The sequence below is a fragment of the Hirundo rustica genome, chromosome 9, assembly GCF_015227805.2.
Source record: "Hirundo rustica isolate bHirRus1 chromosome 9, bHirRus1.pri.v3, whole genome shotgun sequence".
NCBI classification, from domain to species: Eukaryota; Metazoa; Chordata; class Aves; order Passeriformes; family Hirundinidae; genus Hirundo; species Hirundo rustica.
In genome coordinates, this window is record NC_053458.1 from 10,576,871 (window position 1) to 11,151,066 (window position 574,196).

Consider the following 574,196-nt stretch of genomic DNA (forward strand, 5'->3'; position numbering starts at 1 on the left):
GTGGCTGAGCCACACACTATATAGGGGGGACTCATAAATAACAGCTGCAGGTTCTTTTCCAACCAAATGAAGTTAGGTGTAACTATCTGTATCAGATGCCAAATACACACATCAGCCTGCAGGCTTCCTTCATAGAGACTTCTAATCTCATTTTGTTTCTTTACCCTGTAAAAATTACCATTCTAATACTCACACTGTAATCCTTCTCCCCAAATTAAATGTCGTCAAATCAGACCCGATACTAATTAATGCAATACTTTATGATTAATTAAATACCACTATATACCATAGCAAAGATCTCTTTCAGTAATGGCTGAACAGAGATTACTTCTGTTGATGCACAGGCTCAAGGAGTGCAATCTGTGCTGTAAGACACTTGTAGTTTGTTTTATCTCTCTGACTAAACTTGTTTCATCTCACACACTCGTTATGTATTATTCTTAAGTGCAGACTCTGAACGTGATCAGACTGTGGAGAACATTTACATTTCTGATGCTCTGGCTACTCTAAGAACTGTTAAACAGCATCAGCACAAGACCCACACAAAACAAGTTAAAACAATCTGAACTTGGCTCAAAAATTCTGCCACCCTCCAGATGTTTTCAACAGTAAAGAGTCACTTACCACTTTGGGAGCAGGTAAACACCTGGAGCCTGCTTGATTGCTTCCCCAAGTGCTCTGCCTGACTGGACCAGGATTCCAAGGGTCTTCCTCAGATGCAGTGACCCAATGCTCCCACCTGGCAGGTGGCAGTGTGAGTACAAGCCCCTGGCCAGCACCCCGCTCAGCAGTTCATCTCCTTGCAGTAATTCCAATACACTATGTTTGGTTCACTCATAGTTTCCAAGAGAGGATGTAGGCTTGAATTGAAGACAAGCATTGAAGACTCCCACTTCTCTGGGTCTGTTTCAGGAGTCCCTCACCCTCACGTTCAGAAGAGCATCCCACCTCCCTGTGTCTGGCTTCAGCTTACAGACATACCATTTTATTCTGTCTTCTGCTTGATTAAAGAGCCTTTCAGAGCCTGGCATTTTCTCTTTGTGACACTACACATATGCTGCAAGCAAACCCCCTCTCATCCGTCTTTCTGAAAAGCTAAATATACTGAGTTGCTTAATTCTCTTTCTGCCAGGCTTTTCCTCCCACCCTCAAGCCATTTTTTGCATTTCTGCTCTATAGAGCCTCTCTGATTTTCCTGAATCCTTTTCAAGATATAGAATCCCATAATGAGCCTCCCTAATACTTTGACACAGGGATTTAATCTGCTTTTCCTATCCTCTGTCTTAAAGGGCTGCATTAGTCCTTTCTACCATAGCATCAGAATAAGCATTCAGGCAGGATTGTCTCTAATCTTTTCCAGACCCCCTGCTGGCAGGTTAGAACCACCTGTATCTCAGCTGCACATCCAGGAACTGATGAACCGAGTTTGGTGGTTGTGGACAGCTCCACTCCCACACACCTCCCTCACTGGCTCCCTGTCCTAGAATCATGGATGTCATCTGCGGGGCTTAGGGAGCTGAGCTTGGCAGGCCTTAGGAAGATTTGCTGAACCCTGGTGAGCTGTCCAAGAGCAAATGTCCTGCTCCCAGTAGGTTACTGTGCTGTGAATGAGAAGAGATCACAGAACCAAGAAGTGCCTGCTGGCATTCAGGCTGCTTTGGCTGTCTGGGAAATATTTTGCAATGCCTGTTAATATTTTACCCAACCTATTCACTGGTCACTGTAGAATCTGTGCACTGAATAGTTACCATGCTGCACACCATGAACACAGTCTCTTAAAAATAATAGGCTATGTGAATGCTCCATCTTTGATTTTACTCCTTAAGAAACCAGCTAAAATAACCTCCCTGCAGCAGCCTCCCCGGTGAAACCTACCTGAGATCTGGCTGCAAAATAGGGAATCCTGCTCAGCCCAGGTACCATCACTGGATATCACAGTGCATTTCTTCATGCCAGTGCTGCAGGAACATTGAAAGAGCCCAGCTCCAGCTGCTGCCTCTCCAAAGCCAGGGGTGCTGTCCTTGAATAAACTTGAATTTCAGAGATGGTTAGAACTATGGTGGCCATGAACCTCAACGGGTTAATCTTGAGCTCTCCAGACAGGCATCATCCCATCCCTTTTGATACCATAAAAACAGTTGTAAGAGTCAGGTGAGGCAAGCAGGCACCATCCAGCCACTGCCTCCTCTCAAACAGGAATGGCAGGAGTGACTCCATCTCATCTGCTGTCTCAGAGAGGTGGGAATTTGGCAAAGCGGTGGCACAAGGAGAGGCTGCAGCTCCCCAAACCAGCCACACTCATGCTACAGGCCTAAATAATTTGCAAACAATTTGATGATTTAATCACAGACTCTCCCAAACACTCTCCCTAATAACTTTAATGAATGGTCAACTGGTAGGAAGCAAGCATTATCTAAAGGGTCAAAGCAACGGGCAGAGAAATGGCAGAGAGCCCCAGACTGGTACTGGGTAGATAAAAGCACAGCTAAGGGCATCCTGGGGCGGTTACTCCTCGCTGGACAAAAGAGAAATTCTGGCTGCTGAGACCAGGAGCATCTATAGAGAACACTTTGCCTACTCCACTGCTTTCAATAATGCTGTAGGATTTTCATTAAAAGCATGTATTATAAAGAATTAATAAGACTCAAGTAGATTAACAACTACATGTATTAACAGCTACATTCTGAGACCTGTCAGTGAGCCAAGGCTTAATGGGGAGACATCAACAACAGGAAGCCTACCTAGACCCCCAGTGACCCCTGGTCCAGTGCCATTTAATAGGTCTTAATTGTCTGGATGACAAGATTAAGGTTTACATTTGGGGCTGATAAAACTGAACAGGCTGCTGGCTGCTACAGCATGAGCGGAATGGCCTGGGAAAATGATAACTGTGCACAGCACAGTGATGGGCTGCAAAGGAAGGTTCTTGGGAATGGAGAAGACAGGCTGTACCGCAGGGTGGAGAATCTCCCTGAAAGTGGGGGTGGGAGGTGAAATTAAGGAAAAAAGCTGAAAAAGAGCTGCCCCCACACATGACTGTTGCTATGAGCCTACAGCACAGTACCTTGGCTCTGAGGGCCATGAGTAAGAGGGGCATGGAAGGGATTTCCAAGTAGAGCTACAGCTCTGGTTAAGCCAACTTGATGTCTGGTCCAGTTCTCCAAACTTCAGAACAGGCACAGAAATCCCAAGGAGCAGCAACACCACCACAAAAAAGGAGCTAAAGGTTGAATATGTGACAAATAAAGCTGCATAGGATGTGAGGAGTACAAGCTACTTCACTGTCCCAGGAGAGGGTCTCCTCACTGCCAGAGGCAACCGAGTACTAGTATGAGCAGAAGAAGTGAAGGAGCCAAAGGTGAGAAGTTGAAGATGGGAAAAACTCAAGCCTGAACTTAAGTACAGCATGGTCACTGAAGGCTGCAGGGGCAGCCATCCTCACCATGAAGCAGCTTGTAAAATAAGTTTAAATCTCAACTAGATTAAACAAGTTTAAGATCTCAAATTTTTTGACATCTGTGGCTCAGGCACAGAGATGCTGCATAGACATGCTTGCTGGTTTGCCCTGACCTGTAAACATCCCTCCTGATCTCCCGTCCAAACAGCTCCAGCAGCAAAAAAGAGGCCAGGACTGATTCCTGCATGCCAGAGAAGGCAGTGGAGAAGGTGTGGAGAGCTCTGCCTGAGGACAGTTTTGTTCACCTGCTCTTCCAGCTCATGCACACCTTTCTAAAAACAGGTACAACAGCCTGAGCCGGCTCTGTGGCATTACACTACCTGCAGCAGTGCTCGTTGCCAGATCTTGACCCAGGGAATGCATAATTTTCAGCCTGGAGCCATCCCTTGTGCACCTTTAGCTGGCCTGCTGTGGTGATGGGGCCATTAGCCCTGGGCTCCTCTTGTAATCAACCTGAACCTCCTCCCCCCTTGCTCCCTCGTGAACTGGAGTCTCTGAATCCAAGTAATGCACCAGCAACCTTCATACAACACAGCAACCAGCTCTGTTACTCATACTTGTCTCTCCCAGATATGCCCGAGTGAGCTGATGCCAAAACCCACTGCATAAGCACAGCAGCACAGTGAGTCAGTGTCCATTTCAGGTTTACAAACCTTCCCTGCTTGTGTCACTCTGATCTGTTCCTCATGTGCCCGAAGGAAATGGTAAGCAATGCTGCCTCAGGTAAGCAACTCCCAGGGCATGTCTTGTCTGCAGAGCCACAGGATGCACCCCTGTGGGTGAGTGCCCCGCTCAAAACCCCGTGATGCACCAAGGGGCATCAACACCTCTTGGGGTGCAGGGCCATGGGCCCAGAGAAATGCTCGTGAAGCATCCCACCTCCTACACATCTGAGACCAGGCAAGCATGATGCTCAGGGAAGGGGTCAAGGAGATGGGAAGTAGCAAGGGCAAGGAGCAGCAGGAGGAAGAGAGAGCACCAGGCACCTCAAATGCTGCCAGTCACTGTGAAGGTGGGGGGAGGAAGTGCTAGTGCTTCACCACTGGTCATGAGAACAGCTGCCTGGCTTGGGACCCTGGATTGGCAGGATAACTGCCAGCTGAGGTAGCCATGCCATGTCCCAGTGCCTTTCTTCCCCACTCCTGGGTGCTGAAGTTTATCTGCTTCCTCTCAGGAAAAGGAAGAAAGGAGAGGAGCCACCTAGCACGGTGAGGGCCATAGGAGCTGTGTGGGAGGGAGCAGGGGTTGAGGGCTTAGTTTGCACTGCTCTGACCCCTGTGCTGCAGGACCTGGCCAAGGGTTTGTGCTCTGCTGCGGGACATGAACAGGCTCAGTTTTGGAGATTCAGTATTTGTGACAATCTGTGCATTCTTGCAGCCACTGTTAGAGCGGCCAGTGGAAAAGGCCTCTGGGTGCTCTGTTTGCTGGCAGGATGTGGGCTAATAGCAGCCATGAAGAGGCAGCTGCCAGCTACAGGCATGGGACACAGACAGAAGGGTGCTGCTGAAACACCTCAAACCCCCCCCCAAGTACATCACTCAAAGTCACACAAGTCTATGTTGGTAGGTAGGAGTGCAAACAGGACTAAAGAGACACTGGATCCCTGTGTACTAAGTGGGATCCTAAACAGTGAAGGTACAGAGCTGCCAGCCAATGGAGGACTCTGCCCCTGTCCCTGGAGCCATGGAGAATCGACCAGGCCAGCAGGTCCTTGTTTTCAGCTGCAGCCCATTCCGCCCAGCCACAAGAAGGTGGGGACAAAGCTCTGCCTCTCCAACAGAGCTTCTCTACCCTACTCCATGGGAACCAATTCCCTATACCACAGCCAAGGGAATATGAACTTTCTGCAGCCATCACCTGAGCCACCGCTATGCTGGGGGATGCTGGCAGATCCACAGGGTCAGGCTGAAGCAGCTGCTCAGGGCTGGAACTTTCCAGGTCTCAGTGGCCAGTTGAGGGAGGTTTGCACCTGCAGCTGATCTGGTCCTTCCAATGCAGGGATGGGGTAAGACAAACAGTGAGGTGTTGGTACCAGTGACACCCTCCCCAGGAGATTGGTTCCTGGTGGATGGGGTAGATTAGCACCACTGTTTTGTGCAGTCACCCAGACAAGGACAAAGTCCTGTGTTCAGAGTCCAGCACCTACAACCCACCTGGGTTGGTGTTTGAGTCCTGGTGTGAAGCTGGGTAGAACAGCCTGCTCCAGCCGAACCCAGCTCCCCTCTAACCCAGCCATAGACCATGTGTAGGACAGTTCTCCCCTCTGCCAGCACCCACGACACAGTCACGGCTTTGCAATGTCACAACCCAGCAGCACCATGTCACTGTGTGTGGCCAGGGCGCTGGGGACCTGCTTCATGCAAGGCCTCCCCAGCAGTGCTGAGGGACCAGCTTCAGACAAGCCTGGCCACAGGAGATGGCCTCCTGTCCCAGATCTCCTGTCCTTCACCAACTCACCCCAGCCACCTCCAAATTGCTGCTCCTTCCACTCCACACAGGGCTCTGATGAAAAGGGGAAGCTTTGATACCTTCTTCCACAGAACTTTCCAAGCCTCAGGCCCTGCAGAAAAGCCAGACTCCTCAGCTGAAAGGGCTCCCCAGTCCTGTGCCAGCAAGTGACCATCTGCAAAAGCAGTTCACTGCCATGTTTCAGATTGCTCCCTCCTTTTTCCTTCACAAGCCAGGAAATACCCTCAGTGTCAAGATCCAGTGAGACCTGGGGAATTCATTAAGCTGCTCTCTCAAAAGCAGTGAAGCTGCATAAGTTCAGAGGGAGAAGGATGGTGGTATCCTGCACCAGCAGCTGCTCCCAGGAAGCCCAGAGCCTCAGCAGCTGGTCAGTGCTGCCTTCCCTGAGGGAACAGCCCACGCTTCTCCCATTGCACCAGGTGGCTGCAGCTGGGAGAGGCATCACGTGGTCTGGATGTGGAGTGAGCCTGTCATCTCTTCCTCATCACCACAGCCGGGCCTAAAAATATCCCAGAGTGGGCTGATGGTGGTTGTGCTACAATCTCCATTATGCAGATGGAAATGGCTGGTCCCTGCCAGAGTGCCTGGGGAAGCACCAGCTCCTCTGCCCTGCATTGGCACAGGATCCCAAGATCCTGTGCTGTGCTGCAGTAATCTCCACAGGAGAGGGGTGCAAGGGACAGACCATGGCACAGAGCATCCCAGCCAGGCACAGCATCACTGCTAGGGATATCCTGGCAAGGGCAGACAGCTCCATAGGCCTTGTCCCTTCTGGATACATGGGACTGAGCAGGGTGGGGAAGAGGGGAATGGAGTTTCACAGCCTTACTGTCATGAACTCCTAATAGTGATGAAATGGGGAGCTGCCCAGGCAGAACATGATGAGTGAGAAATGCACCCAGACAGCTGAGCTGGCAGCACTGTGTGTGCAAGCATAGGGGCACAGGGAGCTGAAGGACAAGTTAACAGAGCAGCCACAGCAGGAGCAGGATGAACCCTCAGCCCACAGGAAAAGCCAGAGGAGCAGAAGAGCACGGGGCCAAATTTATAGCTTGGCCAGGAAGAGGGCTGGCTGGCTTTGTGTCCTGCAACATGCTGCCAAAAGGGCAAAGCTGCCAGCTCCTCCCTTCCCACCCATGCACATCCCAAATCCACTGGGCCTGACGGTGAGCACAGCTGCTGACACTGAGCCTCGGGTAACTGCTCACCCAATAAATCTGATGGAGTGGGAAAAGCAGCAGAGACTGCTGGACAAGTCAGGAAGGATGTAGCAGCTCCTGTAGGAATGGATTACAGGATAAAATCGTGGATCCAGCACTAGAGATCCTGACTCTGATATAGACTGTTGGCTGGCAGGCAGAGTTTGATTTCATCCCAGCCTCAGAGGTGTCCCCAGGATGTCACAAACATCCTTGACCACAAACGTGAAGTGCTGTTTACTCACCCTCACCACATGGTGTGCTTTCCTCAGATCTCAGGCCAGCAGGGCAAGCTCCCTGCACAGCCAAACCTCTCCTGGAATGGTGACCCAGCATCAAGGCCACACTGACTGGGTAGCACTTTCTAGAGGCACACACTCCAAGCACGGACCTGTTGCACCTCTCCCTGTACCAGACCATTTGCAGGTCCCACAGCTTGCAGGGAGCTGTTGCCAGAGATCAGAGCCCAAAGCAATCTCACCTGCTTGTAGGGCTGGAGGACAGGTTGTGCTGGGAGAGCAGCGAGTCCAAAACACCATATGGCCCAGCCATAGTCAAGCATCTGTTCACTGGGAAGTGGAAAATCTGCCTCAGCAGTACCAGGCACCTCTCCAAAAAGGCTGCACAAGGGCTCTTCTGTCCAGTGGCTCCTCGAGGAAGGACTTGCTAGGCAGGTTTCAGCCTGCCTGGAGAAGGGGTGGGGATCTGCTGTAAGAGGTGATGACTGTCCAGACCCCAGGATCACCCCCACAGCCGTAGCCCTACATTCACTCTGGGAACGATTCGTGCAGCCTCCACACAGCCAGTGCACAACTGGAGGCTGCTTCTTTGCAGAGTCTGCACAGATGGCCAAAGGATGGATCCAGGTCCCCCAAATCTGTCCCCACAAGATGACAGAGTGGAGGACACAGGCAGGCAGGAGGGATCCTGTCTCAGCAAGCATGGTCCAGAGTAGCAGTGAATGAACCAGGCTCCTGGGAAAAGGCCTCCCCAGCACACTGTGCCAGCACACTGCCCCAGCACACTGCCCCACACAGGCAAGAGTCCAGCCCAGAAGAGGCAAGGCAATGGGACAGGACAGACCTCACTAACTGGGCTGGGACCCCTTGAAAAGGCTCCTCTGGAGGAGAGGAGCAAGAAGCCCTTCCTCATGTGCTGGCCCATCAGGTGCTGACGTGCCTGGCTTCCAGCCCACCAGCTCGGAGTCACGCAGCTCCCATGAACGCTGTCTTTCTTCTCCCTACTGTAAAGCCCTTGGCAGCCCCTCACCCACTTCAACTGGGGAGGGAGAAGTGCCAAGATCTCTTTTTCTGTCCTGTCCCCTTGCCAGGCTCTGCACAGTGCTGAGGGCCCAAGATGGGGTTCTCCCTGCTTGTGACAGCACTGCAGACCTCTGCTCCCACAGGAATCACCCTCCAAACAGTGAGGAAGAGCAGGGTTGGTTCCAGCCCCACTGTGTGGACAGCTGAGGGTCCAAACAGATGCCTTGTGCTACCTCTGCATATGAAAGAGAGAATGGCAGAATATGAGCATTTACACTTCTGCCAGTCCCTGTGGACACCAGCTGTTAAACCGTGTTTGGAAACATCTGTCCAGCTGGAACTGGGAAAACCAGAGAGGACTCAGGACAGACCCATCTCTGGCTGCCAACACAACTGCTCTCTTCATCCTGCCCTGGCTCTGCTGGGCCTGGACAAGCAAAGCTGTGTTTCTGCTGTAGAGCCAAGTGGCCTGGGCAGCCATCCACCACAGGCAACCACAGTTCCAAAGCACACAGGCTGCTCAGCCCTTTGGTGTAGCTGCTCCACATCACCAGTTTCCTTGCTCTCCTGTATCACCACTCCTGTTTTCCATGGAACTGTTTGCAAGTTAATTTCTCCTCTGTACCTGCAGCCCATCAGCACCAACAACCCACACTAAAGGCTTCCATATTCTGCACCCAGGACACTGTCATTTATTTTTAATTGCTTGTAGCTATCAGGAATGAAGTTTGAGTTAGGCCCTGCTGCGAGGATAGGCAAGAAAATTAACCCCAAAGTTGCAGAGATATTGTATTAAGAGAAGCAGCAGCATTTGAGGAAACGAGAGTCCAAGCATCTGAACTAATACCAGCTCATTCACCACCATCTGATTCCCATGTCTGAAAGTGTCTCTGGAGATCTATGGGTACAACATGCTGCCATGCCTCCCTAAATTCAGCAAGTCACTATACTTCTTGAAGCAGTTTGCTTTGGTCTATAGCACACTTGCTAGGCTGTAAAGACAGGTTTGATCCTAACTCTATATGGAGGACTTCAGCCTGGATATGAAAACCAGCCACCCACCTTGCCTACAGACTGTTAGGAGGCAGCTCTTCCTTCAGCCAGCAGTGTGGGTAACGCTCAGAGCATCCCAGTTCCTGGGGTGCTGGGCAGCATGAGGGGCCCACGCTGCCAGGCAGTAACTCACTGGAGGCAGAAGAGCCCAGGCAGCAGGACTGTGTGATTTCTCTCCTGCATCATGTACTGAAGGTGTTCACAGCCCACTAGAACCATTCACAACAGTGAGAATGTTTCCTAAATGCAGAATTCCAGGCCAAAGACATCTCTTCTCAGGTTCTCCTACTTCACACTCAGTTTGTTTCAAAATTAACACGCATACTATACCATTTAAATCTTTTTCCAGTACCCTCCCACACACTTCCCTCATTTGCTAGGTGCTGTCAGAACTGTTTTGATGCTGGCGTTGTCACATTACCCATGCTGCAGCAAGGAGGCTGTGGCAGTGCTTCTGCATGGATCTGCCACAGCTTCATCACAAGACAGCAATCAGGTGAATGTTGCCCATTCCTCTGGAGACCATCCTGGTGAGGTCAAAGGAAACTGCAGATACACACCCTCAGATATGCTTATTACTGGCACCAAGCAACAACCACCTGAAGTGTTGTACTCTTCATTCATCCAAGGGAGAAATCTAAAGCTATTTGACAGCTCTAACAGCAACATAGAAAAATGAAGACTAATTATGGGAAAAAAGGAAAAAGGCTTATTTTGACTTTTAGCAATACAACAACATTGTTGTTCATATTCAACTGAAAATACTCCACACTTTACACTAACCTAAATGCCCACACTGAAAGGTTTTGTGCAGTATCTACAGGTTTGTCAGGGAAAAGGAGCCATTATCATTTTCCCCAAACTATAAAAGCTGGCTCCAGGAGTACCTGGCACATTAGGTTTCACAGATGTGAGCTGAAATAACACTACAATAAGCAAATTCCTCAAGGTCACTTGGTGTGTCAGTAACAAAAATCCCTGAGCTAAAGTAGAAGAATCTCCTTTTGCAGACTGCCAATTCAGCAGGTCTTAACCTGAACTGTGAAATTCAAGAATCAACACCAAAGTAAAGAACAGAGCTGTCTGAGACTGTGCCCAGGTAAGATTTCCTGATGACTCCTCTTCTGGAACTCTCAGCCACATAGGGAACCTAGGCAATTCAGTTCTTGCTGCAGATGTCTCAGCTCTGTATTTCAATGACAAGAGATGATTCTGTGGTTCCATCCCTGTTCTAGTTAAACAGCCAAGCTGGACTGAGTCCTTAAATAACAGAACTTGACTTAGGTCTCTGAAAGACACCTGAGAACTCACTAGATAAGCATTAAGGAGATGAATAGTAGAAAAGAATAATGCTAGTGGAAAAATTAGAAGCATGATGAGAATTTCCAAATTCCATTGCTTTAGTTCTTAAATTAGTTTACAGATTGACTTTTTTGAAATTATATTTATTTCATGAGGAAACTGAAAACAACATACAGGCTACCAGTCTTGATTTTACCCCCATGTTTCATTAAAAACAAGCACAACTGCAGACATGTCAGACAACAGGAGCCCAGGTAAAGAATGGAAGAACAGAGATGCATTGGACCTTAGGATAAGTGAGTATGCTCCTCAAACAGTGCAGAATCAATTCAACCCAGCTCAGAACACCAGAAAGAGAGAGAAGCAGCAAGGAGAATGGGTCCCACAGTACCATTCTGGTCATCTGAGAAGTCAGCTGATAGAAAAGAGGTCTCCTAGAAGTCCAGCCACAGGCAAAAACATTACTGCACTCTGGTGCTTTACAAAGAATATAGTCACCTTTTAAAATCTTATGAAAAGTTATCACTGACTTGTGAAGCTCATCCTGAATTAAGGGCAAGCCACTATTTGCTTATACAAAAAATTGCTCTTTGTGGGTCCAACCTGAACCAGTCACAGAAGGAAGCTTCATGAAAAGCAAAGAGGTCTACTGCCTGCAGCACCACATGCAATGGACCAAACAAAGGGCCACCAGAGTGCACACTGAACATGATTTTGTATTGAATGTATTCAAGAAACACCTGACTAACTGATAACCTGGCAGCCCCTCTCCCTCACTGGAATGATGCTGTAAAAGGGATAAACACACTTCCAAATAACCAAAACCACTGGAGAAAATTGTCAGACATGATAAAAATCTTGGTAATGGGAAGCCTATGTCTTTTGAGACAGCTACTCTGTAGAGAGCTTTTATTGCTATCTGTTATACTTGAAGCCATAAACCAAATTCTTTTTGCAAAGTCAGATAATAAAGACCCCTCAAACATCAAGGTCACCAATTTTAAGTTCAGAGAGAAGCCAAAATACACTTTAGTCCCTGCAGCAGGTAACAGTGTGCTCACATTTGAGAGATGCAGCACAAGAACTGACAGGAAAATTGGGAAGGCCCTTTGTCTCAGAGTGCAGGATGGCAGCGGTTTCCAACACAGTACAGTCAACTGTGCAACTGTCAACAAGAGCAAATCTGGCACCTGCAGAAAACATGCCAGAAACAGGTAACGAAGCTCCTGTTCCAGAACAAATATTATGCATAGGAGCTCTTGAAAGTCACTGAATGTGTCAGATGGGAGTGGCAAAACCTGCTGCAGGCGAACAACAGACTATCCTGAGTTGGAAAAGACACACAAGAATCAATAAAATCCAACTCGTGGCCCTGCACAGAGCAGCTCCAAGAACCAAAGAACACCACACCAAACAAATCCAGCTGTTTCCTACTAGGTCATCATTTTAGGACAAAGCTGTTGAGCCAGGTGTTTGCAGCAAAGGTAGCATAGCATGTGACACTAAAAAAGTGCATTTAAGTTCTATAGGAGTTTGGGGACAAAGCCTTAATTGCAGGCACTTTTTCTCTGGAGGGAGAGTGGCAGATTGAGACAGAGTTGTTTTTCAGTAATACACAGGGAGTGCTCATCCTATGAGAAGTTAATACCAAATTAACTCTGACAGAAGAGAGGCGAGTTTGTTAAGGCCCTGCCAGCTCTTCTCCGTATCTGCTCACAGCACACCACTTCAGAGGCTTCACATACAAGCTCAGATGTCAGAGTGCAATTTTGTTCCTGTTGCCTGGACCAGATTAACTGCAGCTACCAGACTCAGGTTTTAACAGTTCCTGGTTTTATCAAACCAACTATCCCACTCAGAAAACCATTTAACACCCTGAGACCAGGAGTTCTGGACATGGTAAAGAGAAAAAGAAAACCCAAAACAAACCAAACCAAAAACCACAAAAGAAAGCCATTATCTCCTTTCAGAATCTGTTTAAGCCTTCCAATACTGATGAACAAGGTTGTCCACCACAAAAATAGGACAGATTACCTCTATGCAAAACAGCGATTGTGCAAATCTTTGCTATGTATCCTCCTGACCCTATAAAAATGTAGGGCTAAAGATTTTCTGTATAAAAGTTGCAGTTTATTTCTTTTCTGATCAAGAGTTGTATCACTACTCAGTACTACATTTTATTGCTAATCACAAACTGATGCACCGGGGTTTCCGAAGGGTTTGGTTTATAGCGTTCCTATGTAACAAAAGGAAAAAAGTTACAAATCCAGACTTTGCAGACACATTGCCATGTCCCTATAGAAGCAGGGATGCATTAGGTCTGTTTCATTAGAAAATTCTCCTCTTGAACAGTTTCTAGAGAACACATAATCATGATTTTCTCCAGTAGGAAAATTCATCCCATCATTCCATGCAAAAAGAAGGTGGCCAGTCTGCTCCACAGCTTAAAATGCCTTTCCTACAGAACGGGAAAGAAACATGTACTTACACTGCTCCTACTGTGGTGTGTTAATGCTTAAATTATTAGGAGCAAGTTGGCACATCTTCCAGGTACACCTACTACCCAGCTCAACTCAGCTTCCTATGGCTAGGGTAGCAAATTCTCTCCACTGTAACTGAGATGCATCCTAATACTCTATAAAAATGCTACAGTAACCTTTGCCAGACAGCAACACGGCAGCACTCCTGCTTCAGAAGAGCACTGCACAGCCTTTCAGCAATAACACACAGCTCAGTGCACACTTCATCTGTCTCAGACCCAGTATTAGCTGCTGTAAGCAAAAGCCTGCGGACACACGATAGACAGTGCTGCCCCAGAGCAGCACTGCTTCAGATACCGCTGTCCTGTCATCCCCAACACTTGGATGCTTGGATTTCAAGAAGGGAGAGTTAGGACTGTCCCTTTAGTCATATTGCCTTAGAGAAACTCAAGAGAAACTCTTTGGGAGCTGAATGCCTATTGGGAGCTGAACACCTATTCTTGCTAGAAGGCTGCACTTCACAAGGCTCCAGAGAGATTTCACTGGTTCTGAGGCACATACTATTAACAATTAAACTTATGATTAAGTAAGTCAAAAGCACTATCAGAACAAAAATATTAAATGGAAGGTTAAATAATTTGTCCTACAGGATTCAATTTCACATTTCACCTGTTCACACAAGCACCTCCCGTCTGTTCAGACTTGAACAGCCTACAGCTCAACCTCAGAAAGGAGGTGCTGAGAAACAAGAGACTGAAGCTGCTTGCAACAAAAAAATGGATATAAATATAAAAGAGGTTCCACTTCCAGCACCAGTAATACTGCCTGCTCAAGCCCAGGTGTGGTCACCAGGGACACTCCTAAATTCAGCAACATTATTCAATTCAAACAATAGACCACACTATTCTGCAGCTGCCAGGATTCCTGGCAACAACTCCCCAAAAAGTTTGCCACCTGTCAAAATTGTCTTTAAATAAAAAGCAAGACTGCTCAACAAGATGAAAGCAACATCCCCAAGCTGGCTTATTTGGTAAGGACCCAACTTCAGACCAGCAGTCTGCAGGCATCAGCTTCAGCAAATGGGATCTCTTTCACTATCCAACAGCTGCCTTACAGCTACTGCAGAGCATCAGCTTTTTAGCTTCCTTAAAATATAAAAGAACAAAACCCCAGAAGAAACCCTGGATTCAAAGCATCCAAATATGGCCTGTTGTACTGGAACGTTTAAATCCTTGGGGGAAGGTGAGCATCTTTTTCCTCTGCCACAGGCAGCGTTTACTCCATGATGGCCCGGTACAAGGCAGGTTCAATATAATCTTCACGGTAGCGTGAATTGATCACTCTTTGTCTCTTCTTCTCTTGACTGACCTCCTTCTCTTCGAAGATCTCTGTGAAGCGCATATCTGAAGCTATTGACTATGAAAAAAGGACAGAATTAGTCACTAGAGCACAGATGAAATCCCTGTCTCCACATCCTCCTATTCCACGCAAGAAAGAACCAAGCCAAGACACATGGGAACATTCAGCTTTCTTCAAAAACTGACCAAACACAAAAAGAAAAATATTTAAGAAACTGGATTTACAAGTCTGGGGATATGTTTAAGTGAACTACACTTAGAGATCTAAAGACTCTTAAATTTCAAATGCAACTGAGCACTTAATTTAGATTCACAATCACTTTCTCAGAGTAATAAACAGAGTCAGCTGTTCCAATTTCCAAACAGTCTAGTACAATTTCTACTTTATGGAGCAGGCATGTTTAAACACCTGGTCACAGAATTCAGCTGTAATACATCTTTTCTCAAGCCTCTAACATCTTGTATGCCTGCCAACAGATCTGCATCAGGGTGTGCAAGTTTGTGCTGTAAAGCAAGACACCCCCAGTGTGCTGTTTCTAACTACAACTTTTGTAGTGGGAAGTGTAAAGCAACAAAACAGGGTATGGGATCTCCACACTTACTGATAACCAGAACTTAATTGGAGACACCCCTGAGCAACCCTTTCTGAAAATTACCCCAGTTTGGAACAGGTGTCTGGGACCTGCAGAGGTCCTTTTCCACCTGAATTATTTTACAGTCTCAAGAAACAGCCAGATCTTTTGACGCAACCCTACTAAGAGCTTCTCAGAACAAATAGTAAGTGAAGAAACTTGGCCATTCTTTGCAACGGAAGGAGACAATGGAATTTACAAATACAAGTATGAAAAGGCATTAGTGTGCTCTCCCAATCTGTAACTTTATGATATAAACTCATACTTCTGCAGAAGGAGGAATTCTCTCCAGAGCAAGACAGAACTTTGTTTTTGTAGCCTAATCAACTACTGAGCTTTGCAATAATTAAGGAGAGCACCAGATAGTATTTTGCTGCTGCCACATGGTCAGGTTGCTGTTCAAGCACAAATTAAAAAAACCTTCTTTAGTAGAATTTGCACCCCGTTTACCTACCAGCCTTGACTTCACTCTCTTCGGAAGCTCCTCTTCAAGAGTATATACATCATCCCTTTTCACCATCAGCTGTGAACCATCTTCAAATTCCACCTAGAAGAGAACCAGAAGTTGTTCTGTCAGAAGTCTCAGAAGTTAGAACCTCGCCACAGCTACCCAGAAGTTGCCTTCTCCCCACAGAGCTCTCTCATGAAATAATCTTCTACTACTTGAAATTTTTAAGATACCTAAGCAGCCACGCACACTGCAATAGACTTGAATCAAAACCTCAATAATCTCATGACAGTAACAGCCCAGCAAGTTTGGGGATATTCTTTTAACACCTGGCAAGGCAGTGTGGCTGTTCACTTTCACAAAGCTTAAGTATTCATTTCTTTGTAAGCATGAAAGGCATGGTGCACTCACTAGAGAAAAGCAAAATAAACTGATTTTAAGTAGTTTAAACTACAGAAACAGAGTCTGATGAAGAATTGCAGACCAGTGGTTTTCAGAAGTTGACACTTTCAAGTAGGTACCCAGATGTACATACAGCTGCAAGCAATCACTTCCAGCAACTGCTGCCAGCACCTGTCATTGCTAAGGCAGTGAGAGTAACTTACCCTGGGCATGACTCTGCTATAGCAACCCTGTTAACATGATTGGCTTGTTCTGAGTGATGAATTTTCAGACAGCAATTTTGTACCTGGTACATCTGGATAGCGTGTGATGCGACAAACTTGGCTCCATAAACTTGTCCGTCTGTCCATCTCACCTGCACGACTTCCCCTTCAGCAGGGGGACCTAACTGAAGACAATCTCGACTCTAGAATGAAGAGGGAAGATGGGAGAGACAAGAAAGGTAAGCAGCTTCTTTACATGAAGGTTCAGCAAACCACCAAGGGGTCACACTGCACACCACCCCAACAGTTCTCCATTTTAGGGATGGAGAAGTAGGCTGAGAGATATCCATTTATGACATCTGCATTTAAATCCCTACAGTGGTAACTTCAAAGTATTTGATGTGGGGATGGCATGCCAGAATCAGCAAGTTTTCCTTCAGACTACCATTGCTAAGCAGCCACAGATTAGCTGCACCTCGTTATACCTGTCCCTATACCGCTTCAGTTAAGTCACTCCTGGTAACATCCCTAAGGCCATCCTGCAGCACAGCTCAGCCTCTACAGAACCCAGAACAATTACAAGATCCCCTGATGTGTCTGCTCTACAGCAACAAGAACTGACTCATATCATGTGTCCTATACCACAGCCCCACTGCACAACATACCACAATGTCCTCTGGGTACAGGTTATCGCTGAAGGAGCCATCATCAAAGTTCACCTCGTAGAAAGTCTCCTTTGCAAGGCTGACCACCTCACATTGATAGAAGCGACCATTCTTGTGCTTACTGATGACTATCTGTCCAGGGGACAGATCCTGGAGTGCAGCCTTAGCTCGCTGAGAAGAGAAAAATCACTTTTTATACAGTGACTCAGTAACAAATGTGTTGAAGACCATGGCTCCAGTGCTGGCAGACAACAAAGCAAAATATTTTCGTTCAGGTGAGTTACTCTACTTAAGCCATCATCAGCAATGTTTTTAGAAAAGTTCTGCCTCCGGAATTTTAAATGCCTGAGGTCTAATCTGTTACGTGCTACTGTCCTTAATTTACTTAGTAAATTAAGTTCTCATTCTTCAGAACAATGGAAGGCCTTTACAAAAAAACATTCTTTAATTGTTATGGTTTTGGTTAAAACGGCTTCATGGGAACTTTAGAAACTAATCAATCACTTAAACATGAATTTCTGTGATCACTCATGCAGACTGCTGGAGTACAGGCACTAACTCTTGCATATTAAATATCACAGCATAAATCTCACGAGTGTTCCTCATTACAACAGCCACAGGAGGGATGTGATGCTTTCAGTCCTTCTGGTCTGCAAACCAAAGTACAATAAAGGACCTGACCAAGATCAGAGTAGCAGCAAGGCTGAGATCAGAATCCAAGACCAACACTGCTAGATTACATTACATACTGTGAGACAGCCAAGCCTTCAATGAATTTTCAAAAAAATCACACAATCTAAAAGCTTTTTGGTGCCTCCAAGACGCTACAGTTCAAATCTTGGGAAAAACACACCTACACACCTCTGCCTGAGATGGAGTCTTATGCCTGAAGCAGGTAATGAATACAACAAATGGCCAGTCATCAGGCTGCATCATGACTCCTGCTGCTTGGGCACAGCTGACATGAAAGGACGTGGGACACCGACCATGTGAGCACTGTACACAGCAACCTGCAATTCTCTTTCTCCTTTTCTTGCAGAAGACGCATTTCTGTGGACAGGAAACTAGAGGTTATTGGTTGGTACCAGGTTTTACTCCACACCAAGGACTAGCTAACAGCTTGTCATATAATAGCTGTGCCATTTAGCCTCTTTGAAAACACTGCTGCTTTCTGGCTGTACAGAAGCAGGCAGCTACCAGTTTTAGTTTATGACAAGACAGTAGTTCATAAAAGTAATGCAGTAGAGGGGGAAAAATGTAAATTAAATAATCTACCAGCTAAACATGCACAAAGTATGCAACCCAAGGATGCCAGCAACAGATCTTAGATTAGATTAGCTTGCAATGCTCCAACTCAATAGGGACTGTCAGCCCTTGACTAAAAAGTTACATAAATACAAACCAAGATTAGAATAATGGAAAATGACCACAGGGGTAACAGTTAAAATTCTGTCACATTGAGTCACAGTGACTCAATTGGGCGGGCTGGGCAGTTGTAGGAAAAGAATGTTATCTGCAATGTATATACAAAGCAGTCGTTTTCCTCTCAACAGTGAGCTGTTAAAACAGTTAAGTACAGTTGCTTTCCTGCTGAAGACCTTCACCCATTATAGGAATGCCTCACATATCCCGAAGCATCTCAGTGCTTGAAAGCAGTCAACTGTGCAGGAGTTGCAGTAGAATTGCAGGAGAAAAACAAGCACAACAAATTATCACCATTATACCACTGTATAAATGTTATCTGCCACATATTGAAAACAATGCCGCTTTCTCTGGCTCTTCATGTGAATAAACACATACTAGAACAAGGAAAGATTTGAAAAACAGCAAAAGTGACAACTGCCATCTCTCACACACAGAGTTGAGCAGATTATACAGTTCAGTCTGGAGACTGAACCAAGATGATTTGGGTTTGATGGCATAAGCAAAACCCCTCAGATTCTCAATGGACTAGAGACACCACCCATGCAGCACAGGTGACCCTTACCAGTCTGAAACGTTGCAGGGGGATTTTGCCAACATCTATAGGACTTCGCTCTGCAATGTTCACAAATTTTGCCTCCAGTACAGCCACAGCACACATCACATGAACCCACCTGTCAGGACAGAAGAGAAGAAAAATAAATTAATACGCATTAGGCCAACAGATGATGCTCTGGAATTTAAGTAAATACTGGTCTGGTTCAAGTTTGCCATATAAACCACAATATATAACCTCTGAGAATAATCAGTGCAACCTTCCTGCTGCTACTAACAGGTCACGCGTAGGGCAAACCCAAGATTCCTTCATACTTAAAATCTGCTACTAACAGGCTTAACAGGAAAGCAATTTAATGACTCCTGCATGATAAAAGACTGCCTGGCCAAATTTAATTTATTTCATGGTGTTACAAGTCTGCCCCATTGTTATTTTGCATCAAGTAACTTTAGATGATCCACCACACGCAAAGGACACAGGACAGGCAGCTGTATGCACATTTTGCTGTAGAGGTACCTTGAATTTCAATGTTGTGCTACCTAAAACTATGGTTGCCCTTTGTCATTATTGTAACCACAAATAAGGCAGAAAATCAAAATCCTCTGTAGAGAAGGTACTGAGAGATGTGAATTCATTTGGAACCTTATTTTTATGTGGTAGGTTATACCTCTGCATACTACAGTTCTGCACTATCAAATGCAAAGCAATTAACGGGTGCTATCAACAGAATGAGAACCAGGCATTACCTAAAGAGGTAAGAACTGCTGCATGAGAACACAAGGAACACACCAAGTGTGAAGGGTGGTGTTGGTCACTCAGTTACACCAAATGCAGCTTACCACCTTACCCTCAGATACTTAGGAACTGAGCCTCTCCTTAAAATGAATAAAATCTGAACTCACTTGTCATCATTGGCTCTCTGCAGTGCTCCTCCTCGTAATGAACACAAACAGCAGTCCTGGAGTAAAGAAAAAGCGTTAGCTAGGCGCACCACACTTGCCGCAGAACTTCGAACTCAAAATGCACATCGAGAGGAAAAAAATTATTTTGCTGTCAGAAGAGCTAACTACCTTGTACAGATCAGCTCCTCAACTCTCAAAAGTTGCTGCCCTTAGGGCTACAAATATAGACTCCAAGTCTGTTGAAAGCAAGCAGAACCTACCACTGAAGGGTCAACTTGTTTGTTATGGGTTCCTTTTACACCTGCAATACCCTATATCCTTTGGGGATGTGTAAATGGACCTGGAATAAACATGAAGAAATAATAATGGAAAGGCTGACCCATTCTACTGACCTAGTCTATACAGCTGTCTGAGGGAATCCCACTCTTCTTGCTTTTTTCACATGTGCATACCTGCCTAGTTATAAACACAAGTTATTTTCTGGCTTAGAAATAGTAGCTACCATAAATTCAGACAGACGATGGAGCTATTCAAACATTCATGCAGAACATCTCCCCTTTGACTCAAAAGAGCTCAGCAGTTTTGCATCAGTTAAAAGGATATCATTATGGTTTAAAAGTACCAAAACACAAGAGACTGGCTCCTAACCATTATCTAAGCTGTGCTCTTTTTACAGGATAATTAAGAAACCCAACACCCACAACACTATGTGAATTAACTTTGTAGCCAAGTTGCCAGATGTACCAGACTCCATCTGTGAAAAACTTTACCTCTTCTAATGCATTTTCTGTACACCGGGAGCACATCCAGTCTTCAGTGGCCTTGTCAGGGGATACACCATAACAACCTAGAACAGACACATCTCATTTAAGTGTTTATTTAAACTCAAACTCATTTCCCTTGGGCCCAGAAGTAATAAAGGAATTAAAATCAACAAGCCCCAGATTGATGCTGTGTATTTGAACCCACCCATGCAGCCAAGTGCCTACCCCACAGGCCAGCACCCAAGTATATACTCCTCTGGTAAGGGCTGAACTTGGTCTATTTGTACATTAGATCAACTGGCAGAGGCCTCCAAAGTACGGAGAACACCAGAGCTTAGGGTAACATCTGGATGCACTCACTCGCATGAACGCAGACATGGCAGTTCTTGCAGGTGATGAGTACACTGGTTCCATCTTCCTCCAGGTAGGGAGTTGAAAGATTAAGGTCTGTGCTGCAGCCAGTTGCAGTAAAGCACATTTCAGGAATCAGAGGTTTAGTTCGGATCTTCCCATCCGCAGCAGCGGGAGTTACTCCAGCGTTTTGACTGCTGCCTTCACATTCTGCCTGTGGGGGTTGGATAGGGAATTTAAATTTTACAAGTAATATGGTCTCACATCATCTTTACTCATACATTATTTTATAAATATATCCAATTTAAAGAAAAAATTAAGGTACTGAAAGATCAGAGAGTCAGTAGGTTAAGTGAAAATATAGTTATGTTTATAACTATTTATTACTATTTATAGCTATATTTATAAAATCCTCAGCTGCTGTGGCTTCAGGATGAAATTACTTTCTACTCAAATACTAAACTGGAAGTCTGAATTGCATCCCTCTAACAAGCTACAAGATACACACCAAACTGCATCTCTTCTGAGAGAAGAGGTGGAATCGCCAAGCCCACCTCATGCTCTACAAGCAACACCTCTTCTGCATATTCCCCCTGTAATACAGAGGATCACCACACTGCTATCCATCAGTGTACACTTATCTTACCTCAACATGGAAGGATTACCAACACACGAATAGACACCTACTAATCCCTGTTATTTTTTCCCAGTGTAGTTCTGAACAAGTCTAATGGGCTTTAACACTAATTAGTTCCTGGAAAATAAATAGACTAAAAATGCAATTTCCCATATAAAAGCTCAGGAGACTTTCAGGCTAATCTTTCATAATTTATTCTTCTAAACCAATGTCAAATCAAACAGCTAAGACATACAAAGTTTACTGACATGTATTTCCATTCAATATACTCCTCTCAACAGCTAAACCAAAATTATTCTTTCTCTTTGAAAAATGTTTAAACCATCTTTTGTAACTTGTAGGCTACCACAAAAGTAGCTTGCCTAATCTTTTAAAATTACTGTTAGCAGAAATTGCAGTAGCAGAATGAATCTGCACTGTCCCTCCTACAGTGCCTCAAAAACTAGGGGAAAAAATGTCCAGGTAATGCTGACAGTTGGAAGGAAACGAACATGTTTTCAACAAGTCTTGTTTAGTCTAATTGTGTAAAACTTACTGATTTAAACTTACATTGCATGTCAAGCAAAAGACAAAACAACTGAGGGAAATTTCTAATAAAATTGAAAAAAATAATGACTTTTTTTTCCCCCAGCAGCAGATACTCTTCTTCTCAAAGGAAGTCTGGCATTTTGTGCCAATTTTTTATTTGAACGGGTAACTGAAGTCAGTTTCCAGACTTGCTATAGACTTTCTGAAGCTGGAACAAAGACTCTAACCACAGCTCAAATCTTGGTAAGTTTCTACTCCACTGCCTGGTGTAGACAGACATCTGAAAGCCAGCAGCTAAGAATTTTCTGCTCAACAGCAACCTACAAAAAAGATCTTGAGAGAACTTCAACTGTCTCCAAATTGTTAATTTTATAGCTTTCAGCACTAGTGAAATCCTCATGTACCACACAGTTCCTAAGTAGATTTTCCATTCCTAAGAACTTACTCTCAGACAGAAATAACAAGATTGAGCAGAAACTATGGTCTGTGGTTTTTATTAAAATTAGGAACTATATGAAATATAAATCTTAAACAAAAATGTGAGGTCTTTATTTCCAAAACTGTAGCGAGCATGTTTGTAGTGCCACCACAACTATACAGTCATCAGAAATGAATCAAATATGTGTATGGGAAGGGTCAGACTATCTCAAAGTTGCAGGTCAAACATGCAGACAACTATTCAAGCTACCTTAGAACTATTTATCTTAGGTGTATAAAAAATTCAGTGAGGGACCCTCCTGCCTGCACAATTATTCAACACTGGCAAAGGACTTCTGCACCCCATCCCATGCTACTGTCATGGATACACGCCAAGACAAGACAGCGTTCAATCTATACCATCTAGAAACACAACCTTAAATTCCTTTAAGTAAAAGGTTTTCTTCCGTGCCAGCTCCTCAAAGAGCACATACTATGAGAGGACCTAAAGTGTTTTCTTAAAAACATTTTAGAAGTGAAGGAGTCAGTCTGAAAAGGAGAAATGAGATCTTATAGTCAGCTGCAGCAACATTTAAGCTCCGTTCTGTGGTCTGAGCAAAAGCCACAAAACACAAAAGCTTCTGCTGAACAGCTGAGTGAGCCCCTGGGATCCCACAGGGGCCCATCACAGGTGTGACGATGTTCACCCACTTGTGCTCTCCTGGAACAACTCCCGGGGAAGATTGCAACATTGATACAGCTTTTGTCAACTGGCAATATGCAAACCCACATATTTAAAACTATGCACCACAGCAGCACCTACTCTGTTACCTCTGTGATAGCAGGAACAGCCTTGGTTTCATACCTGATACGCCTGGAAGAGCATACAGACAGCACAGTATGGGGGCTGCTGGGCCATGGTGCGATTGTATTCTTTTTCAGCCTCGAAGTTTGGCGGCCGATTCTGCCACAGCTGGCTCAATGGCTTGGCCCATGCTTCTGTCTCCTCAGCCTCTTCTTCAGGAGTTAACTGCTCTGATGCCTCTGTGATAAGAGAGCATTCACTCAGTGATTATGTGGCCTTTTATAGATGTTCTTCTTGTAAATGAAACTAAATAAGGCAAGAAGCTATGAATGGAGATAAAAGAAAGACTGCCAGAAAGCAAACTGACAGAAAGGTGATGGAAGCCAGAACTCAGTCTCCTTTCTAAGAGGCTTTGACTAATCAAGCAACAGTGCAGACAACAAAATAGGCGGAGTGTGATAACAGAACCAGCTCCAAATAACATCTACATCAAAACTAAAGCTATCAGCCAAAGAATTTGGCCTTAGTTTTTTTTTTTTAAATCATGAATATTTACATCAATGACTGGAATATTCTAAGGCAGATGCAGCTAAGCAACAATCTCTGGTACTGGTTTAATTTTCCTTTCCAAAGAAAAGTACAGGAAAGAAAGATGACACCATCTGAGAAAAAAGTACAATGAGATATGCATCTTGTCTAGGAGGCAGAGCTGTCACTTACTGTTTACTGCCAGTTACTTCCTAGAATATCCCACACTGCCCACAGAAGCTGAGACCCTCTCTCCAATTTCCCAAAGAGCATAAGGCTTTACTTACCATCATCACTGATGCAGTCTTTCACCAGGAGCGGGTGATGACGTGGGAGTTTGCTCAACGGCTGGCGACGACCCTTGGACTTCTTACTCTCCTTCACAGAGCTGATGTACTCCTTTCCCACCTGGACCAAGAGAAGCAATTCCACTGTCAGTTAGCATATGCCCTTTTTGACACCATTTTGGAAGGAATCCACTCTGAACTTAGGGAAACTTCTTCAAAATGCACATGCTTCCACAGTTTTATTTCCTACAAAGTAACTTCAGCTCTAAACTATTTTTCAAAGTGCTCAGAGGACTTTTGTTGTGAAAAACTGGACAGAGCTGTACTAGTTCTGTTGAGTCAGTAGAATGGACACTTTTCACAGGTCCCAGCGTGGCTTTTCATGCAAGTCTGTTTCTTTAAAGAATCATGTGAAAAACAGAAACAAAGAAATACAAGCTGGATGGTTTAATTTAAAAGAGCCATGATAAGAAGTCTCATGAATTCTGGAGAAGCCTCAGCTTGTGTATCACTTAAATTTTCCAAATTTAAAAGTAAAAAAAAATAATAAACTAGAAAAAATACAGAGCTCATAGACTTCTCGAACTAAAAGTGTTATTTTAAATGAAAGCCTTTTTCATCCTTTCTGCCTTGATGTCTTAGCAGACAGACTGGAAGAAGGAGATTGCAACAACAGCTATTTCCTCTTCCCTTAGCCTCATAAGAAAACAAGTGACACATTGACAAACTACTACTAACCTGACAAGCAGGGCAGTAAAGGTAATGATTTCAACACTTCAGGAAGTCTCCCTCTAGATAAGAACCTACTCCTTTTTAAAATCTGTTATTCTTTTAAAAGCAGAATTAAGTCTTGGATTAAATGCACCCTACTGCATTTAAATATATTCTTTACATAAAAGAAGCCAGAAGAGAGCATAATAATCATTACCTCTGTTCTCCTACACAGAGCTGAATACAAGACTTCTAAGAAATATTGAAATTAGCATTCCCAGTTACCACCTAATGGAAAAATTGTTTCAAAGTACACCACCCTGGGGAAAACAATGCACACTCATCCAAAATGTCACCTTTTCCCTGTACAGAGCATGCAATGGAGACTTCAGGATCTGCAACAGAATGTCTTTAAATAGCCATGATAACTCTCTCACTTTCAGCTTAATTATCAAGATTGGTCTCTCTGCTATTCCTTTGGTGCAATTCTTGACTTCTTTGGAAGTAATTACTGGCCTCCCATTCTCTAAACACAGATGTAAAGAGGAAAACAAAGTATCGGGAAGACACTACCAGCTAGGATTCTAACTCTTCTCTCAGGCTGTTTAATAAAACATTCATTGGCAGCTTTTAAACACTCAGATTGACATTCTCCCAAACAATATTTTCGTTGCATCCTTTCTCCTCTTTTAAAAGGATATAGAGATGTATCCATGTATGCAATTTTATATTAAAATCCCCTCAACACACGAATGTGCTTGCAATAAAGGCTGGAACAAACCAGATTCATTTTAGGTACAAATAGGTGTCTCTTAGTCCAAAAGGACCTCAATCATCCCATAACACTACCACGTCAAAAACATTAAGCTACCCTTTCCACTACAGCACTTAAATAGTTTAGAGAAATTCTCAAGACAGGTGATCTCCTTGCTTACTTGAAGGGCTAAGTATGTAAGGTCTTCATCTGAATTCTTGTGTGTAAAAGCAAAAAGGCAAAAGCCAGAGGTGCAACCTGCTATGCAAACACCAGTGGGATGAAATTGTCATCTGCACAGATAGAAGTTTTGTCACAGCAAATTCCTGCTGTGGAATTATAGCCCTTTTGCCATTCATACCTCTGTCAGTTCTTGCTCATTGACACTGGAGGTGGCACTGGCTTTCTTCCCTGAAGTCTGTTCATTGTCAGATCCACTGGCATCCCCCTTGGCATAGCTGTGGACTGTGAACACCCCAGCTGGCCCAGGAAGAGTTCGTTTTGCCAACAGATCAGACGATTCAGAGTCTGAAGAATACGCAGGTGAGCTGGACTGCACACTGGATGTAGCACTCTGCTTTGAAGCTGGCAACACTGAAGTGGAATTTGAAGCATGCGAAATGGAGAGATCCAGTACAGCTGCTTCCTGCTCTTCCTCCTCAAGCTTCACAGTTTTTAATTCTTCAAATTTGGCTGAGTCTACACCATCTGAAAGAAGGGAAATACTGACTTTTTCAGAAGTCTGGGCAGAAAAAGAACATTTGTGCAACTATTTGCACAAAACCAAATAAAAAAGCAAACTACTACACACAAAAAAAGCAACAGTACACCATATAAAGAGTAGATGATTAATTCAAACACCTATAAAGTCATAGATGGCTCAGTAAGAGAGAGAATAAAAGCATCTGCTTATTGCCTCTCCCATCAAAAGAACTAGGGTGTATCAACCAAAACCAGCAGACAGTGAGTTCAAAATAAACAGAGATGATCTTTATACAGTCGTGTATGTAGTTAAAACAGCCCAACTTTTGGCCATATGTTGCCATGGGTAAGAGGTTACAAACGTTCATGGAGACTTAACAGAAAAAAAAAAAATGAAACCCTACAAGCCAATAGACAATTATTAAATACAAGCTGCAAAGGCCTGGAAAACAAAATACAAGAGGGGGCATCACATATATTTTCCCTGTTCTTGTGTTGTTTCACAGGCCCCTTACTCCCCCTCTAATAGCAAAGATAACTCATCCATTACAAGCCACACAAATTTTGTCCAGCCTACTTATTACAAAATTACAAGTAACACACCTACAAAGCATACCAGACCCACAGCACCAGGAAGTGTGCATGTGTTTTATTACACAATTCCTATAAACAGGTCACATTGCCCAAGAGAGATACAAAGGAGCTCAGGCTACTGAGGCATCCCATATACTTCTGCATGCAGGCAGGCAAAATAGAAAGTAAAAATCAGAAACTAGAAAATGGTAATATTTCAAGTCTTATAACAGTAAATTTCTGAGGTGCTAGCAATGGCTCTGACAAACCACTGCCTGCTTTTTTGACACAAAAGCGTCCTACTAACTAGCAACATACTGAAGAGTGCCCCAGACAAGCCTGGCACACAGTTACTTGGAAGTTTGAGTCTTTGCTCACCTTGCTGCACAAATTCACTTGTAGGTCTCTCACGAGGCTCTGCCATGTCCTCTTCATACTGTGTGGAGCTCAGCTCCTCCTTAGGGAAGGCCTCACTCTCACTCACCTCCTGTGGCACTTCCAGGCAGACCCTGTGCCTTTTTGTTCCTATGCGGTGCTTGGGCATGCTGCAGAAGACAAATCCCTATGTCAGGTTAGCAGACAAGTAAATGTGTTAAATTCCTGTGTGAATGCATAAAATACAGTCTGGTTTGGATCAGTGTTTTATGAGACAGCCTCTGGAAAGCAAAATAGTTTCCAAATTATTCTGAAGTGTTTTCTTTGCCCTTACAGAGAAAAAGTCAGTAATCCCTAGAGATGACTTCTCAGCACGTTAATCATGTATTAAAGCAGCTATGCTCTAGCCAGGCATTCTTTACCTTAAACAAAAAATCCCCTCCAAACAAAACCCCAAACAAATCAAACCAACAACAAAAAAACCCCATCACCAAAGACAGCTTTAGGAACAGTAGCGGACACTGAGTGAAAAAGATTTAACTGCAAAATGTAAGATGATTAGCCTGCTGACCTTCAGCAACCAGGAACTCCATGCCAATGCCACAGCTTGCAGCACTGACTGTACCAGAATTTGCTAGCGAATACTGCCCCACGATCTCAGTACAACCCCCTTTTCTTCTGGCCTGTCAGCGCAGGGTACACACTGCCAACCCAGGTTTTGGAGGTCTGTCCTAAGATGAAGAACTACCTTCCAAGCTCGTGTGCTTCCTGCTCACTACAGACTATCTATTAATGTGGACTCAAATAGTTAAAAATATTAAGAGTAAACCCTGTTCCCAGGAAAAAAGATTATTGCTAACTCTCGCTGCTCTATCAGAATGGCAAACATTTAATTGCAACTGGGTTCAAATTCTAAGAATCCAACAGAACAGCAGAGGACTACATAAAGCAGTACCTTTTTGTCTCATCCCCATCCACGTCCTCTTTACACGTCTCCTCTGTTTCCATCTCCTCAGCACAGTGTTTCCCATTCTTGACTTTTTGCATGAGATCCCCTTTAAGGAACTCTGCTGCCTCTGGGGTTGGAAGAGCATGGTCAATGACAGTGACGTCCTTGCCAGCTTTCCAAAGCTTGTAACGATCTGGCTGGTACTTCCTCACAAACACATCCATGGAGATCTTCACCATGTCCTTCCGACACGAGCACTGAAGTCACAGAAAATATTAAAGTAAGGCTAAATACTGAACAATTCTACTCTGCATTTTTCTAGCATTTTGCTTTCAAGAGTTTAAGGAACAAAATCCCACACTCATATGTAATTGAGCCTCATAACTTTCAAGACTCTTTACCAGGAAATCAAAACGGTATATAAAAGATAGCTAAAAATGGCAGAAAAGCCAGCAATAGCACAAAACAGAAAACCAGATGTTATCACAATAACTAGGAAAGAAAGCTCATCAGTCTTTTTACAGAGCTGCTGGTAGAAGTTGAGTGTTGCAAAATACAGGCCACAAAACCAGAGACTATAATGAAGAAATCAGAGCCACAAACTCTGGGCCTACCCAGAGCAGCAGAGGTTCCCCTCACCCATGAATAATTACAGCTAGTGCTTCAAAGCATTCACTTCAACGTAGCTTCTGAAAACATAACCCTCGTTTGTAAGGCACCTCTATAGGGATAGAACACTATTCAGTTTAAAGGTTCAGCCAAGATACTTATTTTGATAAGTTATGTAAGTTACCAAAGTCGTATTCCAGACTAAACAGTTAATAAATAATGGTTAAAATGCTGGAGAAAAATACTGATAAGCTCTGCCCACCAAGCATATACTTTCAGCTCTGGAAAGACAACCAGTTCCATGATTTTCTTTGAAGCCTAGCTAGAACTGCACAAACTTACAAAAAAGTTAAAATTACAAAACATGTTGCACGCAGTCCATGGTTGATACAAAGCAGGAAGCATGACTTCGCCTGCTACTTTGTTGCTATTTTATGAAGAAAGCAAACATCACATCTTAAAAAGGCTTGAAACCACCCTCTTAAAGCTAACAGTGGAGGCTTAATGATGGCAACAGACCACTCACCAGCACTGACTGCTTTCCGTACTCAATCCACCGAAGAGTAGCAAAGTTGGTAGATTCAGCACAGTTAAAGCCGTGGTTAAAGCCAGCATGATAGCTATAAGGAAAGGTTATCATGAACTCTCCAGCCTCCTGTGTCACCTAGAAGAAAATTGAGACATCACTGTGTTATTCAGAGTTTAAGAAGGCACTTGGTGAATATGATTAAAAGAAGCTCCTGTACCCCTCTCAGCAGCACACCCAAAAATCCAACTCACAGATGGTGCCTGGAGCTCCCTACTGCAATGGACAGACTTGCTACTGACCTTCACTATTTTGCTACTTACATTAAGTATCTCTTTAGTGAAAAGCCTCGCTCAACAGTTTTTTACTAAAACCCAACAAAACTGGTCAATTTAGTACAGAAACGGTTATACACACAAAATACTCTGTCACCAGCTATATGAAGCTCATAAAAATACTTATCTGTATCAGCTACAGGTTTGGCTGAGCAGCTATCTAAGGTCAAGTAAATTTCTATCCATACATAACTTGAAAATTTATTGCTGTTTTCTTTTGCTGTTCACATTAGAGTACAAGTCTCAGTCAGTGTTTCATTGCTTGCCCTTCAACATTTCCCCACTGTAAAGGATTATGATAACAAAACCCTTCAGGTACCCAAGCAGATGATACAGTATCTCTGAATAAGAACTCAAAGACTAAATCTTTAATGTCTCTGTGTGGGAGGGGGAATGGCAGGTCATTACCTGAGAAAATAAGGAAGTCTATAAAGTTACTAATGTAATTAAAAAATTGACAGAGGACAACCCTTATTTTCTATTGAGGAAGAAGATTGCAACGAACAAAATTAGGAGGAGCAAATTTGAAACAAACAAACAAAAAAATCTCACTTCACTGAATACACAACTAAACAGTGAAATGAATCTTACTTAAAAAATAATAAAAATAAAACAAAAACAAAACACACACAAAAAAAACCAAACAAAAAAACCCACGAAAAAAACACCAAACAAAACAAACAAACAAAAAAAGCCCACAAAACCCACAAACAAACAAAAAACAAATGCAAAAAAACCCCCAAAAACAAAAAACAAAACACAGAAAACAAAGCTTTTGTTTTTAGGTGCCGTTGATAGATTTTCCAGTCTCAAACTCTTACAGGCCCCAGTTGCCAGATAAATGGAAGTACAACAGGAAGGACTGCCTTATACCCTGCCTGTTTCTGTTTCCCTCTCTAAGCATCTGCTACTGGCTGCTGTCAGAAACAAGACAAGGCTGCTGGAACCTCTTGATCAAGCTGGTATAACCACGATTACTTTTCTACACCTTATCAAATGGAATTCCGTATTTCTTCAGAATTGATGGAGAGATGAGAGTCATCTTGTGACGGAGAAATGCTTCACAGCTTTGGGCACTTCCTGGGAAAAAACCTGTTTAAAATAAAGACAAGGAGAAATGTTACCATTGTGCTCAAACTACATTTAATTTTCAGCAGCTTTATGAAAAATTACTGCCTAGACGCTTTTTCCCTACAAGTATGGACTACCTTATTTAAAGTGTGCTAGTTTGCATGCTGAAGAAAAATGACAACTCCCTAAGATTTATCTTTTAACAGCCACCAGTTTGAAAGAACATAAAAAAGACCTCAAATAGAACGATCCTCCTTTGGCCATAACCTTCCAGTTTTAATAATCAATAGCTAAGGATTTTCTCATTAAAGGTTAGACAGACCACAAGTTGATTATTTGTAATGTGACAATTTCTCTTGTGTGTATCCTACAAGCAAACACTCAGAAGTAATGTAATCTATATTCTAAAAGGCAAACTATCAGTTCAGTCATGCCAAGCTGTGTCCTCTGAAAGAGCTGAAACCCATTGCAGCTGTCCATCCCATCTTTAGAAAAAGGCAGGACATGAACTGCCTGATTACCTTTTGCAAGTCTCTCCAGCCGCTTCCCATGCTCTGGAGGGATGGAGTACCTGCAGTTGTAAGAACAAGTCTGTTAAGCTGAAGTGACAACATCAAAATCTCAAAGTTTGACTGGAAATCATAATCAGTTATCAAGATGTGAATTTCTTAAAACCAATATTCTCTGTCTCTACACTTGTCTTTTTCAAAGTTTGATATAAAGCTAAAAATCTTCATTGAGGACTTTTACCTTCTATCTCAAGAAAAATCAGCACCCAAAAGCTGACCATTTCTTTCAACAACTTTTGCTCAAGCAATCAAGGAAGTAAAAAGTCTGGTGTACATAATTAGCAGATCTGTGCAGCAAAATATGAATTGCAATGAGAAAGGGAAGAGCACTTCCTGAACTGTCTCAGTTTACAGCTGTGTAATCTCAATATACTCAGTGCAAGGAGGAACACAGGGCAAGAGGGAAAATGGAAATCACCTCTTTCAGCTGCTCAGACAAAAATGGGACTGTCAGATGCCACATCCTTAACACGTGCACAACTCATGAAGTGCCCTTTATGGCTATGTCTCTCCCTGTACACACCTTTTTATGGGTGCCACAAAACTCCTGGCTGGTATGACTACAATAAATCAGCCCACTTAGTTTGCCTCCACTCTGGAATACAGTGCTATATTCTGAATGGATTCCTTGCTAAATAAATCAGAGATACTAGCAAAGCTTGTTTCTTCCAAGTACTACAGTAGAAGCAATGGCCAAATAGTTCAACAGACTGAATGATTCTGTTTCATGTTTCCCCACTACTGCCACTGCATGGGGTTGTTCATGGGTCACATTGTGCTAGCTATTACTTTTTTTTCAAAGTTGTAATAAAAGGCAGCCAAAAATACTAGTTTCCAACAGAAGTTCCATGGAAACAATTGTTGAAGTTGCTTGAGAAATTCATTTGTGAACAGAAGGGCATGATTCACTCTTAAAATGCAGCCCGTGCTACAAGAGAAATTCAGGAGTCTCCTCTAAAAAGAATCAAGAAAGCTCAGACACTGGACAAACCACTCAGTGACATCCACTAGATTGATGTTTAGATATATGATAAATATATATAATATAATATAGTAATATATCATATATATGATATATATGTGATAAACTGTTAAAAACTGCCTGTTCCCCCACTGTCTGTGTGACCATACCTCTGGATGGTCATTTTAGAGCCTCAGGAAATGATAAGCAAGTTTGCCAAGTTCTGGCCCTACCACAGCAGAGAGCATCCATGCAATACTGTAATTCAGAAGAATTCTCTACATCAGGACAGCAACCAGACCCTTCTAGAAGGTAACCAAACAAATTCTACTGAGGACATGCACTGGTCTGCATGCAATCTTACAGATTTCTAGTGTTCAGATAGATACAACACTATCAGATAGAACTGCAGTGCAAGACTGGAGAACTGGTAATTATTTCAGTAAACTCTTAGCTTCATGACTTTGACTCCAATATTTTATGGTACTGCTTTTCTACATCTACAAGATTCCTTAGAAAATCTTACCATGACTTGGGTTCCCCAAAATGCAAATAATTAATACTGTAGAGATCCATGTCCTCAGTGTGCCAAGCAAAGGAAGTTTTCCACATGCCAAAATACAGGTAAGGAGTATTCACTCCTTCAATGGTTATGCCACTTTCATTCTCTACAATATCCAGGATTGTGTTCAATCTGCCAATATTCCACGCATCTACGTGCTGAAAAACACAAGCCTCATGTCAAACAAAGATTACAAAGTACAAAACCACACAACTGAGATGACAGTTTGCAAAAGCTTAACAGACACTTGTGAAACAGCACAGAATTACACAGCTCAAGCTGCGAGCGAGTTCACCTAGACCCAAAGTTCTGCATGGTAGCTTGCATAGTGATCACTTATTGGCCTTTAAGGAGGGAAAAAAAATTACCAGTCAACATAATGATTGCAAAGGGGAAATAATCACGAAGCTACAGACTTAACAGAGCAGAGAACAATAGCTGATGTTGATGGAGTTTGAGCTGATGTCTGAAACCTCTTGAACAAAACCACTCTTCGTTCCAAACATTTTTTAAAAGAATAAGTCATGGTAATTTAGGAGACAAGCAAGCAGAATGCAAATTGTCTTTTGACAGTTATCGTCCTACCACCTAATAGCTACAGAGCTGTCTCACAAAAACACATACACCAGTGGATTCCAAAGCAGCATGTATCCACTGACCAACACTTCCAACCGTCACACGCCTCTCAGGACAAAGCAATGCTTGGGCAATAGTGGTTTTTTGTTTCCTAAACTGAAAGGCTCTACACTGAAGTGCTAGCAAAGGTCCCTTAGAATGCTACCTCTGTCAGCTGCCTACTCCAGAAGCTGAAACTATGCTAAGACTATCATTAACCCTTTCCAAAAGGTAAGAGTCAAATGCCACATTAGTATTTATGGAATACAATATACCAGGAGAACTGTTACCTGAAAACCAGAACGGTTTCCTTACCTTGTCATAGAGCGTGCCATTAACGTCAGCCCCGTAGATGGGGGCATTGAATGTAAGGTTCTTCCAGTATTTTCGTTCAAGGTCTTCAAAGTCTGTGTACCGGGGTGTGCAGTACCTGAAAATAACCAAGAAAGATATTAAAGACGTTGCAGTTTGATATTTGACAAGTCTATACCAATGTTTTCCTCGACTGAAAGAACGGAAAGCTACAATAAAAATACCTAATGTGTGTCACAGCCAGATGAGAAGTGAAAGCAGTCATGGCTCTGTTTCTGTGACACTTGGGAATGGAAGTATCAGGAAGAAAATTACTTTAACCATTCCTCAGTTTACTTTCATTTTTGCTTTGTGCACTTTAATGGGGTCAGAACAATTTCACCTTCTAGCTGTAGTTACTTAGAAGCAACAAGGCAGTCAAAACCAGAAATGATACAAAGAACAACTTAAAAAAACCCCAAACAAACCCCAAGTTTTCTGCCACTGCGAAACTAGCAAACCTTCACAGACTCACCATGGTCAAACATGCTCTGTTTACCAGCAAAATACCTACTCTTGATGCCCATTCCCTGCTAACTATGTACTCATTCCCTGCTAACTATGTACTGGACTATATGTAGTAGTAGGGAACCAAATTTAGTCTATTTAATTTGTGTCTATATACATAGATTCAAGACAATTACAGATATAATGTAAAACAATCACTTCCATCAAATTATTCTATTAAATAGAACTCTAAAATATCTGCTCTGTACTGCTTTTGAAAGCTAAAACAAGCTTTGATGGACTGACTGTAGCTGGCAATTCCAATGCTATTTCTAGTTATTGCAAAGGCTATTTTGCTTCAACTCCTTTTCAAGAGATCATTTCTTCATCTCCTTTTTAATGTCATGAACATTCCTTTCTCCAGTACTTAGTAAGTATTTCAATGGTCTAGCTAGTGGGGACAGACAGACAGCAGCCCACAGCACAAACAAATGTTCTGCTATCACACATCATCTTGTTGCACAGGTGACAAAGGTCCCCGTGCACACAGCCTGCTGTACAAGCGACCTCATCTGCCCAGGGCATGACGTTCACACTGCTGACCGCAGAACACACCGAGCACCTGGCCCCTGTGGATGCCCCATCCCTACAAGCGTTCAAAGCCTGCTCAGATGGGACCCTCAGCAACCTGTTCTGAAGGAAAGAGCCCCTGCCCTAGACAGGGTGGGGAATCAGACGATCTTTAATGCCCCTTCCAACCCAAACCATTCCATAACTCTATGTACCCGGGACCAGCCATACTTGTCACTGTTGGCGATCCTGCGGAACTCGCGGACCGTCATGGCCTTCTTCTGGATGTTGTACTGCGTGAAGAGCCCGGACTGCCCCGTCACCACCTGCTGGATGGGCGCGGGGATGACGAGCTCATCGATGTCATCGTAGCACTGCCGAGGCTTCCACTCCTTAGGCGGCACGATCTGCGGGGACACACGGGCCGGGAGCGGCGGCCGCGGCCGGGGACAGCGTCAAACCCGGGGAACTCGGGCCGAGCCCCGGCCGGGGCACGCCCGCCCCACGGCCGCCGCGGCGTAAACAAAGGGCGGAGGCGGCCGGTGCGCGGCCCGGCCTCCACCCGGGGGGGAGAGGGAGTGTCGCACCTTGGCCAGCCCGGCGCGGTGGGCGCCCTGCGACTCCACGTAGGCGATGTAGCGGCTGAAGTCGCGGAACTCCTCCATGGTGGGGCGGAAGGTCATGATGCGCTGCCCGGGGTTGAGGCTCTCCAGCTCCGAGGCCATGATGCCGGGCCGGCCCTGCGCGGAGGAGGCGGGGGTGTCCTTGCGGGGGGCGGGACACAACGGCCGCCCCGCCCACCCCCGCCCGCCGGCCAATCGCCGCGGGGTCCGCATCGGCCCTGCCTCCTCATTGGTGGAGGACGCGTGCCCGTCAGGACCCGGCGGCTCGCTCCCCCTCTCACGGCGGAGAACGCCACCGACTCATCCCCCCCCGCTCCCTCCCTCCCTCCCTCCGCCCGGCCCGGCCCGGCCCGGCGCGACCGCACCCGCGTCCCCGCCCGCCGTGCTCACGTGAGCAGCGCGTCCCGCTCCTCCGCCGCCCCGTCCGATCCTCGTACCAACGCCCGACCGACGTATCCCTCCGCACCACGCGCCTAAAGAGTCCCGCGGACCGCCGACGCCACCACGGCCCTTCCGCTCCGCCCGAGCCCCGCCCGGCCGCCCCGCCTCTTCCCTCCGCCACCGCAGCCAATCGCTACCCGCTGCCCGCTTCGCAGCCAATAGGAATTCGACGGCCGGCCGGGGTGGGTCAGCGAATCAGGAGGCCTGGCGCGGGGCGGTTGCTAGGCAGGCGGGCGGGCGGGACCAGGCAGTCGCTAGGGGGCGTTCGAGGTGGGGGGGGGTGCGCCGGAGCCCCCTCAGCCCGCCCAGGCACGGCGAGGGCACGGTCCGGAGGCCTCCCGCATCCCACCCGGAGCCTTCCCGCATCCCTCCTGTATCTCGCCCGCTCCCCGCCTCCGGGCCCCGGGCAGTGTCGCCGGATAAAACTTATCCCGGTCCAGCGGGCGCTCAGCGAAAGGTGGACGCTAACCCCGGATACGCGGGTGCTGCAGTGAGCGGGTGAGTTTCGGGCTCAGAGCGGTGACACACAGCAGGCATCTGCCAGCCGAGCACACGAACCCCGCTAATTACACTCCTACAGTTTCCGTGTGTAAACAAAGCCGGAGTAGAATTTGATACTTTGCAAATGTTTGGCAGCGAACGCAGGCTGAGGCTGGACCAGCACCAGCACCAGGCCCGGCCCACGCCGGGGCGCTTGGCCAGCGTAGTCCGGTCATTTAGAAACGTGGAAAAGTGCTGCCGTAGGCAGCGGGTGTTGCCAGTAATCTGCCACCGTTTGTGTCGAGGACTGGGACCTGACAACACAGCTTTGGCAGAAAGTGCCTTTTGTGTGTACAAGGCCGAGTTCTTAATAGACCCTGTCTAGGGACACTGACCTCTGTTTGGCTGGGACTGGCTGTGATATTCAGACTCTGCTGTGCTAAATGCATTTTGAATCTCTAAGTGCCAATGAGCAACCTTGAAAGTAAGCATAACCCACCTAAAAAAGCCATCCTCAGAGATCACACTTGGTCCCTCATGCCTAAATAAAACCTTGATTTCACTCCGTTTCTCCTGATACGTGTTTCCTGTGCTGTCATGCTACAGGCAGACAGCAGCCCTGAAAGGCCTGACGAAACACCACTCCAACACAGGTTTTCCCTGGTCTGCTGCCTCTCTGACCTGCTCAGATTTTGAATTGCCAGATATATACACACCAACCCCCCAAAGTGGATTACAGCAGTAGCAGCAGGCACAACACACAGCTTCCTATAAAAATCAGACAATGGTCAGGTAACAGTTTTGAGACAAATTGCATTTCTGACCTTTCTGGTGGTTTGGCAGCTGCACTTGCCATCCTTTAGTCAAGAAACACCAACTTCCTCTTATCACAGAATCACAGAATGGTTTTAGTTGGAAGAGACCTTGAAGATTATCTTGTTCCACGTCCTTGCATTGGACAGGGACACATTCCACTAGACCAGGTTGCTCAAAGTCCCATCCAACCTGGCCTGGAACATTTCCAGGGATGAGGCATCCATAAATTCTCTGGGCAATCTGTTTTCAGTTCCTCACCACCCTTGTAGGGAAGAGTTTCTTCCTTACATCTAATCTAATCCTGACCTCTTTTGAGTTCAAAGCCATTCCCCCTTTTCCTATTACTACAGGCCCTTGCGAAAAGTCCTGCACAAATTCTCTCTTTAGGCACAGGAAATTGTGTAAGGTCTCCCTGGAGACTTCACTTCTCCAGGCTTAACAACCCCAACTCTCTGAGCCTGTCTTCGTGTTCAGCCCTCTGAGCATCTTTGTGACCTCCTCTGTACCTGCTCCAGCAGGTTCATGTTATTCCTGTGTTTGGGGCCCCAAAGCTGGACGCAGTGCTCCAGGTGGGGTCTCATAAGAGCAAAGTCGGGGGGCAGAATCACCTCCCTCGACCTGCTGCCCGCATGAGACATGAATCAGCCTTTTCAAGATGACAAGTGGCAAAATGTTCCTGTGAGCAGAAATGTGTAGGCATGGGAGCTCGCTAACCTGTAATTGTTACTGGGGACTGAGATTGCTTATTATAACTGGAAAAGGGCAACAATGAGCTTTTAATTGGAAGGATCAGAATTATTCCTACCCTCAGAAATAAACCAGGTCAAACAGGAAAAAAAGGAGAAAAAGAGAGAAAAAAGTCACTCTTAACTAGGAAATGTTACAAATGAAAATGGCAGTGTTGCTGAGGATAAGAAATTCGAGGACTGTGGGGGAAGGAGTTGCCAAGCTACTGTGCAGAGTCTGCTCAGTTTTTTTTCAATGTTACAGCTATTTATTTTTCCTTATTTAACAACAATTCTGCCTTTGAAAAACAAAATTCAAAGCTATGAAATTCCAAAGGGACAGTGCTTGGTCAGGATGTTATTTAGAGTAGCTGATCTTTAAAGGTGTCTTCTATCCAAAATCACTCTATGATCCTGTGAATTAATATCACTAGGAGGCAAGCCAAGCTTGGGCAGTGCCTGCACAGCTCTTGCTACAAGCATCAGTGGTATGAATAAAAATATGAAATTAGAAAGAGCAGAAGGCCACCTAAGTGCCCAGAAATTCACCTTTGACTAGCTGCCATTTAGCTGATGTCCTACCTGTCAAACTGTGGCCTTTACAGAGCTGCTTATCTGAGGGCTACCTGGTATAACTAAGGAATGGAAAATTTTCACCAGGGAAAAAAATAAAAGCGACAGCAGTAATAGCCCAGCTCCACTGCTCAGTGCAAATATGGTTGGCTGTTTGAGACTCCAAACAGAAGAAGATGAAGTGTCTTATAGCACTGTCTCCAGACCATTCCTTTCAGATCTGGAGCACAGTGTGGGACTGATACCAGAGGGAGGGAAAAGTCTCAAGCTGGTACCAAAGAAAATGAGACAAAAAACAAAAAACAAAAAAAAAAAAAAAAAAAAAAAAAAAAAAAAAAAAAAAAAAAAAAAAAAGGCTAGCTGTGGTAAATCCTTCCTAGCCAGGAAAGGTGAGCAGTGCAGCTCAGGAATTTCAGTATCAAGCCCTGGGAGAAAGCAGGATGGCTCTGCCTGGAGTGTGGCACAAGCTGTGGTGCTGGCTTAGAGGGCAGATCAGGCTGGCATTGCTGTTTATCCACTGTGCACTATGGGTTGTTTTGTTCTGCTTTTATTTTTTGAGATATACAGAAATAATGATAAATAAATGTTGAAAGAAGTGCTTTTAAAATGAGTCCATTCCCTTTGGAGCAGTGTTGGTTTTGTGTGAGCAGGTGAGTCGAGAAAGGGGGCTGGAGAAAAACTGTCACAACAGCAGCTGTTTTTGCTGCTCTCTGACCTCTGGCAGCCTGTCCCCTTGCCAAGGTGGCACATCCTCACACTTGGTGCACTGAGCCTTTACTGGCCTGAGGTCAGCACGAGGCCTTGGCCATATGGCTACCAGCAATAGCCTTGTTACAGAGGCCAGGGCTCACTCATGTTCTTCTTTGTGCATTCTATGTTGAGGTTCATCACCCTTTCTCTGCCTCCTCCTGCTTCTACTCAGTCCACAAACAAGCCCACAGGTGGAGGAGGAAGTGCAAAGTGCTCCTGGACAAGAAGAAGATCCACGCATGCGTGAGTATCTCTGTGTTCTGGCAACTCTCAGTGAGAATCTCTGCATTCAAGGCTGTACATGGACTAAAGCTTTGTGCTGTTTGTGTGGCAGTGCCTGATGAGTGCTCAGTGAGTGGCAGCAGCATTATCCCCACCTGTAGTTTGGCAGCGCAGCCCAAGCACTGTTGCTGCAGCAGCACAGGCAGGTGCTCACTGCCCGTCTCCCAGCTGGCTGCCGGAGTGAGTGTGGTACCCTTCCTCCCCAGACACACCCGTGTGTGAGCAGGTGTTCAACTTGGCTGTGCCACTCTGCCATCCTGGGCCCCAACAGCAATGACAAGCATCCCAGTGCCAGCAACGCTGGCACGAGCCCACACACACACCTGCACACGTGTGCTTCTGCACAAGGGCAGGAGCTTGCTTTGCCCTTGGATCTGCATCCTGAGCGAGGCTGCCCAACAGCCCCTCAGGCCCCTCTGTAGTGAAGCAGTGTAGTGAGAATGAGTCAGGCAAGGGGAAAACATTTCTGCATGTGGCACCTACCCAGGAACCGGTCTGGCCTGGCAGGGAAGGTTGTGTGTGACTGAGCTCCAGCAGTCACTGAGGAATCGCTATGGTGCCCATAGCCACACTAGGAAAAGCTTGTCAGACTGCCACACACTCACCCATTGTGGACATGCTGGCCAGGGCAGATTTGGCTCCCTTGGGAGGGATGGAAATGCCATAGGGCCCTGATCCATGTGGTTCTGCCCCTTGCACTGGCTTTTCCCTCACACACCTGTGCTGTGTGCAAGTGCTGATCTCTCCAGGAGCCAACACCTCGTGCTTTGCAGTTCACATGTGGGCAGGGCTGGGCTGTCTGTGCAGAGGAGGCAGGGCTGCCAGCCTGGGCAGAGGTTTCACACCTGAACAAACTCTGCTGCTGCTCTGCACCAGGGGCCAGGTGATGGCTTTACTGCTGAGCACTAACTGTGAATACATGGCTGTGCTCAGCGCTACAGAACAGCATTACTGCAGCGTCCCAGGAGGTTGGCAACAACTGATATCATCACCACAATCATCACTGACCCCTCTTTCCTGCAAGCCCAGCCAGTCAGTGCACTCTCATACAGCTGCAGGTGGGCAGGAGTTGAGCACACACGTGCACAAAGGGAATTGTCACAGAAGGTTTCCAAGTTCCCTATAGGCACAGGGTCCCTGGAGAAAGTGCAGTGCACTCATGGCTGGGATGTACCTGTGGGAAAGAACTTACCTGCCACAGGCTGAGGAGTGTGCCCATTGCCAAAAGATTCTATGGCCTCTGCTTATTGCAGAAGAAACAAGACAGGAAAGCCAACTTGTATGAAACCCAATTATTCAAATTTATTAACATCAAGAATTATGCAATGATGCTGTAGATTTTTTTTTTTATTAACAAATAGAAAACAGACTGTATACAACAGTGACCCCTACAGCACTATGCATCCACAAGGTAAAAATGAATGTGTCCTCCAACATTACCAACCCTGGATTGCTGATTTCAACGTAGCTTGGATTCTTAACATTCGGAATACATGTGATAATACAATTAGATACCCTTCCACCACCTTTATTCATAACTCAATGCACTCAAAAGAGGGCTGCTCACTCCCCATCTTTAGTGCAAGCGTGATATAATAAGGAGTATTAATATATAGTACCATTAAATTAAGTCCAGTAGTCTTGCCACATTGGTTCATTAGAACATCCTGAAGTAGCGGAAAGTACAATATTCTAGTGACTCTTAACATTTGCAGGATAGCAGAAACTATAGATACACCCAACCTCTGAAGCCATGTGTACTCCCCTGCCCTTCCCTGCAGTACCCTGCTTCCAAAGAGAGCTGGTGCAGCTCTCCTGTGGATCTGCTGGGCTTGTGCTCCTTGCCTTTGTCGATGCTCTGACGCACTCCACTGGTGAGAGGTGACAGGATGGCGCTTGCACGCACAGAACCATGGGATTAACACAAAGGGCCGTGTCTTGCTCTTTCCATCCCCTCCTTGGGGAACTGTGGGACCTCCCCTCGCTACTCCTGCCCCCTTTCCAGCAAGACACACAAATAGAGTTCCAATGCCTGGAGCCCGGGATTTCGGGTCTCTCACAAACAAGGCGACGACAACTCACGTCATATCAGGATCTGCCAATACACACGGTCACTGGATTGGTTGAACACGTATTGTAATAGGACTGAATGGTTTCCAGCTGACAAAGGGACGCCTCTTCGGCAACCCCACATGCCCTCCCAAACCCACACCTACTAAGGAAATAATGGGGGGGAGAAGACTAAAAAAATAACTGGTAGCTTAGGTCCAGTTCCATGAAATTTCATATTCTACAGAGGATTAAAAAGCCTATGGGGAATGGAGATGGGCAGGAACCACAAGCCAGCTGCTGCGAATTACCAAGGAAGCTGCACTAAAATGGGCAGAACCAGCAGTGACTGGGCTGAAATAAACACAGGGCAGTAAAAAATGTAAAAGCAAAAGGAAATTAAAAAAACAAAAAACCCAACTCCCAAAGGTTTGGCAGGTCCAGTTCTGCTTGGGCAAAACATTAAGACTTGCAAAAAATAAAAGAGAGAGAAGATTATAAAAACCACTAGTAACTATTTTACATGTTTCAAAAAAAGATCCCATTCCACCCACCTAAAGCCTCGCTGTGAAATGCAGTCGGCATGAGAGAGGGTGAGAGATGCACATGAGCAGAAATTCAGCCAGAGACTGGAAATGCTTTTGGAGTCGGATTCCCTCATTTGGCGCTGGGGCTAAGTTCCTAAATGCCGTGGTCAAAACTGGTTGGCATGGAGATCTGCTGCCTGGGCAATACCTCCACCTGTACAGAAGGACTGAGGAATGGGCGGCTCTGGCTCAGAGGGACCCGTCTCCACTCCTAGACATCCCCACCACGACTGGAGGAAAGCACTGTTACGTTGCATAGTGGTCGAAGCTGCCAAGGTACTCCAGTGCAGCTCTGTAGCACAGCTGGTACTGGTCCTGCAAGGCAGCAACGAGGGAAACATGAGCAGAGGGGACACAAGGACAGTGGGCTGTAGAGTCCAACATCCAGAGACATCAGGCCCCTCCCTTCTCCCACAGATCTCCACTGCCACACACAGGAGGGGAACTCACCTCTGTCTGCACCATGGCTGGCCGCTGCGTCCGCAAGGTCTTCACCATCTGGAACATGTCCACCACGCCCTCGTAGCGCATCCTCTCCAGCACAATGCTGAGTGTGATGAACACGCCAGTGCGCCCAACCCCAGCACTGCACAGGGAGCAAGAGGAGCATTATGAGTCCTGCCAGCCCCAGAAAGGCTCTGCAGAGCTCCCAGCAGTGGTGCAAGCTGCTCCTGGAGCACAGGGACATGCTCATTGGGGAGAGGCTGCAGTCCTCACTTACCTGCAGTGCACCGTGATGGGCCCATCCTGCCCGAACTGCTCCTTGGTCTTGTGCACCTGCCCGATGAAGTCAATGAAACCCTCTCCTGTCTTTGGCACTCCCTGCTCAGGCCAGTCTGTGAACTGGAACTGGCGGATGGTCCGTGACTGGCCGTCCTGCAGGGAGAAGGGTGTTAGATGTGAACCATTGTGAGGGCCTGACCTCAGCCCCCTCAGTGCTAGTGTCCAACCTGCTCTCAGACCCCCTGAACCAGACCAGGTGAGAAGGTGCACAGGCCACAGATGAGCCCAGGCAGATGCTGCATGTTTGAGACCCGTCTCTGTTCTCCCATGTTCACCCCAGGGTAGCTGAGCTGAGCAGGGCTTTGGGCCCCTACATGGTCCATTGGGTCAGCGTTTGGGCTCCATGGTCCTAGGACCATGTTTACTCTAACACAAGGGTCCTGTGCCTGGTCAGATGCTGCACACACTGACTCCAGGTGCAGGGGGACCCGCTTGCCCAAGTGAGCAGCACAGGCAAGGCAGGGTCTGGTGCTGACAGGGATTCCTGAGCTGCTCATGGGCAGGAACCTGTGGAGAGAGGAGCAGTAGGTGGTGGGCAGCAGCCCTTTTTGCCTGCAGTGCAAGGCAGCATTTGCTTTCCCATTTCTCCAGGAGCTGCTGCATGCTCCCTTGACTGGCCTGGGTAGGACAGAGGCATGGGAGGCAGGAGAGCTGGCGAGCCAGCAGACGCACTCACCCTGGCATCTGTCACCTTGAACTCCCGGAGAATGTACTGTGGCATGTTGTACTCTGCCATGGGGTCCACCACGAAGTACTGGTACCGGGCAGAGCGCTCTGCAGGCCAGTACTGATGGCACTTCTCCTGTGGAGGAGGAGCAGGGCAAGACATTAGCACTGACAAGCTGCTGCTCCTCCCTCCCGCTCCCTGGGAGCCTCTGTGGTTGTGGGGCCACAGGGTCAGTCACCAGACAGTGGGGGGCTCGCCCAGAGCAAGTGGTGCCGAGCACAGACTGGGAGAGCCAAGACCTCGTGCCCACAGACAGCAGCCCCATAGCTCCCTTCTCCCAACAGCAGGACTCGTACCCGGCCCATCTCACGCAGCTTTGTCAACATCACCACAATGGTGGAGTTGTGCTCCCAGAGCATCCGCCAGAAATCCTCCGTGGTCTCGGCCAGTGGTCCCTGCGTGGCGATGTAGGCCTTCTGATGCCTGTGACAAACATAATGGTGCTCAGAGCAGCTTCTCAGAGATGGGCAGCAGCTGCTCCGGGGAACTGGTGGGCTGGGTGAGCTGGAGGCAAGGCCCAGGGCCCAGGCATGGTACCAGGGAGCAAAGCTGACAATCCAGCTGTAGGAGACAGGTCTCTAGGATGAGCCATGGGCTCTGGGAGAGAGATGAGCCTGTCCAGAACTTGTATTCTAAGTGCTCCCCACAAACACAGTGAGCACAACACAGAGGATCCAGTAAGGCTCTTGCTGTGGTGATGGTGTCCCCAGCTCAGCCTCTTGCTGCTGCTTGTCTCCAGTGCTGCTGGTGCACTGAGAGCCCTCTTGGCACCCAGGCCTCCATTAGCAGGCTGCCAGCACCCACCTGGCCTGGAAGGAGAGGCTGTGCTTGGGGATGATCCCAGCAGCACCCCTGTGTTCCTGCACTTCTACTCTCTGTAGCAGCCACTGTCCCCCCCATTGCATGGGAAAACACAGAGCAGCTGAACCAGGTCACCTGGATTACACACTCCAGACAATAACGAGGGCAGTGTGGAAACCATGAATATAGTTTTGTCTGCTTCTATTCTTGGTTCCACTGCCAACCAGAGCACCTTCCCTAATTTCCCTTGTGACCTGCCCCACACTGCCACTCACCCTGAAGAAATCCCCCTGGGTGCTTTGGACTCAGCTCTGGCTTGCTGGTACCGTGGCTCTCTGAGCTCCCAGCCTGGCACAGCAGAGCCCGGGATGGCTCCACCACTGCGGGGCGCTGGAGCCCGCGGGACCAGGGCTGGCTTCTTCGGTCCTGCCTTCCTTCCTCCGTTCTGCCTGCATCCCTCTACTGGTGCTATTTTTAATGGTGCTAAAATTAATGAACGTGCTGCAGGGCAGCTGTAACATGAGGGATGCAGACAGGGGCTGCTTCCAGGTGGATTTATAACACATCGTAAAAAACAGGGACTAGGAATGCACAACGAAGTGAAAAAGCTAATAAAGATGCAGCATCAGTGATATCTGCAAGACCTTGGGCCAACTGATTTCTTTAGATAACTAGAAGAATGCTGGTTCAAAGGAAGGGATGGGAAGAGATAACAGAACTTGGGGATGGGGTAAGTAGCACATGAAATGGTAGGATCTGCTGTGCTGGCAGCCCTCGCCCTCCCTCCATAGCATCACCAAGAGGCAAAGCCAGTGTCTCCATCAGCTCTGAAGCCAGGACAGTGGCTGCAGTCCATCTGTCAGACTCAGGCTGCAGAGTAGTGGTGGATGGCTCCGCACCACACAGGCAGGAGGTTCCCTTTGCTCTGTGACAGTTTTTCTCCAGCCCCTTCATCCTTCCCCATTACTCGGTCCCACCCTGAGGGAGCCTGGCTTGCTGGGGTTTTCCGGTGCTGGGATGCTCCCACGGTTGTTCCCCTTTTGCTCCTTGTCCACTCTTGCCTCCATGTAGCCCTTCTCCCTGGGAACTCTTGCTGGGCTCAGCTGCTGGAGCAGCTACAAGGCACAGAGCTGCTGGCCTGGCTGCACCCACATCTGTTCCCTTTGGCAGTGCCTTTTGCTTCTGGGAGAGTACCAGTCCAAAAGAGGCAGGAGTGCAAAGCCAAGCTGGAAGGGACACGTGCCACATCTATCCTTGCATCCCCCACTCCAGCACTGATGATGGTGCACATGAGGGATCACCCTACTGTGATGGTGCACAGAGAGATGAGAGGAACAGGCCTTTTATGTGCATCATTGTGATTTGGTTTGGATTATTGTCTAGCGGTTGGTTGGGAAGGGGATGTGACCGCTGGGCTGTTCTCTCCTGGTATTTAGCATCTGAGAATATCAGCAGACAGATACAGAAAACTTAAGCATTACTGCCCCAGCAGATCTTAATTTGTGCTTTCTAAACTGTGTTCTGGAGAGAGGAAGCTGGTGATGGGCTTCCCAGTGTCCAGCATCAGCCCTGCCTGAGGATCTGGACTCCTCCCAAAATCAAGACATGAAACAAGCCTTGAGCTGCTGCCAGGATCAGCCACTCAGTGGAAGCACACTTCTAACTCTAGTTGCTACAAGAGGGGAGGCAGGTTTGAGTGAGGTACTGTAGATATAAAACACAAGCCAAGGGATGCCTACCAGAATATCCCATAAAACCTCCACAGGAGCCAACACAGCCTGCCACTCCAGCCATATGGGCATCTGTCTACAGCAACACAAGCCAGCCTGGCAGCACTCACTCACAGGCAGTCTTCACATATTGTAACTACACACACTGCAGTGTCTGAGAAGATGGAAATAGATAAAATACAACAAAGTGGTCCCTGGCACACCTCAGGCAGTCAGAATCAGTCCTCGGGAAAGAAGGCAGCTCTGCCTGGGTTCCCAAGCAGGCAGGACAAGCTGGCACAGTCACCCAAGGTAATCCTTACCTGTAGCCATCTATGAAGCTGGCATTGATGTAGTCAGAGCCCTCAACTCCCCGGATGGGCTGCAGGCAGACTCTTGTCAGCTCATACGGCATGATGTTCACAAGGCGGTTCTTGAATTTGTTGCACGGGAGGTTGGCACTGATGAAACGTGAGGTATGTGCTTTGGAATTGGCCAGCGTCTGAAAGAGGAGGAGACACATCAGATCCCTGCTGGGGATGCAGCAGTCTGGGGGCAGAATCGAGACCCTGGCAGCAGTCACGTAGTGGAATGGAGACCCGCTGCAGCTCTCTGACACACACAGAGCAATGGAGCTTTGTACCTTGCTGAGCCAGGGATGTGCGCTTGGTGGTGGCATGGAAGCAAAGCTTTTCCTCTTCCAACAATGTCTTGCTATTTACTTCTCACCCCAGAAGAACCCAAGAAAATGTGAGAATTGTGACAGTTTTAGGTAAAGAAGATCTATTTTGGGTTACTGTGAGACATTTTATGTCTCTCTTTGAGTCCCGTAAACTGGAGTCATGGTAAATATGTTACTCAGATCTGCTGGCACATTCAAACAGATATCACTCTTCCCCTGCCAGCTTCTTTCTTTTTTTGTTTTCCTTTCCCAAAAGACTGCCTCCAGCATCTCCAGAATCGCCCTTCTCTCTGAGTGGCAGCTGGACCACAGGAGAGGCTCTCTGCAGAGGGACAGGGTTGCTCTCTGGGGAGCAGTGCAGCCATGTGAGGCCCTCCTATATCCTACTCCCCAGGGATTCCCATGCAGTGGACACTGCCCGGGCACAGAGAGGGGCAATTTCATTACTGTTCTCAAGAATTTCTCTCTTGGAGAAATGAAAGGAAAATAAATTTTTGTCTTTCTTACAACAGAGTTGCTTGAGTTGAGCACAATTCTGTGACTCTCCTGAGGAGTTTCTCAAGGCAGGTGTCACCATGAGACACTCAGGCAGCCTGTTTTACTGTCCCAACCCCAGGATACCAGCAGCTCTGATTACCACAGGATAGAGCTTCTCAACTATTCCCAGTTTACATGGAAAGTCAATATTTTGCCTCTCCTGCTCCTTTGTCACTTGGAGGGAATCCCCAGGGTGAAGCTGTACTGCTGCAGTTCATTTCACAGTCTGCATGGTCCGCTGCGTGAGCTATATTCCCTTGCAAGAGTTCACTGGACTAATGCACCTCATCTGAGAATATGGGCACTTAACAGAGCTCACTTCCAGCTCCAAGGCTGTAATAAATATCTGCAGCTGGCATACACAGATACAGGCAGAAAAATGTGGGCTTGGTTTGCGTTAAAAATGGTGTGCCTTAAAACACTGCCTTCACCAATTCCAGACAGTGAGGCTTGGTGTAGAGGTGGTTAAAAGATTACAGAGCTCAGCATCGAAGAAATGAGAGCAGAAATGTCTCACATATTTAAACTGGAGCTGTTTCCAGACAAGTTGTTCACAGTAACATCAATTATCACTAACATGATCTGCATCTGATTTCAGATGCAGCTCCTGCCGCACAGTGAACCTAGAGCAGAATGTGCTGCTGGGAACTGCACATCCATCTGCCTTTTATCTCCTCCCCAGAAGCTGCCAATCCAGGGGGGACCGTGGCTGACACAAGCTTTACAATTCAAATGTATTTTAAATCACTGCCTACCTGCTTTAGAAACACACAAAAGAATTACTGTCTATAATGATCCATAGCCCACCTCTCCCAACCCCTGCATGAGTGGCCTACGGGCAGAGACAGGGCACTAGAGAAGTGGGATGCTGGGGCTCTGCCACCAACCTTGAATTCCAGCTCCATTTCAGTAACGCTCTCGCCTGCTGGCACCTGGCTCAGCTTCTGGATGTGGGCGCAGAGGTTGCGTGCGGGCACCTCAGTATTGCCACACGTGGCAGCCTCCAGCAAGGCCTCATGGATGAAGATGTACTGGTCCTCTGTCTGCACCATGTAGTTGCGCTGGGAGCGCATGCACGTCACGTGGCCGTAGATGTCCACGGTCTTCTCATGCTTCATCCGCTCCAGCATGGCATCGATGACAATGAAGCAGCCGGTTCGGCCCACGCCAGCACTGCGGGAGCAGAGCACACGGTCTAAGAGACACAGTCTCCTCCAGATGTCACATGAGCTCTAACAGTGCTTAAGAGATCACCTGGACTTAGGGCACACAAAAGGGGAGTAAAGGCTGCTCCCTATGAGTGGAGCTCCAAACAAGAAATGACAGGAGGAGCGAGGGAGAGAATCACTGGAGAATGTGAGAGGCTCCTCAGCCTTACTGCTGTCCCCCTTTCACTGCTGGAGTGGAAAGGGTATGGTTTCAGTCACCCTGCTGATCCCTGTGGTGGCAGCCTCTCCACAAGGGAAGGAGAAATGTGTTTAACAGGCAGGAGAGTGACAGCACAGGTGTGTGTGAAGTCAGAAGACATGAAGAGCGGGCTGGGCCCTAACACCATTAAAGTCTGTAATTTTTAGCCTGCTTGTCCCCTAACCTGGGTCACTGTTTCCTCACCCATAAAACGAGCACAGCCAACCTGAGAGGGGAAGCAGAAAGCTGAGGTAATGCACAACTGTACTGAGCCCTTTGCTCAAGCACCAAATGCCTCTCCACAACTGTTGGACAGGCAGTAGCAAACCTCAGGCTACTCACTCCGAGAGCACTCTGAAAACAACAGATTCACTGTTGTGACATGTAAACACAGACAGAGATAGGGAGCTAGGCACTTCCTCATTTATGGTGCAAGTCATATCCTTAACAGGGCTTTAATACAGCTTGTTTGTGTGTTAATTATACCCCACTACCATCTGAAACAGAGCATGAAAGAAGAGCATTAAACACTGCTGGTAAGGCGTATGCTGCAACAGCAATGATGGAGTGGTTTGTTCAGTAACAGTCTCCTCCTGGCTGGTACAAATAAATCTTGGCTGCGTTAGATGCTGAGCCTTAGTAGACTAATATTTGGTGTTTAGAACTGCCTTTCTACCCTGTGAAAGAGTGCTGCTGTAAATACTGCATATGATTGTTCGTAGAGGTCACTGCATGCATTTCTGTCAGTGATGTGCCTCTGAAGGTACCACCCACTTATAGGCACAGATAATTTAATTTTTAAATGACACTTGCAGTTTTGCAGGAAAATGTGTTTTCTGAGGCTCTCCATGTAGCAGTGCTGTTTAATCTGATACAGAAGTAGGAACAGAAATGCCACCCCTGCATTACCACTGCTGGGCCTGTTCTGCTGCCAGCCCAAGAATGCAGTGCAGGTTATGCCACCATGAAACCTTTCCCACAAGAAGGGGAGACTCCACTTTCAGACAGGTTAAAGCTCCTGCAGCCAGAAGGCAAACACACAGTCCTACCTGCAGTGCACAACCATGGGCCCAGCATCTGTTGGGTTACAGGCCTTGACCCGTCGCAGGAAAGCGAGGATTGGGGTGGGGTATTCTGGGACCCCGTGATCGGGCCAAGCCATGAACTGGAACTGTCGCAGCTCTGTCTTCTCATTGGAGCCATTCTGTTGAAAACAAAGAGGAGTTGTTTTGCATGAGAACAGTCTCATCCCAGTGCAGGAACCTGCTGATGGGGCAACAACAGCAACAGGCATGCAAAGCTCTGCATGATAACGCGTGTACTGACCTTACACCAGGGAAAATTTGGAGGAAAAATGCAGGTTTATTAGGAAGCTCCTATACATAAAGATGCTCTGTAGAAAGGCAGTTATACAGACAACAGAGCATCTCTGCAGGAGTGGAGCAGAGTGCAAGGATGGTGAAAGACTCTTTTCTGCACAGTACAGGTTCACTACCTGTATACTCACTGCACATTCAGGGAGAATGGGCGCTGGGCATGGAAGGGCTACAGCAGCCAGTTCCCTCCTTGCTCCTCTGCATCATGGTGTGACTGGGCTGGGTGATCAGCCTGTGTCTGCAGACTGCCCTGCTCCTCTCTGGGCTTGGCTGAATGATCTATGCAGCAAGCAGTAGGACTGGCTGGCTGATTGCTGGGGCCTTCCTGGGGCATGAGTGTGTCCCCCCTGAGCACTGGGCTCCTGGCCCAGACTCAGTCACGCACAGAAGCAGCTCGCTGCAAAGCCTGTCTGCATTGACATGCTGCTGCTGGCACTGCCCCCATGGATTTCCAAACACTAATGAGGAATGCAGCAGGCAGGAGAGAAGGGTTTATGCTCACACCAGAAAGAGCCCCTCCATTTGCATTATTAGTGACAGAAGTGATAAAAATTCACTGCTTCCCATGTCGTTCCTCTAATGGGAGGACAGCTGTTACCTGTGCACTCACCAGAGGCAAGAACAGCCCTGCTCTGGGGTCAGTCACAGAAAGCACACAGAAGAGCATCAAGTATCTTGGCCGAAGTCCAGTGGTGGCCAGATGCACAACCTGCAGCTGATCTACTGCAGCCATCGGTGAGACATGGCTCATGTGTGGACTTGACACATGCTTGGCCAAGCCAGGTACAGCCAGTGGCCACTGTCTGTGGGCCATGGAGCACCCTGCAGCATTGGGAAGCATCTCTGCAATACGTGAAGCAGCAACAGCCCAGCCAGTGCCCTACCTTGCACAGTGCAAAGGTGCGGACGGTGTAGGTTGCCAGCTCGACTGTATCCAGCAGGGTCACCTGGATCATCCCATAGGTTTCTGTACCCCGGCTTGGCCAGTACTGGTCACACTTTACCTGCAGGGAGGTGAGGAGAATGGGTCAGTAATTGGCTACTGGCTGGGGCATCTGGCACGAGGAACAGGGCTCTGTCCTACAAAGGGTAAAGACAGAAATGAGTCGTTGTGCAAGGGGGCGGCTCTAAAATCCGTATTTCCTCCCTCCAGAGTGTCCCAATCACCAGCAAAAAGGCAGCACCCCATGGACCCCTTTCCATATGACTCAGAATCACAAGACTATTCTAAGCTAAAGGGACCCACAAGGATTATCAAGTCCAACTCTCAGTGAATGGCCCATATGGGAATTGAACCCACAATCTCGGTGTTACTAGCACCAAGCTCTGACCATCTGAGCTGATCTCAATGAGTGGCTACTCATTCAAAGAGGGATCTTCTTTTCCCCTGCTACTCATTGAAAGAGGGATTTTCTTTTTCCCCTGGAGCCATCGGTGGAAGCGGCAAAAGGGGCTAGGCCACCAGACAGAGCAGCAAGAGCTACACCAGATACCAAGACAGTGAGCAGCAATTCCTAGTAGAGATTTGTGCCTGCTGTAGTTCTTCTCTGCCTCCTGTTTGGTGAGATGGGCATCTTTGGGGCTTTGCTTGAACCACGTACTGCCTGAGCTCCATCTGGATAAAGAGAAGGTTGGCAGCTGTGTGTTGATGGGAGAAGAGCTAGTGCAGCAGGGAAGAGGAAATGGTGGTGTCTGTGGGCACAGCTCTACTCAAAGGGCAGCCGAGGTGAATGAGACACAGATTGTGTCCCACCCAGCTCCCAGCTATGCCAGCCTGGCATCCTTGATCCACAGCTGTGGCAGGACAGAGCTGAGTCCAGCACAGTACGCAGCAACACAACAACAGGCACTACCTTTCCTGTAACATCCGTAGTACCCAGAGTGCCCCTGCCAGCACGGCCATGGGCAGTAAACCACCCTGGAGACAGGTGGGACACAGACCATGCCAGGGCTCCAGCCTGGATGCTGTATTCACCCTCTGCACTGCTGCAGGCTTGAGTGCACCAAGCATCACCAAGCAACGCCACCCTGCCCCTGTGGCAGGTGGCACACTCCTGATAATGTACATCTCCCAGATGTTTCAAAAGGCTCTGCAAGGAACAGATGCCAGCTTAGACACAGACACATCTTGTTCTCCCTCTGCAAGAAGGCATGGACTGTGACCAAACTATCCTTTCAGCCCCTTCCTGCAGACAGCACTGTCCCATCACAAAAACACCGCTGCTCCCTGGAAACCTCCTGCCCTGCATCATCCTTATCACCCCCTTCCAATTCTGCAGCCAGAATGCTTTGAGCTACTGGTTACAGCTCTTGTTGCATCCTACTTGGCAGACAGCCAAACACACCCCCAGGGGCCAGTCCCTCTGTCCCCTTCACCTCCCTGCACATCCCTCTCTGCTCACATGCTGCTGCTCTCCTCCTCCTCCTCTTCACAGCTCAGTGTTTGCAAACTACTCCTCCATTTATTTTTTTTTTCTGTGAAGCCCCAAGCTCCCTATTTAATTGGTACCCTGAGCATCCCTGTTTCATCTGGTATCTAGCTCCCCCACCCTGCAGAGGCTCAGTGCCTGACAGGAGGAAGACTTTATTCCCACCCATGTGCACCACACCGAAAATGGTTTCCCACTCTAGGAGAGAGGAGTGAATGGAAGATCATCTGTGCTTGTCAAGGAATAGTAAACTTAATTATTAGCAGAACGTGTTTACAGGGGAATGTGTGGGAAAGGAAACAATAAGCTTAATTAGGAATCAATGAAGTTCTGCCTTTTAATTGAAACCACTTGCAGCAGGGTGGGGCTTGTGAGAGCTAAGAGCCCTCATCCTGCACTCTCCTCTGGAGTGCAGCAACTTGGAGTCAGAGGGATCCATCTCTGCCTGCCTTTTGGGTTCTGCTCTCCGTAAGGCCTGTCCTGGCAGAAGTGCCTGGAGCAAGACTGCCTGGATACTGCAGGTGCCTGTGCAAGCAGAGCAGCCCCACTGCCTCCTGCCATTTGGGCTGCTGTGCTGCCTTGGACCTGTAGCAACATGGCAGGCCCTGCAAAAATCTCAGGATTCCTCTTCCTCACTTGGAACAGAGCATTTGACACTGACTGGCTGCAGCACCAGCAACTTGGAGGTCACAAACATTATTTTACAGCTAAACTGATCCCATCCCCATGAGGGGGCAGCAGCTGCAGGCTGTCTCCACGAGATCCGAGTTTGTCTTGCCTGGCTTGGGGATGATGTGACCATCTCTAAGAAAGAGGAGAGCAGCACAGCACCCTGCAAATGCTGGGGACAGCTGCTTGCTGTGGTTTGCAGGGGATGTTTCAGGGGAACAGCACAGCCTGTCCCTGTGCCTGAGCCTACACCTCAGGGACAGCAGTCCCCTCCTGCCACCCACATGCTGCAGGGCTGTGTACTCAAGCACAAAACAAACTTCAGAGGAGTTCCCTGTGTGGAATAATAGCAATGCCTGGGCTGGTAATTGAAAATTATTTATTCATGACCAGATAAGAGTCAGTCACATTTTCTGCCAAATTTACCCATAATGTTTATGCCCCATTTTCAAGCTCTGTAAATTTTATGCTGAAGCCGATGCACTGTGGTACTAAAGCAGATAAGAGATGTTTTCTTCTGGCAGTGCTTGTTTCTCATTAACTTAAGGAGCACACTAATGTCCTGAACAGCCATTTATTGCAGCTTTACTGAGTGGCTCCTGTCCCTCCCCTTTGACGCCCTGAGCCCAAGAGCAGCCGGGCACCTCTCTTCAGCTTGAGAGCTGTGCTCTGCTCCCGACCCTGCTCACAAGCTCCAGATGGCACTGCTGTCAGCAAGAGGGCTGGAGCACGATGGGGCTGGCTGCCAGGCTTCTCTTCCCCAGGGACCTTGAGCACCAGCCTCTCAACACCCCTTCCTGGGGACATGAAATGCCAGGGGAGATCACACCCCAGGAAGAGCTGCTTGGTGCTCTGGGCTGGAACAGAACAAGCCACGGTACTGCTCTGGGAGACCTTACTCTGCCAGGCTCTTGGGGATAGCCCAGGGTAGGAGAAATCCTGCTTTAATACCTCTCTCCTGGCAACACAGCCCGGCAGGGATGCACCACGCTCGCAGCTTCGGGAAAGCTAATCTACAATGTGTGTTTCTGAACTGCCACCAAATGATTCTGAAACTGATTGTAAAGCTTTGAAGGCAGCTAAATTGCACAATCCAGCCATTTCTATCCTTTATGTGCTTCTTACTTTGTGAAAACATGAAAAAGGGAGGATGATTTAGACCATCAAGCCAGCTGAAATTGCAGACCATAAAAGCTGATGCTCTTTAAAGATTTTTTTTTTCCCTCTGCAGCTCAGGAACCCTTTAAAGCAGTGTCACCCCCACAGGGCTGCCAAGCTGCTGCTGGTCCCGCTCGGCTTATCACAGCACTGCCAAGGGTGACCTGGGGAGCTCGCCTGGAAAGGCAGCAGAGCCTGCTCTGCACTGGGCAGCACGCCATGAGGCCTTGCTACCCACCCCAGGCTCTGCAGCTGGAGAGACAGTCCTGTGCTTGCACCAAACCCCTGGGCAAGGGGACTTTCAAGCAAGGTCACCCTTGGGTAATGCTGTGATGCCATGTGACTGCCTGGAGCAGTGTTGTCCCACAGCAGCGTGAGCATCAGCAGGCAGCAATGCTGCAGGGACCCAAGGGGTTACATCAGATGAAGTTTGAAGGCTCTGGAGCAGAATGAACTGCAAACAGTGACTCATGTTGAAAGTCTGGAGCAATGGGCAATGATTGGGATTAGGATCTTCACTGGTCCCAAAAAGGTGTGCACCCAAGAGAGTTCTAGCCACCACCAAAAGGGCATGAGGAAAAGCAGAGCAGGAGGGTAGCTAAAAGCCATCTTGCCTTGGAGAGATGCTGAAAAAGACAACAAAAAACCCCAGAGAAAATAATCTCCTGGAAGTCCACATCACAACTCCCCACCAGGGCCCTGCTGTGAGGGAATGCCCTGAGATACCTGTACAGGGTACAGCAAACACATCCAGGGAAGTCCTTCCTGCGGATCACTGGTTCAACTCAAGAGTGACCAGGCTTCTCCACTGCCTCTCCTGGCAATCTGCCTGTCCCAGAGTGCCAGAGAAAACTGCCACTTCTCTTTAGTGCTGGGGATGTGCCAAAGAGGCAGCAGGATATGGGCAGGCAGTGCCAGGGAGCGAATGCAGGGGTCTGGGTCTGGTCAGGTCAGCCTAGAGCCCCTGGGCAGTGTGCCCAATCAGGCAGGCTGCCTGAGATTCTGTGAGGGCTCTGGTCACCTCCTGCCCATAACAAGGATTCACAGTGTCACCAAAAGCCTGACCATATGCACTGTGTTTGGGACAGAAACCAACACTGCAGGATGATAGGATGGGGTGTGCTGGGGGGAGATAAGGCACAGCTCAGCAGCACAGACATCTCGGGTAAAGACAAGTCCCTCTGGGGTCAAAGGAAACCTTTTATCTTCAAGAAACATGCACTTTGGAGTGCCTTGCCATAACTAAGAAGCCCAGAAGTTAAGTGAGTCAGGGTTCCAAGCATAGATTTATTTGGCAATCCAGAAGGGCTCTTCCTTGTTCTTCAAATATATGCTCCATCATTGAAATGTGAAGGCACAAAAAAGTCTCCATATAACCCTCAGCTGCAGAGTGCAGTTGATCAGAAGCTTCTCATCTTGCTTAGTCTGTGTGCCAATCCCTGAGCCACAGGGCTAGTCAGAATCATTTCCCTGCCTGTTTGGGCTGTGTGGGTGACAGTGGCCATTGGACAGAACAGGCAGAACTCTGCAGCAGAAAGCACAGTGCAAAGCTGGGGCTGGATCTCTGGAGACAGCTCATCTCCAAGGAATGCTTTTTCCCTGCAGGCAGTAGGGCATTTGAAGAGCCCAGGAAACCCATCAACAATGTTTTTTGAACATTAGGAAATGCAGATCTGTTTTGCCATGGTGATTGGTGGTTCCAGCCAGGGTGGGCTTAGACATTTCGTGAGCATTTCGGTGCTAAAGCTTTGAAAAGGACAGAGAGCATGCAGGCAAAAGTTTTAACTAAACCCAAACTTGACCATTTCTGCTTCTAAAGAATGAGCTTATTGGGCTAAAAATAATCAGTGCTTCACAGCTTGAGTGCACAAGCCCCTTCTGCTGTTGGCATGGCAACACTAAAATATTCTGCTAGTACAAACGCTCACTGCTAAAATTTTACTTTTAGGAACAAACTGAATCATGAGAGGCAGAAGCTGCCTCCTCCTTGGGCAGGCTTTGCCCAAAGGGTGCATCTGGGTGCAGGAGCACTTGGTCACAGCTTACGAACTCCTGCTTCAGGGGCTGAGTAAGAACCTCTGTCATGAAAACTGTATCATCTGCAGTGAGGGCTCCCACTCCTTCAACTCTTTGCCTTCCCCATGGTCTGCAGGCAGCTTTGTGTTTATTACATCAGAATATCTAATCCTGGCAGTATAAGCAGATCATTTATACATGTTGTCATTGGACAAGGCACAAATTAGACTTGTTAATGCAATGAGACCCTGTCAGCCATTCCCCTGCATTGCCAGAAATGCCAGGGCCCTGTCAGGCTGCTGGATGCTGCCAGTACCCCCCAACTATCACAGCTTCTCAGCTGTGGGGATGGTCTACACTCCCCGTTCAGAGCTTTCCTTTCCCCCTTCGATGCAAGTGATGTGGGCAGGGAAGGATGGGTGCACATGCAGACACGTGGGCAAAACAGAGGTAAATGATCAGGCCAGCAAGAGGAGGTTGTGCCACCCTTTTGCCCCACAGGGATATGCTTACAAGGCATTTGTTGCTGGGCTGCATGAAGCAGCGAGCCACATCACTGGAACTGCACCTCCCTGGGTGCCCTTATGCTGTGAAGTGCTCCCATTCCTCTTTTCTACCCCTCAACAGCTCCAGAAAAGAGAAAAAGCATACACTGTACCCTGGACTTCTCTTCCAGCCTGGTCATCATGACTATAGTCGCTGTTCTCTGTTCCCACACCATCCTCCAGAAGTCGCTGAGGGTTTCTGGCAGCGGTCCCTGTGTGGCGATGTAGGCGTTCTGCTTCCGATACCCATCAATGTAATTGGCATTGATGTAATCACTGCCTGGGACTCCTGTGGAGGAGAAAGAGGGCAGAAGTTACTGGGGTAAGCCCACAACCCTGTACCTACTGCTCTGCTGGGCCCCGCAGGCAGGGGAAGAGGCTGGCATGTTCACAAGGCTCTTGACAAGTCGTCTTTATGGGATGATGTCAGGATCTCTCCCAGGGATCCTGCAAAGGACAGGGGTGGTGCCTGAAAAAAGAAGAACCCTTCCTTTTTAACTCCCACATTAATGCAACAAGCAAGCAACACCGAAGTAGAGAGACAGCTGCCACATGCACACAAAGGAAAATTCACAGGCAGGAATATTAAGGAGCTCATTCGGCCCCAAGCAACCGACTGAAATAATTGTCTTAAATTCACCAGCAATTTGTTATGGTCCTACAGCACCTTTTAAAAATGAGGCTCCTTTATTAGCTTGTCTCTGTCAGCAAGGGATGCCAGGCAGGGATGTCCTCCCATCCTTTCTGCAGGGATGACTATCCCCAGGGAGCCAGAGATCTTCCTCCCACCACCACTGAAACCCTTCAGTGTGAGATCCCCACTGCTGTCTGTGGGCAGAGGCTGCTCCAGCCCCCACACGGCCTCCACCACGTTAAGGAAAGGAATTTTTCGTAAAGGCCTTTAAAATGCAAACACATAGTTACTAAAATAAATTCAGCAAAGCAGAGGCCCAAGGCTGTTTCCAAACCCTGCTCAGCATGGGCTGCCCGGGCTGCAGGGAGAGAAAGCAGCAGGAATCTCATTGTCTCCCCAGGAGAGAGCATCTGCATTTCATTAGAGGAAGGAAATAAGGCTGGGGGTCACCCCTCGTCCTTTTATCCTGGGGAAAATTCTAAAGGTCTGTTCTACAAGTCTCAGCAGTCTCCAGCAGACACAAAGTGCTGGCAGCTCTGAGGGAGCAGCAGCAGCTGGAGTGCAGTGCTTCGCTCCCTTGGCATGGGCGGTGCAGACCTGGCAGGGTGCTTTGGGAACAGTTCCCGGGAAGGCACAGACACTACTTACAGCAACTGAGTCAGGCTGGAAAACAGGGATTCCCCCACGTGCTCACCCCACAGCTGCCTGTGAGGGTTTGCCCATGAGCAGATGTGCCAGGCCTACACACAGCTGCTACTGCTGCTACTGCTTACTGGGCTTGCTGTCAGGGACTGTTTGGCCCCCTCTCCTCCTCTTGAAGAGGATGAATAGTGCATTACCATTAGAAAAGGCTTTTCCATTTCCTAGAAAAGGACGCTAGTGACTGTAGGGCCACTTGTGTGCAAAGCCAGGCCCCAGTTCCTTCCCCAAGCAGGGGTGCATTGAATTAGCTCTATCTTCCCCATCCTCCATCAGTGGGCTCAGGTCTAGGTGTGCAGAACTGGGTGCTGGTTTATAAAACAAGAGGAATGGGTGAGCCTGGGCTCCAGCTCCTCTGTGTGCAAGATGACTACAAACATGTATTAGCCCAAACTCCAGGGATGTGGGGCTGGTTCTTGGAGCCATGGGGTCAGTGCTATGGACACCCAGGCCTGAAGCTCCCACAGGGATGTATGGAGTCTGATGTCCTAAGGGAAGCACCCCTCATCCTGTGCTGCTCTGGGCACTTAGTTGGGACCATATAATGACAAGTCCCAGAGAAAGATACTGGCCCTACAATTGTGTTAGGACAGAGGGTGTCAATGGCACTAAGAGTGCCATGTTTAATCATGTACTGAGGAAGGCAGCTGAAGTCACATAGAGAGGACAGTGGGAAAGGAGGCTGCTGGGACAGATATGTTTGCTGACAGCAGTACTAAGAAGCAACGACACAGAACGCACTGCTCTGAGGATACTGGGAAAGCTCTACAGTGCCCTTTCTCCTCTGGCCAGTCAGAACATACATTTGATCATGCTGATGCTTGGTGTTTATCCCTGCTCAGCCTAGAACACAGTAAAAGATGGGTCTCCTTGCTACAGTCATGTTCAGCCACTTGATGGGGTACCCACTCCAGTTACTCTTACCATCAATGGAAGTCAGGATGACACGTGAATGGTCATAGGCTATCACGTTTGCATAGCGGTTTTTGGGTTTATTCACTTCCAGGTTGGAGTTCTCCCAGGTGAACTGCTGTCCAGGATCAATGGACTGTGGAGAGAAAGAGAAGGAAGGAATTGGTAGTGGTTACTACACATTGGGATGCTGCAGCAGACGGGTTTCAGTCAGGAAATCTGCATTGCCCTGCACACCTCTCCCCAGGCCAGACACAGAGTCCATGGGTGTCCATGGCAGTAGCGTCAAGCCAGACCACACCAAAAACCAGTTTCCATGGGTCATGCATCCCATGATCTGCAGGAAAAGAAGTTCCTCAGTGGGGCAGCCTGCTGCAGATGAGCCTTCATTTCCTCTGCTGCATGCTCATCCTTTCTTCTGGAGCCACCCTTCAGCAGAAATTTGGTCTTCTGCCAGGATTCCAGAGAGACCTGACTGTGCAGATCTTGACCTAGCAGTTTTATTAGCTGTTGAACTTCAGACTCTTGAAATATAGCAAGTCCTGGGTACTTTGTGCCCCAGGAGCTTTCGGTATTAGTGTCCTGCAAGATAGCCTATGAGCTTTTGCCAGGGAATAGTCATGAAAATTAATAGGTTACTATGCGCTGCTCCAGCTACTTATGCAATGTAAACACCTCTCGTTTGAGTTAATAGAGTGACAAGAAACTATAAACCTGGAGAAGAGACATGGTTATAAATCTTGGCCTGCACACTATGCAACTGCCTGAAATGCCCACTCCCACCTGGCCTCACACACCCAGTGCTTCTTCCATGAGCCATGTGCTGGTGCACTCAGTCCATGGCTGCTCCAGGACCAAGCAGCCTCTTCCCAAAGCCTTCTCTACCATCTCAGTCCACACACAAAGCAATGTGAACAAGGACTATCCCCTGAGTACCCCTCTGAGATGGGATGGTCTTCTTGTCTGAGAGACACACAGGTTAAGACACGCGGGAACTTGCTCTGCACATGCAGCCCTGGGCAAGCTCAGGGCAAGCAGCTACAGCAGAAATCAGTCATCCCATGAACACCCTTCCCCTCGAAATTAACAACACCATCAAAACCTTCTTAAAGTCTTGCTCCAGCACAGGGTCTCTGAAACTTTAGTAGCCCACACAAAAACACTGGGGAAACAGGCCAAGGGAAGCACTGCACGCTGTGCTCCCTGCAGGCATCCATGTTCATCGCTTGGCAGAGCCATGTCAGAAGGTTTCTCAGGCAGTGAAATGCCTGTCAACTCTGGATCAGCTGTGTGCAAAAGGCTGAGGTGGGAGGCACAGCTCCCTGACTGGGCTGACATGAACAGCTCTCGTGGTCCCTCTGCTTAGTTCCACCAACCACCAGCTGTGCACAAAATGACACCCATCGATGTCCCCTCTGCTCCTGTGCTGTGGAGCAGGCACTTCCCAAGCAGTCAGCAGTGGGTGCGGGTGCTGGCTTGAGTATGGAGCACAGGCACTGTCTGCATTGCTGCACTAGCCCTGAGGGCTTTGCAGCACATGCAGGGCATGGGCCAGTGCTGTGTCAGGTGGCAGCTGTCTGTCCCCAGGTGTGTCCCAGGCTGCCTGCAGGCAGAGCAGCCAGAGCTGACAAAAACGCACAGGAGGATGTGACATCACAGAGATGCTAATAGGTAGTTTGGGAAATGCAGGATGTAAATAGACATTTCCTACAGAAAACCTGCAATTTTCTATTATCAGTGTAATAAGCAGGCAGCCACTGTGCTCAGAGGCACTGCAGCCAGGATGGTGGGAGTGAAGGCTGCAAGCATCACTTCTGGCTGCAAACCCAGTGGCCTGGCTGCCACAGGCTTTGCACTCTCCTCTGCCCAGGCACAGAGACATCTCAGCACAGCTCACAGCTCTCAGGAGCACTTCATTTCATAAAGGCACCTGTATTTTGCACTCAGAATAGGCTGCTCAGGGGATCAGCTCTTTGGATGCTCCCCATTCTCAGCCATGTGGCAGGGAAGACTGCTGCCCACCAGTGGTGGGCCTGAACTGCACAAGGGAATGCAGAAATTATCAAAGACATGAAAAAAATAATATGAAAGGACTTTATGGTTTGGAGTAGAGATAAGTAAGATGGGTTTTGATATCAGTCTGATCAATACAGAGCACATTGAAGGAGAAGCACAAATAGACAAACTAACAAGGAAAATATGGACCCACCAATGCCTATTAGAAACATAAATAACACCTATTTTTCAAAAAGATGGACTCAATCTGCACAGACAACCCATGCAGTCTCAGCTCCACCAGTAGCTGGTGGTGGAGCTGAGACTGCCTCTGAAGGTATCAGTGAACATCTTGCTGTGAAGAAGCAACCCAAGAAAGCACCAGCTGTAACTGGACTCTGAACACTCAATGAGCACAGGTGGGTGCTGGAGTGAGTCCTACCCCTGCAGCAGAGGCAAGCAGAGCTCAGTGCAGTTGCTCACGCTCAATCTACGCTGCAAATCACTGCCAAAAGGCTGCAGGGCTGACCCAGCTGTGGGGTGCAGAGTGCTTTGCACAGCAAGTCTGTGTCCTGCCACAGCAGAGGAAAGGATTATTTCCTGGGGGAGGACAAGGCTGCCAAGAGCCTCCAGAAAGGAGGAGGAGCATCAAGGTGTTGCCATTAGGGTTAACAGCTTTGATGTGCAACGAGTATGTGCAGAAATGGTCTAATCATCATCAGCCTCTTAAGAGGGCAAACAGGTGAGAAAGCCAGAACTAATACAGCACCTGAGTGCAAAGAGGCTCTAATTAAATACTCCTGCAAATTAGTGACTCATTTAGAAGTAAAATGATTTAATTTAAACTCTGGTGATGAATTAATGTACACCTGTTCCCCCCTTTAAGGCAAACAAATGAGTAAATAAATGGGAGGATGATGGGCTGCTTGGAGAGAGTTGGAGCCCTTAGATGGAGTAGTGGTTGGCAAGTCTTGTCCCATCTCTTTACAATGCTCTGCAGCCTCTGTGAGCACCTTGCTCCACAACTGCCCTGGCACTGGGAGCCTGCTCCTGTTCCTTTCTGGGGCTCATGGGAATCACTGCTTCATCCTACAACTCAAGCAGAGTAACACTTCCTAGAAAGCAGAAGGGCTGGGAAATTAGAAGCAAATGAGCCAGGAGCAAATTTAAAAGCACCATGACTTTCGCTTTGCTTTAAAGTGATAGGGAGATGCTGTAAGACAGCAAGTGCAAATTAAGAAAAAGCCCAATTAGTAAAACTCCTCCTTCCCAGCATGGAAGTGCAAGGAACAATTTCACCAAAGCAGTTCAGGGACCCCTGCTGCTACTGCCATAAAGACAGAGTCAGACCACTGAAAAGGGATTGGAAAAAGGCTCTTTCCTCAACAGACTCTAGAGCATTTTACAAATGCCTTGAAAACATCCCTGAGTGCCAGTTTGACTCTCAGATACAATCCACCTCGGGCTTGCTGCTCCCCTTCCTTAGTGCAGTTCCAAAATCCCTCTGCCTGCAGAGGCCCTGCTGCTGCCTCTGCTGCTGGCAGGAGTGGAGAGCCCAGGCAGGCAGTGCCCTCAGGGAGCTGCACAAGGGCATGGGGACAGGAAGATGCTCAGGCAGCGAGTGCTTCCCGTCCTCCTGTGAAATCAACCGCATTAGCAGGAGCATTGACCACTGTCAATCTGCGCCACGCCTCAAATGAGGACATAATGTGCTTCTGAATCAATTGCTGGCAGCACTTCAGCCTTATTATTCTTATTACCGGAACGTGAGCGCCGTGTGCCTGCCGGGTGGCTTCCCCGTGAGCTCATTAAACCCACGGCAAGCCCATTAAACCACGGCTACCTGGGGGCTACCTGGATCCTGGGCCCAGCACCTCCTGGGCTCACTGGCCCCAGGGATCCGAGCACCTCTCCCGCTACCTAACTTGCCTTGCCAGGGCTGCAGGCACGGGAGATGCAGTGTCCTCAGTGGCTTTATAGGAAATGCAAGTGAATACAGGGTCTGGGCAAACCACCAGTGTTTCTCTCTCCACAGAAAACTGTGAGGAGAGATCTGCAGCCTCTCTACCACACTAGGAAGCCGGAGCACAGTCAAATCTCATATACAGCCTAAAGATTACCAAGAACTAATGTGCCAGGCAGTGCCACACTGCCAGGCTCTCACCATACGCTCTGCTCTGCTCCTGGGGGCCATATACTGGATAGACACGATGGATGGACTGGACACGAGGGGCAATAGCCACAAGTTGCAGTTTGGAAAGGAATAAGGAAAAAATCTTCCCCTGGGAAGGTGATATAGGAATCCAACAGCAGTACAAGAGAGAAGGAAAGAAGGAACCAGCGCTGGTTGAAGCCAGCCTGTCCTGTGTTTGTTAACAGCACCAAAGGGGACCAAAGCAACGCTCAGCTTGCTGGATCCCTCAGTGTGAGAGGCCGGTATGTGCCACTAAGTTTGTCCCAGGGCAGGTACCCTGCAGCGCCCATGGGCAGGATCCTGCCCTGGGAGCACAGGCTGCAGCGTGGGAAGGTGCCCACAGGAGGAGCTCCAACACAGCGACAGCGCCTGCCACCACCGCACATCCAGCCAGGGAGTTCAGCATTCCTTCTACTTGTTTAATTCCATTAATCCCACACCGTAAATTCACTGTAGCTTTCACTGTACACTAAAAATGAAATACTTTCCCCGGGCAGCCAGGCTAGAAGCAGCTGCCAGACCCTTGTGCCCTGCTCCCCAGCTTGCTGCCTGCCTGTACAGTGTGGTGGGGCCGCGCTCTGCCCCACACCAGAGCAGATGGCAGCTGTGAACCGAACCTGCAGACGGCTCAGCTCCCAGCAACTGCCTTTCAGCCTCTCCTGCTGCACCGGGGGTACCAGGAGGTACAGCTGGGATGGCTCTCAGGTGTTGGGGGCGAGGGCTAACCCACAGCTCACAAACCTGCTCTCACTGCAGCCAGCCCATAGCTTGCTCCGTGCTGGCTTTGTCACACGGGCTGCATGGCCACGCGGGCTGGCAAACTGGTGTGAGCAATATTGTTTGTTCTCTGACCTGTGGGAATGGAGGTCAGACGGCTGTGAGAAATCTCTGCCACCCTTCCTGCCCCCTTTCCAGGCATGTGGGGAGGTGCTGACAGGTCTTGTTTCATGTCACCTGTGTCTAGGTTACCCTGCTATTGCTTGCACAGCCAAGGCAAGCGCCAGACTGATGGCTCTAGGCCAGCTGGCCTCAATGGTTAGAACTGCTGTTAAATATTTGCTCTCTGCCTGTGGTGCCACTGCTCCTGGAATGTGAGCCATCTATAAACAGCCCTGCACCCCACAGAGATGTTAGGCTGACAGGCTGCTCTACAAAAACACTTAAAATGCAACTATTTCAAAGCACAATCCAACAGCAAATGGGCCTTGGGGGTTCACCTGCCATGCCTTCCTCCCTTGTGTACTCCCTGCTCAGCTGTGCTATGCCCATTCTGGCAGCACCATTATGCCATGGGGAACAGGGTTGAGGCCTTCACTTCCCAAATTGCTGGGTCACCACTCAGCTCTACATAAGGTCTGGGGCTCACGGAGTCCCAGGGTATGCATTGGGACTGTATCAGTGCTTACTGCAAATGCAAGCATGTGCTGAGGTGTGGTTCCCGTCTCTTGGGCTCCCACAGGGGCTGCACCGCCTGCTCCCCTCCCACCTCTGCTATTTCCACATCCACTCTGCAGATTTCCTTAGTCAGCAGCACACACCATGCCCATCCTGCCCTGCAGCCTTCCTGTCAAAGGGAGCTGCTCTGCCAAACCCACACATACAGGGACCAGGATGAGAGCAGACCCGCTGCTGCAGCAATCCTGCACAGGCAGCTGCTGCTCTCTCCAAACTCAGTCCAGCATTCTTCTCACTGGCATTTCAAATGGGAAATGATTGCATTGATCCCCACATGCCAACAAGGTGCAACCCCTTCTACTTTTGGGTCCATCCTAGTGTCAAACACTGTACAAGCCTGTCATGTTCAGCAATTTCCAGACGATGAGGAGTCAAACACAGCAGAATCCAGGGGAAAAAAAATAACGTGCAACAATCAGCTACTTAATAGCTGCTTCAACATGAGAAGTACAACTGATTGGTGCTCTCAACCAGCCATGATATTCTAAAGAAAGAGAAATGAGAAGAGAGAGGCTCATGAAAGCAGCTAAGAGAATTTACTTAATGCTCATTTTTTCAAAAACAGTTCCCACAGCTCAGTATTATGCTGCAGGCTCTACTGAGCACAGGCCTAGTGTGAGGATGGGAGTGCAGAGACACAGGATCCTTATGAATCCCCACCATGCAGCAGAGCCACAGCCTGCCTGCAGCAGAGTGGACAGCCCTGCTTAATGTTTCAGTTGGACTGCTAACAAAAAGCCCAAGGCAGCCAGATATGACTGCATGCTTTGGCTCCACTGGCAGGACATATATGAACACACAGATAACTGCAAGTGAAGCAGGTTATTCCTTTAAACATTTCCCAAGTCACAATGTAATGCTGTAGCTCATCCCTCTGGTTCAGACAGTAAATGCAGAGGGATGCCAAGACCCTCCACTTGGCATCCCAAAGCAAAAAAAGAGCTCTGTGCCTTCCCCGGATACACGCAGCACACCCTTTGAACTAGCTGGAATTCGTCCCTTACCGTCTCTACATAGAGATCTGCTTTCCCTTTCCTGGCATATATAATCCTACCTCATGGGCAAATGCTCTGATCTCATCTCATGAATCAGTGTAGGTACGGTGCAGGAAGGGGTGGCCACAGGCACAGGCAGATAACAATTCAAACAGAAGTGATAACACATGCAAAGAACACTTCCCAAATTTATTCCCTCTTTAATACTAGTGGGGGGTTTATTTACAAGTCCCCTGCAGCTCAAGAGGGCTCTGCATATAAGCACAACAAAACATCATCCTGCCATTGCTGCTCTCACGGCTGCAGAGGAACTTTTCCCAATTTTAAACAGTTGCAACCTAATTATACAGCCTGAAGAGTGCCAAAAAAGGTGAGGCAGCCCTCAGGTAGGTCAGTCCCTTCCCCCTCACACGTGCACCCCCTTGGCAAGTTGGGCTGGAGGGAATTGGGCTGGGAGAGGTGCAGTGGAGGGGTTCACCAAACACCTAGCACATGTCCTTGCATGTGAACAAAGGCAGCACCAGTGGTGGATGCAGACAGTACCTACTCAGGGGCTCCACCAGAGACACGGATAAGGGTGGGAGCATGATCCAGAAGTGCAGGCAAGTCTGCAGCACATGACTGCAGGTCACAGGCAGAGAGAGCTCTGTGCAGGGAGGGGAGCTTGGACTACTCCAGGGCAGTGGGACATTAGCAGAGTTTCTATAGGCACTGCTGCTGAATGGCACAGGCTAATACCAGCACAGTCCAGCGGGAGATTAGGTGGGGAAAGCAGGAATGAAAACTCAAAATGCGTGTTTGTTGGCATCAGAGGATGGCGCAGAGAGCAAAACTTTGAACACAGATGGAAGTGAATGGGAACTGGATACTGCAGACCAAAATACCTCAGCCAACCTGGATGGAGTGCAGCCCTCACAGAGCAGAACAAAGTAATCAGTGACAGTCCAGGTAGGCACTCAAGACCATATCCACAGTGGCAGCATGGCAGACTGCTGTGCATTCTCCTGCAAGGCTTTCTCCATGTATCAGCCATGCTACAACTGCTCAAGGTGAGTTCCCACCACTGTGGGGCTGGAAGGGAGAGCTGGCAGGCTCCCAGGGCTGGTGTGGGGACTGGCCACGCAGCACTGCTGCAGGGGAAACACGGCTCAGCTTCCACCAGGCCCTGTCTGCTGGGGTCCTGGCCAGCATCACTCTGCCCTGCTGCCCGTCCCACCCTCAGGCTCACCTCGTACTCCTGGGAGAACTTCAGCCCATCGTTGGCCTTGAGGCGGTCGATGTTGTCAGCGAGGTCGCTCAGGGGGATTGGGGGGTGGTCACGCATGCCTGCAAGCGAGACAAGGAGGGAGGAGGGAGAGGAGAACGGTTACGGCTCCGCACGGCCAAGGAAGGCTCAGCAAGAGCATGTGCACAGCAAACCCAGGAGGTGGGTGCAAGGCGGACACGTGTGACTATGTGAAGCGCCGGGCAGGATGGACGGGAAGCCGACGAGCTCACATGGCATGCGGCACACACTCCCGGAGCGGTGAAGGAAGGGAACACAAAGGTGATGTGCGGAATGTGCGTGACCGGGTGAGCATGCTCGGACAGTACAGCCAGCGGGCACACAGAGCAGGCCACGCAGAGGGCAGGGGCTTGGCCAGCCCCTGGCAGGAACAGCCCAGGATATGCTGTCACTGGGCTTCCCGGGCTTCCGCATGGGCTGAAGTTGAACACACTGATCCTCTGGTGCTCTCACCGCCGAGGACTTAGGCTCATCCTCTTGCTTACCCCTAAACAACGGCATTAGCCACAAAGAAACTCTGCCAGACCCGCAGTGAAACCTCTGCAGGGCACATGCACAGCTTTTTGGGAAGGTAGATGCCATCACAGTCCCCAGGGCGTTAGAGAAGGATGAGAAGGGGCCCACAGAAGAATGGCTGATCCCCTGGTAGGACAGTGTACAATGTTCTGAGAGCTCAGGAGCAGCTCTGCCCACAGCTGCATAACTCTTCAGTGATGCTCCAGAGGCAGGGCCCGCTCCAGAGCTCAAAGTCCAGCTCCTCTGGGCTGGCCCTGCAAGGCACCATGTGCAGTGATGTGCCCTCCACAGCTTCTGGGAGGCTGCTGCGAGTTGGGACGCAGCTCCAGCCATGGCAGAAGTCTTGCCCTGGCTAAACCAGGATGCAACACTACAGCTCATACTGGGCACAACTGAAGCCCTGCTTGGCAGAAAGGCCCAGGAGGGGATCGCACAGATCCCACACAGGGAACAGGTACTGTGGGAGCATGCATGTGGGATTGGCAGGAGCCCTCCTGGGGCCCTGGGATTCAGAGCTTAACTATTACAACCTCCTTCTCTGATACTGAGATGTTGAACTGGCAGGAACGTGATGGTGAAACATGTCATCCAAATCCCAAGGCTCGTGACTCCATCGGCTGCTCTGTGGGTTTCCCAGAAACCCCACATGGGTAATGATGATTATTAATAGGCTGAAGCTGTTGACTCACACCCAGGGAGACAGGCTGGAGCACAGCCAGAAGCTTCTCAATTGCTCAGGAGGCTGAACACTGCCACAGATGGCAGTGATGGGCCACTGAGGTGATGGAGCAGTCCTCAGGCTGGGTACACGCATTTTACACGGTGGTGACAAGTCACGAGGTGATAACATGGAAGTGTTGCACCTCAGACCTCTGCATAAAACATCTGACATCACTGCACAACAGGCAAGACCCAATCCAACACACACTCGTCCTGCCATTACTCAGCAGTGCAGTGCCATCCAGGACAGCCTGAGAACACACAGACAGGTGGAGAAGGAAATACCCCTATTCTGCCTTGTGCTGAGATCCTCCTGCAAATGGTCTTGTTTGCCACTTCACCCACCAGGATCCCTGAGGTGGCTGAGCAGGCCCTCAAAGGGACAGAAATGATCCTGGTTTTGGCACAATTTCCTCACTCATGCCAGAACTCCTGGCTGTAGCTCAGGAGAAGACTTTGCAGAGCTGTCACTGATAAGCAATTGAATGATGAGAACAGTGTGGGACCAAGACTGAAGTGTGGGGCAGGAAGAAGAAAGAGACGGAACACAGCCACAGTATGTGCTTCTTCCAACACGGTTATGTACAAAGTACAGCAGAGCCACAGACCACAGCAGAGCTGCAGACCCTCACCTCTGCTGAGAAACACAAGGTGGTCTCTCCAGACTTGTGTTTTGCCAGCCAGAGAAGTGTTGCAGCAACAAAAGAGCTGCAGGAGCAGGTGGGGAAAAAGAGGTGGTTGGAATCTCATTATGGTGAACCTAGAAAAACAGCCACTGACAGCGCAGGGCAAGGTGGAGATGGGTACACACTGCCAGGACTTCCACAAGCTCTTCCAATTGCTCTGGCAAGAGGACAGTGAGATCACCACGAGGCTAGAAGAGCTCAGAGGTCTCACAATGCCTGCAGGGACACACAGAGCAAAGCCCATGGCTCTGCTCCCAGGGGAAGTTATTTATCCTACATACTTCTCCCACTCCTGTGTGCACACACAGATGCCTTGTACATCCCAGAGCAGGGTGACCACGCTTTTATGGTTGGTTGAGGATGAACTTGAAGCTCAGAAGACAAGTGATAAGGGGGCACTTTTATCTGCAGGCTGCTACTACTCCATCCAAGCTGCTAGAGCAGTAAGGGCCTCCTCTGTGCCTGGGATTCTGATACCAACACTGCAAAGCAGAGCAAATGCAGGCAGTCCATAGACCATCGTGTGTTCTGCCTAAGGCTATGGCAGAAGGGACCAAGCCTAGGGAAATCAGTTTGTGCAAGGTAGGAAGAGAGCATGTTCAACCACTGAAGAGCACCCTTCAATTTGTCCATTTGGGGTTTTTAGCTGGCCACCAGCTGCAGGCCTGGCACCATGGCAGAGCCTGGCCTACCACTCTGAGGGGGTAGGAGGCCAGAGAGTAGGGGAAGGGCTGCTGCAGAAGCCTCTTGGCAGCCCATCACTCAGGACCCTCCCTTCTGCACTGTGCTGCGGTGAGCTGCTGTGGTGCCGTGCGAGCAGTACCGAGCCTCACCCCACACATCATGTCAGAAAGTGAAATCGCTGCCATTTTACAGTCTGCTGTGAGCGAAGGTGATCTTCATGACATTGAAACGAAAAATACAGAGATGAGAGAGAAAGGGAAAGAAAAAGCAAAAGGTGTTGAAATATAAAAACAGGAGTTAAAACTAACTTGAGATATTCGGGCAACAGGGGACACTGGCACCTGCAAAGAAAAGAAACGGGGCAAGAACAGAAATCCCATTAGCCTTTAGTCATCATTGCAGAGGTTCAGAGATGGAAAGACAACGAGATGAAGATGAAAAGGACAGCACCATATGCCACAGCACCAGTAGCTTCCCTCCTGCACAGGACAGACTGCCTGGCCCTGGGGGATGCTCTGCAACTGGCTGTTACACAGCAGGCTGCTGGCTCTGGCCAGGGCCATTCCCTGACACTGGCAAACGTGGAGCTGGAGCTACTCGTAAGGGAGTGAGTCCACAGGCCTTCATGTGACACTGAGAGCTACATTTCTCACTCCACACCTCTGGCCCCAGCCCCACGCCCCAGGGAAGCCGGCAAGGGCCAATAGATGGCAGGTACAAGGAGCATCTGTGCTACTTGGTGGCCAAAGGGACTGCACTCAGCCCCAGCCACCTCTGCTCAGTGTCCCTGAGCTCCAGCTCGCTCACAGCTCATCAGCAGCACAACTCTGTCTCATTTCATGGTGTATTGGGACACTGCCCAGTCCTGTATCCTCTCACTGACTTGGCACAGCAGTACATTAGTACAGGGAGGCCAACAGTGGGGAATAACCCTTGTCTGAAGTAAAAACCACAAAAATGAGAAAGCTTAATATTTAATAACAGTAGACCAATTAATTATGCATTGAACAAGTTTTCCCTGCTCAGCAAGCTCCAGCAGGGAGACCAGCTACCAGGGCTGGTGGCCAGCACCTCTTGTCAATGCATCCTCACAGCACTGTCTCGTCCTCCATCAGGTGACAGGGCCAACAGCTTGGGCCCACTGGGCCTGGTGGATTTCTTGTGCTTCATTGATGAGGATAAGCTCATCAGGAGCCGGAACAGTCACTCCCAGCTGCACAACACCCGCTTCCACCCCTCGGAGACTCACAAGGGATGCAGTGGGGAGCAGGGGAGGAGGACAGACTGCTTCCTCTTGGTAGGGGAGCATTGTCTGGCAGTATCCCAGGGTCCTGCTGCTGTCTTGAGTGAACTGGGCACTCGGGCTTGGTTTTGTCTCTCCAGAGAGAGACAAACTTATTAAATGAGCAGCATCTTCGGCTTATCCTCACTCACAGATAGGAAAAGAAAATTTCCTGGCTCCCTGTCTCTCTGGTGGCAGCTCTTGAACGTTGCTACAGGTCTAGCAAGGGATATCCTTGTTGCAAACACCCTGACCTCTCTGAAGATGGGAGCAGATGCTAGACCGACTTGTGACAATCCTCCACGCAATGCAAACCACAAGCATACAGCAAAGATGGCTTTTGTGCTGACATGGAGATATATCATAGAGGCCTGTCTCCACGCACAGCTGTCCTGGAGCAGCCCTGTTTAACAGCGTGCTCCTCCTCAAGGAGCTGCATGCTGCTGCTGACTGTGTGTGACCCCCTCCTAGTGCTGCTCCTGGTGATCTGCCTGTTGAGATGTCTTCCTCTGGCACACGTGCCTCCCTTGCTCCCCACGGCATCTTCCTCCCATGCTGTGACACCATCCTGTGCTGTGGCCAATTATGTGCCAGCTCTGCTGGCAACTACCAGCCTGCTGCTGCTGCCCACACGTGAGATCTGCCACTGGTTCTGCCTGGGAGATGCACTAGCTATGGACCCCTGACAGCTGCCCTGGCACAGAAAAAGACGTGCTGGTGTAGCTCACACCAGGTGTGAGCCAGACTGCTGTGAGTGGCACGAGGAAAGGCTGTTCTTGCCCCCCCCTGCCAGACACAGCAGTTTTACATCAGGAAATGGCCCCTTCAAAACTCTCCTGTTAGATGAAAGCTCTTAGATGAATGAGCAGCAGGAGGAAAAGGAAAGTAGGTTAGAGACCAGGAGGAGCTGCAAGTTAGAAGAGAACTGTATGTGCCTCATTTGCTGCTGAACTGCTCCCTCCATCACAAAAGTCCAAGTGGTTCCCTCAGTTCATCTAGGACTTGGGCTCTCTGAAAGGCTCTGAACGAGTCAGGGCGAGCTTGTCTCTGATCACTACAATGACAGGTACTGTGCTTTCGGTGCCATCAGAGACGTGCAGACACAAAGCAGCAGCACAAGACCTTTCTGCAGTGTGAAGTACAGTTACCTCCATGAGCTGGCAAAGCTACAGCCTGAGGCATCCCAGGCCAGTGAAAGCAGCATGCAGAGAATGGCATTTACTGAACTATCATCCTCTGCACTGAGACCCCCATGATCAGCAGAGTTCTTCAGTGGGCCACAGCACTGGCTGCAGAGCACTACTGTCTGCAGGTAGCTCTGCTCTGGACCCTTAGCTGAGCAGAGTTCCCAGCACACCAAAGTTCCCAGAATGGAGCTGCTGGGACATCCTCAGCAGTGTAATAGCTCTGTGTACCTCCTGACTGCCCCAGATGCAGCCCATGTGGCCAACACTGCACCAAGTTGTGCTTGGCACTGAAGCTCAGCCAGGGTGAAGCCAGGTCTGCACCTGGGAGCATCCCGGCTGTGGACACTCCCAGCTACATGGAGGCTCCTCCCAGCTCAGACCAACTGTGGTGAGCTTCACACCGTGTCTGACACACACCACACAAGAGGCCAGCCCCATCCAGGCTCCCCAGCCTCACGGCCCTGCAGTGACAGGGCTAGGGAGAAGGATTTGCAGCCCAGAGAGCAGATACCTGGACATCCTCAGTCTAAAGCCCACTCTGTGACACTGTGACGGAGAAGTTGTGGATCTCCTGGAGGGTGGGAAGGGCTGCAACTCTGCCTCTGGCATGGGGGACATGGAGAAGGGGAACCAGAGGAAGCAGGAATTCAAGAGGATGAGCTGCTCCTTACCTGGAGTCTGGTAGTTGAGCCGCCTCATCTCAACTGGGTCAGACGAGTGGGCCAAGAGTGAGTCCTTCAGGCCCATGGAATGCTCATCCTTGGAAGAGGGGGAGTGTGCCCTTTTCCTGTGGACAGAGAGGGCAGACACAAGCAGGTGAGTTCTGGCAGAGACTGGCATGAATCACCCTAGGAAGGAGTCTGGGTCCCTGTGTCCCAGACACCCAGGTCCATCCCAGGCTCTGGGTTAGTCATACCACCTTCCATGCCTCCAATTTCCCATCTACAGAACAGGAAAGATTATATATAAGCAATGTCAGATGTTTGATTAGTGAGGCAGTTTTGAAATGTGGTATTCTGCATAGTATTTATTAGAGAAAATGCAGATAGATGCAAGATGCTGTTTCCTCTTAGTGTCTCTAGGAACTATTTCCTGTAGTGGAAGGATATAATAAAATTTTTTTTCATGTATTAGAAATATTTAAATATAGAATGCTGTAATATAATAGTGTAAAGGCTCTTCAGGGTGTGTTTTATTGGGCCATTAATACATGTCTTGAATGGTTGAAGGCACCCAAGGCGTGAATTAATGGAACAATAAAATACAATGTTGTCTCTTCATGCTATATTTATGCCTAAAGCGATGCCACCACCTCAGGCTCTTGCTGGAATTCACAGGCAAAGCAGGGACAGATCCAATCAAAAAGTGGACAAGTGAATATTAAGGAAAATATAATACTGCAAGAAGAGCTTCTAGTGTATCTCTAGGTCCCACTTCTAGCTCTAGATTACAAATATGGTGGGTATACCCAAGGGCTGGAGAAGGGTGTTGGGCAGGAGCAGCACAGCAGTTCTCTCTTCTGAGCCTGTGCTGACCCTGGCACTTGGCCAATGCACTGAGCATGCAGGAATACAAAGAGACTTTGTCTTTTGGCTACAGCCTCCAGATGGATTTTGCCTGAACTCCTTTGCTGACCTGATGCTTCCTGGGAGAGAGGGAGCTGCAGCACTGCTGCTCTGCATGAATGCTAGCACATTTACCAGCCTGCAAATGGCAACAGTCAGTCTCTGCTTCGGACCTCCTTGTGAGGCACCTGGAAGCAGTGAAGGGCTGCCAGGTTCTGCACAAAGGCAGCTGCATCCCTGGATGGTGAAGACCCTGAACCATGCATGATCCCAAATGCTCTCACAGGCACAGGGCACTTTCAGGTCCATCAGTGGCTGGGCATGCTGGGCTGCCACTAATGAGAAGCACTTAGAGAAAATCTAGTGCATAAATCATGAGTGAAACCTGTGTGCCTTCCTTGTGTGGCCCAGCCTGTAAGCAAGCTCCATCCGCAGCCTGAGGCTGCAGCAAACACCAGAGCTGTTCGATGGGGAGAATCAGCTTCTGATTCTTAAACCACTCTGAGGCATATCACCATCTCAGAAGCCTTCCAGCTGCCTGGACCAAGACGAAAGAGCTGAAGAACTGAGAACATTGATAAAAAGAATGGAGAATACACAGCCCACAAATAAACCTCCTATCAGGAGCACGGCAGGATGTGCAATGTGCTACTGTGTACCAGTCCTCAAGCAAATTGGGCCACCTTTTTTGGGAAATGGGCACAACACATAATTAAACTTTGTCTCATTAGTCCAGTCAGGGCAACTGCTAAAGCATCCTCCAGACCCCAAGTTATCCACTGCTGCTCAGCTTCATTTCACTTCCATTATAGACCTGCCATTGTGAATGTTACACACAGATACTTTTGGGAGAAAATGCCTCCAACAGAGAGGCTGGACAGCCAAAACCACAGCGTCACTCTGAGCACATGGGAGGTGCTGGAAGAGGATTCGCTGCACCTCCATGGGCTAGGATGCAGCAGGGATGCATGTCAGGCACGGGCAGCGCAGGCTAAGGCTTCCTGGTGCTCCACCCACAAGACTCTGCGACAATCAAAGCTAAGGCAAGGTGGGAATATCTTCTATGGGGCCCTGGCACAGGAATCCCCTCTGGGGCCATTTTCTGTCATTAAAGACCAGCAAACGTTGTTTCTTACAGCTGCCCAGTATTCCCTGAGAGCTTCCTCATTAGAGACTGCAAGAATGCACCTGCAGTCTTGAGGGAACAGCTCTCAGTCTGAAGTGACTCAGAAAACAAAGGAACCCCTCTAACTGCTGCTACTGTTGGGTTTTTTTGATTTTTAATTTAATTGCAAAAGCAATCTGGGAAGTCTTTATGTTGGAACTTCTCCCTGAGAGCTGTGAGAGGCTGACAACTGCTAGGAGGCCGATACCTTTGAGGAAACAGTCTTTGTAAACTCCTAAGGCTGGCATGCTCCACACTCCCAAAAACAAAGATGCCCCTTAGCAGCTTCAGGCTTGATTTTTAAAAAGGGAAATAGACTTGAAATTTTAGGAAAACAAAAAGATAAAATGGATTCATACCTTTCTTGCTTACTAGATCCAGGGAAAAGCAGGAACAGAAGAAAGGAGATGATCAGTGACACAGAAAAGCACTGAGTGCACATGCACAGCAGAACTCCATTTAATCAGAAAACAAAGGCAGCTCCCTTCCCCAGCTAGAGAGACATATGTAAATAGAGAGCCGAGGAGGAGCAGAACCTCAGAGCTGAGCTGATAGAGAATGACCTGCTGCAATTGAACAGGCTACACGAACACATGCAAATACAACCCATGGCTCCTCCTGGGGACTAACAATCACCACACGCTACACACACAGTTACAGCTGGAGCAGGACTGCTCTGCCAGGCAAAAGGAGGTGTCTGCTCCCACAAGGAGCCAGTGTGAGGGTGCTTCTGATCCGGTCATCAGGACTGAGAGGCCCAAAGAGAGGTCCACTCTGATTTCAGCCTGTCACATCCATGCCCTGCTCTCACCACCAAGGTCATGTTGTTCAGCCAAAACTCACAGGGCCAGGGGAGGGGAAGCAGCTGCCACAGATCCAGCAGGCAATTTCTATAGAGAAACAGTACCAGCGAAGTTCCCAAGGCTGCCAATCCAAGCTGTTGTGACCCGAGAGCAGTCAGACTGCAGTTTTAGGGACAAAGCTACTCTCATCTGTCCCACTGTTCATATGCTTCCAGAATCCACAGCAGCTGTGTCCTGGGGCTGGTATTAACTACCTTCTGCTCTCTTACAAAGCAGCCTTCTGCTGTGCCAGGTAGAGACCTTCCTCCTCCCCATGACCACCAAGGACTGTCTGTCAGAGCACCCTGTATCTGAAGGTTACAAGGAAGGCCCTGAAGGTACCAGCACCTCTAGTGCTGAGGGTGTAACTGCCATGCCCCAGACTGGATCTCACCTTTTGAAGAGAAGTATGGCAATGACAATGATGATGATCAGTATCACAGCCAGGACGGGTCCCATCACCCACAGCATCTCTGGCTCATCCTGCTGCTTTGCTGATGCCACTTCCATCACGATCTCATCCGAGTAGGGGCTGGCTGCATATCTCTTCTGAACAGCACAGGCAGGAGAGTGAGAGAAAAGCAAGCATCCATTATGCTAAAGCAACAGCCACATCCCTGAAATGCTGAAAGTTCCCCTTGCTTCTGGCTAGCAGAGGATGGTCATGCCTCTCAAACCCCAGCAACATACCATGAGATATCCCCTCCCTTGGCATCAGTGGAGGTCACGCTGTGGAAACAGTTTCTGCCTGGCCTGACACATTCTGGGCGCCAGCAAGTTTGCTAGTGTGGAAGAGTTCCAGTGCCAGCAACTTCATGGCTGACAAACCTGACCTGGAGGTGCAAAACTGAAGAAGCCCACCTAAGAGCCATTTGCCAGCCCTGGATTCTCTTGGAGCCAAATCACAAGCTTTTGAATCCCAACCAATTGCACAATGGGGCTGGCTGATGATTCCTAAGTGGTTTACAATACCTGTTGTGCTGATATCAACACATCTCTTCAGGATAGAGTTATATTAGGAAAACCCCTGCTGGGCGAGGTGGGTTTTCTTAAAGGAATGAAATGACAGGAACATTTTCTACCTGATGTCTTTGATAAACAGACCTTAGAAAGAGGCTCATTCTTAAGGTTCCTTTCCTTTCTGCAACGTGGCAGCGCAGTGATTTATAACCTGAAGGGACAGCTTTCTAGCCCCACTAGCTAGATGGAATCAGCAGAGACCCAAACCCTTCCTGCAGAAAAATGACACTGCACCTGACATTGTGCTGCTGTTGCTAAAGCTTATGGAGCTGTGTTGCACCTTCACAGCTCAGTGTTGCTGGGTCAGAAGGGTTAAATGCTGCAAAAACAAATCCTTTCCCCCTGTTAAGAGAGGGCCACGGCTATATCAGTTCCATGCCTGTGGCTTTTGAGCAGCACCTGCTGCCAGGCATTAAGCAGCCAGAAAGCTCTGCTCCTGCCACAGAATGTTTCAGTCACAGAAGATGTGGATCTATAAATCTCTTGCTTTAAGGTTGGAGTTTAAACATGCACTTCATGTCTTCACATATGTGAGGAGAAGAAATGGAAAAAATCAAGCCTGCTGGTGGCACACAAATGCCCATCTTGATCTGCTCTCACGGGTGCCCTTGATCCCAGCCAGGCTGGTTTCAAATGTGTGGAGTACAGAAAATGCTCTTATCTGGGACATCCTTCTGGCAGCACACACTAGTTCAGCATCCTAGCTGCTCTCCTCAGATTTATCAGCAGAGGTGCCACTGTCTGGGAAAGAAGTGTGGGGGGTGTTTGCCACTTTGTGAAACTTTTCAGCCCTACGAGACCCTTTTTCAATCACTGAAATAGCTGCCAGCTCCTGGTTTAATTCTGTTCTTAGAGGAAGTCTGCACAGGACCACTGCAACTCATCAGACTGCTCCTAACACCCCTATGTCCAGTTCAAACAACAGGGCAGGGAGTCAGCTACAGCTCTGAGCATGGCACGGACGAGAAAGCCTCTGACTCCCCTTTCTTGGGCCAGTGGCTGCTCTGTGAGGGAGGCAAAAACGCTTTGCCTGCGACTCCCCAGGAAGGTCAAGGTGCATCGGTGGTGGAGGAGGGAAGGAGCACATGCTGATGTGCGCAGCAAGGGGTGACCATCTCCAAAGCTTTGTGCAAGGGGCAAAGATTCATGTTTTTTCAGACGTACTTTGGAGGCGTCACCTTCCAAAGGAAGTCAGATGCAGAAGAGATCAGGACTGTTATCTCAGTGGCATTTCCAAAGGCAGACTGCGAGGTGCAGGTGCCCCTGCTCCCAGAGACAGTGTTTCAACCACATTCCCTCTGCCTTTGAAGAAGGGCAATGTTATGCTCTCCTGCTGACACCAGAGACACAGCAAGCAATTTCAGAGGAGCTGGGTGGGGGAGATAGCACACAGCCTCGGACAGAGTGCCTCACGCTCCAAGTGAAAGCGGATGTGATGCAGCAGGGGATGCAGAAAAGGGGTCTGTAGGAGCAGGGTACATAAGAGGTTTGTAGGAGCACTACTGCTGGCTGGCGGCTTACTAGAGCGCTGTGACAGGTCTATACTAGTGAGGAGATGATGATTATAGTTAGGATCAACTAGTTAAGGTCACCTCCTCTTGGAAGGGATTGCCAGAATAGTGCATCCCAAGGCCTCTGCCTTACCTTGTTAATCTGTGACTCTTCCTCCCTCACCGGTGTGGACATCTTGCCACAGGAACATGTGAGCTGGATGAGTAATGAAGAACTCAACCAGCCCTAATGAGCAAGCAAATGAGGCTGAGGAAGGCAGCTACAGCCTGGAATCCAACCAAAGGATTTGGCGCATCTCTATTATTTCCATTATTTACACACTGGCCGCTGCTACTACTGCCACCACTCCTGCCCTGTGTTTACAGCTGGACATTGATGCCCACGTCCTGCTGTGCTGCTCCTTGCTTATTGCATCAGCCTCTCCCATGCCCAGGCCCTGTGTGCTGCTGACTTCTAGCAGGGAGCCATGCAGGAGCAGGAATCCCCACACAGCAGGGAAGTGTGCACCTTCGCCCTGCCAAAAATCCACTGCGATGGGGGACAGGTTTGCTTCTCCAGATGTCATCTCCAAGTGAAATTCTGAGAATTTAGAGAAGCGTCTGTGAGGTTTGCAGGGGAAACATCCTGTTCACTGCAGAGTCTCAGCAGTCACTGTGCAGGGTAGGATTTCACAGACTGTTTTCTACAGACATTACTTGAACCAAAGCGGAATGAGAGCCCATCCCAGCCACGTGCCAAGCTCTGCTCTGAGCACAGCCCAGCAAACCACAACTGAGCTTGTGCAGAACGTGTGTGTTGACACTGTCCTCCACGCTCATCTGTTATGTGGAACACACGGTGCCATTTCCCTCGAAAAACACCATTTATCAAGTCAATTCCCACAGCTGCCTCAGCTTGTTCAGGCCAGCGATGCAGCCTTCCTCCTCCCTGCACAGAAAACTCTGTCATGCTGCCTTGCAGCGATTGCTCACCCTGCCTGCACTGAGCCCAGCTCAGCTCTGCTAGGACAGGCTGTGCCCCCCACAGGAGGTCCTTACCGTGTCCCCATCCTCCAGCGAGGCCAGCACGAAGCAGCGATAGCTCAGGTCTTGAGACAGAGGCTTGTTGTAGAAACCTTTGTAGTTCTTCTCGTCCCCCAGGGTGAAGGTCTCAGGCAGCACATCCACTTGAGCAGCAATGTAGGGCTTGAGTCTGTCTGCCTGGCGTCGCTGCCGCCTGCTCTGGCTCCCTTGGCTTATGGCCTCCAGCAGCTGGGGACAAACGAGGTGCCATCAGTACAGCCTCACGCTGTCACCTTACTGGCTGCAGCACTTGGCAGGAGTGGAGGGAAGGGAGGAGGAGATAACTGGCTTTGATTTGTATCTGGTGGTACTAAGGAACCAGAGGCAAGTGTTATTCATTTAGGCACTGCTGGGGTATCCCTCTGCAGAACCTCGCTGCAAGAACCTCCACTAGGATCTCAACGTCCTGAGTCCTGGGAAGGTGACATGGCAAATAAATGTCAGGGCTGAGACAGCCTGGCTGTGGCTGTCCCCCTGAGTTATGTATCCCAATGGGCTGTGAGGGAAGCAAGCCATGTTCTGTGGCCTAATTACTGGTCTGGAAGCAACTCACACTCTCTATGGACACTGGAAGTGAATTACAGCTGATGCCGATGTTTAGGAAAAAAGTGACATTTGCTGTGTCTCTTTCCCTTCTGTCAGTGCTTCTGTATCTCACCTGCTGCTGTGTTGCAGGCTGACTTTGTTTAAACCACAGAGAATGGTAACAGATTTCATGGAATGTTCAGAGTAAAAATGGCAAATTTCCTAGTCACAAACTCATGAAAAAGGACATAATGCACAAAAATACAATTGCACTGCTAAGAATGACTCTCAAATGTTTAAAGATCTTTTTTTCCAATGAATAAAAATGAACATCAAGTTTGGAAGAGAAATTCTAATTCAAAATAAAGAAGGAGGGGTGAAATACATTTCACACAGAAATGTATCAATGCAACATTGTCAGGGCAGACGGGGAACATCAGAGGGCTGGGAACAGTGATGTACACACAAAGTCACACTGCTGAGCTGGGCCTGCTCCCCCTGAGGAGGAGAAGCTGGGTAAGAAACCTCCCACTCTTTCCCCTTGACAGTCCATCCTTGCCCTCTTATCAGTACTCACATAGAAGCAATTTAGGAAAACTATACCCTGTCATTATACTATCACCAGGAAAAAAAAAAAAAAAAAAAAAAAGAGGTTGGAGAAAACTTAGTTTCACAAATGTCACTGTTTCCAAGGGGGAAAAGCGGAAAGCTCGTTTTTGGAGTGTGGAGTTTGCTTCTTACACCCATCTCTTGCATCTGCCTGAGACTGCAGCTGAGCTCTCTGGGGCAGAAAGTGCAGCTCTATGTGCCTGTATACAAAACCACAGGGCTCCAGTTGTGGTTAAGGTTGCTGGAGGCTTCTGCCACTTATAAATGTAATACATAGCTAAAGACTGCATCAGAAAACTGCTAGGCCTGCAAAGTTCAGATTCTGAAAAATCAGAAAAATAATATTGCCTGTGCAAAACTAATTCAGCTGTCTTATGTACGAGCACTCTGCTGCACCCTTGACTGCAGAGTCACAGACGATCTTTTCTCTAAGTCCTCTGCTTTGTTCAATACACAGGACAGACACTGTTTAATCAAAGACAGATACTCCACATTTTGTTTTCTTCTTTGCATTATGCAGCCTGAGGCCTTGTTTATTTTGCCTACTATTCAAATCCAGCTCTGAGGACAAAATTAATAATTTCCTCATGGGCTTTTCTACGGTGCTGATCACTATAGTATTACAAGCACTTCACAAACATTAATGATCTTATCTTCCAAACACCCATATGAGTCAAGATAAAAGTGATTATCCCAAATTTACAAATGGAGAACAGAAACACCATTAACATTAACGTAAAAAAATGTCCAATAAATTTGAATGTCAAATTGAAAAGACCAGCAGCATGGGTTTTTTTTCAAGAAAATTCAGTATTTTCTTTATAGCACTGACTGTATCCAGCTCCTATTGACTTTCTCTGCAGCTGGGGAGACTTAGGCTTTGCAAATGAGAGCTCCAGGATTTCAAACAGAGCACTCAAAAAAAATCACAATATGCAAGATACTGGCTGCTAATGAAAATTTTGTCTTAAATCATTTGCCTGAGGGTGGATGAGACAGAGACAGAAACTAGTTCTTTCGATAACTTTCAACCATCTAAAGCTGAAAACCAAATCAACCTTCCTCATGATGGTCTTCTTTTTCTAGTGACATCTGTGATGCTGGAAAACTTCTGCAATGAAAATATGCAGGAGACCTGTGAGTGAAGGTTCTCCATCACACAGCTGTGCTTCATTTGCAGAACAGAACCGCAAATACACGCTGTGGAGCTGGAACCTCACAAAAATGACTGTGTGATGGTGTAAATAAAGCCAAGAGCTGACTTACAGCTTCTAACCGTTTGCCATTTCTGAGTGCTTCAAGCTTGCAGCTTTGTTCTCTTAATGGATCTTTCTGTGTGTGAATTCTTGGAATTTTTCCTTTACGCTTTGGGGGTGGTGGTATGCGGGGAAGAAAGAGCCCACAAAGCCCTTGTGTGGGAGTCTCCTGACACCTGCACGTGTTCGTGTGTCAGAGCACTTCAGGCACAGGACAAAGCTGCATCTTGGGGTAATGGCTGGTGAATGCTCAAAGCCTTTAACAAGCAGGTGTGAAGGGAGCTTTGAAGGTTTTGTTAGATACAAGAATGAACTCTTTATCTACACTGCAGGCTTAGGTACTGTCCAGAGAGGGAAAAGCCTCCTACAAAAAAGCTTAATAAAATGAAACCAGTAATTTTCTCTCCTAGCTTGTTTTCAGCATAAGCTTGGTCATTTCATCTGGAAAAGGCTGCAAGGACTGTCTTATCTGTACCAGGATCTGTCCTGGCCACAGCTCAGAGACACTCAAGTGTGGTCACCTAAGGGGGCACATTCTGGGAGGTGGCTCCTCCTTAGCTTGACTCCAGCCTCCTTCCTACATGGTGTCATGGATAAAGGCTGAGCGGACACCCATCCCACAGCCCCCATCTCCAATGTGCAGCTTGCACTTGTGTTGCTGCATCCATGCTGCTGCCAGGAGGCCTGGGCAAAGTGTGCTGGGCTGCTTGGGAATCACTTCCATCACGGCAGCTGCTACAGGTTCCTACCTGGTCCAGCTCCATCTCATCAGGCGTCCGCCACCGAGCAGTCAGGGTGCTGGTGCTCTGGTCTGCTGGCACAACCACGATGTAGTACCACCTGGGAAGGAAGGCAGTGTAAGCACTGGACCCTGAGCCATCTCTCTGGCAGGTCACCAAATAATTTGTGCCATATGGCTCAAGAATGACCTACTCCTTTCCCTGCCCTTTAAGCAGAAAAAAGGGCTCAGTAAGGAAAAAGCTGGTTTGCAGCTGCACCAGAGAAGAGAATACTGCCATTAGCACTCATTAGGATAATGAAGATCTACAGACTGGGTTCCAGAGGGTGGTGTAGGAGCTGTGAGAAGGACATTTATATAATCGGATTGTAGCAAGAACCCTGGGGAAATTGTGCTTCAGCACAAGGATACCACAGTAACGAATAAGACTTCCATAAACTCGCTTTTTTAATCTCCTTGAGGCTTTAGGCATTATTTATTTAAAGGATATTATACAGTGTCAGAGAAAGTCCCTCCTGATCCTCAACTATTTTTGCTGGTAGCATCTGGAGTATACCCACGAGGGTGAGGGCAAACTGTCAGAGAATTGTCTTAATTTTATTACACATCAATATTTGCTCAGAAAGAGCCAAGACCGTGTGATCCTATGTTATGGGTAAATGCCTGCCTCTGTACCACAGCCTGCTTGGAAATTCACTCCTGGGTTACAAAATCCACATGTTGGCAGAGGTCTGCCCTGCCTTTCTCTCCCCACCCCTAGCCCCCATCCTGCCTTCTCCACCCAGACACGGCACCTACCGAACGGGCACAGTGGTCTGCACTTTGGGAAGGGTTAGCGTGAATTTTCCCTCCTGTATGTACTTGTTTGTGGCGATGGGTTTGCTTTGCAAGACATCAGGAGCAGTGCGGATTGAGACGAGGTGCTGGAGCCCCCCTGCACTGCTCCCACGGTTCATCAGCACAAAGGAATAGTCCGTGTCCGGCTGGAGGTCACTTATGAGTTTCTTCATCGAGTGGCCGTCCACCTCCACACTCTGGCTATTGTACAGAATCTGAAAAGGGAAAAGGACACGTTCACGCAGCTGACAGCTGCTGCTGCAAACTCACACTGAAAATAGCAGCGCTCGAGATGACAGTTTGGCTCTGGGCCCTCTCTCAGGTGGTTTGGCTACTGTATGCTTTGTAAACAGCCACAAATCTTTAGCTAAAGAAGAGCAACCCCCAGCAGAGGTTGAGCTGTGCTCCCGGTGCCCCGCAGTGATGGAGCACAGAGGGGTCATCTCAGCCGGGGTGGCCAGGGCCAGCAGTGAGGCGGGTGGTGCCACATGCACTGCTTTTCAGCACCTACTTGGGGGAGGAATCCAGATGGCTGCGCTTTGCCCCCACATGGAAGTGAATGGGTCTTTGTGTCTCGTCTCATGAGGCTACAACACGCAATAGGCTTCTGGTGTGCAATCCTGCCTGCTTTAAATTGGTGTCACTCCCATGTCTACCAGCTGACGCCTGGTTGGATGCTTAATGCGGATCATCCCCCTCCCAGCAAAGTGACCAGGGGGTTACACGCCCCACCAATGATCTGACAAATCCGGCACAGGGCTCACAAATTGGTACCCAGGATGGTGGCTCTGCAGATGTGACACCCCGTCGTCATGACAACAGATGCTGGCGCCACACAGCCGTGGGCAGGAGGTCGGAGCTGCTTTTCTCTGCTGTGCCTGCAGCGAGGGGCTGTGGGCAGGGCAGGGCTGCTGGGGGCAGCCCCCAGGCACAGCTTCTCCCCGTGGACCCCTCAGCTAACAACACTTCTCAATGCCCTGTTGCAGATATGCAGGAGCCCCACCTCCCCCCAGGCACAGCAGCCATGGGCACTTGCTGGATTAGCTGCACCCAACAGCCCATCTGCCCTGGGAACCTTGATCCTGGATCCTGCTGGAACAACTCCTGATCCCAAAACCCTGGGTGCTGCCTCTGCAAAGGAAAAAACTCAGGCAGTTCCCAGAGACAGAGACAAATGGGGTGTAGGCAGCTAGAGAGGCCATAGGTTGTGTCCCAGCTGTGAAAAATCAGCATCGTTCTTTGCACCAGGTGACTGTCCAGCACGGCAGGGGAGTGCTGGATTCCTGACAGTGCTGCAGAGACACAGCAGGCCAAAAACTGGCAATGGCAGAGCTGGAGCCTGCTAAACCACGCCAGTTACTAGGTGTTACAGGCAGAGACCACAGGTAAAACGTGCTTGTTTCAACAGCGGCCTTGAAAGAGAAAGAAGACAGCTCTGCGGAAGAGTAATTACTTGAAATAATTTTTCAGCAGTTGAGCCCATCGTTCAGGCTGATACCAGCAGCAATGGAGGGACCAAACTTTCCTTCAGGTCCCCTTTTCAGCAGGTGGCTGAAATCTACAGAAAGCTGCCAGCTTTCTAGGACAAGAGCAGCTGATTAGCACTGCTCTAATGTTCAGTGTTGGAGCTGGAAGGAGAAGAGAGGTCCTGGAAAGAGATCTGAAGGACAGTGGAGCACAAGGACCTGGCTAGGCCTAGAACTTGCAGCTCAGCTTTTGTGTTATCCAAACAGCAATACCCACAGCATGCTTCAATCCTCTTCATGTCACTTTGCATGGAGGTCAGGATAGGAAAAGAGCTTCAGCTTTCTTGCTGTAGGGAAAAGACTCCCAACAGGTAACACAGCAGCAGAAAAGGCAGCTATGGAGAAGAGATGCAATCAATCTCATTTGTTGACATGCTTCAGTTTTCAGGAATGGACTGCGAAAGTAAGCACCAAGTAACTAAAGTAGCAGGTTTGCAGGGACAAAGGCCCTGCTGCTGCTCCACAGGCAGGAAAGGCCGTCAAAGGCAGCACGGTAGAACAGCCAGAGGGAATTGTTTTCTGTTGTGACTCCTCTTAATGGTATTTTCCCCTGGGCTTTAATCCCTTTCTCCAAAGACATGTACATCAGCTGAGTGCTAAAATGAATGAAAAATCAAAATGAAGAAATGCTTCTTGCAGCACTGGAATATCAGATAAGTAGTTGCTCTGACACAGAAGTAGGCACACCAATGAAAGGACTACTACACTTCCAATCATCTTAGCAGCTCTGCGGTCTGGGCCAGCACCATCCCTTCCAATGACATTGCAATAGTACAGGTCTAGATAAACCAGACGCCAGTAAGTCAGGGAGTGTCCTGAGGGAGCAGCCAGACCGCTCTTACATGTGATTTGAACAAATCTTACACAGATTTGAACAAAACCAAACTTGCAGCATTAAAACCTATGCTGAAAGAATGAAAACCCCACCGAGTTCTGCTGCCTCTTGGATAAGATTCCTCATTATGAATTCTTCCTTAATAAAGGCATCACCAACTGCTTCTCAGTGTGCTCTAGGGAAGACACCCACCAACTGCCTGCACATGAGCATGTGCTGGGGACAGAGCATTCTCCTAGAGCAAGAGGAGGCAGAAGAGATGCTAAGCATTTCAGTTCAGAGTTTCCCTGTTTGCTCTGCACTGTAACTGGCCAGGACACAGCCTCTGATTCAGTGCTGACACCAGATGATGATTTTTATTGCTACGCACAGGAATTTGCATCCAAAGACGGTGAAATTGGCATTTGCAATGCTTTCCTGAAGCATTCTCTGCCGTCCCTCCTTTTCACAGCTGCTGCAGCAGTTCCGCGTCCCTTTACCTGCCACAACACATTGTCTTCTCAAATGTTATGCACCATTAGTTAAGGCCTCTACATAAACCTTACACTAATGTAAGGGCTCAGAAACAGCCATTCATGTGCAGCTGGAAGATGCCTGGAAGCTCAAGCAGGAATGCTATTTAGAGATTGCCTCATGGCCCACTGATAACTACCAGAGTCAGCAGCAAATCCGGCCCAAGGGTTCTGAACCGCCAAACGGCGCTGACTAGCCCACAGATTGCTGTAAAATGTCATCTGTGCCGCTCCTACTCACAGGAAAAGATTTGAAAAGCTAGGTGGGTCCAAATGTCACTGCTGAAGGTCTCACGCTTGATTTCAAGGCAGTACAGAATGTATTGAACTAAAAGATGAAAAGACACATAGTGTGCAACACCGGGAAAGATAACAGCTCGATGGAGAAGTAGACAAGGCTGGAGTATTTGCAGGCAGGAGTAATTACTACATTCCACGGGACACACTGTGAGAAAGCACTGCCCAGCATTCTCAGGGGTTATTTCCAAACCTGTATCATTATAATTTTCAAAAGACATTGTTCCTCCTCCCCATCTCTAAAATACCTTGTAATGCTGCCTTTAACCAATATATCCCATGTCCCACTCTTAAGCTGAAGAATATGTCTCAGAAAAATGCACTTTCCCCAAGGAGAAGGTTGTATCTATCTTGCACTTTCCATGAAAGCTCCAGAACAGCTTTCTGCAGGTGGAATAAAAAAAGGAATAGTGCCTCTGCTCCAACACAACTGCTGGGCAACATTTTATAAGGAATTTATCTCCTGGACCAGAAGAAGCTGTGAAAATTCCCCAAAGAGATCTCAAAACTTTATCATTGATTTGGCAGCAATGAAAAATCTTAAGGTCTCAGTTCATTCTCTAATAGAAAAAAGCACCAGTCCTGCCTGTGCCTCACTATTCATTGTCGGAACAATATCTACTTTAATTAAATCTGTTAAAGTAGAATATGACACCCTTTGGGACATAGATTTAGCATGAGACTGTTTATCAAGTGTAGATAATACTAATTGTTCCCATGGAGATTTATCTGCTATGCTAGTTACAGTATTAGACTCTGGCCTCAGCATCCCATGTGCCTGAGTTAGAGGAGAGAGATGAACCTTGTTTATAAAAACACAAAATCCTGAAGGTTAAGGATTTCTTTCAGCTCGGCACAATCAACGAGTTAGAGCTGACCCTCTTAAACTCCTGGCCTTGACTCACGTGTGCCTGCAAGTCCAGGAATATTAACAAAAAGAAGGCGCTATTACAGAAATATCCTAACACTCTGGGTTGCATGACTGCTCTGAAGTTAGCAAATGGCTAATGCAATCTCCCATGCCAGCTGAGGGTTAACCCGCAGCAGGGGCAGACCCCGAGTCACCCTGGGATGGCAATCACAGTATGCAGCTAGGAGAGGAGACAGACGGGGCATCAGCACTACATCCCTGGCCCCTGGCTACCTCCAACCACTCCACCAGCCCCGTGTGGCAGTAATGCTCCAAGGGTCACACCGCCCCTTTCCAGCACTGAGCGCTTTGGGCCACAAGACAAGGCAAAACGAAGCAACCTGCTTCTGCAGCAGAGAGCCAAGTAACAGGGCTCTGTGAAGTTCCTCGCAGCCAGATATCCGAACGCTGATCCTAATGCGCCCTACATCTGGGAGAGCTTTGAATACCACAAGGTCTTCACAAAAGCCTTGTCTGCTTCAGCTAAACTGTATGTTAACAAGTGCCTGCTATTGATCAAGGTAATTCAGCTTCAGGGTTTAAACAAGGAGAGTTAGTAACAAGGAAGGGGAGGTGCTCACACACTTTGATGTGGATGCAGTTCAAGATTTCCCCTCATTCCCTTGGCCATGGATCCCCCACAGTTCATGCAGCCCTTGTATTTGCACTTTAGGCACAGCAGGGCACGGAGCTCACGAGAGGAGAAAGAAAAGTCACACTGCTTTCACCTCGGCACCTTTGCAGAGGCAGCAGATTGGTGCTAAGACTGGGAAGATTATCTTCAGTGATGCGACATGCTGGTCTTGTTTTTTAATGGAGAGAAACTGCACTGAAATCTCCACACTCCAGTCTTTTACCCACAGAAGTGACAAGTACTGGGGGTCAGACAGGAGCAGGAAGTCAGGGTTGTCAGTGTTGTCTGCAGCCTGCTGGATGACACCTCATCCAGAACTGTACTGGTGAAAAGAGAGCAGCATTCCTACAGAGCTCCCTCTGTACTGACACGTTTTGCACCTGCAAGACCTTCAGGAAGTTTGATGATGCTTCTTCCCTTCACTCCCTGAGGTTATGCATCTGCCCTGATGCTCTGAAGTAACTCATGAAGGTGATATGGATGTCTGAGACAGGACATACTGTGCAGAGGAGTTATTCTTTGTTTTATTCACTTGCCAGTTTTCAGCCCACTTTGTCCTGCTAATTTCTTGTGATTAAATCAAATTTGTAACTTTTCACACCTCAGCTCCATGTCTGGCATCAGGATAAGCTTGTGTGACCACCGTCATGGAGCTACAGTGGTGAGCCTGACTGATAGGACCCAGTTGATGCTGCTATCCACTGTCCTGCTCACTGCTACAGGTGGAGCTTCCTGTCCTCCAAATCCCACCCTTACCTTAAAAGGCACTGCAGATTTATAGGAGTCAGGCACTTCCCAGCTCAGCAACACAGACGTTTTCATGACGGCATTGACACGGAAGTTCTTAGCAAACACTGAAATGAAAAACAAGATATTTGAGCGCTGTAAAGCCAAGTCAGGAAGGGAGCCAGGTGGCAGCTCAACTCCAAGTCTCTTTGTCTAACTCAGCAGCAGAGGTCAAAGAGTTCAGCTACAGCAGAGAAGTAAGAAATGAGGAGAAGAGAGCAGCAGCCTTTTACCAAGTCTACCGTCTCCAGAGGAGTTCTGCTTTTTGACTATACTTCTTAGCATCACAGAAAGGAAGTTGTAGGCTGAACTGCAGCCTTTCTCTATCCCGACTTCCCTCACGCTCCCTTGGCCCTTTGTCATGATCAAACAGCAGTGTTATTCAGGTACTGGATCTGCCGATGATCCTACTCAGCCACTTGCTCCAGTTCAAGCAAGAGCCTTTCATGTACAGATAAAATATCCAAGTGTGCCTGTGGATGCAATTAAGGCACCACCAATACCCCTCTCCCCCTCAAATGGCAAATTTAGAAAATCTTTGCTGAGCTTTCCCTCACTGAACAAGTTTAAGACTAAGGAGCCACACAGTTACCTGATTGCAACAGTCAGAGCAGAGCGAAGCCTCATGAACCAATGCAAAGGTGCCTGTCCTGGAGGCAGAGCTTCCTGTTAGGGTTTGTTAGAGGGGCACTTACCTTGCTCTACAGGCATGGTGCGGGACTGGATGCTGGGGCTGAGTGGCCCAGCCCCCTTATTGGTGCGGGCCCTCACTTTGATGTCATAAGTGGTATCAGGTTTCAAATTTGTCAAGGTGATACTTGTGTCCTTGGTGATGTTAACCAGGTCCTGCTGGCTATTTATGTCCCTGTATACCACTGTGTAGTTGACGATCCTGCCGTTCCTTTCTGCCAAGACCGGGGGCTCCCACGCAACTTCCGTGGTGGAAGTGGTGAGACCCACCACGCGCAGGTTCTGCGGGAAACCGCTTGGCACATCTTCGGCAGTTGTGATCTCCTTCTCAAACTCCTCTCCCGGGCCAGCTCTGTTCTTGGCAGACAATTTGAAGAGGTACGTGGCCCCCTTGTGCAGGTTAGTCACTGTGTAGTGATGGTCTCTCTTCCCGAAGTCTATTGTGTTCATTTTTTCCTCATCCAGACGTCTGTACTGCAGCCGGTAACCCAGCAGCTCCCCTACCATCTCCTTGGGTGGGTGCCACTGGATGAGGGCTGTGTTCATGGCTGTCGTGCTAATCATCATGGTGGGCTTCCCCGGGACTGCAACATAAACACACAATGACCATCTATAGCCTGGGAGGAGGGGAAGGAAGGACCGCTTCCGTGCTGCTCAGTCCGTGAGGATTGAGGAAAGTGGGAAAGTTCAGACAACAGGGTGAAGAGGATGACAGACAATTCACAGGGATAGAGCCAGACCGACCCTAATCCGGTGGCGAGGGAAGCTGGAGCCAGCCAGCTCTTGGTTGCCATTTTCCCACGTGCGGCCATTTAAACCGGAAATAAATTCTGCCACATCCAGCCCCAAAATTCATCCCCTTTTACAGGAAATGTTCAAGTACCTCAAAGCATCATATTTATCTCAAGAGAAGATCTGAATCCCGTCCTCCCAATCAGCGGTCTTCCGACACTCCAGCCAGTGCACAGCACCAGGCCATGCTGGCCCTGACGCACTGTAACACAACAGACACCCCGAAGCCCGATTCCAGCACCCTGGTCTGTCTGGAGGCAGACAAATTTCATCCTGAAACCTTGCAGTTTTACCATCTGCAGAGGCAGCGAGCAGAGCTGGGTGGGCTGTTTGCCATCAGAATATATTTTGGTTTAGTTGAGAAGCAGATTCGTGATGTCAGTGTCGATGGGAGAGGTGAACACAAGCGTTCCACGGGATTTTTGCTTATGCTGCACAAGTCAAGGGGTGTTGCCGTCACTGGATAGGAACTGATGGCTTTAAATTGATGGCTTAATACCTCGATCTCCTTCAGTTAAAAAAAGGATGCGCCTTCACATCAGCTCAGATTTGTAAACAAATCAACTGATAGGGAAGATACTCAGAATCAAAGGCATGGGGCCACAGAAATGAAAAAACCAAACCAAACAAACAAACAAAAAACCCCAAAAACCCCATAAACGGGATTGCAGCCAATTAGTTAAATATCCTTGCAGTTTTTTGACATGTATGAGCCCACAGTTGAGCAGAAGAGAAAACCGTATTTGCCATCAGAGGGCGACACCAACGCTCCTCTTTGAGGTCATGCCTGCAGTCCAGCCTGTACAAAGGACCTGAGGGCGGTTTTGCAAGTATTTAAGAGATACAATTACATTCTCATTGCCAGTGCCATCCTCCTTGCACTCATAACACAATGTCTAACAGCAGCTAGTATTAAGGGACACAGTATTTTCAAAGCTGATTCCAAATATTAACCTTAAAATGTTCATCATAACGTGGGAAGATCCACTGTGGTTTACAGTACAACACTGGGATGTTTAGGAAGCTTTTCCTGTTTATAGGACAGCTGTAGCAATTTGATGAACAGAAAATACATCATGGCAAGGCACCAGGGAGAGAGTATTTGAGATTGTGACAGTGGAAACTACCTCTGGAGCTCCCCATATGCAGTGCAGAGGAGATAGCAAGCTGTTCCTTGTTTAAAAACACCAGGAACAAACGCTCTCAGTTTGCACAAGCTGCATTCCCATAATAACAAGTGGTAAATACTGTTCCTGTGGCTCATATGAGGAAGCAGCAGGATTACGGGTTGTAGGACAGGCTAGTGAATAGACAACACCGTGTCAACTAGTTGGTATCACTGCCAAAGGTAAGCTTGACCACACCTGGAGGGAAGCACCAGATGACTCCTGGGTGCCCCTGCTCCAGGCACAGGTACGATCTACTGAGACAGCAGGACCAAACCAGCTGGGATCACCAGGACCTACAAGTTGTGTCTGCAGCACTTCTACGGCAGATTTGCTGCATTCCAGGTTTTACCATGGCTCTAGGAGCAGCCAGGCTCAGCTATGTAAGCAGTATCAATGGCAGAGGGGAGCTGAGAAGCATCTCTTAGGAGCCCACTGTGCCAGAGGCCCTTCCAGGTGGCACTGCAGTCACCACAGGAAGCAAGAAATGGCACTTGCCTAAAGGAACAAGGTGAGGACAGGCCACGACTCCAAAGCTGAGGCAGAGCCTAGACTTTCAGGCTTCCTCTTCCCAGGTCTCTGAACTATGCAGATGAGCTCAGACCCATGAGTTTCACCGCGCTCTCACCAGCCCTGGTAGTGTCTCTCCATCAGTTTGCTGCAGTTTGCTCAGGTGATCCAGTGGCAAAGCCTGTTAAGTATGGGCTGGAGATCACAAGAGTTGGTACCTCTGCAGCATCTCCAACCCTCTTGCTTCCTCCTGGCCTTGGCCATACTCCCCACGCACCTCTTGGGAGGTTTTACCACCACCCCTGCAAGGCTGTGGCACCTGCTCCCCACACTCACCTGCCCCTGTGGTGGTGATGACTTTGGGCTTGCTGCGGGCACCATCTCCTTTGGTGGTGTAGGCAGCAACTGTGACAGAGTAGGTGGTTTCTGGCAGCAGGCCTCCAATGACTGTCTCCTGGGAGTGCATTCACGAGGCAGAGAGGAGGCAAACGAGAAGAGCAAATACTTGTTACTGGAGTGAACCAAAGGAAAGCACTAGAGTCAGTGTCTCCAACAGCAACACACTGACAACACTCCCTAGCTCACACTCGTGCATCGTGCTCAAACACACACATGTTGCACAGAGGCAGCAAACAACTGCTGCCACTCCAACACTCACCTGCCTCATTTCAACCCCTGCCTTTAACACTTGGCCTTTCCAGGGACCCACCAGCAACCCATGTCAGCAGCTGTGCTCTCCCACGGCCTCTGCCAAGAGGGAGATCTGATCCAGATACGGTTCTGTGTGAAAGCTAAGTAAGAGGACTACGGAGCTGTGAACCAGAGCAAAAGCCAGTTCACCTGGCTATGAGAATTTCTTGGGGGCTAATTCCAGGCTTTTTAAAGTTGCCTCTTGCAGCAGAGCCGTGGGGAGCACATGGAGGCAGTGCAGGGGTGGGGGGCCCCGGGCAGGGAGCACCTGCAGCTCTAAGCGTTGCGTTCACCCTCCTTGCCAGGCACTGGTTTTCAGGAATGGGACAGGTCAGTGCAAGGCCCTGACAAGACTTGGGGGGAAAACCTACATCGTGGGAGGTCTGGGAGGGGGCAGACTCACAGGGTGCATCCCTGCATGCTCTGGCTTCCTCTGGGCAGGAGGAGGGCATGGCTCCACACTTCAATCTGAGATCAAAGAGAGGAGCAGCACTCCTCCCTCCTGGCCTCCTGCAGCAACGTGACTGATGCCAAGCCTGGCTGGCCAGGCCTGCGAACAAGTGAGCACAGAGAGCCCAGCAGCTCGGGCAGGTATCCCTGAGCAGCACTCATCTGTGGGTGCTGCGGGAGTGTCTGGGCCATTAGCACTAATAACCCATTGGGGCAGGGAGCACGAGATGAGCAGGCTGGAGAAGGGGCTGGGGAAGCTTTTGGAAAGGAGGCAGAGGCTCCACGTTGGTTATTTACCCCTTCAGACAAGGAGAAGAGCAGAGATGGAGAGGGTTGAGCTGCTGAGAACAGGCAGCATGGGCATTGTCAGAAGATGATCCAGGGCTCCAACCCCTGCCCAGAGGAACCCTGCCAGCTTGAGGGGTGTGAGGGGTGCCTGTGGTTGCTCTCGGAGCGCAGCCACTCTCCCATCACTCACTCGCACAAACACCCACACTATTAAACCTGCTGATTTCCAGTCAGTGCTGCTGGTTCAGGTTACCTGCCCAGGCTTACTCATCAAAACCACCACGTTACCATCGCAGAACCAGCCAGCCCAGAGAAGTATCAACAAGCACCAACAAGAACCCCGCCAAAATCACCGTGTGAACCAGAGTCCAATCCCAACTCCGCCCCTGCAGCAGATCATGTGTGCGGGTGAGTGGACGCACAGGCCGACCGGTGCCAATGGACCCGCGGGGAAGCACTCTCACAAAACCTGCAGACTCTGAACATCCCAAGAGAATTCACTCCTCCCAAACCCATGCAAAGAGAAATTCTCACGCAAAAGCATGCCACCGGGAGCAAAGCAAGCAAGCTGGGAGGAGAGGAGAGAGACGAGGGATGGATGAAAGAAGGTCTGATTGCATAATGCAAACACAGTGCTGTCATGACAGAGCCACTCCGAGCAAGAATGCTCCATATAAAGCGGGACGAGAAATGCATCGTGCTGGGGAAGCTCACAGTAGGGCACGTAATTGAATTGCTGACTCTAAAAAGGTCATTTTCTAGTTTGTTCCTCCAAATTTATATCTTAGAATTATGTGGGGAAAAATTGAATTTAACTGTTTAAATGTGATTGTTTTCTTATTACTATCTGTGTTTCAACCAAAGGTCATGGTTGAGGATGTAGGTTATTTCTCATGACTACGATCAATGTGGTTTAAAGATTATGTATCTAATTTTACCACATAACTTGGTGGGCCAGCTACTGCAGGATGAGCTTCCTGAGTCGATCACTTGAACCTGCCTAAAACTGCACTGCAACAAGCTGGAAATACAGATTATAGGAAATGTCAATTGCTTTTCTGCATTTAGGAGCTACCTAAATGCCAATTTTCTCTGGATTTGCTGCTTGTGGAAGGTTTCACAATGTAACTCTCCGGCCTCATTAAGGGAGTGAAAGGAATGTTTTGACAGTACTGTGTCTACAAAATTCACAAATCGATTTACCAAACCCCTCTCTTCCAACCTGGAATACACACAAGTGGTACTTACATGGTCGACGGAGTCCTCAGCTCTCCACTGACGAGGGAGAAAGGAAGGAGGAGAGAAAAATGGAGACACAGAATTTTAAGGGGCAACGTGTAGGAAAGGGATGACAATGACGACAACAGCAGGGGTTAGCAGAACTGGGTTGGGGGAATTACAACACTTATACACAGAGGGTCACTTGATACAGGCTGTGCCAAGGGAAGAAATGGCATAGAGCAATTTTTGACATGCCGCTAGCCTGCACAATGAGTCTGAGATCATTCACACAAACAAAGAACTTCCTTCTCACTTCAGTGGAGAGATCACCCTTTACTTTTTGTATTTTGCAGTACTTTCTGCTTCTGGCCTTGTTTGCATTTTTCTGCCTCTTCCATGAGGAAAAGCAAGAAGGGAAAGGTAGTACCAACTAGGCTCTGAGGGTGACTGCTGCCCCACAAGTCACCTCACAACAGTTCTCCTGCCTAAACTCCAGTTTCTGTTCTAGTGATCCTCCAGCCACCATTTCTTGTTGAGAACCAAAGACTTCAACACACAAAACAGAAGCACTGTCTGCAGGGAAGCACCAATGCAGCATTTCTAGAGCTTCTTTTTTCCTGTATCATTTGCAAGAAAATGCTCTGGGAACTTCAGAAAACCAAAAAGTGCCATCTGTCGTCAGTGCAAGAGAAGCTGAGATCTCACACAGAGCTTCACACTAAACTGCTCCTCTCCAACAGTGGTGCATGGCTTGGAGAGAAGTTCAAACTTGTGCATGTACTAAGGAAACAGCTTCTGACTCCCAATTACACAACACAAAATGCCAAACACTCATTTGGCAATAGAAGCCCTGTAGGGAAAGCTTCTACATAAACTGCTTCCCACCAAAAGCTCACATGGATTCCTGGCCATGGGAGTTCAATACAGACTCTGAACTCTTCTGGCTGGATTTGGCGTTGTAGGGCATCAAAGCTGCATCGGGGAGGTGAGACAGTAGAGCCTGGCTGCTGGCACGCATGCCCACAACAGTGTTCTTTGTGGTTGGTGCACCAAAGGAAGGCTTGCAGAGATCACACAGAGCTCTCTCAGCCAAGGGGATGAGTTACAGCTCACGTTACTAAATCTGCCTGGAGGAAGCACCGGTCCGTGGGTTCAAGCACAGAGATCAGAGTGAAGATAGGTATTATTGCCCCTGATTCACAGTGTGAGCCCTGGCAAACCTTGCTTCTGAGCCTGACCTGCCAGCTGTGAAACTGCTCAGATACCAACTTCCTCAGGACCCTGGGAAGCTCAGCTAACACTGATGGAGTGTTTGGGAACCTGCAAGCGCAACAGAAGCGCTAAACGGCATCAAAGATACAAGTTGCCTTTTGAACTCGGGCTATTTGAAGTCGCTTTCGAAGGCTGCAGCCTATCATAGTGGCATAGTACTCACCTCAGCAGTTAAATACATGGCATACTTCCAAAATATTTGTTATTTTTTTCTCTAAATTCAGAGAGAAGCTGGTGGAGAAATGTTCCTCTAAGATTTTATTATAGTTCACTTATTAGATGCCATCAGACTGCAGTACAATTATCCCCTAAAACATCTTAACAGTAAATTTCAGCTAAGAGGTCAAGTTGCCCCTAAATACTTTGTATAAAGCCAAGACTCTCACTAATTATTATGGTGACTAAAGGCTCTCCTTCTACACACATCTCGGTGCATTTCCACTGCTGCACACTTAGCTGAACCCACGTCATTGCTGTTTATGTCCCACCTGTGCCAGCCAGCCCACACCATGGTCAACAGCCACACACTCCACCCTGCTGATCTAAAAGCTGGCAGAAGTCCTGCCATAGGAAGGATCCCAGGCCTGGTAATAAGTTCTACAAAAGCATGTCCCTGGTGGGTGGAAGCCATCTGGCTGGGAACACCCCAGCCTGCCTCCATGTAGCTACAGGAGCAGAATGTGACACCTCACTGCAAGGAACAGCAGAGCAGAGCTGGGCTTAGGAGGCCTCTCACACCACAGCAGGGAGTTTATCATGCCCTAGGATTTTAAACCAAGTGTTTAATGTTCAAACACTGTTTGCTCTAATGTTTCAGTGGACTTTAATCTTGCATTAGATCAGAGTGCAAAGAAATGCCTTGAGATCTGTGCTGGAGTAACAACTGTGAAAAGCCAGGTCTGCATAAATACCTTGGTAGAAATTCAGTTTCATTACGAAAATTTAATCTACAGATCAAAACATTTCCTTCCTTAAACTAGCTCAATTGCTTCTAACTGTTTAAGGTTGGTCAGTAAGACAAATTGATCTGAAAAGCCCAGGAGCAGTCATAAAAAGAACTGAGAGAGGGCTGTGTGCATGAGGCAGGATGGCTCTGGGAAGTGCTAAAGCTAACAGTCTGTATTTATGGCAGCTGCAATGCTTTAATGTTTCATTTTACACTTCAACACAGCATAGTCATGTCTCACCAGGGAACGGCTGTTTTCCCTGACCAAGGCTCTTGCAAAAGACAGATTCAAGTCCTCAACAGCCCCAGCTATGGGAAGCCAATATTGGTTTTCCTTTCTTTCTCCTCCCTGCTTCAGTGACTGTAGTGCAACAGTGGAACTCCAGACATAAACTCAGGTACTCAGTCAAGGAGATGTAGAGGGGTCTGATGGTATCAGAACTTCCCCCTGGTCCTTTATTGAAGTGCCTCTTGGATGATGCTCACAGTTTTGCTTCACTTAGGAAGCAGAGAACATTCCACCTCCATGCCAGACTCGCACCTAGACAAGGACACATGTATGAGATGTTCCAAGTACATTCAGAGAAAGGTCCTTGACTATCACACAACGGAAGAGAGAGGCTGTACAATCTGTGTTGTGCCTGGGGTAGGAACTGCTCAGGGAGAACTGAAGTCTCTGCTTTCCCCTTTGATCTCAATCCAATAGCTTGAAGTGATGCCATTTCTTCTTCCTGCTCTTTGGGAGCAAGCTGGTGGGATGTGCACTCAGTTTGCATGCTGGTTGGTGAAATGCTTCCTGCAGAGACCACACCACCATCCTGTGGGCCTGCAGCCCTTCTTGTGGGCAGCACATACCCTTCCTGTGCCATGACTCAGTCTGCACAGCAGGAGAAGGTGGCAGGAGTCCCTTCTCCACAAAGCCTGACCTCCGTATAGCCAGCTGTCCCCAGCCAGCCCTGCAAAGATGTTTGGGCAGGCTAGATCATCAGGTGAGGAGGGGTTCAAGCCCACTGCCCCTCCTAACATGCAGCAGCTGCCCAGGGATTGGAGACCAAGGACTCCTTCTCCCCCCATGTCAAGCTTAATGCTTGTGTCCCATGGCCCTGCTATCCCTCACTCCCTTGAGCTGGCCAAGACTTGAAGTACTCGCAGAGTGCAGCTCCTGCACTTGGGTTCCTTGCAAAAGCCCTGTCTTGGTGCTTGGATGTGCTTTGTGCGAGAGCCGGGGCACAGAGATGAATTTTCTGCCATTGCCCACCACGGGACCCGGCTGAACCGTGACAGGCATGGCCTGGGCAAGAGCTGCTGCAGGTACCTGATCCAGCTCTGCAGCTGCACACACCCTGGGAGCTCCTCCACAGGGTAGGTCACATTTGCTTGTCCATCAGGCTGCCAGTAGGAGGTGAGAGCTCAGACTGGAAGGCACAGAGAATCCTGACAGAGGTAATCAGTCACAGGCACAGCCACAGAGGGGAGGGAGAGGCCTCAGCTCCATCACAGGACCTTCTTAACAACTGATTACTCTGCCCGGGCAGGAGGCTGTAAAATAAAATGTGATCTCTCCAGCACCAGGGCCCCCACGTTGATCTGCTGATGTTTTAGTCTTTTCCGCTCAAACGGTTTTGAAAGCTCAGAATCCGTATTATCTGCATAGCTAACATCTCCGTTCCCTTGCCTTTTTCCTTTCATCTTCGTTTACTCTCTTTCCATTTCTCATCTTCAATAAGGAAAATTCATGAGTCAGCTTTAGTATCAGTGTCTTCACACTGTCTGCAGGAAGCAGATTATGTGGTACATACCTACTCAAATCAGCAGACAGCTTGGCTAGGCAGGAGGAGGGGCTCTGCCTACCTGTCCAGAGATTTTCTCCTCTGACCCCAAGGTTTTCAACCCATTTAATTCTCTCCCTGTGCACTGGTATAAATGTTTGTGAGTGTTTATGAGTACTGAACTGTGGCCATCTTCATCCTATGACCTTCAGGGGCAGGTTTTCCAGCGTATCTTTTTGTTTTCTTTCATAGGAAATGACTCTTCCAGGACTACTTGTTAAAGTTTCATCTGGCTGTTTGCAAAGACACGCACTGCTGTACTGAAAGATGGCAGCTCTTACAGGGTTCTTCAGCATCTGGAACAGATGTACTTCATCACAAGCACAGGTCATGCCTGGCTTCTCACTCTTTTGGGAAATAGAGATCTCTTCTGCCAAGTGAAACCTCTTCCCTGCAGGGTCATCATTAGTTTATCCCAAGAGTGACATTCTTCTAGAGTAGTCGCTTCTCTGCAACCATCATTTTCACTTCCACCCAAAAATTACTGTGGATGCGTTCAGCACTATACACAGCAGGAAAAAATATCACAGAAATCAAGACCTTTCCCATATAAATTCACCAAATACGGAAGACTGGCAAGTGGCCTGACAGACCAGGAAACTTCTAGGAACTTGCCTCCTTGATGCGTACATCCAAACTAATGCAAAATCCAGCACTCCTTCAAAAGTTTCTGGCTCTGGCATCCTCATTCTGCACATCAGCATGGGATTTCTTACTCTGAAATGTATGAGTAAGGAGTGAAAGCAGAACTGGCTGGGCAAGCATAAAATATTTGAAAACACCAAGAAGAAAAACACTGCCAACTTCGCCCACCTACACTTGGGACCAACCCATTAACTCCAAACTCCAGTTGAACAACACAGCCTCCATTGTTCTAACAACACAGAAGATTACATTCTCCTGGCATAAGTAAAGGGCAGTAAGCAGCTTTTCTAACTATTAAAGCAACATCTGAAACATAAACAGACATGCCCCAGACAACACTGAAAGAACCCTCAAAGCCTTTTCTCTCTTTTAAGTTTCCCCCTTCCACATTATTACTGAGTTTTATCCTTTGGAATATGAATGGCGAATAAAGCTGCCTCTGTGCACTGCACTCCCACTGACAAATGCATAAATGATTCACAGCTGCATTCAGGAGACAGATCAATTAATCGTTGCAGCTCTCCAGTATTTATACTGGGCATCATTCAAGCAAGCCAGCTCGGAATTGATTCCTCGTTGCTTCCAACAGCAGCAGATCCTGTTCTTCATTTATACGATTATCTTAGTTGAGAACTGCATGGGTCATCCACGATGAAGGACCCCTGCTCCACAGAAGAGTTGTATTTCACAGTACATGGGGCACCAAAAACTTCCCTGGACCTTGGGAAAGAGGAAACTACACATTCCTAGGCTGTGAAGAGCGCACAGCCATGCCTGGAGCAGTGTGTGGGAAGACAGCTGCAGCTCAGAGCCAGTGAGGTATCCAGGAGATCGCCTAAGTATGAACAGATTGTTGTATGGGGATTGCAGAGGACAAAGTAATTTACAGGGGATGTGGGCCTCCACCTCTTTTTTTTTTTTCTTCCTCCCCAGCCTTTCCCAGACTAAGTTGGCTTCACCTACAGTTTTGTTTCAAGAAGCAATGCAACACCAAGTCCCTGCCCTGCAAAAGCAGGAGGGAGGGGAGCTTTGCTGAGCCAGGGGTGCTGCTCTGCCTGGCATGCTGCATCCATGCAGGGGTGCAGAGCCACCCAGTGCCACACAATCAGGCAGCACCCAGGTGGATGCTGTCAAGAAAGATGCTTTGTCCTGAACATAATCATCATCACAAAAGAAACAGACTCAAGGCTTATTTAAAACTTTCTGACCATTTATAAATGGACTGGCAAAGCACAGTTTGCTCCAGCTGGGGTCTGCACAGGATATGGCAGGCAGAGGGGTACGTATCAGAGAAGGGGTAAGAGAGGAACATCATCTGATACATCATCTTTTCCACAGTAATCCCTTCCTGATTAAACTTTTTACCCATGTTTAAGCCACAGTTTAAGGAAAAACTGTTTGCCTTGCTCAGGCAGGCTGAGTCCCACACTCTGGAGCTGCGAGAGGAAGCCAAGAAACACTTGGATCCAGCCAGGCTGCCTCTGCAGAGAGGGAAGATGCCATGCCCACCATCTGGTGGTCCCCACACTGTACCTGTGCTTCTGACAGCATGACGTCCTTGATCACTGGCTGCCCTCGGGGCTCGTTGTTTTCCAGCTTCACATAGGTAACCTGATACCCGCGGATCTGCCCATGCTGCTTGTTGGAGATGGGCAGCTTCCAGCTCACCCGGATGGCAGTCGAATTCACAGACTCCACCTCCACCTTTCGCGGTGGGGCACTGGGCACTGCAACACACACGGGACAACAGTTAGCAGGCATCACACAGTCACTGCCACTACCTATCACTCCTTTATTACTTTCCCCCCACTTCACTGCCAAGATGGCCCTACTGGTCCAAGCCTCCTGTACCTGCCCAGGACATCACACCGCAGTCCTTCAGCTTGACTGCGTCCCTGACTCCTTCCCTTTTGCTAGTCTAAGTAGGAAAGAGCATGATTGTAATATGCAGGAGCAGCCCTAATAAAAATCATTGTGCTGAATCAGACCCAAGGTCCATCTATCCCTCTCCCCCCAGCAGTAGGGGAGCAAGGAAGAATAAAAAATACTGTACAATATAAAGAATACTGTGACCCCCTGCAGCTAAGGATGCCCTGGGCACAAGCAGGGGTTTTAAAGCCTTCTTTGCATCTTGCCTGACACAAAACCTCCTCTCACACCCATCTAAACACAGTCCAACAGTCCCAGGTAGCATGACTGGGTGCTGAGTGTCTTTTGCAGAGAGCCCAGGTACCTGCCACCAGCCAGAGCACACACGTGCTCTTTCCCTGTGACAATGAGAGGTTAATGAGGGGGAAAAGCACCATCCTAAAACAATAACCCAGAGCTCAGAGACAGCAGTCACTGAACTCAGCCAGATAAAGGGGCCTGTGGGGATTGTGACAGCTCTGGGGACTGTATTTCATGCACGGCTAGCTGAATGCTTTTTGATAATAAAATGAAAAATTACACTGCCCAGAAAATATCAATTTTCTTGCAAGGTGAGGCCCGCTTAAAAATGTATTTATACCCTATTTACCATTTGGAAAAATTACCTCCTTATTATATTTTGCTCTTGCATTGACTGTGACAAAAATGTCAATTCTAAAAAATTAGCTTCTCGGTTGCTCCTGGGAAGCTCCTTCTGGCTGAAGCAGATGGGAGCAGAGGTGTGCACTCTCTGTGGAGGATACTGATGCAACCCAAGTGCCCAGTACCAAGTGAAGGACCTGGGCTGCATCCTATCGCCTCATCTGCAGGACCCTTTTCACCTTCCACTGCCCTGGGAAAATCCGGAGGTTTGGAACCTCCTATGCCCCAATTCTCAACACAGCAAGAAACCAGTATTAGATAATTAGGGATGGATACCTGACAAGCAGATGTAATGAGTATTGCTATTTCAACCAGCTAAATGGGAAGAAACAGCTACCCAGCAGGTAAGCACAGTTTTTAAGCTGCAGGGCAATTCATTATTTTTCCCCAGATGTCCTTCGTAACTGTAGATAATTTAATAAAATAGAGAAAGGAGGAATGCAGCATTTTAGCACCATGAGGCCAACTCAAGGTATGGGAATGGAGGGCGCTGTGCTTGAACAGTTGTCCCCTTCTGCCTGGAGCAGCCTGTGCTGTAATCCACAATTCACTTAGTGCAGTGACCTTGCACAAGCCACAGGGCTCTCCTGCCCTGGCAAGACACCTGCCCACACACACAGCTGGGAGTCCAAGCGGAAAACAAGATCCTCCCTGAGAACCAGACAGAAGCTGTGTGTCAAGCTCTGCTGGCATGAGAAGGCGGCAGGACATGATATGGGGATGTTGCAGGGACGCAAAAATATGCGAATACGAGCAAACCACAGTGTTTTGAGGAACACTGTCCTGCCCCACTATGGGAATTATGTGTTGCATCTGAGATCCAAACAGGGGAAGTTTAATTTGTTTTCAGACTACAGTTTAGCGTTTCTCATTTCTTCATCTTGGGTATCTACAGAGCGTCAGCATGTCAGAGGAATATAAAATCATTCTTGACAGCTAAGCTGGAACGTCAACCACGGTGCCCAAAAACTAACCGAGAGAGCTTGTTGCGACATTTCTGGGGTAACAGCTTCCCCTGGGCTATGATTCTGCTGAATGAGAACTGAAGCAAACAATACAGGCAGCAGGACACACACACAGATGTGTTTGCCAGCCCAGGAATGCAGTCAGCAAGCATTCCTAGACGCCACTTTCAGAGCCATGGAGACATAGGGGACAGTGGCAGCCCATTTAGGGAAACTGTAACATGTCTGGTTTCAATTTCCTACGCTGATTGGGAAATGCAGAGATCATGCTTTCTTTGCCTGGACACTCCATCTCTTTCTTCTCCCATTAAATCTGCAGCTTTCTTGGGTCAGCATGAAGCCACGGGAGCTCCTCCTGTCACCCTGAGCTCTGGCACTTTCAAAGGAAATGGCTTAAATCATGGTGACATAACTGACAGCCCTGCTAATACAAAGCAATTTCTCTTTAAAGCTGTCGTATCCAGTAAAGTGCTCTGTACGTGTGGTATTCTGACTCTTGAGTGGAAGAGCAGCTTTATATAAGCTGTGGCTTGCCTGGAGGCTGGAGCAGGAAGCCGCTTTCCTGTAGTATCTACAACTTTCAAACTGAGCGCTTTCCCCCTCTTTAGTTTGCTGGATTTCAGGTCAACAAGTAAGCTTTAATTCCTGATCTCACAAGAGAAGCCTCTGGCTGGGAGAGCTCATTCTACCTTCAAGAAAAAGGAATCCACCACCACCCACTATAAAACCACAATGGAAAGCAGAGAAATGCCTCCCTGCATGCACAGAAAGCACTGCTGACATAAACAGGACCCTGAAGGACCATGATGGGGTATCTGACACAACCTGGAGGCGGAGCAAGGGCCATCAAAGCAATTCCCCAACCCCACTCCAGGGCAACTGTCGAGATCCGCTCCCTGGAGCATTGCTCCTGACAGCATCTCGTCCTGCTTGAAAGGCACTCCCAGGCCAATGCCCCTGCTCCCTTCTCCCCTTTCCAGCAATTCAGTCAGGAGAGTCCTGGTTAACCCATAGCAGTAGCTGAAGGAGCTGTTCAGTAGCACCTACCGTCCTCGTCAGTGCGCACGTGCACAGGGATGCTCTCCGGTCCTGGCCCCACATCGGTGTGAGCCCTTACCCACACCTTGTATTCGGTCCATTTCTCCAGGTCCTTGATCTCCCAGCTGGAATGCTCCCGTCCAATGCCATCCACCACATGCTTGGTGTTGTCATCTCCTTCCACTGCCTGGTAGGCAATGGAGTACTGGGTGATGACCCCATTGCGGCTCTGGGCGGGCGGTGGCACCCAACTTACCCGGATGGTGGTGGAGCTGGTGCTTACACACTCGACTTCTTGGGGTGGGGCGGAGGGGGCTGGGGATAAATAAATGAAGTGGGGAGATGAAGGGAAATGAATGGAAGGACAAACCAAAATGCACAGGGAACTTTTACCCAGCCAACGGAGCATTGGACATACACGTGGACAACTGCCTGCCATCCTCACAGATCATCCAAGATGGCACTAGGGGGAAAATTTGTATTTGAAGGCCAGATGAACAGCGTGGAGATGGAAGTGCTGTTCTGCATCGGAGAACACCACTTCCCAAAGCAGTTCTGGACGCTCACTTTACCAAACACAACAAATGGCAGTAAGGGAATGGCGGCATGTGGAGGGTGCCAGAGAGAGACTGGTAGGGAGAAGAAAGATGCTTGCAGTGAAGATCTGAAGCAGATGGAAACCAGAAGAGGTAGGAAGCTGCAGAAAGCAAGAGCGGCAGAAGGGAAGCTCACACAGCAGATTGTAGGAAGGCCTGTGAAAACTCACTCCTAGACAAGAGGAGGAAACAGAAGTGGATAAGGAAAGCAGGTGACTGAGGTTGGAGGTAGTTTGTCCTTGTGGGAGGTAGGGTTGAAAATCATGACCATCAGCTGTATGCTGCATCCTAACCAGGTGGGAGCCAGGCACCATGTGGGAACAGGAGATAAAGTGGTTGTGCTGCTTTGCACATGTCCCTGGAATCTGGGTCTGACTGCTTCCTGCCTGCCACACTGGTTACATGCCCCAGTACTTCCTGGCCAATGGATTTGTTCAGTGGAAGGTAAGCAGGTCTTGCCCCCTCCTAGGCAAAAAAACACCTGCAGTTTGCATTAACTTCTAAGCCCTGGCAATGTTATCTGTCCACAGGAGGAGGAATGGGACACACTTGCTCTAAGACTAGAAAGGTGTGTGGCCAAGCAATAATGGAGTACGAAGTATTTTGCTTTGCTTTGCCATGGCAGGTGAAAGGCAGCTTCCATTCTTCACTGCACCAAGAAACATAGAAATGCTTGAAAAAAGACTGCTGCCCTTCCGAATACTTCAGTCCTTGCAGCCACCAATGCAGCAGAGCCAGCCTTGCAGGGGCACAGGAACAACCCTACCTGCTCACTGCCCTTGCACAGGTGAGCAAAACCTACATCTCTCCACGTGGCAGCAAGAACCTCAGGTAATTCAAGCACTCAGCAGTGGTGCCTCAGCTTTGCTGGGCACAGGTTGGCAGTGGCAGAAGATCTGGGAAAGCAGAGGGCAGCAGCACCTCCCAAAGCCACCGATGACCTCTGCTTGCTGGGAACAAGGCCCACTTGCTTGAAGAAACAGTTGCAGACTGCATGTAACCTTTAATTCCCACTCCTGTGCTCAGAGAACAGGGAACACTCCTCATGCTCGGGCTCTGATGCCTGGAGAGATGAAAGGCGGAGGAGAATAAGCAGTGATGGAGCTGGAAGAGACGATGCCTGAGCAGTCAGGCGGCTGCTATGGGAGCTACACTGGAGGAAAGAGAAGTCAAAACAATGCGTGGAAGCAAAGAGCACAGGATCAGCCCTGCCATCTGGTATAGTGAAAGGGACACGGGTAAAAAGTTTTTGGTTAATCAGCAGAGAAGTGGCAGGAAAGAGAGTAGGAAGATACAGCACCAAAGCAACACCTACATTGGAAGGCATAATGTAGACAAAGTGCCTGGTGGCATCCTTTAGACAGGACAGCTGAGACACAAGGGGCTGGGCAAAACTTTCCTCTGACACTGCCTGCAGACACCCTTCACAGAAGAGACGTGCTTTGACAGAACCTCCACAGCTTCCCTTGGCATGCAGCAGTGAGCTCCTGCTCCAAAGGCAGCTTTGGACGGCAGTGTGGGCAGGTCCAAAGTTGGCTGTTGACTGGGTAAGAGTCACACATATGATGTGCAAGGCAAAAACTCACATCAACACTTAAAGAAAGCAAAATAAAACTTGATAACATGAGCAGGATCAACTTAAAAATGCACAAGGAGTTGAAGTGTCCCTCCTGGGGCCAGCAAAGAGCAGACTGGGTGGCCAGCATGCACCCACACATGCAGATGTACCCACACACGCACACTGCAAACCTCTGCTGCCTCCAGGCTACTCACGGCAGCCTCCCCCGACGGCCCACAGCAACTCTGTGCACCCATCCAACCCACCTGCTCCTCAGGCTAGGGAAAAGGCAGACTTAGGACCCACCTTAGTATTTCAAGGGAGAACAGCATTTTAATGCCGAGGCCTAATGGGCACAGAGCTGATGCTTCTCTCTTGCATCATTCCACTTGCCTGAGGCACTGAAGACTCCTGGAAAACTCCTCCGTGCTCTTCAGGCCCTCAAAGCAGCACTGCTTGTACTTTTTGCAGGGTGCCCAGCCACTAAGTGAGCAGATTAGCAGGAAAGACAGCCTAGAAAGCAGCTGCCTGCTCAGACAAGGTCTCAACTGTGCTGCTGAAGGGTTCAAAAGGGCACTGCCTCCCTCTGGCTTTCCCACACGAGCATGCCTACTGCTCCTGAGCAGGGATGCCACAAAAAAAGCAAGACCAGCATCCTTCTCCAGCCCATTAGTGAGTCATTAGTCATCATGGGCATCCTACCTTCCCCATGACTGGTTTGTCAGGGACAGGAATAGAGACTGAAGAGAGAGGCTTTTTGGAAAGCAGGAATCTGACTGCTCCTGCAGTTTGCGTCCCACCTGAACACGTCAAGCTCCATGATCTAACAGCCTTTCTCAAGGTAACCAGATGGAAAAGTGCAGGAAGGAGACCGATTTGAAGCTGGGAGCTGTAGTGTTTCTAGATCAGTAAGTTCTAGAGCCAAAAGGAACAAATCCAACCATCTAATACAAGGTGTTGCTAACTAAAGACCAAAGGATCTCTGCCTGGTAGCTGTGCACTCTGCACACAATTTCTGCCATGGTAAAGCACAGCTTTCTGAAAGATCTATGTGATTTTGAGCCCCCCAGTACTCAAGGCTCCACACTGCATTGGGACTGTTCAGACAGTGGTTTGTCACCCTCACTGAATAGCTCAGCAGTAACTGCCAATGGCTTCTGTCGCAGAACTCAGTGCCATTGGAAATCTTTTCAAGTAGGAGCCTGTAAAGCAACACCCAGGTCACTTCTTGGATCAATCTAAGAATTCTTAGTTCCTTCAGTGAGAGGAGGGCTTCACTGGTCAAACCCAGGTACTCCTGTGGCTAAATGCCAAATCTCTTCCAGCCTATGCATATTTCTCTGACTAAACAGGTGCCGGAACCAGTCAGCTACTGCACCACTGGCCAGTGAAGTGACAACCTTTAAAACAGACTGGCGTGAGATGCCTCGTGACCAGACAACAGGTAGAGTAGGTCATGATAAGATGTCTGCCTTGGTGAGTCCATGAAGCAAACGTTTCTCTTACTTGGACTGTTGTGAGATTCTGAAGGACTCATTTATGCATGGAGCTGTCTCTGATTAAGTGTGTTCAAGGATAAGAGCATCCACTGATGGAATTAATTTGCATGGTAGGAGAATTACTTCAACCTTTGCCTATCAATACAAAAGCGATCTGAAACAGGTATACAAATCCCCATATTCAGAATTTGTTCTCAATGTTCAAATATTTATAACTGCATGGTCTGAACCTTTCTCCATTTTTATACCTGAAAATTTTCATAGCTGCTATTGTGCAGCTCTAAGACATCACTACCTCACTTAACAAGGTGGAGGAACGCCTGGGACTGGTATGTTAATGAAACTGAGTTTTCCTCAAAGAGAAGGTCATTCTAAAAGTGAGCAGAGCTGCTCTTCCCTGCCAGAGCTCCCTTTCTAATGGCCATCTCACACTCCTGGTTGCTGTGCATGCTCCCGCCCTCCCTGCAGGGAAGGCTGGCTGCCTGTGCCAACTGCTCACTCCACATAGCGAGTAAATCCCAGACAGACGGTGCTAACGGAAATGTCTTTTTTCCCCCTTTTAATGCTCTTTGCATAATGGCAAGCCCAAAAATCGTTAGTGAAAACGAGCTTATCGCAGGGCCCTTTGATAGCCCTAATCTGCTTATGCGCAGCACTTTGAGCTGCCAATCAGAGCAATGCAAACTCCAGCTCTGTGATCACACAGGGCAGAGCCAGGATGAAAGTGATATTGCCTGGGTCACCTCATTATTGAGCCTCTCTATTAACTGAACTGCAGCTTGTTCTGGTTTCCCCTAGCACTGCAGTCCCAGAAGCAGCAGCCTCACTTGCTCACACAACCCTGGCAAACAGCTGCTTTTCCAAAATGACTCTTCCAGCTGCCTGACAGTCACAGGCACACCTGGCCTCACAGGATGCCTCACCTCGCAATCAACTATGGACCAGGGATGGACTCCTGTGTAAGTAAGGCAGCTGGAATGGGGAGTGAAGGGATGAAAATCCAATGGTTTGGAGACAGTCACATTTAGAGCCAAATACCCATATGCTGCCTGTCCAGACAGCTTGTCTGCATGGGAGTAAATTCATAGAGATGCACAAACCCACTCAAATCAATCTCTCCAAAGCAATTTCCCATCCTGTTTTACTTCTCCATCAGTTTTTACGAATCCACCCTTAGGGAAAGACAGTATGATCAAAGGGACACGAAGAAACAACTTACCCCTTGGGTACACCCACTCTGCCAAAGAGCCCTGATCCAAACCCCAGCTGACTTTCCCCATTACTCCCCTTAGCAAACTGCACACCAGCATCCCTGTAAACCCACAAGGGCAGGAGCACTGGGTTTCTCTGTGCCCAGGAGATGGAAACTGGAGTGCTTTTGATTTGTCTCCAACCGTGTTGAATGTCAGACACTTACTGGATTGGGCAGTTCTGGCTTCCACCGTGGGGGTGTAAACTCCTACCCCCAGCTCTGAGCGGGCGCCCAGACGGAACTTGTACAATGTGTCTGGTTTGAGACCTTCCACGGCATATGAGGAGGTTGGGTCAAACTCCACCTTTTGCTGCCAAAAAAAAAAAGGAAACAGATTATTTGGTGTAGTTGAAAGATACAGAAAAGCTAGTTGTGCAGCAATTTTTGGCTCACAGAAGTCACAGCCATGCTGCCAAACCTGTCTGCAGTCCTGCAGGACTCCAAAGCATGGAGCTTCCTGGGTGACATGCCAGGACTCTGCAGGGAAGCAGACATCTGCCACAGCCAGGCTCCACTGTCTGGCGTTCAGACTGCACTCACTGGCCTGAGAGCTTTGTGGGAATGCTGGGTGCAACTATACTTATATATAACTTATACAGAAGTTCAGAGAAGGAGCACAGGACACACAACTTCGTTTTCTCCAAAGAGTGTATTGCCTGTGAAACAGAGTAAAGCCCTTATCCTGTAGCAGTCAGAATCTCTAATGCACTGAAATACTGCTGGAAAAGGGCTTATTTTGTTTACACTTCACCTGAAGGGCACTTGTTTTTGGCCGTTCTCATGCCACAATAAGAGGAGAGGGAAAGGACCATGGGACACTGTGATGCTGTCACAGCACAATTTCTGCTATGCTGTCTTGAAGCCAGCACTACCTTTGGTGTATTTTGAACTGGACTTCCTTTAGGGACATGCAGTAAATGTGGAAGGGCTCTCTCTAGGCCACCTTCAATCTGCTTTTTACATCCAACCAGCCCTGGGGCCAGAGACACATGTCAGAGGCCATTTCAGACCTGCCCAGAAGTGCTGCTGTTTACGGGCACCAGCAGTAAGCATGCCTCAGGGATGCTGTCATGGCATTCTGAGCCTTTCCAGTCCCAAACCAGTCACTACTTTGCTGGCATCAACAAGCACTGTTGAAGTCACTTACATAGGAACCAGAATGCTATGTTCCTATTGCACACCACTGAGGCAGAAGAAACACAAGGGAACAGTTCTGTTACCACCCTGGCTGAAGCAAACACCCTTCCCAAGCTTATAAATTGCTGTGTTCATCCCCAAGAGCTGCCAGGCAGGATCCTCACCTGAGTGCCATCTTCCCCTTCCCAGTACAGCAGCTCATATTTAGTGATGCGTTCCTGAGAGGCGGGCAGCCATGTCAACAGAATGCGGGTATCAGACTCTGCTTCTGCCTGGAAGTCTGCTGGCTGGGCAGGAACTGGGAACAAACACATGGTTAGAGCCAGAAGAGGCAAGGAGAGTTGCATGACTTAGCAAAGTCAGCATTTCACCTTGTGAGGATCCTCTTTCATTTCTGCCAGAACACCCCTTCTCCCCTGTACTGCACTCTCAGAGTATCTCGGGTCACAGGTAAGCACCTCTGTCACTCATATGGCGGGTCATATGGGGATCGTGCTCACTTCCAGACCCTGACTGCATCCCAGATCCATCCTTCCACACAGATCCACTGATGGACCCTTCCAGAAGGGTCCAGCAGACATCCATGTCCGGGACTTTGTGACACATTTTTAGCCACTATATCTCAGACAAAACTGTGGGCTGTTACTTGTACAGAGATTGATACCAACTCCCCAGGACAACGTGACAGCTTAAACCTGAGAGCTGGGGGGTAGGAATGCCCCCCTCCCACTCTGACATGCAATCATTTGAGCACCAAGTACAGCTGTGATGCCTGGTGCAGGTCAGACACTCAGCTGAGCTGCACACTGCGGGGTCGGCCATGGAGCCACGCTGCCTCACTCCGTACGTACCCCCTTGCTGTGTTTTGACCTGGATGATGTCCGAGGGGGGTCCATCGCCCACCGAAGTGAAGGCCAGGACACGGATGCTGTAGGTGGTGCCTGTGATGAGGCTGCCCACGGTGGTGAGGTGGCTGTCGTCAGTGTTGTGTTTCTGCCACATGCTCAAGGGCAGGTGCGGGTCAGTGGTGTAGTACACACGGTACCCTCGGATCTGTCCGTTGGGCTCCTCCGGCTGCTCCCACTGGACCAGCATGGTGCTGGCACTCAGCATCCGTGCCTGGACTTTGAGGGGTGGACTTGAAGGAGCTTGCTCTCCTGTCCGCGCCTCGACCAGCTCACTGGGGGGACCCCTGCCGATGTTGTTGACTGCGATGACCCGGAACTCATACTCTGAGAAGGGGCTGAGCCCACCTATGCTGTAGCGGGTGGTTGCCACACCGTCCACTTCCTGGAACTGGCCCTCCAGGGATTTGGGCTTGTACTGGATGACGTAATATGAAATGGGATCGGAGTTGCCTGAATCCCAGGTGAGGGTCACGCTGGTAGCTGTCGTTTCAGTCACTAATGGCTCTGTTGGAGGTTTTGGCAGTGCTGCAATTGGAAAGCAGAGAGGTGTGATTTAAATAATTCAGTCAGCTCAAACCTTGCAATGTGCACAGGGATAAAAATGGAGCTGCCACCTCCCATTAACATTCTTCTTTAAAAGGCAGAAATCATTTCATACTCTATAACATGCATTTTTATATTACCATATATTGCTTGAAGTGGTTCTTAATGGAAGGATAAACAGAGCAATCATGTTATTAGATGTGCTTGACGCACTTACCAGCAGCAGGCTAAATAAAAGTAATTCAATGGGGATGCAGGAATGTTTCTGTCATGGGGGTTCACCCGGCAGTGGGAAGGTGCTTGCTAGGCTGGGCTGGCCCGGACCCAGAGGCCAGGTGCACAGCTGATTTACAAAGGGATACAGTAAAACAATCAGAGCACTAAAGTGATCTGGAGTTATGCTTTTGCTTCCAGTGAGGCAGTATCTTAGGCCATAGGGAGTTCATGGACAATTCTGTTAGACCGTTTGATGGGGCAATGCTTTGTAAGTATTACAGTACATGCAGGAGAGATACAGCCAGAGAAATTACCGACTTTCACATCCGCTATTTCACTGGGTGATGTGTCAAACTGCAACCAGACAATAAACTGTTAACACAAGAACTCTGACAATGACACCTCTGAAGTGTCAATGAGAACGCAACTACTGCAAGTAAACATTTCCAGATTTGCCATTTTACCACAAGAACAAAGAAAAAGAATGTGTGTGTGTGAGAGAGATTTGCAGAGTACACAAATACTTTAGTTACAATGACTGAATTAAAATCTACAGTAAGTTTAAACCTCCTACAAACCACTCTAAAGTCATTAGTGACTTGTAATGCAGCCATGCTTGAAAAGGAACCAGGAAAAATGCTCAACCCAAATTTAGGTCCTCAAGAATTTCATTCTTTGGCAAAGCCATCAGGCTTCTAGTTTCCACACCGTTCAGCTGAGGAAGGCAAACTCCTTAGCACAGGGCATGCGTGCTCTGAGTACCAGAGAGAATGCCTTCTCCAGTGCTACTGTAACATGAAGATCATCAGGAGCTGAACTGGCATGGGAGGGGAGGGCACACAACCAGACACCCCACCACTATGCATGGAGGACTCGGGGAGGGTAAACCCAACCTGCACAATATTATGGCCTGAAGAAACATTTCCTACAGCATCCTAGAAACTGGCAGCCTTCCTCAGGCTTTCAATGACAGATGAAACTCCTTCTCTTTTGAAGAGCCACGAGTTTGCCTCTTGACAGCTGTTGGGTGTGCACCCTCCATGTGAGCAAGGGCAGGTCTGGTACTTTCAATGCACCTAAGCGCAATCAGTTTGGTGTAATCTTGTTTCTCCTGTCTGAGCTGAGAATGGTCTGCTTGCCAGCAAACACAGGAGAATCAACACAGGGTGAACGAGTTTGGGACAGAGGCAGTAAGATATCCAGAGTAAAGGTGTAGAAAAAAGCAGACAAGGACACAAGGAGGAAGGGGAAGGGCTAAAGGAGCTGAGCAGATTGCTCCCCATCCTGGGGTATCATGTCAGCCAGGAAGGGAGTGAGGCAAAGGCATTCAGCTATGAAGAGGTAAATGCTGCGAACCAGTGGTGCCGTTTCCACCTCCTCCCTCCAAGACCAAACCACCATCCCATCATGGCCCTTTTTTCCATACACTCTTGTGTATCTACTATAGCAAGGCAATGACTGTGCTCTGCATGAAAAGAGTGGCTGGAAAAGGCATTGAGAGCAGATTTTTTGAGTAAAGGGAGCTGGGTGTGGCTAAGGTTAAAAGCATCCTCTGACTAGCCAAGAGAATTTGCTGTTTTCTTCAGGTCAGAGAGGGCTAACACTCAATTCTTTGATTTGTTCAAGCAGGAACTCTGTGCTAAAGGTGGCTTTAGTGCAGGAAGGGGCCTGCAAGAACTAACAGACTCAAAAGATGATGTATCTGTGGTAATCTGAGCTACAAATCAACTGCAAGCAGAGAAGGAAAGGGATACTGTGGCTCTGAAGGGCCCCAGACGGGAAAGGCGAGACACCTTCAGCCTTCTGTTAGGGGGTGGGCTACCCAATGGTCATCAACTAGCCGCAATAGCCTCTTTGGGGCAAAGTTACTTGTGAAATGTCAGCAGAAAGTACAGCTGAAGGACAGTCACACAAGAAAAAGAAAGGGAAAGAGGCAGAGCAGTAGGAGAAGACATTTACAGAGGATTATGTTACAAATTTCAAATGAACACATATAGCTCCTCCCTGCAAGGAGGAAGGATGCTCATTTTGCTGAGGCTCACGGACACTTTGCATTGCTGGGATTAACCTTCTTGTTTCACCCTTACTGCAAGAGATGACATCTGTGCAAACAGCTCTCTGACTGCAGACATCCACAGACCCTGCCCCAAGACAACCCATGGCCCACCACTGTGCTGAGCTGATCCTGCTGATGCACAGAACAAGCCTGACACCGCTAAAATAAACACAGATTCAGGTTCCCTCATGATGTAACAAGGACCTGGCCTGACACAAGCTTGTCTACTATGCCACTTGCAGGGAGAGATAAAATGACCTTTAGAGCAAATATCATTATACTGCGAGCAAGAAAAAATGAAGTTGTGTGTCTGGGAACCTCCCTTGCAAGCTGGGAAAGTCATGGAAGAGAGCAGTTAATGGGCTGCTGCAAAGAAACTTTGGCAAAGGGCTACATTGTTGAAACCCAAGTAGGAGAACTACAAGTAATAACTCCTTACCTTTGACAGTGATCTGGGCTGTGGCTTCGATCATGCCAAGGGAAGAGATGGCCACGCAGGTGTAGTTGGCAGATTGCATGATGTTATTCAGCTCCAGGACATTCCTACCGACAGGCATCTCATCTTCTTTGGTCAGTTCCTCCACACCAGCCATCCACTTCACGTAGGGCATTGGAGCACCTACCGCCACGCATGTGAGGTTCACGCTCCCTCCAGGCATCACCTCGTGGTTGCTCGGAGGGATAGAGAATCGAGGAGCAACACGCCGCACTGAAACAAGGAGGAGACAGCTAGTAGGCTCACAGAACCAGCAGAGAGTACTGCAGGAGTACACGAGGGGCAGTCAACATTTTTGCCTGTCTATCCCTCAGGACAGATAAAATGAAGTGCAAAAGCTGTTCACTACTTTGCCAAATTGGACACACTTTGCTCTCCTTCCTTAGCCATTGGCATTTTATTTGCAGAACTCATTAAGAGATGGCTCAATCCGTTCCCTCCAAACATAGCCTTTTGAAATCATATTACTAACATGAAACATTCCTCCATTTAAATTACATCCTTCTAATTAGAGAGCATGCACAAATGCCAGTCACACACTTCGCGCAGGGCCCAATGAAGCTCTGCAAAACAGAATCACCTGCTCAGTTTATTAGCTCTGGAGCAAAGCAGCCCGTTCCCTAAACCTCACAGGGTTTGGGCAGGGGCAGAAGGGTTGCTTTTTGAATTAGCACACGTGTGCTGCTAAATAAAATATAATTCCTTTCAAAATGTAACTCAGGTTCTACCTTGGCTCAGAAAAAATAGTCACCCAAGCTGCATGACATTGTCAGGGCCTGAAGAGATCACCTTGCTGGGCAGGAGAGAGCTAATCCTGACAGATGTGAGATCATATCCATTTTGACAGAAGAGAGCTGGGCTGGCAGAACCTTTCCCACCTTCGTGGCAGCTCTTTGGGAGATGTATTCCTCCTTATTGCATTGCACAGCTTCTCTTCATATCAATCCCTTGCTGGGTATTTCATTCAAGACTTATTTGTAAGCAACTCTCAGCTACAATAAAGCTCTAAAGCTGCCTGCCATGTGCATTCCCGTCAGGAAAATGACACTGAGAAATGAGGTCCCTTCTTCAGGGTTAGTGTTATGGGCCTATTTAAGCAAGGGTAGAGAAACAACTGTGCTCAGTAAATCTTTGTCTCCCCTGGGCAGGCTCATTTTAGTCTGTAGTTAAAAAGGGAAACCGTTTGAATGTGTCTTGCCCAGCAGCTCTGCTCCCCTCTAGCCTCCTCCACTGGAAAGGCAGCCTCTGAGCAGCGGCCAGGGTCACGACTGACCGGCTCCGAGGAGCCTCTCCCCGCCAATTACGCTCCTCCATCAGTGCACTGGGCTGGCGGGGCAGCGACTGCAGCAGCGCTGGGGACAGGCGGGAACGGGGCAGGAGCCTGAGCAGGGCCAGCTCACAACGGGCCACGGGCGCAGCCGGCCCCGCGGGCGATGGGGACCTGGGGACTCGCAGCCCTGCTGGCCTGGCTCCTGCCACCGCGGCATCTCCGCAGACAGTAAAGCTGCTGACAGCCCCGTGAGCTGAGAGGTGTCAGCTCCGCTTGCCAACCTCTACCCAAATCAAATTTCACTAGTGCTCTCTTTGATGATTCATCCCCAAACCATCAGGATTGCAGAAATATACTGAACACAGAAGCCCCCACACTTGCATGTACAACAGAGCTGAGACTTTGTGATAAATTAGACAATACTGTCAACATCGTGTGTGTACTACACATCGTCTCAGTGACAAAACAGGGCTCATTAGCTCCTTACCAGCCAGGGTAAGGATAACTTAAGGATAACTTCTTCTTTTTTTGGTGTTTCTTTTATTTTTTCTGAGTATATAAATCCAAAGTCTTGCTGGCTGCTTCTTTTAATCAATTATTAAATCCCAAATCAATACCTACATGAGCAATCAACAGTGAAGTGTTACCTGACCATTGGGGCAGCACTCCCCAAATGAGACAGAACTGAAAGTGTACTCAAATGCTATGCAGTCATGAGAATACAGACTTAACCTGATGGACATGGCAATGGTTTAACATGATGGCATGTATTTCTAACCAAAGCATCCCAGCACCATTCATTAAGAGTCAGGTTTATTTTCCAATGAACATGGCGTCGAATTATTCCAGGTAGAAGCTGTTCAAATTCTGTCCCCGTCAAAGGAGCAAACCCACCCACCCAAGCTGTATTAAAACAGAAAAAAGAGGCAAACTTTGAGGATAATGCCATCGGTGTGCACAGAGCACTCACACGCATGCGCAAGGCAAACAGGCTGGCAGGCACCGGAGGCCACGACAGAGTCAGACAGACAGCGGTGGAAGGACAGGGAGAGGGAAGGCACGCAAGTACTCACACACAGGGACCTGGGAAAACAAGACACTGGAGGACACAAGGCCATGCAGAAAGGTCAGAGCCCAGCATGCACAAACAGATTTGAATTTCCAGCCCTGTGAGACCAGAGGCAGCACAGCCTGCCACAGACTCCCCCACACCCCACACTGTGTGCCCATGTCAAGCACTTGCTTTCAGTGTGCTCCTGGGGCTGTGCGAGTCCCATTGGTGCCGTGTCACCCTTGATGTGTCCTGCAGGGGCAGGACCTGTGGGGGCTGTGCTGTCTCTACCGAGGGATGTCAGCAGCTGACCACGGCTCGCTCCCCTGCAGGGAGGGGACAGGCATTTCATTGGCGCTGGGGGCCCTGCAGCAGCGCTTTGCAGGGTGATGGGAAGTCACCCTCCCCTGTGCCACACACACCAGAGCAGCAGAGGTGGTTGTTCGCTTTCCTGTGCCTAGAAAAGGGATGAATGGCTAGGAAAACTCTCCTGTGGATCCAACAGTACCAGACCGCCTCACCAGCCTTGCATGGGCTGTGCATCCTGCACACCACAGCCTGAGGATGCCGGAAGCTGCGCGGAGCCTCAGCTCTCCAGCCTGGCAACAGATAAATGGTTAAACAGGCTTCTGTGGTACATTTCTGCAAACCAGAATGGCTGAGCTGTCTTCCCCTCATTTGCACACCAGCAGAGCTGCTGAGCCGGGCTCGCTGCTCCGCACCAGGGAGCAGCAGTGCCCACGGCACCCAGCTGCTAAAAATGGATGCCCTGTGTAGGGGTCAGCTCTCTACATGGGAGGTGGGAGGAGGTCAGGGCAGTGCCTTCAGTAAGAGATCTGGCCCAGACAATGCTATGTCAGGAGTATGTGCAAAGGAAGGGACGAGCTCCATCAGCCTCCCATCCTCTTGGGGGATAATTGCCAGCTTCTTGTCCCAGTCAGTACGGAGGGAGAAGGGGAGATGCTGTCAGTTAGCATTAGCAAGAGCTGGCACAGCTCTCAGAGCAGCTTGCAGAGCACCATCAACACATTCCTCAGGCTCAAGCCAGCAATTTAAGTTGCTTGCTTTTCTAGCATAAGAGTCTGGTAATAATTTAAATCAGTGTAAATCCTCAAAAAGCAGCATTCTTAGAATTTCTGTCCAATTTACAAGTCAAATCACATGGGTTAGCACAGTCCATGATTCTACCTTAAGCGCTCCAGAAAATTTTGTTTTCTTCATTTTTTGCAGCAGCAAAATTTCCCTTTTAATTAAAATTTTCTTCACTAGAATTTGCAATAATTTTTTAATCCTCTTTTTGGATAAGGATCAGAAGAAGGTGGTTTGGAGGTTTCGCAAGAACAGCACAGGGAAAACTGCTGTGAATATTAAAATTATTTCAATGGACAATACTATAATTCTGGGGTTTAGTTAAACCTGCAGACTGTCAAAAACGAGATTCATAATAATTCATCTCAAGAACAGGCTTGAGATGTACAGAAGGGCTCTGTACTAGTCCACTATTCCAAATTATCTCCCCATTGAGAGCATTCCTTAGGAAGTGAAGTGAAACTCAGAGCAGCGAGTGCAGTGCAACCTGAGCCCATGCCCTGGATCTCACAGGACCAGGAGAAAAGACAGTTGGAGTCTGGTTTCCTACTCACAGGGGGGACTGCTGGGGGGGGAAGGAGGGGAGCAAGCAACACTAGAGCCACAAAGGTTGAGAAATGTTAATAATTCAGCATGCGCTAACATGCACATTCCTTGCCTTGAGAGCTAAGAGCTTCAATCGATTGCCTGGCTCCTTTCAGCACGGGAGTGGCTGTTTCCACACGTCTCAGGTTCCCTCCGAGGGTGAAGTTACCCCTTTGGAGAACCAGGGACACCTTCCTCCCTGCTGCTCTCTGCAAAAGCTGTAGGTTCTAAGCTCAGGGCTCTCAGGCTGGTGCTGTTAGTCCCCCTCATGTGCTGAGACACTGCTGGCATCCAGCGAGGCTCTGCTAGAAACACAACAGTGCCAGGGGGACTGCCCAGGCTTCCAAAATCATGCAGCGCTGCTAGGGAAGGGGAAACCAAATCTCCAAATTTTCCTGCTGGCTGCCTTGTACTGGCCACAGTACAGCTTAGCAGATGACAATGACAACACCCCTCCCTCTGGTTTGCAGAGATTCAGGCACCTCTATTTGCCAGCTTCTGCTTTAGGGTTTCTTTTTAATGGGAAAAAAGACAGGGCATCTTATTCTGGGCCTCATCCTTTCCCTTCCTGGCACCCCATGGCAGGCTCACTGGGTGCTGCCCCATGGTGATGGAAAGCTGTGCTTGTGGTCTGCATGCTTCTCTGCTCCTCTCTAAGGCAATTCCAGCTGCTCAGGTCCTGCATCACTGTCCTGCCATCCTCTCCCCTTTGCCTGTCCTCAGCACAAGGGAACAGCAGCCTTAAGTCCCTTTTGCTGTGAAGGAGAACTAGGACTGCCTGGTCTGCTGCTCCTCCTCAGTCCCAGCACAGACAAGGCAAGGCCACGGGGGCTCTGCTCTAACCTCCCAGCTGGGATGAGCAGCAGTGTGTGATGCACAGGCACATCTTTGAGACTGTGAGACTGTCCAACTTCATCACTTGAGCCAGGCAAGCTGAAGGATCCCTGGTGCACAGGGTGTGTTCTTGCCCTTGCCATACTAGTAACCTGCCAAAACTCGTGCCTTCCTCCAAGATGGGAAGGAGTGAATTTTAGGAGCTATCCTCAAATATGATCATTGGTCTGCATGGTTTACTCATGTGTAGACACCTTTCATCTCTCCTCAATGCTATCACTTTACGAAAGGACTTCAAACGGAAAGGCAGTTCCTCAAGTCTCACAGCCTATTGACAGAACCAACAGAAGGAGAGGAAAAATTGGAACCAGAAAAAATGCATTTACAGTCTAATCTTGTGCTCAAACAATGCTGTACTATTTATGCTCCCAATGTATCCTTGAGTGCTGACATTTTATAGACAATTTCCAAAACAGGGCCTTGCCATTTTTGGATTATATTTCAGCTATAACTTTTAGGTCTAATTATTTGTGCTGACAACCACATATAAGAGAGGATATATCATTACAGTGGTACAGCACTGGAGACACATCAGCATTCAGCATACTGACATACTAATAGCAAAGTAAGGAAGAGCAAGAATGTGGAGCTCCGCAATTTGCATTCGCTCCCAGAAATTTCTCTGATGAAAATAACACAACATTAAGGAGGAGAGTAAGAGAAAAGATCCACTGTATCAAGATAAAATAACTTGTTAATAAATAACCTTGTAGCAGTCACAGACTAATAATTAAATGCATGGGTTAGCAGTACATAGTTTTAAGTAAAGCTGGAAAAATGTACAATATAATTATCAGTGCCAAACAAATTAAAACCATGGCAAATCCCAATGGAATATTTAGAAAATAATTTCTGGCTTCACGTTAAATATTTGTATATGTAAGTACTTTTGGTGGAGTGGTAAGGAAGGGTCAACACAAAGAATGAGAAATTCTTCACTTCTACTGGCTTATATCCATTCTCAGCTGCCTCCCTTCAGCTAAACCATGTGGCTAAAACATTTAAGTGCCCTGTCAAAGGTTTCATCTCCAGAGGTGTCTCAGCCATCACAGCAGTGCTCCAAATTCACTGAAATCTGGGCGGCTTTGGGCCTTGACTTTGATTTCTTCTCTTTTCTTCCTTGTTCTCATTTTTCATCATTGTCTTGGGATGAGGTAATTTTATCCTCCACAAAATCTATTTTTAGAAGATAAACAATAAAGGTCCCGTTCCTCAGTACAATCTAAATGAGAGCATGTTCCAGGGAGAGAAATGGGATCGAACTCAGTGTACTGGAACAACCGCTACGACAATTTGTTAAAACTTGTTCCAGTGATGATCGTAAGAATTCATCCAGCTGCCTGATAGTTTGTGTGAGACAAGCCAGGGTCTGTTCCCCATGCCATCTGGGGAGCAGTGTGAGCATCCCTCACCTCCAGCGTGTGTGGAAGGACAGACCCATTTAGAACCTGTTCAGTGAAGGAATCATCTCTGGAAACTAAATCCAGCCTTCTGCCAGAAATACCAGCTTTCCTCAGCATGAAATCATGAGTGCCTCGAGCTAAGTCTGGAGCTAGATTTAATTTAAAGGCTGGAGTTGCCTTTCACTACTGTCCTTTATTCTCCTCTGGCTCTCGGAGAGCAGTAGGACAGAGCAGAGCAAAGCACCAATCAGCTTCTACTGAATGGCTACGAACTCCTGTGCGTGTCACCATGGAGCTCCCTAAGCCACCTCTGGTACAGCTGGGGCCACTGCCAGAGATCCCTGCTCTCCTGCCAGCAGGAAGAAGACCCAGCTCCAGAGAAGGAAGGAGAGGCACCGAGCTGGTGCAAAGGGCTCTTGTTTCAGCAGGGACAGAGCATGCAAAATGGGCCACCCCAGCACAGGGACTGCTCAGGAGCAGGGCAATTGCCTCAGTACAAGGGATCTGGATCTCAACCAGCTGCCCCTGCTGCCTTGTGGCAAGAGAGGGCAGCATGCCAGGTTCTCCTCCAGCTGAGATCAAAAGTAAGCTGTTTGCCTCTAGAGAAAGTTAAAACTTTTAAAGCTTCAGTAGGAATTAAGGAACCCACACTCCCTAGCAGCTCATGAGGGGACTGATCATTCTGATCTCTGCTTCCAAAGACTGTTCTTGATCTCCAGCCAGAAAGCAGCAGCACTTTAGAGGTATTACACTTGCACCTAGCATGAATACAGGGTTAGAGAAGGACCCCACACAGAGCAGCATGCACTTCTTCCTACCCTGCCTCTGACAAAACTGCCTTGGCTGGTATTTGCATGCAAAATATATTCTGTGCACTTTAAATCTCAAGCAACAAAGGCATGCAAGCAAAGTATCAATGCCATCACCAGAGTCACAGCAAACAGTAAGCAATTTCACCAGGCACACTGTGGATGTGCCTGGAAGGGAGCCAGTCTGCAGGGCCCCCTCCCATTTTGGGGATGGCTCTCCTCTCCCTACTGGAAAAGTCCCATCTGACGTGGCGTACTGTAGATGGATAAGAAGTGAAAAGGACCAACCTTCTCGCTGATCTGAGAGATGAAAGTTTGTTTTGTTTGATGGCAGAGTGCGATGAAGATGAGGAGGGAATAAAAAAAGACAAGGAAAAACACAGAGAGTAAAAACAGGCCAAGCTTCATCTGTCCGCACACCACTGAAACGACAAGACAAGACTACAGAGGTCAGCCATGACTTCCCACCACGCACACACCACTCCACGGCAGGGACAAGAGAGGCTGCACTCACACTGCCCTGGCCCAGAGCAGGGCTGGCCTCTCTGCCTCCCTGACCCCTCCTGGAGGCAGGGCACATCCCACACATCCCCACATGGAGGGTGCTTCAGGGACGGCCCCGCTCTGGGCCAGATGCTGGACGCACAGACATGTTTACACGTGCAGAACACTCACACAGAGCAAAGGACTCCAGCCATCACACATGTGCTGCCATACACCCACTCCAGCTACAGAGATGATGGCAAAGGCACTCTAAACCCATTGACCACACACTGGGAAGACCATATATATGTGAATCCAAATTTTATAAAGTATGAAAGAAATGCTCCAAGTGGTGAATCGAAAAATCTTCTACCATGAAGAGCTGTTCCCCCTCTCCAAACAAAGAGCTAAATGCAGCAGAGAGGTATTAGGCAAGTGACAGACATGCGCAGTCTCAGCTGGGCTCAGTTTTGAGAGCCTTATTGGTACTTTGTGCTGGGAGTGAGAGATGGACAAGAAATCAGAAGGACAAAAACACCCAGAGATTTGAGCAGGTCCCAGTTTTTGTTCCTGCGGGAGAGACAGCAGAAGGTTAGTTGCATTTTCCTTATAGACAAAGGAGATCTTATTTCTCTAGCAGGAATGACCTCACTGCAGCTACAGATCTGCGGCATACCAGCTGTAATCGAACCCTCGCTGAGAGAATACACAAATGGATTTGATAGTTAAAGACTGCTTATGAGTCACATTTTTGATGGGGGAAGAAGAAGGTGGGGGAAGGAATTTGCTTTCCGGCAGAAACACAGCAAATTGGAGAACAGCATGTGGCATTATACAGTGCAACAGTACAGTAAGCCACTTCCAGCAATCAGAGGGCAGGATTTTAACCAGCACTGACACAGTACAGGCAAGGCAACAAGCTACCAATAACAACAACCACAATGGCCTATGGAGTGTAATGGAGCTTTCTGGGGAACAGCAAAACACTTATTTTTACATTTTTTCAATGGAACTGGTACCGGGGAACTTGAACCAACAAACTCAGAACTTAACTGGCCCATAAGTGAGGGCCACATCCAGCAAGGAGCCCCACCAAGATTATCTTTAAGATAAACAGTCCTATGCTTAAAGTCCAGGTTTCCTCTGTCCTGCTTTAGAAAGGGGATTTACCTCTTGGTCTACAAAACCTTAGCATAAGGCTCATTTGATCCTGTGAGACCCTGTGATGGGAGGGAACCTCTTTATTGCTGCTCCCAAGTCAGCACTTTATTTCCTAATCTAATGGAGCATATCATATCTGCATGGCTTCAGCATACAATGAGGGGCTCCTGCCTTCTGCTCAGCTCTTCCCAACAGGGAGGATTTGTTTCCTGCCCTTGCTCAGGAAGGACAGTGATTCTGGCAAACCAGGTGTGCTCGTGGAAGGCTGTGTTTCTGGAAAGCAGCGCTAACATCGCAATAGGGCAACACAAACACCAAGTGCTGCCAGCGTGGACCAACCTACTGCACCCCCTGGGACTGTGAGACTGAAGGGCAAGAGGCTGGTAAAGGGTGTGAGACTGAGGGATGATGCTGGAACAGCTACAGGAATACCAGTCCTTGCTGCTGAAGCCCCCAGAGCCAACCCCTGCCCTGATCCCGGCCATACCAAGGGGACTCTATGTGGTACCACTTGGCCCGCTTGGGGGCAGGGGTTGGAGGTGAGGGGTGCTGCTCCAGCTGGGGGACAGCCAGCAGCTTTGTTTTGGGGAATCTGGCAGGGATCACACTGCATCAGTGGGCATGGACAGGAGTAGGCTCCAGCAGTGGCTTTCCACAGGTGTTGACACTTCAGATTAGAGCTGGAAAGGTGAGGAGACACATGTGAAAAACACTAATTCAAACAGATTACTTCCTGGTTTGTCAAACATGAACAAGTTTAGGACCTGCTATTTGTCACTAATTGCTGGATTATCTCTTAATCTCATTTTGTATTAGTGGCTTATAAGCAATAAAAACCAGTAGCAGGCTATTTTGGAACAGCTGTAAACCAAGAGGGAACACCTGGGCAGAAAGTTCTCTGTGCTCTTCCCTTAGTTAAGGCTTAAACAGCTGCTGCTTTATCTGAGATAAACCTGATAAACGGTTAAGTGAAAGTTTCATCTCCTTACAGGTTCCATTCACATGGTCCCTTATCTCCAATCCTCTATCTATGTCACTCCTAAGGTAAAAAGCTTGTTTTATTAACAGTTTTTCTGCTTTTTTTACAGAACAAATGACAGAGCAGTGATAGTAAATAACACCTGCCTCCCAGCATGCAGGGACAGAGGCAGAGGATTTAAGCCTGGGGTTACCCAGGGTATCCTCTGTGCAGAGCACCACAGCTCACTAAGCTATTGCGCTCTCACGAACCTGAGCTACCCGGCAGCTAAACTGCAAGTTGAGTCACAGCAAAAAAGCCATCAGAGGATAGCAAACTCTAGAAGGCAAAAATGGGGCTCCATTTGAAATCCAAGCTGAAACAGCAAAGAAGCAAAGAGCAAGGCCGTATCAGACACATGTCTGCCAGTCCTGACTGTCAGACAGCTCTCATGCTCTACAGGCAGAAATTCCTATGTCGATTGAATTTGGCTTTTACTCTGCCACAGATGTGCTTGTCTGTACAGCAGCAGCAATACTCTAACCACAGCAGCTTGTTGCAGAAAGAATGAATTTGGATTTATGGGGGGCTCTGCTTCTGAATAGTCTTGGTCATTAGCTACCTGAAACAAAGCTGGACACTGTGGACAGGATATGAATGCATAGGTCTAAAAGTTTAGATCACTAGCTCAAACAAAGGAACACATTTCCAAAGCTTTTCAAAGTGGGAAGCTAATACTTCCCTGAAAGCATCAAGAAAGTTCATTATCCCAACTAGTAGTGCAATTTCACTGGGAACTGCCAGCATCTGTCCTGTGTGAAAACACTCTGGTGCTAGGCAAGGCATAAATATAAAGGTAAACTCAGACACTTTGGAATCCAAAAGACAGAGCGGTTAACAAAAACCCAGAGGGGGATGAACCTGTTCCTGCTTATCTCCAAAAACACGTCTTGTGTCTCAAGGATTCCACATAAATCAAATTTTATCCTTTACAGCTTTTAGTGGTATAGAGGAACAAAAGGACAGATTGTCTTTTTTATGCCAGATTACATGAGAATAAGACAACCTTCCATTATATCCGATGAACAATGTTCTCATGCCACAGTGATAAGTATATTCCATCCTAGAGAGACAAACAGGATGCTCAGGGTGCCCAACCATCCTTTCCCATTCACAGTGCACACAGATGCATGCATGAATTCAATTATGAGCAGAAAAATCTCAGAGCACCAGAGATGTGTTTCTTAGCTCTTTGTGGAAGTGGATATGGAAGGGGAGGAAATGGACATTTAGTTGGCACAGATATGCAGGCCTAATTGTTCCACAGATGTCTGTGCAGGTCTTGTGGGGAGGAGGGGGAAAGAGGTTTTCAAGTACTTTTCTGTGTTGCATTATCATACACTGAGCCTCCAGTCACTCTCCTACTTTTCATAAAGGTCATTTTACAAATAATAAGACTTGAGCCTTGCAATGCACTTTGAACCATCAAAGGATTTTGCAAAGAATAAAATTGTTAAGCTTATTTAGTTGAGTTCTATAAAGCACATTGGAATCTTCAGATGGAATGTGCTAGTTGAAGGACAAAGAACTATTATTTATTAAACTATGATCGTCTTAAGTATTGCAGCATAGCAGAATGCTCATAGAAACACACTGATGGTGAACTTGCCCACACCACAGCTGCTCCGACCTGGGTCACAGCGGCACGGCCGCCGCTTCAGCGTGGACAAGCACCCGGGGCCCAGGAAATTAAATCAGAAGTACTGGAATGGAATTCCATGCAAAGGAGTGCACTTCCCTCAGCAGTGTCACTGGTCTCTGCTGCACTGCTGTCCTGCAGCGTTATCCCCAGGTCAGGACTGTGCAGAGCGCACACCGGGACGTCGCGGCCCCTCAGAGCCGCGGCCTCCTCGGCCCTGCAGCAGCTGCTGAGGGCTGCGCTCTGCGGCCTCTGCCTTTGCTTCTTCTCCTGGTCCAGGGCAGACATCTGTCCAGAGCAGCGGTCAGGGTCAGCCAGTCTGACTGAACTGCTGGTTCGCGTTTCCTGTCATCCAGGCATCTCCCTCACAAGTCTCTGCAGTCTCTGCTTGCCTGTGATCGCTGCCAGGCCCTCAAGCACTGGCAGTGCCCCTCTCTGGTCAAGTATTGTCACCCTCATCAACTCTGAGGAGAGGCAGGTTTAACGGAGCACATTGCCGGAAGTGTGCATACAGCTGGGCTGTAAGCAAACGTATTTCCTTGTTATTTAGCTGTTTTTCAGACATCTCCAGTTTTCGTTCCTGACTGTTCAACCACTGTCTTCAGCTTTTACTCTTCTCCTGGCAATAGCCTTGAGCTTTGACTGCTGTTGCTATTTTAGCTGCTTTAATATTACATAAGCAGAAAATGTTCTTTTTAAAGGCGTCAAATCCTCTTGCTCCAGGCCCGTGTCAGTCATTCAGAATTATTATTTACACAAGGTCCCTGCTGCAGTAAGTATCATATAGCCACAAGTAGCCATTTCAGTGAGCTCCCTCTGTGTCTGAGCCTAAGCTACTGCCAAATTCTCAAGGGTAAAACCCTTCAGAGGCCAGAGAATTGCTGCTAGGGACAGAGCAGCAATCCAAATTTCATTTAGGGTCATGACTCCTTGGTGAAATTTGGCAAATAAAATTTCAGACTCCAAGTAGGGCTCCCTGCTGCCAAATGAAATACTAGCTTGGCCTTTCAAAAAGCAGACCAAGAAACCATAGATTTTTGCAGTAATACCATTTCTATTTACTGCAGTCTGATTTACTAGTTTGCAATTTGGGGACAAAGCAGATAATTCAGTTTTAAATGGTCTTTTTTCAAAAGTAGCTGTGCAGCTCCTTCTCTACAGTATGTGTAGCATTTTGGGCTACAGAACTCACTGCACGTGCCCCACTGGGCCATGCCTTGAAGGCCTGAAAAGCAGCACTTAAGAAGAGAAAACTGGGCAACATATTTCTCATTTGATGTCAAGTATTTAGCCAGGGCTCCTCTAAGTACTATTCTAATAGCACTGGCAATGCTCACTGCTGTAAGCAGCACTGGGGAACACTTCTAGTGAACTCCACAGTGTATTCTTACATACAGTCTTCCTACTCATCTACTTCATGTGTAGAGGAAGGAAAGGGTAGAAAACCCCTTCATTAGGGAAAGAGGAAAGTAACAGTGCATCTATTGTGGGGTGCCCACACAGGCCACCACCTTCACAGGCATTTCGTAGGACAAGGCTTGTGGCTGAAAATGCACCTCTTGGTGCAGATGCCCCTGAAGCTATAGGCAAATGAAAAGTGAAATGTGCTCCTAAAAACCTGGTAGAGGTGAACAGTATAGGTGAATCAGTGCAATTACACTATACTCCCAGTAGCATGGCAAAATGACACAATCTTTTTTTTGTTTCCATACAAGGTCCAATCTGCCTTCTACTCCTAAATCAATTTCTTCAATGTCTTGAATCAACATCTTGGATCTTTTGCTACTAAATTAGACAGCAAGCTCTCTGGATTAGAGGAATCACATCTTCTGTGTTTCTATTCCCTTCCCTTCTCCCTGCAGCACCATCAAGTCCCAAATCTAATCACTGTTACAATATACTGTGGTGGATGTAACCACAAAGAGATGAGTGTCTCCTCACGGTGGTAACAATAACATCCAGACCAGAACTGGCAAATGTGCTTGTGGTTAAAGGCAGGATAGGAATATGCCAGTGTGCTCCCTTCAAAGTCATTGCTACGGTCCAGATAGACACCTTGGCCTGGCATGCACCCTGCTCTTTCTTTCACCCTGTTCTTGCTCCTCTGATGGTCTCGATGTTTTGTGCCACCCTCTAGCAGTGGGAGGCAGTCAGCTCCCAGTGCTGATTCCAGCTCCATCCCAGCTCAGCAGCCAGATAGACTCATCAGTCCAGAAGCAGAAGGCTTATGAGGGTTGCTTTCCAGCACACTTAGTAAGATGAAAATAATAGCTCGAAGGAAAATGCATCCATTTGCCTTTACAAATCCCTGGTGTGGAAATGTTTTAAGTTTTAATGAAGTCCATCTGTGCAGAAGTGCTGGCTCTAAAGGATTTACAGAGACAAGACACTGGTGTAGCCTCCTCCTTCCTCCTCCTGTTTTTCCACTGATACAGAAAGCCCTGAGCAGTGCCCAGATACTCCTCCTCAGCGCCCAGTATCTTCCTTTGTTAGCATAAAAAGTATAAAGATGCTAATGAGCCTGTGCTTCCTAACACAGCTCACTCACAAAGGATTACCTGGGAGGCTAGGAAAGGGGAGAGAATATGATCAAAAACATAAATCCCAAGAGTCAAGAGACAAACAAACATTTGAACTATTAGAAAAGCAATAGGCTATAAAGGAGAGTAGGCAAAAGAAGTCCCAAGAACTACAGAGACTGGAAATAAGTGCTGCTGCTCAGCACTCAGCCATGCTTCCTGAGGAAGTGGATGACTGCTTGGGTATTCACTACAAAGAGGCTGATCATTACAAAACCACCAAGCAATGGCAGTGCACCCACAGACTTAACTTCCACTGTAATTTAGCATTAATTAATGTCCTCTCTGGTAAACATGCAGGCACTTTCTAAAGATCCTACTGCAAGTCACTGATGCGTCTAATGACAATACTGTAGGACTATCACAAAAAGAAAAAATCAGGGATTTCTATCCTGCATCCCAGACCTGAGAAAGCAAGATATCTCTATTTTTTTACTTGCATTAAAGAAATAAAATACTGTACTTTGTTTGTGTAACTTTTTGAAGTCATTAACTAATGTATTAACAATAAGACCTTTTTTTTTGTAGAGCACTTGCTGCCAGAAACTGTAAGCAAAAATACCATCTAGGACCTAGTATTCACAGGAAATATCTGATAACATCATAATAATTTATGGGGTGTCGTGTCTTAGATATACAGAAGGACTTTATCAGGATCATGTAAGTTGGAGATTCACATTGTAAAGATTATGTGCAAGAAAAAGGCTTGTTTCAAACATTTATGTGAAAAAAAGTGACAGTTAACAGCAAAACATATGTCAAAGAACATGCTTTTGTCGGTGAACATGAGGATCCTCTCACATGTGCACACCACCCACAGCCCATGCTTAGCCCCAACAACACAGATGAACCTTGCTGAGTGCAAAAGTGTAAAATCCAGTACACTCCTCAATCCTTTGGGATTCATTTGCTAAACAAAAAACTTTCATTAGTAAGAAATCGTAAAGTTGTTAAGAAGAGGCTTTTCTACCTCTTGAAGCTTTTGTGCCTTTTTCAGCCACACGTCTATAAAAAACAGAACATCAAAAGTCTGAACACGTCACAGGAGGCAAAAGCATCCCAAATACCGCAGCAGTACAGCTGAATGAATATCCACACAAACCTATGCAAGAACAGCCATCCTGGTAACTAGAATCCTTTCTCTCACAGAGCAAAGGGTCAATCTGGGATGAATTTTAGTGCAGCTTGCCTGAAAAATGAAATTGCAAGAATACAGGGAATTTAAAATCATCCATAAATACATTGTGAGAGTGAAATGAGTGATTCCACTGCATAGATATAGCTTCATCTTCTGAATATGCTTAATTGGATACTTCAGTCTTCCAAAGACTCTTATAATCCAAATTAGGCTGCAAAATAAAAAAGCAGTGCCCCATAATAAGTAACAAAAACAATGCCAGAAGCCACCCCTAGAAGCAAACACACAGCATGAGAAGACTTTATCATTCTCATGTCCTCTTTCCATCCTAACCAATGCATATACAGCCTTAAGACTGTATTTTCTTTCTTTAAATCAGAGGAAGGAAGAAATGAATACAAGATTTTATTGTTAGTCTATTGATTTACTATATGGAAATAAAATCTGTTTCTAACTTCCTAATAAGCACCAGCACAAGAATGTTCTTTCTCTTCTTGGGAAAACCCGTAATTACATTTCCCAGGGGTTCCTGACCAATGACTCTGGTTCTACAGAGTTTCATATGAAGCTGCACTTTTTTTTTTCTTGCTGAAATTAACAGAAAGTGCACAGGGAATTTAGCACTTGCTTCTCTCCAAGCTAATTCAAAACCCTTCAATGTAGAGCAACAAAACTGCCAGGAGACTATCCCAATATAAAACCTAGTTATTTTGGTATGTTGAAAACAGTTTTAAATTGGCAACATAGCATAACCATTAGAAAAATTGCTTTACATGAATTGTGGCTAATTTCCAGCAGGTTCCCACTGTGAACCATTAATACCCAGAGGCTCAATCATTGATGCATATAAGATGGATTAGGACAACTCCAAAAAGCTGTTCAGTTTTTAAAGGTACACACTCCAAAGCAGAGGCCTAGATATTGGCTCAGTATGGCTGAGCACCTCTGGCTGATCAGAGCTTTTACACTTTTACACCAAAGGTTAGTTTATACTGAAATGATTAAGCATGCCTTGATCCCAGTCAGGATAACTATGACACAGAAGTTAAGGAGCTCAAGAGAGAAAGGAATTTCCATTTTGCTCATGTTCCAGTATTTTACGTAACACCATATAAACAGCAAAACCAGATTTGCTTTGTGAGTCAAACATTGTGAATCAAAGACATTGAACTTAACTTGCTGGTTTTTGAACAAAAGGCCCCATCACACAATCCACAGAGTAATCAGGGCATAAAGGCAGGGAACGTTCTCCTTTCACTGAAAACCATGGAGATTTTGGGATGAAGGAGAGTGACCTCCTTGGGTGGAAGCTGCTCTTACCTCGAACATACAAGTTGGCTGGGGCAGAGTAGCGGGTTCCTGCGCTGTTGGTTGCAACACATTCATATTTGCCTTGGTCTGACTCCTCACTGTTCTCTATTTGCAGAGCTCCTGTACACAAACAAAATGAAACAGACAATTCAGGTTATGGCAAATCTGGTAACCAAACCAACAGCCTCTGAAAAGGAAGGCTATGCCCCACACTTTTAAGGTATCTTCCAGGATAAGTATTTCATGATGTTCCCTGGACCCACAAGGTACCAGCATGCAGCCAAAGGTACCCAGTCTGCTGTTAGAAACTTGTGAAATCGATTATTGTTATTTTTCTAATGTGCAGGGAACCAATTACTGATTTATTTCTAACCATCCCAACCACTTCTGTATTTCTGCTTCAATAAAGGAAGAAAACATACACATACACACATTAATTACAGCTTCGTATGGGACTCCTGCCTAATAAAAGGACCTTTAATAAGTCTTTAATCAAAACAGGTGAGCACAAAGCACACTTAACTGTGGCTGTTTCTTATCTGATCCACACAAAGCCTAACAAACATTCAACAAATTACAACCTTCCTGCAGAAACTGGCAGAGTCCCATCCCTCCCACCTCACCACTCTTCTTTCTTTGGTGATGTCTCAAAAAGACAACTCTTTTTGAGAAAACACTTTGCCTTTCGTCAGCTTTTTCGATGTTAGTGCTCCCCATATTTTTTTCAGATTTCATCATATACAATATTAAAACATTAGGAAGTTAGTCTGAGACATGAAAGATACACACCAACACAATACACCCAAACTGCTGCACAGTGCTTGTGTGAAGGCCACCCTCCCTTTGTCCCAGCAGTGCCTGCTCCCCCAGCTTTGGGTCAGGAATAGCTGCTTATCCCAGGCTGCACGTTCCTGGGGACATGATCTGATCCCATCCCCAAAGCGCCAAATGCATGGGGGGCACAAGTAAATAATGACAGTAATTGTCAGGACACACAGAGTAGCAATTTCCATGGGGAACCTGTACAGTACCAGTGATGTGGAAGTGAGTGATGGTCTAAGCTGGTTTTCTCTCATCTACTCAGCAAATCCCCCTGGTGCCCTGCAATGCTCAGCACAGCAGCCTGGCCTTTCATCCAAATTCTTGACCACAGATGACTGCACAACTCGTCACACCTAACTCTCTTAACTGGGTTCCATAAGCAGACTAAAAGATGGAGATGCAGAGAAAGAAAGAAGCAGGATGCATATGACAGCAACCTGGCACTGCAGGAGTCTGTGGCCTCTGGCCAGATACTGAAGTGGCTGCTGCTCCGCCCAGGCATTGTGGGAATAATTTTTTAAGTGCCTCCAAGTGCTCAGATTCTGCTGGTTAGTATTGCCTGCAAGAAGGGAACTCTGCTCACAATCCATACACCAAACTAAAGAATGTTAACCCCTTTGCTTGTAATGATCTGAACTCATTTCTGCCCACCACGGTTCAAAATGACCACTGAGAGCTGCACTGAGAATAGCTGGTGAAATTGCCTTCTCCCTTCTTGCTGGTTCAAACTGCAGAGGTCAAACACAGTTTTTCATATCATCAGAACAGAAGAAAAACTAATGTGAATCAACCACTGCCACCCACATTATTTAGAAGGATAAATTGAGACTGTAGCATAAGCCTATATGTCATGGGGAAAAATGAACTTCCCTGGGTTCTGCCATATAATAAAAATGATGTACAGAGCCCTCCATATTGTTGCATTAGTGCTGGAAATGAGGCTTCAGCTAGACAGAGAAAACTCGTCTGCAAAAAGTCTTTCCACCTACTAACAAAAGGACCTGCTAGCTTGCCTGGCCACAGCACTCTCTGGACACTTGCAGGCTGAAGCCTTCAGAGCTCTGCTGCTTAATTCAGGGAGAACAGTGAATTTCTACACCCTGTCTGGGAAAAACATCTTCAAGCGGACAGCAGCATGATAGGCAGTGGAGCAGGACGAAGTTTCCTAGCATTGACAAGATACAGAGAATCAGAGAATCTAGAAATGGAAGAGACCTATTAGGTAACCTCATGCATCCCCTGGGGGCCAGGGCAGGATTGCTCCTTGTTCTAAATGTACTTGTCTTGTGTCCAATCCCATTTTAAACTTGCCAAGTGATAGGTCTTCCACCACTTCCTCATGGAATTGATGCCACTGCCTGGTTATGCTCTCTGTCAGGAAGATTTTCCTGGAACTCACCACATATTACCCCCCTTTGTAATTTCTGCTCATCATTCCTTGGGCATGCATGTGCTGCAGAGCTCATTCCAAGTGCTTCCACCAAGCTTGTCTGGGAAAAGTTGTCTGTTGCAAAAGATACCCAAGCTTAACAAAAAACCCAACTGGCTGGACTAGAAGCAGAGCCAGCTTCAAGTGACAGTAGTGTCTGCCTAGGAAAAAAGTAAGATCCCTAGATAATTCTGCCATAAACACAGACCTTTTAATATCACCCTTTTGGCCATTTAATACATATCACTGGAATTTTTTTACCCTTTATACTCACGATCACCATGCCTCTTAAATGTCAATCAAACTATTCTTCATCTTTAGGGACGTCAATGGCAGAAAGAAAAAAAGAGAGCGAAGAAAATGAGGGGAGTTTCAAAAAAAGAAATGCTGTTATTGCCTGTCAATATGGATCAATTTCTAGAATCATACTATAAACATACAACGTGTCAGCAACTGCCTACAAACTGCTCAGGGACATTGGGCAAGGGACTTTGAGTTTGTCTGGGTTGGCAAAACTATTCAAACTATGATGTGTCAGGAGGAAGACAAGAACCCAGAGCAGAAGGAAGTTAACACAAACCTCTCACATGAAACAGAAAGAAAACAGGTACTGCAATAAATCATTGTTAGATAAACATACAGATCCTGCAGCATAACTGACAGCCAGCAGAAACTGGAAGGATCATAGCAAACTGATTGCAGTCAGCAGGGCTGTAGGGGTTTTCTTGAAGGACAACCTACAACTAAGTAATGGATCCAGGAAAGTGTAGGATGTCTCAGAGTACAAAGACTTATGAATAAAGTTAAGAAGCTCAGACATTTCTGGAATCAGAAAGCTGGAGACAGACATGCATCTGAGACTTGGGAAAAAATTTCCTATAAAATGCTCTCAGCTGTAGTTCAGTGATCCCAGAGAAAGACAGACATCATCTCTTGGAGGGTTCATGTCTAGACTGGACAGGACACATGAGAGTACAGGAAAGTTAAGAGCTGAGTTCTGAGTAGCATTTTTCCCTGAAATTCAAGGAAGCTGCATCCGAAGATGCTCAAAAGCGCAGTGAATTCTCTGCCTTGACAAGTGCAAAGGATCTGATTTCTATTCCTACCCCTGTCAACATCTCATAATCTTCTGCGCCTCTGCAAACCAGGGCTAGGAAGGCTGATTTACTTTTATTCATTACTTTGGGATTTATGTTGCATAAGTCGCTGAGTGAGGTCTTGTTCACACAGGATGTTACTGCAGCCTCCCCACATGGACTCCCGCAGTGCTCCTGTGCCAGGTGCCTTGTTCTCATTTGTGTGGCCGAGTCCTGACGTGCAATCAGACAGCAGGGCTTCAGTGGATGCATGAGGACCATCTACCACCATGACATGGATCCAAGTACACAAAGGAGCAGGGAACAGCTTGTTTGGGAGCTTGGGGGGCTCTGCAGCAGCACATGCACATCAGAGTGAAACCTGTCCCTGCTGAACACCACCCATCTCCCGCTGCTCCTCCGCAGCAGGGCTCCAGAGGAAGAGGGGAATAATTCCTCACCACACTGCCATGTCACACCAGTCTCGCTTGTGCCTCAGACCAGCTCCTGATAACACATTTCAGCTTATCAGAGAGCTGACAGCTCCTGAGAAAAAGCCCTGGCTGCTCTCCAGTGTCAGGGAGAACAGTTACAAGGCAGAGTTTTCTAGGGCTGAGGGCAGGAGTCAGCCCTGCTGACTGACAAGCATTCCTTACCGTATATTCCTTACTCCTCTTTAGTCTGTGCTGGTATCTCCTTGCCTGCCTCTCCCTTTCCTCTCCTAGCTTTTCTTTTGCTCTTTAACTTGGGCACAGACAACAGCCCCGTTAGCAGCTTTCCAAGATACTTATCTATTCAAATATACTTGTGCTCAGGCAGAATCATTAGTTGCAGGGACAGCGGTTAAAAGAAACATTTAAAAAGTGCCCTGCACAGAGAAAGCATGGGAAAGGCAGATCCTGATAAGGGACGATTTTTTGGCAGTGCTGAGAACTGTTGTGCCATGGAGGGCTCATCACTCTCTTGTCCAGGTGACAACCCAAATGTAGAAAGCTCTGAGCTGCCATACAAATGGATCTCTCTGAAATCCTGCTCTGTAGCTCACTGGGAGCTTGTGCTCTCTTCTCCCAGAGAGCACCGCATGAAGCCAAACACCACAGCTCCTGGGGCAATGCTTTTCTGTATCAGTTCAGGATGGAGCTCCATCCCCAGCAGTGGGAGCAGCTCTTCTTCCCTATCAGGGCATTCACAGCCTCAGTCCTCTGAGCTCACAACTGGAGGACTGATTTTTTGCCCTGGTTATAAAATCAGACATGGAATTAAACAGTCCTGTAAGTACCCAAGAGTCAGAGAAACCAGGTCGCAGACACAGCACTCATCTAAGGAAAGGACTTGCAATGCAGATACATGTAATGAACCCAGCTACCTGACCAGGGCCCTTCCACACAGCAAACAGGTAAATTTAGCCCACCTGCACACTAGAGCACATGGCTGTCCTAAACCCCTCCCTTTCCTTTCCCCCTGCTTTCCATCAGCTTCCTCCACATAAATACGACCTGACTTCTCCTGCAGTATTCTTAGCACCCTCTTCAGCCAGTTCCCTTTTCAACAATTGCTCAGGTGTGGGTCCCAATCCCTTTGGCTAAAAATGTCCTCCTAGGGAAGGAGAATTTCTCTAATAAAATCCAGACAGCTGTGCAGCAGGCTCAGAGACAATCCCAGACCAAATAAGGACTCATAAATGTGAATATGGTGGACAAAGAAACAATGTGAAGCCCTGACAATGGAAGAGTTGGACTCTTACATCCTGGCTGCTGCCTGAGATAACAAACACTTGCTGTGGGAGCTGTGAAAAAATACCAAACCATGTGAGAGTCACTAAAAATGAAAATAAGCATTTCCCATATTCACTATTTTCAGTTATTTTTTAACAGCAGCATCTCCCAGCTGTTATAGAAGACCGTACCTAACCTCCACAAGCTATTGGCACTGCCAAATATGCAAAACAAGGTAACTACAAATGTATTTTCATTGATAGTGTTCATTATGGTTATTATGCCTGAGAGGATGGGGATTGGCATACAAGGGGCCTGTTCTGGATGGCAGCACTGCTGAGAAATCACTCTCTGGAGCACCAGAGGCAGCTGCTGATAGTACCTGACTGCTGCCAGGAGCTGGACTCAGGCAGAGAGGGAGGAAAGGAGACCCAACATTCTCAGCAGCATAAGGCCTCCTCTTAGACAGGAGAGTTTCAGGATGCTCTGATCTCTCACTAGCAGGCACAGGGAATCTCGGGGGACCCTGCCTCAGAAGCAAAACTACAGCACTGTCAAAAGCACAGTAACACCTCTGTGTGCTTCTAAAGGGACATGAGTCAATCTGAATGTGACAGTAAGAAACACGGCATTACAAGCATTTCCAGACACTATCCCACCCAGCCTCCCCCTGACACGTCTCCTGCAAGCAGATCTCATTTTAAAATTGTTTTTCTTTTGCTTTCTTTCGGTGACTGGAGAAGCTCAAGAAACAGGAAGAAAATCCTATAATACACAAAGTACAACCAAATGTACAAACACATACTCAAAAAGAGACAGCAAAATTCTTTTAGCTTCCTCTAATCTCTTTGGATAGCTTTACGCTCCAGCTTGCAGGATAGCGTTGAAATAATGGAGCTATATTTAAACCAGTTCACTTGGGACTGGAAAAGGTTTAGCTACAGCTATACAGAAGTCAGTGCAGGTGTTTACCTGGCTTCCCAGACAGCTTCTGACACCCAAGTGAGCTGATCTAAAGTTAATTCAGACAGACCTCTGCTACGCTGACGTCTGTAAGGAAGAAATACTCTTATGTATAGGTACCTCTGATATTTCCCGTGGTGACAGAAAAGTAACAAATAAATCTGACTGGAAAGGGATAATGCCTGAGATGATGATATTTCTTTACCTCCTCATGTGTATCCAATCTAGTGCCTGCTCAGTCCAGCACCCACTAGAAACACAACTGCTTTCTTTCTCTCTGGAAAATGCAGCCAGGTTTCACAAAAGGTTGAGTGAGTTAAATTGCAGAGAAACGCTGGAAATGAACATCATATACTTTCAAAATATAAATGGGGCAGAACCTGCTTAAACATGGATTTGCTGATACTATCTGTGGGTCACCTTAAGAACCCAGCTCTTGCCTAATCTGACAGGCATTTGCCAGCTCTATGTCTTTCTGATGAACAAACAGGGATTTCAAGATTAAATCACTATCTGGGGCAGTCCCAGAGGGGTAAAGAGTGAAGCTACAAATGGAAATTCTGAATTATAGATGGGAGTTCCTCTCATTTCAGGGATGCCAGAGATGTCTCGGACAGGAAAGACCGAGTATGTGTGGGTAAGGTCAAATGAGTTTATTTAGCGATAAAAATCTCCTCTTGTTTGGAGGGGTGCATGGTAGAATCTCTCAGGTCATCCTCTGTCTAACCAAATGTTGTTCCCTCCAGGTGGGTTTGCCACTGCTCTGACAGAAATGTCTTGGATACCATCCCAAGAACTCCAGACACACAACTCCTAGCGACACAGCCACAGCAGCAATGAAATCAAACCAAAACCACCCCTTCCCCCCGAACATTATTATCAAAAGGGTTCATTAAGAGTAATTAGTTCATCCTTCCTTTCAGACCAAATTAATGGATTCCAAAGCATCAAACTTACCTTAATGAGGAACAAGAGTGCAGCTGGGTATAGAACATGGCAGAACAGTCACTTCTACATGGACACAACCTCACCATTATAAAAGCACTTTCATCTAATCTGTCATTATCTTTAGAAATTCAATGACCTCCATTTTAAATAAAAGGCATCAGGCTGACAGAAATTCTCTAGGAGAAGCCAGAGAGCAGCACGTGGCTTCTGTTTGCTCTCACAGAAATGTCATCTTTGACATTCAAACAGGACACATATATTTTAAATAATGTCAAGAACACTCTTAAAATACCTCATCAGGACTCAAACGGGGGTGGGAAGGGGGTGGGGGTGTGGGAAACGTATGTTTCATGAGATGGATGGTTCTTTTCACAGAGATGCAGTCGGTTCCCAAGCAGGACGTATGGAGCATCCATGTGGTTCTGGTGCTGAGTCACTAATGTCATCAGCTAGGACGGGCGTGCAGCAAAGCGTGAGGGGAGGCCCTGGGATGGCTGCACACTCAGCGGGCTCGGCCGGGAGCTCAGAGTGGATGGTGAGCTAGGATTCCATCTGTCACTTCATTTTAGCATTTGCAGTAGAAATAGGAGATGAAGAAATAGTTTTAAGGAGCTTGTAACATCACAGCTGTCAATCTCCAGCGTTCCAAAGGGAGGAATGACAGATATGTAAGCCCATTCATACAAAAAGAAGGTTTTACAGGCTTTTTCCCTGACCCAGATTTGCTACAAAGGCAACTTAATGCAAATACATATCAAACAGCAATTCACATTTACTCTAAAATCACTTAACAGGAGCTGAAAACATTAACCCCCAGCAACAGAACCAGTTCCGAGAGTAAGATTATTAACTTCCAGCAGTGATTCAGGGAAAAGGAGGAGGAAAAGGGAGAAGGGGGAAAACTGAACGAACGAGGTTGTGTTGATTTATAGGTAGTAGTCATTCTGTCAAGAAATTCAGAGGTCAGTCAAGAGAGGTAACCAAAATCACAAGAGAATTCAGAAGGGCCTTAGCACATAACGCTGATTAACATGCTAAAGTTAATCTAAAGAGACAGCTTTGAGTGTTTAGGCTGGAAAAAACAACACTCCAATTGGAAAGTCATTACTGGTGCACACAGGCTGCGAAAACTACCCAGGGATTGTGCATCAGAATGGGTTGGGCTGTCAAACCAGGGGTGGGTTTAATTAATGAGGGCTTAAATAGCCAGATATCCTTCTGATTTATCTATTTAAAACAAACCTTAATGATACAAAACATCATCAGAATGTCCTGCTCAGAAAGGGGGGGTCTGGGTCAGTGGTTCTCCACTATGCCAAAACATTAGAGGGTGAGTGCACTTAAAAGAGAAATATGAGGAACACAAAGGTGCTCCTTATCCCAGAGCCACATTTGCTCAGCCTTTCAAGAATTTTTCTCCTCCCATTTAGAGTTTCATGACCATTAGCGGCAGCACAGATGAATTTGCCTATTCTCTTGTGAAAATGTTACCTCCATGCACTTACACCAAAGCAATCCATCTAAAACCCCGGAGACACAAGACCTCAGAAGGTCACAACTATGTGGGAAGTTCAGAGACTTTCAGGAGCTGCAAGAGATGTCAACTCTCCTGGGGTGGAGAGGCCTGGGAGCATTTCCCAAACTTTTGCAAACTTTCCGTTGAATAACCCCCTTTCAACAGTGCAGAATTGCAATGGATGAGCCTACAAGAAATCACGCTAAAACCCAACTGAAATAAACACACTAGTGGGAGAGTGCAGATGAGCGAGAGCACTGGCAGAGTTAGGGCTGAGAGTAAAAGCTGGAGATGAGAAACACCAGAGGAGAAGGGACAAGGCAGACAGGAGATGGAGTGACGTGACAACTGGAGGCACATTTCAGCATTCTTACCTCTGATCGGTGTACCACCTGGTGAGGTAATTTGAATGCAAATAAGATTAGAGAGAAGCATTAGTACAAAGAGGAAAGGAAGAAAATTATAACTAAAAAGCAGAAAGTTTTTTTAAAGCTAGAATTTGTATTAGCGCGACAGGAATAAACAAAAAGAAACTGATGTGCAATAAAAGTCAGAGTGACACTCTCAGGAGGTTAGTAAAGCTCACTGCTTTCAGGAGTGCGGTATCCAGCCCTGCATCTTGCCATTAAAGCCCCCACCCTTGTGAACAGGGGCCAAACTAAGCTGCCGAGGTGGCACTGCTGGCTGGCCTCACCGCTTGCATTCACCCACACCATCCTTCAAGCAGCTGAGATGGAGAACACTTTGGGGAGATGGTGCAGTGCCTCTTCATTCCTCATACAGAACGAGGAGGGTGTGTCCTGGGGCTGTGTGACTGTGAGTGTGCTGGGCAGGAGGGGTGGAAAGCGCATGGGAGCGGGCACTCGGTGCAATTTGGCTTTGAGGTTAGAATGACCAGTGGGACAAAATCGGCTCGCTTAAAGACATCAAACTAAGAGGAAAGTGTAATAAATCAGTTTTGAGTCATTCTCCACATTCGCATAACCCTTGCATCAGGTTCCCTCTGGCAAAGAAATTGGTGTCACGCAGAATTAACTTTACATACAGAAATATTTCGAAATGAAGTGGTTTCTGGTAATGTAACAATGGCATGCTAGCCAGACCTCTGTTGTTCCTGTCTAATTTGGATGTTAGCAGAAGAAAGGAATCCCTACCCTCTTTATAAGAGATAATTTTACATGCTGTAATGAAGAGTATCTTATAAGGAGGGCTTCTCTGGGAGTAAGGTTAAATTATCCTACGGCAATAATCTATGAAGGTTCATTTTATGAGGTCAAGGTATTTAGCAAGCGGAGGCTCCACTGGTCACTGTCTTGAGTTCAGTGTACAATCAATACTGAAGCATGATGGAGAAGCTCCAGCTGGGCAAATTGGCAGAGAACCCTTCTAATCCTCACTTTTGTCCCCTTGGTCTTAATTTGCACATATGAAGGCTGTTAGTATAAGGGAGAGATTCATGCAAATTGAATCTGTAGGCAGTTCATGGTATGTGTTGGTTTTATGCAGATTTGTAGGATCTGAATACCAAGCACTTACCAAAGAAAACTGAGGAGTTTAAACAGACAGAAAAATAGGGTTAAACAGGACACAGTGTGTCAAATCATGTTCAGTGTATTGATTAATAAATACCAGTATGCATACAAGAGTGTCGTGTATCTCAGATTTACAGCTCATTCCATTATCCACAACAATGATCACCCAATGGGAAAGAAAGACAGAAAAGAATTTCTGTAAATACAAAGAAGGCATATTTTAAGCACATTTAACTCGCCTCTTAAAAAGTAATTACAATATTTATACTTATTCTTTCTCTTTTCTAACTACCCTTCCTTTAGGCAGCATCCCTTTTTTGAAGCAGGAGTGCAATTCAAACTACTCATTTTAGCATTTTCCTCTGTCAATATGACATTATCCCATTTTAACTTTATGTCTTGTTATATTTTCTGATGTCTTCTATCCAGAGATGATGGAGGCATCAGGAAAAATCTTGCAGTCACTGAATTTGTGGGTAATCTCTCTCTTGGAATAATAATCTGCTGCTTACTTATGTATCATAGTAACTACTGCTACCCTTAACAGAACAATTATACCCAGAGATACTTGCATGGAATAGCACAGCCATGGAAAACAGGGTTATTTCTCTTTGCCTGCTTGGAAAGTTTGCCAAGTGATATTTTTGCCCTGTTTGGTCTAGGGCATTCCCGCCCTGGTATACTGTGTCCCTCCACCCCATCCCTTCCAATTTTCAGAGTTAAGAAAAGCATCACCACCACATGTCACTTCCCATGGGAATGGTGCAACGACTTTGAGCACAAGCCCAAGGGACTGAAAACATTACTTCCTTATCTCTCATCTGGCTGAAATAGGGTTTGTTGCTCTGTCCTAGAACTGAAAAGATTTGCAGAAAATCTTTTTATCTACTCCCTGCAGAGGCTCAGCCCTTTTCTCTATTATGCAATTTTCTGTACAGAGCACTAGAAGCAACTGAAAACCTGAAGCAGATTCCCTAAAATGTTAAATGTGGCCAGCTAATTTTTTCATGAGTTAATTCCCAATCCTCCTGGCTTCTGAATGCAATGCAACCTCTGTGGGAGCAACACAGAGGCTTGCTGTATTTACTGCAGTGTTTGTTCCATGTCTCTCTCACCTTTGCAAAGTTAAGACGTTCACTTTTCACTCAGAGGACACCATTATACAGTTTCAGCCAGACCCCAAATTTCTTCATCCAGAAGGAAAAAGCTGGTTTCCCTTTACCCTTCACATCACATGATGATTCATCTCTGGCTGTTGTCCTTTTAGGATGTCCCTCAAAGGGACAAATCACAGCACACAGGCCACAGAGCGCCAACATAGGAGAGTCCATCAAGTGATGGAGGTATCATCACTCAAATGGTTACTGATGCCAGTAATCATGTGCCCTGTGATCACCAAGCTGCTTTATGCAAAGGGCACCCCAAGATCAAACTTCAAACCCAATTCTTTGTGTTTGAAAGGTTTGAAACACTCTTAAGAAAGGAGAGTTTATTTCTTCTTCATGGTAACAGACACTGAGTAACACCCCATACATTCACCTGAGTCAGGAGCCAAGTGCTGACCCTGATATTCTCTGAGTACTGGAAACATCCAGTCAGACACCCAAAGCAAGGAAAAAACCATAGGATGATACACTAGAAAACCCCCTGAGTTTATTTGTGTATATCCCAGTGTGGAGAAGTTCTTTTGAAGAAGGGACTTCACTCCGCTGATAAACTCACCACAGGCTTACTGACGTACCACTTCCTTGTAGGAACCTAAACCACCAAAAAATCACTCCAAAGCAACATCAGCAGAGAAACCAAGGCTCGTGGAAGCTGCAACTGAGCACTAGAGCAGTGCAACACCGAATCCCAGAGAACTTTTGACAGTGCTTTTGGCTACTTCCTAGCACAGGTTATGGGGAAACTCTTTTCAAAAGTGAAAGATTATTCGCCACCAGATGCCACAGGGAATTTGAAAGTATTCCACAACTGCTGTGTGCACCTCACAGAGCAAGACCCAGGTGTGCAGTTAGGTTCTTCCAGGAGACAAAACTTCAGATGTCGACTGGCTGTTGTTGGCAACTGTATCACTTCAACCTTTTTCCACTCAGTCCTTTCTGAGAGAGCATCCATTCTAGCGTGGGTTCCCTGATCCTTTTGGATAAAACTACCCAATCTCCATTCTTTTAGGCTGTCGTTACATCTTGTCCCAAGTCAATGCCTATCTGATGTCTGGACTCGAAGCTGTTCCTTGCTAAGAGCTAAACATCTGCTGGATACTGACTGCTGGGTATTACCAGTGCAGCAGGGTATGGACATCACGGTAACTTCACCGTGACAAACAGACGTGTTAGCTCTACACATGTTGGGTATTTCTTCTGTTTCCAAGTAATTAGTGCTTCTACTGATAGGACCAACCCTAAATGAAAATGCCTGCTGGTAACTCTGAGAGTCCAAATGCAGCAAGGTGATATGGTGAGCCAGCTCCCACTGCTTCTTGTGTTAGAGGCACCTTCACTTTTCCAGAGAGTGACTGAAGTCACCTGCAGAGTACTCTCTAATACTTTACCTCCAGTTAATTGTCTGAAAGTTGCACTAGGATCCAGGGCATGGTTCTGTAACTCAGTTAATTGAAAGTGATTAAAAGAGAATGATACTTTTTCTAACACCAAGTTCTCTATTAGATGAAAGATAACACTTTCTGAATTTCCGGAGTTTCTTTACATGACAAAGACTTATGTTAACAGTCAGAATATCTATTTATTCTAATCTGACATTTTGTTCATAGGTTTTCTGAAGAGCAAGGTGGACGAGCAATTCTTCAGCTATGAAAATCACTGGAGAAATTCAAGAGCTTTGAGAGTATGAATTCCAACTGAGTTGCTTTGAAGTCCTCAGGAGCTTCTGATCCAAGAATCTGTACAGAACTGTAAAGCATCAGCACAATCTGATCTATACTGAGAGAGCTTCCACCACATCATTAACTGATTTTAAAACACGGTTACAGGTGCAGCATTGACTCTGGCTGCCAGAACTCATGTGTGTCATCACCTGCAATACTACAGTGCCTGGACAGTTTTAAAATCAGTTCAGCCAAACAAATTTTAAATGTGTTAGCATGCTGGGGAGGTTTCCCAGTCCAGAGCTGTCTTTAGATCCTGTGTCACTGAAAAGCAATGAGTGAAGCACACACCCCAGGGGGGGAACAGGGAGTTGTCCTGAGTCACTGCACTTGCAGAACAGCAGCCTGCCCACAAGAGGCGGGAAGTATTAGCAAGATGAACAAGGGAGGATTTGCTACAACCAGTGTGAGTCAGAGACCTTGCTTTTGCCTTGATCTGGGAAAATAGGGATGAAACCCTGCACTTATTTGTGCTCTCATCTCTATAGCTGTTAACCTAACAATTTACCTGCAAAACTACCCAAGAACTGGACTTAAAATAGAATTAAGTTTTACTTGGGAAGAAAAACCTAAGCAATGGTGAGAAGTAGTTAAAAAAGCCCTCCAAATATAGAATTATGCTGTCAGAAGATGAAACAGGGAAAGTGCATATACACAGATATAGATATAATTACTAAATGAGGGAGAGTAGGATACAAGGCAGATTTATAAATTGTCCATTTGCTCCTGACAAAGACACCAGTTTGCTGAGGTTAAAAAAGCCTACAATGGTGGCATGAATGTCTTAAACCACAAACTGTAGTACCTTGACAGAAGATGAACAGAACTCTAGAAACTGATGTTCAGAGCCCCCTGGGGCACATGATCTGACTGCATGCAGGTTCAAAGACCTTCCTGAAACCCCCAGAGCACTGCCAGCCCACATAACTGTGAGTGTCAGAAGAGAGCACCTTTCCCAAACATGCTGTTTCTTTACCTCTAACTATTTATACCATTCTAAGAGCCTGAAGAAACAGAATCATCCCTCAGCTCTCTCTCTAAGTCAGACTCCAAAGCTGCTTTGACCTCTGTGACCTATATTTCATACATCTGAATACTAATATATTATTCATTGAAGGTCGGACCCTATATACACAGTATTGGGCTCACAATGTGCTGCAGCTATTTTAACTATATTACATCTGTCTCGCTTTTATTGGGTTTTAATTAAATGAAATTAAATGAGCGTATATTTAGATTGAGATAGTATAAACTGACATTCATGCAGATATGCCAGCCTGACTATAAGATATGATCTTAATGGAGCAGAGACTTTGCAAACTATTAAACTCTACCATATAATGAGGTATCTATTTAAATACTCTTTTCTTTGAAAAGCAACTATGGTGTAGTGCTGGAGAGCTCAATTAACACCTTGCAGAACGAATGGGAAACTGCCCAAGCCGTCACATTGCTCATACAGGGTGCTGCAGTCACCTAAATGGGACTCAGGCACTTCAAAGTGCAGGCCTTACTTTATGTCCATTACAAATACAGGAAAAAGCCACAAATACAAACAGGAGTTGGATCTCTGGCCCATGAGAAGCTGCAAACTTCATGTTCCCCACTGATGCCAGGGTGGAGCAGAGCCTTGGTGAATCTTGGCATCATAGCACCAAATCCCTGAAAACAAAACTTAAAACTCATATTTGGAAGTCTCTTGCAGTGAACTGTAGAAACCTCCCATACTACATTAGAGAGCTAATCAATTTCTTTTGTGAGTCTGAGGATGTGTGCTGCTCATTGATTTCTAAAAGGTTCCCTTGACACCTCCCTTGGTAATTACTGTGTCTTCCGCAAGCAGCCAGCTCTAGAGTTTGAGTCCCAGGTGAAATATTCAATTGAGATGTTGCTCAAGAACAGTGAATAGGAATCAAAACTTGGACACTGTGACAGGCTTTACTAGTTTGTTTTTAAACTTTCTATCTCACCAAACTTGTGAAGCAGCTGGTAGAGAGGCAGCCAAGTGCCTGTGAAAAGGAGGCTGGAGAACATACAGCAAGTGCATCAGAGGCTGCCTTGCTGCTCATTTATGGCAATTTCTGATGCTGATTTAGTCAGCTACGAAGTGAAATACATCCATGTGCACTTTCCTATGGCTGCTTCCTAAAGCTTCTCAGAATAATTAACAAGTGTGATATTTTCTTCCAGCACAAACAGATCAAGATTAAACCATGTTGTGGGGGAGATAAGCTAAAGGCCACTGGGAAATTTCATAAACTATAAATGCATTATATAATTAGCATTCACTGGTACATCAAGGTGGGATTGGGAGTGTCAGGCTGGGTTCTATTTTTGCTGAGAGTGATGTCTCACTTACCCACTCCTCCAAGTACAAACCTACTTATCATCCAAGCATCATCACATGTATGCAGAAAGCTCCTGCTATGGGGAAACATTTGAAGATGTTCACCTTGGTTAGAAGAAGATGGTGATTCGCTGGCAGCAGCACTTGTAACAATTGGCTTTTGAGTGCCCAGAGATAACTGTGGCCACGCAAGGCAGTGTGCTTCATATTTAAGCATGAAATCTCGCTACACCAAAGTTGTTTCAGCTCTGGTCCCTTCTGTGCTTTGTGTAGGGCACTGGGGGCTTTTTCCCCTGGACTAAAGCTGCTGTGTAGTCGTGCTGTGCATTCTTAAACAGCCACTGAAATTCACACTGGGGAGCTCCACTTCATCAGTGAATAAAGCAACATTTTATTTTCTTTAATTCTCTAATGGGCCTTACAGTCCTGGGAGACTGAACAGTGCAGTAGAAAAACAAGAATTCCTTGCTAAAATGAGTGCATTCTTAGCCACCCCCAAGAAATAACCACCCGTATTTCAAAAGCTAGTATTTGGCTTGTCAAAGAAAAGAATCCAAAAGAAATTGTGTATTTCAAAACAGTATCCACCTTCCTTTGAAATCCACAGAATTGATGCTTTTTTGATTTTTCTTTATTTTTGTGGTGTCACATAGAATGAATGGCAACGAGCTCAACAGAAAGCAGAGCACTGTCTTGCAGAGTCCGCATAAAGAGTAGAGTTGCATATGACCATTGACTGTATCTCATTATCCTGATTTGTACTGTGCTCCTACTAAAAAAATATCTGAGACTCACTGAGCTGGTAGTGAAATATCTGAGCCTACCAAAGATTTGGGGCAGTATCAAGACAGTCTACCGAAGAAGATATCCAGGTGATGTTCCAAAAGGCACGTCCACTCTAACGTCTCCTTTTAACAAGCCACGATATCCTGCCAGAGAGGATCAGCTCCAAAAACTGTTTTTACATCGTAAAAGAAACAAGCTCAGAGCAAACTGACATTTGGGTTTAGAACTGCATTTCAGGGAAAAAAATAAGAGCAGCACGTAAAGAGAAAAGTGAGGAAGAGTGAGGAGGCTGGGAAGGCTTACTTGCTTTGCTACCTTACCCGAGCGGAGCTGCTTGATTCGCCCATTGCTGGTTGCAGTGTCGACGGGCAGGAAGTCCTTGAACCAGGAGATTTCGGGATCAGGGTTACCACTGGCAGCACAGAGCATCGTGGCCGTGCGGGCCTTTTCCACCACCTTCAGCTGCGGGCCCATATCGATGGTTGGGAAGCCAGCTGGGAGGTGGTCTTCTGCAAGAGCAACACACACACAAGGTTAAAGAGAAACACTAGCCTAGCGATGGGATACAGTTGCAGCGACAGCAGTGCCGCCCCTGCAGCATCTGTGCCTCTGCTGGAAAACAGCAGCCTGACTTCCCTACTGAGAAAGTTAGCAAGTCCTTAAAGCACATTAGGCTCTATAATGAGCATTCATTACACCAAGAGAAGCTTCCACTAAATTTAACTCCATTTAAATCAATTGCCTTGGGAAATGTCTATAATTTTCATTGATACGTAAGCTCCATCCATCAGTAAAAGCAGGTATTAAGACTTTTTGTGGGAGGACTGAGTTGAAGATAACAGACAAACACAAAGCCAGATAGTTTGAGGCATCTTGAAAAACAACAACTAAACAATAAAACCCCTTAGAAAGGTCCAGAGAGGGCCTTTTTTTTTTTTTTTTTTTTTTTTTTTTTTTTTTTTTGACTAGCAGCATTCTGTCACATTGGTAGAATAGACTGTAAATTTCTTCATCATGCCTCCAAATCTGATTCTGAAGGCTTTTAGAAACTAATGAACGTAAAGCTAATGAGCCACACTCGGCTCATGAGCTGCCTGGCCAGACTGTGCCACGGCAAGCTCCTGGTGCATTTTCTGGGCTGAAGAACGCAACAGAGGCGTGTGAGAAATGGCCAGTGCATGCTCTGGCATGGCTTACTACAATACTGTGAAACGAGCCCCCCCTTAACTGCTTAAGTCATTCATACAGTAGGTAGAAAAACAGTTAATTGGGTTTCTTGCTGCAGAGCATGCTCAGGTAGGCTGGGTGGAATACATTAGGCAGCCTTCACTGATAAGCCAAGGCATGCTCCAACATCGTCATTCAACAGCAGCTGCAGAACTGAGCTCATTTATTCATTCTGTGGCAAGATGTACTGTACTCTGCTAAGCCTGAACTGCAATCAAAAGAACATACTTTCGCAGAAAAAAAAGAACTTGAAGAACATTAAGAAGCTTTTAAAGCACCAGAAACTCAATTATTTTCAGTGTGCTTCTTTTTCCCCTGTTTTAAGGAACCTTAAGCAAACTTTTTCTTTGGCAAATCTGATTCTGCAAGGCTCCCAGATCACCGCAGTGTTTAAACAAACAAGACCGTAGCATCTTCCCAAGTCCCAGAGGAGTCTGAACTTGCTGCAATCTGATTTTCCTGCTATCACTGCACATCTGTACCCCTCACTCCTCACAGGAAGATACTAGCAATAGGTGACCTCAGGTGCTTCCTTCTACCTCTACTACCACACCTGTAGCACGAACATGGCCTGTGGTAGCTAATCTTGCATATGTCTACCTAAGATCTTGAGAGAATTCCCAAGACCCTTGACCTGTTTCCAAATCAAGACTGTAGCACAAGGCAACATCTGCTACAAACAAAAAAAATACCTGGGAATATCATTTAGATGAGAATGACTATGAAGCATTCAAAGTTTTCTACAGGAAAAAAGGTTCCGGATGTTTATTAAAAGCACAAACTGTATTTTGTCTCCTAGATCGACCTCCCAAGAAACCTCTCTCATCATGAGCAAACATAAATGGATTTTTTTTTTTTTTTTTTAATGAAAGCTACTATGAAAACTAGTTCTTTTTAAATTTGCTCTCCATTGATTTTCAGAGACAGAAGGTACATAGAGCTTAACTGGAATGACATGAGCACCAGCATTCAATAGCAAGCAACAGAAGCACTCAATACTGAGCAACCACAATGTATACTCCTACATGGCTAAAAAGAAACAAAAGAAGGGTACACACAAAAGTACAACACGGTATAGACTTAAAAGCAAAGGAAGATACATAGAAAAAGCAGTAAATAATTATAGTCCCTTGGAGTAAGGCCAAGCTTGCCTATAGTGCAGCATCTTGCCATTTAGGGTATTGAAAACAGATGTTTACTCTGGGGAGGCTGAAACCCCGAAGTGATCTAATCTAATCGTGACAATTACCATTGACAATCCTTTCTGGTTTGCACAAAATTTTACAAAGAATGCACTGAGCTAAGTATCACCCAGTTAACTTCATCCAAAGTCTGTGTAGAGGCTTAGCACATAGCTAAAAGCAAACCTGAAACCAGCATTTGTGCAAGAAATCTCTTCCTGTCTGCAATGATCTCTGTCCACAGACGGGAGAGAGACCAGAGTCCTTCACAGTGTCTGATCCACAGGTACACAACCAGTCTGCTGCACTGGAGTGACTGCTCAATCAAAATTAGCAGTTTGTGATGAGCCACAGACCAGTAGAAATTACACCATCTAACCTTGACTTCACTGAGTACAACAGAGAGACACTGATTACAAACACCCAGCAGCAAAGCTGCCTCTCCTGCACTAGAACTCTTGGCTCAAGCCTTTTCTACACTGAAGTTAAATACAACACAGCTCCCACACCATCCCCCCCCTTCAAGACCAAGTCATTACAGAGCCCAGGTGAGAGCACTGGGCACTCCTCAGCTGAACAGAGGGCACAGGATACCACCATGTCATGACCCACAGTACCAACACCCCACACCATGCTGGGGCACACAGACAAGCACACCCAGCCATGCAAGATTCATGCAGTGCACAGTTCTTTTCTCTCTTAACTGCATACAAGCCCCAAAACTATTGTGGCAAATGACAGTAGTAGAGAAATGCTGCATCCTTAATAGTCAGAGCCACAGCATGTTTCCTGGGCTAGCACTGGTACTGGTACAGAACAGTTTCCATGCCTGCTTGGAGCTTGAAACCACCAAAACTCCAGCAAGCAGCGCTGGCATGCCTGCATCTACCAAGCAAGGATTTGCTTGGCCCCTTGTCAATCAAACACAGAGGCAGCACTGGTGCTGGAGTGCCGCAGTGTGACTCCAGCAGGCTGTAGTCCCAGGTCACATTGTGTGATGAGATGCCTGGGGAAATCTGACAGCTGGTCTCTGATGACACCTCAGACACCCGGAGGCTGGAGTTCACCTGCTGTTAGTTCCCTGGTAGCTTCAGAGGACATGCACTGGGGACAAGGTCAGAACATCTGGGGATCTACCTCAAGAGGAGGACAAGCACCTTCTCCAGAGGTGGTCCAAGGTGTACCTGCACCATCATGAAATGGGGAGCCTCAACCACTCCAGGTCTCCCCTGTATTGTGTGGCTCTGGCAGCCCCACAAAACCCTCCTGGAAAAGAGCGGCTGTGGAGAGAACCCGAGCTGGTCACACCGCAGAGCACAGCCCAGAACAAGCCCACGCCTGCCCCGTCAGCAACGCTCCTGCAGAGATAACAGGGCTTCCTTCCAGCCGGGCTTGGCACTGCTGACTTCACCGGGACAGCGAGGGATGTGTCTGTGCTCAAACACTACAGACCACGATAGGAGTTCAGAGCCGTTCTCGCCGTGCCTTGCCCTCAGGCAGAAGTCTAATCTAGGTATAATTATGAGGCTCAGTCATGCCTCGGCTCCTTTCAGCCCCTGCTCGCTGTACTAACTTGTCTGCACACGGAGCTCGTCAGTAATAGCCAACTGCCTATTCCAGCCAATACAAAGATACTCTTATTTGAGAAAATGAGGTTGTCAGCATTTGGTTTTATTTGAGGATAGCCAGTGTGCCTTCAATGCACATTAAGACAGGCTATGAATCTGCTTTCAAGAGCATACCATCAAAACCAGTTTTTATTTCTGCGTTTCAGGTACTTTTAGAAGGTAGACATTAGGTTAGAGAAAGCAAAATCTAGGCACAATAGGATTTTTGGGGGCACTGCAAGCTCTAACTGCCTCCCTGGATTAGAGCAGCAGTAGCAGAAATGACAGAGGAAAACAGGAATAGAGGGGAGAGAGAGGAGAGAGGAAGAAAGGAGAGGGGAAACAGAAAGAAAAAAGAACAAACGAGTGGGTTTTGCAGTTACAAACTGAAACCTGGAAAATCCTCAACCAGGCTAAGGTCTAGCTAGCAGTAGTCACCAAGGAGACAGGAATGTCCCTCTGGCATCTAGCATGACAGCATGGGCAGAGGATATCTCCTCTCACTTGACAGCTCCCTTTGCTAATCTTCTTTCTGAGGTGACAGAAATCTAACCCCTGCTCTCATACAGCTCTTTTGTGCCACACATCTCTCATCTTTAAGGGAAAAACTAAGGTAAGAAACCTTTCCCACAGCCCCAAACTGAAGCTGAGACCTCCTTTAGAGCAGCTACAATTACACGGCTTGTTCCTCAGCTCCCCAGAAAACCACCTTTCCTGAGGATGCTGCTGTGAGAGACATACCCCTCAGTGTGCCCTTATTTTCTGCATCACTCGAAATATCAAGTGATGATAAGGGACATAGAGGCAATTGCAATTTATGTCTTACAAGAAGCATGGATCAGCCCCAGCATGGAATGGTGTGTAGATAACAGCTGCTTGCAAAAAAGGCCTGCAGAGGACTCTGTGGTGAGCACAGCTGCTGACAGCTGAATCCTGCAGGATTACCCCCAGGACTCTGCTGAAAACTTGTAATCTCTCACAGGACAGAAAAGTTGGAGGAGCTGAATATCAAATTGCTACCAGCCCGAACTGCTCTTACAGCCAAGCAGTCGTGCTTTGGGGGGTCATATCCTGACTTGGCACCTGTAAAACCTTCCCCCTACCACTGTTTATTTCCTCTGTGTCAAAGTAGGAAATGGTATTTTAGAAATGATAGTGCAAACTGTAAACACGTTTATGGGAGTTATTTGTCACACTCTTCTTCCTATAAAAGCCAGGCTTGCTTACTATCATGAGTCCAATTGTTCAGACTGCTGAGGGAGAGTTAAAAAATGATACCAAATATAATTTGAAAATAGGAAAAAGTAGCTTTTCTATACATTACAGCTACAGCTGCAAGGGTAAATCTCTTACCATCTATCAAAAGCACTGCCCCACTGGAAGGGGTGTTCTCAACTCCTTTCAAGTGAGATACTGGGCCTTATCCCCATACAGGGCTGGAAATGGCTTATCTGGGCCACTGTCTGCCGCCAGCCTGTATCAGCTGAGGAACTCCCAGATCAACATCAATTTTAGGGTCTTGGTAGGGATGATTAAAACACAAAGCTGCTTTGTTTTCAGTTCTGCCAGCTATCTGAAACCACTCAGGAGTGTGTGGTGCTAGGGACAAGCCAGGAAATGGATTGAGGGCAGAGAGATCTCTGATAAATGTGTCTGACTGTGGTCAGCATTGCACAGGAGCAGGATACACAAACCAAAAGCTATTTCACACGTTCCTTACCCATTCGGTGAGGCAGGCTGGGATCACACCCAATTCACGTCACCAGGGCTGAACTGATCCTGCCCAGATGTGGTGGTTTGATGCACTGTAGCACAGGATGTTGCAGGGATAACCCTTGTCTACTGACAGACTTTCTCCTGATGGATCAATGGAATTACGCTGCAAATTTTGCAAGCTTCCAAATCTCCTTTTGCGACACAGAAACGTATTTGCAAATGCAAAATTATCAGTGCAAGGACGACAGCCTGGGAAGTCGGCAATATTAACTAATGAAAGATGCAAGCCAGTAACACTGTAAGCACATCACAAAGCAGGACATCTGTTTGCTGAATAAACAGCCCTGATTCCTTCAGCACAGGTTACACAGCACAGCTATTCAATTACCACAAGACAATCAAAAGCAGTCGAGCAATCCAGCGGCCCAGAAGAATGGCATCACTTTACACAATAAGAAAACCCTGACATCGCTCTGTTCAGGTTCACCTGAAGCTGCACAAAGAGCATTTTATCAGCCATTTTGAGGCAATGCTCTCTTTCTGCATCCTTCTTACACAAGTCCCTGAAGAGGTGCACCACAAACATTATCCAAATTCACGGTCTCCAAAGGCTGCCCAGTGTTGGGGAGCGGCGGGCGGAGCGCATTTGTGCGAGCTGGCTGTGGGAGCCAAGCCTAATCCAAGCTAATGAATACCCGCCTCGACATTAGCACCGCCTTGTAATTGCCTAAGGAAAAGGTGGGGCAGTGAAACCAACCTGTTTCAAAGGCAGCACAGTCTTAATTACTGGGTTAGTAAGTATAAAACAGTTTCAGGCAGGCAGAAAATACAAACAGTCATCTATTGATGACAAGGCTTTTAATGACAAATCTGCTGGCCTTGTATGACATCATGCCAACGTGACACGCTCAAGCCGTGCACTGAAAATGGGGAGAAGGGCACAGATGAATGGGTGGGTGTGGAAACAAGCTCCAGAAGGACTTCTCTGTTTCACGGTGTAACCACATGAATTGCCGCACAAGAGCTTACAGTAAACAAAGTATTTGCTATCTCTTAGAAAGATCACAGCGCCAGCAAAACAGCTCACAAAAGAAGGAATCTGAGTCAGTTCAAAACAAAGTACTGTAAGGAAAATTCACGAAAATACGAGACTAGACATGGCAGAAGAGGATAAACTGTCAAGCAGATTCCTGCTCCAGGGGCTCACAGTGTGGGAGCACACAGGACCTGCTTGTTCCAGAGCTTATGAGTCCATTCAACACCTGATGGAGACAGTGCTACCCTTCCAGTGCCAGAAGGGCACTGCTGACATTGTCCCCTCATGTCTGGACAGCAATTATCTCCATTTACAAGTTACCAATACTTTCTCAGTAGCGTAGGTGACCATTCTCAAGCACCTGTTAATCTCAGAGGGGAGCAGGATGGCTTTGCAGAGGCAGGTGCTCCAAAGAGTAAGACAAAGCAGCACCTCCCAGCTTGCCCTGATGAGGAACCAGGCTGTGCTCCTGCCAAGCGCCCGCGCTGCTTCTCTCCACGCGTGGTGCCAAGGTACCCACAGTCACTGCAGCAATCTGTCCCCTCCCAGGGCAGAGCACCCCACATCTGCCATGTTCACTGGCACTGCTGAACAGGCAATTCCTCTCTCTCCTTCACAGATAACCGTGCGCTCGACAGAGGCAACGCAAAGATGATTAACAGCTGCTGAAGCTGACTCAGAGCAGAGGTAAGTCACAAATCTGGCCAAATTAAAGGTATGTACCCACAACCCATTGTTGCAGTTCTCACTGTTTAGGGATCTTCCTAAGTAATAACAACCTCTGCCCTGTATTGTGTCAGCTGTGGAGTCTACTAGGAGACTCCACGGCTGTGCTGCCAACTAGGAGACCACAACCCATCCTGGAAGAAAACAATTATTTACAGCTTGATCAGATTAGATTGCAACAGTCAGAGGGAGCATTTATGAAATCCCTACTACCACAACATCCTTCTGTCAACCCAGCTACCTCTTCTGGCTTTCCATTCTGGTTTTCTCATAATGACAATCACACTTGCAGTCTTGGTCATAAACTCAAGCTTTTCCAAGACTGAGAGCAAATATATCTAAAAGAATTTAAAAACTCCAAGAGGAAGATTATAGCAGAAGCTTCTCTGCTCAGGCTAGACAAACTCTGTGCCACAGGGCAGAGCTTCTGCAAGCTGATGACACAGCTTCACAGAGTACTGGGAAGTGTGATACAAAGCCTTAGGATGTGAGGAACAGCAGGGACCTCCTGCTCCAAGCCTGCTACTCTGCCACAAGTGTCAAGCAGTGTCCACAAACAACTCAAAGCCAAATACACATCAAAACAAGCATTTTCCTAAAAGACCAGAGAAACTAGTTGGTCATGATAGTGAAGTACTAAAGAGAGCTTAGACTGTACGACACTGAGAGTCATTTAAGGGTTCAGTGTATAGTACAGCAAAAACAACATCAAGAAATGTCAAAAATGTGGACGAGGAAAAGCTTGCACAGAAATAGCAGATATCTGCAAGACTCCTTGGCTGAGCAAGCACCCTTTTAAAAAATCTTTGTTTGCTGAGGGGAAAAAAAAAAGAAATTTCCTCCCTCAAAATTACAGCATGATTTCAAGTAGGTAAAAATAGAGTTTTCTGGGTCATATCCAACAGCTGATAAATAAGGCTAGGCTCTTTCAGTAACTACTACAAAAAACCCCTCATCAGTTGGAAGCATGCATTCAAAAAACTCACAAAAGTTCTTCAAAAGCATGAATTCAGAAGGGTTTTGCAGCCAGCTATTAAGACTCCATAGTAAAGGAACAGCGAAAGTCGACCATGCTGTGCTTTCAGGCAGGACTGTGCCATTTGTTGCTACCAGCTGTTGAATATAACTGCCTGGAGAACTGTTCTCAAACCATTGCTGTTTTTTTAATATTTTATACTGAGAAAGACAACATAACTATTGCTACTGCACGTTTCCTTGTGACAGAATATATAAACACACCTCCACTAAGACACACCTAAAACTTCAATCTTTACAAGGAAAAGCATGGCAACAGCTCTTACTCGTAGTCAGTCATTTATTAATTCACTCCATTTTTCATACTACCTGCCCTGATGTGAGGTGTTATTAGCATAAAGATTTTCAGTTTTAAGATGTACAATCAATAATGCATTACCATATGCCATTAAATACAACATGTGGTTAAATTAATAGAGCATTTGACTTTTGATCCATGTATATTTGGTTGCAGTTCAGTGCAGGGAAAAATGCATGAGAACGGAGTTAATCTGACAGCAGAGCTCTCCCACGCTTTCTAACATCGAGTTTCAGATTAAAGTGAAGCATTTCTGTTGCCACTCAGCTGGAATACTAAATTTGTTTGTTTCCACTTCACAGGCCAGAATGCAAGATTTTTGGTCACTTATCTCCTACTGAAAGGGCTAGATTGTGCTAAAATCTGATTTGCTTTGTTTCTGCAGCCTGTTGCATCATTGTCAGTCCCGTGGCTTCTCCTTCTCTGGGGAACACCGCAGCCTGTCAGAGTATCACTGGACAGCAAGTCTAAAGCAAAAATTTTGCTAAGGATGTGAACAAGTTGTGTGCTTTGACAAAACGTCCTGCTGAAAACGTCTTCTTTCCCAGCAATTGCTCCAACATGGGAAAGAAAAAGTACTGCTTTTCCTTGTATCTAAGCTACTGAAAAATGAAGGTATTCAGACAACACGGATAAGCAATGACTGCTGACTTTTTCAAGGAGAATGACCTCCCACTTGTCTATCTTTCACCCTCCCTAGGAGCCCAAAACAAAGCTCCTCGAGGTACCAGGACACTGGAAGTTAGCAAACAGCACGGGGATTGAGGGCACTCTGTCTGTTTGCAGACCACACCAGGCAGGGTGGAAGTGTCCATCTGTTGGAGGATAGGAGGGCTCTGGATAGGATGGATTGACTGGCTGAGGCCAATGCTATGACGTTCAACAAGGCCAAGTGTTGGGTCCTGCACTTGGGACAAAACAGTACCATACAGAGCTACAGGCTGGGGGCAGAGTGGCTGGAAAGCTGCCCAGCTTGGAAACAGAAACCTAAAGTTGTGCTGAGGAGGAGCTAGAGAGCTGTTAGAGAAAGCAGAGAAATTCTCTACTTCTGGCATTCACAACCAGCCAGAGCTTTAAAAGAAAACAAGGATTCCCTCTGCTCCCAAAGAATGTCCTCCTGAAACACCTTTCTGTTCTCTGATCTCAAGGACTAAAATGAAATTTTTTGGAGTCAACTTCCAAAGTTGCCAAGCTATGGGATGGAGTTGCTCTGTGATGCCGTGAGACTTTGAATCCCAAAGCCAGCAATCAAGGCGTGTGGGTGTGAGAAAGGAGGATGAACATAATTCTTACAAAAGCAAGGTTCCTGTGCAGCCAACAAGCTGAAAAGCATCAGCCCAGGTGCTCAACAGCCTGCTCTGCTGCCTCTCCATATCGCCTCTTCCCTTTCCACACCCTTCCTCCAGCACCATCCCTTCCTGCCATGTCAGCAGATTCTCATGCACGTGGTTCCGTCTACCATTTCCTTACTTGTAGCAAACTGTGTTTTGAGCAAATGCTCATAAATCATATAAAATAGCTAACAAAAACAGTACAATAGAACCAGTCCCAGTAAAGGCCAATACAGTAAAACACAAATTAAATTTATAGTCCAAAGCATTATTTCTTTATAGTATTCAGAAAGAAAGTAACCTTTAAAAATCTCTAAGAAATATTCACATACTGACATAAGGTAGCTCTGTGATGCTGATGAAGTTTCTCTAGTATCTTTTTTTCAGAGAAATTCTATTTTCAAATGAAACAATAAAAGTGAAGTTTCAGTGGACTTGTTTTGTTGCAGCCAGCTCAGGCACAGAGGGTCTGCTAGCATGGAAATTACTCAAGAACCGTAAAAAGAGCTTTAATTTAACCCCAACACCAAACAGATCAGTGACTTAGCATCACTGCTTTCCATGCAGAAGTTTTAAAATACTCCATCACAGAAAATATCTTGAATAAATAATTTTATTTACTTGGTGGGGCACTGCAAGCCTTGACCAGAGCCGAAGACAAAAATATTATCTTATTATGAGTTTTATGTCTTATGTTAAACCATCACTTTCTAGAAAATCCATTAATTGCACTGTCTCTAACATCACTTTAGATGGAGACTCTGGTTACCCTAACAGTCCTTTAGAGACAGTAGGATGTAGAAAGGCCCACAGCCAAAGACCCACAGTAAACCCATGACTACATGCAAACACAAGTAACACATTGTTGCCAGACAAATGATGTTTTTTAATGCTGGGATGATGCAATTGCTCAGAGTTTAACAGAGGACATACTCTGCTTTTACAGATAGCAAGTGTTGCAGAGGCTCAATATCCTATTTACTGCTTTGCCACAACACCCATCTTTCCAGAAAGATGTGCAATAAAAGGAGTGGCTGACAATTTCAGCCAAGGTTTTAAACAAATCCCCAGTGCAGGCCCTCATGAATTAAAGAGCACACAACAGATAAATGGAAAGCTGGCAGTGAAATCACATCAAGACCAAGTGGATTAAAAAAAAAAAAAAAAAAAAAAAAAAAGGGGGGGGGGGAATGACACCTCTTGGCTCTCATCTTCATACAACCAAATGAAGGAAATCAGCTGAAATTCCTTTGCTGTTCAGGGAAAATGCATTCCCTAGCTTTAGACATATTTGCTGGTAGTCAAAGGCTCATTTTACCAGATGACTACTGTAAAAATTGTGGGTTTCCCCTGCTTTTCCCTGGCAAGTGAGGAGGGCTGCACACTTTGGTGGCATGAAATTCTGACTTGCCGGGTTTCCAGGTTGTATTTTCTTTAAATATGGTCCCTGCCTTTTCTCCCCGAAATGTTACATCTGTGAAATACAAACCAAGAAAGCTATACAGATACCTGGATTCGACAAGCCTCAGCTTCACTGTGCTGGAAAATTAAATTAAGGGAAGCTTTAAAAAGGTTTTTCCCCCTCTTGAAAATGGAAGGATTGTTGGCCTTGAAATCTTAAAGACAACCTGCTATTTTGCAACTAAATTGTCATTCTATCTTTCTCTAGGAGGATCCCTGCACTAGCTCCATACATTAGTGGCTGGAAGGAGCAGTTTCCACAGTAGCTATTGAGGTTTCCTCAGTTCTTACTCTTTTTGATTTGGGAAATCACAGAAGGGGGTAGGGAGGAGGTAGCCACTGTGGACTTCTCAGGATCTGCTCATGAAATAAAGCTATGGTTCAGGATAAACAAAATTGAGAACAGCTATAAGGGGACCTTGTGCTCTTGCCCTATCCGAGTATTGTTTCATTCCTGACTGACTGGCAGGCAGCATTTGACAGACAGGGGCTAAAGCTCCACGGGGTTGCAGGTCTCAGAAAATGATTACAGGGGGAAGTGAGTGCACGCACTGGTTTGTCTCCCTTGCTCTGATCTTTTCTTCTGCCCCTCACATGCGCACTAACTTCAACTGCTCCTGCTAGCCCTTTTTCGGCATTTTGATGGAAGCCACACACAGCCTGGTTTGCAAGAGCTTGCAAGTCCTAAGGACTCTCCAGGCCCACATTTCCTTAAAACCCTCACATGTTTACACAGAGCTTTATAATAAGGGTGATACTACTGTGGTGTTTTTCCATTTCCTGGTGTGTGTTAAGTAGCCAGCCCTGTTGTGGGACAGGAGGTGGCACCTCTGCCCCACTCCTCGTGTACGTGCAGGGGTGACTGGCTGGCCATGGCTGAGCAGTCCCTCACACTCTCCCACGTTTTCAGCGTGGAGGTGTTGCCTTTGGAGCCACACAGTCGCAGTACGCGCTTTTGCTGCCGCTGCCAACTCAGGAAAGTGTTGCTACATCTTTCTTTAAGCCAGCTCAGGTTAGACCAGATTTTCCGGTACAGATAACAATTGCGCTATTTACATTTCATACGCCTAAAGGGCAGACACCCGGGCTTTGCTGGAGCAGATGTCTTAGGAGGAAGCTTAAAGACTAAAAAAGCATGTAAAAGCCACAGCAGCCTCTCTGACCTGCTCCAGCACGGCCTAGGTGATTTTGTCTGCACAGACTGCCCAAGCAGCTGACACGCGCTGAGCTGCTCACTGCCAGGCGTCAGAAATGATAAAGCAATGGCACAGTTTGATTTACTGCCGGGCAAACAGCGGCTGGCAGTGACCATGCACGGAGGGGTCAGGCAGCGCTGTCCTTTATTAGCATGTCAACCATCGCTGTGCTAACACACTCACGGATTAGACTCCCGAAGCTGGGTATGTGAGCATGCTTGGGTATAACTAATTGGAAATGGGCCCTGAATTCCAAATAACTTAAGTTATGGTCCCTGGGATTTATGCCAAATTAAAGACAATTAATTCTCCTCTCTTGATTATTACGCACCTTAATAGCTCTGTCCTTGAGTCAGTTCCATCCTTGATGTGCAGAGCCCTTTAGCTCAGTCTCTAAAATCCGATGTGCGTGAAATACAGTTAATAAGAAAATTCTGTATGAAATGCGAGTTACTGTATCAAAATCTCTCATGTTTTACAACAGCAAAAAACACAATTGGATTCAAAGCCTACTTCAGATCCCAGATTATAAAGGCATTTGCTGCATAGCCTCTGCACTACAGTCTTTAGAGGCCTTAAACAATTCCACGTTTCCCTTTAAGATCTTCTTTTAAAATACCACACAGCAGTATATACAGATAATCAGGACTGTTTTCATTAAATGATTTCACTGAAGTTCACTGGCTTTATTTGATATACAAAAGACTATTTAACCTTCTCCCAAGACACTCTACTGATGTAATTACAAGCAAGAGATGAGGCATGGCTTTCCCAGCTGCAACCACTAACAGAGAAGAAAACTTTCCATAAGCAGAGGCCGCTGTTAGTCTTTCCTACAGGGTGTCAGAAACAGATATCTCATTGCAGATAAAAATAATGCGAATCCTTATTTCCCCAGCTCACTATACAGTGCATAGGCCACAGGTGTCAGGACAATTCAGCTAGAAGAAAAGTGCTGGCACTCCTGCCTTAGGCATCCTTCATGCACCAAGTAAACAAGACTTTGAGTCCCTTTTCAGAGTGTCAACAGGAAACTCTGCAGGGCAAACTCTGCTGCAGCCCTAAAGACTTAGATGGGATTTTCAGATCTGATGGGGTGCCAACCTCAAGCCTGCCTGGGACAAGAGTGGACTTTCTGAGGACAGAAGTGGAATTGGCTGAATCTCAGCTGATCATTTTTACTGAGCCAACAACAAAACAAAATGCCAGGAGGAAACATCCTGCACAAGAAGTCTCTGACGGTGGAGATGATCATGGGGGCCTCAGACTCCTTGGGAAAATACCATCTTCCCTTTCAGACAGGGGTTTTTAGACCATGACCTGCCTGAGGGAAAACAAAGCAGATCCTCATCCTACCTATGAAAACCAACAGAGTCCCAGTCTTCTCCAGACAACACTCAGTTCCTCGTGACCAGACCCGTGGCACAGCATCTGGAGGAAGATCTCAGGGGTTTCTCTAGGAGACAGAAATGGCAGGGAAACCACAAATCCATGCAATCTGACCTAACTGCTCTTGAAGCTTCACCAAGCAAACAGGGCTCTCCAGCAGACAGACAGGCAGCTGTTGAATTTTCACTGCATATCCCCAACAGCAGACCTGAGGCAGATCTTTACAGAACACATGCATTCGCTGTGACAGAGTAGGAAGGGAATGTCCCAGAAAAAGCCATGAATGTTGCCATGTGAGAGCTGAAAATCCTAAGTTTCATATTGAGTTGAATATGTTGAGTCCTTGACCCAAAGCTAATACGACTCTCCAAAACATTCCATTTCCTAAGGTTCCTTCTCTTTCTCTCATTTTTGCTGAACTCTGCTCAGCAGCATAACTGATTCCAGGCCTTGTGACAGAAACATGCATCCTAAAATAATGGAAAGAGCTAGGGAGAGAAAATCTCTAAGGTAATGTGAGGCAGGGAGAGCAAGAAAGCTCCCCCTCAACTTGTGGCTTATGAACAACCCTGGTTTGTTACAGAATGGCAAATCAACAGTTTGCCTGCCCACACACTCAAGCAGCAAGCAAAACCAGAAAAAATAAATGAAGCACATTTCATAAAAAATACAATTTTTATTTGGTACCATGAGGCAACATGACACCGGATAGTATAATTTTTTTTTTTTTTTTTTTTTTTTTTTTTTTTTTTTTATTTTTCCAGAAAGGTCAGAGAGTCCTGCGATTAAAACACATGAGAAATCCTGGGTTGGGAAAGAGGGTCCGACCAGCCTGGGAAGCTGAGCCACCACAGGCACAAGCTTTTGACTCAAACCATGACACATTGAGCACAAAGGGTTGATTCTCCCCTGCAAACCACCTGCAAACAGAATAACAGCATCATCTTACATTTACACTGAGAACAGAAATTAAATTAGCAAGTAGATTTTGATCATGAAGTGACCTTTAAAAATGACTGAGAAGAAACCATTATTTGTTCTGATACAGATCCTTCCTGAAGGCAGCTTTGTGTGCAAAATATTATTGCTAATTTTATTTCATGTTTTCAAACTCCTTTTAAGAATCTAAGATAACTCTTATATTTCTCATTTTTCCACAGACAAGCTTTGCTGTCCTCTTTCTTCAAACTGGGAAAAGTGCTGTAGCTGAACTTAAAGAAACCTGGTCAATTTTATGATATTTAATAACATTCGTAGCTATAAAGGCTAAAACCACTAAGGGTAATGAAATCTCACACTCTGGCGCTTAACGTATTCTCTTCCCCTTGCACAACAAGCTGAACCACGGAAACAGTTCACATCAGTATGGGAAGGAGAAAACACACTCTCCTTGGAGACACACACAGGGGCCGGCCAAGGCTGGAGGTCAGCCTGGGAGCCACAGCCAGCCAGGCTCAGGGCAAGCAGCTACACCCTGCAATCTCCTCTCTCTCAGCTCTATTTATGACCACCATCAACACACTCACAATTGCAGCATTCCTTGCCCAAATCTTTACGAGTTTCCAAATGAAAGCGGGCTTTTCTTTCTTCCTGCCTTAAGCAGGTTTATGGAAAGACTGCCAAAATTTGCACCTGGTTTACGGCTTCAACAACATTTCTTTTTGGCGCCCTCATTGTACTTCCTCCTCACTTACATAAAACTGCAGGGATTATGCAGAATTCAGGTTTGCCTTGTGACAAGCTCTTTGAAAAGTCAATATCATTTAGAATCTGCTTTGACCTTGCATTTAGACAGACATAAATATAATGTATAACTCTATCTGGCACACAAGCTCCCTTCTTCACGTGTCAAGAAAGACAAGGATTTTGACTGCTAAAGCCTTCTTGTCTTTGCATGCGAGGCCAGTTTTGCTTATATTTCAAATTAGGGCAGGCTTGCGCTTACAAAATTTGGTAACCTCTTAAGGCAGCTACCTTTATTTTAATTTAAAAGCTCCCAAAAATTAACAGTGTAATCACTGCGCTGTAGACCGAGAACCATTTATGAGCATCATCTCTAGGCCATTTTGTCCTTGCAAAGGTTTCAGACATTGGATGTCCCCTGGCCACTTACTCTTTTGCCTTTCATATGTGATATTTTAAGTAGTTAAGCCTGAACTATCAACCCTATAATGAGGGATGCCCCACCGAACAAGATGATAGTCAAGTTGTATGAGATTAAACAATAATCCTTAATGAATCAATGAACACCTCAGCAGAGATCTGAAGTTCCAGCAGTTTTTCTACTTCCTATACATCCAGTTTCAATTCTCTGGGGTTGTATTTTTGTTCCACTGCCTAGCTGTATCTAGCCCCAATCTCTTCACTCTATTGGCCCTATGTCTATCTCCACAATAGTTTTGTTGGGAACGTCAGTGTGGTCCACTTTTGCTGGGCTGTCTCTCAGGAACACATTCCTGCTTTTTAAACAATCCTGCTCTGAAAGACACTATTTCATCTGTATTTGCACCTTTCTGGACTAGTCCTTCTAGCTATTTATCCAGTTACTTAGCACTAGTTGCAACAAATACCAGCAGCATGTAATGAAAAAAAGGCATTAAAAATATTGTCCAGTCCAAACCACCTGCCTGTAGATATCACTATTCCTACAAGATCTCATTGACGTTCGTATTTTAGTCAACAGACCAAGGACTGAAATCTCATATATTGTCACTACCTCAGCCAACAGGAAACACACAGTTTCCACATCTGTGCACAAGACGTCGGGAGCAGCCCACAGGAATGTGGAGCTGTTTAACTGGCGCTATGGATACAGGGATGGAGAGCAGCCATGTCCCCGTTTACTAAACTCAAGAGGGGCTGGAGCCCTTTGGTGGAGTGCACTACACACATTTCTAGAGCACCCGGAACTAAGCAGGGGTGTAAAGAAAAGTACAAGCAGGTGAGGAAGATAAATTGCCTTGGAGGGTTTGGGGACATCCTGGGAACAGAGAATGTGCTCCACAGCTCACAGGAGTCAGGCAGGTCACTGTGCACCTCCAAGCTGTGCTGAAAAAAAATCTGCTGTTCCTGGTGCAGAGTGGAGAGGTGGCAAACACTACTCTGAATGTTTGGAGCAGGTTGCTACAGGCTGTGGCTCTGGTGGGACAGGTTTGTCAGCAGTGCCTGAGCTGCCTTCCCTGACAGCTCCCCGCAAGGCTGATCTCCTGAACGTGGGGGTGTGGAGATCCAGGAAGGGAGCTGGTCCCCCGCACACCCCGGGGCTGAGGAGATCAGCAAAGGCAACCAGCTGCAGCATGCCACAACCAGGTGGCTGACGGCACTTTGTCTTGCCTTGCTTTGCATTAGCATTGGACTAAGTGAGCTGATCAGGTGAATGACGAGCACCATTTGTCAAGCCAACCTGGGAAGCGTGCCTCGCCCCCCCTAGGTATGGAGGCGCTGGAGGCTCTTCCCAGGAGCGTGCTGCAATCCCGCCTGCTGCTGCTTTGTGAAGAGCTCCTCGTAAACTCGCCCATTTGCAAGCTGCATGCAGCACAAGGCATCGCTGCAAACTCATAATTAAATTCATTACTCCATACAATTTTAAGCCATTCTTCAAATAATTACAGTAATTTGATAAGCAGAAATCACATAAACCTGCTGCAGTTTTATCTCTCCCATTTGCTGTCTGAAGGAAAATGTGAGTAATTAGTCGGATGATAACAGTCCGGGTTATGCAAGCAAAACAAAATTAATATGATCCTTACTCAAAAAACTCTAAAATAAAACGAAACTGATGACTCCTTCGGCAGCATGGGGTGGGAGCGAGGGGAACGGCAGCAGCCAAAGGGAGCGGGAGGACAGCAAGGCTGCACTGGCCACGCTCCCCACGCCGCTGTGCAGGCGGGATGCTCTCGAGAGCCGCCCGCCGACCCGCAGCTATCGCTCCTCTCTCCCGGGAAAGTCACGTCAGGTAACCTTGGTAACTCGAAGGCAGGGGAGGCAGGAGGCGAAAGCTTCCTGCAATATTCACGGGACCATGACAGAACATTCATTAGCACTCTAATGTCAGGAGGAATCAGCAGCCTGGGTGGCCGTGCCCGCCCCACTCTGCTTCTCACCTTGTTTATGAGGTTCCTGACCTTTCCTGCTACAAAGCAGCAAACTGCAGCTCATGGCATGCTGGGGCACAGGGAGGACAGAGCCATGAAAAATTCACACCTGCCGGCATCTCCGGTGTGCTTGAACTCGCAAATCAGGAGCCAGGGGATGTACAATATGCAGCATCCCTCAGAGGCCCTGGCTATCCTCTGGGCTCACCTACCTGCCAGGCTGCCCAGGAAATCCACTGTCGTCATGAACATGGCAAGTGCAGGGACTCATCACGATGCGGCCACAAGGACAGTGCCAGCACCCTTCTTTGCAGTAAGGGGGGAAAGAGATAAAAAGGAGTGGAACTGGAGGCTATGAATATCTTGTGATTAGCACAGACCCCAACTCCCTGGGTGCCTTGTGTCCTGCTCTTTCCGCACAACTGCAAACTCAGAGCTGGAGATGGCAGAAGTCCTCTCTGTATACCCAGACTCTCTGAACCCTACAAGAAAATGTTACGCGACTAAAGAGTTAACAAATCCAAAAATGCCAGGGATGAGTTTCACTAGAGATAAGGAAACATGGAGTATATACTAGGCTGAAATAGAAATGCTGCCTGGCCGCAAGATCAATAAAGAGGAGAAGGCCAGAGCTGTGGTTACTTGGTGCTTGGATTAAGAGCTTCCTTCATCGGGTTTCTGCAATCAGATCTGATGATCCCACCAAAGGAACAAAGGGAAGGCTCCAGGCCTTCATTTTAGAGAAGCAAACGAAGAGTCATCAATTTTCTGAAAGTGACTTTATGCCTCGTTAAGGCCCATCTAAATTATATACAAGATGACTTACAAGTAATGGAAAAATGAATCTGCAGACGGTTCTTTTTTTTCTTTTTTTTTTTTTTTTTTCTTTTATTTCCTCAAGGATGTGTCTCCAGCCAGCCTGAAACCAAATACTTGTTTTGGGGAGAAAAATTCCCATCCCTACAGGAAGATATTTCAAAATGAGCACTTCAGTTTAAAATGCAGCTGCACCTTTCACACTCCTCTTCTTCCCCTGGAGTTTTTAGCACCCTGGCCAAGAAAAGCGATTCAAGACCTAAGCACTACACATAATAAGCAATTTACAAACTGAAGCAAGATTAGCTTTAAATACCACTCTTTCCAAAGAAATTGATCTCAATGTGGCAGCCCCATAGATACTTTAACATCTTTAGCAAAAAAATCCTTAAAATGAAAGGAATCTCACATCCTTATTTTGGAAATCAAAAAGAAATTCCTGAGTAAACCAGTTCAATGCAACATCAAAAGGAGAGCAACAATATACTGGGACAGAGAACCTCACATGTCCTTTCAGTCTGTATTTTACCAGCTGCTAAAATATGAGTCAAACATGAGTACATGAAAGAAAAATGTATCACAGCGACTGCATCTCCTTCCATCACACAGCCATGGCCCATGACCCTTGACAGGGTGCTGGCCAACTCAATGGCTGTCCAGGCACTGGTGTGGCTCTGCTGCTGCCCTCCATCCCCAGGACCACGTGATACCCTGGGGATGGGCATCAAATCCTCCTCAGAACGGAGTCAAAACTGAGTCATTACCAGGAAGGATGATGGATTCACTGTTGCTTGGGATTTTTCAGAAGAGATTAAAGAAAATATATAAAGGGTTTCTTCACTGCTGGAGAAGCTGCATCCCCAGTGCACACATGTAGAAGAAGTTTGGGCTCCTGGGCCAGAGTGTGCCACCTGGGCTGTGAAGCCAACACAGCACCTGCGTCACTGAGCGGGCCGGAGGCTTCTCATCAATTCCTGTAGCCCAGGGCTTCCAACAACTGCTTACTCTGCCCAGGGAGAAATTTTATTTATAGTGTGCCCAGTATTTTGCTTCCTTCCCAGCTTTTTCCTTGAAGCAGCAGAGAGCAGCCATAGCTATACCAGGGGCTGGGAGCAGTTGGGGTAGCATCAGGAATGATGCCATGAAACCTGCAGAAAGCTGAGGAATCAGAAATAGTAACATCTCTGGGGATAAAAAGGAGACGGAGCCTGTGGGAGAGGAAGGGCTGCTGCCCCACCAGAGCAGCCCAGTGGAGCTTGCAGGGATGGCATGAGCCCCTTGCAAATACCCCCCTTGCTTCATAGGAACCTTGGTACGAGCAGCCCCCCTGAGCCTTCCATTCTGCTGGGATACATTCCTGCACAAGAAGAGGTCTGTGTGCATCACAGGGCTATCTGGTGACTGTCTGAGATGTGAAGACACTGGGATAGATGACCCAATCTCCCCTCTGATCTCACACTGCTAAAATCACAGGATTCTGCTGATGCAGTGAAACCAGCAGCAAACTGCTATTTCAGCTGTGGGTTTCCACTGTAATCAATATGAACAAATATGAACGAATCGGGCAGCAGGAAACAACTACTGCTGTTTGGGCTGCTTTCACCAGATCTGATCCTGTGTGCCTGACAGGAAACAGTTAAAAGCCCCGGCTTGGGCCCAGGACAGCAGCGAGTCCTGGCAGCCCTGCGACAGGGCCACACTGCCACCACCTCACACACTGCTGGCAGAGCACCGCAAGCCTGCAGCGCTTCAGACATTTGTCACAATTATTAGGGATTTATGAGGACAGGGATGGTGTCAGTTTCCTGTAATTTCACTCTGAATGATACCCCTCTCCACAGGTGGCAGTCTGAATTAAGCCACCCTGTAAGGAGACAGGGAGATTGGACATTGAAAACCTCTTCCATAGACACCTCACCTAAACAAGCTCTTTTATGCAGCTCCCAAATGGTGGCTGGGGACCTTGGAGTAAGTGTCCAATCCCACAGGAAGCCTCACAGCCATGTCATGGGATGGCTGCTGGTGACCAAAGACCAAGCCCAGCCAGCACAAGGCCCCATCTTGGCCATGCTGGGGGCATACAAGTACTAAAACCAAATGAAGAGCGCAAGGATCTGCCCTAGCTGGCTGTCTTTGCCAAGGATTGGCATCTGCAACTACTGGTTGTACGGGAATAGTTGCCCATACAAACCTCCAAGCCAGCAAAAGCAGCTCTCCCAAAAGCACAGCATGAAACACTTTGAAGAGGAGCGATACCACATGGGAACAGACACATTCAGTTGCGACACTACCTGCAGCTGCCCCATGTACACACAGTCCAAAACCCACACCGTCCTGCTTCAATTCGCCTCCTACCACAGCAACACAGCAACTGCTTTGCTCCCTTTCCTAATTACTAAGACTTAGCCCTTGGAATGATACCTGATTGTAGGCAATGATTTTTTGCAAATGTAACAGCTCACCTTATTCATACCTGAAACCCTGAAACTCATCAAGAAGGAAGCACTCTGGAGGGAATACATAATGTAGCAGGAGGCATGGCATGAACCTCTTTCTATGAAACTGCAATCTTAAGGCTTCACAGTTCACACAGTTTCATTTGTTGTACTACAGAGGGACTTACTGCACTAGCAGAAATCTGGTGCAATTCCTTTCATAATCATCAAAAACGTCTCGATACTGGTGTTTTTAACAGTTGTATTAGATTTTTTAACAGTTTTGTTATATGGCATCATGGTAATTCTTTCTGCAGGGCTACATACTGAGGAACAGAACAGTACTATTATTGCTGCTCTTTGGATCATTAAACTCCTGTCTTTTAAAGCAATCAATTCTTGCTGATTCATGTTTAACTTTTCAGAGAAGATTATATGAATTCTTATTACCCATTATTTCATGTGTGTTTTCAACAATCCTGAGTTTTAAGAGGACATCGGTATTACCATAACCTCCCACAGGATACTCATTTGAGGACATTAATTTTCAATATTCTGTATCACCTACAGCAATCTCAAAATTCACAGGTTGTATTTCAGTGGTATGTATCTATCCATGGCAACTGGCCAGTGACTGCATATTTATACTAACTACCTGCACTGTTTTCAAGTGGAAGAATCACCTAGTGCAAGGTACTAAGCAGAAATTTTGAAGGGATTCTGAAGTCAAATAAATATGTATCTTGGAGTTAGCGAGAAGGCTGAAAACTCTTACAGCTTTCCTAGAAAACTATCTCAAAGCATTCTAGTTGCATTCTTCATTTAACAATCTGTATTCGAGTACTTCTAAGAGACTGGCTGTCTCTATTTAAAAATACTTTGACAACTTTTTTTTTTTTTTTTTTTTTTTTTAAGCTGAAGGTGCTCCAAAGCATCCCTGGCAGAGAGAGCTTATGAACTGCAGTGAAGACATAGAGAAAGCTTGGAAAGTTCGCAAAGCAGGAGAGGGAAAGCTGCTGTGCTGAAGCAGCACATACAGCTTAACCCCTGCACATCCAAAGAGAGTGGGCAGGACTGCCAGTCCTGAGCAGTGCACAGCTCTGTATGAACAGGGGTTCATTCATGCTCATGAACATGCTACTGCCTAACTCAGCTTCCACACATTGCTGCTGTGTGTCTACAACAACAAAGCTGCTGCCTTCGCCCCATGGAGCATATCCTCAAATGCCCAGGGAAATCTACTGCCCACTATGCAGGCTCATAAAGAAGCTGAGGCTGTGGTTACAGTAGATATTCGCAACCACAGCCCTCTAAAATATATTTTTAAAAAGTCAGTTAAGTGTGTGCTGTCTTTATTGACAGATTTTCTTCTTCAAATTTTGCTTGAGCTGCACGTGTCTCTGTAAAAAGCCATTCTTTTCTAAGCATCCAGGCTCTGACAACCATAGTCCAGATTTTAACACTGCACACAATTTAGCCAACAGAAATTTGTGCTACTGAGGAAATGTGCCACTGAACTGTATCATTTTACATGGGAGAAGCAGGGAGAGGAGAGAAGATGTAGGCAAGGCACCAATTGAAAGAAGAACTCATAATGACAAGCAAGCTGGGCCAGATGGCTCCCACAGGCCTTAAGTCCACAAGAGTCTCAAAGACACTCTTTACCTCAGAAGGTGGAAGTGGCCATAGCTGCCAGTTTGCTTCCCACGCTCTCCTCAATGGGAAGAGACTGGATGGGAACACAATTGACTGGACTAGTTTGGTAAGTCTTCAAACATCTTTCTAGAGATGCAGAGTCTAACTAGGCACCAAGCTCAAGTACCTCAGCAGCTACACCATCCCAGTGACTGTGCACAGATAAGCTGATTGCGATGTCAGCAGTGAGGGAGAACGTCTCACCATGAACGCAACCATTGCCATCCCCCCCCAAAACTACACTCACCACATCTGATTAGCAGAAAGCATTAAGTCACTATGGAAATGCAGACAGAGGTAGAAAGTTATAGGGTCCCACCAACTTGTTTTTTAAATTTTGTTTTGGTTTTCACCTTGGGGGAAAAGGACAAAGACTTATGGTCAGGCAACTTTACAAACACAGTATTCGGAAGAAAGGAATTTCACGTTTCATCTAAACCCCTCCGGGCAGAGCTGGCATTGGGTTGAAGTGAAGTATGCCGCACGCCTCAATGGGAAAAAAGCAGATGGTGATAATAAGAGGTGGAATATTTCTGCTTCCCATCTCTGAGTGCTCCATTTACTCTTAACTATCTGTTCCCTGCTCAGTGCAGCAGATACTGCTCCTGCCTGAGCACGGTCAACTGACCTCAAACACTGTGGCAAGCTCATATCATGGGACCACTGGTGTCTGGGTCTTAGTTCCACCAAGCATGAAAACGACCCTAACATCTTTCTGTGTTATTTTAGCTATAGATACAAGTACTAGGAGACATACAATAATTTGATGGAAATTGCCCAATAGTGAGTAATGACTGCAGGAGAAAGGGTGAGCTTTGTGTTCTTAACCTAAAAATGGAACAGTGACATGTAGTAATGAGCCATTACCAGAGAAAAAAGGGACATATCAAAATCCATACCTGACAACTGAGGTTACTGACATGCCAAACAAGGCAGCCAGTGTCAAATAACCTGATAACAACCCTGCTGGCACAGGCTTAGCTTAGCCCACAGCAGTGCTCCTACAGGCCACCTAACTCAGGTGAGCAGCGGCGCTTTTGCTAACTGGAGCATGACTGGTAGGAGCCAACGAGCAAAGTTAGGTTGCTTGCACCATCTGTTACCTGTCGGGTTTTCCACAGAGTTTGTTCTAGGGTAGTGTGTAACGAGCCAAGCCACAGGATGGATCCTTTAGTTAAACCTTTAGTTTATGCCTGATGTGCTGGCAGCTCTGTGCTATGTTTTCTTTTCCTCCAACTGACAGCTGGGGAAACTTGACAGCATTTTTTACCAGCTGCAGCATTGCAGCTACACCATTTCCCACTCTCAGGGCTGCCAATTTCTCTTCAGTAACCTTGAGAAAGACTCCTTTTCTGGGAAAATAATGACATGTGAGCCCTGCGTACATGTATCCCATCTATCCCTGCTATCCTTTTGTGAATGAGCTGTTTTCAGTTATGTTCCATGTCAACGGGATGAGGACAGGGGTTTGTTGTTAGTGGTCAATCTCTGACAGAACATGGTCTCAAAACTCAGCCCTTCCCTTTACTCTGACTTTACTGGGAAGTCCCAAACCAGCACTGCACACTGTCTGTTTTACAGCAACCTCCCAGGACCACTGCTGAGCCAGTTCCATGGCTCACTCTCACCTGAAACAGGAACATCCACTTTGGATATCCTGTTAAGACTTGAGACACACTGATCCAGCAGTGTGAGGTTTTAGCACAGTTACCATCTTTCTGGGACCCCAGAGCAGGGAGCTACACTTTGACTGTTGAGGAATTTAAGCTGCCATCTGATGCAGAGATGAAATTGCAAGATGGAAGGACCTAGTTAACCTTATGATCGAAGCAGTGTGCCTGCAAAGATGGAAAGGAAGATTTGCTGCTAATTTGTATGATTGCTTTCTGGTTTTTCTCCATGACACCCCATCCGACGTTACTTACTGATAAGCACAAATTTAATTTCGTTGACACTTCAAAATAACCCAAGTGAAAATCAGTTCTTTTCTGCCTTCAAGGAGAAGATCTAAGAAGCACAAAACAAAGTTAATCCAGAAATTACCTGCTATAGTTTCAGGTAAAAAATTAAAAGACCAGAAAGAGTATTTGGTCACCTTGCCTGACCCACCATGGCAAATTTCATGCAGCAGCCCCTCACACTCGCCTTGCGCTCTATTTCCACGTATGCTGGGCTGAAAGGTCTTGCAGAAATGCGTTCAGCATCCGGTAACATCAAGAGAGAGAAGCCAATACTTCCAGTGGCAAATCAGCCTCACTGTTGGAGATCTGAGCCTTATTTCTGCTTCACTTTCTCTGGTTTCAGCTTACAGTTATTGATTCTTGTTCTGGCTCTGTCTGATAGATTAAACAGCCATTCCTTGCAGCTAGCACCTTTTCTCACTTTAGGCACTCATACTCCACAAATATTTCACCTCTTGCTCCTCTTTCTGCTAAGTGCAGCACAAAGAGCTCCAAGTCTTTTGTTGCATTGAATATTTTTTCATTTGCAGATTACTTTTTGTGGCCTTTTACATACCCCATATTGTAGTCAGGGTCTGCATTCCTCATTGTCAGAAAAAATGTGGGCACGTGAAACATTTGTTACTGCATTTGTCCTTAGGGTAACTTTGGGCAGTGTAACAAAGGACAAGAACCATCTCCTAAATAAAATCTGTACTCCTAGGAAGAATGGCTGACCTCTCACTCTCAATTGTGCTTCCTCCTCTCCCAGCAACAACTTAGCTCCTCTGTCCCCATCTTCTACAGCTCCTACACATAGTCAACATGCACTTCACATACAAATGAGGCTCATTCGAAGACTGGGATGGAGAGCAGTCCATGCAGGAAAAATCAATTATAAATCTAGGTCTACTTCTGACAGTTTGGTCTTTCACGGAAAATGTTTAATGAGGGTATTTTTAATGAAATATAACAAATGTCATTCTTTCTAGAGCAATTTTGGTTTTTATATTATCAGTCCTAGCAGGATTTCGAGAGTGGCTAGCCATGGCCGTGTTGGCAGCTCCTTGCCCTTGTGAGGTGAGGAGCAGCTTGTTCTTGGTTGTCATTACAAGAGCATAATGCAAATTTGTGTAAGTCCTGTGAGAGGTGCTCGGTGTTTACCATTAATGCCCGTCAGGCCTCTGCAATGGCCCAGGACAGTCTGCCCCCTCTGCCCCCACTGGAGACCAACAAAGCACCTGCGCAAGGAGCCTTCGGAGGGTGCCACTGCGAGGTGGCTCAGCTCAACTGTGGCAGTGCTGGTTACAGGGGATATCCAAGCATGGGCATGTTTGAAACCCCCATCTCTGACCTGCAGTGTGTCACACTGTCAGAAACCAGCCACAGCCTCTGAAAATTTTCATCTTGTCCTGAAGCTTACATCCTGTGAAACATAATGGACCCCTAAAACTCATCTCATGTGACAGTAACACAGCATGCTTAGGAGAAGGAGGGATCATACTGAAGCAGTAGGCTTTGTACTTGTGCTTATAGGTTTCAGAAAGAGACAGCAAGGGCACCCCAGGTGTACAGCAGAGTACAGGGGACATCAGGTAACCTCTGTGCCCAGGACATCACAGCTACAGGCAAGATCTACACCAGTGAACAAAGCAAAGGCTGATTGTACTGACGCGGCCAAAGAACAGTAACTTTTTAAGAAAGTAGAAGAAAAACTACTGGAGAGGCGAAGTTGTGTGATACCTTTGAGTGCAGGGCCCAACAGAGCAAACTGCATGAGAAAGGTTAAAGAGAACCAGAGCAGGATCTGAAGAGGCACTGATGACCTCCTGACATCAGGGAAACAAGCCTCTGCTCCACTGATATCTTGATTATAATGGCAACTTTGACCAAGACAGACGCTTAGTCTCACTTTCACACACATTTAGCGTCTGAAGGAGACACTGATTGCAGAAAGACTTAGAACAGTTCACCCCCTCTCCAACTTCTGTTGAAATTAGCCCCAGGTTCAACAGAGACAATGATGGAGACAACATGCAAAAAGGAGGAAGGAACACTCTGAGCAAAAATCTAGCAATCAGGATTATGGTGACAACTTCAGCCAGTAATTAGTAAAATGGAATGTTAATTATTGCTATTCCCCTCTTCCTTTCACCATGGCTCACACAGCTGTTCATAAATTGATAACCATAGAAATAAGTGTGAGCCAAGCCTGGGTAGTTGGTTGGTATTCACACAGTATCAAAAGAACACATTTGCATTCTTTGCCAGAAGAATCAATTTACCTTGATTGATGATTGAACTTCAATAAGTTCTTTAATATTTTGGTCATTAACTGTGATGCCGTAACAGTGTCACCACCAGAGTGCTGTTGTATTTCACACCATGGCTCTCATTAGCTGCACTCTGTAATATGCTTGAACTTCTAACTGAGCCCTTTTAAATATTGATAATCAATGTATCTCAAAGATGCATCTCCGAAACAAAGCTCAGGCTGCCCAGAACGCTTTACGAACACGGTGATTTCTATCACTGGAGTGGCTGGACAGTGCAGGTAGATGCACAGGGTGCTGCTAAAGGCAGCAAAGGCCTCCTTCTCACTACTGGTTTTGTCATCAGTTCACTTTCCCCCAGTAACACTGAAGCATTGCTTCTGAGTACAAACCCTGCTTCTGCCTTAAAATGACCTGCAGTAATTTAATTTTCCTCTTAGTAACATTTCAAAATGAGATGAGCAGTAATACTTCTCTTTATGCACTGGGCTCAACATAGGCAGACCTAAAACAACCTGCCTGATGACATATATATGTCTAAAGTCAAAGAGCTAGAGGCACTTAAAGGTGCTATAAAAGGAAATAAAAGAAAAAAAAAAAAAGACGCTGTTGGTATTTTGCAGTTGAAAAACAAGCAAAGAAAATAAAGAAACAGTAGTTAATGCAAATAGCAAAAAGAATCTTCAGGGCACCAGGCAGGCAGCACTTGAGTTACAACAGCAGCCTCAGCACTGGACTCCTGTCCTGGCTCTTACACTGCTGAGCTCTGACACATGGACTGTTTACTGTCACAAGAAAGCATGAAACTGCTCCCGCTACAGATATGAATACCAGTGATGCAGAATCTGTCCCTGCAGAACTTCTCCTCTTTGTACTGGAGCAGCATAGCCCAAGTCTGTCGAAGTTGTACCCAGGTCTAAAGCCATGGAAGATAGCTCAAGTACACCGCTGCTGAACTCGGGTAACTCACAAGCAAGGTAAATTAGCCCATGCTTATCTCCACACGATCAAAACAAGATCTTTTGTGAGAGCCAGCAGAGCACCTGTGTACTGAGCCACACCATGTGGTGCAGGTGTATCCTCAGCTTACAAGGATACAGCCAGCTCGCTGCCAGCCGCACACGAACATGGCAGGAATATGAAAGACCAAGAGAAAAGCTGATAACATTTCAATGCTGTGTTCAGAGGTGAGACGACTAATGAAACTGAGATACCAGCACATCTATTAAAGCCAGGGGACAGCGGGAACCTGCACTCTGCTCCTGCTGCAGAACTGTCTGTTGGCTGGCTGTTAAGAATTAAAATTGTGCTGTCAACAGTCTAAGTCTCGCATGATTACACACCTTTAAAGCCAATCAGGAAGAAAATAAATTCAGATGTGTGTGGCAGGAGTTGAATAGGGAAGATACCACAACAAGTTTCCATTACCTTTTAAGAGCTGGTCAAATATTAATCACTATGAAATCTCTTGACAAAACCAACGGTACAGTTCAGCCTTTCCAGATATGCAGAGATACAGAACATATGTGTGAGGATCACAGGATCTTCCCATCTGTGCCAGGCAGTGTAACAAAGCACACCTTGCTTCTCCACCGGCACTGGCAGAAATACATCCACTGAATGTGGATCAAGGATTTCCTGGCTTGAGGACCTGATGCTGAGGTGACTCTCAAAGGAGAGCCTCTGCATTAGAGATGACCTCCCTGGTGCTGGCAGCCTGCTCACAGTACTCAATGCCTATTTCTATAAGCAAGAAAAAGAAAATTCTCCTATTTTATCTAAATTTTCTTTTATCCCTCTGGAACAGTTCTAATTCCTCCCCTAACCAAACCTGCAAGAAGTGATTTTTTTTTTTTTTTTTTTAATGTCTTGTCTGTAGTATTCTCTGATGAAAAAGTAAAGATGCAAAGAAATTCTTACCTTTGCATCTTTTGTTTTTGCATCTCTGCATATTAACAGAATATTCAATGAACTCATTTAATACTTCTCAGTGATCTACAAATAATCCTTTGTGGTTTTGAAATATGGCTATAGGCAGAAAAATTACTATAATTTTTTAAAACATAACTGTTCTGTTCCCTGTGTGTAATCAGTCATGTCTGCTAAGTATATTTACAAAAATGAAGCTAAACATCTTCCCATCCTATTGTTTTGCAGAATAAATGTAGCTCTAGGAGAGAAGGCTGGCATCTATTCTGGCTCATACATCATTAATGGAATTACATGCAAAATCCTGAATTGCTGTATCGCTGAAGTAGTATCCCAGTTTTACTCCATTTTTTACTGAGACTGCAGTGGTGGTAGCAAAGAGATTACCACCAACAAACTTCTCGTTCTGAAGTCAAAACCTTTCTTCTTTCTTCTCTGGAGTGAAAGATGGAAGTAACAAACATCCCCCGCCCTTCCAAATAAGATGAACTCTGTAGAAATATGACAGTAAAAAAGCAAGCTTTTCTAAAGAGCTGGCATGTATGTTCAAGCAAAATGCTTTAAACAGAGCCAATGGATTTAGGGAGATGCACTCCGAATCCAGACATCTCCAAGCACACTGACATGACAGTTTCTCTGAAGCAGCTTCCTACCAAGGTGTTCTCACACCGAGGCAGCTGCTGGGGTGACAGCAAGACGGTTCTTGATTCAGCTTATTTTGGCTCAGCCTGTAGGTGACTTCGACCATATTTTCTCCCAGGTGCTGCTGCATTAACTCTATGAGGAATGCACCATGCACTGAAGCTGACAGAGACTTAGAGCTCTGAAACAGAGACAGTTGCAGCTGCCCATTCATACTTCCTTTCTTATTAAGGAAGGAAAAATGCTGCTGTTCATCCTGCTAGGATCCCTACAGCAATTCCTCAGTCAGCCTGAATGTGCAGTGTCCTGCCTGGCCCTCTGAGCTGCACCACACCCAAGCAGCACAAGGAGTGTGCCCTGTCACTGGGACATAAATTAATCTGGAGAGGTCAGCGTTGGGTCCCATCTCCTGTATTCCTGTGAAACCCTCTGCATTATCTCTGCATCTTGTGTCTAGTTCTCCTACAGCTGATCCCTGGAGAAAATGAGCCTTTCTGTGCTAGGAGGAGGCTCAGCAGAGACCCTGGAAAGCCACTGGAAGGGACACTCAGCAAAGCCACTGGAAGGGACAAGCTCTGCAGGGGTGTGTTTTGACTGCACAGAGAGAGCAGCCCAGCTCCAAGGGAGATCAGCTTCAGTAAGCCAGGCAAAGCCAAACGTGAGGAGCAAAGATGCAGAGTGAAGTTTTCAAATGTGCTAACAACAGCAGTGACTTGTTGCCAAACAGAACTGTGATGTATGCAGCAAACCTGCTTTTACGCAGGCATACTCAAGCATCTGCACAGGCTTTGGCTGAGAACTGGTGGGGGAAAGACCCTTTGGGCGCAGCATGCATATGAGCAGACACATGTGCATGCCTGAGTGTGTGACAGTGAGAAAACAGCTATATTCACAAGTGAAGATTTTATCCCTGATTCCTTCAGTTGAAATCCACCACCACTTACTTTCTTTCTTGGTTGCATCAAACTTGGCATTTTAAAAGCTTTTTTTCTGGTTTGTTGGGTTTTGGGTGTTTTTTTTCTTCTTTCTTTCTTTAAACTCACTGCTATTTTGAATTTGTTATAAGGTGAATGTTGCTTTCATTCCCATCTCTGGTTCCTAGACTGCATTTCTGAGTCGCTGCTGCAATTTCACTACGTTTAGCACTTACTAGGCAATTATCACTGAGTCAGGTAGAATGGCAGCATTTTTTCAGTTGAAGCACACAATTCCATATTTCAGTGAGCTGATTTTTTAAACTATTTAAATGTTAATAGCATCCACATAATTGTACAGATCAGAATGTCACCAGCTAATCCTTGTGCCTTCCAACTGGCTTCTGTCAGCTGCTCTTTTGCTTTCGTTATCAATGCCAGGATATATTTTTGATCGCAATTATTAAGGTGAAGTCAGAAACACTTTTATTTGTATTCCTAGGTGCTTGCATCTTTCTGCTCTTAAATCTCACCAGCCCATCATTTCTTACACTAGCAGAATCTCAAAGTACTGCTAAGGCATCACAGGGTAGAATTAGTTTTTACTGCAATCCTCCATTTTCAAAACAACCAGTACATGATTGCTACAGTTCTCAGGGGAAACCAGCTTTAATGTGTGTTCATATTCCCCCTGCATTTCAACTCAAAACGTTTTAGAACATCCAAAATATTGGAGTGTGAGACAATAGTGGAATGTCCATTTGGGATCACAGAAAATAAACCACCTTCCTCTGCCTCCTCCCAGGTTTTCCTTTGTATTTGTTAAAATGGAATTTAGACTTAAAAAAAACAGTATGAAAATCTTCAGACAGTTTCAAGGCAAATGTAGCTCTGTTACACCACTTTTGCAGCACAAGAAATTGTTTCAGCAGAAGGGTATGAGCAAATCCTTATAAGCCCAAGTATCCTGCTGTAATGGGAAATGATGAGGGAAAATGGTTTCAAGGAAAATCTATTACCATTCCCCTGTGACGGCCAAATAAAAGAGTACATGCTATTGCCACTGAGTCACAAGAAAAGCGAAATTAGAGAGAGTTCTGGTAATGTGCAGATTTTGACATGCAGCTCCTCCAAAAGGAAGTGGTACAGAAATAGTAACTGTCATACAGTCATTTATTAATAGCTAAATTTGTTATACATATGCTCTGTGTATACAGATTCTCCCACCAACTCAGCCAGCCTGGTCTGTGGGAACGGGGAGGGCAGCGTGGCTCCACCACAAAACAAGCAGTTAATAAAAACTCCAAGCATGACAGAAACAACACAGGATCAAAACAAGAAAATGCAGCACAGACATGTCAAGAAAGTGGAAAATCCAGAATGACTTAGTGCTGCCATGAAAGTTGTGGGAAATGAGAAGATAGCTGAACTAAGTAACAGAAAAGTATGTCTGGTAAAAAAAGGGAGAACAGAACTTCTTTTAGGATTCAAGTGCTTGAGCTGCTCAGCACTTTTTAAAAAAAAAAAATATAGGAAAGAAAACTGAGGTTTTAGTTTTAATGCAGACGCGTTATGGGAATTAGCTAACAAATTTACTATATTAATTGAAATGATTTTAAAATAATGTAGAGAGGTGAGTCATCTGAGAATTGAAAAAGCAAAAGAATCTGCTGCAAAAAGAAGGTAAAAGGGTGATCCATGAATCACTGCCCTGTAATGACAACACTGTAACAAGAAATGAGAATAACAAACCTGCCTATGTTGAAGTGCTAGCAGGAATTCAGGACTCGTTTGGGATACAAAAACAGCAGGTGAGGAGTAAACCAAGCTTTTCCTTCTGGCTGGATTATACAGTCAACAGAAGAAAAGTGTGCTATAGCACTTCCTCAAATCCCAAAAACTGAAGCTGACTGGGATTAAATCCTGGTGGAAATGGCTGAAAACTTACTAAACGTCCATAACTAAAGGGCAAAGATGAACGATAACACGCTACCCCTGAGACTGGTGTTAGGGACAGATCTTATTCAACATTTTAATTAATCTAGAAATAGGAAAATCATTGCTAGTCACATGAGGAAAACCCAAGTGGCAGGTTATAATTAGCCACTAACCTACCCAGAGACTAATGGGAGGAGGAGGCATCAGAGTCTTCTGTGCTGATAACATACACACCATTTATATTTTCCACAGGATTAGAAGATGCTTCAGACTATATGGTATTTTCACTCTGCTTGTTCGGATCACAGCTCTGACTTCCACTGTCAAAATACACTGCAGTGAGAAATGAGGCAGCACACATACCTCACTTCGTGCCTTTAGCTGGCATGTAGCATTGATACAAGGTCTTAAAGAATTCACCAAATTGGTCAAACGTCAGGATACAGCAACATTTGTATCTTGGATTTGTGAAGATGCAGGGCTTCTTTTTTGATGAAAAGCGCCTATGAAGTGCAGGGTTATTGTGCTCCCTTTTGCCATTTCTTGGATAAATGTCATCATTTTTAATGCTACCAATCTTCTTCTATAGCCTGCAGGAAAGATTTTCTAAGGCAAAAAAATGACTTGTAGGTGGTTAATTCCCATTAAAATCTACTGGGGAGATAAGTACCAAACTGCTATTGGAGCCTTTGGGAAAGTCATCCTCTAAACCATTGTTATCTACCTTTTCAACACCTGAAATAAGTCACTCATATAAGATATATTATTAAAACAGGAGATGTTTGAATCTGCAGTGAAATCACTTTGTGCCCTCAGAAGTAGTTTTTTGGCATCCCTGTGCAAGTATGAGACAAGATGCCCTCAAATTCTGCTTCTAAAAAGATCTCTATTTTAGGCAACGTAACATGAGAAGGAGGATGTGTCATCCATCTGACTCAGCACAATTGTCTCATTTGAAAACTCCACAGCAAGTCTTGACTGGTATTAATGAACAGCTGTATTTGGTTTAGAGGTGAAATCCTGTGTACGTTAAAAAAGACCATGAAAGAACAAAAGAGCTCTGGACAAGATGTCTGCTATTGCCAATATTCTTGTTGGTCGCCTCTCCTGCGTTTCCAAGGGACCACTTTTTGCTCTGGATGGGCTCTGGCATTGATGATGAAGTACTGATGACTTCAAGAGAAGCTCTTAGCCCCCCCAGTCCCCATCCATGCGGAATATGCTCTTTGTCAGGACATTTCACAAGTGGCTGGTACTGGGGACCAGATATAAAAAAATGCTAGAAAATACACTAAAAGGGCATGTCATACAGTCTGACCTGTGCACTGTCTCTGCACTCCAGGATTCTCTCCTCACTGCCTTCTCGTTTCTCCCATGGCACTATTCTTCAATAGAACTCAATGGTTTGTAAAAGAGGATGCAACACAGTCCCCTTTGACAGACCTGGAGCCCAAAGAAAAATTTTCTACAGTCACCTTCAAGATCCCCTGTGGAGCCATGGATACCCTTAATGTCTCTGGGGACCAAACCCCAGAAGGGACAAACAGGATTTTGTGTCTCTAGCTGTCTGATGACTCCACTGGGGAGCCGGCCACTGTGATGGCAACTCTTATACTGCAAAAGGCTGAACCTGCTGGAGCAATATCAAGGTAACAAGTTCATTTCAGACAGCTAATACAGGGAGATTCACTGCTAACTTTTAATCAGCAGCAAGTTAAGACAAATTGGAAGCCGTGACCTACAAAGCAAGGCTCTGCAAATCCCCCTGCCAGCCTCCCGAGGATGGCAGCTCCCCCAGTACACAGCCACGATAAACGGATCCTTTTACAAGGTCTAACTCATTTAATCATCCCCTCCGCTTGCATTAACCACTTCTGCAAGGGTATCTTTCCTGTGTGGATTGCTTAAGTTAGGTCAAAAACCTGGTCTTGTTTTCAAATCCACATTCATGATGAAAGCCTCCAGTCTAAGACTTCTATTCTTCTGAGACCCTTGCAGTTATAAGCACTGTGAATAATTCTTTTGCTGCTTCTCCCAGCCTGCTATAGGGCTGTCTCCCTAAAGCACAAAATGCTTTTCCTCGTTGAATTCTCTCCATGTGTCTCCTCTGTACTCTGAAATAGCCTGACATGATGGGCTGGGTTGAGGCATACAATAACCAGTCTTCCTTTGAGCAAGAAGCTTCTGTTCCCAGCAGAAGGGCTGAACCCTGGGTAATCTATTCACTCCCTACCTGGCAAGAGAAGCAGCAAGAGAGTAAGTCACAGCACTTCTAACAGAAAACCTGTCACAGAAGAAGCAATCTCAGACTTGAGCCTTTAACAATGAACTTTAATTTGAAAATGGCACCAAGTTTTGACCTGAAGCGAACTGCTTCCCTTGATGAGGCAGACAATTAGAGAGGAAGGAGCAACCCCCAAGCCTTCACACTGCATGCACCCCGAGCCACTCCCCAGCAGCAGCAAAGACTAAGCTGAGGCTTCACCCCCCCTGAGATGATCAACTCCAGGGCAGTCACAGGGCAGAGTCATGAACCACTGGAGCCCCGTGAGTACAACAGGTTTTGGGTGGCTCGAAAGGCACAGCAGAGTGACTGCAGAGCTCCCTGCAAGGCAGGAGCCTGCCTGACTTACACAAGAGCAAGGCTGGCACCGGCGCAGCGCTGCTTTGTGCCTACATGTGCTGTCTCCCCTCTGATTGCACGTACCCTTGATTTTGGCAGCATGTCTTCTAACCCTAATGGCCCTTCCTAAATGGAATTTTCAAATGTTTATGTTTTCTTCTTTTCCCCACAGTAATTTTCAGTGCTTTGAATGTTTCAGGGATTCAGCTATATAAATAGATATCCTAATCTTGTAACAACACACTAGATTACATAATTGCGATTAGGATGGGTAATTACACAGTGCCCATGTGAAGCAGACTGCTTTGACACTCCACATCACAACTGTGTCAAAATATTTTATTTACAGAATACCAGAAGTAGTAACTCCACAGGCTACCATAAAACCTTAATTTTTTTTATATCGTTATAGAAAATAATTAGGAAAGTCCTTCAAGTGCTTTCATTGTGTTTCTATTTTGCTAAGAAAAACCACACTGTTGGGGTTCTCCCTACTACAGAACATTTCCACAGCAAGCCAGTTTTCACAGCCCTAGCAAGAGTGCTCCTGTTTATTGTAGAAATGTTACGTATTAGAGACTATTATAATGCTTTCCTGAAGTAAAGCTCACAGAAGAAGTAAAAAAAATGATCCATGGTAGATATTTTTGTCAAGGTATTTAGCTCTCATTTTGATCTGCTGATGACCTTTTACTTGAGTGAATCACAGCTACATCCTAATGCCAGAGCCTATTCACCAGCTATGAAAACAACGTGGAATTGCACGCGAATTTTATTTTTGTTTTCCCTTATGACCTCAAATTTATACTACTTAGTGCTCCATCACAGAAATGTCAAAAATCACAAAGACCCTCTGTAAGACAGTGAAGCGTGCAGAAAAAGCTCTCTACTGGCAGGAATTACATCAGGTGTTTTTTAAACAGCCAGTATTCCAAGGAAAGAGATGAGGTTAAGTAACACTCCAAACATGACTCAGGAAGCCTAAGGAAGGATTTAGGCACTGCAGTACAATACTGTAAATGTCACAATATACTGCTCCACAGGAAAAAAAACAAAGCAAGCGCTTGGTGACACCAACTGACCTGACATGGGCTTAATTGTATGTTTATTTCACATATAGAATAGGTTAGATTAGTATTTTCCATACAGCTAACCCGGAACTTTGTTAAATAATCATGAAGCGTCATGAATGCTGAAATGACAATCCTCCAATCACTGTCACATTCAGTGCATCACATGAATTTCTGAATCGACCACGACAAACACACACTAGAGGTTCTCACAATGAACTGCTATTATGTTAAAATACATTTTTCAGAGGTTTTATGAAGTTTAATTGCATGGGATGAAACATGACACCTAAGCATTTGATTTATTACTAAGCATGACTCTATATTAGCGAGACTGCAGAGCATACAGTGTTGTGGAATTATTTTTACTCTGTCATGACAGATGGAGTCAGCGTTTGGTAAAGACTGCGTGCAAGTGTGCAGACATGCTGCAGGTGGGATCCTCTCTGCTGCCTCCTCCAAGCCAAGCTGTTATACTTGAAAACAGCACATTTCAGATGACGAAGAAATCATCATCCATGTTTTCAAAATGGCAACACAGCCTTTAATCTTCTCTGTATGAAAAGAAAAAGTCTGCCTTGCCTAGAAAGAATCACAGAGGAGAGATGCAAGCTTCAATGATTTGAGGGGATCTATGGAACAACAGTGTTTGAGCATTGGTTATAATCCTTCCCTACGACAGGTCTGCATTGCCCATCCTGCACCCAACTACCCTATGGAGGTAGCATTAGATGCAGCGAGGGACCCCACTTTATGCTCTGCTCTCTACCCCACAGGACAGCACCCCACGGTGCTTCCACTTCTAGAAGATGTACAAATTACAAAAGCCGAGTTTCTCTGCCCAAGCTGGACAGCAGAGCAGTCCCATGCCAAGGCAGGACTATGCACTGATTTCCACCTTGTGCCTTTAAAGGTGGCACACTGACAGCAGGGCTGAAGTGCAGAGCAGCACCCTGCCTGCCAAGGGCCCCCAGGAAGAGCCTGGGTGTGTCTGCAGGGGCACAGCTCTACTAATGGCTCCTCTTACAAAAGGAGATACCGCCCTGCCTTCTGCCATCTCTACAGAGAGGATATCTGGCACCTGCATTTCAACCAGCTTTTCTGTGTTTCCTACTTATTTCACCCTTGTGAAAGATCCCCCATGACTTCCACAATGTCCCAGCAAAATGGTCACACAGTCCCTACAGCTGGGGCAAACCCCAAATGACCATTTCAATAAGCTTTCATTTAAGATTTCTTCAGTGTGGCCTGTATATAATTTTGAAACCGTTACTCCATGATTCATGAGAAATGTGGTTAATACTTGAAAAAATGCTTTTAAAACTGAATTCTCACATGACACTTTTAACATACTGTTGAAAGCCAGCAATACCCTCTCTCCACATTTCTTTTCTGAGCTGACACTAAACTTTCCTACAAAGCTAATTATATCACCACGGAAGGCATCCGACAATGTCCAACAGGCTTAAAAATGGTCTCAATCAAGGCCTCTGGCAGCAAGTTCACATTCTTCTGAGGAGAAACTTTATGTTAAATCTCCTTGACATCAAGTGCTTTGGACTGGCCCCTTTCCAGTAGCTCAAGATATCACTGCCCAAACTTAAGGAGCGCTTTGCTCCAGCTGGAAGCAAGCTTACAGCTAGATCAAATGGAGGTGGGAGTAAATCTCTGTATTTCAAGAAAACAAGACGACATCCACTCTAACCCCTACTTTTAAGTGAGGACAATAAAGGGCATCAATTCAACAGGATCAGAATCAAGCATTCTATTGGAAAAACTATTGTTAGCTAGAATAGTTCAGCCTTGTATTCAGCAGTTTTACCAATTCAGTATATTCTTGTATGACTAGAAAAAGCTGTGCTCCCCCAATAACTTGTTTCTGGGGTATTCTGACAGAAGGGGACTGGCTTTCTGCCTGAAAGCAAAGGTGCAAACTACACCAAGTGCCAGGAAAAACCACTGAAACAAATGCCCATGGTAATCTTTGAAGCTCAAGTAGGCTCTCAAGCTCTCAGGGCAATTCAGATGCTTACTGTTCTTTGTTTAAGTGTTGAGTTCTTTATGGTTTGGCTTTGTGCATGTTTTATACAGACGCTGACAAATACTAAACCAGCATTGTAACATTTCAAGGCTGATTCACTGATAAAATGCTCATTCAGAGGACTCCAGGGGACTAGATGTCATGTTCCCTTTCAAAAATACGGCTGAAGTGAGTATTCTGTAAAAATTCAAAACAGATCTTGGATACAAAGAGCAATGGAAGATAAGCGGTGCATAAGGGGACACTGAACAGGTCATGGAATCTTCAATAAATATTACTGGAAGTACTGAGGTTCGATTCATAACATCTCTAAGGACATTTATCATTATTACTGGCAGATTACGTGCTTTGTTTTAGGGGAAGCTGACAGAGGACTGCTGTTATAACTGTTCCTAATAGCTGATTACACATCATTACAGATACTTCAGCTTTGATTCTGGCCAACTTCTGTTGATTTATAAACACTATTGCCTGGTTTAAAGGCTGCAATCAACCACATTATGCACTAGATAATGAATACACTCCCTAACTTCAGGTAATAGGCAGAAACTCCATTAGACAATAGCTGAATGAAAGGGAGTTCTATATATATCTCTGTCTTCCCAAGTGTTCCGGTGTGACATTCCTACTGTATTTCTAAGAATGGGGTTTCCTGCCAATCACTCTGAATACGAGTCTAAGTCCTTGTCCTCCCCTGAGACAGAGCCTGCTCTGCTCACAGCTATACAAATCGTGCTACACAGGTGGACAATTGGAAAGCCTCGGTGAACTGCTTCCAGATTCTCTGCACAAATAGATGCTGGGGCAGAGCCATACCTATACAAAACCAGGTTTGAATAAGAAAAAGCTGTAGAAATGCAGCACAAAAACCTCCTCTACCTCAGTTTGCCATAGTTTAAAATACAGAACAGAATAAAAACAAAGTAATTGAATGGACAGATGGGAAAAGGCAGGTCCTCAAATCTCACTCAGAGTGGCCAGAAAAAGGGAGTCAATAGTAACAAACACACAAAACTAAAGACCTCCACATTTCTCCCTTCTCTGACGTTTTCCAGCATATCCCATACCTATTAGCTCATCTTGCCAGCAGTCATTCTCCTTTTCTGCGACGTACAAGGCCAAGCACATTACCAGTGCTTAACAAGCTATAATAATGATTGATGATTACATATGGACAAGGCAAAGTTAAGATGAAGAACCACATTAAAATACCGTCAGAATTTCAGGGATCTTTATCTGATAAGTGCTTAGGAATAAGAAGAGTGAAGAAGAGTAGCTACAAACACCACTAAGGAAAATCTTTTGCATCCATCAAGGAGAAAGAGAAATACACACAAAGAGAACTAAAAAAAAATGGATACGACCAAGCACACTATATGCCTCATAAACTCTCCAGCTATCAGGTTAGCTGCAAATACATACAGGCATAACATAAGCCAAAGCCTCAAACTATTCTTCCAAGCAAAACATTTTTCACCCTTAAAATACTGTTTCTCATTTTAAGTAACTACTTCTCAGAGGTTCCACTCCTTTCCACTCAGACTTCTGCACTAAGAAGCAGTGAAATTATAGTTTCCCAGTGGTGTGCATGCTGCAGGCAACACACCTATGACTCGCCCAGCACAATTCCCTCAGAAGGAACAGGAACCCATTTGAACTTAACTACCTGGGTGTTTACACTGTAGCTTTCTGGCTGCTGGGGTGATATTAAAATCTGACCCTTTTGGTCAAGGACTTTTTTTAAAGCTACAAAGCAGCCAGTCTTACTGTACTCCACATAATTGCAGGTCTTCTTATGTTAACAATTACTTGATATGAACTGAATTCCTAAAGTTGAAAATCTGTTTCCAAGATGTTTTCTGTCTCAGCGATCTTCATGGGCAAGAACTAGAGCTGTCGGTTTTTGACGTTTGTAATACAAACAGGTCTTGCAAAAGATCCGAGCTTCATTCTGTTGAGCCCTGTGTGCATGAAAGGACAACGGTCTCTGCAAAAAGATGTAACACTCCATAATGGAACAATTTTCTCTTTTCTGTCCTGATTTTTTCACTCTTCAGTGTTTAACATGAGAGCTGTTTAAATCATAGCAGCATTATCAAAAAGTCAAAGAGTTAAAGGTTTCATCGTACCATTTACAGACTGCCAGATGCTACAAGCTTGTTATATCCAACTTTGATTAGCTGTAAAATGAATCTACAGACAAATTACTGCTGTTTGCCCAGATAATTTTTCCTTTTTTGGGTTCAGGATTTGTATTTGTCATTTAGCTAAGGGGCAGCCAAGATTACTGGCAGAGTATTCTCTTCATCCCTGGCCCTTTAGTTTCTGATAACTGTGGTATAAACACATTACAACAGTGCAAGATCCCCACTGACTGACAGCCACCATTAAGGGCACTATATGGTACCACGTTTATTCAACACAACGTCTGCAACCTCTTTCAGAAGATACAAACAGCATAGCAGGGGAGGCAGAGGGTCTGCAGTAATCGCAAACTTCTCCCTGCATCACATGGCTGGACTCCCTTCAAAGCCTTTCCTTACAACCTTCTGCCTTGCTGTGACTCAGCATCATCATGATGAAGGCTGAGCAGCCCATCTATCCCAGTTCTCCTTTTCCTCCTTTCAGTTTCTTTGGCAATTGCCAGTATTACTGCTGTCCCTGTGGTCTTGGCTGAGGCCCCTCTTCCTTGGCCTCCCAGGCTGCTATTCATTTCCTATCCTATATTACATCAAAATCACTCCCTTTTCCTCTCATCTTCGCCCTGTGAAGTTACTGCACTGATTGTCTCCCAATGAGTACAGTAGCTCCTCTCTTGCTCTTCCAAATCCACCAAAGAAGCCAGCAACTAAGCCACAACCTCACTGGTTGCTCAGCTGATGCTTCGTGAGGTCTGCTCAAGCTCCTTCCCACAGGAAGCACCGCACCATCTTCTGCTTTTCTTACCCTCGTGCATTTAAGATCTTCATATTTTCCTGCAAAGCTCTGCCTAAGGCTGCCACCTGCATATTTCTGCTTGCTGACCTTCCTGAACCTCCCTGAACTGGAAACACTGCCAGATTCACGTGGGTTTTGTTCCTCACAGTTTATTCAATATACCTGCCAAGGAATACAAAGAAGAGGTGTATACCCAGATACAAAAAGAGATTTTAAGGTCTTGAGGGAACACGAGATCATCAGCCTGATACCTTGCTTCATCACAGACTGTAAAGCAGCACAGTCTTGCTATTCATACAGAAAATATATGCTTTAAAATATCTCAAAGAATATCATCCAGGCATCATTAAAGTCACATGAAGATGGAGAATTTGTCACTTCCAATGCTGGATTATTCCACCTTGACCACCTTGTCTGCTAGAGACCTGTGCCTTGCTTCCATTTCAGTTTGCTGTGATTTAAAGTTTCCAGCTATTAAGTCCTTGTAATACGTTTTTTCAGTTGATTAAGAAACCCTTAAAAAGTCCTTCTTCTCCCCATGAAATGATTTATAAACCATAATCAAATTCCTCATCATCTTCATATTAATAAAGCAAGCAAATTTATCTCCTCCAGTCTACTATTACATCACATTTTTCTTGATCTTAGAGATTATGTTTGCACCTCTCTTACTTCCAGTTTAGTACTCCTCTAAAAACACTGAGAACTAAATGCTCTTTTGATCTTCTTTGTACCAAAGTGAGATTTTTCCTTGACTTTTCTGTCTAGGTTCAAGGACACACTGTAGTCCATTTCACCAGGCTGAAATGCTGAGTAGGTCACAAGGAAAACCCAGCTGCAGGCACTACATCAAAAGGGCTGCTTCTGTACGATGGAAAGCTGGATTACTCTGCCCAAAGACTGTGCAGCCTTGTGCATGGCTCTGGAAAAGCTTTTAGTTATAAAGCCATGCGAAAACTTTACCCTCTGAACCAATCATCTCCTTACATTTGTCATCCACAAATATTAGATTTATTTCCCATCTCTCTTTGATGGAGGAGTTGCCTAGTATTGGAGTCAGTGCCAGTCCCTGCCAACTCCCACTAGAAACATCCCTGTTTGATGACTGTCCAACAAGAACAGCTTCTTAGTTCTGGTCACTGATCAAAGGTGACACACTATCTTTCAGCACCATGAGTTCCAATCAGATGCATTAAGTCAAATGCCTTACAAAAGTTAGTGTGTCACTATTGCACAGTTATCTTTATAAATTAAACTTACAGTGTCAAAAGATGGAAGAACTTTCCATAAATCTACACTGACTGGAATTGGCTTAGTAGCACCCTGGGTCTTTATAGACAAAATCTGTCACAAAATTAAAAAAAAATAAATAAAATAAAATTTAAAAAAAAAATTGATCTAACACAAATATTAGGCTTAATTAATTGGGTCAACCACTTGAGGTTTTTTTAATATTAGTCTATCAAGGACTTCCCTAGTATTTTAAAGTTTTATAAAACAGGAGCCTCCAGTTTTTAGAAGTTTAAAAATGCACAGCCTTTCTATGTAACTTCTACTATTCTTCATTTTAAGAAAACAGCACTGATCAACACTTGCACACAATACAAACCCAGGTCCTCTTGTACCCTTATCAAGAGCAACTGAAACAGTGACTGAAGATGTTGCAGGCTTTTTCTCCATCACTTTGTACTGTAGTGGGCCTTTCCCACCAGGGCAATCGGGGTATTCAAGCCTAGCTAGTCCAGCCTCACCATTATGTGGTAAGAAAAGTGAAGTTGTGGGTGAAAAAAGGCAACGAAAGGCAGCTTTAAGGAGACAGGAGGAGGCCATGACAGATAGACAAAAGCACCGATGCAAGCATGAAAGCCTTGAAAGGAAGGATAAGAAGCTCAAGCTTGCTAGGCAAAGATATCAATGTATGAAATTCAGGGACTGGCATACAGTGACAACTGGCCCAGCATGCTGGAAAGAGATGTCATCAATATTCTTTGGGTGAACTCACACATACACATACTTTTCCCAGTACACATGGGCTTGGCAATTTCCCTCTTCTTCAGTTCTGCCTTTTCCAGAAGTTTGTCACACCGCCATGCCAACAAAGTGTGCCGAAAGCATCGCTTGGCAGTGCTTTCACAATAAGCTCTCCTAGCTGGAGGCTATCCAGACTTCCTTGGCTCCACAAATTAAGTGAATTATCACAGCAGTATCACTTTCTCTCTGCAGAAGTACATGATTTAGACGGTTTGATGATGCCATCAGCAAGCTTCTCTGCCACCATTTCACATCTACCTGCCTGACATCTGCATCCCATCACAAAAGTAGACAGGAAAAACCTCAATCACCGAATCACAGATTGAAGAACCAAGAGCTGCATAATGTAATAGAAAGTTTGCTTCTCTGCTAACCTTGGGTTTCTGTCCTCATGTTCTTGTTGCTTGCCATGAATCACTGTAAAGCCAATGCAACTCAAGCCCAGCAATGCTATCATGGGCTCATTTCATCCCAAGCAAGATACACCTCCCAACTCTCGCTGTCACTCCTCCAGCAACACTCTGGAGAGATAATTTTCCTTTAAGCATTCAAGATCCAACTATTAATTGTTTTAATACAGGTTATCCCTTGAACTGCACACAAGGCTCCATAGTGAACAGCACACAAGAGGAAAAGCTGCCCTTCCTGGAATTCAATGTGGCTGCAATGCTTAATTTTCCCCAACAATCTTGTGCTTTTTTCCTAACCTCTGAGTGTGAGGAAGGACCTCTGTCATCACTGTTTTCAGGAAGAAATTAGTGCTCTAGTTTAGTTTTCAGAATTTTGGGGTCTGCCAGCTTTGAGAGCATGGGCTAATGACATGTCAATCTCTGAGGATATTTGAATGAAAATTATCATTCTTTAGCTTTTAAATAGGAACTGCTATCTCTTGAGAGCTGTTATCCCTCATTGGGTTAAGCATGTGGAGACAAGCTGCCTTGAAAATTCATTTTTGACAAGTGATGATAATGGTCCCTTCTAAAGCACTAAAATAAAACTTCTCAAGGTATCTGGGCTCCCAAATTGTCCAAGATGTAGGTGCACATAGACCATATGATGAATGCACAGAAAAGGATGACAGGACAACGCTAGAGTCTTAGGACTCTCTGTCAGCAGAAGCACTGTGGTAGCACTGCTCCTCATGTTCAGCTCCCACTGAAGAGCAAATGCTTTGAGGCACAAGCAGATGCCAGGAGATGGGATGGGAAAGACAGGAGAAATTCATCTTCTTTGCATGTGCTGGCTGCTAGTTAGTAAGCTAAGCGCAGGAATGGTGTGGATGAGCTCTCAAACACGAGCAGGCACAGCCCTGCAGTAGATGGACTGATGGCCTGATCTGACATGGCAGCTGAGAACAGAGAGTAATGAGAGCAGCACGATCCTACAGTGAACAGTCAAGGGAGAGGAGCAGATGCTACATCTCTTCCAGGGAAAGGCTGAGGACCAGAAGCCTTTGTGAACACCACGCTCCCCCCACCCTGTGTGCTGTTCCTTTAAAGGGCGAGTTTAGATGAATAGTATATTAGGATCAAGCTAAAACTGTGCTCATATAAAACTATATGATCCATAATGCACAGACTGCACAGCTACTGACCAGGAGAATAAGCCCCAAGCCTTCGGCTACCTCCTCCATGAATGGGTGTGGAGGTAGCCAACCACTGATGCAGAACATCTTTTTAACTACAAGGTTAATATAATCAGGAAAAAGGATCACTTGGCTTTGTCCTGCTTCAGACAAATATGCAAACTCACAACATGCAAAACCCACACCCTTGTCAAACAATTTGTCTTGCATGGGACCAGACCAATTGCAGGCAGGGAACACAGCCTGGCTTGGCCTGCGGTGATCCAAGCACTACTGGAAAGCCCATGCAAACACTTCCTACTGCATGCAACAGGGAAATGGTATCATGCAGTGCACTGGTTATTGATTTTCCAATACCACACACACAAACTTCTGTGAGCATCCCTGCTAATTCTACAGAAGCCAAAGTGGTAAAAAATGTCAAGTGAATAGGACCACCTCTCCTTGCAGAGAAAACTGACACAAGGCAACACATGCATTTGAATCCCAGTCTGTCACTCTTAAAGTATCAGTGAAGCCAATTCTTCACCTGGAACACTTCCTTTGCAAGCCAAGGAATTGTTTACAGAACAATCCATAATGCAGTTTACAGCGCTTTGTGTGCCTGCGTTCCAACAGCAAGGTCTGGTTGCTGGAATGAAACCAAGGATAGATACGTTTTTCTGCCTTTAAGCCTGAATTCAGACTGTGTTTCAGACTGCTATCAGACAGGGATAGCAACATTCCCAATTCAACACAACACCCACCTCACAGCAGGTACAGCACACGTGCTATCTGTACGTCTCCTAGGAATCTTCGGGAGGAAGAAAGCACTCAAGCTCTCTGTGAAGTCAGTCTTTAATTCCATTCTCCTAGTTCACTGGGCAGTTGTGACATATCATAAAGCATTGAAGAACATTGCTATTATGGCATAAGTCCCAGCAAAAGCTTAGGGCCTACCTCTTCCCATGAAGTAACCCAGTGACTTATAGCCTCCAGAAGAAGATAGTGAACATAAGCCTAAAAATTCCTTTAACTTCCTCTTAATTTATTTATTAAAATTCTAAATGTATGGCTACTCCAAAGAATTACCCAGGGTTGAGGACCCCTCCTCTGTAGGAGAGGCAGCAAGTATGGTGTAGGATAGAAGAGTTATTCCACAGCCTGAGCTCCCATGTGCCATAATACAAACACAAATTCACAAAAACCCATTTTCTTTCAGAACAACTGTGCTGAGTTGTCTCGTGATTTTCTGCCCCAGAAATTCCCATAGTGGGAATGCAACATGAAAGAGCAGACTGGAACAAAACATGCAACCCACAATCGCTCGATTCATATAATTAAAAATTAAACAGCAGACTTCTCCATGTGTCTGTGTGGGTATTCAGTTTTCAACAGAAACATCTGGTGCCTGAATAAGATACTTCATTCAGCAAAATCTGATGGGTAAAAGCAGTTTCTAAAATATTTGGGTGCCTTGAAATGCTCTGAAGCCCTACCAAGGAAGCAGTTTTGGAGATGGATGCATGGTGCCCACCAGCACGGCACCCCAACCTCCCACACCTCTCACCACAGCCTGGATTAATTGTATCCTCTGCAGAAATACTGGCTGGGGAGAGTTGTTCTGGCAGTTATGTGCCTGTAATGCCTCCTGGTTTATATTTAAAGGATAAAACTCTGTATGGAAGGCACTTAGAGTATCGAAGAGCACAGGAGAATCACTGCTATTTACATTTTTTCCCTTTTTAAAACAAAGCCAGGCTTCAGCTGATTGTTTTGTTTACAGTAGAAGTAACAGAAGAGAGTTTTGCTCCTTACAGCCCATTAAACCTGTTTTTCTCATACTCCTTTTCTCCTCCCCCTTTTCAAGCATTTAACAAAGCCACAGGAATACAAATCAGAAAAAAACCCCAAAATCTCACTGCTGATGAACTGCTTAGAAAAGGTTTCAACACGGCTGGTATTAACAGTGCAAATTTCCGACCTATTTATATCATGGATAATTGGTGACTAGAAATATTTGCATTGCTAATTTCCCTCCATTAAGAACAAACCCAGGATCCCAATAATATGACTTAATAGCTGCATTTAAGTTACTACCCCTTCCCCGTCTTCCTTTCTTTTTATGAGGAGTTTTTCCCCCCTCTCCACACTTGAGTTCCTAAACAAAGAGTGCATTCTTTCCTTGCCGCCATTACTACCAAGTTTGCTGTTACAACAACAAACTTGACTTTCTCCTACCTAAGTGGAAAACAAAAGAGACAGAGGATGACTAGGACAAATGGCAATTAAAAATCTGTTACTCTGTGTCCTACCATTTCCTTACCATGAATTAAATAAGAATAGTAATAAATAAATCAGCACATTTTTTCCCAACAGGTACAAAGCTGAGTTCTTGTGCTAGGTACTTCAATTTTAAATTTGATGCCCTAGAAATACACGAAAGATTTGAACAGAACGGTTAAACTGGGCTTTCATTTCCATTAATAAGGGCCAGCACCAGCCTTTAACTGGAGCTCCCCGAAGGCCACAGATGGCCACTCGTGGGCGATGGCCCTGCACCCAGAGGGCTCTAGGAGCTGATTAGGAGGCTGATATGGCAGAATTTGAAGTCTTACAAAAATGCAATCAGCCCAAGAGCCCCCAGGGAGAGCGAGAGCACAGAGCAGAGTGCCTCTGACTTCAACCAGCAGCTCTGTTTCACATAAAGGGACGCTGTCAGATCCCTTTAGAATCACGTTAAAATAGATGAGACAGATTTGAGGGCTAAAAAGAAACTTTTCTTACGGTCCACTGAATCTGCATGCAAAGCTCATTGAAAACATTTGAGCTACATACCAAATTAACTGTACCGGGCAACCAGAATTAATTGTGTCCTTGACAGTGTGGCAGCCGATAACATTTGTTATCCTGTGAAGTCACTCAACCCACAAACAAATCCCTTCACTGCCATTTATGCCCACTGTGCTCCCATAAAGCATCCAGAACAGGTACCTACACCTATTAATAACCCTGTCACTGCTGCCACATTACAGAGGAATGTGAGCTATCGTGGTTCAGTGACATTTAGCTGATCCCTTGTCCTGCAAATTCAGCTGACCAATGCCACATTTCAGGAATGAGTTTTGCAGTGGTGAAAAGAGTTATATACTGAATGAGATAGCAGCCCAGCAAGCACTGGCTGTGCTGATTTACTGGGGCTGGCGGCCGCATTGAACGGCATCGTGGCTGCGCCGTGACAGCCGGGTCTCACAGCATCCTGCTGGAAATAAAGGCTGCTGCCCCCCGCCGCAGCACAGAGCAGCGGAGATGTAACACTTCTGAGCAGAGGTAATTCAATCCTTCCTGAAAAACAGAGCCCTTTTCAGAGGAGGCACCTGAATTCACAGCTAATCGTCGCACCTACAAAAGGGGAGCAGACTCTTCCAACTCAGCCAGCCGGCAGCATAAATCCAGAGCTCAGAGAGATAGGTGGCAAACATTTAACAGTAACACCAAAATCCAGAAGGCTGGGAATTCTTTGAGAAAATCAAGAGGAATCCAAGCAGGTAATTCCAGCTGAGCTAAAGACTGTAGGATGACTGCCAGTTGAAAAACAAAGCCTAGATAAAGTCACAAAGCCTGCAAGAAGAAACCAGTTTGAGAGGAAAACCACAGATTTTTGTGTGTGGGTGACTGCCAATACCACAATATTCCCCACCATATTTATGAAAATATCCCAAGGAAATCAGTTCTTTCTACAGATCTTCTAAACCCAGAAATGACATTCCTTCTTTGCTACAGTCAATAGCAGGCCCCATGAAACATCTGCATTCTCAAGAGGTGACTATATTTCTCTGGTTTAATACTGATAAAACCTTAGCAGTATATGAATATAAAGAGATATTATAATTTGAATTCTAAGTCTCCTGAACTCAGAAACTACCTTGCTGAAAAGTGAGCCCCGTGACCTCTTAGTCCTGCACTAATGTCACACTTTTCTTAACAGAAAAAAACTGGAAAGATGTTTTCCAAAAGCATCACACCAGAAAATACCATCTTCATCTGCAAAGTACCCAAGCAGCAGAGCCAGTAGGGCCACACTGCTCCTGGTGCCACAGCTGCCAGGGAGAGGGATCCACCGAGGGCAGGCACCTTTGTGGGAACAGGAAAACCACCAGCACAACACTACTGCTTGTGATAATCGAGTTGGCTCCACTCTCTCCCTGTCTGTCCCAGAAGAGCTGCTGTTTATTTCAGTGAGGCCCCATGAGTAGCACTGAGGGAAGCAGACACCATGAATACCAGCCTCTTAAAATTGTTATAGATGGATTTGTTAGTAATACATAACATATAGCTGAGCCCTTCTAAGTGATATAGTGCCAAACACAGAGAAGATTTTGTCCTGATAAAGTCAGACATCTTGAGTACGTAATAAATATGATATTCCCCCTCTGTCTAATGTAGGTTATGTGAAGCTGCTAAGACTGCAATTTTTAGGCTATCACTGTCCTTAAATTATTAAGCAATATAGCATTAGAAAGCTAGACTGAAGGCTGTGCATTGTAGTTTTGTTTTTTTCAACGTGTGCCTGAATACAAAATGTGACTTTGGAGAAGGTGTTGTGGTGTTAGCATGTATCAGGAGGATGCTTGGAGACTGACACTGTGTCAGGTGCCACTGCTGCTTACATTTATATCTTCCTTCCTTTTTAGTGCTTGTGTGGTGAAGAAAAGCACTTTGTAAATCACACTGTAAGAAAGCAAAAATTCTCTGTCTTGGCAATATGTTGTATTAACTGTTTATATGTTTTGGCTGGTTTGAAGCCAGCTTGATAAACCATGTCAAGATATTTTAGTCACCTAAAAACAGGTCTGTAGAGTGGTTCTAGCTTATTTAAAGCCTGAACCAGAGATCTCCATGATATCAGTATCCCTCCTATGAGATCCCATCCTCCTCCTACTCTGCAACTGAATAAGGCTCTCTTCCAGCAAGTTCTTCTGTCCACAGAAGAACTTTCCAAATGATGACAGTGAACTCAGGGCAACTTCAAGTTCCAGGAGATGTGACTGTCTTTCCTGTACACACAAACCTACCAAGGAGAGACTGTAAAACGCAGGTGCTTAATCCATACTGAGCCTCTTCATTTTTTCCTAATGAAAATGTATTATCAGCTGCTTTTAACAAAGCAAATGACTCCTATTGCTATCACTGTGTATTATTCAGCCTCCAAGACAGAGATATAGAGCAACCTAGTTAAGTCTGTTCACAAAGAGACAGCATTAATCTGGGAATTACCTCTTTCTCCAAAGGAAAAGAAAATGAAGTAAAGCTGCAGCAAAAGAAAATGTGGGGGCACTGAGGATTTCTTTATACACCTGTGGACTAATGGGGTGTTTGTCTCAAAAGCCTGTTGTGGACATGTTATTTTATATGCATTTTGAGACAGTGAGATGATGTAGGACAACCTGACACTACTCCAGAAAGATGATAGCTTCATTTTTCTTTTATTGTTTTTACCATGTTCTGAATTCCAAGCAGTCTTTGTTATACAGCATATTTTAAAGACTAATTTTACCATTAAAAGTAGAATTGTGGTGGCTGTGTGGAGGGGTGGCCAGGCTTTTGTAGTAGCTGGCTTTTTTGTGAAAGGAGCTATGGGCCACTTTTCTCTGGGGTCATTCTGAGACACCTGTAGCTGAGGGAGACTGCACACAAAGCCTTTCAGACTTTTAGCTTGTATGGCCTGTACTTCCAATCATGCTTTAGGAGGTAGCTGAGAAATTTTACAATTTCTCATGCTGGCTTGCTGCTTACAGGAAGCAGTAAACACACATTCATCTGATGCATGGTCAGAAATGAGCTAGAAATCCTCTGGGAAGAAAAGGGGAGAAATCTAGAGACTTCGCAACATTTATTTTGGGAACAGCTGTCTGCAGAGATGTCCCTGCTGAAGTATATGGTACCCTTTGCCAAAGACTGGCAATAACAGGGCCACTTGTTTTCAAGGGGCTTCTCCATCAAAACATGATGAGCCCCATGAGTCCTCTTCCCACTACAGCCATATACCACAAAGACAAAATACACAGCGGTGCCTGTGTCTGCGAGCACACATTCACGTGTACATGCCACCTATGTAAGCTGCTCCCAATAAAGAGAAAACTGGTTTGAAAGCTAAACATCAAAACGCACAAGGGGAGAAGAAAAAAAAGGGATCATTCCCACCCACAGCTCTCGAAACTCTGCTTCCCTGCAGGCCACAGAGGGAAGGAAGTGCGTATGCAGAGAGGCGAGTGGTGCGCAAAGCCCTCAAGGCACCCGTTTATCTGAGCTGCTGCTAAACCTTACTAAATAAGCCTATTAGTTTCTGAAACCTGGCAAATGAGGGAACAGGGCCCAGAAGTATGAACTGAGACAGACTGTACCGTTTCAAGTGCATTTATATGCAGTACCAACTTCTCTGTTGACTGCCCAAAGGTCATCTGACAAACAGTGGTGAGTTTTTTACACCATGTCAATTTTTGATCCAACACCACTTGCATACCAGATGGTTTAAAAATATGTATTCGCTGCCACTGTTTCTGCTCTGTTCAGCAATGCCTGCCAATGTCTCGAGTTTATGATGTCTGTAGCAAATGTTTTAGTGTTGACATCTTCTGCGATGAGAGTGAAGATAAATTGCATTAAACGCTAAAACATTACTTACAGATGGAAAATAGACTGACTTCCCAGACATTTGCAAGCAGGGCATCTCCAGTTACGCTGTGGCAGAGGCTGCAGCAGAGACAATCCAGTTTAATAAGCAAAAATCAATTGGCATTAACCTGGGAAACAAAAGCCACCTTTACTTTCATTCCCACTTTGGGAAGTGCTGCTCTGCCAACACAGGGTGCTGGAGAAAGACTGCTCTCTTTGTGTACACAAACAATGCTGCACAGGAGCAGTGCTGTATAGTGTCAGAATATGCAGCTGTAACACTGCATCCTGGTGATACTGGAAAGCCACCCCCTGCTCATCTCTACATTTGTGAGAAAACATATTTAAGAAAAATACTGATAAATATTTTCTCCTGTCCCAGTTTTAAGCCTAGCTATTTAGCGTGGAATACAGAATGGGAACTCCACATCCTGTTACTTCCACTGCATTCCCTATTCCCCTTCCCCATTCCCTTCAGTACAGAGGCTCATGATACAAATGTAATTGCTCTAATTTTTTCCACATCCTTTTGGGAGAGAGAATATTTCTTCTTTTAAAGGGTATTAGTAACCCTCTGGCAATTCCATTTATCTCTTCAGCACAGTGAATCTGAAAGAATCAGCCAGGCTCACTCTGCCTTTCACCCGCTGCCACGGCGGAGCCCACAGAGCACCTCTGGAGAGGGTGGGAGCTTCACGTGTGTGCCACACACACAGTCACAGCACAGATGGGGCCAGCACACATCAGCACATGACAGCTTCATAAATAATGAGGGGGCAGCTCCTCTGTACTCTGAGGAATTAAAAACATACCTATTTTATTTTTAGGACTGACAGCAAGAAACGTGCTTGTTTATTTGACAAAGGTAAAAGATTTTTTTTCATGGGGCAGCTGAGCAGGGAAGGAGTTAAAGCTAGGGTTTCAAATGTAAAACAAACAAGGCTAAGCCTCTCTGTTTCTCCAAGGTCTCCCTCCTTCCTTGCCCTCTGCAGAGGCTATAAATAGATTGCACAAGAATGAAGTATGGGTGGGACCAAACTAGCCAGTCCCTTCTATTCTCCGGAGGGAAGGGGGAAAAATAAAATACCATTTGACTCAATTATTCTAGATTATGAAGAAATTAACACCCCATGAAAAATCTAAAAGTGCTACTCCTAATTACAATACGCAGCCTTCTGATTTATCATCCTACTGCATATTTGTCTTTGAATTCTCCTTTCCTTCCTTTGCATCATTTTTGTGCATAGCACATATTTACCGAATCTTGCAGTCACATTTCTTATAGCCCACAGACTGCCTGTAAGGAGGAGAGGTGTGCACAGACAGGGACTGTAGGTGGACAGCATCATCTTTCCCATGCTCTGCTTTGTTAATTCTGGAAAAAACCCTACCCCACTATCCTATCCCTAAATAAATCTGAAGTTTAAGAAAAAAGCATTTTGCCCACCACCCCAAAGCTGAAGTGTCATTTCTCCAGCAGTCTCGTGGAGTAACACATTTGAAGGCAAAAGATTCAATGGAAATAATTAATGTACAACCTTGTATGCATCAAGGTAATCAATCTTGACTTACCTTCCCAAGCTACTTCTTACAGCATCACCAATTAGTAGAAAAGTTCAAGAAATTAAGTACTATTTTTGTTTATACCTGAACTCAAAAGTGAACTAACTGTTGCCTACCCCCTGAAATCTCTTTGAGTGCAAGCTGCTCTTAATAAGTGGTGAAGACAGCACAGGCACCAATACCAGCTTTCTTGACTAAACTCCTGGGGTGGACTGGCTCCATCTCTGAAATCAGGGTATGCCCACCTGCAGCTTCCTCAGAGTGGGAGGCATGAGAAAAAGATACCAGGAAACACCATTCAGTAGTTAAAGCTCAGGCTTTAACTGGAGATATCCCCACAATTATTATTAGCGAAATACTTCTAATTAGCACCAATTACAATCATAGTGAGGGTCAGAGTTTCTTTAGAGATTCTAACCTACTAAATTCAAAAAGTGGTTTGAAACAGAGGATGAGTAGAGGTTATCCTTTTTCTTATACTCTTAGACAAGGACCCTGCAGTTTGCATTCCCTGAGCACTGTCAGGTGGTTCAAGTCATTCAGCTTTGCCAGAAGGTCTGTCTCTGTGGTTTGCAGGCATGCCTTCCTTGGGAGGGAAAAAACCAAAATGCTCCAGGTAATCAGCACCTGCATAAGCACTCTTCACCTGCAGCCCTGGAAATGTAATGAGCTGCCTTACACCTCATGCATATAAAGAACACCTAAATGCTAACTTATCCTAAATTTCTTTATTTTGGAAAAAAAAAAAATCAAAAAAGTTCCATTCTTATATTCTCTTTTTAGTATTTGGCTTTTTTAAAGCCAGTCACCTTCCTTTAATGTCTGCAGGGAAGAGCAGGCATGAGCACCTAATTACAAAAAGGCAGAAGATTCATTACACATGCAGAGAGGAATTTGCATCACCCCTTCCTGGCAGATGTCTGTGCCCTGGGAGGCTGCATGCACCACTCAGTTTGCAGCAGTTCTTGTCACAGACCAACTGAAGCTGCCCCTGGACTGAGCATGGGGCTGGGCTTGGTCACCTCCAAAGGTCTCTTCTAACCTGTTTCCTCCTGTCTGCCTGACCCAGACTTATGACAAGATACTAAAAAGGAAAGCAGACCTGACACCTTCCTCCCAGGAAAGGATCTGTATAGCAGCAAAACCCCTCTTATGGGATCCAGGTAAACTAAGCTGCCATCCACAGCCTGTCCTGTAAGAGCACGGAACACTCATCACAGAGGCAAAAGCAAGCACGTAACCATCTACTGCAAAGCCTTATCTTGACTCTCCAAGCTGAGTTTGCATCAGGTTTTCACTGTTCACTCTCTGTGGGACTAAAGGAGAAGTTAAACAATGCTGGGTTTATGTGAAGAATGAGTACTGTGCACATAATGTTTTTATAATGCTTTGATAATAACTTGTTAACTGCAGAGGAAGCTGTATAAAATGAAGGCTACAAAAGCATTTCTCCATGAAAGTTCGATTTTTATAAGCACTCCAATTAATAAGAGTTCATTTTTGCTCAGCCACATCACACTCGACCCATGACATCTCTCAAAGATGAAGTTCAAACCAATGGGCATAAACTTGAGTTTTCTGCCCACAGGGAACTGTGCACACATGCACCGACACGTGCAGGCTGCTGGGAAGCCTGGCCACTGCACACACATTTTGCATTTCATTCTCTTGTCCACATGTTAGAAGCAGACAGGAAAAGTGATGGGCACCCATGCAAACAGCCCAACAGACATTACTGCCACAGGCCTGTTTGAGATGTGCAGGGCCACATGCACAATTCATTTTGTTCAGAGGTGCTGCGAGGGAGTGAGCCAACATCATAGATAAGCAACATGAAAAAGAAGGGAAGGTATTATTATTTTTAAGGTAATATAAATCCCAGTTCCTTCCTCCAGTTCCTTTTTATCATGGTTGTCATGTTTTTCCCACAGGCCACTGTCATAAAGAATGCAACATACTCTCAGAATAAAAGCCCTGAAGGGATGTGGAGAGCAGAAAGCACACCTGGTCCTATCTACCCAATGACACAAAAAATCAGGGAGGCCTGGAAAAGGTGGGATTCCCGTTTCTCACATGTGACACTCCCAGTTTCACTCTCTACCCAGAACATCTACTTACTCACCCTGGGGCTCTAAACTTCCAAACTGGCTCTTCAAGGCAACAGGGAGAAAGCTGCAGAAGCCAAAACCCCCACGTAACCTAAGTCAGTACTGGTCTGCCCAGCAAAGGATACCACGTATGAGTATCCAGGGCTCAGTGGGAGATAGCAGCCTTTAATTCAGTAACTTCTCTGTCTGGTTGTGGCACGCTTCTCCTCTGCTTTTGTTTCCAGCCCAGGAACAATTTCCTGTAAGTCTGGCATTCACTGCTCCCAGCCTTGTTTCAAGAAAGAGCTGGTCTTACCAAAAACACCTGCAGGATGGGAGGGATGAGACTGCATCACAACTCACAGGACTGCCATGCTTGCAGAGGATTGAGAGGACTGTAAGAGTGTCAATATCTACAGCAAGCAGCAGCATCTCCACCTCACCTACAGAGCACCATGGGCCCTGAGAGAAAGGCTGAGTGACCAAACTTTGATTACAGGGCTCAGCAACACAAGTGCTGCTGTGTCTACAGTCAAATGCAAAGACATATTCCCGGGCCAGGGACCAAGTAAAGCAAGCACACACATGGCTGTGAAGAGTCTCAGCTTTGGTCCTTCTACCCTCCTCTGCAGCTTCTGCTTATGAGACACCACTAAGCAATTTTGATTTCTGGAAATCCTTTCTGCTGGTACATATTTAGGTAGTTTTGAGAATCTTCAGGACGCAGAACCATGCAATCAGAAAGCAAGTGGAGCACAAAAAGGAGGTTCCTGTGAGATGCTTGAGGGAGAACAGAAAGATTATGAGACAAGAAGTAGTAAAGAGACTAGTTTCAAAGCATCACTTCCATATAACGTGAAAGTCATCCCAGGAGATACCAGCATAGGAATAACACAACATTCACTCTTACAACATTTAGATTTAGAAAGAATAGAATTTTTAAAAAGAGGTTATCAAGATGTTAGACATCTTCCCACAGATGTTTCTTGCAAATACTTCAGACAGACTGGCAGTTTGGGATCTTGCCCAGAAGGCACCTCACTGTGTCTGAAGTCCAAGTACAGCCTTGACCAGTTTCCAAGATCTCCAGTGAGTGCTGTTTGTTTGCACAGGCAACTGCTCCCTGGATAGAGGGGGCTACTTTGCTGTATAGCCACTGACCTTGGCTTAAAGCAGCACAACAAACTGCTACAAGTCCATGAAGTGTCTGCCCCAGAGTGTGAGTGTCTGTCGTGCATCAATATCAGAGATCTCTTTTTTAATCAGGAAGCTCTACGAGGCCAATTTAACTGCAGAGCAAATACAACAAGCTGAGTATTTTTCTTTGCGAACTATGGCCTCCAACTTGCTGTTAGCCAGGAATAACCAGCCCTAACTTGTCTGTTCTTTTTGTCTCTCTCGGAAACCAGAACATTTAGCGGGAATCTTCACTCTCCTTTACAGGTAGGAACCCAAGTACAAAGAGATTAAGGAACACAAAAGCAGGCAAAAGGAGGCAGAACAGTAAAAGCACAGGCAAAAAAACCCTTCAGTCCCTTGCCATCCTAATGGCTGAAGTTAATACCACAGCCTTAACACCTGCAGTTCATTCTGATAACAAATATTTCCTAGCTCTTAGTCTTTGACCGAAAATACACACACAAATAGAAGAGGTTGTAGACTTCTGTATAATGATGTTGTAAGCTCACTCTTCAGGTAAACAGCCCCCAAAACACTAGCCAATGTATTTCTCTCACTTAGAGCCCTTAATAACCTCACTGTGAACACAATGAAAAAAGCTAAAACTACTCATTTCATTACCTACTGCTCTCCAGATTAATCTCCATTCTGTGCTGCACAATGACAGGGTCACCATAGGGTTTCCATGCCACTGAGGCTGTGTAAGGAAGTATGCGGCCTGTACAAACAAAAGCAGGGGAATTCTTTATTCTTGTTCTTCCTAACCTGTGGTTTAATTCCCTTTCTTTTGTAAAATGAAAACCCGTCTTTTCTCAGAACATAAATGATCAGTGCCAGCTTTCCCAAAGGAAAAGTATTACAACTGTGTACAGCTTCTGCAAAAGTTAAATACCTTTCCTAGAAGGCTCTTGGTTTTAAAAGTAAGCTCGAAGTTCTCTAACATAGCCACACACAGTCTAAAAACAAGCAGGTGCCTCATGAAATGTAGATCAAGATTTAGAGGCCAAATCTGGTGCCTTTCAGGTAAAAGGATTCCTAAGGCAGGAGCTCGTAAAGTGGCTTTTGTTAAGGTTTTACGTAAGTACCAAAAGATTGTGTCAAAGACTAAGGAATGCAATTGTACCTCTTATACCTCAAACAGCCCCCACTACTCCCATCTATCCCATGAACCTACCAAGCCTTCAAGCAAGCACTTATGAAGAAGCCAACACCACTTCAGTCATGAGGGATTTAATCAGAACCCTGAGTGGAGAAATCAGGCTGGCTCTGAGTACAGCACAGCTCAACAGCCTGGGGCAGCACAGGAGCACAGATTTTCTCTGCTGGGTCCTGTCTAGGCTGGGCAGTTGCCATGCATTCCCAGTACCTAAGGGATTATACTCTACAGGCATGTGCCAGTGGTAGTCTTCTCCTTGGTCTATTCCCACCTGAGTGGGATGACACTCAAGCCCATGATCCCAACATGCACACCTCCATCTCCTCCACGGCATGCTGGTCAAGACAGAATCTGAGCATGAACACACCAGCTGAGCTCAGTGTGGTGCTGCTTGCCTCCCTCCCACATCAATGTGTGCACTGCTCCACCTGAATGAGGAGCCCTCGTGGTCCAACCATCCCCTGCTCCAGAGATCTGAGGATGAGAATATGCCTCATCTCCCCTGGGGCGTTAGGTACCCCCAAAACTCCTGTTCTTCAGGGAAAGGCAGATTCCATGCCCTATAGCACGGGATGAGCCCCCCCTCCTGCCTCCCACAGGAGTGGAGGGGAGCAAATCCAACTTCCAGTCCTGCTTTGGGGAAAGTGAAACACAGCTGCACATCAGCCTGCTCCAGGCTGAGCCCATGAAAGGCACACAGCCCTGGGGCTCCCGGGCAACTCTTCCTACTCCCAACCTTCCAAAAACTGAACACTGGAAATGCTAATGGCTTAACAGCCCAGGGATGACAGTGAGCTGCCCAAAAGGCACTGAAACAGAATAGAGGGACCAGACATGCCATTTTTTTCCTCTCCTCATTGAAATTTATTGCAGCTAGAACTGAATAAAACAACTGAGATCCAGCAATAGAGATAGCATCTGAGATTTCTTGCTGTCCCTGTCAACAACTTGCAGACATTTGAAAGCACAGCCATAATCCCCCTTTCACTGCAGCAGAGAATGAGAGTGAAACACACAGCAGCCATAATTTTCACTAGGAGATCAAATCTGTTCCATCCCAAACACTCCCTAACCCACAGAGCAATGCCAGGCAAAACCTTGAGAGCTCACTGAGCCCATCAGTCCCGTGCTGAGGAACTGATGATATTTCCTGGGACCATCCTTCTGCTTAAAACACCAGGCTGATCTGTGACAAAGCTGTGTTAATACATAGTTAATGTAGACTGGCTGGTGGACCTCAGTCTTTCCCAGAATACCTGGTTCAGAGCAACTCTAGTCTGCAAATGAACAAAGTTAATAAACACAGGAAATTTTACTTCTCATTAAGTATCCTAGCAAATTTATAAAATTCCCCCACACTCTCAATGTTAGCCTCGAGACTGACATACATATGGGTACTGTCAGGTCCAGGTAAAACCTGGATCTATAACCCCCTATATCCCATCCCTCTCCTGCCTTCCTGCAGGGAAACCCCTCAGCTGCACTGTCCTGAGGCACCCCAGGTCTCTCTTGGCACAAAGCATCCCTTGAAAACACACAGGCAGCTTGAGCTGCGTGTCCCACCACACAACCACAGCTAACCAGCCCGACAAGCCGAGCCTTGCTCCTCATGGCTTCCCCTTGCTCACAACAGCCTCCCCATCACCACAACAGCCAGGATGGGACACACTGAGATGCACGTAGTTTAATGCTTTGTTTCTAGAGGGACCTTGCCATCGCCAGCTTCTTCTCACCAGCGGTTTCTTTTCTGCACCACTGGGTGAGATTAAAGATCTTACTTCATCATCCAGCACCGTGAGGTACCACACTTTCCCATGAAACTGCAAGCAACATATGGGTAAGTCTCCAAGAAAACGAAGGCAGCAATCAAAAGAAGGTGATGGGCAAGCAGCACCAGCATGGTACAGAGGCAGCTTCAAGACAGAGACTACAGGCCTGCCTGCATTCTCACATTCCTCCCCCAAAGGGAAGGGCTATGACAACCCCACTCATCGCAGAGAAGCTGCCTTCAAGGGGAAATGAAAAGACATCAACAGAGACCTGTTCAAGCACACACCTACTGTGGAAACACTATCCTGACCTGGCCTCTGGTAAAAATACTCCATCTGCTTAGGGTCTCACCTATTACAGAAAGAAGGCACGGATGTTTTCACTTCAGTATTTCTACACTTATCACCACTGGGAGGGAAAAAAGACAGAAGACTCAAAAACATTCCAAGTGTGAGGTAGCTATGTTATGAATTTCCAGGGCAGCAGCTAGGTGTCTGAAAAGGCACATCTCCATAGGCAATCAGTGACCCAATGATCATCATGCCTTCTGAATATGTTGTGGCATTTACAGCTCTGTAGAGGTTAAAATCAGAGGATATCAGCTTCTATAGACTGTAACAAAATATGATACAAAACACTTTCATGGGCTTCCTTCAGAAATAGAAGAACTCTCATTCTTAGGTCCCTCTTATTTATTTTCACTGTCAAACCAACCACATGCTGAGAGGTAAGAACTGCCCCAATCTCTTGCTACATAACCCAGGGGAGTTTCCTCTCATCACCCACAAACTCTTCCACATGATCCTTGCTATTCATGCACTGAAAACAACTAACAGGAAGCCTCATCTGAGAATTCTCGCCTTTTTCACTCCTGCAGAAAAAGCCAGCATAAAGCAAACTAGTCCATCACCTTTTCCCTACAGCATATAAATATTCAACACCCACTGACAGCCCTGGATAATGTTAAAATCACTCACATTCTCACAGTGCAAGCACCTGTTCTTCCCTAATGTAAATCTGAATTTAAAAAAAATTGGTGCTCATGAAAGAGACCAGAAATGGAAGGCCTGGATCCTTCTCTCACTATGTCTGCTGGAATACCTCTAGCTTTTCCCTTGTGCTTTCTGTAATTAAATAAACAATATCAAGATTTTCCAAGAATTTATGTTTCATTATCGAAGTTGGAGGTGAATCTCCAGGGTGTGGAGGGGTGTCTGCAGCCCTTCTGTTCAGCCCTTTATTCCAAAAGGAGTTTCTGTGAGCTATGGCTCTGAAATCCCTGCGCAAGGGGGCATCTTCTTTGTAGATATACAAAGTATTGAACAAAACTACAAACCAAAGTCATGGCCCAAGTACTGGTAATCCTATAAAAAGAACAGCCACCGTGGAACAGAGTTCATCACATCATGACAGCCCCAGGAACACCTAAGGAACTACCACCAGTATCCCAAGGCTACCTAAAGGCATAAATACTGGAACATGCCTTTTTGGAAAATAATCAATCTCAGAATGCCATGCATCAGTTATTACAAATATTGTATTTCTTTCTTTATTAATATATGCAAAGCAATCAGATTAGAGCTACAGGAGGTAATGAAAAACCAGCTAAGAGATAAGGGTCTTTTTCTGTGTTGTGCTATGCATGTTTAGCTCCTATTTTAAAAGGAGACCTTGATTCCACTTTTGCAGTGCTTGGAGTGAATGTCAACTACAGAATTTTCAAGACAGGGAGAACTGCAATCCTGCAAAAGAAATACCGTGATCCCTTAAATAATGTGGACGCCTGACATGATGAGGCTCATTGCCAGGCTAAAGGTGGAGCCAGAAGAATCCTACAGCGAAAGGATAGCGTAAAGACTGAAAACAAAGGTCAAAGTATTTGCCACCAGCTTTGGTATAACCAGGAAGCTGAAAAGATACAAGAAAAGCTAAGTTTGCAGGGGTGGAGGAGGATCTTATTTGATGAAAGGCTTCACATTCATTTTTTCCATCTGTGTTATCCAGTCTAATAAAAATGTTATCTCTTCCTACAGACGTTGTGTCTGAAAAGCCCCTCTGTGAAAGGGAGCTACACGCTTAACACAACACATGATGCTGTAACCTGGTCTCTATGGAGAAAACCCAGGCTTTGTGCTGCACCCAGACACTGGCAAGGAGCAGACACACCGCACTGCCTTCTCCATGTTTGGTACCCCTCCCAGAAAGACACGGCTAACACTGCCACCAGGGCTGTGGGAATGGTGTAAGCATGGAGAAACACAGCACTTTATAGAGAGAAGTTCCAGGGTCCCAGTCTGTTCACCTTATCAAAGAGAAGACTGAAAGGTAACCAGATCAAAGTGACTAAATGCCATGACAGAAAGAGAAATGTGATTAAACTCTAGAGAAACTTAATAGATAAAAGGCTGAAAGGCCAAGCTTTTAACAGGTTCATTAACAATTGAAACAATATCCCATGAACTGCAGAGGACTGCGCATTGCAGACGACTGTCAAATTACAAGGAGATGCTTTTCTAGAATATTTTTTTCAAGTTCAAACAGGAATAAATCCAGAGAAAGCCTGCACGAGAGATCACAGCTTTCTGATTTTTAAAATCTCCAAATGCAGCAGAGCAGCAGTACTGTATTTCAGGACAGCAAATCCAAGTCAGTTCAGAAAGGAGAACAGAATAACTTACTAATATCAACAGCAACGTGTGCATGAGCAGGACTCCCCTCACATTGAGGAATATCTAGCCAAGGGGCTTAATTAAAGTGACAAGCACAGAAAATTAGAAGCAAGAACCTACTACCTAATAGCATTAAGGTAAAGTAGGATGTTTATTCAGGAAGAAAGCTGACATGTCTGAAGCAAGATGTGGCCATTGGAGTTTTCATATAGACCAAGAGAAACAGGAAGGAATAAAGAGGTTACAGTGCATTAGTTTTGTTCTGAGGTAAAAAACCAAGCTCACTATTCTGACTGGTGGACGCCACCAGCTCCTGCTGTAGGCCTTGATGGGAGGGACTGAACCCAGGTGGAGAGCTGGTGCAGCACGGAGCCATTGCTTTGTAGACTGTGATACGGTGATGCACATTTTAAATAGTCTTTATTTATTACTGTAAGTGTTCCCCAGTTCTATTTAGGAATGAACAAATCTGAAAAAAGCTAAGTACCCATATTAAACCCTAGAAAGAGTTCAGGCTGATCCTGAAAGAAAAATCCAGGCATTGAGCCCTGTTTGCTTTAACACCTAGCGGAAAAGTTGCTTACCAAGCAGCCCCTAGGGAACAGTCTGAGCTCCAAAGACAAACATCCTAGGAGATCCAGGACTGAAGGTATTCCCCACTCTCCTCTCATGAGATTTGCAGACCAGATGTTTGGCAATGATATTTCTGTCTGTATCCTCTACCTGTTCTGAAAACAACTGTGGCTTTTTCAATTATCTGGGAGTTGATTTGTTGCTTTAAAAGAAGCAGCTGCCCCATAAGTCTGTCTTTTTCACTGTGCTGCAAACATATGCAAGATGTTTATGATAGCAAACAGCAGGAGTGTTGAGGAGTCTCACCAGCTCTAATTAAAACAGGCTCATCCTACAGTTTTACCCATGTAGAACTGAGCTTGCTTATTTGTCTAAGTGCAAGGCTTAGCTTGCAAATACCAAAATACAGGTGTCAATATATGACAACTGTAAGCTGCTGAGAAGGGAGTTTTCTGCTAATCCTTTCGGGCAGATGTGTTGCAGCAGATCAAAGAACACAAGCTCCTACAGGCTGGACTGGCACATATCCTGGGGACATAGCAGGGAAACGCTCATCGCTTCCCTTAGCAGGGACAACACCATTCGGATGAGCATGGTAGCAGGCACGCTTGGTCTCTATCACCACCAGTCCAAGGAAGTGACTTGGGGGACACTAGGATAGGGCTCAGAACAACACAGCCAGTGTCCCACAAGACTCTGCTCTTTTTCAAGGGAGCAGAAGCTACCATGAGTGTTATGGAAGATGCTTCTGTGGACTGCAGTGCAAAGGAAGGAGACAAATTCAGTCAAGCAATGGACAATCCCGCCCTTGCTACTTGGTGCAGGGAAGCGAGCAACAGCGTCTCTTCACATAAGCCCCAAAGGAGCATGGATGAGACAGCTCTGCAGGGAAATGGCAAGGATTATAATCACAATTTCACTTTGTTGCTACAGGTGAACAAATATTGCTCTGGTAGGAGTCCAGTGGCACCGCTGCCTATAACAAAACCCACAGCACATAGGCTGCTTCAGCCAACAGCTGTGTTGTCAGCACAAATAATTACCAAAGAGGGACCACCAAGCAAGCAAGCCATTCAAATGAACCACTCTCTTCCCACGTTTGTCAGAAAAAAATGTTCCAACAGTGGATCTCCAAGCAGTACCAAAGGCATCTTCAGGACAGGTACTCCATCTGAAATTCAGCCATGAAGAGAGCTCAGGATAAGGAGTGTCCCCGTACGAAACAAGAGGCAGCAGAAGTGAGTCCTAATACCAGTCTGTGCACTGTGCGGTGCCTCAAAGATTTGAACCCTCTTTACAATGTTAAAGATAGGGAAGGTGTTTATCTTCCTTCACATTAACATGCTAGTTTTAAGTGCATTTTAAGCAACCTCTCTCTGGAGTCTCTTGAAGGTTCACAGGATGGCAGTGGATGACTTCCAAATTTATGGTCAGTAGTCTCAAAGCTTGCCTTTGAATTTCTGTAACAGGAAACTTGGATGTTTTGGAACGGAGGGCTGAGTCCTGACTGGCTTTCTACAAAGGACAGATTCTGCAACTATAGCAATGCACTTTCCTTTCATTCCACACTAAAAACGAGGCCCAGATGAATGTGCTGTCCGTGAGGAAACAGAAAGGACAATGTGTATTCCAGTTCAGCTTTTTCAGGTTCATGTGTAGTTCAATGACTTCTGTGCTAAAATACTCAATTTTCCAGGGATTTCTCCATCTACTGCAAAAATATTTAAGGGTTTTTTCCCTCTTCCATAGCCAATACAATATTTGTTATCTAAGGCCTCTAAATCTTTCTTATGCCAATACACTCTCACACTAGCTTACCAGTTCCCAACATTTCCCCAAAAATATTTAGAGTCAACCTTTTTTTTTTTTTTTTTTTTTTAATTATTGCCCCTTGAGAGTTACCACAGAAGAGAGTTTAAGAAATGCAAGCAAATGAGGCTTGAGTATGGGGTAGCCAAAATGGTAGCTGAATGACAGCTGGGAGGGTGTGACAGTGAGGTGGAGATGTATGAAAACATCCACATTTCTACTCACTGTGCTCAAACCGCACAAGGGGCTTGGTAGTGTAAGACAGACAGGGTCTGTACCCTGCACAATAGGGTAACAAAACTTCTGGAACAAGATAAAAATCTCCAGAAAACGATGACACTCATCCTTGGAGAAAAGGATGAGTTAGTACAAGCTTTGTTCTGCCCTGAGTGAGCCTTTCTACCCAGACGTGCCACTCTAGAGTGACAGCCTGTGCTGTTAGACCTCTTACCAACAGTTTGTGTGGGGCTTTATGGAGTTAAACATGAAGCATTCCTTCTCCTCAGGGTGCTTGGAGCCCAAAGCACACAAATCATGTAGAGAAATTAAAACCAGGAATTGGGAAAATGAGAGGCATGAGGTATCATTTTATACGGTCAGCTATGCATCAGTGTTGTGCTATCAGTAAAGCCAGTGAAACCAATCTTCGTGATAGCAAAGACTGAATCTCCTGTTTTGCAGAAGGACGGCATGTGAACACTGTGAATGGCTCCTCTAGTCTTGGGACAGCATATCCTGAAGGACCTCACTTCCTGCAAGAAATGGCAATAAGATTTGCAAGCCGCTATTAGGATTCTGTCAAATTAATGAGTCTTAAGGGTACAAAGTTCTTCTCATGAATACAATAAACCGCTGCTATACTGATATAAGCTCTTTCCAGTTCAAATATTGATAGAGGAGCTGTGATCTACACTGGCATTACAATTTATGTCCAGTCTGGAGACATCCCTTGCTTTATAGACATAAGGCTAACAGGTTGGTTAGAGGTCAAAAATGAAGAAACAATTTTCATCATTCTTGATTATCTTTGAGAGATCCTGAAGCAGATGGAAGCTGCTCACCCATTCAGCCAGTGTTATATATTTCACTCTGACAAGGCTCTGGCACCATGAGCAGAGGGAAACCTGAGCAAGACTATTTCCTCCCATTTAACCTTCTTTATTATTAAACCTTTCAGTCATCAGCAGAGCATTTCTTTGGTGAGTTAAGGTTTTTTTAAAACAAAATACAGAGTTTAAGGTACCTCCTTTTTACATACTCAGATCAGAGTCTTGAGACATGTTCTGGTTTTAATTATTAAGGCTGCTGGATGCTGTGGATCACTGACTATAAGACAAAACTAATTCCTCTTCAGCCAAGCACTGCTAGTACATAACCCATATATCCCCAGGTATTTGCTCATGGAATGGAAGTTGGTTACAGCTATCTGGCTCAAAATTAACTTACAGCATCATTGCAGATGCAATTCATGACAAGCTCAATCTTTCAAGTCAATAATAACTTCACCAGATTGCCTGGTTTGCAAGGTAGCCCACCCTGAGCTACCACCTCATGTCACAACAGACATTTAAATAATAAATGGCAGCTCTGTTTTATTGAGTAAGGCACAGTGGAAGCTTTGCTAAATTTAGCCATCCAATTAGCCTAGCAACGTTCAGGATTTGGGAGTTTTCAGAGTTCACTACTTCGGAGAAGGAAAGCTCAGTTACACCAATTAACATTCTCTCTCTGACCTGTACAAGCATCTGCTTCCCAGGTCTTCCTGTGGTTTGAGAGGCAATGAGAACAACTGGGAGTCTAGCACCAACTTTCTAAGCTTCTCAGACAAAGAAGATATTCTTCCAGGTAATGCCAACCCCCTGGCTTGCTCTGGGCTCACACAAAAATAAGACTCTACTCTCTTGCTTTACCAACGCTGAGAAACTCTTGCTGGCAGAAAATAAAACAACACTAGTTTCAAAGACAAGTTAATTCTGTATAAAATTAACAATGATGTCTGACCCCAAACCTTTTCATTAGCTGCAGCACACAAAACAGTCACCATTTCTTTTTAACCTTAGGCTAATACAAAACACACATATCTCCTGCTGGCATGACTGCACACATTTCTTCTGCAAGCTCAGTGCAAGAGACAGTATGCCCTGAGATGGGCAATGGAAATTCTTCAGGTCACTTCAACCCAACATAAATACACGTCTACAGTATCTGAGCAGCAATCAGAGTGAATCCTGTTACATCCAGCTGGCTTTTCCTCTCTATTACACACAAAGCTGTCTTTCTAGAAAGAGCTAGCTTGTAGCATCTCTCCTTCTATTTATGCAGATCATACTGAAGAGCACAGGAGTGCTCTGAATATTAAGCTACTGCACCTGACTTTTAAAAAAATAAATACATAAGCTGAAGAGACAATTAGGAGAAACTTGGCAGATGCTACATGGGTATTTTATTCCAAACCTCTGGTGTACCCTCATGTCTTTGAAAGTAGGACAGGGACAAGGCACCTGCCCCTAAGCAGTGGGGTCTGAGCAGTCACTTCCCAGTGAACACAGCTGCAACAAATTCAGAGCTTTTGCCCTTCAATTATCTACCCCCACTAACTAAAATACAAAGGCTATCAGACCCTTAAGGCAGCACACAGAAAAAAAACTTTCCCAAATCCTGCTCAAAAATTCTGAGAATTTGCAATGGCTTTTAAAACACATTCATCCCCCAGATTTCACAAGGACAGATTCTTTCCTAGACCTCTTCAGTTTAATCTCCTTAAGCCTGGAAGTTAAATCTTCATCTAGAGTGAAAATATTTTACCACTGTAATCTAGTTACAGCTATTTACACAATTTGCCCCAAATTCTCTCATTACAGCTGCCATTCTCAATTATTCACAGGTAGTGGTACATGCAGTTTCCGTGGAAACCTGCGGATCACAACCAACGGATGCGCAGCCAATTGCAGGCAATGGGCACTCGAGCAGAACTGCTTGGCTGCATAATTGTGCTTATATTTGACCATTTGAAACCTGTGGGTAGCAAAGGACTAGTTTACATTCCAGTGTCTAAATTTCAAACATCTTAACTATTCCAGGGAGCAACCAAGACCTTGTATCTCCCAAAGCATAATAAACTTGATGAGGAGGCTGTAACTTTTATGACATCGCATTTTCAGCATTTCACTATCATTTTCTGTATTTACCATTGAAAGTAAATGTCAGATTACTCTACCGTAAAACTGGTCATAAGTGATTCACTCCATTACACTTCAGAACCTTCCTTATTTTTAACTAGTGAAACTCTGCCAGTCACTTGCTTGAGACTGTGCTGCCTCTTTTCTCCTTCCCTTCCATTACTAGTCACTTTATTTTATTAAAAATGTGAATATTCACATGATAAAATTTCTTGTTCCTTTAAGGTTTTTTTCAGCATTTAACATTCTGAATGTCACGGAGCCTCAAAAGCAGTTATCTTAAAAAGGTTTCAGAAGCTCTTTGGAAATTCTCTCCGGATTACACTTATGCACAGCAGAATAAAAGTATATCCTTGTCAGGCAGAGCTGTGAAGCTACCCCAATATTAAATTGTTGAGGCCTGACCATTCAGTGGGGGCTGTCCAGCTACCATCCTGAGCTCTCTCTAAGGCAACCAACTCCACTATTTTTCTGTTTGAAAGACTAATGCTTCTCCCTGATACACGGCATTCCACTGAGATGCTGACTCTCACCAGGCACCCACAATGTTTCATCATCCACACTTCATATTTTCACACAAGCTCCCTCACATTTTTTTTTCCCCATGCTAAGACAGAGGCCCTTCCACAGCACATTCACCAAGACACTGCACTACAAGTCCTTCTTTTCCAATTGGATCTCTTCAGGACTCGAGCAACAATCATGCTGTAAGCAGCGATATTCCAGGCAATAATTTTGTTTCTGTTATCTCGTGTCACACGCACAGGTTTGTGCATACCCACCTCCTGTTCTGTCTCCTCCCTGGACTTTCAGAGGGCTGTGCAGAGCGTGCTGTAGCACGCTGTGCCTGCACGGCCATGCTGGTTCAGGGGCTCTGCTATGAGGTCCCACAATCTGAGCCTTCACTGCTCTAATCACACAGTCAACAATGGCACATGAGATTGCTGTGTCCCCTCTGTGAGCTGAGCCTTCTTCCCCCACTGCCATCTAGGGAACCAACTCAAGTTGCACAAGTAAGATGGTGCAAGGCTCACTATTTTATCCAAAGCTTTTCCACCTAGCATAATCTCAGAACTGGAGAAGCAATTACGTTACTGGTCTAAATCAAGCTCTGAGTTAACCCTAAATGAAGAAAAGTCACCTTGGACACAATTACTCAAGTAGCATCACGCAATCGCACTGAGATGCTAGAGCAAGGAGCACTTCTATGATGGGTGGAAATGCTCAGCACCAAGAAATTAAGCTCTAACTGAAGGAAACAGAATAAAAACATTTGTTACACCTACACTATTCAGAATTTAGGGTCTGCCAAATGTAATTTCCAATTTATTTGTTTTGGAAAATACTCAAGAGTTGATAGAGGGAACCCTCTACAGATTACTTAAAAAGGCAGAGTGGTAAAGCACTTGGAAAGTATCTTCATGAAAAACAACAGATCTATTGAGAGAACAGCAAGTAGAATGCCTACCCTGCACTGCTGCACAAAGCAGCTAACATGGTAACACACAAATATGTACTGAAAAATGGCACTCAGTATACTTCTGCTTCCTTGAAAAGCATTAGCGGATCATATGCAGACTTATTTTATAAAAATATTATGGTAAAGGAATAAACAAAAGCTGCTTTTAATTCTATTGTTGAAGTGAAAGGTTATCATCTAAAGCAGCTGACTGGTGTACTAAAGATAAGCAGAGTCAACCGACAGAGCTGCACCTCTATTCTAAACAAACTTTGGACTTCTGCATGCTCTCTTAAATGCTGCTTACTGGAAATGCAGTAGAGCACTTAAATTAGAAATAATGTTCACTTCCCCTTCCTAACTGAGAATGAAAAATAGCCTGGAACATGTACTGGTGGTGATGGGATGAAACACTGGCAAAACTCCCTATGGTTTAGCCAAAACCCTACTGAAACTTGTATTTAACTATAGAGCTTCAGTTCTAAAGATCCCAGTCTTCAATGAGTATCTGTCAGGAATGTCATGAAGATAGAATGGCCTTCTACAAGAAATGCCAAAATAAGTTAAAAAATGCTGAAAGGGTCACACTGACAGCACTACACAGCCATTGTTAACTGAGTAACTGGAATCTGGCTAATTTCTGCTGGTCAATCTTGTGTGCACCCCTCTATCTGATCCTCCATAGCAGCTGTAAATTAATGCCACAAGGAGAATAAGTTCAAACTCTGTTATTTGGCAGTGAGGTCCAGTTTCCACGAAATTCAGCATGTCATATCTCAAACTGAAAAGTGCATAAAGTAATGAATCACCAGGTTATATCCAGATTCTGCAGACTCATTTTTCAGCCACAGAAAACCAGCACTTGCCAGGCTTAGAATAGCAGCACTGATCCAAAGGTAACAGTTCTGCAATTGTAAAAAAAATGTATACCATAAAAGAACAGGTTAAGCGATAAGAGAAGGCATTTCAATTCTGTGCTTCAATGAGTGTTAGTGACACAGTCATTAGGAAGGTGGAGAAGATGAGCTGTCAAGTTTTGTGACTTATATTTCAGACAGCTTTGTTAAACATGCCGTCTTTATTTTTTACAATAACACTTTATATATTTGCCACTGGTCAGATCAAGACACTATTCAGCAGCATGGGACTAGATGGGACACAGGACACTCCTGAGTCCTCTTGCCTTTTTCTGCATATAAAAGAGGAAGAAAAGATCAAAAGAACCTGCTCTGTCTGGCTCAGCTCCATTCCTCAACTTACTCCAGCACTGCTTAGGACTTGTATACCTTACAAATAACAGCTCAGGTGTGTTAGGTTTAAATATTCTATGAACAAAGGGGAAACTGATTTCAGTCAAGTGTAGATGGGTGACTGTCATTTAGCAACCTTTATTAGCATCAAGTAGTTCAAAATCTAACTGGGATCCTGAATAGTAGGGCAGACTCACTGATCCAGGGCTGAATTTTGGTGAGGTAGAGAGTGAAAAATTGCCCTGGTGCTTCATGGCTTTTGAAATTTACTTCTGCTAGGTAAAAGCCCATGGCCAAGTAGGAGATGGGGAATGTGCATGCTTCTGCTGCCAAAATTGACACAAGGAAGACCTGGCTACAGCCTTCCACAGCTGCTAAGCTCTTGCCTTAGAGGGAAACACCCTCACCACAGCTACTGAGGCAGGATGCAAAGCACATCCTGCCGCAGACCTGCCTCACAATCACAGAGCATCTTGCATTATAAATAACAAAGACAGGCTACTGCTACAAACTGCGCAGGATTAATGAGGCAACATCCAACATATTATACCTGAATAAAAGAGCGTACAAAGTAATTTGAACATAAGAAATTTGAAAAAAATACCCTGAGTCACTGAGGCAAGTTCCCTCCTAGTGCTCTTCACAAAACCCCTCCTGAACTTTCATCTTTTGTCTAGGCTGACTCTGTACACTGAATTACCTGGACAAAAAGGGCTCCTGGAGTTTTCCAGATGTGTACTCAGTTGCCATAGGAATGAGCAAAACCATATGCTCAACCTGCAAGATGGAAGGAGTCCCAGAAGATGGCAACTGAAAGGGCTCACAATGTTCAATATTGTGCCAGATAAGGTAAAGCTACTCCACAGTGCTGCCAAACCCTGTTTCTACCACGTGAGGACACATAATTTTGCTGTTGCAAACAACACAGGTTAAATCATAACTAAATATACCAGCACTTTTCAGTATGAAGACACAAGCATGGATGCAAAGAGAGCCATTAAATCCAGAGTCCCTTCTAATAATAACAACAACCCACTGTCCCTTCTAATACAAAGACTGCGGGGCATAAATTATATCAGACATTAACAGGTATTTTTTTCACAGATCACACAGTGAAGCTGGGAAACATCTCACTATATGCAATATTATATGCATACCAGAAGTTAAAGTTCAAAGCATAACTAGATTCTTCTTTCATTAGTTCGACTAAACCCACTGTCTTTAGTTCAAAAATGCCTGTGGTGCACATCAGTACAGAGAAGCATGTACTTGAAAGAATCATCGCTCTAAGCATGGTCCTTACAGCCTTCTCTGGCACTCATAATTGACTCCTGGCAAAAAAAAAAAAAAAAGTAGAATAGACTAACCTTCAGTTTCAATCATTGCAGCTGTTTCTTATGGCAGCAAAATATGTGAATTGCAATGCATGTACTTCTAGAAAAGCACAAAAACAGCACAGAGAATTTCAAGATGATCTAAAAAGGAAGCCAGGTGCTAGAAAGTAAGCCAGACAACAGGAGCTTACTGAGCTCAGATGTTCAGCCTGTTGTAGAGAATTTAGAGAAGCTTACATGGAAAAAAGGATCTCAGAGACACAGGGAAGGGAAGAGGGTTTACAAGCTCAGGAAGAGACAAATGGCTTGGATTGGAGTTGAGATTATGCAGTTTCAACACTAGAATTGCGTATAAATTATTGGAATCAACTTACCAGTTAGTGCTAGACTTACAGTTGCTTTGCACTTTTTTTGAATGGTATAGTATATAATTTCTTAAAGATAGCCTTTAACCTGCTTTTAAGAAATGTCTGCATGGCTGAACCAAAGAGGAGAGTGAGAGGTACAGATACGGACCCTCTTACCACAGAGCCCATGATAAACTGGAAGTGGACACAGAGCCAGGTACATCAGCTGGTACGTGTTTGAACAGATGCAGTCTGTTCTCCCTGGGTGCTCCCTGAAAGGCTTGAAGCAAGAGGAGTCTTAAAGGTTCGGCTGCACTGGAAAGTGGTATTCCAGACAGAATGTAACCACAAGAAAATGCATTAACTACACAACACAGCCATAACCTTACTATAGCTTAATAGTGGGAATAGCTTGCTTCATCAATGCAAAGCCACACTGCATTACAGACAACTCCCCAGATTTCTGCTTTGATCAAATCCAAGTCTCTAATAAGGTCCAGTCTGAATAGTGGTTTGAAGTAGGGGAAAAAGCTAGGGATAGGTTTAACAATTAAGCAATTACGGTTGCTACACATTCTTGAATTGCTGGTGTCAATCAGCCTTTAAGTCAATACACTGAAAGTTTTTGAGGTCTTCTCAAAAGCCAACACCACCTCACACAAACTTTAAAAATTAGAATTCAGAATCCTGGGAAGTCAGTAAACCAGAAAATCCTGCTTTTGAGTCTGACATATTCCCCATGATTCGGTGCAGGAAATTACCCCAAATGCTGCAAGCAAACACCAGGATAAAGGAGGTGACACTGAAAAAGATGGCAGCCTGGAAACGGACAGACATCAACTTGCATCTGCAAGGCCAAGGCTGCTGCGAAAATCAAATTTGGCTATCTGAAATACAGAGAAAAGTCACAAAAAGAGTACAAGGAGAACCAAAAGACTTTCCCTCTGCCAACCACAACAAATGGCTCAGTAATACAAAATGTCAGTTGGCACTTGAAGCACAGTGGATGGCCAGAGAGAAAGTGCATTTTTAAATCATTAACACATTGGGAACACACAGATGTGCAGTTCAGCTACATCTGTGCATTGCAATTTCTACAGTAGTCACAACTTAATGAATCATCAATTGTGACAAGATCAATGAACCGAATGGCACTACAAACTAAAGCTAGTAAATTCACGCCTGGGGCAAGAGCTAAAGGTTTATTTTATTATTTTTTTTAGTACTTCTATAATTTTTAGTGTCTAATTAGTAAAAATACGAATCCTCCAGAACCCTTTTATTTTTTCCTCCCTTTTGAAAGTCCTGCTGCAAAGGATAAAGATTTCATTCATGTTTGCTAAATTCAAGTCTGGATACTACTCAACTGATCAGCAATTTCTTCCTCAGGACCAGGAACACATGGCAGCAGAAGTTTCAATGCTGGGATGTGCACTACATGCCAATCAGGTGGACTCTGATCGAACCTACCTCCTCCAGGCAAAACAACTGCTGTTTTTTCCACAAGGCCAGATTACTCCTGCAGGCAAAGCATCAGCAAGATTCTCTGCAATGCTACTTTTTGAAGGGACAAATTCACGTCCAAATCAAGCTACCAAAGCATTTATTTGCAAAGAACAGACACCGTTCCCCCCTGGCCCCAACCATTCAACAACTTCAATGCTGAGTTTGTCGATGACATGCATAATCCAGATTGGTTTCACATCAGAGATATTCTTACAGAAAAACTCTATTCAAATTAACCAGGAGGCAGAAGAACAGCACCCCATCTTCCAACCAAGCACGGTCCATGCAAGCAAAGGCTCTCCCTGCTGACCTCTTCACTCTTCCAGGTAAACCACTTTAATCTCTACCATATGTAAGCTTTCAGTGTATTAATACCTGCCAGGGATTCAGCTGGACTCTTGTCTTCCTTCCAGACAGGCTCCAGGGAACAACAAGCTCTGTTTAGCCTGGCTTGTTTGTCACACATTCAGAGTGGAGCTCCATCTGGAAGGCACTTCCATGAATTGTAGCGCTGCTGGCATGAGCTACTCTCCCTCCTAGGACTCAAAGTGAAGGAGATGCAGGCTGTCTTTAGAAGACTGATTCTGCTCCAGCTCCTGACCTTCTTTATCCTGGATGTCTTGTCACCTTGGACTGTGTATTCCCCAATTCATTACCTTCCCCTGCAGCAGCTTTTGTTAATACCACCCTGTGTGCAGCTTATGCATTTTTCATCATTATATTTATCATTTCTGTTCTCTCTCCAAGGACTTTCTCCTCACTGGGACCAATCGTGGCATTGTCTAAATCAAAGAGATACAGAAAAATAAATTCCAGTATTGCCTTGCTTGTAAACAAAACACCATTTCAGAGCTGTAGTACCAAAAAACAAGACTCAGTGTTTTTATGGTCTCCAACAGGTTAATGTTTCCAAAACCTTTCCAGTGGTCTCAAAGCTAAAATATCATAATACCAGTTCTACTGCCTGTAGCACTTTGTGCAGCCAGTTTTACTTAAAGCACTCTGCATCCTGCACTGACAGGCACTCTAACCACAAGGAATTTTTCCCCAGTTCCCCCTTGGAACAGCAACACAACAGTGAACATTCACACACTACAGCTGGAAAAAGTTATAGCTCTGATTGCTATTTAGACTTCTCCACCCAACTCTAACACCCAAGAACCTGGAAAGGTTTCATCGAGGCTGGACCCTTGTGATAAAGGGATTGAAGGAACAGAGCACAGGATTAGCACGATAGATGAATACATTGCAGTGTTTTCCCATTGCAACATCCAACCCACCTCATCAAGGCACTAGATAATCTTGAAAAGACAGATCTTATTATACCTCACACCTGCTGGTTTCCTTAGGATAAAGGATTTGAAAGAGCTATTCCGGAGCTCTGGGCAGGAAGAATCTGAGCAGGTGGGAGTGCCAGAAAGAGTCACTTACTTTATTATCCAACTGAAATAATCACAAGAATAAACAGCTGTTAGAAAACTCTATGGGGAAGGTGGTATTTTACTACTACAACACTGGGCTTCTAAAACAGCATGTAGAATGCATATATTTTAGGTTATCTTGCTTGATACCAAACATACTTTAGTTCTAGCAGCTCGAGTTACAAATTAACAATGAACACTCACAATAATTACTTCTTGCATCCAAAATTAGGGCAAATTATTCTTTTTGCTCATTATCTGGGCACTGTATTTTAATAAGCATCATAACCACAGAGCCTGATATCATACTGTATAAAAACTACACAAGACCAACAAGAGATCATAAGGACAACTAGATGTGGGACTTGTGAATAAGCATCATACACAGAAACCAGCTGTTGGAATGATTAATATTACAGGTCTTCAGTGCAAAACCTGCTTTGTTTTGCATCTCAGACCAAGACCAAAAGGCAGCCTATCAGCAGCAGTTATGTGATTTTCCTTTTTCTACTGGAGAGAAAGTTAAAATACTTGTTGAATGTTCTCTTCCACAGGTACAGTAAGAAACACAATTTGCTCTTGCCCTTCCATCTTTTCCTCGGAAGCAAAGCAGATAATCCATGTGGCATTCTCAAGCAACATTTCCAATTGATTTCCAGTAGTTAAGCAATGAGTTACTACTTCTTTCAGAAGGCAATTCCACAACCTAACAGACTTCAAAGACTCTACAAATACACACCAGCAACAAACTTTATTAGTCAGCAGGAGGGAGCAGCAGGACTGACATACCAGCTACGGAGAGCACATCTGTCAGTAACAGGTTGCCACAGACACTCTCAGAACAAGGCATCTTGAAAGAGATCCAGCAGTAAGAAAGAGCTTTTGAAACATCCGATGATAAAGACCGATTATTTTAGTTTCTGATGGTGACCAGTAGGTGTTAAATCTGACAAGAAACATGTGGGGAGGTTATTCTGACAAGGTTTACAGTTACACAAATTATCTAAAAGAATTAAGTTCTCATTTGCCTGTTCCAAATGAGTTAAATAAACTTCCATTAAATTCCTTTTACAATAAGAAAATTATTATAATTATGGGGTTTCATGTCTTTTTTTTCCTTCTTTGAAAGACTTCTAGAACTCTGCATACAGAGTTAATAAAATAATTTTCTTCTGGCCACCAGTCCTCCAAAATAATTTTATCATCTGAGAGTCACCAGGTCCACCCTCAGACTGGTTATTGCCAAATAAACATTTGGAGAGCCAAATCAGAGCTCACTGTCACCTAATCAACTCCACTCTCTTGTTCGTTATTTTTTTTTAGTGGTGCAATAACGGCCTCTATCAACAAGTTCCTTGAACATCAGTTTTGAAATGATGAGATTCATTAGCAGCCTTTGCACAAAAGGTGAGTCTTAAATTGACAGCGCTGTGGAGATGCTGTAAATAAAGACGACAGTCAAAAAAATCAAGTCAGAAGAGCCAAATCACCTTAAGTGACAGGAATAATATGAATAAAGATAAAACATAATTAGAATGGAGAGGAAAGGGAGAGGGAGAGGGATACAGAGAAGTTATGCTAGCCAATGACCAACTGAATCAAAAAAGCAGCTATGATCCTAGAGTCCATTCAAAGGTCTATCTCCAAAATTCATCAATTCATCAGTGTTTTTGAAAAGGCCTTTGCAAAACTCCTTGTGTGCACATCTCTAGTAGAGTATGTCCAGAAAAGTCCCTGAAATAAAACGGGAACAGGTACAGAATAGGAGGAAGCTTTGGGGCCAGGAGAATCAAAAAGAAGACTGGCCCCCATGAAACTCATGCAGGAATTTTACAGCAAGGGGAGGCTTGGTGGGCCACTTTCAGGTTAACTGGGACCTAAACACTCATTTTCCCAACAAAATAATCTGCTTCGAGATTTACAATATTTTAATTACAACCTATGATATTTTTGCCTTTTCTTCCTCCAAGATCTCTAGTACAAGAACTTCACAGGACATGCATCTCCTTGGCAGCCTTCACTGTGCTGCTCCATTCTCCTGCCCTTTTCAGACTATCAGTCTTTTCAGCCTATGCCGTATGTCCCCCCTGGTTTTACTGGCTACTGACACCATCAAAATCCCAGTGCTGTCAAAGCTTTCCAGACATGGCTGTGGCCATGGGGGGTCAGGGCACATGGGAATGCCAGCTTTTTTGCAGGGACATGAAAGGCAGCACTGGTGGTTGCTGCCTCCCAGCTGGGACCGATGATCTGCTCCAACAGAGAGTCAAAACAGATTAGTTTAAACCACAGACAATTTAATCTAACCTGTCTGATTTCAAACTGGAACAGAGAGGCAGAAGCAGTCATCTGGCCATCCCTGGCCTCAGCTGGGAGATGGCAACCCACAGGGACACCTCCCCAGCAAGACAGAAACCTGTCTGCATGAGCACATCCCTGCCAGAGAGTTAAACTGATCTGCTCGTGCCTCATTTACCTATTGGAATAGGCTGAACGTTTTGACAGCAGAGCAGCAGTAGAACAGCCTGACACACTTTTCACGACGATCTCCCAGGAAGCTCTAAGGTAACACAGAGTGAGAAGCAACCTATCTCAACACACTGAGCCCAAGAAAAAAGAGCAAATAACGCCTGAGACTCAATTATTCATTTTCATAACAGACAGAAGATACCAGTGGGTTAGTACAAGGCTCTGAATAAACATCCACATTTCTGAATATCTTCATGAGGGACTTCAGAAATGGAGCAAATAAAATGGAGACAACTACTGCTGGCCACAGAATTTCCTAGCTGAACCCAGTACCAAAGTCAGAACTTATAAACTGTTAGATAAACTTGGAATAAATCAATTATGTGAGACAAGAAGCTCTGAGAAGTCTTTTACAGGATATAACTGCACAATTACAACTTCAAGCTACTTGATAATACAAACCCTGTGTTAACAGCTTTTGCAGAATTCTGTAGAACAGACTTCTATTCTCGTTTGCTTGACACTTAAAGTTCACTTGTTTTTATCTGGAAACTCCTTCCCAAATCGTAGGTGCTGCTTTTGGGCATTGCAATACCACTGAAACTTGCTGCTAAGAATGTGACAACACCCCATCCCATTAGAGATGTCATCTCATAGGACCTCATTTGAGAGGCAATATGCAGAAACAGCCATTTGCTACAAAAGAAAAACTTTCTCAAGATTAAGAGGTCAGTACCTATTCAGACACAAGGTTTTATGGGAGTGCACAGCTCCAAAGGGTTCAGCTTGGCATTAATAATGTGATATTTCATATAAAACTTTTCAAAGGTTGTATTTCTTGCTTCATAAACTTGTGGAATGAACCTAGATGTCAACCTTAGTGCATGGCAGCCTTCTAAGGGAACTTGCTATCACAGATACATTATATGGTTATGTGCCATTAGTTAATCATTTAAACAGAGATAAGAAATGGAAATTATGGCATTTGGGTCTGATATGTTCTAAAGATCTGCTGACTCTTCTGTTTGAAGGGGAGACCAACAACAGTTAAAACTTTTCTTCACCATTCTTCGTCTATCACTCATAGCCAAGAAAGACTTTCTTGTTAAATATTATAAAAATAAACTCTAAGAGCAGGACTAATGTTACTGAATCCAGTCTTTGACAGCAAATAAATATAATATGCATAGAGCCAGCAGTTTCACATCTGCATTAAAATTATAGCTGCTCTGTAGATACCAAAACTTAAGTAGCTGAAACAGTTTTTCAGATACCATGGCAGTCTAGGTTTTGGCAGCATGGCACATAATGGCGATACAAGCAAAACAGTCTCTGGAAATTTTCTTGCTCTAATCGAAACTGATCACAAATTCTCCTCAATCCTCTGTACGCATTGGGACAAGAGTCCAGCTCTTTCCCCCTGGAGGATCCTTTTAGCCACACTGGTCAGTACCTGGGAAATAACTGGAGTTGTTAGCACAATGACAGGGCTCCTGAACTGACCCAAGCAATATTAGGCAACCTGCTGCTAAGCAGCACAGCGCACTCTTTCCTCGTGAACACTTTACGCCTCAATAGCACAAGGCCACATGAGCTCAGATTTAGGTTCTTTAAGGTGACAACCTGAACTTTGCAATGAGGCCACCATGAGTAGGTGGGTTAATGTTCCTCTTTTTAACAAGCACAGGACATGCCAAGACCAAATGAAAAGCAGACAGACTCCAGCTTCTTCATTTCTCTGTGCATCACTGCATGTTAGGACATTTCCCTAAGCAGGGAAGCTTGTGGAGTCTCACTGCACCGGAGCTCTTGGCAAAGCAATAGTTACAGAGGTCCATGAGCTGCCTGCCTCCTCCAAGAAGGAAATGCTCTTGGGATGGCCTGTGTAGAGAGCTAGGAACAGGAGTAGAACCTCTGCAGGAGGATCACAGCAGTCTTTCTTCCCAGGGAGAAACCAAAGGACATTGGAACAGTTAATTAACATGAAACACGTAGAAAAAAGACCTGTCGTTTCTTGACCAGACACATGAAGAGAATAGTACCAATCCCAGGAGCAGCAGAGCACAGGGAGCTTTAATTCATTTACACAATCAGAATGAGCACATGCAAATAGATTCAATTTCCATTCTGTAATTGTTTCAATTTTGCAACAAATTGCAAGAAATTCTTCCTGGCAAAAAGATGCAAAAGCAGTGAAGCCAAAGTACAGCGATCCAACTGATCCTTTTGTAACTAACCAAACAAAAAAGGATTAAACATAGCTAACTTGTGTTTACTATTCCAATGACAAAAATCACTTTTAGATGGATGTTTACGAAAAGGGCATATTGGTTCAGGCCTTCTGAGATCTAGCTCTCTGCAGAAATCATTTGTAACAGTCAAATGTTTACCATTTACAGCATTTCAAACAGGGTAACCCCAGGAACTGGAATGCAGCTGGCAGATGGTGAAAGAAATTAAGCTCATGACATGGTTCAGTAAACAGCAAATTATGATATGCTAGAAGCGCTTGCCACCCCAGGACAACTGCTGCACTCAGGAACTTTCTAGGTGTGCTAGTTTTGGCTGGGATAGACTTCACTTTCTTCATAGTAGCTCGTACTGGGCTGTGTTTTGGATTTGTGCTGAGTGCAGTGCTGATCCCACAAGGACGTTTCAGTTCACAGTAAGACACAACACCAGCGCTGCAGTGAAACGCTCCTAAACTTCCTCGACTTCTGTCAGCACAAAGCCAGCCAGCAAAGCTTAACTTGCCTGCCAGGTTACCCTGAAACTGAAACCCACTGCACAAGCAATTCTTCCTTGGCTCTTCTGTCTGTCCTCTTTACCAGGAGCTGCTCTCCTGTGGAGCCTGGCAGCACTCTCCAGGCAAATAACTACATGCCACATGATTAGGAGTCTGGGATAGAGGCATAGGGGATTTGCATAGAACTAGAATGGAAATTGGAGATGGTATTTTCATTTAACCTACTTAAAAACAAAAGGAAATGAAACTGAATGCATTTAGTGTCACTTGGATATGACTGTATGCTCTGGTTTACAAGGGTGTGAAAAAAAGACTGCTTGTAAAGCATTAAAGGACCAGTTGTAATTAACTGATTTTCCAGTTCTGGAAATCAAAACTGAATTCCCCAGCTGGGAAGTCCTGGGAGAAGGGACTGATAACATACTTTGTACTTGAGTTGCCTTTCTCTCCCAAAGAATCAATATACTTCTCCCTGCCCCTTGAAGACCTTTTTTCCACTGCTTTTCCTTATCTTCCTGTTGGGGGGAAGCTGCTGGAAAATAGACTGAAGGCATCTTTTGGTGAACAGGCAACTAGAGACAAATGCTGTTACCATCATCTTTCCCAACACAGCTGCAATGCAGAGCATACAAGGAGTCCCATTCTCCATCTTCTGCATTCCTGCCACCAGCTTGTGGCCACATTCTCGCACGCTGGCATCCTTCCTACTTATATTTCATATAACCTCCCTATTTAAAATGTTCTGTAATTCTCAACATTACCACTGAATAATATATTTATTAATTTGTTAGTGCTACTAACTGTCCCTGAGGCTTTTCTTGAGAATGTGTGTCAGCTTATTGATTCTAGCCTTCCCCCTCCCTGCACTGCTTTCCTCCTCTGCCAAGCAGGAACATACTTCTGTGCTGCTTCAGGTCATAATTGGAAAAAAGATAGAAATGTTCAATATGACTCATACATAATTCAGCTTATCAGCTACCCAGGAGAAATGAGAAGAGAAGGTATACGCATGTCTATTTCTTCTACTATCAACAGGAGAAATAATTTCCAGTTACACAAAGTATACGTAGTTTGGTCACAACAGGATCTACAGTTAGAAGAGAAAAATGAGAGACATGGAAGCAAAGAATAAAAGGGCAGTAGGGAACCAAACTGTTGAAAGAGATTCACTATGTGAGAATTCCTGATTCCCCTGGAAGACTGGACTCATGCTTCTCTCTTAATATTCAGAATTAAATAAGTTGGCAATTAGAAAGGATAACCTGCTTCTGATCTGTAAAACATCGCAGAAACCTAAATAAAATAAAGCTCCAGCTTAGTGAGTTACAAAGACATCTAATAACAGCCCGCAAAATCCTAACTGTGACTTCTGGATTTAATGTTAAGGCCTATGTTCTAAACGCAAATTGTGAAGGAGCGTTAAAACTTATTGTTATAAAGGATTTTTAATGTAAAAATCAATACATGCTGTGTATTTAGCAGCATGTAACCACGAGGACGTCTGTGATAAGCTTTGTCATGCACCAGGGACTACTGCATTAGTCAAATTCTTGAAAGGAAGTGCAGAATGTCTGTATCATTCAAACTGCCATCTGAGACCAATTACAGAAATTATTTTAACCCCAAAAGCAGAGGGAAAAATCTAATCCTAGTTGACAGTCTTGAGAGTATCAAGGGTTCCACAGGAAATGTGTCATTTTCAAATACCTCTACAAAATTAATGTTAGAGAAGTGATGGTGTAACAGAGAACTTGGGCACTTGTCACTATTTTTTGGAAGCCCTTGAAAGTAAACAACCACAACCAGGGCAGTAGCTACTTCGCCAAAGTGTAAACAAAGGACTATTAATAGTAATTTTAAAGAAATCATATTCACAAAATGCTGAAACCTTATAATCTCCATCAGACAATGCAGAAAATTAGATAACATGACTGAAAAATTACAGAGCTGTACGTAGAGAAGTCTCAGAAAAGGGAAATGGTAAACATTTTTTCTTAAATACAAATACATCATAACAGAATCCATCTTCTTTGTCAGTTAAGCCAAGATAAAAGGCACATGTAGCTCTTCAAACTCTCAGTCAGGCTCACAGCTTATATGCACGAGCACATACAAATTGTTAGGCAGCGAATGTTTCTTAATTTTGCCCATTACAAGAGTGCCCAGCAAGGGGTCGATACTCTTCAGTTTGAGTGGAAAACACAGCCTCCCCAGCCTGCAGATCGTTTTTGACCTGATGGGATCATGTTCAACTATCATTACTGCCAATTAAACAAATTTTCCAAACAGAAAAGCAGGCTCGGTGCTTGACTACTACTGGCTTTCGCTTCTGCAGCTCTTAAATTGTGTGCTTGCATGTCTTTTCCTGTCTGTGGCGTTTCCTAACGTTCCCTATTTATGTGGTGGTCTGCAAGTTTTACCTCATCAGGAAATCAGCAGGAGCACCATGGAGCTAAGAAATACTGTCGTGCTCCTTGATGCAAGGCATGTCTCTGTGGGCCTTTGAACACTTAACACAGAGCAAATAAATTATTAGCGGGTGTGTGCATGTGCATACATATCCAAGATACAACTACCACCAAAGGAAACAGGAATGCGCATGGAAGCGTGGTATTCGAGCATCCAGTATCACAAAAACCCAGTTGCAGGAAGCATTTAAATGCAGATCTGCACACAAACTGCTCTGAGCTTTATGCACTCGCATACACTGCTGCAAAGTCAAGAAGTAACCAAAAGAATGTGATTTTTGTCCCCCAATAATTTTCAAGTCTATAGCACTTGTTATCCTATTCTTAATAATACTATTACTGGAGAGCAAGCCGATCTTTAAGATGCCCCACCTCCAGAAACAAGATACACAATCACATCAGGTATTGAATGATTTCTATGATTCCCATCACCACGGTGCCTGAGCACATTACAGTTGTTTAATGTATTCTTTGTCACAGAGCAGAAAGGAAAATATGATTACCTCCATGCTATAAATGGGGATGGGAAAACAAGGAACAATAGGCAACTTGTCATGTGTGGCTGGCACACTCACCACTGGGATAACCACTCTCCTCTGATTCAAAATCCTACAACAGTAAACACTTTCCAGTCTAGTTTTTTTCATTACTTAGAAGTTTCTACATCAATCTATTAACAACAAGCAATTTGGCTAAGCCTTTTCCTGCTTGTAAGGGGTAAAATGCCCCAGATTGTAACACCACAGTACATTTACAAAATCATATATATATATATATACCCCCAAATGATAGAACACACTGACGTGCTGGAAAAAACCCATCTTTCCTTAAAAGCAGAAAATAAATCTGACAATTTAATATTAAAAACTCAAGTGTTCACAAGCCTGTTCATATCTAATAAACTCTTTTTCCACAAACATTTAGCAGAAACAACACAGCCAACAAAATAAAACCTTCTCATATAGCAGGCAAGGAGGAAAATCTATTCTTTAACAGGAAAGATAGAATTAAAAGTTGTGAGTACAGTGAAAAATAAACACAACTAAGTTTCACATCAAAATAAAAACCTGAAGAGTAACCTGAAAAATCTACGTGCTGATTTAATCCAGAAGGTGCAGCAACATAGATTAAGTCTCTGATTGTCAGATACAATACTTGGATACCCTGAAGATGGGTATTACATGAAAGCAAACAGATGAGAAAAGTATACAAACGTCTCTGTAGATAGCCCTCCAAGTCAGAAATGACACATCTCAATCAGACAACAAAAAACACTCTAAAGACAGTTCAGAAGCCGCAATCCTTCCATGATTGTCTCAAAAATACGATGTTCTACTACAGGAGAAATTATAGCAGCTGCTGCAGGAAAAACACAGCTTTACCAAATCAAGCTAGAATATCACCAGGCCATTTAAATGCAGCATATGTAGCTGCCAAAGCCACATCTCCTGCCACTTAAGGCATGCAGAAATTTCCCCCTTACCTTCTAACACCGTTAACTTGGCACTCGTGTTTATCTCCCCCACGCTGTTGGTGGCTGTGCACTCATAGATAGCTTCATCTCGATGAACACGCAGGGGCTGTATCCGCAGAACCGATCCTGATCCATCATCGAACTCGATAACCTTTGAAAATGAAAAGAAAGCACTTCATTACTGCTATCTTCTGCAACAAACACTGAAAGTCAAAACAATCTAGGGGTTGAAGAACAAAAACCAAAACAAAACAAGCCTGTAAGCTCTAAAATACCATGCAGTAAGTTAAGTGTTCCAAATCCAGTAGCACAAAAATTTCAGTGTCAAGAACGTGTTTGTCCTTTGAGGAGGCCAGAACAAATGAAGATCCAATGAGGTTCTTTATGGATCAATTAAGGTTGACAAATTATCAACCTGGTAATAAAGATGTGAATCTGATGATTTAAAACATCTGAGCCATATTTGCACTAATGATTTTACTAATCACTGATAACAATTTAGTGCCAACTTTCACCTTGATGGAAGAGGAGAATGATACACTCCTGCGGGATTGCCAGGGAAACAGTAACAAAACTCGAGTAAAACCTGGAGCACCTACAGCACATGCTAACTCCAGCAGAGCGAAGGGTTTTAATGTCCCTCAGTACTGGGTACTTTGCAACTCTGGTATAATCAACAATGATGTAATTACACTTCCTTCCCCAGCATAATAAATTAAGTCTTTAATAAATCATTGCCTTTCCATCCATCCCGCTAAGCTGCAAAATGCATTACTCTGACTTATACATGGAAGAAAAAGGTATTTATTAATTTGTAGCTGGATCACTGTTTTGTAACAGCAAGGCTGTGAAGGCACAGCCTCAAGCCACTATTAATGCCAAACTCACCCTCCTCCTATTACAGAGTACAGCAAAAGTTGGAAATACTACCTGATCTACAGATAGTGACAGCATGAGGGAAAGGCAGATGCCACCCACTCCTGTCCCTGGGGAACTGAAGTGGAGATGAAGAGACTTGAGGGATCCTTCCTTCCAGACACAGATGTCAACCTAGGACTGCTACACCAATGCAAAACTTTCACCCTATCTTCAAGGGCCTGTTTAGGAGCACTCCCCACAGCATAAAGATCAAGAGAAAGAGAGCAGGAAGGAGGAAAACAATGCACCACAAGACTCTGCAGTGACAGGAGAAATAGGAAGAAATCAAAAGGTATCAAAAGACCACTAAAAAATCTGTTATTCCTCATGCTGGAAGGAACAGCCCCTCTGTTTCAAGAAGAAAACCCCAATACAGTCAGGTAATGAAAGAGAAATATGAATATCACCATAATGCAATTTAAAGAATTAATTTTTAAAAAACACTAATTTTTAAATAAAACATGAAACTGTGACAATATACTAAATCTTTACGAAGGACAGAGCTATTGCTAAATTTTAAAATAAGACAAAGTCAGCTACAGAGATTAATTCACTTCAGTGATAAGGACTAAAAAGCTAAGAGATGAAACAGCAGAAAAGCTCCTTTTGCCTCACTACCCTTTGAACAAACACTGTGTGATAGGAACAGAGCTAAAACTACTAAAGGCCAGACAGACACTGAGACCAAAATGTTGTTAATTTGCTAAAGACAGATACCTCTTCTGTGCTACAACTTAGCATGTGGACATCAAATTTGGGTTTTTTCTCCATTTAAACTTACTTCTGAGTTTTCCCTAATTAAGACTAAAAATGAAGTGAAAATAATAGTTACTTAGGAAAAAAAAAAATCACTATCTTCTGACACAAGCTATGTATCCAAACTGATGTAAACAAAGGTATGAAATTGCTCATATAAATGCATATAATATGGCATAGCCTTCTGGTCAGCCACAACAAGCACCAAATTCACTATAAAGGTTGTATCTACTTACAAATTAGGATGTTTAAATAGTTACTATACAACAAAACCTTTACCAAGGAAAAATAACAATGTAAAACAAGATTAAAATTGATTACTTTAATCAAGGTTTTCTGCTCACATACAAAATCATGATTAAAATTGGTGACTTGAATTCAATCCATTCTGGGCAGCAAAGTCATCTTGTGCTCCAGTCAGGAAAGCAAAAACATCAAAGACAAGGGATTAGAGGAAAGGCAGCAGAATTGTAGAAGGGTCACATTTGCAAGGGCAATTTTAGAGAAGGGAGCCCAACACGAGAACAGGAAAGCAGAGAAAAAGGCGGAGAAAGTCAGTCAAAATATATTTGCTATGTAAAATATAAATGAAATTGGACCCTTTTTCAAAGATTCTTCTGATACTGCTCTTCTCCCTTCCTTTCTCTCCTACTTTAGCTCACAGGAATGTCAACTAACTCTTCACCATTCCCCTTCCAAGTACCTTTGTGGGAGGGATGGCAGTAGCCATCACTTAGAAAGATTTCCAGCAGTTTTTTGGCATCTCACTTTTGAATTCCACTGGGGATTGTAGGTCAAAGAAGTACCTTATAAATTCTGACAAGGGAAACAGAAAAATACTGCTACAACCAACTCTTATCTGCCACCCAGTTCTCTGTAAGCCCCAGTCTCCCACCTGAAGGAGGATGTCCTCTTGGTGTGTTTCAAGCATCATGCTCAAAGGACACCACCTGCTCTACAGATTGCATTGCTGCAGGGAAGGAAACTTGCTCTACACTAAAGCTTCACACTCTGTATTGTAGTGATGAAGAGGTACCCAGGTTGCAGTGATGATTATGGTGCAATTACGATCTGTGAGGATTAGATTGATTAGCAAATTTTCGCGTTTGGGCTGCCTTTTCTTATTTTTTTTTCCCTCTTTTTTTCCTTTTGGTAATTACCTCAAACCGCTGAGAACTGACTTTCTTCCCCTTCTTCATCCACGTGATACGAGGTTTGGGCTCTCCTGTTGCCTGACACACAAAAGAGGCCACTCCTCCAGAAATCCCAATCTGATCTTCAGGAGCCTTCATAAACGTTGGTTTGCCTGGAAAAATAACCAAATCACCCGCATGAGGACATAACATCAGATAAGCATGGAATGTGTCATGTTAATATAAATTATAAGATAACTCGTGCTCTTCGTACAAATCCAGGTTGAATGGTCTCAGCCACACAAATTCAGTGCAGACTGCAACATGACAAGGACAGTTTCTGCTTGAGTACCTTTTTCTCCTAAAATGAATAAAGTCCATCTGGCTTGCCTATGAATGAGAGCAATAGAAGGCTCCCCCCTGTCCCCTGGGCATTCATTCAGGTATATGACAATTTGGAACCATTTTTATGGTTTATTTTTTAATAAATGGATTTTTGCAGATTTATACCATGGTCACAGCACTAGAAATTACAGAATACCTGACACACAAGACCTGTGAAATGCACCATAGCTTGACATTAGTTTTATTGAAAGCTGTTAACACATCCATAAAAATTAACAGATACAGTTTTAAGTGTACAAATAACAACATTTAGTTTCATTTTAAATGTGGACTGACATAAAAATCCTACAGTTTAAGTATCTGGAAACCTGCAGAGGCTAGCCTATGCTTGTTAAGAAACTAATCACTAGAAGTAAAAGTCAGCAAAGAAACCAAAGTGGCATTCAGGCATGAAAGACTCAGTAAAAGAAAAAAAAAAAAAGTATCATATAACATTTAAATAATGAATTAAAAATCTCATGAAAATAGAGCTGTGCCTTCAAGATTTACATAACAGATTCAGATGGATAAAACTATGCATCAAGGTTGAATAGTTGCATTTTTCTTCTGTACTTGCTGTATGGGGAAATTTTGCACTATGTAATCAGAGGATCATCTTGAAACACTGCTTTGTCCTTGTGAGAAGCATTTAATGATCCCATCTTCCTATAAACCCCTAAAACATTTAACTCCACAGGGAGAGTTAACAGAGTCCACTTATGATGCCATTCCATGCACTGGTCACACTATGGCTGTGTTTCAAATACAATTCTGATAAACCACCTCAAAGATGAACCTGACCTATAAACAGGTCAGAGACAGCTGCTGGCTCATAGAAAGGAGCCTGAGTTAAAAGAAGAAACCTATTCAACCCCAAGAAAACAAGCCAAAGACCCCAGCAGAGCTGCTGGTGGTTTTGTACCTTCACATTCTAGACACATCCACAAGGGTGTCCTTGAGGAACAGGGTCAAGACATCTGTCAGCCCAGGTGCTGTGAACTCTAGACAAACTGAGGGTAGAATTTCCCTGATCTAGGAAGGATACAAGTTCAGCAATCCCAAACAAAGACAGCCTTTAAATGCATTTTTCTAACATATGAGATTTAAATTTTGTGAGTGCAGTTGCAGTTGAGCCAGGCAGGCGGTGGCAGCTACCGAAGAGGCCAGGAGTAGTGCTCTGCTCCTCACCCTCCTCGCCGCCTCCAGACACTGGCACCTGAACCCCTAGAAGGAGCTCCAGGGACATCAAAACTTCAGAGGAACAGATTTGGTCTCCTAATCTGACAAAAAGACGGTTTCTTCTTTTCCAAGCAGCGTGTGGAAAGCAGTGGCTCAGGGCAGGATCCGGCAGAGCTCAGGAGACAGCGCCTCTCCCTCAGCAAGTGCAGTGCACAATTTCACCCCTAAGCTGCAGCCCTTGGAGACCTGGCTGAAACCGTGGCACATCCTCAACCTTAGTCCCACCTTCTGGTTTAGCCCACACTGCTTCTGCTGAACCCTGGTCCTGGCAGTGTGGCATGGTGCGACAACACACACAGCCACTCCAACCAAGTGAGCTACTTCAATCCTCCCTGCTTTTGACAAAGCCCAGAGACCAGGCTCTGCCTTGCCCCAGTGCACGTGTCCCAGGCCAGGGAGACTGCCAAACGCCCAGGATGCTTGTTTCTCTCACATGGCATCACTGTCTGTGAGGGGTGCTGGGGTGTGCTGCAAAATGGGCCTTGAAGAGAGGTCAGGGCTGCCCTGTGCTGGACACAGCAGTCCCACCATGGCCCCACAGCATGGCACAGACAGGCTTGTCATGGCACTGCCTCTGTGGTAACAGGTTAAGAAAGGGCCAAACACCTCACAGGTGCGAGGAATGAGGTAAAAAGTGTGAGAAGCAGCCAGAGGGGCATGAGGAGCTCCAGGTGCCTGAGCAGGTATTGCCCTGCAGCCCACGGAGACACCACAGCCAAGCAGGTATTTCCTGGAGCCCACAGCCAGGTCTGCAGCTGGCTGAGGTCAACCCACTGGTTTCAGAGGGAGGGACAAGGCCAGACCAGTCATCACCACCTGGAGACTCACCCAGCAGCTGAGGCCACACATAGCGGAGGGGGCTGGTGGTCAGCCGCTGTGGAGGCAGCAGAACCCTTCAAAACCTGCAACATCCATTGCTCAACATGGGCTGGGGAGCCACCAAGCAGCCACGCGGGAACACGCCAGCCCCAAGCCCGGCGGGTCTGGAAGTCACTGAGACATTACAACGCAGACCTGGACCTCTGCTACCGCTGCTGGCTCAGCCTGATTTCCAAAAGGCCTTGGCAGACAGCGGATCCACCAAGGTCAGCACTGCCTACGCAGAAGTGGATACATGTGCTCTGTCCTCAGCAAGCTTCTGCGAAGGAGTATCACAGACCTGGCCTCACCACAGAAACTCCTCACAAAAATGTACTGAATTTTGCCATCTTTGGTGAAGAGAGCCCCAGGACTGTGTTCAAAACCCAGAAAATGCCTTTTAAGACTTGATGGCTGCTGTCTAAAGGCTTTGGCACATTGTCCTGACATGAACAGCAAGCAATTATTAAGTCTGCTTGCTTAACTGATGCTGATTCCACATATTTACTCATCTATAATCATGTCTATTTCTACTTAGTTTGTATTTACATATATCTCTGTTTATTCACCTCTCCTCTATTCCAGAGAAATGTTAATTTACCGTTCAGGCTGCTAGTGATGGCATTATGATTGACTGTTTTGCTATGCAGTGTGCCGAGCTGATGTCTTGTATTGCACTTCAGCAGCTGATTTGGTTTTCTGATTTTCTGTTATTTACTCTGTGATCTTAGTAAAATAGTGTAATTTTTTTCAAATGGCTAATACAGCAGAATCCAAAAACTTTTGTCCTTGAAGAATACAATGCAATTAGATCTCTGACTTATATACTCACTCCCCAGCACATACACTGAGGACTTACTTTCCTTTTGTACGTTAAAAAAAAAAAATCAATACCATTAAATCCAGAACAAAAGGAAACTGAACGTTCACCTGCAGTAAAACCTAAAAAACCTGCTGCCTTGATTTTACATTGTTGCAATGAATCTTTTTTCCCCCTGCACATTTAATTGAGCGACACTGATTTCTGGAAACCATCTAAATCTTCCGAGACTGGTCGCAGAAGCACACCTGTATATAAACCAAATTCTCAGTCTGGGAAAGGGTATTTCTACAAAGACATTTTAAACATTTCTATGCCCTGAAGTTTTGAAATGGAAGGAAAGTACTAATTAAGCAAACCTATAACCCTGAGTTCTGGCCCCAGGACAATAGAGTAGAGCATGAGCATACATATTTTTATACTGATTGGTAACTGTTACAGCAAATCCTCAAACTTATCTCAGTGAGAGCTAACACAAGTGCAACAGAGCATCCACTAAACTCCTGGTGTCCGTGAAAAATGCATGTTAAGTAGACTAGACAACCTCCACATCTCCCTTCCAACCAACACCTCTGTTACTCCACTGCCCAGAGGAAGCTGCCATGAAACTATCACTAGTTATCTCCAAAGGGTAACACTGGGGATAGGGCCAGATCATGGTACAAGCTGCCTTTTTTAGCCCATTTTGAGCATTTGCACCCTTTAGGATAGCCCTAGAAACACAGTCAGAAAAAATAAGGATGTACTGAAAATACAGAAGTAACCTACGTGTTGTCTTTTCCCTCTCCGTAAATCCAAAATGACCAGAGTGTCCATAGAAGATTATGCATGTAGGAAATCTTTATTTAAATTGTTTTTTGCTCAAACATGCTACATATAAATATAAGGAACTGAAGTGTCTTTTGCAGTGAAAACCTGTCCTTTCCCTGATAACCTATGGACCAAAACTGAAAAACTTCTGTTGAAAGCTTAAGGGGTGGGGGGAAAGGAAAAAGCTATTGTATTTCAAGGACAAATCTCTGAAATACCAGCTTGAGAGAACCTCCCGAGCAAGCCTTGGATGACAGCAGAGAGAGGTGCTGGATGGCTGGGTGCCCATCACACCCACCTTCACTTACTTCATCACATGGAGTAGCAACTCCAGACTGGCACAGATCCCCTAAGTCCAAACTACTCCAGTCTTTCTCTCCCTAGCCTCTCTGCTCAGTGACAGATCCCTGGAGCACATTCAGGCTTAGCCCTCTCAACTAATTCTTGCTCCTCACTTCAAAACCAAGGTCCTATTACTCCAGGAGTAGAAGTCACTGCTCTCATTTCTATTCACTCATAAGCTTCAGGCAGGAGAATGGGAAAACTTTCACCTTCTTGGCTGAAATTTTCCCCATTTGGTCTTTGCTCAAAATGAAATTATTCTGGAAAGCTTATGGGAACAACACAGTTCTGAGGAGAAAGACTGTAAAAAATAGAGCATTTCTTTCTCTTGAAAGAAACTGGCTTCATCTTATTTGGCTTGGGGCAGAAAAATAACTACTTGCTCAGACATGCTCTCCATTGAGAAATTAAAATAAAACCAAAAAGCAACATTTCAGAAGAAAATACTTTCCTTTCACATTTTGTAGTGTTAAATAAGCCACTTGCCGAGCAAGCACAGATTTGTGGATAATCCTATAAAGTGAATCCCAAGGAGAGCCTCATGGCATGCACGAGATGCTTGCAGAGATTTAGGCACACACCACTCTACTGAACTATCCTGGAAAAATAGCACAAAACTCATACACTGTCCTGAACTGGGTGTGTGACACATTCGAAACAAAAGCTCCTCTGAATTGTATTTTAAAAGGTCAGCAAGAACATGCAAAGAAAGCCAGAGACAGTCAGGTATGCTCTAACCAATACGGCTCTTGTCTGCCCTTCCCTGCAAAACAAAGTGTGATGGGCTTGGGAGGGGAATCTGAAGCCCTCAGAGATAGAACCTGAGGTTTCCTGGAGAGTCACTGACACCTGTCCTGCAGGGCACCTCAGAGCCAGGCACAGCCATGAAGATGTCTCTCTCACCTGTATGTTATATATAAAAACACTGTTACTCCCAGCTATTCTGGAAAATTTGTTGTGAAACAATTCTTATAAATCAGAAAACCATCTCAGCACTGTTTTAAAATCTGCCCTACCAAACATCTGTACTAGAAGAGTAAAATTTCAATTCCCTTTCCCAGGTTTTCCATTCTTTACCGGGTAAGTTCAGTCCATCACATGTGCTGTTTTTAGGCTGTGCAGCTTCTTAGTGAACCCAAAGGACTTTCCCAGGGAGAAAACTATCTCTTGTCAGATTTCCTTCCAGGCTGAGGACAGAGGTGTAGCCTCCCTGTAACCTGGCAAGGTGTCTTTCATATAGAACCATGGTCTTTGAGGAGTAACATATGATTTGCATTACCTGACTTGAATACTAGCCAGATCCTTGAAAAATAATGCTGGGTCCTGGGTATTTAGCACAGATGCTTGCATTTTGATAAGCATTAAGCACACAATTGTCACATAAAATAGGTTTCCTTGTAATTCTCTAAGAGCCAAAAATTTATATATGCCAATATAAAGATACATAATATAAACAAATGTTAATTTGTTTTATTTCAAAGATCCATCATTTCCTTAAAAAAAAAGGGAAAATTAAATGGAATTCTGATGCATTTTCAGTATTTAGCACCCACACCAAATATTCCTCATCCAAAAATTTTAATTCAAGGACTGGCAACATAATGTTCCTTCTGTTCCTGTGGATGCCATTTTTCCAAAAGGTCACATACAGGTTTGAGGAAAAATGTATTACTGAACATGTCTGCAATTAAGTGTTCTATGAACACACACCTGCTGAGAGATTTTAAAGAAAAAATCTGTCCTTGTGGTAGAAGTTCTCACTACTCTAAATAGATGGGCAGCCAAAAATAAGACTTGTGTTGTAGGAGAGGGAAGCTTTTATTTTTATCCGAAAGCTTTTACAACTCGAGCTAAATTAAGATTGGAAGTAGACTCCTCTGTGCACAAAAAAATTACAGTTGCAATACAAGATGAACTGGATAAGGGCATACAATAGGCATGGGCAATCTTATTTAGGTGCCTGGGCTAAATGAATAATAAGAAATTATTGACACTGGAATGAACAGATCACAATGAAATCATTTTCTGAGCCTGGGAATTATGAAATGCAGGTTTAAATCCCTGCCTTTAACCTTCCCTGTCTCATACACAAAGGCACAACTGTGCCTCACCTTCCTCTGTAAAACCAACCTGCTGTTCTCACATGGCTGCTGTCAGGACAAATATGTGAAAAATTATGATGTGGCTCAGTTATAACACTGGGAAGAAACCAATAATGACACAGACTTTCTCATGTTCATGACTGACTTTGAAGTGGAAATAAAGTGGTCTAGAAGAGGTGGCCCATGCTTTTATAAACAGCTAAGGCATTTCTCGGTTTCCTTTACGATCCTGAATGACTGATATTTGTACATGGGTGGATGCCTACTGGAAAGATACCCTGGAGAAAGCTAAACGGTGATTCTCCTCCTAGGCATCCACTGCAGGGCAGGGGACAAGTCAGTGGGCCCTCCAGCTGTCCTTACGTTTGGCATCCTTATGTTGTCCTTGCAATAAACCCACCATTGTTTAAATGTAGTTCCTGCTCCTTTGTGATTAGCAGGAATACTGTTTAGCAAAATACATTTTTTCAAACTTGCACATTTTATTCTTGGATAATTTATATGTAGGAAGAGCCTGTTTGAGCCTTGTAATAACATTTCTTTAACAATAGCTTAGTAAAGCCTCTGTGGGTCTCAGTGAGCACAATGCTAATTCATTCCTTATTTCTCCTATTTTGGTTTTATTTCACTAAGATGATAGCACTTTGTAAATGAAACTTTTGTCCTTTATTGTTTGGTGCAAAGTACTTATTAAATAAATGCAAATATATGTGGTGGGGTGTTGTGTTCCATGCTCAGATACCTACACGATTTTCTTTTTATCCAGGATATGGATCATAACCCTTTCTCCCATCCACTTTAAAAAAAACTCTTAACAGCACCCCAATCATAGAAAATGGCACTTCAAATTCAACATATTCTTCAGATCAATCTGAATTACAGGTTACCTCATGTTACCTGCATATTTCTTCTTCTTTTTTTATGATCTTATTTTATTATGTTTTAATGCTTAAGAGATTCCCAACAGCTAGGACAAATGATTCTGCTATTTCAATCCAATTTTAGTGGTTGGGTTTTCCAGCTTCGAGTGTGAATGACCATGATAATCAAATCTACAAACATTATCTGAGAGCAAGTTGCATTTCTCCTCGCCGCCTTCTCCTGACTTCCATGAAGTTACTCAGAGATAACTTCTGAGTTTGTACAAAATGAAATCAAATAAAGTGAATGATTAATATCCAAAATTCCAAGAAGTAGATCTTTTAACATGTTCAATGACCTCTTTAACTTTCAGTAAAAAAATTACATTACAAAAATAACAAAAGCAGTCATCCAGCAGAAGCAGTGCTTCTCTCTAAACACCAGCAGAAAACACACTGAACTAAGATTCAAGGCATTCATTTCAGCAGGCAAGACCCACTGTGCTTTGTTTATCTGGAGTAAGCTTAACTAAAGGAGAATGCAAGGGTACATGTAAGGTTAAACATGTACTTTTATCAGCATTTGTAATGACTAAAGCTCAGAAATTCTGACAATCTTCAACTCCTGTTTCTTCACCATCGTGGCAAAGAGGCTCTTTCCTGAGCCTAAGCCCAGCCTAAAGGCAAAGCCTTTGACAGGGCTGAGGTGTCTCTGCAGACACACAGCAGGAACTTCCACACCCAGACAGGCATTTGCAAGCCCTCTCTTCCCTTTTGCCAACACAGGTTTTATACTCACGAGTTTAAGTCAAAATCAAGTACTTTTAAATTTCTTCTTGAAGAAACATCTTAAAACCTCCTGTGTCCTGTGTATTTCTCGTTCCAGTCTGGACAGTTACACGTGAATCCACCCATCACCAGCAGAAACTCAGTCTTCCCTGTTAAATGCTGATGTTCGGATGAACCTGCTTATTCCACAGCAATATGGGTTAAAAGCCATTAGCTCACTCAAGTGTTAAAGGCCATGATTACTGGATATTAATAAACTACAGCAACAGCCTGTCATCATAATATTGCACTTGAGTAAATTTCTAATTCGGTCTCTTTATGAATCATGGAAATTGTTGACAAAGTTGAAACGCCTAAAATTAACTGACGATTCTGAACCAGAATTGTCTCAGGCAGCCATCACACGAGGATGCTGCGCAAGGCACGTTCTGGGCGCTGATTTATTTGTGGAGTTTTATGCAGACAACTTGGACCTTAACACAGTGGGGAGGTGGTTCTTCTCCATATCACAACTGCAGGGGGCCTACAGATTTTGCACACGGGGTGGCAAATTTTCTCCATTATTTTTCCAGGCTGTTGTAATTGCAGTGTCTTTCTCAAAGTGCCTGGCTGGCTATCAGTGTGAGCTGCTTTACGTTTTAGTAAGAAAATCCGTAACTCTGGCTAATCCCTGGGCTTTGACTGACTCTCGTCCAGGCGAAGGGAGTGGAGGGGAATTAAATCCATCCCTCTCTTATGACATCATTCTTACTTGCTTCCAGCACCTGAAATAACATGTAACCAAAAAAAGAAAAATATTCTAAGAACCATAAAGCTAAAGCACTCCTGCATACAGCTGAAAAATACTGCTTAAAAACAAAGCAGGAAAACAACCCAGTAAAACATCCTTCCAGAACCTGAGGTTGCCTTCATTTCCCATCTTCTGCTTTTACGTTCCCCTAGAGCACTCACAGCTTGTGTGTGCAGCCTGTTACGTATTTTGGGAAAAAGCCAGATCTATATATGGGTTCAGCTTTAACTTCCCAGCATTTATACTAAGCATTACACAGAGCAGAAAAACAAAGGAGAGCAGAGCAGTACTGCTCTAACTGCAGACCTTCCAGCAGCCTCACAGAATGGTTTTCTGCTTTAATTTAAAACTGAAACCTGAAGTCAAATTTCCACCTGGTAATAGCTTAAAGGCACTTCCAATTAACTTGGTAATACGCACTTTCTGAGTTAATAAATTTTTCAGCCTCTGTGTTTAATACAATTAAGCATTTGGGCCTTTGGCCTTAGACCTTATTCAGCTTGAGAAAGGATTGCAGGGAGACAGTCTCCAATTATCACCATTTACATAACATTCACTTAAGGGCTTTCAAATGCATACATATAGAACATTCATTTAATCATACACAAAATTCAGTACCTGAATTCAGGCTGCCTCTCTCTTGCACACAATATGTACAAAGGACAAGACAATAAAACCCCCATCTAAGGGACTCTAAAATCAAGTCATCACCACACTGCCTAATGCAGCACAGAACAGCTGTGCCTGCTCCTAGCAACTTACTTTTCCTTGCATAGCTGCATTTTCTTATTTGCAAATTTCTTCAGAACTTCACAGTTAATAAAGCATATTGCATAGGGTAAAGAACCTGCTAAGATATGCAGAACCAGGAAACAGACAAAACTGAAATCTTGTGCTTGAAAAAACATGAAAATTAATATTGCCAGCACGCCTACCACATTAAACATAAACTTTTTTTTTTTTTCCCCCCCACACAAAAGGATTAAAAGGTTTTAATCCTTTTTTTGCAAGCAGCTAGTTCTTGATTCGGCAGTTTGAAAGGCTTTGCCAAGTTCAGGTTTCTCCTCTGCTTTTAAGAATTAAAAGCAAGTGCAAACCTTATTTTGTAAACAAGTATCATAGTAGAATGATTCTAACAGAACTGGGAGGTAGAATAAGTGACCTCTTCAAAATATTCGTTACTAAAGTAAATGCATTCTGGGCTCCCAGGAAGGGACCTGCATTTCATTTTAATGCCACTGTATGTTGTTCTGTCCTCCTCCTATAGTAATGAACCAAATTCCAGCCTCATCTACTGGTAAAGAGGAAGACTTTCTGCTTAATGATAGCAAGTGCATGCTGGCACTTTTATAATACAGTTGGGTTTTTTTCTATTTGTGTCAACCGTTTTAGCATGCAGCAGCTGCAGTACAGTCTGCAGAAAACCAAGAAATATAATTTTCATATTTAAATGTTTACCAGAGCACAGAGCTAGGTACCCAAGCAAAATACTCTCAAGTGGAGGAAAGAAAAAACAAGTAGATCACTGATCACAGAATATTCTGAGTTGGAAGGGACCCCCAAGAATCATCAAGTCCAACTCTTAAGTGAACGGCCCACACAGGTATTATACCCACAACCCTGGTGTTATCAGTGCCATGCCCTAACCAGCTAAGCTAATCCAGGAGTCTCAGTCATTTTGACTCAGTCTTTCCTGAAATTCCCTGAAAAACAGGTCTGTTTCCCCATTAAAAGGCTTCCTCCAAGTCAGACTCCTTGGAAGCTTGGATAGACATTCAAAAATTAATGTTTGAACACTTCTGGGAGACACCACTGAGCATTTTTTACCCAGTAATGACGTACTTTTGCAATGGCTGAATGAAGGCACAGAGCCTCACACAACTTAAAAGCCCTTTGAGCAGAGTTTTGATGTCAGGGCTACCATCTCCACCTGGCAGACTGTGCTGACAGGGGGCTGCTGAGCAGTTCCAAGCCTCCACGTCAGAAAGACAAGAGCTACACAGAGTGTCACGGCCACACTGCGCAGTGCCCAGGGGCTGCAGGGAGACTGAGATGTGGTAAAGCCAGGAAAACTCCAGAAGCCCCTGTGTCCTGTCTGAGAACCACCCCTGAATTCTCCCCAAATGGCTGTGTATGTACGTGGAAAATCTCTGATTCCATATAACCTGATGGATGTCCAAACCCCACAGTAAGGAGAACCAGTGATAGATACCAGAGATTTAAAGGTTTACACCTGCCATGACCCAGCTCTGCCCTGTGCACAGAGCAGGGCAGGTGCTTCATCCCAGGAGGTGCCCGGTTCCCCCCACCACCTAGGGCTTTCTGCTTCAGAAAGGACTGAGTTCTAGAAAAGCATCAAAATTAATCATCTTCATGTTTTCTGCATTCTTGCTTTAATTTTTTCTAGCATCCATTCCTTGCTGGGTTATGAATTTAACAGATAAAATGAAAACCTCTTTTCACTTTAATAACTTTTCTCTGCGCAGACAATCAGCTCAACCTCTGCCTCTAAACTGAATTTCTTAAATCTCCAGCTACCAGGCATGGTTCCAGATTTTATTTTTCTGTGGCCTTTTACTTATCAAACTTTTACATGATTTCACTCAATTATGCACTGAGTTCAAGAAATGCAGAAAGCCGAAGTCCACATGGAGAAATTACCATTTGCCACGCTGTAAAACGCTGCTGTGGCCGCCAGGTTTATCCTGAAGCCTAGCAGATCATGTAATGGGACCACAAGGTGCTGAGTTTGAACTGTGAGAGCTGGCTGAGGATGTGTGTACAGGCTGGAGGGTGCACTGCCGAGCAAAGGCTGCACACAGGACCTGTGGGGCTGGGGAGCCACCCCAGCGGGTGGCACTGGGGCGGCAAGGGAACCCAGTTACGCCACAGGCTCCGCAGCAGCGTGCAGCTCGGCAGGGACTGATCTGCCTAAAGGAAAAAAAAATCTTCTATGTCATGATTATCTCTTTTTCAGCACCTCTGACAATATCACTATCTCTGGGAAAAGGGAAAACCAGTTAACATCACCACTGCTGTAGTATCTTGGCAATGCAGCACATACATTCCATCAGGGAGGGGGTATTTCAGACAGTGTACTTTATTCTCACCAAGCCAGAACACTGCCTGCTACCCAGAAACAAACTTCCCTAGTTAAAAACACCAAAAGTATAATCCACATTTGTGTAGGAGTACATGTTCCTTGCTCACCATGGAATCCTCCTGCTAGTCACAGACCTCACTGTGACACCAACTCCTGCAGTACCAGTTCCTAGGACATTAGCCGACCAAAATCCAGCAAAGCAGTGGCAAGAAGTTCCAGCACATGACTAAACTCAGAGAAACTGGCACTCCTGACATGGCCTTTCAGGCTGGGTACCCTTCAGCAACTGCTTTCTCTGAGAGAACCCTACTGCTCCCATTGCACTCGGAGCCATGAGCCATGTCCGCCTGAGGAGCACCATTTACCAAGCAGGAGCTCAGTACGAAGACTGGAATGTCTATGAACAGTGAAGAGCATCCAGTAGCTCCTGTCATTTTTTGGTTTGTATTCTCCCATGCACCGTAACTCATTTTTATATTTTTAGCCATAAGTGACTTGCACATAGTATTCCATTTTCCCTCAACCCAGACCTCCAGCATCTTCCACATTTCTCCTCATGTCAGCAGTAAGTCCCAGTTTCGTGCATGATTCTCATGATTACAGAAGGCTGCCAGGCATTGTGAGGGGTTGACTCCTTGCCATACATTCACCAGGGTAAATACATCAGGGAGAACCCAGAACTGGGAATGCCAGCTCTCACAGTGACTTCTGCAGCCGGTAAAGATGTTACTGCATCTCAGGTCTGGGGATGAACACATGGAAGGTAACACATGCCATGAGAGCCAGAAGACAAGCAAGCTGCTTACAGAGATTTGCCATATTTGTATTTGCCTACACCACTTAATTTCATTCTCACTGCCAGACAAAACTATCACACGGTACAAACTTACGGGACACACGCATGGATATCAAACCTGTGAGGTTCAGCTTGTTTTTAAGCTCTTTGTGGAGACTACAGAGGATATATTTAGGAAACAAATTTGTCTCCTAGAGTGCTGTATCTAAGCCTCCCTCACCCATTGCTGCTTTGTTGACTGAGTCCCAAGGCTCCTGGCTTTATACTCGATTTGCTGAACTAAAATCCAGACCAGCAAAGAGGATGACAAGCTACCTCAGAGCAAGTTAACTGCACCTCTCAGGCTTTACATGCAAGAGAAAGAAGGCACTGTTTCATCTTGGGGATATGACATCCCAGTATGTTTTGTGAAGGACATACACTGGGGCAAAACAAATATCTGTGTGAATCTGAGGCTTGAAAGAACGTCAGCCTTTCTTACCTACTGCAAGTCAGCACATTGCTAAACCATAATGTAGCCTGGAAAGAACAGGATGAGACAAAAAAGCCTGTCCAATTATGCCTGCCTCAAGTGAATTTTATTAGTCGCTCAGGTCTATTAACAGTGAGGACAGCATACCTTTATATAGGCAAACGGATCTTGCTTAAGAATCACCCATGCAGGAATAATCCCCTGCCTATCACCAATCGTTGATTTTCATGTTGTGTTTTAAAGTCTGACTTGAAGGTAGGTGCCTGCCAACTCCGCTTGTGTTCTCCAAGAATAAATGTTTATCAAAGGGGGACTCCCCATTTTCTGAGCTGGAATTAGTTACACCAACAGGGTATCAAATGGGTTGTTGCCTGTCACTGTTATCAAAGAGGAATTTGAAATACAAACACTAAGCAGCAACTGAGCACTGAAGCTTGTCAGAGCAAGTGTGACATGGGACAGCCAAAATGTACAGGCACAGAGGGCTGGAAGAGGCTCTCAACTACAGTCCTGTCCCAGGGCCTCCCCAGAGCTGCAGTGCACAACCTCTTCTGTAAAGGGATTATGCACCAGCTTAAAATAAGTTTGAGTTTCAGCCACACTTCTCACTGGAAAACTGTTCCAAAATTATGGTCATGGAAATACTGTGGGGAAACTGACTGGTTTTTAAAGTTATTTGTTGTCACTCATATTCACTTTGTGTACTAAAGACAACCCTTTAGCTGAAAAAGGTTACGTTCAATCTCTATGCCTTTTCTCGCCTTCCTCCAAAATGTACAATTTTCACACCCTTTTTTACTCCCTTCGTGAAACAGTAAAATGTTTCTGTCTTACATAACCCCTGAGACTCCATAGAGTAAAGATTTAATTTTAAAAAACGAACCCAACCAAAAAAAGTGGAAAAGATAATGTGTGTTGATTCTTTCAGAATTGTTTGAATTTGCTTCATACTTTCTTCTGATAGAATCCATAATACTTTATCACCATCATCTTATTAAGAACATGCATTTGGGCTTGGGCATCTCAAGATCACCATTCAAAATCTTACCACAACCTTTTTTTCTCACTCCCTCTATTTTTCTTTTTTAATTAACTTCTACAGCTGGATATTGCTTTTGTTAATTGTTCTGTATAACTTATCTGAAACAAGTAACCACTCAGTTTTAGTTTAATTTACAAGATCACATTTACAATGTCCTCGTGAAAGAAATACCATTTCAAGGTTCAAGAAAACTTGCAGTTCTGCTGATCATGTGAAAGAAGTGTTTGTTAACAGGACTACTTGGAAACCTACCCTTGCACTTCCATATTCAAGTACATGTCCAGATCTCCATTTTAACCATGGTTATGGAAAAAAAAAGTTTATTCATGACTCACTAGCAGCCTCAAAGGCATGGTTACTGTGCAAATTTGAAACTATGCTATTGAGTCGTACAGAACAAGTAATTCAGCATTGTTAGAATATCATCTCAGATAATTAAATATAAGATAAAGGTAGAAAAACAGATGAACGGTAGTCTGGGAGAACAAGGCCACCAGGACAAGAGCAGCTGCCCACATTCTCTCAGCTTAGACCACAAAACCAAGGCTGAGAGCACGATTTGCAAAGTTCAGAAATCACCCAAGAGCACCAGTCATAATCTGAGACGCACATTTCCTTCAGCCAAGCATTTTAACACTATTACTAGTGATAAAGCTGGCATATGAATTAAAGGTTTGAGAAAGGAAGATGACAGTATGGAAATTAATCACACATTAATTTAAAACTTCCAACTGTCTTGTTGTGAGGCCATCACACTGCCGCATCCCCGAGAGTGACACACCAGTCCAAAACCCTAAGGAAAGAGTCTCCTGTTCCAGGCATCTTAAAATCTATTCAGTGCTTTCACTGAGTTGCACCAAATCATATTTGGGGGCCAGTGTTTTAAATTCCAAGTACTAGAAAGCCCCACTGAAAGTACTAGAAATTCACCAGTGACACTGCAGCAGACAGGGATTTATCTTTCAGACTTCTATGATCGTTATTAATATTACAGCCACTCTTGTTTTGCTAATTTGGTGCTCCACCTATGAATAACTGAATTTCATGAAATTACATAGAGCAATATTAGTGCTGTTCTTACTGTATTGACAGGCACCCATGTACGTAATTCATGCAGAGTGGTTTCTGACTATATCCACACTGCACATAATGCCATTAGGCACTGATGGGCTGGCTCACAACCAAGCTCACCCTCCATGGAATCCCTTCTGGATAGCAGAACAGCTCACTGCTTAGGAAACCTAGGGCAAAAGGACAGCAGTTCTTTAACACATACCTTGGAACTCCAGAAAAACTCAGGAGGTGCCCTTCTGACCCCTATCTCCTTCTTGGATACAGAGATTTGGGGTCTTTTTTTTCCTTCTTGGGATAATGATTCTTGAATAGATCAGTCAGAACACTGACTGCTAAAATTAAAACAGCTTAAATTGAATGCAGGACTGTCACACTTTGTCAAGTGTGCTATAGAAAGGAAGGAGGACAGAAACAGCTTCATCACTGCTTCACTGCTGCCCAAGTGTGAGTTTGCCATTGCATAGGAAGGAGAAGCCTGAATTCAGGACTTGACAAGCAGGATTAAGGAGAAATCCCTTTGTATGCCCCTTTTCTCCAATTCCTTGCCCATCATTTTACTGAGGAATCAGATCTCAACTGTTTGGGACATCTGCTCTGTAATTCCTCTTTCAGAATTCTGAAGTTTCCTTAAAATCCAGGTTTGTTGCCACTTTGGCATGATTTAAAGAGACTGAAAGTAGCTAAATGACTCAGAGTACTGCAAACCTTTTGTGTTTCATTGTGTTGTAGGGTTTTTTTTTTTAACATTGAGAAGACATTCCATTTACGAAAGAAACAAGGAAAACCCCGCATTACGAGTTTTTAAAGCGCTCTTATCTGGAGGAAGCCATAGCAAAGCAGTAGTAGTTCACACATTTCCTAGAACTTGCTTTTTACTAACTTTCTATATAAATTAATAGAAAATTATATTAACATTTCAGCCAGTATATCCTAAGTAAACACTAGATGGTTGCAGTTGGATTTTCGAGCTTTTTAGTACCAACAGTTTAAGAGGAGACAAGTGGTCTTCCTTTCTATCATCTATCATTAACTTTTGGTGACAAACAGCCAAGACCATGCAGCTCTCTGAAGGGGCAAGACATTCACTGCTCCAAGAGCAGCTCAGCTCTTGCCATCCACTACCAAGAATCCAGAGTGTGCTCTGCTTGCCAAAATGTCGTGTGCTATAGGCCAGGTTGACAAATACAGCAAATGTTGAAACAAACTTGACTATATTTCCTCTCACCTAAGCAAGAGACAGCTTTCTAAAATATTCCTGTCCTAGTTACTTGAGAAAACTGTGTTTTCAGATACATTCTCACTGGTGCACCTGCAAACAGTGAAAAAATATGCAGCACAAATAAAAGCTTGACCAGATACAACTGTCTTCATGGAGCTTGGAACCACTTCTGCAACAATACAGCTGAGAATGGAGATAAAACGCAAACTATTTTCTTCCATTCTTTATAGAAAAGACTCCATTCAATCATAAAACCCTAGCTGGGAAGGGACCTCAGGAGGTCTCCAGTATAACCTCCTGCTTGAAGTGGAACCCTCCACCAACACTAGATCATTTCAGCGGTGGCAATGTCCAGCTGAACCTTGGGATGCTCTGAGGAAAAATAGACCACCTTGTTAAACAGCTTCCTCCAGTCTGCTCTGCCTTCCAAGAGGAAAAGCGTATTTCAATACTGAATAGTGAACTTCAATACAATCTCCTTTGTCTCCCCACCTCATCTCTGCTAAATTCATCTATTATGACAGCTATTGAGCAATTGGATGACTAAAGATGGCAGACACTCTGACTGCATGCATCCATCAGAGCCCACGTTTAAATAAACAAACCCACTATTTTCAAACATGGCTAATCACCACATCAATAGACTTATTAATTGGATTCCTCGACATGGTTGGATGCATGTTGCAGCAGCAGGGACTGGCTTCAACAAACACTGAGTTCTACTCTATCCGTATGTCTCAAAGATAAAAGAAAAATTGGACCGCAGTCAAATGCAGTGGATTAAAAACCAAAATAAATTAAACCAAATGGACATGGAATTTGTTTCATCGTATATATTCTGTGCACACACACACACCCTGCCACAGTTTTGAGTGTGTCAAGACCTTATGATTCATACAACAATTTAGTTTGGAGGGGATTTTTGGAGGTCATCATTTCCAAATCCATCCACTTAAAGCAGTGCCAGCTTCAAAGCTGGACTCAACTCTGAAGCTGGATCAGGTTTCCTGGGGCCCCATTCAGTCAAGCTTGGAGTATTTTCAAGGGTGGACATTCCAAAACATTCCTGGAGCTTTGGTATGATGCTTGGCCATCTTCATGGCAGGGAAATTTTAAAAAAACAGTTATTACAGCTTATCACCATTTCCCATGTTGGAGCTTATGTCTCTGTTGGGTCTCATCATATCATCACAAAGCTGCCAGAAGAGCCTGACTACTCCTGCTCTATACCCTCTGCTCCATCCCCTCCCATCAAGCAGCTGAAGAGAGCAGTGAGATCCCATTTCCATCCATCTCATCCTAAGGCCAAAGAAACCCATCTCCTTCCATCTCACCTGGCACATCTGGTGCTCCAGAATGCCCTCAGCCAGCTCAGTACCAGCATATTGTGTGCCCAGACATCAGCACACGATGCTGCACTCCTTTTCTCATCAGAAGATAAATTTTTTTTGCTACCTGCCTTTAGCAGGAAGGGCTACATTTAGGAGTCATTCCACCTCTCCAATATTTCAGTGTGTTCAGAATCATCTACAAGCTCTCGACTGTAAGCATAAAGTATGACCACTGCTAATGAAAGATGACTTCTCACAATACCTCCAAGACCATATGAACAGTGCAGGATATCAACCTGCAAATTCATCTCTCTTACACAGAAATATTACTTGACTAGCAGCTACATCCCTTCCAAATAAACTTCACTTACAATTATTTCCAATGTTTTCACATCTTGCGACCCCAGCTCAGAGAACGGCAAGCCCCTGAAGAGTGTTATCATCAGGTACCCCTGAACACTGTTATTCCCTGGTGTTTGCCACATTCCACACACTTTTGGCAAGACAACACATCTTCTATTTATTTTTTAATCAGATTTCTACTGTTTACTTTCCCCGCTCTACTGGTTTCGAGACAAACAATTCTTGTGCTGTACTTCCCCGCGCTCACACAGTGCATCACAAAATATGGGGGTTACAACTGTTACAATTTCAGAATCCCTGTATGCCAGCACTGTAAAGGAAAAGTGGTTCAGTGGGGCTCCCACTACACAGGACTGCTACACACACTACTAACATTATAACACTTGAAAAGACACTTCCCACTTCTGTTTCAACACATCACCTCCATTTACATTCAGTTATTACGTTAAGTCTATGCACCAAATGAATCCCAGTTGCAACTTCCACTAAGTAATCAAGTAACTGAGCATTTTAGAGCCACAAACAATAGATTTTGCCTTTTCTGGATACACTAAACAGCCCTTTGTCACTGCAAAAAGAGAGGTTGACATCTGAGATATAAAATGCTCAAAAGAAGGCTGTATCAGTTAATCAAAAGTGAATGATGACTGCAACAAACTTTATCAATTCTGACATGAAAAAATGAAAGCAGGAGACCACTATCCTACACTGGCAATTCCATTAACTCTTTGCATCAGTGTATTTTTATTTATTTTTGACTGTTCACAGAGTATCAATAGCCATGTGGTGAGTAAGAAGCAGCAGCATACAGAGGCCAGTGTTGCCAAGCCTCCATTTTCAGGAAACTGCTTTTAACAACTCCCCAGCCCACTTAATGTGACCATGGAAATAGGGAAAGACCAGGTTCTGCTGCCAGCAACAATCACAGCAGACTGACTTTTTCCTCTAACACGAGAATTGCTTTAATTTTGCCCATGAGAAACTAAACTATTTAGACTCTGGCACCATCACAAAAACTAAATGCAATAGGAAATATATTGTATATGTTTTTCATATAAACAGATCTTTCTTCTTGATTTCTCAAGTGCTCTTTCATTTCCCACTGTATCCAGCTCTTACAGACATTTCTAATTCCCACTCACATTCAGGTTCAAGAGCTAATTCATGGGCACCAAGGAGTGAACTTTCAACACCACATTTTTTACCATCAGATCTCTTGGTATCAACCAACAAAGCAGGTGAGCAATGAGTGACAAGCAGTTACTGGTTTCCCACTCTTTATACACAAGGCACGTGATGTTCTTGCCAGTTTGACAAGTAATGGTGTTGCTGGCCTGCCAACCCCGGTATAGAGGAGAGTCTAGAGAAACATTTGGAGGACGGTGCACTGATGGGGGTATTCAAACAGCACCAACAACACCAAAGCAGCAGTCCATCTTTTTTTCTCCCTGCCTTTGAAGAAACTGCATTTAATGGTCAGGATTCTGAACTATTCCCTGGAGAAGCTGAGCTATTACTGCTTTTCAACTTGATAAAGCCACTTTGCTTTGCATGGCAGAATGGGAAAGTTCAGCAGTTTGTGTCACACACAGTACGGTACAATGAGATCTTCATGGAAGTTTGTGTACAAGGCTGCAGACAATGATTAGACTGACAAGGACTCAAGCCTGAGCACTGACAAGAGAAACTGTCAATGTGTAACCACCACCTGTGCTAAGACCTCTCACTTTTTCCTGGCAATTGCGCGATTCTCCAATGTTAACAAGAGGCAGAATTAGTCAAGTCTATCATTTGCAGAAGGGTCCCCCTTGATTAGCCATCCATCAGGGTGTACAGACAAGGGTATTTGATGTCTTCTCATAATGGCTAGCTCCTTACTCTTTGGAACATGGAAGGGGCTCTGCAGAGACAGCAGAAGTGCCCATCTGCAATTGCTGGGTAATAACCAATGTGCTGGAGGAGGATGTGTATGTGCCTTGCTTGTCTGGATCCTTAAGACAACCTGCTTTGTGTGGTGCAAGTGAAGAGGTTATTAAATCTTTCAGGTGGAGAGAAATGTTACTGAGACTAGCACAGCAGCTAAGGCTTAACATCTTTGAAGCTCAGTCTGGGAGCTCAGACTGAGAACCAGCTGGCTGGAGAGGGAGCTGATGAATGTGTTCAGGCTGGGCAAATCCTTTTATTCTAGTACTTAAACACCCAGGACATGGCATAAAAAAGGGCCTTTCGCACCTGCTGCATCCTCCTGGAGAAGGAATGATCAACTGTCAAGAAATATGCCCTCTCCAAAGAAAAATATTAACTGTAGAAGCAGCATAATGGCTTCACTGGAAAGTCTGGGAAATGAGGGAGACTGTTCCTACCAATATCCACTGCAATTCAACCCCTGCACTGAGGAAACACTCACCATGACATGTGATTCCATCTAGTTGTAAGGTCAGCCACTAGAGAAAGGCTGCCCACAGGATGCAGCTAAATACAGCAACTAACATCCATTAGCTGAAGAGCACAGAGCAGCTAGGCAGCAGACACTGCAGGTGGGAGGGATGAGGAGCAGCCAGGCTGGGCTTGCTGGCCCTCCTGCAGCTCTGTGGAGGAGGGAACAGGTGTGCAGTAACAACTCCAGACAGGTAAAAGGCATGGGCTCTCACCTTTATGTACAAGGAAATGAACAACAGCTCAAGGTGCATTACTGGCATAATCCTCTGAATTATTTTCCATCAAGCCAGTTGTTATCTTCCTGTTTTTTTCCCTGTTTCTAATGAAATTCAGTGTCTCCAACAGTAAATTGCATCATATTGACTGCAAGCACACAGGGCTTCCAGGAATACTGAGAACTGTCACAAACTCTGCATACTGCTGGGAACCTTGGCTACTTTGAGAAAGCAAATGAGCAGAACAAAAACCACCCAACAACTCCAGCTGAGTGGGAGACAGCTCACGTAAACCGTGGGTGAAACAACCAGAGGGGAGACTGTCACCGAGAGTCTCAGCAGTCAGGAAAGGCTGGATGAGAATGGAGGAAAACAAAGTGACAGCAATGATCAAGTTTATCTTGCTTACAAATGGAAGAACGAGTAGTGGCAGCAGAGAGAGTGAGAACAGCCTTCAAGGATCTGGAAAGAAACTGCAAAAATTCTTTGGGGAAAAAAAAAAAAACTTTTTTTTTTTGCATGTCATGCAAATGGTCAACACTTCACAGTCATAAAGGTGCTGAAAGAGAGTTTAAGGTTAAGATGTTTAAGGTAAACTTCTATACCATACACCCAAGGTATAAATATATTGACAGTTAAACACTGGAACAGCTTGCTGAAGAAATGGTGGGCTCTTCTCTCACCAGAAGTTTTTAAGGACATGCTAGACAAACATCTGTTGTCAACAGCTTAGAGCAATCCTGTCTGAGCAGAAAAAGGCGGGATGAAATTCCCTTCCATCACTACTTGCTGCAAGTAGAAATTTTCCATTCCTTTTTGAAGTTCAAGAAACATAAGTTTTATTTCTAATTTTGCAGGAAAGCTCAGTCATGGCCACAGCTGTAACCTCTGGGCAGCAATATACCTGCAGGAGGATAGCTAAAGACAAGCAGATTCAGGTTCCTGCAGCTACAGGGCTGCCAGTTACTCCCACATCCCTTTGCGCCACAGGGATGAAAATATTTGGCACTGACAAATGATAACCTCATATTATCAAGTATTCCTTTACTGTAGATATTTTACCTGCTCCAGAAGGCAAGAGAGCCCCAGCCTGGACCAGGTGAGCCTGCACAGGCACCTGAGCAGCGCCCCTTGCAAAGGGCACTCCTACACTGAGCACATGGACATGGCCTGCAGCCAAAACCACCTCAGATTTATACCAGATTACAGGAATGGTTTATGAATTCATAGCTCTGCATCAGACTACTGAATCTATAAACTATACACGGAAAACTTTTGAGCACAGTGAGGGATTACTGAGCTAGAGGGGAAAAAATTTCTAATGCAAGGAATCCCATTAAGTCTTCCATGTATTTTAAAAAAATAAGCATTTAAACAGTAATATTTTGGACTACTCATTTAGTAATTACATTAATTCTAAAGTTATTTAGAATTTTAGCTTGAAACCAGCAATAACCTAAACTTTTAAGGTTCAGGAACTGGACTTCCTACAAACTTACCCACCACCGTTGTTTCTTAATGCTCTTGTGTTCAACACTGGGGCTACTGAAAAGATCCTCCTTTCAAGATATTTAGAAACAAATCTTGGCACAAACTTTGTTTAGGTGTATGAGACATGTCTGAAGTTCATTCATAGCACAAGTCTCAAAGTTTTGGGGTTTTTGTTGTTTGGTTGATTTATTAGTTTAGTAGTATAGCTGTTCTTCAAAAGCAATCATGGAAATCCTTTTGAAAGAAATACATAATTGAATGTCAGTTTTCTTCACTAATCTGTTTTAGACAAAACAGAAGGAAAAAATTAAAAAAAAAAAAAAAAAAAAAAAAAAAAAAAAAAAAAAAAATCCCAAACAGCACAACAAAAGACTCGACTCTCCTAGCACCTCCTCGCATTTGAACCCCAGCAGCATCAGTTCCTGTCGTATGCTGCCTGACACAGCGCTGGCTGCTGACACTGCTGCTCTGCCTGGTCCCTGGGATGCCCTGGAAGGCTCCTGCAGACAACAGGAAAACCATCTGAGGAAATCTTAGCCATAATGGTTGGCCAGCAACACACGATGACCACCACCCACAGGAACTAATGATGCCCACATTATTGCTTGTTTTCAGGGTTGCTAAGGCATAATCTCAGTCTCTGCATTGATTTGGGTTTGTCCCCAAACTATGACCTGGGTGAAAGATTAGCAGCTTCCCACAGCAGGGAGCAGCCAAGGCTTGCTGTCATCTGCAGCCGCCAGGACACAACTCCCTCCCACTCGTGCCTAAGGGTTCCCTTCTGACAGTCCTGAGTCCTCTGCAAAAGGCACAGCAACATCTGGGTTTTGTGATGATGTAAGAGTAGCCATTTTCTCTGAGCAGTATTTCCATAAGGCTACCTCAGGGCCTGTTTGCTATTTGGTGAAATTCCCAGTACAACTTGATCTACTTCATTTTTTAGCACAGCAAAAATACCAGCGCTGTAGAATCCCAAAGTTCTGACCTGAGACCAGAGCTTACTACTCAATTAGGAAAAGTGGATGAGCTCAAGCCAGTTCTCCAAGATGGAACTAAATCGGATTTATAAAAAAGTAGGGTGGGTTTGTTATTATGTAACAAACTGCATAAATGTTCAACGAAGGCAGATAAAGTCAGCGTTGTCTAATTTAAGGTAATGTGTTTTGTAGAGAACAATTTAAACCAACCAACCACTTTCCCGGATTCTAAATTAACTGTAACCACTCAGGCACTGGACAAGAGCATTACCTAGAGACTTTCAGTGAGGTGCTCTGTGCAGTTGTAGTCATGAAGGTACGAAGAGCATAGACATGGACTTGGAAGAATATAAAACTACATTATTGCAAAAAGGCAAGAGAATTTTTAAGGCAAAATAATCTAATACCTACATCAACTGTGACTTACCCTTGGACAGCAGGGTTGACAAAACTTTAGAGAACTGTCTGTGAGAAAAAACTGAGACGGGTGATCCCACATTTCGTACTTGCAAGAGAAACAGTAATTCAGCTGAACGTAAAAGTGATAAATTTGAAACAGTAAGTCTTTTGTTTTAATAGCCACACAACAGATAATTAACCTCTAGTCAGTGAGGTGCCCCAGAGCAGCAGCAGAAGCAAGAGGCTTGGAGAATCCCCTTACAGGACCACGGCTTAGGGCAGGAATGGCATTAATCAATGACCTCACTGTACTCTATACTATAATAGATGCATATTAATATTCATAGATTTTTAGGACTGAATGGTTCACTCTATCATCCAGCCTGACCTCCATTCTGACACAGGACGTGCTTTAGCCAGCTCCTCCAGCCTCTGGTTCCTGTCAGGCTTTTCTCTGCTAGGTCAAAAGAGGCTGCTTGTAATACAGAGGCTCTAAGGAGGTTGTAATGCAAATTGTGGCTCAGCAAGATCTGGCGATAAAGTACTGAGCTGAGATCTAAGTGTCAGGAATTAAATAAACCCTACAGTTGTGTCAAATAATCCAAGAAGCAGGAAATGGGAAATGATACCTGAGCAGGTGCAGTAGGTGAGGAAAGCACATTGCCAGTCCCTCTCACCTTTCAGGGTGTGGCTGCACCTTTAGGAGGCCACCCACAGATGCAGAGTGGGGCTTTCGGTGATGTATGTCAGCAATATTCTGATGTTACAGATGATGGAATCACACCATTCCCCCTCAGCTAATGGCAGTATATTCAGGCCAAACATACGTTTGCTTTTAAGCAATTTTGGACCAAAAGTACCCAGGAAGCAAACAACATTTTTTCTTTTTTCTTTTAAATTATTCTCACCTCTGTGACACTGAATGAAAACAGGAGGATTTGTATTCCTAATTTTAGAAGGATTCAGCTTTTGGGTGACCACTTCATGGAAAAGGTTAATTCTTATGAATTAACTTCAATACAAGGCTTCAATACAAGCATTAAGATCCACCCAAAGGGATCCTTTCAGAAAATAAGAACCTAAAACTTAGTGTTTTCTTTTTTTAATCTATACAGTTTCCAACAGTTCCTAACTCACCATGGGTTTTATGGAAATGAAGAGCAATAATTTCTACCCTGATGCACTTTCCTTCAGACTGATACTTCTGTGACAGAAACTGTTAAAAAAATAAAAAAGGTCTGCTTACCTGTCTAAGAATCAAACAATAACTGAACCCCCTACAGTGAAATCCAGGAAAGGAAGAAAGAGAGGGGGACACTCATTCCTGTATCACAACCCCAGAGCTGCAGAGAACGTGCACCTGCTCCACTGCCTCTACTCCTGTGTCCCGCCATGGTGGAGACCACGCAGGGGGACATCCATCACTTTTACATCTCTTGGTCAAGAACAAAAGCAGCCACATCATCATTTGTCAAAGCAAAGCTCCTGCCACACCAGCAGCAACTGCACCCGCAGATATTGATGACAGCTGACAGACAAATACAGAAGAAAAGTATACTGCTTTAAAATGCTAGCTCCCCTCTGGTGCCTGATCCATAGGTCTGCCTGCAATTCCCTGAGCTAAAGCATGGAAAACCTCACTGGAACCTGACAGGACACGAGTCCAGTAAAAGCACTTGGTGACTACAATGTACAACCAAGTTATTGCACTGCTCCACTCGCAACCCTACATAAGCCTTGTTGATGGAAAAACTAAGTGTCAATGAACATAGGCAAAAAATTTGGTTCTGAGGAGCCTGGAACAGATCAAGTCTGATCTTTGAAGCAGGAACTGAGTCCTGCTGAGCAGGGCAGGGCAAGTCCCTCCTCTCCACTCTGCTGCCTCTGAAATGCTGAACTTCCTCTCCAGCTCATTAAACACTTCTGCAAGGAAGGGCCTCAGCGCTTACTGCCAGTTCGGGAATATATTACCAGTAGTGGAAACCCTTTTAATTAACAACAACCACCTGTCCCCAAAATTACAGATGCTCAAAAACGCAGTTCAATTTAAAGAGCAACAACTTAGGTCAGAGACCTGTGGGGTGGAGATCAGTCTTGGCACTGTGGAGGGATAAAAGAGCAAACACCAGCAAGCCATAACAGTGGGCTTCCTACAGAAACTGCACGTTGGACTATCTGAAGGGCTTAAATAAATATGTATGGGGCATGGGCATCATGAAGTGCCACTTGCACTTTGTGTGGAGAGGTCCTGAGTGTGAAACTTGTGTCCTCCTTCAGAAGTTCTCATTAGGCTTGCTAATTTTTCTCCTACTACATTGTTACACAATGAGGGTGTTCATATATATGGGTAAAAAAAGCTCCAGGGCTGGAGGCAGCATGACTGGAAACCCCTGACAGCATTAGAAGTCCATAAATCCAGTACTTTTTTTACCCAGAGCTTTCCATTACTTTTTTCTGTTGAGGCCTAATCTCTGAGAGTTCACTTCTCTGTTTAAGCCCCACAAAGACATTCCTAAGGCTACAAGGGAAAAAGAAGAAAAAGATCCTTGCATCTGTGAGAGACACTGAAGTTTCTTCTACGCTGGCAGGAGTCAGCACAGACAGGCAAGATGCTGCTGCAGCTCCAGGAGAGCCAGCATCAGCCCGTACTCAGGAACTAGAGCCTGACACCAGCATAGAGACCCTCCTTCCTCTCTGGAAAGCACTGAGGCTTTAGCAAAGGGTGGGAGAGTCAGCTCAGTTCCTCTACACAATTAAAAAAAAAAACCTAACAAACTCTAAGGTCCCACAAAAGGCTGCAAACAATTTAAGTTACATCCACCAACAACAAAGCTGGCATTATTTCAAGCGGAGATGATGGCAGGTAAAATCTGTTTAATAGCAGTGCTCCTCCTTCCAGCAATCCACACTGGGTTTATCTGAGCAGTATCATGAATTATCAACACAGATGCGCTTTCTCCTACTTCAGACAAGTCAGCAGCAAATGTGGGGTTGCACAGAGGGCAGAAGTAGGTAGCAAAGGTACATTCAGAAAACTTTCCAGTTAAAAACCATTTACCAGTACAAACAGGGCTTTCACAATTTTGGACTCTGGTAGTCCAAACTTTCTAAAAAAACCACAGTTTCAACCTGTGTAGAACTCTAAGCTGTATTAACAGCATAACACACTTCTTCAAAAATGAAAAAAATCAAAGGTATTTTATATAGAAGGAATAACATTCTAAATACTCTCATTGCATGTGCTGGATGTGCTTCAAAAATACAAGGTGCTGCCATACTGATTCTTCTTACACTCACTAAAACAATTTTTTTCAGGCTGAGAAGTGCTGTGCTCAGTTTCATTACTTGGCATGTTGCAGATGAGTCAAACATGCCAACACCTCCAATATCTGCAATCATAGTGTGGATTTTCTATTTCTCTTATCTCTCATCTCCACTCATTTCCATCTTCCCATCAAACACACTTTAGAACTGGGCTCCATCACAGCACACCAGCAGACTTGTCCCAGTCCTACTCTCTGTGACACCGTTCTGGCCATGTCCAGCAACGCTGGTAGCCTGTACCAGGGCTTTCCAGGATGAAGAAGTCAGGGAGAACAGGTACAACTGCCATTTCCAAACAGTCCAAGCCACCTGCAGTGTTCCCGGAACCTCAAGAGCCTCTGTCGCACAAGTTGAGCAACAGGAACTTGTGTCAAAGGACCTGTAGTAAAAAACTTAAAAACATAGACCAAGGACAGATCCTCAGGCCTATCATGGAAGCTAATTCCTTCTAGCTGACTTTATCTTCACATACACACTGACTGCACAAAGCTGTAACAGAAATTGCCAGAACAAGCCCACGCTGGACTCAAGTGCAGGAGCAGTGAGAGGCAGCTGCTGCCTCCGAGCGACCTCCACCAGCCCCCCACAGAAACCACAAGGACCAGCAAAGCTGACACCCAGGGGCTCAGGAGGGAATCAGATATTTAGCAAGATTACGCTATCTGCTAATCTGATTAGCCCCAGAGACTGCAGATAAACATAACAAAGAACAGCCGGACACCAGCTGTAAACCCATCCAGTCAAGCAAATAACACAGCTGCCCAGAAAAGCTCAGCATCTGGGACCTGTCGCATGTAATGCTTTTAGGGAAATGACAGACTCGCTGCTCTCACGTTAGACATGGGAAAATGTGTTAATCTGTTTACCTTAAATGGATTTAACCTCAATCTGAAAAAGAGAGGACTGACTTGGATTCACACAGCCGAGACACTCGGGCAGCAAGGCACAGTGAGCAGGAGGCAGCAATCCTCAACACCATTTACGTGGTGGAAGGATCAGGCATGACACAGGTCAAACAAGAAATGTTAAGAGATTAAACAAGGACGTTTGTAATTAGGTGTAATGTTGATTGTCTTCTGCCCCTAAAATGATAATCAGGTCCCACATCTAATCACTGCAGACACCTGAGCTTTAGGTTGATGGTGAGTCTCTGCAGCCAGCCCAACACAGACAACACACAGATAGGGACTTGGGCTGGAGGTGGGGAGAGGGATTTAAAAATTAATACTATATTTTTACATAAATACAATAATAGCAGAGAATTAGCAGAGAAGTTCGCAGGCCTTCCTTATAGGAAACGGGTAGCCAAAAGGCCAAAAGCCACCCAACTCATCCGCCATACACTGGCTGATACTTTCACAACCGCAGAAGGAGAGGTGAGGGCATTATTTAACACGTCCCCTTGACATTTTTAAACACAGGAAAACCAAAAGCAACTCGCTCAAGGACTACATTCATCACTGCCTGCCAATTACAGAAACAAAACTGATCAGTCAGGAGGACACAAGTGGCACAACAACTCAGCTCAGTGCCATGGAAGCACAAGCACTCAGAAGTGTTCTGTCACAACAACGGGCATTATGGATCTACAAAAGCAGGTCAGAAGCTTTCTCAGTCCCTCTTTAGCAAAGCACTTCCCTCACTTCCTGATTAGCAAACATGCTGCTATAACCTCAACCTTCCCTACAGCTCTCACTTGAGCTGCTGGTTATCACGTCAGATCACTTTTTTTATAAATTTGCTCCAAGATTCTCCAAGATTTAATTCTTACACACATTCATCTATGTTGAGAGAATCAGATCAGCATGAAAGAGGAAAATCTCTATTTCAGGGTGACTCAAATGAGAGCAGAAATATTGGGGCCAGATGATTCCCCCACCACTGGAAGCAGTGTCAGCTCTGTGGTATTGCCACAAAACCTGGTTCCAGCAGCTGGGAGAAAGCACCAGATGACCAAAGACAAGGATGCTCAAGAGGGCACCAGGACACAGTATTTCACAATGGTTTTGGGATGTGGGACAAGAAACAACACTTCTGGGGCCAGCTCAGGTATCCTGACTGTGCTGGAGGCTAACTCTGGAAAGCAGCTATCACTTCAATGCAGACTGAGGAGGAGTTGGGGTCTAGCTAAGTTCAGAATGACAGGGACACCCAAAGAGAAAAGATAAAACAATTCTGAAGAAATTGTCTAAAACATGCATTTTCTATTTTTATGGCAAACATGACTAGTTGCTAGTATTCAAATGCAATTATGCAGAGGCTGATCTATAAATAATGCAAAACCCAGAGAGGAGAGATCCAAACTCATTTACAGCACACCCCATGCTGTACTGAATAATGTTATGCCCCAGCTTTCACCATCCCCATAAAATAGAAATGCAGTCAAAAAGCTGAGAGAGATGAAAAGCATCTCCCCTGCTCCCCAGCCAAAAAGGAAGACAATATCTGAACCAAGCTAAAATTTAAGATCATTCTATTCAGTACTACTTTCACATATAGAAAGCTTTATTTCTGCATTTCCAGCTTACCTGCTCTTCTCACACAAGTGTCCCCAGAAGCTGCAAACAAGGTATCATGGAAATACATCACCCCTCTGCAATACACTCTGAATAGATCCCTACAGAAGCTCACAGCATCAACAAAGTTGTGTCCCAAGTTTCTTAAATGAACTAAGTCTTTTGCACAAAGCAGTGAATAAATTAAGTTGGAAGGGACACATGCAGATCAGCTACTCTAACCTCCTGCTCAGAGAAATACTAACTTTATAGCAGTGTTTAAAGTTTAAAAAAAAAAGTATCTCAGGACCTTGTCCTGCTAAGTTTGGAATACCTCCACAAATGAAGACTCCCAAGCCTCTCTTGTTCCTTGTTCCAACTGATAAACACACTCACCATGAAAAAGTTTCCCGGTATATTTTGCATCATCCAGCTGCAAACTGACTTTTTGACTCTTTTTCTTCAGTATGCACCCCTAGGATCAGAAGCATTTCCATCTACCCCTCAAAAATTTTTACTTCTTGATTGCAACTACTGAATTTCAAAACAGTTCTTTAATTTTTTTTTTTAGATTTATTCATCTAATAGTCTTACAGCAACAATACCTTCCCACACATCCTCTCTGCACAACCAAATTTATGCCATTTATATTGAAAACCAAGGGGTTTTTTATCTACTTATAGCTCAGTTAGCTTTGTTATAATGCAGTTTATAAAATTGCATTTAATGGAGAAGGGAGCAGGTAATTTGTTTATTTCTGAACTGTGATGGCTAATGGATGGGGTGGGAATAATGACGGAATATATATTAGGTTATGTTATGGCCGAACAATACAAGGAGAGAATGCATGACCTGATAATTTTTACCCTTCATTAAATAGTCTATTGAGCTGCTTTTTCTCCATATCAGCTTTTAAAGTGGAAAAAAAAACCACTGCAAAAAATAACATATTACTTCAAATCACAAGATTACTCTTAATTAAAGCAAAAATTACTCATCTGTTTCTTAAATTCATTAGCAATAGCTGAAAACATACCTAAAAATAAAGGAATCAGCATAAGGAGACTAACTGTAACTAGCCTTGTTAACCACCTTCCTCCGTAAATGCTGAGGCATTTTAATTCCCATGTCTGGAAGGACAAATAAAGCCTGTGCCACTCTGAGAATCCTTGCCAAGTCCTTCCTCCTCCCAGCAAGCCAAAAGCATAGTGCGAAGCAGAATCCAAAGCTGTCTGCACATTCAGATGGAGCAGTGTCACCTAAGCTACATCTGCTTTTAGAGGCTCTCTGTGGCTTCTCCAAGAAGAAAAGGGGTCTGTGCAAAGACAGATCCCTTGAAGTGACAGTCCTGGTTTTCATTCACTTTCTTCAAGGAAGAAGATAGATGAGCTACCAATGGGTTTATCTGTGTTTGATACAAGGAGTTGTAATGCACCACGGGCACGTGCCTTGAGCCCTGAGCCCTGCCTGGGAAAGAGCAATGAGGGAAGAAGTTCCCAAGGACACATGGAGAAGGGTACCCCACCATGCAGTCCTCTGCAAGGGGAATCCCAACCAAAACAGAACAGCTTCTGAGACTGATGGGTTGAACCAGTTTTTTTGGAAAGCTGCCAGTGTGTAAAAATCCACAGGAAACAAACAGGTTTGCAGGTTACTTTAAAGCCCAAGCTGTATGGCACACAAGCAGCCTCCAGTGCAAAGTAACACATGATGGAAATACGGAGATAAGGGAGCAATGTGAAGGAAACCCGATTAGGCCCCCAGCCTAATGATGGAACATTTTCATTTCCTGTAGGGAAAACGGCTGATATTGGTCAGCATCAACTGATAAAGGGCTGGCTATTATGGGTTTCAAGAGAACTGTGATCTACATCTCACATCCCATTAATAGAGACAATCATGACACAATGTGCAGAAATAAAGCTCACATGTTCAAATGAGACAGAGCTTCTTGATGCGTTAGAGTGCTAAAACATCAGCAATACATCAAAACCACTCAAGTTCGCTCCAAAAGAGCAAAAATTAATACCACTGAAAGGACACACATTCAGTTTTGAAGAAAACACTAAAAGAGAGAATTTCTTCCCTAAGAAGCCTCCCTTGTATTCAAGTTCCTTCTATCTTTGCCAAGTATGCTCATATGGCAACTGAAAAAAAAACATTTGTGGCATTTGATTCTCAAAGTCCATATGCATAAAGAAAAGTTTTCCCAGAAAGTGCTTAGATAAAGGTCCTTTTCTGTGGTTTAAGCAGGAACACTGCTAGTCAAAGTAAAAACATGGAGCTGGCTGATGCGCAAAGAGCCAGCACTTTGAAGCACTGCAGAGGTCACATTGTGGCAGAGAAATCCTGCTTCATAAAGCTTTGATGTAGAGCAGCTCACGGAAATATCTTCGTTATTTCACTGAAGTACATTGTTGCTAAAGCCTCTTTCTTACTCAGTGTTAAATAAGCTGTTATTGTTCTTTAATATTAAAAAAGAACATTAGTTTTCTCTGTCAGCATTTCAGGCCAATATGCAACAGACAATAAAGAAGGTCCTAGGAGAGCCTAAACTGAGTATGTGTTCAATAGTACCTCACTGACTTCCAACCAAAAATCCCCAGTCAAAAGCAGAAGTTCAGCTCGAAGTCACACCTTCCACAGCAGCAACACAAAGCTGGGGTAAGAAATCCAGCACTCAGAGATCAGTCAGTGATGTGGAGGGACAGCAGCTCACCTTTACACTTCACCACCTTTTGCTTTTGACTAAAAAGGCTTTCTCTTTATAGTATAAATAGTGCAATTTATACGTACAGAAACACACACTGGAGTGGTTTTTTACATGGTCTCTCTAGCGAGGGTTAAACATTGGCACAAAAGCATTGTTCTGGGTTTAAAATACTGCGGAGATCCCCATAAAACTGTTTCTGAAGAAAACCACTGCAGTGGTTTGAATATCCTGAATGCTCAGAGTCAAGAAGGAGGAACATCTGCACGCATTTTTATGGTCCACTCAAACCTTAAGTGCTTCCAAACACACAACAGCTACAACAATGCTTTCGATTTAAAAGACAGAAGCCTATAAACAGCCCACATTATGAACTCCATAATTTATCTAAGATTTCCTCCACTTACATTTACCCTATCCAGTTCCAACAACATACCCTTCAACTCCCCAGTCTCTTCCACCTGCCAGGAGAACAAGAGCAGTCAAAGAGCTAAAAACCCACCCGTACCTGGAATAATCATTTGAAACGAGTTAATTTGTCCTAATCCCGACCGGTTGCCAGTATAGAGCCCCCAAACACCACCTGTCCGAACCAGCCAGATTCCACCCTGCTCCCTTCAACTCTTATGGCTCATTCATGATTTTGTTTCTTTTCACTGAACTTGTACAGCTGCAAATGCACTCCTATAATGTGATGGCTTGAAATAAGATCAGGAGAGGTTTCCTGAAACACGAAGGAAGTTGGTGGGGGCACAGGAGCTGCACCAGCTGCCCATCAATATTCAGTGCATGCAGCTGCTCTCAGTGGTATCCTTGGAATTCAGCTTGGCTGGGGAAAAAACAACCGTCACTGCTTTTTTTTTCTGAAATTTCACCTAACTGTTGTAACATGCCTGTGTAGTTCTGCCCAAATTCTTACATGTGTTTTAAACACTTCAATGAAACAGTTAAAGCCCAGCGTTTATATTGCTGGAGTGCCTTGTTTGTACCTTTCCCTTTGTTGCCATCTGTCAGACTTCCTCATTGAAGCTTCTCACAAGAAAAACATCAGGAATGGCAAAACAGCAGGAATTTTGGCAGCCAGCTACCTCCCCCTCCAGCCCTTAAAAGGTTTGAGGTTTGTGTCTGTGAAATTTTAATAGAGATCCCATTTTGCTCCAACACAGCCGCACAGATTGAGCACAGCATCAGCCACAACCAAATGGTGCCAGTATTTCAATACCCCACCTTGCACTTTTACCTCTAACCAGTCTAAAGGCTCTTCCATCTTCCACTTCCCTCTAACCACCTACCCAGAAGCTCCATGGCTGAAGCAAGAATGTGCAATCCAGTGCTTTGAGCCCAGCAGGTCAAGCAGAATGCCCTAAATCATATGGGATTGTAGGAAGCACCCTTGTTCCCACATATGTACAAACATTAGCAGATGCACAAACTCCCCTGATTGCTCATAAATGTGCTTAGGAGAAAATAAAGAATTTAAGAACACGTGTTACCTCAGCTTCTTCTCTGACTCAGTATCAGTAAATGGCCCCTGCTCCGTGTTTTGGAGCCAGTTTTGCAGAACAGCCTCATACACCATCTCAGCACAGTCCTGCACAGCTCTCTTTCCCTCTTTTTTCCCCCTTTCTTTTATTAAATGGAGAGATTTTGAGTAGGACTGCCTGTGTTACAACTTTTCTGAAGTGCTAAGCACTTCACTTGAGCTATGAATCATCAGCTATGACAGCAGCAGAAACATCTTGTCATAAGCAATGAAGAAACTTCAAATTAAGTATCCCACCAAATAATTTATGAAGATTGCTTATCCACAGTCAAGAGGGTTTGCTTATAAAAATAATTTGTAATTTGATAATTATTACAGAGACAAAAACGTAACTACCCAAAGAACTTCAAAAATGTTAAATGACAAGAAGCAAAGGGGGAGGAGGGAAGTGAAGACAGAAGATAAGCATCTCTCAAGGCTCTGAAATGCAAATCTTTCTCACATACCTGTAAGGGGATCCATTTGCAAACATGTTGAGAAAAGGTATTTAAGTTTCCCCAAGCAAATGCAGTTTTTCCCTCCAGCTCACCCTTTTTGCAGCTTAAAAACTCAATGCTCCCAGCCTAGTCTCAAACTTTCCATAATTTTAACCAAATCTCAGGACAGAATGCAGCCCTTCAATGTTCTTCCAAAGGGACTTGCAATATACACCTCAGCACTAACATTCACATGATGGCAAGCACTGGAGGCAATTGGAACTCTTTGTAATCCAAAACCTGATGCAGTTTTGTTCTGCTAGTAAATGCTCTCCTGGTGTAAGAGGAATAGCACTATCTTCTGCATTTAGGTTACATTTTACTGCTTTTCAAAAAAAATTACTGCCCTTTGACAATTACAGGCAGGTCCATGCTTTCTGAAATTCAAACCTCTGAGACATCAAAACCGGCTTTAAGCATGAGACTTTTCTTTCCCAGAGTCCCAGCACACTCTTTCCAGCTTCTTCAGCTAGAAAAACTGGCAATTCAGAGCACCTGTGTCCTTCCCTGCACACAGACCATTCACAGCCAAAGCGCTTCTGTTTCAAGCACTGAATTAAATAGATATTATGCACAAAAAGGAGCTGCTATCACATACTTATTATTCTCAGATTGTTCAAAAATACAATTAAGCTTAAAATATGTTGGCTTCCTTGATTTCACTGCAGCCAGCTTACACACATATCCAGACAATTCATTCTACATAATTAAAAGTAACTTTCTATACTCCTATCTTGCTGCCTCTAGCTATAATCCGAAACCAGATGTTGATGTGCTGACTATTTCAGACCCAATGAAAGTATTCCTCTGGTTTCTGAGCCCTTTCACCTGCTTTCAGACCTCCATGAAGAATGGGTATCGTGCTACTGCTGCTTTTGCCCTCATCACCTCCGAGGAAAATGAAAAATCCCACCCATGTATGGCCCTGGAACTTGAATCCTTATAAAAAACATTATGTCTTGAGAGAATTTTTTTGTTCACTATTCAAAAGACACAATTTTCTTTTCTAGTAAGACCTCCATGTATAGCAGGTGCTAAAAGGCAGCAGAATAAATTATTTTAGGCATGTAGGTATGCATGCACACTGACCTTCTGGTACACAGCCTAATGAAGATCAGAAACCATCAAGCGTGCCGATACAAATAACCTAGATTCACATATGTATGCTTAGTAAAGCGTTCAAGTGACTTCAAAGACCTCTATTAATATAGAAAAGAACTGCATTAAAATTCTGAGCCTCCAAATCTATTAAGCATTTCCAAACACAGGACGAGTACCAGGATTTGCTCAGCTGCCCTCACTGCGATGTTCTCAGGGAAGGAGTGTGGGCTCAGTCACTCAGCGTGCAGTGACTCAGCTCCCTTCCATCAGCTCAGCAATTTAACAGCCAGTAAATCTAACCTGCGTTTTCAATCTCACTTGCAAAAACACTGTTTTAGCTTGGTCAAGGCTAATGAGTCACACTTCTGAGGGGCACCAGCACTGAATGGATCCTTCCCCAAATGATACTTCCCAAAATGCGCCCCTGCACTTTGGTCCTGGACATGGCAGAGCCAGTAGAGCATCACGCAGCTCCCGGGATGCACCGGCAGCAGTAGGGACATCCTGGGCAAGCTCTGGCTTCTGCACTGGGGTCATGAACCACCCGAGGTGGTGAAAGTCCCATCCTCACCATGGTGGTCCACAGTCCCAGGCAGAGCTGCCAGCAATGTATGGTGTGTTCCAGCAAGGGCTGTCCTGGATGAGAGAGCTCGGCAGAGGGGAGCGGTGAACACACAGCCAGCGTGTTCAAATGGGATCCATTAATCAGGCTCCAACTGCTCCACTTCACTGGACGGAAGCTCTTTATAGACACTGCCTCATTTATTTATTTTTTGAATGCCCACATTAGTTTAGCGTGAAGCTGTTGAGAGATATAATTTGTCTGAGTAGATCATCTATAGATCACCAAGTGAACACTAAGCAGGCTCTTGCTGTCCACAGAAGACACACACTGTGCACTCTCCTGTTGCAGCACAGGAAAGGTGAACCCTTTTTTTCTAAAATTTAGCCCCCAGCAGTCTGAAAGTTAAAGAGCTGGCACTTCTTTCGACATGCTCTGCCCCGACTAAGGACAGAGCTGCAGCCTCTGCCTACAAAGAGCAGGGCCCTCAAATCAGAGGGAAATCAGCGAGTGATAACTAACCTGGCATTCTGCTGGAGACAGGCTTTTCTCGCACAAACAGCCTTTTCTGCTCACATCTGTGAATATATGCATATTTAAAAAATAAATTATCTTTCATTCAGATTAGTTACTAGAATATCTCTTTCCCTGCTGAAGCAGATTTGCTCCTATCTACTGCTATTCTGGGACTTGGTATTGTTTTCCCACTATTGCTGCAGAAAATGTTCAGCAGCTAATTGCACAGTCAAGTCCTTTCATATAATTTTCACTTTGACAAGAGTAATTAAAAAGCTAAACGGCTCAAGAACCAATTGATTAGGTCTGGAAGCAAAGCTCTGTTTAGGCGATCCTGAGATGCACGTGTACGGAACAGCAAGCGTTTGCAAAACACCATTGAGAGCGTGTTCCTCAGTGCTGACGGTTTCGTGTGATGCCTTCAAGGTCTCTTTTTTGCCCAATTTTTATGAAAGATTGCATTCCCATAAGTGCTGCACACAGACCACGCTTTAAAGAGTCAGGAAAATTAACCTTAGAGGACAAGTTACAGAGTATTTTCCTTCCATCACCTGTATCTGCAATCACCAAATAGCCGAAGTTTGCAAATGGACTAAAACACCTCCCATCACAGGAATGAACTACACAAGTCTATTATATCACTAAGTTTCATTTGCTCACCTTAAAATTGCTCTGAATCCTCCCTAACAGGACTTCCAATATCATTACATTTCAAACTACATAACTGAAATTATAAAGTAAAGGGCTCCAAAATTACTACGTTGTACCAAAATAATGAGCTTATGAACAGTAATGAAATAGAAACTCTCGGAAGCCTGAGGTTACACAAAAACCTAAGAGATGCTCCCTATAACTTTTATAATAAAGCTAGTATTTCTAATCTTGAAAGAGAAGTTGAAAGGGTTGTCTTTAAATCACTTCCTTCTCAGTGAAGTTTGGCCAGTTGCTGACTGCACGTTTGAAAAATCGTCGTGAGACGTGCCAGGTTTAAAGCTATTGGGAACTTGGAGCAGCACTAATGAGAAACTCTCTCTCTGCACACAGAGGGCGATCAAACAGCAGGCTCCTTCTATGCCACCTGATGACCAAGAAAGCGCTGGTGCCCCTCAAAGCCAACAGCTGTGGCCTCTGTGTGAGCGGGGGGCATTCAATACAGGTTAGACAACAGGTTCACGGCACAGGCCACTAACACACACCAATAAACCTTTGAATAAAGCTACAGCAGCATCTGAAGGAGAACTGAGTGCCTGCCTGCAGAGGGTTTTCAAACAATGGAATTCCAGTGCCAGCAAATGGGCCTTGGGTCACACTCTCTGCAGCAGCACTGCACACCATTACTCCAGGCACAGCAATACCTCCAGGACAAAAAACGCAAACCCCAAGCCTCCTTCTTTGGGACAGAAAGCCAAAGGTTGACCTCAATTTTCCTGCACAAGTAAAATGTCAAATCTTTCCAGGGAAGTCAAAGCCATGAAGAGAATTGTGTCATTACGTAAGTAGATATGCTGAAAGAAGCCACAGAAGGTTCCACACATTCACAAATGTGGTGATTTAGATGACAAATGTAGCAAATTAAATCCAACTTGTTAGCTAATAGAATATTTAATTATGTACTATGAACGATCACTGGCATATCTGGGAATTTAAACAATTATTTCTGGAAGGGGGAAACATTTCTGAGAATAAGGGGGTTTTAGCATCTGAGAGCTTTTCTACTGCATTCCCTTCTACCTTGCCCTGTTTATAGCTCTATTCAGTAATAGTTTTTACTTGTTTCCTCGATGTCTTAATTTCCTGCAATAATACATCTGCCATGAATAATTAAGCAATGCATTTGCTGCTCACTGAAAGCTGAACAAGTGCTATAAATCAGTGCTGGGACCCTCTGCCAGCAGAGACACAATCAGAGATCTGCTAATGTTAGCATTTCTTTCTGCAGGTGAGAAGAATGGAGCACAGAAACACTCAGAGGAGCTGCTCAGCAGTGCCAGGCTCCCGAGCCCTGAACTGGCATTTTGGGAATGCTTGTCTGCATCTTTTCCCAAGCAGCAGGACTTCAAAGACTGTTCCGATGAGGGACAGTAAACCTAAACGTTCTACATTCTTCACATTTACTCCTTTCTCACATTCTTAGGTTGTTCCCTCTTACTCTCCCACTCCATAGTCAGGAGGAGGAGAGCAGAACATGTCCTGAGTGTGCATTATTCCCTTCCCAGCACCAAAATGACGGACTGCTGCTCCTTGCGGTATTTCCACCTTATTTCGCCTGCTGCTTGTGGTTCAAACCAGGACACTACCAGATGGGAGTGAAGAGCTGAATGATCATCTGTAGTCAGGCCCATCACAGCCAGTGAAGGTTTATCTTGCCGAGTCACACTCGCTCTCAGACAGCTGGGCAGGCTGCATTTCTCACTTTTTTGTATACAAAGAAGGAAGATAACAACAAGCAACAAAAACAACCGCGATAACGCTTCCCTTCAACACTTCCACTCGCATCCGTATCAGGGGATAGGAACAGTAAAACAACTTCCCACTCTAAGAACAGGATTCACCTTTTAATTGGATGAAGTTTACAGCGCAATCACTTCAAGCACAGCTGTGCAGTGTATGAGCCTCTCCAGCTTGGCAGTGCAGGTACACTGGGAAACTGATCAAGACCAGGTATCGAGCCAAGCCCAGGAAATGTCAGGGTGTCCATCAGAACTCCACACATCTTAATTTGAGAATTTCCCCAATTCACTAGAAGGTGCAGAGACTCAAAAAAAATTTAAAGGTCAAAATGTAGAACAATTCATCACTAAATTTCCCTACAAAACAAACCATGTAATGTTCCTGGGTTTAATTCTGTTGACAACAGATTGCACATATTTTAAAAACGTAACGTTTAGCAGCTGTGCTGCCAGTCTGCAGAGTTTGCATATATAGCTGTGATATTACCATACTCTATTATTCATAACAGGCAACAGACTTCATTCTTCATCTTGTGAAAAATAATTGCAGTTTGAAGTCAAAGTCTGATAGCAAAGAAACACCCAACATAATGGCTAGAGTTTCCAGAATTCAGGAACTCATGTAATGGCCTGCGTTTTGATTTAAATCAATTCATTAAAAAGACAAATCTCTTCTGATCTGTACTTCTTCAGCAAGAAGTACATGGCTCTTTTATGATACCCAGAAAAGGAAAAGTCTAGGTGGGTAAATAGCTTTTTCTTATCCACAACAAACATGCAATAAATTAACTGTGATCTTTTAACATGAAGCATGAGATATTCCCATCTCATACAGCCCTGGGACCTCACTCAGACAGAAATTCATGAGCTGATGTATAGCTATTCATAGCAGGAATGACTACTGGAAGGAGAAGGTAAAAAACCTTACCAATCTTCCCTTCCACTACCATTAACATTAAGAGCATTCTAGACAAATACACACTTTTAATACATTTTCCCTTCTGTACACATAAATAAGCATTTAAACATATTTTAATAAGAAGGTCTTGCAAGACCTACAACATCCTCTGCAATTGTTTCTCAAAGCACTTTGTGGTGCCAGCTTTTTCACCCCCCCCACCCCCCACCAAGAGCTGCTGGACAGCAAAGCAGCACTGTTTGCCTCAGAGTGGTCCATGTGCAGACCCTCTGACCTGCTCTGCTGCTCTGGGTGCTGTGTTGTATGGGCTGGCACAACCACACTGCCTTTCTGAGGAATATCCGACAGTCAGTGCAAAACAGCACAGATGTTTGGTGCTCCCAGAGAGATGGGCTCTTGCACACCACAACCACCAGAGCCCCGCCTTGGCAAGCAAAGCCCCTGCAACCAGCAAAGCTCAGACACCAGCCTCTGAACAGATGAATAGCATGGTAAAGTCTCTGGGCAGCCAGCTATCTACAGAAAAATACATAACATGTACTGAGAGAAAAAAAAAACCCAAACACAGAATAACCTGCTACAATTTGCAGAGTTCAGTTAACTGTGGCTTCAGAAGATGAGCCACACATTGGAACAGGCAGCTGACCTTTTGTTATGCACAGATGTGGGTAAAAAGACAGCAAATCTACGAGGGCTCATGAGAAAACTAGTGGATGCTTGCAAGTCTCAGATTCTCCCCTTTTCACCCACCAGTACCTTTAGAGCAGAGCTACGAAGTCAGAGAAGGGCACTGAAGAGGACTAAGGGCCTGGAAAACATCTTTACACAAAGCTACGTAGTCAGAGGAAAGACAGTGACTGTCACTTGAAAGGGGGATAAAAAAGGACAGGATAAAAATAAAAGAGTTATTAGGTGACCTAGAGAAGACAGGCTATGAGACTGTACCTTTCCTGCTTCATACATGAAGACAAAGAAACATTCATTTAAAAAAACCACACTGCCTATTCAGAACATATCTGAGGGAACGCTTTCTGTTTGCATACAAAATTCCAGAAATTCCTCTGGAAATTCAATTCCACACACAACAATCCTGCATGTCTGTGAGCGTTGCTTAGTGCCTGACCTGAACTTCCCAGCTGCAGTTCAAGCACATTATTTCTTCTAGCAGTGGACAGGAAGGACTGGGTTTCCCCCAGTTAATCCTTCCATTCTGGCAGTGGGATGCTCAAGATGAGATGTTTCACCAGAGGCCTTACCCATGTGAGCAGAGCAGAAAGACTAGCAAAGGTGTCTTCTGGATGGTACTCCTCATTTTTGCCTGTCACTGTGATGTCTGTCCCCCTCAAACAAGCACTCCTTTGTCGACTCCTGTATGGTTTATGATCCATTAGCACTGCAAGACCTTTTCTGTATACCAGCTGTCTAGGCAGTTGTCTCTCATTCTGTATTTATGTAGCTGATTACTCCTATTTTCAAACATCTATCCACATTTTTCCTTATTGACATGCATCCTCTCAGACAGTTTTGCCAATTTGCAAAGATAATTTTGAATTCTAATGGTGTCCTCCAACATGCTTGCCTCTCTTCCCAGCTTGTTGTTGCCTGCAAATTTAATAAGCATGTTCTCTATTCTATCAGAGAGATCATTACTGCAAATGCTGAATGCTACCAAACTGCCAAATACCCACCCTACGAGCAGATGTTTCACAGGAAAAAGTCTCATGAGGGAGCACTGAAAGCTTTACTAAAGATAAATGACATCTACTGCTTCTCCATTCACAAAGCCTGTTAGCCTGTCATTAAAGGAAATTAGATTGATCTGACCTTGACAAACGTACATTGGGTATTATTCCTTTGCCCATGTGTATAAAACAACATTTAGAGTTGTTACAATTAATAAAGCTCTACAGAAGGAGTAATACAAGTCCAGTTTCTGAGAACAACTTCTAATTTTACATAGGAAATTGGAACTAATGTGGGTGGGGAGAAACGCCAAGAGTACAAGATGATTTTTTTAGTACCTCCTTAAAACATCTACCATTTGTTGGCCATCACTGGAGGCTTATGTTGGGATAGTTTTGGTATAAATGGACCTAGAGTTTGACATCATCCAGCAATTATTGTAATGCAGAATAATTCTGCAATCTGACAAACTTGGAAAACGCCACATGGTATACAGCATGTAACTCTTTATATGTTAAGTGGGGGTTCTTAAATTCCACAAAATTACACAGGAAGCTCTTCTCACACAAAACACTACAGATTACAGACAATGCCAGACTTTTTTAGCTAAATTTGCCTCCAAAATAACACTTTATCTGCAACAGAAGGCTGAGTGTCTAATGGAAAAGATGTTGAGCACTGCATAGGTGATGACTGAACAATATAGGGATTTTGTCTTAATGTGTAAAAAACCCCAAATCACACTCTGCTCTTAAAGTAGGGCACACAACTCTACAGACAGTGCTGTATTTTAGCATTTGAGAGGGAAAAAACAACAACAACAAAAAAACAACTTTGGCAGTTAAATATATTAAATGTTCCATGCATTTACTAAGAGAGAATAAAGGTTCAACAGGCATTGCCAATAAAGACAAATCCAAGCCCCTGTGGCCTGCAGTACAACCACAGAGCAACTTCAACAAAAAACACTCTCTATTTCCACACCTGCCTCAAGCAATAGACAAATGCACTACAAGAGGAACTTCATGGTGTCGGTGCAAATTAATTCTCTGCCCACGATCCAGGCCGGGCACTAGAGGACCTGGAGGATGCTCCTGCCCTGCACCTCTGGCTCTTGGGAAGGCTGAGATCACAGCAGCTCTGGCTATGTGCACAGAATGAATATACAGACAATTCAGTTACACACGAGCTCACACAGCATCCTTTACACAGTGATCCAGAGTGAAATTCCCTTTACATTATTCAGCAGTCTGTTTTTCTATGTGTCAATCCTTCCACAAATCAGGTTCCGTTCTCTCTGGACATCACTACAGATGCAATTTGGTGGGCAAATGTTCTCAGAGACGTTTTAGACTAGAGATCTACAAGTATCACCACAGTCAGCTTTAAAGGTACAAAAGTATTTTTCCACTCTCTTTGTTTTTAAGAGCACTCAAAGACAACTTTTGCAGAAAGAACCAAAACCAAATGTCCAACTCATAAAATACAGTCCCTCAACTTGAACTTTGCCTGAAGACCAAGCAGGGCACATTTCAGCCATGAAATAAACTCATAAAAAGCTGAAAAGAACAGGTTATAACTAAGGAACTTCACGGTAACCCCTGATAAACTGTGTGTAATGGAGCATAAAAAAGGATATTAGAAGTTATATACAGCAAGTATAAATGACAAGTCAACAACCAGGACCATTACCTGTTACATCAAACAAGAGTAAAGGGAGCCTTTCCAGGTCTTGGAGTACCTTCATCATTCTCCTGAGAGCCATACTAAACTCTGTACTCAGCATGCCAAGACTGAGAACACTGTGTCAGGACCAGGCATCCCAGTCCTTTAAACAGGAATATGAAAGTATGTGCTTATGAGATACGTTTGCTTCTCTAAGGGTTTTTCTGTGTCCTGGAAAAACTGAAAGCTTCTGTTTGATCCTAAATAGGATTAAAATACATAGTAGTCATCATCGGATCAGTATTTTAACCATTTTCAGCACATAACAAGAATCTCACTGCTCATCATTCTGTTCTTTCAATGAATCTTCCCTCTTGTAAATTAACCACTCTATAAGTACAATGCACTACAGCTGCCCCACTTCCAAAATGTCTTTCTTCCCCAAATGCAGGGATTGAAACCCTTTCTGAAATGAATGCACAGTAACTCTCGCTTTTACCTCGAAAGACAGAATTTCTGTTTCAAGTTTGAAAACCAAGGCATTAGGAACAATGTCTTAGGACAATGCCAAAGTGAGAGCTTTGCAACACACTCTTGTCTCCCACTTGCACAAGTCCCCAACTTTTGACAAGTGGGTGAAAAAGAACAGCCCCACCTGCCAGGCACAGCTGTGCTAATGCTGAGGCTCAAAATGGTTATTACAAGTGGAGTTTTTCAGGGGCAAAATCTCTATGTGTGTAAAGCTGCTGAGTATTTCCTGGCCTCTTTAAAACCCCTTTTCAAAACCACCGTTAATAGAAGTAATACAACAGTTGAAGAGTGGATTTGGCTAAAAATAAACACAAAACACATAAGTGTTCTGCACCCTTACAACAAACAGCGGAGGCTTAACAATCACTATCTTCTCCCCGTGTGACAATTAACTGCCAAGGGCTTATATCCCTCATCTTCAAGGTGAGCCAAAGTTTTCAATGTAGACAGAGTATGTAAAAATATTTAAAACAATTTGCAAGAAAAGCAGCAAATACAAGCAAGAATTCTGAGTGATTCCTTTTAAACCCACAGTATATAGCAGTGCTAACAGTGGACTGATGATGATCCTTTCCATGAAACCCCAGTTACTTCCAGAGAATCCACCATAAGCTCAAGTAGAGTAACCTTATGTAGCAAAGACAAACCAACTCCAAACCTCTTCCTGACTTGCTGACTTTACTCAAAGCACCAACTCAGAACAGTCACTCTTGGTGCAATGAAAATCTGTTGGAAAATGGTGGCATTTCCATTTAAGATTTGACCAGGTACCACCTATACGTCTCAATCCTATCTTACAAAATATAAATTTCCTGGAAAAAATTTCCTGGATATTATATTATTAATTACTGGGGAGGGAAGGAACAATGAGTAACGTAAGCAATGAATGGACATCTGAAAAGCACAGCAGGACTGCAAAGCCATTTCAGTCCGTACTACACAAAATGGAATATATTCTGTAATTATTTCTTTTTAATACCATGTCAATGCCCCTTATGGTGAAAGCCTAATGTTATGATGCAAGAGAGAAAAAAAAAACTAACACACATTCAAAGCTCTAGCATTGCAGGCTACAATTCATATAAAAATGTAAAGCCATCATCCACTATAAAAAGTGCTTTGATTTAATTCAGTGATCATATGTCAGTAAAGCGCGCAAGGCAAAAGACATTCCTGTGACTTAAAACTTTCAGTAAGCACCCTACAGTGTTTTCACACCAACAAAACAAATGAGATTTGTCTCTGGCACAGACAAAGCACTGATTCTCACAAGGGACTAAACAGAGCATTCAATTAAGAGTACACCACTGCTTTTCAGCTCCTGATACATAAAGATAGACAACTTACCAGAGAAAAAGCACCCATGAACAGATGCTTTTTTTCCCACTCCTTTTTAAACCAGGCATGTTCAACATCAAAAAAGATTGACTAACATTTTGAGCACACAAATTTCATACTCTTGGTTGCTCACAAAAATGAGCTTGATCATCTCATATTTCAGTATCATTCTAAAGCACCAGCATCATGAAAAGATAATCAAAGAAACCAAAAAAGCATTCCTATTACCACATCATTGCTTTTTACAACTACTCAGCTAAACACTGAAAGCAGATCTTGTACTTTTTCCCTTTCTGACATCAGTACTAGTAATAGCCAGAAGCATCACGACAAACCATATTATTCTATCGGTTTCCTGGCACTCCTTTCCATCTGTAAAGAATGTTACCATCACTGCTATAGGGTATTTTAAATATCTCCTTAAAATACACATAGCAGCCTCTGCAAATAGCCACAACTGATTAACATCTGTGAATGAATTGGAACTAACTTGCAATTAGATTTGGAAAGTAAAGGGTAAGCTTTACCAAGATTGGTAGTCAGCTACAAACAGAAAGGTAAATTACCTTTAAAGAATTGCTCCTATGACTAAATGAGCTGGGATCCAGCAAAACACATTTTAATGTACCTAGGGACAGATATTCATGAGCAAAAAGCCAAGTCACACTAATGAAATACCAGTTTGCATCCTGGGAATCAGAGGTCCAGAAAGGAATTCAGAGGTCACAGTGGAGGACCACTTTCCCAGCTGAATGCTGCGGGTAAAAAAAGCTAAAGTGCCATTGCACTATTTGAAAATGCAGTCACTTACTTGTCTTGGTCCTGGTCCCTTGACTTTAAAAACCTGAAAATGTAAAATATTGAAACTCTGGAGGATTAGTGAAGAACAATAAAAATGGTATCTGGTCAGAAAAAAACATGACGAGATCATTTTTCTACAACACAACGAACAAACTTTCAGATTCTCTAACTCCTCCACTTCAAGTCACTTCTCCAGATCATATTAGATAGGAGAAATCTCCAGCCCCACTGACAGATGTTCCAATATCCAGCGTCTAAACCCTAAAAATGCATAAACGTAGTTTGAAATAAATACACATTTGGAGAAGTAATGATTACTTGCTATTTTTACAGATCATATAGGAGATGGGTAAATTCTCTGTCATTTAGTTTTCAAATCGTGATTGGACAGCCTCCCAAAAGCTACATGCTAGCTCATCCACAGCTGTTAAAAGTTGATGCAGAAATTACTACTGAAATTATACAGCCTGTGCTACGTAGGTCAAAGACTGCTCTGATCTGATTTCTGGCCTTAAAATCTATGAATCTACACTGAAGATAAAATTGTAAGCAGGTAGTTCTATCAGTTTTCTGTATCACCAAGCCAATAAACACACACTCTCTCAAAGAACACGCATTAAATACATCATCCCCTCAACATTTGCCACTGTGCTGGATAATTTACAAGGATACTTAATCACAGGAAGTCCCTTGTGAAGGCAGGAAAGGAACTCTGGCTACGCAGCTGAATCCAAATGGTGCAAATGGCAAGTGGGGATGCTCAGCCCTGCACAGCAGCAGCGAGGGGATTAAACAACGAGCTGTGGAGTAGAGGCAACAGTCAGAGCCTACACCTTGGTCTCTGTGCAAACCACTGCCACCCAGATGTCCCCGCACACTGACCACGGGCTCAGAACTGCCTGAAGCAAAACCCAGAGTAAGCACGGCTGCAGCTCCTGCAGCACCTCTCCGGGTTCAGGAGCCGCCACTCACCGAGGGCTCCAAGAGCACAACAGGAAGAGACCACTATCTATTTATTCAGCTTTCACATCCTCCATAGGTCTTCATACTACTGGATGAGGGATTTGGGGCTAAGCAGACCTTTAACCTGCCAGCTGACACTGATTGATGAAAGCTGGTGGCTTTCAAAAGCCACCATAAAAAAGACAAATCATCATGCTGTGATTTGTTGTGGGTAGCAACCCAAACAAATTCATGGTGTCTGCAAATGCTAGAGCTAAAAGATCCATTATCTACTCTATACATGATGTTTGTCCTCACTGCATCCCTTCTACCTTGATTTCTGCAACATGTAGCTACAAGTAGGCAGCATTTAGGTATTTTACACAGAAGTGCAGAATCCATTCCTACCTAAATATATGTATTTATATATATCATGAGTAAGGCCACCAAAAATAGGCACTGCACAATAACTGTGGTTAATATTTCAATCCGGCCCTTAATGACACCACCTCAATGCCTCAGGTACAGGGGTTTTCCTAAACAGCATTTTCCATGTTTTTTGCTGATGGAATATGCCAAGCTAGTCAAGGTAGAATTGCAGAAAATTAGTATTTACCTGTGCTGCAATACCTGGATCCAATCGCATCAATTACACATAATCACTAGATGCAGTGGTTGGGGACGGGCACGCAAACAGGAAACCTGGAAACAGAAACTGATGCAAGACAGCAGTGGAGAAACCTCATGTCCAGCTTTGGGAAAGGGATCCTGCTGCCTAGCTCTGCAAAGTGGCCATTTTCCAAGCTTGCTCAACAGCAGGTCTGTCCCACAGCATGGCCTGGAGCAGCTGTATTTGGGGTTGAGCTGTTGTTGAGGCATCACTCAGGTTATGAAGCGAAGGCAGCAGAGCTGAATCAGGGAGTCAGAACAAGCTAAGCTGGTCTTGGAGCACAAAACAGTAAGGGCAGACAGCAGAGTTAAGGGACAAGGAGAAAATAATGCCGAAACACATGTTCCCTCCAGTGCTCTTCCACCCCAAACCTCTGGACAGCACTTCAGGTACAACGCAAAATCCCTGGCAAAACAGAGCTCACCTGAAGCTAGAAAGGCCATCTTAATATACTTACACTATGAGACATCACCATATCTAGAAAATCCATCTTAGTACTCTTTCTTTTCCCAAGCTTCACAAGCATCAGCATCTTACCTTTTTATTTCCTTTTTTGTATGTGTCTCCTCAATTCAATTAGCATCCAAGAAACATTTTTTGGAGGGAAAACAAAAGCCACCGAAAAAACAACAACACCCCCCAAAAAACCAAACCACAACAAAACAAAACATGTACGAGATGTACATTCAGATATAAAGTAACTCTTTATTTCAGAGGCAGGGCAGCCTTGAGACACTTCAGACTTGTGGTCCCTTCTGGCCAGGGGTGGTGGGAGCCCAGAGCTCTGCCTTGACCACACCAGCTCATTGAGGCATCTACCCCCTCAAATAAAAGACAAGTCAGCTCTACCTCTAGAAATCAAAAGGTGCAAATTGTTTGTTTACCAGGTATCAATTCACAGGTAGTTGGCCTAATTCTGCCTTAGTTCTTCCCTTCTACAAGGTCACTTTTGAAGTGGTTTTACTCCTTAAGCCCTTTGAAACTCTGTGCAAGACAAACCAAAATATACTGCGGCTAAAAAAGGCCTAGGATGGGTCACCTAGTCTCTTCTTTTGGCTAATGGAACCTGTGCCCAGACTTCAAAAACAAAGCCTAATTTTTAAAAAACCAAGACAACAACAAAAGACATTGCTGATGATTTCTCATGACAGGATTGATTTTTTCCCCATTTTCTCTGCATTTTGTTTTGAGAGGGGATTTTTTTTGGTTTTTATTTTATTAGAATAAATGACACATTTTCAAAAGCTGAAAAAAAAAGCATCTTTTAGTTGACAATTGCACTGAGCATTAACTGAAATCTGCAAAGCCATTTTTCCCATGCACAATCAAAAGCTGACAGACAGGGAAGCACAGAGTGTATAAAAAAAAAAAAAAACCCACACAGGCAAGCTGAGAGAGAATGGGTAAACCAGCCATCCTGAATCAGCTCTGAGCTGCTCTAATGGAATTAGGGTCACCCTGACAGAAACACAGTCAGATCACAGAGAAAATTTAATAGTTTCTTATTGCAGTCTGTAAAAGCTGGGGAGGATTTGAAATAGCTGTCTGCCAAATTAGCACTTCTGCATCCACCGCTGGTGCGCATGTGCCCCTTCCCACTCACCTTCTCCTCCCAGCACCCCACCGGAGCAGCCGGGAAAGCGCCGCTCCTCTCCGGCTGCCAGGGAGGCACCCAGAGAGCCCCTCTTTTTTCTGCCACTCAGTTTAACCTTTGCTGACAACTCCTCATCGCTGACATTCTTCACAACTCCTGTGAACCTGATTCCAGGGGAGGCACCCACAGCCCGGCATTCAGTTTTCCAGGCAATACACGCTAAATCTGCTTTATCTCAGGCGCTAACATCCAGCTTTCTGCCAGCTGCCTTAACTGCCAGGAAGCTACAGCAGCGACACAGATGTGTGACAACAGCAGCAGGTGGGGAAAGTAGGGAAAACCCAGTTGTGGGCACTCCCTGAGCCACAAGCCACGCTGCTGCCAGGGATGCAGCACAGCCCATCCCCAGCCGTCCTTTTCCTGCTCCTATAAAAAGCACTTCAGGAACTCCAGAAAATCCGAGGAAAACCCTGCTCCCACTATCTGTTGTTTTTAGTGGGGGCAATGCAGGAACGCTTTACAGATACAGAGCCTGCCCGTCCCTCCACTGACTCCAAGCAGCACTGCAGTGGGGAAAAGGAAGAATCACAGTGATTTCTTGGGAACAGCCATAACCAGTGCAAATAAATGCTCTTTCACTGAAGCCAACAGGATGCTCTGGGGACTAAAAAATGGAGCAGTATGTACATGGGGTGCTCCTTTCACAGCATCCCTCTCTAGCTTCTTCTGGAAACTCCAATGTCCTTATATTGTCATATCTTCCCCTTGCCCTTCACTACTGTCCTGAATCAGGACTCTCCAATGCCAGATTCACTACCACATCACTTGTCTGCATCACTGATGGCAGGTCCCGTAAAATGCCGGGTTTGGAGTTGACATTTTACCCCTGCAGAGGCACGGAGCAGACAGGTCCTTTCATACAGCTCCCAGCCTCTAAGGGTCGGGGGCAAGATTCAGTGAATAAGATGATAGAAAAACTCCAAGTTGCTAAAATACACCAAGCAACACTTTCCATCCTAAGCAACCCTTGATTAATCCATGGTGGCTGTGGTGGTTAAAAGGTCGGTGCCCTCCAGAGCTGCCTTCCAGATTAGGAAAAAGCAATTCTGAGTTAGTCTGCACCAGAGAAAAAGACATACATACAGATAAACTTGCTGCTCAACACAGAAATGTTCCACATCTGAGACACCACACAGAAACGGAGCCAACTTTGTTAAATTTAAGGATGCGGAAGCATTCCACAAAATTAGCAAACCACCTCTACTGCTAAGTTATCCTCGGGCCAAGAACTGCCCTAGGAAATCTCAAGCTCCACCAGCTTCTGCACATCTGTGATGTGAGTGATGCTTCCCTCTTTTGCAGGAGCCAGTGTGAAGATAATAAATTCCAGGGAATTTTTATACACCTCAGAACACTGAACAAGTACTTCCCTATGCCAGATTGCAAAATGGGCTACAGTGTGCACACATAAAGTGATCTGCATAAGCACCTTTCAACAGCACCAGCAGACAGCAAAGTAAGCTGAGGAAGGAGACAGCTGCTGCCCCCAGTTTAACTGGGCAGCTCAGACTCACAGACCCATACTAATCTGCTGCCTGAGCAAGCCAACCCTAATGACAACAAAAGAACTGAATCTGTATGTCTCTTCACATCCTTCCTTCACTCTTCTCTCCAGATTCTGTAAATTTAGGTCTTCCTTTCAGACAAGGACATTTAGGACACCCCAGTCTGTTTCTTACATTCAGCCAGGCTCCTACCAACACAAATCAAGATCTCATTCAACTTTCACAAAATTACATCTAATTGTAAGTCTGGTGACTAAAGCTGCAGTGAGAAAGAGATGACTGCTGGCAGCTCAGGGGGTGCATCATGGTCACCTAAGCTCCAACTCAAGCATCCCAGGAACCCCAGGTACTTTCAGAGGCATGAAGTATTCACAGCTGCCAGAGTCTGTGATGAATGTGCAGACATTTGGACAGTGAAAATCTGGGTACAGGTTAAAAAAAAAAAAGGGAGGGGGTATGCACAAATGCTTGGGGATTGCTTAACAAATACATCCCAAGATTATGTTAAAAAGCCACGAGGTTTCATGCTCTCTGCATAACCCATTCCATAAGACATTTCTACTATAAGGTGTTTTCAGTAAGCTACAATAAGCCGTGTTTTTCTCCTCTTGTCTGTCCATAACAGCATTTTGTACACATATTTTCCCTTGGCCGGATGACGCTAATTAAAGCCAGTCACAACAATTCTATGGGACTACCAGTACAACAGCAAGGACACAACAGCTAAAAGGATGGCCACAAGGAAACACTGTACTCCAATTCTGCCAAAATATAGGTGTAGGAAAGTTACAGCAGAAGGTAACAACTCGCACCCTCTTCCCCAACAGCCTTCTCCAACAGCAACTGCCTGCTGACTCAGGAGAGATGTCTCAGTGCTACACAAATTATGAGAGCTGGCAAAAGAACAAGGAAAAAGTAACAGGGATTACTGTGACCCCAATACTTCTTTCTTCCTCCGCCCCCAATTTTCTTTACTCATCTGTGCACGTTAGAAATCAAACTGTCAGGTTTTGATCTTGCAGCTACTACAGAAATTCTTTCTGCACTTGAATAAATTTTGTCAGTCTTTTTAGTTCTACTTGTGCCCCTTCACACACACCCTATTTATCTGCAATGTGCACATGGGGAAATAGAAGACTGGCGGAGGGAAGTTGTCTCTTAGCCCTCAGTTTCCAGTACAAAGAAGATTTAATATTTCTGGAAAGAAATTTTGCAAGGCATTGAAGCTTTCCAAAACCAAATGTTACTTACTGTCCGCTCCTGCTAAAGGCAGCATCAAGCAGCAGAGGATGGCTGCTGGCACAGTGAGCACTGGGATGCAGAAGTTAGGCACCATATTCCAAAGCAGAGCAAGTCCTCTTCAGTCTGAGGCAAGTGGTCAGTACATCCAGTGTTACAGACACAGACTTACTCCTGCAAACCAAAAGTGGAAGAAAAGGAAAATTACTATGACACACAGATTAACTGCCGGTATACCAAACTGCATTGCAAAAACACCATTACAGATACTTTTGTAGAGAAATTTACATATCTTCCCTGCATGAGCAGTAAAGCACCATGCATGCCTCCAAATTCAATAAGCTGATTTCAAGGGTCAGCAGGCATAAATGCACCTGTCTCCAAGTTTACCTTCATCTACAGTCTGGTTCATGGGCCATTAACGCATCCTTTAGTTGCTGTTGTTCACAACAAATAACTCTGAAGCTGCACGTTACATACAAGAAACAGCCTTAAGCTCTTGTAACTCCCCTTCCATGTGTGCCGGACAGATGTGGTTGACTGCATAGGTTTGCAATCAAATTGCATGTGAAACACAGCTTGGACCATCCAGCTGGACTGGTGTACACCAGACAAGTCTCAGCAGGTTCAAGCAGAAGAAACAGAAGCTGAATTGGATCAGCTGCCAGCTCACAAGGCCACCAGAGTCACAGCCGAATACTATTAAGGAAAGCATCTACAAAGAGAAACTTTACCCAAAGCAAACACCTCAGCTTCAAACTCCCCAAAATGGAGGCAATGACTACCTAAGAGGATTCATGATTGGATATTCCCTCTCCTAAACACCACAAATTATCTTGCAAATTGCCTTAACTTGGGCATCTGCTTGAATATTGAAACAGAAAAATCCTTGAAAACCAACCAAAAAAAGGTGAGTATTTAAAAAGAACACAATTTCTGCGTATCTGCCTTCTTTATCTTTTAATGAGAACATACTCATTGTACTTCCATCTCAAAGTCTGAGATCTAACTATTAAAACAGACTTTAAAGGAGCTAGTAAGCACCATGCCCTCAGCAACCACACTCAGCAGTGACAGGGGTTCACACTTTCAATGCCAGACATCTCAGTGCAAGCCCAAGGGTTATTTAAAAGACAATGTGATTCTCCACTAAGCTGCAGAAGTTACCAAACTAACCAACACAGCATTATTAGTGAAAAAAAAATCTCATGCTGGCAGATTCCAGCCAGGGTGGACCTCGTGATTATTCTTGAAGCAAAGTACCTGCAATTGTGCACACTGTTTGTGGCCCAACATGCCACTCTTACTCGTGTTGGCAGACATTTCAAAAACATCTTCAAGACTGCTCTAACAAAGATATTTCTGAATTTTGCTAGGTTGGAAGTGTATTGTTTTTTTGGAAACCACTGAGCTTTTGATGGAAGTATCACAAGTTACAAACACGTCTACTTCTGACAAAAAAAACAGTGCTCAAAGAATGCCAGCAATGATCGTGCCTAGGGAAATCCACAAGAAATCTCAAGAGAACCTACCTTGGCAAATATTTACAGTGCACAGTACTAACAAACAGGAGATCATGATTCTTCTCCATTCTGTTACTGTATTTGCACAGTAAATCTTTTCACATGTTATAATATCGCACAACACAGAGAAATCTTTATTTATGCAACATCTTCTGCAGCCAAGACATCTGAAAATACTTTACGAAATAACCTACGTCTCACCTAGATGCAGAGAGAATACTGATCATCTCATACTGCTTTTATTGTCTCAATGAGAAGGCATAAATCGAACTAAGTTCAGCAGCAAAATCTTGAATACTGCAGAAGAGGCTCTTTGTACCAGCCACACACTCAGATATCTTTGCTGCTTTCCAACTTCCCTATCCTCACTCAACTCTCATCAAAGGATTACTAAAAGCATCATTTACATGTGTTACATAGCAAAGACAGATACAGGTGGTTGTATCTTTATAGCTGCATAAGCTCTATTCCAACAGTAGTTCAGTCCCCAAGCACTTGGCCCAGCGTTAGCAGCTCCTCAGACATGGCCCACACAGGGATGGGAAGAAATGCCTGGATCAAGAGTGATGGTTATGTTTCTAAATTCTGCATGTACAGAGGTAATTTGTGCTGCCCAGAGAAGGGAACCCACTGAAGCACTTTGGGCAGCATTACATCTGGCTCAACAGCCAGCAGAACCCTAAGAGGCTACTCCTCCTGGGGAGGGGGTGGGAAACACCAAGGGTTGAAATTACTGTGTCAAAACTAATGATGTGTGTCAAGCTCTTTAAGATTAGGACAGGGAAGGAGTTTTACAGGTGGTGCTGAAACATCTTAGGTATTTGTCAGACCACACTGGGAATGAATAGCTTTCAGAGAGCTTTTCCTCTTTCATTCACTTCCATTAACAACAAAAGTGTCTCATCTAATGCTGTATCTTGTGCACAGATTGCTCGGAGTCTTGTCAATGGCACCTCCACGGCCCTCATTCAGAAGTAACTCTCAGGAACAAAAAAACCTCAGTTAAAGAATAGGCCTGTCTCTTGATTTCTCTCTTCTTTCAGTAAATGTGATCAAGCTTCTCTACAGTTTCAAGAGATTTATAACCTTCCTCTCCAGCTCACAAGATACATACACCACGCGCTATGCAAAACTGATGAATTGTCAGATACCCTACCAGATGCTTCATAGACTTGATCTTTTTCAACTGTTTAGTGCTCTAAATAATTTACCATCTGGTAGAAAAGCCAGATTTTCCTATGCCAGACTGCTGTCTGTCCCTCCAAATTTAATAGACCACCTTTGGCCTTTAACAGGATCAAAATTTCCCACTTCCTCTTTCCGTGGTTGCTCTGCCTATGGAAAAGTTGTCTGCATTCAATAATTAAAGAGTTTTAAATTGGAATGTTTTAAAATTTTATAAATCTCAGTAGCTGTCATTCTCTTTTGAAAGTGAAAATATTAAAAGCTTCTCCCAGTGGTTCAGCTTTCTCATTTTTTAGAAGGGACAATGCTCTCTCCCAAACGAGACAACGCAATACTCAAAAAGCAAGGGTGTCAGCTGAAGCTCAGTTAACCCTTAGAAGGTCCAGTGTTACTCCAACAGGGTTAAACAGCAATCCTGAACCAACGCTAAAGGTTTCCTTTCCTGGGGCAGGAGGCAGGCTAGGATGGAAAGGAGCTAAAAATCAAATAATATTGGTAGAATTTGGCAACAAGCTAAGCAAATATGAAGTCGATATTGCTTTGGCAAAATCAAGTACAACAGCAACTGACCAAATAATGATCCTACAATTCTTAACGTGTCTTGCCCACAACAACCTCGTGCCTCTTCAGGCTGCTCTCTCTTGTTTCTGGACTAATCTGTGCACCAGATGATCTCAGTCCCTTCATTCAAAGGCCTCCTTTAATCTCACCGTTTTGGCCAGAGTCACACAACTAATAGTGCATTTGGGAGCCCAGACACAGTATAAGAAGGTTTTTCAAAAACACACGTACATTCTCATTTCTTCTTCTGCATCTGGTCCTGGCAATATTATAAACTCTAGACTACATAACCCAAAATTAGGCTGAGGCTAAGCACTCCAGATGGCTTTGTAAAAACAGCTTTGAGTTTAGCAAGCTAAACTCCTGCCTCTGCTCCAAACCCAGTGTTAGAGCTACCGAGAGCTAGTTTGGCAGAAAACTAGAAAGCGGGAAAGCACAACAAAAAACTAGCAATCTTCATTTAAATATATCAGTTTTTTTGCTGTGGGGCAGGTGGATGGATAAGAGGCGGTATTGAGGACATTTTTTTGAAACCTACATGGTTTGATTCTTTCAGACAGGCAGAAAAAGCTAGACTCATTTAAAACGGAGCCAAGAACACCAACAGCTCATATGGTACTAAGAAATTCTGGCAATGAGTATGTCTCACAGGAGATTGCAAAGAGATTAGAAAAAGCAGTCAACTTTAAAGAGTCAAGAGGAATTTCAAACCAGCACTGAGTTGCTTATGTCCTCTATGAACTCTTCTGTAAGATAAACTGAACCGAGGCAAGTGTCACGTGGGTCACCAGCCAAGACTGGCACAGTGAAGAAAAGCATCGCCAAAGCAAGCCTGCCCATTCCAAACCAGGGACAAAAATACTGCACTAAAATCACTTTTTAGGTTAAGCTACATTGCAACTCAAAGAGTCTAAGAAGTCAGCACAAAAAAGTTCCCTCCAGGAACCCCTGTACATCCACAGAACTGCCAGGTTTCTTGTGTGTGTGAATACTGACACTGCCTTTGTTGTGAAACATCGTTAAGAGATTCTGGAGAAACTTACAGGGTGGGAAGGTGAGCCCAGTGCACAAGCAATGTCCTTACCTGACCTGGGGATGTAACAGTGTCTTTTTAAAAGGAACCGGAAACAATTGTGTTTGTTTTTCAAGGTGGAAACTTCCTGAGCATTCTCAAGGTGAGTCCAACGATGCAGGTCAGAAAATACCAACTGGGCACACCCAGATGATGGTAAAGACCGGGCTGAAACTACATCAGCTTCTCCCAGCGCTACTGCAAGTGCAACACAATCAAATTTTCCTACTGGACCCTACTCTCTCTATTTTACACAAGTACCTGAAGGGAACCCTGTGCTCCAGAGGGACCCAATCAACACAATACCACCTGATCAACACTGGGGCGTCACATCAGCGATGGCGATCATGCACCACGCAGAGCAATGAGGCAGCTCCTCATTCTGTTAAAAGTGAGAACAATAACTGGCTAGAGCTCAGCTGCGGTGCTCTGTACATAATGCCTCATCTGTGCTCAGAAGGAGGAACAGGAAAACCACGACATACCATATAACTCAAGATCATCATATTGCTCACATTAAAAGTTGTGGAAGCAGTTACACACAAGCTAATGACTCCTCAATGTTTCACTTCACTACATCAGTATTCCTTTAGCATAGATTTCTTTGTGCCTTTCTGCGAGAAATATAATATAAAGAGACTTGGGGAGTACAGCAATATGGCCAAAAAAGACAAAATGAGTCTCATTTCACTCCAAACTCCCACATGCAGGGAATGTATTAGAGAGATTCAGTGGGGAGATATATGGAGATGGCGACACTAGAATAGATTTAGGGAGGAACTTCCCATGAGCTTGCAATACAATAAAAAGGCCAAGAGCTAAAGAAACTGCCACATGAGGAAAGGTACCACCTCGGGGACCCAGGTGTGAGCAAGCCCAGAGCATCAGTCTGGTGCCCTCAGTTACAAGACTCTCAAACCGTCTGGAGAGGAGGAACGAGCAAAGCAATTCAAGAACGAGGCAGGATAAAAATCTCTGTCCAGTCACAAGCACTAGACAGACTGGCTAAGGATTTGATAGCTATCTGTAAGTACAAGAAGGTTTTAAAACACCAAGAAAGGAGTGGAGGAGTATAATTAGCCAAGGGCATGAAACTGTGAAAATGAGACAAAGCAAATGAAACTCTATGCTGAATATTCTCAGTAAGCAGCCAAAAAAAAAAAAGAGGGAAACACACCCCTCCCTAGAAGTACTTTTCCCAAAAGGAAAATGTTTCATCACCTGTTTGTAAAGAAAATAAAAATGAGGTAGGAAGAAACAAAAAGAAAACCCAAAATATCCCATAATCTGGGGAAAAAAATCCAAACCAAACCAACAAACTAATACAGGCAGATTGGTATGGAGCAATATATGTAAGAGCAAGAAGAACTCAGAAGTACTTTAAAAAGATTCCCCTTATTTTGATGAAGCACAAAGAAGTGAGAAGTGTTTAGGCATAAGGTGGCTCAGGGCCAGGTCACTGTGATCCTGAACATGCAATCCCAACTCGACCCAAGGAGAGGAGTAGAGCCACTTTTAAGCAGAATACAAGCCCAACTTGAATATTCCTGTCAGCTTTATTGGCTACATTTGGTTCTGAAGACATTCATTTCTGAAGGTGTCATTGCCTGCAGACAATACTAGATAAGAAAGAGGAATTTTTCCACTGGAACAAGGATTATGAAGGGCCCCGTTAAATAACTACGGAGATAAGTTAAAACATCCACTTAAAATATAGATCAGCCTTGAGCCTCACAAGCCCAGCTATCACTCACAGCGAGCACTAAGCATAGATTGCTGTAGATCACCCTACCCAAGTGTAAAGGCTCCTAATGCCTGCTGCAAAGTCTCCTTAAAAAAAGTAAACTTGAATACTGGCCTTTCAACAGAGGTCTCTTACATTTACAGTATAGGCCCAGCACTGCATCCAGATGCATGAATTACAGATCCAGGGCAGTACAAAGTCCCACAGAAAATAGAACTAAATTCACCTATTCCTTAACTATCAGCAAACTCCACCAATGCAAAGAAACATGCTCATGAGTCAGACATTTCCACAAAGCAAGAATTTCTGTGTTTTTTCTACAAATTACTGTACATGTGACAATATATTCCTAATAAAAATGACTGTGCTACAACAGGGTTAAATGAATTCAGCACAACAGAAAACAGTGCAAGGACTAAAATCACGAGGTACCCTCCTCTAAACCCAATTCCAGGGCATTAAGTTCTGCACAGCCAGAGTGCAGACAGGTGGTTTTAAACTAAAGACAGGGAGAGCTGAGAAACACAGTTCTTCTGGGCTTGCTGCTTACAACACACCACAGCTGAGTGCCATTGACTGTACAGCTGTGGTCCTGTTATTCCGGCATCTGGCTCCAGCAGCGCCAAACACACTGGCTCTGCATCTCTCATACTGACAGAACATTCCAGGCAGGGCAGACCTCAGATCCACAGAGCAGCAGGACTAATTTTAACCAAAATGGCAAGAATGCAAATGATTGACCAGATGAGAGATAGTCTGTTCTTCCACCCCTTCAAGGACTTGCATGATGTCTAACAGCTTGAAGCCAAACTAAATCCTAAATCAATTCTAATTCAAATTAAAATCAGTTTTGTAAGAACACTTCTACTCTATCCACGTATTTAACTCCGCTTCCTTAGAGACCCTGGTGTCAAAATTTTTCAGAGACCTCCCGGAATCTGAACAAGCCCTTTCTCTGGCTTGGAGATTTTGAGCAACTTCTAGAAATTTTCTTTTGCAGAATCCATCAAAGTTGGACCCTGTGAGAACATGATCTTCAGGTATTGTATTATTTTTGCAGTAATTTTTGCTTCAGCCAGAGTACAAGGTACATAAAGAAATTTTTCTGGGGGGGGGAAGGAGTGGTTAACAAAAAATGCCTTACTTTTGCTGGAAGTTCAGCTATGTTTTACATAACATAGATACTACTGGGATCTGCTCACCTAACGCCTCTGAGATTAACAGCTTATTCTAAATCTGCTTTTGCCAAGACCTCAATTTCTGGAATTTGCTTAGCTTTTATATTTGGAAATACTGGGCACAATACTAGTACCAAGTCTTCTACAATATTTTCAGTTGTTAAAAACTGATGCAAAGTAGTAATTTCCCTCTTTGGCAGCACACTCCTCTTCCTTAACTGCCTTCCTTAACCTCCCATCATCCACCAAGACAAATTTTCACACAAGACAATGGCACTGATTTGCCTAAATTATTTATCTTCTTTGTATAGTCAGCAATTCTTCAAAGTCCACCTTGGATCTTTCAATTTTCCCTTTATACTCATTTTACTTTATACACTCCACTACTAATAAATGGGAGTTGGGTTTCCAAGTTTTCATCTCAAACAGCTTCTCAAGCCTGCCACCTACCTAGAGCAAATTACTCCCAGCTAACTGCTTGCTAATTTAACTGCTTTTCCCAGTTTGCTTTCTTATGTTCCTCTATTGATTTCAAACCACTTCAACGAACTGACTCACTCCCGCCTTGCACCCTCCCTTTTTCTTTTCTACTCTTACTTTTTCCCAGTATAATATTAGGGATGCTTTGACTAACTTGTTCACCTTCTTGTAAGTTACCTTTTCTGAAGTTTACCAACATTCTCAACATTTTCACCTACTTTGCCGCTTTGAGCTCAATTATGTATTCATGCCCTACATTCACCACACTCATGGCCACTCCTGAAGAAGTATGTGAGGAGCCCAAAAACACCCTCATCCTTGCTGATACTGCAGCATCTTGACAAAGATAGGAATGATTAAATAATCCTGAGCAACTCCTCGTGTCTGCAGCTATTTTAAGCCAGGCTCTGGAAAGAACACACATGCTGGTGACAAACTCCCCACCGTCTCGCCGCCACTGACACACGTGGAATGGAGTAAAAAAGGATTTACTGCTTTGATCCTGCTCACAGAGACAATAATCCTTTCCCACAGGCACACACAAAGTGCCAAGTGCCCAAATACATCTTAGCTGCCATCCTTTCTAGACATGGGCTCCACCAGAGGGGATCCCCACCTGTCCCAGCCACCCCTGTCATCCAGCACTAACCCATGCAGGAGACAGCAGCAGGCTGCCACAGGGCCGGCTTCTTCCTAATGCCATCACTTAGCAGACAACTTATGCCCTACTGGAGGGTTTATGTATCCAATTAAACTTCCTGTAATTCTCATCTTGTGAAACTACGAACATTCTCAATGCTAGATTTTGGAATTATTCTCTCCCAAAGGGCTTTGAAGTTAATTATATCATAGTTGTTATTACTGTCTCAAGCACAGATACTGCTCGAACCCCATTATTGTGTGTGTTACTGAGGGCTAAAATAAGAATAGCTGCTGTTTCGGTGTGCTCTGGAGCTAGCCTTTCCTGCAAACTGCTTCTATAACCTTTGCCCAAACATTATGTATGCTCGGTTTATATGCAGGTAGTTAACAGAGCCCAGTAGGGTAAAAGGACTTACTACATTTATTAAACTGAATTCTCTCCATGCAGAACGCCCCCAGCAGCCTGCAGTTCGCTGGCTCTGGAGGCATTTTGGCATTTGGAAGACAGCACCCCTCCACAGGAAATTCCCTCTACAACTAATAAGCAAGAACTATGAAGGCACAAGTTTCATGCAATTGCCTTCTGTATGAAAAATGAAAACTGTTTCTGTAACCTCTAAAGAAACCAAGATGCAATCAAGCTTATTGTAATAAGATGCCAAATTTATGATTATTCCTTTTTATTTTTTCCTTCTAGTAAGGCCTCCTAGCTTTGCTTCACCGAAAGAAAACAGCCCCTGAGGTGGCATATATGGCCATAGCACCTAAGCCATATTAAAGAGATGTAAATAACAAAAAGCCCTAGGTGTAATATAATGCTTATTGAAGATGAAGAAACCAAAGGTCTGAAAATTGTCAAATCCTGATTTAATGGTTGCAAGTCAATCTTAACTCTTAGTACAAGAATTTCTATTCTGAAGTTTTTATTCCAAACTACTTCTCTCCTTCAGTAGCATCTCGAGCTAAAAATTAAATTCAGGTTTTTTGCACCACACTCTCTACAGTAAGGCACACAAAACATATACACATCAGATTTTGTCTCACTTGGATCTTAGGCTGTGTGTTCAAAACTGTTTGATGGAAGAAAATCAATTAATGTATTTTACAAGTCTTCTTTGTTTATCAGATCAAAGCAGTAGTTTCCCAGTTACTTCCTGTCCAGAGGGACTGAGATAACAGCTGCATCAAGGCTGCAGCAAATCCAACAGTTTCTGGACAAACCAGCCATCTTCCACCTTTCATGCCACAACCCACATGCCAGGACTCTTCAAAATCTGCTTGCACACTCACATTCTGCGAGTCATTTCTTACATGGGGACCACACACAAGTGCTGAGCACTTACAGGCAGCAGATAGGAAGGCTCCACATGGCTGTGGATCTGTGCTGCCTGACGCCTTATCGAAGATGCACAACTCTCATCTGCTTCGGATTAGAAAGATGAGAAAAGTGGGGATGCTACCAATGTTCTGCACATGTTAATGAGCCTGTAATGACTGCCTCTGCCTACCTCAGAAAGAAATCCAAAACATAAAGCAAAGGTAAACATTACGACCTCTCAGGTAAGTTGGGAACATCACCACCCCTACACAGCACTGGCTGCTCCTTTGCATCTTGCGTGAACCTGAACCTCCCACAGACCCTCCTCATCCACCATAAAATCCGCGCTAAATTTATCACACATCATGTGCAAATCTGCTTTTTATATCCAGCAATTTTCTGACTACTAGAAAAGGCATGCTTTGCTAACCAAGGGTATTCAGTGCATGGCAGTTATGTAGCTACTTCCAGTGGCTCTGTTATTTCTGCACTGGAGAGGCAGCAGGAGAGATCAAGTCTCACATTCAGCACAGCATACACACGACACAGATAGAGAGATATGAGACATTCTTCACTTCTTGGTGGTCCTCCATTACATCCTATGGCTCTAAAAAAATTAAGTTTCGCAATTCAACCTCAAGGGAAGTATTCAAAGGAAAAAAGGGAAACAAACAAATTTTACCACAACAGATCTGCTTCCACAAGACAGCAGCTTGCTTTTGATTTTCACAGTTCAGTCTTTATAAAGTTCCTCTTCCTCAAACTTTGAGAGCAGTTCCTATGTAACAGAGCGTATAACTTCCGTGCATTCCCTCTACCAAGAGAATGGTCCCATGCTAACAGTCTGAGTCAAGATAAACCTGAATTCTAATAAAAGATCAACCTGAAAAATAAATAAATAATGCACCTCACACAAAACTGCCCTTTTCTAATGGAGACCTCTGCCAACAGCAGATGGAAAGACCTTTGAAAAATAAGACATCCCATATGCCACCTGCAGCAACTTTGAGCTTTCCTATTGAAATTATTCACTCTTTCCTTCCAGGCCTCCACCTTTACATGACCTTGACACATAAAGAGGATAATACATAATGTGTAGCTTCTTGGGATACTATTCAGTAAAACCTAAGGAAAGAAAATTACTGCTAGCTGTTTTTTTCAATCCATTCGTGCATTAGTGTGCTGAAACGCATACTTGGCACTGTTGAAATCAGATTCAATGTACGTTTTAGCGTACTTAGGAGGAAAGCTATTTTAATTTGTTAGTTGCCAGAATGTAAAAACCTTAAGGGAAAAATGCTTGCAGCAGAAAAACAGAACAGATCTTAAAGGGGAAAGGTATTACCTAGCTTCATGAAAAACAAAGGAAAGCTTAAGGTGGACCAGGTTAAGTACAGCTCCAAGAAAAGGAACAGCCTCTTCTTCCTCCACATGGCTGATGCTGGCGTGGGGCTAACAACACAAAATACAGCACCTTGTTCATCAAAACTCAATAGATTGAATTAACAGCAGCACAGCAACTCCTCAGCTGCCAAGAAACAATGGCTCTGAAGCTCTTAGTGACGTATGGGAAACATGCTCCAAGTTCTAAGCATTTACTTTTGGATATGTGATGCCACCAGATGTCCAGGCTTTTTCTTACCTGCAGACTACTGCATCAAAGTGGCTTTGATGACGTTCCCTCTGAAAGCTTGTGTGCTCCAAGTCTGCAGCTCTGTGCCCATCACTCCTAGATGTGTGCCTGGCCCATTAAAGTGGACCTGAGCCAGGTGTGAGCAGAGGGGTGGTTTTACCCAACCAGCAAGAGCACACAACACCACGTTCACACCAGTCCTATGTTTAGACAGGCTACAGAAAAGCAGGACAAAGTCATGCAATGCCAGAGCTCATATCCCTGGCTGCTTGACCTCCAGGCAGTGCATGGATTCTGCATCACTCAAACCTGCTTTGCTTTTACCCTTGTGGGTTTTAATAATTATGCACACACACAGAGAGCTTGCAATCAGTGTACTCTGAATTAAATTTTAACCAATAAATGAAGTATTAAAAGCCACAAAATTTTTTATAACATTTTAATTGTGTATTACAGAACTCATCTGGTAACATCTAATTATAATTCTAAATGAGCAGCAATTAACAAGCTATTTTACGGTGCCTAAGTCCAAAATAAACAAGGTCAGGACAGTCCTGCAGAAGGAGCTGCTAGAATGCACACTGCAGAAGGGAGGCTAGTCTATGCTTAAAATGTACTCATTCCCCATATTCTGCATCAAAGCATTAAATTTTAGAAAGTGTAGGGGATATCACCCATCACGTACAGGAGCTCCTGTCCTGATCCTTCTTAAGAAATGGGCAGCTCTGCTCCTCACATACCACCCACAACACCAGTGTTCTGTTCATGTGAAGTGACACATGCCAACCCCATGCCACTGATGGGGAAAGTCGGGGCAGGTCCAGTAGAATCGAGTGTTCTCACCCACCTCATGTAGCAAAGACCCCAAAATGGGACAGGTTGAGGACAGAACAATGAAGAAGTGTCTCCTCTTCACACAGAAGCCGTAACACTCCCTGTAGTAAAGGCAGCCCATCTATAGCTTGAAAAAATTAGCTAATCGTTCAGAATCATCCAACATTTCTGAGCAGGAGCAAGGTAGATGCTGTAGGCAGAGCCACAGAATTCATGTTAGAAATTCTAGGACATTTCTCACTGACCTGGATGCTCTCCCAGAAACTTCTTGGAAGAATCTTGCTTCTTTACTCCATGGCTAGTCAGCCAAGTCTTTCTAAGCATCAACTAAGTGTTCCAGAACAGTTTTAGCAGGGAAGTACCCCACTAGCAGCGTTTTAGGGGTCAACCAACAAAGGTTCAAAGCCCAGAGGTTTTATTTCAGAATGCATTACCCTTTACTGACAGGTTTGGTTTAAATTTTATTTTTATATTTTATCCTTTACAAAGAAACACTCTCTGAGAGTCGAAGTGTGAGGAAAAAACCTCAGCCTATATTATATGCAATGTACAAGGCAATTTTATCTTTTCAGAGGGTAGACAAGGTTTCTGAAAAGGGCTTTGAGACAGACTCATGCATGACTCTTTTGCTTTTTCCTTTACCACTTTTTCCAGGTCTTCTAAAGAAAATGAATCTCAAACCTCTTTCACAAAGAACAGGGGCCATTCCTGACTCTAAGGGAGGAGGCAACTGAACAGGAACTTGCCTGATGCAGCTGGTATCCTCTCTGTCTGTAGGAGCAATGCATTAGATAGTCTCAACTAAATACATGGAAAGACATGGAAACATTTGGAAAAGTATTAATGATCAGCTTTTTAAGCAAAAGAACACAGTACTGTCAGGGCTAGATCAGCAATCCAACTCCAGGACATGCTGGCAACAGGAAATGTGCTTTATGTATGCAGATGGTTTATGAGAAATAATTTGTGTACAACCCTTTTAAAGAGAATACATTAAGGAATTTGAATAGCTATCTCTCATGAAGCAGTGCTGTTCAGAATAAAGCTTATTCTGTTCTCCAAGCTCACAAACAACGTAATTCCTGATGGATTAACCTTCTGGGTCACACTGAGGACACTAACCATACAAGTCTGCTTAAGATGCTACAGATTCCCCACCGCTCTGGTGTGCTTCTGTCCTACCCACAGAAGCACTAAAGCCTCACACCAGATGGGGCATGGTGGTGTAGATCTCTGTGAGAAAATATTCTGGGCTTGCTCTTTCACCAAGGCTTACAGGCTTCAGACAGTCAAGTGAACCTGCATTTGCCCAAATGAGTGTGCCTGAGACCTGGCATCTCCTAAGGAAGCCAGGCTGATCTGTTGCCTGATAGACTTATTAAAAATACAAAATAAAAGTATGTGTCTCCCTTGACAGTGTTCATTAAAATCCAGTTAAGACTCAGAGCTCCCTGAACCAAAGTGACCATCCCTGGCAAATGGGATCCTTTCTGAGCAAAGGCAAGATGAGAGCTCCCAAGGGCTGAAATAAACAGTCAGAGCTTTACACATGCAAGCATCCCTCTGTACCTTTCTTTGCCAGCAAACACGGAAAACCCTCATCCTTTGATTACATGACAAAGCTTTTGGATATACTGCAGCATCTATCACTTAAAAGTTCACCACTGACTGCCAGACATTTAACCACTGCCACGCCTGTCCTAACAACCTTCTCCAGGAGGGGATCCACAGCAGGACAGTGCCCCAAGTCCTGTGTGGTGTTAGGCTACATGTACCATGGCTGGGAGGAGGGCACCCTGGCAAACTCCATCACACAATCTGCAAGTGCCCATCATCCTGCAGCTTCCTCCAGAGCCTTCACTGCCCAGCAGCACCAGCACTACAAGTGGAGCCAGCAGGACTCCATTTTTCAGCTGTGCAAACAGGAAAGGGAAAGCAGATCAAACCACTGCCTGAAGGGAGGATGAACGGGAAGGCAAGTGAAACTACAGGCACAGCCGACTGAGGCAGCAGCCATTGTTAAGACCAAAACTAGATAAATGACAGTCCTTTGCATGAACCATGCAAAGCTGATTATTTTTTTCCAGCAGACCAACTACCCTGGGAAAGCCCACCATCCCCAAAACCTTTTTCCACCAACTGTCCAAAAGAGTTGCTTGCAAATTACCGGAGGCACAAAAGCTGCAGACGCTTGGCTCTTTATCTTCGAAAGCATGCCACTTGAATTTATCACACTACATGCAAGCCAAACTTTATTTAGCTGAACGAGAATCCTATAAGCCCCCTTTTCCTCACCAGAGAGTGAGAACAAGCAGAACAGCTAGTGCCATCTTGCTTTACTGAATTCATTATATTAAACCAAAAGCAATGTCATCTTAACTTGAAAGGACTTTTAAAAGAGCTTGAAGCAATTCTGCTGCTGTAGCATTTTTATATTTTGGATTAACTACAAGCCCTCTTAACCCCTCCAAGTTTGTAACAGCACATACTCATATCCTCTCAAGCTTTCAGAGCAGCCAGTAACCTCTGAGCTGTTAGCAAGCTGAGAGTTAAGGCACACACCATGCACAACTATTGTAATTTGACTCCTCTACAAGTTAAAAAAGTCCAAGTTTTAGGTATTTTTGTCCACAAGAAAGGACCTGCAGAATCTGGTAAATTATCTCAGACATTCCTCATGTCTCATGTGCAATTTCCCTGATTAATAACCCAGGCTCACAGGGGCAATGAAAAGGTCAAAATCCTACTACAGGCAACAGTGCTAAAATATTACTAAATGTTACCTTTAAAACATTCCAATAAGCATTAATATAGAAAGATTTCTATCACGAGATATTCTGTAAATTCATAATTATCATCACTGACTTTTTAGAGTGTTTTTCAAACAGGAATTTTTGAGTTCTTTCTTTTTTTTTTTTCCCCTTTTTTTCCAATAGAGTGCATTAGAAGCTATAGGAAACACCTTAGCAGCAACTTTCTTGAAATGAAATATTAAAAAAAACACCCTGCTACCAATAACTGGTTCTGTTTGATGTAGTTTGTCATTTTTCTGGACAGCTGAAAGCCTTAGGCAAATGTGCAGAGAAAAACAGTGAACCATCTCATCCATCTTTTGTTTATTAAACCCTGAGTTTATTCAAGTGGCTTTGAATCCTGAACTACACAAAGTCTTCTGAACCATTCCACGCTCAGCAATTGAATCTAGGGGGCAGAGAGAATGCAAAATGTCCTTTACATTTATTAACTTCTGGAGAAAGTATCAGAAAACAAACCCTTTCATCTCAGCTCACACAGCTGAAGAACAGTGAGAAACAACAATGGCCACAACCAGACCAGCACCAGCATGGCGCTACCAGAAAATCCTCGTCAGGGGTTTGATACAGCCCCTGCTGAGAGCACCTCTGTCACTCCTGGGCTCTCTTACCCTGCCCGTGGGGGAAACCATTTACAAAACAACCGAAGAGCCATTAATAAGCACTTTCAAGCTTTTTTCTGACTCTGCTGTGTTTTCAGAGCAACGGCTGCATCTCAGGGACAGCCGTACGTGCGCTGGAGATGAAAGGCTGCCAAGCAGTGCCAAGTTATCTCAGACTAATAGTATCTAGGGGAGATGGAGATGGATGGAGTCACAAGATCAAACTGCAAACACTCCCAGTTCAACCTGGTTTAAAAAGGGCTCTGTCCATTCACAAAAACATAGGGAAGAGAAAAGGCATTTTTATATACAAAATTGTATTACAAGAATGCCCTAGAGGCCACTGTATCATTCATTTTCATACTAAATTCAATAAAAATACACCGTTCTAATTTAGATTAAACAGGTGCAGCACCAAGGGGTCTCGCAGCAGCATTTAAGACCTTGTTGAGAGCATGGCCTGCCCTAATCAAGGCAACCAGCCTAATCAGGAAGCCAACACGGGCAATTTGACTGCAGTAGGTCTAGCCCCAGAGGTCCCATATATCACTGCCTATGTCTGCATTTCCCCTCGCTTTGCTCTCTTTCCTCACGCATTTCCTAATGCTTCAGCGTATACCAAGACAGTTGAGTGGATGCAATTTGTAATCTCAATTAGGCACAACATGAGGTAGCCAAGTTGATTAAGAAAGAAGGGGCCTAAATTAGCTTACTGCCCCTTTACAAGAATTAATTTCTATTCCAGCAGTGCCTATGGCGGTGTGTCCAGTCCAAACATGTAACAAAGTAAACAGATGCACCCGAGAGAGACTGACGTTTTTCATGTGGCATGGCAGGGGAGCTGCGTGCCTGTGAGGGCGCATGCACTTCAGCTTACCTGATGCATTAGTGCTGGCTCAATGACAAGGAAAGTACAGCCCTTCCTTCCCTTAAGTAAGACACTTATCTATTACAACCCTGCAAGCTAAGGTAATTAATCAAAAGTCTATCATACCATATAAAATGAAAATGGCTCAAAGATGTGCCTGTTCACATCAATTAATTATTAAAGGAGCATTAGCTGAAGCTTTTCACCTGCCATTTAAAAGTTCAGGCTAACATGACGTGACACACACACAACCACTGCAGCACAGTGGACGCCTCCATTCACCCACCCAGCTGTCCCAGCTGTGCCTGTACCTGCTCTGTTTCTGCAGACTGGTTCCAGCAACGCCCCAAGAGCAGCCAGAGCCTGCCTGCTAGGGATGCTCAGTATGTACAGCAGGTAGTCCCTCCAAACGGCAATCATAACAAGCATTTGCCCATGTTTGCCTGACATTTCCTCCTCTGTTTCAAAATAAAGTTCTCAAGCAACAAGGCGAGGGCTTGGTAAAGGTAGCGCAAGCGTTGCGAGAAACCACCAACCGCGTTGTTTTCAGCTGTGTTCATGCTGCTGTAATCAATGGAGGCACTTAGCAGTGATGAGCGCATACCGGCACGAAAAAACACCCCATCCTTTATGCCATGGTTGTTATCTTCTTCCAGACCAACCAATGAATCAAGATCACTGACTGCACTAAGAGGCAAAGCACTGGGAGGGCTGGTGCTTAATTAAGCTGAAGTAAATACACGCTGGCTCAGGAGCAGACTAGAATCACCTCTGCAGCACGTAAACCAAGAGCAGACAAGAGCATAGCAGCGTCAGACCTGCTCATATTTCTACCACTTAGGACCCAAGCTTTAGTCTAATTGCACAAATTGAAGAATGATTGTCAGTTGTGCGGACATTAACTGCCCTGCTGATATAACCAAAACAGATTTGCATTATTCAGAACGATTACATAAGGCCATAGATGTGAAACTAGAATGAATCAAAACAGAAACATACACTAAAAACACAAAGCATCACCCCGTCAACGAGGGGGATGGCAAAACAGTCTAAGTAATAATTTAAAAGCCACACTCTAACATCATGCTTTCTAAAACTGGAGATGCAGGCATCTTTTTCATGAAACACCATAAATCCACAACAGCAGTGCTCTCAGCCTTTACAATCTCTAAAATTAACTTTTATGGCTATAAATACTTATGAAATTCACCCCGCCTATGTTTTGCACGAGGCTACGTAAGACTTCATATCCAATTTTATGATAAATTTGTATTTCTGCTGAGAAGTGTTACGCACAACTCAAGATCAGCAGAAATACTGGGTCAAGCTGGACATCAACTTCCATGAGCTGTGGGAAGTGAGTGCTAAGTGCAACTCTGACAGACCACAGCTGCCTGTGCTGAAACAACTTTACAGTACAACACTCTCTAATAAACTACAAAACAGGCACCAGCAACCCTGGTGTTGTTTGGAAATTAAATAGTAAGCTACAACTTTAAACATTTTTGCCTCACCTCCCGTTTCTCACAGATGCTCCTCTTCACAGCTTATCTCCAAGTGGAATGGTGAGAAAAGAGGGGATCCCAGACTGGCTGCCAGCCAGCCTTTTCAGGCTTCATTTTTAATACCATTACCTATGAATACATTACATTTACTCGGCCTCCAGTCACCTCATTAACCCTGGCAGCAAAGCAAGTAACAAATACAGCTAACAATACCTACTTAGTAAGAAAGCCTCACAATTTTCCTTAGCACTTCATCTGAAGAGAAAAATCTCGGGATGTAAGTTTGTAGCTACTAACCAGCTATTTCCCTCTCCCCACAGAGGAAAAAATTGTTTTTCTCTGACAGCAGCAATATATGATGGTACTGTCATTACAGCTGTTTTAGAACAGCTTTAAACGACACTTGTGTTTCACAACTACCTGCCAGAGCCCTTGTTCAAAACGTTCATCTCTCAATATATTGTTTCAAGGGAAGCTTTTAGTTTCAACTGTCCAAGTCATCAAGTATAAAAAAGAATATGCATGCTTAAAGGTAGAGGATACAAACCCACTCACTGTATTCAAAATACAATTTGCAAGCCCCTCCCCTGGGGCCTTCCCAGACTGGATGACCAGATTTTGTCCATGCTATGAGACAGCAGCACAGGGCTATAAAATCTCAGAAAAGGCTCCCTAAAGGCAGGGATGAGCCAGGGAGGACCTGGTTAGGCTTTTCCTGCACTGAGATTGCAGCCTCAGATGTGGTGACTCCCCACCAGACCTTACTTGACCAGCAGATCTCACTTCTTCTACTTGACTCCAATAGAAATCTAAGAGTTTCTTCCCAAAGGACTTTTAAACGTGATGTGCACACATATTCACACATCATTTGTGTGTATTTTACATCTGTATCCACATATTTCTGTAAAAATGACACCACACATGTATTTTATGGTGAATGCATTGTAATTTTCTTCTGAAAATTTCCAACACCCTGTTGTGCTTTGCTTTTCCATCTGATACGGTGGAGCAGAGTGTCTGTTTTCACAGAAGCCAAGCAGATCCAGAGCTCCAACGCCACCTTCAAGGGCAAGGACTCTCACAGACTTGTCAAGTGCCTTCACCTCTGCACCTTGCACTCCCCAACTATAAAGTGATAACACTCTGCCTCCCTGACACTATTCAGTGATAGCAGATTTTAAAAACCAGAAAAATAAACAAACAAAATCTACTACGAAACTCTGAAGACCAAATACTGCTATCTTGAAAACATAGATGCTTACTCCAGCTACCAGGAATCTCTAAAAATAAAATTACCCTGCAAACATTTTCTGGACTAATTTTCATCTTAAAATTCCATTAAACCTTTCGTTTTAAGTGCTACAGTTTACACCACAACTTAGGAGAGAAAGGCTGCAAACCATTTGACTTCAAGTTTTTCTACCTTGAGAAAAGCCTAAAAATATACAGTTTCTCTCTTATAATCCTGTAGCAACAAGAGGTTTTGCCCTTGCAGAACAATGAGATATGAAATCAAAATAGTCATCTATCCACTGATAGCGCATAAACACTATATTTATTAGAGCTTTCACATACTGATTTTAGACTAACCTCTCTCTCACAACAGTAACAGCATAAATGACCATTTCAGGAACACTGTCATCCAAATGTCACAAAACAAAAGAGAACAAATGATACATCTACTTCCCCGTGTCTCCTCTGGCATTTAGAAGCTGGCACGTGAGGAGAATAATCCAGCTCCTGTGCCTCATCTCACCCTTCAATGCCAAGGTAGCTCCGGGACGGAGCGAGCTGGGAGCTGCACCAGGAGGTCCTGCCAGTACTCCCCATCTCTGCAGCACTTCCTCCATTTTGCACAAGAGGGTCCACTCAGCACTCATCTTCCTAATTACACACCAACAATTAGCTGGAATCTTGTTGGACTGTGCATGTCACCTGGTAACAGGGCCCCGTGAAAAAGGGCTAAAACTGGATGTGGCAGATGGAGCTATATATCCTGTCCATCTCTGGAGAGCGGATTTGTAATGCAAAACACTGAATTCAAGATGAGACCCGTGGATACATGGACGTAATCAGAACCAAACTGATTAAATAAGACCGGGTCTCAGCACAGCAGATAGAATTCTAAACAGAAACAAAGATACCCCAGTGAGGGAAACAGACCATGCGTGGAGTCACACACCAGCCCAATCCCTCTTCAGAAAAATCAGACAATTCTAAAAACTCACCAAAGCCAGAAACATCCACATCCCAGTCATTCCATTTCAGGTCCACACAGAGGAAAACCCAGGGTTCTTGAGTTGCCTGCTTTATAATGGGGAAGCCCAGGGCAGTGCTGCTGTGATCCACATGACCAAAGACAGCTACGCTTGTTGCACACCCCTCCAGTTCAGATTTACAGCACCCCAAGTCAGAAGACTTGTCTGGACTATTAGCCCAGCCTCTCACAACTTGGGCACACGACATTTCATGCAACTACCACTATCCTCAACCCAAATCCCATTTGACTTGAGCAAATCTGGAGTCAAAATCTCGTCTTGTTTGGGCTCTTTTAAGACTCCAGTATGGGAGGAATCCGGACTGATGCCCAGTACAGATGTCACAACATGGAAGGGATGCACTACTCTGTATCTGCCCTGCCACAAGACCTCAAGAGATGCGCTTTGATTCCAGCCCAAGTACTGCTGGCTCCCACACCCAGTCACACCTTCTTGCTCTGCTTTTCATGCAGTATTAAAAGAGAGTTTTTAAATCCTTGCATTGGGAACTGTGTTTTCCCTTATCAACACTGATCTGGCTTCACAGACCTCCCACTCGTTTTGCTTCATGGGCTAATGGAAGACAAGAATTTAACAGACCTCTGAGCTCCTGAAGCAGCTCTCTTACAAATACTCCACTGACACACACACATTTCTCAGCAACACCCTTGCTCAAAAAAACACCAGGAAAAGCATAATTTAGATTTTTAACACTTTCTCCAATGAAGCACAAAAAATCAATCACCCTTAAAGCTGGTTTTGTTTTGCTTTCTCTCTGCAAAATGCTTAGCCCTTGGACAGCTGCAAACAACCTCATACACTCTTCTGCTGTCTTACACCTCCCTGCTACGTGGATGATGTCACACAATCTCACAAGAATAAACATATCCTGACACACACCAAAAAATGAACCAATTAACCCATAAGCAAAGACCGTTTACGTAATGCTTCGCAGACACCTTTACACTGCCTGGACATCATAGCCAGTTTTGTTTGGAGCTTGTTTTTAAGCCAAGGTTTAGAGAGAAGGGAAAAAAAAAACCAAAAAAACTTTCAAATACCAGCACAGTGCTTGCCCACTGACTTAGCAAAGCACGTACTGCCAAGCTGCTGCACAGCTTGAATGCCTCAGTGACCAAGCACTTTTGGAAAATTCTTGTTATATGCACACATACACACACAAAGGAGCAATCTAATCATCAAAATATTCAGAGACACATTATTCAGAGACACTCATATGGCCTCTAGAAGCACCCTTCTTGATCTGCGTGAACTGACTTCAGATATAAAAAGATTCTGTGCCTCCACTTCTCCTCTCCTCCCCTGCAGATCTCTTCGGGTTTTAGGGGTTTCATTTTTTATTTATTGCCTTTCTCTTAGCTTCACAGAAAGTTTGTTATTCCACCAGATTTTAGCCCTTTCTGTTTGGCAAATGTTGATTCTCCCCCATCCTCCTACTACATTAATGTAATGTCTTACATTAAATTGCCTCAGCCTCCTTTGTGCAAGAAAAAAAAAAAAAAGATTAAAAAATTGTGTACCTTTATCTTACCCCCAAATCTCCTGGTTCAACAACATCAGCACTGCCTGGCCATGAGAATTCAGTGTCTAAGTGAACCAAAGAAACTGCAGCTCACTGTTCCTCGCAAGCCAAGGCGCAGCAGAGCCACCAGCTGTGCTGGTGCTGAGAAGGTGACAGAGCCCCATGTCCAAGGGCTGGGCGCGATGGCCTCGTCCCCCTTGTGCCCTCCCAAAGCACATCACTGCTCCCACACCACATACACAACTTGAAACTGATGCCCCTATAAGCTCTTGGCTGATGTCATTGTAGGGGCATATAACAAAGCAGCCTTAAAACAGCTAACAGGCTCCCCCCACATCTAATGAAGGAAAAGCAACAATAATTCTACTCATGACCTGTAGACACTAATGCCTAATCTTTCTCTCAGGGGGTATGGAGCAATAGCGTGAAGAAGAGAAGACAGGCATTGGTGGTGATACCTTTACTCCACAAGTTTCTCCCAAGTAAAGCATGATGACATTGTGCCAGGCACTGCCTCAACACTACAACCCCAAACAAGACAAGATATAATAAAATAATAATAATAACAACAACAACAAATTTAGTTGTTGCTCTTTTAAGACATTCCTAAATACTGAAGATGCTGCTCCACTTCTGCATTCCAGAGCTCTGCTACCTGTAAACAAGAGTTAGGACCAGTACTGTGCAATGTCAAGTTCAGATCTTTGGATGGGAGGTAAAAAGCAAAGTAATATTACACAGTACAGCATGATATCTCTCATATAAACAACTTAAAAATCACCATTTAATGATAAATCTCATCATGAGGAGCATCAAGCACAGCGTGACTGTGCCAAAGGAGTGGGGAGCTGATAAAGGTAGGATATCTTCTCTTTCTTGACACTTTTAATAAAAATGTAGCAATGAGATTTTAATAAAAATGTAGCAATTTGCTAGGAAATCTGCAGAATAGAATGATTGCTATTACTACATCCTGATGCTTTACACATGTATGAGTGTAGTCACTTGAGATTCAGCACAGATCTGCTCTTGAAGTTAAAAAACCATGTCCCTACTTCTTCTTCAAGAGAGGGCACAATCAGCCAGCTTCCAGTTAATATGGACAAATATTATTTTAGCTTTATTCATCACTCCAATTTTAATAATGAAATGAAAATTATCCCTCAAGCTAAAAGTTTAAAAATCTAACTGCCTCCTATTACTTGCCAGTCTTCTAGAAGTTGATGTCCTCCAGGAAATTTAATGGACAACAAAAGACTCTTCACTGCCCATCTCAAAACACTAAGGCACTATTCCTGTAATGACTAGTTGTCTCCTTGGATAACACTGACAGCAAGATGCAAATGCAACCATCAGTGAATACACTTTCTGGAAAAAATACCTGCAAGATCTTTTCAAGTTGAAATTTTATCAATCACAAACCTTCAACGCAGAGCCATTATATCAATCTGTTCTGAGGTTACATCTTTTATAGTTCAAATATTTTAAACTGAAATCTAGAGTTCATCCAAAAAAAGCTTTAAGCGATAGTATCACTGGCAAATCACTGAGAACATTACTAAAAGCCAACTGCCCAATATCTACAAAGGAGAGGGGGAAAACAGAAGAAGAATTCTTTTTTTTCATTTGACTTCATGGTGCCAAAACTCTTCAGTAAGAGAGGTTAGTACTAGCATTGATACCTTTGAGAGCGCAACCATGTGCTTTCAGATAATTTAACTTTTATTTCAATGCTTCCAAAGCCCACAGCAGGTTCTTTTAAGAGAAGCAGAGGACTCCTGGACATCAACAGGGCTCACTACTACCAGGGCACATAGCCTCGAAGTTTTCACAACAGTCTCTAGTGTAACAGCATATTCATCTTTTATAATCAAAGCAATAATTTGCTAAGCACATCTTCCAGCAACACTGAGGGCTTAAGCAGTGACAGTGTCCAAGTTCAGCCACCTCCCCAGCTGCATCAATAGTTCTGTGCCATGGACTGGATCGGGAAACCAGTCCAAGTTAAAAATAAATAAGAAGGAGAAAAAGAACACAATTCTCTTTGACCTGAAGCATTATTATTATCCTGATTTACTACCCTGCTGCTAGTGACAAAACAGGTTTAGAGTAAGCAGGAGGAGATGGACAGAGACTGGTGAAGCCCAGATCATCTCTGCAAGAAAGGTTCCATCAAACACAGCAGCCCAATTACTGCCTACTGTATAACCTCTAAAAAAATATTTCAAGGCAGTGTTTTGATTGATTTTCCTTTGTGAAACAATCTTCCACCTAGGGTCTGTGGTTACATTTCAATAACATCAGAAAAAAATAATTTAAAAACCCACATCGTTCTGCAGAAAACAACCTTTAAGGAAAACCCCAGCACTCTTCCACATACAGAACAACGCTCTTCCCTCATCAACACTGCCAGGAAGTAAAAGCCTTTGCCAGATTTTCAGATGGACAATCTTCCCGTAAGTGTTGAGTTTCAGCAAATCACTTTCTATTTCTCTTTCAGACCAGAGTCACTGCCACATGCTTCCTCACCTTTTATGAGAAACTTCATAGAGACGGCAGTTTTCAGAATTTACAGTTCACCTGGACCAAGTTCCTTCAAGCAGTACATATGATAAAGACCTATTAACGAGGATAGCCCCTTTTTGAAAAGATACCTTTGAGGATTTGTCTCCTTTCTCAGTCAGACCAAAGGCTGTTGTCTGTGCTCTGTCCTCTGACCCAGGAATCACAACTGATGGCAGTGCAGAGGCAAGACAGAACCTGTAGTTCCCTAACAACTGGGGAAAACCACAGAGAACAACCCACAGGGAGTGGATTATATATTCTCAAAAGTTCTTAAAACATTTTCCCATTTATTCTGGGAAGTGGTTCAGAGCAAACTGTTCATCAGAAAACTGACAAGAACAACATGAGGTAGCACACGATTCACATCTGATCCTTAGATGTTGCCTTCTAGACAAGTGTTCAAGGCAACAAGGCTGCACCCTACCAAAATGCTCGTTTTTATAAAGCTTTAATAGAATGTTAAGTCACAATAATCAGGGCTCCTTTCCCATTATCAGGGCCTACAAACTGCTGGTCAACATTAAAAAAAGTATTTTTTTAAACTAAATAACCTGAAGAATATTTTATTTCTCTCTTCCATTACCAAATGATTAAACAGAGACCTCAGAGGCTCAGATTTGAGCAACAGACCCTTTATTTTAAAGTCTTAACTCTTCCTGGCAAAACTCTGGTATTTCACAAGATTGTCTTACTGATCAAAACAAGAATATGTATCCCAGGTAACTTTTGCTTAGAAAGAACGAGATTGTAACCTGACTTGCAACATAGCTGTTACTCCTGTATCACCAATGAGCACACTGTTACTATCAGGTTCGGAAATCTTTGAACAATCTGGATCCTCAGCACTGTGTAGTTTGCACTCACAGTGGCACCAAAGTGTCTCCTCTTAAAATGCCATTCCCAGTTCAAAACTGTTGCAGTGTATTTAAAAACTATACAAGGAAAGAAAATGAGCTGCACTGTACAGCTTTCTTGCACTCCATAATTGACGTAATAATTTCCATAAACCCCAGTGAGAAGTTACCGGTTTGTCAATCTGTACTCTTCCACATAGCAGATTTTGGGAAAATGCTTTGAAAAGGTTGATTTACTAATTCTGCCCTAGCTACCACTTCAGTAGCAGATGTCATCTAGCCCAGGAGAATCATCTCATTTAGAAGAGCAAAATGCAGCTATACAAAGCTAGTCTAAATTTAGATCCACCACCAAGGAACATTTATGAGGACACGGGAAAGGTTTGTGTTACCAGTATGGATGCAACCTAAATATCTCATCTACACCAACATGAGTTGCTACTAGGTGTAAAATAAAATACTGAATTATGTATATACACAGAGCCTACTATATCTTGGTATGATTGCTAGAAACTCCATTAAGGTCATAAATACAGAGATAGCTGACAAGAAGCTCAACAGAAGGATAAATGTTCTCCCAGTAGGAGAAAGTACTCTTAACAACTACCTGTGGGATTATGAAAATAAGGCTACTTAAGTATCTGCTGCTATTAGTGATACTGTTCTGCCTGCCAGATGCCTGAGTTTTCATTTTGAATGCATGCTTAGAATGCTTCTTCTTTTATCAAGAGAATATAAACACCAGTCTTTGGGGAGGACAAACAAAGCATGTCCCCAGGACAGACAGCAGACACACTCAGAAGACCAGGAAGAGCATTTGTGGTGTCAGCATGTTAAAGAGGACACAGTCACTAAGTCACAGTCACTAAATCACTACAATTGTAACTTGTGAGCACAAATGGCCTAGACAGGGTTGTCTTGAACACAAAGACATCTCCAACCCAGGGACTTCACCAACCACACAAAGAAAAGGAGATTGAACGTCCTGGGAAGCAATGAAGGAGTCCTCTAAACACCACTCCTGAAAGTGTTCAAAGAAAGAAAATTATGCCTAACCATCACATGTGATTCTTTTCCCTAAAATTACACATTTTTCTTGTATTTGTACACTAATTTGACCTTTCTTTTCTCCTTTACTTGTGAAGGAGCTACTATATTCAAGTGTTTACAACTTACCATTTTTCTCACTCTTTCAACCCTGCCATGTCATTTTCATAAAACTCCCTCTTGATTCCAAAAATACTTTATACAACCCTGTTGGGTTCACATGAAGAATTTGAGGACCATCAATAAGATAAAGGAGTGAAAGTTGCATCCACTACACCAAAATTACACACTGCATCCTAGGTTTCTAAAAAACAAAGGTTTGAGTGATTAACACATAATGATTTCTAAAATTAAATAATTGCAGAGAAACAGTGCTGCTTAAAGAAACTGAGAATTCCATGCTAACAAAAATTAGAGGTAATTATAATGTGTATGTAAAGGGCACAGCATTCTGAGTGTTAAATCACCTTTAATTATGTTTTCTGGATTTGTAACACTGACATTTGAATTCCTAACACTGCACTGATCCAGCACATTAAATCAAACATGCCAACAGCTCTATTTTGAATCACCTTGAAGGCTTGCAAAACAGGGCTGTGTTTGAACACATTTATCTTTTTCCTTACGCTCTTTCAGCTATTGAGTGAGACCACAATGTATACTTCTGGAGTCATAATTGGTCACCAAAGCAACAGCTTGGATGCCAAAAAGCAGGATTTCAACTCGACTGCACAGGGGGGTGGAAAGAGAAAGGTGATCACAATACCTCCATTGTAGCCTTGATCCTGTGACTCAGACCCCCGGTGAACTACAAGTCGTTCATGCACTGAATCCAAAATGAATAGCTGAGAAAGCAACTGAAAACAAGACTTTGTTTTCTTTTAACTTCTGTTCCTTGTACTAATGGCCTTTAAGGGGTCTGGGCATTAATCCTGGATTGCAACAAGAGAGCTGAAAAAGATCCCTGGCTAGATTTTCTTCCAAGTGGGCAAAAAAAAAAGTTTTTAAAAAAGTATTTCTAATAAATTCTCTGAAAGTTGTCCAACCCTTAGAAAAGGAGGTCTGCACCATAGTTAGTGCACAGTACTGACAGTAGATTTGGAGCTCTTTTACCACAAGTGAAACCAGACATTTACACACCAGAGGCCTTTTCTCATGTTGTCAGCAAACTGTGGCTATATGGATGGTGAAAAAATATCCACTTCTCATAATGTTATTGCTTAACCTCTTATAAAGAGCTTAGGTTTCTTCCCAGCTCATGTTCTGCTATAAGAGGACTGAGATAGGATATTTGTTTTCGAGTCTTTTCCCCCTTTTTAGTGATTCCCTTTTCCTCCCATATGCTAAGGCAGCTGTTTACCAAGTTTCACAATCCAGCTAAAAGAGGCTAAATTAAGAAATTTTGTTTGCTTGCCTCCTCTGTTTTAAAGGTGTTACATTATTCCCTTTGCAGTTTGTTGTTCAAGAACTGCACCTGTTAGAAAATAAAAAATATTTATGCACAAACACTTTCTTGAAAATATTTACATTAATTCAATTGTGATACAGAATCCTGTCCAGCTAGATCCCTGGTCACTGTGGCTCAACTTTGTTGCAGAGCTGGCAAGCCCAGGGCTGAGGACGGGGAGTGTTTCACCAGCACGCTTCCCGTGTGCCCGCCCTGACAAAGCACCAGCACACTCGAACCACCCCAGTGCCTGAGCAGCAGTGAATATCCTTCTCCATCAAATCCATCCAGATGCTCTGCTGCTGCTGCTAGGGAGTAAGGAAGGATGAAGGGAGACAGCACTGTGAGGGCAAAGCGTCCCTCCAGGCAGAGGTCAGCAGCACGCTGGGCATGCAGAAGGACAAGAGCAGCAGGGCTAGGCAGCGAGCTCCAGGAGCAGCGAGGTGCTGCCAACCCCAGGGCTCTGCTGGCCGTGTTCATCACTGTCCTGGGTGTAGTGAAAGCCTTCCTATGGACCTCAGGCTGACAGCACAGCTTTGGGGAAGGTGTCTAGCACATAACGTTTGCACTTCCAAAACCTCCTAGCAACTCCCAGCTGCTCCTTTCAAACCTGCCACGTGGCATATATTTCCTCTGTTTCCCACATAAGAAGAGGGCTGCAGACACACAGCACCAAACACTCCAGCAGCAAAAAGCTCCTGCTGTAACAACTGTAAACAGAAAGATGGTTTGTCAATGAAGTGACCAGTGTTAACCCTGACTGCCGCAGAAATTCCAGGCACTGAGGAATGATACAAAGAATTAAAAGTCAATCTTGAAGGATTTCAGAAGTGTATTGCCCACTGCTTTGCCTCTCTGAGGTTTTTTAAATGTTGAAAGCACAGAGACTTAACTAGCAGAGCAAGACCAAAAAGCAAAGCCTATAAAATATCTCCATAAAAAATCTGCAAGAGTTGCAGCATGCATTGCAAGCAAAAGACAGGTTAGGCCAGGATTTCTCAGTTTTCACTTTGTGATGACCTAAAAAAGGTGAAAGTTTTACCTATATAGATAAGACAACAGGCAATTACCTCACTCTTATGAGTAACATTTAATAAAGATTTGATTTGACCTCATTTTTGCTGCATTGGAGAAAGGCATCTCAGCATCAGTAAAGACAAAACAGTTAACACCAGCACTCACTGAAATGCTTCTGTATCTGTCAAACTTAAATACCTTACCGTCTGCTAATGGGATGGTCTTATTGTTTTTAAGTACACATAGACATGTATTTCTTAATTATACTTTAAACCAAGAACAAAGGTCTCACATATGCTCTCAGCAAGAGACAGCTATCCAGTCCCTATGTTCTGTAAACAACTCCCATCACTTCAACCATTACCAGCAGACCTTTAGACTTCTGCATCTCTTGGCCCCTTTCATATTGGAAAAACATCATTAAAATAGATTAAAACTGCTATTCCAGTCAGACTGCTTATCTAAAGCTTGAAGAAAATATGTACCTGCACTGCTCCTTCAAAACAAATGATAAAATCGACTGTTATTTCAGACTCTTAATCTCGGAAAAAATATTCTCTCTAATCAGAGACTACTAAATCTACTCTCTCTTCTGGTAAAACTATATATTTACATAATCACAGAACTGCTTCAAAGATACATTTTTAGGATGGATACACAGAGCCCTTATACGTGTTCATATATGCTGAACTGGATCAAATAACTTCAATAAGAAAAGAGTGTACATAAAGTACAGTTTTACAATTAATATCTGCTTTATTTCTTTTTTGTGAGATGACATTTAAGCTATAAGCATGTATCAGAGCCCTTTATCTCACAATGCCATTTTCCCCCAGTGCATTCGTGTCTCACTTCAATAAAATATCAGTACGCTTGGGCTTGAAACTGGCTTTACCTGCAACAGAGACAATTCCCAGACTATCAATTTGTAAAAACATTGGAAAAGCAGTGAGAACAATATTGACAGATGGGCTCTCCCACACTTTCCCTGCAAAAGCCTCTGCTCCGCAGCCACTTTCCTCACAAATTAGTCTTGGGAGAGTTAATAGATAACCACCCATTTCAGTCTTTGAGACTTCAAAAAAGTGGGCATGGGGTATTTGGGGTTTTGGGGTAGGTCTTTTTGTTTCCCCCATCCCCCTTTCCCTAAAGTAAATTAAACTTTGAACCATGCTTTCAGGAAAAGGTAAACTTAGCCATCAGCACAAATTCACTTCTTTCTCTGGAACTTCAATTACATTCACGGTTTTTACTCAATGGGTAAGATGATATCCAGAACTTCAGAAGTCTGAAGATACAACCCATGGGCAATGCTCATCCATAAGCAGCACCTCGGCTGTTTGCCAAGTCTGGGGATCACACAATCACCAAGCCTACACTTTTGGTTCAAAGTACTTTCATCTCATTTGCTTTCCCTCTTTATATCTGAAGAAACAGACATAGCTTTAGGTCTTCTGTGAAAAGGTCCTGCTGTAGCACTATAAATTAAGGACAAAAGAATACCAACTCAGTTCAACAGGACAGAATCTATCATACTTACAATTCTCAGAGGAAGCCAGAGACGTACTCGGGGAATGGAGCTGTCCACTCCCACCTTATCTGTGGACTGTGGTTTTAACCTTGAGCCTATATTTAAATTGAGGGCTCATTTTAAGCAGCAATGAGCACTCCCAACCTCAGGACATCAGTGTCCTCGGCAGCAGAAGGTACAGCATGTCTGCTGTCATTACCAGGTGTGCTTTAATTACTGCTATTACCAGCAGCCAGGGAAGGGCTGCAAGGCAGCTACTCTTCAAAGAAAAAAGGCAGAGCAGGGCAGCAGAGATTACTCCAGCAACTGTAAATACTTTGCCATCCGCAGAGTCACTGGAATTAAATAACGATTTTGAAAATGTTCACTTATTCTCTGGCCACATCATGCACGCAGGCACCTAAGCTGACCATACTGCCATGGCATCCTCAGCATCTCCACACCTGCCTGATCCATAGGCCACACAAAGTAAATACAAAGAAATGTAAGCAGAGGCATACTCATGGGTGGAGCAAAGGTTCACCTATACATAAAAACAAACAATACTTCAACCAACTGTTATTTTTATCTGTATGTAAACAGAATCACACAGAGAAAGTAAATCTTTTGCCTGGCTCTTTGCTGTAAGACTACAAGAAGAGAAATACCTAGTATGGCAAAGGAAAGCAAATTTCTTAAGAGCCAAGTTGAAAATCCAAGCCCTGCACAGAAGGTGGGCTGAAGCACACCAGTGTAAGAGAGCCAGCCACAGAAAGGACTCCTGCAGATAAAACAATATCCAAACAATCAGGCCATTCTTCAATGGATACAGCTGCCAGCATCTGCTCTGATGCCAGGAAGCAGTGGAGAGTTTGGAGTCAACACCAAATCTCTAGGCAGTGCTAGGGACTGCACTGGAAATGCACATGGCTTTCAAAAAAAAGGTATATGAATTTCTGAAAAATTCTATGGTATGGTACCAGGATCAACAAATTCAGTGAGAAGAAGTCAGGCAAGACCTCCTGGGCCTTTAAGGGAAGCCTTGCTTTTGTCACCAAAATTAGTACATGATAAAAAACTGCAATTCAGAAACTCTCTCCTGTTCCTGAGCAGAGATCAGGGGTTTTTCTCTTTGCAGGACACATGACTTGCTCTGATCTCATTTGGCTTTTGGAAGACAGTGAGAAGCCCTGACTTTCAAACAAGTAAGTTTAACAGATCTTCTGTGCTTCAAAGTAGGTGGGTTAAGCTACAAAGAATTACTCATTCTCCATAGTCACTGGCCACCGCCATTCCTTTAACAATGGAATACCCATCTAACACAAACAGACATCAATAGACATTAATTTAATCCACAGGTCCCTCTGCCCCTGGATAAAAGGCCAACTTTAACCCTACGCTACTGCCGGAAGGACAAGAAAAGCTCTGGAGGAGCAATGGAAAGAACTTGTTTCTCCACCTGAAAGCACCCATAATTAGGAAGTGATGGATGTTGCTAGTAAAAGTGAGTGATGTTTTTCAGGAGGTCTCTCATCTGTAACAGCACTGTTTTCAGATAAAATAACCCTTTCTGTCAGGCAGTGTCAGGAATGTCTACAGCCGATCAGTCACTGCTATCCAGAAAAAAATATGACGTTTTTGTCATAATATCTGCAGTGTACACTGTATGAGCCCTTCTTCATTGTCTGCCTCATCAGTCAGGGTCTCCACCCTGGCAACACCAATAATTGGTGCTTCTGAGATAAACAGATAAATTGAAATTTTCGGAACACATGCATCCTACTGCATGTGTTACAGAACGCCTTTTGAACAAAACACCTTTTACAAGAGCACATAATCATATTTGCCATCTGGAGTTAATGACTACCAAGTAAAACTCAGGCGGAAGACCTGCTTGCCACTCCTGCATGCTGGCCTACAAAGCGGAACCACCACGAGAAACAGCTTGGAAGCAAGTCAACAAGATAAGCGGGATCATTTCCAACTCGGACACCATAAAATTTCACACTGTAACAACTTCATTTACAAGACTTTGACAAACATTAAACAAGGAGAACAAATATCTAACACAACTGAGATTACACATATGGCCTAAAGTCTCCGTGCCACTGTGCAAGTGCCAGGAGAGACTGTCCCAACTGGGAAAATGGGTCACTACATGACCCTACAGACTGTCACAGTATCACAGAAAATAACCCCTGGACCTCACAGCTCTGAACAAGGTGGCCTTGTCAGCTTCAAAATCAAAGCAAAACCAAAAACTCCATCAACATGATTAAGGAAATGGGACAGATGAGATAAACAGACCCTGAGCCTTTGGGAATTCTTTATGTCATCCCTGTCGAGTAGCCTGGCTATGTTTTCAACTGATTAAATCAGACCTTGACAGAAGTTTTAAGTATCAATTTCTCAATATTATAATAATTGCATGGAATTCTTGCTAATTCATGCAACAGATGACCACCCTGGTGACAGCAGAATCCCTTTCTACAGGCCACTCTAAAAAATTCAATGGAGCTTGAGAGTTAACGTTTCATTACCTAGAAAACCATTCTTGATCTTTAAACACAGCCAATGTATATTAATATTTAACCACAGCATGTTAGAGATTACATATCACTATTACAAGCTCATAGCTATTACTTTTGCAAAGCACTAAGAAAAAAAATAGATGCTGATGTCACTGATCACATGTTTCCTATTTATTGTGATGGGAAATAATCAGCTTCTCTGATTAGGTATATATTTATTGTATTATAAGGCAACAATTTCCTTCAAGTACCCAATCCAATCCACGTGCTTGACACAAACGTTTCTTAAAGGCGACGAATTTAAACCCCTTTGTCCTAGAAAATACACTGGTGCTTCTAACAAAGAAAGTGCTGAAGCGTAGAAGAAATTTAAGCATTTGATTACTTGTTTCCTCTTGACACCTGATTGAGAAAACAAACATTTTATGTTATTAAAAGACACTAGGGGAAGCAATCCCAGTAGTATTTGGCCCTTCTGAACCACTGATTACCTGGAGAAGCACTGTCACTCACCTGAGACACATATTATTCAAAAATTTCATCCTCTAAAGATAAAGAGGAAGGAAGTAGCTTATTAAAACTCTGAATAAAGCAGGTGGCAAAGGACCTCAGCATGTTCAAATCCATGTTTAAAGCAGGAGTAACTCTGAAGTCAGACCATGCTTTCCAGAGTCTTGCCCAGTTGATTTCTGAATACCTTCTAAAATGGAAGCACTACAAGCTCTCCGGACTTTTGCTCAGTGCTCTTTTGCTCTGAAGCTGAGCTATAGGAACTTCCCTTGCTGCACCCCACGCACTTTCCCTCTTTTCCTTTCACTGCAATCCCGCTGGAAAACCTGGACACTACTATCATCCCACCCATCTGCCCAGGGTGGGTGACCATGCTCAGTCCGTCCCTCCCCCACGCTTAGGAACCACTGCTCCCCTGGACCCCACTCACACATCTCCTGATCTAGTCCCCAGCCACCCACAGTCTTCTGCCTGAATCATCTGGTTTTGGCACCTTGCTTGACTTAACTTGCTCATACTTGTGACCACCAGTGGGATTCAAGCTTCCCCACAAACTATGACCACCTCTTGTCCATCCCTTGGCTGAGGTGGCAGCTGACCACTTGGTCTCCTCATGCACAGGCTGGTCAGACCCAGCTCCACCAACACCCACCTCTCACCCCAGTCCCCAGCCTAGAGCCAACCCGTGTTCCCTGATGCACCATCCTTGCAGCAGGACACAGCACCATGGCTGGGGCCTCAGCAGCACAGACAGCAGCACCATTACCTCGAACTCCAGTCCTGGGCATACACTCCAGACACAGCTTGTTCTCTCTGCAGCTGCCAGCTTGTGCACAGGTGGTGATCCAGTGCCTGTCCCAAAGCAGTCTTCCTGTGCTGCGCAGCCCTGCCACGTCCTCACCGCTTTGTATTTCCTCATTTCAACTCATTAAGTTGTAAGCTGCAGATTTCCACATGCCTTTTCAATCTACCATAGCCATTTAACTCTGAACTATGCTTCGCAGTGCTTGAGCACCTCTCAGTCTGGACTTACTTGCAGATTTAGTCAGTATTCCCTTGTCCACACGAGTAAAGAGAACAGCAAATAAAGCTCAGCCCAAGACAAACATGGGTGTATTCATACAATTCCTCGTGCCATCTCCCTTCTTCCCTTGATTTTCACAGTAAATTACGTGTAACTACACTTCAAACATGGTGCTTAAACAATTATTTGTTTACCATATTATTAAATACATATATTTCCTTATTCCACAGAAAAGTCATGAGGCTTTTATCGGAAATTACTGATCAAAGGTAACATCACAGGTACTGCCATCCCTGAGTACTTCTTTTCTTAGCCTCCAGGTTCCTAGAAACTGATTAAAAAATTTGTTCCAATTCTCTCTCTGCAGTTAGACTAACTAGTCTGTAATTCCCTGGATCTCCCTTTTTCAAATTGAGGTAATGCCATCGCCCTTTTCAGTCCTTCAGGACCTCTCCTGGCCTTCCCAATTTCTAAAAGATAATTGTAAATGGTTCAAAGGTTACTTGGCTAGTTGCTGATGTACCCTAGGGCAAATTTCATCAGGCTCTGCCTATTTGAATACACCTATCTTATCTCCTTTTTCTGATCTATCCTTTTTCTACTCTGCACTTTACTCCTATCACCTTGTTTAAATTAATTTGAATTTATGTGAAGACACACTCAAGCAATACAATAGCTACATGATATCCATTTAATATTTTGTCTTTCAGCTACAGCATTAGCGAAAAACCAACTCCACACTATTCATGTACTATGACTATGGCCTTTTGGAGATACAGAAGAAGATTTAGAACGATTGGTCTGAGCTAGACCGAACACTGCAAATGGTTTAGACCAAGCCCCAAGCTGGAGTGTCTGAAAGGAAGACACTAAGAAACGTCAATTAACTCCTTGTGTGTGCAGGAAGATATAAAGAGAAATTTTAACTGCAATTTAAAAGGGACTCTTTCAATTACCAAGTCATCCTGGTTTGGTTTTATAAGTTAAAAAAAAGAAAGATAATCCAACACCTCCCAGTAGATAAAACATTTGATAATCAAAGGCACAATTTCCTGTTGATTGCCTAAGTTATCCAGCACTGGTCATCGCCTGGGGTAGTGGACTGAATTAGACTGACCACTCGTCCAATCCAGCACAGCAAGTCCCACTCCTCCATGAACACTGACAGGTATCTTGAAGCACATAAAATTTTAATGCATCCACCTGTTCTAGCCATAATTTACCTTTCATCAGCTGGAAATTACCATCCTCATGGCTGAGACGTGGCAAGACACTACAGGATCACTTCTAGTCTGCTTCCATGCAAAGTGAAACAGACAGCCTTAGATCATCCCCTGTGATTTCTATTTTGTTTTTCAGCAAAATGAACTAGACGTGGTTGTGTGCTGTTACCACATTTTAGCTGAAGCACAGTAACTTGCTAAATTGCTTCATTTCCATCCTCAAACACAAAGCCAGGCTCTGTTCTGTGATCCCCTAGGCAGAAGATGCAATGTTAATGGAGATTCTGTCACTTTTAAAAGCAGTTAATGATTTGAATGCCTCAATTTCTAGTGTTCACAACTTGAAATATTTTACAAGGTTCAATTTTCAACAAACGATGAACACTCAAAAACTGCTGGGTGGAAGTTCCCACCCCACTTCGTGTTTAAATCCAGAATCCATTTCACCTGGTATTTCTACCCAGAAAATCCTTTAGCAAGACTAAAACCCTAGTACTAGTCAAAAGAAGGGGGAAAACAATTTTCTTTTGCTAGCTAAACAAATCCATGCATTCTTCCAGTTACACAAAGTACAGCAGCCTACCCTTGAATATGGATCTGTGAGTATTTTCTTCCAGACTGATACACTGAAAACCTTCTCTCACAAAATACTATAATCAGCTTTCAGTAAAACATGCTTTACTGGACATTACATAAAGCTTGATTTCCAACACTGTCAGGACAGAAAAACCCATTCCACATTTCCAATCCATATATTTCTGGTACTTGTCCCTGCTGCAAATGCCACCATCAGTAATCCCTGTCTTGCTGCCTGCCTCCCCTGAAAAACCTATCATAATTAGCAGAATCCCTGGATCCCATCCTTGAGTTAATGATGAATAAAAACAAGGTACAAATAGAGACAACAGTAAAATACTCGTAGTCCCTGCTGCTCTTCCTTATTCCACTAGCAGAAAAATTCAGACTCTATTTTAGTCAGAGGAGTTTGGTGTCATGCAATTGTTCAGTCACAGCTCAACAAACCTCATTATTTCAGAGCTCTTTAGAAACCCAGAGTTTTGCCTGAGAGTACGATGGGATGGGCATCCATTTTCTGTGGCACTGTGCCCCAGGAATGGCACAGCTGGTGCTCGTGCCCAGCACAGCCCTTGGAGCTGGGAACCCCAGCATAGCCACAACTCTGTGCTTTTTAATCCATCACCCTGCTGGGTCCTACTTCAAACCCTCAGTTTAACCAATACTGGCTGGTTTCAGCCAAGCCTGTGCTGATAGTAGACAGAACGAAACCAAGTTAATTAGAGTTAAACGTAGCCTCAAAGGAGATCTCAGCACCAAAACTCCTTATGCACATTAACTTATATAGCATGTATTTTTAATGAGTTCAGCACTTGTCTCGAGTTTAGGAAACACACACATGGGGTGGCAGCTATTCAAAGCCGTTGCGCCAGAGCATGAGCAAGTGCTGACTCTGCAGGATGACAAGGTTATGCTGCCAGTTATGGAGATTCTACCTTTATTGCACAACCCGCAGATACCTAAATTTAAATTAAACAGGAGAAGTGACAACACAAAAGCCACCTACCAATATACTCATCATAAAATACAAAAGGAAACTAAAAAGACCAGAGGGCTAAAAGCTCATGTTCAATTTTGCAAATATGTTTAAATCTTGTAACATCTCCTGCATCTCCTGAGCCTCTTTTTCATAAATAAACTTCTGAAAATATGTATCCCTGTAGACAGCTAAAGCAAACACCTTCAAAGCAGAAGGGAATTTTACAAGTGCAAATTTGGAGCTTTAAACCCCACCCTTCCATCTCCTCATGCGTTCTCCAACACTCATCATGTGAAGCCAGGTAAATGGCCAGTAGTTGTGCCCTTTGGGTTCCAATATATTAAAGCAATCTACTTATTTGTGAGATAAAAGGACTTGCAAAGACTCTTCAGTCCAAAAAATACATAGTCATATATAAATAAGGCTGAACTATGCCAACAAATTTTGCCAATTCCCTTTTGAGCCCGTCATTTAAGTATAGCCAGAAAACACTGTTCACTGGATTACAGTGAAAAGTAAGGGGTAACTTGCTGGTTTGCATTAATTATAAGTATGTTCCAGCCAATATAGCATTAACACACAATTAAATCACTTTGAATTACATAAGTTTTGTGCCAAGATTTACATTTTGTAGAAATATGTAACCTCTATTACAGAAAACAACCATTCAATTAGAATATGGTATGGCAACACATTTTCCAAAATGTAAATAAGCTAAAGAATAAAAATGTTCAAAGTATTATTAAGAGGACAATGTGATCCAATGACAACAGTTTTACACTTTTAAGTCAGAATGAAAAACACTAATTGTGCAGAAGTCTCAGTTTCAACTGCAATTCCAGTGGTAATGCTGCTTGTATAAAAATCCCCCAAACCTTGATCACATACGATATACAGTATTTCCCTAGTAATAGCCAGTTCAAATGAAAAAGACTAATTTTTTCTTTTAATCTTTTCAAGCAGTATTCACTTTAATAAATTTCTTAAACTTCATAACTTGTAACATTCAAACGGATAGGTATTTTTGTATATCCCTGAAAACACAACCACACAACAATTTTAGCTTAAATGAATGATAAAAGACTGCTTCGGGACACAGTGCTGTCTCAAAACTCCTGAAAACTTAATCTGTATTCTGCTAATCTAGGTTACAGTTTATCTTCAGGGGTTCTCCTGTAACATCATTCCTTGATGCTTTAGATTCAGCCTGACATGATTGAAAAGTCTTCCCTTTCTTTCTTCTCCCATTCATCCACTTTGTTCCCAGGCTCCCCTCCCCCCAAATAATTACTAAGGAAATTACTTTAAAAGAAAACCCTACAGATAAAGCATGACCTAGAACGGGGAGATTCTGCCCCATTTATGTTCCAGAGAGTTGATTTACTTTAAAAGATATTATTGCACGCCACTCAAACTGTATTTTTAACTGACTGACTCTGTCATCTTTTCTTTCCAAAAACCTGAGTTTACTTTAAGAATGACAGAAGACTTTCTCAGGGTCAGCTGAAAGCATTCATAACTGCACATACCAGGAAAGAAGTGCTATAAAACTGAAAAGCCCTCAAGGACGGCTGTTTTGCTGAGGAGATGCATGACCAAGCTGCTGCCTCAGCTCCCCTGAAATGTCACTTCTCCTGGTTCAGTTCTGCCACCACGTAGTCCCTCCCACCCTAGAGGGGGGGCCATCTCCAAACTAAGACTGCTCTAGGATGCTTCCAAACACAGGACAAAACAACATGCAGACGATTAGTTAAGAAATGTGAGCTTAGGATGACAGATGCTATCATAATTGCTATCATAATTCAGGTACTGCCCAGGTTTGCAGCTCACCAAGTCTGCCCGTCGCTGGGATGTACTCGGCCCTGCTGCCCACTGCCAGCCTGGCTTCATGCTGACAGCTCCATGGGACAGGTGAGCCTGCAAGGAAGCTGCTGGGCAACAGGGAATCTGACCTGTCTGCGCCACTGCATACTCAGCACCTGTTCATGTCCCATCTCCTGAGCTAAGGGAGAAGGGCATCCAGTATCCAAACTCTGTGCTTCATTGGGCACAGCAGCCCAGAGCCTTCCTGCTCAGCCTCCTGCCTGCACCCAAACGCAATCACGCCACCCGGGGCTCACCTCTGAGGAGAACCAAGCACGCCATGCACCACACCAACACATCCTGCAGCTGTGAAACAGGACGTTTCTGAAAGCAGCCCTCCCATTGCGTTATCTCTGCATAACCTCTCAGGCAGCACATCCCAAACCCTGAGCACCACCTCCACCTGCACCTGCCACCGCCCAACCCAGCACCAGGTGCTGGCAGGATCTCCTCCACAAGGCTCTGAGCCCAAAAGCCCCCGGGCAGCTTCCTCCCCACCCCAGGACCACATCTGCAGTACTTTCAAACACACATACACACACATACCTACCACGCGTGCCTCTGTCTCCACTTCAGCAGCTACACTGGTTCTGATGTTAGAGAAATGTTGCTTTTTTCAAGTATCAACGTCTTAGCTAATGAATTTTTGCTACTCTTCTACGTTCAACAAATATGGGCCAAGTAACATACAGCCTAATTGACTGTTAAGGTCACTGGCTAGGTCTTTAATCCTATTTAGTACACTTTGAGACAATTCATGAGTCATTAGGGCCTTATTCTTGGGGACACAAGGACATGTAATGCACGCTAATAAAGAGCATAAATGTGATCTAGTATGTGCATTTTACAGATTGTGAAATTAAAAGATGGCATTAAATATTTCTTTGCAATGTTGTATTTTTAATAATTTTGATGATTTTAAGTACAATAAAAATATTGGTCAGAGCCTGTTGGTGTATTCCTAACTTATAACACTGCTGTAACTCTTAAGAAAATTCTTTAAGTAGTAAAAGTCACCCTTAAAATACCATCTTGAAGAGAAAAAAGGGCTCAAGGGAGACCTAAGTTAAAAATTCCTTACTTAAAAGGGAGGAAAAAAGAGAGACTTTTTTCAAGCTGTTATGCATATTTGATTTTATGATCTAAATTGTAATTCATTGCACACACACGTCAAGAACTTTGCAATACTTTTGAAAGGGATCGGCATCACTAATCAGCCACTGAAATCCAATTTCTGGGAGAATCTGGGAGCTCAAAGCTGCACATTTTAGCTGGCTTGGAAAGATCTTTGAAAAATAAAGTTAAACAGCAATTACACATAAGTGTGCTTGAGAAACTTTACACCTGTCTTGACATGAATCAGATCTTTGCATGGATGATGAAATTCTTGGCATTGCTTTAGGTGATTGGGAAGGCATTAGCTTAGGGAGGGTAAAAATTCAACAGCCACAAGCCTAGGCAGGTAGGATAAAGGAGTTACTGACTCAAAAAGGCAGGGCAGCTTATCTGTGGAAGTCTAAACATACTAATAATTTAACATAAACAGATCTGCTGATATTTTTAGAAAGGAATTTTAACTCATAAGTAACCATGTTAGAAAAAAGGACACCAGTATCCCTAATCATATATTCCACAGGTCCTCCCAGCTCCTTGTAGATTATTGCTACTAAAACTCAGACAAGAGAAGGGAAAAGAGAAAAAAACAAAAAAGTTAAGATAGGAAGAAAGAAAAAAAGCCAGAGATAGGTAGCTGGGTATACGATTAGGACAATAATGAACTTGTTGGCAAACAGTGTTTGACTGCTGGCTATGCTATAGCACTCCTGCAACCTTTGTCTCCCTCTGCCTCAGTTCCCAGTCTGTAAAACCAAGTGATAATATTTCCTTACCTCACAGGAACGTTCTCAGAATAAATCCATAAATGCCTGGAAGATACTGAGACACCACTGTGACAGAGGCCATAAAAATACCTAGGAGAAAAACAAACAACGTAAGAATAAGTGTCAAAAGTGACCAAAACAGCAGAGACTTTCACAGATTAAAGGTACAGCAAAGATTAAAACTTTGCTTAATGACATGAATTCTCCACCCAGGGGAAGAAGCAATTCAGTTCAGCACATATTCCCATACAGCACTTCTAAAACCATGACAGCAAGGGACAATTTCCCCTTTTCTCCATGCACATGACACAATCATGATAATCCACCACCAGATGCAAGCAGGAAAGATGTTTACAGATCATTAGCTTAGCCCTCCATGACAGGTATCACATCCAAGAACACAAATCACAGCAACAGAGCCTCACATATTGACAATGCTCTTCTTCAGCCTCCACATCCAATTCTAACTGCAGAGCTGAGCTCCTCCAGTAGTTAAAAAACTTTCAGCCTAACACTTATTCCTGAACAGCTTTTATCCATTTGTTTTCACGCCAACATTGATCCTGCAGCTTAAACAGCTTTTCCCTATCCCTAAAGTTTATTTCCCTGACAATAAAAAGTGAGTTATACCACCTGCTGTCAGGGCTCATTTGCCCACCCAAATCAAGCAAGTTCTTGGAGTTTGCTCACTGGTGACTCCCTGTCTGTGCTATTACCTGTCCTCTGTATCACCCCACATCAGCATCTTCTGCCCAACCCCATCCCTGTGTCCCGCTGTCACCTTGCAACTGCCCAAAGATGTGTTTCTCCAGCATTTTCAGCTGGTAACCCCGCTCCATCCCACCAAGGGCAGAGCAGAAGCTTCTGTCCTAATGCTTTCTAAGGTTATGACCCAGCATGCCATCACCATGGAGATATGTCCCACTTGGATCGCTCTGTGTCTCAAGCTCTTTCTGAAACACACCTTGACGTTTCACAGCACTGACTGCCTCACCTCTGAGTCCTCAGGACACTGCTCTGTGGTGCCAGGGACAACACAGGAAACATGTGTGGTCTCCCTAAAAACATATCTCCTATCTTTAGCATCAACTCAACCCACAGCTGATGGCTTGAGCTCAGCTACACTGCTAAGCATACTTTAACATGAGCCAAATGACTACAGCCCTCAGAAGGATAAGTGATTCAAAATTATGCAAATGCACAGAATACATTATTTAGTCTTTATCATTTACAAAGTACGCATTTGTAAACAGTTTCAGCCCTCTTATTGGAGAGTGTGACAGTGCCCTGAAATCTGGGTGTCTGATGGTTGCTGCATCGTGCGCTGACCAACACATCCCTGGTGGGAGGAGAGGATTTGCTCCCGTTCGGAGATGGGACATGAGGCTTGAACAGCCTCCCTGCCCAGTGTCCCCTGGGCTCAGAGGCACCTCCACCCTCATACACACACCCCCTGGAGACCCTCTCTCATCCTCTCACCAACTCAGCTGACCAGGACAACAAAAATCCCCCTGATTTTTTTCCATTTCTGAGGGGAGAGGGCAGTTTCTTTCCTCCTGGCACTTTGTGTGGAACCAGCTCGGGAGCTGCTCGGACAAGCACTGGAGCTGGTAGGAGGGGAACAACAACCTCCCCCCCCTTGCTGGCAGTCTGCCCCCAGATCAGACTGGGATGCATTGGAAACCTCAGCCCAGGGAACCAGAAAGCACTCACCTTTCCAAGGACTCTGATCCATTTTAAACTGTGCTCTAATAACCTTCACAAACAAATATATTATGCAATTTATGTTATGCAGCATTGACTTCAATGACTCTGTAGCAGTGCTTACACTACTATATTTACTTCTGGCACACACTGGCAGCCTTGGCTGTAATTATTCTGAGCGTGCTCCTGTTCTAAACCTGGAGGTCTTACCCTGCCAATATCTACGCACAATGCTCCTCAGTAGGTTTTCCATAACTCTCACAACACTGTCCTTCTTTCTTCTATCCCTGCAAGCTCCTTTGTCTAGAACGTGTCACAAGTTTTTCCTCTTTTCCCACAGGGTCCCGATTTTATACTCCAGCACCTCTCCCCTCAGTATCAGATCACAAACTTCCACCTTCAGCTGTCCCACATTGCTGGTTCTCCAGCCCTCAGGAGAGAATTTCAGACAAGTACCCTGGCACCTCCTGCCAGGCCCTCCAAAATTTGAAGAAAGCCCTCTTTTAGGCATGTACACATCCACCTTGATGCCCATGGCATGGATCAGCATTCGATATGAACAGAAGAGAGCTTATACAGATTTGTTTTCTCCCTTCCCCCAGACTAACAGGATGACCATTTCAGTACTGGCTCTTTCCCCTCTCTTTATCAGTCTTTGCTGCAGGAATGGCAGTTGCATCACAGTGGAATCCATCCAGCAGTAAGTGGTTTGTTAATTCCCAGGACACATGGCATACAGAGAAGGATACTTAAGCTACTTGAAAAGCAACCCTTTATTAAATGCATAAAAATGCTTGAAATTTCTGTAGGCCAACACTTTAAATTAATGACTTCATCTAAATATATCAGTCTCTGCTGCTAATTGTTATACTGCTTTTTATGCATTCTTTTAAACGTATTCCTTGAAAACCATATGAATTTGCTATAGTTCTAACACACAGTTGCAGTCATTAATGGTACACACTCATCTCTTTCACTAGAAACTTCTTTCTCCCAAAAGCTTAAGCAGTTTTTTGCATTTGTGTAACAAAGGCAGTTCAAGTCAACTATTCTCTGCTACACCACAGTGATGCTACTGCTAGAAAAGGAAGTGGAAATGTGTCCAAAAAAAAAAAAAAAAAACCACCCAAAAAAAAAAAAACCCCACAAACAAACAAACAAACAACAAACAAAAAAAAAAACCAACAAAAAAAAACACCACCAAACCCACAAACCAAAAAAACCCCAACAACAACCACAAAAACCACCCAAAAACCCACCAAACCACTTCTTCTACATTGAAAATATAAAGATGTATCAACAAATTTTAAGATGAGGTTAGAAAATATTGTCAGTCATATTAAGCACTGTTGAATAAGCAATTGAAGATTCCTGGAAATCTCTGCCACAAGAGGACCTGTGCACGCCCAAGTGACCACTTCTGCTCTGAATTTCTTTGCATCTGTTCATCTGACAGATATATTTAAAATTCTATACTGATTCAGTTTTGGCTGTCTTAACCGACTTTCTAAAGGAGATGTTCTGCTTATACAGGGAAAGGGCATATAAACATTAGGTATTTGCTGTTGAGGATTAAATATGAACAAAAAAAAATTAATCAGCAGTGACGAAAGCGGTGATAGCAGTTCACTGGAGATAACCTCCCCTGTGCTGCATGCTGCAGTCTCCATCTGCTAATTTAGGCTGCTGGAGGCCTCAAGTGACAAAAGAGAGTCCATACCAACAGGATTCTAGCACACTGAGGTACACACAGCTTCCCCCCTCCCACAAGTTAAACTCAAGGCCATCAGGAGCAGCAGGGAGGCTGCCAAGAGCGGCTGCCATGCTGCAGGGGACCTGCAGCACTGTGTACAAGAGCCCAGCACCTCCAGCTGCACCTGTACACCTCTGCTGCTGAAAACAGGAGCACTACCTCCATAGGTGGTGCCAAGCCAGGAATATTTTCTGAACTCTTCAAGGCTGAGTTTTTGATCAGTGTTTACTAAACAGACGACACCAGCAGCCATGAGCTTTCTATGCAGCATCGACAACAGCAAGGATTTCCTCATCTCTTGGTGAGCTCCCATGCTGGCTGACGTGCAAGAGGCACTGCAAGGGGCCAAGAAAATCCACAACTCATCACAAGAAAATGGCAAATTGTGAAAAACCCGCATCACAAGGTTACCTGCCTAGGCACAGCTCCAACAGAGCTCCATTAATACCGCCATCTAACACTGACAGAGGTTAAAAACCTATTATCTTTCCCAAATGACAGTGTGAACACATGTTCAGTGGAACACCCCGCCTCACCAAGCTACAAAGTAGATTCTGCTCTTTCAGTTCAACAAATACAAACCACAGGGAGCTTTTTAAATGAAAGCATTACGAAGATTACATTAGGCAAGTCTGATCTACTGTAAAACACTCGCACACAACATTAAGAGGTAGAACAACCTTTAACACCTGCTTTCTCTTCAAACATAGCACTACCTCTGTGCATGGTTTAGCTCTTAATGGGATGAAGTCTCAAGCTAATTTGTATGGCTTACTCCACCAGCAAAGAATGCTTCAAATGTTTGGGATCTAGCATTCCACTAATACTGAACTGGTGAGAATACTCTTTTAAGAGTGTGTACTCCACAGTGCTACTCAGCTGGCTGCGGAGAATATTTTCACTGTGGTGTGAAATGTTGTGACACAAGAGGAGGTGCAGCAGCTGGAAAAGCACTGTGCGATCCAAGCAGTGTTGAAAGTCATCATCATAAATATTCACAAGCAGACTGAATTGTTTTCTTACTATCAGCACATTGTTATTCACAAATATTAATTAGTTTCTAAATACCACCTGTTACTCAGCCCGCCCTCTGCCATGTGACATGGGCTCCATTGCTGGCTTGCAGACCGTCACACTACTCAGAGATTTAATGATGTTTCAACTTCCAGAGCCCACTCAGCTACTGGGAGAGGAAGGGACTAATTACTTAGTTATGTCTTTCTCTGCTGACCTCTCTGGCAGATGAAACGAGCAGCTCTGAAGAGAGGCAAGTCCAGTCCTCCTTAGATGGGAAGGATGACAACTGCACTAGTAGGTCTTTGGAATGGAGAATGATTTTAAAGATCCAAACTTCAAAGACCTCAGTGAGGGGAGAGTTCAAACTCCAAACTTCTCCCCAATGGAGGGAAGAAAGCTGCTAATGCAATCACTCGTGTTTCCAGCGATCACTCACACTTCAGACAGAGCTGAGGCACCAGGAATTGCCTGTCACATCCTACAGTATAAATAAACCACAGACTGCCAGGAGGAAAGCTGTTACAAACCTTGGCAATTTTCTTTGGATTTCTTTAGATCACTTCTTCAAAGGATCTCTCTGTATAGCAAGAGGTATAGGTACACACAGACAGCCAATATGGGATTCCTCTTCCTCCCTACCAGCAACAACCTCCTCATAAATATGTGTATCACCGATAAAATTACAAAGTTGGGCAGAGCACTGATGGAAGTGGGCAGAGATGGAACATGGATAAAATGCACAAGTTAGCAGTACACTTAAGTTTGAAGTGACAGAGATGAATGATGAAGTACTGTCTAGTTCTCTACAAACTCTGGATGGAAGATCCTTAAGACCTTTCAAACACAATCCTCCTGCTCAGCATCCAGCAGAGACAGCCATGGAGGATTAGCTTATCTTGATGAATTCAAACTAATACAAAAAAAGAATGGAACTATTTTGAGCTTGGGCTCACACTTAGCCTCACTGGAAGAGATGAACCTGAAGCATTCTCCTCACAGATGCCAGCTCAAAGACTCAAGCATCTGGCATTTCCATCATCTCAGGAAGCAGTGCTGCCTTTTCAGTGCGAGAAGGTTGTTATCCCACAGCTGCCAGACTCAATAGCAAGGCACAGACAAGCTTATAAGTTTCCCAGGGAGGAGACACAATCTATTCAATACACCTTCCTGTAATATCAGATTTTTCTTACCAGCATGATTTCACTGGTACATCCCGATCTGAATACCTCTTACCAGTTTTTTTTTTTAAGATCTTGTGCATCAGGCTATAAGCTCTACAGAACAACTAGAATAGAACAGCTAACAAATTCCAGATTTTAGATGAAAAGTCAGAGCAGTTTTTGTGGAAAACATAACTGCAGGACAACTTAACCTTGTTTTTGCTAAATATGGAGTGGGGAATGCAGTCAGGGCTATAGAGATCCTCAAACTCCTAACAGAAAAAAAATTCTGCCATAGTTCCTGCAGATAGCAGTAACCCAGGACTATCAGGATTTTCTCAGTTTGGACAGCCTCATATTCAAGTCCCTAATATTATAAAACTGGAAAGTGGGAGGGCAAGGACTGCGTGCATACACACACAAAGTCGTTTTTCCAGTGACTGACAAACACGGTACTCAATTTCTTAGGAACTTGAATGGCTGGAGCTGAAGTTAAGCTTCACTAGAGCTATATTTAGTTCTGCACAAATACAAATTAGGAAACACTTTCTTCCCAGTTACTAATGCAGTGTGACAGGAAACAATTATTTGCTCAGTGTCTAATATTACCTTTGGTGAATATCTAGTTCACAGAAATTGTATACTGTATAATAAAGAACCAAGCTGATATTCTGCAAATCAGTGAGGAAACTTATTTAAGAAGATTAAGAACTATTTGATTTGAACACATCTGAGCTACGCTGGTCTCAGCTATGGAGAGTTGGTGCTGAGGCATCCTCTGCTTTGATAAAACACAACAAAGCCAGTTTGTTTTCTAAATTCTACATTAATTTATTCAAGAACTCTGCGGATATCTAAAGAATACCATGGTTCCCCTAAAGCGCAAAACAGAGCTGGGCACAAGGACAGAACAATTAAAATAAAAATAAAGTCCATCTTTTACGATTTCCAGTGCCAGTTTCTCTTTATGAAAAATGCAATTCTGTGTCACAAGGGAGCTCTCAGCTCAGCAATTGCTCCAGTCTTCAATCTCTACAAAACACAAAAGACAACAAAATGCATGATTCACATGAAGGGCTAGTTAGACCTTGGAGAACCAAGCCATGATTGTATAGAGGAGTCCCACGTGCTTCAGAAGGGCTCAGAAGGCTGCACTCAAAAAATCCTAGGCATGTGGCTGAGAAGAAACCCTGCTCCTGCCTACTACAGCAAGAATGCTGATTAACAGGCCTGGAGTTTCTAGGCCATCCAGCACAACATCCTTGTACACTAAGGAAGTTAGAAAGAACACAACACTACTGCACAAACACGTCCTTTCTACTGGCACCACTGGGCAAATATTTTCCAGGCCCTTTGCTACAGCGAGTATTTCTAGAGCTGAAGGAGCTGACACTTCATGTACAGCTTAAAAAAAAAGGGAGCTGATAAACATTTAGTTTCTTGGTATTGTCTTTTAAAACATTATCAGTTATTCTGATAGCAGGTTCTCGGAGCAGGTCAAACATGGAAATATGAGAGTTCTGGGCACAAAGCAAACAAACCTCTCAGCATAAGGCAAAACATTTCTTGAGAGATTCTGAACAATCTCTCTTACCTACAAGTGCCAGGTATGACTAAGTTGGATGAATAAGTTACAAGGATTTCCAGGGAGAAATGACACCACTACTCCCACTTGTACAAAATCTAGGAACATTGCTATGGGCTCTACCTTCTTTGAGGATCCTGTGGCAAGGGGGAAAATTCACACCCCACACTGGGCAGCTCAAGGTTTGACCAGGAATTTTACTTCAGATGCCCATAAGGTCCCTGCCTGTATTTACCTGCTACATGTTTACTGTAACAAAGTAATTCCTACAGGGCTCTCTATATTGATCAGCAAAACCCGTGCGCAGTCAAAGACTTGTCTATACTGCTGCAGGGAGGGGGGGCTAAATTTTTTCAGATATATCCAACTGACACACTACTATTTTATCCAAGCACAGCTGTACCTCTTGCCCCATTTGAGATAGCATCAAAGGAGCAGGAACAATCATGGATATGCACCACTTGGGTAGAGGTGCACTTAAACATTCAGCCCACAGATCCCACCAGCACCAAAGGGCAGCAGCTACATTGTCTTGTTCAGGGATGTACCAGATTAAAAACTTTGGTCTAGTAGACCAACACATGCACAAGCCTGATAAAACAACAAGTGGCTGGAGCTCTTCATGGAGCTGATGCAAGGTAAGTGCACTTTCTCACTACTTGTGTTATTCCTGTACATGTAGCACTGCAGAGCAACACTCTCCATGACTAAACAGGAATAGAGGAATAGTTGCTGTCAATGTTTACTGAAGTGACCAGATTGGACCTTCAGCATCAAGCACACGTAGGCCACATTCACCTTCTATTTTCCTAGAATCTTTTAAGCTATTATATGACTCTACACAGCTCCTTGACTGTTCTCTCAAAGAGAGGATGCAAAGCAAACCAAGGCTCTAGCTTGGAACAAGATGAACAATTACTCTGGAAGAGACTCATCTTCACTAGAAATCTCATTTCACACCTTTTCTCACTCCTCCGAAGAGTCATCTGCTTGCCCTCTTCATCACAGTGCTAAAATAATCAGGAGGAAAAGAAGGACCCTCCTTTCTGATATAATTTCTCATGTTGTACCTCCTCTCCCCTCCTCAGAGTACTGAGATTTTTTTTAGACAAATGTGTAATATGAATGGGATCATGAAGAAGTTAACAGAGGTTTACATTATGAGGAAACACGGATGACTGGCATACAAATTATTATTAGCTACTAAGTAATCAAAGGGATAAAGACACATGTTTCAAGAATTATAAGTAGCTAATTATTAGTAATTAGGATTAGAGTTACTCTTTTTAAGAAATTCACTACTATACATCAGCCTACTGATCTTTTCTTGCACATAGAATAAGAAGATAGATCTCTTTTCATTCAAAGTATCCATTCCCGAAGCAGTTACCCCAACCTCAGAATCTGCCAAGGGGTAAACCAGAAGGAGTATTTCATTCCACACACAAGATCTCAAAATCTCAGCTCTGTACACTGTATGAGCCAGTCATACTGTCACCCCAGGAAAACCAGTGCCAATTCCCAGCTAACTTGGAAAAGAGAAAAAGAATAGAATGTGGTTACTGCCTCTTTGTCCAGGATGGGCTAGAAAGGAGCATTCTCCAAGCACTGCCCAGTGGTTCCCCACCTCCTCTTTTGCAAGGTTTTAATTCCACAAGAAGCAGACTCCTGCACAGAACTGACTTTAAGGGACTCTAGGGAACTTTGAAGGGTTTTAGAACAAGAGAAAAGCACACAGTTATCTTGTCAACACCAGAAGAGCAGAACAACTCTAGCACTGGAGTGCACAAATTAAGAGAACTGAACAACTAGATTACAAACTCCTAAGAGTGACACCAACAGGACAGACAGCATGAAATCAGGACTAGGATTGTTCTTTCAAGGATTAACGGCTCTCAGCTTTCTTTGCCTGCCCAGTGGTGTACTCCACAGGACAGCAAATTCCCACTGTAATGAATAAAACCCTTGTGTTATAAGGAGTCTCATAAAATGAATGCAACACAATGGAATGGCCAGATTGGTTCTACTCCATCACAACTCGCTGAATCAGACCAAGCTCACATCAGCGTTGCCAGAAGTGTGTCCTCCACTGAACCAAAGAGCAGATGTTTATTTGTCTCTCTACAAGGTTTTTGACACAAAGCCTGCAGACCCAAAGAAAGCATTAACACTGGAGAATCAGCAGCAATGTCCAAACGGGTGAACTGCTACCAGCAAACCCCAACCTACTTATAATCAGTCTTCAACACATTTGTGTAACATACTAGGTTTTTTTCTTTCTACCTTCTCGAGAAGGGTACAAAAATTAGAGATAGCATCAGTCTGCACAAACCAATCATGTCTTGCTTTCAGAGCAGTAACATTACCATCCCAGACAAGAGCTGAAATTCCACCAGTCATTATACTGGAACATCCAATCCCTACCAAAGGTGAGAGGCAGCTTAAAATTGAAACACAGGTGTCTAAAGTGAACACATTTACTCTATCACACATTCATTACTACAGAGCATATATTACAGACACATATTAAATGTGGATGAATATACTCATGACGTCTAGACAAGCATATTTTCAATTAATAAAGTCTTCCCCACTCCCAAACCAAAATTATCATAAAATTATAATCCCCAATGAGTGATCTCCTTTAACAGAAAGTATTAAAAAAAGAGCACTTTAAAAACTTATTTACAATACAAACACTCTAGTTTATGCCTAGTAAAATAAGCCAAAATTCTGTCTTAGAAATGCTTGTATTTCAATTTCATATATGCGAATAAACCACCAACATTTGAATATACTAATAATAGTAAAATAAACACATCACATATCTATTCTGCCCTTCAATTTCACATCTACACCACCATGAACTGAAATGCAAACACTACAACATGGATTCCCACACTACTTATAACGGCTCCATCACCAGTACAAGTTCAGACAGATGATCAACAGTACCAATACAATAACAATGGCCACCTTTGGACAGTTTTATTTCTTGTAATCACAAAGAAAAGAACTCCTAATTTATTTTGATCCTCATGCTTATCCACATGCTTATATAAGTGACACAGTACAAAAGAAACTCTCAGATACATGAATTTCTCTTTTTACATGGTTAAGGATTTTTCCTTGAGAAACAAAATTATTGCTTATTTTAAACATATACTTAAATTATGTCGTAACATACTTATTACAAATTAGGTTCTTGTTTCTAAAGCATTACAATGTATTTTATATATCTGTAAATAGGTATAAAATTAGAATTAATTTCTGTATCAAAAGTATTCAATTTTAATATATGCTTTAAAAAACCTACATCTGCTCACGGTGTCTTCAAGAAAGGCAAATCAGAAGGTTAAACTACTGAAAGTAATACAGTAAACCATCTCTAAATAATGATCGACCTTTTGATTGTTACAGAAATAGCTTTTTTCCTAATTTCAGTGCATCCAGTTAATTCAATTCAAATACTTGTTTTGCTCAAAAGAAGAAATCAATTAAGAAATAACATAGCATGAAGCTTTGTTTTCATTCTCCTATCTAGATATAAATATTTAGAGCAAGAGGAGGAAATCTACCACTTACAAAATTCTCTGGGGCCAAAACTCTTTTCCAGCCACTATCTAGAATTAATGCAAGTATTTTAAAACTTGAAAGCCCTCCTTACCAATTCGAAAAGCAGAATGCACCGTTGCTTTTGAGTTATGCAGCAAATAAATTTAAGAAAAAATTAGTTAACTATTCAATATTGTTTATTGCATTTTAACTGAATGCAAATTTTGACATCAATACAACTATGTATCCAGCACTCAATATATGCTAAACAACGATTTAACTACCAAAAATATGAAGTACCTGAATGCTTATTTGGCATAGCCAGACAATTGTAACATATGCTTAGAAGGCTGACAAAAGGTGCTACCTTACTGTAAAAGCTGTACTTAGCAGTAAAAATCAAGGCAATCTAATAATTACCAAACTACCAATAATTAACCTCCCCCTTGAGAAATGTAACAAAGTAAGATCAAAGGAACCGATTTACTTCAAAGTTTCTGCTTGATTTACATCATTATTTAAATCATGTTTCATACAATGACATATTTATTACCAAAAAAAAAAAAAAGGGAGTGGAAAGATTTCATGAACTCTGTCAATGTTTTCTATTTTTAGCATCCTATCAAAATCATCATATATTTGGCAGAAATACTCCTGAAGGTCCTTGAGCTATCCTACTGGTTTTGTAGCTGATAGTCTTTAATTTCAGAATACCAGGATGGGATAAAACTCAAGAGTGAGTTATTTTACAATTACTTGAGAGCTGGGAAGGCTGCGGTACTTGAATAGATTTCAGCATACCCCTAACCATGCTGGGATTGTGCTCCTGCTGGGGACTTGAAGCCTTCTAAGTATCTCCTCATCCTGCACCAACAAGAACATCTGAATGCTACTACAGAGCCCACAGTGGGATTAAGCAAAACATCCCAGAGCTCTGACACAATCTTTTACCGATGAGGGAGAGAAAGGAGGGAGGACAACTTCTTATCACTGTCATGGTATTTTTCCTTTATTACAAGAATTAAAGAATTATGAGAAACATACAAAGTTAATGCAGACAAATGATATTTTTTTTATCTCACTAGTATTTTAATTAAAACCTTTTGTCATGTCTGCTAAGCAAGTTCAAAGTATTGCAATGCAGTAGCAATGGTAATGCAGAAGTCTTGTTAAGCATGGGGAAAAGAAATGTTTTCAACTTTTACCAAATCAGAGACTGTAATTACTAGAGGAATAAATCAAATTTATAGCAGGCTAACATAGGACATAATAATTTTTTTGTGCGGCCATAAATGAGTTTGTTTTTGTTGCAAAGCGATAAAGTTTAATATTTTCTGCATGTCAGACAGACTATTTTGATAATATTCTTTACATTTCCTCCTTATTAAAGAGATGAAAAATTTGCTATTAAGATATTCAAGTCATCACAATACATCTTGTTACTGGATAAGCTTTAACAAAACCTTAAAGTACTTTTTTCCTAACCACATTAACACAATAAATGCATAGCCAGAATTCTTACTTTAGTATTAGACAATATTTTGTCCTTGCAAAATATCAGGAGGTAGAATTCAGCAAATTATGGCAAATCAGTTGTTTGGGGGTTTTTTGTTTGTTTGGGTTTTTTTGGTTGGGTTTTTTTATTCTGTTCAGAATGCAGCAACAAGGGAGACAACAGCAGTTTTGTTTCGTTATATCCACTGATCCTTTTTTCAATTTAACTGAACTCTAGACAAAAAAGTTTGTGCCTTTTTTTTTTAATCATACCATACACTATCTCAGCTATTTAAAAGTGTTTTCACATCTCCACTTCCACTACTAGCCTTTTGTGAAGAACAATTTCTGATTGCTAGGCTATTTTCCACTTGCCTACCTCTAGTCACAAAAAGAAGGAAGCATGTAAAATGGCAGATTTGATAGACTTTAAAAGCTTGAATAGTTTACATACGTAAACTGATTATGGTTTGCAAAACCTGCAAGTAATGTTATCAAAACATGGTCTTGCTTCAGCAAACAATGGCACCGCTAACCTCGGGAAAAGCTCCAGCACTCACTGGCATCAAACCACAGTCGCACACAATGAACACAAGTGATTTGTTCTTTGCTTGCATGTCAGTCTTGAAGAGTAAATACTGTACACGCACACACACGTGCATCATTTGAGCACATATACAAAGGTTGCCCATAACCAAATAAACCTGTAGCTCCTACTTGAAAAAAGCATTTTTATGAGAGCGCCTAGCTCAAGTCAGCAAAAGAGTTTGCACCAAGTTATCCAAAATGTCTTCACTTACAAATTTCAGTTTCTCCTTGATGCGGTCTGAAAAGCTGCAAAGGGAAGATACAACATTAAATACTGCCGGTAGATTGTCACCTCCGGTGAGAGACGGCTGAGTGATGCCACCACAACAGGAAGGATGGCTCCGAAAAGGTTTCTGCAGGATCGCTGTGGAAAGACCTTTATCAGCCAGTGACTATAAATTTATTTTCTGCAAAGGAACCTTCTGGCGTAATGTGCACAGAAAGGACATAAAAGGCAATCTGTCTGCCAATGAAACTCAAAAGTAAATGTGAAGGCAGGAGAGGCAGTGTATTTTGTTGAAATATGTAGATGTGCCACTTAGATCTCAATGCGCACCAACTCCTGGCACCAAAGGGTGAAATGTTCTGATCTCCGCTGACAATATTTATACTGAGAAAGCCTCAAATGTTTCATTCAAATTTCCTAAATGCCTATGATCCTTTCTCCAGAAACAAGGGAGTTGGGTGAGAGTCCTCTGCAGGTCCAGCAAACAGGCCATTGAGCCTGTGGACCAGCTCATCAGCATCACTTGTTTTCATCTCAGCTGCACTCACCAGTCTACTTTTAGAAGACAACTGAGGACCACAGACACCAAATTCACTTTATCTACAGTAAAAAACCAGATAAAAACCCCCAGCAGAGACCACTGCAGCCTGCACCCCTAGCTGGGCAGGAGGCCAGTATCACCTGCACTGCTGGCCAAGGCACACAAAGGCCACAACTCTGCTTCTGCCTGCAGACAGCTGAAGCAATCAAATCATTCAGAAAGTCTTAGGTTTTCTCCGTTCTTCTCACTTCTGTAAGATGATTCCTGTAACTTCTAATTTTAAGTAAAAGAACAGCCACCACGTCCTTTAGGAATAATTTTTCTTTGAAAATAACAAAATAACCATCACTCTCTAATCCAATAAAGCCCTTAAACAAAACCAGTAACAGTCCATCAAATGCATATGCAAAACTACCAGCAAAGTTTATCAGATGCATACACAGAAAAAAATCTTAGGACCTGTGTAATATAACCCAATTTTCTACAAGGCAATATAAAATATAACTATCTAAATATTTTAGCATATAGATACAAAGATTAAGTAATACTAAAAGAGGGCACAGGACCTAAAGGGCAATGGATCTAAAGATACACTTTTAAATATTCAAGCCAGTTTTCCCCCTGAATTTTTATCATCCTATTATCATAAGTTTATACATTTTGTATAATACGTTTGTGCATTACAATGTTTTTTCAATTGTTTAATCTTCTTATTTCTATTTTTTAAACATCCAGCAATTGCTCAAGCCTCTGGGTGTATTTATTTTAATTAAATACAACAAAACCAAGTGAAAAGCTTTTGCATTTTCTTAAAGAGGAGACCACTCAGAATTTTCCTCCATGTGTTGGAATAGAGATCTGTCAAATACATCCCCAGAGTAACCCTGCAAAGACAATAGCTGTGCCAGCAGCAATTTGTCTGCATTGTGCAGGCAAACACTTAACAAACAAAATAAAACAAAGAGTAATTTAATATTTGTATTGTGTTTGCACAAAGAAGTGCTGATCAGAATGAATGCTGAATGCCCGGGGTAGGACCTTCCTCCCTGCACCCGTACAAGGGCACACTCCCAGACCCCAGATGGAGGACGGACAAGGGCTGGGACAGACTGACACTCCAGCTGTATAAAGTTCAACTTTATTTCTCTTTAAGCAATCAAAAGCACCTATTTTTATTCTAGAAAGATGGATATTGACATATTTTGACAGAAGGCCTCTCACATCCCAAGCAAGACTGCAAACCAGGTCACCTCATCCACGTGCTGTCCAGTCCTCACTCGACCGGTGGGTTGGCAAAGCATCACTTCTTTCTTAAACAAATCCCACTGATACACCAATGTATGAGTCTTAACGCCACACTGCATTCACCAGCCTCCTGGGTTTGTACTTTCTGTAAAAAAAGTACACTCAAATCTTTGGTGAAACCAAATTACACGTCCAGGGATCAGACTACATTCACCTGAGAGCAGGTAATGCCAAGCTCTGCCTCCTCTCTACCCGCCACTGTTTACTTCCACTATCAGAACACTGCATTCAAAACACCAAAGGTAAATAGAAAGACTTAAAAGGCTTCCTCTCCCAGTATCCAGCCAGAAAGTTATCTTCTCAATATTTACGCCTTTTTGCTGCAATTTCTTCGATAACAAGAGGCTGCTTTTGAGGTAAACTCCTTGCACTGCATTAGGTAACAAACTCCAACAGCACTACAGATACTCCTAGAAAGGGGATTTTTAAATCCTGCATAGATATGCTGGAACTGCACATCTAAGGAAGTAAATGAGATCTCTGTCTTTTACCCCACCAGAGTGACAGTGTACAAATTCAATATAGATAAAGGCAGATAACACTCAAAACATGACTGCTTTGAAATGTTATTTGATAATATTAGTAAGTACAAAACAGCATAGTGATACTTCACAAAGTTGTTTTTTTTTTTAAATAAGCTTATACCAATGAGGAGTTTCTCATCAAACTCAACGTTTTATCAAACACGAAAATTCAAATTTATTTTATCAAAAAAGCAAATGCAACAAGAATAAATTGCAAGGCAGCATTTTAGGGAGGCTACTTATGTTCACATTTATGGATTTAGTTACTGAACACAAGAAAAGTTTAACAACAGAAGTAGCAAAGGAACAATTTCACATCATGAAATTAAACCAGACTTTAGACTACTTAGAAATTCTCTTCTGAGTCTGAACAAAACTGAGGCACAAGCAGGACTCTTCCTCTCAAACACAGTTGTCCAAGTGGTGCTCCTGAAACTAAGTATTCTCCTTCCCCCCTCTCCTTTACACAACTTTCAAGCTATATTTGCTTTAACTCCATTGCTTCCATGCTAACAGAAAGCCTTTCTGGATATTAGGTTTCAGCCTCAATTTCACATCTTTATGCTTTTCACCTAATTCTCAGTCTTCCCCTCACCAATTTCAAAGATCTAGAGAAGTAATTTCCCAGAGTGAATTACTTATTAAAAAGTAAACATAGCAATGAAAGAGCCCAAACTAGGCTCTGTGTGAGGCCAGAGCAATAATTTCAGCCCTGTGATCTCTCCCAGAGAGCCAACAAAGGGGCAATTACACAGTAACACCAAGACTCAGCTCACATTTTGGGAGGATTTCACCCAGAAACATGCTGCTAATATTCACATTTAAGATCTCCCAGGGCCCTATTACTTCTTTCTTTTTCAATAACATACTGGATTTCTCTGGCATTCAAAACAAAAATCAAGCCTTAACAACCCACGTTTTCCCAAAATTTGCTTCCTTTTAATTGTGATAATACAAAAATTCATGCTGAACTATTCAGCTATCTACCTGGCCAATTTTATAGCTGTATTCACACCCTGGGTGAATCACATTTAGAAAATTATATATAAACGTGGTGTGACATTCTGTCAAGTTATCTTTAATTACGTAATTCCATCCTCTAAAAAGACCTGAAGATAGCTTATACAGTCACTTGGAAATTTAATCCTGGGATAGATGGCTAAAATATGCCAGAGAAACAACGTGATCATCTGAAAAGCTTCCAAGGGGGTTACAATTTCTCGCTCCCCTAAACCTCAATACATTACATCTTTATTACCTTTGTTTTATGGCTACCCCTTATTACCCAACTTGCTTTTATCCATTCCCAAACTTGCAGAAGAAAGAAGTATTTAAAAAAGAAAACCAAACAAGCATTGAAAATGCCAGCAGGGTGAATAAAAATTGCCAAGTATTAACCCAGCAAAGTACACCTGACACAACAGCGGTGCACACCAGGGCCAGAGGACTGTTTTGCCTTCAAGTACCACGAACTCCCCTCCCAAAAGCCCCTTACTTCTCAGAGTTTCCCATCAAGCTAAAAAAAAAAAAAAAACCAAAAAAAAACCACACACACCCACCCCCCCAAAAAAAAAAGGAAAAAAAAACCTCAAGAACCACCAGCTCAGTTTTCTCGTCAGATAAATGGTCAGTAGGCAAAGGAGACCTCTGTCTCAAATTCTCACCCCAAAACACCACCAATCCCTGCCACTAGGCATGACTGAAGCTCCACCACAGCAAGGAAACCACCTGCAGGACTCACTGCCTCACTTCGGGTTTATTTGATAACAACCCAGCCTGCCGTCCCAGTACTAAAACTCCGCAACTGATCTCTAAACTAATCAGCTGGCCATAAGGACACACTTAGTGCTGCAAGAACAAATTGTGTTGTAGCAGCACTGGCCATTTTACAGAACTTTAAATTAAATTTCACATAAAAACTCTGCTTCAGATGTCCCTTAATCGGTCTCCTGTTTATGACTTTACACAACCCTACCCTACATACAGATTTGTCAAACACAGTAATTTCTTCAGTAACATTCCGTGCACCAAATGTTTCCCTGTGTAAGTCAAGCGATGACCCAACTCCTCCCACAGGAAAGCCAGCAGAATGCTTTTAATACTTTTTTTTTTTTTTTCCAAGAGTTCAGTTAACCTTAACCCTGTTTCTCTTCCATTTCCAGTTAGATGGCTTCCTCAGCTGAAAAATTTAATTCCCGATAAGACAACCTATCAACCAACAGCAAATGGACTTTTGAGTAAGGACAACCAGCCGCAACGGCGGAGGTTGTTCAATCCTATTTAGATTTTTTTTTTTCCCCATTGTCCTCATAATCGCCATAAGATCAGTGGACATAGAAATGAAGTGGAAAAAAAAAAATCCTGATGTGTCTTGATTTCACAGGTGCTGGCACAGCAGGCTCAGCCGGGCACCCCCTCTGCTCCCAGGGAAGAGGCACAGGCAGCTGCACGGAGAACTCCCACGCCAGGCAAATCCATTCTGAAGGTAACTTACCACCCTATTAACGTGCCTTACAGACAGCTGTAAATTTGCAGCATTACAGCACTTTATGATGTGAAATAATGCACTGCATGTTGCACAGGTATTTTATTGTACATTTTTCCACTCTGAAGACTTTTGAGGAACCTATACAAATTGCATACAGCTGTCTGTTACTGGTAGTTGACAAGTTATTAAAAATTACATTATCTGATCATTCGAGAAACCGAATGCAATAGTGCCGCTGTTTACTACGCTTTAACGTGTGCATAAAACGGAATGTTGTGGTCCAATTTTTAAGTGCCTACCCTTACGAATAAATTAGTTTTTTAAATAAAGCTCTACTGCTTTTACAGCGTCTGAATGTGAACTGCTACGTACTCTGCATATAAAAAAATCCCACTGTCAAGAGCTGCACTGCATACAGTGAAGAAACTGCCACTGGAAATATTGGAATTCTCTGTCTTTCCTGTAACTAAAATCCCCAAATAAAAATTGTATTAACATACCTGTTTGTGCTTCATTTGCCGATAACAGAGCTTGGTTAAGACTGGAAAAGCAGGTAAATTACAAAGCAAGAACTCTAAGTCAGGAGACTCAGTTTCCAACTTGTTTGAACTTGACTGTATATTGCTAAGCTCAAGCAGAATGTAAACTGCTGCCCTGTAACAGTTTAGATCACATGTTAAGCAGCTTTCAAGCGTAGTTATTTGTATTTAAATATTGCCTGAAGGTCCTAAACCAAGATCATACCCCATGATCCTGGATTTTCCACCATACAGTTCCTGTCTTGAAGACATCATGATCTAATATAGACAAGATGCAACAAAGAAAAACAATGAGCAATCAAGGCAAGAGGGGGAAGTCCTCAAGTTAAAGACACAGCTAGTTAGTTCTCTAACTACTGAAAAATCCCTCTAGGCAGGGAGCAAATAAAGAGAAATAGTAGCTACCACAGGAACAAGCTCCCTCCTTTTTAAGCAGCCAACATTTAAATAGTTCTGAGAAGCAGCTACATGCTTTGAAACATGAACTCTAACTACCATTATGTAACGTAATTTATAATCTTCAACGTTAACAATTTGTGGAAGAGGAATAATAAGCCATCTACCTTCTCACTGTTTTCTAGATAATTGAAAAAGTATCGTTGCAAGTGATCAAGTAGCAAGAAATCATATAACCCCCCTTCAAGTCCTCTTGGTTTGTTTAGCCATTCCTATATTGCCAAAACACAAAGGTCTTTCATTAAAGGCAGGTAGGATACAGCTACTCCAGAAAAGGGGAATTACAGCCACTCATTTTCACCACAGCTTCAACAACTACATCCACCAAGGTTTTTCCCTACCTTAACTAAAGGCCACCTGCTTCTTTACCAAAGCAATCTAAGGAACCACAGATTTCTGTGAGCATCCTTGCCCACCCATCTTATTCCTCCTTTGCATATTTAAACCTCCAAATTAAATGTGTAGATTTTTATTTGCAAGATTCATTTCTTTTCACTGCCAACAGTTTTGTAAGCCTAGTGAGATATTCTTCTGTATTAAGAGAACACTAGGAGAAGAGATCCTCCATTTTGGATACTACCTCAATAAAAATTAAGTAAAAATCCCTCAATTTCACATATCCAGTGCAGTATGACACTCAACAATGTAACTTGCAACTCTCAAAGTATGCAATAAACAAACAAACACATCTACCAACAAGTTCAAGTTGTTTTCCAAGACCACATTGATCTTTCCAGAAGGCACACTTCACTGTGACTGATTTGTTCTTCCAGTGTAAGACAGCTGTTTAAGGGCTAGTAATGGCCTTTGTCACATATTAGGATGGAGAGAACCGTATCCTACAAATCAAGCTGAAATCTTATCCAGGGCTGACACTGCAGTGTAGAACCTGTCTCCAAGATTAGTAAGGTCACCACCAAAAGAAAACCACCATTGGTGACAATAAAACTTGACACTGCAATATCACAGGTGGAGAGATAAAAAACCCCCACAATTTACTAAATAACCACCAAACACCAACACCTGCAGCTAAAAAGACTATGCATACAATCTCTCTTCTGGAATCTTTTTATTACTGAATGCCCATCCTCCAAAAATATCATCTATAATACACTGAATCCAGGGTTCTGAGCAAAATATACATAATATGGTACCCAGCCAAATACTACTGATTATACCACAATCTCAAAAGTCTGCTGGCAAGGTATGCCTTGTTTCAAAATAAATCCTGGAGCCTTCATTCTTTACAAAAATAAAATGTTATTTCTCACGTATCTCGAGTTACCAAATATTTACTTCCTTGGACAAGGAGAAAGACCTTCTTCAGTCCTTTATTCCCACTGATTGGCCATGAACATGAATATGCATAGCAGTATAAAAGAATATAAAAATAGAAAGATATATAACAGGGAAAAAAACCCCACTGCTATCAATATTTGAATAATGAGGCAGCTTTATCTTCATCAGTATATCAATTTATTCACATGGGGTGACAAGAATATATTAAAGCTATTCTGAAGTTGGGCCATTAAATTGCTCAGACAACCTGTTAACCAGTGCTGCTATTAGGAATGCATCCTCACCGGAGGCCTTCTGTAGAGCCATGCTTCAAAGGTTCAACGTGCTGTACATCAACTTAGCGAGAAACACCCCGAGAACTCCTCCTCTGTCATGTAAGCTCAGTGCCGCCAACTAATTAAGCCTACAGTTCATATCCTGAAGATGTCAATGTCTTCCTGCCAGTTTAGCATCTGCACAACCATGGGAAAGGTAACTCAGATTAAAAAAGCAGCGAGGCTACACTAATGAATGCTAGGTTGGCTATAAACATCCTCTATCTCTAAAAGTTCTGCAGCACATTTGGACTGAAGCGTTTTCATTTCAGGCTCCTGCAGCATGCATGATTTTGTACGGGTACTCATGTATGCACACGTACGCGCTTGCAAGGCAAGTTTACTTGTTACTTTTCTATTAAGAGGAAACTTGGCATTTCTCTAGCACAAAGCTGCAAAAGTTCTCTGGAATGCTGATCCTAATCACCAGTGAAAAACTTGCTGAAAGAAGGGTTCCACACCTTGCTGCAAGTAGAGCTGTTCCACCAAGACTGGAGGATCATGCACGAAACTCAAATAAAAATGGAGAAAAGCACCGATGGGCAAAGAACAAGCAGCCCAAGAATAAAATGTCAACTGCCAAGGTTTCCGTTTCTTTTGCACTAAGGGGATGGACTAAAAATGGTTTGTTCTCAAGCCCTTTGAGCAAATTGGAAGAAAACCGTGTTGCTGAATGCATGGATGAATTATCCAAAACCACCTGGATGGCTCTACATCAGCTATCAGTGACTGCAACAGTGATGAGAAAGGGGGGATGAAAGCAGAATGCTGAAGGAACTCAGGGCATTACTGTAACCAGAGGGTAAGCCCAGCTCTGCAACCTTCAATGCACTGCACATCTGGGACTCAGAAAAAGCCTTTCAAACACTCACATGGGGTGTGATTACTGCAGGTCTGATAGCAAATATATCAAGCTAGACTGGTACCAGAGGATTACAGAACAGCAAATGCAAACGTCTGTTTAAAAAAAACCAAAAAACTAATTTTGTTATCTAAATGTTGGCTGATTTGATCTCAGGAGTAATGAAACGTTTTAAAACATTTCAAAAGACAGATAATTAGAGACTACAGGAAAAGGAAAAAAAAAAACCAGGATACGACACAACTTGGGTTAACCAGCAGTAATTCATGCCACATTTTCCCAGTATGTTTTGCAAATAGAACACAGTGTTTTCTAAACATAATGCTGCAGGTCTCATTTATCCTGCTATCAGAAAACAACACAGCAATGTTATGTAGGAAATAACCAATTTAGTGGGAGAAAATTTTAAAAAATAATATAAGAATTCTAAGACAAATGAAGGGGGCTAAAGTTAAAAGGTCAAACGCACAAGGAAAGAGAGGTTGTAGTGGTTGCTAATAGATTTTTTTCCCCCCAAGGGTCCTGAGACACACACGTTATAATTTGAGATATATACACACATATATTAAAAAATAAAAGCAACTTGAAGACAAAAAGAAAACACTACTCAAGTTTGCTAAATGTCAGTGTAGAGAATAACATCTGTCACACACTAAGAATATTGTAAACTTAAGGGGAAATACAAATAATAGACCCAAGTACTTAGTACTACACAAAAAACCACGCACTTGAGAAGGAAACGAGAAAAATTTCTGGGACATTCATGTAGAAAACTATTAAGAAAGAAAAAAATTAGTATATTAGATGGAGAACAGGTAAGTTACACAGTTCAGAGAAAAGTTCCAGAGAAGCATTTTTGCTGCTTGCATTACCCAAGGCTCAGTACAGCCCTGGTCACTCACATATGCAAAACCTTACTTCAAAACAAAACCTTAGAGATGAAGGATCCTTGAAAACATTTAGGCTAAGAATTGGACCTTGTTTCATATTCTTGTATTTTCATTTTTTTTTCCATTTACTGTGAATGCTTTACCCATTCAGCAAGCAACAGTGTACCAGACCATACAGTCACCCCAGGACAAACAGCCATCAAAAATAATTAAGTGGTACTTGATTCAATGACAAGGAGGGCTTTGATGCAATTACCTTCAAAAGCAGTGGACCAGATGCAACATGTATTGGTAAAAGGGCAAAAAATAGGGAAATTTTGAAGTGGCATTGCTTTTCTTTTTAAAAGCTTCTGCAGCACATACCTTGGTTCAAGAAAAATGGTACTGGTAAACTGGGAATGCCAGTGAAGGAACTAGTGAAGGAACCAGATCATATAGGGAGCAGGTAAGTGAATACACAGTTTTCTATATCCTTTTCTCTTCCTAAAATATCAATGAAACTGCTGTTCAGACACCACTTCAATTTTAAAAGAAGGTTTGTGACAAGAGACAGATCAGGGTGATAGGAATGTTTTACTTTGCCGGCCAAAAATAAAGACCTCGTGTCACCCAGTGTCTTCTGCAAACCTGAAAGGTCAGAAGTATTTCTTAATTCCCTAATAAATAAATTCCCCCAGAATGTCTCTCTTCAGTCAAATTCTAGCCCCTGACATTGACCTTAACATCGTTTTTCGATCTGAGCTTCACTACAGGCACTTCAATAACATGAAGATGAGGACACAAGGAATGATGCATTTTACTTCGTGGCTAAATTATTTTATTTTTAATTTAGAAACAAATCTTCAAATCCAATGGAGAGACTTCCCTTAGATCAACCTAATGCCAGAGGCAAGTGCTCCAAGAGATAACTGATTTGAGGAATAACCATTATAGTAGCATTGCCTCACTCAGACTGCTGTAATAACTCCCAGATAATGCAACCAAATATCTCCCTTGCACAAGAAAATTCGCACGTCAACAGCTGCGAACACCAGGGAAGCCTGGATGGCATATTCAGCACATGTGGATTCCTGACAATTCACTGCTTTTTGCCTTTTTTTTTTTTTTTTTTTTGGCTGCTGAAAATAAGATAATAAACCTAACAGAATCCCTCTAGTAAAACAAGAGCTATTTAGCCCCTACAAGCCGCCACAATTCCTATGAGGAATTAAAAAGCATTTGTAAAATTGGTAAAGGACTAAGATGTAGTTAGCACAGTCACACTCAAGCAGGGGAGAGAAGATGGGCTCCTGCACGTGTGCAAGCCCTGCTGGAGCAGCCGAAGCCACAGCGGGCACGCTGCCCTCAGCAAGCCACTAAGAGCTCCTCACGTAACACCAAGGAAGAGGCGTGCTAGTGAGCAGAAAATATCAGACCGGGGTACGGTGACAGCAACAGCTTCTAATCCCTCAAACAAGCAATCCTGCATTCTGCTGAAATAGAAGCTGGTTAAGATTCTTCTGTGTTGCAAGATCTGTTACTGTTGGTAAACATATCGTTATATTTTGATCGGGTTGGCATCTCTTGTGGTAGGAGGGAAAAAAATTCAATCTTTCCTGCAGCAAATTCCAGAAATGATTACTATGTAAATATTTCCTTATTAATTCTACAGGATGTCAGTCAACACACTCCATACAAATAATGATGTATATAGAAATTATTTCCACTTCTCTTTTCCTTATTTTAACTAGTGCAAGTTCTCCTCCTGTTCAGAAATAACCCTAATTGGAGTTCCACTGATGAAAAGGAAAAGCAAGCGCCTAAAATCAGCTATTAAGTCTTTTGTGTCCCAACCTGAGAAAAGCAAAAGATGCATCACTTTTGTGCAGAATATGCATTTCCAGTACAAAGACAGTGAAGTCCTTACACTGCATATAAACAAGAACAACAACAAAATCTACATTAATTGCCATTTATTGAACAACACATTTCCCTGAACATTTTTTTAAATCCAGAAGCCATCCCAGGCTGAACCAGCCTGACAAAGAGCATAAAGGTGGAGTCAGGAGCTAGAAAACGAGGGGAAAAAAAGCCCCACCACAACCTGTGTTGATACAGACCATTCAAGGTACGGTTGCTTCCTATACAGACTTGCATTCAGTCCCTGAAGCCTTTCAGAAGCTGCAGACACCGTGATGAAACACTTTTCATTTTGTAAACACACTCCTGCTTTCCGCGAGTTTTTCTTCTAACAAAAGCAAATATACGCTGCCAGAAATACTAAATAAGAGTGGTCCTATAGGAGCTGGTAAATTCCATCACAAACCTCAAGTGAAAATGCTGCTGAATGGTAATAAACACTGCAGCATTTGCAGTCCCTCTTCTGCACACCAGTATAGGAGCAACAGCATGTGTAACACCCCTCCTGTGCAACGTGAACAACACATGCATCTGAAGGAACTGCTCTATGCCCAATACAGTGATTATCAAAAGCAACATTTCAACCATAACGAGAAGCAAGGGAAAGAAGCCAGGACATCCTGCCTAAAATACAGCATAAAATAGAAAGCTACTGCCAGAACATCCAAACAGGTTTTGGACAGGCAGCTGAAACCCATTTTCACTTCTTCACACCAAGAAAATAGGTAAGCTTGGGAATGTGAATTCCCTAATCTTGAGCATGCCATCTTTTGTTTCCTCTACTCTCTGCAGCCTTTGAACATTTTACTTTAAATCTCATGAATGTGGCAGAAAAAAGGAATAATTTCAACAAGCTAGATGTTCATTATCTTGTCATAATGCTCAAGACTCACATGTTCTAAAAAGCTTCTATTCTTTCCTTAAAATATTTTTATTCAAATAACCTCAAGCGCTGTAGAACCTGAAGCTAAGACTACAATACCCAGAGGAGAACCCACCCATATGTTCTCTTTTCCACCCCTGAGAAGAAAATAGGTATTTACATATCTGCATGCCACAGAAGCACAACCCACTGTGCTCTCCTGTAATGCTGCTGTATTAACCGAGTTGTTGCCGGCAAAAGCCAGCCAGAATCATCTGGTGGCCACACCAGATCCAAAAGCACAGCTAAGACCTCTGCTCTCAAAGTGGCCTACAGCAAGTGAACTGTAAAAACAGTAGCAGAATCAAAAAATCTCTCTGCATCAGTTTTAACAATTGTCAGTTATGGATTTTTCACGTTACGGGATCTAACAGGCACTAACCACTCTCTTTTACTTCTCTGTGCTTGAACATCTGACTGCTCTGAGTTTTAAAGTACCACTGCCAGCACATTCAAACCCCTGAGAACCCCAGTGTCAGTACAGGAGTTAGAGACAAGCTTCCTAGTCAGAAAACTATTAGAAATCATGTTTTTTCTTACCCTTTTTTTCCATATTTGTCTCAACTGCACAGAGCTTATGGCTCACTGGTGACTGGTCAAGCAGAGGCTCTACCTGGAAGTTCTAAAATGTTAAGTGATTTTAGCAAGGGACCTTCTGGTAACCTTCCTGGAAAGCTATGCCTGCCGTGCCAGCTCGTTCACCTACACCCACATACTCACAGGCTCCTTCAAACAACTTTCCTTTCTGAGAGTTAATATTGACTCTTCCCCACGTTCTCATTAAGTCTATTCTTTATTACAGTTTCTATCAATATGCCCTGTACATTTACTGTCTGCATCTCCTTGCACTACTCGTCAAGCTCTGAAGAAAAAAAGAAAAGAAAAAAAAAGGGAAAAGAATCCTGGCATCCCATTTGTAATCTTCTATTCTTCGTCATCAAGGCCAGCTTAAGTAATAGGTTACACACCAGAGTCAGCAGCTCATCAAGTTCACATTCAAATGCTTTTGGAAATCTTGATTTAATACCATCTGGTCCTGATGATTTGTTACAGCTCCTTTCATGAATTAATTATATATCCTATTCCACTGACACTTCAATTTGAGACAGTTCCTCAGAAAAGTCTTCTCTAAGAAAAAGGGTCTAAAGTGTACAATCATTCTACAATCCTCTCACATGCAAACAAACAGTTTAGTTTCAACATTTTCCTTCCTATCTTCATTAAATGCTCCTTTTACACCTGGAAGCCAATCTATTTGCAAAAGGTTTCAATCGTAATTTTTCCTTACATCCATTAATAAGCTGATCTTTAATCTCAGAAGCAGACTTTCCTATTTTATCCTCACATTCAACTTCCCAGAATTCATGCCCTTTCCAAGTTTCCTTGTTTTATGATGGCTTCCCCTTTCTGAGGTGCCTTTTTATTTTAGTAAGCATCTTTGGTTTGGCAATATTGGATCTTCCCTTCAAAAACCACTTTTTTATTGGGGGCAAGAATAAGCCTCTTTACACGCTGCCATTACACAGCCACCATGTATCCTGCAGCCATTTAAACTTCTGTTAATGCTGTTTCCTTTATAAAGGAAAGCAGTGAAAGAATTCTCATCTTCAAAATCTTCATGTCACTCTCATTACAGAAGTTGCCTGTGACAGTGATGGGGGATTTATTGCTCTAAAACCAAGTACAAGACAGCCAGTGTCACAGTGGCTTTACTCTACTTCCACCACAAACCAACTGCACACCAAGATGAGATTCTCTTCTCAGGAACTCTCCACTGAGCTGCTCTACAGAATGGTCACTCACAACATCTCATGCATAATCCCTGCATAAAACTTGTCTTGACATTAAGGCAGCCTCTATAAGTTCCTACAAGCCTTTTCAGTTCCTACAAGCTTTGTAATCTTTTCACTGTATGTAGTAACTGCTCTTGACATGCTAAAATAATTGTAGTAATTCAAATTAAAATGATCATTATTAGATATATCCAGACATATCCCCAGCAAGTATGAAAAAAAATTCAGTTTCCATCTGCTACATCCAGAGGGGCAGGATGCCCTACGATAACTATGTAAGTATCTTCTATTGATTAACCCCAAGCAGCACCTTTGGTTTCACCCAGAACACTTCCACAGAGGAAGGCTGAACAGTTGGCCCACAGTGACAAGATCAGTAGTACAGAAACATCACCAGAACCTCCAGCTGAGATTGGAGCTGACCGTAAAAAGAAGATACTTCACAAGCAGACAGGAATATTACCCACTCCATACATTTCAGCTTCAAAAAGCCTACAAATAATAGTGAGATTTGTAGCTGCATTGTGCCAAAGACAGGCTGCACAAGAATTACATGATCAACGCTCTATTCTTTCACTTATTTTTGCCTAAGAGCAAACCATAAAGCTATAGTAATAAAAAAATGAAAAATTACTGCTTCCAGAAACTTATGGGCTTTGGTGACTTTATTTGAATTTTTTTTGTCTGAGCTAGAAGATTAAAAAATTCCAAAAGCTAAAAGCAGAAGAAACCCATAAGGTTACCCTGTCCCGGATTGCTCCTACCACGTATTTCCTAATACAATCATTTACTCCCAGGTTACAAAGCCCTGTAAAAAAGTCAGGCTAGAAACCAAATGAGTACAGTTTCTGTATAATGCTTCCTCAACTCATTAGAAATCTTTGCAAGTTTTACCAAAACTGACAGGAAAAGCCAAACCAGTCAGTAATTTCAGTGGAATAGCACAAGGAAATTAATGAATTTATGATAAGGCGACCTCACCAGGGACAGCAGGAAGGTATGAGATAAAAAAAAACTTGCACTGTGGAGTGGAATATGATTACAAAATGAGAAAGCAAAGCTGGATCAGTTTTGAAGCTTAATTCTTAGAAGGCTGCTACTGAAAAGCAAGATTCATCAATATGCCTTGCTGTAATATTATGGCAAAGCAGGCAAATAGCAACCTAACAAAATCACTAATGTGATTTGTGTGGTCAGTAGGGATTGCTTTAAATATCACACTGTGTCAGTAGAAGCCATTTTTCAATTCTGCATTTAAAGAACAATTTTTGAACATGGCTAATACTCACTGTCACATTAGGGTTCGGGTTTCCCCTCCAAATTACTCACACAAAGAAAAATATCTCTATTTTAGAAGTATGCCAAAAGCTAAATAAGTAATGAACACAACTGTGCATGGATGTCAGGTAAGACAACAGCAGGAGAAGAAATGTGAAACACATGCGATCCAGAGGTCTGAACTAGTTACTAAATTTGATGAGAGGTATCCATTGCCAAAAACAAGGTACGGGTCTTGGGAGAAAGCAGGACCTCTCCCCTGGGAAGGCTAAAGACAGTGGGCACAAAGGATTTTCTTCACTTCAGTACACAAAAAGCGGAACAGGGAAGGAGGAAGAGACAAAGACCCCAGCCAAAGAAGCAGCAGGAGATCTGAGTGTCCTTCTCGCCCAGAGCAGACTGGGCTTGTCACACTAGAGGCACAGGAACAGCAGCAAAGCAACATTTTGAACAACCCTCGCCCATTTAAAAGGCAATCAAAGCTGGAGAGAAGTCTAGTTTACAGCAGGAACCCCCACCCTGTTTCTGTTTAATTTATTTCCAGTTTGAAAGGTTTTGAAAATACTAGAGGAAATTATTTACAGCACCACTTCTATGTTAGCCAACTGCTTATGCACTTCCATTGACAGTCTTCCAGCAGACACATTGCAAACTGTCCAGAGTCACTGCCACAAGTACAATACATCAAAATTAATCTGGCACCTGCGTAAAATTTGGCAGTCATACTCAATAAACTGTTTCAACCACGATGCAACAGTGACTGACAACTCAAACGGAGTGAGCTGGGTACAAAGCTCCTCTCCACTCCACATTACAGTGCCCCACCAGTCAATATAAGCAGCACTGCAACTACTGCTACGAGGGCCATTACTCATTACAGCAGCCTACAAAGACACCAAATGCCCTCTGGAATCTACAAGAGTGCGATTTGCCTGTAAAATAACGGCAGTAAATGCCATATGAAGAGGAGAGTCCGTAGAAGAAAACAGGAGCAGGGCTGCTGACATCACCCACGGGTTCCACCTTACCCAGCAATGGGTGACTGGACATAGAGCAGAGCAACTCGATTTAAATTCAGAAAACAAGCACATCTGTAACCAAAGCACCATCATGTAACCATGACATATCACACAGACATTTCATTGCCGTTTTGCATCCTTGACATCATTGTGTTTCTCAGTGCACTGCTTTGCCAGCAGTGCTTATCAAAAACCTGAGCACTAGTGGAGAACATGTCCTGTACCTCGTGCCTGTCCACGGGCCTTCTGCAGTCACAAAAATATGTCTTATCCGGGTAACTCATTGTTCTTCTTTTGTACTGTACAGCGTTTAACAAGGTTGTGCATAATCATTTGAAGGCATGCAAATCATTTTTATTTTGTGTATTACCTAGGAAATTAAGTGCTGCCTTCTTCTTTTATCTTGTTAGTACAAGTCATTACATCTTTTTCATGTGCCAAGATAAATTTAACACATATTCATTGGTTTCTAAGGAAAAAGAAACTGTAGGCATCAAATTACACCTAAAATGCATTTAATTTCCTCTGCTTTTTTAATTGTATGTAAAGAGCCTGATTCTAACCCCGGTATGAACTTCAGCTTCCCAAAGCTTACTACTAAAATGTTATTTTCCTGCCAATACCACCTGCTGCCCATTTTATTTTTTGAAAAAGCAAACTACTTTTAAAAGATGCCACCTTTTACTGACATGCTATTTCCAAATTATAGCTCTATCTCTCTTAGTAAAGCCTTATGCGACCACTGAATACAAAATGGGTTTCCTGGCCCAAACCACCTTTTCCTTTCTGAGACAGTGAGGTCTCTCCTGCTTTAATTTTAATGAAGCTCCTGCTCCAGTGTTCATACTTTGTGGGCACACATCCATCAGTGCTCCCCACGGGAGGAGAGCACTAATCCATGCCGCTGAGCCAGCAGAGGGAGCACGGAACGTGTTTAGATCAAGACTCATAATTGATTCTTAAAAAAAAAAATAGAGAAAAAAACAAAAGTTGGTCAGAGTCACAAAAATTGCTTGGATTTAAGCAACATCTTCAGACTGCAGAAGAGCAGTTACTGGTTAAAGCCCAGTAACAACACCTCTTCTAGCACCACGAAGTACCCACGAAGCCTCACATAACAATGTATTTTCACTTATTAAATGAGCAAAATATGTTTCGGTTTTGGAGGCACGTTGAGCAGCCACAAGGGTATTCTCTTTGGGCACTCAGCAGAGTAATGAATTGATCAGCTGCAAAGGCTGGCAGAGGAACAGCGGCTGCCTGCAAGCATCACCTCTTCCAAGTGCTCCACTGTCAAGGTCTCGACTTCTGCTAAGGGTCCAGCGGACATCCGTGCCAAAAATAGATCCCGGCAAACTCATCTAAAATAGGCTAGACAAGCCTCCACCAGAATAGGAAACAAAGTCACATCTTGCCTTGAGTTTTATTTAAGGAAAGCATGCTGTAAGAAGGACAGCAGGCCCCAGTTTTACTTTCCAATAAAAGTTTAAAAATTAGTAAAAAGAGAAGGCAATTTATTTCTTCACTATGCAAGGGCTGGGTACTCATTAGTGCACATAACTGATATATTTTGTGACGGCAGTTTTTGTACCAAGCTTACTTAATTTATTTTGTCTTTCAATAACACAGTACTTCTTTCCACAAAAATGGACATAGTAAGAAAAACAACATACATAACATAGAAATTAAGACATTCAGACATGTAAAAGCATGCTGTGGGCTTGGTATAAAGAATGAAGCTTCAATTTACTTTACTAAACATCAGACTATTTTTCCCATTAACTCCACCATCAACACTTTCCTAAGTGAGTGCATCCAGAGCAGCAAGGGTCATCCAAGAGGAAAAGAAAGGAAAAATACTTGGAACTGCTAGATGACCAGGAATATTTTGGTGTACAAGAGTACGTAAAAATATATAACAACCAAATGATAGGAACAAAGGTTAAGACTCTCCCACCGGATGGATGCCTCTACCAAGAGTCACAGGAGCCACAGAAGCTTCTGGGAGCATCAGAGCTAATGCAGAAGAATCAGCAATAAAGGTTCACAAGATCATTTTCACTTCAAGCACCCTTCCCCTGCCTTCATCCTTACAACTTCATACTTTGGAGCAAAGGGCAGATTCTGCCACATCCCTGTCTCACACATTCCCATGGCAGAGATGGGAATGGCCCAGCTTGCACCAGCCAGTATCCACACATGAGCTGCTCCACCCTGCACTGCTCCCAGTACGTCCTTAGGGGTGTGTCCTGTACTTGGGATTGGTTTGCTTTGGTTTTTTCCTCCTTTTAATCAAAGAGACAATGGTGGCCAAGAAGGGTAGGTCCCCTCAAAGCTCACAGCACAGCATGTTCCATGCAATTTACAAAAAAGGAAAAAGTAGTATTTTTGAGCGAGAGTGAAGCTGTTCCAAAAACTATATAAAAAGACATGAATCCTTTGCAGGAGACACCAAGGCGGAACTCAAGTTTTAGATTTCTTTTTAAACTGTGTTTTATATACACTTTTGAACAGGCAACTTAGTAACTGGCGCAGGAGGCTTCTCTTTTTCCAATCCGAGATCACAGAAAAAATCAAGTTTTCATCCTTGTTTTCATCTCCTTACACATACAGTGTTCTGAACACTTTCTCTCTTAGCTGGCTAAAGACTGGACAACTGCGATTTTCAGGAGAAAAAACCCCTCACTCTTCTGTTTACATATCTGAAGAGAACAAGGCATCTCCCTGGCTTGCCCAGTGCTCCTCAGCCCGTGCCAGGAGCGGGTACAGCAGCAGCACTGCTAGCCTTAAGTATTTCCAAGCAGCAAAGCAAAGCTAAGGTCCTCCACACAATTTGGGTTCTTCTTTTCTTTCTTCCAGAGCTAACAAGTACCGGTGACTCCACAGTCCCGCGCACGGCTCCGCTGCCTCCCCCAGCGCGACACTGAGGACATCCTCTCTGGAAACAGAGCAGCAGCATCAATGTCACTCTGCTCAAAACCATCACGCTGTCACGGCTATCCCTAAGGCACTTGCCTTTTGTATGCACCTGAAATAACAAGCAGAAGCAACTTTTCTCCTTTAATAGCTCATTCTATTGGCACAGTGTTAAGACACCGTTCCTAACACCAGCTAAGTGTCCATGTTTTCTGTATCCATCAACGGTTCTCCAGAGTACCGGCACAGCAAAGCGTTTTGTATAATCCATTCCCCACAGTTACGGCTTTTAGTGATGCATTTTACCTAATGGCTATTGCCAGAGGCTTTAAAACACCGGGAAGTGGTGGACAGCATTGCCTGGGGTCTCTAAACAGTGTGAAAGCTGTGTGAGTATGTAAATTACATATTTCAGGTGTCACCGCTTTAAAAAGAACGGTGACTCTAATCAAATTAGGGCTGATCCCGGACACCCCAGAGACCCAGAAAAAGGAACACTATTTCAACTCCACACCTACAGCCTTTGCAGCATCTGTCAAGACTGCAGTAAACAATGAAATAAATCTGTGATGTTCCACACCTAAGGAAAATGTGCCTTTGCATTTCTGACTGTTGCAAACACAGTTTAGATGTGCCTGTCTCTCAGAGTAGACTTAAATTTCAAAATTAATAAACCATACATTGTTTTCTACACGACACCACGTCTATATCCTCTTACACCACAGCAGAAACAAGCCAATTGTAAACCTGGGGATTTCTCCCCCTCTGCCTGCACGCACACTGTGCACATGCTACAGGCACTTGCTGAAGGTGCCATTCCTTCATGTACTTAACAGTTCTTGAGATCTACTTTGCTGTGAAAAATTCTAAACTGCGCTCATCTCTTTCATACACCACAAAACTGTTAAATAGTTTCCACCACAGGGCACTTGTGAGGTTTCCATATCTCTACAGTGCTCAATTACACAGAGAAAAGTGAAACAGACAAATGGAAACTCAAGCATACCAAGACAGATTTCTGCTGGAGCCTTCCCCCTCCCTACATTACCTCCATCACATTTGCCAGCCAGCCTGCAGATGCTAAAGCTCAGATTCTCCCAGTTACCCCAGAAAGCATGTCTGCATGCTCCAGTGCTTCATACCATCACTCTAAGTTTGCAACAAGTTCAAATGGAAGTTACTTTACATCAAAAATATGAACCATTTTCCCAGTAAATACTTTAGTACTTCTTCACCTTTCTGCATTAAGTTTAAATCAAAAGCCCCCAGAAATCTCACAACCACCCAGTAAGAGTAAATTATTCATCACTGCTGTGAACAGTGACAAAAACACAAACCTCCCAAAATGCAACTTCATGGACAGCCCAGCATGCTATCAGACCTCAGTGGTCAAGGCAACAGAATTTTAAAGACTCAAAAGACTTTTTCTCCAGCGAAGACATCATACATTTAAAATTTTATAAGTGTGCTAGTAGACTCATCATCACAGCCAGAGGTATTTGGACTAATAGAAGAGCTGCATAATTAACTTGCTCTATCAATTTTGTTCTGCGATGATCTCACATCTAATGATGTAAGCACTATCTTTTTTGACTGGGCTATGAGTTGGATGATGCATTGTCACCTGCTCTCCTACTATTTGGCCACACAGCACATGTTTTCAATCTAGACAGAAAAGAGACTCTCTTTAATGGCAAGAGGTCTGAACTCACAAACCAGCCAGTGTAACCAAGATTATCTGTAAATAAATCCACACCATCCATTAACTTCCACACCCTGTACGTACCACTATCCACAGGAAGGCTCTGCTGTGCACATCTGCACATGTGAATTGATGCAATAAAGCACATCTCTGCAACTCTGCTTTTATGGGGGGGAGGAGGGGGGAGTCTGGTTGTGTCCAAACACTGCAGCCAATAGAACCCTGGGCAAGGGCAAGGCACTGGCAAGTTTTTCATTTCCTATTACCTCTGTGTATCAAAACCCCTGAGGAATTTCCTGAGTGAGCCTTGTGGAGCTCCAAGCCACACCCAAACAGACTCAATCATCCTCCTTCGCCCTGCCCAGATGCCCCCCACATAAGCCAAATACACAGTATCAACAGAGTTGTCCAAGATGTACACCAAACTTGCCTTTAGGAAAAACACAACACTGTGCCCTGTAATCATGGAGAAAACCGAGGATGAGGTTATGACACTGGAATCAGTACCCAGCAAGGCTCATGGAGATAAAGGAAGAGTTGACTCTACAGGAGACAGATGCTTCACTGGCATTCATACGCTGTTATCTCCCCACTACGAAAATGGCAGAGATCTCCTCCAGAGACCACTTTTCCTCCTGCTACCCTCCTCCCCACAGGGAAAGGCTGTGTCAGAGCCACCTTCTCCTGAGGTGTCACACAAACTGACCTGAACACCAGGACAGAAACGGGCTGCCCAGCTGCACTACTCTTGACAGCCCTAGGCATGTTGTACCAGCACAGCATATCCTTTGGGATAAGGAACTACAGATCTTTCCATTATTGATTTGACTTTTAGGGCTAATAGTAAATGCAGGTTTAGAGCTCCACATACAGAGTTTTATGAGGCTTAATGTTATAGCAAGCAGCGAATTAACCAGGTGGCTGGGTCAGCTTGAGGAGAACTGAAGAGAAATTACACTTCTACAAACTGAATTTCTTGAAAGCTAAGAGAAGTCAAAAGGTGCGTGAGGATGAGAAATCAGTATCTGAGCTGTCAAGTTGGCAGCACAAAAGAGACTAGAGCAGATCCCTCCCCACAAAGCACACAGAAATTTCAGCTCAAATCTAAGCCAAGACAATGAAATCTAGCACACACTCTACCATGCAAATTTCTTTCCCTCTCAACTGTAGGTCTCAAAAACCATTCCCCGTGCCATCCTGTTTCATATAACGTACACCTGTTCTACAAGCAAATGGAGGATTATCTTTGCTATCTCAACTCTGCGCTGAATTTTATTGAGCCATGTTTGTAAAAGTTCCTGCTAGAGGGCTGACGTTCATTCAAACAGCGTAAACTGCATCTGACATGTTGGCATCGGTGAGCAAAGCAACTCAAGTGAAAATCCACCACTGCCCTGAGCTGTATTACACAGAGGGTGAGGTCTCATACATCTTCATAACTACGCAGGTGACAACGGGATAGCAGGATTTGCTGGGGCCAGCAGAGGTAGGCTGGAGACACTATTGGCTGGGGGTAATTCCTCCAGCTTCCTCATGCATAAAGCTCCAGTAAAGGGAAAAAAAAAAAAAAAAAAAAAGGGAAATGTATTATTTGTCATCATGGAAACAGCAGCACATCTCATATCCAGCAGCAGCACTAGAACTTTGGCAGAAGCAGCTCTTTCTATCATTAATAACCATTAATTCAGGAGGGTAATTGAAACTGCGCCTATGTAAACTTCATTATTCAACTCTATGGCTGAGGTTCCTTCTTAGATACATATTTAAATTTAATACATAAGCTTTTTGGACTCAAATGTTTACCCACTGTTTTCCTTACTATCAGACAACACCTACATGCAAAATACATGGGAAAAGAAAGGTACAGGAAGAGTGCAAACAAATATTTGATGTGAACAGACTGGCCTCACTTTGCTCAGCTTGCAGCATACCTAGCAAACATACATAACAAAAGGATAATTATTCCCCAAATACCAGATTAACAAAACACTTCCTTCAGATCATAACATTTATTTTAGCACCTGACAAGTTCACAACTAAATCTGTCTCTTTTTCACATCAAATTATTTGTAGATACCACCTAAAACATTACCTACAGAAACAAAGTGCTACTTGGACAACCCCAGGAAGACTGATGCCATGAGCTGCATTTCCCTAGTTTCACTTGCAGAGAACAGTTCGGACATACAAAGTAATATCAGTGGTTCTTGAAACACCTGCAAACTCTGTGGATAAAAAAAACTTTATAAAGTATGTGCTATAGCATTAAGGCACACCTTCCCTCGCTGAGAAAGCTAAAAATGTTTTTGCTCTACTCTGTAGATCACAGTTCCACTGTTGAAGAGGTAAGTTTGGGTCAATGAACTTATGCATCAACCCCTGCCCTGTCACACCTCACCACCCCTTGAGGGATGATGTATCTGCAGCTTCACCATGAACAAAGGATTATCAAAGTCAGATGAGTTAAGGTATGCTGCAGGCTTAGCCAACATATGCAAGCAATCAATATATGAAATTACAAGTCTCCAATTACATTTCATACACTGCTCACAAAGACTTTTGCTTCCAAATCAGCAAGCTCCAGTATTTGCAGGTGACCATAAGTTAGAAATCCAAGTATTTGCTGTCCCCAGGGAGCTATCTTGAAAATGCTGATGGACAAAATCCAAAATAACAAAGGGGGAGTTTCTTGCAAAGCAGCTGCTGGATCCCAGCTCTTGATAATTTTCAGCAGCAGAAATATACTGTCCTACTGGGAGCAGGGAAGATCCTCTCAATAAACACTACAAACTCTCATCTTAATTTCAGTATAGAAGACAGAGTACCACGGCACTACAGGTATAATTAGTCAACAACCCAGTCGTTTCCACTACAGAAAAAAAAATGCAATTAAGACTGTGAGTGGAATTACATTAAGAAAACAAAACCAGCTTCATACTTGCCTTTTACACAATGGTATCCTGAACTAAGAAATGTCCTTTAAATGTGCTTAAAGGAAGTCTCTTCATATGGAAGTAGATGAACATATCCACATACTGTGACTTTATCAAAATGTCACCACTATGAACCTCAGCAATGACTAACAACAAAGTGTAATTCAAAAAACAATAACGACTAAATCTGCATTTACACAAGTTCCACGCAACTGAGACAGATAATGGCTAGCAAAAGAAGCTGGCAACTGGGCTTTTTTACCCTTTCTTCAAACTGTGGGAAGTAGTTTTGCAATGTAAGGCACAGTTCATAATTTGTGTGTATCAAGAAAGGACAGAGAAAGAAATGCTGAGATGAAGGTATAACAGTGAAGACAGGAGAACAGGTGTCTTAGCTCTCTCCTAAAATATCCCAATATAAATCCTTTCTCAGGGTTGGTTTTTCATTTAGACAAAGGATATGCTTTCCAGACACCATCACTAGCTCAATCCTTCTGACTGCACAAACAGCTCCCTGTCCAAAATAATGAGTATCAAATGTATTTTCTTCAGACCAGTAATTTGTTCCACAAAGCCATTTTCAGGACCAGCTTTCTCTAAATACCAAAAAAAAAAAGCCCCAAAAATGGGGCCTTCTCAACAATCAAACTACAATAAACTGCTTGCTAGAAAACATACCCTCTTAAATTTATCTTACACATCATTTAATATACTATTTTGAAGGAAAAAAGCTTCAAGTTAGAAATAGAGCATTTAACTTGATTAACTAGAAGTTGACAAATTCTAGTACCTGCATATCATTTCTTACATTCAGTATTAATACTGTGTCTTGACTGAAGGGCAGAACAAGGAAGACATCTTCAGCAAACACTCTGATATTTTACCATTAATATCTAATCAGAAAGTTTATCACCATAAATAACCATATATATACACCACATTATCTAATACATGTGTTTTGAAATATATCAAGGCTAAACCATTGCTCAAAATAATGATGCAAAGTGTTGACTTAAAACATGCATTATTTACAAGAACAAGCGCCAGCTTCAGAATTTTGAGCTCAATTTTCACAAGATACAATCTAAAATGCATTAAAAGCACATATATTGTGCTAACCAATAAAGCAATTCTTCAGAACATTCTTTTTAACCTGCCTTTTTTATATATCTAAAAAATACATTCACGTAAAAAAGTATATTCTGCTGATGAGATAGTAAAAATAAGTGAATTCGGACTGCATTTGAATGAATTTTCAATATGAAGTATATAAAATTATGCTGCCTCTATAGCTTAGAGGAAGAAGGAAAAAAAAAAAATAACACCACTGAATTAGGTATTTCACGGACTTTATTTTTTCCTAAACAGAAGAAGATTTCACAATAAAACACTATTCTGCACTGCTGTCTGGCAACTCTAATCTGGAATGAAGTTTGCAAGAACAGGCTAGTTTTTCTCTTAAAATGTTTTATAGGAAGGAATCCTGTTAAACCACCAGTCATCCTTCTAGCAGAGGATACATTATTAACCAAAAAGTGCAAATAGCGGCATAATGTTCAAACCCCTAGATCACATGAACTCATCATCCCTTCACCTGCTTTAAATCAAACTGTAATCCAAACTAATTAAAAACTAAACCCAGGGCTGAGAAGAGAGCTTGTGTTTTGAAGAGAGCTGAGAAGCTTCATTAACCTCTTCTCTTCTACCAGCTTTCTAAAATACAAAATTACTCCTATGTAGTGAAAGCCCCCTGCATCCAGAGTCAGGGACTGCAGCCCTAACAAGAAAGTGATTTTTTGGCAGAAGGAGGATGCAGGCACACTTAACACCATTACCCTTATCTCCAGAAGTCATGGGCCAACAGACACCCAAGCTATGATCCTGAATTCTAGCAACTTGTATTTTCAAATGAAATGCAGAAATACACAGACCAGACGTTTTTGTCTCTTTCAGAACTGCTGTCTCATGGGAAGGCTGGCTGTGCCCAGAGCATGACCACACCCTGAGCTCCAGAACAGGCATCACACCGGCAGGCTGCAGCACCTGGGAGCACTGTGCTCCCCAGCAGCACTCATCTGTCTTGGAGGAGCAATGAAACCACTTTTCATCCTGTCACCTCCCCTACCTCTTAGCCTGTGTCCATCAACTTCCAGCTCACAGAAATCATACCAATTCAGAGACTGATTTATTAAAGTCAATACAGTCCATTTCTATAGGTACACACACAATTTCTTTACAAATGGTTAAAATGAATTTAAAACATTGCCATTACTATAATGCCACAGGTATCACAGCAGTATGTGTGGGGCTTCACAAGAAATAGCAAGAATGAAAGCTAGGCTTTCAAGAAAACATTTCCAAACTCAAGGTACTTCTACAATCAGAAGTTCATTCTCTTCTTCTGAAGAACAATTACACAGACACAATAAGCCATCTCAAAGACAGGGCACGACTCCTGTAGAACAAATCTGTATTCTGGTCTCACACAGTGAGTAAATTCAAACAGCCACGTTAGCAATAGCATATGAAAATGAACTGCTTTCTAGTATCTCTTGTATTTTGTAGTTTTAATGGCAATAAATTTGGATTCATTTAGACTGGTTTGGAACAAGCTTTTCCTCTTGTGTTAAATTAAGTAAGTTTGGGGATTTTCCTCTTCCTGGAAAAAAACAGAAACCTGTGGTTTAGAATTTGAAGTATTATTTAATTCTCCATTACTGGAAGTTTCAAAAGATTCTGAGATGGGAATCAACTAGGCTAATGATCTCCTGCAATGCCCACATTTCAGCTAAGAATTACCCATCTACGTTAGTCACTGCTATTATGGCTCAACAGCCAATCCCAAGTTTCTACTGAACTATTTACTTGGAGAACCTAGACACTAATGGGATGGAAATTAGTATTTTAATTTAATATATATTTAAGGCCCCCATCCAAAAAAGTGAAGGCACCTAGTGCAGAGTCTGATTAGCTCAGCAAGCCCAGGGAGCACAGCCAGAGCTATAGCAACAGCTCTCTCCTCCTTTCACCAACTCCCTATCTTTCCTGACTCTGTAGGATCAGTTAGTTCCAGCACCCAGGAAAACAGTATCTTAACCAGACCACCAGAATTCCTTGACATTTAATCTAGAATAATCACACCAGAGATTTCTCTATGTATAGCAAGTTTTCTTGCAAGAGATTGAAAAGTAAGTTCTTCATGCCGAAAGGATAATTTATCAGTAAGTGACCAGGAGGATCCCAAAGTTTATGGATTTAAGGTCATGAAATCCATAGCTTCTCTGAAAAAAAGCTGATAAAACTCAGACTAGGTCTGCAAAGCAAAAAAACCCTTCAAACCCTCTCCTCTTCAGCAGTGTTCAGCCTGAAAAAAAACAAGTTAAGAATAAGATACCACAAGGCTGAAATCCCGCATCTCCCATATCACATGTCTGTGAAGCAGTAGGAGTTGCCCACCCTCTCCCTAGATGACTAACTCTGCAAATATTTCACTGGGATATTTGGAAAGCAAAGTGCATAACAACAGTCTTAAATTTATCCATTTCATAGCATCTGCTGAAAACACAGAATTAATCCACTGGCTGGGAAGCACAACGGTCTGGATCACTCCTTCAACCAGGGACCTCCCTCCCTTTGGCAGGCTGCTCCAGGTCTCTGGAAATGCAGGTGCACAAACAACTGAGATAAACCCATGCAACGCTGCCAATAAAGAGCGCTGTTCCAGTTCTCACTTCTCACTGCACTGGTCCCTCCTTTATCCCAGCACCCGAAGCACTTGTGTTTAGCTTGTGCAAAGAGCTAAAAGCTCCTCTAATTTTTGCTGATAATGAAGCACTGGGAGTGACTCTCCACAACCACACCAAGCACACGCTGACACTGGGACTGCACAACAGGAGCAGAGGCTGGCAAGAACAAGATCTCCCCCAGCAGCTACAGCCTTTACGTTCCCTTGGCTGTAACACTGAAAAACAACAGATAAAAGCAACGACCTGGGACAGTGAAAGACTGAAGCGCCACTAGAAGGACACTGGGGAATAAACTTTTCAACTTCAGGAAGTCCACAGCATGCTGTGATAAAATTGGTAACTACAAATTTTTAGGTGAAAAGCTGCTAAAGCCACCACATCTTTGATCTACTAAGTCCCTTAAAAAATTGCATCAACTGCTAATTACCTCCTGTAAACATGTTTTCTATGTTCTCTGCAAATTGTCTTGCTTCAACTATCAATTTGGCTTTTCCTGTAGCTTTCTTCTTTCCTTTTCTTCTAAATTGATCTCTTTCTCTTACTTAAGTATTTCTAAGCAACAGCAATGTCACCTTTTCACCTCCTCTTCAATGAACAGTTTGAGCTTCAAATCACTCGCTAAAATGCTTCCCTACCTTGAATCATTCTTGAAGATTTTACTGAAAACACTCAAAACTGAATGCTTTTTGAAACTTGGACATTAACACAGGACGTATTTATTCCTACAGCAAACACATGACTACCAAATGCTAAGACAGCATCACCTTAGCATATTCCGACAATATTTTTCCCAATTTTAAAACTCAAGAACTTTTTAGGCCTTTCAACCACAAACCCAGTGACAAATGCCTTAAAAATCAGATAATCAGATACACTAGGTAGTACCCTTTTAGACCACCAGTAAATACAACTCAATGTAGGGTAGAAGTAGCAGAAAAAGAAAAGTGACATGTCAAACTATATGAAAAACCTTGGATTCATTATCTGAGGGATAAGTCACAATTAGGCAAAGATCTTCACAAAAAATTTCCAACTCTCCACATCTATCGCCCTGTCACTCTACTCTAATCAGCCTTTCGCTCCTCCTTATAGTCAAAATAGACCAAAAGAAAACTCAAAGTAGTAACATCAGATAAAACATGCGATTTTTTTGCTGCCTCCACTACAAGTAAACAAAAGAGACGCCATTTATGAAAGTATAAAGCGACCCAAGGATGGTAAAGGAAAAATATAAAATATGCATTTACACATAAATATTTTACATGAGTGAGATAAGGCCTTTATAGTCAAACTGGGGGTGTTTTCAGGCACAATTTATTACATTTCATTCAACCTGCAGAAGGTTTTCTATTTCATGCAAATCCCTGAAGTACCATCTTTATGAATGCAAGCGAAACACATCCCTTCATGTCAATTTTATTTGCCTTAAATTCTGAGTTTGGACACTTTCAAGTCAAAATCAATGTTATACTTAATATACTCTGCAAAAAAAAAACAAACAGATTTTTCTTCATGACTGCTAATAGTAACTTTCATAAACTTTAACATATGAAGTTGGGCTTAACGAAGTTCTAATGATTGATTTTCATAATGTAAGCTGACACTGCTCAAGGATGATTCCACTTCAGAAGAGATCCTTGCCTGTCTGCCGAGCAGGGCAGTACAAGCCTTCTCCATAAATTACACAAAATGGGAATCGCTGTGTTTCCTAAAAGCTCTTTCTCCAAGAGGACCACCACTGCAGCACCAGCCATTACTTCCCCCTCAACAGTGTTCTGGGAGATTGTAAAAATCCTCTCTTTAGATCACGGGTCTGCAGTCAATCAGTGACTAAGCAGAACTAAGCCAACCAAGCTTTTCCACCACCTAAAAACCCCTTTCCTCTCCCACTCTTCTTGTCTCAGCTTCTTTGCCCGAAGCTGAGCAGTTCAGCCTCCCACGGCCAAGCGCTGAGCACAATGCCCACCAGTAACAATGCAACAAGGGTGACAGGCACCTGTCCTGTGCTGGTGGCAGCAAACATCCTTCCAGTAGCAAAGAAAAGCATGCCCTGCATTGCAAATTGGTACTACAAACGTTTACAAATCTGCCAGAGAAACAGGATACTGGGTCACAAAGCAGGTCACCTGAAAACTCAGCGTTATGCAAAACATGAGCTGTATGCCTTCAAAAGTCATCCGAATTACTTTACTTTTACATAGGTGCAATTCTCCTGGGGAGAGGAAAAAAAAAAAAATCACCTTGTTAAAATAATGCACGCTGCTTAAAAATATTTTAATCTGTTTCAGGTCCACTGAAGTAAGCTACAGCCTTCCTTTCAATACAACATATCTGTGGGCCAGAAGCACCGCAGTGGAGGAAAATCTGTATTTATAGTATCCAAAGGACAAATATTCAACTATAACATACTGAACATCCCACCTGGAAATGTCAGTTGTCTCTGACACCTCCCGCATTTTAGAAGCTTTGTTTTACAGCACGGGTTGAGCCAAGAAGGGCTCACCGAGCTGCAGCAGGGCTGGCAGGCATGTGCTTTGTATCTGGCTGCAGACACAAGGAGTATCTGCAGTTCCTGGCCACGTAGGCAGAACTCCTATCTATAAAGCTGCATCACAGAAGAGTTTGAGTTGAGATAGGCAAAGTGAAGACAAGAACGCTTGAGTTGTGTCAACACATCCATTCACAGCGTGGCAACACCACCCTGAAGAGTGGAGAGGGCTGCTGTGGCAAGCTGCCCACGGGCACAATCAGCAGCAGCCATGCATCCTCCCTCCAGTGACTCCAGAACGGGCATCCTGGAACTGGCACCAGCACCACCTGACTGGATGGTGTGTGGTTGGTTTGTTTGTTTAACAGAGAACAGGTTGTCTGTCTCTTGCTAAAGCCTCCATCATCATTCACTCCAGTGCAGGGCAAAGTTAATGATGATAAGATCCTTTCCAAACTGTGTGCCAGGCACAAAGTAAGAAAACATCAGCCGAGCAGGAAAACATGACTTAGCAACGTCAGCAGCGGGATCTTAGCAAAAGCTCTTCCTCAAGTGCCCAGACATGCAGCTGTTGGGAAGGTTTTGGTAGAACACCGTTTTTCTGAGGACTGTGAGCAGTGTGCAGAGAGGCATTCAGGACATCCTTTGCTCCTCCTGACCCCGCGACAGAGTACAGGGTAGACCTGTGATGGGTGTGCTCCTTCCACAGCCCAGCCGGTCACTGAGCCCAACAGCAACAATGCAGAATCCTCAGGAGGACACCCTGGAAAGCCACTCTGAATGACTTCTGACAATGCTGACATACTTCCTTACACATTTTAAAACATGTAAAACATAAACACTTAATCCAGTCTTAATTCAAATATTCTTTAGTAGTGCTGTCCCACACTGGCTGAGAAAGCTTCTTGCACTGTATTAAAGACACACTGTATCTCCTATTATTTATATCACCTGATGTCCATACATTGTTTTTGCAATTCATAATATAAAGATAACTACTAATTTGTCAGCAGTACAGATATTTTAAGATATTGACAAGAAAGGCTTCCTTTGCAAGCAAGGACAGTTTATTTAAGCAAGTATCAATACTGTTTCAAGCTCTGTTGTAAAAATCAAAACTGACCCAAAAATGTGCATCTTAACCCAGCTCACTAAATTCCATGGAACATGCTGAAATCCACAGCTGTTTATAGCTGCAGCATTATGCATTTGACAGTTTTATTTGTGTAAGAGTTTATGCTTTCATTATGTTCTGTCACTTGCTACATGGAATTTGTGTTTAAGAGGATTCCACTGTATCATATCTAAGAGGTTTACAACAAAATCCAAATAGCTGAACTCATGGATATACCACGTCACTAGATTTAAGGGTTCCCAGTAACTCCTTCTACATTAGCCATCATTTTCTGAGTAGACTCATCTACAAACAATACACAATGCTACAGAAAAGTTACCTTCAAGACTGATTAAATGAAAAATCAATACGCAGTATTATTACACCTACCTTCCCATCCTTCTGTCATATATAAAAACCGCAAGAAAACGGTTTTCACATGTTTATTCTCAGGTCTTAAAAAAGAACACAGAAGCACATTTCCTTCCAAGCCCACCAGTTAATTAAGTGTGCCAGGAGCTGAACAAGCAGCAGAACTACAGTTGCCAGTAAAACCATGTAAACAACTAGCGACTGAAGAGCCAAGAACTAGAGTAAACAAGACTCAATACAGACAGGATCTCCTGCACACACCACCATGGGTGCTATTTAAATTTTATAAATAGGGATGGGACAGAAAGTAGGCTAAATATGGAACATGTCAAGAGCAGCAAGGCTCACAGGCTATGGCAAACCAAACCACACGGTTGCATCTAGCAAATCTACTCCCTGTGGCTAGTGAATGTTTTTTACCATTGTACACAGATCTTCCTCATGAGGCTTCTACTTCCAATGCAGCAGCTGGGGAAAGCCACCATCTTCAGCAGTACCTAGAGTGATTATGGTTAGTAACTCTCACTCTGTCATCCCGATGGTAAATCTCTCTTCTTTGGGAAAGGGTATTCATGGCCTATAACTTTTTGGGATTTTTTTGTTTGTTTGTTTTCCCCCCTCCAACTGACCTTATCATTCATTCTGTTGCTAAATTAAACATCTCTCCACCAGAAATTCCCCACTCCTGCAGATACTTGCATGCTGGTAGTAACTTAGTTATCTCTGAACCTTCTTGGAAATAAGGCACCAAGAGTGAGTAGAGAAGCTCAGGCAACACAGGCTCTTTAGACCTCAATGCCACACTGTACTTCTTTAAAACCCTTTCAGATTTTTAACACATTTTCCAAGAATAAGTACAAGAACTCCACAGCATTAAAAAGAACACACTCTTACAACAGCCCCCTTTCAGGTAACACCACCACCTCTTTTCACCTGCATCTATCCCATGGTGCTCACAGGAGGTAATCAGGACTGTCAAGGCAGAGATGCAGCTCAGCTGACAGCTCGCCATACGTCCTGTTCCAACGGAGTAAGTGCTGTGCTTTACACCACTCCCCAGGCTGTAATCGTGCTCCACTCTCTGCAAATCCACTTGACAGAAAGCTTCTCTTAACTACAGATGATCTCAGTAATGAGTTATTTCATTCATGTAACAGCGATCTGTGGTGGAAAAGTCAAGCCAGGCTTATGTCACAGCTTGTGTTAACTTCCGCTAATGAGAATCCCAACAGTTGTAATAAATGGATCTATCCATAAACTGAGAAATAAAATGCTGGAATTGCTTCCATGAAAACAATCCTCAAAGCATTATAGAAAGGAAGTCTGCAATCCACAAAGTAAAGGCTGTCCTCCAGCAGACACAAGTTTCACACAAGAACACGGGCATATGTCAGTTCCACAATGGACATCAAAATATTAGAGTAGTAGTGGAAATTGAGGTATCAAAAGGTTTACCTTGTGCACTACAGAGATGCTTGGAGAGGTATGGAAAACTTTTCTACTTAATTAGGAAGAACCCTCATCTCTACCATGAGGGAGATCTTACCATCAAGCATAAAATAGATGTTAGACATCGTGTTCTGGGCTTAACAAGTGTGAAATCTCCAGGGATCTATCTAAGGGAAGGAGAGGTAGCAACTTGTGTCTCCAGCCACTAAGTCTTGTATTTGACCTCCACCTATGCAGCTCCTCCCTGGCTTCAGCCAGGACACACAGCTGACGCACACTTCGCAGCAAGTGGCTGCCACAGAGTTCCGTGTGAAAGTCAGAGTGCCAGATCACAGCAAGCTGCATGACTGCCACCCCCCAGTACCCATCTATTTCACCTCTTCACCTTCTCCACTGTCTCACCACACAGAAGGACCAGCTGAACTGGGAGCCTACACCAAGAAGCCGCAGCAGGTTACCAAACATGACAGCACTCTCCAGTCCAGCTGCGAGGCGCAACACTGCGAGGAACGATGATGTTAATGAGAACCTGGAGGAACCAAAGTTCACCCATGATTTGTTGCCTGCCCAAGTGTGACCATAAAATTAAACCCTCACACATCAAAAGACTGACCTCATTGTGCACTGTGTTGGACTAAATGAGGTATGAGGTTCAAGATAATGTAAGAAAAACCTGTTCCACAGAGGTGGGAGACATAGGCTAAATATAGACAAGAGAAAGTGATGGTTTTTTACTGCATCTCTGTGCAAGGAGTAAATAGTCTCAGTATGCTAGCTAGCACTCACAATCTTGACTAGTGAACTTTAACCCACTTCAGCTGATGGGAGTTGCATTACAAAACAAAACACTCCTAGAAAAGGTGTGGATCTGTAAAAGTCAACCACTTCAGTGCTATTAAATATTCATAAGGCAAGATTCAGTGGATGCGACTGCTCAGTGGAAGAGACTGTTCACGTACTCTGAATGTGTGATATGTACGGCAACTGGGATTTGGCACACTAAATACAAGGCTCCAGCAAATTTTTGCACTTTTGCAAATTCTGTTCTCAGAAACTGCGTATAAAGTTTAAGACACAGAAAGAGCAATAAAGCTAGGAAATGAATTTGCAGAGCAGTATATCTGATCTAAGCTTCATGTCAAAGGCGCAGGCTTTCCAAAGCATATTCTCTTCAGTTTGAAGCTTCCCAGTATTACTTTTATGCCTTTAATTTGCTCTACTTTGTTAAATTTAAGCAAAGTCAAGATCTGATGATTTAGGAAAAAAAAAAAAACCTCAGAGTGAAGCCTGAAAAAATTTTTAAGAATTTTGTCCTGGTTCTTTCCTCACATGTGGGTAGGGATCTCGATGACAAGCTTACCTGCATTACCAATGCTCGATTTAGCTGTCAGAAGCCCTCTATTTCTTCCTCCTGCATTCTTCTTGTGGCATCATCATCTGAAAAGCCTTTTAAATATTCACCTATTGATCTGCTCCACTCATATATTTCATTAACGACATACTTGTACAAGTTTTTCACTTTTACAAATAAACAGGTATCTGGCATTTTAAAGCACCAGTACCAAATTTCCCAGAGTATGCAGCCTAATTCTGGAGTTTTGCTGAGCCCTTTTAGAGTGGTTTTTTTGCATTCGAGAATTACAGGTTCTTTGTATCAATGCCAAAACTGGGTCACCTAAAAGCACTTATGAAGCATTTAGCAAGCACTACCAAGCGGAATTACATCCAACCCATGCTGTTTCATGAGTAATTGAAACAGCTAGGTAGCTTAAACATATAACATTTCATCAGACTGTTGTTGAAAAGACATTAATACTCATTTTTCCCTCAGTGGTCATGTCATTTCTTCCCCTTTACTTCATCTTCATAAATCCACTAGAGTCTAAGCGTAGAAGAGTTGATTTAATCAGATAGCCAGCAATGCACAATTAACTTTTCTCTGTGTCACTTCATGATTTAGTGACATAATGCTGTGAGTGACAGAAGTGAAAAAGAGAGAATGTGGAAGCAGGGGGGTACTTGTTTTGTTTAAATAAAGACAAAAAATTTCTCACCTCAGCAATAAAACAGCAGCTGAGGCTCCAGTTTCTGAAAGTGTTTTCACAACAATTCTTTCTGTAATACAAATCACTACCAAGGTGTTAATCAGACTTGTTTATGGAGCTTCTAAATGCTGATACAAATGAATAAGAGAAATTATTCAATAACCCCTTCTGTCAAGGTTACACTGCACAAAAGATAATTTCTTCATGCTCCTCAATGAAACATTGGCATGAGACATCAGTCCAAGTCGGGAAACTTCTCCAGTTAACACCAAGACTTCTCCAGCTTATCTTCCTCTTCCAAACACTACAAATTGGTTTCAACAAAGATTTTGTTCAAATTTTAGATGGATTTATAGAGGCTCAGTTAAAAAACAAGTGTGCACAGAGCATACACCTGGAAGATTTAGGGAAGGTGACATTTGCCTCTCACAAAACTCAGTTTCATACAACATGATGGCAGCTACTGCCATCAACAGAAATCTGGGAGTTGTCACGCACCTTTTCTTGACATTTGAGAGTCACCTGGTGGCTGACAATAAAATGCTGATTTATGATCTCTAGACTTATATTTATTGGAGGGCAAAACTCCCCTTAGGCACACACTGAGATAGCACAGCATACTTGTAATCTTCTGCGGTCTCTTGAGAAAGCATATTCTAGAAGTTGCAAAAGCAAATCTGTGCAGGCTTTGCACTCTCATATGCAATTTTCATTTAAACTAAGATTATAAAAGATAATAATGTGCCATTTTAAAAGCTTGGTGTTTTCCCTAACGAATGGATGCCACTTTATTACAGAAACTACAGTTTTTCTGTGGTTTTAAGAAGAAAATTAAGCACAAATGCTTGCTGAGTCTCCCATCACTTTGGTGCCCTTCTAAGAAAACTGAGTTATTGATAAAACAGACATGCTGGTTTTAGCTTGTATAGACTTAATTTTCTTCACAGGAGCTAGAATGGGGCAGTGTTTTGGATAATCTTGATAATTTGGGGTTGTTGCAGTTATTGCTGGGCAGGGCAATGACTAGTGTCATAATCTTTTCTGCTTCTCACATCACCCCACCACTGAGGGGGCTGGGGGAGCACAAGAGTTGAAAGAAGACACAGCCAGGACAGCTGACCTCCACTGACACTGACCACTGAGATATTCTATGCCATGCTCAGCCTATAAAGCTGAGGGGAGAAAAGGAAAGCAGGGTGCTTGGACTGACAGTGTTTGTCTTCACAAGTCACTTAAGAATGACAGAGTCCTGCTGAACTCCAGCCTGCCAGTAGGAAGGGGTGAAGGAATTCCCTGTTTGCATGTGCATCGCTTCTGCATCGCCTATTAAACTTTCTTTATCTCAACCCACAAATTTTCTCACTTTAACTCTTGTAATCCTCCTCCCATCCCTCCACCAGGGAGTGAGCAAGCAGTTCTATAGGACTGAGTTGCCAGCTGGAGTTAAATCACAACAGCAGCACTGACAGCAGGATTTGCATCACTGGAAAATTTTACTGTGCTTCTGAGCAAAGAAATGTCTTCTCATTGTAATAAAAAGCTTTGAGGTGTGAATGTTTAAAAGGATGCTGTGAAACAAGTTGTATAATTGTTAAGTATTTACAGCGAAAAAAATCCACCTCAAAATATTAAATTCTGTCTCTAGAAACTGAATATACAATCTAAGTGAAATTCTCCATGGTAGTGATTTTGCAATTTCATAATAAGGATCATTTAAATCTCCAGAAATATCCTTTTCTTCTGGAAGAAGAACAGTCTGCTACATGTAAAAATTATTGACTCGATGCAACCTACTTAAATTACACAATTGAAGTCAAATGCCTCTTAAACAGAGATAAAATAATGTGAGTGGCCTTTTTCAACTTTAAACCAACTTAGATGGCAAAGCTCACTTGAATTCTTCGGAGATGCAGTTTCTTAGGTCAGTGCTGTGACCAGATTGAGTTCTGCTTTCCATGCCATGTCAGAGGTTGTTATTACATCCCACAAGCCCATACTCCATGTCTCCCACTGACAGACCCACCTGACTGCACATCTCATCTAGATAAACTGAATTGCCCTGTGACCTAGTAGGTCCCTTCACCGTTTCCTCTCCTACCTCTCAGAAACCCCAGTGGACACCAGGAATGAAGATACCTCTCTGCCTGCTACTTCTGTCCCTCAGATCTTTAGATTCAGGTGGACTCAGGAAGTGGGTCTAGAAGGTGATCTGAGCTGAACACAAGTGGGAGGGCAGATGGTGTGGACAGACAAGAGCACAAGACAAGATAGAGATAACAGCAAGAAAGAAGTGGAAGATGAAGCGAGAGCCACTAAAAACAAATTCAACATTGATGAATCTCATTACCCCCGAGTTGCTCAGCAAACCACCGAGAACACCGACCCAAGTGGAACATCATTTATTATCTTCTGATATTATGACTGGAAAGTAAACATTACAAAATACCACAAGAGTATGTCACCTACATTACAAACTCACTAAAAAACCTTAAAAAAACTTCAAGTAGAAACCACAACTAGATGCTGAAGCTAGTCCAGATGGAAACAGAAAAAACAAGTTTTGCCTTTCTTATGCTCTCAGTGGTACATTAACTAACTGAACAGGATTTTCCCCCTCTCTACAACTTCACCTTGAGCTACGTATCTTTTAGGAAATTTTGTCTTAACAAAATCAGAGTTAACACCCCAGAGCAGATGAAATACATTGATTTGCAACAGACAGAAAAATCAGATAAGGCATATAACACCATCCCACCTTAAAGCCCATGGTTGAAGGATAGGAATCTACTAATGCTATTAGTTACTCTTTGTTCACCATGAACTGTGAACGGCTCTGATTCAACCCTGATGACAACTTGCACAGGATTTAGTGTATTTACTTGTAGAAGAACTTTTCCTACAAACTTACTTTCTCTGTAAATCAAGAAATACAAAGCATTATTCCTTATATTACATGGAGAAGATATTTAAAACATAAAAAATTCAAAGGCAAACAAGAAAAAAAGACACATTCTGGAATCAGAATAGTCCAGCTTTTTTACAAATATGTTTCCTGACTTAAATGCACTTCTAGGCACAATTTCTTTCAAAAAAATCATACTACAGTCAGTTAATAAATCAGATGAAACTTGTGCTTAAATTCTTAGTGCTTGAACTGAATCCTTGAATTTTCAACCCCGATGTTCTGTTAGCATAACTGGTTTACAAAACTTGAAGAGTGGCATTATATCCCCTGGGGAAGAAGGAAGGCAAAGCACAAAGATACAGTTCTCCAAACTAACTAGGAGCCTTAAATCAATAATAAATCTGTTACTTGACAAAGATGATTAAATGATGCTCTGCAAATTAGGAGCAGCATTCCTCCTCCAAATACAATCTGGTGATTGTGGCATGATATGACAACACTGATGGATGCTCAAATGCTCTTTGTTAAAAAAATATGCATTCCACAGCTTAAGCTAAACACAGGATGAAGTATTTAATCTTAAACCTGATAGTGATCTGCCCTTATATGAGGAAGAGAAGAAAGTGCCTCCACTGTTTACCATTCTGTGAGGACGTCTGTTAGCTCTCTGTTAGGATTTAGTCAAGTTTACCATGATCTCCCTTGCCTCCAGGTTCTCCAGCAGAAGATCTGGGAGGACAGCTGGTCACCCTTGCTGCATTTCTCTGAAATTTTCTTTCCCTCGATGGAGGACTAAAAATGAACCATCATTCAGAGCACAAGACTCACCACAGACTAAGAAAAAAAATGCAATTATGCCTTTGTTTTCTTTTCATCTCATAGTAAATAATAGAATTGTTTTCCTTTTTGATCACTGCTGACCACACAGTGCAGAGACACTGAATACTTATCACTTTCATCATATAAGACTGAGTCTGGCAAAACAGAGAAGAATCCACTTGAGCAAGTATTTTAAAAGCAGTCCTTGATTAATACAGTTTTGCTGTCAATAGATATAATCTTGGTAAGATAATTATGTCTAAATTACACTTAAAAGGTAGCTTAAATGCTACTGGACAAGAGTTCTTGGCAGACTGAATAGAGAGCAATGCAAAAACATATTTGAAGGTAGCTGGTGCTACTAAATATCAAACATAAAAGTGGAATGCTGTGAGGTAAATGCTTTGAGGCAATGTAATGAGCAGTCTACTCCTTGCTGGGCTTTGAGGATGAAGCAGTGCTAAATGCTGCCTAGGCAAGGGCTGTCTCCTTGATGAACAGAGGTAAATTTCTGCCCAAACTAGTAACACCAGATGCAGAACACAGGATGAAAAGAAAGCTCCATCCATATTTTGAAAACTTATTTTGAAAAAAGTTAGTGCTGACTCCTTGCCACACACCTCCAAATTTCTACAGAGTGAAGTCTGAGTGTGTTTCATTCTTTTCCACAGTACAACTCTCACTTTTCCTACACTTACCAAAAAAAAAAAAAAAAAAAAAAAAAAAAAAAAACACCACCACAACCTAAAAAAATGAAGTCTTGCTTACAAATGTATTTCATCTTTTTCCACACGTGAATGGTTTTGGAAAGAAAACTCCAAGGAGACTAAAGTATCCCCCAGCACAGAGCTCAGTGAAGCAGCTGTGACGCCATTACTCACTGTCCTGCCTGTGGTGAAAACAATGCCACAGCTATGCCTCAGTGGGCAACAAAGGAGTTCATTCTTCGGGGGTTATTCAATTCTTTGTCCCTTGGCTGAGTCTGCAAAGTCAGAAAGCAGGAGACGAGTTAATGCTCATCAGGACAGCTGAGACGTAACATCGATAGGTGTCCTGTTTAAGAACTGGACCGAGTGCTACTTAGATTTGTCTCTCAATCCACTTCATGGTCATTTAAAGAGAGAAAGCAGAAGAGTGGATGGAGTAGGAGCTGAGCAAGGAGTGCTTCTCTAAGTGCCAGAAATTTCTGACTCACAGATTACTCCACAGAGATCTAAGGATTTTTCTTCCCTAGTCATCCCGTGGTCATAAACAGATCTTTCTTCATTAAAAAATATGCCAGGTTCAGATGCTTTGCTGCTCCAATTCAAAACCCTTACCCAGGTAACATTCTGAGCTCCTGATCTCTTCTCGCCTCACTAGTTTTCCTTTTATTGTCCACCTATCACTGCATTTCTCAGAAATTGTAGACTTCCTGTTTAATATCTCACTTTAAATGACAATTGAAGAAATAATTTATTTCTATTCCCCATTTAAAAGCTGCCCAGAAGCAAAGTCAAAGCAATTCCGCAGACATCTGCTCACACTGAATGCAGTAAAAACACAGCAGCTACACTGCCTGAGAAACCACAGAACTGTTCATCTAAAGTTCCCTTGCTCCAGTCACTCCATACCCAGAAGGACAGAAGAGGTCTCAAAACAGATTTCCTTACTTTCACAGCAGCACCAATGCATATGGATTTCATATGATTTACTGCAAAACACAACCTACAGTTTAAAAGGGAGATAGAAATAAGCCAAGACAGCAAACATGAGGTAGAAAGCTCTTCGCTCTTCTTGGAGAAGTGGAGAGTAGCTGTCACTTCCCCATGGAGTGCCAAGATCTACCAAACCACTTAAACCTGTGGCTCAGAAATCATCGGGGCATCCAGGGGTTGAGTGGAAATTTGTTGCTGTCCCACCTAAAAGCCACAGCTGATTACCAAGCCCAACTCTTCTCTAAGCTATGAAGAGGCAATAGGGGAATTACTTTTACACGAGAGGATAAAAATGAATTGATGCAGGGTCCACCCTGTGCTCACCACAGATACAAGAGCCATGCTGGAGCAGTTTTCTCAACCCTCTATACCCTGCAGGTAACCCTGCATAATCCCTCCTTGTCAGCTATGCTTTCTTTCAGAGACCAAAATATAACCCAGCACACAGTTCCTCTCATTTCTCGTCCTCTTCTCAAGTTTTTGGGAGATCAGTGGAGCAGCGGTCAGATTGCTCAAGTAGCTACATTTAAGAAGACATCTCCTATAATACCTCTGAGGTCCTATCTTGTCTGTAAACAGGATAGGATGGGAGAGGGAAGGGAGATGGTTCTCAATTTCACCTTTCCAGCCAGTTCAAGGAGAGGAAAGTGCTTCTCTCAGCTGCACAGAAACTGACATTTACCCATGATGACCAAAGGTACTTGAGCTTTTAGCACCAGAGCAAATGTCATAACTACGTACCAGGTGACACAGCAGTATTACCAGATTATTTTCAGGTTCCAGTTATGCAATTCTCTTATTTTTCCTCAGTCAGACAAACAGCGTTATCGCTTCTCCCATGTGTCCCCTACGTTCAGTAAGCAAAGACTGAGGAAGAGCAAAAATACTATGTTGAAGATGACGACATAAAGAGACTAAGCTCACTGCTAATCACCAGTTAAGAAAAACTGAGATACGAGTGCCTAGACTTGTCATTTCTCTTTGCTGCCTATTTAGTAGTTATGCTCTAATTTATCAGCAGTCTGTTTAGACTGTCTTGTGTGTACCAGCCTTCATCTAATAAGTAGCCATCCAAGCCACATTCTGCCAATTTTCACAATTTGCTTATGTCGCCCACTCTTCTTGCATAGGCAGCTGCTAAATCCTCAGCGTCAACTCAGCTGAAAATTACAAACTCCTTCTGGATAGCACTGCAGGTCACTTAGAATTATTACTTGACTGTAAGAGCAGTCTTATAAAGGAGGAATTGAAAATAATTCAATGTTTTGTCATTCAAGTTTATTCTTACATTTCTGTGGTAACCCTTCTTGAGTTTACTTAAAATACACAGTAATTTTTAACTACAGGTTTGGACAACAAAAAAGTAGGATGAATCATTCTGGGTATTTAAAGCCTAAAATCAGACAGCTTGAGTCTCCCTTGTATTTTGCCACAGCTCTCAAGCCCAAGTTTTATTTCCTACTTATCAGCAGGAACACTTTCACAGGGAGCATTTATTCATTTGAACATGCAAAACACTTGAAGATTTGGGAATTTTTCATATACTACAAAGCTTTAAAGGTCCATGTTCTTCCTCTACATTGATTTTTGCTTTCTTTGTAACTGCATACTCAGAATTAGAGGGCATTACAGCTAAACTGGGAAGATAGCACATGTGTATAAATACATCGTGCAAAAATAAAACTGGGCAGATGCATAGAAAACACCCTGCAGCATGCATTACCCTTGTTTTCCTCATCACTGCATGGGCAACACATGTCTACTGGTACAGTACTTCAGAAGCCAGGACTGCTCTCAGGGATAAACACAGGCCATAATGTTGGAGAAAAGATGCTGTGGGCAAGTGAGTCCTTCCACTATAGCTGCTCTCCAGTAAACCACCAGCAGTTGTATGTTGGAGCAATGCAAAAAGTCAATTTTAATTTGTACTGCCTGTAACTCACAAGATGACACAGTTACAAAATACTCAGCTGGTATAAACAGCCTTAGATCAAGCAAAGTCTGCTGGAGGGTTGTCTCAGGTTGGATAAATCCATGAGAGCAATCCACATTTCCTGCTGTTTGTTGTTTTGGGGTTTTTTTTAGCATAGCTTTGAAAAATATTACAGTAGCAGCAAGTTACACACACACACACACACACACACGTAACACTCCAGATTTCTGTTAACACTCAAGTTGTTGCTTTAATATGCTCCACAAAATGAGCTTCTCAAAGAATTCAAGACATTACTTACTGTAATGTCTTACTTACTTTCTGTACGCACAGAAACAATAGCAACCAGGTAACAGTTACATGAAAGCAGAATTCCAGCCATGTCATCCAGTGGTCCAGTCTACAGCTATGTATCTTACAAAAGCCAAGTCCACAACTCTCCCAGCCCATCAGAACAATTCATGTTGATCTAACACAATCATGTCACCTAGACAGCAGCAATGAACAGCCTCCATTGATTCAAACGATTTAACATTGAACTGCACATCTCCACTTCGTGAGTTCTACATCAAAATCCATCTCAAATATGAAACTCTAAATGCAAACATTACTGACACATCCCAAAGGAATCACAAAGTGCTGCTCCTGAACTTTCCAACCATGTCAGAGGATTTCCCTTTACTCCTCCCTTACTGAACAGCTGCAACTTCACTTGTCTTCCTCTTCTACAGCCAGCTCAGAACAGCTGGTGGTGGCCCCCTCTGAATGCAGTATTTAACACCTACCTGCCAGATGACAGGTCCTACAATGCAAGAAGATTAGTATATTGAGGTCCTTTTACAGGGAAGCAAAGTCACCATCAGCCAAGCAGAGCATCAATAGCTGTGCCCAGGCTTACCAAAACCTGTGTGCTTCTGCACCTCTCACACATGCATAAACCTATATGTTAAGGGCTTCTGGGGAATATCTCTATCTTCCCTATAGCAGCAATAGATGTATGCCTGGGCAAACAGGCTGTCATCAGATGATCCACCTCCTGGACAGCCAGACATCTTCAGGTAAGGATGCAGAATTCTCAACAGCAGCACCACATGAACCTCTTTAAGCCCTTCTGCTTTCACTCCAGCAAATACATGCCTGGAAGATATTTAAGAGTCTTTTGAGAGAACTAAGGGCATAGAAGAACCCAATCTGGGTCACAAAGTAGGAAGTAAGAACCAAGATTATACAAAGCATCAATCAAACATTAGGTATATGCATCTGACAAGCTAAGATCAGCAGAAATCAAGAGAGCACCTATAGACAAATACTGAAGCATTTTCCCTTAACTTCAATCCAACACAGAAAAATTCTTACCTGGAGTTACTTATCACCCTGACATAGACTCACTCATGGCCCCAAGGAGTCTCTAGAGGTACTACAGAACAAAGAGCAATAGAGAGGAATAGGATCAATTTTCTTTCTCTTCAACTTCTTGAACATTAACAAGTAAAAGCCAGCTAAGCCGGCTTGTTATTCAGTTCAGCAGTCATTATCTGATTCTGCTATCGGTCACTACACTACACCTACATTTCTTGCCCCCCTCAAGATATCTTCTCAAATCTCATCTTCCAGCAACTGTAACACATGTGATGTACCCTGTTGGCTGAGTAAGGCTCTCCTCTGAGTCAAACACAGGATGAAAGACAAGGAGAGACTTCTTTCACTAAAACTTGGCAGATGAAGATAGCAAAAATCATCCTCTGAAGTTCAATATGGCTATGACCTTACTGTTTTCTAAATCACTGCCAACAAAGTAGTGGTTGAAACAAAGACACTCATGTAAAGTGGGGGGGGGGAAAAAAAAAAAACAAAAAAACCCTAAACCACCAACCTGGGAGTGCATGACTTTAACCTTTTCCATCCACACTGCCGTTCTCTATCATTCTGTATAGGTTTCTTCACTTCTGCATCACAAGACCCCAGAGTCCATGATGTTTTATGCTTTGCTGGTCATGCATTCCCTCGATTATCTCGTATTGGCTAAACAAAAACTGGAGAACTTGCACTGCGAAAAATGACATCACCAGAACATCTGCAGGATCTCAACTCTCCAAAATTACTTCTTTACATTATTAGTCTCCCGTGTACCTAAGGCCTTCCGTGAACACAAAGTTACAGTATGATCTGCCTAACCATCTGGACTTCCAGCTTCTCCTGGTATCCAACTGGCTTCTCCACACCCCTTAGTAATGTCAGCATGAAAAAACACTACACAGGACAAGCCATACTCCATCATGATGGAAACTTTTTTTCAATTGCACTGCCACTGTGAAAACTTGCAATTAGCAACACATCATATAGATACTCTTAAGAGGTGTGGTAGTGAAAAGAAAATTCAATTTGAGAGAGCAGCCCACAGCAATGAAGACTGCAGGAAAAACATTGTATTTCCGCCTCAGCAACATATAAGGCCACTGGACAGGCTTTTGCCCTAAGAAGCGAGCAGGAAAAAACTGGGTCTACTGCTCCAGCAGACACACTGTTCCACAATAAGAGTTGGTTTTACCAGACCTGCTCTGCAAGCATGCTGATTATCCCTGTCCACATGAAGGACAGTTACCACAGGGATATACCAGAAACCCCCATCAACACAGACAAGCCTTAACCCTGCTTCAGCTTCAAAACTGGAATGGAAACTCAGGAACCTAACTTGCCTGAGGAGCAGAAGGAACTTATTCCTTGTATAAAAAAAGTTTCCTGTGACCCATGTAAAAATCCTCAGCTGTATTCGAGAATCACACGAAAAACAACGTTGAAAGCTCTCAAAACGCAATTCTCATTCCTGAGACACTAAACCTCCTAGATTTTCCAGAGACACCAGCAGCACACCGAGCACTGCCCAGGAGACACGCTTCCTTCCAAGCAGAACATCTGCGAAGCAAAAGCCATTTCCATTCGCACGTAAGCTGCCACTGATCCTGGTGGCATTTCCACATCATTGGAAATATTTTGCAGGATTTTGTAAGGACAAAGTGCTATGCAGTATTTCCTAGTTGTAATCTTTTACATTATACAAAGGCTTCTCAAACTGGCCTTTTTTCTTGTATTATAAGGGTGCTGTCATGAGCTGCTTAAGTGATCAAACAAGCACTAAAGACTACAAGCAAACAGACCACAGCAAGAACAAGCAATGCCCACTTCAGAACACAGAAGCAAGGAACTCACTTATCCCTGATGAATTATGAATTGCTTTACACTTACAGAATGTTTCCTGAAAATATTTAACATTAAAATACAATATATCAGTTTTATTTTCCCAATTATACAGACCGTCAAAGTCTGAAGTAAAACATTTCAGGTCAATCAGTTCCTATGGCAAGTGGCACCACTAAAATTTAGGACCACCACGTCCAACCCATGGCAACCAACATTCCATGCTGCTCCTCATGTTGCTCCTCAGATGGAGAGAGGCGCTGCTTTTGCCTGGCGCAAGCATCATAATGCCACACTGTAATACTAAATGCCAAAGAAGCCAAACCTGCAGAGGCAAGAGGCAGCAAGCCAGCAGGGCCCATGCTTGTTTCAATTCTTGCTTTGCTCTAGGAAACATCAGACATTCCACCAGGAGAATGGTGGGATCCTGTGGAACCACTCATCTTGCTTCATTTTCCAGTTCCACAAGTCTTACGGCTATTTCACCAGAGACTGATTTGACCTGTCAGTCACAGGGTTCAAGAAACCAGGGAAGTAGTAACTCATAATGAACTAATATCCAAGTGCTTTATTTGCCAATCTCTGGACATGCAAACAGCCCACTGCTCTCCCTTTTTTATTTCCATTTTCTTTCTGCTGCCATAGGGATAGTCTCATGTTGCATCCCAGCAACTGGTGCATGTTACACCACACTTCAGACCACCCCAAGACACCACTCTCCGAGGTTCTATGTGTCAGAGGTTCTTGTGAATGTCCCACAGGTCAGATTGACATCACACTCAAATCAGCAGACCTGACAGCAAAACTTAATGCAAGAAAATACTGAAAGGAGAGCAAGAAGTTTTGGGTTAGGCTATTTTTGTTTGTGATTTGGCATTTTTTTCAACTGACTCTTAATACACCTCATCAGCAACTTTGCACAGAGGATGTTCTCCTGCCCCATGTAGTGGCTGCAGACACATATAGGAAAGGACCTTCATATGCTCATTCAAAGCATCCAATTTTCTGCAAATCAACCATAGCCTCCCATGTTTTAAATCACATCTTTTCAAAATAAGGGCAAAAAAACTCCAAAATGGATGTATCTACACCAGCAAGTTGTATTACGGTAATTAGTACAAGGTACCATACCTAGTACCAGGCCGTGACTTAAGATACCTTGGTTTTATTCTAGGCTCAGCTGAAACCTCAATGGCAAGTTATTTAATCTACCAGATTTCCCATTTCTGTATATAAGAAGTGGTACTTTTACCATCCTATTTTCACAGAAATTTATTGAGGATAAAAACCCATCAGTAACTACACATCTGTTATAATAGCCTATATTGCTGCTGTATGCTACATGCAGGTATGCAGTACCTGTATGGACCCCAGGGCAGACAAGGACTTGTGCAACATCTTCATGGGAAAGCAACAACTTCACATTTTTTAATGCATCAGAAGGGGCTGTTTCAGGGCTGTGAAATTCCACCCAGAAACAAGATGTTGCCTACTCTGAACAAGTGAGACAAGCAAAGTAACTTCCTAACAAACAGCAACATTAACTCCAATTTCAGATGATCTCACTAGCCCAGGACAATACTGAGGGACAGAAAACAGCTGGGAAGTCTCCTCAGTTTTCAGAAAATGGATTATGTGTAGAGCTGCAGTAGGGTTTCACTACGGCAACTACAAAACACAGGCTTCATCTCTCTCGCAACGCTCGACGTCATCCCACACAAAATGGAGTCCCTTAGATTTTGTAAATGCCTTGCTCATACAACAGCACTGGGGCACCACACCTCCCAGGCTTGGAACACACCACCTGACAAATGCTGACAATGACTGGTAAGCCTCCATTCCAGTGACTTGTGGCCACTGATCCCCTGAGACTGTCTGACCACTTGTTGGACCAGCCAGTCCAGCAGACAAGGTCAAAGGACCAAGAGCAAGAAACCCCATGTTCTCTTTCCTCAGCTTCAGTAACCAGGACCTTCCTGCTCACACAACAGCGCTTTATTAAAGCCATGAGTGGGCAGTTTTCTGTAATGGGTGCCATTTCAAAGAGGATATGCTAACCAAAAACAAGACACTCTTGTTTCAGAGAAAGAATTTCTGCACATTTAATTAATCAGAAATGACTACTGTGCTTACATCCTACCTTAATCTGCATTCACTTCAAGTATAAACAAGACCCAGCTTTCCAAATTAGCACGGGCAAGCATGGCAACCGTCTCTGGACATCAGTTTCTTGAAAATACTTGCCCAGCTCACCACAAGGATATTATGAGTCTAAACTAGTCTGTAATATGCACCTAGATCTTTTGATAAAACTTGCTTCAGAAGTTATATTAAAAATAATAACCAGCAACTTTAATAATTATCCGGACCAACTCAGATCTTCCTAAAGGACCTTCCTTTCCACTGTGAATTTTAACTATGTATATTTCTTGCTTATTCTTTTACTTAGTAACTTTCAAAGCCAAAGAAATTAAAGACTACCATGATGTTCTTAGTTTTTACATATACAGCACCACACACAGCATGTACCATAGCACACTTAAATGCATTATCAACATCAAAATCTCTGATACCCACCCATAATAAATGACCAAAATCTTAAGTTCCATAACAGCAAAAGAAGTATCAACAATATGAATTATAGCAATCATGGCTACAGGGGTTTTTTTTGTATGTATTTCAAATTACTTTGATTTATATACACACTTACCTTACTTAAAAAAAAAAAAAGTCAAAGAAAATAATGTAATGTTTGTGCAAGACCTCTATTTTCTTGCCAGCACAATTTCAATTCTTATCAGTTGTCAAGTGGATTAACAGTTACTATATACTCACTTTTCTTACCACTGCTGTCTGAGGGCCATGCCCGTTGTAAATAACCACCAGCCACAGCCCTTGTATTTTATTTTTAATCATGCATATTACCATTTTTACAAAATATTATTTGCTTAAACGCTGAAGTATTTCAAGTTTGTTCCCTTCTGTGAGAAGGCAAATTAAGTGAACGCTTGGTGGAGGAAAGGGACCTTTAATAAACATCTGATTTGCTGCTGGATGGTGTTTCAGATTATATTTAAAACACATCATGTTTTGTTGACACCTCCCTGCACACTTGCTGGTAGAAAGCCCAGCAAGAATGTGACTATGGCAACCGCAATAGGATATTTATATAGCTATGCATATGCGTGCATGTGTGTGCTCACATAAATACACACAGACACTCATATGTACAACCCCAAATTGATTTAATTGACCATCAACAAGATTTTCTCAGCTCTCATTTTCACAGGAACAGGTAACCATGTCTAAACAAATGGGCTGAGGAGGCAGCATTAATTTTTATATAATGAAAATCTCCCAACAGAAAAGCCTGTAAACCTACCAACATTTTACAGAGTGTACACAAACACATGCTCACTTCAGAATGCTTTAGCTGTAAGCAAAAAGAAACCAAAACGTCTGCAGGCACAAATTCAGTGACACCATCAAAATAAAAGGAATTTCATTTTCAGGATTTTATTTTAACTGGGCTTTTTACCCACAGAACTAGATCCTCACTAGAGCATGAAGGCTATTTTACAAGAGATCCAGACTCTCCCCTTTTTCACCAACAGTCCCATTCCTCCTCCTCTTCGAATACAGAAGGTGCACAAGGTCCTTTAGTCTGCAAATTAAATAGCTACACACTGAGCTCAAATTGTTATTTCTGGTATTAATTTCTGTCTCCTGACAGATCCTGATAGGTGATGCAGGACATTCGAGGTAACAAAGGCTTCTGTTTGCAGCAATAACGGACTCTCAGCTAGGGGGGAATAAAGGGATCAGAATAAAAGGCGAATATATGGAGCCTACATACACTACAGAGTATCTGTGTTGAGTCCAGCAAGCAAAAAGTCTAGCAGATTCAAAGCAGCATTAAGAAGTGTTAATCCTTTTACCTCTGAGCTATTCATGAGCAATATGCAAAGCTGTTCTTATGGCGTCGCGTTTGCAATGCTCCAGTTATGCTTGCATCAGCATTTCCATTGTAAACCCTGCTTTCAGAGATCTTTTACTTTGCCAAGTTTTAGTCTGGAACAATTTTACTACAAGCCTGTGAGATTTTAGTCCAGGATTAGGATTTAAGTCTGGTGAAGAAACGTTTGGACAAAATCTGCTTGGCTGTTTTATTTATTAGAGTGCAAAGTTAATCCTTCCAAGTTATTAGACCGGAAAAAACCCTCAAAACTATAATTTTTTTCCTGCTTAGAAAAAGAAAAGAGATTTACTCTCCCCAAGAATTCCTTGTCCCCAGATCTCTACAGCCACAGAACAGATGACGGTTACAGACCACAAAACTAAGGTACAATCAAAACATGCCTTCCTTTGTCAGGTGTTTTCTTTCCTTCCCTGATGCAACATGGTGGCCAGGAATATGAGGAAGGAAGAAGCATCTCAATGTGGGCTGCAGGTTGAAGAGGGACACAAGCCACAAGCTGCATATTAGCAAGTGTAAGAAAAACACATTTCAAACTCCAGAAATTGCACTACTTTCCTCAACAATATAAATCACAAACTTTAAACATTACTGCATAATTTGCCAAGTAAATGATGTTCATTCACAGTGTTGGGGGGCACATGGATATAGGCAACTGGCTATGCTACAAAAATCCACACAAAAATCAACATAGCATGTATTTCAAGAGATAGGAGCCGTCTAGAGCAGACAATGTTTGCAGTGTCCTTACCATTCTCCTAAAGCTCAGTTCTCCAACCCTGGCACTTGCTAACGTGGCTCAGAGTCACTTTCAAGCGTCACGTTCCGTAACAGGCGCATCAGCCACACGGCAGCGTGTGTGCAACTCCCCAGTGACACACAACCGCCACGTTTTTGCAGGTCCTCAGCAGTGGGCAGGGCTGGGACCTGTGGCCACACTGCCCCCCACACTGTGCTTCAGCATCTGCTCCACCAGCACAACCACACAGCCCGGAGAGCTGAAGCTCCCATTTCTGCAAAACTTGACAACACAGACTGATGGCTGCAGGAAAGCCCTTCTCAATGCAGCTAAACAACAGCTGTAGTCCAGGGGAAAGCCCTGGTTAATTAAAACCAAGGCAACATTTCCCAATACTGTCCTTTTGTGAACTTTTCCAGATAGCACCCACCCCACAACCTCCCAGTAAACATAATGGAATCCCTGCTTGGAGCTTCTCTCTGAAAAGCCTACATGGTATGGTCCCGAATACATCATATGCCTCTTCATTCAAGCAGAGAGCTAAATGCTTGCAGGCAGTGTAGCTTGCTTCCATATCAAAATCTCCCTTACAAACCAGGCCTCATGGCAAGGCTTTCTGCCATGCCTAAACCACCTCTCCCACCTGGGCTGTATGACTATGCAAGCGATGACTATTGTAAACCGGTGCACAGATTATCTAAAAGGAAAGGATGGAGAACACATTTAGGAATGATAAGACATAAAACAATCCTAATTTCAGGTATCAGGTATCTCACCGGATCTGTTCTTCATCTTTTGTCCAGATTTTGTATACCAAACACCTACTAAAATACTACCGCTCAATATTTAGTATCATTCACTTTAACAATATATATATGTTTGGGTTTTTGAAAAAGTAACAGAATTAATTTCTTTCCCACAATTTACAGAAGCAGTTTGTATTTTTGTCTGCTTTTGTGTTTTCCAGCTATTTTCTAGAGAAATGCTGTTTCTTATTGATCACTTGATACTAGTAAACATTATTTTGCTTCTAAAACCATGCTCAAGACTTCAAAAAAGTAGTTATATGGTAAAGTATCCACATAAATTGTATTTCCTGTTTGAGCGTGTGTACATGTACATGTTGTATGCACACACACTTTTCAATTTTAGTTCTGTATCTGACACCAAGCATTATTTCCCGGTCTTCCTCATATTTTTTCTCTTGACTTGTTCCAGTTGAATTTGGATGGAAACTGATCTCAAAAGTATGCAACAGTTACTCTTAAAAGATTTAAGTGTTTCAAAGGGTTCACATGAAATGGACAAGGTTTATCTGTACATATTTTTCTGTAGCTTAAGCCTGATGGATTTAGCATAGATCTATCTACATACGTCAAAACAGCCTCATCATCTTTCAAGAATATGCTATTCATATACAATAAAAAATGAACTTTCCATCTTGTACAAGAAAAATAAATCTTTCATTGCTTAACTGTGTATGAATGTGGCCACAAATGGAATTCGCTACATAAACCAGGGCAATACTGTTTTGTCTGCAGATGTAGAGTGAGCTACAGCTGATTTAATATTTCTACTAGGTCCAAATCCAGGTGGTATATAATACCTTCCAAAGTTCAGCAATTTGATTTTTTTAAAGTACTGGAAGCAAAAAAACAGTGCTTGGAAAAAATAATTCATGTTTACAGGCCTTAATGCAAAGCAGAATTTTCCACCCAAAATTAGTCTGAGGTCCATTGCATTTAACTGTAAATTTCCTTTTTTCTCTCTTATTGAACAATAATTGATCATTTTGATTTCTTCTTAAACGAGGGAAGTTCAGATTCCAAGACTTCCCTGGGCACAACAGTCAGTCCCACTGCAATTTGTGCATCCTCAGGTAGCAGAAGCAACACAGTCTTCCCCCCATCTATCACAACCCTTTCTTTTGTCACTTCTGTATTTTCATGACTGCATAGTGTTTTTTTCTTAAAAATAAAATCAACCACCAAAAGAGGTTAACTATGAAGAGCAGAACACTCCCGGTCATTTTTAGTGTATAAGGTCAGCTAGAAAATGCCTGGGGGCTGCATGTTGGCCTAAAGAAACCCAAAGTTTTTAACGCCAGGCCACCAAGCCTCACACACACACACGCACAAAAACCCCCACAAAGCAAGAAAATGTTGAACCTGTATGTTCTTTGTCATGCAGAAGTGGGTATCACCATATAAAGTGCTCCTTAAAACAGGTAAGGACAAAGGGAGAGAATCTCCTCCCAAAAACATAGCTCCAAAGCAGCATGACTGTAACTACCAAGCCCATGATGTGGTTTGAAGAATGACTGAAGGACTAAAATAGTTAGCTATGCTACACGCCAACAAATATGTTCAGTACACTGCCACAGGGATTAGAATTTTGTCTGGCTGTATTAAGTATCTTATTTAATATAAAGATGGGAATAAACCTTGCAATTACATTTTCTGGGAGAGTCTACAAAACAGAAAGCTACCACCAGAGACTATATATTAAGGCAGGAAAGAAAAAAAAAATATCAGTTTCAACCATAAAAACACAAGCAGAAAAAAATAAGCCTACACATGTATCCAATAAAAGATAGTAACCCAGAAAGCAGCAGAACAGAGAGCTGATACAAATAAGAATTGCAATGAAATATATTATGACTAAGCAAGACTACAGCACTTCAGCTATCAAAAGGAATCTGAGCTACAAATGACATGGTGAAGCAGTTCTACCCAACTATAAAGGAATAAAAACTAGACACAGAAGAAGGTTGGTTTAAGGAAATAATGTGAGAAACAAAGCAAGGCATGAACAGTAGGGAGAAGAAAGGAGCAAAAGCACCAACGCTCCTAACAGCCTTCTGGCCTGGGTGATGGAAGATGACCTAACATTCCTGGCCTGAACAAGAGAACACCCACAGCACAACCACTCACCCAGAAGGGCTTCCATTAGATTGGCTTCTTGTCGCTTAATGCACATGCACACAAATCAGGCAGCAACAGCACACCAAGCACGGCAAACAGACCTATGAGAGACCTCCTGAGAAGGAAACTGTCCTAAACCAGCTCCCTGCCAACAATAGCAAGTTACAGCGATGCAAGAAAATACAAGTTTTAGTGGTAAATAATTATACAGATTTGGCACACAGGTGAACTAGGAGCTACCATTTAAGATGCCCATCAGAGTCCTAGAGTTTCATCTGAGGAACAAAAGCCACGTGGCATTCAAAGCAGAATAAGGTCTGGTTGAAGAATGGATTAAGAGTGTGAAGGTGGAAGAAAGTATTTAGAAACCACATTCTAAATTTTAATACGACCTAATACAGTCTAATACAACCTTGTGGTATCTACAAAATAACCTGGAAGTACAGGAAGTTCAGTCCTTCTCAAAGGCAAGGATACAAGAACCAAGATGTGATCAATGTGGGTTCTATCCCACAGGTAGGGAGACTACCACATCTGTGTCTCAGTAAGGGAAGGGGAAGACACCCTAACAAGAATTACAAAGCCAGTTACTGCCTGCAGAGAAAGATAAGCACAGCATAAAAGCCAAAATGAGCTAATGCTTTGTGGCCATTACAAGGATAGTCTGGGCCATTAATAAATGATGAAGGAGGAGGTATTAAAATCCAAGTAGCTGGCCACACTGACCACCTTTTAAAACCTAAGAAGGAAAGTAAAGGCTAAGCAATTAGAATGCAATTATGAACTTATAAACCATTTTTATATATATACTCATACACAGATACTTAGCTGCAGCAAATATGAACAGTACCACAAAAACTCAAAATTTTAGACACCTTCAGTGAGAAACATACAAAAAAACCCAAAGAAATCAAAATTATGACAGACAGCTCTCCTCAGCAAGCACTCCTGGCAATACCCATTACTGCAGTTGCATGCTTTTATCGGTTTTACCTCAGTGAAGTACCGACTGACAGCCATTACGAATGGGCATTAATAATTACAAATAAATGCCTTAGGAAATGTAGACATACATATCAGAGCCACGCCTTGGAATAAATTATACTATGGAGTTGAGCCATTGAAGACTAATCAGCAAAGAAGTTTAGTAGATATAGCCACTAATTCCTTTATGAAGCATCTATAAATGAAAAACATATTTAGACCTCAACTTCACAGAAGAAAAACACATGGAAATTATATAAGGAAGCAAAGTCTACTTCTCCAAAAATAATAGTTATATTAAGATAGGAGAAACGAAGCCCCTGAGACTTCTCAGAGATTATTATCTTTTCTCAACCAAAATGAGAAATGGGGCTTATAGAATATGTGCAAAATCTGATGCAACCCATCACTTTCATAGAGAATTGTAGTTCATAGCATGCACAGAGCGGAAAAAAATATGCTCGGATGTCAGTAAACCACTTGACTGTATCATATTATACCATTTCAAAACTATTTAAGAAACCATTTTGATGTGGACAGAACACTGTACAAAGAAAACAAACTTCAAAAGAAAATTAAAATCATATACCAAAACTTTGAAAGCATCTCTCAAGGATGCAAGGAATTTTCTTACACATTCTCTTAAAAATCTTAGCTAATCATGCAGAACAGGAGTATAACGTGTGTTCTTGAAATCTGTGGATGATACTAAATTTAGGAGCTGCAAGCCCCAGCGAGGACAGAGAAAGTTGAGAAGCAGGCAATTAAAAATAAGGTTCTCCTTGGGAAAGTGCAGCGGAGACATCCAACAGGAAAATAATCTGAAAGAAATATTCAGTGGGAGTGACAAACTGAGGAGCCAAGAAATTCTTACAAGGTTTGCAGTGTGATCTAGTAGCAAGAAAGATTAATGAAACCTTGGCTACACATGCAAAAAAAAAAAAAAAAAAAAAAAAGCCACATCAAGCAAGAGGGTTGAAACAGCTAAATATGCCCACTTTGGGTTACAAGCAATATAATCAGACAAGTCTGCAGGAAAAAAACGAATGCAAATACCACTGGGATAAGACAAGCCTTATTTAGACTAGTATGTGGTAGTACAAGGACACATTTAAAAAGGAAAACAGGGGTTAGTGTCTGAAAGCTTTCTTCTACCAGCCTTTCTAAAGCCCTAAAATTACAAGCAGACTCACAAGAGAGACTTAAATGACCGCTTAAGAAGAGTTACTCTCATAAATGAGATCAGTAGCAGAAAGCTGAAGATGTGCTTAAGGGTCTCCTACAGAAAATACCATGAGCTTGTTCTGCAAACACCTCTGCACAGACCTGGCAAGGTTAGAATACATAGGTAGTACAAAGCAACTCAATACTGGGCCAGACAATGAGTCCAGGTAGCTCTCAAGCTGGTCGAAGGTCATTAATTTCTCAGCACATGAGGAGGTAAATATTTGTTTTCTTCTAAGCACAACTTTCATAACATAATATTAAGGAAAAGGACGGTAAACCTTTTGTTTGCCAAAGACATGAACAGCAAACACATACACAGTATTAAAATCTGACATTTTTTTCTTTTTACGTCAACTGCTTTATCTTAATACAGCAGTGTTTCTAGCTTTCTCTAGAAAAAGCGAAGCAACAGGAGTGTAGCGGCACTGCACGTCCCTCACCACTGGGTCAGAGGCTGAAAAAACACCAAGCACAAAACTCTATCCTCCTCCAGCATCAAGGATCAGCCCTCTCCATGCAAAATCCATGTATTTTCCTTGAACACTGATATATATCAATAAACGTGAACGTCAAATGACTGGTCAAAACAGAATACTACACTGGCATTTAGTACAGGCGTGTAACATTTGAATACCCAGTTATAAAGTTCACAGGGCAAGAGCTCTGGTTTTCTTTCAGTGCTGCAGCATACAAACTTCAGTCAAGTGTTTTAAAAGAAAAATGCAATGTAACTAAAAGCAGAGCTGCAGCATCTGCTTTGTTTTCCCATTCCTTTCCACACTGCTTGACCAGCCCAGCCATGTACAGTCAGCCTGTCTCCCCACAGCACAGATCACTTCACAAGCATGCATTATTCAGAGAACACTGCAAGTGCATTTAACACTGAGATTTCAGGACTCACGAACACTACAACTTTTAAACAACTTTGCCAAGTGATGCTTATTGAACACTCCTATTGCAACACAACAGAGGTTGTGCCATCGGTTTGGCACAGACAGTGCTGCAGTCCTGTGATCTCATAGCTGGTGCTTTTTTCAAATACAAGATGGTTTTCAGGTTACTTCTGCACACAGAGGAGGAATGAACATACGGGTGGCAACATTGCCAGAAATATTCCAATTTCCGCTGAAAATTTTTTGGACGCTAGTTCTAAATATATTATTTTGAACTGTGGATTAGACAAAATATTTTAAAGAAATACATGTTCTCCGCAGCAATGTACCCATTTAAACACCAATTTGCTGCTCTGCAATCACAAAAATGACAACTTTTTTTTCATCAAACTTTTCAATAGCTTCAGGAAAGTTAAATCTGTACAACACCGTTTTATCATTTGAGGACAAAGGACACTAATTATCTGACACACAGGTTTTCAAGACGGATGTAAAAATGCATCAAGGATTTCAAGTCCTGTGTTTTCTCCTGTTCTTTCTATTCAGTCACCACTTGCTCCAACAGTTTCCATCAGGGTAACTGCAACCTCAGTTCTGCCTAGCACACTGAGTTTTTGCCATCACATTTCCCAAGGTTAAACTTCAAGGTTTGGAAAAAGTTTTTTTCTCTGAGATGACCTTCAGCAATCGCCCCAGTTCTGAGAAATGAATGGAGTGTTCCCAAAACAAAGCAAATTTTAGTAGTAACCTGTAGCTAAAAAGAACACATAGGTATGTGACCTGCTTTAGGGAGAGAGATTGCTAAAAATACTTCCTGTCTGGGCAAGGCTTTTGGGCAGACTTTTGGTATCACGGTAATTGGGTAATTCCTTCTGGATTAACTATATACAAGACTTCTGCTTACCATTTAACATATTTTGGTTCAATGGTATGAAACCATCAAATAAGGTAACACAGGATATAGGATTGTTTTTACAGGATCTGACCTATGTCCACAGAAGTCAGCAGTAATCTCTGCACCAACTCAGCAGAAATCACACTAGATACCAATATTAATCTAAATATTAAAATCCATTGCAGTAATACCTACAGATAAAAAGCCAATCAAATAGTCGACATAATCTGTCAGTTTCTCACAGGAAGGTTATGTCCTCCAACTCATTTTTACTTACATAGCAGTCTACAAAGTGCACTTTGCTGATCTCACAGAGGTGCACAAAATGTCCAGCCTCAGAGAATGCTACAAGCAAGGCAGGATCAACCCTGAAGCCCACCCAGCCACCACCAACCTGTTACTGAGGCACTTAGGGGCTTGAAGGAAGATGCAAGAACCTCCAACAGAGGTTCAGTTCAGTTCAAGCTTCATCCTAGTGTTTTAACAGGGATTTCTTAAACAAAAAAAAAAAGTCAAGTATAGCCTTTAAACGTTATCGCAAATCCCAGTACCTGTATAAATATCTAACCTTCTGAACTTCAAAAACCAACTTCCCATACAAGTGCCTATACTATGGTCTTTCTGAACACATCACAAGCAGGATTTTCATCTCACCCATCTTGAACTGACCAATCTCAAAGTGTTTCAGATTTTCTTTTTATCTATCTGACAACTCAAGAACAGTCTGCTGACCTAGATTCCCTAAATAATTTATTACACTCTAGACTTTTTATGCCCCTTCTGATTTGTCTTTTTTTTTATCCAAGGGTTCAGCTTCTCTATGTCAAATCTTCCCAGACACAGATGATCACTGTCCACCTTTCTAGCAACTCTTTTAATACCTTTTGCAAAGTTCCTACATAAAATTCAAATAGTGCTTTATTATTTACTGGGGTTTGAGATCTGAAGAACTTCTGTTTCAACTGAAGCATTTTGGCAAATTTGGAGGTATATCAAGAAATATTTTGATTACTTTAAAAATTATAACATTGATTGAACTACACTGAGTCATTCTTCTGTACTGATAAGATCAAAAACTTATACTGGGAGCAGTTTCATACAAATTAAAATGCTTCACGTGGCTTAAGACTACTTATATTGTTGTCTGCATTTACAAGCATTTCAAGCACTATAATTATTTTGCAACATGTTATGAATAACTCAGATGCTGTTTTCCAAGCTAAAATAAAGAAATATACAACTGGGTAACGTTTCACTTTCCACAGCACTCTTTGCAGCAAATCACTGGCAGCTACAAATAGTCAGGACTGAGCAACACAGGTGTAAAGCCGTGAAATCCTATGTCAAGCACTGCAGCTGCAACTGCCTCAAACAGGGAAAAGAGCAAACCTGGTGAAGAACCAGTGAGTGAGAATGGAACTGTCAATCCGAGGTAGGAGAGCCCTGTGCACCAGGACAGCCAGCCTGGAGGTTCACCCACAGGGTCTGGTTGCCTGGCCAAGCAAAGCCCTCCTGAGATCCCAGACGGCTTCTGCTCTCAAGCACAAGGTGCACAAATGAAAACAGGTTGATTACCCCGTTCGAATAAAAGTCAGGCCTGCCTCAAGGGGAGAGAGGCTTGGGACAACTCATCTGTAAAAAAGACTGTCTCTCCTGTAGGTGCAGACCTCTCCCAGGCTCACAGCTAAGGAGCTTGCTGCCTGAGCCCAAAATCTCCATGGGGTCACCCAGAGCACGATGCTTCAGAGACGCAGCATGACAAAAGTCACACCCCATCAGCATGAACAGAAGAGTGCCTTTAACCATATCCAGCGGGAACTGAGGACAATGGAGAGAGCACAGACCCACATAAGACTCCTGGCAGGTTGATAACCACCGCCGGGCAAACTGTCACCAAGCTCAAGGAAATGGCAGTTTCTTCCTTGCACCCAGGAAAAACAGGACTAAAGACCATTAAACGTGTTTGGAAAATATCCAAAAAAACACAAGGATCGTAAAAGAACAAAGATCTCATCAGATGTCTGTTTAAATCTGCCCTCAATAAAATGCTGTTAAAGGCTTGGATTTAATTGTTATTTTTGGCAGTGCACCAAGGAGTAAAATAATGAGGTCTATCAGGCAATGTGGAAGAAGTTACTGTATTGCAAATCACTGAACACACACCAGTTCCCTATATGATTAAACAATCCAGTAGAAATCTCAAGCTAAATTCAAGTTGAGGACCCAAAACTGGTGACTAAGCACACCATGACTCCAGGCCATATCCGCTGCAAAAAAAAGTGGCAGTGGGAGAAATTTAGGGAGCAGTTTTCACTCAAAAGAAATGGTTGTCAGAGTCACAGTACAACCCACTCCCTTCACTAAAGAGTTTAAATTTTGAAAGCTTTTGCGACTATGATCAAAATAATTCAAAAAAGATGTGCATCAAGATGTTTTCATTCTCCACCACTCTAAACGCGTTTCCACTTATGTAGCCTGTTTTACCTGCCTTAATATCCACATTCCTAATACATACACTCTAAGAGATAAACAAAATGGGCTACTTTTCTTTAGTTATTATCTACCACCACTCCTGCCTATACTCATATTGATGCTTTCACAATCCATCATAAAAGTTATACATGTTTCTCCCATAATAGAGCATTTTCCTCCATAAACTACGCACTAACGGAATTAATCTTTAAAGAAGAAATTAGATTAAGATTTCAAGGAACAATTCAGCAAAGATTTTAAAAGCTAGGCCACCAGAAAAAAAAAAGCTGAGGAAAATAAGTGAATTATTTAATAGCATCACCCCAGAAGGAACTTTACTGCATAACTGTACTGAATAGAGAAGTTATTAATGATCTTCAGCTAGTTAGACACACTGAATTAGCACTGCTTTAAAAATGAATTGTAGAGCTTTCTAAAAAATACAAAATCTAAGTTTGTGAGAATCTAAAACACTACAGAAGTGTTGAAAAGTAGGCCACAGATATGCCTATTTACACAGCCTTGCAAAAGCAGGGAAATTTTCTAGTCCTGTATGAAGTCCTTCTGACCTGCCTGTACTGAAATGATAATGGGAAAAAAAAGTCTACATGACATTTTTCTGTCCTGTCCACAGAAGAAAAATTATTTTGACACGTAGCACTAGATAGAAGCAGTAGAGCAAATCTCTTTTGGAATAAGTAATGTAGAACAATCTAACTAGAAAGATGAAGATATTTGCAGAATAGTGGGAAGTTATTAATATTGTAATATGTTTTTTTAAAGTAAATACATTTTTTCCATCAGTCTCAACTGTTAGTTCTCTTAGAAGAATTCAAACACAAATCTTTATCCTACATAGGCATCTGTGACATTCACAGGGTAACTCCCTTCAACTAAAAGCAAATCTCTTTCATTTTGGATAGCAGCCTTTTTTTGCTACTCATCCAATGAAATAAAAGGTCCTGAAGATCATAGCCTTCTTTTTTTTTTGGGGGGGGGGGTCTGATGTCAAAAGGAGGAGGCATAAGGCACGATCCATCTATTTTTAAAACAAGTGGGCACACTTGCAAACACTGCTCTTTTGCACACATTAATAAAGTGTTAAGACCTTGATCAGCATTTTGTACACAAAAGCTCTCGTTCCAACAGAACAGAAAACAATCCACTTTAACAGAAACAGAAAAACTAGGTTTGTGCTACTCCCTGGGCAAGCAATATCTCCACGTCATCACCTGGCAACACTACAGAAGAAGCTCCGCTACAGATCTAATTCCCACCACCTTCCCTTTTCCAAGTTGCTTTTGGGAAACTTCCTCAGTGCAAAAGTGAGTAAATAGCCTCTGCCCACCTGTACACTTCAGTAGGCTCCCTTCACTCCAGAGCACCCCAAGGTTCCAGGGAGAGGTAACAACCCTTTTTACGTGTTCTGGAGAGGAAAAATCACTGCAGTCTCCACCACTCTGTGGGAGGCAGATCCACCCTTCCATCAGCAGCAGTCTGGTTCTGCAAGGGAGGTTACCACCACTGCAGAAAGGACTGCTCGTGCCTGTTCGGGCACTGCTGTCATCTACCCATACTGGCATGGAGCCCTACTCAAGCACCATTTGCGATCTACTCAAGCTTGCTGAAAACTTGAGGGGCTGCAACAGAATTGGTAGTTTTCTTTTGTGTTACTGAGCTACAGCCTTCAACAAGTTAGCTTAACAATCACCAAAGTCAGCATAATCATGGGAAGATTGTGCATCTAGATGGGTGGGCTGTTGCCACATCCAAATTATCTCGTGGTTTACGAATGGTAAAAAGGAAAATATCTTGCTGCCTTCTCTGGGGCTGCACAGTCCTACCCCCTTCAGCATTTACTGCACCTCTGAACTGCTTTAATCCACTAACCAGCAGAAAGCTATTAAGCTCTCCCCCTTCCCCCTGAAGTTAATTTTTTGCTGCTTCAGTGAAATGGCACCGACACCAAAATAGCATAAAGTAAGCCACAGCAACTGGGAGCACAAATGGGAAAGTAGCAACTCCCCCTCCTTGCGTTCAGCTTTTGCCAGCTGCAGCTTAACTATTCATTGCTATTGCTCAAGAAAATAAGTTCCACAGAAAAGGCTTTACTGCAGAGGGCTTGCCCTATGTTAAGCAAACTGAGGACAAAGCAAACTAAGGACACAAAGTTCATGGAGTTCACGGCAAAGCTCAGGACACGAACATGAAGACGTGCTGGGTCACACTACAGGCCCTGTTAGCCCAGTACCCCATCTCCAACACAGTCTCTAAGCACAGCACTGGAGAAGAGCAAGAACAAGATGAGTGCATCTGCGCTTCCCCCCAAGCACATCTGTGGCCTTCAATACTTTCACTGGAAGAGATTTTCTTAGACTTGCATTTGTCCACCAAGTCGTCCCCAGAAGACCTTTTCCAGGAGTTCTCCAGGCTCATCTGCCTGAAGAACGTGCAGAATTTTCTAAGTGCATGAAGAATGACTTCCTCCTGCGGGGATGAACCTGACTCCTTCAAAGCTTGTCTCACTCTTTCTTGGCTCTTACACACTGGCAGATCAAACAGCCAAACTCTCTTCAAGCCAGTCACAATGTCATGGACCTCTGTGACATCATTCCTCAACCACACCTTTCCCAGTCACATGGAACATCTGTCACATGGAAGCCATTCCAGGTCTCTATCTACTGGCGTTGCTTCTCCCCACAGCTCCTCTAGCTGCCCTATATTTTGGTATGAAAGAGAGATGAAACAGTATCTAATGCATGGACAAACCATAGATTTAGACAAGGCATAATAATGTTCTGCATCCTAGTCTTTACTTTTTTCATAGCATTCCATAGGACTTGATAAGCTCTCTTTAATGACTCCTAAGCACAGAGCTGATGACCTGACAGAAATACTGCAGGTCTCAAGATCCCATGAGTAGTGACTTAACCTGGAGTCCGTAACTTTGTACAAAAAGTTCAGACAGTTTCCTCCTACCAGTGCAAACTTCACATTTATCTGTATCAAATGCAGATATCTCATACTTTACTTTTAAGCCATATCAGGAATCTAGAAAAGTTGTGATAAGTGCTTTGAGTTAAAATCTCCAAGTTATATGAATCACTGAAAATGAGACAGCAATAATAAGAAATCTACGTGGGACAAAAAGCTGCTGAAGCACTCAACCGCAGTAAGCACGCCGGACAGAGAAGTCCTACAAATGGGACAGCACATGTAACAAGGACTTCCTTTAGGCTTTGATCTGCTAGTTATTTGAAACCACACAATGGCTGACTGAAAAAGGTACAAGATCCCGAAGGAATGAGATTCCCTGCTTCTCTTGCAGCAAGCTTCTAAAGTTCCCTTTTTATAACCATCTTCACCAAAATAAATAAATCACTTCTAAGTTAAAAAAAAAAAGTAAACCAAGGCATTTCCACACAACTTCTTTCATGTCTTTCCACTGCCTCATCTACAGTCACATGCTCAGTCCTGACCTTTCCAGATTCTCCTCTCTGCCTCACCACACTTATTCAGACTATCAAATTCATTTAGTGAAACCATCCTATCCTTTCACACTTGACTCTTTTCACAGACAAGCAGTTCATTTTCATGCAGACCCACTTTTAACTTCAAAAGGTTGCTTTGTATCTCAGCTTCTGATGTCCCTTGTTTAAAACACTTTCAAATAAGGATCTGAAAAGCATTGTAGCTGGGAACTCTCAGCTGCGTCTCTGTCCCTCCTCAAAAGAGAAAAAAAAATCCACTATTAAACCAAGTGAGAGGCCATGCATCCACCGAGGATTTCTGTAACTTGTCAACAGCTGTCACAGTTCACCCATGCACATCCAAGGTCACAGCCAGAGCTCAGAAAACTGCGCCCACAACTGTGGTGGGCCTGGATCAGTCTCCTGGAGTTACCTTCACAGTGACACCTGCTTTACCTTAGGCCTCCTGTGAAGTCATTCATTTCCACTTATCCATAGCTGGTTAGAACAAGCCAACCCTTCTGAGCAGCGTCAGAAGGCAGTGACAACCTGACAGACACCTGGTGTCATCTCCTCTGACCAAGGCAAGAGCACAAACCCCTATCACACCATCAGCAGAGAAAGCCACTCTGCAAACACATTTGTTCCTCATGCCAACGCACTCAAAAACAGTACTGCAAAACTGAGCTGTGTAAGTTATTTCACACCACACTAAATAATTCTGCTTTCCCTTCCGATAGCTCAGACAACTGCATTGCCCCAGGCGGGCGCTGGCTCCCTCTAATAGCAGCACCAACACCCTCCACACAGCTGACACCAAACCGTGAACACTTTGGTCCATCAAGAGCACATTTTACCCATTCTGAGATGCTTCAGCAATCACGCAAAAACAATTTAATTAACAAGATTATAAACCAACTCATAAAGCAATTAGGTGAAAAGACAGGGCGCAAACTTTGCCAGACTTACATCTTTTAAGCACACCTAGAAACTACATTTGTGTCACAGCAAACTACCATAAAAACTAATGCACTGGCTCTATTAATCAAAGCATTTTTCACTTTGAGACCAAAAATACAGGAGAATACTTGTTCAGAGCTCATTTCAGAGCCATTTTCCATTTAAAATATTTATAACTCAGTAATTTCAGGTGAGAAAAGCATACTGAAAAGAGCAGTACATTACACTACATTTCTCATTAATTTCCCCGTGAAACATTTGAGTCTCCAAAAATCTGACTTTTAAGTTAATTATGCACAATTTGGACATTCCAAAGTCAGGAATTCAGAGCTGAATCTCATCTAGTCACTCACAAAACTTTTATAATGAAAACACCGTATAATCATACTCTTTTCTCGATAGAGCAGACAAAAAGGCACTATTGTAATTTTTAAAACTACATTTGAATCCCAGTGGGGTTTGTTTGGGTTTTTTCGTACTAGGTTTTTCTCCCGCAGACATATTTCTATCAGAACACCTTCAGCAATGCATCCAGAAATGCACTGAGTTAAAATGCAGCTGTTTCCTAGTTACTTTCCTCATATTTTAAGTACAGGGGAATTTTACCTAGCACTAATACAATGAATTACCGCAGATCTTTAGAAAAAGGGGAAGACTGAGTGCTTCAGCATAAACATCTGCTCCCATCCCCTTGAATCTAAATGGAAACACCATGATTAAAAGCATCACTGATTTTAAATAAATTTTACTTTCTTACATTAGACACTGTATCAAATCCATAGCAGTTAAAAAGTCAAACAATTTTCCAGCTGGCTGCTACATACATTGAAAAACAAGACCAGTTCAAGATAATAACATGTCCTTTGTATTAAAATACCGGTCAAGCTGCTGACAAGGAGACAAATTAGTTTTTAAACCATTAGGATACACTCACATAAAATTAAAAACAGTTCCATGGAAGGAAATTTGGATAACCATGATACGCCTCTTCTAGCACAATACTTCCCTTTGATTTTTTAAGAAGTTATTAAAATTGGGACTATCTCAGCTTGCCGGAAATTCATTTATCCACTATTACAATATACAGTTAATGCAGGAGATTAGATTAGGTTTTAACAAGTCTTTTACACTTCTCAGGGCAGCATTGCTATTTCTGCCTAGGTTGGTAACTTTATCTACCAGCTAAACTTTATGGTGTTGACAATGTGCAATTAACAACTTTTTTTTCCTTGCCCCTGGTTCCCATCCCACTGCAGATGATGCTGTTACAGCGACACACATCCCAGCTCCTCCTGGCAGCCTGGTCCAGCAACAGCTCCAAAAGCACCTGCCGTGCCCCTGCACATGGCTCCCTTTCAAGCTCTCACAAGACTTGGCAACAGCAGCAAAACAGAGCAGCCTCGAAATGGAGGAGGCCGTCACCTAATGAAACATGACTAACAGGACTGCTGACTGTCCAAATATTTAACTGCTCTCCAATGCTGCAGGTCAGATGGGTTAATCAAATAAACTTGCATATCCGGAGGGATTGCCCATTATTTGTGTTTTCTTAAAGTCCTCACCTGACTCTAAATTCTGAAAAACTACTAAGCTGTGAGCAACTGTGAATATCTGCATGTAAAATCTAACAAAGAGACACCAAAGCTCTCCATCATGAGCTGAAAACATGCAAAAGTTCTTTTTTTTTCTTTTTTTTTTTTTAAAAAAAAGGCAGTTTTGCTGAATAATATGACAACACTCTTCAGCACGCAAAAGCAGCACAGGCTGATGGGAACTGATAACACCTACACTAGGTACCTGGAAATATAACCCATGTCACAGCACACAACTGCACTGCAAGTGGGACTCTAACACACATCTCTCCCAGACTTAACCATTAAAAATCATCAGAACAAAGAAATGCCAGTATGGATGGACAAAGTAGATGCAAAGTGTTTTCAGTGTATGACAATGGAAATGAAAGTAAATCTAGGATTAAAATATAGCTTAGTTTCACTGATTTCTAATAGCATTTATCTCCATTCAACAAGAATTTATGCACCATTTCAACCTGATAAGAATTTAATTTTAGGTAATAAAGCTTTACAAATTGAATTCAAAGGGAAAAAAAACCCCAGCATGTCCCAATTATTTCCAGAGCTCCACAACTACAGACTTCAACTAAAGGAACTGGGAAAATTGTCACTATAAAAGCAGAGCTAACATGTGACCTCTGGATTCAGTGGCACTAGCAAGCAGCTATAATAAAAATCAATATTAATTCCACACACTTCTGTTTTGAAAATAAAGCAATGAAATTCCCTCACACCCACCTGCCAAAGAGATACAACTCAGACCAACTTCGTCAAAGAGGATTTTTAAAGTCTTTCTACGGGCATGTAATGGATTCCAAGACTGAACGTGCACTGAATGTTCAGTGAACCAAATAATCTTTAATAGATTCCTCAGGGGAGATTTTTTTTATTATTTTTTTTAAATCACTCTAAGACCTTGGAATGACAGCCTGATTCAGAGGAAAAGAAAGGCTGTTCATGGGGTGGGGTACTGCGTTTCTTCTGAGTTTTTCCCGAAAGGATTACAGTCATGTCTGCTATGTGTACCTACTATGTACTTTAGAAATGTCTTCATTTCTACAAACTTTTGATTTTTTAAATTGCTTTTGAAAGCATATACTGAGGAATTTTAAAGTTCCTCCCTGAAGAAATATTACAAGTACAGAAAGTATATAAAGTTGATCTAACAGAAAGGTGGGAGGAACTGAACGCTGGAATGAGGCAGCTCACCTCCTTCAGCCACAGCTGCAAAGAGCTAAGTGATAAATAGCATTAACAAAACCATCAGGCCCATATATAAAAAACCCAAATGTAGCACAAATTAGATCAGTTTTCACATTTCATATTAATGACCCTCCCTTCCTCAGGCCCCTCAAACTAATGCCCACCCTAACAGCAAGGCCCCTGTAACATGATGGCAGATTCAGCACAAGAAGCAACTATGCCTTGAAAGAGGGAATTTTCCCAGCTGTATGATTAAGGAATACAAGACAAGGAGCCTCAAGCACTGCCGTTGTTAGTGTGATTTCAGCAGGATTAGGCAGAGCACGATGGAGGAAAAGCCTCAGACAATGAGTCCTTTCATACACCAGAAACAAAAACTACCGTTAATCACACCCGCGATTCAGTTTCTTCCACTAATTCCTAATCAGACATCAACAAATAAAGCAAAACACTTATTCTTGTTTGAATTCTATGAAATAAAAACAAATGAAAGGAAGTGATCAGCCCGTGCTGTAAAAATGTCGTTGCCTCTCCACCTCCTGATGGACAGGGAGCTGAGACAGGCATGAATGGTTGGGAAAGGAACTTTTCCTTGAAGCCAGTCCATAGAGAAGCCCAGAGTAGAGGAGTGCTGCACTAACAAGCAGGAGAAACTTCAAAAACCAAGAGACAAACTCAGTCAAAACCCTCCTCTGTATAAAAAAAAAAAAACAAAAAAAGACCCTGCACCACAGTCATTAGAAAAAAAACATCTGGTGCACCACTTTGATTTTCTACATTAGTCACTGGACAGAAAAAGTATCTCTTTTTTCCAAAAGCAGTAAATAATTGCAAATCCACTTCTACACATAACCTATCATTTATCACCTCATCAGCAACTGCTTGAGCCTGACAGAATTAAACACTCAAATCAGGCATTTCTGTTAAAAGCAATAATTACATCGTTACTACAATATACAATAAAAATATAAACAGATCTGCCTGGCAATATTTTTACGCACTCTCGCTGAAATATCACTAGACTCTAAGCAGGCAACATTATGATAATAATTAAAGAAAAAAAAAATTATAAAAACACACCATACCCCCGCAAAAAAAATTCACTTTCACCGAATTATAGCTAATTCCAAAACACAACTTTACCTACAGAAAAAAAACCACATAAATTATTAGCATTATAGTGTTTATTTTAATTACACTGTGCAACAAAAATCCAAGAGCCTGATAACTCCCTTCAGATACTAAGAAAGCCAATATTCCAGAACCTATATTCCACTTATAACCGACAGTTATGTCAGGCCATTCTATCACTCAAATGCCAAAGCCAGAATGTCTGCATTTCTTGTTGCATCTAAAACCAACACACAAGTATCAGCTCAAAGAAAACCATGGGGGAAAACAAAGGCAAAACAGGAGGTCAGGAGATCCCTCACCAGCTCATTGTAGACAACATTTAAGAGCATCAAAAATTCACTGGTCTTCAAAGCTCAACACTTCAAGTTTAATAGGGAAAAAAATATATCTCTTTAATTCAACCTCACATTTACAAACGTTTCTCAGCAACGTAACTGCTGTGCAATGTATTCTCTAACGCCATACAACTCACGGTGCCTGCCCTAAACACTCAATGATCTAAGCAAACAAACACAATTCATGATTTCTAGCGTGCTAAAGATGTTTTTCGTCACTGCAGTCAAGTTGCTGATCGCAGCAACTCTGCGCAAGTCATTTTAAAACAAATGTCTGCCCATCTACCTGGATGGTTCTGGCCAATGAAGAAGCCTTTGATCACGCTTCAGCAAAATACTGCTGTGTCTGTAAGGATGCCCAGCTTTCTGACAGCAGGATGGGGGATCACTAGAAGAGCATGACAGCCGGCTGCCACGCAACGCTTCAGAACTCTTCCTTTCTATAATTAATTATGCTCCTTATTTCTTCCACAAGCGTAAGAAAGAGACCGGCACAGAGGTAAGCTGTAGCAGCACACTTTATTATCACCTTGTTTACATAGAAGCTGCTTCAGTAAGAGCCATGGCAGGAGCCAAGCACAGTTACCAGCAGGATTAGCCTGCTCCCAGAGAGCTGCTGGGGTTTTATTGTGGAGGTGCACACGCTGCACCTTCGGTGGATTTCTCCTGGGCACAGGTGACAGGTGCCCCTGGCCACCACAGCCTCGGCCAAACAGCCGGCCAGCCGGGGAAATCAGCAGCGAAGAAGGCAAAGCAAAGCGAGATGTTCACTGCCAGGAGGAGGAAACACCTCCGTGCTAAGGACAGCACCAGCGTGGGGGCAATGAGAGCCCACCCTCGCTTAGTCTCATCCAAAATCCAGCTGCAAGTAACAGAGACACTTTGCACCCACTCAAAACCAGCTGCTGAAATCACTGCTGTGCTGCAGACTTCTGCAAGCTCTGCCCGTGTTAGCCCAGCTGAGCAAAGCAGGATCCAGCACTTACTGATCTGTGTTAAAACGAGCCCTCTGCAATGGGACAGACCCCAGGCAATCAGGCTAATTGACAGCCTGTTCTAAAATGCCTTTTTTTGTTGTTCCCTGAGCTAAAAGGCCTCAAATGAGTACATTATCCTAACCAAAAGTATAAAGTTTAGTTTTACAGGATTCAGACATAGTAGAATCCAGAAAAAAGCACAAACCAACAAGAGGCGTTAGCCAGACTCCCATTGCACAAGTATACTAAAGGAGAAAAACTTTCCTGCAAAAGTTTAAAATCCTACCTCTGTGTCAAGAGGCAGAATTGAAGCAGTAAACACCATAAAATCTGCTGAAATACTAGTGTCCCCAAGTGTAATTCTTCATATCTGCATTTTTTAATGGGAAGCTGCTCACGAACAAGGCTATAGCAAGGAGACATTCAATATCTAAAATTCATGTTCAAAAATACATGCTTCATCCTGAGGTTAAGTACAAGTTTACGAGTACTTTTTTTTACCACATAACATAGGCGTTAGCATACACATGTATGTGTATGCATACACAGACTGTAAAGGAATTTTGGTGGTGCCAAAGTAGTCTCAGCAAAACCACTGAGAATATATATTACAAAATTATTTCCACACCTTCTAGTTCATAGGTTTAAGAGGCCAATTTTCTTTGTTTATGATAATTATGTTTCATATTTCACTAAACTTGGACATGATAAATGTATTATTGGATTTTGTGTGCATCTTCTAGTCAATTTGTGTAATTTTGCAAATTTTGTAGTACAGGTAGTTAAAATACAATGGACAGTACATTCATAAATTACAGATTTTTTCCTTAAGGTAAGAGAATTATTATTGATTCTGCAACAACTAAACCTTTGATCAAATTTGCTGAAACAAATGTTACTTAATAAGATATAAACAAACATAACTCCTTTGCATTTGAAGAAAACAGTAGTTTGTGAAAAGGAAACAACTCCATCTACAAACAAGGTCACTTTTTTCTCCTTTGCCCCATCTCACATCTTTGGGGTATGTAATACCTCAACACATTCTTAACTCACTGTGTTCAAAAGGCTTCTTTGCCACTTCTGTGGTTGTTCTTCAAGACAAAAGATCAGATGCACAGTATTTGCCAGATAAAGTATATATTTTTTTAAATATGCAGTCTAAAATCTAAACACTAGACTAGCCTTTTTCATACTTCTCATATCTAATTTATCTTCCTAATTAACCATCCTATTAAAATACACTTAGAGAGAAGAAAATCTAACACATCGGTTTAACAATTACCAAAACTACTCCAGAAAAACAGCTGCAGATCATCCTCCAAAACACTGGAAGGTCTAATTTTGTGAGGAAATCAAACAAAAGAATCAAGCACCATCCCATGAATAACTTCCTGCTCCTACAGAGAGAAAAGATATTACAAAGCTCAAGTGCCTGGCTGCCTTCAGCAGCAAGGATGACACATGAGAGAAGAATCCGTACACAGGAGGAACAGAAAATGAACCCTGCTCTGTGGACCTCATAAAATAGAACAGATGTTATTCCTTGTATACACACATGCAATGCAGTGTTAAACACAGCACTTGCAGGAGGACCGAAAAAAAAAAAAAATATATATATATATATATAAAAAGAGAGGCCTATGAAGCCAGTAGATAATCCCTCACCATGGTCAAGCACACGCATGCTTTGTTTGGTTTCAAGTGATGACCAGATTTCCAGCATTGCTTTTGAGAGAACAATGCCACATGCCTGGCCTTCATGTTTTTTCTCCATTCAATTTCATGTGACAACTCTAAACTATAAACTTCTTGTGCCAACCTAAATAATTCCTCTTCTCAGTAATGCTGGAAGAAAGTACTTACCCACTTGCCAGCTGCAGATGAAATTTTGTGCCAAGAAATAAATGTCTTTTGGACAGGTTGCAAACTGGAAGCTTCTATGCCTGCTAAGGACAAGAATAAGAATGGGACCATCCTATTCCTTCCCAGATTAATGGTATTGCTCTATTTCAGCTACACAGCGGATTGCACTTGATTAAAGCATCCAAACAGAGCATCCTCTGAGTACAGTGCTCAGATATTAGGAGATACTTTTGTCAATTTTGATCTCAGCCAGGCTTTTTATAAACATTGCTTCCATCCTCTGCTCCAAAAACCCTACCTTATCTCTGTATTTCCGATCTTTAGAATAATTCTCAGATAATAGAGCCCTTGAAGGAGCAAGACCTGTTACACCCTTTTTTTCTGCTAAGGCACAGGTGTATTAACATTGTGTGCACACTGACATTAAACAGCAAGTGCTCCAGCCTCCCCTACTTGGCCTCCTTTCACAGTCCCAGGAGACTTCGACCCTCCTACAGCCAGCAAACACTTGCAGGCACTGGTCACTAAGCTCTCATGATCAACCTAAGGCAAAGACCATGGCGTCTTTCCCACTGCCCAGAAAGATGATGATTAACAGAGACCAGAAGGGAAAGCAGAAGGCTTTGTGGCAAAATGGCTAAATTAGAAAGTAAAAGAAGAGAGTGTGAATAGTTTAAGTCCTCTGTCTAGGGCCAAGTCAATACTGGGTTTCTCTTCCTCCTAGTGTTGAGTAGTTACTGGGTTCCCCACACGTTTCATCAGGTGCTTCAGCATCCACAGGTGATACACACATATACCCCTGTGACACACAGTGTAGCAGCACACAACCCTGATACCTACACTTCACTCATCCTTCTCCCAGCTCACACAGGCTTCCCAAGTACAGGATATTACTGCCTGTTAACATATTCTGGTTTTTTAGGGGGGCTCTCCAAAGCTCTCTGAAGCTTCTCATAGTGTCAAAGGCATGCACAAAACCTGTGTTGTTGCAGTGGAAAGTGGCCTTTTCCTCTTTAACCTACAATCTTGGGCCCCTTCCCCATGCTGACCATTATAACATTTTCATTTTGGCAGTGACCTCAATTTTATGTTCACAAAAATGCTGCCAAAATGCCAGTTAAAAAATTCAACTAATATGAATATGTAAAGATGAACATGTATACTGCTAAAAAGCCAAGTACTCTCTCCCATAGAAAATAAAAATAAAACCAACGTTAGTAAATGCACATAAACAAATGATGATGAAGTACGTTAAAAGAAATATGTCTCAAAATAAGCATCAATAACATGAACTTCATTTTAATGTAAGAGTACAGAGTTACATCTATCACCTTCACAAACAGAGCCAAGCAGTGCTTGTTCCCCTTGCTCATTAAAGCTCCACAACTGGTACCTCCTGTATGCCCACATGCACCATTTCATTAAGCTCACTTGACATTAGATGAAGAAAGAGTACAAGAAAATTGCATATTCCCTGCCTAAAGTAAACTTGTCATTTAAACCTTGTGTATAGATAGAATTTGATATAGCACTGGTGAGTGAGTCATTCGTCAGTTTTAGAGTTTGTACGACAGTATTCTTACATATGTTTTGCAATACTTTCCAGTTCGCTACCACCCCATGTAATTACAAGTTTCTACTGGAAAGGAAGTGCATATTTTGGGTTTGAACACTGCATTAAGATCTGTAGAAACCACACTTACTTTTATGGTCAGATTTTGAGCAGAAGTAAATCTACAGAAGGAACCCTGACATACTGTATGCAAGATGAAAGTCAAAGCACTGCTTTTAAAGGCGGGCAAGCAATGATGGAGAGCATCACAAATATTTCTCAATGAATTACTCCAAACATAAACACAAGCAAGTCTCTTGTCAATTTCCTTCAAAAGCTGCTCCTTAGCTATGTAAGTTAAAACTGCATTCATTCAGAACACTATATAAGACAGCCAGTAGCTACTTACAAGCACTTTTCTTGAAAATAATAGATGATTTCACATCCTTCTGTACTGGGGCAAGATATCACATTAATAATTTTCCCTACTGTCTTACCTTCACTTTTTAAGTTGCAAAACAGACATGAGTAATTTAACTCAACTGTGGTTTCTAAGAAGCACTAAAAAACCACTGAAACAGAAAGATTTGTCCTGACTAATACTACTAACAAGATCAGCTCAGACTCAAACTATCATGTGGTGGCACCCAGCTCACTCCAGCCCTTCACAGGGGAAGTTTGCAATTCTTCAACTGCACGAGTCTCAGTCCCAGTTTTTAATTTGCACACAGACACAGGTTTACTGTTCAGGTAAACTTCTTCAGCCTCTCAAAGCTGGTTGTTATTATTAGTATTCCCTTCCACTATCTAAACTCGCATCAAATGGATCTACTGAATTGCACATCTCCTTCTATCTGATAAAAAGCTGGAGAGACAAAGCACCCCTTGCCCAATTAGAGCCACCTGGTTAAGATTCAGGAACGGGCAGCAACAACTCCGGGTTTTTTTCTTCCCAAGTGCATATACTATGACCTACAAGAAACATTTTCTTCTAAAAAGTAATGCTTAAATGGAGATCTATGGCTGAACATTATCACAAGGATTGCACTTACTTGACAGTCTGCTATTAGCCAACTCCATTATCGCTATTTGCAGTTTTTAAATGTACAGATTCAGAAGTAACTGTATAAAGCCTCCATTACAAGTAGATTTATGGAAAGCCACAGCAATAATCATCTTCATTAGGCATATCTTCCCACAGCCCTGCATTATGTGGACACAAAGAGGAAAACATTTCTTCTCCGTTACCCACAAGCTTAGATCTTTCTCTTTATAATCACAAGCTTTGACTGTCTTCTCTGCTTTTGCCAATGACAATTATCTCACAGTCTCAAAAGCAGGACTTAGTTCAAAAAAATAAAATTAAAAATACCTGCATACCTCTCAACCCACAACCAATACACAACATAGGACGTCTTCTACTTTGATTTTCCAGAAATGCCCACTTTCACGGGCAACATGAATGAGAATAAAATGTTGTCTGTGGCTTCTACTATTTTGCTAATGGCCCCAACCAGGTATGCAGCCAAGACACGTATGGACATGCACATGAAAAATAAAAGGTTAATGGCAATATTTGTAACTAAACTGAATACAAAAATCTCTTGATCTGAAGTTATGCGTTAACTTTTTGGCCATAAACTGTTTTAACCCCTTCACATATGTGGTCACGCTGCATCCTATTTCAAAAGCTAGATGTAGGCTAAGACGTTTGCACATTAAGACGGTTGGTTAAAGGCAGAAACCGAGAACTTAAATAATTCAACACTGTCACCCACCACACATTCATATCACAAACTGGCTGCTTTGCCACACAGATTTTACTCTTTGCTTTCGAAGTTCAGATTGCTGATCATGCGCTTCGCAGTACAGATATCTATTACTCCTACGTCCTCAGTCTCACAGCAAACCACCACAGAAGAAATAATAAAATCGGGATTAAAGTACACTTGTTCCTTCCATAAAAACAACCTCATGAGCCACGCATTTCCTGCATTATCATAATGAATGCAATGGACTTCATTTAAAAATCTGTTTTCAAAGTCTAACTGGCAGTCTTGGAACAATCACCCAGCAACCAGAAACGGAGATAAGTTATTTGCAGCGCAGGACCTTAGTAATCTTAAATTAAATTTGTCATTTCCCTAGCATTTACCTTGAAAAATGAACAAAGGTGGTTACAGAAGCAGCGTAAGAAAACTCTATTTGCTCACCGTCCCTGCACAAGTTAGCTGCCTTCAGAGATCTCTAAACCAACAAATATTCAACTGAAGCTTTGATTATCCAGTTATCGTCAGCCCAAATCACTTTTTACAGCTCAGTTCTAAACTTGACAACGGAATATTGTATTTGATGCTGACAATACGGCTTTATTTGGTTACATATGAAATAAACACGAAACTCCAAAACGCTTCAGGACAGCTGCCCCAGTCAGTCTCCTGGAAACACACCACATCTTTCCCACACAAGAGGTTCGCGGGAACAGACCTTTAACAGCGCGGAATTACTTTCTTTCATTGCATTTAATTTACGCCAGCTATTCGAACTGCTTGAAGTTGGGTCTTAACAGTTTGTGGGCGCAGAAACCACCGCGAAGGCAAACGCACCCGCCCACTGCCTTCGCCTCCCGCTCGCCCCGGGCTGCCTGCGCCCACCCCGCGCCGCTCCCCGCGGCCCGCCCGCCCCCCCGGCTGTCCCGCGGGGGAACACTGCCCGCCCCACCGGCACCCCCGACCAGGCAGGCGGCACAACAGGTTGCGGAGGCGGCCGCGGGGCAGGAGCTGGCCCCGCGAGGGCCGCAGCCGCGCTCCCCAGGGAGGGAGAACCGGGGGTGACCGGGACGAACACCCCCACCCCCGTCTGGGGAGCTGGCATCCCGGGAGCAGCGGCGGAGCTCTCGCCCGCTCCCGCCGGGGGCCCTTTGTTCTCGCCACCCAAGACGCCGCCGCCCGGCAGCCCCGCGCTCTCCCAGGCGGCGGCTCGCCCCACCGGGGGGGAAAGGCGCGGTCTGTCGCCCCCCGCTGCAGCGCCCTCCCTCGCTCCCTCCTCCCGCCGCAGAAACGGCCGGCGCCCGCCGCGGGAAACGCTTCGGGCCACTGCCGATGGCCCCGCGCCTCGCACGCGGCAGAGGCACCCCGCCCGGGACGCCCCGCGGGGCGCGACCCCTCTCCCCCGAGCCCACCGCCGGGGCTGCCCCGAGCGCCGCAGCCCGCGCGGGAAGGTCACGCCGCTGCGGGGCGGCAATCCCCGCGCCCCCGGCACCGCGGCGCCGGCAGGTGCCTGGCAGCGCCCCGCCGACCCGGGGAGGCTCCGCGGGGCGCAGCCGGTGACCGCCGAAAAACCGCGTGGCGGCCCCAGCGGACGGCAGGGGGGCTCCGGTACCGCACGGCGGCCCCCACGGGGCACCCTGGGCGGCGGCGGGGCCGAAGCGGGCGGCGGGGCCATCGCTCGGGGGCCGCGATCCGCGGGGCTCAACAGGCGGCGGAGTTTGGCGGCTCCCAGCGAGACGATCCCGCCGCGTCGGGAGCCGGACACGGGGCTGAGGAGGGAGAGGCGACGCAGCCGAACCACTTACCGGGGCTCCGGGGCTCCGCCGTCCGCATGCTGCCTCCGGGCGCCGCGCGAGAACCCGCTCCGCTCCCCGCCGGCAGCTCCGCTCCGCTCCGCTCGCTCCTTCAGCCGCCGCCGCCGCCGCCGCGCGGGACCGCGCTCCGCGCGCGGCCGCCGCCAGCACCGCCCACGCCGGGGCCGCGCGCCGCTCCCGCCCCCGCCGCCAGCCCAGCCCAGCCCAGCCCAGCCCGCCCCGCCGCCGCCACCTGCCGCCCGCGGGCTCACCTGGGCTGCGCTGCGCCGGGCCCCCGCTGCCGCGCCGGGCCCCGCGGCGGGCGCGAGGCGCTGCTGCCGGCCGAGTCTTGCTCCGCTCTACCGCGGCCTGCGCTGCGCTGCCGCCCGCCTTGCCAGCCGAGTCGGCCCGCAGCCGGCGGGCAGGGCCCGCCCCGGCCAGGTGTGGGCGGGGGAGGGCGGAGGGCGGCCCGGTGGGGCGGGCGAGGGCGCGGCCGCGGCCCGGGGCGGGCGCTCGGGAGGCGCCGCCGGAAGGAGCCGGACTGGCAGCTCGGGGGCCCCCGCCGCTCTCCTGGGCCGGCTGCCGGGAGAAGGGGCTACAGCCCCACCGTGCCTTGGAGCGGGGCCCTTTGCCCACGCCCGGTCCCTCCGCTCGGAACCTCAGGTCGCATAGCGGGTCAGACCCGAGGTGGCGGGGGTGGCCCCAGTAGGTGCGAGGAGCGGCGGACGTATTGCAGAACGGAGTCCTCGCTCCCCGCGGCTCTCCTCGGCGGCAGTGGGTGAGCGCCGCGCTGGGACCTGTTGCGGGCTGTGATGGTTTGGCCGTGGCGCGGCTGTTCGCGGTGTTTCAGCCCGTGCGCTCGCCCAGCGCGCTGCTGCTCCTTTACTCCGTCCAGCCCTTCCTGATCGCCCGTCCAGAGCCCTGAACTGAGAAATGGATTAACTGAGACGTACTTTCTGCGGGCTTTTGAGACGATGGAAGGGTTAAGTCAAGCAGGCCCTTGCACCGGGCGTGTTGGTGCTCTTTGGCTCCTTGCCCAACCCTTCCTAAGAGCCGGGGTTGCGTCAGCGCGGGCAACACCGCGATGTCAGGCAGTTTCGGCCTGCTGCCGTTTTCTGCGTACTGTGCTGGGGTCACTGAGGCATTTCCCACGGCATGTTGATTTTTTGTCTCCTCTACAGTCTCCAGGATTTTTCCTCGTGTGTGGTAATTGTGTTCCTTTGTGGATCTTTGGCCGTTATCATCTCATCTCTTCCAGCCAGGGTGCTGGTAGGAGCCAAATAGTTTGTATAGGTTCTTCCTCTGTCCTGGCATTGTTGCCTCTAGCACTCTTAGGAGCACTGGACTCCACACTATGAATATGATGCCTGGCCCCTCATTCGTCGCTTGCCTTGGCCCTAAACTGAGTACCTGAAGCCAGTTTTGCACCCCTGCCACACCGCAGGAAGCTCTGGCACCTAAAGCCTTTGGTTCTGGCGATATTTTCCTTCCTGCATGGTGTCCAAATATTGCTGCAAAACAGCCCTTCTGTGCATTACACAGTGAGGCCACGGAGCTTAGAGTAAGTGGTGCTGGCTGAGTGCCACACAGCACTGCCAAAGTGCCCATGGGTTCCAGTCTCTGTGTTAAAATTTGGATCTGCTTCAGGATGCTCTGGAGCACGAGACCATGGGGAAGGCGGGAGATCTCTACTCCAGAGAAGGTATTCACAGAGCTGCCAGAGCTCCAGCTCACGTAGCAGCCATGTTGGCAAGTTTAAGTGGGGTCATGTCTGCTCAATCCCCATTCATTTTATGTATAAGCAACAGGTTATTGAAGTTTGCTTGAAAAATGGAAGATGTGTCGCTTGTTGTTCCTTTACTAATCTTGTTAAATGTTTAAGAGTTTTTTGAGTGGAGACACTGAAATGTTTGGGCAATCTACAGGGTGTGCATTTAAGATCTTTTTAGACACCTAAAGATGCAGATTTCTAAACACCTTCACCAATGTGGATTCATGTGACTGATGAAGAGCTGCCTCATAAACTTTTGATGCCCTGAAGCTTCTAGCCAAGATTTGCAGGTAAATGATTGTCCCATGGGCATGAGCCATTAATCATCTGAATCAGGAAACAAAGAGTTTTCTTATACAGCTACCACCCTAAACTCTTTGTTACTCCCCCATGCACTCTGTGCCTGCACAGTGTAAAAACCTGGAAAGCTATGAATAATGTAAACCCACTAGACGCTGGTGGTTTGCGCCCACTTGATCTGCGGTGGCGGATTTGTCACCCCTTTACCTCTCTGAGGGGTTCTCTCTCAGACTTCACAGTTATAGGGCACTGTTCCTCAAAGCAGAAGCATCTTCTTCAGGGGTTTGTACAGTACAGGACACAGTGGCATGTTGTCACCAGAGCTGTATTCTGTAAGGAGCTGGTACAAGAGTCCTAAAGCCCTGATAATGATCCACCAGTTCACACACAGCACCCAAGTGTATCATCTCAGTAGCTTTCATGGCTCCCGCCTGCTCAACTGTTTCAGTGATAAGCTTTTTGGAAAGCCAAGTCACAGTGTGTATTTGCAGTATTCAGTTTGGAGGTCGCTGCTCCTGGTAGCTCTTCCTTCCCTTTGATCCAGCTCTTCAGAGTAAATGCACACACCCATACCCTTGTCCTGTTGTGCCACTTGATAGCCAGTTAGTGTGTAGATAAAATGGATTTTGCCCTTAACAAAATAAAATCAAAAGACCAGGGTGCTGATCTTCTTGAGACTTGTCAGAACAACTTCCCTTCTTGTTTCAGATGTTGCGAAGCTTGCTAAATATCCTGGATTGAATCTGTAAGCTGCAGAGCTTGTCAGAAGCTTGTCCTCTCTCCAACTTTTGGGGTTTTTTTTGAGGGAGTATTCTTGCTGCTGACTGTTTCTCACCTGATTTTACAGTAATTGTCAATTGTATTGTCAGGTCTACTGGTCTGATTCACAAGTGCCTGGTGCAATGCTCCACTTGGTGCTCATGTAAGATAATACATCTCCATCTGTAGATCTGCTTGACAGCACAGCTTGAGGACCATATGGCCATGACTCTGACTGCCCACCATTTTTTCAATATTACCCCCAAGACTCTTTCATTTCCTTTGTAAGACAGGATTATTAGAATACTGTTTTGCTCCAAATAATAATAATAAAAAAATCTGTCTTGCCCGTTTCTGCTATTCTCCCGTTGGAGGAACTGAAGCCTTAGAGAGACAGCCCTGATATTTCCTCATCCATAGCACTAAATTGGGTTGAAAAATCTTAAGGAGGCAGTTAACAACTTCCCCTTAATTTTGCCTAACTATGCTTTGTATTTTTGAATAAATTAAAGTCTTCGTTGTAATAATAGCACAGTCACAATGCTGAAGTATTTGCTTCTGTTTCCTAACCAAGGCCCATAAATTCCTCATGTATCTTTCTAGAAAGTACGTTCAAGTGTCTTTCCCTTTCTGCATTGGTTGTCTCAGCTGGCTGACCAGTTCTGGTCAGGATATGCACTCTCTCTTACTGTAGCTTTGCATAGACCTTAGCATGGTGGAGTTTCCCACTTGACGATGCCCTTAGAGGTCCTACAAAGCACATAAACATGAGTAACAATCCTCATAGTTAATTTGCTTCCTGCTCCTCACACCAAAGCAGAAACCCAAGTTCATTGGGGAAAAAAAGCAAACAAACCAAAATCAAGCACCACTAGAAAATCTAGGTCGTGGTGTGTAGACATATTTTTGGCATTATTGAAAGGGGAAAGTTTTCTACTCCTGACTGAATAAAATGTGCTAGAAGAAGACCCTGGGGATGGTGGTCACCAATACAGAAATTGAAATGACCTCCTGCTAAGGGCTGAATTCCAGAGTCCTAATGGCAGTTGGCTTATGAAAGACTCTTCTAAAATGTAACCACTTACTCAGAAAAGCAGTGCTTCAAATGAGTATTTGCAGCATGGTCTACATGTGTTCATGCACCAGGAATATCAGCTTGGTGTTCTTTTCTAGCCCTAAATAAATGGCAAGGGAAAGACTAAAATACATCATGTGCATGTAAGTTAAAGCAAACAATACACAAAATACAGTGACTTTGCTGCTGGAATGGTCTCTGCTCCCCTTTGTGTTTACTGCCAAAGTTTGCTTCTCCACCATTTTTTTTCCATTCTTGTCAGTTCCCTGAGAAGCTGTGTTTTTCTGGCTTTCATTGTGAAGACATTTGTGCTCATCCATTCCAAGAGTTGATCTGGTGGTCTTCAACTCCAATCCTTCATGGTTTGGCAGACCACAGGCTTCCAGGCTACAAAATACAGGCTGCCAAAGAGATGGAGAGGAGCACTGATCACACTGGTATTTGAGCACTTCCTAAGCTAATGTATTTATCTTCACAGGATTTCTGTGAGATAGGAAATTACTACTGTCCCCCTTTTAGAGGTGAAAAACAGATGCCAGAAGAAGCTAATTGACTTAGCTAATGTTGCACAGGAGCTAGTGACACCGCAGAGAAATGAGATCAGCTGCCAGCCCTGTTGCCATGTGCCAGAGGACAGGTTGACTCAGTTTAGAAAGCCCTGTTGGTGCCCACAGACTTTTACAGCCCCATGCAAAGGCAAAGCACAAGCTTTCAGAGCATAGCAGCCCACAGCAGAAAACTGAAAGCACAAGCTTACAGATCAAGGCAACCTAGGAAGGAAGAGACAGATTTTTACTGAGATCCAAGTCAGGTGGCTGCAGAAATACGAGCCTGGCCTGGGTTTGCAGAGTGACTGGGCTTTTAGGCTTGGTTTTTGTTTTTCCCTAACTGCTGTTCAGCAGTGATTCCTGATATTGGATCAAAGCTCTGTGTCTGATTTCAGCCTTGCCAGATAAGCTGTCTGGGGGCTGAGAACGCCCTTCCTCACTTTCACACCAGTGAAAGCAGGAGCTTCTGGAAATGTAATTTCAACCCAATCCTTTTTTTTTTTTTTTTCTCCTATTAATTTTTAGTCCTGCCTACATTTGTATTCTGTTTTCAGACCACGTTGAAAGCATTTTAAGACAAGCCATGAAGCAGTTAAGAAAATACTGCAGACTATGTTCAGAGACCTTAAAAAAACAATTCTCCTTTGAAAGTTTGTGTTGGGTTCTAAGTATGAGACAAATAATGGTACTAATATAGCTCATGTGTACAGGAGTGGGTTTTGATTAAAGAATTGAAACAGGGAGTGGCATTGTCTTATCCTCGCAGCACACTTTTAGACCTTATTAACAAGGTTAAATTTTTGTGCTGACTAAACTTTTCCACACTCTCTCTCCGCCATAAAAATCCACCTCAAATTTTCATCTCAGCCAAGTTGCAGGTGGAGTCATGCCGAATGTTTCACATTAAAGCAAGTATCCCAAAATACTGTTCCCCAGTGCCAGAAATTATTCTGCCTGAATGGCTTCTGCTTCCTCAGAGAACTCCACCTCTTATCAATTTCTAGTATTTTTTAGGAGTGCACAGCTGGTGCTTTCTTTTTGACCATATCATCAACTTCAGGTCTGACTGCAGGGTGGATTCTGCCCTTGTTTCTGCATTCAGCAGCATCCGCTGACAGCAGCCACCTAAGATGTAAAGGTAAGTCAGCAAGCAGATACAGCAAAAGTAACTAGGAGAAGGATCACCCTGACCACAACTCTGCTGCAACAAATGACAGGCAAACAGGACAAATATATTGGATTGACATTTATATTCCAAAAGGAGCTGACAATTGCTGTCTACCGAATTTTCTTTTTAACCTGAAAGAACAGACCTAAAATTTTCCTGGTGCACTAAATGAGGAATCCCATATTCTTACCTCAGTGTTTGAGAACTGTAGTCCTGAAAAAGTGATAAGAATAAAGTATTGCCCCCACATCAGATATTCTCAGCTTTTCGTATATGAATGGCAAGAGGATGTCAGGAGCCCTTTGACACAGGATGGTTACCACAGCTCTGCTCCACAGCTGAGGTCTGTGAAGAAAGCAAGGAGAAGCATTTGGGTGCTCTATTCTCCTACAGTAAAGGCACATAAGGAGGGGTTTGAGTCCTGCCCAGCTGTGTATGTGCAAGCTGGGATCTCCTAGCTGAAATATTACAGGCGCCAGATCTGCCTTGGAGTGCGACAGGCAGCCGTGAACTCGGCAGAGTAGAATTTCACAGCTGACTTGTACTTATTCCTCTTACAGCCAGCAGTGAGTTCTCAGTGCCGAGCTTCACATGCAAGCTCTGGGCAGTGACCGGGCTGCAGCGGCCGGTCGGTGTGAGCAGCATGAGAACGTCACGGTGCCAGGGAAGGTGACAGTGCTGCCAGGTGTGACTGTGGTGTGACAAACGCCGGCAGTGGCAGGTACAAGAATCAGTCCTCCGCTGGTCTGCAGGACTAATCCTCACAGTGCTCACAGGGCAGGATTCACACCCGGGAAGAGGCCAGAATGAGGGCTATGTGATGCTTAATCTCATAAGCTTGAGCAGAACTTAAATGCTTCCCAGAATTTTGCTACCCTACTGCAGAACAGTCACAGTCGTGTATTATAGAAGTAAACTGAAATGGTCCCCTAATGATTTTTTTTCTTCAATTATTTCCATCTACTACTCCAAAGGAAAAGGAAAAAAAAAAAAAAAAAAAAAAAAAAAAAAAAAAAAAAAAAAAAAAAAAAAAAAGGCAACAAACCAGCAGGGACCAGCTGTCTTGACAGGTCATTTAACATTGTTTTTGTAAAAATAGATTTGTATTTTATAGCTTAATATTTTAGAGGCTGGTGACTGGTTAAACTTCTTTCAGCACCAGCACCTCCAGCTTTGGGCTTCAGCCTTCAAATAAGTCACCGGTTGGCATGATTTACTGTGTATACTATGGGACAAGTGCAAGATTTTGACAAGAAAAGATATTTGGGTGTTATTTGAGGAGACATGGGGAAAGTCACTTAACTCAGTGTTTATATAGAATGGCTTTCTTGTTCAGAGGTCACCTCTGTTGAAAGAACAGGTGCAGGCTTCAGACATCAGCTGCAAGGGCTGTTTTGTGCATCAGGGAGGTTATAGCTTTTACTATTAAAGATGGTTGGAATTTCAGGGGATATATTTTGTTTGAATTTAACTAACCTTTCTATCATGATTCTAGAAGAAAGCCTGTTAGCATACAGTTGCTTCAGTGGTGATAATACCAGTATCATTTCTCAGCGCTGTTCCCGTTAAGTTATTTAGAGTAATGGATGTGGAAAATGTGTCCCATCTTTGAAAATGTCTCTCTGCAAGTTTAAATAAGAGAATAAACTGGGTGAGGAGCAGGCTCTAAACAGGGTAGAGACTTAGTTAAAATTTAGGAATAAAGGATCTGCAAAAATCCTTTAAAGTGCTGTTCTGTGGAACTATGCTGTCAAAGTGGGGAAGAGTTGGCTCCCATGGTCACTCTGCAAATATTAGAATGGTGTTTGTGTTTGTTTTTGAAAGCACTTTGAGATGGCAGTTCTTCAAAACTGAAGGGTTAGGTGAGTTCAGCAAGTGGGCTGGCCGGGCATTCCTGACCATCTCTTGCCTGAATCCTGGCCCCTACAGAAAGCTGCAAGACTTCCTCCTCATCCTGCCTCTAAACTAAACTTCACCTGCCAGTTCCCATCTGCTGACCCTCATTGTAGCAGCTCTCCGGGTTTGTCTATGTCTTTGCTCCTTTTCCAGCTCTGTTCCCTCCTGTGCACACACACACAACCCCCAAAGCACTCTCTGCTGAGCACTTGCAGCACTGAGTGACTGCCCTGGGACCTGGCCATCTCTGTACCTCCAAGCTCCCCTGGCTCAGATTGCCTTCACGTCCAACTCCAATAACAGAGGTGCTGAACTCACCCACACTTTTTTCTCTATCTCATGTTTTTCTGTCTCCATGTCTTTTTAACAGTTTTACCATGTCACTTGCCTTGTGTTTTTGAATAGGTTCTTGGCCAGGACTTGTGGCTGTAGTATCTGAGCACCTTTCAGTCATGCATGAACTGATGTGACTCATGTCAGGCTTGGGTGATTTGTTCTCTCTCCCCATTCTCTCCCAAGAAGGAGGGCTGCACATGCTGTGCTGGAGTCTTTGTTTTGTTTGGGTAAAGTTTCAGTTTGTGAGATTTTTCCTGTGAGCGAGAGGCAGGGGTGTTGCCCTCAATCTTCATTCTTTCATCCTTTCAGTGTATTCTGCTGGTATGTTGAAGATTTTCACAATTTTTGCGTTATCTCTGCGCTACATTCCTCTGATACCAAGAATATTTGACAGTGTATTTAACGGCTAAAACCATCCTGGAGTATTCTGTCTTCTGTTTTTGTGCAAGTCAGTCTTTAACTATTAGAGGTCAATCAGAAGATGCTGAGAACAAAGCAGTCCACACATGTCCTGTCAGTTTTTACACCTTGCCCTGCATTAACCACTGCTGGTCATAGCAGGGCATAGGGCTACGTGGATGTCTGAGCTGGACTGGTCTGAACAGTTCTGTGTCCTGTTTCCCAAAAATCTTTGTTGATGCTGTTTGAAGTATACCCTCAAAATCCACAAACCTAGGAAAATTGTAGTCTTAAATAATTTTTTTTTGACTTTTCATTCCATGGGATATTAGCAGGCAGATAACTTCTAGAAGGTGGGTTTAGTTACAGTAAGAACTCCACTTTGGAAAAGATACTGAAAGAAAATAGTGTGATCATCAGATTCATATTTGGTTTAGGTGATGGACTCAGTTTTTGCTCCCCCTATCCTCCAGCCATTTCTGAGTGAAAAAGAAAACAAACAACTGAGTTCAGGAAGAGAGGTGTAATGAACCAGGTGATCTTTTAAAAGTAGGTAAAGAACCCTAAATTCTTGAACAATTCATCTTGGTGATCGTTAAATAAAACTGCCACTCAAAATCTCACTTACATAAGGTACAAATGATCTGTAAAAATGGTTATACAAATAAGTTCCCTTGGGCATTCCTGTGGCTCACTGTAGCATCATAGACTGTCTTAGGGATTGATTTAGAGCAATCGAAGCTAAGAAAAATGAAACTGCAAGGAAGAGGAGACAAGCCAGCTTCAGCTACTCTGGCTGGGTGTGAATTTGCTTCAGGCATCTGGGAGGAAGACGAGTCCGTTCTCTTCCATGTCTTCTTCCTACCCACTGCTGCCATCCCCAGCATCAGGGACAGAGCAGAGCTGCCACTGAGATGAGCCTTCCCCATTTTCCTGATGAGGGGCATCTCCATGTGTGGCCAGGGACACTCAGTATTTTAAGAGCTGACCTTCACATACAGCTAAATCCAGAGAAAGCTGGTGCTGCCACCAAGAGAAGTATCCATATTATCTTACCACATTTTCCATTACATTAACAGAAATGACTGCAGTATCAATCAAATCAGGGTTCAATTCTGGATTAAAATTAATCTGAGGAAAAAAAAAAAAAAAAAAAAAGGCAAGTCAGTGTTGTGTTTTCCCTTACAGCCTTGCTTATGCTGGCAGCAGCACAAGGTGAAGGGCTGGGTTGAGGACTTGTGGCAGGGGAAAGGCGAGGGATGCTTTCCATACCAGGACTCCTTTATGCTTTTTGTTGTTGGACAACTGACACTTCCTTCTGCAGTGTAAATTATGTATAAAATTACAGGCTAATATAAAGGGTATTGCTTTGTGCCTACTTTGATTTTAAAAGGTTTTCCTGTGTTAAAATATCTATCAGTACTTCCATCTGTAGGACCAAAGGCTCTGCATGGTTTGGGTGCCGTGTTCTGTGCTGGCTACGTAGAGCAGCTATAAATTCAGGAGGCTGCTTTGCATGACCATTGGGGCACAACGCAGCCCACACTGGGGTAAATTGGGGATGTGCTTCATCTTTTTGTACGTTCCACCTGAGAGACAAAAGGAGAGAGAACCTCCGTGCCGGAGAGCAGATCATCTCCACCCTCTGGTTTTCCAGCTCTGAGCAGGGAGGCTGCCCCTCATGGCAGCAACAGTTGTGATCCCCCCAGCCCAACCCTGGCAACAAACACCCTCTTCTCCTCCTGTTTCCTAACTGAGCCTCTACCCCAAATTCCCAGCAGGATGCCGAGCCTGAGGCTTCCCCTCCACAGCTGGAGGCATTGACACGCTGGAGAAGAGCAGGTGGAAGAGAGTGCTGCTTGAAGAGAAGCATGGAGACTATAGGGGAAAAGGGGACAGCTACAGAATTTGGGGGGGGCTGGGCTGTAGGATGTGACTTGATGGAGAAAGAAATAGGAGGTGGTCACAAGGATACAGAAGTCAGCAGCTCTGCCCCAGAAACCTGCCTCCTGGTGGTTGTGCTACACCTCCAGCCTGCTGCTCGTGGTGTCCTCCACAATCCCACATCCCTCTCCTGCCTCCTGCTCCAGCACAGAGTGTCCTGAAGCCCAGCTGCTCTCTCCAAGCCACCCTTCATTCCACCTCTGATTCCGACTGCCGGCACCGCTGCCGTGCCTTCGGTGGGATTTGGCTTCAGGCATCCTATTACATCCCTTTTGGAAGCTGTTTAACTCTATTGTGGTTAAAAATGGGTATCTTAATTTCTAGTTTGAATTTGTCCACTTTCATTTTTATTAGCTTTTATTATCCTGCTCTTATCTGCTGTAGAGCCCTTTAATATTGAAAGGCTGCAGACAGCCAGAATCCTCATAAGAGCTGGGTTCTTGCTCCAGGAGCTGCAGCATATGCTTCTTGTGGAAAACCCATTTTTCCAGTCTTCCTCTTATACAAACATCCAAATGAAAGTTTATATCTGAGCTTTTTTTTTTTTTTGCTTTTTTTTTTTTGGTTTTTTTTTTGAGGAGCAGTTTTGCTGCTGAAACTTGGGTGTCTCACTGACATTTCTCCAGGTGTAGGTATTTTAGCAGAGGTTTCCAAATTGTCAAAACTTGGCAACCTGGGAGTGGAGCTTGAACCTCAGCTCTGGAGACAGGATCTAGATGTCCAGGCTGGGAATAGAAGCATCATTTTTGGGTGAGGAGTTCAGGCAACACTGCAGAGTGTGTGGGCAGGGGTGTGTGCCTGTCCCCACGCTGTGCCATCCCACAGGACCCTGGCAGGTGAGGAAGGCTTTGAGGAAAGGCATGCCATGAAGGTGATATCCCTCAGAGTCTTGGGGTGTTTCCTCATGTAATTCATCATTCACATCTTATTTATGCTTCCCTAGTGTATGAGCAGGCATACTGTGAGACTCCGTATGAAAATGCTATAAAGTAAAGAAGTGTTTTTATTACACCGGCTTAAAGACTGCATCAGTCTTTCAAATGGCATTTAGTATTGCCACTTTGACTCCATAGATACAGCCCTGTCATGCTGCCATCATAAACTTCAACTTACAGCTTTGACCACGAGGCTGCACTTGGCAGTGACAACCCAGGCAAGGAGGACGGAATCCTTTCCCAAGCTGAAGATACATAATCCCTTGGAAGATAATTTGTCTGAGAAAAAACCCACACATTAGTGGGATTTGTTGTTTGTATAACCCAAGAATGGTTTTAATTAAACAATAAATCTAAGAAGCAATTAGGCAAAAAGGAGTTGAGGCAAAATTGGTATTTTGAGAGAAAGCTGAGATATTGCACTTTAAAAATCAGATGGGCTGCATGTTCAGCAAGTATCTGCTACAGCACCTGTGGAAGAGCCACAGTGTGGTGTTGCATAAATAGATGCCTATCAGGCGAGAAGCTCCATGGGTAGATATGTAATTATACAACTTAGGGGAAAAAAAAAAAAGGCATAATATTTATACTGCAGCCTGGATTGGCTTCAATCATGTGCATAATACATTTATTTGAAAACATCCTAATTATGTGTTTACCTGACAGAAGGAGCCATTACAATCACCCTGGCACATAAACCCATTTTATAAATCTGCCTGCTTTTGCCTTTACCCAAGAGACATACACCAACTGCACATTTATGATTATTTATTTTAATCTGTGAAATATATAAATAGTAGTATTCTTAAAGGATATCATTAAAGCATTCTGGATTTCTTTTTTTCTTCTTTCTATATTGCTGGGCTTTTTTCTTAGAGCTTTTCTGAGCAGGGATGTTGCATTTCATATGCAGGGAAAAAATGCATTCTTAACACTCTAGAAATAATAACAAACCCCTTGAAAGATTTAAATTAGTTTGTTCCCTGAATTAAATGTCCCATCTGCTTCCCTTCCCTCCCCAAACCTCTTCTCGCCACCCCCTGGTGCGCGTGCACATGGGTTTGTGGTTAGGTTTTTTTTCTGGCATTGCTTCTGAATTCCATCAAATGCACAGCTATTCCAGCCTGCTGGGGTTGTGCCTTGAAAACCAGGTTTGGAGTTTGTGCTGGGTGTTGAGTGCAGGCACTGAACCCCCTGCTCAGGCAGCGGCTGCACACTCTGGGGTGGGAACAGCAGTGCTTGTGGCTGCCGGAGTGAGAGAAACACCTGGGCTTGGGTTGTGTGCTTGGTTTAAACTAAGAGCATTGGAGCATTTTGTAGGGAGGAAGGTGAATGTTTAGAATCCTAACAAGTTTGCAAACAGTCGTAAGGGGGAAGGGCAGTGAGGAGGGAGCTCAGCAACCTTGACAATATCTTTCTGAATAATGCCGGTTGTCTAATGTACTCGCAAGCCAAAGGAAATTCTAATTTAAGACTGACTCCATTCTATACTCGCAGTGCTCTCTCTCAGTCTCAGTTTCTCTCTTCCCCACCCTCTCTCTCTTATTTCCCTCTTTGTAGAGGGAATGTTTCAGTCATATTAGAGAATGGCCTGGCAGCCTTAACTGCACATCATCTCCCTCATTAGAGACGAAATAGAACATGTAAATATTTTCAAACATGATGTTTTGTTGAATCCTTTCTTGTAACTCACGCTGATCATTAGCTTGTATTTAAGGCATTTATAATGAAAATGCATTCATTTACATTTATCCATGCTTTTGGGAAATATCTGACTTTAAATTTAAGAAAAAGGGAGTAGACATGGTTCTTCTTGCTAGCTGCATGTCCTGCCAGTCTGATTACACAATCTGTTATAATTATGCTGAGCTCTGCAGACCTTTGGGGAGCCAAGTTATACAACAGAATGACTGCTAATTGCTAGGGGTAAAACCTTGAGCCCATTGAAGTCAATAGCAAAACTTCTACTAATTTCATAGGGAGTATTTCTAAGACCATCTTCAGAATGATAGACATCAATATTATTTAATGTACTAAGTTAAATGAAAGGAAACCCAAATCTATCATTAATATTATATGGAGGCTAATAAACTCAATTTTTTGAACACTTAAGTTACAGGAAATTTAAAAATCTTTAGGTCATGATTATTGAGGAAAACAGAGTTTCTTAATTTAAGCTGACCAAGATAATTCCTTCTAATGCAATTTGTTATGCCTCTGCAAAATTTATGATGGAAATCTCTGTGTCTGTGTGGTTTTTATGCCTGGGCAAAATGCAAAATGGCAGGATGGATTTGCTGAAAGACTTAAAAATGCAATCTGAGCCAGGATTCAACATCCAACAGAGTTTGGTTAAAGGCAGTTACAAACTCTTGAAAGGGGTGAATGAGGTGTAAAATGTACTTCAGTGACAACGGGTGTTTTCCCTTTGCCATAGTGTGAGGGATGGCATTGTACTTCTGGGATACTTGGGACGTGTGGCTGATTCACAGCTCCCACCTCCTCAGAGAGCCACTGTCCACCCCTTCCAGCATCTCCTGGCCATGCCCACCTGCCTCCATCCCACTCCTGTGTGCATGTATTTCCAATGTGAGCTGAATCCCTTCTGCATGCCTCCCTCCCCGTGACTAAATTCACCCTTCCCCAAACTAACCTACAGTGCTAACTGATGAATTTATTAAACTTCATATACAGTTTCTAATCAGGCAGAGAGAATTTGACAGAGGAATTGAAAATCAGGGCCATGCTCAGAAGTGGGAGAAGGCTCTCACCAGTACTGACCCATTTGCGTTCTTTCTTCCAGTTCCTATTTATTTCAAATTAACATGTAAGTTTGCATTGAGCAGTATTTTTTGTTGCTGGAACATAATATTAAGACAAACAAATTTAAGAATCAACATAGAAGATTTCTGTTCAGAGAAGAACATGAAATCCTGAGTAATCGTCATCATTTTTAAAAAAGGGAATCATTCAGAATGAAACTGTAAAGCTGGGCCTAAGATAATTAATTTTAAAACCTTTTTTTTTTTTTTTTTTTTTTTTTTTTTTTTTTTTTTTTTTTTTTGTTAAGTGTATTTGGAATGAAAACAATCCTAATGGTAATATTGGTCTATTACTAGAAGTGATGAAATTGTAAAAGCACCATTTTTTATAAAACATCATCTTCTGTCTTCAGAGGAAAAGACAGATCACATTGTCATGTTAAATGATGGTGGGACATAATTAACTGTCGTTGATCATGGAAAGCAATGCAGAGCACCATTTTTAAACCAGTACCTTAGATAACTTGCATCAAGGATCTTTTAGGAGCCAGTCAGGAAGCTGTCTGGATGATTACCATTGGTTTTCATGAGGTTTTGGAACTAAAGAAAATTCAGGATCGATTAAAAAACTAATATTTTTTGAGTACTTAGGAAAATACACAGTTGTAATCCCTTCATCTTGACAACTAACCACTGCAAAAGAATTAAATACAGCACTCCAGTGAAGAATTAAAACTGGCAAATATAACTCAACCCCTCTGAATCTATGGAAAATACCAAGTTAATCTGATATATTTTTGAATAGCTGAAAAATTCAATTTTAAAAAGCAATAGTCTATTAATACCAACTACAGCTAGACATCTAATTGCCTAATACCAAACATTCTCCTTAATAAATTAGAAACTTGCAAGCAAACATGCTAAAGATTAAATGAGTCTGAGGGTGGCTCCTCAACAGTACTGGCACATGTTTGGCACTGTAATGGCAAATGAGGAATGCTCACAGGAGATGTGACTAAAGAGCCCCAAAAAATCTGTTCCTGGCCATGCACATTTTGAACATTTTAGCATTGAAGAAAAAGAAAATATAAATTGTTAATCATTAGTTTGTCGATGGCACAAAAATTGTGGAAGTATTGAAATGCAGAAAGCCATGAAAGAAGATGAAAGAAGACAGTCTGCACCAAAGGCTTATCTTGGCAACATGCCTTCTTCACAGTATGCCCTAAAATAGTATTTTCATTCTCCATCAAAGGCTAAGAATATACCAGAAACCATAAGCTTACACTTAATACTTTTTTATAATATGTATGCAGAACATTATAGAGTTTATAGGAACCCAAGACCATGTATTCAGCCACTCAGGTCAGGGAAGAATTATCTAGAGCTGTAACACATTGTCACTTTTCAGTTTCTAAAAGAAAATTTGCAACCACAGGATTGTGTTTCATAGCCACAAATGTGCCTATCCTTCATGAATTTGTCTAATCCCATTCTAAGCCCATTTATACTCTGCAGTATCTCGTGACAATGAATTCCACAATTTTTTATATATATATCTTGTGTGGAAAAGCGCTTCCTTTTGTTGGTTTTACACCTGTGACCCATTTCAGCTGGGAGCTTGCCAGTTCCTGTGTAGTGAGAAAGAATGAGTAGTTTATTTTGGATCACTTTCTCCGCATCATTTCTGATTTTATAGACTTTTACGGCATCTACTCAGCGCTGTCTTTTACAGGGTGCATGATCCTAATTGTTCCTTGCACGGGCATTGTTCCATGACTTGCTGCCCTCAGAGGCCTCAAGAAAGTTACAGGGAAAAAAAACCCATAAGTTTGTGGAGACCAAGCAGGGGATGACAACAGTATCTACCTTCCTGGTCTATTCTCCCTCATCCTGCCATTCACAACTCAGGCTTTTCCTAATGCAGAAAAGATAAGCATTACTCTGCTCAGTTGATTCTTTAGTGCTGTGACCCTTCATCATGCTCAGCATCCTCTGTCTGCAAAGTTCCTCACCTCATTTGCTTCTCCCCTGAAGGGGCACCTCCTCTGCTTGGTGTTGAACCTCCATCTGGTTGCTTGGCTCATGCCCCAACCTCTGGTATTGAAAAAGCCATTGGAGGGCAAATTCCAGTTCATCTTTTCTGGCCTGTTAAGGACCTTATAAACATTCAGCATGGTTTGTGTCAGTTCAGGTCAGGAGTCCTCATCTGTTCAGCCATTCCTGTATCCCTGCGTGCTTGGGGCTCTGAACTACCCTTGGTACTCCATTCCCATCTTTTCCAGCTCTGCTCTCTGCTTTTCCCAAGGTGGAACCAGAGCTGCACCTAGCACTGGCAGTGCTGCTGACCTGCTGCTGTTCCGTGGTTTGGTCTGTATTCCTTCCTCAGTTATCCTATTGCTTTTCTGATCTCTGCTGAACACTGCGATGACATTTCCAGGCATTTCTCTGTGATAACCTCAAAATCTTTTCTCTCTTTGGTTACAGTCAACTCACAGACCAACACATGTAGGTGAAATTAGATTTGTATATTCTCATTTCAGCACTTTGCAGATATCTACATTGGTTTCAGTGACATTTTATTGTCCAGTCATTTTGAATTGTAAGATCCTTCTAATCTCTTCCTGGTAAATTCTTGTCCTTTAACCTTGAATATGTACTGTCAACAATTTATTTTCACTGTTCCGCCTTTCTTTTCCAAATGTCTGGCGACTCTGCTGATAGCTCAGGCTTTTGTACCTTTCCCATGATCTTGAAGTAGGAAAGGAAGGAAGAAATAAAAAGAAGGAATCTGTTCTGGTTGCAGTATTTAAAACATGGCTGTAAGGTGGATTTGTCTGTAAGGTAGACTTAGAGAATGACAGTGATTTCCTCTGCTTTGTTCTCTAAATAATTAATAATCTCAGATTTACTTTTTAGTCTGGTGCTGAGCAGTGAAGTATTGTTTTCATGGAGCCATCTGCAGTGACTCCACAGCCCCTTTCATAGTACAAACAGCTCATTCAGGGCCCATGATCTTGTTTGTTGAGTTAAAGTTGCATTATTTTGTATATTATTTTGCAGCTACAAACACTGAATTTAATTTCTAAACTCACTGACTCAATATTATGAGATCACTCTCCACTCTTTGCAATCAGCTTCGGTTGTATTTAGCTTCATTTCAGTAACCTGAATAATCTTGTATCATCTTCAGACTGTGTCACCTCACTACTCACCCTCGGCTTCCAGACTCCTTCGAAGACGTCTCGAGAAACCTGTGTGCCAGTGACGAAGTGAGGGAGCCCAGCAAGTGGGGTTTGCCAGCCTGCCTGGGGTAAGTGGGTGGTGAAGGAGGAAAGTGAGTGCTCGTGTTGCCAGTTTCCTGCTTTGGGAAAGAAGGTCCCTCCAGCTGGCATCAACTGCTGTGCTGCCTGCCAGGAGCGGCGGCAGCTACGCCACAACCACTCTTGCAGGCGTCACAGGTGATGAGCAGCAAAGAAACATTTACTGAGCAAGCCAGAACGCAGTGTAGAGCACAGGAGCAGGCAAGCAATATCTGTTTCAGTATAAGCAATAATTTATCTAAAAACAAAGAAGGATGCCTACAGTTAAGGAATGAGGGCTTTGGAAAGGGTGACCCTGAGAAGGGCTCATGGGTCTTGGCAGGGAATCACTTGTAGATGAGCTGCCAGTGTGGTTTGGGGCCAAAAGAGCAGGGGGAACTCGGGTATGTAAAAATAGAGCAGGCAAGTGCTGGCCAGGAGTTCCCATTGTCTCTGTGCTTGGCCGTGGTGTGGCCTCTTTATTGCTGTGTAAAATAATATCTACATTGCTTTATTATATAAAGCTTACATTATTAATACATATTACATAAAACTTTATTCTTTTCCTTGATATTATTATTCCTTTTGGTCAAATTTCATAGCCTCTGGATGATGTGCTCAACTAAATCTCAGCTTTTGTCATACCTCAAAAGTTAATTGAGGCTGGTGGAGCGGGGGAAGTGGGACGCCAGCGGGGTGAATGATGAGCAACAGTAAACTATGGCCTGCAGATTACATGGAGCTTCCAGCAGGTTGCCACAAGCTTAGTACTTAGGCAAAGTATTAATTAACTTCTCTAGCACTGATCTGTAATGGAGTATTAACAGGACACTGTGCGCATGCAGATCTTCCCCAGGCTGGGAGTGTTGTAAGCACCAGTGAAAAAACATAAGTAATACAAAAGGATCATGAACCTCTGCAGTACAGACAAGAGCTACCACAATGATCTATACCTTGGAAAGACAGGGGCGAGTGGGGACCATGGGGAAATGGAGTCCTGGTTTTGATCCATCCCTGTTCAGTGTTTCAAAGCTGAGTAGAATCTGCCTGGTCAAGAGATCCTGTTTTGAAGGTGAATCTTTGCAGGGTCAGTGTTCCTGTTGGTGGGCTCTGAGCCTCGCAAGGAGGTGTGTGTTGGGCACCTGGATATCTGGGGAGTTTTCCTTGGCTCCTTTCTGCATATTTGAGTATCAACATTTAAAAGCCCACTTCGTGAACGTGCTGTGTTGGTACGGTATCACTTTTCAGGGTCACTGCCAAAGCAGGACAAATAGTTAAGCCATGAATCCGTGAAGCCTGTGGAGCCCAATATGGGAGGCTGTTTGCTTTGGATGATGTAAGGATATAAACAGGAATTCTGGACTGAAATCGAATGGAAAAAAAAATATAACAGTGATATAATTACAATGAAGATCACCCAATACCAGTGGTGGAAAGGAAGGCATGCTTTTGGGAGCACATTGCAGGGAATCATATCCACAGAGGAAGAGTTGGGTTGGTCACCAAAGAGCTTTAAATTTGGCCTGTGCCTGCAAGCTCTTGTCAGCACCTGCCCAGATGTCCCCTGAGCCAACCTGGAGCGTCTCAGGCTCCAACCAAAATTCCTCCATGGGGTGGTTTTGCAGCTGTCGCTGTCTGAAATGCCTCTTCACCACGGTGTGGCAGCACTGCATACTGGATCTCTCCTCACCTGCCCTGGATTTATGGAAGCGCTCGTAGGACTCAACCCTCCAAGCAGCTGCTCTGACACAGGCACGGGGATGGATGGCAATGCTCGCAGGTCTTGCTGGAGCCTCTCTCCTGCCTTCTGCCCCAGCTGGAGTGGGAAGGTACCCTGCGCAGTCAGCACCGACCCTGGCATCTCCTCGAGGAGCGGCTGTTCTGCAAATGAGACACTGGCCCAACCCGCAGTGGGACCCTGGACCCCTGTGCCATCGCTGCCTCGGCATGGGACAGGAGAGAGATCCTCCTCCAGGCCCAGCAGAGCTTCTTGCTACAGCAAACACACAAACCCTCCACCTCACATTGTGTCTCTGCTCTGCCAGGTATTGTTTTGTTGGTGACCCAGAGCTGAAAGCTTCTTTCTCACTTTTATCTGCCAGCCATCAGCAGTGGTGAGGAGCAGGCGTGTGGGCTGCTATCATCCCGCTATCATCCCGCTGCTGCATCACCCCAGCCTCAAGTGCCATGGGGACCTGAGTGCTCTGCCTGGGAATGCTCACCACTGAGAAAATCTCACATCCAGCCTCAGCTTCTCCTTCTTAACTTCAGGCTCCTTGTCCTACCATCGTCTGAGACTCTGAACGAATTCCCTTCCTTCATTTATATTGTTACCTTGAAGGTATTTATAGAGCAAGACTGCATCCCCTCTGACTCTTCACACTGCTAATTTATAAAACCTTGGTCCCTTCAGTCTTTCATAACCATGCGCCTTAATCCTGGCATCATTCCTCTTACTTCTTTTTCTCGAAGGGGAGGGATGTTTTTTATATTTTAAACTAGGAACACCCTGCATCCAGGCAAGGGGACATGCACTATGACAGGCTGCCCACCCTGCAGCCGCTTGGGTTCTTCTCCCCATGGGGAGGCAGGAGAAGAGCCCAGTGCAAAGGGCTCCATGCCTGGGTGTGGTGCACAGCTGGCAAGCACTCAAATGTGGCTGGCAAACAGGATTGGGGTGAGGGACCACACAGGCAGCGCTGCCGAGCTGTGACACTGGAGCAGGCTCTGGCACGGCAGGTAGCATACAGCACCCTTCCCAACCCTCCATCCTCAGCTGGCATCAGCTCTGTGCAAGGCTGTTAAACGGCAGGATTATACAGTGTTAGCCTGGCTCTCACCCATGAGCCTGGATCTCACTGCTTCCCAGTACCCGAGCCATTCCTTGGGTTTGCGTGGCAAGGTTTGGGTAGTGGGGGGGCTGCAGGAGGGACTTCTGTGAGAAGCTCCTGGACACTTCCTCCATGTGTGACTGAGCCAAGAGGGACCTGCCACTGGCCAAGGCTGAGCTTATCAGAGACAATGGTAGCACCTCTGGGATAACGAATTTAAGAAGGGGGAAAAAAACCAGCAGCTGCAGCCAGAGAGAGGAATGAGAGTACGAGAGAGAAGCTGCTGTGCAGACACCAAGGCAGTGAAGAAGGAGGGGAGGAGGTGCTCCAGGTGCCAGGACAGAGACTCCCCTGCAGCCCGTGGTGCTGCCCATGGTGAGGCAGCTGTGCCCCTGCAGCCTTGGAGCAGAGATCCAGCGCCAGAGCAGGGGGATGTCTGAAGGAGGCTGTGACCCCGTGGGAATCCTGAGCTGGAGAGGGCTCCTGGCAGGACCTGTGGACCTGTGAAGATGGAGCCCACCCCAGAGCAGCTTTGCTGGCAGGGCTTGTGACCATGGAGAATCCACTGCAGATCAGGGAAGAGCCTGAGGAGTCCCCTCTCTGCAGAGGAAGGAGGAGCAGTGACAACATGTGATTAATTGACCACAGCCGCCGTTCCCTGTCCCCTTGTGCCACTGCAGGGGAGGAGGAAGAGGAAATCAAGAGTAAAATTAAGCCTAGGAAGCAGGAATGGGTGGAGGGAAAGTGTTTTAAGATTTAGCTGTATTTCTCATTATCCAATTCTGATTTAATTGTTAGCAAATTAAGCTAATTTCCCCCATCAAGCCTGTTTTGCTGAGATGGTAACTGGTGAGTGATCTCTCCCTGTCCTTACCTCAACCAACGAGGCTTTTGTTCTATTTTATCTCCCCTGTCCAGCTGAGGAGGGGAGTGATGGAGCAAGTTTTTTGGCCTCCTGGTGCCCAGCCAGGGTGAACCCATCACATTCCTCTCTCTATGAGGTTCCAGATTGCTGCGTGTTAGTGCTGGGTCTTGTCACACCCAGCCCTTGGATGTAATGTTCCCAGACAGATTTGGATGCAACTCAGGCTGTACTGGGTGCCCACTGGTGATGCTGATATAAATGGTGCTACCTCATTCTCTGTTTAATGAAACTTTAAAATGCAAGTACCGGTCCTGTCTCTGGTGGTAACATCACTAAAATTGTTCCCAATTTTGAAGGCTCATTTTTATGGTTACTATCTGAATCTATGACTCATCAACCAATCTCTAGCCCACACCAAATTCTTTACTGAGTTTTCATTCAGTCTTTAAGAAAACTTAGTTATAGCACTGTAGGAGCGACTGTGAGGACTGGCCACAGGGGGAATGGAGGAGCAGGTTGCTAATGAGGGCAAGCAGTTCAGATAGAGGAGGAAATCAGTTGTAAGACATAGGGATGGATGGGGTTGGAGGCTGTGCAGTCCCTCCTCTGGATGTCCCTGTGGGCTGAAGGCAGCATGTGGCTGGGTCCTGGGCAGTAACTGATTGCAGAGCAGCTTCAGTTACTGCGGAACTCCCCAGATCCACAAGCTGCTCCAAGGGCTCGAGGTGCATCCCACATCACCTTCTTCATTACCACAGCTAAGTGCGCTCGGCTGGAGGGCTTTGTGATTCATCTGTGGTGTGAGCTTTGTGCCAGGAGGAGCTGGGTGAAGGGCAGATTCCCCAGCCTCAAGAAACTTCATACCACTCTCATACCAGCTCTCTCTCATCTTAGTCCTTTCCCAAAATGTGAAGGAGCTGGGGAGGAGAGCAAAACATCTGCTTCCCGGCGAGGGAGAGATGTGTGGCTGCTCAGCGGGTTATCTGAGAATAGAGGTTATTGAAATTCTTATTTTCCAGGGACTGCACTTAAAAAGGCTGTTGGTTATGTGAGCTGCTGGACTTTGAAAATAAGATATAGAGTTAGCTTTCCCTCCCCACTGACATTCAGTTCCCTTCGGATTTTGGAAAAAATGTCTCCATGAGCAAAAGCAAAGGCAGAGTGCAAACATTCCCCTCCTGCCACATGGGAAGGACTGAAACAAGGAAGGCTGTGTACAGAGGCAAGAGGTGAGCCCTGCAGGCAGGCTGCCTCACCTCCGAGGTCCCAGCTGTGCTGTGGAGCCCTGGGCAGAGGCTGTAGGTTAGGTAAAACAGTAACAAGAAGCAGGAAAGAAGATGGAGGGATGAAACCCAGCTTGAAACTCTCCTGCCAGAGAGCTGCAGGCAAGGGGGCAACACATTCTGGTCCTGTCTTCTCAAACTTTTTTTGTAATGGGATGCACATTGTTCTCTCCCACAGCCCAGATAACCCCTCTGATGAAGGGAAGTTAATTTTTCAATATTGTCTTTAGAGATTTATTTTAAATTCTCAGGTACACTGTGTCTGGACCTGCAGTTTACAGTACGTAGGCTGAGTTTTATCAGATACTCTTTTACCATCTCTGTGTTTATCCTTTGCTCTTGGCCTCTCCAGCTGTTCTGTCATATATTCTCTGCTTCCTGAAGAAGAATCCCCAATTTCTTCATTATCATTACTGAAGGTAGGTGAGCACGGTTTTCTCCACCCCAAACCACTCTGGAGTCAGCCCAACTCTTCCTCCAGTTGCCGAAAGACTCGGACTTATTCCCTAATTCCTCTGTCCTTCTGTTCTTGTTTTTGAATTAAAAACCTTAATATACAAACACCACAGTGTGACTAGAGTGAAGCTGTCTTCATGGAGGATGTTTAAAATGCACAGTTCAAGCATGCTACAGGTATACATCATTTTGGCACTTGCTCACCTTCACGTGGACCTGGTGTGTTCATATATTTGATAGATTAAATGAGTAGGTCACAGCTCTGCCCACATGTATGGGCTGTTTTCTTATTTCTTGTTTCCTAACAATCTTGTGTGATTTTGTTGCTGTTTTCTATGCTTTCCTAGCAACGCATTTCTGGTCTGACATTTTATACCTGTGGATTATCTTTTAATTGCTCCTCTCACCACCCGGCCACTCATACTGCGATTTTCCCTGCAGAACTGCTCACTGCAATTTCCCCTGCTCCTGGCTGTCATTGCCCATGGGTGGCAGTACCATCCATCAGCCACTTTAAACTACATAGGGACGGGCCAAAGGCCCTGGCACCAACCCATCAGCTCTGTCTAGTTGAGTGGACCCATGAAAGTGCAGCAGCATCTCGAGGGTTAGCCTGGACACTGGGCAAGTCATTGTGGAGTACCTGTGCTGCCCCTCTGCCTTTGGGAGGTGTGCAGCTCATCATCTCCATTTGCTCCCACTCATCAGCAAAGTGATGGTGAAAACTCTGGGTGGCTCCAATCTGCTACAGACCAAAGGGACTGCAGGACACGGGAAAGGGATGTTCAGCCTGGAGCTTCATGTTAGTAGCCATTTCCTTTGGATCACCATGGGCGTGATTCTGTGAGACGCTGAGCATTGGAACATGAGTGCAGCAGGGCGTCTGACACATCCACACATCCCAATTATGTGTGTCAGGACTCCAGAGCTGTTCAAGACACTTGCCTGTTGTGTTTCGCTTGCTGCTTAGCACTTCCTGAGGCTGAGCATTTCAAGTGGACCCCCATGTGTGACATGCTTCCTTATGCCACGTGGTAGCCCAAATTTAGATGTTAACAACAGCAGTTGTATATTATTGTGCTTATAGAGACTGAAAGAAAAAGACCAGTCTGAGCATCCCACACTCCCAGAGTAGGACCGGAGCAAGGCTCTTCCCCCCAGACCCTTGGCTGCCCCTCTTGGATTTAAGCAATCACAGGCTTTTCTAAGGAAGGAATAGTCTGCAGCCTATTTTAATCCTTTTTGCTGTGGTGGAGCTGGTAGGACCAGGCTCTGCAAAGCCTCCTCCTTCTATTCCAGCCCCTGGATGGGTTTGTGTTTAGCCATGCTCAAGTGTTGCTAGTCCAGGCTGACATCCTGGGTAGCACACAGGTTTTGGGGGAGGGCAGGATCCTGCTACAGAGCCTGCTGCCCTTCTTTGGTAGGAAATGCAGTGCGTACCCCACCTGCCCGGTGGGCACCAGAGGGGCTCCAGCGATGACAGTCCCATGCCAGACGCCTGCCTGGCTGTCAGGAGGCAAGCCCAGGAACGGCTCAGTGCCCCTGCCCTGCCTTGGGCAGGCAGCAAAGGGCAGGCATGACCCCACGGCACGGGAAAGGCTCTCCATCACAGGGCTTTAGCCTTTCCAGCACTCACTTCCCTGCCTGCCCAATGCCAGGCAATTTCAGACTGCAGCACTTCTCTCCTGAGGAAATACTGGCTGTAGATTTAGGAATAGATATTGCCAAATAGTATATTGTTTTCATAAATCTCTGTAGATCCGCTTTATATCCTAGAGGCTAGACATTCTAATTATTGCTTCTATTTTATCTAAATTGGCAACAAAGCCATCATAGCTCAGCTCAGAGACAGTGCAGGTAATTCTGCTAGACCAAATTTTGACCTTTTAAAGTTCATTCTGAAGTGTCTTCTCCGCTCTCTCCGGTTCTTGCCTGGCTCTTTGGTTCTGCTTTTTTAGAACCATCGCCCAATTTAAAATAGCAATCACCATAGCTTCAATACATTGTACCTTAAAGATGTAGGCAATTACTGTGTGAAATATCTCAGAGGCAGGACTAATATCAAAGGGCATTCTCATACCTTTACAACATCCAAATAGCATATTAAAGATCTTGTTGAAGTTAGATTTAAGCTTGTCTCTTCACAGTTTATTTGCTGAAGCAAATGCCCTTCATTTCACAGTGATTTTTTCCCCTTTTGCTGGGAACCTGCCTGTCATACAGTGGTTTCACAGAGCAGTGTTCATGTGTTGCAGTTGCATTTAAATAATGTAAACCAAAGCATCTCCCTCCTTAAGCTGCCTTGGCAGTGACAGATACATAATTAGCTCCATATGAACTTATTTCTTTTTTCAACAGCTCCCAGATTTTCTATATGATGTTGCATTTTTGCTTTACCCTTTAAGAGCGGGGAGTTTTTTGGGGTTTTTTTTTTAGTTTGGAGAGATCATTGAAGGAACCAACCTTTGGAGTTTAATGTGGCATTCCCTTTCCTGACAGCCTCCGTCCAACCAGATATCTGAGAACCCTCCTGGGCTAAGCCTGTTATAGCAAATGTTTCTCCTTCTTTGCAGATTTTTTTTTATTTTTTTTAATGTAAATGACATTCTGTGCACCAGCTTTTAAACTAAAGTGGGACTCGACTGTCACAAAAAGTGTGGAGTGGCACAGGGTGAATACCTCCCTATATGTCATCCTGTGGCATTTACAATAAAAATATTTCTAAGTTCACAGTTAGGAGAGGTTCTGAAGTGGTGCCTCTGGATAGAATTGTTGGAAATGCATTATCTGGTGCCTGTTTAAACACAAACAGTGTTGTGTGTTATTGTTCATTTTTATATTCTAAATGCAAAGCAGTCTTTGTTGTAGGCTCTTGATTAATTCCCATCACTCTAGCTCCCCGTACTGCTTTCAAACAGTGATTTCCAAAGTGGCTTGTGCCTTTCCCCAGTCCCAAGGGAGGTGCCTGCTGCCTCCCCTTCAGGAGGCTCTCAGCCCATCAACCACTACCTCACCTGTGCCTCAGGGCAGGGCTGGCTCAGCACAGCATTGCCCAGGGCTCCAGTTTCAAGGGCGTATTTCCATAAACCCATCTATTCCCCAGTTCTGGACAATTTATTTTATCTTGTAGGGGAGGGAAATAAGTTAATATCCCCCAAAGCTTCAGAGAAAGGCATTAAAACCCTGATGCAACTGCCTTCGCAGAAGCTGGAAGACAATACCAAATATGTGATATTTTGGGTGGATAGAGGCAAGGGTTTTAGTGCTTGGCAACATTGCCAACTTCTGGTGGCTGCACACTGTTTCTCATTCTTTTTGCTGTAAAGTTTGACCACACACTTGAACATATTTGCCCCTGCTCAAGGGTTTGCTCTGCTGACATTCACTGCATGTGCAATCTTGTCTCTGCCCTCCATGCCAGAAAGCACCCTGGTACAACTCTGGCACCACCACAGAGAATTATTTTCTGCATCATTTGTGACATATTTGACTAAACCTGATATGATTTTTGCCTTGTGTTTCCAACAAAACCTAGCAAACAGGGACTCCTACCTGTCAGAAAAATGGTTTATTCCTTCTTTCTTTTCTTCATTTTTAGCCTTTTGTTTTGGAAATGATGCAGCAGCATAAATAGCTGCTTATTCTGCAAAGTGGGATTTAGAGTCCTGCTGGTGCCTGCCAGGCTTTTCCCCCCATGTCTAGGCAAGGGCAATGTAAAGACCAGCAGCTGACCTGCTGCCCATGCTGAATTTCACCCCAAAAGCCTCTGGCTGAGGTTCAGGTTATTGCAGTTTCTGTAACTTGTTGTGCACAGCCTTCTGTAACTCATTTACTTAATGATCCTCTCCATACAAGTCTGTCTGTTATTAATGAGTCACTAAGTTTTCAACAATCCTATGTGTGAGCTTTAAAGTTTAAGCCCATCACATGTGCATCCACTAATCTGCATTGCAATTAATTATGAATAAAAATTAGCTTTTCTTCTAAACAACGTCAGAGCCTCCCATGTGCCCTGTGATCAGCACCGAGGCTCCATCCTGGTGTAAAAGGGCTCCATGGCTGCAATGGTAGCAGCTGCCTTTGCTGCCTTCCCCAGGATTCTGCTAATTTCCCCTCTCAGGCAGCCTGCTGGGGGGGTTGGCAGGCCAGTGCTACTCCCTGTGGTTCCTCTGCACAATGTCCCACCGGTATTTCAGTCACATACCCTCCCCCCAGACCTCTGCAGTGCCAGCCAAATCACAATTGACTTCATGCATGAGAACTTCTCATTCCTCCTGCCTATTCCCTTGGTTTCCAGCCTCAATGCAGAGACAGCTCTGACATATTTTGCTTATTCCCTCTCTAATTCTCCCTCTAAGTTTCCAAATCTCATCACAGCCACATTTTCTTGGCTGTGCTGACTCAGAAATCCACATGCAGACATGAGGGGAGACATTTCCTTTGGGCTTCTGAAACTCTCTTCTTGCTTAGCCTGGTGCAGGGGATCTCCAGGAGATGTCCCTAGCAGAGGATACAAGCTCATTCCCTGAAGGGATGTAACTGTGCCCCAATGGGGCTCTAGCTGTTGCCCAAAGAGAGAAAAAATGAAAAAACAACTTAATGAAAAATCTTATTTCTGTTTTGCTTGGTTCCTATGAAATCTTTTCCTTAATTTGTTTCTGTTTTCAAAATCTGACACTTCTGTGCATCCTGCCTCATTTGTGTCATTTTCTCTCCACCTGTGTGTTTATGGATTTCATTTTACCCGCTCTCATTTTCTTCTTTAGGAAAAAACCAACCCAACTCAAACCTGTTTTTCTTATTCTGCCATTTCAGATCACCAGAATTAGTGCTTCCTTTTTTTTTTTTTTTTTTGTTTCTCTCTTGTCACTTTTCCAAAGTTGAAAAAATTTGGCCCCATTCCAGCTAGAAAGGGAAAAGTCATAAGGCAGTCCCCACCCACTATCCTTCTGCTCCACTCCAGAGCAGGAACAACTAATGGGAAAGAGACAGGAGGAGAGGCAAGAGAAATAAAATCACACACCAAACTTCCAAACTTTTTATTTCAAAGAAATAGATATATTTTAGTAATTCAAACAAACAAACAAACAAACCTCCAAAACACAAACAAAAACAAACAAAAAACCACAAAATCACTAAGGAAGAGACATTGCCTTATATCCGCAGCATTTTTTTCCCAAATGAGACACTTCTGTCTTTCAGAGAGGAGCAGGATCCTTGCAGAAGTGCTTTGCTAGGGGCACTCACAAAGTGTGCTGCTGTGGGCTCAAGGCTCAGCTTAGCACAGGGTGATGCCACCAAAGGGCATCCAACCCCTATGTCCAGAGAGCTGCCCAGCCCTGCTGAGCCAGACTCAACATCCTGAGAAAGAAGGGAGAGAGGGAAACAAAATCAGTCCTGAGCCACCTCCTGCCCCTGTGGCATGCAGGCCATGAACATGTCGAGGCCAGCACAGGAGGTCCTGGTGTCCCTGGGACAGCTGAAGCACCCCTGGGTACAGAAGGGCTTGTGCACAACAAGGCTATGGAGCCTCCCCTGAATCTGGATTTACCTATCTCACATACAGGAATTGATTGTAAAATTGGTAAAACTGCTGCCTTCTGGGTAGCTGATCCAACATCTCCTGCCCTCCTGCCAGCATCTTGCATTTCCTTTCCAGACTGAATTTTTCTAACTCCTGCTTCAGCCTTCAGATCTTGTTGCTCCTCTGTGAGACAGAGACTGCTGGACTGTCAGGAACGTTTCTGGCTGAGGTTGGAGCCTGCCTCAATCTTCTTTCCAGCAAACCAAACTGGAAAGTTTGTACCATTCCACTCTTGTACCAGAGCTTGCTTTCTGATGCCTGGATAGTATATATGGCTTTCCTTTCCTGAACTTTGGTGACCTTTTTAATTCTAGGCACCCAAGTTGCCGATAACATCCATAGTAATCATTTCAACAGTAATGTGAAGAGTCGAGATGCTCCCCTGCTTTTGTTTGATATTCTCCTGTTATATATTCAAGGAAGATGTTGGATTCTTTCAGCATGCTGTTCAAGTGAGAGCTCATGTGGAGTCAGTTACCTGAAATCATTCCTGAGCACCTTCTGTCACAGCTTTCCAAGCCCCATCCTGGAGATAAAGGCTGCAATCTTTGTTCCTGGTTCTCTTTGCTTGCATGCATTAAAATGCATTTAGTTGGATTATGGCCATTTTACCTGGCAATTTAGAAGATACTAGAGCAGAAACACGGCTTGATCATTATTAACATCCCTCCCAGTGACTGCATCACCCGCAGACTTCACGTCACAGCTTTTTTGTGGTCCGGTTGACCATTGGATAAAAGCATACACATTGTTGCAACAAGAACAGATTTCCCCCAGGAGACCTCACTGAGGACACGTCCATCCTCTGAAGTCTCCCCAGCAGCCACCACATGGCGAGATCTGAGGCGGGTTTTATTCCACTTAGATCATGCTCTGATGATTCCTTCTGTAGCGTGGGTGGGTTTTTGCATTCCAAATGTCATGTAGTAATAGCCGAAATGCTTTGAGGAATTCCAGTTTGCTATAATGGTACACTTACCTTTATCAATCAGGCCTATAAGACTGTCCAAAAAAAGACCCCACAAAAAGACATGAACCAACCAGTTCACGTGCAGGCCTTTGGGCTGTGCCTTTAAATTTTTCTAAACACTGGAACTACACCGACATTTCTCTAATCTTTTGGAATTTGACCATTTTTCTAAGATCTGTTAAGCTGTAGTGTTGGCTTGAGCTAGCTCCTTCTAGACTCTTGAGCATCAGCTGTCTGGATGATCTGCAAACGGCTGAATTCGAGGAGATCATGCCTCACATCCCCCATTGTTGCAGATGGCAGGATTTATATTCCATCCACAGTATCATCTGGAGATGAATATATCCTCCTGCTTCATTCCAAATACAGAACAGAAATATCTACTAAACATTTCTGCCTTTCTGCACCGGCCGCCATCTGGCACGAGCAGGGAGGAAGCAGCGCTCCGAGCCAAGGCCAGCGGCCCCGCCGGGAGGCCGGTGCCACGAGCAGGCCTCGCACAGGCCGCAGCGCCGGGCGGCCTCGGCGCTCCCACAGCCCGCGGCCGGGGCTCTCCCGGGCCTCCCCCTGCACTCACCGGGGTCCCTGCTGACCCCTGCTGCTGCCGGCGTGCTGGGGCACGCCCCCGGCCCTTGCCCTCTGCCTCAAGGCCAAGCCGGCAGTCTGGCTCCAGTGAAATTCCCCAGCTGACCCCGGGCTGAAGAGGCCATTACCATGTAAATCACTGAGCCTGGAAGGCAGAGAATGTGGAGCAGCCTTGATGGTGAGGGATGAGATAAGGGGGCTTTTATTGAAATTCAGAAATCTTTTATTCTTGTCCTACCAGCCACTCAAACAGCAGCTGAAAGCCAATCTGGGGCTTGTATGAGACTCCTTAGAGGAAAACAAACACGCCAACAGGGCTTTGGATATGTGTCTTAAAGCACCTCTTGCGCCTCTCCAAGTCACCCCTCTCCTCTAGTTCCCCTCTGGCCTGGAGTGGCATCCCCATGCTGTTACACCAGTTGGGCTTGATGGTGCTTTCCTGGCTCTCTCTGGTTCCTGGTGGCTGCAGTTATCAAGGGCTTAGAGCAGGCAGCCCCTCAGCCCTGTAAACCACACGTTCAGGGAACACCAGAGTCCCGGAGTTGGTGTGAGTGAGATCGAGGGAAAGGATTCCCAGCCTTTCCCTTGATCTTTTTTCTTTTTTTACATCAGTGTTCTTTATTTACTCCTTATTGCATATGGCAAAGCCAGGAGGAGAGAAGAAGAGAAAAAAGGCACAAGTCTGCAGGGGAGAAAAGAGAGGCGTTATTGTGAACATGTGTTGTCCCTGGCTGGTGGCACAGCGATTCTGTGGGATGTGGGATTCCCTGCTCCAAGGGCTGCCTTGCTGCTATGTCACAGTCAGTGGGGGCTGCTGCAGGAAAGGCTGTGCTTGGGTTGGAGGATGAATTCTGGCAGCAGGGCTCAGCAGCAACAGGGACTCGGTTAATAATTAACCAGGTGTGGAGACAGGCGTCCGGTGTGTAATGGCATCGCAGACATCTGACACTCCTAATGGCCCCCTCGCTCAGCCTGCCACAGCAGGGCTGCCAGCTGATCCTCTGCCACTGCTCCTGAAGGTCATCCCTGTGCTGCCAAGGGCTGTGCCAGAGCCCCTGATGCCTGCGTGCCTCACCCCACATCTCCAGGCGCTGCTGTGCAGGGTCGCAGCTTCACCCCTGGGATGGCTCTTGAGGAGCCGCTTTCTCCACAGCCCACAGTGCCTGCAGGAATTCAAAGCCAAACCAAGCTGGGATCCACCAACCAACCTTACTGCTGGGATTTCTGGCAAGGAACCATCCTGCCTTTCACCCAGATTTGTTTTTCCAGCTGGGAGAAGCCCTCTGGCATGGGCCAGGGGTCCCTGTGCCAGGGCTATGATGTGCTGCATCAGCACCGATGCACGTACTGGCTTTGCAGACCCACACCTGGGGGATGCATCCTTGTGGCTCCTTGAGTGCCCTCGAGCTGCCAGAATATGTCTGAGGTTGGGTGAAACATTGGGCACAGCAGATCATGGGGAGGCAGAAAGCAAAGCCATGGGGAGGGAAAGCCTTTGGCCACAGCTCAAGCATCACTGCAGATGCTGGGGCTGTGCTGGGACTTGGGCACACAGCCCTGTCCCCCTGTGCCAGAGAGAAACATCTGCAGTGGTGTCAACACTGGCTCTGGCCCTTACAAAAGGGACTGTTGGAGGCACCAAACTTCAGGGTGTCCCTCTGAAGAGACCACCCTGCTGTGATAAGGCACCAAAGTCCCTGGAAAATGAAGGTAAAGGTTCACATAAGGGATTAGCAGGTAGGATTAAAGGCTCAGCAGCTCTTGAAGTGGATCTGAATTACACTCTAAAGCAGCCCACCGCAGCTCTGCAGTGAGGAATTGCTCCTTGTCTGGCTTAATTACATCTCATGGCAATTTTTTGTTTGCTGTCTGTGCTCACCTTTCCCAGAGGTCACAATGAGGGTGCTCTGTGCAATCCTGGAGGCAGCTTGGCCATCACCATGTTTGGGGCTGACATACAGTGAGGGTTAGGAGGCCAGTGGCAGAGCTGACACCAAAAAATCACTTGGAAATGTTGAGAAATGCCTTTCACCCATCAAATTTCAGTCAACAGCAAAGAGATTTAATTTTAAGCACCATTTGATTTTAAAAAACCAGAATCCATGGCCACCAGCGACTCCCACCTTTTCCAAAGGTAAACCTGAGAGCTGGTGGTGCCACTGGGCTGTCCCCCTGCACCTGAGCACCCAGACCCCTCCAGCATCAGTGTTGGCGGCTGAAAAATTGATGTCTGCTGCGCCCAAAAATGTTTGTCACTTACTGCTTTGACACCTTTTGAATGCTCCCAAATGCCATTGGTGGTGCTGAACCCCCAAACACTGGCAGTGCAGGACAGGGGGATTTTCACTGTGCAGTGACATTTCACAGTCAGGAAAACTCTCACATTTCCAAAGAGAAGTCGGGGGATGGAAGGGGCTCTGCCCAACAGTGCCCATATCACACAGGCAGCCCTGGGAAAAGGGCTGACCTGTAACTGGGTCCAGTGGTGGATATGCAGAAGAGCGTGGATAAGAAAGCAGCCGAATGGGGCTGGGTGAAGCCAGTGGGCAGTGCCAGTGCTGTCACACACAGAAAAATGGCCAACACAGGGGAGGTGAGGACTGATCCCCTTCTGTCCCCATCAGACCCATGAGTCTGCAGTTTAAATTTGTGTCATGAGAAAGTATTTCCTTGATTTTAAAAATGCCAAGCCAACTAATTTGGGTGTTCTCCTTGTTTTGAGAGACACAGTAAATATTGAGGGCTTCCAGGCTACTGAATTTCTTCTCAACCAAAACTCACAGCTCGTCACCCTACCAGGATGGTGCTCAGTACCTAACTGAGCCAGGATAGCCAATAGCTGCTCTGCTCATCCCATGGCTCTGCTGCACTAGCACCTCTTTTTGGAGTGGTTTCTGTTCTTTTTCCAGTATCCATCCATCCCTCTCCTCGTAGTTTTTGTGAGCATCACTGGCACTGCAGAGAGGAGCTCACGGACTTGGGGATCTGCTGTCCAAAAGGCAGTTGAAAGCCTTGCATTGTCTGAGAATGCTGGGATGATTTTTCCACCGTGTGCATCATTTTGCCTCATCTGACTGTATTTCACCCCCTCAACCATGAGTTTTGTGGCCCAGGTGTGCCCCCCAGGGACCATGCTGGCTGGGGACACTGCAGGGCTCCGGGGGATGCCGGGTGTGGAGGGGACCGGGAGCGGATGCGGAGGTGAGCGGGACGGGCACTCGCCCGTGCAGGGTTGCCATATCAACAGGTTCTCTGGGAGTCTCTCACTGCAGATGCAGCATTCTGGGATGCTGTGATGAGAGCTCGAGCACTTCTGGCTTCTGTGGCCCCGCATCCCTTCAAGTGCCCTCTCCTCTCTGCTTCCCGGGGGCTCTGCCACGCATGTCCCCGGGTGCATTTTGCTTCTCTCGGTCCTGCCAGTTTGCAGCCTGCTGCAGACATCCCTGCCTTCATCCCTGCCAAGCAACAGCCCCTGGTAATGATCACAAGGCAGCAGCTTGAGCAGCTGCAGCTGATGCTGAGGGGGACAGGAGGGACACCGAGCCCACAGACAGGTGAGAAAGGAAGCAGTGGGCACCAGAGACTCCTCCCAGCACCCTGCAGCATCCCACAGCATCGCAGCAGGGCTGCCCACCCAGCCCACAAAATACAGTAAGGGAACAAACAGCAGCTGCATTTACGAATTTCAGAGGGGGGAGGAGAGTTTTATTGTCTGATGTCAGCCAAAGCACCAGGCAGTGATGCTGAGTGCCCCATACTGGGGTGCCCTGAAACACCCCAAGCCTCTTCCAAGGCCTCAGTTTCCTCAGCATGGTTGCTCTCCAGCTGCCAAAATGGGTGAGAAATGCTGAAATCAGTGAGAAATGCTCTTTGACTCCTGGCAGGGTTGCATGGCAGAGATATTTCATCTGGCAAAACTGGTCTGAGCAGAAGGCTGAGGCTGCCAGAGCAGGGGGGGGACCAACACCACCCTTCATCCTCCTGGAGGGATGGCGTGACAATGTGGGGTGGTCCAGAAAGCTCGCAGGGACCCGGAGAAGTGTCAGGTAGAGGTGAAGAGGGCAAACAGGTGTGTGGGATGAATGAAAGTGGGGGGCTGCAGGACAGCAAGAGGCAGACATGTCCCTGCAGATCTTGAGGCCCCCACAGTTGATGCAGGAGGCAGAGCGGGAGGAATTTGCTCTGGAGGCATTTGCTACTTCAGATAGCTGGGATGCCGGAGCTGGGAGGGTGTTTACATTCCCTCCCTTATCTGCACATAGGCACTGTGGGGCCCCTTTCCTGCTGAACAAGTTCTCCTCCGGCGGGGGAGAAGCAGGAGCTCGGCGGGGGAGAAGCAGGAGCTCGGCGCCAGTGCTTACCCTGCAAGGTCCTCGGTTGCCAGGGTTGCCTGCAGGGACGGGAGGTGGGATGGGGCAGCCATGTGCCAAAGCCCTATTGAACTTCTGTCTGCATAGGGCGGTGGGGCTGGGCACCCCCCAGAGCAGACCCCACCTCTCCTCCTGTGTGTGCACCTCTCTGGACACCTCATCTGGGGGTGTGTGTGACTCAGTCACCCATCATGTTCTTGCTTGTGTGGCTTGGCTTTGCCTGTCAGGGTGTAAATCCCCCTTTGCTCCTCACATCTGGGAGCCACACGTGCATTAGGGTCCTGTGGAGGAGCTGGGGCTTGAGGCATCCCTAGGTGTGTCCCCCTCACCGTGGCGTCCTGGGCAGACAGAGGTGTGCCCTGAGCTTGGGGGTCTGCTCCATGGGTGGCAGCTCTGAGTGCCGAGTCTCTGCCCTCTGGACACTGCCAGGGCAGAGGGTAATTCCAGGAACAAGACAGCACTGCTGGCAGTATGGCACTGCCAGCCTGTCTGCTCGCTAAACTGACCCTCGACCTCTCCCCAAGAAATGACCTGCCCTGGGAGTGTGTCATGTCAGCAGCTCAGAGCTGGGAGAAGCTGGATGCTGCTGCTGCTGCTGTGCCCGGGGCGTGCCCCAAGTACCAGCACGGCTGGGCAGGCAAGGCAGCAAGTGCTGCAGCTGGGCCCAGCAGCGCTGCCATGACCCGCCTGCCCACACTGCACCTCCCACGTGCAACAGCTTCAAACCCTCCTAGAGCTTCCACATCATGTCTCTCAAAGTGCTGCTTCTTCTCCCCAGAAGCCCCACAGATATGTTAAGTGACACAGGGCTGTGGCAGAGCCTGCCAGCCCCTGCAGCTGCCCTGTGCTGGGATGACAACTGCCCGTTTATTCCTCCTCTGTTTTCTCTCTCTTGGTGAGCCTTTCATCCATGGCAATACTTTGCCTCTCACTCCACGACAACTTAATTTCTATAGTAACCTCCTGTGCTGGATCTTGTCAAAAGGCTTTTTGAAAATCTGAATAAACTGTCGAGTGTTTTTTTCCTCTACTCACTCTTTACTGAAGTATTAGAAGAACTCTAATACAAGAAATGAGGTTGGATAGTCCGGGCTCAAGCCAAACACGTTGCAATTATCCAGCCATTCAGGTTTTGATAATTGTCTTTTCCAATTTGCCAAACACACAGGATTTTTCTTTGTGAAGCTCCAACAGCACCGGCAAGGCCACCCCTGCCATGTTGGTCCCTGGGGACAACCTGGGGAAATGAGAGCCCCAACTCTGCCCTAGGCCAGTCATGAGGGGGATTGCCCCAAACCACTTCAGCTTGTTACAAAATTTTAATTAATCTATGAAAATTTCCAGTCTGCAAATAATTCAGACCTTACGAAATTCCAATAAAACCATTTATCACAGCTGGCAATTTGATGCTGGCAGCGGAGCTCTTGGACGCTTGGGGAGTAATTGATAGCCTAATATAATTTTAAATTAGGGTTTGTGTTATTAATTTCAGCCTTCTGAAAGGACCTCTTTGTTTGGGCTAAACCCCACTTCTCCTGTGACCCTGCAGGCACACACCCGGGGCTGCCCAAGGGCAGCAGTCCTGCCTGCTCCTGCTGCCCTGCCTGCAGCTGGGCCAGGGACACACAGCATCCCTTCGGGCTGGTGACATGGCTGTGCATCCCCTGGGAGCAGGGGTGGCTCCCGAGGCAGGAAGGATGAGGAGGAGCAGCAGAGCTGAGAGCATGTGTACCCACATTGGGGGCTGAGCACGACCCCCGTGCCCCAGCTCGCCACTTTTGCAGTTAAATACTCTGATTGAGTAATTTACACTTACGCATCCGTCACCTTGCAGGGACGTGGGATCCTTCTCCCCCTGCTGAGTAACATCCCTGCATGTTGCTAAACAGCTATTACACCCTGTTGCAGGGTGACTGAGTTTTGGAGGTGGGAGAAGGAAAATGATCCCTGTACTTACGTGGTCTCAATTCTGTAGCACGCTTAAAAGCTTGAAAAAGATACTGAGTAATGAATATGTAATGTCAACCCAAATGTGACAGTCTCACCCTCCCTCCACTACAGCGCCCACCAGTAATCCCAGCGGCAGCGGGAGCAGCAAGGGACAGGAGAGGGGATGTCATGGGAAGCCTGTGGGCACACCAGTGCTGCACTGGGGCTGCCCGTCCAGGCCAGGCTTCCACCACAGAGCCCCAGGCTGGGAAGGGGTTGTTGGTGACAGGCCAGGGGACTGGGGAAGAGTTGGGGACAGGAGGGATAGCAAGACCAGGAGAGACGCAAGGTGACAGCGCGTTTGATGTGATTCATTAATTAATGGGCACACCAGGCCTTGAAAGTGCAAAGCATTAAAGAAGTGCAAAGGATTTCATGTTTTAAATCATTTACCCTTTTTTTTCCCTCTCTTTTTCTAACTAGACACTGTGAGGAGCAGCCTATGCATGGCTGACTGGGAGCAGTGTGGCCATGCCCAAGGCTGCTGGGAGAGAAACTAATGCAGGACTGGGCTTCATCTGCTGCTGCCCAGCCCGCGGACTAGCACCAGGAGCCAGAGCCATGGGGCCGGGGCCATGTGTGAGGCAGTGTACAGCATTCCCCAGCCAGAAATCACTGGGGACCCTGGGGACTACTGCCACCAAAGGGCAGCTCTGGGGACCCTGGGCCATCATGATGGGGTTCCCATAAACAACCCCTCTCCTCCCCATCTCTGCCCCCTGAGCACAGCAGAGAGCAGCTGCTTAACCCTTTCTTGGGGACCATCAGGACACTGAGCCAGAGGCGTAATTGAGCAGGGGAGCGATTATCACGTTAAAAATCTGGACACAACCCCATAACAAGATTTGCAATTTGTACCAGGCAGGCAGGCAGGCTGCAGGGTACTTTCCCTATTAGGGGCCACATGCTGTTAGCAATCACATTAGTGGGGCTGGGATTTGGCATCAGGAAATCAAAGTGGTCCCTGCAGACCCCAGCCTATTGCCAAATGAGCCGGGCAGCCAAGGGGCAGGGAAGGGCTGCTCATCCCCACAGCTCCCTGCTCACAGCTGGATCAAGCTATGCTGGGATCCTCATTGCTCCTGCCAGCACTGGGAGCCACAGGGTCCTCCCACTTGGTGACCTGGTGGCTGACCCCCTTGGATGTCAGAACACAGTTTGCTCTTCTCCCAGCTGCGCTGAAACCCCAGCAGAGTCCTAGCCCTTGCAGCCACACTGCTCTCATTTACTATTTTATTCTTCGGATCTATTGGTTAAACAGATTTTAATCCACACAGTCTGGAGCTATTGATACCACGCCGTGCTAATTTGTTATCTGGCTGTCAAGTAAATGAAGTGAAATGCCAAATATTAAATGAAATGTATTGTGTGAAACGGGCCAGTGCCGAGTTCCCCATTTCCCATGTGGCATTCTGCTCCCACGCAGGGCTCAGGGAGATTTATAGGTCTCATGGGTCTGGACTCTGGGCAATGGGTGCTCTTGGGGTGTACACTGGCATGTGGGATACCTGCGGGGCTCCCCTGGCCCCATAGCTTTGGAGGGTTCAGGAGCTGTGCTAATCTGCACAAGAGCTGGGACATGCAGCTGTCTACAGCCAGTCCTCGGTGTCCACCCCCCTGCCCTCAGTGGGGAGGACTGCACTGCTGCATCCCAGCACCCATGACACCCCTCAGCTCACTGGGCACCCTCTCTTCCCCTCAGTGAGTGTCCTGAGGGGGTCCTGCCAGCCCCCAAGGGATGGTGGAGGATGCTCTGTGCTGGGCCAGCTGCTTGACCCGCTCCCTGAGTGCTGCGCCTGGGAGATTATTTATTTGGTGAGTTATGACTTTGTTTTCCCCTGTGTAAATATCTGGGAAGCACAGCTAATGTTCTGTGCACAGCTGAGGCAATTACAGCCCTCAGCACAGCCCTGCACCCCTGGCTCCCTCAGCCCAGCCATGCCCCTGCCCCGTGCAAAGGGAGAAATTCCCATTAAACCACCGCAGTGAAACATGGCCAGTTCTGCCCACAGCCTTCAGCGACCCCACTCCGGGCCCTTGGGACTGGATGTGCTCTTGGGGCAGCCCCACAAAGGCCAGCTGTGCTGAGATTACCCTTCCAGCTGTACCCTGGGTGGCCTTTACAGCTGTCCCAGGGGCTGAAGATGTGCAGAGGTGATTTTTCAGCTGTGCCTGTGGTGCCTCTCCAGCTGTGCAGGGGTGGCTTTTCCAGCTGTTGCAAGGAGATTTCAAGCTGCCCTCAAAAATGTTGGGGAAGACCCCCATAGCCCCACAGCCCCCCACACAGACCAGGTACAGCCCCAGATGTCTCTCCTGCAGACAGGAGCGGGGCTGATGCTCCCAAGGGCTGCTCATTTCACTAAGGAGGGCAGGTGCCTGGGCCATGGAGTCTGGGCAGCAGCGGTCCCCCAGGTCCTGGCCCCTCGACAACAGGCAGCCCCCGAATCAGCTTCATTAAGAACCATTGATCTGTTTCCTGCTTAATATATTTTTCATTTCCAAATGTTTTTTTCCAGGCTCCACAGCGTTTGCAGCTTGTACCAATTAAGGCAGCACAGAATGAGTGCTGCAGCCCATTAATTAAACTTACAGGGAGAGATTAAGTGCCCACTCCACTCTCCCTGGCAGGTCTCTCTGAGCAACAGGCATGCTGGGGACAGGAGCAAGGCTCACATGCTGGTCACCCTCTGTCCCTCCCTACCTGTCATGTTCCTAGCTGACCATGAAGCCCCTGCCACGCTCAGCTCCAGCCTGCGGCCCCTGGGTGCTCAGCCTGGGCACAGTGTGGGCTGCAGAATCGCAGGAGCAGAGGGAGTGGGAGCTGCCAGGCCCCCATGGACCAGGACTTAGAGCTGGTTCCTCCTGGCTCTGCTCGGAGCAGGGGTGCTGTGCTGTGTCTGCGTGTCAGTGCTTTCATTTGGGAAAGGGTGCAGGGCACAAGGGGACGCTGTCTTGCCCCGTGCCTGCCGGGGACAGGAGCTCACGCTGGTGGCACAGCTGTGGCACCCACTTTGTTGTCGTGCTCCTGAGTGGCTTCTGCCCTCACTGCAGAGCAAGAGGACCTGGGCAAGGGGATCCCTGGCTTCCACATGCCTCCACCGAGCCAGCTGTGGGCACAGATCTGCCCCACATTCACAGAGGTGGTCAGGGACCAGCTGTGGGTTTGCTCAGGTGGATCTCAGGCTCATGGCAGCCCTTTGCACTCCTCCATCAGCAGAAGGTGCCTGGCAGAAGGTTTTCCCTCCAGGAGAGCACACTGACGGGCCACCCGAGCTCCAGGCACCGGTACCAACACCGTGCAGCAGCAAATGGTGCTTGTGCTGTCATACACTGTTGCCATGGAAATTATCACACTGTCACATGCTGACACCCTCCCACCCAGGGCACCTGTGCAGCCCCTCTGGCTCTCACTTTGGTGCCAATAGTGCCAACGGGCTGGTGACCCACAGCCCTGCAGCAGGAGGGAATGTGCCAAGAACTGAGGGTGCAGCAGGGGCAGGTCTGTGGGTGCAGGTAGATCACCCCATTGCACAGGGGTCTTGTCCAGACACTGATTTAGACAAAAGAGGGGAAAACAGAGCCATGCTCAAAACCTGGAGCACGGGTCAAAACCCATGCTGGAGGCTGAGCCGCTTTCCCCTGGAAAAGAATGGCAAAGAAAAAGGGATGGTGCAAAAAGCAAAGACCAAGTGGGGAGATGTTGAACTCAGTGAAATGGTGGAGAGTTCATCTGGGGTCATGTCAGAGAGCCAGGAAGGAACCCACTACATGTCCGCCATCAGCTCTATACAACAGACCCACTGCTTCTTTGGGCAGGAGCAGAGCCTGGCAGGCACAGACAGCTCCACCAGCAGAGCACCACGGATTTCTCTTCAGCATTTCACTTATTGCCACATGACATTTTGATTAAAAACTTGTTTTATGAGGAATTAAGAGGACACGGTAGATGGATTAAAAACCTGTCCATGGACAGATTCCCTACCTGGTCTTGTTAATGGGGAGACATCAGAGAAAGGCTATGCCAAGGAGAGGCCCTGGGGACTAAAATTATTTACTGTTTGCAGCAACAGGTAATGTGAGATTGCAAAAACTTCCCTGGTGTGCAGAAGATTTGAGAAATGATAGTGAGGAAGAAGATGGTTTGCTGCAGCATCACAGCCTGAGATGCCGGGAAAAGCACAGCAGAGCAAGCTGCAACATGAGGTGATGTGCTTAGGTATAGGTTTAAGGAGAAATGGGGTGTCTTCTCTCCTGAAACACATTTCAGCACAATTCTGTGGGCAGGGCACATTAACCTCTGAGTTTTCTATTTGTTTAGGGCTTTTTGCCTTCCTGTGAGCAGCTGGTTCTGTGGAAAACCAGCCCCCATCCCTGCTTTGGGACACCGAGTCTGGCCGTTTGCTCTCCACTCACCTGGCACCACTGTGAACACAGGGCAAGGGCAGGATGCACAGGCCTGCTGGGGGCTAGTGGGGCTGAGGAAACCTGCAGCAGGTGGTGGGCTTGGAGCAGGTGAAAAGGAATAAATCCAGCCTTGCTGGAGCCTCCTGCCCACAGGCTGCAGGGAACTGCATTGTGTGAAGCAGGGGGAGGGCAGAATGCTTCCTGCTGGTCCCTGTGGGCTCAGCCCCGTCCAGCTTGGGGCACCCACCAACTCTGTCCCCAACAGCAAGGCTGGAAATGCTCCAGGAGGCTGTGGGGTGTGGTTGGGGTGAACCAGGGCAGGATCAGCATCCCCTGCCTACACCGACACCAGCACCGGCACGGTGGCACCTGCAGCATTACTTGGTTTTTCCCTGCCTCATTGCTTTAGATTTAGCAGTTGCTAGAGAAACTAAAAGTTGCAGTTTGGGGAGCATCTGCATTTTAATTAGTAATTACCAACAGTGCTGCTCCGGCCCAGCTGTTGCCTGCAAGGTCCCTGCTGCCACTTGGGGCTGCCCTGCTGGGGCAGCCAGAGATGGCCTCAGCCTCCCTGCCCTGTCCTGCCCTCCTCCCTGTGCCAGCAGGAGAGCAGAGGGTTTGGCACTGATGGTCCCCAGCCAGGGAGGAGGACTGGCTGAGCAGGGCTCTGTGCAAATGCATGGGGGTCCCAGTGTCCCAGCTGCAGCCCTGCGGGAGGAGAGCATCACTGTGGCATCTGTGGCCACAGCTGTGTCAGTTTGTGCTGCAGCAGCTCCCTCTGCTAATGCCTGCACTTGTCCCTGTTCCTCCACCTGATTAATTCCTCATGCGGCTCCATAAATGCTGCCATGATGCCCAAAGCAGGAAGATCTGTGTATTCCCTCTGCCTGAGAAGAGCAGCTTGTCCAGGAGAGAGCCTGAGGGAGTGTCCCCAGGCGCTGCAATCACCTTCCCTGCTCCCCTCCATCTGCCTGCCATCCCCACGTGAACCCTCCACCCCATGCCAGCTCCTCTCCTGCAATTCCTCACCCGTGGCTCCAGTTCCTGTGAGGTGGGTGCAGAGGCCAAGGGCAGGATCCCCCTGCAGAGCTCTGCTCCTGGTTGCTTCCATCCCCTCCCCGGCTCACTGGGCCAGTGGTTCATTTTAACAAGGCTTTTAGGCTTAAGTGCTGCTTGACATGACTGGGAGAAATTGATATTTTGAGAATGAGCTTGTGAGGGGCCATGAATAATTCACACTGGGGCGGTTCCGTTCCCATAAACAGGCTGCTAAAAAAGCCAAACCCAGCTCTTAACAGGGAAACAAATTCTCATCCTCCAAAGCCCCAGACCACAGCTGAGCCTCTGCTGAATATTTCATCTCCAGAAAGGGGTGCCTACACGGCAGTGGCAGGGAGGGAAGCTGCCCCCCATGCCCTTTCTGGAGCATCCTGTGATGGTACCTGCTCCTCACATCAGGACGAGCAGCAAAGCCCTGGGGAGTCCTGCTGGAGTCACTGGTGGCAGTGGCTCTGAGGCCATGCAAGTCGGCAGTCAGCAGCATGTCACCAGCCCCATGGGCCTGGTTTGACCCCTTTATTTCATTAGATCCCTTGTTAAAGGCTACCTGTGGGGCTGAGGGCAGGGACCCCCTAATGAAATGAGCACAAGCTATGAAGCCTGTCACACCAGAGTGACTCTGGGAACAGGGTACGCACACCTCAAACTGCCAGGGTAGGCAGCAGGGCACAACCTGGGGGCACAGGGCACAGGACAAGGAGCTGTGGAGGGAAACTGGGCTCAGGCCCTCTGCAAGCATCCAACTGTCCACCTCAAGATATCCCATGGAGACCTCCAGGACTTGGAGGGCATAGGCTCCCTCTCTGAGCACATGTGAGGATGAGCATGCACGAGGACACAGTGCTGCCAGCCTGGAGCACAGCATTGGGATAGGAATGATGGATTTGAACAGGCCATGGAGGAATTTGAGCTGGAAATTAGAAGCAGTGTCCTCACTGCCAGAGCAGCCAGCCCCAGTGTGACCCCAAGATGGACAGTCCAGGACATGAGCTCAAGCCAAGGCTAGAGAGAGAGAGAACCAAGGGAAGAAGAAAGGGAGGGAGGGAGGGAGGAATGGATGGATGGATTCCATCGAGATTGCAGCAGCCAGACATAGAACCATTCCCAATTCCACATGCCCTTCCTTCAGGGTGTGCCCACCCCACGCCAGCAAGGCTCTGGCATCCAGTTGCCAAGAACTTTGTCCTTTGCACCATGGCTGGTGGACCTCTGTGCAATGCAGGAACATCCCCCACCTCTCAGTGCTGCTGTAGGGAGGCTGGGACCCCCTTCCCCAGCCAGAGGGGACAGGACAGGACCACTTGCTGCCCCCATCCCGTGCACAGGTTCCATTGGGAAGTGCCTCCATGGTCCCTCCCCCTGGTGTGCCAGAGGCACTGCACAGTGACAGCATCGTCTGTTTGCTGCCACTGAGGATCCCTCTCTCTCTGGCTGCTCATTACTGGACACCTTCCAAGGGAAAGGGCTGGATGACACTAATCTGGCTGGTTTCACAGCAAGGGCCCATGTGGCTGCCCCACAGTCGCTCCACCAGGGAACTGGAGGCTTCCCAGATTTTCACAGAGATCCTGGAGCAGCCTGGGGAGGAAGAATCCAGGGAGCTGAACATGGGACCAGAGCCAAGCTGTCATGACAGTGACCAGGAGCACTGAGGGCTACCTGGAATGAGCTCAAGGAAGAGTTTCCCCCTCACTTCAGGCTTCAGGAAACATGGACACCATACAGCCCAGCTGTCCCCCATCCCTGGGCTACACTCAGCTGTACAGGATTCCTTGGCAGCACTGCCATTCTCACAGATGCTGCTCCTGTCTCCTGTCCAGCTGACACCCTCAGCAATCTGGATGCTGATGGCTTGAGAGGAGGCATGGTGCATGATAGAAGAAATGCAAAATGCAGCCATCACCAGGGCCTGGGAATGCTCAAAAAGAGGTGAGGGGGAGACAGCGTGGGCATCTGTCCCCTCCGCAAGCACCCATGGCTGTGGCTGCACCAGAGCTTTGCAGTCCCTCCACCATCCCATCCAGGCTGCCAGGAGCTTGGCAGGAAGCTGCCAACATATATCCAACATATCCCTCAGGTTGGATATGTGGTCAGGGGGCAGAGAACACCCCCAGCTCTCCGGCAATACCCCGCACCCTGGGGACAAGGACACCCAAAGGCACCGAGGGCCGAACGGGGAGCACGGGGGGGTGGCACAGCACCCTGTCCCCCGGGAGCGCAGGGGAACCTCCAGCCGGCGCCTCGCACGGAGCCGGGCAGCGATTAGCGAGGAAGAGCCCTGCAGCCCTGCTGCTGCGCGGGGAGAATTAGCAGTAATAAGTCATGATCATCCCCTGATGACGAGCACTTAATGTGTGCCGGTTCTGCTATCAAAGTGCCTCTTAAACCCCAATCGCCCTGTCGATAGCGATGGCAGCGGCTGATGGATCCCCAGTCGCCCGGCCGCCCGGCCAGGTCGCTCCCGGCATGCCACAGGCAGGAGCATCGATTTCCCACAACTGCAAAGAGGCAAATATTTGAAAAGTGATAAATAAGGGGAGCCGTCGTCTCTGCTGCGCATGTCAGCGCCCGGGATTAAGGCAACGAGGTGAGACTGCCCAATTAAATCCCAACGAAAATGGCCACAAATTCAATTTTTCCCTTTGCCCATATCCATCCCAAAGGCTGGAGGGGGTGGGGGGTGGTGGTGGGGGCTGATAACACGGGGTTCATCGATTGGCACTGCTGGGAAGAAATCTCTCTGAATTCAATTAGTTAGGAAAACACAAGGGGCATCACAGGGAGCAGGGCTGTGACTGCGCCTTTGTCTCACCCCAGGGAATAGAACACCAAGCATCTGCTGCAAACCACTAGAGGACTGCTGGACACAGTGGTGACAGTACCCATGGGTGGCCCACACTTGGTCTGAAACCATTGAGGGTCACCCCAGGTGTGGCGCACACCACCAGCATGCGCAGGACATGGTGGCATCTGTGTGGGGGAACCAAACATCCTGCTCCCTCCCCGGTGACAGGGAGGAGCTTGTGTGAAGAGAACTATGCCCCTGAGCAGTGCCTGGCAAGCGCTGACCTGCACAGAGCAGAGCTGGCCCTGGCAGGGACAAGGCTGTGGGTGCTCAGCAATATTGTAGCAATAGGGTGGGGAGCTGGAATGCCAGGACTGTGGGCTGCAGCTGATCCCCAGCCCTTTCTTCCAGAGCTCCAGCGCAGAGGGATGACCCTGCCGGGATGAACAGCCTTTATGTCTCATTGCCTTGGAAACCAAGAGGCAGCTCTGAGGAGCCTCTCAATCTCCTCCTTCTCCTCTTTCTAGCTGAGCCCCATGGTAAGAGGCCAGAGGGATTTGGGGATGTGGGGCTGGGGACAAGCCCAGGCTGTGCCACTGCGTACAGGCATGGGGGCTGCCTGTCCCTGCCAGCCACTGGGCACCTTGCTATCTGCTGCCTCGCTTGGTTTCTCCTCCCTGTGTGTGAGAGGTCCTCCAGTAGGGCACACAGTGCTCAAACTAGCCTGAGTAATGAGGGAGTCTTGCTTTGTCCCCACATTGGAGGCGCAGGGGGGAAAAATGTGCATTCCAAGCAGTCCCTGCCACTGTGGAAAAGAGACATGTGGTGGTGGGTGAAGAAAAGGCTCCCCAGCCTCAGGTCCGTCAGCCTTGCTGGGCTGTGGAGATGGGCTTGCTGGGGCTGTGGGGAGCAGGCACTAGTGTCCTTGCAGCAATGGCGGTGTCCTTACACCCTATTCCTCTGCCACCTTCCCTGAGTGGCAGCCTGCGCCAGTGGGGACCGGAGACCAAAGGCTGCAGTGGGGGGCTGGGGTGACGGAATCGGAGCTATCGGGACAGAAGGTCTCCCCAGCCAGCACACCCCTCCTGTGTGGCTCAACAGAGCCCCTGCACGGAGCACGGCCAGCGGCCTTTGTCCAGGACGGGCAGGGAGCGCTCCTGCTCTCCGCGAGTCCGTGGTGACGGCCGGGACGGGCCGCGCCGCTCGCCCGGACAAGGGATGGCAGGACCGGGCTGGGAGGCGCTGGGGCAGACGTGGGCTGCTCTGCCTCGCGAAAGGTGCTTTTGGCGGCTGCAGGCAGAGCTGGGGCCGCCTCCAAGCACAGGCGGGACTGGCCCGGGGCTGCCCCGTGCGCAGGCCGCGACGGGCTGAGCGCTGCGGCGGGAGGCAGGGCCCTGCCCCGGCCTTCCCTGCGTGACTCCGAGCGCTGTGGGGAGCAGGAGCACAGCCTGCTGGCTGCCGGCAGCACCGCCCGGCCCCGGCTGCTGCCTGCCTTCCGGCGGGAGCGACACCCGGCAGGGCATCCCTAGAGCCCAAACAGAACGCCCCGCGGCCCCACGCAGGAAATCGCCACAGCTCGGCTGCTGCTGCCCTGCACACAGCACTTGTGATGTACTGACTGCCGCCAGCCCTACCATGCCCATCCCAGGACACGCCAAACCCTCAGCTAAATGGTGGGTGAAGGGCTGGAGGGCACAGCTGGCTCAAAGGACAGGATCCCCTTGTAGCAAGGGTGACAGTGGCTCCATCCTGAGATTGCAGCAGGACCAGCAACGCACAGCTGGGGCTTGCTAAAAGCAGTGGCACTGTGTGTGGGCATGGGGCTGGCATCACTGGCAGGGAGCAGGGTCAGGACACGTCTCTGCCTCCCACTTCCATTTGCCTCCAGCCCTATAGCACCGCATTGCCTGGTAGCCTTTCTCTTCCTCTGCCTTCTCCTCCCTGCAGCCCAGTGACTGTCATGTGAGTCTGAACAGGAGCGGAAGCAGAGGAACAGTGTTGCTGGGGACAGGCTTACCTGGCAGCGGGGTTAGGGGTCACGATGCAGTGCGGAGCTGCAGAGCCTCTCCTGGAGCACTGGGGGTGGGTAGAAGGAGTCCATGCAGGATCCATGACACAAGCAGGTGGTGGCTGACGTATGTCCCTGCTGCCTGTGCCCTCACACACACTTCTGATGAGCCCACAGGAGCAGGTAGAACCCCTCTACGTGGGCTTCCCCCTCCTGCCTGAAATATCCTGGAGTGACTCTGCACCCCAAACCTCCTGGGCCCTGGTCTGAGACTTGATAGTCTGCCCACTCCCTTACACACATTGGCAATTAGAGCATAATTGTAATATTTGCATATTCATAACAGCTGAAATTAATCGCATTTGCATAATGGTAATGAAAGGGACTTCATTAATTACCACTTTTTTCTGGGGATTTTGCATGTAAGTGGATTCCATTAGGCAGGTTGAGCTGTAGTGGGTGCAACGGTGGGATGGGAGCTGAGTCACTGAACTGGGGATGGAGCTCTGAGGAACGATGGCATCACTGCCACCCTGCCTGGCCCAGTTCACTGTGCCCCACTGCTGGGCTCAGCTGTGCTGTGGGGACCCAGGCAGTGACTTCCTACCCTTGCCCGAACCCTTCCCCTTGTCCTGCTGACACCACACTTGCCTCAGGCACCCTGCTACAAACAAGGGATTGCGGGTGGGAACAGGGATGGGCACCATGGGCTGTGGAGACACAGAATCTCTCCTGGGGTCACTGCAGGGATGATGTCCTGCTCCATGTGCTCAGCTGGGGTGACTGCTGCCACCAGCCCCTGTGCTTGTGGTCCCCGGTGTATGGAGAGAGCCGGGTGGCTGCTCACGGCAGTCAGGAGACCCCTCTCCTGCCCCAGAGTGATGCCCAGGGAGAGCTGTGCTGTGGGGCCAGCCGCTGTGAGCAGATGGCTCCCACTGCATCCCCTGTCACTGCAGGGCCCTTCCCAAAGGATGCACCAGCTTGGAGCCCCACAGCACGGCTCACTCCTGGCAGGGATGGAGCGGTGGGCAGAGGAGCAGGAGCGGGGAGCAGGGCTTTGCTGGCACAGCCACACCAGAACCAGGCAGGAGCGATAACCCCACCCAGGGAGCTCTGGTGACCACACTCGGTGGCTCCTGACTGTCCATGCCTGAAGAGTGAACACCTTCCTCTGCTTCCCGGCTCACCTGTGTGTGCAGGGTCAGTTCAGCCCCGTGTGTGCTGGTGCCAACAGCAGCTGAAATAATCAACACGCACCAGGTTTGGGGGAAGCAGCTCCGCCATGATGCTGGGAAGTGACAGGTTTCGGTTCGGCCCCGGCCATGCCATGCTGCGTGTGGGCAGCCCTGCTCTGCTCCGGAAGGACGGTCCAGCCGCAGGGCACCTCTGCTCAGCTCCGGATGGGAAGAGGCTTTCCCAGGAGACGGAGCTCGTTGACTCCTTATTGATGACTCTTTCCCTGCTGCACGTCTGGGGAAGAGACCTGCGGAATAAATCAGTGCAAGAGACAGATTATGGCAGCTAAAGACTCCAAATGAGATGATAATTGCTGTAGTAATGACAACGAAGACCTGATGCTGCCGATAAGAAAACATCTCTTCTGCTCTTGCCTGGTGCCCGGACAGGGGTTTGGCACAGGAGCGCGGATGAGGCTCTCCCCAAGGATACCAGGGCCAGGCAGCGCTGCCCTCCCTGTGCCCAGGGCAGGGGCTGCGTGCCCACGGCGAGGGTGGTCGATGCTGGTCCCCACAGCGGTGGGGCTGGGGGTGTTGCGGCCAGGCGAGGGGCCCGAGGTGGGCAGCCCTGGCGGGACTGTTTGTCTGTTCTCCCGCCGGCTGCATGTCAGCTCTAATTAGGCAAACTTCTGTATTCATTGCGAGCCCAGCCAGCAGAGAATTCCACAATTGAATTTTAATGCCCTAAAAACACATTACAATCAGCCTGATTAATTAAGAGATGGCTTAACATGGTGACCGGGCTGCAGCGGGCTGTGCTGGGGAGGGGGGCCACAAGGACCGGCTCCTGCACCCCACGGCATCGGGGACGGTGCTGAGTGTGCTGGGGCCAGCATTGCTGGGGCTGGTCACTGAGCCCTGCGGGGCTGTGGGAGGGGGTGAGAGCCAGGGGCTGGCTGTGCCCTGGACATGCTGGGCTGTATAGGATCCCTGTACCTCCAGGCAGGGAAGGGCTGAACTCAGACCCCGGGCACCTGGTCAGGCACGCAGTGGGAGCATCCCCTTCCCTCCCTGGGCCCTGCTTTCCCCTATCAGGTTGGCCACTGGGGCCTTGCCGAGTGCTTGTTCCCTGTGTCCCCACTGTGTTCCTACTCTGGGCATGGGGACTGACACTGTGCCAGGCCAGTGCCATGAGCAGGGCACTCCTGGGGGGAACCCGCTTGCTTTTGTTTGTGAGTGAACTGTTGGCAAGCTGTGGGCTCCTATTAATAACGAATAGCTAATAACTAATACATGCTATTAATAACTAATGATGAGCTGGGAGGTTCTGATTAATTTTTATCTGCAGTGATTCCCGGGGGTGCCAGTGATGCTGGCTAATGGGCTGCCACTTCCCTCAAGGCAGCTCTGCCCTGCTCCCAAGCCACTGCTTGGTGACACTGTGCTGTGCCCAGCCCAACCCAAACTGTTTCCCTGCATATGTCATTGCTTGGGGTGGCCTCACCAGCCCACCTGGACACTGTGGGGTGAAGCATCCCCAGGGGAGCCCTTCCCCTGCATCCTACCATGAGTCCTGGGTAGTGGGAGTGATCCCTGCAGATCCTTTCTGGCTTGAATTCCACAGGGTGCCCCTGGTCAGGGAGATGGTTTGGCCAAAGCCCATCCTCCTGCCATGTAATGAATGGAAAAGGGAGGAATCCATAATCATGATGTAAAGGAGAGGGTGCAACCAGCAGGACATCAATCAGAGGGAAAGTGATAAAGGGAGCCTCTTGACGGGAGGGGCCAGCAGTGGAGGGAGGGATGGTGGCAGCATCGTGAGGCCAAAAGAAATTTTGGCACAGCGATAAATCCTGGAGCGGCTGGAGCCTCTCGAGCACTAATGATGAGGCAAAAACACCAGCCACGTTTAACAAATATTTCTGCTCTGTATTTGGAGAGAAGCAGGACGACATGCTTGAATTGTACAAGAGTGATGAAACCATCTATTAATTACTGCCGGGAATGTTAAACAACATCTGCCAGCTCAGCGGGCCCAGGCACTGCCTGCCCTGGCCTCCTCCAAGAGCTGGAGGAGAATTTGGCCTCCTCATTAATTTCCTTTGAAATCTTGGAATAGCAAGAAAATCCTGGCCAGCTGATGGAGACCCCACCCATGCTGGGGGCTGCAGGGATGCAGGGGTGCTCAGTCCTTAACTTGGCTCTGCTGGGATTTATATCATATTTGCACCCAGTTCAATCCTTTTTGATGAAGAATAGCCATAAATTGGCAAAGGTTGGGCTTTTGCTTCCCATAACTTGGTATAAAGATTTTCTTATATCCATGTGTTTTTGGAGGCTGCAAGAAAGTGAGGCCTGAGCTGGACAACATGCTCATTAAGGCATCCTGCAGGAATCTTTGTCACAGCTTTGGGAGGGACTACCATCTTTCCCTGCATCTCCCATGTGCTGTGCAGTACCTGTAACCAGAAAAATGGAGGGGACAGAAGGACAGAGGGATAGGGGGACAGGGGAATGGAGAAGATGAGATGTAGAGGGGGAGAAGGAGCAGAGGAGGAAGAAGAAGGTGAAGATGAAGGAGAGGAAGAGGAGGAGGAGAAAGGGGGTCTGGGAGGAGAGGACCCCACAGGACCAGGGCAAGTCCCAGCTGTGGCACAGTCCTGCTGCACCCCAGCATTAGCAGCAGAAGGTGGCTTCTTCATTTTAGGAGGTGGAAATGGACTCAGCAGCAGAGGTGACCGAAGGGCACAGAAGACTCCAACAGTAGAAAACAGGTGGCTCATCAGCAGAAAGACACTAATTAACAAATTAACTCTGTACAATATGCACTGACCAGGGTAAGCAGAGGAGGACTTGACAGAGTGACAATCCCACCAAGGAGTCCCCAGTGGCCACCGCGGCTGCCGCCTCTCTTTGATGCCAGGTCTTTGAGTCAAACCACCACTGGTGCCCATGGCCATGAAAACAAGGAGGTCCAAGAAGTTCAGGTGAGATCCTGGGTGAGGAGGAGAGCTGGGGAGACACACACAGCCAGCCACGTCACATCAGTCAGCAAAACCTGCCCCAACACTGGGGAGCTGGGAAGGACACCCCAGCAGGAGCTGGAGATGATGGGCTCAGGGCTCAGCCCTTGTGGGGATACACTGGTTTTGGGGACACAGGTGGGGAGGTGGGGCTGGGTTGGTGCTGGATCATTTGGAGAAGCTTCTCATGTCTTGGCGCCTTTGCATTCCAAAGGTGTAGGTTTAAGGAAGACCATCTTTGGTGAAAAATCTTGAGAAATCTTGAAAATGCTTGATACAAGCAAAACTCCTGCAGCTGCCTCTACAAGATGCTGGGTCACATGTGGATTATTTTTCCCAGCCCTTTTCTAGACATAAAGAGGCTAGAATTTACTCACTATAAAAGCCAAAATCCAAACATGGCTGCAAAATACTGGGGTGTTTTAGAGGAGAGAAGAAAGCCTGGGGGGGAGGGGGGGAAGGGATGCCTGGGATGCCCCCTCCCAGCCCAGGCCCTGGATTCCCTTGCACAGCTACAGGGTGCAGGGGGGAATGGGAGAGGTCTGGGGGTGCTCAAGAGGAATGGGGTAAGAAGTGTCAGTACGATGGTGCCATCCAGCCACCCCAGCCCCACAGCACCTCATCCCTCATGGCCCCCAGGGTGCTAGCTGAGCCATCTGGGAGCCTGGGACAAGCAGTTAAAATACAGAAATGTCAATTTAAATTAAAACATGTTTCATAAAGGAGAAAGATAAAACTTTCCCTGCACCAAATGAGATGAAAGATTTATGGGGTACTGGGAGGACAGGTGTCCCCACTTCAGTGGGCTCAGGGTGGGGGGCTGGCTTGGCTTCCGCTGTTGGCACCCCAAGGCACTGCCACCTCCCCATCCTAGCCATCACAGAGGCCAGAGCTGGGTCTGCGATGAAATGTCAGCTCGACAATAAAATGTGCAGGAGCTACATTTTCTTCTGCTAATAAAACTCCTGGGCAGCAGCAGAGATGCTTGGTACAGAGTTGCCCTCCCTCTCCAGTGCCCCACTTGGCCCCCTCCTCATCTTCCTTGGGGCACAGGGCCCATCTGACCCCATGCTCATTGTACCGGCTCCTCACACAGAGGGTGCTGAGCACAGGTTCCAGCACCAGCGTGAGACACGGCTCCAGAGCCGGGTGTGCCACGGCAGGGAGTAAATCCTCTGCGTCCTGTCAAGGTAAAGTGACAAAACACCGGCCTGCAATGCAGGAACCGCAGTTATAACATGAGAAAATCAATGCAATATATTACCAGAGACATAAAGATGCTATTAATGCTTCAGCACAGAGCCCTCAGCTTCGCCTGCCATCGCAGGGGAGTTTTACATGAGGGCTCTGTGCATTCCCATCTGGTTGCTCAGGTCACCCACATGCTGGGGCTCAGTTCTGTGTTTATTCACTGACACCCCCACCCAGCAAAGCTTTCCTGCTCCCACACACTGACTCCTGTGCTTTGACCCTGGCAGGGGCATGGGCTCCAGCTGGAGCGGTAACCAGGACTGCCAGGACAATGCATGGCCCCAGTGAAAGCCTTTCAGAGGTGCAAGGACCCAGTGAGGCTGCAGCCCCAGGCCAGGCAGGTGCCAGCTCTCCATCTAGGGATTCCAATTACGGTGCAGCTCTGCCATCCACCCACCTGCACTCAGGTGCCTCCTGGAAAAGACTGAGGAGAATGACAACCCCTGTGCACCACAGAGTGAGGCCACGGGACATGTATAAAGTGCAGCACTCCTCGGGCACGGCGGCTGCCAGCAGGGAGCAGTCTGTATCTTGGGGATGTGTGCTGGGTAAGGAGGAGAGCTGGGGATATACATGCAGCCAGCCACTTCACCTCACACATCAGGGGCAGCAAAGCCTTCCACAACACCGGGAAGCTGGGAGGGACAGCCAGCAGGGGTGATGGGGCCGTCATGGGGATACACTGCTCCTGGGACACAGGTGGGGAGGCAGGGTTGGGTTGGTGCTCGATCCTGTGGAGATGCTTTTCATCTCATGTCCCTTTTGCATCCCAAGGACATGGATGCCACTCCCTGAAACTGACAGTTTGGATTATTACTGAGAAGTTGAGTCAAGCCTCTTCTAATTGATTAATCAATAGCTTTAATTGAGTTGAGACTCCGTAGTGGGTAGCTTCACCACTGTTATCCCCTCAGCTGGCACTGCCCTGACCCCCCACCAAAAACCTGTTGCTGTGGCTGGCCTCCGCCCAGACTGGGCTCCCAAAACACGGCGAATTCCTGGGGCTTGCAGCTGCCTGGGGCTGCAAAGGGCTACTGCAGCAGTGACAGAGGAGTCGGAGTATGCGGGGCTCCCCCGGCACGGGGTAGAGCCCCCAGGAACAAGCTGAATACAAAGGGCTACAAAATGTCCGCGGCTCATGGTACCCGTTCTGTCAGCCACGGCACAGCCCCAGGGCATGGGCAGGACAGGACATGCACCCCACCCGTGCAGCCTGCGAGTGCTCCTGGGGACAGAGCACGGGCAATGGCCACCGGCAACGCGGGGCTGCGCACGGGCACCGCCGGGGTCACACTCCCGCACGCCCGAGCCACAGCCTGCAGAGGTGGAGATGAACATTTTATGGTAAAATATGCAGAGCATGGGACAAAAGGAGAGAGCATTTCTCGCATAATGAGACGTTGTCAGAGACAAGCTCCCCAGGAAACCAATTAAGAGGGCGTTTTGCGTGTGTCAGGCCAACACCTGGCGAAACTCCCTTTCCCAGAGCGGATTCCAGCCGCGCGGTGCCACGGGCGCCAGCACGGCCCTGTCCCGCAGAGCCTCCGGCGCAGCCGGGAGCCCCACGCGTGTCACAGGCGGCACGGGGCCGCCTGTGCCCGCGGGGCCGCTCACCCTCGGCCGCGGGCACGTCCCGGAGCCCTCAGCGCGCCGCCCATCCGCGGCGCTGAGCCGGGCACTGCCCCCGCCGCTGGGGGCTCGCCGCGCTCCGGGCCGGGCCGGGGCCGCTCAGGCGGGACGCGGTGCCCGGAGCGGCCGCGGGAGCACCGCCCAGGCCGGCCCCGCCCGCCATGGCGCTGCGCTTTTCCGCCAACCTCTCATGGCTCTTCCCGGAGCTCCCGGCGCTGCCGGCGCGGCTGGAAGCGGCCGCGGCCGCCGGGTTCGGAGCGGTGGAGGCGGCTTGGCCGGCGGGCTGCCCGGCTCAGGAGCTGCGGGCCGCGGCGGAGCGGGCGAGGGTGCGGATCGCGCTCCTCAACACCCCCCCCGGTACGGCCGCGTCCCGCTGCTCCCCATGGACGTGGGATAGCGAGGACCCTGCGCCGACACCGCCGCTCTCTCCCAGGGGACCAGGAGGCGGGCGAGCTGGGGCTGGCGGCCGTGCCCGGGCGGCAGGCAGCCTTCCGGCAGGGCCTGGAGGCGGCCGTGCACTACGCCAGGGCTGTGGGCTGCCCCAGGTAGGTGCGAAGCGGGACCCCCGCTCCGGCCGCGCCCCCGGCCCCGCGGCTGCCGGGGGAGCTTCCCCTACTGCCCTCCTGCTCCAGCGCTGCGCCCGAGCGGAGCCTGCCCTTTTCCCCGCTTTGCCTCCCGCTGCCGGGTCACGGAGCCTCTCCCGGGCAGCAGCTCCTGCTCGGCTTCTGCTTCGTCTGGACGGAGCCGGCTCGGGGCAGACCCCGCTCTGCGTGGTCGCGGCCTCAGCGTGCTCGCTGGGAGCGGACCCAGAGCTGCCAGGCACGAGTCTGACCCTGCCCTTCGCAGCAGTGGCTCTTGTTCCCACCTCCACACCACAGTCCCCCAGGATAATCCCTGTTTCCTCCCCAGCTGCACCAATCTTTTCCACCAGAACACCACAACAGTTGCTTTTCTTGAGGCCATGCTCACTCCAGCACAGCAGAGACACCATAAAAGATGCAATTAGCCTGGCACAGCTCCCTTCAGAAAACCAACAGGGCCCTTTTATTCCACTTACTTTGCACCGTTCTTTCCTTTTGCAACTCGGTCCAAAGCCCTGTGAAGGGCATGGGGTAGGTGGGCCAGAGGCTGCTCAGCACCCTTTTCACACTGGTAAAGGCACATTGCAAAGGTTTTTGTTTCTTCTGTTCACCTTCCCCCAGTGATGGCTGAAGAAGGCCTGGTGTTCGAGCTCTTCATGGCAGGGCAGTCCAGCACGGGGCACTGGCCCCTCCCTGCTCACAGCCAGCAAGCAGTGACACCATGCATGGGGCAGGCCCCTGGCAGATGCAGCACACCAGTGGCCCAGCATGCTGGTTTGGGGCCCCCCAAGGAGCAAGAGCCCAAGAAAGCTCCAGAGTCAGGGTGAAAGAGCTGAAGGCAGTTAACCAAAGAGGGAAGAAGCAAGGTCTGTGATTTGTCAGGCAAAAGGCTCAAAGCCATCCCTCTGTGTACTGCGGTGGGATGGTGCATATTTGTGTCCTGGCTGGTAGCTTGCTGGCTGTTCTTGTGCCTCCTGCAGGAGAGATGGCTCTTCTTGCCCCCTTCTGTGTCTGCTCTGCCAGCCTGCCCCCCTTTCCATCAGCAGAGGAAGGTGTATTAGATCAGGGCAGCTGCTTGCAGTTGCTGCCTGTGGTTATCTCTCTGTGCCTGTAGGATTCATGTGATGGCTGGGCGGGTTCCCCTGGGCACAGACCGGGCTGCAGTGGCAGGTGAGATGGAAACCACCTTCATTGAGAATCTCAGATACACTGCTGACCTCCTGTCTCAGGTAAGTGGGGAATGGCTCCTGCTTTGTGTGTGCAGTTCTTAGGATACCCAAGATGGGGAATAGCCCAGCAGCCTGGCATGGGAAAGTTATGACTCCTGCTGCAGATATGACAGGGTGCTCTGCAGGGTGACATTAGTGTGTTACAGGAGGACATGATTGGATTGTTGGAGCCTATTAACAACCGCATCACTGATCCTCGCTACTATCTGAACACCCCACACCAAGGTAAGCCACAGACCAAGAGTCTCCTTCAGAGGAGGAGAAGGATCTCCAACGTGTGCAAGGCAAAAAGTTGCCTCACCAGGAGGGAGATGCTGAGGGAGCACAGTTGACAAAGGGGTCCTGCGGCTTCTCTGCAAAGCTTCCACCCTGGGGGCAATGGTTTCTCATTTCTTGCCCCCTTAGCTGCTGCCATCCTGGAGAAAGTGGGACGGCCCAACCTGAAGCTGCAGCTGGTGAGTCAGCATTGAAGCTCTCCATGAGGGAAACTTGCACAGGTCCACAAAGGAGTTCTGGTGGCTATGGGCTTGTTATCCCCTCCTGGGGACATTGGACAGGGACCATAGCACAGCTGTCCCTAACTGCTCGCTGCTGAACAGCTGCATTCTCCCTTTTGCTCTCTCGCCCCAGGACCTTTTTCACTGCCAGATCATGGATGGCAATTTGTCACGGAACCTGGAGATGTACTTCCCACTCATCGGTAACACCCTGCGCCCAGACCAACTCCATTGGGCAGGAGTGGCTTTGAGAGGGGTCCCTCCTACTCCAGGCTCTGCTGTAGCTGGCTGGGGGTGTGGGGCTGCTCTTGGGTCACCTTGTCTCATGGCCACAGAAGGCTGCAGGCAGGGCTGCCTTGGGCATGGCCTCTCCTGTCCCCTCCCTAGGTCATATCCAGATTGCACAGGTACCGGGGCGGCACGAGCCCGATAGCCCTGGGGAGTTGAACTTCCCCTACATCTTCGAGCTCCTGGAGTCCCTGGGCTACAGTGGCTACGTGGGGTGCGAGTATGCTCCCAAGGGTGAGTAGCCGGGCAGGTCCCAGCACAGAGCAGCCTGCTGGGTACTGTGCAAAGACAGGCAGGTCCTGGGCGGCACAGATGGTGGGTGTCATCCCTACCTGGGGATGAGGGCTCTGTCCTGAACAGAAGCTGCTCCAGCTTCTCCAGCTGCAGCAGGAGACTTTGTCTGTCACTGCAGGAGACACCCTGGAAGGTCTGGGCTGGCTGCGATCGTATTGGGAAAGCCGGGGGCTGCACCATGGTGGGACCAGCAAGGCAGCCAAGTAAAACTAGAAAACTATGAGAATAAAAGACAAAGCAGTGGCTTAACAGAGGAGCACATATCTTCTCTAGGGCTAGGGGAGTGTGGTGGGTGGGATGATTTCCTAGAATGAGGTTAGGAGGATCTATGTCATTTCCCTTCCCCAGGCTCTTCTGGGCTAGCCCAAGCTGTAACCTCATCTACACAAGTACCACCTGCAGCATGTTTGATTTAGTGATGGCTCAGGCACCACTGTAGGTGACAGCTTTCATGTTCAGGCTGCAGGGGTGTCCAGGGAGAGGTTTCCAGTCCCCCCAATAAGGTGAGCATTCTAGCTGGTGCCTGAAGTTGTGGAAAGAACACTCTGGATGTCCAGGTACTGAAGTTCTCAACTGGCTGTTGCCAGTGCCCAGCTCTGACTCTGCAGCAGGGCTGCAAGTGAAGCAAGCAGTCCCGGCCCAGGCTGTCTGATCCAAGGTAACGGTGGGAGGTGCCTGTGCATGGACACTCAAGGCTGACTGCCCTGCTGCTACTGCTCTGGATTCCAGAGCAAACCCAGCCAGCCCCATAGCCAGAGCTGCTCTGCATCCTCTACAGGAAGCTTTCCACAGCCTACAGTGACTGGGCAGGGATCTGGTTCAGTTTATTTCACAGATAGACCAATGGCTCCAAATGTACACCTTCAGGAAACATTCCTGTGATCCAGCTCACCCTCCCTGTCCCATTCATGCTCTCCCAGGGAAAGCAGAAGGCCAGAAGCAGTTGTCCTCACTGTCAGTCAGGCCTCACTGCAGTCAGGAGTCTTTTCTCCTAAAGCCAGAGGACTGTACAGTGCTGCCCTGGGCAGAAGATGATGCTGTGCATGCTCTCCTCACTGCCTTCCCAGCAGGCAGAACTCACCTGTTGATGCCAAAACCATGTCCCTTAGAGTTATGCTTCAGCCAGGCTGCAGCAGCCAAGTTCCTGCCCTTGCAGTTTGGTTCAAGGCCATTCAGTATCAAACCCACTGAAAACAGCACACGAGGGTCACACCAGTCAGCCAGTGATGAGGTGCACGTCCCCAGGCTCCTCCCAGCCGTGTGTGCCACTGGCAGCGCTGCCTGCAGTGCCCAGGCACAGGTCCCCCCGAGACCTGTTCTTGCCCATGGTCACCAATGGCACGGCCGTGCCAAGGTGGGAATACGCAGTGCTCCAGGACGTGGGTGCCAGTTCTAGAGCAGGCCCGTCCACAGGTTGAAGCAGGCGGTGTTGATAACTGACTCCAGGTGATGGTACGTGGACACAAGCTGAGGCAGAGGACTCTCGCTGTTCTGGGGCTGCACTGGGAACGGCTCCCGGAAAACCACGGTGAGGCTCTGCCAAGAGAGAGGAGAGGGTCAGGGGACAGGATGCAGACAAGCACTGTGCAGTCCCTAGCCCAGGTGTGTGGACACTTTTTTGGCAGTGTTAGGCAAATACTGGGAGAAGTCCCAAAATGCCAATGGCACTAAGCTAGTGCCTCTTCCTGTGACAGAGCATGTTTGAGCTTCCTCCCAGCTTTTCTGCTGGAAATTTGGTGCAAGGACTTGCCCACTCTCTCCCAGCTTTCATGCATCTGTAGTTATGCCAATCCTGGCAGCAACCAGAGGAGAGGGGGGGAATCCTACTGCCTCCACAGTAACAGGAGCTTCCAGGGAAATTAGAGGGAAATTTCTTCTAAGGGAAAGAGTAGGAGTGCAACAAATGGGGAAGGGGAGAAGATTAAATGTAATAACTGCAATCCTAAAAATAAATGCTGCCTGCTCCACTCTGACTAGTGACTGTACTGAAAGGCAGGGCAAAGGCAGAGGGGCGTAGGGAGCAGGCAGAAGTTGCAGGAGCTGAAGCAGAACAAAAATATGAGTGACTCAGTGCACTCAGATCAGCATCATGGAGGCAAGACACAGGGACAGGATGTTCTCCAGAGTTGAAATCAGCACATACAGTAGACAGGTTCCCTAACAAACTGGTAAAGCCACGAGAAGAGCTGTGTAAATACAAAACAGCAAATGTACCATCATCATTTAAGGGGGGAAAGGAAGTGATTTGTGAGCCCAACTCCAGCAGCATGCAAGGCTTCAGAGCAGACTGGGGGAGACAGGACCATGAGGGAAATACAGCTCAGTGGTACCAAAGTGATGTGCTAATGCTAAAATTCTCTTTGAAAAGGTAATATTTCTAGACAAAAGAATCATAATACATCTTATCTGAAATTCAGGAAGGATTTGATGTGGTGTCACATGGGAAATTTGGGCAAGCTGAAAAGATAGGAATTAACTCAAAAATTATAAGGTGAGAACATGGCAGTGCTGAAAGAGGAAATGGAGAGAGGTTACAGATAGAGTTCCTTCAGAATAGGCTTTGGGAATCACATCGCCTAGTACTTTAACAATTCTGGTACAAAGATGAGGAATATGCTGATAAAATTTGAGGCACTAATACAAAAGAAGACTGAGATAATGGGAAAAAAACAACCCACCAAACAAAAAAAAACCCACAAAACCAAAAACCAAAAAAAAAAAAACAAAAAAAAACAAAAAAAAAACCACAACCCAAAAAACCACCCCCAAAAAACCTGAGTTTTGAGAGGCCACAAGAATGGGATGAATGCTAAGCACAGTATACAATGTTATGAAAACAAAGGATTTCTTTTACAAAATGAGTCACTGGGAGAGGGGATGGATTTATCATATCAATGACACTATGACCATCAAGTGGCAGGAGGCACTGAGCAGCCTCCCAGCAAGCACCACCTCTTCTGTCTCCCCTATGTGCTTTTCAGATGGAGCGTGATTTATTTTATACAGCATCAGTTACTCTGCAGTCTCTGCAGAAGCATTATTGTGGACTGAAGCCTCTTGTAGATCCCCTGCTCTCATATGGAGCTGCATTCCCTGCAACCCATCCTGTACCCTGCCTGGGAGCACAGCTGAAAGCAAAGTATTTTTGCCCTCAAGTTCAGTGCAGGTTTACTGGGACCCTGGCAGTGCAGGTCCCCTTCCTTTCTGCCCACGTAGGAGCAGCCCAGAGCACTGGTGACCCCTCCTAGCCAGACCCAGTGTGATCTGACTTTGGACTGAATACAGAAGGACTGCTTAGCCTGGATATAGAGACAACTGAGAAAATTATCCAAAAACAATCCTGTGAGGGAAAAGAGGATCTAGTGCTCACTGTTTTCTAATACAAGAGCAAAGGGGCATCACATGGAAAGAACAGTAAGAGCTTCAAAAATAAGCCAAGGAAGTTCTTCACCTAGACTGCAACTGCCTCATGGAGCTGCAAATGAGGGGAAATCATGGATGCCAGAAATTAACTAAAGGAAATAAAGCTGTGGAGGGCTACTAAATAAATGTGAAGGCCACTTCTAGCTCAGGATGGGCCTAAGCTACAGATTTTCAGATGCTGGGATAGTATTTAGGAGAAGCATTACAAGCTTCTTGACCTGGTCATGTTCTCATGCACACCTGCCCTTGGCCACAGCTGGATCAATCTAGAAAGATTCCTGGCCTGAGCCAACATAGCTGTTGTTCTGTTCCCAAGGACTCACCGTTTTTCCTGAATGAGAATCAAGAAACACAAGGACAAAGCAATCTGTGAACTTCTGGTTGAGCACAACCTGTAAGGAGAGTCACAGAGCACGTTAGAAAGGAGCCAGTACAGAACCCAGGACACAGGGACAGAGGCTGCAGGTGGGCAATGGGCTGTGTGTTACCAGATACTGCGTGCCAGTTTCAGCATTGTGGAAGTGCCGACAGCTCTGGGGAAAGCGGCTCAACAGCACCTTGATGAGGCTCTGGTACCAGGAGACTGTCATGGTGAGGAAGCATTCCTGAAGGCATAGAAAAGGCCTGATCTTCAGTCTCCCTCTAGCCATGGCACCAGCAGCCTTAATAATGCTACAGCAGCCTTCAGACCCCAAATCAGATGCAACCCTCCCAGCCCACTGAGGATGCTGACTGAGGGCTGTTCACTCTCTATACACAGGTCCATGCAGTCTCCTCCTTCCCCTGCCAGCTAGGAGCTGTATTCCTGCCTCAACCTTCCCATCAAGCAGGAAGAGATGTGCATTGCAGACCCCTGATGCTGCAGACCTGGCACCCCACTCCATCCCCAGAGCAGAACAGCAGCTGCTGTGCACTGTGCCCCCATCCCTGCTGCTCACCAGCTGCGGGTCGACATCTGCAATGGATTTCCCATGCACGGCATCGAGCAGCTCCTCCAGCTCCACCAGCGAGAGCTTGCCCAGCTTCAGCTTGTCAGAAGCCAGAGGCTCCAGAAGGAAGAGGCGCTTCCAGAGGTTGTCCCTGCGGCAGTGACACTTGGCCAGCTGCACCATGCTGCTGAGCTGCTTCTGGGCTGAGGCCACCTCGGAGGCCAGCAAGGGGAAGAGCGGAGAGGTGTAGAAGAGGCCAGGCCCCAGTTTGACCTGCGTGCCCCCCGCGTAGAACTCGCTGCTGTCCTCCACGTCCTGCCACAGCTCCCGCTCTGCCGATGGCTGCCGGCCCAGGCTCGGCTCCGGCTCCGCTGCCTCCCAGGCCGCCCGTCCTACCACAGGCTCCAGCACTTCCCGCTGCAAGCGCGGCAGCTTCTTGAAGCGTCGCATGTCGGCCGTGAGCCGCGGAAAGAGCTCCCGCTGGCTTGTCATGATGACGTAGAAACGCAACCTGGGCGCAAGGAGACACTTGTGACCCGGAGAAGGACTGCGCCCCCCTCTCTGCTGCACAGAACATGAACCACAGGCCCCTCTGTCCCTGCCAGAGAGGGTGCCCAGGTTCTCACAGTGATCCTCCCCAGACACCAACAACTCTGCGTGTGCTATTCCACATGGAACCAGTCCCTCTCAGAGCCCTCCTCCCCAGCCAGGAGGCTCTGCTGTCACTGGCCCCCAGTGCTCACCGGAGCATGCGTCTCTCTGCCTCACTCTGCTCCTCAAACGGTGCTGCACTGTGACAAACCAGGAGGGACACATCAAAGTCATCATGGTGACGCAGACCTTCAGAGTCCTTGTAGGAGCCCGAGCTGGGATAAAAAAGCACATCAGTATGAAAGGAAGCCTCACTTTGTTCTCCCAGGGCTCCTGATCACAACGAACTGTTGGACATGGGGAATTCCACATAGCAGGACTCCTCAGAAGTGCCACAGGAAATGTCAAATATCACATGCACCTGCACACATACACACCACCCCTGCTGGCCATCTCAGAAGGACTGGCCAGAAACTGCTGCCTGGCACTATACAGAACAGCCAGCTTTGCTGGCACCTTGGGGCAGTGTCCCCAGGACTGGCAGGTTGCCACCAATCTCCAGCAGCTCCAGGAACTTGTAGCAGATGCTCTCACCTGTTCCAAATAGAGACCAGTGCATATTCGTTCTGCTCTGTGCCCGGCGTTCCCTTCTTGCTGTCACTGCCCGTGGCCGGTCGGGCCATGCGCAGGGGTTTCATGTGGTAGGTGTTGGCATGGTCAGCAATGTAGTTGTACAGCTGGTGTGCAGTGATCATGTTGGTGGGCAGGGCCAGCGTGCCTTGTGGAAAAAGACGTTGCTATCACAGGAGACACTCTGTGCCTCTTACCTGGGCAGAGCAGTGTCCTCAGATCTACTCCAGGAGATAGAGCAACCAAACTGCCCCTTCCACAACAGGGCAACAAAGACTTTCCCTGATGCTCAGCCCCTCCCATTGCCCTCACCCTGTCATCTCCCTGAATACTCCAAAGGTCAGGTTTATTTGTAAAGGATTTTCACCAGGTTATGTGCTGGTGATCAACCCCAGACTGATCAAATATTGACCTACATACCTTGGAAAACGTGATTACGGCCAAATTTGGGGATGTCAGGGTGATGGGCGATGAAATCCTCCAGGAAGCTGGTGAGATGGTAGCCTTGGCGCAGAGTCATGTGGGAGCCCAGCAGATACTGGTGGACTATGCGCAAGTGGAAGTCGTAGCTGAACGAGTGCACGTGCATGAGGTCCCGCACCTTGTCACACTCCTCCGTGAAGAGCATAGAGAGCTGTGGAGGGACAGGGGGTCAAGGCAGGAGTCTTACCAGGCACCTCACACCCTCCTGCAAAGCCCCGCTAAGGCAGCATGCCACAGCCAGGGCAGCTGCCCCAGGATCAGAGCAGATGCACACTGTGCACTGCCCTGTGCCTGTGCAAGCTTTCCAGAAAAAGGCTCAGCAAATCTGCAGACAAGGTCCTGGAAGGCTCTAAGCTTAGGAGAGACACTCCAGGCATATCTGAGATGCAGCCTTGCTACAGAGCTCCCTTGGAAAGGGCAGAATGGTCATGCATATCTCCTGTCTCAGACAGCCTGGGGCTGGCCAGCCTCTACACAGACACCAGTGCCCTTGGCAACAGGCAGGAGACGCCCTGACCCTACACAGGAGAAGGGAGCAGGCAGCCCTGGAGTGTTGTAGGGCAAGGCACAGAGGCATAAAGATCCTTTCTGGAGCAGAAAGTAATCTCCTCTAGCAAAGGGCAGGAATCATGTCCACAGAACCCTGTTCCCATTCCACTTCCTTCTTGTTCCAAGGGAAGCAGAGAACCATGCACTGATTTTCCTTGAAGCAGGCATCTTTGCCAGAATTGCTCCTATTCCTCCCCAGTCTGCTCCGTCTTGCTCCCCAAGCTAGGACAAGAGTCATCCTCTTGCCAAACCTCCCACCCCCTTCTACTGCAATCCAGCTCTGCTCGAGCAGCGCCATGGAGGGCACGTGGCTACAGAAGGCTCTGGGAGGCACTGCTTTTCCATGAGGAGGGAGCAGAGCTCTCCAGAACTTGCTATGCCTGAAATGCCTACTATGCTCCAGAGACCACTCCCTCCCACAAAGCATCCCCTGACCCTAAGGAGCACCAGCTGTGCCTGCAAAGCCATTACCTGAGAGTTCACAGACTGGCCCATGGGGATGCGTGAGCACTCCAGTGCGTACTGCTTCACACAGAAATAACAGCCCTGGAGGAGAGAGAGCACGTGAGCAGAGCAGAGCACAGCCTTGGGTCTCTCCTGGGAAGGAGCACAGCCCCCACGCTCCATGCTTGGGCTGGGGCCCAGACACTCTCACCCCCCATTCTGTCTCACCTCTTGTCTGAACCAAGCCACACCAGCCAACATGTGGCTGAGCACACAGCACCCTAACTGGTGCTGAGCTCTTCATTATCCTTCCCCAGGCAACTCTTATTGCTCTGAGCCCTGCAGAATCATCTCCAGCTGATCCCAGTCTTGCAGGGCCATGGAAGAAGCAGGGTAGGACAGATGAAGAATCACGTGTCCCTGCTGCACTCCTCATCACTCCCTTTGTCACCTCTGAAGACTGTCCCTGAAGATCCCCCAGAGATCATACTTTGTTTCTTGTTCTTCCTTACCTGGAAGGCCAACTCCATGAGCACAATCCCACCTGGAAGAGCTCTCTGTAGATGGTAGGTGGCAACAGCAGGGCTTGTGCTCTGGGAAGAGAAGGACAAAGCTGAAGAGGCTCTCTGGCACACAAGGTTGTGAAGCTGCCACAAGGCTCTGTGGCAGAGGTGGAAATAGAGGGACCTCAGTAACTGAGCAATCTCGCTGGAAAGAAGAGAGGAGATCTGGCAGAGCTGACAGTGAAAAGAATCCTAAGAAACCTAATAAACAGCCTTTGAGAGAACACACCAGGCACATTGATTCCTTCACCTCCTGCTTGCTCAGGACAGGGTGTCTCTACAAGTGTGGAACACTGAGACAAGGAACAAGTGTCCATGGAACCTCACTCCCTGCTGTGGTGTCCCCAGACCATTGTGCCTGCCTGATATAGCAGCTATCAGAGAAATCCTGTCTCAATTCAGAGTTTAGCTGCCAGCAAATTCATGTGCTCCCTCTTAACTTGTTCAGCAGATTGCTCTCTTCTCATTTTATTTGCAAGGTGTTCTCTTACAGTCCTGCACCAACATCAGCCAAAGGCAGGCGCCAATAAAGTGTCAGAAAAGGGTGGGTAAATGCTATGTGCTCCTATCATCCCTGGGTGATTTCACAAGCCCTGAGTAGTTTCTACCTAGCTAGAGACTCCAATGGATTCCTCTTCCAGGTACTTACTTATTCTGTCTTGAAAGCTCATGTTCACAAAACTCATGTGTTCACAAAACCTGCTGCTCAAAGAAACACACTCCTTAGTTTCAAAACTGGCACCAAATACTTTCATTTAATGGTCTCTAGATGTTGTATAAGACAGGAAAGGGTCAATCCCTTTCCAGGTTAGCTGCAAAATTGTAGAGCTCTGACTTGTTCCTCCCTAGCTGCTGCTTCTTTATACATGAGGAACCTCAGCCTGGTCTCACAGTACAGCCATTCCAGGCTTATCTTCTCTAACCTCTCTAACTTTCACATTCATCTCACTCTAACTAAAGATCCTTCTGCCCTACAATTGCCCTTAAGCATAGATGCTGAAGATCCTCTCACAGGTAATCCTTCAGAATCTCACCCAAAAGCAGCCTATCCTTGCCCTAGGTCATTCTGTTCCTCTTCTGAGCCCCTCCAAGTTGTTACGAGTCTTTTGGTATTTGCCCTGGTTCCAGCCAATGCCAGGAAAGGGCTCTGAGGCCTGTAGGAAGACATGCAGGAGGGCAAAGAGATCTCATCACACCCAAACTCCCAAAGACGGTGATGGTCTAGACAGGCTGTCTTCGATGCTTTCTCTGCCCTCTCATATCCCTTCTGCCTGAAACAGTTCCAAAAGCCAGCCAGAACTGGCCCACTCCACAGCCTGACTTCCATCCCAGTTCCACCCTTGTAACAGAAATGCACTCACCTTTGGACTTCCCTCTGGTTTTGGCTTTGTGTAGGAAAAGGACCCTCTACCCTCCACTCCCATTGCTGCCAGAGCTCGGGTCCGGCTTGTGCTGCTGGAAATGAGAGCAGACATAGCCTTGAGCAGGGAGCCAAGACCTGTTGTGTCAAACCAGGCACCAGCTCAGTGTGCTGGCTCTTCTCCAACACCAGGGTTCCCAGCTCATCACTGACCTGCGAGTGGTGGGTGAGGGTGGCCGCACCTGGACCAGAATGAAGCCCATGCTCTGCAGGTACTGGATGTACTGCTGCAGGAAGGCGTTGCACATCTCCTGCAGCCACGGCTCCTCCTTCACCTTGCAGGGCAGAGCTTCTGCCGAGTCACAGCTGTGGCTGCGGTCCCTCCCCGAAGCTGTGGAGTCATTGGAGCGGTGGCGCTTCTGCAAGAGAAAGTAAGTTCCTGAGGAGAACTGCTGTGACTGGCCCCAGCAGAGGACACCAGGTGCCCTAGTTGAGCAAAAGGTAGATCTCTCTCTGCCAGAGAGCACTAACATCTGGTTGTCCAAGCACTGTCCTAGTACATGTGCCAAAATGCAAGATCCAGGATCTACCCAGCCATGCACTAACAGCACTGCAATAACCTGCAGGAACCTGCTGCCTATGGCAGCATTGACATCTGCCTCCCCCAGAACAGCTTCCACAAAGTGTTAGTGGCTCACAACTGGTTCATGCAAAGCTCAGAGCTTCAGCCCCTATTGCCATGGTAAGAGTCCAATCCCCTTATGAATCCTGCTGACTTCTCAGGATCTCCTAGCAGTCCAGTAGCACTGAAAAGGAACAGTGTTTCATTCTAAACACTTTCAGGTCCCCTTTTGATGTCTTGAATACTCCTTTTCTTCGTGCTGAGAGAGACTAAGATTTCTTTTCTTGATCTCTCTACTTTAAGCCTTCAGCTCTGTTATGTATTTCTATCTGGCTTTCTGCCTATCTGCTCCACCAAGCACAAAAGATGTCTCTTTACCTGGCATCTCCCCAGCTACTCTCTGACCTTCTCCAAGTCTCTCCAGTTCACTGCCTTTGCCACAAAATGTTTGGTCTCACACTTATCGGCCAGATGAAGACATTAATACACTAGTATTTTAGAAATTTATCAGAATATTACTCATTATACTAACACTCCTTTCTGTTGTATTCTAACCAGTGTCTGCTGTACCCAGCTGTTCACAAATTGAAGGAACCACTGAAATGTGTGCTCTGTACAGGCTCTGCAGTGAGTGTACAAGAGGGTTCAAATTTCTCTCCACATTGTGCTGTTTTACTGGGAACCAGGTCCCAGCTCCCACAAAAGCTCTCATTTCACAGGCTACTCAGGTGCCTCTTGAGTTCCTTGTATTCTTTTTCTGTTCTGACCAATCTGAACAGCTCTCCAGCACTGCAAAGCCTGGCATCTCATACGTCCCAAGATAGAGTTACAGAACCCAATACACCACCTTGAAACCCCTGCTGCGAGGCTCTTCAAATCCAATAACCAATTTCCATTTCGCTCTGTTCCAAAAACAAAGTGAAGTTTTCATTCTGTGATGATACTTTCCCTTTCACCTGTGAGCATTCAATTTCTGTAGCAACCTCTGCTTAAAGACTCTGTCAAAATCCTTTTGACATTCTGATAAATTACAACAGCCTGTTCCTCCTTTCTGACACACATACAGACTCTGAACAGCCGGTATGGGATCTGCACTGCTTAGTCTGTCAGGTTGCAACCTGCTCAGGATTCAGCTGGTTTGCTTTCAATTGTTTCAGCTATTTGTTGGGTCCAAGAAAGGTTTACCAGGTCTGCTGAATGCATAAGGGAAGTTTTGCTTCTTTAATAGATCAGTACCAGACAATGCCCTTGATGACTTCTCCAGACTCAACCCTGATTTCTCTGGGTAGAAAAGTACCCAGTCTTCTCCAGGTATAGTGTGGCTGCAAGAGAAAAGCTTTGAAGACCCAAGGATTTTCTCAGCCTCCATCTTACAGCGTTCAAATTCATCCTGTATTTTAGGAGTGAGGCCAGAGGAGCTCTGTCTTGGGAAAAACCGCCCCTTTGTCCCTGTGCACAAAGCCCGACCCCACTGTGCTTGCTGACACTCACCTTCCCCTCTACCTTGCCCAGCTGGTCAGTCTGGATTTGCTGCCGGAAGGCCGGGTCAAAGAGCAAGGGGGTGGCACAGTAGTGAACCAGGCGGGAGGACTGCTTCAGAGTCTCCAGGTCTGCCAGCTGCACGACACGAGAGGAGCGTGGTTACAGCACACAGCCCTCACCAGGCCTGGCAACAAGTTGTCCATGACACTCCAATGATGCTCAGATGGAGATAACTAGGGAATCCCCTGCTTTACAGCCTTTCTAGTGCTGGGCAGTGAGGCCCCATGCCCAAGCGTGGTCCAGAGCCCTGCAACCCCAGAAGTTCAAGGAGAGACCACTGCTCCACTGCCTAGCACCATCCCCACTATAGACCCTGCTCAGAGCTGCAGTGCTCCCCTTTGCTGGTGCTCCCAGCACGCTGTAAGAAGGCCCAGCCCACCACCTGCCCAGGCTGCACTCACACTGATAGGCATGTTGGACTGAGCTGATCTCTGCTGCCAGGTGACAAAGAGGTTTTCAATCTTCATCTGTTTCTCCAGTTCTGAAGGAAAGAGAGCAGTCACAAAAGCATCAAGCCACAGCCAGAATGTATTGCTACCCTCCTTCACTCCCACCCTGAATAGGCCATAACCCATTCCCACAGAGCTGTCCCCTGACAAAACTCTTGTTCTGCTCTGATCTCCTTCTCCAGAAGTGAGATTATTATTATAGGCAGGATCCCATGATATCAGCCCCCTTGCTTTACCTTTCCTCTCCATGCTCTTGATTTCCAGGAACTGGGCCCCATGCCGAGCCACAGGGTCAAAAGGTCCCGAGTCAGGCCCGTGGGGTATGCGCCTGATGGTGGTAACATCCCGCAGAGCTTCGTCAAAGGGCACCACGTCAGGATGGAAGTGCAGGGACGGGAGGCTGCGGGCAGAGCTGCTCAGCCGGCCCTGCTCCTTGCTGGGTGGGGGACACGGGCTCCGGATCAGCGCATCCACCTCCAAAGTGGAGTTCAGGAAAGGATTCGGCTCCTAAGCAAACAGATATAGCCACAAAAGCCTCCTTACTGCCAGCCCTGGAGCAAGAACCCACACAGTAAATCCAGTTCTGGCCATCTGCTGAGATCTGTGTTAGCCTTTTCCACTATTCCAAGAAGAGCATGCCTGAGCCCACTATGGCTCTGCTGTGAAGTGGGAAGCCCATTCCTCAGCCTCCACCCTAAGTAATTCAGTCACCAGTAAATGCTGCCAGCAGAAGGACCTGGCTTCTCTTTCCACCTGTCTCCAAGAGCAGGGCAACAGTCTGGCTGGAAATGATCACGCTGGACATGTGAATGTCTGGGGATGCCCTGTCAATCAGCACACAAAAGGTACTTGCAAGCCTCCTCAGACTCCCAAGGCCCTTCCTGAAGAAGAAAGGACTGCCCTGCCTGGCGTGGTGCCCTACCTGCTTGCTGTCCTCATGCCATGGTGTATCCATGAAGCAGTGGTGGTGGAAGAGTCCCAGCTTTTGGCTGATCAGGCAGTGCACGATGTGTGACCGGGCATTCTGCCACTGCAGCAGGCGTGTCAGGGAGCAGTTCAAGTTAGCCCCCAGGTCTGGGGACCAGTTGTAAGTGTAGAGTGTCAGCTGGAGAGAGAGGAAGGGGAGGAAGACTTAAGGACACGCTCAGAGAGAGCCTGCATGGTGGCACAGGCTGCTCCAAGTGTGCTGGTGGTAACTGCTGCAGCTGCAGCCAGTTTCAGATGACAAGACTGGAACAGGGAGAATGGCAACAGCTCAGTTACCGTCCCCTGTTAACAGCCACAGCCATTACTACCTTTTTGTCAATGATCTCCATGAAGAGGAACCTTTGCCGGGGCACCAGGTCTCGACCAACAAGGCTGGGATCAGAGCCTCTCTCTGCAGAGCTGAATTCCATGGCCTCAAAGCGCTGGAGCCCTTTGTGAGCTGGAAGAAGCCACAGTTCTGACCCTCAGTACCAGTTCGTCCCTCTTTAATGTCCCACCATGACATTAAGGTGGCGTGACAGGATGTTTTGCTGCAGTGCTGCTCAGCTTGTCTTGAAATAAGCCGTTACAAGCACAATTGAGATTAAGGGCTCAGAAGGCAAAACTGCACAAGCAGTCTGTCCCAGTAAGGAGGGGAACCCTGTTCACTGATGTCCCCCACTCCAAAAGACCCCAGCACAGCCCCAGGGAGCACAGCCAGGCACTCACCCTGTTCCGTGCTGCAACGCCACTGCTGGAAGTTGCGTCCCAGCAGGATGAAGTGTCTGATGACTCCAGGGCAGGGGCTGGCACTCTGACCAGACTTATAGGGCAGGAAGGCGGTGCCCCGATGCAAGCTGCAAAGAAAAGCCCCAGAGGTGGCTGCCAAGTAGAGCTGTGGCAGTAGAAGTACAGCTGTTCAACACCTGCTGTGGCCAAACAGCCACCTGTGAATCCCAGCACTCACCAGATCTTCTCAAACACTTTGACAGTGGTGTCACTTGCCAGGGCAGTGACCAGGTTCACCACTTCCACCAGGATGGAGGACAGGAGGAAACGAGAAACCATCTCCAAGGAGCACTGCTGCACCGACGGGCACCCTGCGTGGAAGATGTACTGTAGGACAAGGTGCCAAGCTGCCCCAGAGACACATCCTGCCCACATGAGCAGTGCAGAGGGCTAAGGGCCTGAGGCAGGCACAGCTACAGAACAAGAACCTTACATGGACGAGAAGATGAAGCCTGAAATAACCCCTGGTTTCAGATTCTGGCCCAAAGTGGGACCTGGACCAAACACCCTGTATGCCCTGAGCACAGCACTTTATTCCCCCACTTATTCCTTGCTCCCTGGCTTACTCCTCATCAGAAGAAGAGAGCTCTACTTTGCCAGCAGGAGTGTGGGAGGATGTACAAACACCAAAGTGAAAGGTAAAGAGAAAGTAGCAACATGGCAGCCATACAATCAAAAATGCATGCCAAATCCCAGCATATGAAGGGTGCTCCTCCTTTCCTTCCCTCACTGCAAAAGGGTCTCCCATGCAATTTCACAGTCCCAAAGCATGTTGCAGAGGCTCGGATCCTCCATTCCTGCTACATCTGGGAGCTAAAGCACTACCACAGCTGGCTGATGGAGTCCAGGTCTCCAAAGCAGCTGCAGGCAAGTTCAGCAAGCTCTGGACTCGGAGCATGGCAGACATAACCACGGGCCTTAGACGGTTTGTTCTGATGCACAGGCATATGCCCGGTCTCCTGCCAGAGCTTTCTAATGCTGATGCTGGCCCTGAGACCAACGTGACTCTGGCAAGGTTTGGGGGAGAGACAGGGTGTGTAACTAGGGCCAGCAGAAGGATGGTGCTGTAAGAGGACTTGTCCTGAGAGCTCTGGGTAGAAAGGCCCACCCCCAGCCCATCTGGAGGAGCTGGGACCTGAAACACATACCCAGGTGGTTCATGAATGCCATCCACTGCTGACAGGTTTGATTGAAGAGTGGGTGCATGGTACCTACATCTCCTTCTTCCAACTGGCAGGCTCGGCGCCTGAGGAGAGGGAAGGGAAGCAGTTACACTAGATCAGCCATCTCTAGTGAAGGCAGAAAAGTGCAACAGAGCAGAGCCCTGGGAGCCTCCTTTTTGGGTTGATACAATCCTTGAGCTGGGTCACTCTCGGTCAGTAGCTATGAGTGTCAGGTGTTGTGCAGGGCCCCACAGTGCAGAGAAGGGATCTCTGGCAGGGAGAACCAGCTGTGCTCCCAGCAACACTCCAGCAATAAGGGCTAAGGCTTTGTGTGTGGAAGGCAGCTTTCGTAAACTGCTGTGTAAGGGGGAAACTACAAGGAGAAAGAATCCAGAGGCCATCAGGATGCAGAGCAATGTACAACAGATATGGGGAACAACACCCTGGCTGTCCAGCCTGCAGGCTGTGCTTGCCTCTGTGCCTGTTCCAGTTCAGCTGTGGCTGTGGCCCGATCCTGGCTCAGGTGCTGCTTGACATTCTCTGTCTTGTGCCGCCGTCTCGTGCGAGCCTCTTCCGGCCTCTCCAGCACAATGTCATCAGTAGTCTTGGGGCTGCCCAGCTCCGAGGACTCTGCCTTGCTCTAGGGGGGAAAAGGGGTAAGTTAGTGCTGTGCACATTCACAGCCCAGTCAGCGCCCTGATCTCAAAGTCCCTGCTGCAAGCCTGGCTTCCCACCCACAGCCAGATCCCTACTGTCCATTCCTCGTGGGGACACGAGGACCTTACAGGCCCTGTTCCTGCAGCAACATTACCAGCATGTCCCAGAAGCTGCGGCGTCCCAGCTTGTTAGTGGGTGTCACTGGCTCTCCAGAGCTTGGTGAAGGTGCAGAGGTGAAGTGCAGGGGTGGAGGACAGCTCCTGCCAGGCCCCCCACTGGCCAGGGCCAGGCCCTTGGTCTCTGACATGGTCCTCCTTAGGCCTCCTGGGGAGACAAAGCAAATCAGACTCTGCAGAGCCTCCCCTTGCAAAGCTGCCGGGTACCCCATTGTGTCTGGCCAGAGCCTGGCCAGAGAGAAGGAAAAGAGCCATCAGTAACATCCAACAAAGTGGATTCAGTCTCAGGAAACAGACCCTTAAATGTCTCTTCCAACACCAATGTCTATGATGCTTCTTCCCCAAGACACCAGACCATACATATTGCAGCGGGAGAGCAGCTTCCTCCCTGCTTGCCCACCCACCCAGATTCCCCCCAGCACCGCCAAGCTCCTGCAGGCCAGGCAGGAGGAGCAAGGCTGGGTGGAGGCTCAAGGCGGCCATCCTGGCCATCCTCTCACCTGCAGAGCTCAGGTCCTCCAGGTCTGCAGCACTCAGGGGGCAGGCGGCCTCCACGCACAGTGGGGCCGGCAGCACAAGGAACTCCATGACGGCATCGCAGAGTGCGTGACGCAGGGCCGCGCGCAGCTTCTCCGACAGCTGCAGCAGGCTGATGTTGCCCTTCTCCCAGATATCCAGGCGCACCAGCACGCAAGGCTCTGTGGGGAAAGGGTAGTTCTGCATGGCTCTTCAACCCTGCCTTCACCAGCCCCCCGAGGTGCCCCAGGGGATGTGGAGGCTGCAGGCAGTTGGCAGCTGCTGGCCAACTCCCCACCTGAGGGCAGGGGGTCAGCCCCTGGCTGGTGCCTGCTGACGGCTGTGAGGCTTTCAAAGTCGCTGTCCTGCAGCAGGCCCACGATGGGTGAGGGGGAAGACAGCTTCAGAGGGTCAGGCCTCTCCCCGTGGGGCAGCAAGGTGGGGCTGCCGTGCTCATCCACGAAGGTCAGCGCGATGCACGCGATTCCTGCGGGGCAGAATCCCAGACGGTCTCCATCAACACAGCACCAAGGACACCCCCGCAGTGCCTGCCTACACCTTGCCATCCCGCAGCTGGGACCATCATGTCACCGCTTGAGCTGCACAGTCTCACGTGGCAGGCAGGGCCCACAGGAGGGGAGGCAGCCAGGGGAGCGGAGGCTAGCTGTGCCTGTGGGGAGCCAGGGTAAGAAGCGTGGGGTTTTGCACAAGGTGTCCACATCATTTCAAGAATCTCTCTCCTGCAGTGTCACAGCAGATTTCACCTTGCCCTGCAGGAGCTTCCTGAGTTGTCCAACGCCACATGCAAGAGGAAAGTATCTCCATTTGGACCAGAAGAGCCTTTATGAAGATTGATCCAGATTGATGGGGCTCACTATTCCTGTCCTCTTAAGAGTACAGGGCCCAGACACTCTTCAGCAGCCCTCTCCAGGCTGCGAAGGATGTAGAGTCCCTGCAGATATGACACCTTGCTACACTCACAGCCCCCTCCTCACTGTACACCTGAACAAGATTAGGTGCCTTTCCCATGCACTCCAACCAGACAGGACTGGGCACAAGGCAGGTTCACACTCAGGACTAGCCTGGAGTCACTGCAGAGAACAATTCAGCCCCTGCCTGTTGGCTCTCTGTACTGAGCCCTACACACAGAGCAGCCGTGTGGTTCCTGCCTCACTGCCCACGTGCTGTGAGCCCTGGGCCACACAGGAGAAGCCCTGCTATGAACCAGAGCAGAAACAAGAGCTGATTTCCCATGGCCCAGCTCAATGGCCAGGGCACCAGGAAAGCATCTGCCAGGTCCAAACCTCACATTGTAACTCTAGATGTTCCCACTCCCTTTGAAAGCTCCCTGACTAAGCCAGCACTCAGATGGCTGGATGGCAAAGCTGTCCCAACACTGCCTAAAGGTGCTCTGATACAAATGACCTCAGCCCTACAACACTGCTGAGTCCATATTCTCTCCTTCTCCATTCCAGCAAGGAAGGCAGTGACACCAGACTCCACTGCCACAGAGAAACCAGTGTCCCTGACCAGATCCCTGGTCTGCACTGAGGACAGGAACCCTCTCTGCATGGAGACAAACCCAGCCCAAGCAGGCAGTGCCCAGTCTAACCATCAGCAGCACAATGACCCAGTCTCCATCACTCCTTGTGAAGCATAAGCTGTGCAGCAACCTTTCCTTCAAGGCACAAGGGAGAGTGCACTGGGAATGGAGAGAGATGCTCACAAAGGAGAGAGGCAGGCATTCAAATCAGAGGGCAGCTCATGTGCACCCACACTGAGGAAAGGAGACTACACCTATGAGCAACCCCCACAAAGCCTCTTGCTGCAGCAGGGCAGCTCTCCAGGACATGGGTGTCAATACAGAAGTATCAAGAGCAGGAAATGCCCCACATGACTGAATATGAGCTCTACCAACCAGACTTTCTTTCTTTAAAACAGTAAAGGGCACAAACTCAACACTCTGGCTTGGCAGTCAGCCCCAGACCCACCAAAATGGCTTAATGATCCTGTGGTAATTATAGACCATTCCCCTCTTCTTCTCCTGGATAAATTCCCACACTCAGCCCCTTCATTGTCTGGCACACTTCCCTATCACATCCATTCCTGTACCACTGCTCTGCTTCAGCCTGTCTGAGCTGAGAATGTGAGAACAACCAACCACAATTGAAGCAGGCCAGGTCAGCAGCCTGCCCCTGCCCAATGAGCAGAAAGGCTCTCCTCCACATTGCAGGGAACAAGGCTTCCCGGAGCATGGAGGAGCTGAAACTGAACCACTAAATCATGGATCAAAAAAACAGCTAAGAAACTCAAAATCTAAATTCTGGAGCTATAGAATGAGGTACATCAGCAAGAGCTGCCAAGGGTCTTACTGCTTGGTGCACTAGAGGTGGGGTGCTAGAGAACTGTTATCTGCCATCTGTGGGGGACTCTGAGCCCCCTCTGACCCAGGCTCACTGAAATACAAAGCACACATCTAATGGTGCCTGACCACTCCAGCCTGGCCTCTCCAGCCCCTTGCTAAGCAAGGAAACACCCCACACCAGGGCACAGCCACTGGGAGAGTGAGGATGCTACACCCTGGAGCATCAATGACATTTGAAACATCAGGACTCCTGTCTTCCTCAAGGAAGAGATGCCTGTTTGGACCTGTGGGAACAAAGAGGCAGGATTTTGAATCTTGTTGTTTGCAAGCTAACAGGGACCTCTGCAGCTGGGAATCACTGAGCTGCCACCTCAAGGCAACAGGCTCTGTTTGCTCATTGATCCAGCCAGCAAAAAATCAGGGTTCAGCTAAATGGATACACACACAAACACACAGAGGAGTCAGAGCTGAAGCCACAGCACAAGGAAAACAAGAACAGCTGGGACCAGAGAGCTGCATGGGAAAAGGAGATGGAGTAATACTTGGAGCCATGGGTGCTACCTTGGAAGTGAGAGAGTGGAAAGAGGTGCTGCACAAGGTCCGACATGGTACCTACATAACAGAAGAACATTCAAACAATGCACAAGGGGCACAAGACACACAATGGCCAGGTGACAGACCACACGGCCTGGACAAAACGTGACATGACAACCCGCTGCAGGGTGGCCCCTATCCAATCACTGCTCCGGCAGTCTAGAGAAAAAGCAAGGACATTGCCCACACAGCCCACGCTCAGTTCCACGCAGCCAGATTTCCCTCTGCAGCAAGGCTTCTGCCACAACTGCTCCCACCTCCAGCCCCACGGAGCCTCTGTGCCCCACACTGAGGTCTCATGTCTAGAGCTGCTTCCTGCTGCAATAGGTCAAGCTTAGCAAGTTGCCCTGTTGGGGGCCTGAGTTTGCTCCGCCACACCTACAGAGGTGTGCAGTCCCTCAGACACGCACCTCACCCACCTTCCAGCCATGGAGGAACACAATCCCCTAGCACTGGCCCTCCTCAGTCACTCACAGCTCTCCAGCATGGGAAACACTTCCCCAACACACAGCCCCATAGCCTGTTTCAGAACTGAGCACAGTACCTTTTCCACCAGTGCCTTGGCCACCCGGCTTGTTGTACAAATAGAGATCCTGGTCAGGGATGCTCCCATTGTGGTTGAAGTAGTGCTAAGGAGAACAAGGAAGAATACTGACAGATTAGAGAGCTTGCCTTAACTGGAAAGAGGCAGTTGTGCACATGCAGAGCTCAACCCCAAACCTGCAGAATAAAATCCAGACCTACTCAAATCACTTGCCAACACAGCCTTCACCACTGCTGGGGTGAAGGAACCCCTTACAGCACATACAGAGTTATGTGGCACTACACATCTGGCCTCACACTCTGTCTTCACTATGGCCATGCTAAGGGGTGGCTAGCTGCTCCCAAATTTTTATTAATCCTGATGTTTCAGTCCTTAGATCTGAGGGAGCCATGCAAGAAGCCAAGTTTAGCTTTGAAACGGGGTCTTCTCCCATGCTCCTGGAAGATGACTGTGGGCATGAGCTTTGTGGTTGCTGCTTTTTGCACAGTGACTGCCTGTCATGAAAGCATGGCCTTTCCAGTCTAATCCGGTCCTGTAAAACTCCCCCAGGCCTCAGGAGTTAGTGTCAGTTTCTTCCTAACCCTCCACGGCAGAGCTGGCAACATGGTGTCTGAGCTGTCCCAACGAATGCCCCCAGCAGCAGCTAGAAGCTGGGCAGGCTGCTGTGCCAACCCCAGCCCTCCTCACCTTGAAGTGGTGCTCCACGTTGCTGTCGGTGTACTTGGGGGTGTGCAGGAAGATGAGGAGGTTCTGGCGCAGGTAATAGGACACGGCGTGCAGCCAGGGCAGGGCTGAGGGCGGCAGGGAGAACTGCAGGACCTCTGTGGGCGGCGTCCCGGGGGGCTGGATAAACTGCACACAGGAGGCTTTAAAACCGGCTGGGACTAGCAGGCTGCCCCGGGGCTCTAATACTGATATAAATGATACCAGTTGGCTCTGCAAAGGGGGGCAGAACCCTAGACAGTGCCCTGGGACAGATCACAGAATACCCTGAATTAGATGGGACCCACAAGGATCATCAAAGTCCAACTCCTGGCCCTGGCCAGGACAGCCCCAAGATGCGGGCAGATATTCATTCCAAGGTGTGGGAAGGAGGGCACAGGGACGTCCTGCAAACCCAGCAGAGGGAATCTCCCAGCTACCCTGGCACCCACACAGTATATACCTCAGTGAATGCTAGCCTGACCAAGCACTGGAGCAGGGAACAGGCTGTAGCTGTTCCTGTTGGGGCAGGAGCAGCTGAGACAGGTCAAAATGTAAGAAAGTGCTCTGGGATGAAGAGAGCAGGCTAGCCAGTGAGGTACCTCCACATCTGCTGGGGTCAGCTTGCAGTTCCGCACCAGCATGACAGTGATGATATCCAGGGTGGCCTCATCGAGGCGTCTGCGCAGCACTTTCACCAGCTCATCTGTGATCTCAGGCCCTGACAAGTGAGCAGAGACAAGCAGCTTTTTCACCCCATCCAGTAAGAATGACTACAGCCACCTCTCCTTCCCTCTTCAGGATGTACCATCCTCACACACACGTCCCACAGGGAACATGACTTTCCCCACCATCAATTTCTTCAGACATAGTTTTCTACGGGTTTATGATCACAAAAGACTGCTGGCGCAGTAAGCAAAGACAAATGCACTCCACTTTCATTGTGGGCTATGGATCCTTTCCTTATATATTTACCCACACAGAACAGAGAGCAGCACTGGGCTAAGGAAGAGCTGTTTGCTTAGGAGGGAGATTCCTCTCTCTTCAAGCAAAGAGGGCAGGGAGCAGAGCTTTGCTCCTGTGCTTTAGATCAGCACAGTTCTGCTGCCAGGTGTTATAACACATACCTGCTGGGGCGACACCATGGACCATCAGCTGGATGTGTCTGTCTATCTGTCCCACAGGGCGGGCAGAGTCCACACTGCGGCATGAGGCAGTGTCCAGAGAGGAACGAGAACCCTGGAGAAACAAAAACAGCCATGTGGAAGTAGTTTCATATGAATTGTAGATCCATCATTGTCTCAGGCTGACAGCAGGGTCAGGAAGACACCACCCACTGCTGCCCCACTCCACACAACTATAGTGTAAGTTTTACCCCACATAAAATCCAGATTGCTGGAACTACTGAGTTCCCTCCACTCCTGTGACTATGAGCACCCATGTCCACTAGCAGAGAGCAGCAGACTCACCATTAGATCCTCAGTGTAAATGGGCTCCTGGCTGCGTGTCAGTGCCAGCGAGCGAGATGATGCACTAAGGCTGCTCTCTGCTTCCCACACCTTCCCACTGTGGGTGGTTTCAGTCAGCCTGAATACAAGACAAAGACATGTCAGCCTCCATTGCCAAGCATGACAGCACTGTATATCCACAGAAGATCCACATCTTCCTTGCTCTCCCCTGTGCACTTTGTGGGGACTAGTCCTTATAGTATGGAGTTTGTGGAAAAATTGCTCTCCGGTTCCCTCAAAAAAGCCATCGTTTTTCCTCCCATGTAAAGGCTTAGCACAGGGAGAGCAGGATGGGCCTGGCTTGATGTGACTGACTCATCAGAAATCATGTGTTTGCTGCTTGGGTCTCAACACGGTCCCTGAGGCTGGGCAGACACTTTCTCTCCCAAGGAGCTCTCAGTCTGGTGTAACACACGTAGCAAGGCCAACAAGTCACGCTGGCTTCTTACCGGAGGTAGAAAACAGATTTAGTGGCACGTTCCTGGTAGACAAACATATTCTTCCTGTTCACCACAGAGAAGGCGTTGAGCACGGAGCGAAGTGCCTGGATAGCTGTGGGCAATGTGGGACATTAGCTATCCCACACACCCTTCTCTGGAGTGCCAATCCAGCCAGCAGCTGGACTCCTGACACGCCAAACAGGAGGGAATCTGGGCCGTTCGTACCTCGTGAGACCCCCATGTTGGGGCCCATCTTGAGGCGTGAATGCACGTGGATGAGTGTGCTCCACACCACCTCACAAGCAAAGTGCCCTGGCATGAACTGCATGGTGGCAGCCAGGTAGTCCCGGGGCTGGTAGCTCTCCTCTACAGAGTAATCTGTAAAGAACATGGGACATAGCTGGGGCCACAGCATGGAAGTTAACATCATCTTAGGCATCTGTGTAGCACTGCAGCTGAGGCATGGTCAAGGGAATAATCCATACCATCCGTGGGCATCACACGCTGCCTGTATGAAGTATAGGGTGTTTCACTCTTCCAGATGTCCTCCTCGCTTTCTGCCACCAGTAACGAGTTGCATATGTGGCTATCATGCAGGTCCTGCAGCAGCAAGCGCTGCAAAGGATGAGGAAAGATTGGTTCTGTTGCTTGCACAGCCACAGAAGACAGCAAGAAGTTTAGGGCCAGACTCAGTCCCTTTTCTCATGACCCCCACCAAGCTGGGACTCCACCAGCTGAACTGGCTCCCCAGGCCCTCCTCTGAGCTGAGCCCAGACTAGATAACCTCCAGAGGTCCTTCTCATCTAAGCCATCTAATCACTGGCAGCTCTGTTAGTGCCCTCTTAAGATTCATTACCTGATTGACAACCCTGCAGATTTCACTGATCTTCTTCACCACCACCTGGTTGAGACTCTGGCATTCCCCTGGCTGCTCCTCTTCTGTCTCTGCTGATGCTGCCTTCTCCACACTCAGGCTGCTTTATGAAGAAAATGAGGATGGGGTCAGCAGGGCACCTGGACAGTGCCCATCACTGCGTGCTGGGAGCAGGAACATGGTGGGAAAGGATGGCAGTTTTCCCCTTACAGAGCACCAATCTAGCCCTGCAACTTCCCACCCACACTGGGCAGGGAGAAGATCCTGCGCAGAGATAAGTGAGTGGCAACAAAGTCACAGTGCAGAGCAGCAGTGGTCAGAGGGGGGACCCTCCTTACCGTGTGTGGTAATAAACCTCCACTCGGTCCTGGTGGATTTTTATGATGAGCCAGAAATCCGGCATAAGGGGACACCTGGGTTCCTGGTCACTCATTAACGCCTCCTCATACTCCGAATCACTGCTTCCCCCATCATAACCTGCAATGGATCCTCACTTCAGGCCTAGGCCTGGCAAAACACCTCCTCCCTGGGCAGGGCAGCCAGTCACAAACCCTGCCCGCTGGGCTCACCCCAGCCCAGGCACACAGACCCCGAGTGTGTCACTGTCAGTGCCACCACACGCTGTCATCCCCCCTGCCCTGGCAGACTCACCCAGATGGTCAGAGTCCATGCTGCCCTGGCTCGACACGAGGCTCTGCACACGGCTGGGACGCTGCCTGCTGGAGCCTGCAAAGAGAAGAGGGGTTTGACCATTAAAGAACTTGCTAAGCCCCATCACATGCCCCATCCGCTGGAGAAACATCATGCCACAGGACAATCAGGCTGTGCTGGCCACGGGGAGGCAGTGCTGGGGAATGGGGCACTCACAGCCATTACTGAAGTCACCAGGAACTGCATGTCATTAGGGATATCAGTGCAGCAGCACAGCTTAGTATCTTGGGTACTGTTAAGCACTGAATTGCCTGCACCCTGGCAAGGAGGAGACCAAATTCCTGGGTACCAGTCCAGGTATTTAGGGACAGGAACAGGAGTAGCAGCTGCATTATGTATGTCACAGCCAGAACTGGGCTCTTCCCTTAAAAGTTTCTGATGTTGAGGTACATCCTGCCCACACTGCAGCTCTTACCTTCCCTGCCCTGTGTTACAGACTCAGACAGGCTTGCTGCAGATGGTGTCACCAATGGCGATTTCTCACTGTTTCCCTTTTCAGAGGATGATGATGGCAATGACTGTATGGTTGTCTCTGGAACTGCCTCTTCCATGGAGTCCTGGCCTGGTGCTCTGCTTTGATCAAGTCTCAGCACATCTCCAGGAGCCTGCATAAAGCCAAGGTCACAAAAATTACCAAAAAAATAGGCACTGAAAAAAAATCGCATCATCCTTCTATATTCTGTTACCAGTGTCCCACACCTTCTCACCAACAGAGTGCTCAGTGCTTCTCACCTCATTCTGTGTGTGGATGCCTCCACCTGCAGGGTTTCCTGTGTCTGGCACAATTCTTGTCTCACTCTCTGGCCATTCCCAGAGAACCCGGCCTTCTTCTGGGAGGACACAGCTTGTGTGGTGTAACAGCTCGGAGCCTTCTGCCTCTGTTTCACTGCTCCCCTCCTGGCCTGTCCTGGTGCCCCCTCCAGCTGGCTGCTGCAAGCAGGGTGTCCTTGCAGGGTCTGGAGCAGCCCTCCTGGAGTGCAGGCGGCTGATGGAGATGTAGTGGTAGTCGTTGCCTTCTGCATTCAGCATATAGCCTGGCAGAGCCATTCTTCTGAACTCCTGCAACACAGAGAAGAATAAGCGTCCTGCTAGCAACGCATGATGCTACTCAGGGCTTTCTCTTTACCTCCTTGAACTTCTCCAGAGAGTGCTCAGGCCCAAAGACAAACTGGAGCAGCACCACCTCGCTGTGGCAGCTGGGCCTGCCCTTGGAGTTGTAGATGTGGGTGGCCACCCTGTGCAGGATGGAGGTGTTGATGACCTGCGAGTGACGCAGCGCTGACACGATCTCATCGTCCAGGAGCCAGCGAATCTGAGCAGAGCAAGGACACAGAGCAACATCCAGGTGACCTGAGTTTGCAAGCCTGCTCCAACTCTCACCCAACCCCCAACAGGATGAAGGCAAGACTGTCTCATCACCCTCATCCCTCATCTCCTGAATGTACCTAAGAAAAGACCTTTTAGACAACTCTGGCCCACCCCAACTGCAGCAAGAATTTTCTCAGGGTAATCCCACACTTTTGGGAACCGCAAGGCTAACAGCCTTTGTGACACCAGCAAAGCCTAACAGTCTGTTCAGCTGACAGGTTGCAGCTCGGAGCAGGTTAGGAAGTGTGGGACAGTAGTTGTGTGCTCTAGCTGGCAGCAGGAAGGCAAATCTGGCTTACCTCGTTCATAGTGGCTTCAATAGCCTGCCTGTGCACTCCAGGGAGGTTGGAAAGGGCAGGGTGCCTAGGAGAGAGGAGACAAAGAATCAACCAGTCCTTCTCACTCGTGCACCTGCCACAGTGCAGCTCCCAGGCAGTAAAAAGAACTGGTGAGGGGCCTGCCATCCCTGCAGTGCCATACCTCTCATCTCCAGTGGACGGGAGCCGCTCCAGGTTGTGCATGATATCCTCATCCGAGCGGAAAGACGACGGCTGCCCGGGAGAGCGCGTGAAGGACACGCTGCTCTCTGAGGTGCATCTGTCACAGGAGAGAGAGCAGCCTGAGCGTTGGAGCCAGAGGATAAACAGACACAGAGAGCAGAAAAGGGATCTCTGTAGAAGGTGAGCCTATCTAGGAAATATTTTAGTTTTCTTAAGGCTGTGATAGACTCTGTGAGAAGAAGAATCGTAAGTCTCAGTACATGGAGATGAGCCAAGAATGACTGTCTGGCTAGGGCAGGCAGAAGGTGGGTGACTGGGCCTCTTTCCACCTACCTGTTGTGGAAGATGTCTGTGTTCACAACTTCTATCTCCAGGGGCAGTGTCAACACAAAGATGTCCAGGGTCACGCAGAGGTCCCCCAGGTCAATGGTGTTCAAGCCCTGGCAGCTTTCCAGGCATCCCAGAACTTCCCCTGAGGAGAGACCACAAAGCAAGGGACTCAAGCAACAAACATCTCTGCTTACGCACATACCCAGGCTGGTGGCAAATACAGAGACTGCAAGAGGTGGCCGTCACACACACACCTGGACAGGCTCAAGAAGGCCACCATCATCTTCCATGATCCTTTCAACCTTCCATGACCAATCCCACAGCAAGTGGGAGACCTGGTGAACAAGCCCTCGTCTGATGATGGCAAACCCTGGGGGTTTACAGTGAAGGCTGCTCCAGGGAGATTGCTGTTTAAGACACAGCATGTTTGTTCCAGGGGCTGCTCACCCAGCTGGGACTGACAGAAGCCCTACTGCCACTTAACCTCCCAGCAAGAACTGTTCTTACCTAGACAAGTTGGCAGGGACTGCACGGGCATGGAGCTGTGCTGGCTACGCAGCTTCACGGAGCAGGTCAGGTGCACAAAGAGTGGGGGCATCTCCTGCTCCAGGAACTCCTGCTCATTGAGCGAGTCCCCTCCCAGCACGCTGAAGGAGTCGTCATCCTGGTTCACCGTGTTGGAGTCTGAGAGGGAATCTGTGTCTGGGAACTCATGCTCCAGCTTCTCACGGTACTCCACCTCCAGCTCTGGGTCACTCTCTGTGGCAATGCAGCATCCAGACACAGCTCCTGTGAATACAGGTTCCCTGTCAGCAAACCAGGTCCACAACTCCAGAGACCTGACCAGACACACCTAGCTCTGAAAGGCATCACCACATGGACAGACATTTTCTTTTCCAAGACAGAGAAAGCAAATTTTACCTTCTTCAGCTGCCATTTCTGCCTCTGATCCCTCCATGTCCTCACTGCCTTTCCTGTCTGCCTGATCCCGAGATGCCTCTTCCTGAGATGGAGAGAGTAAGGGCACACACTAGAAGCATGCCACGCAATACATCAGGTTGTTGATGAGGGAGCTCCAGGAACTAAGTGTACCCATGGATATGCCAGCCCCAAATCCAGATGTGACACCAAGATGAACTACTCCACAAGGATCAGGTGCCTGCCAGGACAGCCCCATGCCTACCTCTTTCTTGGCTGATGGTGGGCAGTAGAAGAAATAGTGAGGATTTGATGGCACTGGCTTGAAATGTAAACTTCCGATTTCCAGGAATTTTTCCTGAAAGAGAAATCCCAAGTATGGAGCAGACATCCTACTCTACACCCTCCTGTTGAAGGCAGGTCAAGCTTGCACATTCCTCACCTGGATAATTTTATGTAAGTCTGGGTGTGCCTGGCAGGGCTGTCCAATTTCCAGCAGTGAAAGGGGAAATTCTGAACAGCAGCTGGTGCCCACACTGCTCTTTGGCTCCTCCACTGGGCTGGCAATGTTATGGGAGTCCTGCTCGCTGTAGTCTTCCATTTCAGCACTGACAGGATTGGGGACAGGTCAGACAGGCAGATCGAGAAACAAGACAAGTTTTATGTGTTATCTACCCTGCCAGTATCCCTCCTCCCAGCTCCCCAAACCTCATCTGCATCACCACAAGCTGAACACTCACAACTCCACAGCCCAGATAAGGGCTCATGCTGTCTGAAGCCAGGCCTGATGTAGTTTAATCATGCTGATCACATTGCCTGTACACCACACTACACACCCTGCCTGGGAAACAGAGACACAGGCTACAGGGACAGGCCTGCAGCAACCTGAACTACCAGCAGCCTGTTCAGGGCACCTCACAGCAAGTACCACCATGCCAACACCCCGGAGTCTGGGCAGCAAAGCTCAGGCCCATGATCACTCCATATCTCCATGACAGAATTAGTCCCTAAAACTCAGGAAAAGCAGTCTGGGGAGTGGGATGTTGAGTGGTCAAAGCACTCCTCTGGTACTAAAATGAGTGATACAGGTGGCAGATCTTGGTGCAATGTGTCACAAGCTATACATTCTTCAGTAAGAGTTTATGCAACTTGCATTTGGATAGATGATTCATTATATCCTATAAACAAAAAAATTGTTGCCACAGTTTTTCTTGGGGAAAGTAGCACTTGAAGTCACCTGACTTTTTAAACACTGAATGTTCTCCAAATTCACAGTCTCACCTCAATGATTTACAGTGTAAGATGACATAGCATTGGAGATTCCCAACAAATGCTAGTGAATTCACATAAAAGAACTGTGCAGAAGACTTAAGTGTTTCTTTGACAGACACTAAGGCACAGCACTTCTTTCCTCCTTAAGTTTTCAGAGGAGATACAAACCCCATAAACACCCTAAGGAATAGGACAGAAGTTTAGCATATTTCAATTCTGCCTGGGTGTTTCTCTTGTGCATTTTTCCCAGAGTTTTAATTAAAAAAAAGTGACACTTTATTCATTAGAAAAGGATAACGAAGTTGTCATTTACACCAGAGTCAACAGCAACCTCAAATGAGTCAAACAGCAGGAGATGCATAATTTCTCCAGAAACAAGTCTTGCAGGCTTGCAGACAAACTGCCCTCCAGCTCAGGCCAGATGGGACAGCAATGAGCCAAGACTACAAGAGAAAGAAAGGATGGATGTCACCAGAGACTGCAAAAAATAGTGTGGTGGACATCATACCAGATGGATATCTCACTGTAAGTATCTGCTCTTCTATGTGGCTGTTAGACTCTGCCCTACAGCATTGCTTCTAACAGGCTAAATGCTTGAAAATGCTTGAAAAAAGATTTGTCCTGGCACCATGCTAAGAACAGAAGCAAGACTAAGATGGGTCCCTACCTTGATTCAGAGACTAAGACACCTCGTTCCCTAGAGCTCTGTTCCTCCTCCTGCTCTGTGCTGCCCACTTGGAAGCTGGCTGTCTTGGAGTGTGTATGGAAATGCTGATGGCTCTCTCGGAACGAGCGGACGTGGCTGCACACTGTCAGCAGGAAGTTGGTGATATCAATCTCTTGGAGCAGCTCCTCACAGTAGTCCATGGCAGTAAGCAGGTCCTGGGAGCTGATGCTGTGTGATTGCTGAAGGGTCTTGAACAGCCCTAGAGATAAACACAGTGCTTGAGCATCCCACGGCATCCCATGGTTGTGAGGCTGTGGGAGTCAGGCAGTGGCAACATCGGGATCTTCACCAAGTCCCAGCACAGAGCTGGAGTCAGTGCTGGTGCTGGGAGACAGGAGACAGCCAGGGCACCCAACACTACAGGTTAGCCTGGGCTTGGGTGACACCAGAGTGCCCATGGCATATCTCATCCTGAAGGTGAGAGGAAGGCATCAAAGAAGGGATGCTCCTTCACAGCACTCCACAGGCTTGGGAACAGCCTTTCCAAAGCCCATAGGGAATGCACAGAAGCATTTTTAAATCCCTCCTTGTGGTACATCAGCCCCAGAGCTCCTCCCTTTGCTTGGAGTAAGATCACAAGGAAAATATGACGTTGCTTTCTTAGAAGATCCAGGGTCTAACTCCAACCCTGCCACAGGTCCCATTGTGCTGCTGCTCACCTTTCACATAGCACTGGTGGGAGTGCTCCTGCAGCAGCGTGCAGTAAGTCACCAGCTCCTTGTGCTTGTGGTCTAGCCAAGCAGCAGCTGGAGGACGTTCTAGAGACTGGGACCTGGAAAAGAGGAATCCCAGCATTTAGTACCAACAAAGCACATTTTAGACTGTAAATGACTCTGGTGCCAGTAAAGCAGAGCCTAGGACATGCAAAGGTAGTGGCTGCTAAGAGGCAGAGAGGCCAAGCCAAGAAGACATGGCTAAAGCCAGCCTTTTGTCAAGGAAACTCCTCTGGTTTTTCTCTAGGTATGGTTTTCTCAAGTATGGTTGGTATTACCTGAAAAAGATGTCCCGAGGAGGACGGTGTGCCCGTGGGCTGACGAGCTGCTCTCGTAGCAGCTCCAGAGAGCAGCTGTAGATGTAAATGGGGCAGCGAAATCGGCGGCACTCGCCCAGCTCAGACTGCGAGTTCTGGCGGCAGAAGGAGATGTGCACATCTCTCCGGGAGGGGCCGCCCTGCTCCCCAGGGTCCTGGCTCACTTCTGCAAAAGAAACAATTCTAACATAAAGGCCTCTGACAGGTCCTCGTTCTTGGTCTGAGACATCACAGCTCTCACACAAGCACCACAGTTAGATGTTGGTTTCTCAAGCTTCTCACCACTCATCAGCACCCAACCACTCAGCCCAGTGCTTTGGCCACCTCAGTCCCCTTTACAGCCATGACCACTCACCACCACCACCACTAAATCCTGCAGCAGCACAACCCTTCATCCTCACTACGAGCATGGCTCATCTGCCCTAGGGGCTGTGCAATCAAATCCCATAGACCTCAAGACCTGTGCCCTTGTCCCTAAGACAATGTGCTGGTGACAGTGCCAGTCTGCATCGTGAAATGAGAGTCACTGACTTTCCAGTGCAGTCCATTACTGCCATTCCTAGTAGCTTCTGTCTACCTGCAACCTCCTTGTCCACAAAGAACCAACTGCAGGCCACGGGCACCCATCTTGCATTACAATCCTTCATGCCCCCAAGAACATCACTGTGCCTCCTGTCCTGACTCTGCTGACTGCCAGGCAGGAGCTGCCAGGCTGCAGCAGCCTGTTATTCCTCCTGCTTTAATCTGCTCAACAGTGTGCTCAAGAATAGCAAGAATAGCACTTTAACAAGGTGCTGTCAGTACCATGAGCTGGTGTTATGCTGAGGGTTGGTAATGGCACTGCAGCATCCCCTTCTTCAGCCCTGACTCGCTCTGCACAGACAGGTCCCATGGGATCTTCTCCAGATCGACTCTCATCTTTTGGAGATTTGTCCAACCCACAAGCCATCAGCTTCTGTACATCTGGAGGAAAAGAAAATAAAATCATCCTTTGTCCAGTGAGAACAGATGAACCCTTCAATCTACATTCCCAAGAGAGCAGATTTCCTGCTACCTCTTTGTGTGTCGAAGCACCTTCACCTGAGCCTAGCAGCCTTCATCAGTGCTCAGTGGAAGCCAGGCCAGTGCCAGTGCCCAGAAGCAGGGACTCTTCCAGACCATCCCACTGGCAATCTCCTTAATCTATTCATTAACAACCCCACTGGGAAAACAGTCCAAATGGCTGCAGCTAGCAAATAACTCAACACCACATCCCCCACCTGAAAACCCTTTGTGGCAGCACCACACCGTGAGAGAAAAGCAGGACATTCCACACTTGGTACCGTTCTATTCCTGGCCATGTGGTGCAAAAAGACTGCATGAACTCTGTTATTCAATTTTCTCCCCACCCTACAAGAGCGGATTTTGGTTTTTCTGTTTCACTGAGCAGGTGCATAGGACTGCTGCCTGCTCTTGCTCCCCACAAGAGAGCCCCTCACCTGAGAAGGTGGCTGGCAGGAAGGTCAGGAACACGTGCTGTGGGTTCACCAGCTTGGCATAACATCGCCATTGAGGGGGAAAGGGCCCCACTGTGTCACTCAGTGTCACATCATCCTCAGGCAGCTCTGTGTTGCCAAGGCTCTGAGGGAAGAGCAGACGTTGGATAAACTCATGGTACATGGCACAGGCCCACTTTGAGGCACGTAGCAGCCACACAGAGCAAGTTCTTCCAGGCCTGCTGGTTGGCACAGTGCTGAAATCACCCGGGTCACCTCTGCCCATTCTCACAGCAGCCTGGCTGTAGAAGTCACCATTCTGGGAGCAGCCCAGCTCTGGGAAGTACAACACAACAGTCAGGAGAGGCTCAGCCAGCTCTGCTGGGGCCGATTCTGACCTCTAGGCAGGGACTGCCCATGGTTTCAGAGCAATCTGCAGCACAGTACCAGTGCTGCTGTAACAGGCTTGGCCCATAGTGAATGCATCTATCCACACACCTTCTAGATCACTGCTTGACTTCAGACACTGGATACAGCCTAAACTGCTTCCAAAGGTGGGGAAGAGCTGCCTTTCAGTCTTTCCCAGCCCTTTTAACTCTCCTGCTCTTTAACAGCTGCTGCCTTGCTTTCTGAGGGGTCTTGGGAGAAGGACAGCAGCACAGCAGTACCTGCAGAGTACTTGTGGAGCCAGTCATATCCCTGGTGCCATTACTGCCAACAAGATGATAGGATGCAGAAGCATCCTGCTGCTCCAGGGTCCCAGAAGCCTTGAGGGTTTCCTCTGAAATGGAGCAAAGAGAAACCAATCTGAGAAACCCCATCTGAGGATAAGACTTGAAAGCAAGGCTCCTGAAAAGCCTCACTGCTCTTGGTGCCACCACTGCCACACTCCTGGTCCTTACCTCTGATCACAGGGAGAGTGAAGGGGGGTTGATGGCCATCACGATCCCGCTGCAGGACCTGCTCCATGAAAGCCACATGATCAGCATCAGCCATGGGGATCTCCCGGTCACTGAGGTCATGCTGAAGGCACCCATGGAAGAGGTTTAGTAGCATTTCATTGGGCACAAACGAAGAGTCCTTGGTGACCTCCTCATTCTCTGCTTCAAAATAGAACCATGGCAGCTTCAGAGACAGCATCTCCATAGCCACCACCTGCCCAGGACCCCAGGAGACAGCCCTTTGCAAAGCAACATTTCCATATAGCCAAGGATTTCCCCAGCACCTCTCCAAGACTGACCTGGAGAATGTTGAGGAGGCCCTGGAATTATACCATTAGTTACCCTGTAGTGACCCACCCTGCTACTCTGACTGTCTTGGAGATGCTGGGGGTACACACAAGAAACCACCACCACCAAGCTACTATCTAGGTTTAACAATTTCAAAAGCAGCTCTTACAAATTATCATCCCAGGAAAGGCAGCAATGTAGCTGGACAGCCTTGGGGCTGCAGAGCTGGAAGAACAGCACTAAGCCACTGAAAGAGGCATGGCAGTGCTCACATGCTGCTGCCCAGGGGGACAAGCACGTGAAGCAGGCTGTCCACAGCCATGGAGGGAGGACAAGGAGGCAGGTAGTGAAGAGGCACCTACCTTTTGTCAGCATTAGAAAGAACATTTCAACCTGCTGGCACCTGGGCAAGAGCTTCATGAGGTTGAACTGGAACGGGATCTCATGCACTCGAAAGCCAGGCCCCATGTCTGGATCTGCAACAGAGATGAACAAGACCACTAGAAAACAAGCATTCCACAAACTGCTCAGGGAACTGTAACTTGAAACTGAGAACAGAGGAACTCTTCCTTAACATCCTTTACAACTTCTACAAACCCACTTGCCCAGGCACACCAGGCCTATTACTGAAGATGTGAGCTCATCTTCCACTTGCTCCTCTCACACAATTACAGAATGATTGATGTTGGAAAGGTTATCTGAATCAACCCCCCAGCTCAAGCAGGGTCACCTTGTCACCTCTCTAGGCTAGGCAGAAAGCCTCAATGTTTTTTTTTTTTTTTGTCTCCTCAGGATGAAGCCATTTCTCTGCCAACTTAGCATACATGCAACAAAGTGACCCACAGCCATCAAAGTCTACAAAGTTGTTGAAATACTTGTTCCACCTTCTATGGGTCCTGGGACATTCAAGATCTAGATTCTTCTTTGCTCCATCAAGCTTGCTAGGACATAGATGGTGGACTCACCCTCAGCAGCTTTGGTGTCTGAAGGAGGGCAGACCCACTCCTTGTTCTGGCACAGCTGGCTGATGTATTCGAAGGTCAGCATGGTGGCGATGCAAGCAAGGTCCCGGGGGTACAGCTGCAGTAAGCAGTTAAGGTTCAGTTTATGCAGCAGAATTATTATCCACAAAGGCAGAAGAAAAGAGTCTAAAAGCAAGGAGAGGGCACACCTACAATCCTGTTCCCTGAGTTGCCCTATTCTCACTCACTGCTCCCTCCTTCTCTACCAGCCCTTTAGCCTGTTTTCACCTTGCTCAGCAGGAGTGCTGGTAGTACTGCCTGCAGTCGCTGCTCTGGTCCAGCTTGCTCCCCTTCAGTGGAATGACTTCACAAAATAATTTGTATTTTCCCAGCTACCCTAAAGCAGCATTGCATCCACTGCACCGCAATCAAGAAACCTTTTATGGCCAGTGGCCCGTTCCTCTTTTAGAAATCTCATCTGTGACTGGCATTCCCATCTCTTTTGGCCCTCAGTATTTATCTGCAGTTTTGTGGTGTGCTTACACTGAACCCTTCTCCCTCCACAGAAGATCCTATACCCCTCCCCTTCAGGGACTCACCGCTTTAGGTATTTTCTGGTAGGGCAAGCCATGGAGGTGCTTCCAGTTCTCAGCAGTACTGTGGACAAGGCCACTCTGTGGCTCTACCCAGCACTCAGTGACCAGGTTCAGTTCTGTGTCCACTTCAATAGCCTCTACCTCTGTATCATTGTCATCATCTGTGGAAAAGCTGGAGGGAAGTCAAAAGGAAAGTCCCGTGAGGTGGCACAGAGCCAGCAGCCCACTGCAGCTCCTGTCAGAGCTGTGAGAGCAGCCACAGGAACCCAAGACTGGCAGGAGAAGCCCCAGCGACCTGGTGATCAATCCAGGACAACTGGTTATCTGTACTAGATGGTGGAGGTCTCCCTCCTTTCCACACTGACTGCAAAAGGCACATCTGGAGCCGTGACTCCACTGCCAACCCCCCCTGGGAGCAGAACAGCAGCCTCACCTGTCCTTGGTGGAGGTAGAGTGGGGTGGGAAGAGGATGTACTGGACGACACAGGTGTGCTTCTCCCTGTCACTGCTGCTCTCACTTGAGCCATCAATCTGGAGGGGAGACACTGCATGAGCTCTACCCAGCACCCCCCTACACAGCACAGCCCCATCACCCAGCTCCACTAGCAGTGGCAGAAAGAGGAAGCGTGTCCCAACCCCAAGAATTCCTCCAGCACAGCACACCGCTACCACAAAGTGGCTCTCTAACTGCAGATGAAGGTAGAAAAATGCCCAACCCACAAGCTGCTTTACTTTCTGCCTATATGTGTCAAGGCTGTGTGCTAGAAGCAGATGACAAATCCTATCACAGGAAGGTGAATCCACCCCAGAACCAACAACAAGGGACCGTGTCCACAAGAGGACAGTGCCCAGGCTCACCTGTATGGGCAGCTCCAGCACCATGTTGATAATCCCATCCCCACTGGATGCAAAGTGGAAACCCTCTGACAGACGAACCCTTGCAACAAAGAGGAAGTCAGACCTGCAGGACTTCTCCACCCATACTGTAAGGTTTAAATGCAAGAATGACCGTACCCTTCACCCCAAAACACCATCCTTCTCAAGACAGGGAGCTGCACACAGAGAATGGGGCGATATGACACGGCCAGAACAGCCTGTGTGAAGATCAGCACACTCCAGGCACAGTAACACCTCTTGCCCTTTCACATGTTTCAGGACATTTTCTCTCATTTTCCTCAACTACAGCTGCAGGATTTGGTAAAGCACTGACCCGAGTGTCTCTAGAAGCTGTGTACAGGACCCAAACTCTCTGCACAGCAGCTTTAACTGTCACCTATAAAAAGGCCTCATATATATAATACGCAAGGTCACCCTTACTTTCCTTGTATCCCCAGAACTAGCTAGGAGAGAGGAACCCCTGTCAAGTGTGCAACTTACTCTGTGAGTGTGGAAAGGAGCTGAGCCACAGCAGTGATGGGCACAGCCGGTGCCAGCCCTGACTGGACACTCCAGATCCAGCGCTGGTGGTAGAAGTAGCGGGACAGGGAAGCCAGGGTGGAAGAGGCAGTGCGATTGGCCACCATGGTGAGGGGACCAGACACGGGGGGATGCTCCAGGTTGAGGATGAAGGGCGCTCGATAGTCAGAAGGCAGCTTCTCATACCTAGGAGAGGGCAGAAGTGTGGCAAGCTGACGTGGAAAAAATCTGGTTTTTTTCTGTTTAGGGTCAGAGCTGTCTGGATTCACAACCCAACCCACTTGTCGGGCCCAGGACAGTCTTCCAGAAGCAAAACGTGTCTGGCCCAGCACAGGATCCTCCTCAGACAGCAGTAAATTTACTTCTACATCGAATCCCATTAGGAGTGACAAATCTGCCTGTCCACCAAGAATCCCTGCTGCAACTCAGTCACACAACCCAAACCCATCCCAACAAGCACCAGTTCCACTCACAACACTCTCATCCTACAACTGACAGCACCATCCACAGACCTTCCTCTTCCCCACTTTGCAGGGCAGGGGGGCTGTGCTGACAGCCTGCTACTCCATCACTACCTGATAAGCAGCTTCTCCAAGGGTTTGTGCAGCACAACAAGGCAGGGTCTGTCTGAGAGGGCTGACTGGGCCCCAGCCACAGGTGGGGACTTGGAGGGAGAACTACTGCCCAACATTTTCCTCTTCGCTTTCGGAGTTGCCTCCTTGCTCTGGACCCTGTGGGGAAAGCGCAGCTGCAAGATTCGGTCCCGTAACTCTTCCACTATCTGTCATGGCAAAAGCAAAAGGTAAACATGACCAACTTTGTCTGGAGACATAAACTACTCCAAAGGAGTGTCTAGAACAAGAGCTTGACCAAAAGGAACAGAACACTCCTTAAATACACAGAAGAGCAAGAGTTAAAGGTCATTTGATTTCTGAGGCACTAGCAAGACCAAGATCAAGATGACACAACGCCCTATTTTAAGTATTTTTAAAAGCAAAAGGAAGGTTAAAAAAACCCCAAAGACTATTTCAAGGCTAAAGAAGTTGCCTTCCAAAATTCAGACTAAAAACAAACTAATTGCATGCCAGCTCCTCCACAGAAGCAGTCTGAGCACCTACCCTCATTCTTCCCTCCTCCTCTCCTCAACAGCCCACAGTAAATGTAAACTAGTCCATATCAGCTGTGGGAACAGTCTGTCTCTGTGTTATGTATTCCCCCACTATCACGTTCTTTTGTCAAACCTCTATGGCAAAAGGTTTCAGGAGCCTGGGTTATTTTTTAGGTTAATTTTTTCCAATTACTTCCTGATTACTCTTTTAAGCTTTCAGTAGCTCTGAATATAGTTCTACCCACGCCAGCATCTGATTCCCACAATAGCCCAGTGTTTTCTTTGAAATTTCTATGGTTAGGTTTCTTTCCATGATCTTTGTTCAACTTTTTTCAATTTTTATTACCATTGTAAGCAAACAGAAGAACAGCAACTCTCCATCTTCCTCAACACTAATTATTTCAGTAACTTTTCCCATCATTACTATGTCTTTTTCAAGGAAAGGAATGTCCCCAAACCCAAATGTTAAACAAGAGTTCTTTCCTGCACTGTGCTGCCACTTGGGTCCCCTTCATGGTTTCATATTGATATCACAGAATCACTAATGGTGTTTAAGCTTCCAAACCCCACTATTTTGCAGTTACCCATACTGCCTTCCAGCCACCACTGTGCTGCTTAGGTGTCAACAAAGCACAGAGGTTGAAATAGCTTTGTGCCACCTGCACATTTCTCAGCTCATGTTACCTTTCTGCAAATTAGTTCCCTACCCTTTGCCTACAAAAAAGATTGGGAAAATCACAAACAGCTTCTGCTGTGAGGAAACACAGCACTTTTTCAATTTCCTTGCTTTGTTCCCCCAAGGTAGTTTCTGTTTTATGACACCCCATTCCTACAGTTCTACAGTTGTGCCTCATACAAAGTCTCACCAAAAAGCTTTCCAAAAGTCAACTGTACGAGGTGCTTTCCTTCCCCTCAGCACTGGAAATTTGAACTGCTCAGCACAAACTCCCCTTTCCCTTAAACAAAGCAGGCTAAGTTCTACTGCCATCCTCCACACTGAGTAGTAAATCAGCTCTATGGCAGGCAAAAAAAAAAAAAAAAAAAAATTGTGGATGATACAATTTATGACCTACATATAGCTCCTGCTGCAATGATCTGGAGCTTGCCCAGAGCTGCAGGGTATGGTGCCTCTCTCACACCTTCTTGATGAAAGAGATTAATTTGCACCTGCCAGAGGGAACTCCTTCAAAAAACCCTGTCACTTGGCACTACCAAGCCCACATGTTGACCCAGCAACCAGTGCCCAAATCCTGGATCCCCTAAAGTCATGAGGGGGCAGATCTGCCAGAGTGCCAGAACATTTAGTATTAGCTGGGCTCATTATCTCAGAAAGAGATGGTCCTTCCCACGTTTGCTAGCTTCTCCTCAGACTAGTCTCTAATACTAAAGCTAAGCTAGACAAACCAAAGATTTCTTTCATGAAGATAAAAGATCTAGATTTAATGATAAACCTCTTGTTTATATTAAAAAGTTCACACAGTTTAATAGCAGGGCATCTTTCTCATGCTTTACCTAAGAACATTTAGACTTGTCTCAGCCATTATAACTGGAGAATCAATCCACACAGTAACTCCACTTTCTGCATCTGACATGGGCAGCTCATTTCTTTTGATACAAAAAGGTTATTAAAAGTCTATCTGACAGACTTTTATCCTGAAAACATTTCCTAGGTACTAATTTTTTTTCTCTTCCTGTACTGCTTATGTGGGGCATTGTTTGCATTTTAACTATTAACCTCCTCCATGCCCAGTAGATTCAATACACATATACTGGAAGAGATAGCCCAGGGAACATGTAGTACATCTACCACAGAGGTCTTTAGAGATGAGTCAGACAAGAATCTGCTGCTCTTTACAGATGGTATTGATTGTGCTTTGGTCAGAAGGACAGGCTAGATAACCTTTGAGTAATTTCAAGCCCCACAATTGAATTAAACAGTGGGAAAAACATCCATGTGACCAGCTGTTTTATTGATCTTTGAGTCTTTGGGTTTAGATCTTTCATAGACTTAACAAAGAAAGTTTGTCCTAAATGACCCTTCCTGTTACAGTAGATTCAAACCCATCTAAACCTTAACATAGTAGTTACTTATTAGAGGGCAGCTGCCCACAGTGTTGACTGTCATCTACCCACCATTTCCCTGTTCAGAACTTCTTGCTCTGCTCCTGCCTCATGAAGAAGACAGCCAGCTCTCACCTTGTTCCTGGCCTGTGCAGGTGTGCCAATGGGGAACCCCAGCCGGAGAACCATGCAGGGAGCTTTGGAGATGATTCGTACCACATAGAACGAGGAAGGGGTAAGATCCTCAGACCTATGGAGGAGGGATTAGGACAAGGCTGAAATGGCATACACCTTGCTACTCTGACATGCCAGACCAAGCAGAGGTCTACTCCACAGAGCCCAACAGCCCGCACAACTTCACAGTAATACGCATCAGTTTTAGCATGCAGAAACCCCCCAGTCGGTTTCCCTCTCCCTCCGGGCTGCACCTGGAACACGGTGGAACAGTTCAGAAACTGCAGGATTTCACACCCCCTAGTCAAGGTCTCATCCCCTCCTGTAAACATCTGCTTCAGGCCCACGGCAGCATACTGGTCTAACCAGATCCTTGGTGTGGCCACGCCAATTCCCACACGGCACTGCTCAGAGCCACTCACCCGTGGATCAGCTTGACGTAGGAGTAGCCCTCCACCAGCACGAAGCTGCTCCAGTCCCGCAGCAGGGAGGTGAGTGCTGAGTGGGAGATGCGGCACTGGATGGTGCTGTAGCGGCCGTTGTTGCCCGGCGTGTGCAGGTGCTTGGGCACAGGCCTGCAGGATGGGGCAGAAAGTCATTCCACAGCTGCAGTTTCTCTTCTTCCCCCCAAATCCACAGAGGCTTTGCTACATCCATCCTACTCCGACTGGTCTATCAGCCTTTTTCCTTCCACAGCAGCCAACGAACAAGCGCCTCCCCTAATCAAACACTGGGGATAGCCACACTGCTGAGTGCACTGGAATTTCCACACTGCAGAGAGCACATCCCTTGTATCCTATCTCCCTCCATGCAATATATGACTATTGTTTACATTACTCTGCAACTAGGACCAGCCTCAGAAAAGCAAAGCTTTTGGGAAAGACATTTTCCAGCAGCAAACCAAAACATGTGGGTTAGCTCTCAAATGAATGGTCCCACCCCCCCTGCAACCAGGAAATCAAACCTCCAGAGGGATTCAAGAAACAATATATCTTCCAAATCAAAGGTGACTTCCCAACCTACTGTTCCTCTGATAAACAAACCTTTAGCATCCATCAGGCCCCGCCAGTGAGAGCCTTCCCTTGGCCATAGGCACCTGCAGAAGAGCTGCAAGTCCTCAGCTGGGCTGAACTGGACACCCAGCTTTGCCAGGCCCACAGTGTGCTCACGAGCTCAGGCCATTACATACGTGTCATGCTCCAGAAGGACGACTATACGGTGCATGTGCAGCCACCTCTGCCAGAAGTTGGCATCCATGGAAAGGATAGGCTTCCAGTAGGAGGCAAACTGGGAATGGCTTGAGTCAGACCCACTGTGCTGCAGAGATAATACCTGAGAAAATGACGGGACAATATTCAGCATGAAAGTTCTCCACCCAGAGAGAACAAGAATTTCTTTAGCAGCTGAGCTGTTGTAGGCCAAGAATGCCACATCCCTGGCTTTGGGTAATTTCCTCTGAATAGAGTAAATGTGTTCACATTGAAACACGCAGTACAGCGTAAGCAAAAATAAATTAGGCTCTTGAAATGTCAAGTTAATTAGGAATTTAACTACTTAGCATCAAGTAAATCAACCATGAAAAAGACGGCATATGTAATGATGTTTCTCATTGAGAGGGGGATATATGGCTTGTGTCAGCAAAGTAATTTAACACTGAGATTACTCATCTGAAAGTGCTCAGGCAAATAGTGTGCCAGAATGGGTGGCATTGGGCAACTCTAATAGGTTTGTATGGTGACATTGATTCCACCAACTATAGCAACTCTGCTGACAGAAATATAGTAGTGGTTAGCCATAAGATGGGAGGTTCCAGATATACTGTAGGATACATAGCCCTACCTAGGGAAAATGTGCTAGGCAAATCTAAAGAGCTTAAATAAAATAAAAGGGACAGTTCTCTGAAGTTAAAGCTCCCCTAGCTTTAAGATCTGCAAGTCTTCATCTATGCCAAGGACACTGGTAGCAGGGAACAGATAATATGCTGGCTCTTCTGCTTAGTGAGTTTCAATGAGTTTGAATTTTGCAGTGGAAACTATTAGCTCATATTTTGTTTAGTTTATGCTGTGCAGATGACAAGTATCTCTCTTGCACCTTCCACATGACTGCTCAGAGCAATGAGCCTACTCAACAACTATTCAGCACATTGTGTATCTTCACCTGACACTACTGAGCTACATCTCCAGGGCAATGGTTGCACTGCCAGCAACAACTCTGTGCCTATGGGGTATCCACTGAAAAAGCATAGCAAAAGCAATGTGTCAGGCTTCCCATCAGTCTCACATGTCACAACACTACAGGAGAAGGTTTCACAGCACACTTAGGAGACTTGCTGTTGGGCTTAGTGGTGCAGCTGCAACAATTAAGACATGGGGTGATGTCTCAGAGGGGGAAATGTATGGCATGAGATGTTCACTGCACCACAACTGAACTCTGACTGAGATGAAGACAAGATGAGCAAGAGATGAAGCCTGAGTACAAGAATAGGCAGGGGAGACAACCTGTCCCATGCTAAACAGAGAGATGAACATACCGGAGTGGTGGAGCCTGGGGGGATGTAGAAGAGGGGCACCCCATTCTTGGTGCTCTCAGGAATGGTAAAGTGTTCTGGGACTGAGTCAAAAGACTGCAGATGTACCAACATCTGGTCTGTTTGGTTGATGCTGCAAAAGAAGAGGCAGTTAGCCACAGAAGCCCACGCTCTCCCCCTTGCTGCCCCGTCAGCACAGAGCATGCACACACAGCACTCCCTGTGTCCTGGGAGCCCATCTACACTAACAGAGCTTTATGGGGAACGCTATGATTCCACATCCAAGTGCAAAGTGTGTGTTAAAGGGGCTACAGTGTAGAAGCCTCCTACATACGGAGGATGATCAGAGTTGGAAACTAAGTGCTAGAGGAGAAATCTGCCAAATAGCCAGGAGTAACAGTCACCCTGGTCAGGAAACAGTTGTGACCCATAAGCACTTCAGCCCAGAGACACGTGTGATGTGTTTGCTGCTTCCAGTGTAACCACGCAGCACAGCTGCATGGGTGTGCTATAAGAACACATGACCTCCATGGGATGGCAGTCAAAGGTAAAGTTTGCATCCCAGGATCCGGATTCAGGAGCAGCAATATACCATTACCCTGAAGCATTCTTAAAAACTAGATCACAGACCAATTTGAGTCTTTTCCTTGGCTAGACAGCAAGCTTGTTATCAGTCATGCCCCTTCCCCAGAGCACATTCCTTTTGAACCCTGGGTTGGGACAGCTACCTGCAAAACCCTCATCCTAGCATGCCAAGGAAGGGATTACTTGGTGACACTGGAAACTGCTGGGCATGGTCCAGCTCACCTCTGCAAGGTGTTCCAGAAGCGCCGGATGACTGTGGTGCGGTACAGACTGGTGATAGGCTTCCTCATGGTGCAACTGATGTCATGCAAAATGTCATAGCTTCCCTCCATTGTCACTTCCACCCACGTGCTGCGTTTTGATGGGTCCAGGGGCCAGGGTGTCACAGCTAAGTACTCAATCCTCATGTTATGCTTCCAAAGCAGCACTAGTTTCACCTCCAGCTGAGACCCACCTGCATGGGAGCAGAAGAGCAAGTTCAGGTGCTTGTTCTGTACACATCTGAGCTTTATCTCTGACTAGGGATTCATGAGTATCATGAGATTGTTTGATTGGTGAGGGGAACAAAGTAATCTAACAACTGTTTGCTTTGGCTGAAGTCACTCTCCTCTCCAACTGAGGGAGGTTTTGCTTGCACTGAAGCACTTGGTGAAGAGTTCTCAATTCTTTAAGTGTACATGTACTACCTACACTAGAGAAGGCAACTGAAACTCAGAGGAGGTGCTGACATTTGCAACGGGCTCTCCTCTTCACAGCCTCATTTTTGTTTCCAAGAAAACTGTTGTTCTGCACAGATGAGCAGGGCCATTCAACTATAAAGTTTTGTCATCCACACTGCAGAGTTAATCCATCCCATCACAGAAACACAGGCATCTGATGGACACAGATCATAAACAACCTGGAAGGTGAGGCCTAACTTTTGAATTAATCTCTATACATCCTGCACAGACTGTATTTCATGCAATCTAGAATTTCAATCTTCAAGGCTTCTCACCATGTTTACCTTCTCTTCCCAAAGTTAAGATGTTAAGAAAGAATATTCACCTATTCTTCAAACTGTACATTTTTACCATTTTCTTTAAGTAAGCCCGTCTAACAAGATCAACAGAAACACGTGACAGCAGGCCTCACTGAGCCAAAAGAGCAGACAACTGTTCCAATCCTGCTGACTGTGCATGCATATTTGTACTGAAACATCCCAGGGAAACACATGACCACGATGTGATTTCAACTGCTCGATCATCTATTCTATGTCCAGTCTGCTCCATAGTTTGCCAGACTTGCAGGGTTTGTGTGATAAGTGATTGGATGTGCTGGAAACCTTCTGAACAGATCATCAGCCTGGATGCTCCGTTTCCTGCAGAGTTGCATTTGCTGCTGCCATAGGCACATCATGCCATTCCCTTCACGGGCTGATTGAGCTCCACTTTAAAGACATCATTTTGCTCTCATGGTCCCTGCTGGGAGGCTCCCTCAAAGTAATCTTCCCTCATCAATGTTTAGAAGAAACCTTCCAGAGTACATGCTAAATTCACAATTGGTTGTTCTTTTGATGAGATTATTTTTATTCTGAGAAACTTCATTTCCATAACATTGACAAGGAGTGTGCAGTACTAAGAAATCCTTACCCAGTTCCAGCTGTTACTGTGCCAGAACATTCATTCCCCTTAACAGACCCAGACCTTCCTGCACCTTAAGAATTCACCTTTCTTGAACAAAGATGATCAAAAGTGTACACTGTATTTTACCTGTACTTAATCTGGGGGATTAGTAGGATTTATTTAAGGTCGCTAATATTTTCTACAATGGCTTGTGTTACTATAAATGCTCTTGCCAGGACTGCACCATCTGTTGTTTCCTATGAAGATTGTCTTGTCTATCAGAAAGGCTAAAGGAGAATTTATAGATTCATCTCTTTATATTTCATAGTGTCACCTCACTCTTATTGCTTTTGGGCTCATTCACTGCTTTCTGCACAAGATTTTGGTTCTCACAATAAAGCCTTTCTACTTCATCAACAGCAAACGTGATAAGTAAATTCCCACACTTTTACTCAGATCATTAATGAAAATATTTCCAACTTCCACCTCTGTTTCCATTAGTCATCCTGGCTTCACTCCTGTGATCCCACACAAACAAAACTAAAAACATGCAAAATATTTGCTTAGTTTGAAGTCTAGATGAATTTTCAGCTTTTATTTTACTGCAAAGCAATCTCTTTCTGGTTCCTGAGTTAATAGCTAATAAAATTTTTTCAACTTTGATTTCCTTCACAAAGTCCAGCTCTGTTTTTTTTTTCAGAAAGCTCACTTTGTCTTCCTGATTCCTCTCCTAGAGAATAGCCATTCTCACTGCTCAGCTAGTGCCCAGCCAGCTTTGGTGCTGGACTGATTTCACAGAGGAAGATTATGTTTTGAAAACTGTCCTTCAGGCTGCCCTCAACACAAAATGGTCAGTGAGATTTTTGTTGTTGTTGTTACAGAGGGGGATCCCATGACAGTGTCCCAGAAAGTAAAAGAACTGGGCTCCATTACACAGCATGACCCCGTGGCTTCTGTCCCTCCCATACCTTCCAATCCTTTCCCCTTCATGTGCACTTCTGCATGCCTAACTAACCAAGTTGCCTCCTAAATGCCTAAATATTTAAAAATCAAACAGTGAGGGTAACCAGAGCACTTATAAATATCACAAACAACATCTCCAGGCAACTCTGAGCACAAAGCTAGCTATTTATTCTATTTTGTCTTTGGTAAAGCAAAGGAGAAAAGTGACAGTGTCAAAGTCCACAACCGCACTTTTTTCCTCTTGCTTCACAGCCAGCTGGCTCCTTAAAAGCCTTTAATTGGCAAGTTTTGGCAATCCAGGTTAATTAACTGTTCTTTGTTACACACTCCTCTGTAGAATGGCTCAGAGAACCCCGATTAGCCAAACATGCTTTTCCTTAGCAAAAGCAGTGCTGAATATCTAAAATGTCTTGATCACTTCTCAACTCTAACCTGTTAGTTCAGCAAATTTTTCATCAAGTCCCCAGAGCATTTAGCCTTTCACAAGTATTAAGTAACATTATCTGTTACTAGTGTGAAGGCAGCATAGAAATGCACTCTATGTTTTTGATACTTCTGATATTTAATTTTTAAATTTCTTCTTAAAAGATACACAGAAAGTATTTCTGGCTCAAGAAGCCCCCGAGCTGCAAAGAGCTAGAGAGGGTTCAAAGGAAGGAAAAAGGAAAGGAGAATGGAGGTTATCATCATGTGTGTTTATCCTGCTCTTACTCCTTCCTGTGCACTTGCCCATAGTTATTCACCACAGAAGGTCACTCTGATCCAGCAGCTGCTCTTCTGCTCCCTGCCCTTGTAAAAATGGGAGATCAATCCATTTAGCATTCCAAGGAGTAAAAGCCAGCAGGCAAATACCTGGAGGAAAATGCAGGGAGCATGGTAACATGTGGTGATATTTCTAACACATTCCTCCAGAGTGCAGGAATTCACTGCTTTACAATATCCTGAGCCAGAGGTTGTAGCTATACCTTTGTACAAAAAGATACAACATGAACTTGTCTGACTGCTTTTTGAATGATTCATACCTGGTGAATGCTCTTCCAGCATTTCTATACAGGACTACACAGTCACCAAAAGCACTTCAGCATTGCTGCCACATTAAAGGGAAAGGGTTTTTTTTTATCTAGCACTGCTCAAGCTGTAAGTGAACTTGTGCACAGAAGAATAAAAGACACTGAGGGTGGACAGGAATGGACTTGTCACACTGTTTCACAGGCATTCCTAGACAAGGAGAGTGCAATGGATCTAATCTGCCAGGACTTAAGGGAAGTAATCTCATGCCTCACCTACATTAGTAAGAACAATCTACAGACATTACTAGAACAGCTGTTTCACCAGGAAAACTTCACAGATACTTACTTTTAACAGAAAATTCCTGAAATAAGAAATTAGGGAGATTTGCATAAGACCAACTGCAGGAATTATCCTGCCTAATATGATTGCTAGCAATCCTCCCACCAAAAAAGGTGATTTAGATCCATTCAGTTTGTAAGAAGCATCAAGGCAAATGAACTTGCAATTGCAAGGCATCACAGAGGAACAGGGAGGTGAACAGAGCAAGACACACTTAAGAGTACTATCATGTAAAGGACAGCATATTTAGGGACTACTAAACAAACAAAACCCAATAAAACACCCCCAAAGATGCATCAGCTGAAAGAAAAGGGCATGAAAGACTCAGGGATTTCTGCAATACAATTATGGAGAAAGTTCACGTGATTCCCGGTCTATCAGATTCGATATTTTACTTCAGAATCAGGGAAATATTAACACTGTTGAAGAAGACACTGATAAAACCACACTTACAACACTCTTACCAACCGTTTTGAGAAATATGAGATCAAACTGAAAAGAAAACAACTTAAGGGGAAAAAATTAAGCGCTATTAACCCACATAAACAAAACAGAAAGCCTGCCCTTACAAAAGAAAGGTGAAATATTGGCTTGCTTAATATTAACCTGCCCAAAAGGAAGGTTACAAGGAGAAAGATGTTGTTAAATATGTTTGTGCAAGTCAGAGAAGGAGGATAAACTTAATTAAAGATAACAGTCACACAGGTCTAACTTAGTCTCAGGGAGTTTAGAAAGCAAGCTAAAGAGCAATGAAGCTCTGGGACAGTCTTCCAACCAGAGCAGTGGCAGAAGGGATTTACATTTTTTTTAGGCAGTAAAATCACAGAAAATATCACATGGCAAGTTTGGAATGGTTTTGGAGTTAGATCACAGACTTTGACTGTCTGACTTAAAACACATTCTAGTGTAGTAATAAGCTTGCATTTGGATTTTTTCATCTCCCCTTCAGTTAAAGTACTACCACTAGTGACAGGTGGAGATGGAAATTTAGGTAGGATGTACTGGCACTCCTAAGGATTATCAAACCCCTGCAGGTCCCCTAGTCAGCAGGTAGTTCTCACACTCCAGGTACCATGTCTAGATTTTATGGTCTTCTAGAATTGATTATGGTCCTGACTGATGTGACATTTTCACCTAACAATATCCTTGTTTTGCCCAATTTCTTCCTCTGGAAGACCGTAGTTTGGAGCCATTAATTCTGGTGTACCAAAAGGCTCAATTTCATATTAGTATTTTGGAGTGCATCTAGCAAAGAACTAGAAAGGGACGAAGAAAAGGAGAAATATAGATGAAATCCCAAAAAAACTCTGCAAAGCTCAGTTTCTGTCACTAGTTTCTCTACAACTGTGGCGAATCATTTCCAAGATACAGAGCATCACTGGCTGTCCCTCCCCAGACATAACCAGAGGGTAAACCTGGCAAGTGCACAATACTGGGCAGCCCTACATCAGGCAATGATTCACGAAAGCAGAGTTTGGGGAAAATGCCTCCTTCCTCTACAATACCTCCACTGCTGAGATGGCAGACCCTGTGCTTTCCCCTAAGCAGCTGAGGACAGAGTCCTGGCTGAGTCTCCAGCCCTCGAGGCGGCAGTCACCTTTAGTGATGTTGACCTCACGGATGCTGTAGCCCTCGCGCAGCCGGACCGAAACAATGCTCACGAGGTCGGCGTGCACCTCCTTCTCCGTGTGCTTCTTCCTCCGCATCGCCAGCGCGGGGTTGCTGCTCGCAGACACCAGGTGCTCATTGAACAGCCTGTGCTGGGACACTGCAAATGGCAGAGATGGGTTTGTGAGGGAGCAGCTCCCCTGAGCCCCATCCTGTAGCAACAGGCCTCCCCCCAGAGCTTCATAAAAGCTGCCAGGAACACTCGCTCGCCTGAGGAACAGTACATCCTTCAGGCACCACTTACACCCACTCCTGATTCTGCAATACAGCAAACAGGTTCATTAGTGTGGCCAAGAGGCCTGGGAAAGGGACAGGGTGGGGTGTCAGGCACTGCTTCCCCTCAGACAGTTTTTGTGGCAAGGCACGCACTGCAATTTCACACTCAGCCTAGCCAGGCAGAAACTGCACATCTGTTTCAACAGTCACACAGCAAGCTTTGGGGCTTTACCAATTTCCCTGGAAAACTCCGAGTTCCCAGGTGCTTTTTAAAAGGTATCAGGACCTGATCTTTTTAAGATTCAACGTTTCCAAGTCCCAAGCCAGCTCTCTTCAAACTTGCCAGTTTATGTGGCTTCTGCTGCCAAGTTACAGAAAGAGCAGATGGCACCAGCATATCCCTGGGACATGAAAGGGTATTTCTGTGTCTTACCGGTAACTAAACTAATCTCTCCTGGCACACTCTCAGTCACTAACAGTCACAAAATAAGAACAACCAGGAGAGGCATTTGGGACAGTTGTCAGGGGTCTAGTTTTTCAGTCCAAACTGCCATCTGCAAGCACTGTTAGGATAAGCTCTCCAGCTGCAAGCTAGCCAGTGTGCATGGAAAGGTGGGCAAGAGCTTCTGATCTCCCCCAAATCCCAACACAGTGAGCCTAACTGCAGATTGCTGAGCCACGGGAATGGTGGAAAATGGGACATTTGTTTTCCCTGGTCCACCCAATTCCTGGAACAAGGAAGGGATTCACAGGTAAGGCTGTATGACCAATTGTGCCCACAGCCTACAGAAGGCATGACGAGAGAGTATCAGCATGACCAAGCCTGGGGAGTCACCCCAAAGAGAGGTGCTCTAAGGCATCCATCTGCTGGAACAAGAACATGCACATTCCTCACCACAGTAATATTCTGGATTCAGGGACTCCCCAGTACGCAGAAAGGAGTACAGTAGAAATGCCTTGTGATACACATTCAGATCCAGGCTCAGGGGATCCAGCTCAGGGCACGTGGAGAGGTAAGCACCAAAAGTGGCCATGGCGATGAATTTCATCAGTTCTACATTGGGAACATGGCCAAAGCTGCAGTCATAGGAATAGACACCGCCCACCTACGGGATGGATAAAGGGGACACCTGAGAGAGAACAGCAGTGCTGAGAACAAGGCAGACGGCTGGTCAAAGATTCAAACAGGCAGAGAAGGCCCCCACTTCTCCTCTGGAGGTGAATGCCACCGCCACCAATCCACCTGCCTCCCTCTAGTACCCACACTACCAGGTACCAGCAGACATACCTGCACAAAGGAGCAGGCCACGGTGCCACTGCGCAGCTGGTTGAGTAAAGTCTCGCACACAGCCACATCGGGGACACTGGTGACGCCATCCGTAATTATTATAATACCTGTAAACAAGGCAGCATCTTAGTGCATCTTCCATCTCAAACACCTATCATTCTCCCAGAAATCCACCAGACATAAAGTTCAGGCAGGGCAAAAGTAGAAGGAAAATCCCGAGGCTGGTTTAGAGCTTCCAAAGCATTATGGAGCTGGCAAACATCCTGATTAGGTACAGCACAGCACACAGAAAGGGCACAGCTCTTCACACCCCGGGTTGCCCTGAGCAACAGTCACGGCTGCACAGTCTCACAATCTCCCCAACACTGACACACAGCACTTGGCACAGTGTGGCCCTCCCCATTCCCAACACCACAATTTGCCCCAGAATGCAGAGTAAATGTCTCTGTTGAAATTCCATCCCTAACAGAAAGGTCTATGCACACAGCAGACCTTATAAAATTAACCTCAGCATATGGCAGGAGGAATACAACCCTTTGCAAACAACCAGGCAAACCTTAACCCCGAGGATGCAGCCAACCTGCGCTGGAGTTGGAGGGCAGCAGCTGCAGGGCCAGGATCCCTTGCCGGACCATGCTGACCAGGCCAACGTCAGCAGTGACCACAGACACACTGGGCTTCCTCCCAGATGACTCCTGCACATCACTAGGGCTCTCTTGGCTCAGGGGGGATAAATCCATCTGAAAAAGTTAAAAAAAAACAAAACACAAGGACACATGGGGCAGATTTCAGCTCAGCTCTGGTTCTTGCTCTTCCAAACACCTTCAGTCTGGTGGTCCCATGGTACTCTGGAGCACAGCAGCAGACTCCATTTGTAGCCTTAACTTCCAGATGCTCTTAAAATCCTGGTCACTTGGGCCCCTTAGAACAGCTGGGCAAGGCTGCTTGAAGGTAGAGGGACAGCATGCTCAGAGCTTTATATTAAGATGATTTCTCATAGAAAGGGAAATATGAGACACTTTGAGGTCACTAAAACTCCTCTGTGGAGCAAAGCAGTTCCCTGTTAAAGAGATGGTGAATTCCTCTTTCTCCCCATGTCATTTGGTAGAAGCTGCAGCTATTCAGCATCTACTCAATCTACTATACTCAGCCCAGAAACACTGGAGGGGCAGAGGCAGCTACATCTCACTTGTGAAGCTCTGCAGCAGAGGGAGCAAGGAGCCTCATGAAGACAAGGTCTAGTGCTTATGCATTTAACCCAAATGGCCCTTGTTATGCAGTGTTGATATAAACAAATGCAGGTAGGCTTCTGCATCTTCTATGAAAAATATCCCCTGGGCAAAGGCTGAAATTTGTATAATTACACCAGTGAGAAACCTACTGTATTCTTAGTCCCTTAACCCCCACAAGGCTCTGGCAGTTCAACCCTGTAATAAAATACTGCTTCGTTTTTACTGCTAATGCAGAGAACAGCTGAGACCCCTCCCCTACAAAGCTACAGATGATTGGAGCTGGGAAAATAAAACTAGAACTAACTAAACTTTTGCTATGCACAAATGGGAGCAGTCTGTGCCTGTGAGCAAAAAATATTGACTGTCCATCACTTCAATTTGCCAGATGCCTTAAATTCAGACACTTGTTAACAATGATACAGCTAGTGCAACTTCAAAAGCAAAAAAAGTTTCAGTCCTTGCCTTCCCCTGGGGCCTCCCACCTCCACCCCACAGCCTGTGGCAGGACTCACTAGTCCCTCTGGCCTGCAAGAGCGTCTCTCTCCACCATTTGCATGGAAGAAGTTACAGGGTAGTTTACCATAAGAGAAATATTGCATCAAGCAGGAATGCATACAAAGCACTGCAAAAACACCACCTGGACTCACCAGCCGAGGTATTTACTTCCGGCAATCTACTTTCTGTTTCAGGACTGGCAGTTTTAGCATTGAAACATATAAATTTCAGCTAGAATATGAGATTCCAAGCACTTCAGATATGCAACTGTAAATACATCACCAGTAGCCTCTTGGTCATCTGATTTTGGGACTTTTTTTTTTCCTTTTTGCCCAAACTCTAATAACTAATGCTAACTAAGGGCTAAATAACCTCAGCCAGACCAGCAATGACTTTGACTGCAAGAAGATCAAAAGCAGCATGGCCAGCAGGTGAAGGGAGGTGATCTTCAAATGTCCCTTCCAAACCATACTGGGATTCTATCATTAATTTGCTGATACATATATCCATGGTTACTAAGCAGTATCTGTCACAGATTTCAAGGAGTACTTGAAAAAAACTGGCTGTTTATTCAGCTTCATGGCCAGTTTTCATGGTAACAAGGAAGTATTTTCATTCAAGAAATGTAACAAGGGCTCAGAGCATATTTACTGCTATTTATAGACGAATTATATGGACATAATCACCTCTTCCATCATCTTCTTTGGAGAGAAAGCACATCCTATCATTTCTCCCATGATATATAGTTAGGCTGTCTTACTGCACAATAAGTTTGGGGAAGGTAACCATCCTCACCAGTCCTTCTAAATACTTAATGGTTCTGCTTCCTCAGTGTTCATGTCTCATTACTGGATCCCACAACATTATCTCACCAACTCCTTAGCTGTTCCTTCTGCAGACCTATGCTGCTTTTCCTCTTGCCACCCCACTTCAGAGGGGCCGCAGAGTGCACATCTCCAGGAAGCCAAGAGAGCCCAACCACCTCTGCCCTCCTTACCTGTGGTTTGGGTTCATACTGCTGCTGAAGCATCTCTGCCACTTTGTTTTCAAAGGCACAGAGCTGTGTGTAAACTTGGTGCAGAAAGGCCTCACGCTTCGTCTCATCCAGCTGACAGCCCTGGAATAAAACCTGGACCAAGGATACACACATCAGTCACCAAGTTAAGATTTTATAGCACCAGCCCCCAAGGTGGTACACAGGAACACAGTTCTGCACAGTGAAGGTCAAACATGTCCCTGACAAAGCATAGGTACAGCTCAGGCCACTTGTCTCTGCTTCTGCTCAAAAGCCTGTGAGCAGTGGTACCTCATGGCATCTGCTGTGCATCCCACAGCAATCGTTTATGTGACACTGGGAAATCTCCTTCTTGGGCAAGAAACCTCTGCTTCATTTGACTTTCTCCAGGATAAGCAGTTATTAGGAGAAAGTGATGTGGGAACATTGTTAGAAACCATTAACTATAGTTGGATGCTTCTAAGGAAGGTCTGTTTGTTCTAATCTACCTTACCTATAGACTGATCAAATGATCTTCCAAGGGGAACAGCAAATTGAAATACCGAAAAGAAACAGAGTGGACATTACAAACAAAGCTGAGCGATGTGACAGAGTAAGCCTGCCATCACATAAACTCCCCAAGGTGACAGACCTGACACCTGTGTTTACAGATGTCACCCTACAGGCTATCCCTGTCCACAACCAGACACAAAGAAGATACAACATGCAAAGACATCAGCAGATTGGTGGGATGCTGCATGTTATCAACATTCCCTCGGCCTCATATGGTCAATAGTGACACAGGAGAAATAAATGATTACCACAGAGTCTGTCCTGGATGAGTGATACACACATACACCTTTTCCTCCATAAAAGAAACGTAACTATCCAGTTGTACCCTGAGATCATAGCTCATGGCCTCATATATAAAGTGGGAATTTAGAGAGGTCCAAAGAAAAATGTAGCAACTTCAGAGCGCTCAATATAGTGTAAATAGGGGAGATACTGAGGCACAGCATGATGGTCTGCAGAACTGCTGAACAAGATGACACATAAAGCCTCAATGGCAAAAGGAGAAATTCCTGCTACACTTACTCTAGCATCTCAGAACAGACCAAAGTGATGGCCACGCTCCTCAGGTACAACACAAACCCTGGCAGAAGGTTTAGGCAGGGAGGGGAAGGGGAGGGAGGGAACAAGCATAGACTAACAGGCTCCTCCTCTTACCACACACTTCCCCTGGTAATAGCAAAGGGATGATATACACCACCATAAACACATAAATTGTGTGAAAACACTGTAAGGTGGAAGAGATGAAGGATGAACTTCAAAAACAACATTGGCCCCATAACCAGACTTGAATTTATTAAACAGACCTGTCCTGACACAAGTGAAATCTCACTGATAAATCTCAATACTGGGGCTGGCTGCTCCCTCCAGCAAGAAGAAGCACAGTCAGTCACACCAGAGCAAAAAGAACAAGATTTGTAGGAAGAGGCAATTATCTTTGAATTAACCACTGCTACAGAGCTGGAACAGGCAGACAAGCTTTTTGGTCATAGAAGCCCTTCTTGAATGCGTCAAGCTAATTAAACAGGCAAAAAGAATGAATAAACAGAAATTAAAAACAAAAACAACCCCCAAACAACAAAACGAGAACAACAACAAGCACACATTTGACATGAGGCAAATATTCCCTGTGGCCCAATTCTAAGATCATGCCTGAGGGCAGCGTTCTCTAGAGAAACCTCTGCTTCCCGCCCAGGAAGGAGAAGTTGCTCACACACACTTCTGCATCATGCCAGGCCACGTGTTTTAGCGAGACAAGCCTGCAGCATCACAGACAGCAGAGCCCAGGTGCCACCTGCCCTGCTCTCCTTGTGCTCACAGGACACCCACACAGCACAGCGAGCTGCTCTTGCCATGCCAAGGGAGAGCCTGAACTTTACCTGGTGGGACTGCAGGCCAATGATGGAGGAATACACCTGGATGGTGACAAAGATTTCTGGCTGGTAGATAATGTCTGAACCAGGGATACGAAAGGGTCTTAACAATCCCACCAAGCATCGGGAAAGGGCATGAAACACTTCATCAAAAATTATCTCCCCCGTTGAGTCATCCTACAAAAGCAGAGAAAAGGAACAGCTTTTTCATCTTCTAGGACCTTCAATCTCATGATAGGTTGTCCCACTCCACAGAGCCAACAGCAAACATCCTTCTGCAATGGCAGCTAGATTAAAATGACAACTCCTGTAAACAGAAGTCACACATTAAGCATCCAATGGAGAAACAGGATTTGCCATTAAGTTCCCGGTCACGGGCACAGCACGGCTCCCTCCCAGGAAAAGCAAGACTTCTGCAAAAGTTCAGACTGACACTGAGAACAACAAACCTTTTCTCAGCAAATAGAAATGGGTTTCTGTTTTAATGCAGGACACCCCAGAGAGAGGCAGTTTCTGCTCTTACCACAATCCCCGTGGAAGGGCTCAGATCAAGCTCAATCACAAATCGGTACTGACGGGCCAGGAAGGTGACCCGTGTAGAGGGGACGAGGAGGTAGGGCCTGGGCTGGACCGGCTCATCCGGCTGCCACCCGTTAGGCAGGATGCTGAGAACATCAAGCTCATTTTCTGACTTTACCTGCCAGAACAAGCAAACGGTACGTGAGAGAACATCGAGCCACAGCAAAGGAAGAACCAAAGAAAGGAACGGGGCTCAAACGCTCTGCAGGGTGCCGGTGCTGCTGAGCGGTGCAGCACCAGGTGCGATGGCACCATCCAGCCCTGAGCACCAACTCACCAGCTCGGGCTCGGGCACGGCCCGGATGACCTGGTGCAGGCGGCTGAGGACCCAGGCGAGCCGCACGTTGCGGGAGATGCGATAGTCCTTCTTCATCAGGAGGAATACGTGCCCTGCCTCCTCCACCTGCGGCGGGAGCACAGCGGCACGGGTCACCCCCGGAGCAGCCCCGGCCAGCGCCCGCGCCGCCGCTCACCCCGGGCTGCTCCGGCCCCGCGCTGCCGGCCCCACCGCTCCCCATGGCGGCCGTGTCCCCTGCGCCCGCGGCTCGGCTCGGCCCGCTCCGCTCCCCCGACCCGCCGCCCCGGCCCCGCTCTCACCTCCCCGTCGGGCCGCTCGGCTGCCGCCATGTCGGCGCGGCCCCGCCCCGGAAGTGCCGCTCGGCCGGGCCGGCGGGGCGGGGCCGCGGCCGCCATCGCCGCCGCCATGCAGGTGAGGGCCGCGGGGAGCGGGGCCAGGGGCTCCAGCCCACCCGGGGCTGGGGGAGCCCGGGCGGGCGGCCGAGCGCGTCCTCGAGCCGCCGGTGCGATGCTGTGCCGTGCAACAGCCCCTTGTTGCAGCTCGGCTGTGGGGTGAGCGTGTGTGCGGCTGAGTGCCCCGGTCCCGCTTGAATGAAATGTCAATGGGAGAAGAAGTTAATTACTTTATTAAGTGCTGTGAACTTGTAGCATCTGTACTGTCCAAAGAAAAGAGCATTAATGACAGGTTAAGAGGCTGTAAAGATCCTCCTCCTTTGGTTTGTTTGGAAGCGCAGCCGGCTGGCCTCATACAGGTCTCCTGGTTGTCCTGCTGGAAAAGTGAAAACGGATTGTCCCGCTGTTCTTCATTTATAGCGTTTGTTACATTGTCTCTCCTCGTTTCAGCCGCTTACCCATGCCAGTCTTTTTGTTGTTTTTCACTGGGTTGTTTTTTGCTTGTTTGTTTTTTACTATGGGTATTCTTCATCACCCTTGTTGCCTTTATTAGTACGTGTTCCTACTCTATCCCTTTTCAGTTGGGGGGGACAAGAGTGACGTATGATATTCGAGATGCAAGGGAGACCTGGATTTATGAGGTGACATAATGATGCTTAGTTTGTGTTGTTTTCCTAATAGCTCCTATGGTCGTTTTTACTTCCTTAACTGCCTTTCCAGCATTGGGCAGATGTTTTCATGGGTTACCTTCAGATAATCCTGAGATCTTGTTGTTGAGTTACAACTTTATCAGCTCAGATAATGTCATTGTGTACAGAAAGTCATGGGGGTTTTTACCCCTTTGTTCTGCCAGTCAGGATTTCCCCCCCCCCCACTTTGTTTTGTCACCTGCATTGCTTTATCTTTACCTACTCTGAATTTCACCTTTACCTCTCAGTTGCTTCATATCAGGAGGCCCTTCAGAACCCCTACTAAAAGCCCTATCTTTACTACCTCCGGCCAATTTAACAAACTCTTGCTAGCAAACTCTTCAAAGTGCCCCCTCTTGGAGGGGCACACCATTCCTTGGAATCACTGGTCAGTCCTATTGTGTGCTTATTGCACTGCTTGCATCTGCTTCCAGCTCCTAATGGCTTTGGGAAGAGCCTCGGGAAGGAGGGTTGGAGTGCTCCTTGTGCAATGGGGTTTCATTCATCCTCTTGAGGGCTTCTTGGATAAGCACAGGCAGGGAATTGCCATGGGTGCATATGCCTGGCACCTCTGCAGTAAAACATTGGCTACCAGCCCAGCTTGTAACACAGGCAGTAGTTAACCTCCTTGCACAAACACAGTACACACAAACTATTGCAGGCACATTTCTTAACTGGACAGGAACTGACTAGTCCCGTTGCAAGATGCAGTAGAGTGCTTTTATCTCTTGGTGGAACAGCCAGCAGCAGTCTGCTTCATGAATCCCCTCCATGGACTGGGGATCAAATTTTAAAACAGTTGATTCAGCTGTTTTTTCTAAGGTGGTTAAAGTGAAATGATGTCCCGACAGTGATTACTGACTTGTCAGAGTACAAATAAAATAGAATAATGTTTTGTTCTCATGAACATGGAAGGTGCCTGATTATCTCTCCATAAAGCTTACACTGCTTACACTGAGCCAGTGTATTTGACCAGAGCAACAACAAACCCAATAGCAAGCATGCCAACAGCCTGAGTCACTCTATCAGCTTTCCCAATCGGTATTCCCTTTCTATTATTTGATTGCTTTGTCCCACCCTCCTCATGGATTATTATTGTACAGTTCTCAACTTACACGAGCAGTTCCTTAGGGCTGGGACTTTAATTATGTTTTGCGCAATACTGTAGTATGAGTAAGTTAGAGTAGATAAGAGGTTAGAGGCTTTTTGCAAGACTCAAGGACGTGCCTTGATGTCTTTGGCAACACATCCTCAGTCCTGACACTTTGTCTGTCACCATCCTCCCTCACCCGGAAGGAGATGTCGGTGGGGAAGATTTCTTAAACGATGTAATCCCAGCAAAAGGCAGGAGGTGAGGTGTGTGTGTGTGGGCATGGCAGCAGCCTGTTACGGCAGCCCGTGGGGCACAAGGCCAGTAAGAGCTGCCAGTTCCCTTGGCAGCTGGAAGTGTCACGTGGGCAGAAAGAAAGTAAAGAATGAGGTGAAGGGCACAAACTGGAGTCTTAAGTCTGAGGTCCTGGTACTCGTGTTGCAAAGACTGTTTTGGATGAAGACATCACAGCACCCACAGCTGCTGTCAGAAAAGGCTGAGGAAATGCTAATCTTCTTTGTTCTGGGTTAGCTGAAGTGGCTTACAAAGGTGGAGTGAGCTAAATTTGATGACTTTGCCAGATGGGGGAAAAAGCAGATGAAGTGATGATGTCTTCACTACACTCATCTAGATCTTTAACAGGGCAGCTGGCCAAGCATTTGTCTCAGGCACAAATCTCTTGCCTAAGTAGTCTGACCCAAGGGAAAGGGGTCAGTGTGAAATAATAGGATTTTTATCTCCAATGCCTCTACTTCCTCTGGAAAGGAGACTGTCTGTAGGACGGATTGGATCAAGGATGCATGGGTGTGGATTCACAATCTTTGTCCTCCTCCCTTGTCTGTCTTGCCTTTTTTTAGAGAGAGGAGAAGCAGCTAGAGCTGACCCTGGAGACACTCATCAGTCAGGTGGCTGACCTGAAGAACTCCTTGGTCAGTTTTATCTACAAGCTGGAGAACGAGTATGACCGACTCACATGGTAAGGTGTCTCACTGTTGATCACTGCCAGAGCTCTTCAGACATGGCTCAAAGGATTAATTAAAAAAAATTAGCTTCTTGTCAATAGGTTTAAATTTTCTTTTTACATTTGTGCTGGAGGAACCACTACACATCTTCCACAAGAAAACCAGTTGAAATCCATTGGCTTCATGCTGTACAGTAATAAGAGTAATGCTAACACCTTTTAATCCAGACATTTTATGGGAACTAGACTCACATCTGCAGTGAGTAGAAGTTCTCAGATGAAAGACCTTAGAGATCCACATACACTATAAAATGAGGAATGGTTCTTTCTGCATTTCTTGACCTTTTCTGGCTTTTTATGTCTCTGATATAAACTGAGCTTTTGTGTTTTGCTGATTCTGCTTTACCACAGAGTTTGAGAGCCTTGCAAGATGGCATTCTCTTCGTGGAGATTATGGAGCATAAAGATGTTATAACTGCAGCTTAATGAACTGTATGGTATCTTAGTGTCTGCCACTGCAGCAAATCTTCACAGACAAGTTAACATCTATAGTTAATGTTGCAGAAGGCAGGAGAGTTGATGAATCCCGCACAGAGACCAAGCTGAAGGGGACCTCCTTGAAAAGATTTTCAGTTATTTAGCTTCATTGTTTCTTAATCCGGATAGCCAAGCTAGAAATATTTTATTTCCTGGCTTCGGGATGAAGTCGTTTCTTAGACCTTGCTCCAGAGTTTCACTGGGAGAGGTAGTGACAAGGAAAGAAATGCTTCTCTGTGTGTTGCTGGAATCCCAAACAATTGCCATTTTCAGTGGTGCTGCTTGTAGAGTCCTTGAGATATTTGATGCATTTGAGCCATTTCCAGTGAGGACTGGGGTTTGTCCACACCTGCATATTCAGCCCCAGGTTTTACTTATTGTTCGGAGTAGACTGATTTGAGTACTAACAGTGTTGTTTCCTCACTCCTCAGCCATTTGAGTGAAGAAGAGAGAAATGCCCTATGTGGCATCCCCTTTCCATCTTCTGTCTTCTTTATTTCCTTTTCCAGGCCTTCAGTTCTGGACAGCTTTGCATTGCTCTCAGGACAGCTGAACACCTTGAATAAAGTGCTAAAGCACGAGAAGACACCACTACTGCGAAACCAGGTGATCATCCCCCTAGTGCTGTCTCCAGACCGCGATGAGGAGATCATGGTAAGACATGTCCCTTGAGTATCAGAAAGTGCTGAATGCCTGAGTATTCAGCTGGGCATTCCTCACTTCTGGGTGTAAAGGAAGAAATGGCAACAAGTACTTCTGTCTGAGAGCTGCTTTGCTGTGGGGTTTTTATCTACAAACACTTGCACTGGATACACTTTACAGAACGTGTTCCTGTTAATAGATATGTTGCTGTTACTAAACAGGCACAGTGCAAATTCTTAGGTGAGTTGTTGAAACTTCCTAATGCTCCCCAGATCAAGGTTTTCCCTGTAGCCTTGTTCAGCACCGTGGCCTGAGTCCTGGTCGGGAGCTGCCTGAGTGCTGGGCTGGAGGAGGCTCTAAGTGAGGCTTGTCCCACTATTGCAGCGGCAGACAGAGGGGCGTGTGCCCGTGTTCAGCCATGAGGTCGTGCCCGACCATCTTCGAACTAAGCCTGACCCTGAGGTGGAGGAGCAGGAGAAGCAGCTGATCACAGATGCAGCTCGAATTAGCCCTGATGCAGCACAGGTAGGTAAAGAAGAGTTTGATACTTCTGCCTCTTATCCCTAGGCCACAACATGGCCTTTAACTGCTTCCTTCACCCTTCCATTTGACAGTTTTCTCTTCTGTGTCCTTTCCTCTCTGAGATTTCTCCAGCTGACCCTGGCCTGAGCTTTGGTTTCCTCCACAGTTTCACAAGGGTATCCAGCTCTCTGGCTATTCACAGGAGGTGCCATCCAGCCAGACAGAGGCAAAAGCTATCCCATCCCCACAGTGCCCTCCTGCATGCATTAACACTGGGCACTCTGGGCTCAGCTACCAAAACACATTTGGTTACACGGATCCTGGGAGGGGAAAGCTTGTTCATTTATCTTGCTGATTTGTACTGAGCTGGAGGTATCCTGGCAGTTTCTGACAGTTTTCATTTTGCAGAAACAGATCCAAAGTCTGAACAAAATGTGCTCAAATTTGCTGGAGAAAATCAGTAAGGAGGAGCGTGAATCTGAAAGTGGAGGTATGTCACTGAGGTGGAAGTGGGGTACAGGGTTCAAGCAGCAGACTTGAGAGAGTAGAGGCAAAGTAGGTATATTGGAGAGCCTGAATTATGGGAAACACAGGTGAGCACCATAAATGAAGACATTCCAAAAGATGCAAGATTGGCTGTCCTGGAGCCCTCTAATCGGAGAAGGGAGCAGGTGGGTGCCATGTGTTTTCCTTGTGTGACTTATGCATGGGGGGAAGGTCACACCAACCCTTTGACATACCTCCCTTCGAAGAGGTCATAAGTATCTGCAAAGAAAACTTCCCAATCAACTTCAATTAATAAAAATAGCTGTGAAAATGCAGCAGCAGTGAATGAGAAAGCCTTTAGCTATATTCTGAAGGAGCCTACATGTTGATGGGTTCTTGTGTGATCCTATCTAGATAATGGGTTCTTCAGGCTCATAGCCAACCTTTTCTAGTTGTGGTGTTCACTATTCTCAGGAGTGCCACACACTACTCATAAAGGCAGTGGCATTGTTTTTACTGTCATATTTGACACAGGACCTGAGCACAGGTTCTGTCTACTATCCGGAATTAACAGTATAACTGGGCACAGGTATGGCAAAAAAACTTGCAGACACCATGTTGTTTATGAGCCTCCAAAAGGGGGTGTTTGTCTAAATCACCATGCTCATTACCTGCCATAGGATTCAGCATAAACAGCCTTTAGTGGGAGCTTTAGTGGCCCATGGAGGAGTTAGCTCACTCTATGCTCCCTCCATGAACAGATAATGCCCTGCTCTGAGTGAAAAAGCTCTTGGATTACCAGTGTCCCTTGATTTTGTAGCTCCTTTGACCTTGCTGAGACTCTTGTAGGACAGCCTGTAAGAAACTCATCTCTACTGCATGCACTAAAGTAGCTGAAAAGTAAATTCAGGACCAGCTATGCTACTTTTTAGACCTGATTGCCAAGTCTAAAAATAACTTCCAAAATAACTTATTTTTTTTACAGGTTTACGACAGAACAAGCAGACCTTCAACCCTGCGGATACCAATGCACTGGTGGCAGCTGTGGCCTTTGGGAAAGGGCTGTCAAACCGGAGACCTCCAGGCTCTGGGGCATCTGTCCAGTCGGGCCAGCCAGGAGCTGGTGCCATCATTGCAGGTGCTTCAGGCATGCAGCAGGTCCCAATGACAGGTGCACCAGCTCAGCAGCAGCCAATGCTGGCAGGAGTGCAGATGGCACCAGCAGGACAGCCAGGTAAAGTTCCGTAGCTGAGATCAGTTGAAATCCAGGGACCAAGAAAGACGAATGCAGATGTAGAGATTCTCCCCCAGTCACCTTTTAGATGTAACTAAGTATGAGGTTCCTTTCTGGCCTTAATAACATGAGTCAGATTATAATAGAGGAGTAATTCCTGTTTAAAATTGGCTCAGAGGGTGAGGTGGATCCCAGCCAACCAGCTTCAGCTTCTTAACTCCCACAACAATACTATTTTAATAGACTTAGTGAACATAGGAGTCAATATGGAGGGAGATCACAGTGTAGTTTTCAGGGATCTGTACTGGGGATTTTCCTGTGAAATTAAGGCATAGAAATTTGACTGTACACATCCAGCACCTAGACTCTAACCTAGTTACTTGTATTTGTGAAATATATCTATGATAGAAGAGTTCTGTAAGGACAGTTCAATTGGGTGTTCAGTTGGGACAGAAATGAAAACCAAATGCTAGGAATTTCTAGAAGAGCAACAAAGATACAGAGGTTATCTTTAGGCCATTCTGTAAATCCATTGGGCACCCACACCTGCAGTATTATGGGCAGTTCTGATATCTTCTCTGCTAGTGGCCATAGCTTTGGGCTAGGGAGAAGAAACTGGAAGACTATAAAATCCCAAATTATATACAGCAGGCAAATGAGGAATGATTGTTCATTGTCTCCCATGATACAGAAGGATTGGTGAAAGTGCACCAATCAAAATGTGGGCTTGTAGATTTGGAACACAAGGGAGATACTTTTCTGAATACTAAATAATTACACTGTAGAGCACATTGCCTAGTGTGTGATAGGCAGATAATATTTATGTGAAATGGAAAAATAAGTAAGTACATAGTCTTCTGGAGGAAAAATCAGTCGACATTTAATCATGAGGATACCAACCATTCCATGACCCTGAGCCACAATATGTTAGAAGTAGAATAGGTATTCTGCAGGGTTATCACTGCAGGCTTGCCCTGTTCTGGTATTCCTCCTTACAAATCCTCTGCTGTCAGGAATGGGTTTGGCCTGGGGGACCTACAGGCTAACCCTGTACTGTCAGAATGTTTATGTTAATTGCGATTTAGGATATCCAATATCCTAATTGGTGTTTTCTTGCCTGTATATAATAACTATTGTTCAGCTGTGTACTTGAGCAACAACATTGATCCTAAGTTAAGTATGTATTTATGTAAGAGTTAGAAAGTCATTTCCAGTGTAATTTGGTAACAAAGAAGACCTCACTTGATTCCTGGCTGAATACCCAGAGACACTGTATCCAGGGTGGGGCAACAGCCGCTTCTGTGGGCCGAGCAGAGTGCATGTAAGGAGGGCACTTGTCCAGCCTGTGTGAAGGGGAAAGTACCTCCCGGTAAGAGCAGCTACAGTGGGTTTTGGCAAAGGTCACTGCTCTGCTTTTGATAGTGTCCATAGCTGAGGCTGAAAGAATACAAGAACAAAGTATATCTTGACCATAGTTGTTTTGTAGGGATTTTATGCCAGAGTTTGGTTTGATACCATTTGGTACAGTAGCCATTAATTTCTGCAGTTCCTCTTTGAATTACAGTTTCAACTTCTACAACACCTATGGCAGTATGTCCTGCAGCTTTATCACATTTTGCTTAAAATCTTGACTATGTTTAAATATTCTGCTTGATAATTTGATTGCATTCTTCTTTTTTACCCGTGTTGTGAGAAATGGTGAATGATCATTCCTCAGTTACCTTCTCCATACTAGTTTTCGTGTTTTGGAAATCTGTCATGTCCCCTTCCTTTGTCTATTTTTAGGTGTGTTTTCCCTTAGCTAAGTCCTATTCTCTTTAATATGATTTTATGTGAAAATTATAACTTGGACCATCTTTTTCACTCTTACATGCATTTTTTTCTGGTTGTTCTCAAGACTGGGAACACCACAACGACTCACAGTGTCTCAGATGTGGGTGAACCATGCAGTTCTGTTCACTATTGCTTTTGGGGTAATACCTAATAGTATTTGTCTCCTGATTGTTAGTGATATCTATCAGTTACCCTTCCACTCATTGCTGGCAATGACCCACTATGGATATGTTTAAGAAAGTTTAATAATCTTTATTGTTTTAGGGTTTTGCTTATCAAATCTTTTCTTGTCCTGCTGCACTATAATTTTAACTCTCAGAAGTTATCTCTTTTTTCTGCTTCAGTTTGAAGACACTGAAGGAGTGTATTTTGAATATCCCTCTCTGCTGGTCTTTAATCACTGTTTATTTTTCAGATCGTTGTAGTTTTATCTAGCACTCTACACTTACTGTAAGCTGCTAGTAAGATGTCTTTGAACACACTCCCGTGTGAGATTGGTATCAGCAGAGAGTAATAATGCCCAAGAGGTGGATGTGGTTACACGAAATTAGGAAATCTGAGAGGCTTAGTAATTTAAATATACACCCTGTCTATAAATAATGCTACAGGGAAGGGGATACAGACTGTCTGAAATGGAAGTGGACACAGTCTGGGTTCTTCTGTGTATGCTGCTGCCAGCAGCTTCTATGAGATTAAGTCCAACATTCCTGTAGGAGCTTCCTGACAAAGAGAAGGGCTTGCTGAGGATGAAAAAAGAATAGAATTGGGGGGGAAGAGAGGAATTGTCAAGGAGATTTGTCAGTAGAGAAAGATTCTGATTTGTAGAAAAGATTGATTGTGTAGGGCAGAAGCTGTAAGGTGCTGTAGCAGATGAGCCTGGAGTGGGAATGAAAAAGCCCAGACAGGGTTGTTGTGAGTCTTGCATGTTCCTGAGCAAATGTCCTCTCACACTGCTGATTTTGCACTGCTTTTTCTTTTTTCTCTCTCCAGGAAAAATGCCAAGTGGCATAAAAACAAATATAAAATCTGCCTCAATGCATCCATATCAGAGATGAGTTGAGATGAACCAGACCTGGGGAACAGCAATATTTGTTACTGCTGCAGGCCCCACACCTGGATTCCTTCTGGGACTTCCAAGTCCCTTCACATATCCACACACTATATCCGGGAAGACAGGGTTTATAAAGCGCTTCCCTGGATTTTATTTAGTGCTTGGTGGCTTGTGTGGAGCTGCTGCTGGCCATGTCTCCTGGACACAAGTACTTCTCTGTTCAGCCAGAGCAGAGAACTTTGCTTCTGGTGTTGATGCCATCTTCTCCAGGTCTGGCCTGGAGTACAGCTACCCTTTCCTGATTCTGAACCTGGAGAGCTGCACAGAGCTCCTTGTTTCTGCTTGTTCACTTGGTATGTTCTTTCTTTATTCCATATTGTTTAATAAAGACCTTGTTATGCTCACTGTGAGACACTGGTGTCCATCTCTCAGGTCATAAGGACTCTTATTTGCCTTTGGGTAAGGCTGCATAGCAGCTCCAATCTAAACCACGCTGAAAATGTTGGAGGCCAAGTGCTGGAGCTCAGGTTTATGTGTAAAGGGGTGTAGTAGAGTGAGTCAGCAGGGTACAAACATAAGCAGCAAACATCTTGGGCATTAAGAACCAATTATGGCTATACCCCAGAAAGCAGAATACTGGGAAGGACTATTTCAAGGCCCACAGCAAGAAGGCAGCATTTGAGGAACAGATGCACAGAGCTTTTGTATTCTGATGCTGCAGCAAACCCCAGCTGAATCTGATTTCACTTCCATGCTTCTCTGCTTCTGTTTTCTGTAAAGTTTCTTAGCTGCTTCAGGATTAATTTATCACTTCAGAAAAGTATTTCAGTGTGTCCAAGACTGTGACACTTCTGGATGGGCCAGGTTGTGAAGTCTGGCCCATTTCTCTTAGGAACTGGGAACTGTGAAGCCATCTCTATTCTACGTTTTGCTTTTCAGCTGTAACATATAATCTGCCTAATGAGAGATTCCTGGGAGACAAAAGGGTGGGAGCACATGCCCATGGAGCCTGCCCATACATACAGCACTATCCTAAAGGACAAATGTCCTGCCTCTGGTGCCCTTGCATGGACTTCCTTTTGACTTGTGTTGAAAGCCAAGCAGTGTGTTTTACTCAATAGCATCTGTCAGCAATCTTCGGGTGAGGAAATCTCCACTCAGCAGATACAGCCTGCAGCTGCTCCTGCAACTGCTTGCCTCTGAGCTAATCAGATCCAGCTTATTTGTGGAGGCTGTGAGCAGTTCTCCCAAAACAAAACCGTCCACAAAGCTGTGACTAGGGCAGTTATTGACCCATTTTGATGTGCTGGCGCTTGAAAAGCACTGAGCTGAGAAGTAGAAAGTTGGGCTGAAAGCACAAACAGCTTATACAATAGCAAAGCTGCTGCACTACAAATGAGTCCGGTGACGTGTCTGCAGTGGCACCATCCCAGCCAGACTGGTGGAATTGCTTTTTGCTCCTAATGAACGTGGAGGTCCTGGCTCTCAGGAATGCCACTGACTGCAGCAGGGAACTGGTGTGAAGACAGTGGAGGTGTGTTACTGGTTCCAGTGTGAGTGATTAGTGCAAAAACAAGCCTGACAGCCAGGAAGTAGGAGCCTGCAGGGTTATTCCTGTGATGTGCTGAGAACCATGAGAATGGCTGTTCCCTGCTCCGTCTCATGTCCTTGCTTTAGTTGGAAAGGAAGGCGGAATACTGTATGTGTCAGATCCTTGGCACTCATCATTCATGGAGCCTCAGCTCTAGGATGCTGCTTCACTTCTTCCCCCCAGACTGGCTTCCTTATAAAGCTAAAATACCTCAGTGCCAGAGCTCGGGGCCAGCAGCTGGCTGGAATGATTCGGGCAGCCTGGGATACAGGCAGGGCATGGCTGCCAGCTACCCACGCTAACCTGAGTAAAACACCTCCCAAAAACGCCTCCAGTGGGGCAGGCCAGACCTTTCACACACTTGGACTGGAGGAAGGGAAACACAGGCAGGGTTTTTTTCCGTAGATTATAGAGCAGGGAGGCTGGCCAGGCTCGGCAGCGTAACTTCCTGCATGACACAGGCTGCCGCAAATTAGTTCTTGTGTAAATTAGAGCACCGTTGTTAGGAAAACAGTTGATTTTAAACTGATGTATCCCTGCTACAGTGGCTGGTAGGTTGTTCTAGAAAATATTTTCCTTGTTGCACCTTACATTGAAGCTGCATTTCTTTAATTCCCTTCAAGTCTGTGGATCTTCTCAGGAAGGAACTGAGCCTCTGAGTTGTTAGTACCAGAGGAATCAGATATTAAGATCGAGCTTTCCTGATCCTTTTTTATGACAGACTGAAATGATGAAAGTCCCTTTTGCTTTAAGGCATATTTTCCATTCCTTGACTCGCATCCAAGTCTCCTTATGCATCTGTGTCCTTTGGGACACTGGACTAGGACACACTATTCTAATTGTGGGAATGGGAAATTCAGATGTAGAGCAACTTTAATCTCTTATCCGATTGCTGCCAGTGCCTGAATGTTTAAACAGGGAATAGGAACAAGCCTTTTACCCATAAAGTCACTGTGGAATTCATGGTCCACTGCTTGTCACTGTGGTCTGCAAGTCCAGCAGGGATTCGCTATTCCTGATGGACTGTGTCAGAATAAATGTACAACCCTGCTGGGTCAGGGCAAAGGCTCAGGCTGCATTCGGCTGTGGCAGGGGCCAAGCGAGTAACTGGGAAACACACTTCCTGGGAGCATAGAATGTGCTGCCATTCTGAACCCTTATTGTTTTTTCCCCCTGCCTTATCCAATCCCTTTTGAACTCATGTCTCCCTAGTAAGATAATTTTGGCAGGGAGGAGGCTCAGCCCTGGCATGGCAGGTGCTGCTGTGCTGTCTGGCCTCCTGTTCGTGTGCAGAAGAGTGATTGAGAAGGGCACTGGTTTGTTCTGGTCCCCCAAGCCTCCCTGCAGTACCTGCCAGGCTCTGGTGCAGACAGTGGAATCTGTCACTGCATGGCCCCGCTGCCCCAGGGATGTCGAGGGTTCCCAGGACAGCAGGCTGACATCATGACTTCGTGTTTTCCAGGTAACCAGCTTTACACTATTTAGCACTCCCTGCTGCAAAAACATGCTCAGTACCAGCTCCACAGGGAGCAGCTCCTCTCCTGCCTTGCACTTGGCCAGGCCGCCCTTGAGCTTGTTCCTTGATCACACATGCTGCTGTACCAGCTCTCTGATCATACAGTGCCAAAAAATTTATCATGTTAGTCTGACAGACTTATTGTCTGTAATCCTTGTTGATTGGTATTTATATTTCTCTGCTTTAAGTCTTTATTGATATGATCACATATTTTTTGGTCATTATTTTGCATGTGGTGTCTGTCAAATAGACACACCTGTTTACAAGGCCATCCTGTTTACTTTTTTAATATGCTGGCATAACATCAACTTGCTTGTTCTTTGGAGCTTCTCCAGGTTTGCTTGTGTTACTGGATCTCAACATTAACAGTTTGGATTTTTAAAAATGGATGTTATTATTTTAGATACAGGATACCCAGGCAGTTGAGTTTTCAGCATTTGCCTTATGCAACTGTTGTTTAACATCCTCCTGAGTTACTGTTAGGATTAGAAAGTGTTTCACCCTCATGACAGGAATGCTTCATCAGGCTTCCTCCCAAATGCAGGCGAGAGATATTTATTGCCTTTCCTTCCTGCCCAGCTACCCACAGGCCCACTGTTCCCAGTCTGTATTGCACATGCAGCCATGCTGGGTCATGCCCACAGCCTGTCCTGCTGCTGCCCTGGGCCACATCATCTCTGGCAGCCATGAAGCTTAGACTGGTGCCACCACTTCCCTGCATCTCCCTGCATCCAGTGATCAGCATGACCAACACCTGCTGCTTGTTTGTTCTCTCGTCCTTCCCCAAGCAGCGATGTGCACACAGATGTCTTCTTTTGTAGGAGCGAGCAAAACATAACACTTTTGTTTGTTTTTTTAACCCACAGATCTTTTAAGCGGGTGTCATTAAGCCTTTATAGTGGATGTGAAGTATGTGAGGTGTGAGGGAAGAAGTGGCTGAAAAGACAGGGGGACAGATGAGTGAGGGGAACCTGCACAGGTAAGGCAGGGTTTCGGTGTGGGCTGCGGGGTTGGTTTCCATCCTCCTGCTAGGATAGGATCTTTCTGCCAGAAACATCTGGGACCAGAGGAGAAGTCTTGTGGTGGATGGATTCAGAAAGCTAGAGCAGTTTTTTATGCCAAGAAACAAGATAATGGCATGAGTGCTGCCGAAGGGTGTTCAGCCAGGATTTTCATCTGCATTGTTTACAAAACAGCTTCACCTGCAGCTCACAGAGGAAAGACAAACACATGGAAACAGCAGCAAAAGGTGCATCTTAACTGACCTCTGAAATGCTCAGAGTCTGCTTGGAAGTCAAAGGCACAAAGGGTAAGTGGTCAAGTGGTGGAAACAGCTCCCCAGTCAGTCTGTGCTTTTCCCCAGGCTCCCTGCATGAGCTTGCTGGCCCCAGGAGAGGCAGAGCCTGTCTGTGTGACAGCTGATGCCTACAAAGGAATACACAGGTGTTTTCAAAAAAATCCCATGGATCTCCTCCTTCCACCCAAGTGCAATAAATCTTCAACTGTCTTAGACATAAAATGTTCCCACTTTGTACCTCACAGAGAGGCTGTGATGGTAAAATCTCACGCTCAAGAAATGGAATGTTTGGATGTATTTGTAATACATGCCATAAAAATAGTTCAAGCTGTTGTGATTCTACAGTTTATTTATTGTCCCTATGATATTGCAGCTCTCTGGCTGGATCCAGGAACACTGCCTTGGTGGAAACCTGCACTTAGAAATTAATGAAAACCTTCTGCAATTTCCTTAGGGGTAATCCTGTATATGAGAGCAATGCAAAGCATGCTGTCTGGCTCCTCTGAAGGAGAAACCTCTGTCCTTTTTATTTTTTTGGTGTGTGTTTTTTAAAGAAAGGAAATTACTGCATGTGTACTTCTGACTGAGATGCATGCTTTCTGAAGTCAGGGGTTCAAGAGCTGTAGCTCCTGCAGCAGCTATCTTATCACTGCTGCTCAGATTCTGTCACTGATTTACCTGCTTGTTGTAAGGCTTCTCCCTTTGCTACCATCATGTCCAAGCAGTTTCTACACTGAAATAGCAGTGGGTGCTATGCCTGCCTGGTAGGTCAGCTCCTTTCCTCTGAGTAAAGACTGCCCCAGGGTACTTTTGCATTAAGTTTTTAATTTGCTGGCCATACATTGGGGTAAAGGCCATGCTTTGGGGCATTGCTGCCTAAGAGTGTTATTTCAAAGCTGCAGCATTTCCCAGGATGTTCCTCTTTTGAACGCAGACCTCCCCACTCTATGCCTGTTGCCAGGTGTCTTTGGTGGGATGTGTCTGTCTCCCACTGCCACGTCCCATCCTTGGGCTCTGCCCACCTTGGCATGCAGCACAGAGGTGTGCTGCTCCCATGGGAATTTGGCTTTGAAACGTGCAGCGGATGTCTACATGCAGTTTATTTTTGGTACTGATGCAGTACTGAAGCCAGGGTCCTGCTGTGTGATATGAGAGAGATGGCTCTTGTCCCCTGCTCTGTTGCAGCAGCGTGGCAGGACTTCAAAGCTCTGCCCTAAGAGCTCACAGCAGTAGCTGATACAGGAACAGCTTGCCCTGGGAAACATGTTCTGTGTAAGTGGGGCTGCAGAACCAATTTTGGCTGTCTTGTTTTTGTATATTTAGGTTCTTTTGGGCATCACAGCAGTAGAAACAGTGTAAATCATCATCATCATCATCATCATCATCATCATGGCACAGCCTGTTTTGCTCCATTCAGCAGAACAATGCATCAGGTCGTGACTTGATTGCACATGGAGCTGTACAGGAGCTCCCATGTGTGCAGCTCCAGCCGCAGAGCGTGGGCTGGGCAGGGAGCTGGGCAGCATTAGGGCTGTGGGCAGGAGGAGCCAGGCAGCCCTGGGCTGCAGAAGTCCCACTGCAGCTGCTGAGGAGATAATGACTCACAGAATGCTTCTGTGTGTGCATCCACCATTGCTCTTAAATGTTGGCATTCACTCACACGGAGAGTAAAACCAATAGGAAATATAGGAGTGTTCCAACCTACATTTTGAGCATGCAGCTCCCTCTCCCTTTGCCTCTTTGTGTCCTGTGCTCTCTGGTGTGTCTTGCTGGAGCTCAGGTGCACGATGCTTGTCCCCTCACACACATTCGGGGAGGCCATCAGCAACACTTATTGGGGAGGTTAGTCACTGGGAGAAACAATGCAGCTCCTCACCATGGGAGCTGCTCCACTGCGGCTCCCCCTTCCTCTGTGCCCCTTGGACCTGCCAGGCAGGTGCAGGAGGCCACGGCAGACATGTCACAAGTTTTCTTATCCCTCAATTTCCGTTTTCTCCCTACCCACCATGGGTCCCAGGGCATGTACTTGTGCTTCTGACTGTGCCAGTGGACAACCTCAGAAGCAGAGAAGATGCCAGGAAAGCCATGGAGGAGAGTATCCCCTGCCAGCCTGCAGCCTAGACAGGCAGGCAAAGCCCAGCCCTGGCTGGAGCTAAACACGGCCTCATTTCATGGCAAAACAATTCCTCTTTGTGTAGCCTGTTCTCCCAGAACAATCCTCTGCTCTGACAATATCCTTTCTATGGCTTAGTCCCTGTGGAGTGACCAGTAGCATGCTCAGCCTGATGCCTGGCAGCTCACACCCCACTGCCCCATGGCTGAGGTGCAGCAGCTGGGACCCCTGCCCTCGGCAGTCTCTGCTGAGGACTCTGTGCCCACTTCAAGGCAAAGTCTTCTCAGCAAAGTCCCCAGCACAGCCTGGAGCACTTGGGAGGGTTTTTTCTTCTATCTTTGCTCACTTCATGGAGCTGCATGGCACTGCTATTCCACAAGCTAGGAGGACAGCCCTGGGACACAGTTAAAGGAACTGTGAGTGTAAAGTCACCAAATCTGACTGTATTCCCAACTGCCTGAGTGAAGAAGTCACCCAGCTTTGTCAAGCTGCTCTTTCAGACTCCAGGCAGTCCAGGACAGGTTGCCAGAGATGATCAACCCCTGTGGGCTTGAAATCACAGAGGTAAAATGAAATTACTTCATATGGAAAGGGGACTTGGGATGAGCAGGGCTATGGCTTTCTTATCACCTGCATTTTCTCTCTTCAGGAGCACATGCCCATGAGACAGCCTTGAAAGGTCCCTGAGAAGGGGCAGTTTTCAGGCCCCTATAAGAGACTCCCAGAGCCCCCAGGGTCTTCTGCCAGGGTACACTGCATGTGGCCCATCTTGTACAGCAACCAAGGACTCCTGTTGAGCTGCATGTGGTGAAACCTTCAGACCTCCTGACCCTTCCCAGCCTCTTGCCAGTCCACTCTGGGCCTTGACATGGTCCTGCCATGACGGCTGCCATGCAGAGGCACTGAAGAATGGGCTTCTCCATGCTTTTAGCATCGTCACAAACCTTGCTGTGGCTATGGTTCTGCTTCTTTCCCTCCCCCCACCCCATGATTTGATGGATTTCAAACGAGCACCATTATTGCATAAGACCATCCTGTAGGCCACAGGAGCAAATAAGGATGCTTTAACAGGCCTAGAGTGGGCTGAGACTTTGGGCACATCTGTGGAGGACCCCAGGGTGTCCTGTATTGCTGGGGTGATGTTGCCAGCCCATGGAGGTGGGTGTCAGGGTTCATGCTGGAGAAGCTGTTATATAGCTGACAAAGAATTCTTGTCCCAGCAGGAGACAACAGTCATGTGTGCTGCCCACCCCAGCTGGCAGGCAAAGTCCAGCAATTAAACACACCGGGGTGAAAGTCTGCTGTCAAAGCTCCAGTGCACCACCACAGTGCCAGCAAGCTTCCGGGTGATGCTTCCACCGCCCCTTTCATCTCACTGATCGCCTTTTCACAGGTGATGCTTTAATGTAAGACTACAGTGTCATGTTACAACAGGGGTTTCAGCGGGGTCGTTTAATGCCTGCTGGCTACAGAAATGTGGGTTGTTTGCTGGTAGCTTGAGAGGCTTATAGGAACGTCAAATTCCAGGAATGAAAGCATTTATTTTGGCTTAAGGTGCGAGGGCAACAATGGTGGGGTTATTAGCCTTTACTGCCGCTACAATTTAAACAGCACAAGTAACATACAAAATTTTGCACAAGGTGAGTCACTTGATCTTGATATCAGCCATGGAAGGAGGCCACACATCAGCCTGAACAGCACATGCTCAGGCATGGCCTACCTGACCACCTCCATTTATTGAAACTGCAGAGTGACACGATGACATTTAACAGGCCTTCGGGTGCCGGGTAGTGTCATCTCTCACCACTTGCAGTGGCCATGAAAGCCTTTTTTTATTCTCTCAGTATAGACAGAGGTGTTGTAGGAGCATTTCTTGGATGTTTTGCGATTGTGAGCATAATTCACTCACCTTTTTTTTTTTTTTTTTTTTTTTTTCCCATGGAGCCACAGAGAAAGTGTGCAGCAATAATTTGTGGTTGATAGTGCTTTAGAGTCCAACCTCAGGGAAAGGGAGAAAGGCAAAACAACATTAGAGAGCCAATTTACATTCAATGTTTTTATCTGATCACATGCAAAATCTTTGGTTTGTCAGGATTAAATAGAAAAGGATGGGAGGGTCTGTAAATCGTCTTCTCACTCCCCAAGTGTAGTAAGTTATGTAAATTTACTCTGTGTGTCAAATACATTACTGAAAAATTACAGGGCCAATTGTTCATGTGTTTAATTTCACCAAATTCATTTGAAGTTTTTATTTTCCTTTAGATTTTTCAATTTGAATGATGATAATTTTTTTTGCCAAATTAAACTCTCACCATTCAATTGATCACTATTTAAAAAATAAGTTCATAGTTATAAATTAATTGAATAAGAGAATATAAATTTACTTTATAAACCAGGCAGGATCAAAAAGATATTTTAGTTCCCCAGAAAAACAGGATTTTTAGAATTTCTAAATTCTCAGAAAACTGAGAAACTTGACACCTGAAGAGACTGAAACCTCCCTTTTCCTCCCCAGCTGCATGGTGAGCCTAAGCCAGTCTTCAAGACTGGCATCAGAAAAGGTGCAACACTGCACCAGCATCCCTCATTACATGCAGAAAAACATTGTCATTACTAATCCCTGAGGTCATAACCTCTCAATGAACTTCATTCCTTTTCCATTGCTTAGTTCTTACATACCTTCCCATCTGATAGTCTGGTAATTGTGTGCACTGAGGATGGATGGCTTCAGTATTTGTGCCTTCAGCAAGTTACATTAGCCCACGCCTGCTTTTTGCACCAGGGCAGAGCCATGAGGGGAAAGAGACGTGCAAGGCTTGCAAGGAGCAAGGAGAAAGCAGAAGACAGGGACCAGTGGAGAGAACAGTGCAAAGGAGGAATGCAGAGGCTCCCACCCACCTCCATCTGATTAGATCCCCATGTTAAGAAGGACCAACAAGACCCTTACTAAAGCTAAAGTGAAAATGGTGTGTTGTTCTCCAGGATAAGAAATAGAGGAAGGAGCTTAAGCTTTTCCAAACTGGAGCCTGGTGCAGCCCAGGCTGCTGGGACCAAGCACAGGTTGTTTCCCGAATTGCAGGTGAAGAGTTAATGACCTGTAGGGCTTTGCCAGCTGCAGGAGCTGCTAGTGCAGGCAGGACTCCCTCGTGCAGGCATGTGACAGGATCATCTCTGGTCTGGTGGTCCAGACTGTAGCCAGGGTGACACACTTGGCTGGCTGTGAACAGCTTCTCTCTCCCAGATTTCAGGTCAGATGGGCAGGATTCAAGATGGAAGCAGAAGATTACCCATCTATAAAAGTTTCTGTCCCAAGACACTTTGGGAAGGTCAGTCTGTACACAACAGGTCACATCACTTGTCTCCCCCACCTTCCTTATTTTTGAGGGATTTTCTTTGCTATGTGTTCTTGTGCTACCCTGCTTCCAAAGAGGCTGGAAGGCAGAAACCCAGATCCACAACACGTAGCAGATTACTCAAGTCCTTGCTGGAGGCCTGTCCCCAAGGGTTAGGAGGGGACCCTGCATCACCCACTTGGATAGCACAGCACCAAATCCGTGTCCCTGTAGCCAGGGTGCTCCTGCAGACCAGGGACCTTGCTCCAGCTGGAGCTCCTGCCCAGGCTGCTGCAGCACCACAAATGTTGTGGGGAGGGTGAACACCGAGGAACCCAGACACCTGCTGAGCGTGAGAAGTAAACAAAGGCCAACATGCAGACCAAGGAGACACATCAAAGCTAGTGAGTGTGAAAAGAAGAACGAACTGATGGAGGGGGAATAAAATGGTAAAATCATTTTGATATGTTAGAGAATTAAGGAGAGAAGCTGAAGCTGCAGTAGAAAGGAAAAACTAATGAGCAAATACCACACGGAAATAATGGTGGAGATGGCAGACACAACAGGGAAATAGAGTCCAGGACCCAGAGAGGATAAATAAATTGCATTCGGAGCAGAAGAAAAGAGAGTGACCTGGAAATTAATTCCAATAGCAGGAAGAGGCTGGGCTGTGCAATTTGGGTCTCATTGTTAGAGCCTGACAAGCCTGCCAGCAAGGGTGTATCCAGAGGAGAGAAGGAATGCTTGGAGAAAGCTATGAGATGCAGGATTCAAAGTGGAAAAGAATCCAGTATTAGGGAGTATGAAGGAATCCACTGATCTCTAATTTAATGAGTTCTATGACTAACTACATGGCAAGGTTTCCACTGAATTGGACCACAGATCAACTAAAAATAGAGTAATGTTACAAAATAAAAGGAGGACAAAAAAGGAAAAAACAAACAAACAAACAAACAAACAAAAAAAAACCAACAAAAAACACGTGAAGAGTAACAAAAAAGGCCGATGCTTAAGGGAGAGGACGGGATTCAGACTGCTTCGGCTCTGCCAGTCTGGTGTTAACAGTATCCAGTTAAAGCGTAACACAGCACACAGGCAGGAAATGGAGGATAAAAAAAAGTTTATATTGACTAACTTGATAGTTTAAAAAAGCCCCCAACTTTCTATAAGGCTGTAGGCCCTGTGTGGACTTCAGGGAAGCTGCTCTGAACCTTGGGATGAATTAGAAACCTTGGTAGATGTTGGGGCAGAAACAAGCACAGAAATTTCATGTGGGAAGGGGTGGTTATGGTCAAGATGAAAGTTAAGACAGAGGAAAGGGAGCATATCAGGACACACAGGTCACTACTGAGGTACTTTGTGGATATTTTTATAAATTAGTTTTGTTAAGGGCTGGCACAAATATTAGGTGTAATCTGATGAAATCAGGGTGTTGTAGTGCATTAACAATATAGGGGAAATGTAAAGGAATGCTTTACCACCCAAAAAGGGCAATAAAGTCACCAGAAGAAAGATTGACCTGCTTCTGCAAATGCAGCCCTGCCTGTATCCAGATAGGGAATTCTCACTAGGTGAGCACAAGTCTGCAACTCCTCCTGGTCACACATCTTCAGGAGAGAAAATGTGAACAGCAGTACAGCAAAAGGAGCTACCACGGCATTAGGTACAGGGACAGGCAGACTAGTAAGAAAGTGCTGGAAAAACTTGTTTAGTCTTCCCTGTAATGGCTGAGAGGTAGATGATTGCAGTCTACAAATACGCTGTAGCATGAACACTGAGGCAGGACATTGGTGAGATAAATTACAACGCTGGCAAAGAAACATATGTTTATTAACCAGCCGTGCATCACATTAAGCTGGAAATGAGAAGATGATTCCTAACAATTAGATCAGTGAGTTCTGAAAACGCCTTCAGACCAGACGAGCCGAGTCAAGTCCCTGCCACTTTTTAGAACGCAGATTGTCACGGCTGTGAAGGCGCCATAGGATGGAAACACTCTGGAAACTGCACGCGGTCAGAGTCGACGTCTCTGGGTTCTGTCCGGTGTCTCCGAAAGCTCGCGGTGGCTGTTGCGGTGTCACGAGGGGGAAAAAATCCTGTGAGCGGCTGGTTTATGCCTAGGAGCTGCTGGACCTGTACAGGTCTCCCTCATGGAGTCACCAACACCCTCGAGCCAGCATCCTTTCCCACCATTTCCCACCTTCCCCTCGCCCCGCTCGGCCCCGCAGGCAGAGCCCGCCCGGCTCCCAGCTCCCGCCGCAGCCCCGGCCCCTCAAGCCCCGCCGTGGTGGGCGAGGCCACGGACCGGGCGGGACGCGGGGGAGGCGGCAATTGGCCCCGGCTCCCCTGGGGGCGGAGCTCTGCACTTTCTGCCAATCGGCAGCCACAAAGGGGCGGGGCTTCCCGCTTTAATGGCGGGGGGGGCCGTGGTGGTGATAGAGTGGGGTGCGGCCGGCGGTGAGTACGGGTGGCCGTGGGATGGAGGGTGTGGGGGTACATTCTTGCCTGGTGAGGGTGGGCTGGCGATGTCTGGTCGGTCCCAGCGGTCCTTTGGGATGTTTGCGAGGGAGGAGTTTGGGTGGAGGTGTCCGAGGTTAGCGGTGGGTCGAGGCTGGTCGTTGGGGCGTACTGAGGGGGGCTTCGGAAGGTGGTTGCAGGGCAGGAGGGTGCTGGGGAGGCCTTAGCAGGGTTTAGCTGCTTTGGGGGGGTTAAGCTTTGCTGCTAGGAATGGTGGGTCCTGCCCCGGGGAAGCCATGTGCCGGCTTGGCACCTGTTAACTAGCCTGCTGGAGGAGGCTCGTGTGTGTGTCTCTATATGTCCAGGTCCCCGCCACCTGCGATGCTCATGGTCGGAGGTGTGTGGTGTCTCCTCATCACAGGAGTGGAGGGCGCGTCTGGGGAAGCCGTGGCCTGATGGGTGGGATGGGTGTTGTGATACTGTGACGTGCCCTTGGCGGGTGACCACGCTGGGTGCGGCTCTAGAGTCTGTCACCCCACGCGGAAACGGGGGGTACTCGCAGTACTGTGTGGCGAGTCCACCGGTGTGCAAGCCTGCCCGTGTCAGACGGAGGGACACAGCTGGAGTCCAAGTTGAGTTGTTGAAGTGCTTTTTGTTGTTGTTGTTATTTTTTTTTTTTTTTTTCCTCAAAAGCAGGGTCCTGACTATATGAGGAGCCGCGGTTCTCCTGGGCTCACAGCCTGGTGCCGCTGCCCTAGCGCGCCCCTGGTGCCAGGGAAGGGTGCAATTCCCTTCCGGCGGTCGGCTGCTCTCCCTTGGGGCATACCCGGCCCCTCCGTGCGAGGCTGGGATGCTTTCCCGGCCGGCCGGGGGGAAGGGCTGTCCCTCCGCCCTGTGTGCCGTGGCACAAGCACCGGCCTCCGCCCCGGTGGGTCTCTGCCGGAGGCCGCGCTGGGTCCCGGCCCTGACGGGGCTGCCTCCCCGCTGCTGGCCGGTGGCCCGAGCCCAGGGTACGCCTGCTTCTCGGCTTAGGGACCGGTGGCTGTGCAGCCTCGGGAACGAGATCGGCATCGCCCCGTTGGTGATTTGGCGGGACTCTCCTAGCTCCATAGGTAGCGCAGTAGCCCCGCGGGCTTGCTGGAAGGTGGCTGAACCCCCAGGCATCGTGGTGGCGGCGCGGGGCCTCTCTGGGCCCGCTGCGGCCCTTCCCAGCCGCGCAGGCCCGCTGGGCCGCGGCCCCGCTTCCGGGCCCGTCCGCGCCACGCCCGAGCCGGGCCGGGAACCGCCCGGGCGGGGGGGCGGGTGGGACCCGGCGCTCCCTCCGGCGGCAGCGGGGCCGGAGCCCTTGCCAGAGGGACTCGCAGGGGTGGCAGTAAGGCTGAGCGGGGCGCTGCCCAGCTCCTGCCGTGGGCGCCGGGTGGAAGCTGCGGGTACGCTGAGCAGCTGAAGGCTGTGGTCCCCTGGGGCTTCTCTGCAGCGGGAAGCGAGCAGCCCCCGGCGGCCGGGGCGCTTTCTTTTACCCAGCTCTCGGCATCAATGTAGCCATTCAGTTGGCTCTTCCCTCCTCCTCCGGGCAGGGTGGCAGTACCAGGCCTCCCCCGCTACTGCGACACAATGTCAGCTTTGAGTGCCGGCTCGTGTAGGTGCTCGGCCTCCCGCTGGCCCTCGCTGAGGAACGCGGTGGCAGGAGGAGGAGGTCTCTGTCACCCCCCTGGTGGCAGCAGTTGCTCAGCCTCGGGCTCACCTGGCACTGGTGTGATCGTGCACAGGGGTCTGCGCTTCCTGGACCACCGCGAGTTCCATAATCAATGGCATTAGAGGGCTTGGTCTGTAGCTCTCTTTACGTGGGCCAGTTCCTCTGTTGTAGCGAAGGGAAAGCTACTTATTTTTTACGTTGTAACAGACTAAGCGAGGCAGTATAAATAGATGTTGCAACAAGAGGCAAAGCTTTGAGGGGGGCAGTCTTGCTTCCGTGCCTGGGCTGCTGCCTGCAGTGAGGCTGTCAGGTGCTTTGCCGGCCACTGATCACATTGGTTCTGAAGTGATAAAGGCAGGGAGGGAGAAGCGGAGTGAATACCCCTTCCTATGCTCAGTGGGCAGCATGGGATAACACTGGGCATTTTAGCTGCTAGTGCATTTCCTCAGAGCATCTCTTCCCCTCTTGGAGACCAGCCATTGCCTGTGTAGCAGTGCATCCATCCTGCTGTGCTGTCCCAAAACGATCACCTTCTCTCCTACCAGAATGCAGCCAGGGCAGATTCCTAGCTGGATGGAGCTGACCTTCCCACCACACCTGCTGGGCAGCTTCTTGAGGATAGTTGAGAGTCAAACAGCTGGCTGAGCCCTTGGGGCTTGACTGAGACTGCTGTGCCTTATCTCTTTCCTAGGAAGCCCCTCTAGCTTATGGGTGTGAGGTACTGCTAACAGCCTGTTCCTATGAGAAACAGCAAGATGCCAGCTGTTGCAGCATCTACTTGCTGCATCTTGCTGCAGGGATTAAGCTGTGCCACCCACACAGCCTGGGCCTCTGTGGTCCTGCTTTATATTGTATATTTATTTTTGTTTCCTGAAAGTCTGTTGGTGGGGGGATTATGTGGTCCTTCAGGGAAGAAGTGTAATATGAGCATAAGTCTCTAAAACTGAGACTTGGGAGTAAAAGCTCACTCTGACCTAGAGGTGTCTCATACCACATGTAAGAGATAAAAAATAGGGGAGCTTATTGAAGTTGCATAGTGTCTCCTTTCTCTCCTGTTGGAGAAAAGCTTTGCATTCTGAGGAACCTCTGAACCTGGTGTCAGAAGCATGTGCTTGGCTGGGCAATGTCCTTGAATGTTATAGGTTAATGTTTTCTCCTTTTCTGCTGGGGGTTACAGCACTCAGCCTGAGACACTTAGGAGGGACACTGGAAGTGGTGCCTGTGATGGCTGAGGAGATGCTCTGTGTTTTTGTGTTTTTGTGTTGGAGTTCTGGTAGCGTGTGCCCTGCTGGCTGTCAGATGGTGGGAGTACTTGGGCTGGAAAGTCTGGTTCTTGCCAGTCAAACAGGTGAGGCAGCTTGGGCTCTTATAGGGAGGAGACGGTCCCCAGAAGCCAGGACTCTTCCCTGCAGGAGTTGTGGGGCTGCTGTTGCTCAGAGGTGACAAGTTGCAGCTGCCACTGCCTATTCCTCACCACCAGGCTGTCGTCTGCATTCTGAGCCTTTAGTGGCTTGAGGATGGAGGTGGTGGTAGCTGGGTCTGATGTTTCTTGATTTCCCTTAGTGTGTCATATGGCTGATTCTTCCCTCAGGATGGATAGGGGTGGTGAGCTGTCACTGGCAGCAAGTTCTCCAGCTTTGTTGCAGGGAGTGCTCTTACCCTGTGTATCGGGTCAGCTAGCTTGCTCTCATAGTTTAAGATTTGCTTTGTACACACACAGGTTTTATAACTCGTGCTGCTTCTACTTAACCCTAAGAGGCTTTCCCTGTCTGTACAGCAGCAGAAGCAAGTGTGCTGAATTTGAGTGGTCAATCTACACCTGTGTTGAGAGAAGCAGGCTTCATACTTCACTTTTTTTGTACTTGGCAGACTGAGAACCTGCTTGACTGTGGTAACCATTACGCCTCAGGCTTGGGTTCTAGGTGCATATACTGTGCTATTGGAGTATGACATCTTCATACTGTCAGAGAACATCCCTCACACTTGTTAGAAGATTGTGTGACTGCTCTGCTTTCTTGGTGTGGAGGGTACAGGACCCAAAGCTGATGTCATGGTAAGTTCCAGGCAGTGGTCCCTTGTCTCATTGAGAAATGGCTCTGGGTTCACACCTGGGCTTCTTGCATAGCCCAAATAAAGCTGTTGGAAGGAATTTGTGAGTCTTTCCTTTCTGCATCTTGCTTTGTAGATTTTAATGTCCATCTTATCTTGATGTGCTTGTCTAATTAATGCACAGGCCTGAATGGGACAGAGCATACTAATCATTACTGTGTCATGATTACAGCCAGGCCTGCGAGAACAGAGGTGAAGTCTTGTATTGAGGTGTTTGCATAGTGATTAAAACCAGAGATGAATGCTATGGTATAGCCTGTCCCACCTCCAGATAGGGGCACTCTGTTTCTTTGCTAGGTAGCCACAAGGCTTGACCTGATTTTGGGTGTTGGTGTTAGAAGTTGGCCTTGCCCAGTGTAGCCTTGCCTGCCTTCCTGTCACCTGCCTAGTCCTGTCCTTCCTGAGTGTGCTCTGTGCACTCTGGGGGGCTGCTGGGTGCCTTCACTTCAGAGAAGAAGCTCAGTCCTCTCTACCTTCCCCTTTCACCTGGTGCTGTATGAGGGGGTGACAGGTCAATATGGTTAGCTCAGAAAGGAAATACCTTACTTTCCACTTTTGCTTGTACCTCACATTGTTTCTTTTCTTCCTTCACTTTACTCCTTTGTTCCTTGTAATGTCAGATTTTCTGCCTGATGTTGCCTTTTCTGTTTTTTTCTCGACTGCTCTCATCTCTACTGATACCAGTTCTCTGAATATGCAGCCACCAGCTTTGAATGTGATAAGCAGAAAACCTACTCTTAACACCTTGGGGAGGTGCTGCCCCTGAAAAAATTAGGTGGTGCATATTAAACCTCTTACTGTAAGGTATGCTCTTGTGGGACCTTGAATTCTGATTATCTGCCTTGATTTTTTTACAAGGTTACCAGTACTCTATTGCAATGGGTGTCCTCCTTTCCCTGAAAGCTTGTGAGGTGCCACACTGACTGTCAAGTCAGAGCTTTCCTGCTAATCTGGGAGTCTCCTCTTACCTTCCCAGCTTCCAGTGTATATGGAAGGGGAAAGCTTAATCTGTTTCTAGGATGCTATCCAAAGGCCTCAGGGCTTTACAGCCACTTTGTGAGAGACTGGTAGGGTATTAACACACAGTTGGTGAAGATGAGGAAACTGCTTAACTTCAGGCGGGATACTTCCTGCCACTTGGATCCAGTGTGCCAGGAGCAGCACCCAGCCAGTGTGATTCCCATACCAGTTGCAATGGCAGCTCTTGCAAGAACTGTTACATATCAGGACTTGAGAGTTTGCATCCCTTATGTGAACATACACCTCCTGTACTGACTTCAGAATGCTGATGTAGAACATATGGTACCAGGTTGTTTGCCATGTCATTTGACATTCTGTGTGAAGCAGGTGAGCCAGAGGAAGTGATTTATGGATAGGATTCAAACACAAAAATGTATCTGGTGGTGCTAGCATAAAGTTTCCATGCGGTCTTTGTTGTTATGTTGCTCACTGAGTTCTGGGACTCGTTGTTCTCAAATTCCAATCAGAGTTTGCCCCAAGTCCTCAGAGCTGAGGTGCCAGGCTAGGAGAGCTGCTTTACTGCTCTGCCCTAATCTATTGGTATGGCTTTCCATACTTAAAACATAGAAGCTCTGGTTGTCCTGCCAGATTTGTCTTCTGTGGCTGGTGACAGGCATGTCTTTAGACTGATTTCTTTTGAGAAAAAATATGACTTTAGAAGCACGTGAACAATGCTATCTTGAGTCTTCAGTGAATGGCTGAAATTATTAGCAGGAATGCAGGTGTACTTGAATACAGCTCTCCTGTTGAGCGGCCTATGCTGCCTGTGTTTGACCTGGTGTTAGGAGATGCTGTGTGTGAAATAAGTGTGTCCTGCCTGGTTACAAGCCCCTTTCCCTGTCACTGAGCACAGAGCAGCAGATGGAGAGAGCCAAATTCAGTTTTCTGTGCTTCACTGTACCCTTCAGTCTCAGAGTGAGCCCACTGCAGAGCTGATAAACTGGGTTTTGCAGCTCCTTCTCCCTCTTGTCTTGCTCTGACTGCCTTGCTGCCTGTGTGTTGTTTGGGGCAGATAAAGTTTCATGTTCCTCATCTTGCTGTATTCACTTGTGCATAAGCTCAGGAAAGCTTCTGGAGTTGTCTGTCGGCTCTTGGTGGTGATGTTTTGCAGTGCCAGCTTTGTGTGTGCAGTGTACACCCCTGTCTGTGCCTGGCCTGGGGCCACTGGAGCCTGGCTTGACCAGTTCCACTCTTCTGCAGGGAGGTACCGTCCATGGGCACATGGGGCTGTGTGCAGGCCTTGCTGGACCCCACAGTGACTTTCTAGAACTCCAGGCAACTGGACAGGTGCTATGGTGGGGAGCTGGGGGAGGAAGATGCCTCTTCCTGAGAGGTGGTGTAGCTCAAAGCAGCATCAGGCAGCAAGCCTTGATGCCAGCTTGTAGGCCAGGGATGCAAGCCAGTTGCACATCTGGCCAACTGATTATCTCCTGACCTTTGAGGGCTGCTGCTCTCTGGGAAGCTCCACAGGAGCCAGGCCTGCTTTAGCCAGTTCAGCAAGGGCCCTGTGCCAGCTCTCCCTGGGGTGGCAGCTCTGTGGCCACCTACCTGATGGTTTTGGTGCTGCCTTTAATTAAACTAGTGGGGAGATGAGGGTGTTTGCTTTTGCACTTATTACAGGACTGATTTCTGACCTGAATGCTGAGGAGTAGGGGAGTGTTCAATGTCTGGGGCAGAGTCTGTTGCTTGCAGATAGTTGTTGTGTGGGGAGATGTGTGCCCTGCAAGGCTGCTAACAAAGCTAGCTTGGGTTGAGCTCTGGTCTCTGTCGGTGTCATGCTTCTGATGGTGCTGTGGTGTGACTGGGGCTGGTCATAAAAGGCCTTGCTGTTGTTGCTGAAGTTGCACTGATTAGCTGTATAGCTTGCTGGAAATATGCAGTGTACGCATTGCTTGGTGTAAGCAAGTATTTAATCCTTGATGTTGGTTAGTGGAGCAGATTATGGCCTGATACTCTAGTTTGCAAATACTGGGAGCTTTTTCTCTGACATGGGGAAATGACTCCCTGATGCTGAGTGATAGAAAGAGATGTGTTGCAAGGTTTCTCTGTATCATACAGGGTGTGTTTAGGCCCCTGGGGTTCCTGCTCATTTGGGGTGCTTGGACATATTTGCTTGATTTCTCTTCATCTGTTCAAGGCTCAGCTTTGGGTTCCTCATCTCCTCCCAACTCCTTGCCAAAGAGGGTCAGGATTTAGGAGGAGTCAGAGGAAAGTAAGTGTCCCCATTTGCAGAGAGGACATATCCAACCACTGACCTGTGAACACCTGCAGTGTGTGATGTGCGGTGTAGTGTGGAGTGCCATAAGAGCAGAAACCTGTCTGAATGGCGAACCCCTCTCAACGTGCAGAGGGGTGTTGTGCACAGCGGGGAGTTCAGCTTCCTGGACAATTGGTACTCTGTGCTGGAAAACCCCTGCCTGGTGTGGAGCAGTCATGTTTTAGGCAGACCAGTGCACTTCACATCCCCCTGCCTAGTGAAGGTAACCCTTGAGCAACTCCCACTTTGCTGCTCAACTGTCAATACCCCAAGGCCAGTGGCTGCCCCTTGAGGGATGGAGGAGGGCAAGACATACCTGCATCTGCTCACTGAACAAGGCATACTTTGGCCACTTTGATGCAGGATGATGTAGCATGCCAGCGTGGATGGATGACAGGTCTTGCCAAGACCTGAAGACCTCAGGGGTTTCCCTGGAGCTATGGTTGATTTGTTAGCTTAATTTAGCAGGATGTTCTGCCTAGAGAAACTGAGGAAAACTTATAGGTCCTTTCCATAAGGCCCTGTAGCATAATTCTACTATTCCTGTCCTGGTAGAAATCTTGGTGCTTGCTCAGGGCCTGTGTTCAGGACAAGACCAATGTCTCACAGCTTCCTGTGGCATGGGTGGCTGTAGGAGTGTTGCAGCTGCTTCACCAAACAGCAATAAGAGGGACTTGTTACTGATCACTCTGATGGGGACTTCTGTGCTAGTCCTGGTTTGAAGTGGGCTTCTTTCACTGCTTGGGGGAATAGTTGTCATGGACCCTGAATTGTTTTGAGCTGTGGTGCTAGTTGGCCAGTGGTACTGGAGGTTTTGGACCAGTGAAGTGATCCATAGTGCCTGAGCTGAAGTGTTTTGCTGCAGTGTGAGATGTAGCTTTGAGCTCAAAGACAACTGACATTCTCTTCTCATCCTAGCCTGCCCAAAATAGGCAAGTACTGGACAGGATTTTTGTCTCTGCCCTGGACCTGTAGTAAGGCTGACTCATTCACCTTGATAAGATAAACACAGACCTTGAATAGTCAGGTGCCTCTGCTGGGAACTGACTCTTGAGGGCTCCTCAATCTAGCAAATAAAGGTGTAGCTGGATATAGTGGTTGAAAGCTGAAACTAGACAGACAAGTTTGGAGCTTGCTCTTAGCCATTAAAGCAACATAAATAAAGCTCAGCAGCTTTCCAGGCTCATACTTACTGTATTTCCCACAGGTGAGCCTTGAGTGTCTCTTAAGGGTGCAATAGTTTGTGCCATACTTTTAGCCAGCCTTTGCTGCGTGTGGTGAGTTGATTGTCTTGGCAGTGCCCTTAAATATAAAGGCAGAATCTTAAATATTACTTGTATCACAATGATACTACAAGTGAGGATTTCTTGCTATTAAGCCCTTTGAAACTGTGCATTGGGAGAGTGAACATCTGTTTTGCTGCTGAGGTGCCCTTGATGTGTGTGGGGATCAGTCCTAAGTGGGCTTTGCCCTATTGCTCTGTCTGCCTCCAAGATGACACCAGGAACCACCTTCTGTGCTTTCTGAAGCACAGCAAAACTCCTTGTGCTGCATGGCTGTGCAGGCTGCTCTGGAGCCTTGCTTGGCAGAATGGGTGTTTTGGAGGATTGAGCTGAAGGAGGAGACCTCCTCTTGCCTGCTGCCCTTGCAAAGAGGTTAGGTGGCACTCCCCAGTCTGGAGGAATGCAGAGGGTATGACTGGGCAGGCACAGAGCCAGCACTGCTGCTGCACCAAACTGATTTGCAGGGAATGGTCAGACAGAACGGTGTGTGCCAGGCCCCCCTGAAGATTATTGCTGGCAAAACATGCCTTGGATGCACCTGGTAGCTCTGCACGGGAAGTGTCTGCTGCCTACAGCAAAGACGGCATTGAGCTCTTCCTCTTGCTGTGAAGCTGAAGGAGCAGTGCTGGTGTTGGCTGGTGAGGGTTTGAGGTGGCAGTGGCTGCTGAGTACTCAGGGACCTTATCAAGACGAAGGGTACTCTGGCTTCAGCCTTCTGGCTGCTGGTCTGGAAGAGGCCATGTGCTTCCTGGTGGTGACAGCAATATACCTCCTGGGGAGACTGCACTGGGGACCCATTTCCCCAGGCCATGTGTGGGCAGTGACTCCTGTGCACTTTTTTGGAGGGAAGGGGGTAGGTGCAGTATCTGGTAGCAGCTGTGGGGAATGCCTCTCTCGAATCTGGATGAGTAAGGTGAGGCTGGGCCTATGCTCTGCCTCCCTTCTTGCTGCTCTGGTGTCCTGTGGGCTGGGGAGTGGCTGGTGAGCACAGGGGAATGAATGGGTGAGGATGTTTAAAACTTGCCTGCAGCAGTAAGAGCCTGGGCCCTTCCTGCTTTTTCTGGAGAGCATCTGCCTGGATCACTTTCTGATGTGTGTTCACACTAAGGCTGAGCAAGTGTGGGGGTTGCCAGTCCTTCTCTCTGCAGCCTTGCATTGTATGGCTTTCCCTTGTCTGGAAGGGCAGTGGAAATGCTATTGCCAAGCAGGATGCACCTGGCCTCTGAGGTACTAGGTTATGTGGTAGTAGTTTCTTGGCCGGATGGTTTTGTGTAAGGATTTGAAACCAGGAACTTTGACACGAGAAACTGATGCTTGTTTCTGTATCTATGGATTTCCTTCCTCATGTAATGGGACTGCCAGTGATGGTGTGCTGCTTCTGCGGTGGGAACCAGTTGGCAGGAGCTGATCATAGCTGATCATAGAGGCACTGTGCTGTGGAGAGTGTGGGCCAGCCCTGCATCTCCACACCAGGGTCAGACAGAGCAGTGTGCTGAGTAGGTGTGGCTGCCAATGTTGGTGGCAGTGTCATGGTGCTTGTGGATGATAGTGCTTGAGCTTGTACAGCAGGAGCAAGATTAAGTGGCTGGAGATATAGTGCTGAGGTTGGAAGCTTTCCTAGCTGGCTTGAAATGTTGGATTCTTGCCTTGGAAGGACTGCTGGCATTGGATGATGGTGCTCCCAGCAGAGCTGGGGAAACAAGGCCAGACTCTGTGAGAAGTGAGGAGGCCTGTGGCTCAGCTGGAAAGTGGATACTGGTGTGTGATCAGCTGAAAGCAATGCTGGCCAGATACATGACTGTTTCTCTGAAACTGGGCTTGGAGTTTGCTGATCTGCAAGGCTATGCTGTGTAGGCTGCCCTCCTGGGAAAACAGCTACTTGATTTTCCCTGCCTCTTTCCACAGAGATACTGCCACCACCATGGAGGGGATTGTGACCATGTATCAGGACTTCATGAAGAAAGCAGGTGAGTGTTTGGCTCTGCCCAGCTATCAGACAGGTAGCACTACATGCTTTACTGCCAGAGGCACTGAGGGGTGGTCTGTCACCCCTGAAGCATCCCTGGGTCTAACTGCATCCTGTCTTTGCCCTTACACAGAGGCAGCTCTGGGGTTTATGTGCTGTGTGTTATGAGGCTGTCTTGCCTCAGTGCCTGTGCAAATTGTTTTTGGCACTTGTGCTCTCCTGGGCAGAAGATCTCCAGGCTGCCCTGCAGCATGGCTTCAGGCAATACTGTGCTGAGTCTGGCTGACTTCACCAGCCTCTGCTCCCAGACTGCTTTTCTACTTGCACTCGTGTCCTAGAAGAGGATTGCTGTGCCCTTGCCTCCACTGTGGCAGTAGCCCTGCTGGCAGCAGGCTGGGGTGAGGATGCTAACTGCTCTGCACTGTGGCTCTTTCTGCAGACCCCCGCATCGCTGATTATCCACTGATGCAGTCCCCATTCCTTGTGATGGGCATCCTTCTGGGATATGTCTACTTTGTCCTATCCTTGGGTCCCAGACTAATGGCCAACAGGAAGCCTTTAAACCTGAAGAAATTCATGGTGCTATACAACTTCTTTCTGGTGGGACTCTCCCTTTACATAGTCTATGAGGTGAGTTGTCAGTAGCTTGGTCGGGTGTGTGTAAAGCAGCGTGTGCAGGCTCTGTAGGTGATGGGGAGCCCTTTTTCTGGCTGTTCCCTGTAGAGCTTGAGGTGCAGTGAGGGATGTGGTCGGCCTCACCCTAATGATGCTCTTGTTGCAGTTCCTGATGGCAGGGTGGCTTACTGGGTACACCTGGCGATGTGACCCTGTGGACTTCTCACAAGACCCCAAGGCCCTCAGGGTGAGTTCTCATCCCTCTCCTGATAAGTGGGGAGGGCCTTTAGTGCTTCTGTTTGGACAGCAGTGTCATTAGCTCCTGCCCTTCCTGAGGCAGAGGATGTGCAGTCTCTGGGCCTTGGTTTCCTGCCAGGGTAACTGTATGAAACCCTTCACTCACTGGGCGTGCTCAGGCTGAGGCAGGTCTCTAATGTTAACCTGTTCTTTTACAGATGGTCAGTGTTGCTTGGCTCTTTGTTTTCTCCAAGTTCATCGAACTGACAGACACGGTGAGTTACTGAGAAGGCCTTGTCACCACTTGCTGGGCAGGGAGTTGAGGCCCAGTGCATTTAGGGGAGGGGCTTTTGCAGCCCTTTCAGTCTGACCTGGTAGTGCTTCTGTCTGGCATCACTGCCAAGGAGGCCACTCTAGAATATTAATGTTGAGGCCACTCTTTACATGCTACAGCTCTGGAAGCTGTGGGGTGATCTAATGGGTGATGACAGTGAGTGTGGAGGGGGGCGGGGAGGGAAGCATCACTGAGATCAGACACTGAATTAGTGGCCCAGCCTGCTCTAGCTGCTCTCAGGGCTGCAGGTCCTTGATGCTGTTGGGCTTTCACTGCAGGTGATCTTTGTCCTGCGGAAGAAGAATGAACAGGTCACATTCCTGCACCTTTTCCACCACTCTGTTCTGCCTTGGAGCTGGTGGTGGGGAGCCAAGTTTGGTCCGGGTAAGATGGCAACCGGGTGCATGGACTGGGTAGGGTTACCCCAGCATGCTGAGAAGGGGTTTTTGGCCCTACTGTGTATGCTCTTGGCAGCTCTGTGTAGTGCTGATTGCTGTGGAGTATTGACTTACACTAAGGAAAATCTATCTTAACAGGGGGAATGGGCTCATTCCATGCCATGATCAATTCCATGGTGCATGTTGTCATGTATTTCTACTACGGGCTCTCAGCAGCAGGACCTGCCTTTCAGAAGTACCTGTGGTGGAAGAAACACATCACAGCCATCCAGCTGGTGAGTCTGCAGGGGAGCAGAGCATGTGCCCGATATGAAAGGCAGGCCAGCCCTTGTATCCTTGACAGGTTCAGCCAGCAACAGTAGTTGTCTCCTCTGTAGCATATTGCTCTGAGTTTTTAGGAGCTCTGCCCCACTGTGGGCCTCTGATAGCCCTACCGTCCTGGCTGGGGTGTGGGTGCTGTTCAGCTCCTAGGCTGCAGCCATGTTGGGAGGGTGAGAGGCGTATGCTGCTCTGAGATGTGTGCCTGCCTCTTCCAGCTGCTGCTGACTGCCTCACCATAAGGACCTCTGTGTTAGACTGGGAGAGGAGTCTAGGTGTTACCTTTAAAAATAAGGTCTCTAGTGGGTTCCCTGACCCTGCTCCCATGAATAACTTATTCTTACTCTGCCTTGCTCCCAGGCACAGTTTGTGATTGTCTCCGTCCACATCTCCCAGTATTACTTCATGCCCAACTGCCAATACCAGTTCCCCATCTTCATTCACCTTATCTGGATATATGGGACCATCTTCTTCATCCTCTTCTCCAACTTTTGGTACCAGTCTTACACCAAGGGCAAACGGTTGCCCAGGGCGGCTCAACAAGTGGCCCAGCACAACGGCAGCAGCATCCATGAAAATGGCACCGTCACCAATGGCAAGGTCAAAGCCAACTAGAGGATAAAGTGCTCCCAGAGCCAATGAGAGCCCCGGGGCAGAGGCAGCTGGGACCTGTCTCTGCTCCTGGGTGCCACTAGCCAAGTCAAGTGCCTACAGACTGTTGTACCCCTGTGCCCAGTCCTGCTGTCCCCTGTCTGCATGCTCAGCCCCTCTGCTCTGAGCAGCCATGGGCCACTTCTCCTCCTGGGAGGGCTTGTGCTGTTTCTCAGTGTTGCTGAGCAGAGAGGCAGCTGCCTGCATCACAGCTGTGGGGCTGCAGTCCCATTCCAGTGTTTCCAAAGGAACTTTCCCCAAGTGCCTACATCTGGCTCTTCTGCCTAGGGGCCATTTCCTTCTGAGTAGGACCAAAAGAAGAGACCGCTTCCTGTCCTGGTGCCCTCTCCTCTTCCCTGTCTCACAAGAGCTTGTGTGGATGAGCAGATTCATCCCTGGCTGCTTGTTACTGCCAGCTCATGTGTGAGTGCTCCTGCTCTACAATGCCTTGTGCCACTTTGTTCCATGCCACAGTGCTGCATGTCCCTTCTGGTCCCTACGTGCCCAGCTTGGGAGTCCTGCCCTGGCATATCTGTGCCCAGGTGTCTGTGGAGAATGTAGGGGCAGCACTTATGGGACTTAAGGGCCCAGACCTGCCCAGTACAGTACACATGCCCTGTGCCTAGTACATAGCAGGGACTGTGACAGCCTGGAAAGGCTTCCCCCATGTGATAAGCCCAGGTTGCCTTGCTGTTCTTGTGCCTGGGCTGGGTGCTCAGTGTGTGCTTAAGCCACACTTAACCTGATCCTCTATGGCAGCTGGTGGCTTGCTCCAGAGTGGGGGAGACCAAGTTCAGCCTAGTCTTGGACCACTTCCATTCCTGTAACTTCAAGACTTGAGCAATAAGTGCCCCTAAACTCAGCTCCTGGGCTCTCCTGCTTGGGACCAGCCCTGCTCTGGCCTAGCCTGAGCACACTAGCGGGTGGTTTTAGTGTGCTCGGCTATGGTGCAAGAGTGAGCACCTCTTGCCTCTGTGGATCTGACTGGGCCTGTGTGAAGATGTGCTCTGCCCTTCAGCAGGGCAGTGCAGCAGCTCTCCTGGCCTGGTGCCTGTCACCTGCTCTGGCTGTAACCAAAACATGCTGATGGCCTTGAGGATGAGGTGAAGGAGCCAGGCCCTGTCAGATTGGGCTGCTCTTCTATCACAAATAAACGAACAGAAGGAGAAATGGCTCTGTCCTCTTGTTTTGCTCTTATTTTCTTGGCTCAATGTAAGCAAAAGCTGTTCCAGGTGCTTAGTTCTATCCAGCGTGGTTGGAGGCAGGGCTGGGAGAAGCAGCTGGCATAGCAGGTTTGTGCTGGGGGAAGAGGGTGATAGTTGTGTGCTGATGAAGCAGATGGCAGATTGTTTCCAAAGTGTTTTGGTACAGCAGTGCTCAGGGCTGGATGTGTGTCAGGGCTTCTGTTGTGAAAGTGACTCCACCCTGTCAAAAAATGGCTGGGGTGGAGCGTGGGTGTGGGCTAGGCCCTGGGCCACCTGCCCAGGAAGAACTGCTGCTTTTCAGAAATCATGGGGATTTGAGGTATGGCAGAGCAGAGAATAGAGACTTTGGAAACTTGAGTGCTTGGGAAACAGCAGTTTCCCAAGCACAATAGATGGTTACTGCATCTGACAATGCAAAAAATGCTACCATCTGTAAATGCCCCTGGATCTGTGCAGAATGTAGCTCAGGTTGGTCAGAGGAGGGTTGCTGTTGTTGCTGCCTTGCTTTTGCTGCAGCAGTGCATCAAGGCCTGGCTGGGCTCTGTTATCTTTCCAACTGTCTCATTCTGGTATCCCTTCAGTGTTGTTGGGGTGAAGGGCTGCCATCCCCATCACCCCATGACTGGGGCCTCTCGAGTAGAGGCCAGCCTGGGTGTTGACTCAGGCCTGGGAAGAAGAGTGGGGAGCCAGCTGGGCAGCTTGTGGCTGGGAGGAATGTGTTAGAGCAGCAGCCTCTGGATGCTGAGTTTCACTGTAGGTTTGGTTGTAGAGGGGGAGGGCTTTGGTGGATGTCCAGCCACAGCCCTGGAGCAGAGCTTGGTGCAGGAGAGAGCTCTGCTGATGTGACCTGGGCTGCTGCACACCCCAAGGCCATGCTCTGGAATATCAGAAAGCATCTTCAAGTGGTCTAGTGTGACTAATATGCCTAAACTACACACAGACATCACCCTCTCCCACAGCGCTCAATGCCCTTGTATACAAGAAGTCCTGAAGTGGGATCTGGCTGCTGCACTGTGCAGTGTTCTCCCAGTTGTTGCTGCTTCTCTGGGAGTAAAGACTTGGATGAGAATTTGTTCTGGTCCATGCTTGAAGTGGTGTATAGTGTTAGTTCAGTGCTCAGAAGTCATCACTTCAGGAGCCGTAGGTGACAGTCTAGCTGATGTGAACCTTTTTCTGTCAAGCCTCCTTCTCCCCTCCAGCTGGCTCTTGGTAAAGGCAGTACTGTCTTTGCTTTTGCCCAAAATAGTAACAATGCTTTAAACTACTTATGCTTGGTATTTTAGAATGGGCTGTTCCCTGTGTGTGCTCTGCTCTCTCTTCCTCCAATTGTTCCTGTTAGCTGTGCTCTTCTATGGGCTGGCCATGGCACTTGGTAATTAATATGCTGTCATGCTGTGAACTGAATTCACACCTTATAGGGCTGTGTTTACTGGGCCTCCTGGATCAGTGCCCCCTTCCTTCCTCTGCTCCTCCTCACTCCAGGACTGTAAGAGACCAGTATGGGGCCAAAGACCCTGCAATATCATTACCCTCTAGTAATGCTCAGAGGACTTTCAAGGGTTGTGTAATGTACAACATCTGGGGGTGAGGTATGTGCTAAGGAGAAAGAGCCTGTCAGAGAAAGCTGAGCTGCTCTTACATGGGAGTGAAAAATGTACAGCAGCTTTCAGGCATACAAAGCCTTCCTTCCAGGTCAGGGGCCAGACCTGGCCCAGATGTGGGCCTGTAGGGCAAGTCTGTGCTAATGCCCAGCACTGAAGTGCAGAGGTGTGGGACAGAGCTCCTGCAACAGCAGCACAGCTCTGGGGAAGAGCCCAACTTTGCATCTGGGTTCCTGCCTGCTTCCCCATTGGAGACAGCTGCCATCCTAGGATTTGTGTCTGAAGAGGGAGAGCTCCTTCTTTGGACCTACTGTGATTTTTCCCAGGTGGCCAAATGGGGATGCACCAGCAGTGCTGCTGGGAAGGTGCTGGGCTCAGCTGCTATTTTTTTAAGACTGTGCTCCCCCATCAGCTATGTGTGCAGGGGAGGGTGGGTGTGGTTACACACTCACTGGCCTTGGCAGAGCACAAGTTGGAATGTTTGAAGGTTCCAGTTGGTATAAAGCTCAGGAGGCAGAGATGGTGCTAGGTGCAGTGTGGTACTGTGCTGAGGGGAAGGTGAAAACAGTTAATAATCCACCCTCTGCTAATCACTGAGGGCTGATGGGAGGCACAGGCTTGGTGGAGCTGCTTTGCACAGGCCAAGGTGCTTATCAGCTGTGCAGTGTCCTCAGCAGCCCCTGGCAATGCTGGTGCAGCTGAAGGACAGGCTTGATAGGTCTGGTGCAGCACCACAACCTCAGACACTGTGGCTCCACCATGACCATGCATGGCTGAGCTGGCTGTTGCTCAGGTAAGGGCTCAAATATGTTTCCTACAACTTGCTCCAGCACAATTCAGCCTGGAAAAAAGGCACTTTTCCAAGTGCAGGGGAGTCAAGCTCTAACAAATGTCATGCTGAGCCCTGGTACCTGCTCCCCTGCATGAAGCCTCAGCAAGGGACCAGGGCTTCCTGTCAGCAGGAGGGGAGGACAGAGCAGAGTTGTTGGAAAAATACGTGACTGAAGGCTGAGTACAGGGGTGGTGGTGCTTTGTGTGACTCTTGCATGACAGCTAGGCTAGCTGTAGCAGTGTAAACTAACCTTTTGTTTTGCATCAGGCTTTATGCCAGTGCCAGCCCCTTTCTGGTCTTTGGGGTCATTACAATTGTTGCTGTTTGTTTTCCCCTCACTCCAGTTTTTCCTCAATAGCAATTCCAACAGCTATTCTACTCCAACACCATAAGCAGGCAGTACTGTCTGCCTGTAGCTAACAAGACAAACTCAGTGCCTGCAGAGGCGCAGTAAGGCTCCTGGGGTTGTAAGCCAGGACACAACCAGAAACTGAGGCCAGAGTTTCAGTTCAGCCTCCGCTGAAGCTGCTGTTCTTGTAGTCAGCATCTAGATGGGGCAGGTGACAGTGACATCTCAATCTCAGCTGGGACAGAAACAGAAGTACAGCACTTGAACAGCATCCTTCTGTGAGGCTCAGGATGCCTGTAAAGTCACCATAAAGAGCTAAGGCTCCACCCCTTGCCCAGCTCCCCAGCCCCACAGAGAAGGACTTGGGTCTGGGAGCCATGGCTTTTTCTTCCATCAGACTCCATTAAGAAAAAGTCAAGTTAAGCAGTTTATTAACATTTAAAATACTGTACAGTGTGTAAACCAAATATCCCCCTCCCCACAACAACCCAGTGCTCTCAGCGGATGCTCTGGTGAATAATGCTGCTTTTGGCACTGTTTGCTTTCTCTTTCTCCCTCTTCTTTATGGGGTCCATCTCAAAACAGCGCCAGAGCCGCAGTGTTTCATCAGCAGCTGCTGAGGCCACTGTTGTACCATCAGGGCTCATGCTCAGGTTCAAGATTCTGGCGGTATGACCTGAGGACAAGTGTGCGGTCAGGGCTGAGCTGATCAGCACATGCACATTTAGTGCTGTATGCCCCGCATGAGCCCTGCCAGCTCACATAGCTGTCCCCACACTGGCTGCGGCAGCATGATTTCAGACCCCAAGCATACACTTGGAGCAATGGTATTTCTTCCACAGCCCATGGGCATGCCTTACTCCTAGCAGCATGCCCCAGATACCATCCTGTATCAGTGATGCTGTGGGCTCAAAGGAAGGACTGCAGCTGCCTTCAACCTCTAACAGCCCCGCCTTGCCCAGGCCCTGTCCACTTACCTTGCAGCTCTGCAACCTTGGTCATTGTTGGATACTTCCATATAACCAGCTGATTCTGTGCAAAGCCATGGCCTGAAATGAACTCCTTGTAGTTTGTTGACCACAGGATAGAACAGACCTGAGAAGAGGCAGTAACAGAGGTAAGACAAGCTGCTTGGGCTGCTGCTCACCACTTGGAGGTGAGCATGGTCCCCCTCCTTCCCCATGCCTCTGGGCCTGAGGACCCAGCAGCTCCGTGTAGGTGTGCTGCCAGGAAGTGTTTGTCACCAAGCTGATGTTCATATCTCACCTGGGAATGGGCATCAACAGTACTGAGGCAGGCACCAGAACACACATTCCAGATGCGGATATGTCTGTCACTAGTGCCACCTCCAGTGGCTAGAACATTCATCTGCCATGGGCACCATGCCACAGCCTGAGAGAGAAGAGTTCATTTTAAGATATGCAAGAGGTAACCTGCACCCAGCCAGTGCTGCATATCTACCCTGCACACAGATGTCTGCCCGTAGCAGCCCTGTGCTCACCTTGACAGCACCCTGGTGCTGAGTGAAGGTCTGTACAGGAGCAAAGTCTCCACCCCCACCTTGGGTGCATGGCCAGACATTCACCAGATTGTCATTGCCACCACTGGCCAGGTAGCGGCCATCTAGAGACCATTTGAGTCCGCACACCTCCTGTGTGTGGCCAGCAAGGGTCGCCACATGATGCTCAGCCACTCGGACATCATGGTGATGAATGTGGCCAGTCCGTGCCCCACTGCAGAGGGAAGAGAAGGCTTGCAGGGTCAGGCTGACACATTTTCACCCAAATCCATTTCTGTTGTTGCAAGACTGCTGTACCTGCCACTGGGTTTCAACCAGTGTTACCAGCAACACTGGTCTATTGGTGTGAGTGAAACACCCAAAGCTCTTTACAACTTTAGCACAAAGTGCAATACAGAAGAGAAGCCTTCTCCTCACAGTCCCAACAGATAAGGCTGAGTAAGAATCCCAGAACAGACACTTGTGCCTGCCATCCCTAACCCACACCACACATCGATTGAGGAATAGGAATTTGCAACAACTGGAAACTGCCCTTGACCCACTGCTTTACCTGGAGAGGATGTAGCTGTTCCAGCTGAGGGTTCCTACACGGGCACAATGGCTGGTCATGTTTCGGAGACGTTTCTGCTGCTGAATGTCCCATAGCTAGAGAGGCAAAGCAAAAAGTTCTCCAGAGGAAACCCAGTCATGTTGCTATGCTCTAGGAACCTCACTGCACAGGCTCTGGCATTCAAACTTCTCAGTATGAGAACAGAGAAAATTTTTATCTCATGACTATAGCACAGAAGGTAACACTGCTTATCAGAAAACCCCCAAACCAAACTCTGCATTGCATGCTGCACTTGACTGGAGCAGTTCCACCCCACACCAGGGAAGACAAGTCAGGTGCATGGCATCCTTCCTCTGCCAACCGAGCTTTTGTCCCCAGCCCCCACAGTTCTGTCAATCCCTAGAAAACACCTGTAGTTTTACTCCTGCATTCACCTGGACCTCAGCAACACTTGTGCCAACAGCAAGGTAGTTTCCTTCTTTAATCCATGACACAGAGGAAACGTAGACATCTGGATGCTCCATCTGCAGCAGCTGGATAATCTCCCCAGAAGTGTGATTCCACAGATAAACAGAGTTGTCCAGAGCTACTGCCAGGAAGTTCTGGGAGCTCCAGTCTATGAGATTCAGATCTACAATTTGAAAGAGCAATGCAGGTCACACCATGCTTAACTAGAGCCCTGCCCTTCACCAGTGCTGATGCAGGTGTGTATGCATGCACATGTGCATGCACACACAGAGGTTAGGGGCAGCCTCTTGCGTGTCACTATGCCCAGCTGGTAGGGTCAGATACCCTGCTCCAAGTCATCTATCTACACAGTGCCCTAGATCACTATTCCTGTAAGGCCACACAGGGACACTCCAGAAGTGGTCTGTGCTAGCTTGGGTGCATAAAATGGTACAAACTGCCTGGTTACACTGTCCTAGGAACAGCACTCCAGTGCAGAATGTCCTGGATGTCCAGCACCCAACCCTGCAGCCTACTTACAGTAGTCATTGCGGATCTCCGGTGCATCCAAGATCCGGTCTGGCATTGAGGGAATGTATCTGCTATTCTTCCTGCTGGATCCAGGTGTGATTTTCTGACTGTAGAGCACTTTCAGGTTATTCTGATAGCCTGTGTTCAGAGGAACAGGTTTGTTAACTTGAGTTAGTTTCCTCCCAGCCGAGTGCTGCTCACCCAACTAGGAATCCCTTTGGAGTGAAAATAAGGTCCTAAGAGATACAGTCTGAGTGTATCTCTGCACAAGAGTGCAAGGTGCTAGCATCACTGGCAGTATGAAGTGCTGAACCGGGGTGAGCTACAACTTCCTCCTTCATGGAAACAAAATTAACAAACACTTGAGGTTTTGTATCCCATTATGCTTAGTTACAGTTAAGCTACAAAGTGCACAGCAGGGAGTTTGATGCTCTCAGACCTCATGAAGGTTTGCAACCTTCAGTACAGGTGAACAACTGGCAGTCATAGCAATTTTCCTGAATAAATTCACTGTTATGCCCTCCCTCAATCTCAGGAACCCTAAGAAAGGAGACTCCAGTGTGTATAGCTCTCAGAAACCTGCTGATTTCTCCTGTGATCACACACAGAGCCACTGTGTTGCTGCTCCCCAGCTGATTCAGCTCACAGGGACCTTGTATCGTACCTTCTGGAGCGTTCTGTGGTTTTCCACTGAGTCGGAGGATCTTTGCCTCTTCTACATCAAAACCATTCAGATTCACTGCCCAGGCTTTCTGTTGCTCCTACAGAGACAAATCACCCTCAGTCCAATGCATTTAAAACAACTCCCACACTGCAGTTAAAACAGACACCTAAGTCCCCTTCTCTTAGAATCAGGAGGTTGTTCTACTGTGCTGCAAGGGTCAGCCACAGACAGGCAGGTCAAAGCAGTTTGTTTCCTCAGACTTTCACACAGTCCTGCTCACATTTTCATACAATAGCAAATTCAGTGTCATTGCCAGTGGGAAAAGCCTCAGCCACAAGCGACTAAATGCTTCATAAACAGATTTCAGAACACAGTGTAAAACGTTCCAGAAGTGTTCCCTGTGTAGACATTGTCCTAGAATAGCTATCACCAGCAGTTTCACTTTGCGTAGCTTTGTGATTTTGTTGCTTGCTATAATTTAAAGCCTCATTAGGCAAAAGCTAAATTTTGCTACCAGAAGCAGCATAGGCTAGAGTGCATGGCAGTCTCTACAGCTTCAATCTCATCCTAGGCTCCTGAAGCCCATAGTTGCAAGTAGTGATGGCTGGGGCTTGTAATTCCCAAGGGCCCACTTGATAGAACCTTTAGTTTAGTTCTCTGTAAAGGGGCAGGATGGATTAGGTGTTTGGTAGTGTTTGTTGAAGCAATTGTAACTTAGCAACATGCTCACCTTTTTGGTAGGAGATTCCTCAGCAGGGTCATTCTCTTTGGTTAGGAGGAAATTTGCCATCTCCATCTGCATAGTGCTGCGGTTGGGAATGTAGCGATCCCCCCCAGCTTTTGTGGGGGTGCTTTGAATTTTGGATCCAGATTTACCTGCATTCACATATGAAAATGTTATCTTACAACTATTTAACAGCCTGTATTAGAGCTTTCACTCCAAGAGAGCAAACCCAGTGCTCTTTCACATCACACCCACCACGCAAGTTCTAGACAAGCAGGACTCTGAGATCTCATGCCACTCAGTCACAACTAACTTTTATTTTCCCCGCTGCCACCAAACTCTGATTAGGGACTGTCAGGAGACAACTCCTTGGGTCTAGTGCAACAATTCTAGTGTCCACTGGGATGAGGGGAGGATACAAAACCACTGTTACAGGATGTGAGGCTGTCAGCTGACAGTCCCACCTACACTTGTCCCAACATGCAGCTGTGCCAGAAGGCTCAACTGGGCAGGGGGGGATCAGCAGTTCGCCAGCCCCAGTGCTCAGAGCTCTGCCCCTCATGCTGGGAAGGAGGTGGGTGATTGCCAGGAGCACAGCCCACCTCCTCCTGCCTGACCAGCAATCCGGCGCGGCAGCGTGGCAGGGAGCCCAGAGCCTCATGGCTACAGACAAGCAGCCTGGGCGAGTCTCCCGCACTCAACCTCTGCCGCTGGTGGCCGGCGCTCACCGGGTGTCTTGGACGGCGTCTTGCTGGAGCTGTGGGAGCGATTGGCCGGCTTCATGGGCGAGACGCCGACGGGGCTGGGCCCGGGGCCGCTCTCCTTGGCTTTGCGCTGCCATCGCGCAGGCGGCGCGTTCGGGATCGGCGTGTCCAGCTTCAGCAGCCCGTGCAGGTCCGCCTCGAACAGGAACTGCGCCATGGTCCTGCGGGCGGGCGGCGTCAGCCGGGCCCATCGGCCGGGCCGCAGCCCTCTCCCACGGGCCCCGCCGGCCTCCCCACCACCAGAACCTCCAAACCCTCCGGCCGCTCACTCGGGCTCCTCCCCCCCACCGGACAGCCCTCACTCTCCCCAACCGCTCCTCGGGGCACTTTCCATCGGCCGACACGCCTCCCCTCCGCTCGCCGGGGCTCCTTTCTCTCAGCCGACACCCGTTACAGCCGCTCGTCGGGGCTCTCTCCGCTAAGGAACATTCTTCCTTCCCCTCGTATGCTGCACCATAGCCTCCCGGCTCGAGACTGCGCCTCAGAACTGCCTCCCCGACCGCCCCGGCCCCATGGCACTCTCACCTCCGCCGCGCCGCCGCCGCTCGCCCGCCCCGCCTGCGCCGCAGCATTTTAAACGGCGCGCGGACGGGGCCGCGGTTGGCCGCTTCAAACCCAACGGCCGCGCGCTGCCGGGCGACGGCCGCGCGACGCAAAGCGATTGGCTGAGCCGCGGGGAAAGGGGCGGGGCGCTCCGAGCACGCCTAAGGGGCAGGGAAAGGGGCGGGGCCATCCGGGCATGGGGCGGGGCCATCCGGACATGGGGCGGGGCCACCCGGGCATGGGGCGGGGCCATCCGGGCATGGGGCGGGACCATCCGGGCATGGGGCGGGGCCATCCGGACATGGGGCGGGGCCATCCGGGCATGGGGCGGGACCATCCGGACATGGGGCGGGGCCATCCGGACATGGGGCGGGGCCATCCGGACATGGGGCGGGACCATCCGGACATGGGGCGGGGCCATCCGGACGTGGGGCGGGACCATCCGGACGTGGGGCGGGGCAATCGGAACAGAGGGCGGGGCGGGGCGGCGAAGGAGGGGCCAGGCGGGCGCTTGAGTGGGGACGCGCGTTTATGGAGGGCTGGGGGCGGTCGTGGCTCCCCGCGGCTCCCAGCCGCTCATCAGCAGATAGGACTGGTTGGCGATGTCGGTGCTGGACAGGCGGCCCCCAGCGTGCTCCGGCGGCTGGCCCGCCTCACGCCGCGGGCCGGGCAGCACCTCCAGCAGGCAGGGCACGACGGCCTCTTCCGGCGGCTGCTTGTCGAAGGCGCTGGCCTGGGGGGATACGGAGTGGACGCTGTAGGCGCTGCCCTTCGAGCTGCCCCCGGGGGGAGCTGAGCTGCCCTGCCCCAGCCCCTCACTTGGCCGTGCTTGCTGCTCTCCTGGAGGAAGTTGCCCAGAGCACGGTGCAGGTCAGGAACGGGCGGCCAGATTTTCTGCTTCACGTTGCTGGGTACGCGGGAAGGGGCGTCGAAGGTACCCTCAGACTTGGGGTGCCCTGATGCCCCGTGCAAGGTGCCCAGGCTTGGTGCTGGACCCCCCCGCCTGTCCCCGGCACAGGCCTTTACCTGTAGAGGGAGGGGAAGGTGCAGCGCAGCCCCAAGAGCACTGCAGAGAAGACCAGCGGCACCACCGTAACACTGGGGATGAGCCAGCCTGCATCGGAGGAGGAACGCTGCAACTGTGGCCCTTCCTAGATTCACCACCTCTGAGCCCTTCGCAGCCCTGTCACCCTCTGCCCGGTGCTCCCCACCCCATTTCCAGCACTCTGTCTCCTGCGGTCGGCCGTGTGACTCCTCTGGCCGCAGCCTCCATCCCTGCCCTGTCCCTTACCCGTATCAGCCATGGCATCAACCATAACAGGTTTGGACCAGGCGCTCCAGCTGCCCTGGTACCACGGCCCACTGGGCTGGGCCCGCACCTGGGCATGGTAGCGGGTGCCTGGCCGCAGGTCCAGGACTTCTTTCCTAGCTGCTCGTGGAACCTGCAGGACCTGCGGGGCAGAGCCGAGCTGAGGCACAGCTGCTGTGGGATGGCCAAGGCACCAAGGGGAGGATCCCAGTTCGCCTGACCCCGTGCGTGGATGTGGCAGGAGCGGAGGCGGGCAAGACTGCTCGGGGTACCCTGGCCGGGCCTTACCTTCCAGTCATGGCTGTTCTCCGTGGCATAGCGGACCTGGTAGTCCAGCTGCTCTGCCAGCGGCTCCAGAGGCGGCAGCCACTGCAGGCTCAGCCGGCCCTGCGACACTGTCGCCTGCACGAGCTGTGGGGCATCTGTGAGCACTGTTGGTGTTGGGGACAGGCATGTGTCGCTCCTGTGAAACGGGACATGGGACACCGTGGCCCCTGCGAGCCAGGCAGGGGCTGTGGTGGCACTGGGACTCACCAGCCTGGTGCAGCCAAAAGGGCTCCTTGAAGTAGCTGAGTGTGGGCAGCATGTGGGTCCGGGTGACATTCACCAGGACGGAGATGGCACTGCCAGCCTTGGGCTGGAAGGTGCAGGCATGGGTGCTCTGTGCCTCTCTGCTCACCTCCTCGCACTCTTCCCATGCATCTTCCCTGTGGGAGGAGTTGGGAGCCAGTCAGTCCCACAAAAGCGTACCCACAGCCAGCATCCTCCCGCACTTGCCCAGGAAGGCTACTGCTGCTTGTATTTGGAGGTGCAATGTGACCAGGAGAGGTGGTGAGGAGGTGTGAGATTGGTGGTGGTAGAGCAGGGCATGGGCAAGGGGCCTAGTGTGGGTTATTGGGACACAGCAGGACCCGTGGTCCCTGGGATGTGTCTTTCTGAGTGCCATATGCCTGCCATGCCCCTTACCTTGTGCCAGGCCCGCTTGGAGGTGGCCGGTAGAAGAGCTGGTGGGAGCTGTGGGGCTCTGCAGGGTCCCAGCTCCACTCGCAGCGCACGTGCCGCAGGTCAGGGGTACTGCAGCACAGCCCGATGTCTCCTGGGCAGGTGAGAGCCAGGGCAGGGAGGGGGCTGCTTCCCCTTGGCCCCCCAAAACTTGGGTGTTGCACCTCGCCTACAACAGGACCCCCACCCCCCGCAGCCCCAGGCGTGGGTGCCTCCCTGCTGTTCCTGCCGGCACCCCTGCAGAGGGGATGGCTGCTCACCAGAGGAGCGGGGTGTCTCCGCAGCCACTGCCTGTGACCAGGGTCCCCAGACGCCGTCCATGGAGGTACCGTCAGGCTTGCTGCGCACCTGGATGTGGTACCTCACCCCTGGCTGCAGGTCCTGGAGCACCACCCAGGTGTTGGCCTGGACCAGCCTCTGTAGGAGAGGGGCCAAGCTGAGGAGCATCTGCAGGCCTCAAACCCCCCTGCCCATCCCTGACCCCTCAATGTACCTGCCCCACTCCTGGGGAGGCTGCCCCGGCCCGGGGTGTGTGGGTGCTGACAGATGACTGGATGGAGGGGTCCCCGGGGTGCTGCCCACTGGGGTTCAGAGTGGGGCTGCAGGGCGTCCCTGCGGAGCTGGTAGGGCAGCACTGCACCTCGTAGAGGAAGAAGTTCAGGAAGTCAGCAAGTGGTGGCTGCCACGACACGCAAAGCTGCCCCGCGGCCCCAGCCCAGCGGGCCGTGATGTTTGCTGGGGGAGCAATGAGACCTGCAGAGAACATGCCAGGGTGTTTGCCCTCCTGCAGCAGCCCCGGTCTGGGCAACGTTTGGTCCTGCTGGGGGACACGTGGAAGACACCCCCCAAGGCTGCCTCTGTGCCCAGCATGCA

At 45.7% G+C, this 574,196-nt stretch overlaps 7 protein-coding genes across 23 annotated transcripts; 3 read left to right on the forward strand and 4 right to left on the reverse strand.

Annotated features, from left to right (window-relative positions):
* Positions 1–10,841: 10,841 nt before the first annotated feature.
* On the reverse strand, positions 10,842–35,974 carry KDM4A (lysine demethylase 4A). Of its 3 annotated transcripts, none has more exons than XM_040072549.2 (22): positions 35,868–35,974; positions 35,395–35,547; positions 35,039–35,214; positions 33,755–33,869; positions 32,789–32,982; positions 31,254–31,303; positions 30,650–30,753; positions 29,327–29,464; positions 28,198–28,448; positions 27,246–27,412; positions 25,954–26,300; positions 24,128–24,248; positions 23,373–23,551; positions 20,935–21,139; positions 20,581–20,657; positions 19,811–19,866; positions 18,918–19,026; positions 17,792–17,980; positions 16,931–17,101; positions 16,349–16,468; positions 15,667–15,759; positions 10,842–14,638 (listed from the first exon to the last, which is right to left on the reverse strand). In XM_040072549.2, exons 2-22 carry the CDS (start codon positions 35,530–35,532, stop codon positions 14,498–14,500), a joined length of 3,141 nt encoding a protein of 1,046 aa, XP_039928483.1. In that variant the 5' UTR covers positions 35,533–35,547; positions 35,868–35,974; the 3' UTR covers positions 10,842–14,497. The 3 variants fall into 3 exon arrangements, 2 of the variants coding, with proteins under 2 accessions (XP_039928483.1, XP_039928482.1); XM_040072548.2 differs by having other exon boundaries at positions 35,821–35,959; XR_005702130.2 differs by lacking the exons at positions 10,842–14,638; positions 15,667–15,759; positions 16,349–16,468; ... (9 more) ...; positions 27,246–27,412; positions 28,198–28,448 and having other exon boundaries at positions 30,650–30,752; positions 31,252–31,303; positions 35,821–35,942.
* Positions 35,975–40,774: 4,800 nt separating this feature from the next.
* On the reverse strand, positions 40,775–416,135 carry PTPRF (protein tyrosine phosphatase receptor type F). Of its 8 annotated transcripts, none has more exons than XM_058421775.1 (34): positions 416,083–416,135; positions 326,552–326,632; positions 285,770–285,931; positions 233,746–233,891; positions 230,921–231,062; positions 146,953–147,141; positions 130,621–130,731; positions 114,125–114,394; positions 110,814–111,395; positions 110,127–110,260; positions 108,991–109,135; positions 103,930–104,235; positions 100,880–101,073; positions 94,682–94,708; positions 92,342–92,459; positions 89,543–90,121; positions 88,818–88,915; positions 83,309–83,562; positions 82,521–82,611; positions 79,358–79,570; positions 76,183–76,337; positions 72,888–73,003; positions 67,085–67,182; positions 59,230–59,353; positions 57,086–57,261; positions 51,040–51,159; positions 49,829–49,983; positions 48,260–48,545; positions 46,477–46,655; positions 43,940–44,066; positions 43,593–43,718; positions 42,855–43,009; positions 42,584–42,719; positions 40,775–42,448 (listed from the first exon to the last, which is right to left on the reverse strand). In XM_058421775.1, the coding sequence occupies exons 3-34, from the start codon at positions 285,852–285,854 to the stop codon at positions 42,380–42,382; spliced, it is 5,706 nt and encodes a 1,901-aa protein (XP_058277758.1). In that variant the 5' UTR covers positions 285,855–285,931; positions 326,552–326,632; positions 416,083–416,135; the 3' UTR covers positions 40,775–42,379. The 8 variants fall into 8 exon arrangements, with proteins under 8 accessions (XP_058277758.1, XP_039928956.1, XP_058277759.1 ...); XM_040073022.1 differs by lacking the exon at positions 416,083–416,135 and adding an exon at positions 415,823–415,975; XM_058421776.1 differs by lacking the exons at positions 103,930–104,235; positions 416,083–416,135 and adding an exon at positions 415,823–415,926.
* A 53,298-nt stretch (positions 416,136–469,433) lies between these two features.
* Positions 469,434–472,410, forward strand: HYI (hydroxypyruvate isomerase (putative)). The gene is made up of 8 exons (XM_040073226.1): positions 469,434–469,629; positions 469,706–469,817; positions 470,968–471,082; positions 471,229–471,307; positions 471,488–471,537; positions 471,713–471,782; positions 471,967–472,101; positions 472,280–472,410. Exons 1-8 carry the CDS (start codon positions 469,434–469,436, stop codon positions 472,366–472,368), a joined length of 846 nt encoding a protein of 281 aa, XP_039929160.1. The 3' UTR covers positions 472,369–472,410.
* On the reverse strand, positions 472,094–526,994 carry SZT2 (SZT2 subunit of KICSTOR complex). Of its 6 annotated transcripts, none has more exons than XM_058421803.1 (72): positions 526,956–526,994; positions 526,636–526,761; positions 526,303–526,476; positions 525,786–525,956; positions 523,840–523,971; positions 521,696–521,855; positions 521,116–521,222; positions 520,723–520,933; positions 519,541–519,711; positions 514,252–514,483; positions 513,448–513,577; positions 512,107–512,249; positions 511,340–511,492; positions 510,879–510,993; positions 508,150–508,355; positions 507,536–507,760; positions 507,017–507,095; positions 506,592–506,689; positions 506,162–506,330; positions 505,566–505,680; positions 504,963–505,076; positions 504,274–504,471; positions 504,040–504,152; positions 503,375–503,516; positions 502,701–502,859; positions 501,858–502,062; positions 501,526–501,638; positions 500,807–501,065; positions 499,310–499,475; positions 499,133–499,225; positions 498,871–498,952; positions 498,457–498,738; positions 497,953–498,091; positions 497,600–497,716; positions 497,419–497,482; positions 496,878–497,063; positions 496,484–496,810; positions 496,167–496,356; positions 495,692–495,766; positions 495,379–495,517; positions 495,023–495,140; positions 494,652–494,781; positions 494,392–494,544; positions 494,176–494,278; positions 493,688–493,805; positions 493,346–493,457; positions 492,821–492,939; positions 492,204–492,368; positions 491,517–491,601; positions 488,312–488,500; positions 487,998–488,195; positions 487,476–487,645; positions 487,138–487,304; positions 486,650–486,747; positions 485,680–485,812; positions 485,442–485,569; positions 485,042–485,172; positions 484,669–484,851; positions 483,983–484,253; positions 483,699–483,778; positions 483,247–483,372; positions 481,347–481,552; positions 481,135–481,225; positions 479,723–479,803; positions 479,238–479,312; positions 478,155–478,368; positions 477,699–477,882; positions 477,257–477,379; positions 476,523–477,024; positions 476,073–476,189; positions 475,908–475,976; positions 472,094–473,697 (listed from the first exon to the last, which is right to left on the reverse strand). In XM_058421803.1, exons 1-72 carry the CDS (start codon positions 526,983–526,985, stop codon positions 473,554–473,556), a joined length of 10,893 nt encoding a protein of 3,630 aa, XP_058277786.1. In that variant the 5' UTR covers positions 526,986–526,994; the 3' UTR covers positions 472,094–473,553. The 6 variants fall into 6 exon arrangements, with proteins under 6 accessions (XP_058277786.1, XP_039929156.1, XP_039929157.1 ...); XM_040073222.2 differs by having other exon boundaries at positions 481,135–481,228; positions 495,023–495,143; XM_040073223.2 differs by having other exon boundaries at positions 481,135–481,228; positions 504,274–504,474.
* A 26-nt stretch (positions 526,995–527,020) lies between these two features.
* MED8 (mediator complex subunit 8) lies at positions 527,021–536,497 on the forward strand. The gene is made up of 7 exons (XM_040073227.2): positions 527,021–527,067; positions 529,685–529,803; positions 530,835–530,979; positions 531,352–531,492; positions 531,898–531,979; positions 532,961–533,209; positions 536,033–536,497. The coding sequence occupies exons 1-7, from the start codon at positions 527,062–527,064 to the stop codon at positions 536,095–536,097; spliced, it is 807 nt and encodes a 268-aa protein (XP_039929161.1). The 5' UTR covers positions 527,021–527,061; the 3' UTR covers positions 536,098–536,497.
* An 11,830-nt stretch (positions 536,498–548,327) lies between these two features.
* On the forward strand, positions 548,328–562,453 carry ELOVL1 (ELOVL fatty acid elongase 1). Of its 3 annotated transcripts, none has more exons than XM_040073089.2 (8): positions 548,328–548,399; positions 558,670–558,731; positions 559,170–559,360; positions 559,512–559,592; positions 559,801–559,857; positions 560,195–560,300; positions 560,453–560,589; positions 560,993–562,453. In XM_040073089.2, exons 2-8 carry the CDS (start codon positions 558,686–558,688, stop codon positions 561,245–561,247), a joined length of 873 nt encoding a protein of 290 aa, XP_039929023.1. In that variant the 5' UTR covers positions 548,328–548,399; positions 558,670–558,685; the 3' UTR covers positions 561,248–562,453. The 3 variants fall into 3 exon arrangements, with proteins under 3 accessions (XP_039929023.1, XP_039929022.1, XP_058277729.1); XM_040073088.2 differs by lacking the exon at positions 548,328–548,399 and adding an exon at positions 548,420–548,535; XM_058421746.1 differs by lacking the exon at positions 548,328–548,399 and adding an exon at positions 548,420–548,435.
* A 3,231-nt stretch (positions 562,454–565,684) lies between these two features.
* On the reverse strand, positions 565,685–571,011 carry CDC20 (cell division cycle 20). Its single transcript, XM_040072709.2, has 11 exons — positions 570,995–571,011; positions 570,434–570,630; positions 569,712–569,857; positions 568,982–569,078; positions 568,327–568,455; positions 567,774–567,970; positions 567,340–567,434; positions 566,772–567,003; positions 566,537–566,662; positions 566,248–566,365; positions 565,685–565,946 (listed from the first exon to the last, which is right to left on the reverse strand). Exons 2-11 carry the CDS (start codon positions 570,624–570,626, stop codon positions 565,768–565,770), a joined length of 1,512 nt encoding a protein of 503 aa, XP_039928643.1. The 5' UTR covers positions 570,627–570,630; positions 570,995–571,011; the 3' UTR covers positions 565,685–565,767.
* Positions 571,012–574,196: the final 3,185 nt, after the last annotated feature.

Bases quoted from the DNA above. Each gene is read 5' to 3' on its own strand.
- CDC20 (XM_040072709.2), bottom strand. From the start codon at position 570,626: ATGGCGCAGTTCCTGTTCGAGGCGGACCTGCACGGGCTGCTGAAGCTG. The intron at 568,456-568,981 runs GTACGATACAAG...CTCTGAACACAG, and splicing joins ACCACAGAACGCTCCAGAAG to GCTATCAGAATAACCTGAAA. The intron at 567,004-567,339 runs GTAAAGCAGTGG...TTCCCTCTGCAG, and splicing joins AACAGCTACATCCTCTCCAG to TGGGGCACGGACTGGCCACA.
- SZT2 (XM_040073221.2), bottom strand. From the start codon at position 526,985: ATGGCGGCAGCCGAGCGGCCCGACGGGGAG. The intron at 497,717-497,952 runs GTAGGTGGAAAG...CTCCTGTGACAG, and splicing joins ACAGACATCTTCCACAACAG to ATGCACCTCAGAGAGCAGCG. The intron at 487,646-487,997 runs GTGAGAGGATGG...TTGTCTCCCCAG, and splicing joins GGAGGACCTGAGCTCTGCAG to GAGGCCTAAGGAGGACCATG.
- KDM4A (XM_040072549.2), bottom strand. From the start codon at position 35,532: ATGGCCTCGGAGCTGGAGAGCCTCAACCCCGGGCAGCGCATCATGACC. The intron at 23,552-24,127 runs GTAAGTAAAGCC...CTCTTATCACAG, and splicing joins AGACTGCATCAGTGATGATG to AGGCATCAGAGCAGTTAACT. The intron at 17,981-18,917 runs GTAAGGGTCACC...TCCTGTCCACAG, and splicing joins CCCTGCAACGTTTCAGACTG to AAATGCGTCTTCTGCAAGAA.
- PTPRF (XM_058421775.1), bottom strand. From the start codon at position 285,854: ATGGTGCCTAACTTCTGCATCCCAGTGCTCACTGTGCCAGCAGCCATC. The intron at 82,612-83,308 runs GTAGGTGCCGTG...CTTCCTTCCCAG, and splicing joins CAGACCACTGTGCCCGTTCG to GTGGTACTACATCGTGGTTG. The intron at 43,010-43,592 runs GTGAGTGCGTCT...TTCTCCCTGCAG, and splicing joins TCAAGGTGACAGATGCCAGG to GACGGCCAGTCACGGACCAT.
- HYI (XM_040073226.1), top strand. From the start codon at position 469,434: ATGGCGCTGCGCTTTTCCGCCAACCTCTCATGGCTCTTCCCGGAGCTC. The intron at 471,083-471,228 runs GTAAGTGGGGAA...AGTGTGTTACAG, and splicing joins CTGCTGACCTCCTGTCTCAG to GAGGACATGATTGGATTGTT. The intron at 471,308-471,487 runs GTAAGCCACAGA...TTGCCCCCTTAG, and splicing joins TCTGAACACCCCACACCAAG to CTGCTGCCATCCTGGAGAAA.
- ELOVL1 (XM_040073088.2), top strand. From the start codon at position 548,468: ATGTCTGGTCGGTCCCAGCGGTCCTTTGGGATGTTTGCGAGGGAGGAG. The intron at 548,536-558,669 runs GTTAGCGGTGGG...CTCTTTCCACAG, and splicing joins TTTGGGTGGAGGTGTCCGAG to AGATACTGCCACCACCATGG. The intron at 559,858-560,194 runs GTGAGTTACTGA...CTTTCACTGCAG, and splicing joins TCATCGAACTGACAGACACG to GTGATCTTTGTCCTGCGGAA.
- MED8 (XM_040073227.2), top strand. The intron at 530,980-531,351 runs GTAAGACATGTC...CCACTATTGCAG, and splicing joins ACCGCGATGAGGAGATCATG to CGGCAGACAGAGGGGCGTGT. The intron at 531,493-531,897 runs GTAGGTAAAGAA...TTCATTTTGCAG, and splicing joins TTAGCCCTGATGCAGCACAG to AAACAGATCCAAAGTCTGAA.